The sequence below is a fragment of the Vicugna pacos genome, chromosome 33 (genome assembly GCF_048564905.1).
Source record: "Vicugna pacos chromosome 33, VicPac4, whole genome shotgun sequence".
NCBI classification, from domain to species: Eukaryota; Metazoa; Chordata; class Mammalia; order Artiodactyla; family Camelidae; genus Vicugna; species Vicugna pacos.
In genome coordinates this window covers 6,482,808-7,045,557 of record NC_133019.1, presented here as the reverse complement: position 1 = coordinate 7,045,557, position 562,750 = coordinate 6,482,808, and the positions used below count along the sequence as shown (strand labels likewise).

The 562,750-nt window shown below is 47.9% G+C and overlaps 9 protein-coding genes, 4 long non-coding RNA genes and 2 other non-coding genes across 40 annotated transcripts; 6 read left to right on the top strand and 9 right to left on the bottom strand.

Annotated features, from left to right (window-relative positions):
- The first annotated feature begins 34,725 nt into the window (after window positions 1-34,725).
- ROBO3 (roundabout guidance receptor 3) lies at window positions 34,726-50,384 on the top strand. Of its 5 annotated transcripts, XM_072954154.1 has the most exons (28): window positions 34,726-34,885; window positions 37,931-38,257; window positions 38,563-38,720; window positions 39,188-39,308; window positions 39,403-39,541; window positions 39,856-39,983; window positions 40,263-40,387; window positions 41,567-41,738; window positions 42,037-42,242; window positions 42,481-42,562; window positions 42,862-43,027; window positions 43,225-43,391; window positions 44,042-44,163; window positions 44,351-44,576; window positions 44,781-44,902; window positions 45,160-45,331; window positions 45,458-45,643; window positions 46,424-46,447; window positions 46,524-46,566; window positions 46,754-46,893; window positions 47,181-47,375; window positions 47,540-47,678; window positions 47,812-48,024; window positions 48,402-48,553; window positions 48,678-48,788; window positions 48,995-49,162; window positions 49,619-49,803; window positions 50,133-50,384. In XM_072954154.1, exons 1-28 carry the CDS (start codon window positions 34,726-34,728, stop codon window positions 50,142-50,144), a joined length of 4,161 nt encoding a protein of 1,386 aa, XP_072810255.1. In that variant the 3' UTR covers window positions 50,145-50,384. The 5 variants fall into 5 exon arrangements, with proteins under 5 accessions (XP_072810255.1, XP_031526246.2, XP_031526245.2 ...); XM_031670385.2 differs by lacking the exons at window positions 34,726-34,885; window positions 37,931-38,257; window positions 38,563-38,720; ... (12 more) ...; window positions 45,160-45,331; window positions 45,458-45,643 and adding an exon at window positions 45,942-46,117; XM_031670386.2 differs by lacking the exons at window positions 34,726-34,885; window positions 37,931-38,257; window positions 38,563-38,720; ... (12 more) ...; window positions 45,160-45,331; window positions 46,524-46,566 and having other exon boundaries at window positions 45,639-45,643.
- Window positions 50,385-51,847: 1,463 nt separating this feature from the next.
- On the bottom strand, window positions 51,848-65,099 carry ROBO4 (roundabout guidance receptor 4). 3 transcript variants are annotated; one of them, XM_031670379.2, is made up of 18 exons: window positions 64,957-65,099; window positions 64,292-64,621; window positions 63,924-64,081; window positions 63,608-63,728; window positions 63,192-63,319; window positions 62,865-63,093; window positions 62,490-62,602; window positions 61,626-61,794; window positions 61,296-61,481; window positions 61,125-61,167; window positions 59,063-59,199; window positions 58,676-58,939; window positions 55,094-55,201; window positions 54,752-54,905; window positions 54,351-54,596; window positions 53,835-54,193; window positions 52,640-52,846; window positions 51,848-52,506 (listed from the first exon to the last, which is right to left on the bottom strand). In XM_031670379.2, exons 1-18 carry the CDS (start codon window positions 65,024-65,026, stop codon window positions 52,496-52,498), a joined length of 3,033 nt encoding a protein of 1,010 aa, XP_031526239.2. In that variant the 5' UTR covers window positions 65,027-65,099; the 3' UTR covers window positions 51,848-52,495. The 3 variants fall into 3 exon arrangements, with proteins under 3 accessions (XP_031526239.2, XP_006209958.3, XP_031526242.2); XM_006209896.4 differs by having other exon boundaries at window positions 54,752-54,890; XM_031670382.2 differs by lacking the exon at window positions 64,957-65,099 and having other exon boundaries at window positions 63,192-63,348; window positions 64,292-64,430.
- Window positions 65,100-67,265: 2,166 nt separating this feature from the next.
- On the top strand, window positions 67,266-74,188 carry HEPN1 (hepatocellular carcinoma, down-regulated 1). Its single transcript, XM_031670315.1, has 2 exons — window positions 67,266-67,293; window positions 74,031-74,188. The coding sequence occupies exons 1-2, from the start codon at window positions 67,266-67,268 to the stop codon at window positions 74,186-74,188; spliced, it is 186 nt and encodes a 61-aa protein (XP_031526175.1).
- Window positions 73,424-87,953, bottom strand: HEPACAM (hepatic and glial cell adhesion molecule). 5 transcript variants are annotated; one of them, XM_072953880.1, is made up of 7 exons: window positions 87,337-87,953; window positions 78,532-78,873; window positions 77,505-77,786; window positions 77,121-77,220; window positions 76,347-76,576; window positions 76,136-76,206; window positions 73,424-75,602 (listed from the first exon to the last, which is right to left on the bottom strand). In XM_072953880.1, the coding sequence occupies exons 1-7, from the start codon at window positions 87,419-87,421 to the stop codon at window positions 75,300-75,302; spliced, it is 1,413 nt and encodes a 470-aa protein (XP_072809981.1). In that variant the 5' UTR covers window positions 87,422-87,953; the 3' UTR covers window positions 73,424-75,299. The 5 variants fall into 5 exon arrangements, with proteins under 5 accessions (XP_072809981.1, XP_072809982.1, XP_072809983.1 ...); XM_072953881.1 differs by having other exon boundaries at window positions 76,136-76,203; XM_072953882.1 differs by having other exon boundaries at window positions 76,503-76,576.
- Window positions 87,954-96,767: 8,814 nt separating this feature from the next.
- On the bottom strand, window positions 96,768-100,796 carry LOC140691093 (uncharacterized). The gene is made up of 2 exons (XR_012066554.1): window positions 100,547-100,796; window positions 96,768-97,447 (listed from the first exon to the last, which is right to left on the bottom strand). It is a non-coding gene; the product is annotated as an uncharacterized lncRNA (long non-coding RNA).
- Window positions 100,797-100,876: 80 nt separating this feature from the next.
- CCDC15 (coiled-coil domain containing 15) lies at window positions 100,877-149,692 on the top strand. 2 transcript variants are annotated; one of them, XM_072953775.1, is made up of 17 exons: window positions 100,877-100,964; window positions 101,498-101,686; window positions 106,721-106,870; window positions 107,425-107,616; window positions 117,676-117,789; window positions 120,056-120,178; window positions 121,746-121,868; window positions 122,148-122,795; window positions 123,370-123,489; window positions 123,726-123,845; window positions 125,321-125,437; window positions 126,310-126,432; window positions 129,110-129,202; window positions 130,492-130,595; window positions 147,660-147,833; window positions 148,144-148,292; window positions 149,550-149,692. In XM_072953775.1, exons 2-17 carry the CDS (start codon window positions 101,507-101,509, stop codon window positions 149,669-149,671), a joined length of 2,652 nt encoding a protein of 883 aa, XP_072809876.1. In that variant the 5' UTR covers window positions 100,877-100,964; window positions 101,498-101,506; the 3' UTR covers window positions 149,672-149,692. The 2 variants fall into 2 exon arrangements, with proteins under 2 accessions (XP_072809876.1, XP_072809875.1); XM_072953774.1 differs by having other exon boundaries at window positions 100,902-101,153.
- Window positions 149,693-168,728: 19,036 nt separating this feature from the next.
- SLC37A2 (solute carrier family 37 member 2) lies at window positions 168,729-192,924 on the top strand. 2 transcript variants are annotated; one of them, XM_072953836.1, is made up of 19 exons: window positions 168,729-169,630; window positions 180,953-181,034; window positions 181,513-181,606; window positions 181,737-181,815; window positions 183,382-183,517; window positions 183,925-184,001; window positions 184,726-184,892; window positions 185,441-185,478; window positions 185,760-185,912; window positions 186,237-186,327; window positions 187,783-187,845; window positions 188,152-188,237; window positions 188,702-188,750; window positions 188,920-188,993; window positions 189,267-189,345; window positions 189,472-189,569; window positions 189,815-189,879; window positions 190,103-190,159; window positions 191,680-192,924. In XM_072953836.1, the coding sequence occupies exons 1-18, from the start codon at window positions 169,572-169,574 to the stop codon at window positions 190,131-190,133; spliced, it is 1,521 nt and encodes a 506-aa protein (XP_072809937.1). In that variant the 5' UTR covers window positions 168,729-169,571; the 3' UTR covers window positions 190,134-190,159; window positions 191,680-192,924. The 2 variants fall into 2 exon arrangements, with proteins under 2 accessions (XP_072809937.1, XP_072809938.1); XM_072953837.1 differs by lacking the exon at window positions 190,103-190,159 and having other exon boundaries at window positions 191,680-192,923.
- Window positions 192,925-195,183: 2,259 nt separating this feature from the next.
- TMEM218 (transmembrane protein 218) lies at window positions 195,184-213,465 on the bottom strand. 2 transcript variants are annotated; one of them, XM_006209844.4, is made up of 4 exons: window positions 213,332-213,465; window positions 203,714-203,898; window positions 202,773-202,875; window positions 195,184-199,536 (listed from the first exon to the last, which is right to left on the bottom strand). In XM_006209844.4, exons 2-4 carry the CDS (start codon window positions 203,821-203,823, stop codon window positions 199,402-199,404), a joined length of 348 nt encoding a protein of 115 aa, XP_006209906.1. In that variant the 5' UTR covers window positions 203,824-203,898; window positions 213,332-213,465; the 3' UTR covers window positions 195,184-199,401. The 2 variants fall into 2 exon arrangements, with proteins under 2 accessions (XP_006209906.1, XP_072809952.1); XM_072953851.1 differs by lacking the exon at window positions 213,332-213,465 and adding an exon at window positions 206,217-206,357.
- A 102-nt stretch (window positions 213,466-213,567) lies between these two features.
- PKNOX2 (PBX/knotted 1 homeobox 2) lies at window positions 213,568-494,254 on the top strand. Of its 12 annotated transcripts, XM_072953784.1 has the most exons (15): window positions 213,616-213,632; window positions 213,783-214,522; window positions 218,635-218,749; window positions 318,332-318,401; window positions 403,950-404,057; window positions 421,225-421,333; window positions 434,868-435,007; window positions 452,099-452,270; window positions 462,914-463,102; window positions 474,670-474,799; window positions 475,252-475,349; window positions 476,182-476,301; window positions 489,924-490,000; window positions 490,855-491,033; window positions 492,016-494,254. In XM_072953784.1, the coding sequence occupies exons 6-15, from the start codon at window positions 421,247-421,249 to the stop codon at window positions 492,240-492,242; spliced, it is 1,419 nt and encodes a 472-aa protein (XP_072809885.1). In that variant the 5' UTR covers window positions 213,616-213,632; window positions 213,783-214,522; window positions 218,635-218,749; window positions 318,332-318,401; window positions 403,950-404,057; window positions 421,225-421,246; the 3' UTR covers window positions 492,243-494,254. The 12 variants fall into 12 exon arrangements, with proteins under 12 accessions (XP_072809888.1, XP_072809885.1, XP_072809884.1 ...); XM_072953787.1 differs by lacking the exon at window positions 213,783-214,522 and having other exon boundaries at window positions 213,568-213,632; XM_072953783.1 differs by lacking the exon at window positions 213,616-213,632 and having other exon boundaries at window positions 213,667-214,522.
- LOC140691073 (uncharacterized) lies at window positions 321,955-323,871 on the bottom strand. Its single transcript, XR_012066523.1, has 2 exons — window positions 323,740-323,871; window positions 321,955-322,102 (listed from the first exon to the last, which is right to left on the bottom strand). It is a non-coding gene; the product is annotated as an uncharacterized lncRNA (long non-coding RNA).
- On the bottom strand, window positions 416,146-417,184 carry LOC140691072 (uncharacterized). The gene is made up of 2 exons (XR_012066522.1): window positions 416,734-417,184; window positions 416,146-416,493 (listed from the first exon to the last, which is right to left on the bottom strand). It is a non-coding gene; the product is annotated as an uncharacterized lncRNA (long non-coding RNA).
- A 9,167-nt stretch (window positions 494,255-503,421) lies between the features above and the next one.
- FEZ1 (fasciculation and elongation protein zeta 1) lies at window positions 503,422-539,932 on the bottom strand. 2 transcript variants are annotated; one of them, XM_072953833.1, is made up of 10 exons: window positions 539,750-539,932; window positions 534,003-534,358; window positions 526,024-526,123; window positions 517,869-517,955; window positions 515,681-515,849; window positions 512,920-513,191; window positions 511,911-511,991; window positions 510,424-510,499; window positions 506,353-506,418; window positions 503,422-503,778 (listed from the first exon to the last, which is right to left on the bottom strand). In XM_072953833.1, exons 2-10 carry the CDS (start codon window positions 534,311-534,313, stop codon window positions 503,762-503,764), a joined length of 1,179 nt encoding a protein of 392 aa, XP_072809934.1. In that variant the 5' UTR covers window positions 534,314-534,358; window positions 539,750-539,932; the 3' UTR covers window positions 503,422-503,761. The 2 variants fall into 2 exon arrangements, with proteins under 2 accessions (XP_072809934.1, XP_072809935.1); XM_072953834.1 differs by lacking the exon at window positions 539,750-539,932 and adding an exon at window positions 534,762-534,780.
- Window positions 528,034-528,113, bottom strand: TRNAI-AAU (transfer RNA isoleucine (anticodon AAU)). The gene has a single exon. It is a non-coding gene; the product is annotated as a tRNA-Ile (tRNA).
- A 65-nt stretch (window positions 539,933-539,997) lies between the features above and the next one.
- Window positions 539,998-541,714, top strand: LOC140691084 (uncharacterized). The gene is made up of 2 exons (XR_012066543.1): window positions 539,998-540,324; window positions 541,216-541,714. It is a non-coding gene; the product is annotated as an uncharacterized lncRNA (long non-coding RNA).
- A 15,642-nt stretch (window positions 541,715-557,356) lies between these two features.
- Window positions 557,357-557,428, bottom strand: TRNAI-AAU (transfer RNA isoleucine (anticodon AAU)). The gene has a single exon. It is a non-coding gene; the product is annotated as a tRNA-Ile (tRNA).
- Between the last annotated feature and the right edge of the window lie 5,322 nt (window positions 557,429-562,750).

Here is a 562,750-nt window from a genome sequence, read left to right as displayed (position 1 = left end):
GAAGTTGCATCGTTTTCTCTACAGGTTTTCGTACTCTCGAGTGTAAGAAGACTAAAAAAAGACTGTCAATTATGACAGCTCTTGTGACCTCTGGTAATTAGCGAATTAATCGCTCCTGAGTGCTCCGTAAAGTGCTGCAATTTAATGAACATTAGCACACTAAAGCCAATACATAGCTGTAAGGTATTTCAATATTCTTCCATGCCAAAAATCTAATTGTTTATCTTGGATCTTTAACTTAGAAGCCTCAGTGGATTTTTTTTTCAATAAAATAAGCTGTGCAACTCTTTTTCTTTTTCCATAGCAAATATGTTAGGCTTTTTAAAAAGTAGAGCTGAGGTCAGCTACATTTGAAACTCAGAATCACCCCAAAGAATGACATGGCTTTCCAGCAACAGGGATGAAGTAGAGAAGATAACTGTCTTCGTGTGTGGTGTTAAAGTGCCACGACAGTTTGTAAGTTAGCAGTATGAAGAAACGTAAAGTTCCAACATTTATGCTATTTCTTTCTCTCTTTCTAAGAAGATGTAGTCTGGCACCTCCCTTAGGAGTATGAGTTCTAGGACACAACATTGTAAAATGATTATAAATCAATAAAAAATGTTATTAAAAAAAGAAGAAGAAAAGAGTATGAGTTCTAGAGTCAGAATGCCTGGCTTCAAATTCCAGTTCTGCCACTTTTTTAGCCAACTTACCCAATGTCTCAGTGCTTGAGTGTCTTTATCTATGAAATGAGGATGGCTGCACAGCATTATTGTGAGAAGAAATCAGTTAATACAAGCAAAGCCCTTAGAGTGGTGCCTGGGTCACATAATGCACATGTGTGAGCATTAGCTGCTGCTCACTTTGCTGTGCTCTTGTTAATACAATCTACCCTTTGTCGCTTTCTCTCCACCTCTGGTTTTCAGTGTTCTCATTTTCAGTTCTCTTAAGGGCTCTAGCGGAATCTCAAACACCTATCAAAATAAAGTTCACTCTCATTCAGCCCAACAGTAGGTTTTTTTTTTAATGTCATAAGATGTTTAGTGTGTATTTAGTGGAGAGACATGCCTAAATCATACACAAAATCAGAAACTCCAAAGAATTTTAAAATCATTGCCTTCCCACTCTCATTTTCCCACAAGCCTGAAAAAAAAAATCACCCCTCCTATTGTTAATTTTGGATGATTCTCAGATCAACTCTGACTCACGCAGGAAGCCTTTCTAGATAAAGTGGGTTGATTGAGAAGTCTGCCTTCCCACAAACGTCTGTTTCTAGACATTATTTCTATACCCCCCCTTAATCCCATACCCATCAGTCTACCCAATGAGAAAAGACTATCAAAAATAAAATTTCCAGTAACATCCTGACCTTAAGACAAAGCCAGTAATGTAAAAGCTGTTAATAAGTATTACACAGTATCAAGGCACTGTCAGGATCATGTGATTGTTGTGTTGGCTTACATGGCTGATCCTGGATTCTGGGTGTTGTGTGATGTGTTTGTTCAAGACTTCATGGTTTAATCAACTTATGGAATGGCTACTATGTCAGAAGTAATGTGCTACACTTTTTATTGTGGATCCAAATGGTAGTCATAAGTAGATAAAAACTTATTTGAAAGATAATGTATGAAATGTCTCAAAAATAAAATAACGTGCAGAACAGGTATGGAATAATACAGATCTTCCACCTGTAAACTGTCAACTACTCCCTTTGATTGTATCATTCCCTCATCCATTTCCTACACAATCTGTGTCAAGTGTTTGTTTTCCCAGCTTTCCTATGAAGCCTCCCCTAATCAGTTGGACAGAAGTCCTCCCTCTAATGCCCATTCACACAACTTAGCACTTCACCTTAATGTTTTGTTTCAAAAGCTTATTAGTTCTGTTGCACACTGTCTCATTGTGTTTTATGACTGTCAGTGTGTTTGTTGATTTATCTTCCCCCCCTTCACATTCCACACCAAGTTCTGTCACTGCTACCTCCAAACTGTTTCCTAGGTCTGACTACTTCTCAACCCTGGTCCAAGCCTCCATCATGTCTCTACTGGACAGCTGAACTTCCTGCTTGCATACCTGGCTGCTTACACAGTAGCCAAAGTGAACTTGGTATTTTAAAATGTTTTTCCTGTGAAATATAACTTACATATAGAGGACTACACCAAATATACAGGTACAACTCCTGTATGAATTATTATAAAGCAAATACTACGTAGCCACCACCCAAGTCAGAAAACAGAATATAGCCAGCACTCTAGGAACCCCTCCCTAAAACCCCTTCCCAGTGTTAACCCCTCTCTCCCTTAAATAAAGATAGCCGCTATCCTGACTTGCCTTTCTTAATAGTTTTACCACTTTATTATTCATCTCTAGAAGTTTTCCCTGGTTTGGAAAATTTTAGAATTGAAATCACATGTATTCTGTGTCTGGTTTCCTTCACTCAATATTATGTTTTTAATTAAGATTCATCTATTCTGTATGAGGCTGCAGTTTATTCATTTTTGTTGCTGTAAAACACTCTGTTTTATGAATATATCTCATTTTATTTATCCATCCTACTGTTGAATCTTTGGGTTGTCTCTAAATTAGGAGATTATGAATAATGCTGCCACAAACATTCTTGTACATGTCTCCCAGTGCATATGTGCAAGAGTTTCTGCAGAATATATACCTCCCCCTCCCTTCTTTTCTTCCTTCTTCCCGTGTGGATACACAATTACTCCAACTCCATTTACTGAGAAGACTATCCTTTCCTTCCCTCTTTTGCAATGCCGTCTTTGACATAAATCAAGCCGTCCATATGTGCGTGGGTCTATTTTGGGCTCTGCGGTTACACCGGTCTATTTATCTGTTTTTCTGTTTGTGTTCCTTGAGGGAATATCACACTGCCTAACCAGTAGGTCACACTGGCTTTATGATATGTCTTCTGTCAAATATAGAATGTCCCTCCTCCTCTTCCTCTTCTTTCTCCTCCTTCTTCAAGTGTGGCTTGCTATTCTTGATACTTCATATTTCCATAGACACTTTAGAATGAGTTTGTCAAATTCTACAGAAAAAGCTGTGGGTGTTTTGACTGGTATTACATTGAAACTATGGACCAACTTGAGAAAAACTGACATCTTTATAATTGGTCTTCCAATCTGTGAAAGTGGTATATCCCTTCATTTATTTAGTTTTTAGTTTCTCTCAGTAAAGGTTTGTAGTTTTGTGCATACAGGCGTTATACATATTTGTTTGGTTTATTCCTAGGTAGCAGGTATTTTTAACACTCTTGTAAATGATATCATTTTTTAAAATTTTTATTTTCTAGTTGTTTTTGCTGGTATATAAAAATGTGATTGATGCTTTTATGTTGATTTTGCATCTAATAATCCTGACAGAGTGGCCCTTTAAAACTGTGAACCATTGTACGTCATTTCCTTGTTAAAAACCCACTAATGGCTTCCTATTGTAAAAATAGAATCCAGACTCTTTGCTATGAGTGTAGTGATTTTGAAACATATCCACACATTATTTGATATACTCCTCTGAGAAGAAGTCAAATTTATGTTCCCTCCCCCTTGGACCTGGGTGAATCTTTGTGACTACTTCAATGAAGCAGACGTGATGGGAGTGACACTGTGTGACTTCAAGGCTAGATGGGAATACCCTGAAGCTTCTGCCAGTTTCTCTTGATATACTTGCTCTGAAAACCTTTAGGCACCATGTAAGAAATGGGCTACCCTAAGTCCACTTGGGGGGACCACAGAGAGAGAGAGAGAGCCAAGGAGCCAGAGATATTCCATCCTCCAGTTATTTGTCTAACAGCCCAGACTCTAGAGACAGGAATGAAAGAGCTCTGAGATGACCCCAGCCCCAGCCACCACCTGACTGAAACCACACGAGACCCTTAGCAAGGGCTGCCTAGCTTACTCCAGGTACCCCATTCCCTGCCCCAAATCATGAGCAAAGTTCATGATTGCTGTTGTTCTATGCCATTAACTTTTAGGGTGTTTTGTTTACCTCCCCAGAGAAGCGTTTACTGCGTCTCTATCATGTTACCATCTTATTTTATCAACACACATTTTCTGAAGTCGTTCATTTATGCATATTTGTTTTTCTTTCATGTATTTATTGTCTGCCACCCCCCTCTAGAAGATAGGTTGTTTGAAGCCAAGGATTTTGTCCCTTTTGCTCCCTCCTAATAGATCCAGAACTTAGCACAGTGCTGGGCAGCCTTTCATCATCAACTGAGACACAGGTGCAAGTGACTGGACACACCTCCTGTCTTAAATAACTAGAAAACCAGACAAAATATATGAAACAATGGTTTTCAAAACAAAGAACATCAGAAAACAAAGGACAGTGAACCCGAGAGATGGAGAACAAAGTGACTGTGCTGATGGTTTCCGGGTGCATGTGTATTTTAGAGATGATCAAACTACACACTTAAATATGTACAGTTCATTGTATGTTAATTAAACCTCAATAAAGTTGTTATAAAAACGTAGTCCCAGGCAAATAGTAGGCACTCAATAAACATTTGTTGACTGGCTGTTGACTTTCTTGGACTGTTACTTCTTAGTGGTTAGGGATTGATTCTTCTATATGTGTTTATATAATACTCAGCAAAATACCATGTTGAATACCAAAGATTCAAGTGCTATTGTGTGATTTGTATCATGAAACATTTACTACATGTCCATTGTATTAATGTCATTTAAGTGGGACCAAAGTTAGTATATTTTTCCTGACAAAATATTTAACTTCATTAGCAATCAAAGAAATACAAATTACAAGAACAAAATACTATTACAACCTTCAATTTGTAAAAAATTTTAAATGATAACATAAGCATGAGTTTTTCCTGTATTCAGAAGAAAAAAGAAAGCTATTCCCATTTCTAAAGCATTTTATAATACCCACTTAAAAGACTGGGAAACAGGTGCCCTCTCTACACTGCTAATAAGATGTAAACTGGAATAAATTTTCTGTAGAAATATTTTAATGACAAAAGCTTCAAAAAACTAAGAACTCCTTGATCCAGCTATTCCATTTCTAGAAATGCATGCTGAGAAAATAAGATTGCACACAAAGATTTAGTTACAAGATGGTTCACCTCTACATCATGTACAATACCAATAATTAGAATGGATCTATAAACCCAACAGTGAGATACTGGTTAAATGCACACTGCTATATTCAGTCCATGAAATATTGTTCTGAAAGAAACATGATGTAGTAAATGAATTGACTTAGAGAGATGTTCACAAATTTTTGTGTTAATCAAGAATAATAGGCTTGTTTAAAAATAATAGGCTTGTTAAGAGAATGACAAGCCACAGATTGGGAGAAAACATTTGCAAAACTAAATAGCTGATACAGGACTTATATCTAAAATATACAATGAATACTTAAAACTCAACAATAAGAAACAAACAACCAAATTTTAAAATAGGCAAAGGGTCTGAATGGACACCTCACTACAGAAGATATATGGATGAAAAATATGCATATAAAAAGACGACTAATGTCCTATGTTATTGGAGAAATGCAAATTGAAACAACAATGACATACCGCTACACACCTAATAGAATGGCTCAAATCTAAAGCACTGACAACACCAAATGCTGACAAGCTTGTGGAGCAACAGCAATGCTGATTCATTGCTGGTGGTGATCCAAAATGGTTCAATCACTTACAAAGCTAAATAAACATCGTCTTACCATAAGCCCCAGCAATGGTGCTTACCACAAAAACCTGCATATGAATGTTTATAACAGCTTTGTTCATAATTGCCAAAAAAACAGGAAGCAAACAGAAAGTTCTTCAATAGGTTAATGGAAAAACAAACTGGTACATCCACACAATGGAATGTTATTCAACAAAGGAAATGAATTATCAAGCTGTAGAAAGGCACAGAGGAACGCATGCTTCTAAATGAGAGAAGCCAGTCTGAAAGGCTACACACTGTGTGATTCTAACTATATAATATTTTGTGAAAGGCAAAACTAGAAAGACAGTAAAAAGATCAGTGGTAGACAGAGGTTGGGCAGAAAGGAAAGGAGGGATGGACTGGTGGAGCACAGGGGAATGTTAGGGCAGTGGAATTATTCTGTATGATACTGACAAGCATGCATGGATACATGACCTTATACATCTGTCAAAACCCATACAACTCTATGACACAATGCTAATGTAAACTATGGACTTCGGTTAGTAATAATACATCAATAGTATTGTTTCCAAGTCATCATTATCTCTTGCCTAGATCATTTAGAGAACTGCTTAAGTGATCTTCCTGCTTCCATCCAGTAACCTCTCTGACCTCATCTCCTGTTGCTGCCCCCTACCTCCAGTCACACTGGCCTTCCTGCTGTTTCTTGAATACACAAAGCATGTGGATGAGCTTCTCAGATTGGCAATACTTTATATATCACCACATGTCGATGCCAGGAGGGAAACGCATTCTTGAGGACATGAAAGCTTGCATTTGGAACCCTCTCAGTTGTAGATTACGCCATGGGTATCTCTTCCTTTGGCTGGTTCTAATTTGTATCCTTTCACTATAATGGAACTATAGTCATAAGACCTGAGTTCTGTAAGTCATTCTAGCAAAGTACTGAACCTGACGGTGGTTATGGGAGCTTCCTAATTTGTAGCCAGCTGTGAGGTCAGGGTGGCCCTAGGGATCCCTGAATTTGCAGTTGGTGCCTGAAGTCTTGAGCACACTTGGCAGTCTGAAGGTCTATACCCTTAACCTCATTTGGCTACTAATGGTAGCATTAGAAGAGGTTAGGCAAGAATATCCAATGTCTCAGGTTGAGAGAAATAGTGGTGTCCTGCAGGCAACGATGGTTTAGAACCACTTGAGTTTCCACAGCCTGCATTAGATCCCGGATGATACCCAGTACCTCTAGGTGAACATCATAACGCCATATATTTGTGCAACCTACCCTTACAAATTACTTTCACACTTGAGTTTCAAAACAGGTAATATCAGCCTCCTTTTATAGGGACAGAAATTGAAGTAAAAGGGTAGTTACTTGTCCAAGGTCACTAGACTCAAACACAGGTGTTCTACGTCAGTGCAGAACTCTTTATAGCGGGGCCCACAGACTACAGAAGTCAATTACAACACCAAAGCAGGGGTAACTTCATGATCAGTTCTCTTTAAATTCCTTTTAAGAAACTGAAGGCAAATGGGTTCCCTCCAGATTTAAGGCTCAGGGTTCTCTTCCCTCTATGTGATTTTCTCCTTTGGTGGCAGTGAAATTTGGGGTAAAATATCTAGAAACCCAGGTCCTCTCCAGTTGAAGAACCACATACTCCCTTAGGGCCCATCGTGGTCCCATACTAATGCCCTTCCCAGGGGAGGAGAGAATGTGTCACCCTCAGCAAGACCGAAATTGAGTATGTGAGGAAACTTTTCGTTCACAGACTCAAGAGAACCTGTCCCAGAATTGTGTCCCTTTACTAACACGTGCAAGTTCTCGAGTGCCCTGGAAGGGGACAGACCAAGCCTGCAAACCAAGTGGAAAATGGCAAACGTGAATAGCCAGTTTCAAGAAAAAAATCTACAGTTGGCTCTTAAGGAAATAAAATATTCCAAGTCTCACTCACAGTATGCAAAACACCAAGCAAAACTACAAGAAGATGTCATTTTTACCTGTCAGATTGACAGAAAAAAAATTTTGGATAACACACTTTGGATAACAACTGAGGTCTGGGGACACCTCACCTGGCACCTTCATGTGTTGCTGGTGAGATTCAAAATTGGAATGACCTCTGTGAAGGGTGGCTTGGCACTGTTGCACAAATGCATATTTGCATTTGGCTCAGCAAGTTCACTTTTAGGAATTCATTCTAAAGATGTATCCACATGTTAGTGTAAAGACTTCTGCTGTATATTGAAAAACATTGTCACAATATTTTATAACTCTTTCATCAAGAGATGAGTCGGCTTCCCCCACTCTCTGCATCTGGAATGGCCTTGTGGCTTGCTTTGACCAATAAAATGTAGCAGAAATGTTCCAGAGCTGAACCTCAAGAGGCTTGTATCTTCCACTCTCATGCTCTTGGAATTCTGCCCTTGGACCAGTTGGTGGTTAGAAACTGGAAAAACACCAAAGAGGCTGTTAGCAAAGCCTGGAGGAATAGTGAACAAACAGTTGCTGGAGGCTGAGAAAGCAGTGAGAAAATAGTTATTAGAGGCTGGAGAAAGGACAACTTGTGTGATGTGTGTGATGGAATAATTGGGAAAACGGTGCCCGCGGAAACTTGAAAGATAGAAAATGTACCTAATAAACTTTAAAATATATGATGAGGAGATCTCCAGACAGAATGCTGAAAGTGCCATTTGGCTGCTTCTAACAGAGTATATGCTGCCACACGGGAAGAGAGGGATGAGCAAACGAAGGCACCGTTCAACTCACAAACAGAATCTGGAGGAGATACAGAAGCCCAAGGATGTGCTGGTTTGGCTGATAATAACTCTTCTCCTCAGTTTTCCCAGCTGGTAAATATTTCTCAGCATTAAAGGAGTCCAAGGCCAAAAATCAAACCAAGGGTATGGCTGTAAGAACCTTTGTTAAGACCACTGAATGATTTAAGGGAATGCCTAAACGACTCTCTCAACTGGGGCTCCTGAGAATCTAAGGATGTTTTCCCACCACCTCAAATTATTGCCCCAAAGGCCTTGATTGTCTTGATATATATGACACAAAACACTACAAAGTTCCCCTCTTTGGATAGCACTATGTTAACTGAGTCACTTGACTACCAGAGAAGAGGCAATAAACACACCCTAAAGTGATGTGGGGGCCTGCCACATGAGTCAGGATTTTAGGGGCTGGTGGTCGGGGCACGCCCACGACATCCACTGCAAGCTGGGGGACAACTTACTGCGCCTCATCCTTCTGCTTCAGATTTTGGATGCAGCATGTGCCTCATTTGGGAATACTGTCCCAATTCATGTATCGGGTGACTTTGAAGGCCACACATTTTGAGGGGGGCCCAGAGCAAGAACAGACTGCGCAGCAGGTTCTGGGTGTGGCCTGCACGGCTTTGCTGCCTGGCCCTGCGACCAGCAGGCTCCTTGGTGCCAGGGGTGTCTGTCCGTCGTTAGCTGTGTTTGCCTGCAGAGTCTTTTGCAAGCTCCGCTGGGAACACTGTAGTGTCGGTCTCCGGGGTTCTGCGGCACAGTCAGGCCCACAACAGTTAATATTCTCAGTAGCAGATCTTGACCGATGATGGACGGAGAGTTGGTAAATAAACGTCCCAACTTCCTTGCTCCTCACGTGGGGAAGTTCTGAGGTGCTTCCTACACCATCTCCCAGGGTTTCCTGGTGGGATTAAACCCCAGCTGCCCACAACTCGCCCTTTATTGCCTTCCTTTCTCTCAAACACCTCTATTTCCCTGCTGGTGAACCTCTTCCCCAGATAAACTCCTTGCACTCTGATCCTTGTCTCAGTGTCTTTCTTTGAAAGAACCCAACCTAACCCACCAATAATCGGGAAAAAGGGCAAGGGTGTCGTTCACCTCGGCTCCCACCCAAAATGGATCCTTTTCCCTAAGTAGGAAGTTCCTGTGAGGCAGTGCTCCAGCTTACTGACAGTTCAGCAAGCTTTCTGCTTTATTGCAAGTGCAGAAATACTCCCCTGACCACAGGTAAAGGTCTGCCAGAAGCCACCTGGAGCATGAGCATCAGAGGTGAAGCAGGCTTCGATCCTCACAGAGCTCTAGTGGACAGCAAGCACGTCTGCTCACTGGTGCATTCTGGGAGACACTATACTAAGCATTTTACATGCATTATCTTATTTAAGCCTCACTTTACAAGTGAGAAGTTTAGCCTTAGCTTAGACAAGTTACTTTCCTGCAACTGTATCACTGGTAAATAGTGAATCTAATTTGGATGCTGGCACTGTCTGACCTCAGCTCATGCACCACTTTCCTTGTGTCAGTCACCACAGTTCTACCAGTTGGTAGAAAGTGTATTCCTCTTTTAAGATGAAGGCCCTCTGCCCAACTCTACTCTTTCCCTCTCCTTCTGCCCTAAGAAGGTGGGGGATACAGTAGAGAATTTCGTGTTGGACATTGGTTGCAGGGAAGATTTGAGACTAGAAACATAGGAAAGGAATAGCAATGGTGAGGATCCTACTAACACTGGGAACGATTAACAAGACCCCACAACTCCCTTGAACTATGTCTCTCTACTAGATAACTTGGGTTTTGCAAGACATGAGGGAAAGTTCTGTTTCAGTGCCTTAAGCAGGTTATGAAAATTTCTTGTTGAACAAATAATTGAAAGAAGACAGAACCAACTGTGTGGATATACATATGTTAAAAGGTTGTTAAAGTTAGCACTGGGAAAAAGCAATAAACAAATTTATGACATCTCCTTATGTTTGTAAGTTAATTTCAAAGACCAAATGTTGGTTTGAATGAGTTGAGCTATTTGCACTGATCAACAGTATCTCAATGAAAGTGGGGTTTTCTGAGCCTAGTTTCTTGGTATGAGAGTCAAGACAATATGACATTCCATAAGTGGTATTGATGTGAACACAATTTTATTTCTGATGGTCATTAGTGGCCTATAACCAGGGCACAACCTTCCAGGTAAACACTAAACTTTGGAGCATTAGTAGAAGATTATTCATTAACTTTAAAAATTATTTTTCCCTTATCTCACTATCCCATTACGTTTGTAGCTTGTAATTCCATATACTCAGACACAGGTAGGAATAAATTCACATATATTATTTGAAGTGTGTGATAGTTTACACAGGGCTTCCTAGTACAAAGTGGTTTGTTAGTTTTGCATCTCAAATTAGTTCCTGCTAACCCAGCGATTAAAGCAAATTCCTTCATGAAAAAGGTTTCCAAGCACGACCTGGTAATTGTTTTAATGGATTTTCAACGAAGGGTGAAGTACCCTGCTATGTGCCCTGCAGGCATTCCATAAATACGTTTTGACTGACTCTGTTAACAATCCACATAAAAAAAAAAAAAGAACCAAATATGTACTATTTCAACTATCTTATTTTTTTTTTCTCCTAGTCTTTGTCTTTAGCACAGATATCTGTAAACATTTAAGGCGACCAAGTGAGCTGCAGCAGTGGCAGGGAATTGCCCAGTGAAACGTTCTGGGTTGCTGAGTTTTATTTAGTCTAAGATGTTCAGTATTTCCTAGGATCTGCTGAGCTCCAAATGAGGGAGAACTCAAGCTGCTCAGCTGAGGGGAACATCCCACATACGTTAGGGAACATGACAATGGCACAACTTCCTGTTTTCTCAGTGAGGCACAGATCTGCTCTGACTCTGGCACTGCGGTGGATACTTCTCCATTTTCGGTATTTGCTGTACATACAACTGAGATAAGAAAGGTGCATAATATGAAAAAATGCTCAATATCACTAATTATCAAAGAAATGCAAGTAAAAGCTACAATGAGGTATCACCTCACACCAGTCAGAATGGCCATCACTAAAAGTCCACAAACAATAAAGCTGGAGAGGGTGTAGAGAAAAGGGAGACCTCCCACACTGTTGGTGGGAATGTAGTTTGGTGCAGCCACTATGGAGAACAGTGTGGAGATTCCGTAAATAACTGAAAACAGACTTACCCTGTGATCCAGCAACCCCACTCCTGGGCACATATGCAGAGGGAACTCTAATTCAAAAAGATACATGCACCCCAGTGTTACAATAGCCAAGACATGGAAACAACCTAAATGTCCATCGACAGATGACTGAATAAAGAAGTTGTGGTATATTTATAGAATGGAATACTACTCAGCCATAAAACGCATAAAATAATGCCATTTGCAGCAACGTGGGTGGATCTGGAGAATGTCATTCTAAGTGAAGTAAGCCAGAAGGAGAAAGAAAAATACCATATGGTATCACTTATATGTGGAATCTAAAAAAAATGACACAAATGAACTTATTTACAAAAGGGAAACAGACACACAGATGTAGCAAACAAACTTATGGTTACCCGGGGGAAGAGGGTGGAAGGGATAAATTGGGAGTCTGAGATGTGTAGATACTAACTATTAATATAAAATAGATAAGCAACAAGTTTATACTGTATAGCACAGGGAACTATAGTCAATATCTTGTAATAACCTATATGAAAAGGAATATATGCATCTATATGTAAGACAAACATTATGTGGTACACCAGAAACTGACACAACATTGACTATACCATAATAAAAAAAGAAAAAAGAGAAGACAATATAAAGAAGGGGAAAAAAAAGTGCATAAAACAGAACCTTGACCTGCTCTCCCCCCAAAACGTTCATCGAGCCCTCCTGTAAGACATTATATATATATATATATATGTATATATATATATATATTATTTTCTCACACACAAATGTATATCTGTGCTTTGAGTCTGTAACTCTTGCTAAAGTTATTGTATGATTTAGGCTTTGTGACATGCTGGGTATCACCTGAGGGAGGGTCACGATCACTTGGGGTGTATTAGAGACCATCCACGTGTTCATTAGATTGCAAACTGGAATTTAGTCAGAAGGCCCCAGAGTGGATTCTGGAGTTAAAATGAAGCTTCCATTTTTCAGTTTGAGGAAAATTCAGTACAAAATTCAGCAACAGAACAAAGAACTCTTGGGTGACCACCAGGGTGAAACAGGGTGACCGCCAGATGGGGGCTGGGAGAAAGATGAAAAGCACTGTGCCTGAGGGTGGGTTGTGGCTGTCACGTGTGTATGTGGCGCCAGAAACTTTGGGTTTGAAGTTACATTCTTTGCATTTTTCTTAGTTAATAAAACAGTTTCTTATATTTATGAGAGAGTGAACCTCTTTTCCAGGAGGAAAACCCAGAATGTCTCGGCAAGCCTTTGAGGAAACTCAGGGGATCACTCAGGTACCTCCGCAGCAGTCAGAAAGGTATTTTCCAGCAGCTTCTCTCCCTGCCTCAACTCCCAAGTCATCTTAGGAGAGAAACAGCTTTTTGTCCTGGCTCTGATTCGAAAAAAGAAAGAGTTTAAGTTAGGCTTCAAGTCCAGGGTCAATTTTCATTAAAGGGGCAAGTTCTGCCACCTGGTGGTGAGAAATAAAATGCCACCTGCTTTTCTCATCTAATCTCTTGCTAGTCCCCCTCCCCTCCCCACCTTTTTTGTATTGAGTACTCAAACCTATGCTAATCGATTTGCAAACAGAAACGTGTAAGACAACCTCCCCGCACCTTTAGTGACAAAAAGATGAATGGGTGACCAAGTTAGGTTGGGAAAATAAATTAGGGTAATTCTTGTTTCCCTTAGAAAGCTGAGGAGAGCGCAGAATCCTTTGAGTCCATTAGGGGGAGTGCTAGGTCTCCAGGAAAGAAACACACACACTAGGCTAATTCTGGAATATGTCCACAATTCCTTGGGGGTTTAGCCTATCTCTCACTCACCTCAGTACCCTGGGGAGCTTGAACTTCCAATAACTTTCTCCAGCACTGCGCATAGTTCAGTTCTTTCTTCTTTCACCAGCCCTCACTTTTCCTTCCATCCAGGCCAGTGCTCTCAAATTGTGGTGCCAGGAATCAGTACCGCCATCACCTGGGAAACTTTCACAAATGCAAATTCTCAGGCCCTATGACTTCCCAGACTAAGTGAATCAGAAACTTTGGAAGTGTTTTTAATAAGACCTCCAGGCTTGCCAAATTTGAGGACCTCTAGTCTAGAATATCACATGGGTATGAACTAGGGAGACTGGTGGGAACGGAAGGGGAGGAGCAATTAATTCTACTGGTCAATCTGGTGAGCCCTGCAGAGTGTTAGAGGAAACAGAAGAACAGCTATAAAGGGAGATGACCCTGCACTACAGAGACTTTTGCCAACTGAGCTTGGTGCTCGTGCTGGGGACACTAACCCTCAAATTCACCGTAGGTCAGATTGGTGACAGTACCATGTGGACATGGACTCAGCCTTTAATTCATGCTACTCTAGAGAAGTGGCTGCACAGTGCCCAGTGCAGGTAAAATAAACCAGAGCTGTGCCAACTGCTACCGACACTCGGTACCACCTCTCTCTCCACTCCCTTCCAAACCCACGACAGGTCCGCCTCACCTCCCCGGCAGGGTGGGCGCTGCTGGAAAGCCCCCTCCAGGCCGCCCCACCCCAACACACACACCTTGTCCCCACTTGTGATTGGGATACCCGGGCTGAAAAGTATCTCCATCAAACCCTTGGAGGCACTCAGCACCTTGCTCCCTCCTCTGCTGGGTGGAGAGAACACTACAGTGGCCGGGGGTTCTCCCATGGCAGATTCCACCAGCCACGGATGAAAAATATCCAGAAGAAGATTCCAAAGAGCAAAACTTGAATTTGCTGCCAGAAGGCAACCATGACTTACATAGTATTTACACTGTGTTAGGTGTTATAAGTAATCTAAAGATGATTTTAAGTATATGAGAGGATGTGCATGAGTTATACACAACACTTTATATAAGGAACTTGAGTATTGGATTTTTGGTATAGGGGTCCTGGAACCAATCCCCAGAGGATACCCAAGGAGGACAGTACTTACTAAAGGGAAATGCTATTTAAATGTGCATTATGGCAGTATCTAGAATACAGCAAAGCAGGCATTATTTTTAGTATTTTTCTGCCATGGTTCCCACCCTTCCCCCACCATTCCACTAAAACTCTGCATTTTTTAGCACAAAATGGGCACTTAAACGGTATGGAATGAAGAACCAAAGCTCACTTCTGCTCTCTCCCATATTTTTCTCTAGCTGCTGCTAAAAATTGTCAGGCCAGAGCCAGGGGCTCGGACTTTGTCAGTCTCTTCTGAAGAAATCTCTTTTTAAGGGGAAGGCAATACGCTTACTCAGGCACCTCCTTGCTTTCCATCCCTCCTCCCCACACGTGGGCACACAAAGAGCGGAAGCGGGGGTGGCAGTTGTGGGGACAGGATCCGTATGTCCAAAGTCCCGGGTCACCTCGGCCTGGAGTCCGTCTAACTCAGCTGCAGACGAGAAGATGGGACCTGGGCGGGGAACAGAGCCCTCCCCCCACCTCCCCGGGCTGGGTGCCTGTCAGGCCGCATCTGCTCCAAATTTATAGCCCCTCCTCGGGCCGCCGCCGGCCTCTCCACGGCCTCTTTACCAAGTGCAGCCCCAGCTGAGACCCCTCCCGCGGGGAGGGAGAGGACACACCCGCGCTGGCCCCGGGCTGGGGGCGGGGAGCAGGTGTGAAGCGGGGGTCGCAGCCGCGCGGGCGCGCGGTCACCCTCCATCGCACCGCGGAGACTCGGCTTCACCCCAATGTGCACACAATGGCGCGGGGGCCAGGCCGAGGGCGGCTCATTACCCCGCATCGGCCGGGGAGCGGATGATGAAAGAGGGGGGAGCAGGGGAGGGCTGGCCGCCAGCCCTCCTCGAGCGCGCGAGGATGAAGGGGCGAGGCCTGCATCGGGGACACTGGTCCAGTTGCGGCCAAGATCCGAGCTTCGCCAAACCCCCAATGTCGGCGCCAATCTGAGCCCCCCAGGCCGGGCGGGAGGAGGAGCCAGGGAACAGCGAGAGGCCCGCGGGCGCTGTGGCGGGTCGGGCCGCGCCTGGGGAGCGCGCGCCCCGCGGGGCCGCTGATTGCCTATTGTCCACGTCCCCTCCGCGCCCGCCCCGCGCCGGGCCGCCGCCCCTCGCGCTCGGCTGGCGTAATGCTTTCTTTCTCCCTGCCCGCCTCGCGGGTTCCAAATGAGCAGCCAGCGCTGCCGACGCGGGCCGGGGGAAGGGGCTTTCACTGGAAGAGGGGCTGGGGTTGCGGGGGGGGGGGATGCGGGAAGAAGAGGCTGCACAGGAAGGCACTAGCCTGTCTCCAACACTGTCCCTCACTCGTGCCTGTGGATCGGGGACTTCCAGTCGTTCCCCCAGAGCCCCAAATTCTGTCTCGCCTCTAACTGGAACTGTTCTGGGAGAGATGCCCTCTATTTGATTTTATTTTTTTCTGGGCAGTGAATGCCTTTGTCTGGGCTTTGGAATGCTGGGGTAAAAGGTGGGAGGTCTGGACTGATGTGTGTACCTTTGACATTGAGATAAAAGAAATGGAAAGGGTAGGGGCGCAGGCAGGGGACTTCAGGAAGGGCGCTAGGCTGACCGCCACTAACCCGTCTCCCTGCTCCCTAATCCCGGGGGGTCTTCTAGCCCAGGAAACTTGCTCTGGGCTTCATGGCTTTGTTTCCGGCTCCTCTTTGCCACAGTCACGTTCCCTGAAAGATGGGCAACTCTGGGAAAGGACCTGAAAAGGGACCAGACAAAGGTTAGGGCAGTGAGGTCTAGTGATAAAGGACCCCGGCACGGAGGATTTGGACTCACATGGGGTTTAGAGGTAAGTAGTAGTTGTAGCGTCATCAGATCCAGAGGCCACAATCTGGCAGCTCATGGACCAAATCGAGGCGAGAGACACATTTTGACCCACCAAGTAATTTTAAAGCTTCTATTGTGAACAATAGTGTATTTTGGATAATAAGCACACACAAAATTAGAGGGAGTAATAAAATGAGCCCCCACGTACCCATCACCCAGCATCAGCTCTTGTCCATTCAAAGGCAAGCTTCCTTTATCTATCCCCCTCTCCCCTCATAATTTTGAAGTAAATATCAGAAATCATATTTCTTCTGTAAATATTTCAATGTAGTCCTAAAAGGTAAGATCTCATTAAATAACATTATAACAATAATAACATTGTCACACCTAAAATATGTCATTAACCATATAATCAATATACTAACTTCCTCAATTATTTTAATTCTGTTTCTTCATTGTTGTCGTTCAAATTAAGATCCAAATGAATCTATACAGCACAATTTCTCTTTTAACTGGATGGTCCTCTCTTAATCTCTTTTTTTCTTTGCAATTTACTTGTTGAAAAAAACTGGGTCATTTATTCTGTAGAACTTCCCACAGTCTGGATTGTGTTGAATGTATCCCCATGGTGTCATTTAACATGTTCTTCTGCCCCTATATTTCCTCTAAATTGGTTGTTAGAGATAGGGGCTTGATCAATTAATGCTTGATATTGTTTGTGCGAGAATACTTCATAGGCAGTATTGTGTAATTGTACCAGGAGTAATGTCTGGTTGTCTGTTTCATTGTTGTTATATTAGCATCCAATAAAGATCATCGCCTGGATCCATTATTTCATTAGGGATTGCCAAATTGTGGTATTCTGATTCTGTGATTCCATCTTCATTTATCAGCTGGAATACTTCTCTAAAGAGAATCTGTCATCAACTATTTGTTTATGCTGAGATATATTCCAAATAAGAAAGGAAAGATAAATGCGTGATTATTTTCCTTTACCTGTTATTTCTCAAAATAATGAGCTAATTCCTTAGCATTGTCTAAAGGTAAGCAATGATTTTTTAAAAATCATCATGAACTCATGGATTTAAATATATTTGATTGTTTCACACCCAGTATGTTTTGATTACATGGGTATTTTAAAATTAGGAGATGCCATATTAAAAATACTGAGCTCTGGCTTCTCCTGTAGATGATCTGGCAATCCTGAGCTCTTTTCCAACCTGGCTAGAGCAATCTGTGGTTGAAGAGCACTGCCCTCTTTGGTAGGCATTTATTCTTGCTCTGGTCTCCTCAGATCTTTTCTGCAACCTTCCTGGACACTGCAGGTGTGAGTTTGTAAACCAGATTCAATTTGTGTTTTATTTTACAGATGAGAGAACTGGTGAAGCATCTTACCTACCAGGGACTAGAAAAGTCTCCTGGTTGCCTCCCCAGAGGAGAGAACCAGCTGGACCTTGCCTTACCTTTAATTTGACTGAGTCAGCACCTTGAAATATCTTAAGATAACCTTTCTCCCAATTTCCAAAACACACTTTGTGGAGGAAATTTGGGACTATTCCAGACTCTCCCCTCCTCGCCTCCCACACCCAGTCAGTCAACTAGCCAGCTAATGAGCCTCCCTGCCTCCATTCCTGTCCTCCTCCAATTCATCCTCCTTATCAAAACAAGGTGTTCCAGAACGTAAGTCTGATCGTGTCACTCTCTGGCTTTACAATCTCTCAGTAACTCCCCACTGCCTTTAGGTTGAGCTAAGTCAATCTTCTCTGTGCGTCATACAAGGCTCCCCATGACCTGCATCTTACCACATGCTGTCCCCTTGTCATGACCCAGTCCCTGTCCTCTAGCCAGACTGAACTATCCACAGGACTCTGCACACACAGTGCTGTCCCTATTTTGTCCTTGGTATTTTCTATTTGCTTCTCTAAGTGCCCATGCCTTCACCAGCTAACTCTCACTTACAGTTTAAGTCCCACTTTAAGCTTTGATCTTAGGAAACCTGAAATTGGTAGGCCCTGCATGTCCTGCTCTGCACTTCTAAGGCCTCCTGTATGGGTTTTTGTATTTGGTATTTTCCAGGTTAGATTCGTTGTTTTGTTGTTGTTTTTGTTTTTGACTTGTCTCCCACCTAGCTGATGTGGGAGCTTCCTGAGGCCTGACAGGCGCTCTCTCTGTATCTCCAGTAGCTGGTGCCACAGCACACAGTAGCCGGGTCAGCGAGGATTTGGTTAGTAAATGAAATTAGATCAGAGAAACGAAGGTTTGTGGACTTTTTTGGATAGAAGGAAGTTCCCTCTTCCCTTGTAGGGAGGAGACTGGATGCAAATGACATCACCATAGTAAACTCACTGGACAGATGCCAAGTAGAGGTCAGGGTTGCCTGGAGCTGATGCAGCATCCCGGGGGCCAAGCCTGGTGTCTGCTGCGTGGCTGGGCCACGATGGACCAGGACTGGCCGGCTTGTCCATCCGCGGACCTGGGGTGTGTGTGTGTGTGTGTGTGTGTGTGTGTGTGTGTGTGTTCGCGCACACGTCGCCCACCCGGCCTCCTCCCGCTGGGAGGATAATTAAAGCGCCAAACGGCGGAGTTGGCGGGCAGTGTTCCCGGGGGCGCATTTCATCGGGGCTGATTAATGAGGCCGGGGAATTAATGAGGAGAAAGCTAAACGGAGGGAGCCGAGCAGCGGAAACCGGCTCAGGCCCTGGGGGGGGGGGCGGGGGGCCTCCGAAGGCATCTCCCGCCCCTCTATTCGGGAGCGGGTTAGCCTGAGCCACGCGGTGCGCCGGCTCCACTCGCCGCCTCCGGCCGCGGGAGAGGACCGGTGGCCGTGGGGAGAGGACCAGTGGCCGCGGGGAGAGGACCAGTGGCCGCCGCCTCACACTCACCGCAGTGGAGAGCTCGCTGCTCCTTCCTCCGCGCGCCCCTAAGCTCGCTCAACAGAAACAGAACATGCCCTTTCCACCTAAAACCCAGCAAAGGACCTCAGGGACCACCCTCTTCATTCCGTAAGGAACGCTGGGCAGGAGTCCCAGAACACCTGCAGATTTCATTCCCACCCGAATGAAGAACCAGCCCTGTCCTTACCGACAACCGAGTAACCTTAGACAAGTCACTCAGTCCTTTGAGCCTGTTTCTGGATCTGTAAAATGGGATCATACTCCTTACCACCCTCCCCCCCCACCTCAAAATGACTCAGATTGATTGAGAGTCAGTATGTACTGGGCACTCCTGTAAGCACTTGATGTGTATAATCTCCTTTATTGTTCCCACAACTCTAGGAGGCAGGCTCTATTATCACCTTTATTCCATAGAGAGGGACATTGAGTCCGGAAACGGGACATAACTTGCCCAAGGCCACCCAGCTTCTAAATGGGGCTGGGAGGTGAACCTACAGTGTGACTCCTGAGACCGTGTCCTTAGCATCAAGCAACAGTGTGCAGTGTGCAAGGTGGTTGTGAGGATCTAATCATATGACACACAAAAAGGACTTTGTAAACAGCAAAATGCTGCAAATGTGAGAAGAAGCCACTGTTGTTATTTTCATTCTCAGTTTTGAACCCAGGGTAGAGACAAGGAGTGAGAGATGGGTACCCTGGACAGAGACAGAGAACAGGCAGTGTGATGGCCTCTCCAACAGCCTGTAGCCTCGTGTCCTGGCCACACTGTAGAGCAGATCAAAAAACGACCTGAGCCCCTAGACTCACGCCTCAGTGCACACACCTCAAGGGCCAGACTACAGACACACCAAATGGTCTGCATGTCCCTCATGTGGCACAGGAGTAGTAGCCTTGATTTTTAAAGGGTGGAGCATGACACAGAGGGATGGGGCTGAGTTTGGACCCCGAAGAATCATATTCCAATATGAATCTACTATTGATCAGCTACGTGGACCTGGGTGAGTCATCTGACAACTCAGCTGCTGGTTGGGAATGATCAGTATGGTACCCATTTCCCAGGACTGCTGTCAAGGGACAAGCATGAAGCTTTGCATGTGAAAGGTCATTGTAAGTTTATGTTGTGCTTTGTATCTAGAAATGGCTGGAAGGAGAGTCCAGGTCATTGCCCTGGGACGTGCCAGCAGTTTCCAGCAACGGGCAACCGGGCAAGGTGCCCGAGCTTCCCAATGAATACACCTCCCTTCCCCCAGTAACCTGATTTTGGGATCCAAACTGATCTCCAGTCTAGAGTGATTTGAGCCCAGAAGCCCATCAGTTCCAACAATGTCTTGATGAGTTTGCACCAACCCAATTTCCTCTGAATGAATTTCTTTTGCTAACCAGGGAAACTGAGGCTGCCCAGGCCAACTAAAAGCACGTCCATCTGCCCCTCCTTGTCAGACACAGTCACCTTCCCCACCAACGGGACTCTCAAGCCCCCAGCCCTCACCAACGCTCCACACCAAACCCCTCACCATGGGAGCCGACCAGCACTGGCAAAAGAGGGAGCATCAATAATTTTCTCCAAAGGAGCTTGTGTCTAGAGAAACCAATATTTAACATCCCCATTTACATTGAAAGCGTGATTCTGATTATGAGATGGTAATGAGGGGATTAGCTGGAGGAGAGAAACCCCTGCCTGCTGCCCCCTCCCATTCTTTCCTCCATCACCCTGCACAGTGGGCTTATTCCCAGAAGAGGAGGTGTGGGGGAGGGTGCGGGGCACTCCCACTGGGAAACCATCAGAGATGCCAGAGCAGGGCAGGGGTCCTCAAGACCCCATCTGAGAGTCCCTATTCATGTCTGGAATCAATTAGCCTCAGAAGGGGTGATGGGTGATATGCGAAAGCCTGACTCTGAGGGTCCTTCCATCCTTCCCCCTAGACTGGGCTGCGGCCCTCTGTTCTCTGATTCCATCCAGTATGTCAGAGGAGCACATTTCTTACATCATGTTTTGCCTCCGAAGTACAGGACTGAAGTGAAAAAAAAGTCTGTTGGGAGGACTTTTGCTTGGCTCCTGATTTCTCCGACTTAACCACAAACCCAGCCTCCCTTCCCTAAATTCCCTGCCTCTCTGGAATGGCATCCTTGTTCTCCGGACCCTGCCTTTTAACCAGGCGGCAGTTTATCTCTAGCTCCTCCTTTGGGGCGAGGGGTGGGGGATGGAGAGAACCCAAGGGGGTCACCCATCCTGAGGCCCCGTTTGTTGGTGGACAATTGTGCTCAGACTGGATAATTCAGTGTGTGATTGTGGTCACGCCCCCCCTTTTGTGCCCCTTTCAGAGCCAATCTCCCAGGCCCAGATGGGTTAATCCATAATGCAGACGAGCAAGTAATTGGCTGTCAGCCCGGCCCCCTGCACCCCCTCCCTTATTAGTGCCACTGCCCTAATGAAGCCCAGCTTGGAGAGCCCCCTTCTCAATGAGGCGCCGGCCTCAACCCAGCCAGGCACACATGTGTCTCTGCTGCTCTGCCTGAAGCTGGGTTCCCTTTAGGGACCCTCAGCCCAGCCTCCCCGGGGTGACCCAGCTGCCAGGGCTGTGGCGGCCCCGGGGGGAGGCTGTGATGGATGGGAAGGAGTTAGTTAATAGAGCCCAAAACACATGGGCCCTGTCCCCACATCGACCCTCCCCCTCACACACACACACACACACACACACACACATTTTACAGCTTCCCCTGACAGCAGCCCTGGCCTTTTGAAATAGCCCCATGGAATATTCCCTTCTTCCATCTCCCACCTAAGCTGTGCCAAAATGGGGGCTAAGGAACTGCTTCTTTGGACACCAGCAGAAGTCATTGCTGCCCACCCCATCCCCAACCTGTGCCAGTCTAAGGGGTTTCAGGCAGAGGTGGCTCAAGGCAGTGGTAAAAGATGAGCTTGGCCCTCAGTCTCCAATGACTACTAACCAACACTGGAATCTTTCCAGGAGATTTTCTTTCCCTTAATTCTTGGACTCCATCTCTGTCTTTTGATCCCACTTCTCTTCCTCCCCACTTCCCAGCCAGTTCTTTGGTCAGAGGTGGAACTAGAACCAAGCCCCAAAGACGAAGCAGGGATCTACAGACCAGAACCAATCTCTCTGTTTTTGTAGCTTGTCTTGTCCTGGGCTCCCCATCACATTGTGAGCTCCCTGCCTCTGAAGGGAGTCAAGCCAAGCCTGGATGAGAAGAAACATTTCGGGAGGATATTTGCAAGCCATTCTCTGATTCTTTGCACTTGCTTCCTATTCCCACATCTCTCTTCCCTCCTTCTCTCCAATATAAAGAGCTGTGGCCTCGTTGACCTTGTTTCCAGATCAATGGATGAAAGGAGAGATTGGCTGCTGCCTGGGCTTGGGTGCCCATCCAGGCAGGAACTCCGTGTCCTGAGGTTTATCCTAGACCCATAAGCTACCTGCCTTCCTTCCTCTACTTAACCCTTTAAAATGGTAATTTTATATTTTCCATTATTAACAAAATATTTTTAAATGGAAGAAAGATGAAAAAATTGCATATATTCCCTCAAACCTAACTAACATGGCTTCTATGTTGGTTTATTTTTCTTTCCATTTTTTCCATGTGCGTGTAAGCAATCATTCAACACAACTAAAATGTTTACTGAATGTCTCCTACGTGCCAGGCTCAGTGCTTATAGTTTTTCTACTTGGATTAAAAATCTAGTCTGTTTCTATCTTTCCTTCTCCCCTTTTAATACTAGGGTTATTGCTCTGGAATATCTGGAAATTCTCACATTTAGAGACAGGGGTCTCAAGGCCTGTCAAGAATGGAATCCATAAGGAGCCCCAAAGTCCCAGCGGTCCGTCCCTTGGCGGTTAAGACCTGGGAGAGGAAAATAAAGCCCCTGTGCTGATTGTGCAGGGCTCAGGGGGTGGAGGCAAGTGACCCTGAGAAATGTCTAACCCCATTTCTGATTAGACGGGGTAACAACACTGAGAGATGAAGTATAATTCAGGGGTTGCTTTTGGAAAATGTTTGAGTATTATGTGCAATCAGGATCTAGGAGGTAAGACTTTAAAAATAAACAGGTGGCAGGATGGGGGCAGGGAAGATGGAAGGAGAGAGAGACACATGGAAGAAAAGCTATGGGAAAGGAGAGGGACCCATGCAAAGAAGGAAGGAAAGGAAGAATAGGTTCCCATAACTATTCAGACATAACTAGGTGTCTGAATAGTGACTTCTCTGCATGTGTAGATAGTGAATGAGGTGACAATGATGCTGGCTTTTCCAGGTCAGACCATGGAAGCCCAGAGAGATCCTGGAGTCATATTCACTCCAAGGAATTGAGCTCCTGGGTATGTCGGTGAAATGGAGGCGATCTTTGTAGAAAACCAAAGATCAATGTAGAGCAGTGGAAGGAAGGACTCCAGGGCAGAGGGATCCCTGAAGACACTGGAGATAGGTCCAGTATTTAAGATGAATACAAGTAAATCTATGGGCACACACAGCAACCCAACAAACACAGAGAATAAAGACTCAGTGATGTAAGGTGGGAAATCTTTCACATAGGTATTTAACACAAAGACATTTCCCTCTGAATGTAAATCATTACAGGCAAGGGGATATTCCTCCTTAATTGAAAAATGGAACATTCTCTGTTGGATGCAGGAGATTTCGAGATCTTAATTGGTCTCTTCCTTTGTGAATTGTATCCTAAGGCAGAAAGAGAGAAAGAGGTGGTGGGAAGAGAGGAGGGAAGAGAGGAAGAGAAGTTGAGATTGGAAAATTGAGATAGACAGCGATAAAGAACATAGTCCATTTCTGACTTCCCTGAAACTGCAAAAGTTCCAGGAATTATAGAAATGAGCAAATACAAAGAGCGGCAGATTTAATACTGACAGGTATCAGGGACTGAGGGATTTTGGAACTAAAAAACAGAATGGCAGAAAAAGATCTTGAGATCTTAGTGGATTACACTCAGCAATGTGATTGTAGAAGTCATTCTGTTATTAGAATTATACATGAGTAGAATGGGTGGGGAGCAGAGGAATCTTCCTTCTGCTCTCAGATGCAGATCTTTCACAGAGATGTGGTATACCAAGAACACAAGTGTAGAATCAGCCTGAGTTTAAGTCCTGTCTCCTCCATTTGGTAGCCAAGTAACTTTAGGCAAGTTACTTAACCACTCTTTGCTTATGTCTCCCCATCTGTAGAATGAGGGTAAAACAACAGTGCCAACTAATTGAGCTATTAGGAGAATTAAATGGGTAAAGCACCTAGAACAGCCCTGGCAAGAGTAAGTTCACAATAAATGGTATCTGTTATAATTCATGTCTTCCTGAACATTGATTATATGCTACACATTATGTTAGGCACCCAGGGTACAAAGATGAGTAAGATTTAGTTCCAGCTGTCTAAGGGGAACTTGGCACTCATGGGGAAGATAATCATGGAAGCAAATAATTAAAACATCACACATTAGGTTATACAGTAGGGGAATAAGCCAAGTGATCTGGGAGAATCAAGGAAGGCTTCACTAATCAGGTGACTAAGGCTGAATTGCCCAGATAAGAGGAATCCAGCAGGTGGGAAATGGAGAGGAGAGGGCATTTCAGGAAAAGGAAATGGAGAATGGCAAGAGCAAAGGCATGGAAGTAGAGAGAGCACCACATAGGAAAGAACAAACGTAGCTTGCTAGTGCGTTGTAGATGGCCAGACGGATGGTGGGGGGTGGGGGTAATGGGGAAGATCTTGGAAAGGCAGACGTTACCTGGACTATAGTGATACTTATGTGGGCTCTATCCCTTCAGAACTGAGGAGTCATTCTAATTTTTAATAATTTTTAAGTAGGAGAATGACATGTTCAGATTAGATAGAACATCAGAGACAAGCATGTAGCTCACTGTCTGGCACTTGGCAGCTGCTTACTAAATGGGGGTTGAACAAATATGACAACTCCCCGAAGCAGCAGTGTAGAGGATGGCTCCTCAGTGGGAGACTGAATGCAGGGAATTAGTTTGCAATAGTCAGAGTGAAAGACGAAGGCAGTGGCAATGGAGGTGGGCAGGAGGTACAGAGCTCATGAAATACCTCTCAGGGACTCACTGGACTGGCATGCTCAGGTTCAGGGTTAAGGGGAATATAAAGAAGTTAGAAAGAGTCCAAAAGAAAGATCCTAACATAGTAATAATAAACATAGAGATAAACAAATGAGACGTGTTTGAGATCTACATCATGAAAACTGACATTGTTAAAGGACATAAAAACTAGGCGGCTGTTTTCCTCCACAAGCAAGTATCACTGGCCTTAAGGGGTGACAACCATACTCCTTGATCCTTATTGTTGAAAATGCCCCATCTTTCAGGTTAATGTCATAAGACTCTATTACTCACCACCTTAGTACCACCCACTACCAACTTCTGGGTCATTCCACCTCATTCCTTGACTTAAGCTCTCAGCTCAGGGTCTCTCACCAACTACCCACCACCGCTCTAATTCTTGATGGTTCTAGTAACCACTCAGATGATCCATTCAATATCCTTGCTGCTCAGTTTCTTGACCTCGCCTCCGACAATCTTGTTGTCCGTGCTACTTTGGCCATTAATTCTTGTGGTAATTCCCTGGCTGACCTGGTCATAACCAATCACCAAACTACTCCATGATCTTAATTTCAAACATTCTCATTTCCAATCACCATTCCGTATTTTTGCCCATTCATTTGTTCTGATGTTAAAATTCCAACAAACCTTAGGCCCCACAGGATAAGCAATGGATCTTATTTTTCCCCCATTGATCTCAATTCCCTTTCACTTTCATTCCTTCAATTTATCAACTCATGGCCTCACTTCCTCCTTACTCAGATTAAATTCCGGTGGTCAGTCAGCAGAATCAGTATCTCTTTCTTCACTCTCAACTCCCCTCTCTGGCTTTCACTTCTCTGAGCACGTTTGATTAACCCACAAAGTTGGGCAAATCCAACACTCCACGTCTTCTGCACCTGTACCCAGGCCTCTGAAGGTACCTGGGGAATCACACAAAACCATGCACCATGGCCTCACTTTGAATTCATGATCACTAACCCCAAGCGGCCCTCTAACACCGCCTGCATATTTTACTGCATTTCCATAGTTGTTCATTCTCCCGCTCTCCTATGAGATTGTCATACATGCTCCTCTTTCCTCAAATCGCCACCACCTCATCCCCTGTCCTCACTCTTAGTTGATAATTCTGCTTCCTATTTCATGTGGAATAGAAAAGCAATCAGAAGATAACTCCCACTGGCTCTCACCACCGTATCTTACTACCTCCTTGTATCTGTGTCCAGACACCCTACCCCTTGTCCTGTTACTGTGGATGAAAGATCTGCATCCTGACCAAGTGCACCTGTTCACTTACGCCCTAAACCCCATCGCCTCTCTGACTCAAGGACATTGCTCCAGTCACCCTCCCCTCTCTTCTCTGTATCGTGGATGTCCCTTTTCTGCTAGATAATTCCAGTCAACACAAAAGTAGGCAGCTGTTCCTCGCATTTTATTAAAAACGATTTCTGATCCCACTTCTTTTTCAACTGTCTCCCTACAAATCTTCTCATTTCAGCAAAACTAATTCCTTTCCTTCTATTTTCTCATGAATTCACCGCAGTCAGAATTTGCCTCCTCCAGACCACTAAAACTGCCTTTATCAAAGCCACTGTGGCATCCGCATTACTAAACTCAATGCTTAATCTCAGCCTTTATCCTAGTTGATCTTATTCCATTTACCATTGATCCCTCCCTCCTCCCTCACTTGGTTTCCAGGATACCACACTCTCCCGGACTTCCTTTTATCTCTCTGGACCTTTCTTAATTTTCTTTTTGCTTCCTCTTCAACTCCCTAAATTCTAAATATTAAAGCAACCAAAGGTCCAGTCTTTGGGCCTGTTTATTTTTTTGTACATCTCTCTTGGTGATCTCATTTAGTTTTGTGGCTTTTTATAGCATTTTATATGGTGAGGACTCTCACATTTAGATCTCTAGCCTAGACTGCTCCTCTGAACTTCCAGACCAGTTCCTCCAACTGCCCATGTGATGACACCACTGAGATTTCTAACAGGCATCTCAAATTTAACATGCCCCAAACTAATTTCTTAATATTACCCATAAAACCTACAATATGTTTAGAGTTCCCTGTCTCAGTAAAATCTTGTCTGCTCCATTTTCAGAATATATCCAGAATCTGGCTACTTCTCATCATTACTGATACAACCCTGGTTCTAATCACCACCATCATTTGCCTGTGTTATTGCAAAAGCTTTCTAACTGCTTTCCTGGGTCTCCCTTTGCCCCGTCTTCGGTTTATTCTCAGCATAGCAGCCAGAGAAATCCTATTAAAAAGTAAGTCAGATTATGTCACTCCTCTGCTCAAAACTCTCCAATGATTCCCATATCACACACACAAGATTGAAACTCCTTATTATGTCTTACAAGGTCCTACATAATCTCTCCTTCATGGTGTCTCCCTCATTCACTCTACCCACACAGGTCCCCTTGTTTTCCCTTTAACTCACTAGTCATGCTACTGTCTCAGGGCCTTTGCATCAGCTGCTTCCTCTACCTGGAATACCTCTTCCTTAAGAGAGCCCCATGGCTCATTTCCTCACTTAGGTTTGTTACTTAACTGTTGTCTTCTAAATGAAGCCTTTTCTGGCTTCACCACCTAAAATGTTCACTTTCCCACCACTACCAAATAATTCTTATCACTTTTTCATCTACTACGTATTTGCCTTATTTATCGTCTGTCAGCCCCATTAAACTGTAGGCTCCATGAGGGCAGGAGTTCTTGTTTATGTTGATAACTGATATAAGCCCAACTCCTAAAAGAGTGCCTTGTACAGAGCAAATAGTCAATAACTACTTACTTGAAATAAATACCCTGTTTTTGAAAAGAAAGAATCAATATTGTAAAGATGTCAGTTCCCTTAGATTAACCTATAAATTCAATGTGACTCAATAAAAATATCACAAAAGATTTCCCCTAAAACATAAAAGGATGATAATTAAGGTCATTAAAAAATTCAAGAATAGTCAGAGAAACTCTAAATATTCAGAGTAAGGAAGGGAAACTATCAGAAAGTAAAATATATTACAGAGCTATAATAATTGGATAATTAAGTACTGTCTTAGGAGTTAACATACAGATCAACAAACAGAGCAAGGATTCCATAAGAAATTGACAGAAGAATTTCGCCTATGAGAAAAATGGCCCTGCAAATCAGCAAAAGAAAGATAGGGACAGTTGCTTATTTGTTTTAGGGAAAAAATTATATCTTTATCTTACTCTTTACACTAAAATAAATTCCAGATGCATCAAAGATCTAGTGTAAAGTATTAAACCCTAGAATTATTAGAAGTAAGGAAGGATTCTATCTTTGTAATCTTGGCATGAAGAAGGCCTTTCTAAGCATGTCCCAAACTCCAAAGAGATCATGAAATACATTAATACATTTGACTTTATTTTTTTAAATCTGGCAATATGTCAAAGTGAAAAGTTGAATGACAGACGGGGTGGGGAGGATTGCAACACACATATGAGAGACAAATAATAAATTTTCTGCAAGAACACAAGAAAGCACATCCCAGAAAAATATGCAAGTGGCTAACAGACATATAAAATACGGTCAAGCGCACTTGGAATCAAAGATATGAGTAAATTAAAGTAATAAAATGCACGTTTCATTTATTGAATTGTAACAAAATTAACAGTGTTTATAATATTCAGCCATGGTGAGCAAACAGGCACTCTCATGTACTACTGTGGGACTCCTACTTGTGACAGCATATTGAAGGGCGATTTGGCAGTCTCTATCAACATTTTAAGTGCACATCGTTCTTGATCTGTAACTTTGGGCTATTTACTCAAGTAAAGTTACTTTAATCACTATCCTTTCTTAGGCTCAGTTTTCTCATCTGAGAAATGGAGATAATAGTACCTACCTCAGAGGGTTCCTATGAGAATTACAAGATTATGCCTACAAAATGCTCAGATCAGGTTTCTTTTCTATCTTTCTCATTACTGGTAGCCCCCACACCCAAAACTGTGTCTGGCACATAGTAGGTACCTGATGAACATCTGCTGGATGGATGAATGAATAGAACCACTCAATTAACATTAGCTATTGTTAGCTATTAGTTGCCCTATATTTTCATTTCTAGGAATTTATCCCACAGATATGCATACATGCAAATATATATGCGTAAGTTGTTTGTTTGTAGATTGTTTATACAAAAAATTCAGAAGTAACCCAAATCTCCATAAATAAGGGTCTGATGACAAATGAATGATAAATATATGCAATGAAATATTAGGCAGTCATTAAAGCAAAAAGTGGAGATCTAGATATAGATCTAGATCTAGATATACTGATATAAAAGAATGCCCTAAGACATTGATAAGTTAAAAAAAGAAGGCTGCAAAATGGTACAAATAATATGATCATATTTATGTTTTAAGTATGTGTATGTGTGTGTGTGTATATAAATATATATATATATATTTTTTTTTTTAATTTCATAGGATACACAAGAAGCCATCTGTAGCTACTCCAGGCTGAAGAAGGACTTAAGAACGGTATGGGGACTTTGTTTATCTTATACTCTTTCATTCTGCTTGGGTATTTTTGCATGAGCATGAATTATGCCTATAATAATAAAACTATTTTTTAAACTAGCAAAATAGGGCCCCTAGGGAAGTATCAGGAATAAGGGTAAACGGGGAGTGAAGGAAGTAAGACAGAAAAATAAGATGTATTGGGTTGAATAGTATCCTTCAAAATTCATACCCACCTAGAACTTCATAATGTAACCTTATTTGGAAATAGTGTCTTTGTACATATAATTAGTTAAGTTAGGAAGAGGTCACACTGAATTGCGTTGGGCCCTAATCCAATGACTGGTGTCCTTTTATAAGGCATACAGACACAGGAAAGAATGCCATGTGAGGAAAAAGGCATTTTGTGATGCATCTACAAGCCAAAGTTTGCCAAGGAACTGGCAACCCCGAGAGCTGGAAGAGACAAGAAAGAAATCTTCTTTAGAGGCTTGAGAAAGAGCATGGCTTTTGACCTCAGACTTCCAACCTGCAGAACTATGAAATAAATCTGTGTTGTTTTAGTTCACCTTCTTTGTGGTTTGTTATTATAGCAGCCCTAGAAAAATGGCTGTAGCAGCCCTAGAAAAATAACATAGGAATAAGAGAGAGAGAGAGAGAATGAATGAATGAGAGGCAGAGAGACAGGGAAGGCTAGTGTGGGCTCTGAGGATTAACTAGTTAATCAGATGTATTCACTAAACCCGTATTTACAGAGTGTTTGCTCTGTAACAAGCTTAATAAAAGAACTCAGAAAGCTCTTGTTCTACCTAGCCTTTGTTCCTTCTGTATTGGGATGTGGCCATTTCTGCCCAGTTGCCTCCAGACTTGGTGTGTTGCATCGTATCTCCCTGCAGGCTCCTCCACTGGAACCCTGGGCGGGAGGGTTACTCTTGGACAGGAGGCCCTGGCTTATTATCTCAGCAGCTACAGGGGTTGAGCCAACAGACCCTGGCTCCTGCTGGGAGTAGGCTCCTGCTGCCTGCTTTCCAGCCGGGGGCCTGCTCTTTGCTCTCTGATCCCCCCTCCTGTTTGGCCTTCTGGCCCCTACTGGCTGGGTCACTGCCCCCTGGCATCATCGCTCTGAAGCCAGCAATCCTGCTGGGCCATTCACAGGCATAGCCTAGTCGGGGTGGGGGACAGATGTTAGTGCCTTGTCCCACATCCCCCTCCCCCTCAAACACACACATATGCTCAATGTGTGTCAGTGCCCTGGGAAGGGGTCCAGGCAGAGATAGTGATGGGCGGTTGCAGGCTCTGGGGGGATGTAAATGGACTGGGCATGTGTGTGTGCATGTGTGCATGCTTGCGTGTGTACTGGGGAGGCAGTGGCAATAATCAATGTGAGATAGGAGTGTTGTCCTCAGACTGCCCTCCTGGGCAATCACATGCCAGCAGCTTCATCCACACCAGCTGGTGTGCAGGCTTTGGACCACCAAGAAGCTTCCCATACAGGCCCGGGCTTGGTCCCTGAAAATTCCCAGGTACATTCTCTGGCCTATGTGATGGCACTAGGCCGAGGAAGTTGGCCTGGGGTAGCCATATCTCCATAGACACACGCACCAACACACACACCCATCCACCCCACCTCCCACATTTCTTCCCCCCAGATGCCATAACCCTATCAGAAAAAAACTTACTATCTCCACAGACTCAACGCTTCCCCTCCTCCCTGCCTCATGCTATTCTCTCTCCTTTTTGCCAATTCCCCTTCAAAACCTCCTTTTCCCTTTCTTAACTTTTCTAAAGTGCAGGCTGTTATTGATAAAACCCTGGAAAAGAAGTCTCCTGAGGTAGGGGCCCAGAACTCAACTCACTCTTTCTCCAGCCTATGGTGGAACCTTAGGTGAGGATCCTCCCACTTACAGTGCCCATGCTGAGAGTGTTTTAGGTGCTGTACCAGCACCTATAGCCCACAGGTTAGGACGTGGACATAGACGCATGGAGTTACCTACCCTCTCTAAGCAAGAGGTAGAAGCCAGAGTTGTGCTGGGTGTTTGTGAAGGTTGGGGGCAGTCACTGAGAAGACAGCTAGGAGGCAAACTCCTTCCAGAACTGCCGATGGGAACAGCCTGGAGAGAAGCTGGACTTGAAAAGGTGAAGGGCCAGTGTTCAGGCTGTCCATCTGACCTTAAGAAGGGGAGGGAAGGAGAGGACTTCCAGGCCTGCTGGGCCTTCTCCACCCACTCTCTGCCTCACCTTCTACTAGACCCAGGGGCCCAGGGACCCTGAGGGGGCTGGGAATTAGGCTGTGCTGGGGAGGTATTTACTCTCCAGTACTCCCTAGTTGAGCACTGCACCCTCTTTTTGTATTAAATCTGAGTTGGTTCAAAGGGAGAGTATTCTAGAGATACAGAGAATCAGACAAAAAGAGAAACGGACAAAAAGCAGGGAGAGAGAAAAGAGTATCAAGAAGGGGTGAGGTGTAGAAGAGATTTGGGCCAGGAGTTTTGGAAAGGAGGGGAGTGGCCTCACTATTTGTCCAGCCTCCAAACCCAGGATGCCAGAGATTAGGAAGCAGCCTTGCCCATGAGCTGAGCCACAGCCTCCGCTCAGGGAACCCTGAGCAAATAGCCCTGATCCCCACATAAAGGGCCAATTAACTGTGCTGTCTCAGGGAACAAATCCGCTAACAGGGTGACAAGCCCCTAGACGCTGGCAGGTCCTGTGTTTGCTGAGAGGCCGACCGGGAGCAAATCAGGGGATTAGGATGGGGCAGGAGCCACATGGTGGGATGCTGTTTCCTGTCTGCTGCAGCCCTCCCTGCCCTAGAGTAGGGCTGGTGCCAGGACACCGGATTTCTGTCCTGGTTCAGCCTCTGGTGTGATGGAACCCAGGTAACCCGAGTAGGTCAGCAGGAGGCAGAACAGAGGGCTCCTGAAATGGGAATCTGAGGCATCAGAGCAGAGCAAGCAGTCCAGTTTCTCCTTAACAGATGGGCAGACAGGTCCAGAGCGTGGAGTCTTCTCACTGGCAGATATAGGATTGGGACTCACTTCTGGGTTGGTCATTCCTGAAGGGATTGATATTTACTTGTTACCACATCTCTTATCTGAATGCAACCTCGCCCTGGAGTAAGGGTCAGCGTCAAATCCTGTCTCTTAGTATCCGGTGCTTTAGAAGGAATGTGTCACCAGCTCCTCTCCTTCCTACCCCAACTCAAGGTTGGCTCGGATTTAGGTCGTCTGTGCGGCGCCAGATCCCCAGCCCAGCACGGGCGGACAGGGTGCTGAAAGAACAGCTCCCAGGGCGCTACCTCTGGCGAGGCGGTCCCTACGCCCCAACCTCGCCAGCCAGCATTTTGAGCTTTCGGCTTTGCGAAGTCACGCGCAGAGCTGAGGCGAGGGGATAGGAAAACACCTATACACCAATTTGCTTGAGGCCCCGGAGGGCTACCCGAGGACTGAGGGAGGAGTTGTGGGACAAGCCCCCCTCCCTTGACTAAGTCTAGTTCACCTGAACGCTGCTGGCCTGAGATAACCAACTCTTGCCTTAGCTTACTCTGGGGTGTACCACTGTGTGGCACCTGCCCCTCTGGATCTTGACCTGTTCACCTGCTTCCTCCCAATTCGGAAGTAGCCACCCCATGAAAGCACACACAGAGCACTCCTGCTGAACCAGAACCCTACTACTTGCCCATCAGCAGAGCCTTACCCCACATAGAAAGTCCCTGGTCTTTCTTTCCCAACACCCAAGGTCACCTCCAGCCTAGGAAAGTGTGTGTGTGTGTGTGTGTGTGTGTGTGTGTGTGTGTGTGTGTGTGTGTGTGTGTGTGGAGGTGGAGGACTGAGAGATCTTCAGGTATAAAGAACTCCAAAATGTTAGAAGCAGGCTGAGACTGGGTGGGAGGGTTGGGGAGTGTCATACCCCCCAACAAAGACGACAATTATCAAGTCTGAACGGGTTGGCACGAGTTTTGTACCAACCTCATTTCTTCTTTTGCACTTGCTTTTACGGAAATAATATTGCTCTCTTTGTTGTCCCCAGACTCCTTGGTTCCCCTTTAGTCTCCTCCAAAAGGTAAAACAATTTAATAAAATACATCAGAGCAAAGTAATGCAAAAGCATCCAAATAGATGCGAGAGCTATCGAAGTAGATGCGAGATGCCTGGGCTTCCCTGGGCTTTCCCCCTCCAGTTTTATTCCTGTTGAGTATCCTGCAGAAACTACTAAATTAGGGGGTCGGGGGCATGGACTTCCGGGTCAAGACGCCTTATCTCTCGGTTGCAAACAAGACAATGGAGGGGCAAAAGAGTGGACGCACTGCGTAATTATTCTCCACTGCCTCCTCCCCGCCAACTCCCGCCTTAAACCACCCCAGCCGCCCGCACTCCCGCAGCAAAGCCTGGGGACTTCAGAGGGAGTGGAAGCCAGGACTTGGAGAGCTTGGAGAGCTAGAGTAGTAATCTGGCGCTTTGCCTGTTTCCCAAGGGCGGGAGAAAGAGAGGAGGGATTTCTCCTTTGAAGTTAGGCAGGAGGGCAAAGTCCGACAGAGCCTCATCCCTCATCTTAGGTGCTCGGAGACAGGAGAGAAACTCTCCTACAGTGTCCAGAACCCACGCGGGACGCGAGGCGCGGGGCAGGGACTCCCAACTCGCGCGCTACTCGACTCTAGTCTCCGACTCTGCTCTTGGCCGTCGGGGTGCGGGGTGGGAGGGTGGATGGAGGCGGATTAATCCCTTAATTACGCGGTGATCGGCGTGGCACCTGCTTTCCGCTTGCCCAGTTCCCGGGGGACCCCGGCACTGGGGGGTGGAGAGAAGGAAGAGGGAAGGAGGAGGGCAAGCAGAGGCACGCGCGGTACCCAGGCGCGCCGGCAGGAGAGCGGCACCGTGGCTGGGGCAGCGCGCAGAGGCTGTGGAGGGGCTTACGGCTCCCGGCCCGCGGGTCTCAGACCCAGGGGCTGGGCCCCGAGCCCCCCGCCCCGGTCCCAGTTGGGTCGCGCCATGCTGCGCTACCTGCTCAAAACGCTGCTGCAGATGAACCTGTTCGCGGACTCCCTAGCCGGGGACATCTCCAACTCCAGCGACTTGCTCTTCGGCTTCAACTCCTCAGGGGCGGCGCTCAACCAAAGCCTGCTGTCCCCCGGCGATCCTTCTGTCAATGGTGAGAGCTTGCCCCACGGGGACTTCGGATCCAGGGATGGGGGTAAAGTGGGAGGGCGGCGTGGACGGGGAGTCCAAAGCGCTCCTGCCCCAAGGTCCAGGACCGAGCGGCGCCCCCCAGCGCCTCCCAGGGTGGTGGGGACCGACGGATAGTTTGGGGCTTAGAGCACCTGAGTGGGGATATCGGCGGGAGATCGAAGGTTTGGGAGGAGACGGCTGCTGAGTCCATCACTCCTCACCTCCCCAACCGACGCCCACGGCCACCCCAGGTGAGGAGAACCATGGCTGGTGATGGGCATGTCCGGAGTAGGAGAGGCCCGAACCTACGGTAGGGAGGGGAGGGGAGGAGGCGCAGTAGCAGGAAGGCCTGGGCCAAGCCGGGCCACTCGGTGACCCACCCAGGTAACAAGTTTTCCTTCGGGACCCTAAAGTTTTCCAAGAACTCACTTAGGACGAGGGCGAGGAAGCCAAAATGTTAAACGCGGTTGCTACAGAGAGCGACAGGAGCGGCGACCATTTCAGGGAAACTTAGAAGTTTGCCCCTCAGAGGTAGAACTCACCGCCAGCCCACCCCGGCAGAGCTGCGGCGGGCGGGCGGCGCCGGCGGCGAGGTCATTACCGCTAATTACGGTGATTAATAAATGACTAAGACAGTGCGCGCTCCCCGAGCGCTGCGGGAGAGCGGCGAGAGGTGACCGCAAGGAACCAAGGGAGAAGCCCGATTGCGCCCCCTGCCGGCCTCTCCGGGAACTCCCGCTTCCCGGACGCCTTTGCCGTTGATTCCCCGCTAGCCCCAGCCTCCAACCCTCCGCATTCATCCAGTCAAAACCACTCTCGCCTGCTGGACTCCAAGGTGGCAAGAAAGGAGACCCGGGCGATGTATGTGTGCTTGTGAGTGGGGTACTCCAGGTGCTGGGGGAGGAGCCCCGGAGCCCTATTAGCATGGTCATTAGCTATTCATTAGCTGCTGTCGAAGCATCTCCAGAGACCGGGAACGACAGGAAGAAATTCCAGGGAAAGGGTGTCTGCAGCTGTGTCTACAGGAATTAGGGGGAAAGAGCCAACGAGAAGGCTGTAGTATGTGTAGAAAGAGCAGAGAGGAAGAAGATGGGAAATGAGCTGGGATTCTTCAACTTCCTGACCCTCCTAGATTTCCAGAAGTCAAGCCCAGAGCCCGCATCACAGATGCCCAAGACACGCGTCTGCTCCTCCAGCGCTCTTACACTCTTTTCACCACACGTTGTCTCACTTAAACTCGAAATTTTTAGGACGAATGTAGGGAAGGCGTTGATGTTCACATTTTGACACTGAGGAAACAAACTCAGAAAGATGAATAGTAATCCAATGGTCACAAAAGCAACGCGAAGCTTGACAATGATAAACCTATTTCCATTACACCTGAAAGTTATGTGAAGGGGGGAAAAAGGAATGTTGGGGCCTGGAAGAATCTAGAGACTGTAAGGACCAAAATAAGGTAAGGTTGGCCAAGGGGGGAAGAGCCCTTAACTAGTGGTAGAATAGTCATACTCATGGAGCCTTCTCCCAAGTGCTTTACATACACATCGCGGTCATGTGACAGCCCAGTCACCGCTCCCACATTATAGAGAAAGAAACTGCGACTCAGAGAAGTTCAATAACTGACCCTAGTTCTTACAGCTAGGAAGGGTCAGCGTCTGAGATTCTACCCCTGGTCAGTTTCACATTCCTTGAGATCTTCAGCCCTGGGTCGCTCATTTGGTGTCTGGTCTGCCTAAACTGGGACTGCGATAGGATGGAGGAAAAGAGATGGGTGAGAAGCAGAGATTTCCCTCTGGAAGGGCGGAAATCGAGAAAAATTCTTTCCTTCTCGAAGTGGGAGGGAAACCGATCTTGTCCCTAAACCAGTTAAATAAACTCTTCCCGGACAGCACCAGCAGGGGCCAACCCGTGCAGCTGTGTCTCGGTTAGAACTTCTAAGAGCCCGGGCTCGGAAATGAAACCTAACCCACTCCGAGGCTGGAAGCAGGAGGTTCCTGCGGATTTTGGAACAGGGTGGGAGGGGCGGGGGCGGCGGCGGAGGAGGGGAGGTAGAGACAGAAGCGCGGAGGGGGTACCTCGTTATTTAAGGACGCCAGGTTACATGAGGTGGCAGCGACGCCTACTGGCCACTACGCGTTACAAATCCACTGCTGATGAAGCTGGTGGGTGTCTGAGCATAGCTCAGCATAGCTGGCTCCAGGATCCTGAATCCCAAACTGCAGAAGATAAAGCGAACAGAAGTCTATGGGCAAGTGAGGGGCACAGCAGAACACGCAGGTGTATGGATCTGAGTGACTCAGGAAAGTAGGGGAATTCCTTTCTTAATTATTCTTAGCCTTTCTTGGCTACATCAACCCATAGAATAATCTGTTGAAAACTATGCCCTCTCAGAAAAGGAGCGTTACGTACTCTTCCACTACCATTTGCGTTTAATTCCTGTGACTTCTAAGGACCCCAACAAATGACTATCTGGGGTGACAGTAAGAAGGACACTGTGTTAATTTATGGACTCCAGGTTAAGGACCCTTTCTAATCCTAGGCCCCAGCCCATCATTCACATCTTCCCTTTCCTAAGGGATCCCAGGCCGGGTCACAGTCTCCATTTTGCCCGGGCCGTGCGGAGGTGAAGAACCAAGTGTCGGCTCTGGTGCACCGCATATGGTTGTTAACAGATAAAAGACGATCCGTGAACCAGCGCGGGTAGGGGACTGAAGACCAGCCGCCTGGAGGCGCGGTCCACTTGCCATGGCCCAGTCACAACGCACTTAAACTTGGCAGGAGAGGAGGCAGGAGTCTTTAGCCAGCCTAGAAGGCTGGCTAGGAGCTTGAGTCCCGATTCCTCCACTGATTGGCCTGTCCCTAGGCGTCTCCTTTTCAGCCTAAGAAAGAGCGGGGCATCTGCCGCGAAGGAGATACTCGACCCTACAGAGAGGGTGGGCAGGCGGGATTCTTTTTCTCTCTGGAGCTTCGATCTCTCCTCCAACTTCCCGGTCTGAATGCTCTGCCTCACCCCCTACCTTCTACCCAGGGTCAAGGGTCGGGCCGGAGGACGCGATGCCGCGCATCGTGGAGCAGCCGCCAGATCTGCTGGTCTCCCGAGGCGAGCCGGCCACGCTGCCCTGCCGCGCGGAGGGCCGGCCCCGGCCCAACATCGAGTGGTACAAGAATGGGGCACGCGTGGCTACCGCGCGCGAAGACCCGCGCGCACACCGCCTGCTGCTGCCCAGCGGCGCCCTCTTCTTCCCGCGCATCGTGCACGGGCGCCGCGCGCGGCCCGACGAGGGTGTCTACACTTGCGTGGCGCGCAACTACCTAGGGGTGGCGGCTAGTAGAAACGCCTCGCTAGAGGTGGCAGGTGAGAGTCTCAACGGCAGCTGGGTGCTTTCAGAGCCTGGGGGAGGCGGGAAGGCACCGGGTAATCCGACCCAGAGCCAGTCCCAATTTCGGCCCATTAAGCTGCTTCCTCTGGGACCACGACCTTAAGTCTCTAAAACCCTCGCCTTGGCCAGTGGAGGACGTGGGCCTGGTATTTTTGCACCTGGGGAAGAGTTCCGGTCTGCGGTGATCCACCTCTCCCCAAAACACTCTCCTGTGTCCTCACCCAGTTACGCCAACCCACACCCTGTTTATTTCTCTAGTCATTCTATTTCTCCTCTGCAGTCCTCCGCGACGATTTCCGGCAGTCTCCTGGGAACGTGTTGGTGGCAGTAGGGGAGCCGGCGGTAATGGAATGCGTGCCCCCCCGCGGCCACCCGGAGCCTTCCTTGTCCTGGAAGAAGGACGGTGCTAGACTCAAGGAGGAGGAGGGAAGGATCACGGTGAGAGGCGGGGCCGCGGCTGGGGATCCACATGGGGCCCAGGGTCAGGACCAGCGACATCCTGAGAGGCGGGGCCCTAGGGAGGGATCTGGGACCTGTGTCAAAGGAGGAAGGACTGAATCTAAACGTCTTGGAATAGCAGGGGGAATATCTTGGAGGTGATTAGGCAGGAAATTTGAATTCAGGGCATCAGTTGACGAGAGGCTGAGAGTCGGGGATAAATCAGCGTGGTTCGATGGAACTGGTGTAAGAATTTGGGGAGCATGACACCCCAGGGGCTGGTAGGAGGTGGTTTGGGTTGTGGGAGAGAAGACACACCTGAGCCCCACCTTGGACAAATCACTTGAGGATTCCTTATCTGATAAGCTGGTTAACTTCTCTGGTCTTCCTTGGCTTGCTGTGACAACCAAATAAACAAATATGCTTTGACGGCTATAAGGACCAAAGTTTCCATTATTACTCTGCAGACTCGTGGAGGAAAGCTGATGATGTCACACACATTCAAGAGTGATGCAGGGATGTACGTGTGCGTGGCCTCCAACATGGCAGGAGAACGGGAGAGTGGGGCAGCCAAACTTGAGGTCTTGGGTAGGCACATGGGGTACACTCCCTGGGAGGGTGTAGCCCAGGGAGTAAGTAGATGTGCAGACCTCCTGACTATTCATTCCCTCCCTCCCCATAGAGCGTCCCTCATTCCTGCGTAGACCAGTGAATCAGGTGGTCCTGGCTGATGCCCCTGTGGATTTCCCATGCGAGGTGCAGGGGGATCCCCCGCCTCGTCTACACTGGCGCAAGGAAGATGGGGAACTGCCCACGGGCAGGTGAGAAGCCCCCTCCTATGGCCTGTAAGGAGACCCAACCAGCTCAAGAATATACCAACCCCTAGAAAACTTGGGGGGTGGGGGACAAAGGCAGATGCCTCTCACTTGGCAGCACAGAGAAGTCTGTACCCCAGAGTTTGTGTCCCCTGTCCTAACCAGTCCCCACCTCCATTCATAAGCCCATGGGTACCAACTTCTGTCACTGCTGAGGTCGACCTTGTCTTTATATACCCTGATCCCAGGGTCTGTCCTGGGGGAACAAGAAGGAGTCTGTAGCCATGACCAACCCAGCATGGGGGTGGGGAGTGGGACAGGTATGAGATCCGGAGTGACCACAGCCTCTGGATCGGGCATGTGAGGGCTGACGACGAGGGGACTTACACCTGTGTGGCGGAGAACCGTGTGGGCCGCGCAGAGGCATCTGGCTCCCTCAGCGTTCACGGTGAGGCCCCACCTGGGACTGCCTGCAGCAGGGATGAGAGGAGGGAAGACGGAGGATGGGTCCAAGTGGAGAATGAGGAGAAAGGACACAGCGGGAGATATGGGTGTGTTCCCTGAGACTTCCAGAAGGAGAGGAAGGAGGAGAAAGCTAAGCAGGCTTGAGCAAAAGATGGACATCTGCTCCAACTTAAGCCAAGTGTGGACTTCTCTCTCCTGTTCCCTCCATCTGCCTTCTCAGTACCCCTGATTCCCTGTTCCTTTATCTCCCCTCCCTTCTCAGTCCCACCCCAGCTGGTGACCCAGCCCCAGGACCAGATGGCGGCTCCTGGAGAGAGCGTGGCTTTCCAGTGCGAGACCAAAGGAAACCCCCCACCTGCCATCTTCTGGCAGAAGGAGGGAAGTCAAGTAGGTGGCCAGCTGCACAGGACTTGCCACCAGCTTCTCCTCTGGGTCTTAGCCTCCCTCCTTCTACACTCTGCAATCTTTTCTCTGGGGTTCTGTTTTACCTTTGGTCTTCCCAGAAACCCTTGCAGGTCATTTGGGAAGATTAAATAAGAGTGAATATAAAACGTCTGGAACATAACATGTTTAGGTGGTAGGGAATGGTCCTGTATGGTAATTCCTTGGAGAATCTTTCTATTTTAGGCAAGGCTGTCCTGAGGATGTAGCAGATCCAATTAGATCCCTCATCCTCCAGACACCTGGGGCCTGGGCTGTCACACTGCTCTGGGAAGCGAGTACTGTACCAAAAGCTGCTCAGAGTAGAATGTTACTTGCTCTTCTACTTACAAGGGACTTCCATCAGGGGGAGCTCATAGTCACACACACCCCCACCCCTACCCCCCGCTTCGCTTTCAACCTTAGCAAGCAAACCTCAGAATACACAACTGGAATGAGCATTAACTGAAATTATAACATAGGTAACTCCCTCTAAGGGAAGAGTAGGAATTTTGTCACTGAGAAACAGGGTCAGTATAATAAAATAAGTCTGATTAACCACGTCCCACTGGAAACCAGGCCGCCCATTACTTCATTCCAAATCTACAGCCAGTTTTCCATCTTCTCTAGCATCGGGGACTGCTGCGTTTTAATCAGATCCTTAAATGAATAAAAATGCTGATGGTGGTAGCAGGTGGGAGTAGGTATCAATCAGGGGCTCAGCATGGTGCCATTTATCCTGAGACCCAAACCTGCTTCCCTAGCTTCATGTAGCTAATGTAAAATATTAAATCCAGAAAGAAGAGAAATGTACTTACTGTTTATCATGCAATGCATTGAAAGAGTTCCGGTAATTGCTTGATTTAATCCCCATAACTACCCTCTAAGAGTAAAATTTGGGGAAACTGGGGTTCAGGAAGGTTGCCCGAGTTTCTCAATAGAGCTGAGATGTGCACCCCAAAATCATCTAATAAAAATCCCCTGTTCTTGTGAATAGGTTTAACTGGTTTGCCCAAGGTCACAAAACTGGCTGGGGACAGAGTGTGAACTAGGACCTTAGGGATTTGGATTCTGGGGTTGAGAATGGGGATCTCTCCCTGCCAGCTGCCAGCTCATTCCCACCTTGGTTTCTTGCTCTGTCCTCAGGCCTTGCTATTCCCCAGTCAGTCGCTTCAGCCCACCGGGCGCTTCTCAGTCTCTCCGCGAGGCCAGCTCAACATCACCGAAGTGCAAAGCGGGGATGCTGGCTACTACGTGTGCCAGGCTGTCAGTGTGGCCGGCAGCATCCTGGCCAAGGCTCTGTTGGAGGTAAAAGGAGGTATGTGTCCACGGATTTAGGAAGGAAATAATAGCTTAAAGAGATCCGTTTTTCTTGGATTCTATGCAATAAGTCTGCAAGGGGAGAGGCATGTTCCTGAGGCATGTCCTTGAAATTTGGAAATCAGGAACGGAAACCACTAATAGATGGCTGGTCCCAGGCAGAGACTACAGATGGTGATGAAAGCTCCTCCAATATCCAGGGGGAGAGGGAGTGAAGGAGCAGAGGATGAGGACAAGGGGCTGGTTGCTTGAACACAGGATCCTCCACTGAGGTGCCCAAGTTCTTCCTTTCTCAGCCTCCCTGGATGGACTACCTCCCATCATCCTCCAGGGACCAACCAATCAGACACTGGCACTTGGCTCCTCTGTGTGGCTGCCATGCAGAGTGACCGGGAAACCTCAACCTAGTGTCCAATGGAAGAAGGATGGGCAGTGGCTGCAGGGGGATGACCTTCAGATCAACTTAATGGCCAACGGTACCCTGTACATCGCCAATGTGCAGGCGAGTCTCACTCCTGGGGCCCAAGTAACAGAATAGCCACATGGCCCACATGCCCAACTCCATTAGCTGCTGCGACTTCAATGCCATCTCTGCACCTCTGCTCTCAGATCACCTAGAGTGTACAGCATCCTCTTCATCCTTCCCACTTCCTTCCCACCTGGAGGTGGCATATCCACTTCCACCCCCTCGGCCTAACTTGCCCCACTCCCAGTTTGCCAGTCCTCTACCTCTCCTACAGGAGATACACATGGGATCTTACAGCTGTGTGGCCACGAGTTCCATGGGGAAGGCCACCTGGAATGGCTGGCTTAGGAGGCGGGGTGAGCTTTTCTTTTGTTCTCTTGTTTTGCGAGCACCTTTCTCCAAACCTGCTTCAAAGGTGGTCAACACCTCCCCAACCCCCAGGACTGGTTTGATCTTCCAATGCCATGGCCATGGTGGTGGGGAGGAGGACAGAAGGGTGCCCTTGGGAGGCAGATATGAGCAGGAGTTAGTTCACTGTGTCCCCTTTCTACCGTCACCACTGTCACAGCTCTACAGCTCTTCTGGGAAGGAGAAAGGTTACACCGGGGCCATCTTTCCCCCATCCTTCTACTTAAAGATTATCTCCTCACTGCAGAAGAATGGGGAGTGTCACCAGACCCCCCTACAGAACCCAGTACCCCTCCGGGACCTCCCTCTCAGCCAGTAGTCACCGAGATCACCAAGAACAGCATTACCCTGACCTGGAAGCCCAACCCCCAAGCTGGGGCCACAGCCACCTCTTATGTGATAGAGGCCTTCAGGTATGGAGGAAGTTTTGAATGCAAACCTGGAAAGCTCCAAGGAGGGGCTCCGATGTCCTGAAGGTCTTTGCTGTTGTGGGAAGAGTTTTGCCAGTTCTGTCTCCCAGGGTGAGGAGGTAGTAGGGGCCACAGAGAATGGCTGAGATGCATTAGACAGGTTGGGCACAGAGAACTCTGTTACCTCTTTTCTGTTGTAGCCAAGCTGCTGGCAACACATGGCGGACAGTGGCAGATGGCGTGCAGCTGGAGACGCACACCATCAGCGGTCTGCAGCCCGATACCATCTACCTGTTCCTGGTGCGAGCTGTAGGAGCCTGGGGCCTCAGTGAGCCCAGCCCCGTCTCTGAGCCCATCCGCACGCAGGGTGAGGCCAGGGTCCCCATCCGCACGCAGGGTGAGGCCAGGGTTCCCGGATCATGGGTCTGATATGCAACAATGCCGAGCACACCCCCCCCCCAATCATAGCAACTTCCTAGTTCCGGTTCTGTCCTGGGGACCTGGCCTGGAATAAGAAGGGCATGCTTCCCTTTCACTGAGGGAACCAAGAGATGAGGAGAGAGAGAGAGAGAAAGAGAGAGAGAAAGGGAGAAACAGAGAGAGAGAGAGAGAGAGAGAGAGAGAGAGGGAGAGAGAGGGAGAGAGGGAGAGAGGGGGAGAGAGAGACTGATTCAGTCATCTTGGTAGCTCCTCATTTCTGAGCCTTTTACCACAGATAATGCACATTATAAGGACTAGAGGGAACTTCAAAGGGTCATCTTCACGTAAGAGATGAGGAACAAGGCCTTTAGAGGGCGCATATATAGTTACACAGAAAAAAAATATTCTTGTTAGCTGGACGCTCTGGCCCACCTCTGGAAGCCGTTCCCCTGACCAGTCTGCTCCTGCCCCTGGGATGTGCTCGAAGGATTAAGTAGTGGCCTGGGGGACAGGGCAGAGGTAGGACATAGACACACACTCTCAGTCCTGACTCCCTGTTCCTGGTGGCCCCTGCTGAGTGGGCTCTTTGGTCAGTAGACAGCAACCCATCCAGGCCAGTGGAGGATCCATGGAGAGGCCAGCGGGGACTGGCTGAAGTGGCTGTGCGAATACAGGAGCCCATGGTCCTTGGGCCCCGGACCCTGCAGGTGTCCTGGACTGTGAGTGTGGCATAGGGATGAAGTTAGGGTTGGAGACGATGAAGGGGGACATAGGGGCCTTCAAGAATGGGTATGGGGGAGTGGGAGGTGAGGCTGGGGAAGATGGGGTGAGTGGAGGAGGGGCTGGGACTGGAGGACTTGTGTGTCCAGCCTCTCCCTCTGGTATGCCTTGTCTCATCTCCCACAGGCAGACGGCCCCGTCCAGCTGGTGCAAGGTTTCCGGGTGTCTTGGAGGGTAGCAAGTCCTGATGGGGGAAGCTGGACAGTGCTGGACCTACAGTCCCCAAGCCAGCAAAGTACTGTGCTAAGAGGACTCCCCCCAGGGACCCAAATTCAGATCAAGGTGCAAGCTCAAGGCCAGGAGGGGCTGGGGACTGAAAGCCCCTTGGTGACCAGGAGCATTCCTGAGGAGGGTAAGGGGGTGGGGCACAGAGCTGATGGATGGACAAGAGGGAAGAGGGAGTGGGAGGGGGGATGAAGATCTGCCTTGGGGAGAGCAAGGAGCAGGTGGGAAGGAAGGATGCCTCTCAGTGCCCTAAGATGATAGAACTGGGGCCATGAGGGGCAGCTTGCAATGACTGTCTGTGTCCTTCTCACCATGCTCCACCCTGGCCCAGCCCCCAGTGGTCCCCCCCAGGGAGTGGCAGTGGCCTTGGGGGGTGAAGGCAACAGCAGTATCACTGTGTCCTGGGAACCTCCGCTCCCCTCCCAGCAAAATGGGGTCATCAAGGAATATCAGGTGCAGGCTTGGAGAAGGGACTGGGTGGGCGGGATGGGGAGTGGAGGGAGAGGGAGGACCGAGGAGCTAGGATTATGGAGGAGGGAATCTAGGACTGGCTTTGGGACTGGGGATAAGGTTGGGGGAGAGAAGTTTCAGCGTGTTCTCTCCATATTGAATTACTCATGGCTAAGTCCCTTCTACCATTCAGAGCTTCAAGTTTCCCCGCGAGACCAGAATGTATTTCTGACTCTTTAAATCTGGGTCTCGGCCTCCAGATTTGGTGCCTGAGCAATGAGAGCCGCTTCCACCTCAACCGGTCGGCGGCAGGCTGGGCGCGCTCGGCGGTTCTCCGGGGACTGATGCCCGGTCTCCTCTACCGGGCCCAGGTCGCGGCGGCCACCAGCGCGGGCGTAGGCGTGGCCAGTGCCCCGGTGTCAGTGCAGCTGCGTGAGTCCGGAGGGGGTGGGAGGGCCGGGCTGGGATTTAAGAGGGGGTTCTGGGGGTCAGGAACGGCCTCTTCCTAGCTCCCGGGTTTCCAGGACGCTACTCCCCTCACCTCTCTGACCCCCGCAGCGTCCGCGCCGGAGCTGGAGCCTGGGCTCGAGGTGGGCCCAGGGCTGGCAGAGCGGCTGGCGAGGGTGCTGCGGGAGCCCGCCTTCCTCGCGGGCAGCGGCGCAGCCTGCGGGGCGCTGCTCCTCGGGCTCTGCGCCGCCCTCTACCGGCGCCGGAGGCAGCGCAAGGAGCTCAGTCACTACACCGGTGAGAGCCGGCCCTGGGGGGGAGCGCGGGCCCCGGGCACTCCGGCGTCTGGGAGACCGGAAGGCGGGCCTCGGCGTGGGCGGAGCCTGGAGATCCCGCCCCACAGGGAGGAAGGCGGGGAGGGTGGAAAGGGGGAAGGGGAGGGGCTCAACAGCTCAGTGTTGGGGGCGTGGTCGGGGGAGGGGTCGCACAGGAGCTCAGCCCCTTGGGTGGGGGCGGGGTGTCCCGGTGGCTGTAGCGACTAGGGTGGGAAAGGGTTGGGCTCGGAGGGGGCGGGGAGGGACCTGAGTCCGCGGAGCGGTTGAATCACCCTTAAAACACCTCGGAAAGGAGCAGGCTTTGCCGGCAGCCTCAGTAGAGAAGGGGCTAACCTGGGGAGGAGGTGGTGAACTCACTTATGGAGGGTCGGGGTCTGGCGGGGGTTGTGACGTGGATCCCAAGCAGCAAATTGTGAGGCAGGATCTGGATGGAAAGGTAGAGTCCGCTGAAAGGAGGTGACATGAGTTGGTGCTTCTCTCTGGGAAGGGGCGAGTCTGGAGAGATCTGAGATCTCTTAGGAAAATGGTTCCCAACCTTCACTACACGCAGGAATCACTTGGGGAGCTGTAGAAAAATACTGGCGACTGAGTCTCACCCCTAGGAATTCTGATGAAATTGGTCCAGATTACAACCTGAGTAGTGAAATTGGGACCAGGGCCAAGGAATGGACAAGAATATGAATATTTCTGACTTTTCTCCCCATTTCCCCTCTTCTTTCTCCCACGGGTTCCTTTTTGGAAGCCTCCTTTGCCTACACACCTGCAGGTAAGCCATCTCTACCCCGGGGGGTTCAGACCTCAAATACAGGCGCTTCTCACAGTCTCCCCCTCACCTTCCCCAGTGTCCTTCCCACACTCAGAGGGCTTGTCTGCAGCCAGTTCCAGGTAATTAATTCTCTTAACTCACCTCCCAAGGACAGTCCCCTTCACAGAGAGACACTCCCTTCCTCTCCAGGCCTTCGGCCTCCTGGTGACCACCTCCAACCTCCCACCCCCACAGTCACGCCTGCCTCCCTTATCTCGAGGGCCTCTTCAGGTTCTCTGTCCCCAGTGTTCACCTGCTGTCCCTCAGGCCACCCATGGGCCTTGGCCCGGCTCCCTACCCGTGGCTGGTAGACTCATGGCCCCACCCATCTCGAAGCCCCTCAGCCCAGGAGCCCAGGGGAAGTTCCTGCCCCAGTAATCCTGACCCAGACGACAGATACTACAATGGTGAGTTGTGCTAATTCCCTCACGGGTACCCCAGGCCCTGCACCTCTCTCCTTTCCACCTACTGGGGCAAACTGAAGGGGGTCAGGGAGCCCCAGTCTTCCTGAGGCTGGTGGGCCCTTGGGAGGCTGTGAGTTGGCGGAGCCTCTCTTGTGTCTAACCTTTACCCTGGGCTGGGGTGGGGGAGGAAGTTGATCCGGTGAAATCTCCTATTGCCCTCCATTCTCCTGTTCTCTGTTTTCTGTCTCTGCCCCGTTTCCTCCCCTGGCCTCCCTCTCTCTCCCCCTCAGAAGCAGGGATCTCCCTTTACCTGGCTCAGACGGCCCGGGGCACCGCCGCCTCTGCTGAGGGTCCTGTCTACAGCACCATTGACCCGGCTGGCGAGGAGCTGCAGACCTTCCACGGGGGTTTCCCCCCACATCCCTCAGGGGATCCAGGCACCTGGAGCCCGTATGCACCTCCAGAATGGAGCCAGGGGGAAAGCGGTATGACTCCGTTCCCAACACCCCCATTTTAGCCCTGAACACTGTCGCCCCAAAGACTATTCTCCACCCTCCCTGGGACCTAGCCCAACACTCCCCTCTGATGTGTCCCACCTCTGCCTCTTTCCTGACCGTATCCTGGCATGCCCCCACCCTGCCCTCCTCAGGAGCCAGGGGAGGCAAAGTAAAGCTCCTGGGAAAACCGGTACAGATGCCCTCTCTCAGCTGGCCAGAAGCCCTGCCACCTCCGCCCCCTTCCTGTGAACTGAGCTGTCTAGAAGGGCCTGAGGAGGAGCTGGAGGGCAGGTAAGGATGCACCCTGCCTGCAGATGCCCAGGATACATGGGACCAGCCCAGGGCCTCCTGTTGGGGGAGGGCGGAGACGCTGGGATAAGAAGGGAAGCGGGCAATCCCTACCCTCCTTCCTCTCTGCCCTTAGCTCAGAGCCAGAAGAGTGGTGTCCACCATTGCCCGAGAGGAGCCACGTGGCAGAGCCCAGCTCCAGCGGGGGTTGCTTGGTCCCTCCATCCCGAGGGGAAACCCCCTCTCCCACGCCATCCTATGGACAGCAGTCCACAGCCACTCTGACCCCCTCACCTCCTGACCCTCCACAGCCCCCCTCTGACATTCCCCATCTCCATCAGATGCCCAGGTAGGAAGGTGTATGGTACCTTGCATTTACAGGCCCTTGGTACATATATACTCAGGGGTGAATGGATGGGTGGATAAATGGATGGATGGGTGAGTCCAGGGTGCAGAGGTCTCATGGCTTTATCTGAGTAGAAGTGTGATTTGGGGAGAAATGTGGAGGATGACAAGGTCTCTCCCTCCCTTTGGACTGTTTCTCCATTGGAGTGACTGCAGGCTCCCTGGGGCATATCAAAGATGGCTTTCCTCATGCTTCACTAGCTTGGGAGCCTTGTGGGGGATGGGCTGTGTCTTATTCATCTGAGTATCAGACTGATTGTCCAGCACAATGCCTGGCACACAGTAGGCATTTTTTTGCTGAGCTAACAAATGTCATTGCAGGAGGGCACTCCTTGGGCCAAGTGCCCCTCACAGTGTGTCCCAGCCCACTTTGAGTAGCCATGAAGGGAGGCCTGCTGTCCTGGGTACTGGCCCCACAGCCCCCCATCACCTCAGTCCCAGCTCTGTCCCTAGTACAGCCAGCAGTGCCCCAGGTGAGTCTGTAGGACCCTCAACTCGCCCCCACCCCTCCATACCCTCCGAGCTTGTCCCCCTCCCCCTCAAGCCCCTTTCCCAATCTGCTCTTACTTTCTCCTCTCCCCTCTCCCAATGCCACAGGGCGACCCCGGCAGGTGCCTGGGGAGATGACTCCTCCACTTCATGGGCCCCGTGCCCGAATCCGGAAGAAACCCAAGGCTCTTCCCTACAGGCGGGAGCGCAGTCCTGGGGGTGAGGGGGCCTTGGGCCTGGGAGGTGGTGACAGTGGTTGGGACAGGCAGGAAACTAAGGGGAGCTCAGGTGGCTGGCGGAGGGAAGCGAGTGAACCCAAATCTTGGGCTGTTCGGTTGCAGCCTCCTGGTGCAGGGAGTGGGAGTGGGAGAAAGACTGGTGTCAGGAGAAGCCGGAGACTCTGCTGAACACAGATCTCTCTCCAGACTTGCCCCCACCACCCTTGCCGCCACCAGAGGAAGAGGCCAGCTGGGCCTTGGGGCTGAGAGCAGCAGGCAGCTTGTCCTCCTTGGAACGGGAGCGGGAGCACAGTGGGGAGAGGAGAATGGTGCAGGCCGGGCCCCTGGGGGCCCAGCGGGGGCCCCACCCAGCTGGTAAGGAGGGCCGCTGCTGCGCAAGAAGGTGGGCCTTGGGACTGGAGCCTAATAGTGTAGTACAGATGGCGCCATTGAGGATTCTCAGTCCAGCCCACCCCTGACTTTCAGCTGAGTTTGTGCATTTGATCAACATCAAAGACACTTGTCTCTCTAGCTCCCTCTGGGCAGAATTCCTTGAAGTCCCCAAGTTGTGTCCTTTCCCACGACTGAAGCCCAGATGTGAGAAGAGTTGGGGCTAGGGGCTCTGTCCCTTCTTTCCCAAGGCTTTCTCTGCATCAAAGTTCCCTCCGGGTTTCTGAGCACGGACTGGGCACTCCGCTTCTCCTCAGCCCCAGGATGGTCTGCCCTCAACTCTTCTTCCAGAGCTGGGATTGTGGTTGTGGTGGCACGGCGGGCAAGCTGCGATGTCCTGCCCCCTGCCTGGCCCAACTGCCCTTCTGTCTTGTGCTGCAGAAGAGGCCTGGCTCCCCTACAGCCGACCAAGCTTCCTGTCCCGGGGCCAGGGCACCAGCACCTGTTCCACCGCCGGCAGCAACTCTTCAAGAGGCTCCGACAGTTCTCGGGGCTCCCGGGGCCCTGGCAGGAGTCGGAGCCGGAGCCGGAGCCAGAGCCAAAGGCCAGGACAGAAACGTGGAGAGGTGGGGGCTGGGGATGGCATAAAATGAGAGTGCGGGGCAGAGGAGGTTGGGCCAAGGGGTAACTAAAAATAGGAAGGTAGACAGGGCTTCTGGGGGATGTGTAAAAAGAAGGGGACCCAGTAAGCAAAGAGGAAGGGAGAAATTCTGTAGAACAAGTGACAAAGAGTGAAGATGTGATGACTAAGAGAGGGGCCTGGGCTCTGTAGGGAAGCTGGATCAGGAGACAGGCTGATGAGAAAAGAAAGTCCATCCCCACTGTGGCCTGTTTGCCCTAGGCCAGGGCCTTACAAGCCAGCCCCCCACCCCAACTCTTCTCTTTCTCTCTCTAGGAACCAAGATGACCTTTGATGAACTATCAGAAGTTCCATGGGGAAGGGTTTGTCCCTGGGCCAGGAGCCTGGATTGGAGCCCTGCCCCTGGTGAAGGAGGGGTGAGCAGAGAGGGGCAGGGAGGGGGTCTCTCCCTTCTCGGCAATGATGTGTGGGGCTCCCTGAGGAATTGGCTTAGAAGTCAGAGAGCCACCTTCCCTTGCCATCTGAGACCCATTCATAGAAAGGACAATAAAAAGAGTCTGATCAGGGCCCCGGGCCACATGTGTCTGGTTTTGTGCGGGATGTGGGGAGGAAGAGGGCTGCGAGCGTGTGTGTATCATTTGAACTTTTTCTGTACCAGGTACGGACAGGGCTAAGAGATGTCACCTGTCCTCCTTCTCAAAGAAGCTGAAGCCAGTCTCCCCAGTTACAACCAAGGGGACTTTCCAAATAACCAACAGTGAGAAACTTGTCCCGCCTTCCGAGAGTCGAGCCAGGCCCTCTGTTGGTTCCCCTCTCTGAGCTGTGGCTACTGGCTACTCTCCTATCAGGAAATATGCCTCGCAAGTGGTTTTTAAAAACTCAAAGACAGGAGGAGCTAAGAAGGAAAAACAGGCTTTTTCAGACCCCTACCCACACCCTGTCACAGATGGTGTGCGCAGACGGGCACCTCTTGGCCAGATTAGGCCCAGATGTAATGGGCTGGGCTGGAAGAGAATTTTTTTTAATTTTGTTCCTGAATGTCACAGTCCCCATCACTCCTCCACCCACAGCTCATGCCACTCACTGGTCACCCAAGCTCTGTTTCCTTCTCACTCAGCAACTGCCCTGGGCTCTCAGGGGGTGGCCGCTGACCTCCAGTCCCAGGCTCTCACCTCTCCTGCCACTGTGACCTAAGTGTGTACAAATTCCTTTTTCTGATTCAGTCTGGCAAAATGGCATGTTTTCAAAAGGAATTTTACCAGGAAGCTAAAAGAAAAACAAAGTCCAAAAAAAGAAAAGCAAATAAAGAGGAACGGATGTGTATCTGGAGCACAGATTCCTCATCCTGAGATCACTGCCCTCTAGCCAGACGGGCTTGATGACGGAGGCAGCGCAGTGCTCCGGCCATCACAGTGCTCTGACCATCACTTCAGGCAGCGCAGTGCTCTGGCCCCGCCTCACTCAGCTGCTGGGCTTTGGAGGATTCTCACCTTTTCAGGACCTGCCTCCCAACGGCCCTCCCTGAGGGTGTCCTCCTGTGGCTCTGGTCATGCTCAGTAGCATTCCCCCTGGTGTGGATTCTGCTCCTGACCTTTCCCATCAAGTGAGAAGGACATGGCCCTGCCTGCCCACCAGTGGTTTCCTGTGGCTCAGGCCCTGGAGGCCCTGCTCTTCCATTTCTCTGTCCTGTTTTGTCTGAAGGGTGTTCACATCACAGGTGGTTCTACCTTTTTTGGAACTTAGCTACTTTACCTATTCTAAGAAGCCATCTGGGACTGGTCTTTGGGGAGGGGGGCTGGGAACACCGAAAGCAGGAGTTGTCTTCACAGGAACAGTTGCTAAGAGTAGCAGACCCTGAAAATCCCCCACCCCTCCCTTTCCTGAATTCTGCTTAAAATCTGATGGATGCAGGTAACTCCCTCCTTTAGAACAGAACAGAAACGTGTGACACTCCCTGAGTATCAGTGAATGCTTGATCCCGTTCTAACCCGGGTGCCCTCCCCAAAATCCATGGAGTAATCTCACAGAACTCAAGTCATCGTGGCTTTATGGTCTCAAATTCCTTAAGCTTGTAGTGACAACAGTATGAAGAGAGTGCATTTGTCCCACATTTTTGCACTCATTTCCCTTCAGCTTCCTCCCCTGTCTTGAACCCTTCGCCTTGGTACTGAGGTAGGGCTTCCCTGCCTCTGGGGCGCCCCTCTGCACCTCCCTTCATGGTGTGGCTGGGGAGAGAGTTGAGCCTGCCACTGTAGGAACGTCCAGAGGGCAGGGCCTGAGAAGCTCCATCCTCCACAGCCCTCACACATGAGCTTCCTCCAGGAAGAACTCTGGCTCCCCCACTTCCTGGGATCCAGGTGGGTGGGGAGATCAGGAGACAGAGCTGCTTCTTAGGCCAAAAGGGCCTGGTTGTGGGAGAGGCTGGAGCAGAGGGAAGAGCAAGCAGCAGGGGGAGTCAGGTGGAGATGACTTTTTGCTCTCGGGTGCTCCAGGTCTCCTTTGTTCATATTTTGTTTTGCTTTCATGTATTTTCACAATCCCGGAGGGACAAGGTGGTCGGGCAAGGTGGACCCCAACTGCCGAGCAGCACAGGCTGAGACCCGCACTCCACAGCCCAGGCTGGCGGCTGAGGGAGAGGTGGCTCTGAGCTTCTCTCCCTGGCAGTCGCAGGACACGGTTCAGGAGGCGTCTGCAGGAGAATATGAAGCAGAATGGAGTTATCCCCCAGCTCCTTGGCTCTCCTGCCAGACCCCAGTCTCGCTCTTGGCTCCCCCGAGAACGCCTCCAGTCAAGATCATGATATTAGCCAGGCAGACACTCACCGCCGGCCTTGGGTGCGGGACAGCTGAGCTGACTTCTCTGGGAAGAGATTCGTGAGTCGGGGGGCCGGGAAAGCAGTCCCCTGCCCAGCCACTGGGTGTGGGTTTTCTCCATGTCCTCCAACCAGTCTGACCTCCACTCCCACGGGGGCAGGGAGAGGATGGGGGTCAGGAAGAGGTCATCCCGAGGGGAGGGAGGTGACGATGCGTCTGTCAGGGAGGGTTGAGATAGCTGTGGAGGGTTGGCCTCCAGCCCTGGGGACTAGTTTAGGGCCTGTTTAAGGTGTACAACCAAGAATAGACATAACCCAGTCCCACTCGGTCCATCAGTCCCAGTGGCCACATTGCTAGGGGCCTCTGCCCCAGGGAAAGGGAGATGTTCATTGGTTTCTTCAGAGAGAACAGCTTGAGCTCGTCCCTCCCAGCCCAGCCCTGGCCTTCTGTCCTAGGTAATCCTTGCTCTTTCATTTGCCACCAGCCTGACGGCTTTTCCTGGGGGCAAAAGGTGGAGTTAGGGTTTGTAAGATGGGTCTAGGCATCTGATAGAGTGTATGAGGAAGGGAACACTGCAGAGGCACAGGAGGCTCTGACTGCCTTCTTGTGACTTGGGGATAATGGTCCTACCCTTCTAGACACGTGAGGCAGGGAGCCCAGTTTCTCCTCACCTGCCACAGGCAGGACCGGAGGAAGGCCGTGAAAGCACAGGAGAGGTGAAAGAGAAGACAGAACTTCTCACTGTGAGGACAGATCATAATCACTGAGCTGGAGTGAGTAGGAGAGGCTGGGGAGCAACCTTTCCTGGAGACCCGTGCCCAGTAAAAGGCGAGTCCTGGAGGTAGCGGAGTGGGCAGTACGGTTGGCTGCCTCTGGGCTTTAGATTTGAACAGTTTGTTCTCATGGGTGACCTTGGACAATTTAAAAAAACCATTGGACTTAAAATTTCCTCATTTGGAAAAGAACACTAAGGACTATTCCTCATGGAGTTGCTGTTAATACTGAAGGCATGCAAAGCACTTAACATGGTGCCTGGACATCATAATCCTTAATAATAATAACCCATAATAAAAACTGGCTGTTTTGAGGGCGATGACAACAAAGATGATGGTTAGGAAGCTTTGCCTCTTGGTTGAGGAGAAACTATGCCCACATGTGGTGGGGGGGTGGGGGAGGTGAGGAGTAAGACAGTGCCCTCACGTACCCGTGAACACGCAGTCTGCCTCCCTGGGCTCCAGACCAAAGCCAAAGCTGTCCACAGCCACGGCCAGGGCCCGGGCGAAGTGGGCATCAGCGAGGAAGGAGCCGTCGGAGGAGCTGACGAGGCTGGCTCTGGCGCTGGGGGCGTTGTCCTCGGATGCTGAGCCCCAGCCGTTGGCCAAGGAGCCCTCACTGGGGGTGGGGGTGGGGCAGGGCCGAGGTGGGCTCAGCAACCCCCTGACCTCGGACCCCACCCCTCCTCCAGCCCTGCCCACGTCCGCTAGCTCCGAGGCTGTCGGGACACTGATGTAGCCGTAGGTGATGGGGGGTGAAGGAGCCCTTGGCATAGGAGAGACACTGTTCCTAGGAAAAGGCAGAACGGGAGACAGGACATGGTTGGGGTGGCGCAGGGGTGGAGTTGCAGAAACAGGTCAGTTGAGGAAGGCGGGAGGGGCAAAGGTAAGCATACACCTGGCTCGTGCTAATCCACAGTCCTTTGGTTTCCACTCAGGCTACTCACCTGGGGGTCTCCTCACCCTCACTGAGCTCCAGGCACAGGGCCACCTCCTCAGGGGTCAGCACACTGTCCTGATCCTCCCCCAGGGACGACAGTGACGAGCTGGACAGGCGACTGGATGCTGGGCTGGGACCAGAGAGGGAAGAGGCCTGGGGGCTGGAGGGGCTGGGGGGACCGGAGGGCATAAGGACGGGGGCGGGGGCTGCTGGCAGTGCAGGGCAGGGAAGGGCTTGGGGCTCCACCGAGTGCCTGATGCGGGCAAGACAGTGATGGCAAGATGGTTAGAGCAGTTCTTCTCGTGCCTGCCCTGCTCCCCCGGACCCACTCACGCTCAGCAAACCCCCACCCCCACAAGCCTGCATCCTCAATGCCCAGCCCTACTTCCTGACCCCATGCCCGCTTACTGGATCTGTTGACTCTGAGTGGAGGGTCCACGAGGAGAGAGGGGAGCTGAGGGGAGAGGGCGAGTCACCAGCTCATTCGAGGAGCTGAGGAGCTGTGGTCCCAGGGCCCGCCAGGCAACCAGAGCCCGGGGCACCACTCCTGGGGTGGAAGAGTCTGGGTGTGAGATGGCAGAACCCCATCAGCCGCAGGCCCCGCTGTGCCGGTCTGCACAGGCCCACAGCTTCCTGTCCCCACACTCCCCCACCAAGCATCCCCAGGGACAGAAGCCAGATGTAGGGGCTGGTGAGCCCCACACCCTACCTTACACACCCCCCACTTGTTTATCAGGATCCCCCTCTCACCTGGGCTTTGGGGAAGGTTCTTAGAACCTCTGTTTCTCCCCTCACAGGCCCAGAGCTCTGTAGGGTGGCTGGCTCGGAGCAGCGGGGAGCTGTTGGCCTGGTGTAACTCTGCAAGGGGGAGAGTCAGTAGCTGGGAGACAAGCTTGGGTGGGCCTTTCAGACCCCAGCCCCAGGCTCTATCTTCAGCTTTGTCATCCAATTAAGCTTTAGGGTTCCCAAACCCAGAATAAAAAAGGAAGAACCTCTCTCCATCCTCTCCAACCCCAACCTCCATCCAGGTATCTGTGATGTAAGGAGGGGGCACTAGGCTTGTAGTTAAAACACCTGCACTCATAGCCCAGCTCAGCCACGCATTAGCTGTGTGACCGCAGGTAAATCCATTAACCTTTCTGAGCCCATTTCATTTGTAAACAACCACTTCAAAGGATGGTTTTTTTCAGTTAATTAAAAACAGATTGGAAAGTTCCTGGCACCTAATAGATTCTTTAAAAAACCAACTTTTTTTTTCTCTTTACTGTATACATTGCAATTTCCTGATCTCTGTACCCTCACTTGCTACCTACTCTCATGAATTTTGGCTCTATGAAGGCAAATACTCCTTTTCTTGGAGAGAGAATCTGTTAATTTCCATTTCTCCCATGGCAAATTTCTCCCATTGCAAATGGTTCCACAGAGTCCTGCCCCGGTAAACCTGTTTCTCTCACTTGGGGAGGTGGGTTGGACTGTCAAGTTAAGCTGAAGGGTAAGACAAAACCAGGGAGCCCCAAACCATGCCAGGTGTGACCGAGTGTCAGCTGATGAGAAGAGGAACTTTAGAAGAGAACATATTGGTCTCACTCACGGACGCAATGTCCTGCCCATGGATATTCAATATGTGCTAAGTGAGTGAATGAACGGATGGATGATATCAGAGATGCAGGTGTAAACACGAGATGAAAAGAATCATGTGCAAGATGACAGCTATCATCTGTCCTGCATTGGCCCTTTGGAGACAGACCTCTGAGTGAACTGTGACGATACAGAAGACCCGGCTGTGGGCAACAACTTGGTTAGGCCCAAACCAAAACAGATCTAAGTTTAGACCAGAGGGAACAGAGTAACAAAGGGAAAAGATTTTCTCAAGACCAGGAACAGAAGAACATCAAGCAAAGGATAAAATAAACAGCCTTCAGATTAATGTCACAGGATCAGAAGCCCAGACAAGAAGGGGGACCAGAGATCAGGCAGGGCCCCTGAGGCAGAGCTGTCTGCTCAGTCTGATCTCAAAGATCTGGGGGCCACATGTGCAGGTTCAGAGCAGGGACAAGGCATTCATCAAGAATCCATCTGGGCCCTAGGAATCCATGTACAGTAGCCAGGCCTTCTGAGCCCCAGGGATGAAAACTCACACAATGTCTAGACTTCCTCCATCCAAATTTCCTTTTGTAACTTTGGCTGGTTTGGTTTTTACTCATTTCCTTTAATTGTTGTGTGACCCAGGGAGTCCTGGAGGCCGGCTTCAGGTGCTCCAGCCCTGCTTTGTCTTGTGTCTTGTTTCTTGACTAAGCTTAGAACTGGGGGCACAGGTTGATTATACTGGTTTGTGTGGAAAGGGAAGGGAAAAAGCAGGTCCTGGAAAAGGCTGTATTTATCCCAGTTCATTTTATTTCCTCTGGTAACAAAAAAGCCTCCTTCCACCTTGCTTCGACTTACTTGGATTTAGCTTCAGTGTTATTTGAATTAAACTATACGGTAAAAAGGCTATCAAGGAGGGGTCAAATCTCATTGGGCACACCTGAACTGCAATAAATATTTGTTTGAATTAATTATTTAATGAGGACAGTCAATGTATGTATTGGCAAAGTGCACTAAGAACCTGGTATAATAGATGAGCCATGGGAGAGTACCGTTGTGAGTTTGTTAGTCATGGAGAGAAAAACCCCAACTAAGGTCAGATAATAAAACAGAGGAAGTGGGGCAGAGCAGGTAGGGGACACTGAGAGAGCCTGCCAGTTTTAGAAGACAAAGAGTCATCAGTCTCTTGGATTAGGTGACAGCAGGAAGGCTGGCTCCACGCCTCTGGATGAGATCTCACTGCTGCTGCCAAGAGTCAGAGGTGGACCGAGTGTCCACCAGCCCAAGGGAATCACTGTGCTCAGCTCGTCCTGGGGCAGTGGTGGAACGGGGCTGGGGTCAGCAGACAAGGGGCGCAGTGAGGACCTAAACCTCTGAGTGAGCTTAGGAAGCTCCCTCTCAGAATTGGAACCTTTCTCAAGAATTGACTGTAGAAAATTGCTCATCTTTTCCCAGTGGTATTACTGTTCTCAGAGGGGCTATACATTATATTCAAGTCAGTGTGCTTCTCCATGGAAAAGCTAGGGCTTGTTTTTTTTTAAAGTCATAGTTTATTTATTTATTTTTAATGGAGATACTAGGGGTTGAACCCAGGACCTCCTGCATGCAAGACACACTCTCTACCACTGAGCTGTACCTTCCTCCTGGAAAATCAGTTTTTAAAATTAAAATTATACAATCTCTTTTTAGCTGATATTTCATTACCACAGAGGATTTCCAATGCAATAGCTCTGATGGGAAGCTGGAAAAGACGCCAGCTTTAGGGTCATATAATTCTGGATATCGGACAAGATCTTAATTACTCTGAATCCATCCTCTGTCTTAGTGAAAGTTGGATTATATCCACTTAAAAAATTGACCGTTGAACATTTGTAACCTCACTAATCAGCACAGAAGGCTCACGAAGACGGCAGAGAGAGTGCAGGCCAACGTTCAGACACAGGAGAAAAGAGCGAGAGAATAGATTTCCCAAGGGTGCTCCCAGATGGATTCAGAGTAGCCTTTGGAAGCAGACCATCCTGGCTTCAAATATGCAATCTGCAGCTTATGGACCTGGGGTTTTGAACAAGTTAGCCAATTCTGATCTTCTTTCCCTGTGTGTAAAATTAGAGAGAGAATGCCTAGCCAGTATGTTGTAAGAATTAAATAAAATAATAAATATAAGTAAAGAACCTAACATATAGTAGTTGCTAAAGAAATAGAGGCTAGAATTACTTCTTTCTGGAAAGTCAAAGCAAGGAGCCAGAAGTCGGGAGAGAAATCTGAGCAGAAAGAAAATACTCATTCTTCTCTGGGAAGCGGCTTGGGGGTCCGTCCCTGGGCAGACCTGTACACGGTGCAGGTACATTGTACACATGCACACAGGACACAGTGCAGAGCTAATGAGAGCCTGAGGCTTCATGCGAGCGCTGGTCACATTCGTCCAGGTTCCAGAATTAGACTTTGAGCTCATAGAGACTAAGGACTTGTCTGGTGTCTCTGTGTCCCCCTGTCCGGCATGCAGTGGTGCTTATTAAATGTTTGCTGAGTTGAGCTACTGCAGAAACAGGGCCCACTACTGGCGTGGTGAAACCCAGGCAAGAGCACGGTGTGAGGAGAAGCCGAGGCGAGTGCACTCCGTGCTGGGTGCTTGGCCACAGGCGACCGTCAGGGCAGCAGAGCGGAAGCAGTGGGCGGGGTGCAGCCCACACAGCCCCACACGTGCCCCCTACCACCCGCTTCAGGCTGTGTCTGTCCTCCCATCCTTACCTTGCTTCTTTTTGGCCTTCCAAGCCTCTGCGGGGGCCAGAGACAAGCGCGGAGAAGAGAGGCCCCTGCGGCCGCAGAGGCTGTCTGAACTGGGCCAGGGGCTGGAGAGCCGGGCCAGCTGGGGCGCCAGCCGCCTGACAGCTGGGGCCTGGGGGCTGGGCCGGCCTGGGGGGCTGGAAGGCAGCTCGGTGATGAGGGAGCCATAAAAAGTGCTGGTGTCAGGAAGCAGGGGCACGCCGGGGCTTCGGGGATCCCAGGAGATCACTGCAATAAAAACCGACAGGAGGAATTATGGTGAACGCCCCCACCCCAATGTCCTCCTTCCCCAGCCCTGGGATCCTGGCTCCACTGCTGGGCCCGGCTCCCCTAACCCCTGGGCATCCTCACGGGAGCGGTGACCGTCTAGAGGGTCCCGGGGGTCCACTCCCAGCCGGCTGCTGAGGCTGCTGCTGCTGCTGAGGTCCCGGGAGCCGGACGTAGAGCGCCAGGTGTCTGCCAGCCATGGGGAGTCGCTGTGATCCGTCCTGGGCAGTGCAGGGCGGGGGTGCAGAGAGGTTGGGTGAAGTGACAGCCAAGACTCCAGCTTAGGCGGTTAGCAGAAGGGGTGGAGTAGACGATGGTCCTGGCTTTATTCTTACTACTTTTTAGCCCTTCACAGACTCCTTAAGATCTCTGATCTGGTGTCCCAAACTCAGCACCCTTGTCTTAGCCTGGGGTTTGGGGAAGTTCAAGTTTGCCCAGAGCTAGGAGATATTCAAGAGAGACTCTTTGCACTGAGACAAAAAGAACACAGTTCTGGAGCCAGATCTGCTGCAGCCTAGCTGTGCAACCCAGGCAACTCTGTCTGCTAGCCTCTCTAAGCCCCAGTTTCCCTATCTGTAAAATGGCAACAAAAATAAGGCCTTCCACACAGGCTGCTGCTGTGAGCTGAGATGAGGAAAGGTGAGATCACTCAGCTGGCAGAGACGAGTTTGCTACATGGATGTGGGCCTCTCTACCTCTAGTCTGGCTCCCTTTGAACAGGGTACCATGCCAGCTGCTTGAGTGATCTTTCAAGAACAGGGATCAGACCAAAGCACTTTCCTGCCTAAAATTTTCAGTGGCTCCTCATTTACCAAGATAGAGCCCAGCTGCCTAGCATGGCTAACAGGGCCCTCGTTGGTCTGGCTTCCAGGTCCTCAACTTTACCTTGGCTCTGACTCAGCCCACACCCTATGCCCCAGGCAGACCAGAACGCTAGTCTTTCCCACGAACACAGCAGGCTGTTTCTTGCTGTTCCCTTTGCCCTTTGCCTTCTTCCTGTCAGGAAGAATGTGAAACTTTCTTCCTCCCATAGTTCCCAACCCAGCCCCCTCCATGTATCTGTACATGTTTCTGCACTTTCAACACTGGGTTACATTGACGCTAGCACTGAGGATTCCTGGCAGCCCGAGACTGTTCTAAAGGAATGAATGAACAAAGTGATCAGAATGCAGTCTCTCTCAAGGACAAGGGATGAAGTCCCAGGGCAGCCAGAGAAAGTTCAGGGCAGAGCAGACCAAGCCTAGGAGGTAGCTGGGAGAGAAAGACAGTTCAATCAGCACAGAACAACGCAGAAACACAGCACCAGCCAGCAGGGAGCCTTGCTCTGGACTGAGAAACTGACAGCAAAATGGTAGCCCAAGAGCTGGATGTGTCTAGCACTTAGCAGGTACTTGATAAACTCCTGGTGAATAATGCAGACCTGGAATGTGAAGCCTCCAGGAGGAAATCTAATGAGATAAAGAGCAAGAGAAGGTGGACTGAGATGAAATGGTTATTTAGTGTAAAACTTAGCCAATAGGAGAAAAAAGGACGTTTTCTTTCCTAGTGTCTTGTCTCATAACCACAGACATGCTCTGCAGCCAAACACGCTTGGAGCAGATGGACCTGCAGACTGGCTCTGTTATCGAGAACAAGGAGTGAGAATTTATCATGTGGGGCAGAGCACGCCCCCTGCTGGAACTGTGGGTGGATTATTGTGAAGGAAAGATGCCTCAGTGGGTAGGTGATTTACCGAAGCAAAAGGCACTACCAGGTAGAAGCTGGGTGTGCTGAGAAAATCAGAAACCAGACTGGTCCTCCAGTGCTAGTTCTTCTCCACCTGGCTGAATGAGCCAGTGGGGGAGCGCAGTGTTAACAACAGTTTGTGACAAGAACACTAGGTTAGGAGTTCAGAAGGCAGCTACTAGCCTTGAGCAGTCACTTAAGTTTTGGGTCTCAGTTTACTCACCTGTCAAGTGGTATAATAGGAATATTAATAAATAAAGATAAATGTATTCTCGCTTGAAATTCAGGGGAGATTCAGGTCCTGGGATGCCAAACTTCCTGGTAGCAGGGGAGACTAGTACTCCAGCCAATTCTCTGTCCCAGCTCCACTGTCCCTCAGCCCCTCTGCCCCTCCCTCACCTCAAGCCCTTTCATCTCTCACCTGTGTTTTAGGATGGCGTCCTCACTGGTATACCGGTACAGACCTGGGAGAGGGCAGGAGGAAGGCTCAATCCAGAGTCCCCAGCACCTGGGCAGAGGTCTAAACCCCTGGAGTACTCTGGCTGGACCCAGGGAAGGCCTGGCCACCTGGGAGTCCGCTTTACCTTCTTACCTGGGCCCAGGTGCATCCCCGATCGACGCCGGCGGTGGATGCACACGACGGTGCCCAGCAGCAGCAGCCAGAGCACAACGCCCCCACTGGCAATGACCTCTGGCCGCCTCAAGGCTGCCCTCAGCTGCTCCAGGGTCCACGGGCCATGTGCGCTGGGCTCCCGGGCAGCTCGCTCCATGGCCTGCTCTGTATGGGAAATTGAGCTCAGGGACAGAGGGCAGGTGAGACAAGGAGGGTCAGGCAGACAAGGGGGAGGAACTGGAAGTGTGAGGAGGGAGAGAGGAAGGTAGGAATGGGGGCTGGATGGGGATGGGTGGGCACTGTCCTCACCTAAAAGGAGGCAGACAGGGCGGCTGGGCTGCCCGGCCCCGGCGCCGGTGACTGCAGCCACTTGTACGCAGTAGGAGCCTGGCATTTGGGTGGCGATCTCCAGCTGGGTCTGCTCGCCTGCCACGGTCCAGTTGGCTGGGGCCAATGACGTGTTGCCCAGGCTCCAGACCTGAGGCATAGACAGAGGTGAGCTCGGCCCCCAGCACCATCCCAGCAGCTGAGCCCCTCATCTGCAGGTCAGACTCTGGGCATGTGGTCCTGCCGTTCATCTGGGGACACCCCCACATGCAACCACATTTCCTATTCCCCTCTCCCTTACAGAGTGGGAGGCTGACAGAAGAGGAACAAAAGCAACTGCTGAAATAGGACTTAGACCAGAAGTTCTCAAACTCTAATGTGCCTCCGGGTCACTTGAAGAATTTGTTAAAGTCCAGATCACCAGCCAGTCCCATCCCTGACTTTTTGATTCCCAAAACCTGGGAAAGGACCTAAGAATTTGCATTTCTGACAAGTTCTCAGGTGATGCTGATTTGCTGTGCAAACTCAGACACCACTGCCTTAGAAGTCAGAGTCAGACACAGCCTGCTATGATTCCTGTTCTGTTTCCTAGACCTGTGACCTTAGCCTCATGTCTCACATCTGTAAATTAGGCATAACGACCCAGGGTAGACTATAGAAGGAATGAGAGTAAGTTCTTGGCAGTGTCCGGCACACAGTAAGGCTCCTGCTCAGCAACAGTAAGTTTCCCTCACTTCTCTGCGCAGGTACTGTCTCTTAGTGCCCAGAGCAAGGGTCACCAGGATGCCAGGGAAGAGGGATGTCCTGGCACTTCCGGGAAGGGGTGTGTCATCTTGAGGGTGGTACCTGGTAGCCGCGGATGATGCCATTGTGGTATTCAGCAGGTGGTGGGAACCAGCTCACAAGGACACTGCCATTGCCAGGCTTCAGGGTCACCTCCTGGGGAGGGGCACTGGGCACTGAGGGGCGGGAGAGAGGTGGTAAGGGATCCTGAGGGAGAGGACTCCAAGGGAAAGAGCTGGAATGGGGCACAGGGTCAGAGGCCACACTGATGAGAGTAAGAGCTTCTTGGAGCTCTGCTTGCTGAGCCAGGACAGAAGGGAGTCCAGGGGAGGACCCACCATCCCGTCCCCTCCGCCATAGAGTGGGACAGTTCAGGGATCCCCAGACAAGAGGGAGCTGGGGGTCCATTGTTGGGTTCTGGGGTCATCTTTCCCTGACCTTGTTCAGGCAGCCTTAGGAGCAGCACGTTGCTGTCAGGGCCTTGAGCCCGGCCGGAGGATGGTCTCACTTTGAACTCGTAGTCTTGGCCCCAGTGGAGGCCTCCAAGCTCTGCGCTCTGCCACCCAGCCAGCAAGGCCTCTGCCCACGGAGCTCCCTGGCCTCCAGGGGCAGCCTGGGCCCTAAACAGGGCGGTGTAGGACTGAGCGGGAGCAGCAGGGCCGCTTACCTGGGAAAGAGTCCAGAGGAAGCGGGTGGGCTCAGGGGTCTCACGACCAGCCCCTTCCTGAGTGGTGGCTGGCCCCACCCACAGGTCCTCAGCCTTACCTTCCAGCTGAGCCACACAGCAGGCCCAGGCTTCGTGCCCTTCGCAGGGTCCGAGTTCAGCAGGGTCACATTTTCCAGCTGAATGCGCACAGCCAGAAGCTCCAGGGGCTCCCTGTAGTCCTGGGTCTCTGTGGGGAGCACAGGGCTGGGATGGGGCCTATAGGCCAGAGTGAGGAATTGAAGAGTGGAACATCCCTCAGCCACCCAGGAGCCAAAATTCCCAGGTTGCCCAGCTCTAGAGCTCTCTTATTTCCACTCTAGGATGGGGAAACCGTCCCTAAATGGGGTCCCCACCACTCTGACCCTGATCCCAGGTTAAGCCCCACACACCCTAACCCCAGCCAAAACCAGATCATACCACCCTAACTGAAGCCCCTGATCTTGGCCCTGACTTTAGCTGACCACCCTTCCCTTACCCTGGACGGACACCCTGGCTGCCCGGCTCTCCCGTTGTCCCGCACTGTTGGTGGCCACACACATATAGGTCCCCGTGTCGCTCTTCTCTGCTCTCGCCATCAGCAGGGACCCCCTGGACACCTGTCAGGGCCAGGCGCATTGTTAAGTCTCCCGCTTGGGGAGGGCCTGTGAGTGGGGAGGGAAGCCCTAAGGCCTCACTGCCTCCCCTCCTGAAATTTTGCAGGGCCTGCGGGGCTGGAGGGTGGGTCAGTCCCTCAGGGTGTGCAGAGCTGTGGCCAGGACAGGATGAAGTATGAGGAAGGGAGCTACACTCACCGAGTGCCGCCCTGGCTGCAGGGCCAGGGGTTTCCCATCCTTCCACCATGAGACTGTGGGCTCTGGGTGGCCCCAGGGTGGCCCACACTCCAGAACCATCTGTTCGCCCACCGTGGCTACTATGTCCCGAGGCTGGATCTGGAAATCTTCCCGAAGGACTGTGGGGAGAATGGAGGGTCGGCGGGGAGCGGTACCCAGTGCTCTCTCCCAGGTCCTGCCTCGGCGCCTCCAACCAGGTTTGCCCCACTCTGTGTTACCTACCTTTTCACTGCCATGTGCACAGTCTTCAGAGCCCCACCTCCCAGGTCATCCATTTAGGGCCACCCCAACCCGGCTCCCCCTCCCAAGTCTCCCAGCCCAGGCCTCACCAGCCACAGAGAGCCGAGCACCCCGGCTGACTGCTGTGCCCAGCCGGTTGCTGGCCTCGCACGTGTAGACACCCAGGTCTGTGGATAGGGCCTGGTCATCATGGGCATGTCCCCGGGGAGGGGGCCGTAGCAGCAGGAGGGTTCCGTCGGGTAGGAGGTGGTGTACGTCTGGGGGCACCATGCTCAGGGGCTGCCCATTCAGCAGCCAGCGGATGGTGGGAGGCGGCTGGCCTGAGGCCCGGCAGTTCATCCTGGCTGGGCCAGGGCCCTGGAGCAGCTGGTCTTCGGGGTGGACTAGAATCTGGGGTGGGGAGTCCTGAGCCAGAGCTCCTGGGAGAGAAAAGGAGGTAGAGCTGGTCTGACTACCAGTAGGGCCCCCAAACCCTGCAGTCCTCCTCTGCCTTCCCTTGTCTAAAGATCTGCTCCCAAAGAACACGCTAGCGGGGAAGGGAGAGGAACACGCCAGCAGGCATGGCATCCAGGTGAGGGCCTGCAGAGCTCTCAATCCGTCTGTCTCTCTGTCTTACTCTCAACATCACCATCACCATCATCATCTCTGGTACCCCAACTGCAAAAGGGAAGCAAAAGTGCAACGGGGCCTCTTCCCTGCCTTGGCCAGGCCTTGGATCAAGGGAGAGTGGGCTGGGGGTGGGGGCGGTGCTCACCGATGCCGAGCAGAAGCAGGAGAGGCAGGGGCCAACGAGCCCCAAGGAGGCTCATTCCTGCAGCACCCATGGCAGTTCCCAGGCCTCTGTCCTTGTCCGCAGCACTTTGTCCTACTGAGCTCACAGCGGAGGGAAGGCGGGGCGGGGCGGGGTGGTGGTGGTTGTTTGTGACTGAGACTCTGCCCCAGGAGGGAAGCAGCTTTGAGGAAACCGATGCTTCCTGCCTGGCCCTCAGTGCCTAGGAGAACTGGGAGGAGGCCAGAGGAGAGAAACTCTCTGACCTTGACCCTTTAGTCATAATCTCTGTCTCCAACCCCAGCCCTAGGGTTTACCTTGTGATCTAGTCTGGGATTTCTAAGAGGTAATTCTCACACTAACCATAACTCCAACCACAGTTTTGATCCTTTAACTAAGCCTCTATTGAACCCTTGAATCCCAATCCCAATTACTTTGCTTCTAAGCAACCCTCTGCTAGAGTGGAACGGAAACCCGGAGGAGGAATCTCAGGGTCCAGCATTCAGCAGCTCGGGGTAGAAGAAAGCCAGCCAAGGAAGCTAAGTGGGGAGGGCAGGAGTGTCTGGTTACGTCTGGTCCATTTCCCAAGGAGACGTGGGGACAGTAGGACAGAAGATAGGAAGAATTAAAGTCTCTGTGACAATCTGGGAGATGCCCATAGTATGTTCCTAGTCAGCCCAGAGACAGATAAGCTTCTGTGACAGACAAGCTCTGGTTAAGTGACCTGACCCCTGAAAGTCAATTTCCTTATTTGTAAAGTGGCAACAACAACAACAATAATAGTTCCTGCCTTGAGGGCTGAAGCAAGGGAGGGTTTAAAGCATAAAATCACTTAGTGCAGTGCCTAGTACATTATAAGTGATCAGTAGAGCTCAGCCAGTATTGTTACTTACTTTCATGCACAACCCATCACTGAAATTATTCGAGCATCCTTGGCCAGCAGGGATATCTTTCAGGCCCTGGAAATGTGCTTGGAGTCGATGACCTTTGAGAGTCTTTCCAGCCCTGAAAACTTATGTCTAGAGCAGACAGGCCTGTAATGCCAGTGTTCACCTTGCCACTCCCCGCCTCCACACCCGTCCCAGAGAAAGGCAGCTCTCCCCTCTCACAGCCCAGCTCCTGTTTACAGGTTTCTTCCTTCCAAATCTGGAATCTCAGACATTTCCTGGAGCTGTTCCCGGAAGGCCAGGGCCAGGCTCCGGGGGCTCAGGGAAGAATGTCCAGCCTTTGTTCCCCATTGTTCCCAGCCAGCTCCTTTGTAGGGCCCCTAACCCAGCTGACGGCCTCCCTTCCTCCCCCTTCCCAGCCTGGCCTCAGTGCCAGCCACAGCCACAGGCCTCATGGCCTATTGAGAGGAAGACCTCTTTCACTCTCCTCTCTCATCGCAAATGCAGACCAAGACAGATTAAGACGATCAGAGCAAGGGAGCGCCGTGGTCTCTACAAACAGGGCATTTCCAAGGCATAAAGAACAGACAGTGAAAGTAACAGTGGCGGAGCTAAAAGAAGAATTGGGGTCAGAGTTTGTTATTTCAGAAGTAGAGAAGTTAAGAGCAACGACAAAATCTGTGGCATCTTCCTGGGTGTACGTGTGCCAGGTAGAATGGTGGAGTAAAATTTATGGGGTCAAAGATCTGTGAGGCCAGAGTGATAAAGGGGGTATTCATATGGATACTGAAGTCAGCCAAGGCGGGGACAAGAAAGGATGTGGTGGGACAATGGATTTACTGCCCATACAGCCAATTTAGGATTCCTCAGATGCAGTGCTCCCAAGCCTGTCCAGCTCCCTGACCCTCTGTTCCCCAAGAATGCTGCTGTCACCAGTCCTTCCTTAGTCTCTTCTGCTTAGACATTAGACGTGGGGAGACTGACCATGTTCTCTGCTAATGATTTAACTGCAGCTTGATTTTACTCAAATCTCTACAATCCCAGAAAATGTTTCCCTCAGGGAGATGAGGGCAAGCCTCAAAGGAATTCAGATTCATGACAGTCCTGTCCTCAGCGGAGTGAGAATGGGCAAGCGACATAGTGAGGTGAGATGCCAGTGCCGTACTGCAGGAACGGAGCCCCAAGACTGCAGTAGCCGGAGGAAGGGCCCCAGCCCCATCGTCAGGTGCCTCACTCCTGAAGATCGTCGTCTGCACAGCCTCTCCCCTTCCCCGGACTCTGGAGACCCATGTGCTAAGGACTGTTGGGGACTGGAGGGGCCCATTTCTCTGAGCTGTTCCTGGAGGACATTCAGACTTTCTCCTCACTCAGTCCAAGCATCCAGGGCACTCAGGAATCCATGGAGTGATGGCCAAGGGGACTTCCCAACAGCGAGGTATGTCTGGGTGGCTCTTGGAGACCACCGTGCTCATTTCTAGCAGCCTGGTCCATCAGCATCCTGATTGTCTCATTTCCACACACTAAGGAAGAGCCGACTTTGTGAATCATGGGGATGACGTTAGTCGTTAGTCGATGGGAGCTGCCTCCAGCTATTTCAGGAAAGCTCTGCTCTGGGACCTGGTGATGTGCCGGCCAGTGACATGTTTAGATAGTATCTTCCTTCACCCCCTGGTGTTAGACTTTTGTGTTTTTGTGAGTAACTCTTTCGTTGTTTGTCAGGGGGAAGAGAGAGGAGAGAAATTAAGTGCCCTTCTTAAGGGCCCTCCAGAGAACATTTTTTCCACCTCTGTCTTCTGGCTTCTCTGGAGTCTTATTCTGTGTCCTCTGAAAATGCAGCCAGGGCCTCAAGAGGTCTTGTAGCTTATGCTTTTGACCTCTTGAAACACTCCTCTGAGACTGCCCTGGGAAGAAGCTCAGTTTATCCATATGGAGCCGAAATAAGCTTTTCTAGCTGATTCCTAAACCTATGAGCCAACAGTACGTATCACTCACCAGACATGTGAATGAAGCCATCTTACACATCCAGTGCAGTTCAAGATGCCAGATGATATAGTCACTTAAATGACCTCATGCGGCAGCAGCACATGAATTACCTAGCTGGGTAGAGCCCAAATCGCTGAGACAAAGAATTGTAATAGAATAAACTCTATATTCTTTTAAGTCATTCAATTTTGGGGTGGCTTGTTACAGAGTAATAAAGAAATGAGACATCTTGATATTATGTCTTATAGTTTATAGGTTCTTTTTGAGTTGTCTATGTAGAAAATATAATCTAAATATAAATGAATTTCTGTTTTTTAAATTTCCCATCTTCATGCCTTTTTGTTTCTTCTTCTGCTTTATCAGTATGATGGTGAATACAAGAAGTGATTGTGGGTATTTTTGTTTACTTCTTCATTTTAAAAGGAATATGTCTAGAAGATGGCAGAGTAGTAGGACCATGAGCTCACCTCTCCTCGTGACCACAGCAAAACCACAACTGACTGCTAAACATCAAAAAACCAACCAAACAAACAAAAAACTGGAACCTAGCAAAAAAGATCTTTTGCAACTGGAAACATAAAAAGGGAATAGGACGGTAGGAGGGGGTCTGCTCATGATAAAATCAGGCCCCATACCCACAAGGTGGGTGACCCACAAGCTGAAGAATAATTAAGTCACAGAGGCCTTCCCACAGGAGTGAGAGTTCTGAGCCCCACACCAGGCTCCCCAGCCCAGGTTCCAGCACTGGGAGGAGGAGACCCCAGGACATCTGGGTTTGAAGGCCAGTGGGGCTAAGCTCCAGGAGCCCCATGGGACTGGGGGAAAGAGAGACTTCATTCTCTTGGGAAGTGTACACAGAATCTCGTATGCTCTGGGTCCAAGAGCAGAGGCAGTGATTTCATAGGAACCTGGGCCGGACCTGCCTGCTGGTTTTGGAGGAACTCCTGGGGAGGTAGGGAACTGCTGCAGCTCACCCAGGGGACATAAAAGCTGGTGGCAGACATTCCAGGAGTGTTCATCTACTTGAGCTTTCCTGGAGGCTGACATCTTGATTGGATCATTAGTACCAAGACCTAGCCCCACCCATCAGCAGAATTCCTGAGCCACAAACGCCTCTAGACCCTACCCCCTAGAGGTCCAGGACCAAGCTTCACTCAGCAGTGGGCAGGACTCCTCCTGTCAGGAAACCCACATGAACCTCTAGTCCAGCCTCAGCCACCAGGGGCAGATACCAGAAACAAGAAGACAACAATTCCAAAGCCTGTGGAAGGAATCCACAAACACAGGCCAGACTCTACACTGGGACCGGCTGGACCCTGGCCCTCAGGTGACAAGAGATTAGTGTACTGCTAGGACACATAGCATGTCTCCCACAGAGGGCCACCTCTCCAAGGTCAAGAAATGTAACTAACCTACCTAAAAATACAAATAGAAAGGGAGACAACGTGAGGCGGCAGAGGAATATCTTCCAGGCCAAGGAGCAAGATAGGCAATTTATCTGAGAAAACGTTTAGAGTAATGATGATAAAGACATTCAGAGAACTCGGAATATAGATGCAAGTATAGAGTGAAGTTTTTAACAAAGAGTTGGAAAATATAAAGAATACTCAGAGTTGAAGAATAAAATCAGTGAAATGAATAATACATTTATTCATTAATATTACATTATTCATTAATAATAATAATACATTATTCATTAATACTAGAAGGAACTGAGAATAGACTAAACGAGGCAGAAGAACGGATCAGTGAGCTAGAAGAGATTAGTGGAAATCACTACTGAAGAACAGAAAAAAAAAGAATGAAATGAAATGAGGATAGTTTAAGAGAACTCTGGGACAATATGAAGCATACTAATATTCACATTATAGGGGTCCCAGAAAGAGAAAAGAGAGAGAAAGGACCTGAGAAAATTTTTGAAGAGATAATTACCAAAAACTTCCCCAGCTGGGGAAAGGAAATAGTCACCAAGTCCAGGAAGCCCACAGAGTTCTACATAGGATCAACTCAAAGAGGAACACACCAAGGCACATAGTAATCAAATTGAAAAAAATTAAAGATAAGGGGAAAATATTAAAATCAGCAAGAGAAAAGTGACAAATGCACAAGGGAATGCCCATAAGGTTATCAGCTGATTTTTCAGCAGAAACTCTACAGGCCAGAAGGGAGTGGCACCATATACATGAAGTGATGAAAGGGAAACACTTAGAACTAACAAGCTACCCAGCAAGGCTCTCATTCAGATTTGATGGAGAACTCAGTAGCTTCACAGATAAACAAAAGCTAAAAGAATTTCAGCACCACCAATCCAGCTTCACAACAAATGTTAAAGGAATGTCTCTAGTCATCAAATCACAAGAAAAGAGAACAAAAAGAAGAAAGGGGGAAAAAAGGCCTACAGAAGATTGCTTTGGCAATTCGGGGTCTTTTATTGTTCCATATGAATTTTGGAATTGATTTTTCTAGTTCTGTGAAAAATGTCATGAGTATTTTGACAGGGGTTGCATTGGATATATCTCATTGTGAGTTTCATCTGCATTTCCCTGATATTGGTGATGGTGAGCAACTTTTCCTGTTCCTGTTGATCATCTGCATTTCCTCTTTTGGAAAAATGTCTGTTCAGTTCTTCTTCCCATATTTTAAATGGGTTGTTTGTTTGTTTGCTTGCTTTTTAATTGAAGTACCGCTGATTTAAAATGTTGTATTAGTTTCTGGTATATAACACAGATGGACTTGGAGGGCATTCTGCTAAGTGAAGTAAGTCAGACCAGACAGAGAAAGACAAATACTGTAAGATATCACTTACATGTGGAATCTAAAAAAACACAACAAACTAGTGAATATAACAGAAAAGAAACAGACTCAGATGTAGAGAAGGAACTAGTGGTTACCAGTGGGGAGAGGGAAGGAGGAGGGGCAAGATGGAGGCGGAGGGTTAAAAGGTACAAACTATAAGGTATAAAATAAACTACAAGGATGTATTGTACAACATGGGGAGTATGGCCAATATTTCATAATAACTATAAATGAATTATAACCTTTAAAAACTATGAATAACTATATTGTATACCTATAACATATAATATTGTACATCAACTATACTTCAATAAAAATATTGTAAAATAAATACGTAAATAAAGTTAAAAAAAACCCTCCCCCCAAACCCCAAAACAAACAAACAAAAAGGAATATGTCTCATGTTTCACAATTAAGAATGAGGTTTGCTGTTGGTTTTTGTAGATATTATTTATCAGGTTTTAAAAGTATCCTTTTATTTCTAGTTTGTTAAAGTTTTTTATCATAATTATTAAATTCCACAAATGTTTTTTCAGCATCTGTTGAGATACTTTGTCTCCTTTAACCTGTTAATATGGTGAATACCATTTATAAAGTTTCTAATTTTGAATTATTTTTGCATTTCCGGCATAAGTACAATTTGGTCACGATATATATCCCTTTGACACATTCCTGGATTCATTTGCTTATATTTTGTTTAGGGCATTTTGCATCTATATTCATGAGATTGACTCATAATTTTTTCCCTCATACTTTTCTTGTCTCATTTTGTAATCAGGGTTTCACTGGTCTCATACAGTAAGTTCAAGAGTATTCACTCTGTATCTATTTTCAGAAAAAGTTTATATAACATAGAAATTATCTGTTCCTTGAATATTTGGTAGGACTCACTTATAAGTGCATTTGAGCTGATATTTTCTTTGTAGGAAGATTTTAATTTCTTTTTCTAATTCAATTTCCTTAATGGTTACAAGATTATTCAGGCTTTTAAATCCTTTTTTAATAAGTTTTAGTAAGATATATTTTTCTAAGAATTTTTCTACTTTGCCTAAGTTTTCAAATTAATTTTGTTCATATTGTCACCTTATTTGTTCTGTCTATACTGGATCAGTAATTATTTTCTCCTTTTTTATTCATAATATCATTTATGCATTTTTTAATCTTTCTCCATGACCAATCTCACTAACAATTTCCTTTTTAAGTAGTCAGAGAAATAACTTTTGGCTAGTTGATCCTCTGTATTATATTTTTCTTTCTCTATTTCACTCATTTTTACTGATCTCTCTATTATTTCATAATTTCTATCTCATTTGACTTTGCTTGATTGCTCCTTTTCTAACGCTTTAAGTTGGATGCTTTCCTCTTTAATTTGCAACCTTTCTGCTTTAAATATAAGCATTTAACGCCGTAAACTTTCCCCTTAGTGACATTTTTGCTGCATCTTGTAAGTTTTGACAGAGCATGTTTTCATGTGCTAACTAGATATCTGTATCCCTTCCTTGGTGAGGTGTCTGTTCAGGTCTGTTGACCACTTTCTAATTCGGTTGTCTGTTTTTTTTATTGTTGAATTTTAAGAGTCTTTTGTATATGTTGGATAACAGCACTTCATCAGATACATCTTTTACAAATATTTTCTTGCAGTCTGTGGCTTATCTTTTCATTCTGTTGATACTATCTTTCAGAGAGCAAGAGTTTTTCATTTCAATGAATTCCAACTTATAATTATTTCTTTCATGGATTGTGCCTTTGGTGTTGTATCTTAAAAGCACTGGCATACCTAAGGTCCTCTAGATGTTCTCCTGTTATCTTCTAGGAGGTTTAAAGTATGATGTAGGCTTAAGTTTTGAAATTTCTATCATAATTTCTTCTTTAATACATGATTTATTAAGAAGTATTTTTAATACACAAATGAAGGGAATTTTATATAACTTTTCACTATTGCCTTCTAATTTAATTTGTGTCAGAGAATGGAGTCTGTATGATAACAATGCCCCAAAATACATTGAGCTTTACTTTATGCCCTGGTCAATAAACATAGGTCAATTTGGGGAGAATGTTTCATATATTCTTTGGAAAAATAAGCATTCTTTAATTGGCATAGACCTTTATATATTTTCAAAAATGACGCTTGTATGTTAAACTATTAAAATCTTGCAATTCTTCACTATCTTTTTAAGTCTGCTTGACCAATTGGTAATTGAGAGAGAGATGCTGAGATCTTCCACTGCAAAAATAGATTAGTAAGTTTCTGTCTGTAACAGTATCAATTTTTACTTCAAATATTTTGAGGTTAATTCATTAGATATGCATAATTCAATTTTAGTTTTGTTTTTTGGTTAAAAAAATCTTTTAATATTATGTAGTTACCCTTGTAGTAGACACTATTGAGGCTCCATTTATAACTCTCCAGAATTTTCCTCTACACTGAAGGCTGTTTTCCATACTATATTGTAATAATTTGCTTACTTATCTGTCTTCCTGCATGAGACTGTGTCTTTGGTACAGAGACAAAGGGGTTATGGTATAGCTACACTGTTTCCCCAGTGTCTAGCACAGAGCACGGTCCATGGTAGATTAAGACATGTTTGTTGAATAAATGAACATCTGAATGAATGACTGTATAAATGAGTGAGTATGTGAGTGATGATTTTGAAACTGACAACTTGGGATTTCCAAAAAGGGTGAAGGATGATGGAGGCAAATGAGAAGAAAAAAGAAAACGGAAATAAACGGTATTTTTAGGCTGTTTGTTTTGTTCTCCTTGATTAAGTGGAATAAAGTGGTCATTTCATTTCATCAAAAGTTTATTGAGCATCCAGTATGTGCTAGGCACTCTGCTAGATGCCAGTAATACAAAGATGAAGGTCAAAAATCAAAACAAAGCAAAACAAAACCACTTCCTTACTTAACACCCCCCCAACCCCATCCCCAATTTAAGGCAGATTTGGCTTAAGCCTGGGAAGCCGGCCCCTCAGAGATTCAGCACCAGGGTTTGGAGTACAATATGTCCTCATCTCACCTTAATCTTTACCCTTGCCTCCCAAGGCTGAGTAGCAGGTACCCTTCTCCAAGTCCTTCCTGCATCTCCCACCTGCCTGAGCAACTTTCCCCTGCATGCATTATCTCCTGGATGAGGCACCTGGGGAAGTTAGGGGAGCAGTTCTGGCTAAGGAAGGGGAGCTGCAAAGGCACACCTGCTCAGATGAACCTGGGGAACTGGGATGTCCAGGTAAGGGCAGAGGGGGCCAACTAGAAATGTTGTTGCCCTTGGGGCTGGGACAAAACTTTCCCCAGTGTGCAGTATGGAGTGGTGGGGAACAGGGACCTTGAGAGTTTCTCTGCAGGATGGTGCAGAGTCATAGCTGGAGCTTAGGAATTGGGGAGGGGCTACAGATGCACTAGAGGCATCAAGGAAGAGAGGTCAGAACACACAGAGGGCCTCCTTCTCTTTCAGCTTTTTAATTGCCCTCTCTCCTTACACAGTAGATTATTGTCTTTCTTACAAACTGTTCAAGATGCGGTGGCATGGGCATGGGCTGGCTACGCAATGAACCAACCTCTCCATCTTCTGATGGTTGTGTGATTAGGGAGTCTGCCCTTGCTCTGTCTCCTGGATTTGAGCATCTGGGAGCAGGGCAGGTGAGAGGCCAGAGGCCAAGGGTTAGATCATGTCTCCAAGACATGATGGGGAGCAATAAACCTCCTCCTCCCCCACCGTTTCCGGGGAGAGTCGAACTTTATTCTCTTAAACCTGGAGGAATCCCGACAACCTTTCTCGGGGATAATGATTGTTTAAAAGGCTTGTTTTGTACAAAGTCAGGGAGAAGACATAGGATTGAGGGGTTAAAAGACAGTTCTTCACTTGATCTAGCTTTCTGGGCCCGGGGAGTGAGTGAGAAGCCCCTTCTCAATGGAATAAAGACGGAAAGAATGCTGGGTACGCCATTGAGGGAAGCTTTGGGAGGAGGTCAGGCGTGGGAGGCTTGAATTCTCTGCCCTTGCAAGAACCCTCCGCCCCCTCCCCCGGTGGCGGGCTGGGGAGCGCAAAGGAATGTACTTGAGATCCTCCTTCCCAACTGTTAGGCACCCAGGTACCAGATGCCTGAGAAGGGTGCTCCAAGGCACTGCCTTCACAATGATTCCCTGTACACCCAGGAAAGGGCATCCGACCTCCTCTCAGTTTAGGACAGTTGTGCGTCTAGGGAAAGTGGCCCCTCTAATCTGGGCTTGCCAAAAAAAGTGCCCCAGGAACCCGGAGTTCGTTTGGAGGGAAGGGAGATGAGTGGGAAGCTTGAGAGCGCCCTAGGAAGGGCACAGGATAGTCAAGGGAGTTAGATTACTGATGTTAGTTTCCATAAGACCCTCGGGGAATCGGGCTGGAAATTTAATAATCTATATGGTCCTAAGAGGGCACAACCCATACCCCCTGAGAACACAGCCAGTGAACCGGGAGCAAATGCAACCCGATTTCACCGTCAGACCTACTCTCCGCCGCCCCGCCGCGTCCCCAAATCTGCGCCTGTTCATGTTTGTCCATGGGCCGAAACTTCGCGCCGGGCGGGGACCTCCCCTCGCCCACCGCGGGCGGCGGCCCCGCTGCCCCGCCCTCCCCCGGCCGCCGGCCGCAGTGCGCAGGCGCCCCCCGGGGCGTCCCGCGGCGGCTCAGGCGCTGATCTCCACGGCGCCGGCCTCGTCCTGCTCGCGGATCAGGTGCACGCCCGCAGTCCGCAGTGTGCGCGAGGCGCTGCGCGAGCGGCCGGGCGAGCTCGGGGCCCGGGGCGGCGACGTGTGCGTCCGGCCGGTGGCGGGGGAGCGCGCGGGGGAGCGCGGGTAGCGGCGGGCCGAGCGGATGGGCAGCCCGGGCGAGCGGCCCGGCACGGCGGGCGACACGGAGTAGCCGGGCGGGCCGGGCTCTGTCGCGCTCCGAGGCTCCGGGGCGGGGTTCTCCTCGGGCTCCGGGGAGTCCTGCAAGCACACGCCCGGGGGTCAGCGGACAGTCCCCCGGTCTGGGAACGCGCCTGGTGTTCCAGGGCGCTGGGAATACCGAGGGGGAGGGGACACAGTTCCCCCCACACTCCCACCTCCTGGAAGGCTGCAGACGTAGGTCTGGTTTTTCTTGGAAAACGGGACACTTAGCATGGTGCCTGGCAAATAATAGGTGCTCATTAAATGTTAAAAGGCATTGAGTGTTTTGTCCACGTATTCTCCTCTTTCCACCTGCGTTGGACACCGTGGGACAGAGTTGGTTGTGGCATTGTGGGGAAATCACCTGGGTTTAAAGCCTAGGTCTGCTACTTATTTACTCGTTTGATCCTCGGCAAGTCATTTCACTTTTGTCAGCCTTATTTTCCTCACGTCTAAAGTGGAGCTGACACAAATATTCCCCATGGTTATTCTGAGTACTATGAAGGGATATCTTTATGGTGTGCCTACCCAGGACCAGAACGTGGTGGGGGCTGACTGAGTGTTTGTGGGGCGCCCAGCCCCAGGCAGCTCACCTTGTCCTTCAGGATGTAGAGTGCCATGGGGTTCTTCCGCTCATGCTCTCCACTTCGTGGGAGGGTGTCTGCTGCACGGAGCAAAGAATGGGGTGGCTGGCCCAAGCACAGATCCCTTTCCACCAACCAGCACCTACACTTTGCTCCCCAGTGGCCTGGGAAGGTCCCGCCACAACCTCCACCAAAGGATCCGGAATACCCGGGGTCCTACCTTGGCCGCTCCTCTCCCTGCTCTGCAGTCTTCGTGCAGTTGGTGGAGGAAGGGGCCCTGCAGAGCTGGCTTCCTTGTGGCCCAGTTCTGCTTTTTCCCAGCAGCCCACTGATCTGAGTGAAGATGGGATGGGTGAGTGGGTGGCTGGGAGCTCACCTTCTGGTTTCAGGCGGTCATCATTCTGATCTATGTATTCCAGCGAGTTTTGCTTCTCCAGCTTCCTCTTCTTCCTGCAGATCAAACCAGCACCCTGTGAATGGAGCTGCTGAGTGTGAGCAGGAGAAGTTCTGGGCGTGGGGACACAGAGGGGATCTCATGGCCACACAAGAGGCCTTGTAACAGGAAGACAGGGTGGGTGCAGTGGGAATGAGACCAGACCAGAGCTTTGGAATGCGTCACAGCTAGGTGTGCACCCTGAGTCTGTCCCTAGCATTGTGACTGTGGGCAAGTCATTTAATCAACCTAAGTCTCAGGTCATTATCTGTGAACTGCAGATAATGACACTTAAAAGGTAGTGTGCTAACCACAAACACAGCACCTGGCTCACAAAAGGTGCCATTATTTTTTGTGAAACCATTATTAACTGTGCTGGGCTTGTCGGGGTTGTGAGCACATGATGTGACTCCATTAACAGCACATGCAATGGTGAAATGGACCTCCTGGAAAGGGGTGAGGGGAGGAAAAGCATTTAAAGAGACACAAGGAAGAATAGAGCTTGGGGTTGGGCTAGATTGAATGGTTAAGGTACACAGGGAGTGGAACTTGGAGAGTTACCCAGACTTTTTGGAGGGTTTCCAGCAGGCACAGACTGTCACCAAGGTCACAAGGAGGAAGATGCCTCCTGTGGACAGGATGATGTAGAGGGAGCTTCTTCCTAGGGAGAAAGAGAGGCAGAGGTGGGAGAGACTTCAGAGTGGGTAATGGGTATGGTGAGGAGAGGTTCCTGTGGCTGAAGGAAGAGGAGCCCCAAGCAGCACAGCTGGCCAGTGGTGGACCTTGCCTGGAGTTCACTTTGCACCTGGTGCTGTCCTCTGCGGAGCATTGCGCTCTCTGCCCCCTCCCCCTCTGGTGGCATTCTATCTGAAACGTCCTCAGCCGCTCATGGGCACCTGCCTCTCAGGGTTTTGAGTCCCCATGGAGGGCAGCAGGGACACTCACTGTATACAGTGATCTTGACGGGTGGGCTGCGGCCCTGGCTGATGGGGTTCTCCACCACACAGCTGTACAGGTCATCGTCCTCCATGAGCACGCGGGTGATGGTGAGTACTTTTTGGTCCGGGGACAGGAGCATTCGTGAGTCATTGAGGAGAGGCTTACCATCCTTCAGCCAGGTGTAGCTGGCCTTGGTGCCATTCTCATGTGAGCAGTTCAGGGTGAAGCCCTCGCTGAGCTCCAGCACTGTGGTCGAAGCCACTGACACCTGTGGCCTCGAAATGGGCACTGAGCCCAGGAGAGAGGAGACTGTGAGCCATGGGCCAAAATGCATCTCCCTTCCCCTTCTCAACTGCCTACCTTCCAGTTCAACCTGTGGTCTTCAGAGATCATCAGTCTAGTTCTTTGCCATCATCACCCATCCACCCATCCACCCACCCATCCATCCATCCATCCATCCACCCACCCATCCATCTATCCATCCATCTAACCACTCCCTCATTTATTTACCAACTATTATTGGGCACCTTTTGAGCACACAGGGCACAATGCTGAACAAGACAGCTGTGGTCCCTGCCTTCATGGACCTTCCCTTTCCTTCCCAGGTGCCTTTCCAAGATGTCTTAAACTGACCCAGCCTAGAAGTTATTTTAGTTGAGCTAAGCTCATGTCCAACTGGGTTCAAACACTGTCTCTATAACTCACTAGGTGCATGACCTTGGGCAAGTTATTCAACCTCTTTGTACCTCAGTTTCCTCACCTGTAAAATGGGAACAATAATATTAACTATCCCTAGATTATCATAAGCTTTAAATGAGTCAATATATGCAAGGCACTTACAGTAGTTTCTGGCATATGCTAAGCACTCTATACATGTTAGTTGTGGCCTGTCAACCTCTAACGTCTAGTTGGCTCACTCTCAGCCCCCCAGTGGCTTCTGTGCTGGTTTTCCTGAGATCTAGCTAGTGCACTGGGCAGATGCAGCCCCATCCTAGTCCCCAGTCCCGCCTCCTTCCCTGCCAGAGCACTTTACCATCCACAGTGAGGTTGATGGTCTTCTCCCCAGTGAAGGTGTCATCGGTGATGGAGATCTCGACCTCATAGGTGCCCTCGTCGGCCAGCTGCAGGTCGCTGAGAAGCAGGGAGCCGTTTTCGAAGAGGCGGATGCGGTCTCGATAGTCAGGCCGCAGGGTGCCAATGACCTCTGTGCCGATGGACTGAACCACAGTCACCGGCTTGTCCCGCTTCAGCTGCCACTTTACCACGGGCTTGTCACTGCTGGTGCTGCTGTACTGCACGGAGAGCAGGGCCGCCTTCCCCACTGTGCCGTGGATCAAGCGCACCGGGCTGGTGATGTTCACCCCCTCCAGGGGCTCTGTGAACAGAGAGGCCCATGGGGAGAAGGCAGCATCAGTCCCTGGCTCCTAACTTCACTTCCATCTTTGAGTCCTCTGGTCTCTCCATGCCTCACCCTGCTGGGCCCTTTATGCCCTGCCAGTCCTTCCTTCTTACCCACTGGTGCCATCTCCCTCCCACTGTAGCTCTGGCCCCTCTGCTCCTCCATCAGCCCTCACATCCATCCCATTGCCCTCAATCCTCCTTCTATCTGGACCTTTGCCTCTGGCGGTTTTCCCCATTGCCTCCGTCTTGAGGCAGATTCCTGCTAACCCACGCCCTGTGTGGTCCATTTATTTATCGAGTTCTTCCCATTCTATGTCCTCAGAATATATCAATGAGCAAAATGGACAAACAGCTCTACCCTATGAAACTTAAAGGTCATTAGCCCTCAGGGTGAATTTGTCAGATTTTTCTCCTGGGCTGGGCCTGGGGAGAGTGGGGGATGGAGAAAGTATGGAAATGTCGATTCACAAAGAAAAGAGCGTGTTACAAGACAGTGCCAACAGAAGGGAAGTTTAGGGGCCTGAAGACAACTGAACCACTCCAGTCACACCAAGCTCTCCCCTGTCCTTGCCCTGGCCATGCATAGCATCTTACGAGGCCTGCCCAGGGCAAGACAGTCCTGCAACTGGGTAGATGGTTTTGGAAATTCACCCTAATTCCTGCCCAATTTGCATCCCTGTAGAAGGGGGATTTGGGATGGGTCAAATGAAGAGTTTAGAATCAGAAGGCCTTGTAAAATTGGGCTCCACCAGTTACTGGCTGTGTGGATTTGGGCAAGTCACCTTTCCAGGCCTCACTCTTCTCTTTCACAAAATAAAAATGACAACATTAGCAAGAGAAACTGCCTTTTAAAGTCCACAGTGCAAAAACACAATGTGTACGTCACTTACTGCACTGCAGTGGAGAGAACACAGGGCGGAACATCAGAGATTTGGGCCCTACTGTTTACTTAGGACCCAGGAGAAGTTGCTTATCTGTTTGAGGCTCAGATTTCTCACAGGTAGATTGAATGGTAACCTAGAGGTCTCAACAGTTCGTTCCAGCTCTGAAATTCTGGGATTTTACCATCTTGGCCAGTGATGGCCACATCCAGAGTCATATCTCACATATCAGAGATTTCTAAGGAGCTTTGGGCCCTGAGCAGATGCTGTTCGTTGGTGTCATTTGGCTTTGCAGAGGAATACAGCCACCTGAGGGATGGGATCTTCTAGAGAGGAGGTCAGTTGAGAACAGGGTTGAGTTTACTAAACAGACACACTCATGTCAGGTTCTTGGTCCCTCTACACTCCCAGCTGCTTCCTTTGACTGTCATTGCATCTGAAATTCCCTCTCTCTTTTTTACTCCTATGTCCCACTCTGCTACTGCTGCAGTGTAGACTTGGGGAAGCAGAGCTCTACCTTTCCAAACCCTATTCCTCCCTTTGTGCCTGGAAGACCCAGACCGAACCAGGAGGCAACGAAATGAAAAGGTTAGTTGTGGAGATCAAAGCAGATTTAATTTAACAAACATATCCAATCCATTTTTAGAACAACTGCTTTGCTAAGTAGTGAGTTCATCATCTTTGGAAGTGGTCAAGGAAAGGCCAATTGACTGTTCTTTCACTTCTCTGTGCTTCCATTTCCTTGTCTGTATAATGAGGTTGTGGGACAAGATGATCTCTAGGGGGCCTTCCCAACTGTGACATTCTGTGATTCATTACCTGCTGAGTGTGTCAGAATCATAAACTCTTAAGTGTGGAAGAGACTACTCTAATGATGAAGCCACCATATGCATAAATATTTTATGCTTGTTATTGAGAGGAGTCTTAACTGGGCGGAGGTAGAATGGACAAAAATCAACTATTTTCAAATATATTTTATTAATGGTAAGTTTGTTCCCACAAAACTTTATATAAATTGGAAATGAAATTTAGTTCTAGCTCATCTGATTTGGTAGAAGAGGTGGTGAGGACCAGCCTCATATCTTCGGGTGCTACTAGGAATCCCTATGGCTCTGTGTGTCAGACTGAAATCCATTTGGCTATCTGATCCTTAAGGTTTCTCCAGCTCTTCGTTTCTGTGATTATTTGGATGAGATTTCTTCCTAGCATCTGCTAGGTCCCAGACTTGTTTTGATTTAGAAACACAAATTTTCAAATTTCCCTGAATAGGCAAATAAGGTTTGGTAGGTGTGACTTGAGGTGGCCCTGGAAAAAAATCATTGATCTTTATTAAAGGCCAGGGTGGGAACATCTACCCCGCTTCCTCAGGACCCAGCCTGAAGCAGGGGTCCTGTCGGCACAGGAGAGTGATATATGCAGGGCCACCCTGAGGTTTAGCGACCACAAGCACCAAGGTTCTCATTTCCTCCTTCCAGGAGGCTGGACAGTGACAGTCTCAGCCCCAAGGAAAAGTGGAAGGAACTTCCCCCCTTTCTTCTCTCTTCTCTGGTCCCCTCTTGAGTTTCCATTGCATCCACTCTCTCCCATCCTGTACAAGGTACTAGTAGTGATTTTGTGATGTTTTTCCCCCTCAAGTCTGCTCTTTCTACTGATTTAAACTCCTGGATAAAACCATTGGAGAAGCTACAGCACACAGGTTGCCCAGGTGGGCGCCTTCCTCGTTCCTGTGAACAGGGTGTGCCCACGAGTCATATGCTCCACGAGTCATATGCTCCAAGAGTCGCAGGGATTCCGCGTGTTCAGAAGTGCAGGGAGCAGTAGTTCTCAGAAGCTGACAAAGAGAGTGTTTTGCTGCGCAAACACTGTTTCCCGAAACTCTAGCCAAAATTGGAGTTGGTTTTAAGTTCAGGGTTCCACAACTTTCAAGGGACACAGAGAACTGGGACAGGTGCCAAGGCAGGACACAGAAATGAGGAAATGGCTAAGGACTGCGATCCACAGTGGAAATAAAAGGGACTAGGACTACTCAGCCTTGAGAAACGATTAACTTAATCATCGTCCTCAAGTCTCTGAGGCATCATTAGGCAGAAAGTCTCTGCTCCCACTGGAGGCTGACCAAGAGGAAATTGACCTCGCAGCCAGAAGTACATCTCAACCTAAATTGCCACACTCCATCAGGTAGGTGGCCCCTTGTCAAGTAGGAGTTCGACCTGCTGTGACGCCAAGGAATGTCAGGCTTTAAAGTATAAGAATGTATCTGCCAATAGCCTTGGCGGTCCCTTAATAGCCCCTTCCTTTAAAGAAACCATCATCCACTCATTTTCATGTGCTCCTTTTTGCTTGGCAAAGTTTTCTTTGACCAGTATTTGCCTTAAATTTACCTTTTAATGTTTGAAAGTTTCAGTGAGATAGTGCCAGTTGTGTGTACGCCTAACCCACCCACGCTAACCCCACGGACAGCCCTTTTCATCTTGAAGGGCTTTTTGTTTGTTTTGTTTGGATCTGTCTCTGCAAGGAAGTCCCTCCCTCCCTTTGGCCATCATAGATGACCTTATTTGGGCTTTCTTCAACTCCATGATTTCTTTTTTGAGGTGTGGTGACCAGAACTGCATACAATAACCCAAGGGCAGCACACGCATGGTTTCCTAAAAGGAAAAAATATTGCCTTCTGCTTTTGGTTTTAAAATTTTCTTCTTAATGAGTTAATAATAAAGGATATTAAATGCTCTGAGAAGACAACCCCCCTCCTCTGTCTCTGTTGCATAAGGGCGTCCTTGGGAGGGTTATGGTGTTGTATTCTTATGCTATCACGTTGAGACCTACAAGAGTGTGAAATCATGTTAAGTGTCAATCACCCAGGAATAGAAGAGAAAACTAGGAAACAGAAATTGTAAAGAAGGCCCTTGGGATCCAGGAAGAGAGGGGTAGCTTTTTATCTACACTCAGAAGAGCTGTAGATGTTCAGTAATGTGTACCTAGCTAGTAGGTATTAAGATGGCACATAGACATTACTGTGTTTTTGATTGGAATAATCATTATTATTAAGCTGTAACTTCTTCCAAACCGACTTGTACATTTAAATACAATATCAGTCAAAATCCCATGAGGTTTGCTTTGTGATATTGGCACAGGGAGTGACAAGAAGATCAATGGATTGAAATAGTCCAAAAACAGACATATAGGATTGCTTGACTTATGACAAAAGTGATGCTGCAGTGAAGTGGAGAAAGACTTTTTTTTTTTCAATAAATAGTGCTGGGCTGTGTAGGAAAAAAATGAATCTTGACCCTTACCTCACATCTCACACAAATAGCAATTTTAGGTGGATTGTAGATCTAAATGTGAAAGTTAAAACAATAATGTTTTAAGAAGAAAACATAGGAGGGCAGACAGACACAGATTTCTTGGCAAAAGTAATACCCATAAAAGAAGAAAATGATACATTGGACACAATAAAACTAAGAGCTTCTGTTTGTCAAAAGACACCATTAAGAGAGTAAAAAGGCAAGCCATCGGGTGGCAGATATTTGTAATACAGATATCCTATAAATGACTCACCTAAAACATATATTTTAAACTTCTACAAATTAGTACTTTTTTAAAAATCCAGAAAACTCAACAGAAAATGGGCAAAAGGCTTGGAACAGGTGCTTTACAAAAAATGATTTCTAAACGGCTAAAAAAGATAAGGAAAAGATACAACTTATTAATAATAATGGGTGAAAATGCAGTTTTAAACCATAATTTGATACCACGTCATACCCACTAGGATAGCTGAAATAAAAAAGAGAAGAGACAAATACTGGTGAAGATGTGGAGCACCTGGAACTCTCATGCACTGCTGGTGGGAATGTAGATTGATACAAGCACTTTTGAAAACTCTGGCCACGTCTACTATAGGTAACCACACACTTATAGCTCAGCAGTTCTACTCCTGAGTCTATCCCCCAAAGAGACGTGTGTATCTGTTCACCAAAAAACATCTACTAGAATGTTCTAACAACTCTTATTTGCAAAACTCCAAACTGTAAACAACCAAAGTGTCTATCAAAACTAAATAGAGAAATAAATTGTGGTATATTCACACAAGGGAATAGAATACAGCACTGAGACCAAACGAGTTACAATTTCAACAACAATGTGAATGACTCTTACAAAATTTGGTGTTCTTACATAAAAGAATGCATACATATGATTCTGCTCTTATGAAGTTCAAAGATTTGAAAATGAATCTATATTACAAGTTAGGACACCCCTGTAACCCTGGAGGGAAGGCAGTAGTAACTGAAATAGTATGAGGGTGTCTCCAAGGTGCTGAAATGTTCTTTTTCTTGATCTCAAAGACTGATTAAATGAGTATGTTCACTTTTTAAAGCTTCATCAAACCGTATCCTTACGCTAAATGCACTTTGCTGTATGTAATTTTCAATTGTAATTAAAAAAAAAAAAGGCAGCAACTATAATGTGGAGGTGATCTTAGGGCTAAAAGGGTGGAACTCAGGCAAGGGACTTCTTCCTACTGGGTCCCGAGAGGATGGAACAGCTCTAGGATCCCAGAGAGGAAAATCTTGCGAATCAGATTATCTAGATTTATGGCATGCTTTGTTTATGTCTGTAAATTAGTGTCCTAGACCCTAGAAAAGCCTTGCTTGAATGTTCCATGAATAGGGCTGTGATGAATTTAGGAAAGCCCCATTAGTCCATATTAGGGACAGAGCACTAAAGACTGAGTGTTACTTGCCTGAGATTGCTGCCATACAGAGGAAAACAAGGGATTAAGGTAAGCTTCTGGGAGCCAGGGCCACACGGTCCAGCCCCACTTTTACTGCTAATCTTAAAACTACATTTCCCAGCCTCCCCTGCAGTTAGGTATGGCCGTATCACTAAATTCTAGCCATAAAACTAGTAAAAGTGGTGGGTACCTTTTTTTTTTTTTTTAAATCCTCTACCTAAAAGAAATGGAGATGGAGATAAATCTTAGGGGACCATTGAAAACACACGTCAAAGTTGACAGACCAAGTCTGGATTTTGGATTTTGTCACAAAAGTTGATATTCTCTTAACATATTGAGGGTGGCAGAAGTTCCTTATAGAATCTCAACTCATTATTGCTCTTGAGTCCACGGCAGCACCATGGCCTGACCCTGCTACCTACCACTCATCTGTCATAGGTCATAACTGATATCTTATTGGCACAGTTTACATTTAGAATATTTTTGGTTATACTTATTAAGTTACATTTTCCCACATGGAAGATCCTTTGTCACCTTTTGTTTTGTCTAGTCGCACTGACTGCCAAGATCCTTCTGTAATTTTTTTTCCTTACCACTTGATGACCTGAAAGAGTTTAGGGACATCTCTGATGTGTATGTTTCATTGTGCACCTCCGTTTCCCAACCCACTATCTCCATACTGTCAGCTTTCGTTTCCTCAACTCATTGTCATTTCCATGGAGACTGCTCTCACGGAGGCTAATGGTAACTATCCTCTTAATTACCATATCCAGTGGGCTCTTTCAGGTCCTTGTTATGTTGGGCCTTCTTGATACATTTGATGTGGCTTCTCCAAGAAACTCCCAACACCCCTGACTTTCTGAACACCGCAGTCTTCTAGTTCTCCCTGTCTCTCTGATTGTTTCTTCCTGGTCTTCTCAATGCGCTTTTGTTCTCTGCCATCCTCGGCAAGACTTGGGGTTGTTCAATGTTCCATTTTCACCTCCAAGGTGATATTCATTCCCATTGTTTTAAATCTCACCTATGGGCTGACTTCCAGACACCTCTTTCCAACCCTGACCTCAGGTCCCCTAGCTTCTGGCTATTTAACATTTTCCCACAAATGTCTCATAGGTATTTCAACCTCAATGTAGGCAACAGGAGTTAACATATCCCCCAACCCTACGCCATTTTTTATTGACGGTTTCACAGAGAAATCTTACCTCGTTCTCTGGGTCCCCTCACTTCCTATCAATCACTAGGTACTGACTTTCCTGCCAAATATTATCTCGACATCCCTCATTCTCTTTCTCTTTGTTCTAATTCCAGCCCATGTGTCCCCTAAAATTCATATATTGAAGTTCTAGCCCCAGGAACCTCAGAATGTGACCGTATTTGGCAATGGGGTCATTGCAGAGGTAGTAAGCTGAGATGAGGTCATACTGGCCTGGGGTGGGCCCCCTAATCTAAGATGACTGGTGTCTTATAAAAAGGAGGAACTTGGGCACAGACACAAGCACAGGAAGTACATCATGTGAAGATTAAAGTTAATGCTGCCACAGCCAAGGAGCTACCAGAGGCCAGCAGAGAGTCCTGGAGCAGATCCTTCCTGAGCACATTCAGAGGGAGTACAGCCTTGATCCCTAACTTTTAGCCTCCAGAACTGTGAGACAATACATTTCTGTTGTTGAAGCCACCCGGTTTGTGGTTCTTCATTACAGCAGCCCTAGCTAATGGATACAGGCTTCCTTTCCCATCTTGTTTGTCTCCAGTTTCGCATCCAGTGCCTCCCTGCAGAGGGCGTGATCTGAGATACACGTCTGGCTCTGCCCATCACCAGTTTAAAAACAATTCAATGCCAACCCACCTCCCATTGTTTACAAATTATATTCCAGTTTCCTTGCATAGTTTACAAGTCTCGCCTAATTCAATTCACTCTTTCCACTCCAGCAACGTTGACTGAGGGGGCTGCTTCTAAGTGAGTCACATCATTTCAAGCTGTTGACCTTGGCCCATTTCCCATCTATAATGCTCACTCCCTCACCTATCTACTCTTTTCATCCTTTAAAATTTAGTTCAGGCATTCCCAGAGAACCGCTCCTGATATTGCCCCACCCCCATTCTGCACCACCAGCACCGGCTTCCTGATGGAGTGGGTGTGATCCTCTTTGATACTGGGCACCCTCTGCATATCTAACTCATAGTAGTTTCTGCATTTTATTAAAATAATCGCTGCATCTCTCTGGAATAGTGTGCATGTGCGTGCCTGTGCATTTAAGCACATGTATTTAATATAAGATCATTTCTCCAAGGAGTTGATAGGGGGCGTACAGGAGGTAGGTGTTTATGGCTCGCGGTAGATTACAGATAGGTCGGTGTTACCATCCAAACCAGGAGGCTTATTATCTCCAAAACTTCTTTTTCTCCGTTGCGGTTTTACCATCAGAGAAGCCAGGGTTGAGGGGTTGGGGAGGCACAAAACCAAGATTTCCCCACCCCTCCAAGCCCCACCATAAGCCCTCCTAAAGAATGCCGGACTGGCCTACGCCAACAAGACATCCCATAGGAAATGGCTCATTGCCCTCCATCTAATGTACTGAATGCCGTGGGAGCTCCAAGGTCATGCAGCCTTTTGGGGGAGGGGGCAGCAGCCGGGCAGGAGGCACACAGTGTGAAGAAATACATTCAACACTAATGCCGGAATTCACTGAGATGCTTCCCACGGTAGCTGAGCTTTCTCCCCTCCTCCCTCCCCAAAGGCACTCTGGCCCTCACCTCCCCCTCCTTCTCTTTTGAAAGCCCCGGGTCCCTTCTCCAGACCCTGCCTTACCCTCTGGTCTCCTACCTGTCTGGATCAGAAGCAAGTAGACAAAAGGAGCGAGGCGCAGGGCACCGAAGGCTCTGGACAGGGCTTCCCTTTCTCTCTTCATTTTGGGTGGCGTTCTCCAGCTCTGGTGCAGACAATTAGCATGATTTCTCCACTCTGGGCACGTCCCTTTGTACCACTCGGAGTTTCTCTGCCCGAACACAACCCTGCCAAGTTCCCTCTGAATACACAGAGCTCTGTGTGTTACTGGACTTGTTCTTTCCTCTCTTTCAGACCTGGCATTTTCTAGTTTCAAAGCTCTACACCCCGAGTTCGGAAGAGGCTATCTGCTTAGGAGATAATCTCTAGTGTGGGTCCCAGTCTGATGGGTCACAGCAGCCCAACAGCTCTTCGCCTGCCCGCGCTGAGCCCCGCTACCAGGGGAAGATGAGGATTTGGGTTCAATGGCGACTAGGCTGGGACTAACTGGACCTTGCCTGTTCCAACTTATCCTGTCTCCACCCCGCACTCCCTGTTCCTGCAAAGGAGGGTGTGTGCCAGGGACAGACCTCCAATAAGCTCCAAAAGGGAGGGAGAGGTTTTAAAAAGTTGGGGAATGAGAGAGTCCAGAAACTGCTAAAGACATGGAAAACCCCTGTCCCACCCCAAGGGAAGAAGATTGGAAACTGGCTTGAATTCTATTATTTTCATACCTGTCCTGGTCCCCTCTCTCCTATCATAGAATCATGTAGGTGCTGGGGACCTTTTCCCAGAAGCCACTATATTCATTCCCTGCCTCCAGCCAAAGTTCCAGAACAGGTCAGAGCAAAGATGAAGGTATAATACCCTGGGAGCCAGCATCCTGGGGTTCTGTCACTTGCTACAGCCCAGCTGGTTCCTCAAGTCTTGAGGCTGCAATGAGGAGGAACGCCCCAGCTCTACTCTGACCCCATCATTACCACGTCCACCCCTTCTCATGAGGGTTGTCAGTGGATGTCTGCGTGTGGTCTGGGGACAGGTACATACCCTTGTTAAGCCTCCGATTTCACATCTGTAAAATGGGGTGAACAGTAGCTTCCTTGTGGGAATAGTTGAGAGGATTGATGAAGATTTAGTACAGTAGCATGCCTAGGAAGTTCTTTGTTAGAGAGATAACATTTGAAATTTAAAAAAAAAACCTTCTTCTTCTTCTTTTTCATTTCTTTAGGGAGCTTTATATCTTAGTGAGACCAAAGTGTCCATCTCCCCTCTTGGTTGTCTCTAATGCTGGTCTTAGAATTGTAAATGCGGTAGTTATCTCTCAAAGTATACTTTTTATATACTGGAGAAAGCCTGTGTAAGCCAGGTTTTTAGACCTGAAGACTCAGTGCACAGCCCATTTGAACAAAAGGATGGGAAGAAGAGGTGGGAAATGTTGGTTTTGAAGTTCACAGAGGAACTCCAAAAAATATTCTGACAAATCAGATTTTTTTTCCCTTTTGCATCTTTATGGTTATGGCTTTTCCCCTGACAGTTTCCAATCTTCTTCCCTTGGGGTGGGACAGGGATTTTCCATGTCTTCAAGGCACCTGTCTGCCTCTCGTAGAGTTAATGTTGTTTCAGCAGGTGTATAATGAAAAAGAGAGAGAAGCGTAATATTTAGCTTCTGATATCAAACATAGTATTTTACAGTCAGTGGCAAGAAGAAAGGCTTGTAAGGAACAAAAGGGTATTTTCATTTCTTTCACCTGCTCATTTGATTTATCACGGAGCAGCCTGTGGACCAGATCATAGTGTTCTTCTATAGTACAGACAAATAGCCTCTTTGGCCTGTGATGGTTAGGCCTCGAGGCTTATAGTCAGAGATAAAAGGAGGATATGATGTTCAGGAAATAGAAAGCCTGAAGTCTGCCTTTGTCATTCTGAAGGACTGTGGAAAGAGAACTGTGACAGAGGAGACATAGGCGGGCTCTAAGTTCTCCACATGCCCCCTCCCCTGCTGTAGGGATGAACTTGAGGCTCCTCATACCCACACAGGGTACGCAAATGCCCCAAAGTGCCCACATGCTCCCTTGAGGGGACCTTGAGGTGCTAGAGGGTAAAGAACTGCCAGAGGACGGGACAGGGAGCAAAGGGGCCACACACGGCCGTGGTGGGAGTCGGTGTGCAGCCCCTCAGACCAGGAGCAATCTAGACTCAGAGACCAGAGGGAATCCTGAGAAGGTCACACAGGTCCCCAGACACCATCTCCCCCGGTTGTCACAAGGACCCCCCTAAGCCACACCACCCACACTCACCCCAGCCCTTCTCAGAGAGGAGCTGTGGTGGGGGAGGAAACTGGAGAGGCTGGTTGATCCAAGCAGAGACTGAGCTACTTTGAGAGAATAATCCGAGTGGTTGGGTTAGAATGCGTTTACCAAGATGCACTGACATTTGGTTTTCCTCTGCTGCCCTGAGGGGTGAGAGGCTCACGTGCGAGATCCCAGCAGCTGCAAAGGCACAAACGTACACTGTGCCTTTGCATGTCTGAATGGAGAAGGAGCAATTTTGCAATACTGCTTCAAGTCTTTTTAGAAGCGTACATCATCTGCTTATGTGCCTTTCTCATCTCAAAATCAGAGAGCTCTTCGATTGAAGGACAGTGTCTTACTGGTCTCTGCAGCCCTGCTGTCTAACACAGGGCGGGGGCACATAGTAGGTGCTCAACAGGCAGCTGCTGAATTGGAAGGGTGAGAAGCCGGGGGGCTTCACAAGCAGCTGGGTTAGGGCAGCTGTGGGGAGGGTGGCTGGGCCAGAGGAGTGAGGGCAGTCACCAAATAGTGACTGAAGTTGACAGACTGTTGTGTGAGCACCTATGAGGCACGCTTTTGTGAATTCCCAGAAATAACTGGGACTCACATTGAGGGGAGCCGCTGATCCAGTAGGCAAGTGGGTTACAGAGACAGAAGACAACAGTCAAGCCAGCTTATTCTCACCCACCACCGATCTCTCTTGTCCTAGCTGACCTTGTGTTAGCCTTCCATGTATTCTTTGGGATTTTCCCTGTGGGTGTGTCTGTCCCATATAATTGTTGATGATTCAGGCTGGATTTTTTTTTTGGTAGGGATATCCTGATTATAAAAACTACATTTCTTTAGCTTCAAAAGTATGTTTATACTTGTCAGTCTGCATGTCCCACTTTGGGATCAGAAAATGTGGTTATTGTGGCCATCTCCTCATTAGCCTGGGAGACTCTCCAGGGCAGGGAGGCAGGGACAGTATCTCTTCGTTCTTATGGGTCTCCTCCCAGGGTCAGCTCTGAGCTCTGCACTACGTGGTTATGAAACAGTGGTGCAGATGTCCTGCCTGACTGACGGCAGTAATGCCTTGGCTTAGCCGAGGCTCATGCCCCTTCCTCCGCTGAGCACTTCAGCAGGTGCATTTCTGAGGGCGCTGTCCTCTCCTGAGCAGCGTGGCCCCGTCCTCTCGGCCCTTCTGCTGCACACAGTTGCTTCAGGCCACTCTTGCTTGGCACCTGGGTAGGGGCTCTGGGATTCTGACTCCACACCCGTGCACCCGTGCAACCCTGGCCTCTGTGATGAGCACCCAGACCGCCAGACATGCCCCTGCAGCTCAGAACAGAAACTCTCCTCCAAAACAGACAGACAGACACACACACACACACAGACACCTGCCGGCTTAAACTCAGAAGTGCTCTAAAGGAGGCAGATAGTGATTCTGATTGAGTCACTATCCTATGCAGACCTCTATGGGAACTGAGTGGATATAAAAGCTAGCTGGGAATTGTAAAAATGATCTCTGTCTTTAAATAAGTGAAGGTCTCGTAGGAGGGGCAGAACAATCACAGAGCGAGAGACTCACCCCACAGCAAGAAACATCTGAGACTACCTTGTTCCACTTCTTCACTTCTCAGATGAGGGACTGAGGGACAGAGAGGTTGTCATTTTCCCAGAGTTATACTGCTATCTAACTAACGATGGACCTGGGACTCCTAAAGTTACTTAATAGTGGAGGCAAGAAGAGGTAAAACGCGCGCGCGCGCGCGCACACACACACACACACACACACACACACACACGATATGTAAATAATACCAATTATAACAACTGTACCATCTGATTTAAGAATGTCCCCACCCACGGGCCTGTTCTTTGTCTCCAGGCTCCAGGAAGAATGCTCTCGCACTGATATACTAGAGAGAGGTTTGTCCTTGCTAATAACGTAACATCAGTGGTGATTTTTATATTTAGCATTCTCCCCCTCCTTCCCTTCATTCACTTCCTCTTATTGAATCATACCTGTCTCCTACAATCCACTACATTGTATTTAATCTGTAGTAGCAGAATGAAAAAAAAAATGTTCCAACAAATGGTGCTCAAATTCCTCTTGCAAAGGGAATTGTCCTTGGCAAGAAAAGTATCTAGATATGCCACCTGGAGTGTGTTAAACACAAGGGACAAAAAAAATAGGCAATAGAAAACAGGAATTTGGGAATGGGGAAAGAGCAGAGAGAAGTGAAGAAGGGGAGAGGGGATGAGGGAGGGAGAGGGATGGCGGGAAAGCTGAGGAAAATGGAAGAACAGCTTGCATTGGTACACTATGAAACCCCTTCTCCTCTGTCTTCTTCAAACACTCAAGAAGGCTTACTGTACACGACTGCAGTACCTGTGTGTGTGCTTCTAGCTGATAGAATACGGCAAAGGTGATAGGATGGCTACTCCCTTGATAAGATTATGTTATAAAAGACTCAGATTTAGCAGACCAGAGAGAGAGAGAGATGGTCCTGCTGGCTTAGAAGACGTAAACTGCCATTTGTAAAATGGCCACGTGGCCAGAAAATGCTGGTGGCCTCTAGGAGCCGAGAAGAACCCTTAACTAAGAGTCTGCAAGAAAATAGGAACCTGTCCTACAGTCACAAGGAACTGAATTCTTCCAATGACTACATGAGCTTGGAAGAGGACCGTGAGCCTCAGAAAGCAATGCAGGCCAGCTGACATCTTTTTTTTTTCTTTAACTGAGTTATAGTCGATTTACAATGTTGTGTTAGTTTCTGGTATATACTAGCTGACATCTTAATTGAAGTCTGGTGAAACCTTGAACAGGAAATGCAGCTAAGCTGTGCCTGCACTCTCAACCCACAGAAACTGTAAAAAAAAAAAAAGTATGCTGTTCTAAGCTGCTAAATTTGTAGCAATTTGTTATGTAGCATAGAAAACTAATACAGGGGTGTGTGTGTGTGTGTGTGTGTGTGCGCGCACGTGCACGCGTGTGTGTTTAAAACTGAGACAAAGGACTGAGTCCCAGGTCTGGATTAACATGGTGGGCAGGAGGACAGCACGTATAAAACAGTGAAATGATCTCTGAACAGACTAATTCAGCTGAAGCAGGAGTTTGGAGTCAGAGATGGTCCTGAGCGCCTAAGCTTTATGGAAATTTGGAGAAATACCAGTATCTTAGTCTGGGCTCCCCAAGAGGCGGACCCTGAGACAAGAAGTTACATAGTTTACCTGAAAGGTGATCCCAGCAAAACCAGGTAATATATTGAGGGAATGAGATATGGAAGGGGAGGAAGCCCCTGAAGGTTGCATATCAAGCAAATTACTATCCTGGGCAGCCGAATGTAATCCTGTAGGAAATAATGAAGAATAAGCCACAGACTTATCCCACCCCTGGGGAAAGGGAGCTGGGATATTTATCCACTAACTGCCATCCCATATGGGGAGGGGCTGCTTCTAAGGGGTAAGAAGAAGCCAACCCCCCCACCCCCGATTTCTGGCCTGACCCTCGTGGGGAGGCATCCATCCAAACCTCCTCTCCTCCTCTAACTGTTCTGTGTGTCTGTGTGTGTTCATGTGTGTGTGAGCTGCTCCTCACAATACTCTGCCAGGCACTTTATATTTTTTCATTTAATTCTCCCAATACCTCCTTTCCAGTAGCTATTATAATCCAATTTTACAAACCAGAAACACTAAACTTTCAAGAAGTTAGCAACTTGCCGAGGTCTTATAGTTACTAAGTGACAAGACTTGGATTAGAAACCCAGGTTGGTCACCAGCAAAGCTGAGACTTCTGACCACCTCCCTGAGTCATCAGCAGGAAGTCCACCTCCTGGTCTAGCCTTTTACCCACAGCATCCACCCTCTGACGAAGCTCCGGGGTGTAAGGTGGACCTCTCTGCCCGCTCCTGGTACCTTCTCTCATTGCTGAAGTTATTTTTGATTCTTTGTTCCATAAACCCATATGTGAATGGTGCCAGAGTCGTCCCTACCAGAAGTTCAGTTTGCCAGAATGGAGGGAGCGGGAGGACTTAGGAGGCCAACAGCAGCCAGAGAATTTGTAGAGCCGCAGTGCATTGCCTGGGAAACAAGGAATTTGTATGAGGCTTTGTGTTGAGAGGAGGCAGGGCCTTGCTGCTCCAGCAACCACCGAACAAGAGACAGATTAGCTAGTTCTCTTTGGAACAAAACAAGCTTTTTGTGAGCCTGGACAGTGAGGAATGGCCTTCCCCAATGACATTTTTTCTTTCCTTTTTCTTTTGAAATTTCCCCTAGGTAGCGCAACGCTGGCTTGCTTCTGAGATAGGGTCAAAAGGCTCCCCTGCCCTTCCGGGGACCTTCATCCTGAACGCTGGTTTTGCTGCCTGCAGATTTCTGTAAATGTGAGGAGCTGCTTGGAAGAAGAGTGTTCTGCAGAGACAGGATGTTTCAAAAAGGTGTGGGGTGTGGGGTTTTTTGGGAGGAATATGTGATCCTGGGGCGGCGTGGGGTATATTTCTGTAAGGCAGGGAGGAGGTGCTCCCAGGTCCGAACTGGAAAACTGAAAAACATCAAAGTGTTTTATGCTGAGAGTAAATATTTGATTTCTGAATAGAATTCCCACCCCCTCAGAAATTGAGAGGAACTCGGGCTTGTGTCCATGGTTGCTGAACGTGCCTTATTCAGCAACTCTCCAGAAAAACAGGGAGAAATTAATTGGCGTTCAAGTGTTGTTTTATTTCTTTTTTTTTGTATTTTGCTGACCTATTTACGAAGCAGCAAGGACATTCTAGAGAACATCTCTGGAGTTCTGTTCTTGCAGAACTTCGGTGCTCAAATAAAAACAGGTTGAAAAATCATAGGGAGCCACAAATTACCCCTGACTCATGAAAGGTTTCATTGTTTCCCTCCTCCGAGATCCTTAGCCGGTGTCCTCCCACCAACCATGTCCAGAAAGGATTCACTCCCATCCTCTCTCTCCCACCCTCCTCCCAAAGAGGGAGGCACAGAAATGGAAATCAGCTGGCCAGCACCGAATAATTGCCTACTGTGTGAAGAGCACTCCATGTTCCAGGCTTTGGTAAGAGGAGTGGGATGTGGGAAAGGTGGCACATTCAAAAGTAATAGAAAACACAACCCTTGCCTCAGTGCTTCAGGATAGTTGGGAAAGCTGCGTCTAAATCTGTAAGTAATACGGTTAATAATATATTTGCACTGCCCTGGACAAACTGTCTTTTAGAATATTGTCTTATTTAATCTTCTAAGAACTCTGTACGGTAAGATCCACCTCCTCCCCACCCCCGCTCCAAGGAGGAACATGAAGCTCAGAGAGGTTAAGTAACCTGCTCAAAGTCACACAGTTCATAAGTCAACATAGTGCAGACTCAGCCTGTGCTTCTTGGTCTAGTTCACATACTACATTCCTGAAAGAGGTTGCCTTCAGCCAGGCTCAGAAGTAAAAAGCAAGTAGAAAAAAAGGAAGCTCTGAGACAAGATATACGGCCAGGAAGGATAAGGCAGGCAATGGGAACTTAAAAACACAAAACTAAATCAGTAACAGAATGGGTCTCCAGTGGTGAGTCTGAGGACACAAAGAAGATGGATTTGGGCTACATGGGATTCAGCAGAGACATGGTTTCTTAAAAGGAGGCCTTCAGCCAAGTTCATAGGGAAGGTGGCCGTGAAGACAGGCCAAAATGTTCACCCCTAGTTGCAGTTCTTTTAGGGTCCAGCTCTGTCTCGCTTACAGATCCTCACTAGAGTTAGCCCTCTGGGATTCTGCATCTGGTTTGTTGCCCATCAAGCTAAAGAATGTGATTTGTCATGATTTTTTTGGTTGTAAATGACAAAAGTTCAACTTGAACAGTTTGAAGGCAAAAAGGAGGAATTTCTTGCATCACGTAACCAAATTTTGAAGGGAGCGGGAACAATTGGAAATGAGATATGCAAAAGCCACGGTGGTTACCACTTGACTCTCTTGCTTATGTCTTGGTGTCAGCTTCATTCTCACAAACCTTCTTACACTTTTTTGAGGAGGGGGTGCCAGTCTGTCTAGGGTGCCCAATATAACTTCTGTATCTGTGCTGGCAAGTACAGTAGCTGTTAGCCACATGGGGCCAGTAGGACCGAGGAAATGAATTATACATTTTATCTAGTTTTAATTAATTTAAATTTCAATAGCTATGTGTAGCTAGTGGCTAACATATTGGACAGGGCGGCTTGTCTTCCAGGTCATCCAGGGAGGAGAATTTTGATGATAGCAGTTTAAAAAAATCTTGGTAGAGGACTATATTTAGCCTGGCATAGGTCACATATGCAGCTCTGGATTACTCATGATATCCAAGAGAACAGAATACTATCCCAGGCCCACCATGTGCTTAACCATGTGTAGACGAATCAAGACCCTTCTAGAGGTAGAAGAGATGACTTCTGAAAAAAAAAAATTAGCAAGCAGTCATTGAAAAACTATTACATATCATGCATTTCATATACATTACCTTAATTTCCACAAAAACTCCTTAGAGGTTAATTGCTCCCCCACGTAGTGGATGAAGAAACAAAGACTCACATTATGTGATTTGATCATAGACAGTAAATTTCAGAGCCAGAATATAAATCCTCATTTGTTTCCAAAATCTTTGTTCTTTGCACTGTAATCTGCTGTCCCTAGAGATCTGGGATAGAAAATGAGACTATTAATAGTGGAGAATTATAACAATCATAGAAGAACACACAAAACGAACGACTTGGTTTTCTCCAAAGAGTTACCTTGACTGCCTGCTACTTATTCTATAAAACATTTTTGAAATTGCTTTTAGAGAATGCAAAGGAGGCTCTAAAAGTATCTTTTCAATTATCTCTAATGACTGCAATTCTTATATTTTCGTACATTTTCTAAAAAAGTCAAAAGTATAGTGAATAATACAGGTAACAATTTATAGATAGATAAAATCACTTTGGCCCAAACTAGCTTTGTGTTAAAGTCTCTTATCTTAGTGAAACTTCTTTGGCTTTGAAGAACAGCTACCCAGAAAAGTTACCATCAGGACAGGCATGTCTCATGCATTTAAAATTGGAGCACTCAAACACCGAGGCAGCTCCTGGAACCAATTTTTGTAGGTAGCCCTGAATCTTTCTGCTTATCTGTTCCATTCTTCTACCTTTATCAATGGCCTCCCTCTACTCTGCTCACCCCAGGGCTCTCAACGTTACAAACAATGTAAAACCTAATGCAAATTGGCGTTCACAATAAAGAATTTTATTGGCTGGCATATTTAGAAAGTCTAGAGGTGGGGTTACCTTCAGAGTTACCTTAATCCAGAGGCTCAAAAGTGTCAACAGAGGATGGGAAGGACTTTAAATTGTGGTTAGACCATCTCTGTGAAGTGTTGCTTCTCTCTTTGATGGAAAAGAAAGACTAATGATAAGGATTATCTGTGGATTTTTACACTGGGAGTTACACGGCCTGACAGCTGTCAGTTCCTCGGTCCTTGGGTCCGAAATACACTCAGGGTCGTAGCTGGGTACTCCAGGAAGCAGACTCTGCAGAGGAGTTTCAAGTTCAGAATGTTATCAGGGAGTGTACTGTAGACTGACACCTGTGGACGGAAGGAAGAGCAGGCAGAGGGAGCAGTTGAGCTTCGATGCAGGCTGGACAGCCTCTGTCAAGCCCTCAGGGAGCTCTGAAGCTGAAATGATGGCTCATGGGAGTTGTTCCAGAAACAGCAAGGTCCTTCCATCCTCATGACCATTAGTCTCAGGATGTTGCTGCTCCTCAGAGGGAAGGCGAGGCCACTCTCTGAAGCTGAGGCCGTCGCTGAAGGAGATGACATCTGAAAGGACCACCACACTCTCAAAAGCTGGGCCAACAAGTCCTTCCTTGAAGAGGTTCTGGGATGTCCATTTCTGTGTCCATCCTGGATGAGTAGTGAAGGACAATGAGCTTCTCATGTTAATTTTTTTTAAATACCCACCAAGAGAAAGGAGAAAAGACTTCTGCATCCATGGTAAAATTAGAGCATTTTTTGCAAAGATCAGTACAGCAGATGCTGTCAAGACAACCAGGCTTAACTAGAACAATCTGTTATTGGTGCCATTTACAATGAAATGCTGAGCAGAAGAAACTTGGTCTGCACAGGCAAGCAGAAGGACCCTCACCGATTATTCCAGTGAAAAAGGTTATTTTGAGAAATAGATAAGGAGGAGGAAGATCAAAGAGGACTTCCAGGAAATAGCCCAGAACATTGGTTAGCTAGCCCTGGGAAATCCTGCTCAAATTTGGGGAAGAGAGTGGTTGTGGGTACGATCAAGTTGCCTGATGTTGGGTTCCCAACATCCAGATCCTGCGAGAGTGGGAACAGGCAGGTTTCCCACTTCCAGGGAGGTTCTCCTCAGTATAGGCCCTTAGGACTAACAGGTGACCAACCGCGTTTTCTAATTTGTTACAAGTGTGGGTCAGTCAATAACAAATAGAATAATGATGACCAAATAGTCAATCTCTGAGCTCTGTGTGGCACGGACTGCTGCCAAGGGCCCAGTGACTCAGGGCTTTGTGCAGCGATGGCCAGGGATCCCCCCACTACACGCATCAGACATTATCCAGCTCCGATGAGGAGTGCTGTGGAGCAGGGCTTCAAGTCTCTGGAGCCAGCAATAGCCATTCTTCCTCCCTCAAACCTCTAACATCTCTCCCTCTATTTTAATAATTGATGAACTTGCTTTCTGTTTGTATTAGTTATCTCTTTCTTTGTAACAAATTACCCCCAAATTTAGCATCTTAAAACAACAAATATTATCTCACACAGTTTCTGGCTGGGTAGTCTGGCTCAGGGTTTCTTAAGAGATAGCAGTCAAGTTGTTGGCCAAGACTACAGTCTCTGAAGACTGGATTGAGGCTAGAAGATCTGCTTTCAAGATCATTCACCAGCCTGTTGGCAGGAGCCTTCAGTTCTTTGCCAAGTGGGCCTTTTTATATGGCTGCTCATGACATAAATGGCTTTCCCCAGAGCAGGTGATCTGAGAGACAGTGAGAATGAGATTACGTGGTGGGGAGAGAGAGACAGAGAGAGGGAGTGAAGGAGAGAGGAAGGATACAGCATGTTTTATAACCTAATTTCTGAAGTGGCATAGCATCCCTTCTCTATTGGTCACACAGAGCACCTCTGGTACAGTGTGAAAGGGGACTACACAAAGGTGTGAATACCAGGAGGTGGGGATCATTAGAGGCCACCTTATAGGCTGGCTACGATACTGTTTTACAGAGAAAACAGAGCAATCAGAAGAGAACTTCCACAAGCTCCCACCACCATCTCACCCAATTACCAGTATTCTATTTTCACTACTGTTGTTATAATGAAGTGTCCCTCCTGCTGTCTAAGGCCAGTCCCTCCAACTGTTCACTCGATCTCACTCCCTCTTGTTCACTAGATCCTGTTCCTTCTTGCCCGCAGACACAAAATTTCTCCCATCTCTTTCCTGCATTGTCATTGTTCTCGTTTACTGGGTAATTCCCATCAACAAAACACGTGCTGTGATGTTAAAGAACCCTCCTATGGTCCTCTCTCTCCTTTCAGCTACCCATTTCTCTGTGTCCCTTTACAATAAAACTCATTATAAGAGTTTTCTAAAATTGCTGTCTCCAATTCCTCCTCCCCTCCTTTTAAGTCTACCCCATCAGGCTTTTGCTCTCAAACTACTTCAGAAACAATGCTCTTATAAAAGTTGTCTATGACCTATGTATTGTTAAATCCAGTAGTCAGTTCTGAGTCCTCATCTTATTTGACCTATCAGCAGAGTTTAACACAGATGGCCTGTCTCCTTCAATGAATCATTTTCTTCATTTGGCTTTCAAGGTATCACACACTCCTGGTTTTCTTCCTTAGCTTACTGGCTTATCCTTCCCAGTCTCTCTGCACTCCCCTCTTCTTCTTCCCAGCCTCTTTAATGTTGAAAAAACCCATGGCTCAGTCCTTGGACCTCTCTTCTTATCTGTCTATAATTTCAGGAATTTTCCTGATTCTTCTCTCCTTTGTCCGTGTCCTCTCTCGTGTGCACACGCACACACACACTCACTCCATATCCAACCTTCAACAGGTCCTGAAAATCCTGCCTCCCAAATATATCCAGAGTCCAACTACTTCTTACCATCTCTACCACTACTTTCCTGATACAAGACATCATAATCTCCTATTGGGATTATTGGAATAGCTTCCTAATTGGTCTACCTGCTTTTACCCTTGCCCCATTCAGTCTATTCTCAGTGCAGCATCCAGAGTGATTTAAAAAAAAAACTAAGTCACATTATGGCATTCCTTTGCTCAAAACCCTCCAGTGGCTCCCCATCTCAAAGTCTTTCAGTGGTTTATAATGCTCCATGTGATTGTTCGCCCTCTAACCTGACCTATCTCAACACTCTGCTCCTTTTAACTCTGCACCAGTCACACCAGCCTCCTTGCTGTTTCTCAGCCAGGCAGACATCCTGGAGTGACTGTACTTGATGTTCCCTCTACCTGAAACACTCAGAAAAATTACAGTAGCTTGTTTCATTATCATAGAAATTTGCATTGGAGTCTTTGCTCCAAAGTACCTCAGGGAAGCCTTCTCTGTTCATCCTATCTAAAATTTCCTCCCTCCTACCGCCAATACACTTTTTATCTTTCTCTGCTTTTACTCTACAACTCTCATCAGCATCAGACACATTTATTTACCTATTCATGAGTCTATCTGGTTATTTCTCATTGTGTTGTAAATTCCATGAACAAGGGGGTCTGCTTTGTTCACTGCTATATATTTCCAGTGCTTAGTATACAAAAAGCTCTCAATTATAATACATATGAACGAACAAATGGGTATTTATTTCACAGTGATAATGAAGCATCCCAAGATTATAGCAGAGTTTGGAGCAGAAAGGTAGACCACTCACGAGGCTTTTATGTTTACATATAAGAATACGTATGAAACAGCATGGAAACGTAAGGAGGTGTACAAGGGATCAGCATGATTTACTGCTGGCTTACTTCGTTCCTCAAAAAAGCCCCGCAGGCCCGCTTTATTCCATCCTTCTCCGGTGCTTCCCTCAATTGGGCCCTTGCCTCGCCCAGTCAATCAGCTCTTCAGCTCAACTTACTCCTCTTCCTAAAGGACCTTGGACGTGCTCAACGCTGGAGCAGTCGGGGCACTGCCAGCGGGCCACACACCGGCTCGTGGGTTACGCCCCACACCCCGCGCCCCGGCCCCGATCCTCGCGCGCTCACGAGCACCACCCCCTCGGCAAGACAGAGCGGAAGTGACGACACTCCGGCGCCCGAAACCCCGCCCGTCTCGCCTTCCCAGTCCCCGGGAGGTGACGTAAGCCCGGAAGGGGCGGGCACAAGGCTACCGAGGGGCGGGGTGGAGCGGAGTGTCCCGCCGGAAAGTGGCGGTTTGCTAGAGGCGGTTAGTTTAGAGTCTGTGGTGGTGTGAGTCTGTGGCGAGCTGCGGGTCTATACTAGGTCCGTGCTGTCTTAGCTGGAGTGGGACTCCCCGAGGCCTGAGAAACAGGCTGTTCTCTGGCCCCGAACTCCCCGGCGTTCAGCGGTTGCCTCCGTTTGGATACCGATTATTTGGACTCTCCCTCAGACCCAGGTTCCGAGCCCTCTTGCCCTCTGGCTGCTACCGTGTTTCCCCCCTTTCCTACGTCGCTGTGCCACCCCTGGCACAGTCTTCGTTTTCTCAGTCAGATTCGTTTTTCTCTCCCCTCTTACCCCCGTTCCTTTGGAGGGCTGTGTTTAAACGTTTCCTTACTTCTTCCTTCCCCCTTCTCTGCCCTTCTTTTCCCTTTCTCCAGAATCCTTTTTCTTCGACTCCCTGCCAGGCTACTGCTTCCTCCAAGTTTTCTCTCCTTTTCAGGAGCCTGTGGCATATGTGTTAGGACGTTGAGCTTTTAAGGCGGTTGTTTGAAGTTTTTAAGCTTTTCCTCTCTTAACCAGTTGTCATAGATGCCAGGAAGTATGGCCCCCCTCAAGAAGACTCGAAATACCGCAAAGTTGCCTCTGGCTTTAAACCCCCTGAAGAGCAAGGACGTGTTGGCAGTGCTGGCTGAGAGGAACCAGGCCGTAGTACCAGTAGGGGTTTGGGTGGAGCCTGCCCCGCTAAATAGTTCGGAAGTCCCGGCATATGTGAGTGTCATTTTGATCTAAATGTGGTGGAGGCCCTCCTCCGTCTTTCTTTTTATTAGCCTTCTCTTATCCCTGGTGCTCATATAAGATGAACAGTCTGGGGATGCTGTTTCTATTCTGTCATAAATAGATATGTTCTTGCATTAGGATTATAGAACAAATGTATTTGCCAAAACTTGCTGCTGCTTTAGTCGACATAATCAAATATTTATTACATATATATATATTTCAGTTTACTTCTCAAACCTTTTTTTTGATTTTTTTTTAAATTGAGTTATAGTCAGTTTACATACTTCTCAAACTCTTGATTTCTTGCTATGCACAAGACAGGCACAGTCTGTATCTTCCAGACACTCTACTGTGTAGTAGGGATACTATCCATGGTTAATGTAACATTGATTGCTTAAAGTTTATAAGTTTCATAAGGGAGAGTCAGTAAGGTTCAGATACAGAAAGAGAATAAAGGAGGAATAGATTAATTCTGACTGGGATTCTGAAAAAGTCTAACTAAATTTCATGAGGACAGAGACCTTTATGTTTTGTTCATTCCTGTACTGGCCTACAGCAAGTCTTCAGTAAGTATTTGTTGAATGAATGGATGAGGAAATATACTTTGTGTTAGTCCTTAAAGAATGGAAATGCTGTAGGTACAGATGGTAGGGAAAAGCATTTCAGATGAAGGGAAACTTTTGCAAATTTACATGTGTGCCTGTTTACAAGATAACTCTCATAGTATTTATTAACACAAGAGGACAATTTTGTAAGTTTTTTGATAGTCTTTCACCAAACGGTGCCTCTTAGCTGTTTGTTCATATATTATTGTGGCACTTACTACGTTATTGTAAGTTGTTTACATATGTACTTTTCTTGATGGAGCATGTAAATATTTATGGAATGCGCAAAATGTGTAAAGGTCTTTGGAATGTATAGACAAGGTGCTGAACATGAGTTGAAAAGTATGAGGTAGGTTCTCTTAGTGGTCTTTGATCTCAGAGAAGAAATGAGACATGTTTAAAGTAAATGTTAAATAGTAATGCAATATCATGCATTCATTCATTTTATTTAAGTTTGTATATATGTATGTACATATTCATTCACTTTTTCCTATGCTATTTCCAGAAAGATTTTAAGAGTCTGAGTAGTATATGGTTAAGTGCTAAGACTATAGCGCTTAATCAAAGAAGAAAGATAGGACTTTGGGTTGATGTGACCCCTTTAATGAAGAATTTGGATAATCAGAAAAGAAAGGGGATGATTTTTCCAATTAAAGAGAATGGAGAGAGTAAGAAGTAAGCAACGTATATTCAGGATTTTAAAGGTAGGTTAGATTGATTGGAGTGGAAGGCTTAGAGGGGAATGGTGGTAGATAGGATTGTGGAAAATTAGAGTGATAGGGAACCACAGGAAATTCTGGAGACAGGATTGACTTCATTTGTTGTTTAATATTTACAGATGAATTTCATGATCAAATAGTATTTTGATTAGCTTAATTGCTTTTAAGTTTTTAAAGGTGAGGGAGAGATTGATTCCTGGGGGACAAATTAGGATATGACTGTAACAATTTAGGCATGAAGTATAACATTAAGACTCTGGTAAGGAATGTAGAGGGAAGCCTTGAAAAAGGATGACTGAAGTGGAAATGAAAAGGGGTAAATTTAAGAAACACCTCAGAAAAATCAGTAAGATTTGGTACAAAGGTATTTTGATATTTAAATTATGACACCTCTTTTTAATTGCTCAAATTATGACATCTTTATAATGTCAATAGCATCAAAATGCCTAAAAACCACCAAGATTTTCTGTGTTAAAAAGAATTGTCTCAGCATTATGCTGTACACCAGAAATTGACACAACATTGTAAACTGACTATACTTCAATAAAAACATATATACACACAAAAAAAGAATTGTCTCATATTCCCACACATTAACTCAAAATATTGAAGTCTTGGAACATGTATAAACATATCTCCTTTCCCTCATTTAAAAAATTCTGATCATTATCAGTCAAAGGCAGTTTGATCAAGCATCTAATAAAACTCTTTATCACTTTAGCATATGTAGCCTGGAGGAATCGACCTTTATTAACAAACGTAGCTCTTGTCAGTTCAGAACAGAGGCTGATTAGTCACTTCTAATTCTTGGTTACCCTAAGATCATGTCTGTTCGAAAGGGAAATGCCTAATCATTTTTGTCCCCAAGTTTCAAGGAGCTATCAGGATTCCTAAAAATGCCATAGTTCAGATTGCTCCCTGTAATTAGCATCCAAAGACACTGCTATCCTATTAGCATACCTGGCCATTGCATTATTTTATAGTTTATCTGATTATCTACTGTTGTGTAACAAACCACCCTAGAACCTAAAGGCATAAAGCAAGCAGTTACTGTGTGTCAGCAGTTTGAGCAGGGCACAGTGGGGGTGGCTTGCCTACTCCAGTGTCTGAGCCCTAGTTGGGGTGGCTCAAATAGTTGATGATGTCTAGGACAACTTGACTGGATTCTGGCTGACAGTTGAATTTCTTGGCTTTTCTTTATCTGGCATCTCCTGGGATGTAATGTCCAAGGTGGCTTTCTCACTCACGTATCTGGTACTTGGAGTAGGATGGCTAGAGTGGCTGGGGGCTGGCTGGACATCTTTCTCTTTCCACATGGCCTCTCTACTTGGCTAGTGGGGACTTCTCAGCATGATGGTCTTAGGATAGAATTCTTATCTGGTGGCTGGCTTCCCCTGGAGGGAGCACTCCAAGAGCCTGAAATGGAAGTTGCTTTATGACCTTGCCTGGGAAGTCGTGCAGCCAAAACTTGGGCCTCATTGTGTTGGATACACAGAGCCAGACCACATTCAGTTGGGGGATGACTATACAAGAGTGTACATACTGGGAGGCTTGATTCATTGGGAGAGAAGGGGAAGATCACCTGTGGAGACTAACTACTACGTAATCTAAGTATCAGTTCCATCATATATAAATTATCCAAATGTGTTCGTTAATGTCGTGAGAAACACTTTATTCTTTATCGCCCACTTGGATAGTCTATAGGGTGCAAAAAGTCTGTGAGGAGTTGGCTGTATAATTGAAACAATATAGTTGTCCTTCAGTGTCTGGGGGGGATTGTTTCCAGGACCCCCCTCCTTTCCCCCATCTGAGGTTACCAAAATTCGCGGATGCTCAAATCCCTTACAAAATGGTATAGTATGTGCTTATAACCTATGCACATCCTTCTGTATACTTTACCTCTAGAGTACTTATAGTACCTAATACAATATAGATGCTATGTAAATAGTTGCCTGTGCTTGGCAAATTTAAGTTTTGCTTTTTGGAATTTTCTGGGAGTTTTTTTGTTTTTTTTCGATCCATGGTTGGTTGAATCTGTGGATGAGGAACCTGTGGATACAGAGAGCTGATTGTGTTTATTTTTGTTTAGGCCAATATTTCTCAAGTTTGTTTGATTCTCAGAACCTCTTAGCATCCCATAGGATAAGTGTTTTCAGGTTCTGGTTGCCTTACAGAATCGTGTTACTAAGAAAAATATGTTTCTAAAATATGGTACAATCTATCTTTTGTTTACACTTGAGATTTACAATTTGGAATCATTCATACACTTCAATAAGATGTTTGATAATCTCAAGGTGAGGGTAGAAGAGGGGCAGACAGAGACAATGGGAGTAAAAGAAGGAGGCAGAATGACTTAAGTTTGTCTGGGTTTTGAGTTAACTTGGGTCACTTGTTCAGGCTTTACTACATATGTCTCTTTTGGAATTATTTTGCATAATTATTCTTTGATATTTGTCTTATACTTCTCTAGTACTCCTATGGTACATACTCTTGTAGAATAGTTTTGGGATAGATTTCTAAAATTTTAATTTTAATTGGAATTTAAATTTATTTGATTTTGAGAATTTAATGACTGCTTTTGAAATAATGTGAGGCTCCCTTCAGAATTAGAACTGAAATCACTGTATTAGGAAAAGGGATAGATAGGAGGTATGATGATGGTTTCATTTAATTTGAAGATTCCTTACGGAAGCGAGACATAGGAGAAAAGCAGTGCAGTATAGAGCATAAGTGTTAGAATCAGGGAGACTTCTACCTCTGCTATTTACCAGCTATAGGATCTTGGGCTACTACTAAAATTTAATCTTTCTGAGCCTAGGTTTCCTCATCTTGAACATAAATGATATAAGAATACCTACTATTAGAGGTAGTTTTGAGGATTCTGTGATGTAATATGATTAAAGTACTTGTAATAGATCTTTAGTAATAGTAATTGCTGTTATTATGATGACTATGTTGTTCAAAGCACTTAGAGGAGGTGAACAATGATCAAGGACTCAAATATGTTACTATGTTCCAGATTGTTTAGAAGGTTTTGGAATTGAGCATTGTATAAATATTCAATACCTTTGTATTCAAGGCTCTGTGTTGTATACCATAGAGGAAACAAAGGAGAATTGAATGCATTTCTTGCCCTCAAAGAATTCATAATCTGATAGGCGAGTTAAGAAGTATTATACTCAACGTTAATAAGAAAGAGAGGTGCTAGAAATGGGTATTAGGTGGTCTTGAAGACTGAGGAGGCTTTTTCTAGATGGAGATGACAGGAAGGTCATGCTAGGTTAAAAAGGAAGCGTGATTCTCATTTTATAATAGGATGTATTTGGTGAGTGGTGAGCAATCTGGTGTATCTGGACTATTTTACTCATTTTAGAAAATGTAACATAAGATAGGTTTGAATTGGTTCATTAAGAATTAATGAAGATACCTTTAGTCCTCAGTTCAATGAAAAATTAAGATTTGATTTGAGTGCTCACAGATTGCATTTTTTAGTCCGTGTTTGGTTTAAGTTCTTGGTACTCACTACCTAGGTCTGGATTATCAGCTCTGAACTCCTGTGGTTTCTTTACTGGGAATTTTGGATTATAGAAGTGAATTATTTTTTCAGGATTGTATCCTGACTACTTTGTGTTTACAACAGAGTCCTAATGGGCAAAACTACTGACATTTAAGTTTATTTTCTATCTTTCATCTTTAAAAAGACTTCAGCATATATAATTGAAGAAGAACTAAAGGAACAGCTAAGGAAGAAACAAGAAGCTCTGAAGCATTTTCAGAGACAAGTCAAACGCCGAGTAAATCAACAAATTAGGCTGAGAAAGAAACAAGAGCTTCAGAAGTCTTACGAAGCAGTAAGTTGAAAAGCGAGCGTAAGTGAAAACTGAATGGAAAGTGTGTTTGTTATGAGATGTGCTATTAGGCAGTAACAGAATCACCTTCTTTTGGTTCTAGACTTTGTATACAACCTGACTTACTAGTGAGGGCAGTATATTTGTATATAGAGAAGCTGTTGTTTGTTTTCTCTGTTGTTCTGACTCCCTCTTTTGCTTTCACCAAATAGTTATAAACAATGTTGGAGTTTGGGATTGGGTTTTGAGTTCTGGCTTTGCTACCTACTAGCTATGTGACCTTGGGCTAATTACTTAAATCTTCTGGACTGTAGTTTATTTATCTGTGAAATAGGGATATGATACTTGTCTTGCAGTGTTGTTGTGAGCATTAGATAACATAGATTAGTAGCACACAGTAGATGCCTGGTAAATGTTAGTTTCTTTGCTAGCTAAAGCTTTTGACTCCCCTCAACCCCGGTTTTAAATCTTTTGGGCTGATTATAGGCATTATTTGATTGCACTGACATAGAGTGGAGTCTCACTAGAGGAATCTCACTCTTTCTTACTTCGTGTAGGCAGAAAAAGAAGGCTCTATAGCCATGCACTCTTCCGATCCATTCCACTTAACTCCTAAAAGAACAAGCGTTTTTTCAAATACTTTGAATGCTGCTGTTGGAAGTGCTGGGTTACCTCCTTCCCAGATGCTTGAGGATGGAATAGAAGATAGAGAGAATCAGAATGAACTATTCCAACAACAAGCCCAGGCTGTAAGTACATATTCATTTTATGTCTTCTTTTTCCCCCAAGGTATATTAAACATACCTAGGCTACAATGTAGAGATTAGGTGGTGTCACATTTGACTTCACTTTTTATCACCTCCTTTTTTTGTTTTTACCTTTGTAAAGTGGGAATAGTGGGATGATCTTTATTTTTATATATATTTTAAATTTATATTTATTGGTAAGACACTTCAGAATCATCTAAAGAAAGGTGCCAAAATGTAAGAGTTCGAAACTTATTAGAAAGAGCTTTAGGTCAAAGAATATATGCCAATTATACTGAAATTGTATTATGAGTAAGTTACTCTTAGTTTGTAGCATATGGACAAAAATGATTCCTAACCTCTATTGCAAAAAGGTTCAGTACATAATGGGGCTTTCATTCATTATTTTTGTTTCTTTTTCTGTCTTTCAATCCTGTTATCACAATAAATACATCTATAGGTCAAGTAATAATATAATAAACATATTCAGAATTCTTAATGTAACTTTTTAGTGATTCATTTTGTACACTTGATATTTAAAAATTAACCACCATGAGTAGACTCATCCACTCAAATCACTTGACGCCATCCAGTCAGCTCCCCCTTAGTGTACCTAAGCTTTTGTCCAGTTGATCATGTTCTTTAACTCTGCTGTGGGAATAATTCTTCATCTTATCACTTTAAATTGTATTCCCAAAACAAAAGTGTGGAAATGATGATTATGTGAAAATAAAAGTTGTATAATTGCTAACATGCTTGGTCATAAGTATGAAGCAAATCTGATTGTGCTTTTAGTATAAGTAGGGAAAGCTTTATAAGCACGTGTTATATTGAAATACTTTTAAAAAAGATTTTTTCTTTGTCCCAAACTATGATTTTTTCCTTGTCATTGTTTGTAGTGATCATTTTTATGATCATTTTCAATTTACTTTTTTAAGATTTGAACAATTTGTTGAGCAGATATTTATTGAGCCAGGCGCTGCATAAAATACAAAGGATAGAACATTGACTAAGACAGAACAGTCCTTGTTTTCATGGTGCTTGTAGCTGTAAATCCCATTGTAGTGAGGATTTTACTTCATCTGTAATACGTACATAGACCACATCAACCCACAGATATTTGTATACTGTGTTTGTTAAACAATGTAGGCGAAATGTGAGATAGGACCCTTTGTGGATTTATATTTTCAAGTAGAGGTACAAAGCTAATAAACCCCCAATCTATTAGATAATATAGAGATATTTGCTGTATTTAGTGATAAATTTGTGCCATGGGAGTTAAAATTTTTTGAATTCCAAGGAAATAGTTGGGGAAGAATTCCTGGAAGAGGTGAAATTGAGCTGTATATTTTGAGTTGATAGACTGAATTGATTTCAAGAGAATTTTGAGATAGAAAGACCGGTTGAAAGTCTAGACTATGTCATGACCTTAGTATATTTGCTCTAAAGTGATAGGACCTTTCTTAATTGATAGTTTATAGAGGAGAGAATAACATAAAATGAGGTTAGGTAGGAGGAAATCAGGTTATGAAAAGCCTTAAATGTTACCAAAATTTAAAAACTTTTTATACCCTGTTTTTTCTTAAAAGGAGATGAACTACTGAAGAATGTTCAGTGACTTAAAACTACTTTAAGCCTGTAAACTTTTCGCCATACAATACCACAACAATAGATGCTAAAGTCTTTAATCTTGCAGTTTCTAGTGCAGTTTCTACCCACTAGATGTCACTAAGAACCAGACAATGAGATGGTGTTCAGGCACTAACTGGTTTATCTAGAACTGGTTGAGTAAACAGTGAAAGTAATTCACTTAGTGAATGTTAGTGGACTTTTTAATTTTCTTGTATCTTGAAGTGATAGAAACAGAATCTTGGAGCTGAAGGGATTTTACAAGTTAATTTGATATATTACAATATAATGATTTGACATCTGGGGTATACTTCAAAATAGTAAAAGGGTGAGGTGAAGTAGGGGCTTATAGATAGAACAGGATTATCCAGGAATTGATAATGTTAAAGTTGGTTAATGTGTATGTGGGGGTTCATTACAGAATTCTGTCTACTTCCATATGATTGAGATTTCTAATATGTTTGAATTTATTTACATTTTAAATTAAATGTTAAAAAAGAAAAAACATCTAGTCTAATCTTTCTCTAAGAAATTCTTTTCATAATGTCTCAAATATGTATCTGGCCATCCAGTTTCTGCTATAACTCTTATTGTTGAGCAACTCACTACTTTTTAGATTGTTATATCATTTTTAGAGGGCTTGAAATTATTAGAAGTGTTTTTTCAATATATTGATTCAAATCTTCCTCCTATAGTTTTAGCCATTGGGCCCAATTTTGCACTTTCAAGTAATAGAGAATAAATACCATGGTTATCTCTAAGAACACTTCAAGTATTTGATTATAGCTATCATTTTTCTCTGTTTGAATTTCTACATTCTTAGTGCCTTCAGCCATTTTTCATAACGTGATTTCCAGATTACAATCTTGGTTGTTTATTTCTGAATGCTATTTAGTTTTTCCGTGCTCTTTTCAATATGACCCTCAAAACTGAACACAGTGCTGTGCTCCAAATGTGATTTTGCTAGGACATTTGTTATTCTGCATCTTCACCCGATCTTTTACCTATATAATATTTGATATTACTTACTTGTTCTAGGATCAGATAACATTGGACACCTTAAGTTAGGAACGATAATCAAAGAAACTGGAAGAAATTTCAAGTGTTCCCATAAAATAGAACTATCCACCGACCGCCCCCACCCCCACCCCCCCTCCCTGCACCACCACTTTTTGTGAGGACTGACATTTATCTCTAAGGATGGAGTTTCTGTGATGTCTCCTGATGCCTTCATTTTGGTGGAGAATTGAAGAACAACTGGTCATTATTTCATTCTCACCATATAATGAGTTTTTATTTATCTATAGACTAGGAAGTTTGCCACCATTTCTTTTCAGTATGTTATATCCAAACTTTTTACTTGTTTCTCACTAAATCTTTTACCATTATGTTTTTTATTTTTATTCTCTCTTTATAATGCAGGTTTTTCAGCTTTTTCAAACTTGGAAATAACAATTTTGGTAGTTAAGTAAAGGTTTAAGTAATGTAAAATAACCTACTAAATTTTCTGTAATCTATCATTGAAAAAAAATTGTGTTTCAGTTAGGCTCTTTTGACTGTAAGAATTCACGCTAGAGGAAAGTTTATTTTAAGAATATTCATGGGGTAATAAAGACTTAATCAGAAATGCACACAAATCCAAACTCCCTTAAGGAATCTGCAGTCCAAGAGTTTTTCTTGATCTGAGGTGGCTCCAATGATCCCAACAGCATGGGATCTTTGATCTTCGCATTATTAATAATTTAATCATTAACTTGATTGACTCAGTTGTTCTCATAGGGTCCCCAACCTTCCCTGTTTGCCTGAGTTTGAGGGGTTTCCCAGGACAAGAGACTTTCAGTGCTAAACTGGGACAGGTTCAGGCAAACTGGGAGAACTGGTCACCCTGTGTCTACATGTGTGCTTCTCTCTTATTTGCTTATTTTTCTACTATTAACTGGTATTCTCATCATCACAGCTCTAGAACTTTGAGACTCCTTTAGCCTCTTCTCTCCAGCTTAGGATCTTTGAGTCCAGTTCCTGTCTCTGACTTTCCTAGTTGATTATGTAAGGTAAGGAATCTTTATTAGCCCATCCTGCCTTTTTTGCATAAGGTCTAGGTTACTGACCAGCCTCTAGCTTGGTTTGTCTACTTAATGATAAAAGAAAGCTAATATAGTTGATATTTGTTGTATTGGTGTTCATGGGCTATACTGAGGGGCTAGTGTGATTGAAATTTTAATTGTATGGTATTTTTATGGCTATAGAAAAGTCTAAAACTTAAAAATCAATATGTTATCTTTTGCAAATGAACTGTATTGTATGTGGGGAGAATTCAACTTTAGGTAGATTTTTATGGCATTAACCAAGATATAAAATTGATATTAGGCCTCCATGGCAATAAAATAGGTAAAATTCTATAAATGTTAGATCTCATCTATATTCTTTTCCCATGATCTATGTGTTATTACTACATTGTTTCATTTATGTAATAACATATAAATTCTATTTTTCTAATCCCTAATTGAATAAATTAAAAAGAACTGAAAAAAATATGAACAATGAGTAGCAAACAATGTTGTTGTAGATATCTGTATTTGTCAAATTTTATTCTATATATTAGCTTGAAGTTTTAAATTTTATTTTAATATATGATCATTGTTTTGCTTTAGATTTTAAGATTTAAGTCTCAAAATTTGTTTATATAATACATTTTTATTTTTATCAGTCAGAACTCCCTTTGCTTATCGATAGTTATATTCACTAGGTTTTCTATGTAATTATGAATAAGTTATTTTCATCAGGGAATTTTTAAGTCACCAAGACTTAATCTCTAACTGATGGAGATTCACTGTCAGTCTTTGTTAGTAACAACAGCTACAAAAGAATGAAAATTGTGTGTAAGTTTCTAGTGTATAGAAAAGACTTTTGGTCAAATTTTTTGTTTTGGGTAGGTACAACAAATACACATACATATATTTAAACTTGCACATACAAATGCATATATATAGATATACACATTCACATACACTCACAAATATGTGTAGTGATCACCATTATCTTACAATAGGAGAAATATATTTATATGCCTGTTCATTTTACATAATTTGATTTGTAACATCCCCCTATCTTCTGTGTTTTTGTTTAATGCTTATTAACATTAACTTTGGTCTTTGTAATAGTTTCCTGTGACTGCTGTAACAAATTACCCCAAACTTAGTGGCTTAAAATGACAGAAACTTTTTCTCTCACAGTTGTAGATGCCAGAAATCCAAAATCAGTTTCACTTAACCAAGATCAAGGTGTCTGCAGGGATACTCTCCTTCCACAGAGTCTAGGGAGAATTTGTTCCTTGACTCTTCCGGATAATGTTCCTTGACTATTCCAGCTGGCATTCCTTTGCTTGTGGCCACATCATACCAGTCTCTGCCTCTGTCTCCACATCACCTTCTTTGCTATGTGTCATATCTTCCTCTACTACTCTTATAAAAACACTTGTAATGGCATTATTACCCATCTGGATAATCCAGGATTATCTCCTCATCTCAAGATCTTTAACTTAGTCATATATACAAAGGCCCCTTTCCTTATAAAGTAATATTTACAGGTTTCAGGGATTAAGACCTGATATCTTTGGCCATTATTCAGCCTATTACAGTCCTCATAGTAGGTCATTAAAAAGGCATTTGGGTTGATTTGATAAAGGGTTATGGTAATGACAGAGGAACAGATTGAATGTAATGTATAGTCCAAATGCTGGACCAATTGAAATATCCTGTTTGAGGGACTAAAATCAGTCTGTGACTCTAATAGAGGTTTGGACTTGATGGGAAATGACTATAATTTACAGATATAAATAACAAATACTTTATGATTTTTACTAATAGTGAGTTAGAGATAAAAACACACTCTTTCACTACCAGCCCAGTTTCCTTATAGCAAATCACCTCTGTTTTATCCTTGCTTTTAGAAGTCCTAGCCATAGCAGTCAGGCAAGAAAAAGAAATAAAAGGGATCCAAACTGGAAGAGAAGAGGTAAAATTGTCACTATATGCAGATGACATATACTATATATGGAAAATCCTAAAGACACCACACGAAAACTACTAGACCTGATAAACAAATTCAGCAAGGTAGCAGGATACAAGATTAACATACAGAAATCTATTATATTTCTTTACAGTAACAATGAAATACCAGGAAAGGAAAGTTTAAAAAAAAAATCTCTTTTAAACTCACATTAAAAAAAAAAAAGCTTAGAAATAAACTTGACCAAGAAGGTGAAAGACTTATATGCAGACAACCTTAAAACATTGATTAAGGAAAGTAAAGATGATTTAAAGAAATTGAAAGATACCCCCTGCTCTTGGATTGGAAGAATTAATATTGTTAAATTGGCCGTACAACCCAAAGCAATCTACAGATTTAATGCAATCCCTATGAAATTACCTAGAACATTTTTCATGAAATAGAATAAATAATCCTAAAATTTATATGGAATCATAAAAGACTCAGACTTGCCACAGCAATACTGAAGAAAAAGAACAAATCTGGAAGAATAACACTCTGAGATTTTGACAATACTACAAAGCTACAGTAATCAAAACAGCATGGTATTGGCACAAAAACGGACATATGGGTCATTGAATCAGAATAGAGAGCCCAGAAATAAACCCGTGCACCTATGATCAACTAATCTTTGACAAAGGAGGCAAGAATATGCAATGGAGAAAAGGCAGTCTCTTTGACAGATGGTTTTGGGAAAGCTGGACAGCCATATGTAAGTCAGCAAAATTAGAACACTTTCTCATGCTGTATACAAAAGTAAACTCAAAATGGCTTAAAGACTTAAACATAAGACAAGACACCATAAACCTCCTAGAAGAGAATGCAGGCAGAACATTCTCTGATATAAATTGTAGCAGTATTTTCCTAGGGCATTCTACCAAAGCAATAGAAATAAAAGCAAAAATAAACAAATGGGACCTAATCAAACTTACAAGCTTTTGCACAGCAAAGGAAACCATAAATAAAATGAAAAGACAACCTATGGAATGGGGGGAAATATTTGCAAATGATGTGACTGACAAAGGCTCAATTTCCAGGATATTCAAACTCATACAACTCAATCCAAAAATGAACAGAAGACCAAAACAAACATTTCTCTAGTGCATACATGCAAATGGCCAATAGGCTCATGAAAAAATGCTCAATATCACTAATTATCAAAGAAGTGTAAATCAAAACTACAATGAGGTATCACCTCACACCAGTCAGAATGGCCGCCATTAAAAAAATCCACAAACAATAAATGCTGGAGAGGGTGTGGAGAGAGGGGAATCCTCCTACACTGCTGGTGGGAATGTAGTTTGGTGCAGCCACTATGGAAAACAGTATAATGATTCCTTAAAATACTAAAAATAGACTTATGATCCAGCAGTCCAACTCCTGGGCATATATCTGGAGGAAATTCTAAAAGATACATGCATCTCAGTGTTCACTGCAGTACTATTTACAGTAGCCAAGACATGGAAGCAACTTAAATGTCCATTGACAGATGACTAGATAAAGAAGTTGTGGTATATCTATATACAATGGAATACTATGCAGCTATAAAAATAAATAAAATAATGCCATTTGCAGCAACATGGATAGGACCTAGAGCTCGTCATACTAAGTAAACCAATAGAGAAAGAAAAATACCATATGATATCACTTATATGTGGAATCTAAAAAAAATTACACAAATGATCTTATTTACAAAACAGGCACAGACTCATAGACATAGAAAACAAACTTACAGTTACCAGGGGGAAAGGGGTGGGAAGTTTAAGATTTGGAGATACTAACTACTATATATAAAATAGATAAACAACAAGTTTATACTGTACAGCACGGGGAACTTTATTCAATATCTTGTAGTAACCTATAATGAAAAAGAATATGAAAACGAATATAAGTGTGTATATATATGAGCATACATATATATAAACAATATATGTATATGTATAGTCTAAGTGCATCACTATGCTGTACACCAGAAATTAACACAACATTGTAAACTGATTTTACTTCAGTTAAAAATATTTTAAAATGTACTCTTATTTTATATCTGTTATAACAGGTATTTTGAATCCTTGGTCACAGTGTGCAGGGCAATAATGTCTATCGTACTTGGCAATGAGTAAAAGCAGGCACGTTCATGGCTCTGTACTTTTTCATAACTTCAACTGCAGATAGACTGTCTCTTTTTGCACTGTGATTAACTCTGTCTTGACCCCTTTAGCCACCCTGTGCTAACCAAATTTAGAAGCTTTCCTCTTGGTAGAATAAAGAGTAGTGTTTCAAGCTGACTTCTCTGGCTTGAGGTATAGAGCTTCTAAAAGCAAGGACAAAAAAGAGGTGAGATGCTGAAAGGAAACTGGGCTGGTAGCAAGAGAGTGTGTTTTTAATCTCTAGCTCACTATAGTAAAAATCATAAAATGTTTGTTACTTCAATCATAATCATTTCCCTTCAAGGGAGAATTGATATCATTAAACTTACACTGGGTGGGTTAGAACTGGTCCTGACTTTACTGTAATTTGATTGAGTAGTATGGGGATATGTGTTTCTTCCACATGTAGTACTTAGCCTAAAAAAATGGTACTTTGCTTATTTCTGTATTTTCCTTAAAGGAACATTCTGTACAAATTTGTGAAATGTAAAATAAGCTGTATTTCTGAAAAATGAATTGAAATAGGTGCTTAACTGAAATTGCTAGGTGGAGATAAGAAATGAACCAAAGTTAACGTATTTAATATTAATATCTGTTATCAATTGTTACTCAGAGTACTTGAAACATTTCTGTTGAAATGTTTGAATTTGTGTCTTAGATTAACTTAGAAAGCCTTCCTGGAAGAGAGATTTGAGAAAAGGCTAAATAGTTAGAGTCTTCAAATGTTCCAAGTGAAGAAGGGAGTCATGTAAATAGGAAAAAAGGATTTTAGGGGGACTAGGAATAGAGTCTTCTTACAAGGAGTGATGAAAGTCATTAGGCACACAAGGACCAGTTGAAGAACTCTATTAAGAAGATGGATACAAGGTAAAGAATGTGTTGGTCAGTAATTTCCAAATTCAGACTTCTAGGTTCTGATATTTTTGTGTACGTACTTAATATAAAGCATACATTATTTTGATCTATTATAAATAAAATCACTATGGCCATTTATGTACAACTGTTTTTATGGAAATACGTTCTCATTTTTCTTAGATAAATACCTAAGAGTAATATGCTGGGTAATATAATAAATGTATGTTTAACTTTTTAAAAATCTGCCAAACTATTTCCAGAGTAGTTACAACATTTTATGTAACCCCAGCCATACATGAGAATTCCAGTCGCTCCATATCTTAACAACTAATATAGTCAATCTTTTAAATGTTTGCCATTCTAGTGGATATGTAGTGGTATCTCATGGTAGTTTTAACCTAAATTTTCTTCAGGACAAATGCTGTTAAACATATTTTCATTTATTTGAGATTTTATATCTTATTTTGTCAAGTATCTGTTCAAATACATTGCCATGTGAAAAACTGGTTGGTTGCCTTATTGGCCAGGAGACATTCTTTAATTAATCTGTGTATTAGTCCTTTGTCACATATATGTGCTATGAAATTTTTCTTGTGTCTTGCCTTTTCATTGTTATAATGGAATCTTTTGAAGAGCAGAAGTTTTTCCTTTTGATGAAGTTCAGTTTACCAGTTTTATAATAGATCAAAACTGGAAACAACCTAAAAGTTGTAACAATAGCAGAATGGATAAGCAAATTTTGGTATATCCATAGAATAGAATATTGTTTAGCATTTTTTAAAAACTATATGCTGTATACAAAATGGATAAATCTCAAAAACATTATGCTAAGCAAAGAAGCTGGTAGCATAAGAGTACTTGATCTTTCTTTCATTTATATAAAATTCTATAAAAGAAAAATATATGCTACTTTTTTTTGCCTAGTTTTATGGGTGATGGGGTATTGATTGCAAAGGGAATATGAGGGAATATTTTGGGGGCTGTAGAAATGTTTTACATCTTGATTGTGATGGTGTTTACTTAAATGTATACATTTGTCAAAGTTCATCAAACTGTACAGTTAAAATTAGTGCATTTTACTTTATGCAAGTTAAACTTCAATAAAGTTATTTTGTTTCTTTTAGAAAAAATCATACATTATAAAAAATGATTTGAGTAACAACACTGAAATCAAGTTATGAAATTCAGTCTCTTAGAATAATGAAAATAATGTTGTAAGAACACTTATCAGCAGATCAGAAAGTCTCCTTTGCAAGTAATCCTCTTGTCTTTGGCCTGGCATTTTTTAATAATAGGGGCCTGTTTTCCTGTTGGAACACTTAATGATATTGGTATTAAGGCTTTAGCCTGTTTTTGTTTTCTTTTTTTCCCCTTTCCTTGGCAGCTTAGTCAAACCATGAAACAAGCACGTCACCAGCTGGCATCTTTTAAAACTGTGAATAAAAAAAATGCACCAGTGTTTCCAGATGACAGAAAGAAAAGCTTTCCCACCCAAGAGGTAAATTCAGTTCTAATGAATTATTTCTAAAAATACAGATAAAAATAGAGATAAAGGTTTGTTTATATCTCAACACTATTTAGAACTGAAAACTAACTGGAAATAATCTTAATTATGTAATAGTAGGAAGTGGTTTAAAAATTATGACATATCCATTTATAGCTATTATCAAAAATATCGTCATTCAAAGAATATCTGAAGACAAGGGAACATGTCTGTGACATAAAAGTTAAGTGAAAAAAGTAGGATATAAAATTAGATATAATATCTCAATTAAAAAAATCATTCAATAAATATTTATGGAATGTCTACAGTTGCCAGGCATTGTTGTAGAAGCAGGACTTAGCAGTGGTGAAAAGACAAAGATTCTCAAGGAGCATCTCTGCCAGTAGGGAAGCATATAATGAATAAGCAGATAAATACAGAATGTCAAATGATAAGCGCTATGAAGAAAATGAAGCAAAATATAGGGGAGAGAATGCTGTGTGCACAGACAAAAGCCTGGAAAGAAATACACCAAGAGGTTAATACTGATTATTTCTGGGCAGTGATACTACAGGTGATTTTTATTTTCTTCTCTTGATTTCCTTTACTTTAGAAGTTTTCCATAAGGTATGTATTTTACTTCTTAATCGGGAAGAAATCAGTAGCATTATTTTTTAAAAATAAAGAAATTCTTTTGTTTCAAAATATAGAATATGGTTAGAGTGAATAATTAGAACTTAAATGTGGAGTTAGACTTAAGGAATATTTAAGCTGTGCTTGAAAATGACATTGTTTTGGTGCCTCCTTATTTCCATGTTCACAAATTTGGATGCTAAACTCATGTATTTTCCTGTGTTTACTTAATTTTTGGCATTAATTTCAAGTCTTGATAGGTAACATCTAGTAAAATGGGACATTAATTAGTCTTTTTTACTCTTTTTTTTTATCATCAACTATTTCTTGTTTAGTTCTTTCTCAGTTTTGCTTCCTAGTTGGGTGTTTTTTAAAAAACATTTTACTATATTTATATACAAGTATATATTTTATTTTTGTGTTTTTTACCTAAGTATCTCAATATAACCATCAAAAACGTTTGTCGCTTATATGTTTGCAGCTTGTAGAATACTAAACTATAATGTCTTCCTTTTCAATGATAATTAAGAAATTTATAGTTAAATGTAAAAAGCAAGTGAGCATGGGTGTGTCCACATATAGCATTCTATCTTAGATCCATTCAGTTTGGTTACCTTTTTCTAGGATTGCCTTGTGTGACTCAAGACAGAGTTTCTTTTGTAGCTAAATTCTTGGCTTGGTTTCTTGACAATTTTCATACCTCTGCCATGGATTTTGCATACTGTAATTTGGGCTATTAGACTGACTTCCCAGTACCGCTGGAAAGGGAGGTGATTGAATACAATCTAATTAAACCAGAAAAGAAAGGGTTATCAGATCCTAGAGACTAGTATTTTATGTTGTGCAGATCATATTCAGACCTTTCAATTCATGTTTTTCCTGAAAGAGTACTATTCCTAGGTTTGACTGAAATAGTTATCCAGTAGAAGGCAGGAGGATTAAGTCTGAGATAACATCCTGGTATAAACCAGTTTTATACGTCAAAGGTGCCATTTAAGTGTAATTCATTATGATGATGATGATGAATTCAGACTAGCTGCTTGCTTCCAAAGAATGCATGTGTGTTTTTCAGGTAAAACATCAGAAACAAATCTACTCTATAAAATTGAGAATGATCTAAGAAATTAGTGAAAACTTTATTACTTATGTTAATTATGTAGTCTTTCCTTCAAATTTGAATAGTTTTCTACCGACACATTTGTGTGAAGGAGGAACCTGCCAGTCAGAAAGAGAAAAATCTATAACCCAGTTGAACTCTGGTTTCATTTTCTTTTTAGAATTGCTCTTACTGACATTAGAATCTGTCTGGTTGTTATTGTTGTTCCAGATTTGGAGATGCACATAGATGATATATTTGCATGCCCACTGTTAGATTGCCAAGTCAAAATTATAAGCCTTCTGAAATTGTTACTGGCTAGGATAGGGGCAAATTGTCATTTATAAAGTTAACATATTCTCCTACTGGCCCATTTCACTCCATATGTTTGATATGTAGGTGATTTGTGTGCAGAATAGAACTCACTGTTCTGTATTAGACTTACATAACCTGCTAAGACTGCTCCAGCTTTCATAAAAACTCAGTTTAGTATCATGAGCATAGTACTTTCTGTAGACCATTTATATTTGCACTGATTTTTCTTTTTTTCAGGAAGTACCTTGTAGGAAACCAGCATTCATCAAGATAAATATAGGAACAAGTGGAAAATCACCCTTTGAGGTCCAACAAGATCTTTTAACTCCTGTACATGACCAGAAATTTACGGAAGATCAGGTAGGGAAATAAAAAGAGCAGAGGGGAAAAATTGCCTTGTTAGAACTATCCACAGCTAATTAAGGATGGGCTTAAGGAGTAAGATTATAATGCCAATAATTGTTTTTTTCTAACAGTTTTATTGAGATACAATTCACATGCCACACAATTCACCCATTTAAATTATACAATTCAGAGGTTTTCAGTATATTCACAGGGTTGTGCAACCATCACCACAATCTAATTTAGAAGATTTCCTTCACCCTTAAAAGAAACCCTATACTCATTAACTGTCACTCCCTAGTCCCTCCTTGTCCCTACCCCAAGTACTAAGCAACTACTAATCTACTTTCTGTCTCTGTAGATGTACTTATTCTGGGCATTTCATATAAATGGAATCATATAATATAGAATCTTCTGTGACTGACTTCTTTCACTTTGCATAATGTATTCAAAGTTCACATTGTAGAATGTATCAGTATGTTAGTATAACACACTTGGTATATCCATTCATTAGTTGATGGACATTGGGTTGTTTCTGCTCCTTGGCTTTTATGAATAATTGTTCTATAAGCAGTTGTGTACATGTTTTTGTGTAGACATTCATTTCTCAAGTAGTGGAATTTCTAGGTCATATGGTAACTCTGTTTAATGTTTTGAGGTACTACCAAGCTATTTTCCATCAGCAGCATGTGAGGTCTCCAGTTTCTCCACATCCTCTTCAATACCTGCTCTTGCCCATCTTTTTCATCATAGCCATCTTAGTGGGTGTGAAGTGGTATCTCACTGTACTTTTGATGTATATTTTCCAGATGACTAATGATCTTGAGTATCTTTTCATGTGCTTATTGCCCATTTATATATCTCTCATGGAGAGAATATCTGTTCAAAGGTAGTGTCCATTCTTTAATTGGGTTATTTGTCATCTTGTTATCAAGTTATAAGAATTGTTTGTATATTCTGGATTCAAGTTCCTTATTAGGTACATGATTTGCAAATATTTTCTCCCATTCTGTGGGTTGTCATTTTACTTTCTTAGTGCCATCATTTGTAGCCCAAAATTTTAAGTTTTGGTGTAGTTTAATGAATGTTAAACTCCTCCTATATGTGCTTCTAAACATTTTATTATTTTAGCTCTTGTGTTTAGGTCTAACTATTTGGAGTTAATTTTTGTGTATGGTGTGAGGAAGAGTTCTAACTTAAAATTCTTTTGCATGTGGATATCCACTTGTCCCAACACCATTTATTGAAAAAAAACTATTCTTTCTTATTGGATTGTCTTGGTACCCTTGTTGAAAATCAACTGACTGTAAATATGAGAATTGCTATCTTAACAATACTGTCTTCTGAGATCCATGACCATGCAGGGGAAGTCTTTCTTTGATTTCTTTCAACAGCATTTTGTAGTTTTCAGTGTACAGTCTTGTACTTTTTTTGCGATGTCCTGTTTTTATATTTGACTATAATGACCTACTGAAATTATATTAGTAGTGTGCTGAGGCCTAGGATTATATTACAATCACATTGTTTCTACCTCTAGAGATACATCTGGATTTTTCTTTCCTATTTTTGTTTGTCTGTTCCTTAGGAATCTGACTCTGAAGAATCTCCATCTATTATGATAGATAAGAAAGGGAAAGAGAATTTGTCTTGGGGTTACCAGCAGGATCTCCTTTCTGAAGACAAGGATATAACTTTCAACAGAGTTCAGGTAAAGCAGAGTGAGATAGTATAATAGAATAGTAGTGTAATTAGTGTAATAGAAATTAAACTAATTATGATTTGGACTAGGGATCTGACATTCTTGTACTGGTTTCGGATTGTAGATTTAGGTTCTGTTGGGTTGAACAAAGACTAATTTTGCATTTTATTCTGGTAATTTGTTTGACTACCATATTCTTTTAAGATTATTTTAGGAATCTTGCAAAAAACCTAGAGTGTTGCTGCTACTACCTGGCCTTCTATATTTGACGTTTATGTTCACTTTTAGAAAGTACAATTCAAAAATCCATTATCTGCTATGACAGAAGAGAAGGAGGTAGAGCAGTTACATCAGGATATTTTGCCAAAAGCCCAGGATTATCTTCCAGAAGCCCAAGGAGATCTGCTGCAACCCCAGGGTGATTTGATAGACATCCAGAGTGTTGAACTGGAAGCCTGGAGTGTTGAGCCAAGACCCAGTACCCAGGATATGGAGCTGGAAGGCCAAGCAGTTAAGCTCAAAGCCCAGGCTGTTAAGACAAGAACTCGGAGTGTTCTGCTGAAAACCCAGAGTGTTGAACTAGAAGAGGGGAATATTGTTTTGGAAGGCCAAGATTTTCTACCCCAAAACCAGGCTTTTCTACACACAGATGAGGATTTTTCACCCAAAGACCAGAATATTCTACTTGAATGTCCAGAACAGGATTTTCTACCCAAAGACCAATGTGCTTTACCCAGAGACCAGCATGTTTTCCCCAAAGACCAGAATATTCTACCCACATATCAGGACCATCATTTTCTAACTGAAGACCAGAATATTCTACCCAAATGTGAGGACCAGGATTTTCTGCCCAAAGACCAGCATGTTCTCTCCACAGACCCAGAATATTCAACCCAAAACAGATGTCAGGACCAGAATTTTCTACCCAGAGATGAGGTAAAATAGAGTGGAGAGAGATATAACAAAAAGAAATAAGTTCCTTAATGCTTGTAGTGGGATTTACAAGGACTATATTGCAGCTGATTTGGAGATCTATGGTTGGAAAAAAATCGTTTCCTGATTGATTTCTCAGATGTCCAGGGTTCTTATTAAGTGTTAAAGTATTATTAGCAGCATATTACCCCTGTCTGGACAATTTACTTGTTTAAAAAAATCTTCATTAGAAAAAGCATTTCTTGCAACCATCATCTGCTTTGACAGCAGAAAGATGGAGAAAAGAGTGGCCCACAAGTGTCCAGCAGTAACTTTTACCCAGATTCCAAGGCCAGCCCTCCACCAGAGACCAGTTAGACCAAAAGGAAGAAGAAAGGGATCAACAGGAAGTAAATTACTAGGGTTGTGGCTGGGCTTGTATGGAATAGCGTATAGTGTTTTGTTTTATTCCATAATATGTTTAGTTACACTCTCACCTCAGTTATTTCCTAAATTCTCACTGCAGCCTGAAGTATTATTGATTAACCTGTCTTTCTTAACTGAACAACTGATAATTTTGTATTTTTTTCTTTCTTAGAAAGCAAATTTAAAGCAACCAACATCAATTTTGACAGGTAGGAATGGGAGTGAGGCGTTTCCTCTGGATGTCCATCAGGATCTACACAGGCATCAAGATGAGGCCTTCACCAGGGGCAAGGTAGAGCAGAAAAAGGAGCGAGACCATTGGGAACTGAATTATTTAGAGCTTAGTTTGGAACTTTCAAAGATTGTTCTCAGCTAGACTTCAGAACTGACAAAAAGTATTATTCCATAATGTTTCACATTATCTGGAATTTAAAAAATGACTGTAAGGCTCCCAATGAAGCCTAGAATATTATTGTTTTCGTGTTACTCCCACTGGACAATTAACAGTTTGTGTTTTTTCTCTTTTAGAAGGTGCACTTCAAGGAGTCGTGTTTTGATATGACAAGTGAGAAAAAGAGACACCCTTCTCTGGCAGGTTATCAGAGTCTGCCTCCTAAACTTCAGGATCAGGCCTTCATTAGAGATGAGGTAGAGCAGAATCAAAAAGAGATACAAAGAGATAAAGTAACTGGATTTTATATATTTTCAACAACTGGACCCTTGTTTATGGAACTGTATCAGTCAAATCAGTTCTGTCGTTCAGAAGACTGATAAATCACATTTATATTGTTATTGTGAAATCAGACTATTTTAATTTACTAAGATTATGCTACAACTTTTGCTGAAGCTCACGTTATTACCACAAGCACACCACTCTTACATGAACAACATAAGAAGAATTAGCAGATCCCAAATACTTAAAACTTGGAGGCTTTATCAGACTAGTCTGTACATGGTTTAGGATTAAAAATTAAGATCTATAGAGTTGAGCTAAAGTTACAACATCCTCATTCAAATCAGAATGTATCAGAATATCCTCACTTGGTAGCATTTCCCTGGAGTTCTCACTGAAGCCTACAGTATTAAGATTAGCCTTGATTAGATGATTTGTTTTGTTTTTGTGATTCCTTTTGAGCATGTTTCTGAAGCTACTGTCATCTTTTATGAGAGGAGAGGGATGAATTGGCTCTGGAGTATCATCAGTACGTTAAAGCTAAAATGCAGGACAAAGCCTTCCCTGGAGGGCAGGTAGAGCAGAATACAGTGGGAGAGATGAAATTACCTAAGATTTGGGTTGGAGCTTGTCAAGCTAGCTTGTATGTAGGTTACACAGAGTTAAAGCTTCTAGAGCTAGGCTAAGAATATGATATCTTCAGTTATTTCAGAATGGGCCAGATCTAAAGGGTCCAGTGAGAAAACATACCTCTGTCATTTGGACTAAATAAGAGATAGGTTTTATATAACATTGATTGGTTAACAGTAAATCATTTTTCTTAAACTCAAATCCTTCAGCAAATTTGACCTTAGACATTTAGTCTTATAAATACTGAAGGAATTCTACTCTTGGCCAACTGAAGCAGTACACCAAAACCAGACATCCAGTTTGCAAACCAGTTGTGATGAAGGGCAAGAGCTGTTTGCCACCTCAAAACTTCTTGAACTTCACTACTTCTGGTGTTTGTGTTGGAGTTATTGGGGACATTGAGTAGGAGTACTTGGGGAAATGGCCCAAGTTTGTTTCCTTGCTTTACCTGAGAAAATGCCAGTAACATCATAAAAATATTGCCTGTTGTCTTATCTTCTTCCAAATGTGTTGTTGAATAAAAAATTGCCCCATGGGGAAAAAAAGTCAGAATAATCTGGGATTTGCTTTAAAATACTCCAGGTAAAAAGGTGGGAAAAGAGATAGGTGGAAAAACAAGATGTTATATCCTGGGATTCATTATACTGTTTTTTCCCACTTTGATGCATATTTAGAAATTTTTATATTAAAACACACATGCACACCCCTGTTATCCCCGCCTAATATCATTATTTTGGGGTTGTCACCGAAGTCCACAATATTGTCACTAACCTATCATTTCTGTTTAGACAATTAGTTTTGTATTTTGTTGTTCCTTTAGAACAAGTATAGCAAACAACCCTCATCTTTTGAGAAATGGGAGATTGAAAAAGGAATTGCTTCTGGAGTGCCATCGATATGTTTCACCCAGTGTTCAAGACCTACCCTCTCCCAGACAGTAAGTAAAGTAAAATACAGTAAGGAGTAAGTAACAGAGACTAAATTGCTTAGGTTTTTGTTCGAGATTGACAGGGCAATGTAGTAACTGCTTCAGCGGTTTAGTGTTAAGGTCAGTAACAACGGGCAAAGATATAATGTCCTTTAGTTCCGTGACCATTCTGCCCTGTTGAAACTTCTTCAGGCCTCTTCACTGGAGCTTTTACTGTTGCCCTGGCATGATGCTACTGCTTGGACAATTGTGGTTTTCACTGTTCATGTTGTCTTTTAGCACAGGAACTATGGGCAGGCCTCACCTAATATGACAGATGAGAAGTGGAGAAAGGAGTTATTTCTGGAGCACCATGAATATGTTTTACATGAAATCCAGAATCCAGGCTCTGCCAGAGAGCAGGTAGAGCAGAGTATAGTAAAGAGTAAGCAGTGAAAGTCAGTTCACTAGAGTTTGATACGGACTTGCCAGAGCTACGCTTTTAACCCCAACAATGATAATAGTGTTATCTTTTACTACCAACTATATTAATATTATTATGAATAATGGCTTAAGTTCATTAAGCATTTACCGTAGCCAAAATGGTTCTAGAACTTTGTATTATTTACCTTTCCATTTTCTTATTTAACTTTCACAATAACCCGGGATATAGATACTATTATTATCCTTGTTTTGCAGAGAGAGAAACTCAGGGTTGCTTTGCAGATACAGTTAAGATCCACAGTAGTGGCACGAAGTATAATGTCTGCTTTTATGCTGTAAAGCACCAGACTGTTCTGACTTGTTTAGATTATGTCAGGGGTATCCCTGCAGCCTAAGGTATTTTTACTACCATTATGTCATGGCTCACACAATTTGGTGAATGCTTTTGTTTCTTTTAGAGCTTATATTCCAAACAGCAGCTGTCTTTTGGAAGAGCTGAACAGTGGCAAGATGATTTGCTGCTGGATGGCCATCAGCATCGTCCACCCCAGCACCAGAGAGAGGCTTCCATCAGAAGACAGGTAGAGCAGACCATAGAGGATGAGCAGTAGAATTTAGATAGTTTTATTGGTACCTGCTGAGCTGGGAACAGTAAGGGTGAGCAAAAATAAGATTCTTGTTTTATTTCATAGTGTGTAAAACCTATCCTGACCTAAGATTACTTTAGGGCTCTCTCTGAAGCCTAGGGCATTGTCAGGAGCAATTATTGCCTATTTGAAAAATTTTATTTTCTATGTATGGTCCTTTATAAAAGATGTATTTCTGGTGGCTGTTATCTTTTATGGTGTGAGAAGGGAAGAAATAACTGGTTTCCAAGAGGGAAGGGTCAGGAGGATCTTCCACCCAACGGCCAGAACTAGATCTCCATCACCCGCAAAGGTTCTACACCCGTTAGCAGCCACTCACTTCTTTTTCCCCCTTATCTCCCCCTCCCAGCCCTAGGCAACCACTAGTCTACTTTCTGTCTATAGATTTGCCTATTCTGGACATTTAATATAAATAGGCTCATGGAATATATGGCCTTTTGTCACTGGCTTCTTTCGCTTAGCATAATGTTTTCGAAGTTTATTAACCTTGTATCATGTAGCAGTGCTTCATTCCTATTCATTGGATAATAGTTCATTGTATGCATATAGCACATTTTATTTGTTCATTCGTCAGTTGATGGACATCTGGATTGTTTTCACTTCTTGACTGCCATGAATAATGCTGTTTATGAACATTGGTTTACAAGTTTTTCTGTGATATATGTTTCCATTTCTTTTGGGTATATACCTAGGAGGGAAATTGCTTAAACATATAACCATATGCTTAATCTTTTGAGGAACTACCAAACTGGTTTCCAAAGTGGCTGCACTATTTTTCATTCTTACCAGCAGTATTACGAGGGTTGCAGTTTCTCCACACCCTCATCAACACTTGTTACTGTCTGGCTTTTTAATTATAGCTCTCTTAATGGGTGTGAAGTGGTATCTCATTCTGTATTTGGTTTATATTTTCTTGATGATTAATGATCATCTTTTCATGTGCTTATTGGCCACATGTATATCTTCTTTGGAAAACTACTAAATCCTCTGCCCAACGTGTGATTGGATTGTCTTTTGATTATTGAGTCATGTGAGTCCTTAATATAGTCTACATACAGGATTCCTATTGGCTTTGTGATTTGCAGATGTTTTCTCCTATCCTGTGGGTGGTCTTTTCACTTTCTCGATGGTTTCCTTTGCAGCACAGAAATTTTTAAGTTTGAAGAAGTCCAAGTTACTTATTTTTTCATAGCTTGTGCTTTTAGTGTCATAGCTAAGAAACCATTGCCTGATCCAAGGTCGTGAAGATTTACTCCTGTGTGTTTCTCTAAGAATTTTATCTCTTGCATTTAGGTCTATGATCTACTTTGCATTAGTTTTCAAATATGATGTTAGGTAGGGTGCCAACTTCATTCTTTTTTGCATGTGGATATCCAGTTGTCCTAACATTATTTATTGGAAAGACTCATCTAATCCACTGAATTCTCTTGTCACTCTTGTCAAAAATCAGTTGATTGTAAATATAACGGTTTATTTCTGAACTATCAGTTCGATTCCACTGATCTGTAAGTCCGTCCTTATGCCAGTGTCCCCCAGTGTTGATTATTGTAGCTTTGTAATGAGTTTTGAAATTGGGAAGAGTGAGTTCTCCAACTTTGTTCTTCTGTTTCAAGATCATCTCAGCTATTCTGGGTCCCTTGCATTTTTGTATGAATTTAAGGATTACCATATCAACTTCTACTAAGAAATCAACTGAAATTTTAATGCAGGTTGCATTGTATCTGTTGATCAATTTGGAGAGTACTGCCATTTTAACAATATTAAGGCTTCTGATCCATGAACAAAAGATGTATTTTTATTCATTTAGATCTTTTATTTCTTTGAAAAATGTTTTGAAGTTTTCAGAGTATACAATTTACACTTCCTTTGTTAAATTTATTCTTAAGTATTTTTTGATGGTATTTTAAATGGATTTTTCTCTTAATTTCATTTTCAGATTGTTCATTGCAAGTGAATAAAAATACAATTTATTTTTGTATACTGATCTTCTATCTTGCAAATTTGCTGAAAAATAAATTACTTTTAAGCTATAAAGACTAAAGTAATTTTAAACTTTTATTTCAATAAGTTAGAGATCATAATTTGAGCTATATAATGTCCAACTAAATATATACTGTGTCGACAGGCTTTTCTATTAATTTTGGGGGAAATAAGCTTGAGTTTCCTTGCTGCCATGTCAGTTGATTGCTATAATATTTTCAAACTTTTATTCTGAACTCATACCCATTAAGAATATCTATAAATTGAAAATGATTGTAGATTTGAGATATTAAGGGATCTAGCTTTATATCCTGGATTCAGTCCCAAGCACACATTCATGATAGAGTGATTTCAAGTGGCCACTTCAGAAGAACTTTCATTCTGAACATTTTGATTTCTTATTAGTTCATCCTGTTTTTGACCTGAATCTTTTTAGGGGGTTATTGTTTTTTCACTTGGTTAATTTCTTTCTTTTATTCTTTTAAAAAATTTTATTCTTTTATGTTTGTTTTTTTATCCAGTTGAGCTCAAGATTGCAGGAAAAAAGAATCAATAGATGAAATTATCAAAAGCATGCATAGGGCTAACTTTTGGCAGTTTTATCACTTTGTGTGACTGTGTTTTCTAATAGGTTGGTGATGAATATCAATCAGGATTGAATACTGAATACCAAACTCCACTGGCATTTCAGTCTGGAGTAAACCAAGAAGAAGACAAGAAAGAGGTAAGTAGTGATCATTGCTTTTGGACATGAGTATTTCTACTATAATAGTATATGTGAAATTGGAAACAATCTGTTATGTCCTAATACATTAAGAGCTAGTACTACAAATTCCATAGATAAAGGCAAAGAAGATAATATGTTGAACTTCTTTTCCAAGCTTCTAGGATTTAGGGTACATTGATGTGAAATCAGAGATCTGATCCTAGTGAGTTTCTCTGGCTCGTGTATATTTGCCAAAATAGCTTATTTAAAAGAAGAGGTTTTTTTGTTTGTTTTTCCAGAGGTGAGGGGAGCTAATCAAGGTTTATTTATTTATTTATTATACCCAGAACCTCATGCATGCTAAGCACGCACTCTTCTACTGAGCTATACCCTCCCCCGCAAAGGAAGACTTTTAATTTATGACTTCCTTTTTTTTCTTTTCAATCTAAAGTTAGTTTAAATGAACAGTTTTTAACACTAGCCATGCATCAAAATCAGATGTGAAACTTTTTTCAAAATACAGATGCCTGGGCCCAAACCAGATATAGTGAATCAGTATCTGAAAAGGTAGGTTTGAGACGTAGGTGCTTTTAAAAAATACTGCTGATGATTGTGATGTATCCTCCATATTGAGAACTACTATTGGACTTTTAATAACTTTTACCGAAAACACACAAGCTATTTATTCAGAGGACAAAAATATGTCTATGAATATACTACTGCCCTTTAGGTAGCTTGTGTCCTTAGAAGAGAATATATAAATTCATAAGTATGAACAGGTTACACACTTTTATTATACTTGTTCCCTTTAAAAGTAGAATGCTCTAATACTCCTCAGTCCTTCCTCCCTCCTCCCCATCGTATTAGGCTAGGTTTAGAGTATGCTTTTGTGGTTTTAATTTTGAAAAGTTAAAGTGACTATTTTGTTATAAAATATCTCTCATATTCTTTCTTTGGCTCTGCTTCTATGGTACTATTTAGCAAACACAGAGTAAATATAGTATGTATCTTATCATATTAAATATCATCATTTCCACAGGTGCTGTTGACAATGAACTAAGTGCAGACTGAATTAGTACTTCTTTCTCTGATTTGTCTGTAACATCTAATAGCTATTATGTTTGGAAATAACAAGCTCTTGCTGTGTGTCACATTATACCGCGTCACCATAAATAGAAGGGAATTAAGAACTTAATTCCATGTGACTTTTGTATCATATAGTTTTCGTGTCTGTGGCATGAGGGTAGTTTTCCTTTCTTGGAAGGTCCTCTGAGAGCAGAATCTTAACAATTTTAACTTTCCTTTAGCGTCAAAAGCAGTACCTGAGATATAGACGACTTTTCATGGATATTGAAAGAGAACAAGTGAAAGAACAACACAGGCAAAAAGAACAGAGGAAGAAAATTGAAAAGTAAGTTCTTTGATTCTCATTGTGAGCCTTAAGTTACCAGTTAAGATGATTTTAGGAGCTAAGTTTTAGCAATAATCAGGCAGTGATTTTACCTTCTTTTTTTTCCCCTTAACGGAGGCACTGAGGTCTTGAGCCCAGGACCTCGTGCATGCTAAGCATGTGCTCTACTAGTGAGCTATACTCCTCACCTCCTGGTTTTACCTTCTGATCCATAATGAAAACAACTATTTTTGATCTGGGAAGTAGTATTAAAAGATGGTTAAGAGCTATGTTTTTTTTTTAATAGACTTTATTTTTTGGAATGTAGGTTCATAGCAAAATTAAATAGAAAACACGGAAAGTTCCCATTTACCCTATACTCCTGCTTCCTGCACTGTCAACATCCTGTACCACAGTGGTGCATTTGTTACAACTGATAAACCTATATTGACATATCATAATCCATATTTTACATTAGAATTCACTCAGTGTTATACATTATTACAGGTATTGACAAATGTATAATGACATATATCCACGTTATATAGTATCACACAGAATAGTTTATTGCCCTAAAAATGCTTCATGCTTTGTATGTTCCTCCCTCCCTTCCCCAAACTGTGGAAACCACTGATCTTGTTACTATCTCCATTGTTTTGCTGTTTCCAGAATGACATGTGATTGGAATCATACAGTATGTAGCCTTTTCAGATTGGCTTTTTTCCCTTAGGAATATGCATTTAACATTCCTCCAGTTCCTTTTCATGGCTTGATAGCTTATTTCCTTTTAGTGCTGAATAAAACTCTATTGTCTGGATATACCAGTTTATTTATCCATTCACCTACTGAAGGATATCTTAGTTTCTTCCAAGATTTGGCAGTTATAAATAAAGCTGCTGTAGGTATCCATTTGCAGGTTTTGTGTGGACATAAATTTTCCACTCCTTTGGGTGAATACAAAGGAGTATGCCACTGGATTGTATGGTAAGAGTCTGTTCACTTTTCTAAGAAACCACCAAACTTTCTTCCAAAGTGGCTGCGCCATTTTTCAATTCATCAGCAATGAATGAGGGTTCCTGTTGCTCCACATTTTTGCCAGCATTTGATACTGTCAGGGTTTTGGATTTTTGCCACTCCAATAGGTATGTAGTAGTATTTCCTTGTTTTAAATTGCATTTCTCTGATGACATAGTGTGGAGCATCTTTTCCTATCCTTACTAGCCATTTGTATATCTTCTTTGGTGAAGCCTCTGTTCAGGTCTTTGGCCCGTTTTTAATTGGGCTCTTTGTCTTCTTATTCTTAAGTTTTAAGAGTTCTTTGTATATTTTACGTAAAAGTATTTTATCAGATGTGTCTTTTGCAAATAATTCCTCCCAGTCTGTGGCTTAAATTCTCATTCTCTTGACATTGTCTTTTGGAGAAGAGAAGTTTTTAATTTTATGGAAGTCAAGCTTATAATTCTTTTTTTCATGGATCATGCCTTTGGTGTTTTATCTAATAAGTCACTGTCATACTCAAAGTCACCTAGATTTTCTTTTATGTTATCTTCTAGGAATTTTATAGTTTTGTGTTCTACATTTAGCTTTATGATCAATTTTGAGTTAATTTTTGTAAGGGGTGTAAGAGATCTGTGTCTGAGTTCATTTCTTTTGCATACAGATACTCAAATTTTTCCTGCACCATTTGCTGAAAAGACTATCTTTACTTCATTGTATTGCCTACACTTCTTTGTCAAGATCAGTTAACTATATTTATTAGGGTCTGTTTCTGGTCTGTTTCTCTGTTCTGTGCCATTGACCTATTTTTCTTTTCTTTTGCCAATACCAGACTGTCTTAAAAGGGAAATGATGCCTAAAAGAGACTCACTTTAGCTTTAAGGACACACAAAGCCTGGAAGTGAAGGGATAGAAAAAGATATTGCATGCAAATGCTCAAGAAAAGACAGCAGAAGTGCCTGCCCTTATATCAGACAAAAAAGTGAAAGTATAAATTGCAAATGAAAGCTGTGGCGAGTTATACACTAAGAGGATGGTATAACCAACTGTCGAATAATCCTTACCCAAATTGCAGAGCAGCCTTGATTCTGCCAAGTGCCTTGACTAGATTGGATTAAGGTGATAAATTCTGTACTCTCTGCCTAGCAGAGAAAAGGGTGAACTCTTTCTGGTCATAGAATACATCATTTGGAGCCTCTAAATATTTTTAAAACAATATTCATCATTTAATCAAAGTTTTTTAGGCGTGCCAAGAGATAGGACCAAATAACCAAAAGCTAAGAGAATGAAGAGGCAACAGAGGCAGACTCACAGATGACACAGATATTTTAGTGTTATCAGACAGACTTTAAAACAATTGATTAATACTTTCAAGTAAACAGAGGAAAAGATGGAGAAAATATGGATAATTTCACTAGAGAACTGGAATCTTTAAAATAGAATAAAATAGAAAGTCTAAAATTAAAAAAAAAATCTTAAAATAGCTCTGTATACAATGAGATACCACTTTATACTTACTACAATAACTTTAAAACAAAATGACTTAACAGCACCAGATAGTGCAAGGATGTAGATTAACTGTAACTCATAAATTGGTAGTGGAAGTAGAAAGAGCACAACTACTTTAGAAAACTGTTTAGTATTTTTATGTAGTTAAATATATGCCTACCCTATGACCCGGTCATTTTACTGCTAGATATTTCCTCAAGAAAACTGAAAATAATTCATAAAAACACTGAACAGTGACAGAATGTATTTTCAAGTGTCCATGGCACATTTACCATAGTTTATCATATCCTGGGTTATTTTCCAGAGTATGTTCTCTGATGATAGTGATATTAAGCTAGAAATTCATAAGCAGTACATTTTTAAAGAATTCTGGGTCAAAGATAAAATTACAGTAGAAATTAGGAAATAGTTTGAAGAAAAGAAGAATGAAGATAAAACATGAAAACTTACCATATGCAGCTAAAGCAGTGCTTAGAGGGAATGTCAGAGCCTTAACTGCAATTATTTTAATTAATTACAATGAAATAAAAAACAAATGTACCATGGAGAAAATCAACAAAGCCAAAAACTGTTTCTTTGAAAACTTAGTTTTGTCAGGGACATATCACTTTTATTAATCAGTAAAAAGAAAAGAGAAGACACCATTTACCAATATTAGGAATGAAAAAGGAGCCATTACTACAGAGCCTAGAAACAGTAAATATTAGTAAGAAAACATTATGAACAACTTTACACTAAAAAATTTGATCATTTTGATGAACTAAATAAACTTCTTTAAAAATAAGAAACTGAAGGTAGATGCAGAAAGAAATAGAAATCTGAGTAATCCCATGTTACTTAAAAGAATTAAATCACTTATTAAAAATCTTGCAAAAAAGAAAAATTTAGGCACAGGTCCAGGCTCAGAGGTCTTCATTAGGGGAACCCTAAATATTTAAGGGGAAAAGTAACAGCAAGTTTTACATAAACTATTCTAGAGAATGAAAAACAGGAAATACTTCCCAAAGAATTCTAGAGGCCGACATAACCTTGATACCAGCCTGACAAGGACATTATAAAAAAGCAACATTTACAGACTAATTTCTCTCATGAACATAAATGTAAAAGTTCCAAGTGAAATAAAAAGATCCAGTGGACTTTGACGGGTACTGCTGCCGGCCCCTGTCCTCAGGGCTTCTGCCCAGCCTCTGCCTCCTTCCCCAGGGCAGCTTCTTAAACACCCCTGAATTTCTCCCGAGCCATGGACCCATTGGAAACAATTTTTCTTTGCCAAAACAATGGTGGTGAAAAAAATGACTAAATTAAACATTTCAAGATGTTTAAGAATTGTCTCGGTGAAAGTAAATAATTTTTTCTATTCTTTCTGCGTGTCAGTGTTTTGTTTTATTTTTTTAATCATTAGTATATTTGACTTTGGGAGCCTAAGCGATATCTGTATTGTAAGGGGCCCCTCGCTGCTGAATATCCTGTTTGTTTTGCCAGAAAGAGTACAAAGACTTTCGACATTTTTGTGTGGCAATCCACTGGTGAAAGTGGTTTTCCTGTGAAGTGTTAAATAGTTCCCTTGGTATATTTTTATTTTCACAGTTTTCCCCTTTGAGATGTGTTATAATACTGTAGTCCTAAAAGCAATTTGACAAAAACTGCTGCAAATAAAAAGTGTGTGTGTATATATGTTTTGGACTGGAGTAGAAGAGGCTTGGAAAAAATCCTCATGAAGTTGTCTAGGGTAGCCTTTAGGCAGGATTCTGTTTAAATATTTCAAGGATCTTTTCTGTTCTTAATATTCCTTAAGATTGTAATTATATAATTTCCGTGGATAACAGTTTCAGAATCTAAGGTCATTGGCTCTCAGGAAGTTCATTCATGTATCTAGACCAGATTTGTCTTACTATAACCTAGTCATTTAGCTATAATTATGATCTGATCTACATCAAAAAATCTCATTTCTGTAGTGCCCATATATAAGCATTTTACAGACTCAATCAGGCAAAAGACAGAATGGAAATTTAGTTCAGTTCATTTAACTGAAGCCAAACATCCCTGCTGTGGGTATTTTATGTCTGCTCTAAATCTTCTCATGACATGCCTACCACATGGCATAGTCAGTGGGGAATTCTTCTTAGCTATACTGCTGACCTTCTTTGAAAGTTTTTCTGCTTACGGCTTTTGTTTTATTGCCATTTTCTCACTGGATAATCTTTTTCTTGTTGGATTTATACCCTTGACCCCAGAGAATAATAGGCAGGTCTCTGTCTTACAGATGGTATCAGAACATTGAATCTGTTGCCGTTGATAGTTTGCAAATTAGAAATTATTTTTTGCTTTTTCCTTGTTGAAGAAACTAACTCATGTATGCCTTCTTTGCTTGGGGATTATATGCTTTACTTCACCCAGTTGTTACAAAAATCAAATGGCATATTTTCATTCATTCATTTGGCGGCTATTGAGCATCTGTTAATTGGTAGACATGAGGCTAGACTTAGAGGGTGCAAAAAATGGAAGACACGATCCCACCCTTCAAGGATCTTAATAGATAAATTCCAGTGACTATGAGGAGGCAGCAGATAAATGAGTAGGTAAGTATAATACCATACATTAAGTATTATAAGACAGTATCGCAGGTGGTTAAGAATATGGGGAGATATATTTTTAAGCAATGGGACTAGGGAGGCAGTGAGGAGGAGGCAGTTTTAAGAGCATCAGAGTAGAGATAGAATTGGTAAGATTTTGTCAGAGGAGAATTCAAGGATAAGTCCCAGGTTTATGACTTAGGCCACCAGGTAAATGGGGACTATAAAACAGATTTGCCAAGAAGGAGGTAGAGGTGGAGAGACTAAATTTAGTTTGGGGCACATTGGGTTTGAAGTGCTTAAAGGAAATCCAAGTAGAGGGTCGAAGGGAATATTAGGAAGTATTAGTCCAGTAGGAAATATTAAGTTATTTTTAGTAATGATTTCAGAAATCACTTAGGAGGAATAATATCAGAATCAAGAAAAAGAAAGATGAAGGTTGAACAGAAAAACAGGATCAACAGGCAGAGATTTAGTCTATGCTAGATTAGACCTTAATCCTGTTGTGCCAAAGAGGATGATTTCTTTTACCTCCTTGAGAAGTTATTTTTCTAACAGAGCACCTCTTTAACCTCTGAAATAAATCCGTTTCTTATTCTTAGATGCAGAATTCCTTTTATTTGAAAGTAGTGGTTTTGATATATGTCTGTGATTGCTCAAGAAGAATCCTATGGAGTGAAAAAGCCCTTGTTTTTGGTCCTAGGTTTAGATCTCTAATTTAACTTTGTAAAGGATTAGTGGTGTGGCCTTATATGGAAGATGACTGACTAATAAGAGTTTTTGAGTTGTAACTGTAAGAATATATTTTTAATGCAGTTTGCCTGTGATATCAGCTTATTTTTGTTCTATTCAAAATGTAAATATTGACATCTAGTTGTGCAAACACCCAGTGTAGCAAGTTTACAAATCAATTTGCAGTGTTTTAAATTCTTACTTTCTTTTACTGAAAGTCTGACACTGGTTTCAGAATACCTTCTCACATAACCAGAGAACCACTATAATTGTATTCACGTCAGTGCTCTGGGAAAAACTGATACGTTGCCATGTTGATTTCCAACCTAGTTTAGTTTCTATTGTGTATCAACTAAAAGGTATATTTACGCAAGAGGCTTTAAAGACATCAGAGAAGAATAAGCTTGTTTATAGAATAATTGTTTCTATCAACTTTTTTAGTTGGCTTTGTCATTTTTTATTTTTATGATCCCTTCTGAAATTACTGTATGGCAGTTCTTAACTTGAGAATCTGAGCAAAACTGTGGATTCTCTTCCCAGAAAAATACCTTTGAGACACTCAAGTGGAATGTCAAATTGGCAGGCAGTTAAGTAGGTTTGAATCTCAGGGGCATGGTCTATGCTGGAGCTGTAGGTTAATAACTTACAGAGTAGAGGGTGGTAACTGAAGCAGAGGGTGTACAGAAAGTCACGTGGGGAGAAGGCATAGAGTAAGAAGTGGAGAATGCCTAGATGTCTTGTAGTTCTGCTTATGTACTATGACTTTTTGGAGGGCCACAAACTATTTTAATATGTAAGATATTTTGCTCCCTCAAATCAATTTTTGCTGCCTTGGGTACAGTGTTGCTCCTGTCGAGAAGGTATATGCTGGGTGGATTAAATGACCTGTAGGCTACCATTGATCTTAGAGTTGTTTTGGTGGAGTGATTGATAGGTCTTAAAACCATATTGGAGTGGGAGAGGAGACCAGGAAAATCTAGACAAGTCTCTTAAGATGTTTGTGAGGAGAGGAGTAGCTAGGGGGAGAGGGAGAGGGGCTGATTCCATCATTTTTGGTAATTGTCCGGTTACCAAGACGTTGACATTTGAGAAGCAATGTTGGTATGCTTTTCCTTAGCTCTTAGTTTACTGGTCTAGAGAACAATTGGTATAAAGAATTAGACCAGTAACTAAGCTGTTCTAGTGTCATGCACTTGGTTCTATTTAAATCTCACTATTGAAAACCTCAGTCTAATTTCTTATCTGTAGAAAAATCTTCACATTTGCCTTTTCACAAGCTAAGGAGCTGTTCAACTAGTCAAATATGAATGTCCTCAAAACATTTTCTTTTCTTTAGTGACTCTCTTTGGAATAAGATCTCTCTCTATATGTAAATCCCTAGCCAAGAGCACCTGTGATCTTAGATTCATCCTTTAACGTGTGTACTCTCTTAATCTTTTCCTTTCATTCTCTTGCTTATTTCATGCATTATATTGTAAGAGAGCAAGGCGACATATATTTTAAAGTCAGTTGTGGATGAATGTGTCTGTTGTAGCTTTTTCCCACATTACCTTTCTCACATTGCTAGTACACGGCCTTATATGCCTTTAAATCTTGATCCTTGCTGGTTATAAAAACATATCTCTCTGCCCAAATAGCTAAAATGAGATTTCTTACCTCTACTCTATTACAACTTTATATTGCATCTGAGTCTGAATCATTCCATAAAAGCTATATTTATATGTTCTATACTCTTTGAGGAATACTAAATTTAGATTTACAGTTTCAGCTCAAGAAAGAACAGCAAGTGTGGGTATAAGAGAACAGTTATAAGAAAATCCTTGTTTAAAGTAGCCTTGTCACTCTGCTAGAAGTGGCCAGGGATTAGCTATCAGAATCTGGATGGACTTAGTTCCACATACAATGCAGGTTTCTTGTACTTTTCCAGTGCCTGATATTTCAGCCTTTGTAGGACAGCTTCCTGGTTTTTAATATATACTTTCGTTAATCTAACCAAAAGGAAGCCCATAATTACCCTGGAGTAAATAGCCCGATACAAATGGATAAAAGCCCAGAATTTTCAGCAGTCCATGCTTTATTGAAGAGGTATGAGTATGAATTGACCTCATACTGCTGCTCAAAAAACAATAGCTCATTTGTTCCAGAGTAATTTTTAGCAACTGACATTATCAATATATATTTATAAGTTCTAGTCTTAAATTAATTATATTTCTTAACAAAGCTCTTTAATTAGGTTTTCTTATAATTTTCTCAAGGAGCTACTCATTTCCTCTCTGCTTGTAGGTGGGTTTTTTTTTAATAAGTATAATTGATGTTCAATAAACTACATATATTGAAAGTATGAACTTTGATGTTTTCACACACACACACACACTTCCATAAAACAACTATCATAGTCAAGATAGTGAACATATCTATCATTCTCAAACGTTTCCTCATGCCATTGGTACCCTCTCTTTCCTGCCCCACTTCCACCTCTTCCTCGGGTAACTGGTTGTCTTTCTGTCACTATAGATTAATTTGCATTTTATGGAATCATACAACATGTACTCTTGTGCCCAGCTCCTTTTATTCAGAATAGTTATTTTGAGATTTGTCCTTGTGGTAGTGTCAAGAGTTCACTCCTTTTTGTTACTGAATAGTATTTCATTGTATGGATATAGCACAATTTGTTTATTCATTCATAGGTAATGGACAATTGGGTTGTTTACAGTTTTGGGCCATTATTTTTTCTTAACATTTTTTATTGAAGTTTTTGGCTATTATAAGTAAAGCTGCAGTGAACATTTAGTAACATATGTTACCTTTTCTCTTGGGTAAATACCTGAAAGTAGAATGGATCATCATGGTAGGTATATAGTTCAGTTTTTTAAAGAAACTATCAAACTGTTTTCCAGAGTGGTTTTACCATATTTATATTATCACCAGAAGTGTAAGAGAGTTCAAGTTTCCTTATATCATCGCCAACACTTGGTATGGCCAGTCTTTTTCAATTTATCCATTTGAATAGATGCGTAGTGGTTTCTCATTGTGGTTTTAATTTACATTTCCTGAATGACTAAAGATGTTGAGCATCTTTTCAAGTGTTTTTGCTATCTGAATATAATTTTTTGAGAAATGTCTGTTCAAACCCAAATTTTTAAATTGAGTTGTTGTCTTGTTGTTGAGTTTTGAGAGTTCTTGAATATAATCCAGATACATGTCCTTTACCAGATAGATGCTTTGCAAAGATTTTTCTCCCAGTTTGTGGCTTGCCCTTTCATCTTAACATTATCTTTTAAAGAGCAGAAGTTTTAAATTTTGATGAATACCTGTCTTTCAGTTTGTTCCTTTATAGATTGTACTTTTGGTGTCATATTTAAGAAATTATTGCCTGACTCGAGGTTACAAAAATTGTCTTTTTTGTTTTCTTCTAGAAAGGTTATCATTTTAGGTTTTACATTTATGTCTGTAGTCCAGTTTGAGTTAATTTTGACATTTGGTGTGAAGCTTGTCTTTTTTTGTATATGGTTCCATTTGCTGAAAGGTTATTTTTCCCCCACTTCCTTGCTTTCGTGCATTTGTCAAAAATCAGTTGTCCAACAAACAATAAAAGAGAAACTTGGTAAGTTGGACGAATCAAAATTAAAAACCACCAAGAAAGTGAAAAACAACTACAAAATGGGAGAAAGTGTTTGCAAATCATATCTGATGAGATATTTGTGTTCAGAGTATATAAAATAACTCTTACAACTCAATACTAAAAAGATAGCCCAATTAAAAAGTGGACAGAGATAAATGCTGGAGAGGGTGTGGAAAAGGGAACCCAACAAAAATACTGTTGGTGGGAATATAGTTTGGTGCAGCCATTATGGCAAACAGTTTGGAGATTCCTCAAAAAATTAAAAATAGACCATATGATCCAGCAATCTCACTCCTGGGCGTATATCCAGAGAAGACTCTAATTAAAAAAGATACATGCACCCCAATGTTCATAGCAGCACTATATACAATAGCCAAGATATGGGAACAGCCTAAATGTCCATCAACAGAGGACTGGATAAAGAAGATAAAAAAATAAATAAAATAATGCCATTTGCAGCAATATGGATGGATCTTGAGATCATCATTCTAAGTGAAGTAAGCCAGAAAGAGAAAAAGAAATACCATATATCACGCATATGTGTAATCTTAAAAAAAGAAAAAAGAAAGAAAAAAAGAAGACAGTAATGAACTTATTTACAAAACAGAAACAGACTCAGACATAGGTAAACAATTGTATGGTTCCCTGGGGAAAATGGGTGGGAAGGGATAAACTGGGAGTTCGAGATTTGCAAATATTAACTACTATATATAAAATAGATTAAAAAACAGATTTCTTCTGTATAGCCCAGGGAACTATATTCAATATCTTGTAGTAACCTATAGTGAAAAAGAATACAAAAACGAATATATGTATGACTGGGATACTGTGCTATACATCAGAAATTAACACACTGTAACTGAGTATACTACAGTTTAAAAGAGTGGACAAGGGATTTAAATAGGCATTTCTCCTAGGAAAATATATAAATGGGTAATAATCACTTGAAAAGATGCTCAGCATCATTAGTTATTGGAAAATGCAAATCAAAACCACAATGAGATACCACTTCACATATATAAGAATGGCTATAATAAAAAAGACAAATTATAATAAATGTTGATGAGAAAGTAGAAAAATTAGAATTCCCATGCATTGTTGGTGGGTGATGTAAAATGGTACAGTCACTTTGAAAAACAGTTTAGCAATTTCTCAAAAGCTTAAACATAGTTACCATATGACTCAGCAATTCTAGTCCTTGGTGTATACCCAAGAGAACTGAAAATGTACATCCCTACACAAACTTAACGCAAATATTCATAGCAGAGTAATTGAAAACAGCTAGAAAGTGGAAGCATCCTGAATGTCCAAAAACTGATGGATAAATAAAATTTGGTATATCTATACAGTAGAATATCAGCAATAAAAAGGAATGAAGTACCAATACATGCTACAATGGTGGATGGACTTTGAAAACATTATGCCAGGTGAAAGAAGCCAGTCACAAAAGGCCACATATTATATAATCCCATTTATATAAAATGTCAAGGATAGGAAGGATAGGCAAATCTATAGAGACAGAAAAATTAATGTTTACCTAGGGCTAGGTGAGTGAGTGTAGAGTGATTGCTAATGAGTACAAGGTTTCTTTGGGGGATGATGAAAATGTTCTTAAATTAGATTATGGTCATATGAACTTTATGGTATGAAATTCTATCTCAGTAAAGGTGTTAAAAAAAATGAGTTGTCCATATATGTGTGGGTTAATTTTAGAATTTTCTCTTCTGTACTACTGATTTGTCAATCTTTTTGATAACATCATGCTGGGTTTTTTTTGAGGTACAGTCAGTTACAATGTGCCAATTTCTGGTGTACAGCAAAATGTGCCAGTCATGCATGTAAATACATACATTCATTTTCATATTCTTTTTCATTAAAGGTCATTACAAGATATTGAATATAGTTCCCTGTGCTATTCAAAAGAAACTTGTTTTTCTTTTAATCTATTTTTATATATAGTAGCTAACATTGCAAATCTCAAATTCCCAAATTTATCCCTTCCCATCCCCTTTCCCCGGTAACCATAACATTGTTTACTATGTCTGTGAGTCTGTTTCTGTTTCGTAGGTGAATTCATAGTGTTTTTATTTCTTTTTTTTAGATTCCACATGTGAGTGATACCATATGGTATTTTTCTTTCTCTTTCTGGCTTACTTCACTTAGAATGATGATCTCCAGGTCCATTCATGTTGCTGCAGATGGCATTATTTCATGCTTTTTTATGGCTGAGTGGTATTCCATTGCATAAATATACCACAGCTTCTTTATCCAGTCATCTGTCAGTGGGCATTTAGGTTATTTCCATGTCGTGGCTATTGTATATGGTGCTGCTGTGAACATTGGGGTGCATGTATCTTTTTGAATTAGAGTTTTCTCTGGATATATATCCAGGAGTGGGATTGCTGGATCATGTGAGAAGTCTACTTTTTAGTTTTTTGAGGAATCTCCATACTGTTTTCCATAATGGCTGCACCAAGCTACATTCCCATCAACAGTGTAGGAGGGTTCCCTTTTCTCCACACCCTCTCCAACATTTATCATTTGTGGACTTTTGAATGATAGCCATTCTGACTGGTGTGAGGAGATACCTCATTGTAGTTTTGATTTGCATTTCTCTGAAGATGTGATATTGAGTATTTTTTCATGTGCCTGTTGGCCATTTGTATGTCTTCACTGGAGAATTGCTTGTTTAAGTCTTCTGTCCATTTTTGGATTGGATTGTTTGTTTCTTTGTTATTAAGTTGTATGAGCTATTTATATATTCTGGAAATTAAGCCTTTGTCGGTAACATTTGCAAATATTTTCTCCAGTCCATAGGTTGTTTGGTTTTACTTATGGTTTCCTTTGCTGTGCAAAAGCTTCACCCTGATACCAAAACCAGATAAAGACACTACCAAAAAAGAAAATTACAGGCCAATGTCACTGGTGAACGTAGATGCAAAAATCCTCAATAAAATATTAGTAAACAGAATCCAAGAGCACATAAAAAAGATTATCATACACCATGATCAAGTTGGATTCATCCCAGGGACACAAAGATGGTGTGAATGAGTCAATGTTATACACCACATCAACAAAAGAAAAGACAGAAATCACATGATCATCTCAATAGATACAGAAAAAGCATTTGATAAAATTCAACACCTATTTATGATAAAAACTCTTACCAAAGTGGGTATAGAGGGAACATATCTCAATATAATGAAAACACCATGCTGTTCTGATTGGTATAGTTTTATAATAATACTTGAAATCAGGTAGCGTTAGCCCTCTAATTCCCCCACCCCCTAGAGTTGTCTTGGCTTTTCTAGGCCCTTTGCATTTCCATATGAATTTTAAAATCAGTTTGTCAGTTTCTACCAAAAATAAATCTTGGATTTTGATTGAGATTGTGTTGAATCTATAGATAATTTGGGGAGAACTGATGTCTTAATGATACTGAGTCTTGCAACCCAGAAACATTTATTTACTTAGCTCTTCTTTAATTTTTCTCAGTTATAGTTTTCAGTGTATAAGTCTTTCACATTTTTTGTCAGATCTATCATGAAGTATTTCGTATTTTTGATGCTATTGTAAATGATTTTTTAAAAATTTCAATTTCTGATTTTTTTGTTGTTCTTGCTAGTATATGGAAATGCAGTTGATTTTTGGATATAAATCTTATACCCACTTATTAATTCCATTGGATTTTTTTACATGGCGATCATGTCATCTTCAAACAAAGACAGTTTGACTTCTTCCTTTAAATCTGAATGTCTTTTATTTCTCTTTCTTGCCTAATTACACTGGCTAGAACCTCCAGAACAATGTTGTATAGAAGTGATGAGAGTGGACAGTCCCTCATCTTAGAGAGAAAACATTTAGTCTTTCACCATCGAGTATGATGTTACTGTACCTTTTTTCATAGTTTCCCTTCTCTTCCTAATTTGTTGAGAATTTTTATTGGGAATGGATTTTGGAGTTTGTCAGTTTGTTTTTTTCTCTCTAGCTAGATGATCATGGCTTTTCCTTTTTATTTTGTTAATATGGTGAATAACATTGTTTGACTTTTGAATGTTAAACCAAATCTGCATTCCTGGGTTACACCCTACTTGATAATAGTGTATTATCTTTTTAATATATGGTTTGATTAGATTTGTTGAAAATTTTGTTTAGAATTTACATCTGTGTTCTAAGAGATACTGGCTTGTACTTTTCTTGTGATATCTTTGACTAGTTTGTTTTCAGGGAAATGCTGACCTCATAGAATCAGTTGGGAAGTAGACTCTTCAATTTTGGGGGGGAGTGTTTATGTAGAATTGATATTATTTCTTCCTTAAATGTTTGGTAGCATTTGCTAGTGAATCTGTCTGGTTCTGGACTTTTCATTGTGGAAAGTTTCTTAACAACAGTTTCAACATTGAATATGGGGCTATTTAGTTTCTTTTTCCCTTTCTTGAGAAGGTTTTATATGTGTTTCAACAAAGTTTTCATCTTTCAACAAATTTGTCATTTCATCTAAGTTGTCTAATTTATTGGCATAAAATTACTCTTAGTACTCTCCTATTATCCTTTTAATATCTATAGAATCTGTGATGATTTCATCGCTCTTATTTTTTTATCTTAAAATTTGTATCTTCTCTTTTTTTTCATGATCAGATAGGCTCAAGGTTTATCAATTTTATTGATCTCAAAGACATAGCTTTTGGTTTCATTAAGTTTTTTCTATTCTGTTTTATAGGTCATTGATTTCTGCTTCAATCTTTATTATTTCTTTTCTTCTGCTTATTTTAGGCTTAATTTCCTCTTTTTTTAGTTTCTTAAGGTAGAAGATTAGGACACTGATTTGATAACTTCCTTCTTTTCTTATATAGGAATTTAGTGCTATAAATTTCATTCTAGATACTCTTCAGCAGCATTCAAGAAATTCATTTTCATTTGGCTCAAAATACCTTCTAATGTCTCCTTTGTTTTCTTTTTCTAATTTCTCTTTGTGTTTTTAATCTATTTGTTTTTTTCTAAATTTAAAGTGCATCTCTTGTCAACAAAATATAGTTGGATCTTCACTGCTTGTCAAATCTGACAATCTTTTCTTTTCATTGGAGTATTTAGACCATTGAATTTTAATGTGATTATTGGTAAGATTTGATTTGGGTGTATTATCTTGCTGTTTGTTCTCTATTTGTCCTATCTGTTTATTTTTATAGAGCAGTTTTAGGTTCTCAGCAAAACTGAGAGGAAGGGAGAATAATTTCCCATATATACTCCCTGCCCCCTGACATTCAGAGCCTGCTCCATTATCAACATATTCCACAAGTGTGGTATCTTTGTTAACAAATTGTGAACCTCCATTGATACCTTATTACCACCTAAAGTTTATAGTTTACATTAGGGTTCACTCTTAATATTGTACATTTATGGGTTTGGACAAATGTATAAGGACCTGTATCCATCATTACACTATTATACAGAATAGTTTTACTACCCTAAAAGTCCTTTATGAGCATCCTTCTTTCTCTCTCTGCAACCCCAACTTCTGGCAACCACTGATCTTTCACTGTCTCCATTGTTTTACTATTATCAGAATGTCACAGAGTTGGAATAATATGTATTGCTTCCTTTTCAGATTGGCTTCTTTCACTTAGTAATATTTATTGAAGTTCCATGTCTGTTCATGGCTTGATCACTCATTTCTTTTTAGTACTGAATAGTATTTCATTGTCTAGATATTCAGGTTTATCCATTCACCTGATGAAGGACATCCCGGTTTCTTCCAAGATTTGGCAGTTATAAATAAAGCTGCTGTAAACATCCATGTGCAGGTTGTGTGTGTGGGCATAAGTTTTCAACTCCTCTGGGTAAATACCAAGGAGTATGTTTGCTGTATTGTATAGTATTGGATTTTGTCAAAATATTTTTTCTGTATATGTTTATAGGATCTTGTGGGGTTTTTTCTTATTTCTTATTTTGCTTGTTGCTGTGATTGATTATATTAATTGATGTTTTTCACGTTGAACCAGCCTTACATTGTTGGGATAAGTCTCACTTGGCTGTGGTATGTAATGTATATCCATTGTTGGATTTGACTAGCTAATATTTTTTTAGCATTTTTACCTCTATGTCCATGAGAAATATCTTTAGTTTTCTTTTAATATCTATGTCTGGTTTTGGTGTTGTTAGAGTAGTGCTGATCCCATAAAATGAGGTAAGAAGTATTCCTTCTGTTTCTATCCACTGAAAGACATAATAGAGAATTGGTAAGCCCATCTGGGCCTGGTGCTTTCTGTTTTGGAAGATAAGTGGTTATTCCATTTCTTTAACATATAGGCTTATTCTCCACTTTGTGTTTTATCTCAGAAATTATAGTTTTCATCTTGAGAAGCTGATTTCTATCTTTTTTATGTCATAACTTTTTGAACATAGAAGTCATAGTTTTAATAATTGTTTTAATGTCCTTCTGTGCTAATTCTAGTAACCGTTAGTTCTAGGTTGGTTTTGATTGAGTGATATTCTCTTCATTATAATTTGTATTTTCTTGTTCTTTGCATACTTGGTAATCTTTGATTAACTGTCCAACATTGTGACTTTACCTCATTAGTTGCTGGATATCTTTGTATTCTTATACATTTTTCTGGGCTTTGTTTCGGGATGCAGTTAAGTTATTTGGGGCTTTGATTTTACAATGTTGGGTGTGTCTGGAGCGTTGTGCAGTCTAGGGCTAGCTATTATCCCCCACTACTGAGGTAGAATCTTCCTGAGTCCTCTTCTCTGCATTATGAGTTCTTCAAGACTTGACTGGTGGGAACAAGTCCTATTCTGTGCTCTGTATGAGCACAGGACACTGTTCCACATTACTCTTTTGCATGGTTCTGTCCCCAGCCTCAAGTCATTTCCTCACATACAGGCACAGTCTTCTGCTGTGTATTAGAGGGGTTGAACACAGGACCTTGTGCAGGCTAAGCAGGCGCTCTACCGCTTGAGCTATGACCTCTCCCCTCTCTAGGAGACGCTCTGTAAATCTCTTGGGTTATCTCTCTGAGCAGCTCTCTCCTCTCTGGTATTCTGTCTTAGGAACTCTAATTGCTTTTGTATCCCTGGACTTTCAGCTTCATCTCCTCAACTCAGGGATACTGCCAGGCTCCACTCTCCTGCCCTATGCCACTGCCTGGAAGCTTCCAAGGCAGTAAGCTTGGGCAGTTAGAGGGCTCACTTCATTTGTTTTTCATCTGTCAAGGATGACTGTTTTTCATTGCCTGATACCCAGTGTCTTGAAAACCACTGTTTTTTTGTGTTTGGTCTGGTTGGTTTCCAGGTTTATTTATTTATTTATTTGGTTGTTCACAGTGAGAGGGCAAATCCAGTCCCTGTTACTACGTTTTAGCCAAAAGCAGAAGTCTTGTCTACTTGTAGTTTTAACCTAGAGAAAGTTCTTGTACTTGGGTTCTTACAGAAAAACTCTTAATAATAACCACCGATCACTTCCGTTAGAGAGGCTATGTATATGCATGAGCTATATGATAAACTCAAATCAGCCAGTGGGAAGTTTTGAGGCTATTCTAGGTAGTGATAAACTGCTTTCTTGACTTCCTTGTTTATGGGGATTTTTTGAGTTATTTGGATCTAGAAACTAATTCTAAATAATGATTTTGTGAAATTCCTAAATTTTGTTCTCAGAATTAAGAAAAAGAAAGAACAGCAACGTTATGCTGAAGAGCAGAGGATATTGAGAATGAACTTTCCTGAAGAGCCATGTTCAGGGGAGAAGATGAGTGAGATATTAGCCCAGCTACAGCTTGAGGAAGTAAAAGGAGCCAGAGAAAAACAACAGAGAGAAAAGGAACACCAAAGGTACTTCGGAAAGTTGTGCTTGAAATTCTGGCTCTAGGGACTTGTTAGGAAGTCAGCATTCTCATTTTCCTTAAAAAAGAGTTGACCATGTCTTCTCATTCTTTTGAGGGTACAGAACTTCATCAGATTTCTGGATTGCCTAATACCTCTTGGGAATAGCGCTACATTTTCTGCAGTGCTGCTTCCCAGTGCAAAGAGGAAGAGTTGAGGCATAGAGATATATGAAATAGCTTTCACACTTAAAGCTGGTAGTAAAATGAGGACCCATGCTCATTCTTTTCCTTTGCCTGATCGTACTGTATTTTTATAGATACGTAGAAGCTTTAAGAGCCCAGATCCAGGAGAAGATGCAGTTGTATAATATTACTTTACCTCCACTGTGCTGCTGTGGTCCTGAATTTTGGGATGCTCATCCTGATACCTGTGCCAACAATTGTATTTTCTATAAAAACCACAGAGGTAAGTTTCTTAAAGGAATGGTGGGGCCTGGTGGCAATTATTAAACAACAACAAGAAAAGTAGTGGTGTTGGTAATTTAGCATTCATTGATTGAATGTTTGCTGTATATCAGTGACTGTTATACCACCTCTACAGAACAATTCTGAGACAATGAAAATAATTATAGTGAGTTCTCTTTCTCTTTGAGGCCTGTTATCTTCTTGTCTCCATCTGTGCTGGGGAAATATTTCTGACTCATTCCACAATAGGGGGACTTGGGTTTCAGGTCCTCCTGTCAATGAAGAATATTAGAGCTTGCCTTTTATGGCCACCTAAGGTAGGCCCCTGTCCAGTTGATCTCCTTGTTATCCAAACGCTTTACTGTTATCTATTATAGACTTATTATTTATATTCACATATATATTATTTATAATGTATATATACCCACGTTAGCCCGCCAGTTCTGCCAGGGGACACTGAGAAAAAAGAGGACCAGTATAAACTCAGTCTTTATCAGGAATCCCAACTAGAGAAAAATGGAGTCCTTCCTGCTGTTACTAATATTTATGTTTCCTGTCCAACCTTAAATATATTGATTTACATAGTTTAGAGATTATACAGGCTTCATACCCACGCTGAAAATGCTGCCAATATTTGTATTGCTGGTTTCCCATTTGTGTGCTATGACCTTCTTATCGGTCCTGTGGGTTATATTTTAAAAACACAAATCTGATGATGCCATTCCCCTATCATAAAACCTGTAGGACTTACCTTTGCAGTACAAAATACATGGCATATTTGGCATATTTGCTCTCTGGCCCCAGGCAATGCTCCAGCCTTATTGAACTTTCTGTTGCCAGTACATGCCACATTTTTCAGTGCCTTTTATACCCTACACACTCATTTCTTTGCCTAGAATGCCTTCTTCCCTTTACTTTTATTAATCCTTCAAGACCATCCTATATGTTACCACCTCTAGATACCTTTTCCATCCTCTCCTAGACAGTTTTTCTTTTATTCTACACTTCATTCCGTGATGACATTTTATATAAGTCTCTGGTTTGGAAACATTACACTGCAATTTAATTTTTTGTGCCCATCCTTTCCATTACTTTCTCTGTAATTACAGAGTACTTGGCAAGTGGTAGATACTCAATAAATATTTATTCAGTGGATTGTTAAAGTTAATACTTATGTGATTAGGCAGAGAAGTAGTACTAGGAAAGAGGTTGGGAGAATTGTTTAGAATCTGACTTCATTCAAAACTTTTATTTGCAGCGTACAACCGGGCACTACATTCAGTCATCAATTCCTGTGATATCCCTGAAGGGAACTCAACTCTTCGAACTGCCATTCATAATTTTGCTTCTGCACACAGACGGACTTTGAAAAATCTGTAATAAAAATCTGATCAACTGTTAGTGATTCAGCCTTTGCTTGAAATCAACCCTGAGAGATTATTTAGGAAATGCTGTGAAAGCTAATAAGATGTGTAATCTGGAAAGACTGTGCCATGTAACAGCTGTCTCTAACTACATCATAATCATTGTTTCACTCTGTGCCTGGGACCAAGGTTGAAAGTTGGCTTCCAAACTTGTCTCTTTACTGTGAACCATATGGAACATATTGTTTTAAAAAAGATCCATCAGACTGGTAAGGTTTCTCTCACTTTGCTCTTCTCTGATCAGAAGAGATCATTAGAAATCTTTGAGATTATCTCATTTGTTCTGTTTCTAAAACTTTATCTTTGAGTCTTGACAGAATTGAAAATATCTGGATGAAGCAGAAAAGAAGATGAAATGGGTTCCTGAGCATTGGTGGCCGTCCTTAATGCTGTTAGCTTTTCTAGTTGTGTGTAACAGAGACGAGAACAATCTGAATTTGATGCGTGTTTTTTCCCTCAAAACTTTTTATCTCCCATTTTTAATTTATTACCTCTTTCCCCATTCAGTGACAACAGACATAGAACTTTTTGGTTTTATAATTTTTATTGCCCCTAAAAAGGGCAAATAAACCCATTGCCTTTCGGGGAGTATCTTCTATGTGAAATCATTGTGAGTGATATTTCAAAAAGTAAATTGGAATCAGAGTGTGTAAAGTTCTATCTTATTTCCCTTTCTTTTAGAAATCTGATGAGTCCATACCTACAGAGCACTTGAAATAAAAATTGCTATAGTTAGTATGGACTTGTTACTTCTTCACAGTATTTCTTGACACAAAATATGAAAAAGCTTAATATTGTGAACTAAAGATAGATGCTGACATTTTCTTTTTCCCACTTCCTCTAACAGTCAGTTGAAGAAGCAATTAGGTTATGTCTCAAAAAAGTCCTAAACATTAGCCAGGTCATTGAAAATAAGAGTCAAAATTGTCTGTTTGTCAAGATTGACTGGTTATTGAACTAGATTAATTATCAAGTTCAGTCAAAATCCTTATGTAACTATATCCTTGATTCAGCCTTTAAGAGTTGTGTTTTTAACAGCTTTACTGAGATATAATTCATACACCATTTGATTCACCCATTTGAAGTGTACCTTTCATTGTTTTTTGGTATATTCTAGAATTGTACAACCATCACCACTATCAAATTTTAGAACACTTTTGTCACTCTAAAGTCATACCCCTATGATCCAGCAATTCCACTTCTGGGTATATATCCAAAATAATTGAAAGCAGGATCTTCAATAGATATCTGCACACTTAATGTTCATAGTGGCATTATTCACAATAGCCAAGAGGTGGAAGCAATCCAAGTGTCTATCAACAGATGAATGGATAAACAAAATGTGGTATATTCATACAGTGGAATATTATTCAGCCCTAAAGAGGAAGGCAGTCCTGTTGCATGCTATAATGTGGATTAACCTTAAGGACATTATGCTAAGTGAAGTAAGCCAGTCACAAAAAAAGACAAATAATTGTATGATTTCACTCATTTGAGGAACCTAGAGTAGTCAAATTCAGAAAATAAGACAGAAAAGTAAGATGATAGTTGCTAGGGCCTGGGGGGAGTGGTGAATGGGAAGTTGTTTAATGCGTAGAGTTTCAGTTCTGCAAGATGAAAGAGTTCCAGAGATCTGTTTCACAACAATGTGATTATATTTAACACTACTGAACAATAAACTTAAAAATGGTTACAGTGGTAAATTTTAGATTATGTGGGGTTTTTTTAACCACAATTAAAATTTTTTTAATTTAAAAAAAGAAAATCTCAAACCATTTGCAATCATTTCCCAACCAACTTTGACAATTACCAACCAACTTTCTGTCTCTCTAGATTTGCCTACTTTGGCCGTATCATATAAATGGAATCGTATGACTGGAGTCTTTCATTTAGTACAATGTTTTTAAGATTTATCCATGTTATAGCATGTATCAGTACTTCATTGCTTTTTTAAAAAATTTTTTATTTTTTAAAATAATTTTTTAAAATTGAAGTATAGTCAGTTTACAATGTTGTATCAGTTTCTGGTGTGCAACATAATGTTTCAGTTACACATAAACATACATATATTTGTTTTCATTTCTTTTTCATTAGAGGTTACTATAAGATATTGAATATAGTTCCATTATAAACTTGTTATTTATCTATTTTATATATAGTAGTTAGTATATGCAAATCTCAGAACTCCCAATTCACCCCTTCCCACCTGCTTCCCTCCCTGGTAACCATAAGTTTGTTTTCTATGTCTGCAAGTCTGTTTCTGTTTTGTAAATAAGTTTGTGTCTTTTTTTTTTAGATTCCACATATAAATGATATCATATGGTATTTTTCTTTCTCTTTCTGGCTTACTTCATTTAGAATGATGATCTCCAGGTCCATCCATGTTGCTGTAAATGGCATTATTTTATTCTTTTTATGGGTGAGTAGTAGTCCATTGTATTAATATACCACAGCTTCTTTATCCAGTCATCTGTTGGTGGACATTTAGGTTGTTTCCTTGTCGTGGCTATTGTAAATAGTGCTGCTATGAACGTTGGGGTACATGTATCTTTTGAATTAGAGTTTTCTCCAGATATATGCCCAGGAGTGGGATTGCTGGATCATGTGGTAAGACTATTTTTAATTTTCCACATACTGTTTTCCACAATGGCTGCACCAAACTGCATTCCCATCAACATTGTAGGAGGGTTCCCTTTTCTCCATACCCTCTCCAGTATTTATCATTTGTGAACTTTTTAATGATGGCCATTCTGACTGGTGTGAAGTGATACCTCATTGTAGTTTTGATTTGCATTTCTCTGATAATTAGCAATACTGAGCATTTTTTCATATGCCTATTGGCCACTTGTCTGTCTTCATTGGAGAATTACTTGTTTAGGTCTTCTGCCCATTTTTGGATTGGGTTGTTTGTAGAGTTTTTTGTTATTAAGTTGTGTGAGCTATTTGTATATTCTGGAAATTAAGCCTTTGTTGCATCATTTCAAAATATTTTCTCCCATTCTGTAGGGTTTTTTTGGTTTTATTTATAGTTTCCTTTGCTGCACAAAAAGCTTGTAAGTTTAATTAGGTCACATTTGTTTATCTTTGCTTTTATTTCTACTGCCTGGATAGACTGCCCTAAGTGTCAGAGAATATTTTTCCTATGTTTTCTTCTAAGAGGTTTATAGTATCATGTCTTTTCGTTGCTTTTTATTGCCAAATAATATTCCACTCTGTGAATATACCACGTTTATTTAACCATTCATCGACTGATGAACATTTGGGTTATTCCTACTAATTGGCTATTATGAGTAATGCTGCTATAAACATTTGTTTGCAAGTTTTCCTGTGGACATATGTTTTCATTTCTCTTGTGGGGATTTGCTGGGTCATAAGGTAGCTCTATGTTGAACATTTTGAGGAACTGAAAACTGTTTTCCAAAGTTGCTGCACCATTTTACATTCCCACCAAATGTGTGTAAGGGTTCAGATTTCTTCACATCCTCCAACCCTTGTCATTGTCTGTCTCTTTCACTATACTCATCCTACTGGATATTAAGTAGTGTCTCATTAGCATCTTTCCATATGCTTATTAGCCATTTATACATCTTCTTCACAGAACTGTCTTTTCAGATCCTTTGCCAGTTTGTAGTTGGGTTATTTTATCTTTTGATTATTGAGTTATGAGAGTTGTTAATATATTCTGTGTACAGGTCCCTTATCAGACATATGCTTTGGAAATATATTCAGTCATTTTTGGGATTGTCTTTTCGCTGTTTTGATGATTTTCAGGACAAATTTTTTAATTTTGAGGAAGTCCAGTTCATCTACTTTTTGTTTTGTTGCTTTAACCATTCCTAATCCAAGGTGACAAGATATAATCCTATGTATTCTGTTCTTCTAAGGGGTTTATAGTTTTATTTTTAACACTTAGGTCTGCGATCTGTTTTGAGTTAATTTTTATGTATGGTGTTAGATAGGGGTCCAACTTCATTCTTTTGCATGAGGATATCTAGTTGTCCCAGCATCATCTGTTCAAAAAGCTATTATTCGCCCCATTGAATTGATGTGACACTCTTGTCAAAAATCAGTGGACCATTAACACAGAGTTTTATTTCTGAACTCTTAGTGCTATTTCATTAATCTATATGTTTATCCTTATACCAGTACAATCTGTCTTGATTACTGTAGCTTTGTGGTAAGTTATGAAGTTGAGAAGTGTGAGTCCTCCAACTTTGTTCTTGTTCAAGATTGTTTTGCTATTCTGAGTCCCTTGCATTTTCAATAAGAATTTTTACGATCACCTTCCTGCAAAAAAGTCAGCTGAGATTTTGATCAGAACTGCACTGAATCTGTAGATCAATTTGGGACCTATTACCATCTGACTGATGGACAATGGGATGTCTTTCCATTCATTTACTTCTTTAATTTCTTTCAACAATGTTTTGTAGTTTTCAGAGCATAAAATGTGTACTTTTTTTTGGTTAAATTTATTCCAAAGTATTTTATTCTTTTTGATGCTGTTTTAAATGAAATTGTTTCCTTAATTTTATTTTCAGATTGTTACAAGTGTATAGAAACACAGTTGATTTTTATATATCAGTCTTGTATCCTGCAACCTCCCTGAACTAATTTTTTGCATCTAATAGTTTTTTAGGGTGTTCTTTAGGACTTTTTGATATGTAAGATTTTCTCATGTGCAAATAGAGACAGTTTTGCTGCTTCTTGCCTGATTGCCCTGGGTAGAATATCCAGCACAATGTTGAATAGGAATAATGAATTGAGCATCTTGTCTTGTTCCTGATCTTAGGGGGAAAGCATTTAGTCTTTCACTATTATATGTGATGTTAAATGTGGGTTTTTCCTGGATGCCCGTTATTAGTTTGAAGAAGTTCCCTTTTATTATTAGTTTGTTGAGTGTTTTTTTTTTAACACTGAAAGTGTTGTATTCTTTCAAATGCTTTTTCTGCATCTATTAAGTTTGTGTGTTTTTAGTCATTTTTTCTATTAATAAGTTGTATTGATTTTCAGATGTTGAAACTTTTCATTCCTAGGATAAATTATATTGCTTCTTACTTGTTTCTTTGGTCTTATACAACACATTTTTTGTTTGTTTTGTTTGGTTATCTAAAATAGATGAATTGACTTGTCTGACATCAAGTTATTGGTAAAGTAATGATGGGATTAGATCTTACATAAGACCTGGGAAATTTCAAGTCTTCTTCCTATAGGTTCAGTTTATGAATATAAATCTTACTTGAGAATGAGTATCTTTTTGCACTGTAATTTGTTTACGTATAGACAGTGTCTAATGACTTATTACTGTGGGGCTAGAGAATGCTGGGATAGCTAGCAGCTACCACAGAGGAAGCCTGAGTCTTATGACCCTTAGTGAGATAGTACAGTGAATCCTATTTGGATGAATGTACTTTGGAAAGGAGCCTCCATGCTAAGAGTTTACCTGAATTTCTGAGTATCTAAATCATAATAGGGAGAACAAGTTCTACAAGTTTTCTAAATTAGCACGGACCTATAAGGAAGAAGAGGCCTGAAGATAAGAACCAAGCCTAAGTGAGATAGATTTTGATTTCTGGGTGGAAAAAAAATAGGATCAAATTAAATTTGGACCCACTATTTCAAATATGGTGGATAGCAGACATGGAAAGTGAAAAGTGATTGAGTAATAATGAATACTTTCTTCATTAAAAAAATTTTAAATTTTTTTAAAAATTAAAAGAATGAACACTTTCCTACATAGCTATTTCATTTCTTTACTCTCTTCAAACTTCCTATAGGTTTTCCCTTACATTCATTCTCAGCTGGTGACAATGTTTTCTGTATCACTGAAAGACAAGCAGTCAAAAGGAACTTCCCTGCGCTCCCACCATCATTTCTGTTTACCTATTTGTCAATGGTAATTCTTGTTATTGTGGATGAACTGTTTGTTCTCCTTTCTTAAGCCTACTCTGACTTGGGCTGGTCTCGATTCCCTCTACCTACTGAAGGACATTGCCTCAGCATTTCTCCCCCTTCTCTTCTGCATCATAATTTCTCCGTGACTACTAGAGTATTCCTGTCACTATATAAACTTGCTATATTTCTCCCAACGTAGAAACCAACCAACTGGAAAGAAGAGAGAAAAAGAAAGCTGCCGGGTACCTTTCTTTACCCCACATTCTCCTTTAGCTGCCATCGAACTTCTCTGCTTCTCTTTATAACAGAACTTGAGTTATGTACTTCCTGTTCTCATCACATTCTTTCTCGAATACATTCTACTAAGACTATTTGCCTTTACTTCATCAATGAAAGTGTTCTTTTCAAAGTCATCAGTGACTTCCACATTGTTAAATCCAGTGATCATTCTCAGACTTTATCTTGACCTAGCAACAGAATTAAACACAATGGATTACTCCATTTTTCTGAGGTGCCGTATCACCTGGCTTCCACAAGACTAAAGCTTTTGTCTTTCCTTCCAGCTTTCACTGGCCATTGCTTCTTAGTTTCTTTTGCTGTGTTTTCCCTATCGCCAGTCTTTTGATATTTGAATCCCAGGGCTCAGTCCTGAACTTTTCTATCTACGCTTGCTCTTTGAGTGATCTCTTTTAGTCTCATAGCTCTAAATATTATCTACATGCTGATAATTCCCACAGTTATGTATCTGGTCCAGACCCCTCCCTGAAACTCAAAACTGTTTTAGCCCTAATTGCCTGCTTGGCATTTTCACATCATTGGTTTCCCTCAGATTTGCTCTCTCTGCACTCTTCCCCATATCAGTGAGTAGCCATCCCATTTGTCTAGTTATTGAAGCCAAAAACCTTGAAGAAATCATTGACTTTCCTCCTTCTCCCTCTTTCATCCTTCATCACTTCATCAGCAAATCATGTCAGCTCTGCCTTCAAAATATATGTCCAATTCACATTATTTAGACTGCCAGACACCTGGTCCAACTACCATCCCCTCTCTCGTGAATTACTTTAAGAGTTCCTAAGTAATCTCTACTTGTACCCGTGTACTTTCTCAGAAAGCAGCCAAACTTAGCACATCCAAAACCAAGCCTTCTGATTCCTACCCTCTGTACACACACAAACATTCTCTCACACCACGTGCACACACACACCGAACAACAACAACAGAGATCTGTTCCTTCTATAGTCTTCTCCTTGTTCAACGAATGACGACTCCATCCTGGCCACAAAAGAATGGAGTCAACCTTCACTCTCGTCTTACAGAATCCACATCCAATCCTGGTTGGCTCTACCTTGAAAATACTTAAAATACAACTATTTTTCCTGTATGTGCCCTGCTACAACCCTAATCTAAGCCATTATTTTCCACTTGAGTTATTGGAATGGCCTCCTAGTTGGTTCTCTCTCTGTATTTGCCCACCATAGACTGTTCTTAGCACCACCATCAGAGTGGTCCTGCCAAAGAAAAATAAGGTCACGTCACTCCTCTGCTCAAAGTCGCCTTTGTTTGACTTCATTCAGGAACAGCCAGAGTCCTCACAGTGTCACGCAAGGCCCTGTAAATTCTGGCCCCAGTGACTTCTGAGGCGCTCTCTCCTCCCCCACTGCTCGCTCGTTCTGCCGGGGCTCACTGACCTTGTACTTCAGTAGACATTCCAGGGACTCTTTGCTCCAGGGCTTTATCGTTTGCTGTTTCTCTGCCTGGAGACACTTCTCCCTCAGATAATGTTTGGCTCACTGTATTACCTCCTTCAAGCCTTTATCCAAGGGTATCTTAGTTAGAGGGTCTTACTGACCATCCTGCTTTAAAATGTGACCCTCCTGTCCACCGTCACACTTAGGTGCGCCCTACCTCCCTCCCCTTCTTCACAGTACTTACGGCTGGATGACATTCTTTATGTTTTAGTTATTGTTTATTTTCTTCCTCTTCCCACTAGATTATACACTTCATGAGGACAGGGATTTTTGTCTGGTTTTCTTCAATGCTCTATCCCCAGTTCTTAAGACTATGCCTGGCACACAATACGCTCTCAGTAAATATTTGTTAAAAAATACACAGATTTGAATTTTTAAAATTCCAAATATTTCTACATGACTGGTAGTTTTTACCTAATGTTTTTGATCTTTAAAGGTCTTTAGACATCATTTTACTTTGTTTTTCATTCTTTAATTGCAACTGTGATTTGGGACAAATAATTTCATTTCTCTGGGGTATAGCTTTCTGTAAGTAAGAGGGTTACAGTAGGTGACCTTCAGTCTCCCCTGAAGCTCTAACATTATGTGAATTTAGTAATTGTGTTTTATGTTTTTAACCTCACAAGTTTTCATATTTGCTCTTCATGCTGAATCGTGGACTCTTGGTACATTTTACTTGTAGATGGTGAGGTAGCATCAGAAAAGTCCATTCTCCTCTACTCTGACTCCAACACTGATCTTGTTGTCAGAATAGATGCAAGCTCAGTGGGTCACCGTGGAATAGCAGGGCAGAACAAGAGGATGTAGGAAAATATGGGCATATGTCCAGCAGGAGGGGCACAACCCCAGAAAGGCTCAGCTGTGCTTTCCCCAGAAGGGAACTCTATCAACTTACAGAATATGTATGTGAGAGAGGCCGTTCCAGGATGACGGTAGTAGCAGAGGATATTCATGTACTAGGTTTCGTGCAATAATGATCCAAAAGCTGATAACGTGATGTATTTTCCTGGGTAATCTAACCTAAAACACTCACTTCCTCTAATTGCTTTGGTTTAATGAACTCTGCTCTAATTGCTCTAATTGCTTTGATTTAATGAACTCTGTGTCCTCTCTCTTGCATTATTCATGTATTACTTACCCTAACCTCTTTAGCCCTTTTTATCAGGGGCAGGAATAAGATTGTCAACAACTGTATTGATTTCCCACTAGGTGCAAGGCTAGAAACTGCTGCTTTCCTATCTTCTAACCATGTAAGATATGATAGGTGGCAGGTATTCTCTCTGTTTACTTACTTGGATTCTGGTTTTGGTAGCAAAATATTTCCTTTAGTTCCAAGTGTAGTAAGCATAATTTGCTTTTTGGCCCATCTTGGTCATTTTTCCATGCTTCTCAGGAAAGAAGATTTGGGAGATGGGAAATATTATAGAGGAAGGTGAAAGCAAATGTTCTCCTGGCTTGGTAGGCCCATTCTGCTGGGCGAAAGACTCTGAATATTTGACTTAGATTTTGAAAGCTCTCTTTAAGTTGGAAATGAATGGTCCATCTCTGGTCTTGCTCTCAGTATTAGTGACCGCTATTAGAGGCGTATGCCAAGGAGGAGACGTCAAATCATTTCCTTTTGATTAAGACAGTTCGGTGGTGTGCTGCAGGCGTCATCATCCCTTCCAGGTCCCAAGATGAGCTCACCCTTGGTAAATGTTATCACTCAGTTCTTCCCTTAGGTTCTCTGCCCACCACAGAACATCTACAGCAGTCATTAATGGATAAAACTATTAGACACTGTCATCATCTGAACCCGTTAATTCATCCTCCCATCACTAAAAGTGGGAGAGGCAGACATTGTGCCTCCTGATGTGATGTAGTAGGAGCCACATGGTGCCCACTATGAAATATTTTTGCCCTCCCCCCCAAAACTGAAATTGAACATCATCAAGCCTTTAAATCTTTTTCATCTGGGTACTAAGAGAAATTTAAGTCCTACTGCTCTAAGGAATCCACCGTACATAGTAAATTAACGTCTTTCCAATTCACTTGAAACCAAGTCCCCCTAAAACCCAGTTCCCGGCTGAGTTTATGATTAACCTCTATCTGAAACTTTATTCCCTTTCTTGTCCCCTGGCCCCTCAGGATTGAGGAGTGTCAAAGAAAAGAGGGAATTGAAACCAAGCAGGATCCTGCAGGGTCCTCCCAGATTCAAAAGCCCCTCTGTGTCCCCTGTTTCTTGTTTGTAGAAAAAGGCTTTAGTTTCCTAGGCCTTCCCTGAGTTCCAACGAGCAGGCAGGCTCAGGCAGTTAATAATTAGGGAAGTAAGGGAATGCAGAAACAAAGGAAAAGCAGTCAAGAAGCAGTAGTTTAGCAATAAAACAGAGTCCTAGTTTCTTTCCAAGGGATGTACATTATGATCTGACACACATTTTTGAGTTGTTCTGCAGGAGCCAAGACCTCCCACCCAGGTGGAGGATGATGACTGAATGCTGAGCACAAGCATGTAGACCCCAGACTATTTGGAACCAGAAGGTTGATGATTAAGATTCCTGAAGCATCACCCCTTTACCTCACCGCCAGCAACCGATCAGAAGGAAGTCCATGAGCTGATCAGACACCCTGCAACCTCCACCCCTAGTGTCACCTTGAAAACCCTTCCCAGAAAGCCATCTTCAGGTCTTTTGAGCATGAGCCACCCCATAATTCTTGCCTGGTGACCTGCAAATAAACACTGTAATTTCCTTCATCACAACCCGGTGTCAGTAAATTGGCTTTGCTGCATGGCGAGTGAGCAGGCCCAGGTTGAGTTCAGTTCCACACTTAGAATGGTACTAGTTATGTCCCATCCTTGGAAGAAAGTAATCTCTCAAATTATTCTCCGTGTTTTCTGGTTTAGATGAAAACAATATGTAAAGAGAAAAGCCATGAGGATTCCATTTACAGGAAATAGAGAGAGGAAAATAGTTATACCACAAGAAAAATCCAGAGGATGGGTCATTCTATAGGAAAACTGACCCAGTTTCTTCCACAAGCTTGAAGTTTAAAAATGGGGAGGTGGCTCTAGATTAAGACAGACTTATAGAGGCAACAACCCTCAAATATAGTGTGTGAACCTTGTTTGGATCCTGAGGTGAAAAAAATAAACAGTCTGAAAAAGGTGTTTTTGGAGCAATCAGGAATTTGAATAGAGTCTAAGCTATTCATTTTGTTAGGTTTACCAATGGCATTGTAATTATATAAGAACAAATCTACACAGAGATGGATACTGACGTACACAGGGATGAAATAGAATGTATGTTTGAAAAAAAATTTGTTTGAAATTTACTTTAAAATCAACAAAATGAATACAGGACAGAAATAGACTCAGACAGAGAATACAGACTTGTGGTTGCCGGGGGGGGTGGAAAAAAAATTAAAAAATAAAAAAAACAACAACAAAATGAGACAGAGGTAGATGGAAGTAAGTGTAGCAAAAGTTTGATAGTAGTGAATCTAAGTGATGGCCTATTGGGGTTTCATTATGCTATTCATTCTATTTTTGTGTATGTTTAAATTTTCTTAAAGGCAATTTACATTAAAAAGCCTTGGGCCTGTAATAACCTTGTTAGCACTATAACTGTCCTTCCTTTCCCTGCCCCCCCCCAATAATAGGAGGTGTAGGGAGGAAAGTAGTGCCCCATAGTTGTGGGACTTCTGACACGACAGTTATTATCAAGTAGTGATTAGAACACAGAGGCTGCTGCATTTTGTGGCCTTTCCATAAGAAAGACTGGGCACCCAGTCTCCTGGTTTTACAATCTGGTGACTTCCCAGGTATAGAAAAGTTGAGAAGATCAGGGCTCAAAGACCATGAAAGAGAGGGTAGAAATGACGAAAAGAACAAAATGGTAATTTAGTAAAAGAAGCTTTGAAATCTTAGGATGAGAGTAAGAATATTTATGTGGTTCAGTTTAGGGATGGGAAAAGCGATATTTCCATCTTGCCTCTGAAGAGAATCTTCTAGAGATTTGAACATTGTTTTTTGTTGTCAAAGTTCTTTCTTGCTCTGTCTTCAAAGGCCCTACTGCTATGGCATAGTTTGTGCAGAGGTTAAGGTCACGTCACAGGTTAAATTCTGGTTCTACCACAGATCAGCCGTGTGACCTGAAGCAAGTTACTCGAACTCCGCGCCTCAGTTTTATCATCTCCAAATTGGGGGTGATAACAGAACTTACTTCACAGAGTTGTGAGAATTCAGTGAGATATTTCAGACGTCCATTTTGACCTTTTGTAAGAGGAAGAGTTTTCTATGTAACTAGGTTATGATGACATTTACATTTGATTTACGCTTGGGCATTTTATTCATTGCGCCATCCTACCCTGAGCCTTCTTACCACCAAAACCAGGCTTTTTTTTTTTAAGGTGGAGAATCATGGGAAGAGAGTTCGCCTAGTTGCCAAATGGATGGGTGTGTCATTTAAATTGCAAATTAGCACTCCTTCATTGCTAAACCAGAGAGTGAGATGATGTCTACCCTTAAATTCTTCCTGGCTTTTCAAAACTGTGTAGGTATCCTTATCTGACAGGATTCACCTACCCTGTTACATTGCCAAGTTTGAGTTTTGGTTCAGCTGGAGGAGGGACATGGTAGCACATGGTTTTCCCAGGTGGGCACTGTTTTCCCTAAGGAGTTCAAAGCAATTGCCATAGAGCTGTCCAGCCCATCTTTTCCTGTCGCTCATTGGGACCTTACATCCTACACATGAAACCTGGCTCTCATACAGCTCTGTCTTTAGGTTCAGCGTCAGGAGTCTTCTTCCACATCAGGTAACTCCGTGTTCTTACCTTACTGGTAACTTGGGTCAGGGATAGCAATGAGGGGAGACCGGAAACAGAGCTGGGATTGGGAGGGGGGACTACACAGACATAAGGCAAGGGACAGGTTGAGACTGAGACTAATGATGGAGGATTAAGGGGAAAAACGAGTTTGAAGTAGAGCAGGATTGGAGCTTGGGCCAGTACAATAGGAAGCAGCAGTTTAGCTGGACATGGGTTTCTGAAAACCGTGGAGGAGTGTTCCTAGTCTAGTAGACTAACCATGTAAGTGGCTCATACTCTAGTGTCTGCACTAAGTAATAGTCTATAGTGAGTATAGTGGCTCACCTGGGAGACCCACTCGTGGAGGAATGTCGCCGGACACAGAAAAACAATGATAGCTGGAGACTTGGTTAATGCTCTGCTAAATATGTATTTTTCTATTACATTTGCTGAATCCCTTACCTACTCCTCCCTCTTCACCATTGGCAAAATGCAAATGTATAAATTAATAGTCATTAATGAAACTTAATTTGACTCCAGGAGTAACATGCAATTAGATCCATACAACTATACACCTCGCCTATCAAGGCAGCACAGGACAGGAAATATGTTTAGGCTGTGGTATGTTCTATGTGACATACAGGAAATGGGCCGTGATACTCATTTCAAGATACATTGCTTTGATACTTGGTAACTGATGAGCCAGCAATCCCAGTTACCATCATGCCTCATGCTCCTGTGCTTGTCAGGAGTCCTTCATCAGCTGAGAAGCTGGGACTGTAAGCCTTGCCAGGCAAGATACATAGGGAGGTTTCCTGGGATTGGTTCCAAATTGGAACTGCTCCTACGTGAGTCTCATAGGATTGAGTCAGGCCTCTCCTTGGGACTCTAGGATGCTGACTGCTGGCTAATGACATTGGGTCAGAAGAGTCCCTTAGGATTAACGGGCCTATTGTTTGCCTGAAATATCCTTCCAATCCTCAGTCTTAAAAGTTTGCTCACCCTTAAGGCAAAGTGTTAGTTACCACCACCTGCTCTATGGAAACTTACCTGATTTCTCTCAATCAGAAGCAACTATTCTTCCTGCCTAACCGTAGTATACTACTTGTAATTCTATGTAGTACATATTTTTTTCTGACTTACATGGTAATTGTTTATATATGTTAAAAGATAATTTTCAGAAAAAGGTAAAAGTCTCTCATACAGGTATTAAAATGAACATACGTTAAAGACTTAAACCCATAAGGAAAATAAGCAGATGTTGTAACTGGTTCCAAGAAAAAGTAAAAGAAAAAATACTCATGGATAAAGGAATGTTGTGAAAGTTCAAATGGAGACAAAACTGACTTTTTTTCATAATTATTTATAATTTCTGAATTATAAATTAGATCAACTACAGGCTAAAATCAGATAACCTGGGAGGGAGTCCTCTAGACAGTAATTTTCCACTGAAGCATAAAATTTTTTCTATAGCCTCCTTTGTTTTGATCAAAAATGGTCTCAAAGAAAGACTATTCTGAATCACAACCTAAGGCTGGTCTGATTAGACTGGGTCTGATTATACATGTGCATGAAGAGTGTTAATTTATGATACAGGTCTTCTCAAGTTCACTTTGCAGGAAGTTTTCGTAAGGAATTTCAGATTTGACTTTTAAATACTTGTTAATTAACCGGACTGTGTAGTCATTCATAGTTCATCTATGATTTTCAACCTGATGGGATTTTTAATATTGAGGTTTGTGTGTGTGTGTGTCTTAAATCTCATTCTTTGCAATAAATAGAGGAAGACTTTGTAAGATTTGAAGGATAAAGTGATAAAGCAACACAAAGATTTTGAAAGAAACTAATGAATTTTCTGTTTTTTGTTTTTTCCCCAGGGATGCCCCAGCATGCTCTCCTCCCTCTGGCTGAAGCTCTGTCATTATAAACTGGGAAGAACCTGTCCACACCCATTAGAAGGAATGGGGGAAAAAAGTTTAGAAACAGTGCTCAGTCAGTAGAAATTACTAAAGCACATTTTAGCATAAGGTGAACATTTATTTAGACGATATTTATTTCTGAAGAAGGAAGGGCTTGGGCCTGAAAATAAGCAGTTCTCTGAAGTACTAGGATTAGGGCTCTTTCTCCCGGGAATTTCAGTCTCGGACTTGATTCCTGCCTCTTGAAGCCTGTTCTTTACATAGTTTACAAGGAATGCCAGCAGTGTGCTAGGAGCTATGGGTCTGAGGCCAGTGCTAAAGCGTTTTGTGGAGAAATTCTAGGGGGAAGGTATTGCTGGGTCAAAGGAGATGTTAAGAGTTTTTCCAGATCTGGTGCCTGCCTTTGCCGCCAAGGACATCTGAGGGTAGCAAGAGTAACTTCAGTCTTTATTTAGTGGGATTGGTTTGTTTTTTCAGAACTTTAATCTTATTAGTAAACTTTTCCGTACAAGACTGTCCAATTCTTGCCTATGAAAAGCATCAATAGTTCTTTGAAGTCACATGCTTCTGACTTCTAAACCCAATTTCCAATTTTCCTCTGTCCAACCTGTTCTCCCTGTTTCATTCCTCTTGCTTCACAATGGTGCAATAAAACTGTATTCCCAATTGTAGATATAAGAGAGCAGCAGTGTAAGGCAGGGAGGCATTTCCATAGTCACCCCAGGGGCCACTGAGCAAGACTCTGATCTGCGTATGGAGTGGCCTTGGGGAGAGCTGGTATCTTATCTTTCCATCATCATCACTATGTGATTCAGAACATGACTGTTCTCTTCCATAAGCTTAAATTTTCTTGTCTTAGGAATGGAAAGAAGTATTACCTTGCAGCCATTAAGTGGTACAGAGGAAGGTGTTAAATAAAAGCAGTTGGAATAATTTGGAATCTAAGGAATAATGCTGAAATCTGTACTGGTGAAGGCAAATTAGATATTAACTTGAATTCACATGTCCAGCTGACCTAGTACCACAGTTTGTTTAACTATTCACCTACTGAGGGACATTTTGGTTGCTTCCGGGTTTTTGCTATTATAGATAAGGCCACCATGGACAATTGTATACAGCTTTATATGGATAGAAATTTTCATTTATTTGAGATAAATGCCCAGGAATGCAACTAATGGGTTGTATAGTGAGTGTGTGTTTAGTTTTTTTAAGAAAATGACAGCATGTAGTTGGATCATGTTTTCAATCCTCTCTGCCAGGGGAGTGGTAGAAATCCAGGTTTCCTACTTGTCTGCAGTCAATATCCCTGCAGGTGGTGGAGAAGGCACCTCATTCCTGCTTGGATAGTGGGAGTTCTGGCTCCTGCTGGACCTCCACTGACACCACCCCGATGGGAGTGGGAGGAGGCCTCCTATTGCTCCCCGTGCAACCTCCACTGACCCCCAGATGGTGGAGGTGGGAGGCTCATCACCACTGGAAAGTGGTGGAAGTCCTGGCTTCTCACGGGAGTTCTCTGACACCACCCTGATGGTGGGGCTGGGGGGCACCTCATTACAGCCAGGCACAAATGGAAGTTGAGGCTCCCCATTCTGCCTTTGCTGCCAGAATTGGGGTGGGGCTGTAGTGTTTTCTGTGGTGTTTGGTTGGAGTAGGCCACCCCTTTCTTGATCCTTTAGCTAGATGGCCAGCTTTCTTGGTGTTTTCCCCTTTTCCTTTCTGTCTGTGCCATTGGTGCTTCAGGATTGCTGGCTTCTCCAGCACCCAGTCCAGGATGAATGAAGCAAAAAGCAAACCCAGACAAATAACTACTATGTCTTTCCTTGGATCTCGAGGCTCCTAGATAATCTTTCTTCTCTCCACTTTCAGAGTTTTCTTATGTTGTTGTATATACAACCCCCAGAGTTTTTAGCACTTAGCAAGAAGGGTAGGGAGAACTGAGGCTCTTTGATCTTGGCCCAGAATCAGAAGTCTGACAAGGCCTTTTATTCTTTTTCCTTTTGGGGGGGAGGGGCGTAATAGGGTTTTTTATTTATTTATTTGTTATTTAATGGAGGTACCAAGGATTGAACCCAGGACCTCATCCATGATAAGCATGTGCTCTACCACTGAGCTATATCCTTCCCCTGCCAAGGCCTTTTAAATGGCCATTTCTCCTCTAAGAACATAAATCCGATCATGTCTCAGCCTTTCTTGAGAAATTCCTTTTCATAACACCCAACTGTCCAAAGGACAAAATCCCAACCCCTTAACCTTGACTTTTATGCCTCCTTACCACGGGTAACAACAGTCACATCTGCAGCTCCTCACTGGAGTGTATACTCTTCAGCTACACAGAATTTTTTGCACCATTTCTTAAATACACCATGCTTTGTCATGCTTCGTTTTGCACATGCTGATCTGCGTGCACTCTGCTTGGCTTACCTGTCTCCTCCTCTCTACTTGGCATGTGCCTAGCTATACTTCACATCTGCTCCTTGTAGTACCTACTGCGAAGACTTTCAAGACTCTTGCAGAGTTCTTTGATCCTTCCTCGGGGCCACCATAGCAGTATGAACCTCTCCCTATAAGCTGTGTCTGGTTGGAGTGACTCTCTTCTACTAGGGCTCTCTGAGGTGGAATTACGTCTCTCTACATCTCTGTCCCATTCAGCTGTGTAAGATCAGGGGCTGTGCCTGTCTTCATCATCAATGTATCCTCAGTGCCTAGCACTGTGCCTGGCACCTAGGTGGCACTCAACAAGTGTTGGTTAAATGAATAAATGAATAAATGAATGAACCGTTACTTTTAGATACTAGAGCAACCAGAAATTGTCAGACTACCTGAGGCTGCCTCCTTTTTATCATTACTACATGTTCCTTTTTATTTTTCCCCCAGAACAAGCTGACTTTGGGAGACCATAATAATCGAACCATGTCCTCAATCTGCTTCACCCGTCCTGAGGACTGCCTCTTTCAGGTTGTCTTTATGTATATCTTTATATAAACCAGGGGCGACACTTGTTGTGATGTCTAGAAGGGCCTACACAGATAACTGGCTACCCAAAAAGTCCCATGAATGGTCAGTGAAACTTGCTAGCAGTAGAACTGGTATTTGATGGGCAAAAAGGCCCTTAACTGCCAGCTCCTGTTTTATGAGTGCCTGATACCTCAGCCATAGTAAGCATTTTTGACAAATTATAGGGCTCCCCACCATAAGAACTAAGGATCTTTTCCTTTAGTGTCTGACTCAATAGCTCATCCCTTCCCTGCTTATTTCCTTCAAATACTGCTGTCCACACCCTGCAGGGCTTGAGGAGGTGGTGCGTGAGGGGAGCCAGATAACAGGAGGGTGAGTCTGGTCTGGAGAGCTTGTGTACGTGAATGAAAGAAAGATCCCTCTTTGCCGGTCCCCCGAGCAGCAGGAAGCAAGACTATCAGCTCGCCCACAGGAGCAAGCAAAGAATATAGGTAGGGGTGTCCCTGCGGCCATCCTGGCCCCTGAACAGGATATATGGCTGAATGCACAGGTAACCAGGACAAGGCAAAGACTGTTTCAGCGCTGGCCCTGCTCCCAGCCACTGGTTGGCACGGCATGAATAATAGCTTTACCACCACTAGGGCATATTCTTAATGCCTCTCTGAGAGTTCCAGTCCCAGACAAGGATGGTCCCCGAGGGGCACAAACACGTCTTCTCCAGAGGGGGACGCAAGAAGAGTGGTAATGAGTCTTATTCCTTGGCTTCTGTCTGTCTGAAATGGAAAGATAGATGCTCCACACTACTGAAGTCTGGATAGCACCTCTGCAGCCCCAGAGATGGGCTCTATTCCCTTGGTTATGTCCACAACCTCTTCCCGGGCTCCCGTGGAGCATCAAGTAACTTCAGCTGCCTCTGCGGCTCATTTGTTTTCTAGCTTTATCCTTCCCTCTAGGCCTTTGGAAACAAGTAGCTGCCTTCCTGGTAATATCAGCTCATTATTCCAGTTTATTTTCCACCCTTAATCTGCCTTCTTTCAGGTCGAGTATCTTTTGGGTGTTACTGACCCCAAAGCTGTCCATCATACATTCTGGGACAGCAGGTGTCTCCTGGGACTGTCCCAAGCAAACCAGGATGTGTGGTCACCTTTCCCGGATGGTTAATGCCCACTGCTGCCTGTCAGATTGGAGTGAATGTGCGTCTAGGCACAGCATGTGGTGTGAGTAAAGACAGGGCTCGCCGCTGTCAGCTGTGCTCTTCCTCTGGCCTTTCAGCTCTCCATTCCTTACACACTCTAGCCAGGCTCCTTCCTCCTCTCCTCTCTCTCCTTTCCTTTCTGTTCCTTTCCTTCCTGCCCTCTGCTTGTTGCTGTCTTCATTTCAGCTATTGGACCCCTGCCCCCCTTGACTGCCTGGCATTAACGGAGGGTTTTACAATTCTGTTTACCTCTTTTTGCTTGATTCCGGGGCTGGCAGCGACCAAGTTCACTCTCCTGGGTCTGAAGCTGTTTGGTGTAGTTGTTGCTGCACTTCTCTGACCTTGAACTTCAGGCCTAGGCACTCCTAGGATTGAGGGGCAGGGTGGGGTTAGGGCTGAAACCTATTTTTACAGACACATTCCTAGTTTATCTTCTATTAACGATTTTATTCTCCAGGCAAATGCTTCCCTCTCCACCCCTCTATAAGTCACCCTTGGGTTCATATTCAAAGATCTCACAATAACTGCTTTTTACAGGTGGAAACATATCCTAGAAATTTCCAGGCTAGAGGCCTGAAGGGCACTTTTAGGAGCACGGAATTCTGTGCCGCAGATTGGCTCTTCACTGCTGCTTGGCGGCTTCCTTCCAGTAGGGAGAGCGCATTAGCTATAGGGCTGTCTCGGCGAGGGTGGAATGGGGGCGCAGTCTCTCTGTGAGTCCAGAGTGGTAGGTAGGGCCCCGTTTGGCTCAATGCAGAGTCCGGAGTCTGAGTGGGACAGAAGGTCCCTGTTGGGTGCCTAGGAAGTTACATTTGGGGCCAATTTGTATCTCCCTGAAACACCTGCGCTCCGAGGGGGCGCCTGTACTCAGACCAGCATCTTGTAGAGGACCACTGGGTGTCAGTCCTCGCCCTCCTGCGTACCTCAGTTTCCTAGGCTGTGCCAGGGCCACTGCTAATCAGGAGAGGAGGGCGCTGCACGAGCAGCTGCGGGCAGACGGAAGGTCACACAGATTACGTCTGGGATCGCGGCTTTCGGTTCCCCGGAGGGAAGTGACCCGGAAAGTGCAGGCCCGAAGATGGAGCCTCCAGAAACTCGGAGGGCCGTGGGTCCCTAGCCCAGAGGCAAAGCTCGAGAAAACTCCGGTGCTAGCAGGCGGCGGCGGAGGATGGGCATTCAGTCGGTTTGCGCCGGAGGGCGGTCAGGTGCAAGGGGGCGGGGGCTAAAGGCCACGGGTTGCGGGGTCAGGGCGGGCCGGCGGCGGGGCATTTAAACCCCTCTGGCTGCCAGCTCCGGACGCGTGCCCAGCTCTGCACCCTCCTTCGTCCGCCTCCTCTGCTTTGCCTCGGGTACCGGCTGGGCAAGATGAGGTCTTCCTTGGCTCCCGGCGTCTGGTTCTTCCGTGCCTTCTCCAGGGACAGCTGGTGAGTAGGACGGCAGCGGTGGGCGCGCTGCCCGGGAGCAGCTCCCCGCCCGCCCTAAGCGCGCGGGGCCAAAGCAGCCTCCTTCGCGAGACCCGACGGGAACGGCCGGGAGTCCCAGGGCGCTTCGGCAACTCTGGCAGGATCCGGCCGGTCTCCTTCAGCGGCGCCGGCCAGGGAGATGGATGGCACGCACTCCCTAGCTGACTCAAGTCCCCCTAGACCTCGCTTTCCCCGGGACGCTGTCCCTTTGCGTCCTCATCTACGCACAAGCTCAGGGGCAGACCTTCAGAGCGCCTCACTTTCGTATCACTGAGCACCGGGGGTGGGGGGCGGACTTGCAGGCTAGGAACGGAAGCCAGGGTGTGGTGGAGTTGCTGAAAAAGTGATCACTGGTCATTGGAGATGTTGAGTGTCCCTTTTGGTCCTTTTAGCCCTTGGATAACACCAAGACCAGAACCCAGTGGTCCTGGGAGCTTGCATTGAGGGATTCCCGGCCCTGAGAGAGACACCAGGGGAGGGCATACCTCTCAGACCAGAGCGGCAGCTGCTCCTCAGCCGGGTGGTCACCCCAACAGTTGGCCTGAGGCTTCCAGAATAGTTCTTCTGACCGAGGAGGCCTGAAGACGCCATGGACACGTTGGGGTGTGGGGTGCAGTGGAGAACGTTCAGCCCCATCAGAGGCAGTTTGCTTGGTCGGCACAGTGTTTTTTGTTTTGTTATTTGTTTTGTTTAATTTTATGTTAGTTGCCATCATTTACAAATTGTGAAACTTGACATGGATAGCCAGATTCCTGGCTTCTCTTGCAAAACAGACGATGTAGCAATATCAGGCCTAAATTCCCAAATTATATCAGTAGGAGTTGAGGAGTCCGCTTTAGCTGGGGTACGAGCTCTCAATATGACCACTTGTTCCAGTTTTAAAACAGAAGATCCTACATTCCCAGCTCCCTCAGTCCTGGGCAAATCAGAATGGTCACCAGAGGCACTTTCTAACTGGTGACAGCCCTCACTGGGGACAGTCCTCGTCACTTCCAGCCTTCCTCACTCACTTAAATTACTTATTTGGTCCTTTTTGAGTTTAGGTCTGATAAAAGATATTTTTCAGGAAAAGATAAGATCATGACTCTCACAATGATGTAAAGATGAACATGTGTTAAAAAGATTTTATTTCACTCATAAATGAGGGAGCCAGGAGATGTTATAATTGGCACTAAAGAAAATCCAGGGAGGGGAAAATGGAGAGTTACTCTTTAATGGGTGCAGAGTTTCAGTTTGGGAGGATGAAAAGTTTCTGGAGATGGATAGGCGGTGATGGCTGCACAACAATGCGAAGGCACTTAATGCCACGGAACTGTACACTTTAAAATGATTAAATCATAAATTTTATGTTACATACTGTTTTACCACAATTTTAAAAACAGAGAATACGAAGAACATGCCCATTTATAAGTCAGGAATATTGAGGCAAAACTGGTTGGAAGGAAAGACTATTGAAACTCTATTATTTCATAGATATATTTTGTATGACTTATCAGTTACTTACTCTTTCAAGCAATTCCAGGTCAGTGGAAGGTGAGATTCAGATAATTTGGAAGGGTGTCCTTTAGGCAATGCATAATTTTCCAGAGAAACATAACTTTTTTTTCTACAGTCTGCCCTTCTGTGATCAAAAATAGTCTCAAAGGAAGATTATTCTTGATCACAAAATAAGGGGTCAGGTAGGGAGGAAAAGGTATTTACAAATGTTTCATTTCAGTTTGCAGAGTCTCCTTCATTGTTATGGGTTACAGGTATCTTAAGAAGAAAGAGAAAGGGCTTCCTTGTGTATTCAGAAAATTGACTACTATAACATCAAGAGTATTCCAAACATAAATGACAACCGGTTCATTGCATCATATGTGAATAATTCTTATTCTGCTGAATCTTGGGTTAGCAACCTCATAAACCTGTCAGCTTCTTTACTGAAGAGTTTTGGAAATCCTGACTCAGTCCACTGATATATTTTTAAAGATGTTGGAGTGCTGTCATCAGAAATCTGTACCCAGGGGTGAGCACCTGGCACAGGGCTTTTCTGAGACAGTTCTAAAAAAATGTGGATTAACTTATTACTGATAAGTTTCAAAAGCAAATGACCTGATGAGAATTCATGACAAGAATAATGCAGCTAACAAGGAAATTAGTTTTTCCCGAGGAATGTAAAAAAACAAAATAAAGCCAATCCCCCCCCCAAATTAGACAATGTCTAAAAACCCACTAAAGCTAATTTCAAAGAAGATGGTGAGCATTACGTCTGATTTATAAAAATGAATGAAGGTAATTTTCATAGTGGAAAAAATCTTGAGATATATAAAAACTCTGAGACATAATTTATATAATATACCAAGGAGATACCAAGAATGTCAACTTAAGAGATTTAGTAAGTCTGGAGGAAGTCCGAAACATCATCTGTGGGAAAATCAGATATCCATCCTCAGTTGAAAACCACTGACCTGGAAGATGCTAAACTCAAACTGAAGAAGCAAGGTTGCAGCCCAAGTAACATTTAGAGTCATAACAGAAATCGTGACTGGTAACTGTACTGTGATCATCAGGCACAGCACTGCCAGGGTGCTGATCCACAGAAACAGATCATGGACCAAAAGGGCACTGAGGAATCTGTAGGAGTTTCTCATAGAGCAAACAATTTGAGATGCTTAAATAAATAATAACATTTTATTTCTCTGTTTTCCCTTAATAAACAAAACTGCATCTCATTACGATATGTACAAAATTGTACCTCTCTGCCACTCTTGTTCCTATTAGAGTCTCATTCATATATATTAATTATATCCTTTAACCAAAGTAACTTATATTTCAGAGAAAATGGGGGGCAGAGAGAGTGCATCACTATAGATAGCCTGTCCCACACCAGCATTTTAGAAGAGCTCAGGAACACACACAACTTTTTATAGCCACACACGTCATTTACACACTTCTTCAAATGTGAGTACAACTACTGTGTTTCCCAACATCTCCCAGGTTTAAGACGGATATGGATGGGGGTGGGGTATGGCTCAGTGGTAGAGCTGGTACTTAGCACACAAGGTCCCGGGTTCAATCCCTAGTACCTCCATTAAAAAAAAAAAAAGACAGCTATGGATTGAAATCCTTTCACCACTGTATGCCTTGTGTAGTTAACTTCTCTGAGCCTCAGTTTCTTCACTGGTGAAAGTCAGGTGGGTTCTTGAAGATAAACTCAATACGTAAACATTCTGGACCTCCCATGGCTGATGGAGGGCACTTGGTAAGTGTTCTTCCTCTTCTGTCCTGATGCATGTAGGTTTGGACTTCTAACGAACACTAAAGCCTCATTGTGGCTCCTGCTGGGAGCACATTATCATGTTGTACTCTGAGGCCTACAGAGATGATTAAAACGTGGTCCTACTTTCTTGGAACTAAGGAGCAAGCTGCAGAGAGGGTGTGTACTCTCATTATCAAAACTTGCTGCTTCCACACGTTCCAAGGAGGGCATTTCAGCAGAAGTGAAGAAAGCAGACCTTCCTGGATTAGGACACTGGAGGGTGGATTGGCCCTTTGGATTCCTCCCCTGTGCAGTGAGGATGCTGGTACCACCTGCCTCATTAGGCAGCTGTGAGGATTGAAGATTGTTGGGAGGTTGAGCACTCAGGTCAGTGCCAGGTTTGTATTAAGTACTGACTCAACATCAATTATTGACTGTTATTCTACTCGCTTTTCATTCCTACTGTGCCAGGCATTGTGTTTGTGGTTCACTGCCAGGTCATTGTTTGTTTCCCCACCAAATTCCCCATCGTATGGACATAATGAAGCAGAGAAGTTATGTAGCTTGTCCAGCAACACGTAACTAGTAAATGACTGAGCTGAATTTGAATCCAGGTGACTTGGACTCCCAAGTCCATGGTCCTTCCCACTGTCCCTCTGGTTAGAGGAGGAGGGGAAAGATCACATAGTCATCTGGCCTTAGCCATATCACTTAATCTCTCTAGGGTCCAGGTCCTTTAAAATGGGAGTAATAGTGTACCTCTGTCACAGGGTTTGGTGAAATTCTATGAGAAGGTATTTAAAGCACTTAGCCCAGTGCCTAGCGTGCAGTTAGTACTTGGTAATTGCTTGGTGCTTGTGAGTTTCAGTGGAGGGAGGGATTCACTTTTATTAGGAGGAAAAGTCAGCAATTGACATGGTGGATCTAGAGGTATTCTGAGCAGAAGCTGTGGAGAAAGCAAAGGCATGGAAGTGAGGACATATCCTGTCCCTTCAGGACTGGGTCATGTGTAGCTGTGCTGGCTGGGGTGCGGGGTCTGAAGGAGCAGCCGCTGGAGGTGAGGCTGAGAGGAGGCGGCCCCAGGTGTGCCTTCCTTCTCCTGTTAGACCCTCTGTCAGGATGGGGTGGGCAGCTTGCTCACAGCCTCTCAGGGTCCTCCCCGGCCCTGGGCCTGGCCAACGCCCTGCCTCTGTGCCAGCGTGTGCGTTGGGATTTCTAGGGGTGGATGGCACCATGGGCATCTTGCCAGAGAGGTGACTGTGGCTGGCGCTTGTGGGGTTGGGCCCATTTCCTGGGGCCTGTCAAGGGGAACAGTTCAGGACTTGGAGAAAAGAGACCTGTGGGAGGAGGGCCAGGTGATGCAGCAGCTGGATGAGCAGGAATGGGAGGCGGGGGACATTGGGCAAGCACGAACACAGGAGCTGTCAACTCTTACATTACTTAGTCGTCTCCCACACCCTGATCGTCGCACATGAGCCGAAAAGACCAAGGCTGGCTGGTGGCGGCATCTGGGACGAATGGCTCGCCCTCCAGAGTTTGCTGGGGTCTCACTGCCAGAGCCCTCATATCTCATTTCATTCATCATTAGGGCAATCTCGGGGGATGAGAGTTTAGTATCTTATTTAAAGGGAGATCAAAGTGACGCCGAGGGGTGAAGTGTTATCTCAATTAATCCTTATGGCAGTCTCGTGTGACAGGAGTTTACTGCCTCATTTAAAAGAAGATCAGCTGAGGATGAGGTGAGAGGCCTTGCCCTAAGTCACAGTAACAGAACCAGAAGTTAGGACTCAGCCTCTTTTGGTCTAAGTCTAACGTTCTTTTCCTTCTTCTGCTGTGGCCTCAGATCCGGGGCCCTGGATGCTCCCAAAGCAGCTTTCTCTTGTCTTACTTTCCTGGTAACTGCCAAGTGGTGCCTGGTAAGGGCAGCAGAAAGGGCTCCTTTAAAAAGAGCTGTGATGTTGGGAGGCTGCCCTGTAAAGGAATGAGAGATCCTGGAGGAGGACCTGGAGCGCTGAACCATCCTCCCTGGCTCTACCCTCTTCCTCTCCTCAGGTTCCTCATTGTGGGGGCTGATCCCCGAAGAGCACGTGACCCTATGGCGCTCCCCTCCCCCATTCGTGCATGATCGCTGTCTTCTCCGCCAGCTGTCCTCTACTTCCTCTTCCTCCCCGCTGTTTCCTCTTTCCCTCCTTACAGAGCAGACTGATGTGCACTTTCCTGTTTGGGGTGGGGCAGTCAGCCTCCGGTGCCACCGACTGGTCTAGGAGGCAGCAAGGGTTTGGGAATGGTCTCTGTGGTTGGCCAAGGCCTTACTCTTCCAGTCAAGCTGTACCACCTGAGTGCTGAGACCGGAGTTGAGCTGTAACACCAGAATTGAGTCCGTGAAGCCCACGACTCCCGCATCTGATTGTCCCTGAGTTAGTGTGTGGGGTAAAGGTAGGGCGGGTGGCATTACTGCTCTAGCTCTGGCCTCTGGCTCATGCCTCATTCCCTAGATCCTTGCTGCAGGGAGAAGGAGCAGATGAGGGGGAGGAGCCGTGGGGCTGGGCCTCCAGAGACCCTGAGAGGAGGGTCATCCTCTTACCTCCCTGGGCAGGACCACAGCTCTGCCAGCACCAACACATTTCCATCTCTGCCATTTGCACAGCCTTTCTTCAGAAGAGAGACCAGCTTAATACCCTTGACCTCTTCCAAACCCTCCCAGCTGTCACACCCTTCCAGAGTTTTCCCAGGTGCCCACACAAAACCTCATGCTGGAGTTAAAAGCCATGCCTTTTCATTCTGTCTAAGCACTCAGTGTTCCCCTACTTAGATTCCTCCTCAGGGCAAAACAATCTAGCCTGTATTTTCCTGTCTCCTACAAAAGATCATTATCTTACTTACTCATTCATTCTATAAAGTCCTGGGCTCCTTGTGGTGACTAGCCAATGGCTGTGTTCTCTGGGAAGCATCTTGGAGCCAAATCCTGAATCAACTTGATCTCTCTGAGCAAGCGCCCAGTCCCAGCTAGAGGAAGGGTAACAAGTAGAGGACTCCTTGGATGGGCTTTCTGCCCCGAGACGGTTCCTCTGTCCTCACAGGCCCTCCCAGACATGGCCTGTCCCTGTCCCATCTGGTAAGCGGAAGGCCTGGCTCAGGGCTCTGCCCCGTGCTGTCTGTTCCAGGCTGGCCTTCCTCTACCAGTGGCAGTGGACGACTTGGCAGGGGGTGAGGTGGGCCTGGCTCTTATTGTTCCCAGCCTTTTCTCCTTTTCATATCTGCTGAGTCCCAGAACAGTCCCAGGATGGGCCACCAAATTCATTTCCTTAGGGCAAGTGCCAAGGTCATCTGCAGCCACAGCCAGCCCAGTCTGTCACCTGACCAACCAGAGCAGCCCTAGCCAGGAGTAGTGGGATTGGTCAGTGAGGGAGTTTAGGTCCCCACTGGCCTGACGTGGGGATAGGGGCCGTCAGCAATGTGGTTGGAGCAAGGAAGAGGCTTCAGGGACTAGGGGCTGAGTGGGTAGATGCTAGAGAAAAGGGGCCTCTCCCCACCGTCTCCTACGGTCAGCGTCTTTCTGCAGGGCTGTTTCTTATTTTCTGTTGTTGTGCTGGTATTGGTGGTGGTAGGTCCTTCGGGGTGTTTGCTTTTCATCTGTTGCTGCTTTAGCAGACATTGTTCTTTGTCCCTCCCCGGAAACATTTCTAGTGCAAAGTCTTAACAGGGTCCATAAAGCCATTATCATGCTACTTTGAAAAAATAAGTTGGACTGTCAGCTAATAGTTAAGAGATAGCTAGTCCACCTATCTGACTTGGTTACTCAGTAACTAGTGCTGGGTAAGGGGAGGTGGGACTCTAAGAAGTGCCACTTCTTGCTAACAAAGACTTCGAGGGCCATGGGGCAGGCAGCCCCACCTGGGACAGTCTGTGGGCCTCGCTAGGCACGTTCCTGGGTCCCTGGCCTGCCTGCCCGGCCTGACCCAGACTAAGCTGCCATGCGCCCCTCACAGCCACCCTGGGGCTGGTGAGACAGAGCCCAGCCGTGTGTGTTCTTCCCCCTGCACAATTTCTGGGGCCTCTTGATTCTGTAAGAAGCGCTCATGAGAAAAGAAGTGAAACCCACGGGTTCTCCATGACGTCAAGTCTCTTTCCTGTGAGTTACTGTTAGCTTGTCAGCCTTGGCCTCAGCCCAGCCCTTAACCTGACCGATGTCTCCAGTCCCCCTCTGAACAATGGCACCTTAGGCTTTTTCTCAGAAGAGCTGCCAAAGTGGAATGGAAAGAGGGCTGGACCAAGGGGAGGCTTGGCTCCATGTCCGCTCTGCCCAGCTAGCCGCGCAGTCAGGGTTCATCTGCCGTCATGCTGGAGCCCAGGCCGCAGCCCAGAGGAAGCCCGTGCCAGGCCAGTGTCACACAGCACGTGTGAGGACCTCCTCCCCCCAACCCAGCCCCTGCTCCAGGAGTCATGACTCTCCTGCTATCTTGGGTCTCTACTGGGGTTGAAGTCAGAGCTGGGAGAAAGATCAGGCCAGGCCCCTGGGTAGGGCTGGAATCTCGCAGGTCTGCATGTCTGGGACCTCTGCTGAGCCTCCCAGTTTACTCCCAAGGGAGCGTTTGGGCAGGCCCACAGGCCAGGCGAGGGCTCTGGTAGCTTTGGGGTGTCTTTGTGTTTCAAGCCCAGGTCTGCATACTGCGAAGAAGGAGGAGGGGCCCATGCTGGCCTCCAAGTCCCTACCTTAGAGACAGTCCGGGGCCTGGAACCCCCGCCATCCGGAGGAGTTTGGTGCCAACCCCCACGCTGTTCACCTCCCATAGCAGAGCTGTATGGGCTGCCTCAGCCCCCTCTGGCTTCCCTTCCTCAGAGTCTAAAGTAACAGTAGCTGTCATTTTTAAGCGCCCATAGGGGGTCGGGAACATATAAGAGCTGTCCTGTGCATCAGTTCACTAACGTGTCAATAGCCCAGTGAGAAAGGTGATAAACCCTCTACTTTTCAGATGTCAAACAGATTTAAGGAATGAAATCAGGTTCCACCTGATTCCTAAGTCCTTGCTCTTTTCCCTTACAGACACCAGCTCCCTGAAATGCACCACAGAGCGCCCCCCCAGTAGCCATGTGCCTGGGGAGTGGCTGGCAGGATGGATAAGGCAGAGGGAACTGGTCCTGCCTTATGCTGGGGGCTTCCCAAACTAATCAGCAGGGTCTTCACCTGGCTTAGCCTGGGTTGCGTCTAGAACTCTCTGACCTAGCAAATCCCACCCCTTTTCATTGACTTCCCGTCACCCTCAAGGGACAGTCTAAACTCCACAGCTTGGCACCCGAGGCACTCCGTGACCTGCCCCTCCCTCCTTCCCAGCTACCTCTCCTGGCATGCTTGGCTCCGTCCCACCTTCCAGATATCCTGAGCTACACAGAGTTCTCCAAACAGGCAGTGTTATTCACGCCTCCACGCTTTCGTGCGCAGACTTCCCGCTCCCTGGCACCGGCTCCTGCCCCAGCCCCAGCAGGCCTGGCTACTTCCTGCTTCTTTGTGAAGATTCTGCTGAAGCCTCAGCCCCAGAATCCTTTCCTGACACTGCTCCCATCCCAGCTGGTCTCCGTGTCCCTGCGTCCATGTCGTGCAGGGCTGCCCTTGTTAATAGCTCTGTCGCGGCCGTGCTGATCTGTGAGCCCCCGGAGATCTCTCTTACAGTTTCTCTGGCCTATTGCTGGGTCCCTAGCACCGTGCCTGGCGTGTATAGGATGTGGGCGGGAGGGCAGTCTTGTTCTGCCAGAGGAGCACGGTGTCAGATGTGGGCACGTGTCTGCTGCTCTCACAGCTTCTCCCACCTGAGTTCTGGAAGAAGAGGACACCAGGTGAAGGAGAAGAAGGGAGAACAGCTGGGCTGGCGGAAGTCAAGGGAGGGCGATCTGAGCTGTCTCCTGGGTGGGCAGGTGCTGGCACTTGGGGTTTAGCAGTGTGGTGGGAGGAGGGAGGTGGGGCAGCCAGGCTGTGTCTTTTGACCCTTCCTTGGCTCCAGCCAGCTCCTGAGAGGGCTTGGTGTGGCTGAGTTGCATCTTGGACCTCACTGCCAGGCTCATCAAGGGTGATCGGTCAGCTCCAGGGCCTTGGGAGTCTTTGAGACCCAGAGATCTGATTTGTCACCAGGATCAGTGGCTGCATCCATGCGGCAGCCAAGATAGGCTCAGCTGAGTCCTGGGGGTCTTGAAGGTGATGCAACAGAGACCTAGGGACCAGGCTGAGAGTAGCATCGTGTTCACCTGCTTCTGAGGATGTGGTTGGTGCTGTCATCCACATGCGACTGATGAGGAAGCCAGAAGCAAAAATGGTTTAGGAACTTGCATTTGGTCACACAGTAAATTAGAGGCATCCCTGAAAGCTTTCAGCTTTTTTCCAGACCAGGCAGCTCCCCAGGCAGGGCTCCGGGTGAATGTTACCTGCAGGGCTGTGGTTTTCTCCCGTCCATTGCTCTTTGAAGACGTCCCTCTCCAAATTCTCTCAGAGAACCTCCCCAGATTCTAGAAGTCCCTAAACAGGGACTCATGAGCCATTTGCCAGTTGGAAAACATTGCTGCCACCAAGCTTGTCCGTGTGGGTCACCGTGACAGCCCCTTGGACTAACCCCAGTATCCCTGGAGGACCCCTGGTGACCCCCTCGTGCACCCTCAGGAACTGGGAGCCAGAGAGGCAGGGCTGGAGAGGAGCGTGACATCCAGACTAGAGAGCCGGAGCTTTGTTCTCGATGGAATAAAGAGCCACTGAAAACTGTTCAGCCTGGTGACGGAGGCGATGTGTGCACCCTCCTGGTCTTCAGAAGATAAGCTGTGGGGCAGTGGGGAGGCTGAAGATGGAGAATGAGCCCAGGGCTGAAGTGGGGAGGGGCTGGTGGCCCAACCTGAATCCAGATGCTGCTGAAGGCCCCTTTATTGCACAAGCAGTAGCCTTCATGATGTGCTTGGGGGAGATGATTTGGGGGTTTGGAGGCAGATCCCTGGAGAGGGCAGACTCAGCCTCCAAGGGTTCTGGCCCTTCGGTTCATGCAGCCCAGGGAGAGAAAGGGCTTCAGGGCCCCTCCTTGCCTGCGTCCCCAACTTCTCCATAAGCTCTTTAATAAACCAGGCTCTGGGCTCCCTGTGGGGCTGGCAGTCCATTCTGAGGTCTATTTTCCATGTACTTCCTGAGTTTGGGCTGCTGACTCGGCTCAGCTGACGCCACGCTAGGGAAGCAGACAATGACTCAGGAGGCCTTGGAGGCCCTGCCCCGGACCCTCAGGAGAAGGGAGGCATGGGGCGTGCAGGGGAAACTCTGATGGTGCCTGGCTGAACTGTTCTTTCCACCCCAGACCAGGGCAGGGGATGAGAAGGGGGTGGCTGGGAGAGGGCACATGTGATGTATGAGCCACGGGTGGAAAGAATGACCCTTCTGTCCAGTCGCGTGGACTAGCCTGGGACCAGGAAGAAGACCTGGGTTTGCCACCAGCTTTCCGTCTGCTGCCACGTCTCCAGCTGTTTTGGGCTCTGCTCTGACTGGGCTGCAGCCAGTGCTGTCTGCTGTGTTCTGAGCTTAGGAGAAGCCTTGTCCTCGCTTTAAAGATAGACGCCCCTCCCACATCAGCCTCCTACCCACTTTTGCCTTTTCTGGCATTTTAAATATGGTTCTCTCTCCCTGCCCCCATCTCTCTCTCTCTCTCTCTCTCTCTCACACACACACACATAGAGGCACCCTGACCTTAGTGAGGCTGAAGAGAAGCCGAGGTGATGGGGAGCAGGGGGAGGTGCTCTGGTGTTGTCCAGGGAGCTTGTGCTGGGCCGGCGCTGTCAGGTCCCAGGAGTCGGGACCAGGGAGATAGGCCTCCCGAGCACCCTGGCCTCTGTGCGTCTGTTCCTACCCTCCCCTTGGCCTCTGCCCCAAGGAACTTGTGTCTGGAGGGGAGCCCGAAGGTCGAGAGTGGTGGTGCTGAGACCCTGAGGCTGCCAGAGGAGGCACAGGTGGGATGCGTCCTGCATGCAGCAGAGACGGTGGGGCCGAGCCTCTTGCCAACCCAGATGCCCACCTTTTCCTGCAGGTTCCGAGGCTTCATCCTGCTGATGACCTTCCTCATCTACACCACTTATCACATGTCCCGGAAGCCCATCAGTGTTGTCAAGGTGAGGCTGGCCTGGCAGTGAGGAATAATGCAGGAGATGCGGGCCCTGCAGAAATACCCTTCAGTAGGATGGTCTGGAGCTTGGCCCGTAGCCGCCGTATCCCCTGCCTTGGTCACCGAGCCTGCTCCTCCCCCTGGCCGACTCCCGCTTTCAGCAGCTCTTTTTTCCCAGGAGTTTCCCCAGCGGCTCCCTTTGGGTTATTCACCAAGACAGCGGTGCCAGGGGCTGTGGGTGCATCCAGAGAGCAAGCACCCTGCGCTCCGCGGGTTCTGCTCGTTGACTCCCCTTGCCCCCTCACCAAGGCTGCTGTGGCCACTTGTCCCTGGAGCCAGGGGAGGTGCCAGAGGAAGGAGCATAGAGTCCAGGAGGCTGGGCTGCAGGGCTGGTGTGGTTGGAAAGGTTGCTTGCTCCTTTCTGGGCTGAGTGGGCTGACGGGCCACAAGATGACCCTCGACCTGTGCATGTGCTGCCTCCCCAGAGCCGTCTGCACCAAAACTGCTCGGGGATAATCGAGCCCGTCAACAAGAGCCACAGTCTCAACGACACCACGTGGTGCAACTGGGCCCCGTTTGGTAAGAACAGGGCAAGTTGCTCTTCCCCAAACCCCCCTCCCCTCCCCAGGAAAGGGTTGTCTGGGGCCAGAGGGGCTTCTTGCAGGGGCATCCAAGCAGCCAGCTTTTTGTCTCTCCCATCGGCTTTCAGATCAGAGCAACTACAAGGAGTTACTGGGGGCCGTGGACAACGCCTTTCTCGTGGCCTATGCCATCGGCATGTTCATCAGGTGAGAGGGAGGCCGAGCCTGTGACCGTCCCAGAGCAGGATGGTTCGGATCTGCCATCTCCCCTTGACCAACCTGGGGGCAGCGGGGTCAAAGGGAAAAAGGTGATAGTTCCCCCAGGTGGAAATGAGACAAGACCCTTCCACACACAGCATCACTCATCGCCATCCGTGCTTCCATGGCCACCGAGCCTGCTCCTTCACCTGGCCAACTCTCACTTTTAGTAGCTTTATTTCCTGGAAATGCTTTCCTGGATCTCCTTTTGAGTTTATTCAGTCAGATGGCAGTGCTGTGGCTGGAATACGGTTTGTCCTGGGCCAGGGTCCTTGAAGAATAGCCCTGGGTGCCAGAAAAATCCCAACATGGCTTTTACATAGCAACCATGGTTTGTTCCCAGGAACCAAAGATGACTAAGGCAGGGTACCACCTCCAAAGAGCTCACAGCCTAATGGAGTGACCGGTACCCCAGCAGCCAGTTATAAAACAGTGTGGTGTCTCTGTGACAGAGCTGGTGATGGGGCACCCTGGGGGCTCAGAGGGAGTTGCTTAGTCCGAGCTGGGATTGGAGAAGGGGGGCTCAGGAAAGCTTCTCGGAGGAGATGATAGGAGTTGAGCTTGGCGATGGAGAATGGCTCGGCGGAAGGGATAGCATGGGTGAAGTAAGGCAGGTGTGAAGCAGCATGATCTGAGGGGTGGGGTGGGGTGGGGTGGGTTTACAGAGTGTAAAATTTGAAGGAAGTAGTGGCAGGAGATGGGGCTGAAGAATGAGGTCATTGTGGACCAGGCCGTGGGCACAGGAGAGCCACTGAAGGTATAAATTCAGATTACATTTCAGACAGATCACTGAGGGTGACAGAAGGTAGACTTGAAGGAGGGCAAGACTGAATTTCAGGTCATACTAAGGAATGGATGTGATAGTAGCCCCGCTGAGCTTCGAGGAGCGCTTGAGTCAGAACAGTGGTACTAGAGAGGGAGCAGAAGTGACACGCTGGGGAAGTGAGAGGTGCAGTGGTGGGGCTTGGAGACTGGTGGGAGGGCTGGGGCAGGACACTGAGGGAGCTCTGTCGTTCCTGGTTTGAGTGGCCAGGCATGGTGGTGCCACCCAGTCCAGTGAGGGAAGCAGGACAAGGTGCTGAGTGGCAGTTTTGCGGGGCATCTAAGTCAAGACGTCCAGAAGTCATCTGGGTATGATCCTGAAGCTCTAGGGGAAAGTTCAGGCTGAAGATACGCAGCGGGGGCTGTTAAACATATAGGTGGTGGTTTAAACCATAAAAGGGATGCAAAAGAAAATGCATGAGAAGGAGTGGTCAGCCAAGGGGAGCGAGGGGGCAACAGTGACATCAGTGGGGCCCCGGAGAGAACATTCAAAGTCAGCAGCATCAGATAAAGCAAAGGACCTGGGAATGGAGGACTGGGGGTGTCGCTGGCACGTGGCAACACAGGGGTCATTGGTGGTCACCTTGGAAGCGTCGTTTCGGTGGCTTTGGGCAGGGGGAGGGGAGAAGTAGTAGGTAGAAAGTCAAGGGGTGCAGGTGGTGGAGATTAACCTCAAATCCAACTCTTCTGCAGTGGCATTTTTGGGGAGCGGCTCCCCCTCCGTTACTACCTTTCGGCCGGAATGCTGCTCAGTGGCCTTTTTACCTCACTCTTTGGCCTGGGGTATTTCTGGAACATCCACGTGCTCTGGTACTTCGTGCTCATCCAGGTACGAGCCTCCGTCTGGCACTCAGGCCTGGGCACAGAAAGCGTCCTTGAGGCTTCTGGTCCTCCCCAGCTGCCCCTGGCTCATGGCAGAGGTGGGCCCCGTGGGCTCCCTTCCCAGCCCAGTGCCCCTTTATTACACAAGCCGGGTCCCACTTCCCACATCCCAGGTCAGCCTTATTCGCTCAGTGAGTCTGCACTGAGCACTATCCTCAGGTCCCTTGAGATGCCCGTGAGGCCTGTTCTCTGCAGTGGGGAACTTGGGCCAGAGGAGAAGTCAGCGCATGGGTTAGGTGGTGTGTGCATGCACAGGAGGGAGGGAGGGTTGTAGCATGGGCGGTGGAGGGACCCCCTCCCAGATGCTGAGCCGCTCAGCCGGGCCTGCCCCGCCTCCCTCCTCCCTCCTTGCAGATCTGCAACGGCCTTGTCCAGACGACGGGCTGGCCCTCCGTGGTGACCTGTGTTGGCAACTGGTTCGGGAAGGGGAAGTGAGTGTGATGACGGAGGTGGGGTGGGCGGTGCCCGAGGGGGCCTGGGCCGGTGAGGGGGCCCATGTGGTCCCAGCATAATTTCAAAGTGAAAGATGAGAAACAGGCCTCCATCTTGCTGACTTTCATAGGCTAAGATACAGATGTTTTAGTTACTAAAACCAGTACTGATTTTCTCATTGGTAAGGTTTTAATCTTTCAAACCTGCAACCTTAGTTATGATTTTTCCTCGTAACAGATGAATTTCCATTTTGCATGAAGACAAAAAACAAAGCCTATAAAACGGTATATACATGTATGTTTTTTCTTGAACTGGCTTCTGTGCAAAAAATGTTTCTTTGGGGCAGGGTTTCTCCATCTTGGTCCTGTTGACATTTGGGGATGGATAACTCTTTGTTCTGGAGGCCGTTCTACACGTTGTAGGATGTTTAGTGGCCTCCACGCTCTGGATGCCACTAGCACACCTGGGCTGGGACAATCAGAAATCTCTAGGCACTGCCAGTGTCCCCTGGGGGCAGAATCAACCCCCAGGCTTTGCTGCCACTCACTTGACACCAGAGAGCCCATCCCCTGCTCCCTGGCTGGCGTCCTGGGGCCTGGAGGCTGCAGGCAGTCAACTTCTTGCACTTGACCAGGACAGCTGGGATGAACCCTGTGCTCCTCTTCTTACTGTTCCCGCTCTTCTCTCCCTCCTTCCCTGCTCCTCCCGGCGCGCTCCCTCCAGGCGGGGGCTCATCATGGGCATCTGGAATTCCCACACGTCCGTGGGCAACATCCTGGGCTCCCTGGTCGCCGGCGTCTGGGTGGATGGGCAGTGGGGCTTGTCCTTCGTGGTGCCGGGCATCGTCATCGCCATCATGGGCCTTGTCACCTTCTTCTTCCTCGTTGAGTGTGAGTGGACCCTCCCCCCACCCTGGGGCCCAGAACCGAGGTCCTGGGAGAAGGCAGCTGGTGCAGAGGGGAGATTACTGATCAAGGAGTTGGAAGAACCGATGTGTGACTTGGGACAGGCGACCTCTCTGAGGCTCAGTTTTCTCACTTGTGAAATAAGAATATCAATGCCTACTTCCTTGGGCTGTTGAAAGTTTCAGCAAGAGTCTGTGGTCAGGATGGCAAACCTGGCTGATCTGAGCGTGAGGAGGGACAGGCGGACCCCACAGGATGCTCGCCATCTTTGCCGCCTCTTCCCGGCTCCCTGACAGCCTAGTAAGTCAGCTTGGCTGGGAGTGTGGTCACTTCGTAGCCAGAGAGCGGAAGTCCCTGGGGCAGTCGTGGCACAGGTCGTTGTGAGGACACCCAGGCCTGGAAGGTGGTCTCCTGAGCCCTGGTTCCAGGCTTCCTTGTGCTGAAAAGTCGCTACCTTGGAGGGTGGGGACTACACCCCATGCAAGGTGAGGGCCTGGCCTGCTGGGAAGCTGCTTAGAAGGTTTATCTTTCAGACCCAGAAGACGTGGACTGCACTCCTCCTCAGCACCACGTGAGTGTGGCCCCCAGCCCTCCCAGTCCCCGGGGGGCTGGGCCCAGGGAAGCCTGGGGAGTTGGAGGAGGGGGCTGTGCACAGTCACTCCGCAGGCCGGAAGGCTGGCCCTTGTGTGGCTCCCGGACAGCCTGCCGGGCCTGGCAGGAGGATGGTCCAGTCCAGGAGGAGGACACGTGCCTCTTCCAGCTTGGGAGCCCCTGCCTCTCACGTGGGTTGTCCCTCCAGCTGGTGGGAGCTGGTATGTGGATGTGCCCACAGCAGGGCTCCTCTCTGCTCAGGGTGAGCCGGAAGAGAACCTGGACAACCCTGAGGACCCTGCGAACAGACCCCACGCTAACAAGGAGAGCAGCCTGGAGTCTGCTGGCAGTGGCTCCAAGGAGCCAAGCGCTGGGCCTGCTGCCATCAGCTTCTTTGGGGCGCTCCGGATCCCGGTGAGAAGTTTGTAGAGTGGAAGGAAGAGAGAGGCTTTCTAGATTCTTCTGCTGGATATCAAGAGATGATCTGCAGTTTCTGGGTTTCTTTCCATGTGATCCCTAGGGAGGGCGGCCCTTGGGAGGGGGATGTGGGAGGCCCGCGTTGACACAACATTGGAACCGCAGACACATTGCCATCACTGAGACAGGACGTGTGCTCAAGGCTGCTTTGTGTGGTGGGTGGTGGGAAGTGCAGGCGGGGCCCTCAGATGCCGGTGGGGCTGCACCGGCTCAAGGACGCCTTGCACCCCTCTCCATCACGTCCTCTGTTATGCTCCCCAGGGCGTGATCGAGTTCTCCTTGTGTCTGCTCTTTGCCAAGCTGGTCAGTTACACCTTCCTCTACTGGCTGCCCCTCTACATCTTCAATGTGGGTGAGTCACAGGGAGGAAGGGGTGGGGGGTCTCTGAGGGGGAAACCTGTCATGTGATGCTTATGACTCCAGGAACAGGCAGGATTTCTGCTGAACCTCTCAAGCAGAAGGAGATTTTTATTTTTCTTTAATGGGAAGCTAAGCCTCTTAGATGACCCCCTAGACCCCTGATTCCAGCCACCTTTCCTCCCTTGGCACTGAGCTGAGTTTAGGAACTCAAAGCTTAGTGCTGTAATCCTCCCTAACTTCTTCTCCAGCTTTAAGTGTAGGGGAAAGAAACCCACCCCCAGGCTGCTTGGCTCATAGGTGGGTGGGATGGGAGGGTGCTAGAAAGTCTGCCTTTTGAATGCCTCCAGGAGTCCCTTGAGCCTCCCCCAGCCCAAGGAAGAGGCCTGCTGAGCTCCCCCAATGCTTGTGGTCTGGCAGTAAACACTGTCGTCCTCTTCCAAGGGGCTCCCAGGAGCCTTGAGGACTTGATGCCTTGTGCCTAGGTCTGTTGGGCTGCCCATCTTGTGGACCTGCTCTCCTCTGCCTCTGCCCCTGCCCAAGGATGGACAGATGAGGAGAGGACACTTTTGTGGTTGAAAAAGGATGTGTATGCCCACCGGTCCCAGGTCTCTGGTTTTCCGCAGGTGGAGCTGCTCTGTCAAGGAGCAGTTCCACCCCCAGGGCCTCGGAGCTCCTCCAGGGCCAAGGACCTGTCACCCAGGGCTGCCCTGCTCATTCCAAGCCCTGTGGGAGGGACGGGGCTGTCTTGCCACACAGTATGCTTGCACAGAACAGGATGCCATGGGAATTAGTCAGGGCTGAATCTAAGCCAGGACTTGCCCCCAGCTCTCTCTGAGGGGCCTCCCTCACAGACAGGGCTAGAGCACTGGAGAGGCTCTGTGGACACTGACTCTTTGTTCTGTGACCTTGATGCTGACTTTAAAATATGAGTCAACCTTGAAGGCTGAGCTACGATTCAAGCTTCTGGACATCCTTTTCTCTAATCCTAGGGCAAGGGCTGGGACCTGAGGTCCCCTTTTCCCTGCGAGCCTTCCTGGCTGTTTTTATTAGCAGGGACCTCAAATGGAGGTGAAGCACTCCTGGCGGGACCTGCCGCTAGGTCAGGGGCAGAGCAGGAATGTGCTGGATGAGCTGAGGCTCCGTGAGAGTAGTTGTGCCCTCCGTGGGACAGTGGTCTCCAGAGCCACATCCCAGTGCTTTCAGAAGAGGCTATTCCAGGAGGTCAGGGCCATCAGACAGGGGGAGAAGTCAGTACAGGACTGGGGGCCCATCCCAAACAGCGGCAGACTCACTTGGGATCTTGGCCAATCATTTTCCCATGGGCCGCACTCCTTCCTCTGATCTGGTGCTCTGGATCAGGTGCTCTGCGGGGACACTTCTGGCGGTGGCCCTCCAGGAGGTCTGCCCTGAGCCCCCAGGTCTGAACACATGTTCTTGTTTTCCACAGTTCACTTTAGTGCCAAGGAGGCTGGGGATCTGTCCACGCTCTTCGACGTTGGTGGCATCATAGGTGAGGCTGTGCCCTCCCTGCTCTGCCTCTAGGCTGCATTCCCCTCTCCTCTTGTGGGGGTGCAGAAAGAAGGGACAGGTCCAGTGGGACGTGACCTAAGCAGGTGGCATCAGAGTAAAAAGGGTTCCTGCCCAGCTGGGTGGCCCTAGGAAAGAAGGTCCTGGTGTGTGTGTGTGTGTGGTCTTCCCATGAGCCGTGGGCCCAGGGAGGGTGGCAGAGGGAGAAGCTCTGCTGGCTGTGGGCACCCAGGCCCAGGCGAGCGCTGGGCAGAGCGATGGGGCAGTGTGCGCGTCGTGTGTATTCCAGGCGGCATCTTGGCGGGGCTCATCTCTGACTACACCAATGGCAGGGCCACCACCTGCTGTGTCATGCTGATCTTGGCTGCCCCCATGGTGCGTATAACCTCTAGGGCAAAGTGCAGATGCACATGCGTGTGTGCCCGGGACGCTGAACCGTGCACACACCTGGGCATCGTGTGCACACGCCCTTCTCTGTGTGCGTTTGCACACCCCCATGGGAGGGGAAGCCGAGGTTGGCACAGGAAAGAAATCCAGACTGAGAATTTTGGAAAGGGGCTATTTGGCCTTGGTGGAGCAGGAGGGGGCAAACTTCTTGACCAAGGAACAAATAAGAGATGGAGGTGGAATATGAGAGGAGACTTTTATGAGGGAAATAGTAGTTTACCACGTGTTAGACCTTGTATCCCTGGGACTCGTGAAGGCTGAGAGGTCTGGGTATGAGGAGGGAAAGGAGGAAGGGGATCTCTGGGGTTCCCCGAGTTCTAGGTTCCAGTCTGACACAGGGGCCTGCATGGAAGCCAGGGTGTGACTCTGCCTGTCCCCTTCTTCTCTCTTAGATGTTCCTGTACAACTACGTTGGCCAGAATGGGATTAGCATCTCCATAGGTGAGCAGACGGCCCTGCCTTGGGGTCCCACGAAGCTGGCTTGGGGCATTGGTGGGAGGCTCAGGGAAGTGGAGGCTCTCAGCCTGATGCCTGGGGGACTCACCTGCTCTGGGGCTGGGGGTGGTGGGGGCCTCTCCTCTGTAACTGGGCCATCTCTTCACCACCTCAGTAATGCTGATTATCTGTGGGGCCCTGGTCAACGGCCCATATGCGCTCATCACCACTGCTGTCTCAGCTGACCTGGTAAGTGGGGCCACCTCCCTGAGGCCAGGGATCACTTAGAGGATTGGTCAGGGCCTCTTTCTCTAGGTCCGTCCTCCCCGTCTTCCCCCCTCCCCTCGTGCGCAAAGACAAGATCCTCAAAGCCCTTCAGAATCTGCCATCAGGCACCACCCACCTTTCCTCTCAACTCCCAGCCTCAGTTGCTGCCTCTCCCCGAGCCGGCCCCTCTGCAGGGACTGGTCCTGCTGGTGCTGCATCTTGGTTGGGCCTCCCCACTCTGCTCTCTCTCCCCAGGGCACTCACAAGAGCCTGAAGGGCAACGCGAAGGCGCTCTCCACCGTCACGGCCATCATCGACGGCACCGGGTCCATAGGTCTGTGACTCCTCCCTTTTGGCTCTTGGCAGCTGAGCCAGGACCTTGTCTTGGCAAACTCTTAGGATGCTGCCCTCGTGTGGGCGGGGCGGGCCAGGGCCTGCTCTGAGGCTGTGCTCCATGCAGGTGCGGCTCTGGGACCTCTGCTGGCCGGGCTCATTTCCCCTACAGGATGGAACAACGTCTTCTACATGCTCATCTCTGCCGACATCCTGGCCTGCTTGGTAAGAGTTTTGAGGTGCACAGATGGGTATGGGGCAGGGTCCCGTCCAGCGGGGCTGGACATCTGGAGGTCCACAGCATTGGCTATTTGGGGCTCTGGGGCAATGAGAACAGCTCCCTGTGCTCAGAACCACCTTGTCTCCCGTGGTGACCCTAATGGCACTGTGAGCTCACCTGGCACCGGGGACCACCCACGTGCTCCATGCTGATGTTGTCCCCCCTTCCCTCTGTGCGGCTGACCCCCCAGCTCCTCTGCCGGTTGGTGTACAAAGAGATCCTGGCCTGGAGGTCATCCCTGAGAAGAGACAAAGGGTGAGTCCTCCGGGGGTCTGGGGAGACAGCTGGGGCCCCATCTCCCCAGCCTGCCTTCTCACGGGCGTCAGAACCAGCGCTCGGTGGCTCTGCACGTGTCGGAGCCCAGCTCCAGCCCAGGCGTCAGGAATGTGGCTCTGGACCCCGAATATGCTCCGTGAACGCCCTCCCCGGCCACCGGCCCCACTAACCTGTCCTCTGTTGTCCCTGTGTGTCTCCATAGCTCTAGTGTGGCCCTAACCCACGCGCGGTAGTATTTTCCTCAAATCCCATGACTTTTGTGAGTATCTTCTTCAAGTCTGTGACCAGTGTGCCGTCAGCATGGGACTTGCATGCAAAGCCTCTCTCCTCCAGTGCAATTTTTCCAACTTTCTCTTTTTCCTTGGGGGCCAGTTCCAAAGACTCTGAACCCGTCTTCCCTCGATGCCTGGGAAGAGTTTCCTAAGGGGCCTGAGCTGCTGTGGAGGCTGGCAGCCTCTTCCCCTTAGGGAGAGCGGTAGGCCTTTGGACGTACCCCCAGGACAGAGGAGGCAGCGTCCAGGGAAACCGTTTTCCCTCTGAACTCCGACCTGAGCTGTCTGTGCCTCCCGCAGTTCAGAAACCGGGGTCGTCTGGCCCCTCTGCCTGGGGTGTGCACAAAATGCAACTACCCGGCGAAGCCTCTGGAACAAAACCCAAAGCTGGCCTGCTGCGCTCTCTGCCTGTTGCCCGTGGTGGCGGGTGTGGAGGCCACCCAGATAGGCGCGCGGCGGAGGCACGCCTCGCGGCTGGCGCTGTGGTTGGCAATGTTCTCTCGTGACCTTTCTGGCTTTCCTTAGGAAGCTCTTGCTAATGAGAAGCTACCAGAGCAGTGGACCTGGTCTGAATGGTAAATGAGGAAGAGCCCACTGGGGTCACGGTAACCAGCACTGTACTTAGAGAAGCACCTCCTTTAAGGAAGGTGTCATCCTGGCTGGGGGTGGGGGTTGGAGAGCAGGAGGCATCAAGGGAGTATCTGTCCTGCCCTGCCTCGGCGGAGGAGCGGGGTGCTCCTTCCCCCTGCCTTCCCCGGGCCTGGCCCGAGGGGACCCAGGGAGGGGAGGAAGCGAAGCGGAAAGGGAAAAGAATGAACGTGCAGTCAGCTTGCACGCTGTGCGTGAGCCGAGCCGGACATTAGATGTACCCGCTTACCTCTCAGCAGCCCTGCGAGGTAGGTGCTCTCACTCAGAGATGAGAGGACGGAGGCTCAGAACTCACGGAATATACCTCAGGCCTTCAGCTAGTCCCAGCAGAGTCTAAATTTGAGCCCAAGCATGTGGGGCTTGCTTTTCTCTGCACGGCTGCCATCCTAGGCTGGTCCTTCTCTCTGAGGAAGGCCTGTGTGTGCGGAGCAGAGTCGCTTGCTGGGGCAGAGGGAGCATGGGGCTTGGGACCAGAAATGCTGGACAATCCTGACTTCTCTGCTCACTCGCATCTGTAAGACCTTGCACAGCTTCTCTGTACGTCCGCGTCCTTGTGTGTAAAATGGGGGTGCTTACTTCTAAACACCCAACAGGGTAGACCTCAGGCAGTGACAAGATGGGATGTCATACTGTTTTGCAAACTGTCAAACGTGGTACAAATGTTGTAAAGCTTTTTAGCATCATTCTGGCTTGGTGCTCCCTGCTGAAGAGGTGACAGGGAGCACGAATTATAGTGATCGGGGATGAGAGGCAGTTATGATGGGGCCCTAGGAACTGGCCCTCCCTGTCCCCTCCACTGGGGCAGGAGCTTGTGAATCCGTGTCTCACTTTCTCTTCCGTGGCCTCTCTCCTCACGCAGGTATAGAGAAATGTGAGGCCCCAATCAGGACAGAAGCGTGGAGGGCCCCCGCCGGGCCCCAGAGTGCTCCCCCACAGATCGCTGAGGCAAAGCCTCTTGACCCGACAGCAGCTGGCCCAGCCAACGGGCTCTGACGGGCCAGGAGACTCCACAGGAAGGGGACTGCCAAGCTTGAGGACACGGAAGACCCAGGGGCCTTGCTGGAGGATGGAAGGAAAGTGCCCACTGAACTGGGAAGGCATCTTGAGACCAAACACTAGGCCGGCAGCTCCACGAGACCAGTGGATCAGTTTATCGCAGGGTCACTTACTCATGGGGTGGGATCGGGGTCAACTCAGGTAGATACACTCTGGAAGCATTCGCAGCTGCGCTCTGCACCGCGGAGGGGCCGTTGGGACGACTTTGTAGTTAACCTAGGTCGGGGCAGGAGCTTGGAAGCAGGCAGGCATTCCTAAGTTAAGATGATGAATGGATAACTGGTCGTGTGGGTGCCGGGAATACGTCAGGGAAGGTTTTCATCATTGTTTGGAGACTAACAGAGCATAGAGGCTACCTGGTCCTAATGGTTATTAAACAGTATCTATTAACTACAAGGCTCTTGATGACAGAGGAGTGATTCACCACACAGCACAGTCCTGGGTAGAGTCAGCAAAAGAAGAGGAGAGACTGTGAGGGCCCAAGATGGCCTCAGTTACGCGGACAGCAGTACAGGTGTGAGCTCTGGAGGCTGTGGGCAGAAGGGTCGGGGATCAGGGCTGAGTGTGGTCTCCATTTGGTACAAGAAGGATATGCTCAAACTCCTGCTGCTTTAGATTCCAACACAGAAGGCAGAGTTTCAGTGGAGCCAAGGCCTGGAAAAAATGTCTCCTTCTCACGTTAAACTTGAACCTCTGTAATCAGCCTGTCCCTCTAAGTGGGTATTTTCAAGCCACCCGGCCCCTCTTTGTCCCTTTGTCCACAAGCTGGTTTTCTCCAGGTAGTTCCCCCCTGTGGCACCTCTCCTACCCTCCATTTGATCCTGTTTCTAACTCTTGATCCGTTTTGATTAAAGCATTATTGCTGTATCCTCCGGGGCCAGGACTAGGGAGAGGCAAGGAGTCATCACTCCCGGGCTCGGACCTGTGCCGCCCCTGAGAGTGAGCGCCCCCTGCCTTGCTCGAGTCCCAGTCCTCTGTGTCCCCAGGGACGGTGGCACATCAGGGCAGTGCTGTGGGGGATGGTTTGGGGTGGGGTGGGCATGACTGAAAATACCAATATATGCATTAAATATTTTGATAATGAAATGCCAGTGGTTATTGAGTGCTCACTGTTCACCAGCTCTTCTCTGAGTGGACACAGCAAGAAGACCGACCCCGAGCACAGGCGCCAGGGTGACAAGACTAGCAAGGGGGGAGGGGCTGCTGGCTGCATCCAGGCGGCTGTTCTGTGCGTGGTTTGTGGCTCTCTGCAGCCGGCCTCTTCTCCCCCGTGTTCCCGACGTGCTTGTTCTGTCCCGTGAAATCCCTGGGTTTGCCAGGCTGGCTCTTGGCGTTTCTGTCTGCCCTCTGAAGCTGCCCATCAGCACCCACAGCGCCTGTGCCCATCCTTGTCAGGGCTCATGGGAGCTCTGGGAGTGGTGACCCAGGACCACAGGGCAGTGTGCAGGGGCTGCCTGCAGTTGGTGGCTGCAGAGTAGGTGGTCGTGACCACACTGATGGCCCTCAGGGCCAGCCTGTGGGGACCGGTGCATTCACTGGATACAAATCCCTGCATGTTGAAACAAGCCGTACACACGCCAGTGGTGACAGATAGGATGTCTCAGACTGCCTGAGACCCATTCTGGCTTTGAAAGCAGGAGCCAGGCGGGCCGTCCAAGTCCTCAGGTCCCATGGTGGAACTGCCGCGGAGGGCCAGGTGTTCATGTTCACGGACGCTTCTTTCAACACCATGTTTAACTGACAGCAACACTCAGGGGAGCCACCAGATGGCGCCATCATCCCACGGTAGCGCCCGCATGGCCAGGGCTTCCTTTCTGCTTCCAGCCGCGTTTGGGGGGCTCTTGTGGGGGGGGACTGACGGGGGTGGCGGGTAGGAGGTGGGGCAGGGAGGCGAGGTTCCCTCACTGGGCCGCTTCCCCCAGCAGGGTGGAGGGGAGTGGAGTGCTGCACCTCCCTGGGCGCTCACTCTGGCGGCCCCCGCTTCCCCCTCCTCACCACTCCCCAATGGCTTTGAGCCCTTTCCTCTTTAGAAAATGGTACTAACGTTGTCGACCTCAGAGGCGCCCTCCGACGGGAGACGGCTCGGGGCCAGAGGCACCCCTGCCCTCAGGGGCTTGTCTAGTCAGGGGCTGAGACAGGACCGTGGAAGTGCTGAAACGCTACGGGAGAAAGCCCTCGGGGTGGTGACTCACGTTGAGCCACCTCGACGTCCAGCCTTTCGGGTCGGGGCTGGCAGCGGGGGCCACGCCAGGGGCAGTGGGAGGAACACGTGACCATCCAGAAGGAAGAAGGAGCAGGACTTAGGCCATTAGTTTGATGAGGAAGTGAGGGGACAACAAGGAAGGGGGAGGGTGTTAAAATGAACACGTGTCAAGCCCCCAGTACGTTAGGCACAGGGACCGGAAAACGGATCCGCGTGGTGCTGCGGAGATGCACAGGGCTTGTGGGGCTCGGGGCGGCCTCGGACATGAGGGCTGGGGCTGGAGGTAGAGTTTGGGGCCCCCGCCCTGAGACTTGTCCTTGCACACTTGTCTTCCAGGCCCAGGGTCCCTGCCGCACCGCAGTTCTGGGCACTGACTGTCCCCAGAGGCCTAGGACCTGCCCCCTCTCTGGGCCTCGGCACTCACTCGGGGCTAATGTAGGAGCATTACGTTAATTAGTTATTCATTTAATTTAACTTCACATTTGGTCTCAATTAAGCTTAAAGTGTTCTTCCTTATAGATGTTACAACAGCCCTTGTAATTAAAAAGCAGTAACTCTTTGCATTTCTCCTTTAGAGATCCACTGGGAGGCTAGGCTAGTCGGGGGGTGGGGGAGGAAGGGGAAGCAGTCTTGGTAGATCTTAGCTCTCTGCGGTGGCAGCCACTAAGACTGAAGTTGGGGGAAGGAAATGACACACCATGGGTGTCAAGTGGGCACTCCGAGGACAGGACAGGTACTGGAGCTCAAGGGGCAGACCTTGTCTACAGAGGCGTGGGGTGCAGGGAGGATGGGAGAGGGAGGGTGCAAGGCGGCAGTCCTTTGATGGGAGGCAGAATCACACCCCCTCCTCCAGGGAGGTCCATAATCCTAATTCCCAGGACCGGTGAATGTTGTCTTACATGGCAAATGAGACTCTGCAGATGTGGTTAAGGACCATGCTATGGGAAGACTATGTGGGATGTCAGGGTGGGCCCAGTGGAGTCACACGGCTCCTTATAAATCAAAGAGGGAGGCTGCAGAGTCAGGTGTCGGGTTAGAAGATGCTGGCTTTGAAGAGAGAGGAAAGGCCACGGCTGGAAAAGGCAAGGGAACAGGATTCTCCCCTCGAACCTCCAAAACCTTTATTTTAGCCTCGTGAAACCCATTTCAGATTTCCAACCTCCAGAACTGTAAGATGATACACTTGTATTGTTGTGAACTACTCGGTTTGTGATTTGTTACAGCAGTGACAGGAAACTATTACATGTCCCCAGTGTAAAACGGGGGCAATATCAATTTGAAGACAGCAAAACTGAAGAAATTCTCAAAGATTTTTTTTTAAGTGGAAGGATGGCCATGGAGCACCTAGGTACCGCATAGCTGCCACGTATGTAAGTACCCCGAGAGCTCTCTGCAGGCAGGATCAGGGCTAATGCACACCTTCTACAGTGTCCAGAGCATGTGAGCAAGACCAGAAAATGAGCTTTCTCATTCTGTCTGTGGTTCTGGGCCCGATTTTGATCCCTGCTGTCATTTCTTAGGTCCCAGGAACCTGAGACAGGAGGGTGTGTGTCGGGGTGCAAGTGCAGGGACTTGGAAACATTTTTTTTTCCTTGAGTAAACAGCAACCACCGGGATCTGCTAGAGACAGAGATCAAGAAACATATGCACATTTTTGGCTTGTGGCCTTGACTCTTCCACTGGCACTTCTGAAAACCAACCCAAGTATCAAACTTTCTGGGTAGACAGAAAACAGTGCTGAAGAGAGAGATTGCTGTGTAAGTCCTTGGTCACTCGATCCACAAGCTGCCCCATGGGTGAGTATCTCTAGGTGAGGGGGATGCCAAAGTCTAAGAGCACAGAGACCTGCCAAAGCCAGAGGTGAACGGTGATGCTGTCCCTGAGGCCCCACGTGACGTTAAACTTGGCCCTGATTCCTGGCCAATCCCTAAGATTCTGGATTTTCCACTAGACTCAGCTGCTTCTCTTCAGTATTACCTTGGTCCCTCCTTTCCCTGTGTTTTCATCTTATGAAGCAACAGAGTATCTAGCAGTTAAGAGCTTAGACTGTCCGACCTCAGGTCCCGACTCCTATTTAATCCCTCGCTGAGTGACCTCAAGCAAACCACCTCGCCCCTCTGTGCCTGTGCCCCGTCCGTGAAGTGGGGGTGCTGAGTGCTTATTGCACAGGGTTGCCATGAGGATTACGCAAGTTAATACCTAGAAAAATGTCTAGCTTGTTTGCTAAATATAATAAAAGTTGTGATTTCAGCATGGGAAGAAAAGAATATTCCCAACTACTGAGACAGAGAGTAAAGGTTAAACTTGGTGGACTACAACATCCCTTCCAGGCCCGAGTTTTTATGCTCCTGTGAGGATCGTCAACCCTTCTCCAGATTCATTTCCATGCAGTTTCAATTCCCATGGCTGGAAACTTGCTCCTATGTAATAAGAGCCAAATACTTAAAGGTTTAAGCCAGGAAGTTATGATAAAATGTTTGTTACTTGTACTAGAAATGTCAATTCGGAATTCTTTAATGAAATGTTCACCATTTTTGGATATGCATCAGGGGAATGGTGAGTAAAGTGAAGAAATAGCATTAACCAATGTAAAAAATAAGCAGTTGTCAGGAAAGTCAAAACCGATCTTTAAACTATCTGAGAAAGGAGACGTCAGGAATCCCGCCCGATGTCAAGCTGGAGCCCCACCACCAACTGCGCCACTTTAAAAATCTCCGCCTGTTTCTCATCTGAAATAACTGTAGCAGGTTTCTTTACACATGAATAAAAATAAAAGGAAAACAAAAATGCTTCACCTGCAGCAGCAATGAGACAGAGGTGATAGAAAAGTTTCTGCCTTAGAGAACAGAACAAGAAATTGATTAGTTTATGTTGACCATAAAAACATTTCAGATGGACCTAGAGATGATCATATTAGGTGAAGTAAGTCAGACAGAGAAAGACATATATCATATGATATCACTTATATGTGGAATCTAAAAAAAGATACAAATTTTATTTACAAACCATAAATAGACTCACGGACATAGAAAATAAACTATGGTTACCAAAGGGGAAGAAGAGGAGAGAGAGATAAGATAGGAGTTTGGGATTAACAGGTATACATTACTATATACAAAATAGATAAACAAAAGAACCTACTGTACAGCACAGGGAACTATATTCAATTTCTTGCAATAAGCTATAATGGAAAAGAATCTGAAGAAAATATAATTGTATGTATATGTATAGCTGAATCGCTTTGCTGGACACCTGAAACTAACACTGTAAATCAACTGCAGTTCAATAAAAATATAAAAAATTCTTAAAGAATTAAAATACTGTTAAATGATTTGGATGCCCTTCTCCCAGGGTGGGAGTGAAGAAGACAGCCTAGATTCCTCAGAGTCTCATCCTTGGGCTGATTTACTGCAGCAGAACCATGCTTTACCCCCAGGAGGCACACAGTGGATGCTGAGTGAATGGTGACACCTGCTCTGTGCAGTGTGGATGAATGGCTGAGCACTCCCTGATAACTGAGCATCTTACAGTAAGTTTGATTAATTTTTAGATGAAATATCAGATCCCGTGCATCAGCAAAAAATGTTAGCTTTACTTCTATTTTATAAGCGAGAAACACAAGGAACTCAAAAAATTAACCTAGTGTGTTTTGGTGGCTTGAGACTTCTAAAGCGTAACACACAGCGCCACCTAGTGGATCAGACGAACATCTCCATTGTGGGGATAGGGTGGCCTCCTGCTAATTTAGTTTTTGTCAGGACACAGTTTTAAGAGGCTATGAAATAACCTGTTTTCTTATATAAAAACCCTGATTCACCCTCCCTCCCCCACTTCCCAACAGTGGGATCATCACAGTCTGTCATGGGATCCCCTCTGGGTTGCACAACCTGCTCCAAGACCATTGCTCAAAGAACCATGAATGAGGTGGTTCGTGTTTAAGGGATGCCCTCTAAGCCTCGCCCCCAGGAAGGCCGTGAAAACAAGGGGGGCCATATTCGGCACTGGTTATCGGGGCGCCCCATGTAGAACTCAGTGAAATTCATGTTGGGCCTCCCAGCATTCTACTTCTTATCCCAACCCTGTGGGGACTTCGAGTATGAAGGCAGAAAGTAACCTAGCATCCGTTTCACCTCTGCTGGTAGTTATGGGGCCAACAGAAGGCAGGTCGGGCTAAACTACCCTTTGTATGAAATGCATTACTGTTCTTAACACACAAGTCTGTCATTTACATTGGTGACAAAAATTTAAAAAAAATAGACTAGTGTACTACTGGCACATAGCATGTCCTCAATCAAAGTCCTTTTTCCAATTTTTTTTCTGGCTTTTCATTTTAAGCCAGAAGATCCTTCTTTAAACAGCTCTCGGGAGCCGGGATGAGACTTCCAAAGTGGAACCAGCCCAGAGCCACTCCGTGTAATGACACATTTCACTTCAGCTAGGGGCTTAGGTGTAAAGTATAAGGTATATCTGATCCTAGGAACAGACATTCCTCACCAGCTTTGGAGAAAGAGCTACAAAGATGAAAGAGAAGACAGTTACCCCAAATGGGCTCTTATAGTAACTAAATAAGGCAACAAAGGCTACTGAATCCTGGAAGAAAAAGAATCCAGAGAGACAGAGCAGCAAGACAAACCACCGACATCTCCATATCCTGCCTCTAATCCCCGAGTAAACCCCAAACATAGAAACAGTAGATTCAGAAAGCTGTGGCCAGGAGTTTGGGGTGGAAGTCAGTCTTCTGGCTGCTGCTGACTTTCTTGGGAGCAGAAGGAAGGGACACCATTACCCTTGTAGAGCCCTGAGTCGTGATATGCAGAGTGGTCCTAACCGACACTTGAACATTTCCGGGTCATCACGTGAAAATTACCTTTCGAACTTTGGTGCCTATCCCTTTCAAATGATCTTGACCTTGTAACTAAGAATTTTACATGTTATCAAAAAGGACCAGGTTTTTCCATCTACTGGACAGCAGAAGCCAAAGTGCTCCTTTCCCCCAAATTCACTTACTGATGTCTTGATTGAAAATCTGCTCTAAGCAAATCACTGTTGCTGTTTCCCTTTCAAAAGAGATTGAAAACCTGAGGTACCGGGGCTAAGAAGACAGCAATATCCCTCCTGAACTGGTGCGACTCTCTCCCCAGGGGCAACTTTGCAATCGTTTCTGCAAGCCAGGACTCACAGGGTTTGTCTTAGTGATGGATGGATGTTCCTCTGATCTTAAGGTATGAAGGCTGTCAAAACAAGGCTCTGAACAGTGTCTTTCTGCTCATCAGTGACATCAAAGTGAGGGAGAGGACAGGGTCTGGTTTTCCTGAAGGGTGCTCAGTAGGACCGCAGTGGTTTGGCATAGATTGGTTCCAGGATGTGATGGATTAGCACCAAGAAGAGGCTTCCAAGGAAGACAACAGTGAGGAAAGCCAGCAGGACATAGCGGCCGATGAAAAAGGCATCCACAATCTGGAGAAAGAAACATCAAAAATGAAACTACTATTATTTCCACATCCTGGCCGTGCTCATCTGAAATCTCTGATGAATGGGCTCAGAGACTGTCCACGTTTGTAACTTCCAGCAACAACCTGCCGAATCTACTCTGTAAATGGCTAAGAAAGAACCAGCCTTTTTCTCTACGCCCTGAGCTGGAAATACAAGCTAAAGAAAGGCTGAGTGAAGTACAGGAGACAAATGGCTCAACGTGGGCAGTTCATAAGCACTCTGGAGACCCTGGATGAGGTCTGCCATGTTCTGGGGTCAGTCATCTGCAGGCGTGAACAAGAAGCTTGCTCGCTTGGTCTTAGGAAGGATCACCTTGTTGCTGTTAACTTTCCATTCTGGAAAATTTTAAATACATATAAAAATAGAGCTGTATAATAAACCCCACATACCCAAGATTCAAACTCCTAAATCATCAACCCACTGCCAATCAGGAGGGGTCATTTTCAAAATAAAAAAAGTGACTTTAAAATTTTCATCAGAAGAGTTCTGAACTCTAAGGTTCATAACCCCGAATTCCAGGCCATTTACCTGAGACACTGAATCACTAAGAGGATAAGTAACTTGCCCCAAATCATATAGCTGGTTGCCTGGCAACCAGTCATTCTTGAGGCCCCCAAACAGTTGGTCTTTGCTGACAAATACTTACAACTGGTATTGGCTCTACCCACTTGTCCACTGTTCACTGCCAGAGCTCTCTTTTCCTCGGATCCAAATGGCAGCAGGAAAAAGCATTTTAATCTACAGACTTAATGGAGCAGCAAAAAGCAGGTGACTGGGAACATTGCAAGTCCAGAAGCTTTCAGAACCCAGCTCCTAAAGGGAACCCAAAGTACCTGAAAGGCGATTGTGGTCACAGAATCTGGCTTTAAAATGCCCACATCCACATCTCCAGAAACTGTGAATGTGTTAAATTACATGACAGAAGGGAATTAAGGTTGTAGGTGGAATGAAAGTTGCTCATCAACTGACCTTAAAGTAGGGGGACTGGCCTGGTGTGTCCACCCAGGTGGCCCAGTGTCATCACAAGTGTCCTTACACGTGATAAGAGGGAGGCAGGGGGGAGGGTCAGAGGCAGGGCTGTGAGGATGGAGGCGGTGTTGAGAGACTACTCTGCTGGCTCTGAAGACAGAGCAAAGGGGCCATGGGCCAAGGGTGGCCTCTAGCAGCAGGAAAGGGTGGGGACACAGACTCTTCCCCAGAACCTCCAGAAAGGAAGACAGCCCTGCCAACTCCTTGATTTTGGTCCAGTGAGGCTGATTTTGGACTTCTTCCCTACAGAACTGGAAGACAGTGCATTTGTGTTGCAAGTCACTAAGTTTGTGGTAATTTGTTACAGCAGTGGTGGATCCACCTTGTCAAGTCCAAGCTCTGCTGTGATAACTGAGCCTCAGATTTGCCAAGAAGCAAAGGGCTACTCCGGAGGTTACCCCAACAGCCAACTTACAACAAAGGTCAATGTGATAAGACAGCTTTGACATGACTTTGACCTTGGCTCCAGCACTGAACAAGTTTCTCGTGGGCTCCATGTTTGCTCATTCAACAAGGTTCCCTTTTTAATTAGCCAATTAGCAGGCCTTGGGTGCGGCAGGCCCAGGCCATGTATTATTGATACTATGTTGAGCCAGGCGGCTGCAGGGGCTGGTGCTCAAAATCTGAAAATGAGAACGCCAGTCCTGCTGGCTGTGCTGACGAATGGATTTTGCTCAAAACCCATTCTGCTCTCCTGAGTCTGAAACTCCTGCAATAGAGGACACAGGGATGGATTTCCAAACAGCGCTTGCTCTGCGCCCTTCTCCCAGCATTCACATCTGCAGGGATCCGGAAATGCACGGCCTTCACTGCTCTTCCCCTGTAAGATCGGGAGACCAGGGTGGGAGTCTTCACCCTAGATCTCACACACGGTCCTGAGATGGTCAGGGTGGTTTTCAGCTGCTGACCAAAAACCCTGGCACGTATGAAAAAAATTCCTTATCTTTGTGTGGTAAGAATTTCCCGTGGAATTTTCAGAACGAATTTCCTCCCTCTTGCCATGATTAGTCCTAGATAGAATTGGAAATGTGTGCTGATTTTAGTTCAGAAGTTATATAATTTTGTGTACTGCTGTCTAAATAGGCACCTATGAACTCTGTGATGCTCCCTAGGATTCTGTTGAGTCCCCAACAATGAAGGTTTTGAAGACAGACCTCAGCCTGAATCCTTGCTCTGCCTCTTCCTATATGGTCTGACCTTGGCAAGTTACCTTAATCTCTTCTGGCCTTGGTGGCCTTACCTATAAAATGGGGATACTGATAGTACCTATTTCATGCCACTTAGGGTTGTCCTGAGGTTTAAATGAGACCATGTGAATAACGTGCTTAGCACAGGACCTGGCACACAGGGATGCCTTAAAAGATGTTAGCTACTGCCATCATCACAACTTAAAAAATTAAAATGGAGGAAAGAAGCTGCTAGAAGAAGTAATGGGACACAGGAAGTCAAGACCATTATCACGATCATAGGGGTCCGAGACCAGATGTGCATGGCAAAGCCAGAGCCCCACTCAGGAATGAACCAGACTAGCGGGTGGTCTATGAGAGAGACAAGAAAAATCCATTCAGACAGGTAGGTGCTGGGAAATGTGGTTCTGGAAATGAGGACCAAAGGAACTTCCCCAAAGTCTATTAGTATTAAATGCAACTATCTCTACAACTTCTGCTTCCCGCCCCACCTGCTCGCTCTTCCCTATGGAAAATACTCCCTCCACTTTACAAGTGGAAAAGTCAAACACGTGGGGCTGGAAAAGCCTGTCATTTGGCATCTGAGGGCCCTGCGTACGCGTGGGTGGGGATCAGTTTCTGTGCTGAGGCCTCGGAGGCAGGACTCTCACTCAGGACAGGCTCTTTCCCGGCCCCAGAGGCGGCGTGGCTTCTGGACACACTGCTCTTTCCACTTGATGCAAAGCGGAGATGAGACCAAATCAGGCAGAGTTGTGGGCAGTGCTGCACGTGAGCATCAGAAGCAGGTGCTCTTCCTGGGGGCGGGGGGGGGGTCCTTAAAACTCCCTCTGAGCTTCCCCCCACCCCTTCAGGTGTCAACTTTCCAATTGTTCTAACACATCTCCGCCCACCTGGCATCAGGGACCGTGGTGGGCAGGACGCAGGTCTAGTCCAATAGAAAGAAGAATTACAACTAAGGAGGCAAAACAAATCTTACGGTTTTACCTTCATCTCAGCCTTGGGGGCTGGGAATTCGCTGGCTCGGGGTAAGAGCAACAGGACAGCGGTGACAATCAGAGCCCCGAGGAACACGAAAATGACAGAGAACCTGGGGTCGAAAGAGGGTTAAAAGCACTGTTTAGTTTCCTCTCTAATCAGTCAGGCCAGGACTGGCCCTGCCCTGGGATCAATATTCTCTTCCAGTCCCTTGACGGTGCTTCCTGCACTGTCCACGTGGCCAAGGGAATTGAGAAATGTTTCCCCTTCATCCCAACGCCCTTCCTCCCAGACAGGTACCAGAGGGATGCGCTCCTGTTCACCCCTGGTAGTTCCAAATTCCTAAGAATGGGAATTGGGAGTTTTCATTTTTGCCTCTGCATGGTCATAATCAGGAAAAACGGAAGCAGCCTTCCCCCACCCCCACTGCGGGGCCTTGAACCAGAATACTTAAGTAAAGTATGTAACTTGCTGTTTTGCACCCGCATTATCCAGCCAGACCGTGTGACTCTGTAGTGTTCTCAGAGTCAGTGTGTGGCACCTAACAGGGTGCCCGCCCAAGTCTCCCAGAGCCTCCTCAGCCTCCCCGGGCCCAGGTCTAGAGCCCTGGGGACTGGTCCAAGCACCTGCCATAAATCTGAACAATCAAGAAACACACACACGCACAACCCCGAGACGCTCATTAGGCAGCGAAAACAGATCCTCCTTTCATCTCTTGTGTCTCCATCTCTGCACTGAGAGCTGACAGATACCACCTCCCTCTCCTCCCACCTCTGCTTCCGAGCACAAATAGCACAGCGAGTGCTTATGATAAGAGGTTAAAATGCAACTCATTCCAACTGCCAGTAATTACAACAATGAGCTTCTGAATCCTCAATGCTTCACGAGCGTCAGCGATTTCGCTTCTAATTGCTTTTACCTGGGACTCCCAGCTGGCGAGAAGGCCTTACCTAGCTACCCCGGAGGCTCTGGACAACAGCACACACAGCAGCAGCACCGACACCCAGAGCAGGGCGAGGAGGAACACGCCGGCCCCCACGCCCAGCACGGTGCCGGCCATGCGTGGAGACAGGCAGGTGACCGGTGTGATGAGCTGTCCCGGGTACCGTCCGACTTCGGCACGCTCCTGGGTCTCCTAAGGGCATTCAGACAAACATAGAAAGTCCTGATCGATTCTGGGGGATTTTTGATGATTGGAGGATTCATCAGTACTGGTCTTTGGGAAAGCTGAGTCCCTTAATCGGAATCAGAAATTTAGAGCCCACACCTTTCTCCTTGGTGAGGACTGAGCAGTGGCTTTCTGCTCCGTGTGGGTCAGTTCAGGTTTGGCATCTGAGTTCTGGTTTGTCTTCCCACAACCCAGAAGTTGGACTTTCCAAGGGCTGTAAGAGGCGTCGGGACCCAAGAGTCCCAGGGGCCTCTCAGATTAAGTCTGTGGTGTGAGCTGTGACTCACTGGACAGTCACGAGACAGAAATGGCCCACTCTTTTGTTGATTTTTTATTCTTAAAAGGAGGCAAACTCCTCAGTCCCTGGAGAAGAAAAGCCATCCCTATTTTTGAACATTCACTTGTGCTGAGTACCTTACAAATACATCTCATTCAGTCATGGCCCTGAGCTTCTGAGGTAGGTATGATCATATCCAGGTTACAGAAGAGGTAACTGAGGGATCATGTGATGGGATAGTATTAACGTCTGCTAATTGGATTTAGTTCCACCCAGGTGATCCGTTGTGATCTCAAGATCCTTAACTTAATTATATCTACAAAGACCCTTTTCCCAAATAAGGTCACATTCACAGGTTCCAGGGGTTAGGATGTGGACATGTCCTTTTTGGGGCCACTATTCCACCCACTCCAGGGTAACATCACACCACAGTATCTCTCCTGATTTTCCCTATATGCATCAGAGGCGAGTCTTGAGCCTTCAGCCGAACAAATTCCTCCTCAAGCTGATGGTTTTCTTTACCCTGATGGCTTAAATACCAAAAATTTATTATCCATAAGAAGTCCTGCTATAAAAATATTGGAAAGTAAGTCCTAAGCATAAACCACTAAAAAACCAACAAAAAAATAACATTTTTTTCAGTCACCACTGACTTTGTGCCTACCGAGCAGAGCTTTGTGCTACAAGCTGGGAGCACAGAGGTAAATGAGACATTTCTTCCAACAGAGGCTTAAGACTTATTGGAGAACACTGTCATGTGGACCACTCTCCATTCTTTTTCAAAATCTTTTTGATTTGTTTTTTATTGAAGTATAGACAGTTTACAATGTTGTGTCAACTTCTGGTGCACAGCATAAAGTTTCAGTCATACATGAACATACATATATTTGTTTTCATATTCTTTGTCATTATAGGTTACTACAAGATATTGATGTAGTTCCCTGTGCTGTACAGTAGAAACTTGTTATAGTAGTTAGTATCTGCAAATCTCGAACAAATCTCTATTCTGATAAGTAAAAAAACCAAAGTGTGATGGGAGTTGAGATGTGAGAAAGGCTTTATAAAGGAGGTGGCTTTGCATGGGCCCATTAGGGAAAGAAAAGGTGAGGCCAAAGGACAGAGTAAGGGGGGAGGGGGCGGGGCAGACAGGGGATGGCAGCGGATGGGCGCCCCCCCCCCACCCCCAACCACCTCTGGCCCATTCTCTCCTCCTTAGAGCACGCTGGTGTTGTCAGTAACTCAACACACCAAGGGTTCTCCCACCTCCAGGTCCTTGTACCTGCTGTTCCCACTGCCTGGAATTAAACCCTGCCCCCAGACAAGCCATCTACTATCTGCAGGGCTGGCTTCTCCTCATCCTTCTGATCCAGCTTTAGATGTAGCCTCTCAGATGCCATCTCTGACTGTCCTGGCTAAAGGAACCTGTATTCACTCTATTTCCTTCAGAGCTCATGTCACAAACTTTGGTTTACATTTTGGTGGTGTTCACAGGTTTACTTTGTCTCTCCAGCTAGAATGGTAAACTCCAAGAGGGCAGAGACCTCTGTCTTGCTCACTGCAGATCTCCCCAGTTATTTCCACAGAGATTATCAGCAATAAATATTTGTTGGATGAATAAATGAAGCAGTGCTGGCAAGTCCACAGAAGTCAAGTGAAGGAGTGACAGGATCGTATCTAATTTTAGAAACAGAGGAATGTCAATTCTGGTCAATACACTGGACAGCTGACCGGGGAAGGACCTCACACGACAGCAAACATGTAGAAATGCTTACTCAAATAGAACAAAACGAATTTAATACACAGGGGAGCTTGAAAGCAATGAACAGACACCTTTAATGCTATAAACAAAAATGCCACTCAAAGCCTGCACAGTGAGCAGCAGCAGAGTCCTGGAAGCAGGTACAAACCTCAGGAGTGGTCCTCTCCTGGACAGATGAGGGCTCAGACCCAAGGCACAGAGATCCTGACCTGAGAACAAGGCATGGCAACAGGTTCTGAGACAGCTCACCTGTCTTTGAAATGCGGACTAAAACATCTGCTGCTGACTCGGGTGGAGAAGAGAATAACCCAGGAGAAATCTGCATCCCCTGCAGGAGAGGGGTTCAAGTCACACTGTCGATGTGGCATGGGAATCCCAAGTAGTAACGTTAACATGAACCTAGACGAAAAGCGAGAAGCCCGTCGGATTCCGGTGGAAACAAACAGAACCCTCTCTGTAGGGAGGTCAGTGTGCAAGGCTCCCACTAGAGTGAGTATAAAATAACAAAGTCTTCAGACGAAGGCTGGGATGGAGCTCACCTCTCATGGACATACTTCACTAAGAAGGAAAACGAACCAAGAAAGAAGTGGTATGTAAGGAGGGATGGTGAGAAAAATACTGGGAAATACTGACAGTAAGACTTCCGTAATGATAGTGACTAATTTTTTGACGAGTTAAAAACAAGGGAGAACTAAAATATCTGTCAACAGTTAAGTGGAAGATGAGGAAGGACAGCTCAAACTTAATTTTGCTCTGAGGAAGTGAGAGTTATTACTATTATTTTGCTCTGAGGAGGTAAGCGTTAATGATTACCCATAGGTTTTCTTAGGCTAAATATGCAAGTTAAAAAACACATAGGTGAACACCAATTAACAGAAATAGGATGAATACCTTCCATTCTAGGAAAGTGAAAAAAATAAAGGAAGAAAGCAGAAGTCAGGAGTGGAAAGAAACAAAGGAAAATACAAAATAAGATTGTAAAGATAAACCCAAATACAGCAGTAATCATAGTGAATGCAGGCAGTCTACACTTGAGTCTTAGAAGAGATTCTCATATTAGATCTTTTTAGAAATAGCTCTTTACAAAAGCCGCACAGAAAGCAAAATGAGAGAGAGGCTGAAAAGAAAGAAATTGAAAAAGACATACAATGCAAACACTAACAAAACAGAAAGAAGGGGAAGAGAGGAAAGGGGAAGTTGTTCAATGAACACAGAGCTTCAGTTTTGCAAGATGAAAGTTTCCTAGAGATCTGTTGCACAATCATGTGAATATACTTAACACTACTGAACTGAACACTTAAAAATGGTTAAGATAGTAAATTTTACATATGTGGGGTTTTTTTTAACCACAATTAAAAAAAAACAAGCAAAGCAAAACAAAATAAAATATAGTTTGATGAAGCAATGTTAGTATCAAGCAAAACAGAATGTAAAGCTTTTAAATATATTAATAATGACAGTCACAAAAGGAATAATTTAACAAAAAGCTACAACTCACAACAAATAAGCCTAAAACAAAGCCTCGAAATACGTAAAGCCAAAATCGATAGCCTCTCTGCAGTAAGTGGAAAACCTCATAAATTTAGTGGGAGATTTTTTAATATACCTTTCTCAGAAACTGATCAATCAAGTACCTAAGAATAAACACTTGACAAAGAGGCTATAAAAACGGCCAATGAATATCCGAAGAGGTGCTCAGCTTCATTAGTGATCACAAAACTGCAAGTGAAAAACCAAAATGCAGTACCTCTAGACACCTACCAGCATGGCTACAATGAAAATGACAGGCAATATCAGGTGTTGACACAGACGAGGGGTAACTGAAACCTCAGACACTGCTGCTGGGAGTGTAAGTGGTCACTACTGCTTTGGAGACTATTTGGCAAAGCTGCATAAACCTGATTACACACAAACCCTAGACCCAGGTCTTGTTTTCCTGGGTGTGTTCCCAACAGACACGTACACATAAGCTCTTTTAGTAACTTGTAGTTCATTGCAGCCCTATTGCAAACAGTGAAAAACTGAAACAACCTAAATATCCATCAATCGAATAGAGAAAGTGGGGTATTAGACATAAAATCTATTCATTCATACAATAATATAAAGCAGCAAAAATGAACTACAACCGTGCCCAGCAACATGGATGAGTTTCACAAATACAGAGTGTAAAAAGCTAGACACAAGAGTTCATACTGTATATATAATTCGATGTACATGATGCTCAAAAAAAGGTCAAACTAATTTTGGGGTTAAAACTCAGGAGTGTAGTTACCTTGTAGAAAGTAGTGACTGGTGGGGGCATGAAGGGGGTTCTGGGGTGCTTGTGAAATTTTGTTTCTTCATCTGGATGTTGGTTACATGACTTTGTTAATTTTTAAAAATTTTATCTAGCTGTATACTGCTGATTTGTATACTTTCCTGTATACAAATCTTTTTTTTTCTCAAAATGTTTACTTCAAAGGAAGTCTGAAGAGACATATCAGCCAGACATAATATATGGGCTTTGGGTCCTAATTCAAACAAATCAACTATCAAAAACCTTCTATGAGATGACTGGGGAAATCTGAGCAGTACTGGTTATTTGATGATATAAGGGAACTGCTGTTTACTTTTTAAGTGAAAAATATAATTTTTAAAAAAAATGTGACGGTCTTGTGTTTATCCTGCTAAAAGATTATTTTTGTTATACAGATAGACACAAACACACACAAACAACACAGATAACAAAAAACGATGTCTCGGAACTTCATAATTATCTGGGGCAGAGAAGAAGGGGGCTAATGTGAAACAAGACTGGTCATGAGTTAATTGCTGAAGCTGGATGGTGAGCACATGGGTGTTTGCTGTACTATTTTCTATACTTTTGAATATATTTAAAACTTTTGTGATAAAAAGATGTGTGTATGAATATGCATACATGTATAAGGAGGAATAAGTCCAACAAAAGGTGTGAAGATTTTTATAGCAAAAGTTATAAAACTGTATTTGAAGATATATATTTTTGAAAGGCCTGAAGAAATGATCTATGTTCCTGGATGGATGGGATGGCTCAATAGTGAAACATCTCAATTTTCCTTAATCTAGCAGTTCAATGCAACTCTAAGCAAAATCTAAAATTAATTTTTTGTGGAACCTGAAAATGGATCCTAAATTCGCATGGGAGAGCAAGCGCCCAAGAATAATGAAAACAAATTCTGAGAACTGGGATGGAAACTTGCCTTTCATGTTACCAACTGCCACAAGACACATTATAAAATGAAGGTAATTAAAACAGTGTGATGGTGGCATAAAGATGCATGGACCAGTGGAATAAAATTGAGAACCCAGAAAAACAGATCCGTGCATTGATGAGAAAACTTTGCACAGGACAGAGCTGACTTTATGATTCATGGGTAAAGGGTTTCGCAGATAATGCTGGGACAAACGGTGATCCAATCAGAAAATAATAAAACTAGACCTTCTCCTTTTTATCATACATAGAAGCCAATTTTAAATGGAAAATGATTCATAATAAAACAACATATGTTTAAGTATACAAATGTTCGGGCTGACTACACCAGAATACGTAATGAAGTACAGCACTCAGATGCTTTCATCTAAACTTAGAATCACCCTGAACGCAAAAGCTACAAACGCAGGCTGGTGCAGGTGTGTTGTACCGAGACTCAAATACCACGAGCTGGGCTGCCTTCATTTCTCTGGTTTTCTAGGGCAATGAACAACACTTGTTAAAGTTCCAAGCCACAAATAAGTATGATTTTCCCTTGATTTACATTAGACTTGTCTTCCTGGAAATTTTACTATATTAAACTGTGCCAAAAAATACATTATGTTTATACGAAAAATGGAGTTAGGTTCTAGGCTCCTGTTATATGTAAGTATCCTGTGAGACGCTCAAAAGTTGTGCAGGATGAAGGACAGTTCTTCACTGTGGGGGGCTGTCCAGCCTATTGCAGGACATCTAGCACCCCCAGCCCTGCTTTGTAAACCCGGCAGCACCTCCAAAATCACAATAATAACCCAAGATGCCCTCATGAATTCCAAAGTGACCAAAGGGGCAGTAACATCCCCTTGAAGAACCACTGTCCTAGAGAAACTCTGGCAGAAAGAGACACGTACAAGGATGGTTCTAAGAATGAAACAGCTGAAAAAAACCTAAATGCCCATCAGTAAGGGAATGGGTATTATATACTTATAATGAACACTTAAAATGAACAAACCTGATCTAGCTGTATCTAGAATGTATCTCAAAAATAATACTGAGTCTAAAAGCAAGCTGCAGAATGGAGCCCACAGTAGTCTACTACTTGTATTTTTAAAATTAAAAAATATCTGAATAGTAATACGAGGTACACATAGATAGCAATGATATGAAAGCATGGGTGTGAATGATGCACAACAATTTCAGAAGAGTGTCTGTCTCTGGGGAGGTTGGAAGGAAGGGGAATGGGGCCAGGAAAGAGAACAACAAGATCTGAACTAAATCTGTGATGTTTTATTTCTTTACAAAAAAAAAAAAACAAAACTTAAGCAGATGTGCCAAAATGTTCATGTTTATTAACCTAGCTGGTAGGGTGTAGGTATTTGGTAAAACACTCAGTGTAATATTCACTATTTCTGAAATTTTTGAGATGATTCTTGAGTTTTAAAGAGGTCATTGGTGGCAGGGTGCATATGAATTGAGATCAGAGAAGAAAGATTGGTGACCAGTTAGGAGATGATTGCAATCCTCCAGATGAGAGAGGATGAGGGTCTGGGCTTCATCGTAGCTGTGGGAACGGAAAGGTGCTTAGGAGGATGGCATTAGAGAAGACGCAGGTTTCCTCTTTGGTTGGCTCAGCCAACAGTACTGCCCTTAACAAGATAACCAGTTGAGCTTAGTTGCTGCTAGATATCAGACAAATTACCTGTAAGACTTGGACTGACTCTACTACCTAGAATACAGGGCGAATGGTAGTTGAAGCTGGTATCATTAGAAACATTGTCCTTCAATCCTCCATAGAAACTTAAAAGTTCACGTGACACTGGGTTCCGTAGATGGTATGGCTTTAAAGTAATGAGATGAATACCCCTAAGCTCTTATAAGAATGAAGTTCATCACTTTATAACCAAACCATACATTTTCTTACCGAGTGTGGAAAGGAAGGGTTGGACACAGTATAGAGGGCTGTTGTGGGATGGAGTGAACATCTAATCACTTTATCTCGTGAATTCAGTGTTGGAATACTTGTGATTATTTACCTTATTGGAATAGCTAAATTACTGAGTATATTTTTATTTAAAAAAAAAAGAATGACAGTGTTTTTATTTAACACCCAGGGCATTTTCAAACCTTCTTTGAGAACTGATGGTCTAGCTAGCCTGGTTTCCAAAGTAAGTCCATTTATTTAATGTCTGTGGCATTTAAAGCAGGTAGACTGGATTCGGAAAAAAATAACCTGTCTAAATTTGAACACCCTGTTTAGCAGCTGACAATGAGAGGAACCACAGGGCCAAATTTCCCCTCTTTGTACTCATGCTGGAGGTCTTTTTTTGGAAAGAGTTTGTCCAAAACTTTTTGGAGGTATGTGTGGTGCATTCTGCATTCATTTAATGGTTGGTTCTACATACACTTTCACTGAGCGCTCAGAAAATGGGTACATTAAGGTACTGACCCCTGCACATGTAGCCTACTGGATTAAAAATACACTGCCCATCAGTCAATCACGTGTGAGAATACTACAAACCATTACCAGATGATTACTGTCCAGTACAAATGTGGATTCCATGGAGGGTAGTGTGGCCCCAGTGATACTGGTAGTGGGAGATGGATGTCTCACCCATCCCCTGATTTTTAGATTCAAGCCCTTGAAAGCAGCAGAAAACTGTGGGTTACAAAGTGTTAGTGAGGATGTGGAGAACAGGGAACCCTCATACACCGTTGGTGGGAATGTAAACTGGGGCAGCTACTATGGGAGAGTATGGAGATTCCTCAAGAAGTTAAGAATACAACTACCAGCTTACCCACTTCTGGGTATTTAGCCAAAGAATATGAAAACACTAATTTGAAAAGACACATGCAACCCTATGTTCATCGCAGCATTATTTACAATGTCCAAGATATGAAAACAACCTAAGTGCCCATGAACAGATGAACGGATAAAGAAGTTGCATATACATACACAATGGACTACTACTGAGCCATTAAAAAAAAGATGAAATCTTTCCATTTGCAACAACATGGATAGATCTTGAGGGTATTATGCTAAGTGAAGTAAGTCAGATGGAGAAAGACAAATACTGTGTGATTCCACTCATGTGGAATAAACAAACAAAAATGAACAAACCCAAACAAACAAAGAGGTAGATATGGAGAACAGGGTAGTGGTTATCAGAGGGGAAGGTGGGGAGGGGGCAAAACAGGTAAAGGGGATCCACCGTTTGGTGATGGATGGAAACTAAATTTTTGCTGGTGAGCACGCTGTAGGGCATAGAGAAGTGGACGTTCACTGTTGTACCCGTGAAACTTATATAATGTTATAAACCAATGTTACTGCATTAAAAAGTAAATCTTAAAGAAAGAAAGAAAAAACAAAACAGTGGGTTACAGGAGTGAACTGCCCTTCTGGAGGATTCCTTTTCATTTTCCTCTATAGCTGTTCCAAACCTTCAAAATTAATTGGGGAGCATCTTTCACACTTTTCCCCCCACTCTAAACACTTCATTATGGTTTGAATTTTAAATGGTAGGATAATGCCTCTTTGTAATGAAAGAAAATGCAAATCTGGGAAAAATCAACTGCTAAGCTACCAAAATGCCACCGATCTCTTAAAGCACTGATTGAAAAGAGGATCAATGGATCCAGATTCCATCGTCCTCCCATACTTTTTCCTGGGTGCTCTTTCGATTTGAAAGTGCAGCAATTGTCTGTCCGTCAACTCCACCACCCAGGGCTGCCAGGAGGCAGCACTTCACGCTCCACCGTTGAGTCTGAACCCGCCAGGAAGTGGGAATCCAGCTTCTTTTCCCTGCCCTGTTGCTGATTCAACCTGGGGCCCCCGGGTCTCATCTTCAGAATGTTCGCCCGGCTACCTCCCAGTAGCTGGGAAAGAGATTAAGGTTACGGGCCGCGGGGTATTTCGAATCAGTCACTGACACTTCGTTTTCTTAGGAGCATGAAAAATAAAACATCCCTTCCTTCTCTGCCCGCAAGTTGACCGACGGGCCTGCGGTCCAGCCTGAGAGGGCCCCGCACCGCCATTCGCCCACGCCTTTCTCCAACCTCCTCAGCCCCAGGCCCCACCATTCTCTCCTCTCAGCAGCCCCCTCTTTCCTCGCCTCCTCCCCCTACACCTGGCTTCCCCTCTCCCGGGTCCCCTACTCACACCTCTCAGTCCGGCCTGTTTCAGCCCACAGGGGCTTTAGTCTACTTAGAGCGAATCACAAGTGGGCTTTCATCAGGCGATTCCAGATTCGCTAATCAGCGCCGCTCTTTCAACGCCCAACTTCCCCTTCATTTGCTTACGGGCGCCGCGGCTCCAGGCAACGCAGAGCGTGGTAGGTGGACACGACGCCCTCCGTTACGACCCGATTGGTCGGTGCCGGTCGGTCCTCAAAGTCGATTGGATAGAGGCAGTCCAGGCTCCCCACGCTCTCCCCATCCGTTGTCAATCACACCAGCCTCAGGTAACTCACGGGACCATTGGTCAGTCTAGCCTGAGGGCGGGCTGTTGGGCCGAAGAGAGCGGCTCTCCAGGCTTTCTTCGCTGTTACCACGGAGACAGCACAGCCGGTCTTTGAGGCGGAGGTCCAGGCAACCCCCTCTCCCAATTTTAGGTGTGGCGATGTGTTCTGCAGTCTAGACGTCAGTGCCTGTTCCGGAGTCTGATAGGCATCTCATTCCCCGACCTACTGGCTCCGAAGGACCGCGGGATTTGGGGGTCAAGTCAGATTAGGCCTCGGTGAGGGGGTCACGCTGAGGAATTTTAAGGACCCCTAACAGCCTTCCTAGAGGGAACCTAGCCCGAAGCACTAGTTGTAATAACATCACGTTTTCGTTTATCCTTACCTCGCCTTATTGTATGTGGCATTATTCTTACGTTAGCCTTACGACGTGCACTGTTGCAAGGACGGTTCTACTCACAGGACAGACTGGGGAAGAGGAGCCAGGGTCAGACCAAGTCAGTCTTTTGTAGCTACACCTCCAGGCTTCCGGAACTGGAGCTGGTCCTTGTTTTTAGCAAACTGCTCTTGCCTAACTGCAAATTAAAACTTGCCATGACTTTGTTCTGAGGTTATGTCACCTGTTGGATCTGTAAATGAGGCCAGCTAAAGGAAATAAGACAGAGGATGCATGCTCTGTGGCTGAATCAGGAAGGGCGAACAGACAAAAATCAGAACAAACAAAACGAAATCCAAGAGCTGCAGTGTTTGAGCCTTTGATCTTACACAAAATTCTGAAAAATCATGAAGCAAACTATTCAGTCCTGGAACACTGAACCAGGATTTAAGGAATTCAGCTCCTGAATCACAGCTTTATGAGTGACATGGAAGAAGACGGTTGAATTCCTTTGAAAGTACGTCTCAAATTTATTCTACTTTCAAGGTTTCATTTGCAGTCATATGTACTAACCAATAATTTCTTGTGTGTTTAACAACTTAACCTTACTTGCCCCAGTGAGGAGCTCTGTGGTTAAGAAAGCCATTATTTTGATTAATTCATGTCACTGGAATTGAGTATTAACTGTAGCTAACCACTGGTAAGGACTTTGAGGATACAAAAGAAATGTGATGTGACTCCTGCCTTAATAGCCTGTGGTTTGTTAACATCAACGGCTTATGAAACAATTAGGAAGCACTTTCAAGCAAGATGTGACAATGTGCCAACCTTAATTTATAGTTAATTTTTCCCAAAGATAATAATACTACTATGTATTTGCAGAGCGCTATAGTTCTCAAAACACTTCTTCACTTGTGTTATTTGGAGGAAATATTGCTTTGGCTAGAGTTAAGGTGGGTCTTCATGGTACAGCTAGAACTAACGCTGGGCCCTGGCATATGGGTAGGAATGGCAAAGGTGGATCAGAGATGGAAGGGAATCTATAGAGAGAAAAGGTTGAGACAAGATTGAGCACTGAGTATCTGGAGAATAGTGTGGAGACCGGCCTCAGCCAGAGTGGAGACAAATAAGGAACAATGACATTGTGTAGACTAACTGTTCAGGACCAGTTCTGAGCCCTTAATGTTTTGGGGGAAAGCGTTCAAAAGCTTGTGACTGGGAAAGTTAACCTTCTTACACTTTTAATGATTAAACTGACTTAAGTTATAAATTAAGAATAGAGCATGACTGAGGAGATGCTCCAAACTTCTTAAATCTTCCTGAATGGAGATAACATTTTAAGTTTACTCTCTCATAAGAAGGGGCCCTCCTCCCAAGCCCACATATATCTCACCCCTTAACTGGGAGGAGGTATTCGTTTTCTGATTAAATGATAATATCGTACCCTCTCATTGAAATTGAGAGAAGTGCTGTCACCACAGTGCACCATCTTTTGCCATCTCTTAATTGAAGTTCACTCTGGGGAAGATTGAATACCTGATTATCCAGTCTTTCTCTTTTCAAAAATTGTCTTCTGTACACCAAGTCTTATACAGTGCTCTGTATCTCTGCCGTATGCATATCACTCACGTTGTACCTGTAGAGAGTACATGGGAGCCATGCAGGTATCATATTTCATTTGATTACAATTTTCTTTTCTTCTAAGCAAAAACAGAAGTAGCCAATGCCTAATTTCCTCTTCCTCAAAAGTGTAAGATCATTTGTTATGCTGCCTGAGAGAGGAAGGTTAGCAAGGAGGGGTCATTAAGGTTATGAAATGCAAGGAATGATTTCAAGAGAAGACATAAAATTTTCTTGTTCATTTTATGGTTATCAAACCTTTTTCTGCCAGAAAGCCCCCAGTTTTTTTGTATTCATTAGCTCATGTGTGATTATTTTAGCATTTCTGCAGGTCTGAAAATGTACCCAAAACTTAGGTAACTGTTGGTTATTAGCTGAGATGCAAAAGCTACCACTGTTCTATTCTGCTAATTGGGAAACTGGGAAACAAAAGAAAAGAAAAGTAAGAAAAGAACATTTCCTCCAGTACTATTATCAGTAGTTGAACCCAAGTTACTGGCCCCTCAAGGTCACCCAGAATTACCAATGTGATTATCCAGATCATAATATTTACCTGTTACCCCAGATTAGGGGTCAGCAAACTATGGCCTGTAGGCCTAAACTGGCACCTGCTATTTTTTGTATCACCTGCAAGCTAAGAATGGTATTTACATTTTTAAATAGTTGGAAAAATCCGAAGGTGAAAAATATGAAATTAAAATCTCAGTGCCATAAGTAAGGTTTTCCTGGAGCACAGACACGCTCGTATATTTACGTGCTGCCAATGGCTGCTTTCATTTCACAACAGCAGAGCTGAGTAGTTAATACAGAGTGTGTGGCCCATAAGCCTAAAATATTTATATTGGGCCCTTAGAAGTTCTGATCCTTACTATCTTAGAGGTCTCTAGTGAATCAGTTTCCATGGAATGTTGGGACTAAAACAGACTTTTGAAATCATGTAGTTTAATTTTAAAAAAATCTTCCATTGATAGAGATAAGTTACTTCTTTCTGAAGTCATATAGTCAGTGGACAGAGCTGGTCCTGGAACCCTGGTTCCGTGGGCCTAATTTTGGATGACACTTTTCATCCATATCATCTCTTTTCTCATGTGGAGCTTATCTTACTTAGAACGGGACTGATGTTATATAGTCTGGAGGAAAGGAGAAGTAGTCAAAAACTTTCCTAATTTTGATCTCATGTCTCATCCAGACAAATACAGTGCACCATAATCAACTTATGGATACTTGGGACTTTCAGTTTTTTCAGCCAATATGAGTTGTCTTTGGTCTTCCATTTTCTAAGAGGCATATGGCCGTCATGATAAACTTTCTCACTTTTATGTTTAAAAAAAAAACAATGAAACTCTCCTCAACAAAGGAATCAGAGGTGGCTGTTTCAGTCTAACTTTATTAGAGCGTGAAGATGATTAGGAAGGCACAGGACAGTTTTTACTCTGGGGTCCATGGATGGGTCATATGTGTGTGTGGGGGTGGGTGTCCACAAACCCACTGAAAGGTAAGATTTAGTATATATGTGCATATGGGCTTTTCTGGGCAGAGTATCCATAGCTTTCATAAGATTTTAAGAGCCCGTAACTTCAAGAAGATTTGGAATTATAGCTACATAAATGTAGACGTGTTCTGGGGACAAAGCTGCTCAGATGTGTGGTGGGGGAGCCTGATCTGGGTTCCCAGGTCTGTAAGACCTCAGCTGATGTGAGGGAAGAGCTCTTTGCTCACTTACATCAGCCCACCCAAGTTTTTTTTTTTCCTTACCTCTTCTGCCACTCACAGAGGTGATAAAAATTCATCAGATTCACATAACAGTTGAACTCAGAGGGTTCGATGAAATTCCAGTATAATTCTCTCCAAAGAGTGTTCTGATTAATAGAAACTGCAGAGGAACTAATTTTATGAAAATAGCAAAAGGAGCTGTTTTAGCTGAAGCAAGCCAGGCGCCAATGCTGATGCCTGTGGAAGATGCAAACAGCCCCATTGTGGGGAGCTGACGGCTCCAATCTGGCCGTTTATTTATTAAACGTCTTTCCGCTGTAAATTATTAAGCCTGGATTCTGGAAGATGAGGGAGCTGACAGAAAAAGACAATAGAACGGAAAGCGAACCTGGACGGCTGCCTTCAGAATTATTGCAGCATTGTGTCTGGCGAAAGCTCTTGCCTCCCAGGATTTGGAAAAGGGGGAGAGTCCCTCTTTGTGGGACTCAGAAATGGATGAGACAAGTAACATGATTTTTATTTGCAGCTTCTTACAAATCAGAATGTTCTTCATAGGAAATTCAACTTGTTGGCTCAACTGGGAGCCAGACATTTTGTGTATTCTCTGCAAGGCCCCCAAACAAGGAAGAATTTGGTCAGCTTTAACATTAAGAAGTATCGAGTTATATGTTTTAGGGCCCTCAGCCATGAGAAGACTGGGTTCATGTGGCTGATCTGACAGCTGGAAAGGCCTTTCATGTTGGGGAGGCACTCTCGGGCCTAATTCTTAAGCTGAAAAAGAGGAAAAGGCTGGTGGACAGAGAGGAAGTTGAATCTGACTATGTTCATCGTCATCTGAAAAAGCTGGAGTTCTGGTGGACGGGGTATAGCTGCTTTATGTGAATCTGAGGCTTAACTTTTAGCTCTCTGTTTTCTGAATACCATAATCAGGGTAGGGGGCTTCATTTCCCGGCCAGGCCTTGTGGCACTGGAGCTTTTTCCCCAGTGACATGAGAAGCTTTGGAGGTTTTTTGCGTGGAAGAGTGACATGATCTGACTTGTCCCAGAACTCACTGGATCGCAGCTAGTGAGTTCTATGGTGGAACAGGGCCTGGTTCCCAGGATACCAAGCTGCTAACTGGCTTGTGGTGATTCCTCCCCCAGGATGTAGAGTGAGAGGGCTCCTCTGATCTCTCCTCATCTCCAGGGTGGGTGGGATTTCCGTGTTCTTTGTGAAATAGCGTCCTCTCCTGGTGAATGCCAAGGCTGGTGATGAGGTGGAGTTTCAGGTCCCTCTGTTCCCCTGTTCCCCTGCAGACTCAGAGGAGGATGGAACACATCAAACAGCAAGAGAGTCTACTCCCGCTGGCCCTGCCCTTCGCGGGGTTCACATTCCAGCCGTCCCTTCTGGGAAGCTGCCAGGAAGCGGCTGGTAAGTGAAGGATGCCATGAGTTCTGATTTCCTCAACTCTTGTGAAGGCAGGACACCCGGCAGCTGCTGGGAGGATCTGTATGGCAAAACTCAGCGGGAGCCTATATGGGAACATTAGGTGGGAGGGGAAGGAAATTCACGAGGCTTTATGGGAACATGTCAGAGGATCCAGAGAACCCTGGGGTTTCTGGATTAGCAGATGTCCGGAGGCATTGTCACAGCCCGTAACAAGCCTGAGCCCCACGCTTCCTTCCAAGACGTAGAGTTCACTGTCCCTGAGAAGCAGCTGAACGCTGCTGCCGTTCAGCTGGGTCACACCTTCATCTGTTCTTTGGGGTACTTCAGAGCAGGGTCCAGCTGAGGCTGTGGGCAGTGTGGCTCCAGTTCCCTTGAGTGCTGGCTGACAGAAGATACAAGTGACAGAACTGAAGGACTTTTAAATATGGGTACAAGTCTTATTTGATCTCCCAGCTGCTCAGATTGAAAGGCTTTTTATGGGTCGGTGCTGTGTTCTGGGATTGAAAGACCAAATACTCAGGAAGGAGCAATAAGAGCTAAATCAGGATGAGGCACATCATTCTCTCAGAGGCGCATTGTACCTAGGTGTGGCCCAGGACGAGAGTGCAGACTCACAGACAGTCCTCATCCTTTGTTGGGGAGAGTCCCTGTTCCTAAGAAGGCAATGAAGGCCTGAAAATTTCTATACTGGGACTTTCTGCCCCAGAACCCTGTTTTGCTAACCCCTGGGCACCATTGCCAAACTATCCTCAATAGAAAATATTAACATATGCATTTACTGCACAAACTCAAAGGCCATGATATAATTTAAGTTAATCTAATAAATAAGTGGTGATGAATAGAATTGCTTCTTTCATTGCTTTGCCAGCATATTCCCCAGGTGGAGACAGGGGAGTCGCATGTAAGTAGGGGACAAGAAGAAGAAAGAACGGGAGTGACAAAGAGCAAGGGGCTTGAGGAATGAGGAGAATGAAGCCAGTTTCCTTAAAGAGAAAGGAAGCGTGATGGGTAATCTCATGCATGGTTGAGGATGGCCATTCCTGAATGGTCGCGTCACCAGCCCTCTGTTTCCGGAGCTGACTGCCCACTCAGTAAACTTTAGGTTCTGCCTGAGCGCTTGGTCATGTTTTGACCTAAGGAATAAGGGCCTGATGAGTCTCAGTTCAAGAACTGAGAATCTGCCATCCATCAGGCGGCAGGTTCTAGAAATGGGGTTATGGAGATGGGACACAGTCCCTTTGTTCAGATTCTACTGTTCAAGACAGACGGAAAGCACCCCGTGTAATAAAGGCTGCATCAGAGGCCAGTCTGCGGTAACTCCTACATGTTGGGGAGGAGTTAGCGGAGCCACAGGAAGATTTCCAAGGTGACACTCAACAGGGCCTTTACAGATGACTGGAAATTAGCCGCAGAGAGTAAGAGGGAAGGGGTTCCAGGCACAAGGAAGAGCACGTGCTGAGTTGTAGTGGTGTAAGGGAGAAGAGCGAAACGTGCTGGGCCAGGAGGTGGGTGTGTGGTTGGCAGCGCGCTGGGGCTGAAAGCGTGGGGGGCAGGAAAGGACAGAAGAGGAGGTGGGGGGGTTACGGGGGTCTGTGTTGTGAGGGGCTTGCGTGGCCTGATAAGAATGCTAAACATTAACCTGCAGATTCTGATGAGCCACTGGAAGATTTAACAAGGGAAGGTATTTACACTTGAAAAAACCTCTTCTGTAAATCTCTCTTATAGATATGTGTCTGGTTCTCTGGCCTCTCCTTGAGCATGTTCAGGGTCAGGGGGAACTCTCAGCCTCTCAAAGCTGCCCACATCATTGCTGGATGGCTGTGAACCTGAGGGTCTTTCACTGAGCCAGGCTCGGCCTCCTCATAATTCCTTCCCATTCTGTCTAGCTTTGCCATTTGTTGCAACACATAAAAGGCCACTTGAAAAATATTTGACGATACAATGAAACTTTCCCTTAGTTTTCAGTTTTCCAAGTTAAGCATGTGCAGTTTCCTCATTCTTTGTTTATTTCATTGATTCTAGACTCCTTTACTATCCTGGTCACAGCTATCTGGATCAACTGTGGTTTATTAAAGCATCTTTTAGAATCTGGCACTAGAATTGCTCATAATACTTCAAATAAGCTCCAAAGGCGTGGAGTACAGCCATGAGATTACTGCTGCTTTTGAGCTGGATACACTGTGACCATCAGGAACTCTCATGTCCTTAGTTTGTTACTGACCACACCTCACTGTTTGCTGTTAAAACTTTTTTTTTTATTGCAGTATAGTGTGTTTACAATATTGTGTTAGTCATACATATATATATATATTCCTTTTCATATTCTTTTTCATTATAAGCTATTATAAGGTATTGAATATAGTTCCCTGTGCTACACAGTAGGACCTTGTTGTTTATCTATCTTATATACAGTAGTTAGTATCTGCAAATCCTGAACTCCCAATTTATCCCTCTATCCCCAACTCATTCCCCTCTGGTAACCACAGCTTGTTCTCTATGTCTTGAGCTGTTTCTGTTTTGGTCTCTTGCCCTTTTTCTCTTTCCTTAGGCATCTGAGTTCTGCGTTCTGTTCCTCTATTTGGTCACCCACAGCTCGCTCTGACCTTTACTACTTAATGCGTTCTCTGGCTCTGGCTTCTAAGCCACAGCAATTCCGTGACCCTCGGAGCCAGCCTGGCCTCCACTCCAATTGTTTCACTTCCCCGAGTCAGCCATGATTTCTGCATTTTCTGTTCTGCCTTGCTTTAACCTGGCCTCACCCTTTACACTACCATCTTTGCTTCAGTTCTTCTTTTCTAGTTTCCTGACCTGCAAGTTGGACCCGTTTGCTCACTTTGGTTTCAATTCTGGCTGTAAAATGTAATCTTTCCTTTCTAGGAGTTACTGTTGATGGTGTAGTTGAAGAGATAGGACAAACACGCAAGAAGCCCTGTCCGTTACAACTGACTGACAACCGGATGTGCTAACTGAAAGCATTATATGAGTTTATAGAAAAGGTTGAGGTGGGAAATTCAAGACCCTGAGGAGGAATGGTCCTTCCCAGTCGACTCCCTTTTTTAAAGGTTTGGGTATTTGGAACACAAACATTTCTTGGGAAGGAGGAGAGGAAGTGTAGGGCGGAACTTCCTCTGGACTTCCCTGTGATTGGCTCCAAAGCTGCCTGTCTCCAAGGGGCTGCCTTGTCTGTGTCTACCATCTAGCGGTGGTTGCCACCAGAAGCCTTACCCGCCTCAAGGAGAGAGCAATTTAACGCCATTTCCAACTTAAGCACCATATCTACAGGGCGTGAAATTAGTTCCAGCAAGCAGCAAATTTGCTGCTAATAAAAATATTTAGCGATTCACTTGTCTTTAAATCAGCAGCAGAATATTCTTTTTACTTGCATCAATGCTTGTTTCTCCCAATTCTAATATTTGATCATCAAGCTGGCCTTGTTTAGCTAAAGCCAGGAAACAGCAAGTTCTTCAGCTCTGCAAAAATTTGGGTTTTCTGAGAGGGGATTTTTATCTCTCTCATTCGATCAAAAACAGGCCTAGATGTTTGGATTTTGGAGATGGAACGCGTTCACTGGTTTGGGAGTCTTGGAAATAAGTTTTCATTCCCTTCTGTCTGCCGATATTGTCTCCTGAGTGGTTGCACGTGGAGAATCCAGGGCACTAAGGAAGGATATGGTTTCTCTCTCATGTTTAGCTTTACTCTGTCTCAGTGCAAAACTCATTTTAATTTCTTTTGTCTCTTTTAGCTGCTAGCCTTTAGAGTAAGAGTAATCTAAATGCTGAAGAGTTACTGTAGGACATTAAAACTTCTTTTTCATTTATTTGACAAATATCTTTTGGGCACCTACCATGAGCATTCTTGGTTTGAGGTCTTTCTTTGGATCAGAAGTGTTCCAAGATGCTCAGCATGATAGTTGGGTGGGAGGCTGACCTGGCAGATGACGCCTCTTCTCCAGGTCCCTGGATTGGTGGGTCACACAGACACCTGCATCTTTTTCTTTTCCTTGTGGACCTTATCGAAGAAACAAAGAGCAGCGGACCTTCCCTCTCTCATCACTTAATTGGTCCAAGGATCTGAACAGATCACTTGTTTCAAAGTCCATAAAATTTAAAGAAAGAGTGCAGTGGTGCCCTGGGGACTCTGTCTTCTATCCCAGAGGAGCCCTGGCTGGATCATCTTTCTTCAGCTCCTGGTAGAAATCACTTTTGACCATCCTGACAGGAAATCAAGATGTAAGCTGCTTCCGACACGTAAACTACATCTTTCTCAGAAATTAGCCAAGAGATACCAATGAAAGCAGCCCTCTTAGTTAAGAGAGGGACCCAGGCAGGGCTGATAACAGAGTTAGAACCACCTCACACTAACTTCACCGTCAGAGACACTGGAGGGAGTAGATTAGAGACAAGAAATGCCACGGGGGAATGACACTTGACAGTGGCACAGAGGTCACCATGGAGGCTCCCTCTATGCATAGCAGCAGGAGGTACAAAGGTTTTGGATCAGGGTTCTAGGCTCTGTTCTTTGCCCTTTCTCTCAGGGGCATGACTCTGACAAAGCCCCTTTCTCTATCTTGATGTCAGTTTCCTCATCTGTCAAAACAGATGAATTTTAACTCCCATCCCCAGATCCTCTTACTACAGCGTGAGTAGGTTGGATGGTGACTGTTTTGAAGAGCTGTACAAAACTCACCAGAAGGATACTATGATGAAAGCTTGGATTTCTCCTGGGATGGAGAGCACAGCAGCATGATGTATTTAAGTTAGGCAAAGCAAGCCTTTTCTGATCACAAGGGATAGAAGACCAGATGAAGTGGAACCACTTGCCCAGGATGAGATGTGCAGCCCTCATCATCCTCTAATCTACAAATCCCAAATGTCTGTTACTCAGGGAGGGTCAACTGAAGTTCCTGTGTTTAAAACCTTGATAATTTTATCCTCGCCCTAGAGTAATGGGAATCATCAGATGTGAATTGTTGGGGAAATATAAAGAGCGATTTGAAGAATAAGCACTATCAATTAGCACTTAAGCAAGAACCAAAAACCAAGATCAGGAAAATAAAAAAAACCCCTAAATAATGTGATCATTCAATAGAAATAAAGACATTCTCCAATCCTGGTCCTGTCTTTCTCATACGACAGTATATAATTAAGAAAGACTTTGTGGGAATGAGTATACATGGAAAACAGGTGACTTGAGGATGTGGATTGAATGTTGTTAAGGGACAGCTGGACTGGAGCACAGCATAAGGCCACTGGGGAGCAGGAAACATAGGGACCCAAGAGAAGAATTAAAGGGAAAGGAGGGAGCACTGGAGTCTTCCCTGAGCCCCGTGACCCTAGAGGCAGAGCTAGCAGAGTCTGGGGAGAGGAGTGATGGGGTTGGAGCAAGGCTGCAGTCTTTCTCTGTCAGGTCTCCTGGTCCCTTGGCCCTCTCCTTGCTGCTTCTGATCTCAGGATCACTTAGGTAAGCTGTTGGCTTCTCTGTTTCCCATTGCAGCAGCCTTGCCTCTGCCAGCTACCACCCAGGCAGGGGGTCTGAAGCCTACAGCCCTCTTGTTGTCAGATGCCGGAGCTGGGTCAAAAGTCAAACAGGTTGAGGATGGGTTACAGATGCTTTAAAGTGTCTAATCTTTTCAAATGCACATCTGTTTCTTGGGCATTTCTCATAACAGTATTAATCATAAAGCAGTTGTTAGGTTTCCCTGAGTTCTTGAATTAATGCACATGTAAGTTAGAACCTTAGCAGTGCTTCTGCAAAGTCCTCATAAGCACAACCCTAGGAGGCTGATAATCCCAAACCTGGGCTGAGCAGAGTATGTGCTCAAGGATCAGTAGTCAAAAAGGGCTTTACAGATAGAATAATGCTCAGAAGCACTGAATCACTCTGTAATCTCAGAAAGAAGAGTATGGCTAACACAATTGTTCATAAAACAGACTGGCCTTTTGCAGAATTTCTAAAGGGTTAGGTTGCTGATCTATTTAAAGTAGTTTATTCTCAGAGGTCACATAGCAAATCCTTGATTTCTCTGTAAGGAAAACTTAACCACTTCCTAGCCCTTAGCATCAAGGATTTGGACTGTTGAAATCAAGACTGGATCCTGCATGTTGAGGGGAGGAGATACGCTGTCAAAAGAAATGCCTCGTTGGGACACCCACATTCTGGAATTGGGAGGTCATTTGAAGAGTGCCAAAATGAAGAGTGGAAGCAATTTTAGAGGTCATCTAAAGGCCACATGGCATCTTGATAAGAATACAAACACTCATTGCAAACTGCCTGAGTTTAAGTCCTTTTGCTACCCCGTGCTGGCTGTGTGACTTTCGGCAAGTTACTTACTTGACCTCTCTGTGGTTTTGTTTCTTCATCTGGAAACCAGAAAAAAAATTACCTATATCAGAGGTTTGTTTAAGGTAATAAATGTTAGATATTTATACTGTTAGTAATGGATTCATGACATGTTTGCAAAGCCCTTCAAAATGAGACATTCTGTTTATACAAGATCTCTTTGCTTAACTAGAAAACTTAAAAAACAAAACAAAACAATTGGATTCACTACAAATTTATGCTATTTAAGCTTGGACAGGCCTGGGCGGCTGCTGAGCAATCCTCCTACCCATTTCTTGTTGACTTCTTAGTAAAGCTCCCTCCATGGTTTTTCTAAGGCAGGGTTTCTCAGCCTTGACACAATTAGCATTGGGGCAGCATAATTCTTGTTATGGGGAGCTGTCCTGTATATTGTAGGATGTTCAACAGCATTTCTGACCTCCACAAGATGCTTCTTGATGCCTGTAGCACCTTATCCCTCATTGTGACAACAAAGATTTCGCCAGGCATTTCCAAAGTTCTTCTGGGGTGGGGGGCAAAATTACCCCTAGTGGAGAACCACTGTGCTAAAGCTTTTCTCTCTTCCTCGAGCTTGTGTCTTCTGATACATACTTTCAGTTGCTAATTGTGCCTCCTTAACCACTGTTGACCATCACTTGGTTGAAACTGTTTCCTCCCTTGGATTTTAACTTCTCTGGGCTTTGACTTGACTAGCTAAAAAGTCAGAGGAATTAATTTAAGTAACTTCTAAGACCCTCTTTGGTGCCAGAATCCTATACATTTCAGATCCTCTCAGCTTCTGTTTGCCAGACAACTGCAATCAGAATACTGGAAGAAAAATACCATATGATATCACTTATATGTGGAATCTTGAAAAAGGACACAAATGAACTTATTTATGAAACAGATTCACAGACATAGACAACAAACTTATGGTTATTGGTGGGGGAAAAGGGGGGGGGATAGGGATAAATTGGGAGTTTGGGATTTGTAGATACTAACTACTATATATAAAATAAATAAACAGCAAGGTCCTACTGTATAACACAGGGAACTATATTCAATACCTTGTAAAAGCCTGTAATGGAAAAGAATATGAAAAGGAATATATATATATATGTTAACTGAATCACTATGCTGTACCCCAGAATTAACACAACATTGTAAATCGACTGAACTTCAATTTAAAAAAAAAAAGGACACTCTACCTTTAAAAGCCACAGAGGCACCAAAGGGACCCCACCACACAGAACACAGTGAGGCCATCTTTATCTTCAGCAGCTAACTTTCTCAAGTTTTGCTTTGTTGTCCCAAACACCAGCGTTACTCTAACCTGGGCTTAAGATAACAGAGTGCATTGCTTGTTTGTTAGTTTTTTGCTTCCTTCTCCCTTGCTCTCCACGTTTAATCGGCCCCCAAATCCAGCTCGCATATCTCTCTAATCCATCTCCTTATTCATCCCCACCAGCCACTACTGTGACTCAGGGCTCCTTTGCCTTTTTAACATTAACTTTCCCTTCCAGGATTTAGTCCGTATTTTCTAACTGACATCATACTTTGAATGCTATGTTCCAGCCCCCAAGCTTTGCCAGCATTGTTGCCTTCTTCCTCAGGAAGATGATGATTTAACTAGAGCTTCCACTCGCGTTAATACATGCTTCTCCTCCCTCAAACCCCCTAATTTCATTGTGATATAATTTTTGGTCAAATCGATGCTCAGACTGTATAGTATTTTAACTATGGAAATGTTGTTTATAGCGAAGTCATATCGTGTCCTGTGATGGCATTTCCTTTCTTGTACGCTTCATTTAAAAAATTATTATCATCACTTTAAATGTTTGTTTAGTTTTCTATGTGCTCATCACCAGCTCTGCCCTAAACATTTCAGGAGAACTATAAATTCCCCCCGGTTTGGCCTGGATATCACACAATCCATCAGTTTCACGTCAGCTCAGTTTCGTTTTATTTTTCCTGAGGATACGCCGCCTCCATCATCTCCCGTCCTGCTCCATTCCAGACAGGTCATGCTTTAGGTCTTTGGCTCCTTTGCGTCAACACTTTGGGAATTCCTTTCATTCCTCTTATTTCCTGGATCCCACGTCTTCCTCTTTCTGGGTTTACTGCCTATTTTGATGATATTCAAATCTTCTATAAGCCTCATAGAAAGGATTTAAGGAAATAAATACTTAGTACTTGCATTTCTGGAAATGTCTTTGTTCAACTTTATAGTTGATTTGTGATTTGTCAAGGTGTAGAAATATTAGTTAAAAGTCATTTTCCCTCAAAGTTTTGAAGATCTTGATCCACCACCATTTTTGTGTTTGTCTAAGCCAGTTTTTAGAAAGTCCAATGCCATTCTGATTTCTATTCCTTTTTATGCAATCTTTTTTTCCTCTATTTTTTCTTTTTCCTCTCTTCCATCCTCTCTCTCTTTGATAACTCAGCTTTATTGAGATATAATTCACATGTCTTTCAATTCACTCGTTTAAAATGTACAACTCAGTGGTTTTCAGTATATTCACAAAGTTGTGCATCAATCAATTTTAGAACATTTTATCACCCCCAAAAGAAGCCAGTCTTGTACCTCTTAGCTGTCAGTCCCCAGTTCCCCTCAACTGCCACCCTCCGCTCCTCAGCGCTAGGCAATTGCCAACCTACATAGATTTGTCTATTCTGAACATTTCATATAAATGGAATCGTACAATACGTGGCCTTTTGTGACTGGCTTCTTTTACTCAGCAAAATGTTTTCAAGGTTCCTCCATGTTGTAGCATGACAGAGTGCTTCATCTCTTCTTATTACCAAATAATGTTCCATTATATGGATAGACCACATTTTGTTTCTCCATTAATAAGCTGATGGATATTTGGGTTGTTTACACTTTTTAGCTGTCATGAATAAATAGGATTTATTATTTAAATCTGTCCACAAATAGGGTTTGTTTTTTTTTAATCCCTGATCTTGTGAAGTTTCACAGTGACATTCCTTGGAGACACTATTTCACTCATTGTGCTGGGCGCCCAAGAGGGCCTTTCAGTCCAGGGCATTGTGACCTCTGGTTCTGGGAAATGTTCTTACAATATTTCTTTGATAATTTCTTCCTATCAATTTTCTCTCTTCTCCCTTTCTGGAATTCCCATTAGTTGGATTTTGGGCCTTCTGGATTGACTCTCAAATGTACTTAACCCTTTTCTTCTATTTTGTTCTATTTTCTTTGAGCACGCCTCAACTCTTTTCCAGTTCTTCTAGTTAACATTTTATTTTGGATATTTTATTCTAATATTAAAAGGCTCTTTCTTGTTTTCTGTTCTTTTTCATAGCATCATATTCTTTTTTATGAATACCGTGTCATCTCTTGATTCTCTTAAGTTTTAGTTATTCTATTTTTGAAGTTTCCCTTTCTTTCTGCATTATCTATTCCTCAAAGTTCCTTTATTTTGATCATTAGGTCTTTCCTGGTAGAGATTTCTCTCAAATTTACAGTACTCATGCCTAGAATTAGTATTTTTAAATGATGCCATAAAGATCAGTTAACGATTTGTGTGTGTGTGTGTGTGTGTGTGTGTGTGTTTGTGCGCGCGTGCACGCACGCAGGGGGGTTACTTGGTCTTATGACTAGTGGACCTTACGGCACAGTGACTGGGCAGGGATCTGGCCATTTGATGGGGGCCCCTCAAGTATCGGTGTTGGTTAGTCTTTTCTCTTGAGCTGGTTAAGTTTCCCCAGAAAGAAGCTGTCTAGTCTTCTGCCCAAGGCAGTTAGTATAAGCCTAGCTTCTGGTATTTGGGGAGCCTAATCAGGAAAGGGGACCACTCAGTGGTCCCTTACCCCCTGGTTTCAGAAGGGTGCCTCACCTGACCTTTAGCTGTGACTGCTGTCCCTGCATGTGGACCTCCTTCAGCTCAGTCTCTCCAGGGAGGTCCTGTCATCTCCTGGGGACTTGGTTGGGCAGTTACCTGGCTGCCCATTTCCAGCCTCACCTGGGTCAGTGGTCGTCAGATGCCCCTGATGCTTCCAGTTCAAGTCCGATTTTGTTGACATCTCTCATCTGCTTTATGTCTCCTCTTCCATAGTCTTTGTCTCTGTGGGTTCATGTCCTTTTTATTTACTTACTATCATTTTAGTTAGATTTTATGAGGGAGAGTAGATAAACAAGGATGTCTAATTTGCCATGTTTAGCTAGAGTTCTAATTGCCTTTGGCTGAGCTGTTCCATTGGCCTCATGCTCATCTGTTTTAAGGTTGTTTCTGCTTTGACCGAATCTATGCATTTCTGCCAGATGAATTTTTCTAAAGCACAGCTCTAATTAATTAATCCCTCACTTAAAAATCCTTCACTGCTTCATTTTCCTGGAGAATCTTAACACTGGAAAAGACTTTAGAGGTTTTTCATACCAGCTCTGTGCTTGATGCATGAGTCCTCTGTCCACAGTGACCGGTCAGTGGGCCTCTGCCTGAGCGATTGGCCCCAGTGGAGGGCAGCTTCCTCCTCACCAGGCCATCTGTTCTGTTATTGCTCAGGTCTGGCTGTTAGAAAGTCTTTCCTACATAGAACTGAAGTCTTGCTCCTGAAACTTCCAGCACTGGACCCAAATTCTGACCTATGGTGCCTCATGTTAAAAGCCTAATCTCTCTTCCACATGATAGCACTTTATATAATTGAATTATTGCTACCATGTACCTCCTGGATCTTCTCTTCTTCTAGTTCAAAATCCCTAATTCCTTCCGCTATTTCTTATGTGACATTGCCTATTGGATAATGTCCAAAATCCCAAATTCCCCCATTTAGGACCCTCGGTGCCAGGACTCCAGCCTCCTCTTATCACGACCTCTCTCATCTTCTTCTCCTTTGCCGTCTGCTCCAGGCACACAACTTGCCTTTCTCTTCTTACATCCTGTTCTTTACCTGGGATACCTTTCTTCTCTTTCTGTTTTAAAACCATTTCCATCTAAAGATTGGGGCTGGTGTGCACTGAATTGTTGAAAAGTAGTTGGTTTGGGAGGATGGAATGGGATGGGTAAGAGGGGGACATTGATTTTTACTCTCTACAATTTTTTTTAAAAAGTAGTGGGGTTGTTGATCATCTTTTAAAAATGCTACTCAATTCATTTTTCAAATACATTAAAAAAATAATTAGAAAATTATATTGACAACAAATTCTATCCATCAACTGCAATCCATCCCCAAAGTTACACGGCCCAGGAAACTTTTGCTTCTTCCTTCCAGTGTGAGCTTTCCTGATGTGAACACTCAGAGCATTTGGGGGTGACTTTCTCATTGACCAACCATGTTACACTTTACGTCATAGGTACCTGTGTGCAAGCCTTACCTCTCACCAGACTATAAGCTCCTGGAGACCGAGGATTGCTCATTTTGGAAGCCCCTGCCTTACAGACTTACATGCTACATAGCAGGAGATCATTATGCTTTATTAAAAGGGTGGGTTGGTGAGTTCACATTATAATTTACTTATGCTCCTTTAGACATGGTCCTCTATTTTTCTTTGAGTGGGGAGAGAGAACTCTGGGTACTTCAGCCTCTGGTCAGCCACTGAGTGGCCTTCCCGAATATCGCACAGCCTCTTCCCAAGGCGCAGACCAACAAGCGCTATTGCATCCGTTTTTCTCTTTCCTCAGCCTCGCCTGCTTCAGTGTCTGGCATGTGATGCTAACCTAGAGACCCCGGTAGACCCTGAAGAGGGCAAAGGACTCTGGAGATGGTACGGGGTGGGGGGCAGGTGGAGAGTTTGGGCTGGGTCAGGGCCCAAGGAAGTGGACAAGTTTCTGCTACAGAAAAATACCAAGCTGGGGAGTCAGAGGTGGGGAGCAGCAGGCAGGACGGGGAGTAGAAGGCAGAGCAGGAGCCCAAGTCAGCGTGGCATCTGGCGCAGAGGCAGACAGAGCTGCTCCCCAGACGCCAGTGACTCCCTCCCACAAGGTTCGCAAAGAGCTCTTGCTCCACCTGGTGCTCGAGTGAATGGAAAAAATCTTTATCTCTGTTGAATCTTAGGCTGTGCCATGCCCGAGGTGAAAACACATTCCCCTTGTCTGTCTGCCTGTCTGTCTGTCTCTCTCTCACACACACATACACACCCCCCAGCCCACCCCCCACGCACCACACTCTAACTTGCACCCCCCTCACTGGCAGGATGTAACTCTCACGCTGCCTGCAGCCGGGCTTGGGCCAGAGGGGTCCCTGGCTTCCTGATGCTCGAGGACACCCCTGGTTACCAGGGTAAGAAAACGCAAGACCTCACCCAGGTACCTCTCTTGCTTTTTGAGTCCACTGGCCCAAAGGCAGGAGATTAACCATTGTTAAGTGACGGAGAAAAGTGCACGAGGGAGGGGACACCTTGTGTACTGCCCACAGGCAGGTGCTGTTTTCAGGTTTTGGCTTTACATTTTAGACTCAGTGCATGTGACGGAGTTGAGTGTTCTCCTTGTTCCACGGTGTGCCGTCCGCACAGGTCCACTGAGGCCTCTTGTTGACTTGCTTAATCAATTCACTCTGATTTTCCCCTTCTGTTCCCCTACCCCCATTTCTGTCCCCTTTTCCACACCAAGGGCTCCCACTCTTGATGATTTAATGTATCCCTTGGATAGGGCTTTCTGGAGAAGGTTCTGAGATGGGGCGTTGCATGCAGGTTGGACCAGGAGTGCCCCCAGGAGACACACTTGTGAGGAAGTGAGGACGGCAGGGTGGGACTGAAGGCGAAGCTGACCCTTCTGTGACTGCGGCTGAGGACCCAGCCAAGCCCACGGAAGCTCTGGACCTGGTGGGACCCTTCAGAGTTTTCCCTAATGGCAGCAAGGGGCCATCTTTTCTAGCCCTCAGCAGCCAGCTGTGCATCACTCCCCTAGAAGGGGCGTAACCTTAGGTGAGCCAGTTCCCCTGACGGATGCAGCCTTGAGCCTCAGCACTAATACCCCCAGATGCTGGGGGCTGGGTACATTGGCCCTGAACAGGGGTGTGAGTGGAGAACCCCAGTGTCCACTGTAATGTGTAGCCTCCTAATTCACCTTCCAAAAGTTTAGTCACCCACATATGTATTCTTGAAACATATATGGGGTTCCTTTGTGTATTTAAAAAATTTACACGAATGGTACTGTGTTGTAAACCTATCCTCTCCCCCGCCAGCCATCCCAACTCCAGAGGCCTTGTCCATTGCTTTAAGAGGATCTATTTCATTCCTTCTTACCACTGCATCGGTTTTGTCATTTGTAGTCACCACCATTTACCCTTCTATTCCCTTAATGATGGACACCCGTGTGCCACCAGTACTTTGCTGCCACCATCAGCAAGGTGATGGATGTTCCATGCTTCTGTGCGAGTTTCTCCAGGGTATGTGTACCCTATGCAGTGGCGGTGCTGGGTCATGAGCTCCGTTCAGTCTTCTCTTCAATAAGCCCAACCAAATGGCTCTCTAAAGGAGCTGTACCGGTTTTCACACTCATCAGCTTTCCTGTTTCTCCACATCCTTGTCAGCACCTAGGAGTATCAGACTTTTAAATTTTTGCTAATTTATTAGCTGTAAAGTGATACCTTACTTTTCTTTTGTGTTTTTTCATATTATTTGTGAAATTAAGCATCACTTCAAAGACTTGTTAACCATTAGGATTTCCCTCTCTATGAACTACTGATTTATATTCTTATACTTTGCTCATTTTTCTGTTGTCTCCTGTTTTTTCTTACTGATTTGTTGGGATTCCCCGAACGTTTGTCAGTGCAAATGTCTTCCTCCAGGTACTGCTCTTCTGCTGCCTCTGTTGATGGTGTACTTCACTGAACAGCAATCTTTTATCTGTGATGTAAAAATCCATCCTTTTTTTCTCCTTATGGTGTTGCTTATGGATCTTGTTTAAAAAAAATCTTTTCCCACCTCAAGGCCACAATATGTTATCATACATTTTCTTCTATTAGTTTATGATTTTACCTTTCACATCTAGGTACTGAATCCATACAGGGTTTATTTTCTTATTCAGTCATGAAATAGATTCAAATTTATTTCACCATTTATGAAATAATTCATCTTTGTACTGTGATTTATGATGCCAGATTTATTATCTGCCAAGTTTTTGTGCACATATAAGCCTATTTCTGGACTCGCTCTTCCATCCCACTGGCCGGTTTCTCTCTTCCCGTGTCAGTATCACGCTATTTTAGTAACTCTGGCTTTGCTGTATTTCTCAGTGTCTGGAATGGTGTGTCCCTTCTTCCTGCTCTCTCGCTTTTTATAAACCAGCATTAGTGGACCTTTATTCATCCTCACAGATTTTAGAAAGTTTGTCGGCTGTTCTTCTGCCCCCTCTCTCAGCCAGATCTACAGGGATTTTGATTGGAATGAATTAAATTTACAGGTTAATTTGGAGAGAATCGACATTGTGCAGAGTTAGGTTGTCCCTTCCATGAGTTCGATAGATTCTTCCATTAGTTCAGGTCTTCTTTTACACTCTTTAATAGGGTTTAAAAATATACTTCAGTCTTATATTTTGTTTTTTAAACTATCTTGAAATAATTTTTGTTGCTGTTGTCAATGGTATCTTATTGTTGTTTGAAATTTCAATCTGGTTTTACTTATGAAAAGGAATTGTGTTTTATTTTCTGTTGGTAAGACAATTGATTGATAATTCATGCCCAAGGGGGTAAAATACCGAAAAAAAAGCAGTATTTGAGCCTCTCACCTTTTGGTGTCAAGTAACGACTGAAAATGCTTCTGTAGTCTGAGAACTACTAGTGTCTAAATTCTCTACCAAAATTTTTATTTGCGGGCCATTTCCCAAAAATTGTAGACGTTTAGTTGGTGCGAACATGCCCCCTGGTCCTCTTTCCTTCTGCTTCCTCTCCTTCAGAGAACTCAGTGCCTAGAATTTCCGACCAAACTGACCTGCCTGGCTTTACTTCGGCGGGTCCAACCTTGACTGCAATACTGCTGACTGGAAAGTTGGGCGAGGGCCAGAGCAGGAAAAATTGACAACTCTTCCCCAGACACCATTAAGTAATACCGTTAAGTAAGTCTCGTTTCCCAGACTGACTCAGAAGGGGAACCTGGAAGGCAGGAGAACAAAAAAAGCAGAGCAGGGCACAGACAGAGCAGCAGGGCCAACCAGCACCATCATGGACTGAGGATGGAGGGACAGCCCTGCAGGTACCAGAGAGGTACTAGCAGGCTCGATGCGTGATCCCTCTTCTGTCTCCTTCTTTCTCTTCCATGCAGTCTTCTTAGGTTAACCATAGTGGCTCTTCATCTCACTGAGTTCAAGCAGGCAAATCCAAGAGCTATATCTCAAATTAGACTGCTTACCCCTTATGACGATGCCATGGAACATGCTTTTCACATGCTTTGAGCAACACTTTCTTTAAGTGGTTATTCAACACCCATTATCTCATTTGATCCTCACAGCACCCCTGGAGAAAGTCAAAAGCTCAGACTTGCCTCAGATGCTCAGTGAATTATGTCAGAATCAGGCCCCAGGGTGTTCTGACTTTCCAGGCCAGGGTCCTTCCGCGCTACCATTGTTACTCATATTTGATTAATGTTCAGACCCTTTCTCAAAGAGGAAAAATAATCTGTCAGACATCTAATATGGATCTAATTTTTTGTTAGCATACTGTAACCTAAAAGGTACAAACAAAAAATAAGTATGACTTCTCAGTGTTTATAGCTTTTTACAACTAAGAATTAATTAAATGCTAAGAAAGTTCTAAAAAAAATTAAGTTAGCAACATCGATCCACCTTGAACCTTCGTGTCGTTTTCCTGAAGCTAAATCCCTGCTATGGAAGCGCCTGCAGCCCTGACAGCTCAGTTACAGGTTCTTTTTTGTACAGTTCCCCTAGTGCATGGGCGCCCCCATCATTCTGGATTCTAATCTCTGATCCCTTCATTTGTTGGAAGCACCATGGCACCATGGGGCCCTCACTTGCCACAGATGTATCGTCTGAGTACTGGCCCTGCCTGTGTCTTATGCCTTTTCAAAGTTGATTCCTTCATTGAAAAAAGGCAGATAGCAATTCTAATTAAACCTGGCTTCCCCGCATGAACCATGGTGGAATTAACTCTTCGCATGATGCAATCAAGGGACAGAAGGACTCAATTTTAGATTTGGGGTCTTTTAGAAAATGATCAGATTTTCCTCTTTGGGGAGGAGGTATGAAGAGGAAAATAAATACTGAGGAATTCAGCTTTGCTCTGTGAAGGCCTTGTCTCCGACAAGTGGTTTATCCATTTGTTGAGATTATGAGAGGAGAACTTCCAGCAGGGAGAAAATTAAAAACCGCTTGGCACCATTTGCTGCCCTGATGAATCTCATCCAATTACTTAACAGGACATCGCTGCGTCTGCATCTTTATTATCATTGTTTTAATTTTATTATATTCTCTGTTGTTTGTCACACCATTGTGAGACGTCTTTGGATTAAATTTTTTTTGAGCCTATTCTTTTTCATTTGGCAACCATTGATATCTTTTGCTTCTGTTTTTATAACTGAGTTCAAAAGTAATGGATTATTATTGATTTATGTATTTATTTACTATCTTCCTGGAATGTGGCATCTAAGAGGTTAGATTCTGAAAAGAACTTTAAAGGGCATAAGTTGTAGCAGGAGAGTTTCAGTTAGAAAAACAGCATAGAATCGTGTAAACTTTTGCGAAAAGTGTTAATTGCGCTTTTCTTTCGCTGACGAGTCCATTTTTTTAACATGAAGCACTGAGGCAAGATGCGCAGTTGGCATCCACTGAGAGCTAACTAGGTCTAACTGACAGAAGGCTAATTAGGCTAACTAGGAATCCCAGAGGCTAACTAGGTCTAAACCGATAGACATTCTTTCTTAATCAATTTAGACCTAGTTAGCCTCTAGATTCCAGTAAGCGCAAAAAGACATGTTCTCCCCCCGGGGGGGGGGCTCTCTTGTCTTATCCTTGGATTCTTCCATCTTCATGTCACTGGCAGAGATAAGAGGGTTTGGCCATACTCTCTCTGTGGCCCAGGGCCTTTGAGAATGACCAGGTCTTTCACAGCCCATCCTAGCCGGAAGAATGGGTCTGACCCTCTGACCTCGTATGGTTAAGGCTGTCTGGCATGTTACAGCTCTAGGAAGATTCTGATCTCTTAGATCTGTGAAGATTCCTATCCTCATCCAACTTGTGACACAGCCTCCTGGCCACCACTCCAACCCTTCCAGCCCAGGGAGCAGGTGTCATATAACACATAGGAAAGCCAGTCCAATTTGAATTTTAGATTAACAATGAATGACTTTTGGTTTGAGTATGTACCAAATATTGCAGGAGATGTACCTGTGGCTCTTTTTCTCCACTCTCCTCTGCCACATGTGCCCAGACTTTGGGTTCCTTCTGGCTCCTTTTACTCTTTAAGCTTCTAACCATCAGCAATCTTGGATTCCATACCTTCTCAGTCTCCTCACCTCCAGCCCTGAAGCTGGGCTCTCCTCTGTTCAGGGCAGCTGCTAACATGGGGTTGGGGGGCACAAGGTGAGGGGGCACAGGGAGACCCTGGCCCAAGCACCCCACCCCTATTCCCTCCACCAGCTCGGCTCTGCACTTCGAGATGTGTCAGCGTCATAACTCCTACTTCCCCTCCAACACCCAGCCCTTTGCTGGCCTGGGTACCTGGAATATGACCTTGAAGGGGGAACAAGTCTCCTGCCCCTGGACCCTGGTACGGGGGCCCTAGAGGAGAGCCAGCATGCGCTCTTCTAAAGCAAGCACGGGGGCAGGCAGAGACCTGTTGGTGGGTCTCAGGGTGAGACTGCCCGGCTGCAAGCTGGAGAGCTGGTGTGGCCAGCCTCTTGACCTTGTGACCTGTACTTGCTGGAAGGTTCTACAAAGATAGGTATCCGGTTATCCTCACTTCTGCATTCATCCCTCCCCTTCCCTGGTCACCCTTGCTCTTTGCTGCCACAGGATTTAGGATTTCCTTTTCCTCGCACATACACGTCATTGGAGTGTATACGTATGTGTGGTGGGTGGGTCAAAACGTTTAATTTAACAAATCTTGAAAACTAACAGTTTTAATTTGGTGTGTTCTTGAGCCCAGAGGATCAGGCTGGGTGGTGAAATGACTGTGGGAGAGGATTGTTGCTTTGGGGTGAATCCATTCACTCGACTGGTGGTTTTCGCCCCCTTGGCCTCCACCCCCTGCTTGGAGCTGAATTAGCTTGTTATTTTCCAACTGGGTTATGTGTGTAGACACACCCACAGCAGCTTTGGTCCCTCCTCTCCTCCTGACAGACTGACTGCTGCCCAAGCTTGCGGCCTCTTTCTCCATGGTGACCAAACCCTGCATTTCCATTCAATCTCAGCCTCCGCCTCCCTGCAGTCGCCTCCTGCCCGACCCCCCTAAAGCCTGGCCCATTCCTTCTCTTGTCCCCTGGGCGCGCCCCTCCCTTATTTGCGCATCTTCGGGCGATTCTTCCCGCGTGAGGAAGGCATGTGCAGGGGTCCCAGGCTCCTCCCTTCCTCCCCCGTCTGTCCTCTTCCTTCTCCTTGTCCCTTTGCTTCAGTGCCTCCTGTAGCTTCCTCCTTTCTTAGCTCTGCGAACACATTCCTTTCCATGCCCCTCGAGCTCCCCTCCTGGCCCGGGCCTCCGGCTAGAGGATGTGGGCATGCAGGGAACGGGGCAGAGGAAGGGCCCTTCCTCCTCCCTGGCTGGCCGCTCTGTGGGGACACAGGGATTTCCTGGGGGAAGAGTCTGCGGCCCTACCTCCCTGCCCCTCTCAGCCTGAGCGGTCCAGGCCGTCAGAGTTTCTGCGGAAGGGGGCCTGGAGTCTGCTGCTGTTGGCACGCCCTTGGTGCCCCAGCCAGTCCTCGCGCACAGGCCGGTTTTGCGTGCAGGTGAGCAGGAGGACCGAGTCAGAGAGCCGGCTTCTGCACCTCGTCTGGACTGAGGCGCCTGACTCATTCCATGAGATCTCAGGACGAGTGTTCAAAATTCCCTTCATATCTCCCTCTGCCCCAGGCCTGCCCATTCTAATCAGTGAGCTTTTTGCAATGGAGAAAAGGTCCTGCCTCTTAGAGAATTTTTATGTTCCAGTCCTTTTCTGGCATCCATGCATTCTTAACAAGTTATCTTACAATCATGTGATTCTGATTTTGCAGATAAACTGAGGCTCTGTGAAATTAAACATAATTACCCAATATTCCAATAAGGAATAGCCGGGGGAGGGGGCAGGTGCTGGGACAAGGACCCGGCTGATAGCTCTAGTTCACTGCACCTTCTTTCTTTAGTGCTCTGAGAGGGAGCGGGCAGGGGAGAAGGCTGCACCTGCGGCACAAGGCACAGGTGTTAATAGGAGGGTGACCGGCAACGTTCCCCCCACTGCCACGCCCCCGCGTGCCCGGTTTACATGGTTATACAGCAGTTCTTGTTAATGCTTTATAGATGTTTTAGTTATGTCTGCCCCATATGCGTGTCTAAGTCTTTCCTGGACTCTGAGCATCTGGTGAGCATTTCCCACTGCACGACCCCACTCCCTCCACCCACCCTGGGTCTGCAAGGCTTCCTCACACAGTCCCTGGGGTGTCTGACTTAGGGCCCCTGCAAGTGACGTGGGAAAACAGTGCTGGACCCTGTCTACACGGGGCAGGTAGCAACCCAACTTACTCTCTTGCTTTCCCCTCTTCCTGTTACACATCAGCCAAGCTTTGCAGGCTCCTTGTTAGCCTCTGTGAGGAAATTAAAGTCCCAATAATCAAATCAAGCCTTGTAAAATTCCCTAGAAGCAGCTCCAGAGCACCAAGGAGCCCGCAAACCCCAGACCCAAATCCATGTCAAATTTCATAGATATAATTTAAGCAGGGATCAAAAACCACACTAACCTAGTAACTAAGGCTGTTCAAAATGCAGAGTTTATAGTCCGTCTGCCTCTCTGCTTCAGGGAGCCTGTATTAAATTTACTGCAAAGTAAAACAAATAAACCCAGGCTGAAGCAGTATGGAAATCTGCATACTCGTCAGAGAATTAGCAGCCCTCTCCGGTTAGGAAGGCTGCCTCTCAATTTGCATCTCTAAGGAGTTGTGACTGGGCTGGGGGCTGGGAGGTTCAGGGCTGGATCGAGACTCGCTGCAGGGCTGCCCCCTGCTGGCAGGTTGCTAAATGGCAACCTTTTGACCTTTGTGGTGGGTGCTGAGGGCTAGAGGTGAGGGCAGAGGTGGGAGCTAGGGTGGGTGGAGGCAGCTGAAAAGAGAATCTGCAGCTGAAATATTTGTTGGGAAGGCGTGGAAGTGGAAGAGCAGGTGGCAGAGAGAGGAAAGGGGCTGATGAAGAGACTCTTACTTCTAAATTGAAGACTTGGGGATGGGAGAGCCAGGAACTTGAGAGGCCTTGGGAGAGGTGGAGATGGAGAGTTAGAATTATTGCTTCAGTAGTACAAGCCAGGAGCCTGCAGACTTTCTTGACTCCTCTCTGTCTTCTCCCTCTCCCTGGCTCTCCACAACCCGTGGATCACAAAGCCCAGAAAACTGGCGTTGTATGCTTGGCTGTTGACTGCCAGGAATCTGCGGTTGTGTGGAGGTGGGGGACATGCAGGGGCTGGAGGGTGCTGTGCCTGGGCCTCAGGGCCAGAACTAGGGCTGCCCCACACTCACAGGGCTGTGCCTGCTCAGTTTGCTTGTTTGTGAATACAGGGGTGAAACGAGATGACCTCTAAGGTTCCTTTTACTTCTATAGTTCTCTAATTCTCTGCCTCTGTGTCCAGGGATTCATGACATTCTCCGAGGAGCCCAGCCACCCCCGTGAGATATTCCCATCATCCTTCACGACTGGCTCCAATGGCACCTTCTTCAAAGTGATGCCTCCTCTGACCCTGTAGGCAGAGACGGGCTGCCTTCTTTATAATGCTCTATGAATAGGAGCACATGTACTGATAGACACATACAATCACACTGTGATAATTTGTTGTATTTATTTATACATCAGCCCCACGTCCTAGATTTTAAAGTCCTTGAGCACCTTACACGAGAGCAAGGGGCAGGTGAGTGTCATGGTCATTCTCAGTATTTACCTGTTCCTCTTTTCCCAGTCCAGTGCTTGAAACAGTAGGTTCTGTCTAAGTATTTGTTAAATGAATGGAAGAGTGAATGAATAAATGAAGAGGGTGCAAGATGATGAAGGTTTGATTGTGTGGACCCAGAGACCTGGGTGTCACCCCAACTTCCTATTTCTCTCTATCTCCCTCTCTCTTCTTCTTCAACTGCTCCATGGTAACTCTAGCTGGTCTACTCCTGAGTAACTCTCAAGCCATCTGTCTCTTCTCCATTCCCTCCAGAGGTTCAGAACACAGACTCTGGAGTCAGAAAGACACGCAGCACTTAAATTAGCCACGGGAACTATCTGAGTCCCAGTTTCTCTGTCCCTTTTTTCCCTGAAGACAATATAGCTTTGTGGTTGAGTATGGACACCCGAGCTAGATGGCCCTGGTTTTAATCCTGCCTTCTCCATTTAGCTGAGCAGCCCCGGGCAAGTGTCTTAATCTCTCTGTGCTCAGTTTCCTCATCCATAAACCAAAGTTAATAGAATCAATTTTGGTTGTTCTGAGGATTAAAAGAACTAATACACATAAAGCCCTTAAAATATTGCCTTGTACACGGTGAGCCTTAGCAAACTCAATAAGCACTAGTGAGTATTAACAAAAAGCAAAGGAATTTTGCAGAATTGAAGGCAAGCACCTGAAGAGACTGTCCCAGATGATGCTCTGAAAGGCAGGGAGGAAGCTCATAGACAAAAAACAAAGTATTTCCAAGAGGAGTATTTGTAGACATACTGAAGAAAGATGTCACTGGCTGAGGTGGCAGGGAACGCTGACCACTTCTTTGTGCCTGCAGAACAAGGTGGTGTTTTTTTCAGCAGAATCAGAAGTATCAATGGGGTGAGTCCAAAGTTTTTCGAAAGATAGAGCAGATTCTGGGCCTCCAAGACCTTCAGGGGCTTGTGTTCTCATGAAACCTCCCTGAGCTAGTGCCCCTGACTGCCTCAGCCTCCTCTGACCCTCCAGGCTCCATCCGTGCAGGTGTCCTGCCCTGGGCACCCTTCCCCCTCTTCCCATGCTACTCTTTCTGACCCTTTAGGTGGCAGGCCCTCTGGTTACCTTCCCTCGTCCCTGCCGCCCCCTACCCACAACGTGTTAGTCTGCCCGGGCAGCTATAACAAAATGCCACAGCGCAGGTGGCCTCAGCGACAGAGCTTTATTTTCTCACTGGTCTGGAGGCTGCAAGTCCTGAAGCAGGTGGCAGTGGGGCTGGTTTCCGGAGGATTGTCTCTGGCCTGCAGGCGTTCTCACATGGCCTCGTCTCTGTGCGTCCGTGGGGAGAGAGCTCTGCTGTCTCTTACTCTTCTTGCAAGGATGCCGGTCCTGTGGGATGAGGGGCCCACTCTCATGACTTCATTCACCCTTATTACTTCCCTAGATGCCCTGTCTCCAAACACAGTCACATTGGGGATAAGGCCTTCCACGTGTGAATCTAGGGGGGACACAATTCAGTCCATAACATCCCACCAGACCCTAAGCTCCGTGAGGGTAGGGCCTTGTCTACTGCTTGTGTGTGGGTTCCTTAGCTGGGTCCTCACCCCGCCTCCTTGTGATTCTCTGTAATTTCTACGGTATTGCTCATAGCAAGGGCTCAATAAATATTTGTTGAGATGAATGAATACGTTTATCAGTTACTTCTGATGCCATTAGGAGCTTTAGAAACATAGGCATTCAGATGTGGTCTAGTTTAGGTTGCCCACAGGAGGATGGATCCTTGCTAGTTAGTGACTGCAAGTCGGAGTCTCCATACCTCCTTCTACTCTGAGTCCAGTGCTCTTTTCACAGGAAGAAGAGTTGTCAGAGATCTGTAAAAAACTGGTGATTCTTTACAAATCCTTGCCTGAAGTTTCCTTGCTGAAAAAGGTCTTCGGTATTTCACAGACAAACAAAAATTCTTCCTCACTTTGTCTCTCCTGCATACGGCCTTGTTTCCTCTTGTCTGATCATCTGTGAAGCACTTGAAATGCTTTTTCTCCCTCCCCTCTGTCTGCTTAGAGACAGCGGAACCGATCTGGGTTGGAGCGGGGACTTCCTCACCACAGGTTTGATTCCAAGCCCAGGTGTGTGGCTCTTCAGATGCCTCCTCCTCTGTTAATGGATTTTGTTAACTGTTTGTCATTTGCTTATGCAGATCTACCTCTTTCTGCATTAAAATGAACCCAATTATAAAGTGAAATTTCATAATTAAACCACTTAGTGAAGGACATTAAGGGACCAGAAGGAATTGATTTGTAAAAATTTCAGCGATAATTACAAAGTGTTTCTGAAATGTGACTAAGTTCTAGGTTTTCCTTTAAACACACAGAGATACGTGCACATTTTCATGTACTCACTGCACATACACAGGCACATATTTTCACACACCTGTTTTCCATCTTCTCACCATGGGACTTGTTCTTGCTCCTTCTATGGGTCTAAATTTTCCCCAAATAGAGGAAATTCCACCAGCCATCAGATCATGTCTGCAGAGTTCTTGGAAACTTTCCAAAAGAAATGGCCACTGGGCTGAGGAAAGCTGGGGTGGGCAGGAAAATAGAAGAAGGTGTAATGGTTTTAATAAAGTCTCTTTGCCATCTTGGTGATGGATTGATATATTTTGGCATTTGCTTCCCCGCTCTGCTGTAATCAATACCAGTTATAGACCGAGGAGCAGGAAAGGATGGGGATGTGGGATGGGGCAGTATTGATTGGTCTTTACAGGAAAGAGCCTTGCCTGATGACTGCAGTACTGTGGCCACCAGGAACTAGACCTCACTGTCCCAGGGAGAGGCTCCCTTTCCGTACACTCATCCAGACAGCGGGGCATGGAGTCCAGGAACGTGGGGATGGATGAGGCTAGATGAACATCCAGCTGGAAAATTACCCTTTCTGGTGTTTGAGGGAGCCAGTCACATTGACTTTCCTCATCTTGCTCACAGTTTGAGGGTGGAAATCAGTTTCCTGGGCCAGTCCTGGGCAGGAGGGTGGGGAGGGGCTTTGAGCATAAGAGCGTGATGTTGTGTTGATGCTTTCAGGCTGCACCTATATCCGGGGGTGAATCCAGCTCATAGGGCAGCATGCTGCGTGATCAGGCAGAAGGAGGTAGGAGTGACTTTAGAACAGACTCTGGAGCCTGATTGCTCAGCCACCCTGCCACTCAATGTGTGACCTTGGATGGGTTAATTAACCTTTCTTTGTCTTGATTCCCCCATCAGTAAAATGGAGATGGAGATAACAGTACCTCTTTCCTGGGGCTGCTACGATAGTTACTAGAGTTCATACACGTTAAGAACTTGGAATGGTTCCGTCATATAGTAAATGCTATGTACGTGTTATTATTATCTGATGGTGGCGGATACCTGGGCTGGCATCCATGATTTATGGGTGGAAACTTAAGGGTACAAGTTTCTCTTATCAAACCGGGTCATCACAGCATTCGCTTTCTGCTGAGGAGAACACAGGGCTCAGGACTCTGCATGTGTTAAATAATTCTCTTAGTACATCAGCCCATTAGCTACAGGATTTCTCAACCCTTTTTAGATTAATTTTTTTTTTATAAAAGCTTAAAAAAAAAAAGCAGGCCAGGTGCAGATACACGGAAATAAGGATAAGTTGGATTGGGAATGGTAGCTTCAGAGCCCAACAAGTCCAGCCCAGACAGGGATGTGTTTGTTCAACAAACATCGAATTCCCACCATGTTTCAACTGATGTGACGATTTCCATGTGTGGACATGAACTCAGTGTTGATACACTCAGATGTGTAATCGCCCCTCTGCGATGCAATGGAGATCCTGCTAGAACAATGCTCTCAAAACAGAAAATTGTTTTTTTTTTAAAAAGCATTTGCCACTTAATATTTTTGTTGGAAATGTATTCGTTTTTGAAGTACAGCTTTATTTTCTTTTACAGACAGGGGTGAATTTTCAGTTTTGGCACATGAAGTGTTTTGGGGGCTTATTTTTTTCCAACTATAGCCTGGACATCATGACTAATAGAAGTTGGCAGATTGGCAAGCAGGGACTAAGGAACTCCAGCTACAGGCTCCCATTCCAGACTCCTAAACGGCGAGAACCAGAAGGGACCCTTGAGCAATTCTAGTATGCTCGTTCATTTTAAAGATGAGCCCAGAAAAGTGTCACGGCTCTTGGAGCCTGGTCTTTTGATTCCAAGCCTAGTGCTATTCCACATACCAGGAGCTTGTAGTTGGTACCTCCCGGCTCTGCATCAGCCCTTTCCCTTTTCCAAGTCTCCTTCTGTTCTCAGCTTTGTCTGTTTCATAATTCAGTTCAAGTCCATGAAAATGCACTGAATACCTATTTGGTGCCAAGCACTGTGTTAGGTCCAGGATACAAAACTAAGATGTGGATCCCACCAAGGAGACTGATGGAGATTATATTATTGTACCCAATTATCTGGTGCTTTGTACCCAATTATCTGCTACCTCTCCCTGTGAGAGCGTTACACTCATCTGCACCATTGACATCAGATTTGGGCACGTGACTTGCTTTGGCCAGTGAAATTTGAGCAGAAGTGATTCAGGCACATCTTGTGGTCCCACCCACATTTTCTCTCTTCTGTGTTCCAAAAAAGTGGCATGTCCAGAGCCACAGCCAACACATAAGGTGATGAGGAGTTAAGTGTTTATGCAGTGAGTGACTGAGATTCTGTGGTTACTCATCCTGCCGTGTGACCAACACAGGCTGATGACTGTAGGGAGGATCACAGGTTAGTTGGAGAGTTGGCTTATTTCCAACTGAAACACAGGGTGATGGATGCTTTGCTGGATGGATACACAGGAGATTCAAAGAGGCCAAAGAGGAAAAAAGAACTCTCTGGGGAGGAGGCATCAGGAAAGACTTTCTAGAAGAGGCAGTGGTTTAGAAGAGTTTGAAAGGTTGAAGAGAAGTTCACCATGTTAGGGACTTGGGAGGATTGTTTACTGCGGCATTCTAATCAGAAAGACCAGCAGGCAGGGGCATGACATATCATGATACGTCTGAGACTTGCCTGTAATGTCCACAGCTGTGGGCCAGGATCAGATTTCTTCATCTTTGGAGCCTATTGGCCACCAACAACTGTGTTAGGCACCCAAAGGGAATATGCAGACATGCAGATAAAAATGCATCATTTATTTTGATCAGAGCTTTGGCCCCAAATTATCATCTGATCTCATACCCTGAGGATCTGAGCTGGACTGTGCGGGAGCCATAGAGGCCCTTCTCCAAACGTTTAATTTTTATTTTAATCAAAGAATACATATACATAGTGTGGAAACTAACAGTTGCCTTGTTTCATTCCTTCACACTCCCAGATCAACCACTCTCAGCTCTTAGAGCTCATTTCTCTGTTGTATATATTGCCACGTTTTAAAATAAGATGCTTTGCTGCTATTTCTTGATTTACTAATGATAGAAATCATATACTGACTTTCTTTCATGGTAGATGAGGACTTAGTTCTCCCATACGGTCCTCCCCCAACTCCATCCCTGAACTTCCCTCCTTCTCTCTCTCCCACATAAACTTTCTTTTTTGTTTAAATCCATGTTTGTATTCATATACTATCAACTCTGCAAACATTATTTATTCCCAAGTCAGGTAGTGTTCCGTGTTCAAGTGTCCTCTCTGGCACAATTCTTTGTTTCTGTTTTTTCCTGGAGTTGATAATTGCTTCCTTTTTTATTTACCTGATGTCCAAATGTACTTACAGTTAATCTTTTTTTCAAATGGCTTAACAGCTCTGCTACATACCTGTAAATACTATGTTCCATACATTCAGACCCATCTGTTCCACTTTTTTCCCCTACAGTTATCCCTCCAAGAACCTTCTGTTTTTCTGCTCCAATCTGGATTGGCTGCTCTTGGAATTGAAATCGGATAGCTGTCATCTTGAGGCTTCCCTTTACCATCATTTTGAGTATTTCCTTTACTGCCTTCCTGTGTTGGATCCCCTGTTTGCTGAATTCCCTGTCTGCTTTATTGGGCTATCATCTAACTTTACTAAACCCCATCTTCCAATAACTTCATAAGAAAGAGTGCTCGGGAGGTAATTTTTTTTTTTGAGTCATTGGCTATCTGGAAATATCTACTACTCAGGTATATGACTGATAATTTATTTGAGTATACAATTCGAGATTAAAAATATTTTCTTTCAGAATTTAGAAGGTATTTCTCTCTCCTATCTTCTAACATCTGATGTTGCTTTTGAAGAAGTTGGATGTTTTCTTATTATTTCTTTTACCTGTTTTTTAATTCTTTGGAAGATTTTAGAAACTTTTATTTATCCCTCATGATTTAAAATGTCACAGTGATGATGGTGGTGTGAGCACTGGTGTATATCTATTGCTCATTCTTTGTACAGGGCTAATCAGGAGACTAATGTCCTGTAATTTTCTCCTACTCATCTCATTTTCCTTCTGCTTCACTCTTTGGAAGATTTCTTCAGTTTAATCTTTTAAATCTTATGAGTTTTTGAAAAAAATTTTAATTGTATTTTTAGTTTAAAAGAAGATTTTTTTCATTTAAGTATTTCCTTTTTCATTGTTATGTCTTCTTATTTTATGAACACAACCTTTCCTTTTATCTTTTTGAATTGCTGTTATTGCTCTTCTTGAACTTTTCTTTTGTTCCTTGCAAAATCTATCAACTTAGCTCACCTTTTTTTTTCCTGTTTACTTGCTCCTTTTTTCATGCTTGAAGCTTTCTTTAAAAAACTGATGATCCTTAACTGTTTATTCATATTTAAGAAAGAGGCACTAAAAGTTGGTTTTGGCCACTTGTAATGTAAATGCCAGAGTTTATTGACTGATGGGCTTCAAAGAGGGTGACCAGGTGAAAAATGAGTCTTTTTATGGAGGGAACTGTGGATATCAGCAACTGGAGGTCTCTCTGGGGCTGTTCAGTTCTTCAAAGAAGAATCTTCCAATCTACTGGTTGATGGTGTGGGAGAGTTGCTAGCACAGCCAGAGAAGGGACCAAAGGTCACCCAGTTCAGCATGTAGACCTCTCCTTAATAATCCTCATCTTCTGCCATACTCGGCATTCCCAAGTCCAATATTGTTATTTAGTTTCTCCAAAGAAAAACACTTCTCATTTCCTGGGGATAAACGGCAGTGGCTGACTGGCTGTGTGGAGAAGGTGAGGGCCCTTCTATAAACAGACTTTCCACCAGTGCCTCCTGTCCAGCCAGGCATCTGACCCCGTACCTCAGTGCTTGGCGCCTTCCGGGGCTGAACCTTTCAGGGCTCTGCAGCCGGTCAGCCCTCCCCACGGAGCCTTGGCTTGTTACGTACCCTCTCTGTTGGGCCAGTTACCATTCTTCCCTCTTCATTCTGTTAAAAAAACACTCGTGGGACTCTCTAGTCCACTATTTCCCCTCTCGCACTCTTGTCCCCGGTTAATACCTTTGTGGTGGTGAGGTGTCGTTCTGGGTCTCACAGCTCGTCAGTTCCCCTTCTTGGCTCCTCTTCTTCATGTTGTCCCTGAAATGTTGCTGTCTTCCTCTGGCTTCTGCCTCACCAGGGCCTCGTGGTCCCTGGAGCACAAGGTGAAGACCAGGGGCAGGCCCAAGGTCTGCCCTGCGGCCCCCTTCCTCTGAGCTCACAGCCTGGATTTGCCTCCTGACCTGGAGAGGAGGCCGCAGAGAAGATGCAGGAGCCAGGGCTGGCCTTTGCCAGCAGCTCAAGGCCCCTGGGCCTCACCTCCTTTGGTCCTACCTTGGTGTTTGTCTGGTCTTAAAATTGTTTTTCCTGACCCCAAACAGGAGGGTCTCCCAGCTTGGCCCCATTATACCAGCCTCACGGGAGGGCAGGGCTGCAGGGAATGCCCCCTTCCCTGGTCCTGCAGTCACTTGTCAGATACATCACTGGGGTTAGAAGTATACTTGTGAACAAAGCAGATTGGAGCCTACCTGGATCTTACAGTCTGGTCCCCGGAAATATAACAATAACAACAAAACAAAAACACTCCCTCCATAGTGCAGAAGCCCCATTCTGTCACTACTGAGCTTTTGTTTCTTAGGCCTGGAACGGGAGGGGTAGGGGAGCTTGTGGGTGAAGTGGGAGGATTTTGTGTAGGTGGCCAGTACATAACCACGCTGTTTCACATTTCCATGTCATTTGCACACTGACTTTGTGTCCCTTGTCATTTTGGCAAATTCCATGTGTTCTTTAAAACTGTTCAGTAAGCTCTTGCTCTGCAAAGTCCTTCCTGACCCACCCACCCAGCATTAACCACACACTCCTCTTCGCCCCTCCCTCCTTGATAGGATCTACAGCATCCCGAGTTAGGCACTGCTCCAGGGCTCAGGGCCCAGAATGGTGAGACCCTGAGCAGGGTGTGGGGACACGCCAACTTGGGCTGAGTCCCAGCTCTCCCACACACTGCGTTGGCTCTGGGCAAGTGAATTAACCTCTCTGAACCTCAATCTTCTCACCTGTAAAATGAGGTTGATAAAATGTACTACGGAGTGTTATGGTCGAGATTAAATGACAATAAGTGGGTAACAGGAGCATATAGTTGGCCCTCAGGTATTGGTTCCCTCTCCTTTCTGGTTTTAAGGAATTTCCAGTTCAGTGAGGGGAAGATGACAAGATGACAATCAATAAATGCAGCGATTTGTCATAGGTGCTGTGACACAGGATAATGAAGTACCTGCCACTGATTTACGAGTGGGCCTCGCCGTCTCTCCACTTGACTGTGAGCAGCTTGAGAGCAGGTTTTGCCCTAGAACTTAACACAGTGCCTAGGACTCAGGGTTGCTCAGTAAACTTTTGAGTAAATGAAATGGGAATGACTCCTGATCACAGTTTGATGGTTAGAGCCATTCCCAGTGTTTGTTTAACCCCTGAGCTATTCCTACCTCAGAGAAGGGAAAATTATGGTTTATTAGCCATCTGGGTGAGAATCTTCTGTCCTCACCAGAGGCTGATTTTTCCAAACATTATACAAGTTTGGGACTGAGTATCTCCAGCCCCTCTTGGATGGTGAGAATGAGGGAACAGAGACAAGGGACGACTCAGCCAGGGTCCTCCTGTGGGACCCGCCCCTCTCTGCCGCCTTTTCCCTGAGCATCCAGACATGCAGACCTCCAGCAGCTTATCCATCCTCTTCAAATGAGGCTGTCTCCCAAGAACCAAACATTTTCTCTCCCTGGCCCTGACTTGAAATGAAACGACTTAGCCCAGAGACAGTTTTATGGTCCCGCGCCTTCCATTCCTCTTGTCGAGTCATCGCGCTGGTGAGAGCCCGGCCCAGGCTCTGATTTATACAGCTCTCTCAGGCCCTGGTGGATTCGGAGTCTGGAACAATAAGACAGGGCCATCCATCACCCCTCTGCTCAGATCTCCCTGGACTCATTGGGAAGGAGGGAGGGGTGGGTGGCAGAGAAGACAGCCTCAGGGGTTCTGCCCAGAGAGCATTTGTCACATTGATCGAATGTGCAGGACGGGAGTGGGGTGGGGGGAGTAGAGGCTTTTTATCGCAGCGCAAGCCTATCCTGTGACTGTGGGGACCGAGCAGAGTGGGACAGGGGCGAGAGCCCACATGGAGGAGGGACTGGAAGGGAATTAGGGCTCAGAAGGCTGCTGGTGACCACCAATGCCACCCCACTTGCTCCAACTCAGAATGCAGCAGACACTGGTCCAATTTTGTGGTATCAGCTTATTCATCCTGCTTGTACAATCCTACAGCACAGTGCCTGCCTTGGAGTTGGCCTACAACAAAATACGTATTTGCTGATCGACTGAGCCCTCTTTTTCCTCCTTATGCCCTTAGCTGATCTCAGGGTCAAGGACCATATCAGAAGTCACTGCACACATATGTATGCTGCCCCTGTGCTTCTGTGGGTTTCTGTCCCATGTGTTCATCTCCAATGAGTGTGTGTGTGCGTGTGTGCTGCACACACGTCCCCACAAGTTCCTGAGAGTCAGGTTTCTAAAATTCTAGAGTGGGTGACCCAAGGGAAACCATGGCTTTGGCTTCTGTGAAGAATTTAATTATCTAAGCCTGGGACCGGAAGAGGTGCCACTCGGCCAGGAGGGAAGGGGATGGGTGGGGTAACCTCTAAATGGCCTTCTGTACTTTCTGGTCAGCCAATACAGAAAAGGGGCTCTTATATGGTTATTACCTGTAAATAACTTAAAATAGCCATTGGTCCCTGGAACCCCATCCTTTGGACCTGGGGATCACTTCCTAGGAAACAAATTGTGACTGGAGAACGGTGACAGCCTCTACCACTACCCACGCAGAGGGAAGGCTACCGCAAGGTGTGCGGGCCACTTCTGGCCGCAGGCAGACCCTGGGGAATACATTTTGGTTGTCAGGAAATTAGAGGCTTTGTTCAAAGCCAGGAAAAGAAAATAGATGCCCAAATCTAGGAGCTGAAGAAAAGAGAATTCAAAAGCGACCGGTTGGCTGTGGCTTCGCTGTGTCTTTTTGTTTTCGTGCTGCTGAAGCAGTAACATGTAATGGCCTGAGCGTCGCTGCCACCCAGCGCCAGGGAAGTTGGCTGACCCGAGGAAAAGCCAAGGGTGGCTAATGAGTCATTAAGAGCCTTTATAAAATTAGGATTATAATCTATCTCAACATGCAGAGAAAAATGTTTCAAATTATCTACTTTCTTAATTGCAACTCAGAGATTTGGCAGGAAATTATCATGAGAGAGAACGTCTGGAAATTGATGGCTTGTGCTGATGTGTGCCTCAGCTTCCATGACTGGAGAATTCCTCCACACACACATGTGCACCCACACACACTGATTCTTGTACACACAGGCACCCCTGCTATGCATTGCTGATTCAGGATTCTGCCCAGCCAGACACACACACACACACACACACACACACACACACACACACACACACAGAGTTATGTCTGTGCACAGTAGATCAAGCCATTAGCACTTATTAGGCAATTCAAATAAGCAGAGATTGTTGTCAAATGCTGAGAGATTGGGAAGGCCAAGATAAGATATAAAAGAAACACTCTTTGCCTTTAAAAGTTGAAAATCTGCTTGGGGAGCTAATATTTGAAATTTAAGAACATGTACAAAGCAGCATTCAAGTGCGCACTGCTATCGTGGAAATGTGAGCTCAAGAATTCAGAAGGATCTAGGACATAGGTGTCTGAATTAAGTAGCTTTTCTGGAGCGGATGAGTTTTGACTGGAGGGTGCTGAGGGTTTTGACCCTGTGCGTCATGACAGCAGCCAGTTGGGGGGAAAGCAGAAGCCATGCTGAGTCTGTCAAGAAGACCTGCAGCCAGGCAGTGACACAGTATGCCTGCAGAATCTCCAAGGAAAGGTGGGGCTGGATGACGAGCCCTGGTTTGATGAGAGAGTCCAAGCTGACTCGTACTTGCCCCATTGAGTCAGGAGAGATTAGAAGCTCACCCCTAACCTGCCCTTCCTACCCAGTCTCAATTTCTCCACCTGCAGAATGGGAGAGAGATCCGAAGACAGACTTAGGCTTTTCCACATCTCTCTCGGCCCCTGAACGCCTGTAAGATCCCTGTGAGTTCAGGGAGTGTGACTTATTTGTCTTTATAGCCCAAGGACCTAGCCTGTGCCTGGCCAGCCTAGATACTGAATGGGAATCAATGGGCTGGTAGGTTTCTTAGAGGCTAACAGTGTATGCTTGTGGAAGGAGGGAGCAGTGAATGAATGAGCAAGTAAGGAGTGAGCGTTTATTCCCTATGAGGAAGCAGTGCAGAACAGGGATTTGGAGAGTGGGTTCTGGAGGCAGCCCCCTTGAATCCACACCTGGTGACAAGTTACTCCCCTAACCCAGGCTTCACGGGGACGCTGTGGGGATCTGCATGGTGAGCACATGGCACGGAGTCTGGCACTGAGCAAATAACCAATACGTAGTGGTAGTGGCTATTATTATTATTGGTGTTGCTTGGTTTTGTTCTTCTTTACTAAGCACACTGTGCCCCCACCGCCGTGCTGGGTAAGTTGGGTGTCTTGCTCTCTCATTAGACCACTCTTCTTCACCCTCTCCCGGCAACATGCTAAGACAGGACCAGCCTCTCCAGGGGCTTTGGCCTCCCCACTTCTCAGAGTCGTTGCTTAGTTCTCTGAGCCCTGCAGTCAGGCTGCTGTAGGTCCCAGCCAGCAGAATGAAACTGGGAGCAAAATCATCAGCTCAGGAAGGCTTCAGGGTTGGCTGTAGCATCAAGGGCAACAAATGCTGATAGGGTTCATCCCTGGAGACAGGGAGGAAACAGGCTATTGAATGGGCAAAAGGATACAGGGCCATTCTGTGAGAGGTGGTGATGATGAGGGTGGTAAGAATGGGGATGGAGCCCAGGGAGAGGACAGTGCGAGCAGGGGTAACAATTATGATGCTGACATGGTGGTTGAAAAGGAGATGGGGGACAAGAGGTTCGATGATGGGTCCTCTAGTACAGGCAGGAGAAGAGATCTCTGTTTTGGAGAGAGTAGATATTTCAAAACTCCATGTAACCCTGGGGGCAGAGGAGGGGAGACCTTAGTAACCTCTGAAGTCTGAGGGAGGAGGCACTGTGTGTCCTGCTGGCCTCCCTTCACTCCAGCACCCTTCAGCTGGTCCTGGGCGGTGCTGGCAGGAAGCAGAGCAGATTGAAGAGCTGGTGAGCCAGAGTGATCCTTGATCAATGATAACGGTTTCAGCATCCAATCATAGCTTATACCAGGACAAAACTGAAGCCCACAAAAGAGGCTTTAATAAAACTAGAATGCAGGTCACGTAAGAATTTTAAATTTTCTAGTTGCCACATTAAAAAGGTGAACATATTTTTAATGACCTATTTTGTTTAATTCAATGTATCCAAAATATTATCATCTAAATATCTCATACGTATAAAATATTTGTTAATAAAATATTTGACATTCTTTTTTATACGAAGTCTTCTAAATCCATTATGGCTGTTACACTTCCGACACATCTCACTGTGCAGCTGCATTTCAAGTGCTCAGTAGCTTCCGGGGACTAGTGTCTGCGGGTGGGACAGCACGGATTTGTATCTTTCTTAAATTTTTGTGACCAAACTCTTGGGGTGCCATTTCCCCCAAGTGCCTCTTTTTGTAAATCGTTGTAGCATTTTATGGTCTAACTATTCTCTCTCTCAAATATTCCTCTTCTTTGGTTCTTTCAAACTGGCTGTGAGACTGCCTGCCCCTTGCTAGAACCTGGAAAGAAACAGAATCACTCAAATCTCTTCTCTTTCCTTTCCTGCTTCATCTGGAGCTAAGGCCAGGCAGCTCCCTTGACAGCTTATGCATTTGTGTGTGCTTGCTGTGTGTGTATGTGTGTGTTTGTGACTGTGTGTGTGTGTGTTGGGGTGGGGCTTGGCAGAAGTAAGGCATGGGTGGGAGGCAGTGCTTGAAGAAACTTCCCACGTGTACATCAGCACCATAAGAAAGAAGGATTTTTTGAAAGGCTTTGGGGACTATATCGCTCCTATATTAGAGAAGCCGGTTAGAGACATGACCCAATTAACTGACTATCTGGCCCAGAGGACAGGTTGCAGCCCCCGTGCTTCAGAAGGCGGGAGTGGAATTGAGTAGAATTCCCAGAGAGGCTGTGTCAGGGTAAAAAATGAACCAGAGTTGCCCAAGGGGCCTAGATATCCCAACGTCCAGCTCAGAGCACAACCCTGGAGCCCTACCTTTTGGAGGATTATTAGTGCCTGAGTTTTCACTGCTCAGGTCCCCAGCCCCAGTGTCCAAGGGATGTGCCCTTATGCATTTAATCAGGGGTGGAGTCTTCCTCCCTTGGCCCTGGCTGCCCAGAACACCACAGTCTGCCCTGGTTCCAGGGTCAGGGAGGGGCCTTAGGTAAAGAGTACGCACCCCCTTCCTTGTTTCCTTGCTCCCATTACCTGTGTTTGCAGCCCTGAGCGCCTGTGACAGCATTCTCTGGAAATGCCATCTCCCTTCCTCAGGCCAATTAAATAAGCTCCATAATAAAGGCGCAGGCAAGTGCTGGGAAGGCTGGGTCGGGCCATTAAATCTAATGGCTCTGTCTATTAGAGAGCCTCCCATGTGCCAAGGACTGTGTTGGGCTCTTTGCTTTCATTATTTTATCTAATCCCCGTGGATACTGTTGCCATCCTCATTTCACAAAGGCAGAAACTGAGACTTGGAGAGTGTCTGGAACTTCCCAGACACTTGGCTATCCTGTGACCGGGTGGAGATTTGAGCCAGGTCCCTGGGACTCCAAAGCTGGTGCTCTTTGCTGGGGGAGCCAAGGAAGTTTTGAAAAGAGTGATATTTCAGCTGAGTCTCAACAGCAGATAGAATATTGAATGGTAGGGACAAGGGGAAGTGAAAAATCAAGGCTGAAGGAACAGCTCAAGAGAGCGCAGGAGGGGCTGGGAGTGCTTGGCGTGCTCTGGGATCTGCAAGCACTGGGCTGGCTGGAATGAAGTACCCAAACCTCTCCATTGCTGTGGCTTTTTTTGTAATTAATAAACTTTATTTTTCAGAGCAGTTTTGTGTGTACAGTGAAATTGAACAGAAAGTATGGAGATTTCCCCATCCTCACTGCTCCCACCATGTGCACAGCCTCCCCCATTATCAGCATCCCCCATCAGAGTGGAACATTCTTTATAACTGATGAACCTCCATTGCCACATCAGCACCCAGAGTCCAGAGTTTGCATCAGGGTTCTCTCTTTGTGTTGTATGTTCTGTGGGTGTGGATAAACGTATAATGACATGCATTCATCATTATAGCATCATGCAGGGTATTTCACTGCCCTAAAAATCCTCTGTGGTCCACCTACTCTTATCCCTCCCCACCCACTCAGCCCTAGAAACCAGTGAGCCTTTTGCTGTCTCCACAGTTTTGCCTCTTCCAGAAAGTCGTATGGTTGGAATCATTCAGTATGTAGCCTTTTCAGGTTGGCTTCTTTCACTTAGTCATATGCATTTAAGGTTCCTCTACATCTTCTCGTGACTTGATAATGCATTTCTTTTTAGTGCTGAATAATAGTCCATTTCCAAACAGATGTGTTACCGTTTAATTATCTATTCACCTACTCAAGAGCATCTTGGTTGCTTCTGAGATTTGGCAGTTATGAATAAAACTGCTGTAAATATCTGTGTGCAGGTTTTTGTGTGAATGTAAGTTTGTAGTTCATTTGGATAAATAGTAAGGACTGCAATTGCTGGATCCTATGGTAAGAGTATGTGTAGTTTTATAAGAAACTATCAAACTGTCTTCCAAAGTGGCTGCACCATTTTGCATTCCCACCAGCAGTGAATGAGAGTTCCTGTTGCTCACTATCTTCCCCCTCCATTTGGTGTGGTCAGTGTTTTGGATTCTGGCCATTCAGATAGGTATGTAGTGTTATCTCATTCTTGTTTTAATTTGCCTTTCCCTGGTCACATATGATGTTGAACATCTTTCCATATGCTTGCTTGCTCTCTGTGTATCTTCTTTAGTGAAGTGTCTGTTCAGATCTTTTGCCATTTTCTAATCAGGCTGTTCATTTTCTTATGTTGAATTTTAAGAGTTTTTAAAATATATTTTGGATAACACTCCTTTATCAGATGTGTCTTTTCAAATACTTTCTCTCAGCCTGTGGCTTGTCTTCTCATCCTCTGCATGCAGCAGTTTTAAAAATACAGATTGCTGGGCCCTTCTGCAGACCAGCTTTTCCAGGGGAGGAACCAGGAACTCTGAACTATAAAGAGGTTCTCCAGGGGATCGTCATGCAGGAAGTCCATGGGCAGCACTTGGAACCACCGAAGGTGGAGTTGGGAAGCGTAGGCAGGCATATAAGAGATGAGGCTGAAAAGCAGACAGGGCCTGATGAGAAGGAGGAGCTGGAAAGCCATAAAGCTGTGCTAAGGAATGTGGCATTCAGGGCCCTCCTTTTTATATTATAAGTCCCAATAAACATTTTAGGCTAAATCTTATAGGCAATGGAAAGTGACTAAGGATTTTGAGAGGAAACCAAGGTGTGAGCCAACCTTTGTCTTAGGAAGGACATTCTAGTAGTAGTGTATAGGAAGTATTGGGGGTGTTGGAGGCATTAGACCAGTTAGAAAAATCATCAAAATATCCCAGGGGACTGGAGATAAGTCCTCAACAGGACTGAGGTGACAATGGGGAAATAAATTCCACTCCATTCAATTTAGTAAGTATTTCTTTACTATGTTTTCTGGACGGAGCACCATACCAGGTTCTCAGGAGTCTAACATGAAATAAGGTACTGTCCCCATCCTCAAGGAACTCACAATCTATCAAGATTCATCAAAAGTAATTAAGTAAAGAAAAAAGGAAGACTAGCATGTGGACAGTGTTATGGACTGAGTTGTGTCCCTCCTCGACCCGCATGTTGAAGCTCTAACTCGTGCTGTGACTGTGTTTGGAGATAGGGGCTTTAAGGAGGTAATGAAAGTTAAATGAGGTCATAAGGGTGGGGCCCTAATCCAGTAGGATGGGTGCCCTTATAAGAAGAGGAAGAGGCACCAGAGATTGCTCTCCGTCTCTGGTGCCCATAAAAGAAAGGCCATACGAGGATACAGCAAGAAGATGCCATCTGCAAGCCAGGAAAAGCGATCTCACCAGGAACTACTCCCACTTGCCACCTTGATCTTGGACTTCCAGCCTCTAGAACAGTGAGGAAAATAAATGTTTAGGCCACCTTGTCTGTACTATTTTGTTATGGCAGCCCCAGCAGGCTAATTCAGACATCTTACATTTTTATTCATAGGGTGATATTGACAGGATTCAGTTAGGCCATTGATTATATATGTCTAGGGCTCAGAGGGGACAACTGGGCTGCTGTTAGCTGCTTATACTAAAGACAAATCAAGTGCAGATAGACTGAGAACTGGTCCCAGAACCAAGCCTTACAAACTCCAACATTTAAGAGTGATGACTAGGACTGGTAGGAACGCCTGGTTGGTTATAATGTTGATGCTGGTGACTTACACGACCTGTGTGCCCCTCTTCTTCCTCTTTTTCATCCTCAGAAGGATGATGGAGAGACTGTGGAGCATCTGAAGTGAATTCTACAGACTTAATTTCACTTTGTCCCTTCTGTACTCAGTGACAGAGCCAACATTTAGACGTAGAACTTGTGAGATTTGACGTATTGTCGACTCATTTGTTCATTACTTATTTACTAGTTGTGTCATCTTTTGGATTTTTGTATTATTACTATTTAATGTTTTATATGTTAGTGCTTTGTCTTTTTCAACGAGTATGAAAGCTCCTTGAGGACAGGAGCTGTTACTTGAACTTCTTTGCTTCTGTTCTTTATCCTTAGCTCTAGCACGAAGCTGAGCTTCCAGTGGGTACAGGACAAGTGTATGTTCTAAATGACTATAGGAAGAATGGTTACATTTGGATAAACATTTTTTAAGCTTCTGCTAATTACAAAAATAGTCAAAGCAAGATATATTTATTTTAAATTACAATGTGCATCTTAAAGCCTCAAGAGGGTATTAGGAGAAGTCACAGTATTTTAAAAGACTCCAAAAATTAATACCTCATGGCAGTGGATCTCCTGTACCAAGAAAGAGTTGGGCACCGAACTAGATTTGAGAAAACGAGGGGTGTGACAAGTGTGAATCAGTGATGCATGGCTGTTGCCTGCAGTACTATTTACGGCTCACTGACACCTCTCTGATGGGGTTAAGTATTTACATTCAGCCTGATTCTCCCCTCTGACTCTGCAAGCTGCAGCAGCTCACTGGGAGCCTTGGGAAAGAGAGAAACCCTCCCCCCAGGGGTCCTGGGCAGGGGCAAATGGAGCTCCCCTCCCCCCTCCTGTATCTGAAGAGGGTTTCCCTCTGAGAGTTGATGGCAGTTTGACCTCCAGCCTCTGGGCTGGAGAATCTGGCTGTGTCTGTACTACATAAAAAGGGCAAGTGCATTCATTATTATTATATGATTATACAATGTATAAAATATAATAGCGATTATGCTGTCAGTAGCCAGAGTTTCTAACCACAGATCAGAGGCTGGGGTGACATAAATACACCGAGTGAAGTCTTTGGAGGTTCTATGTGAAGGTGAGAGGATTCAACTCCATCTCCAACGAGGGCTCCAGTGAAGTTCCTCCCACAAGCAATTTTGGAGGTTGGATTTGGGGGGACTCGGAGGATCTGAACAAACAGTATTTGCTGTATCTGAGATGTGATGCAAAAAAGGTCTCCATTGCCTCCTCTGAGCCACAGCTAATGGCTCTCATCCTTGCCCATGATGGAGGGAGACGAGGAATGACCCAGAGGCCTGGAAAGAGCGAAGGGAAAGCCTTCAACCCCTTGGGTCAGATTCTTCACTGAAAACCTGGCCAGCTTGGGTTTCACTCTCTGCTTTCCTTGCTTACATCAATGTCTTTGTCTAGGCTTTATCCAGGCCCCCTGCCTGGGCTGGGGTCAGAGGATCAATCGCTGCCTGACTGTGGCTAAAATGGCTCCTCTACAGGGAGGAAGGAGCAAATTTTACGGGGGGAAGAAGGGACTTTCTCATCCCTTTATGCAGAGGGCCGTGCACTAAGTTGTGGAAGCAAGCAAGCCTTCATCTGTAGGTGGCTGGGTGCCTCCACCTGGCACTTAGTAGGACTGTAATTTTTGTGGAATGAAAAAAGGCGCGTGTATGACCACACGTGCTTGCACAGATCATCCTCTTAGAAGGCGCTTAAGTGAATTTCCTCCCAGAATTAGAGGAAGACACCACAGCAGGCCCAGGCCCAAACTGCCCAGCTGGCCTCTCCCTGTATATTACACCACCGGACCCCCAGAACTCTGGGACTTTTTAGAATGAAAATGGCAGGGGCTTAAAACAGGCTTGCCTGGTATTTGCAGGGAGGTGATTTACTGACAAAGCCTCCAGACCCTTTTATCTCTGCCTCTGCCCCACCCCTTACAGTCTCCCCATCCGTGAACCAAACGCCCCAGGAAGCCCAGAGCAGAAAGAGCTCTTGAGAATAGGAATAACTAACCAGAGTGTCATCTGAGCACCTTTTCTGGGGCCAGGGTAATGAGAATTATTCAAATGCAATCATAAAAATGAGGCCAGCCAGGCAGGAAAGGGGTGGGGATGGGGGAGGAGGGGTAGTGGAGGGAAGGATTCCTTGACAGTTTTAAGTTTCGTAATTTCTAGGCAGTTCTCTTGGGGTGCACAGAAAATTTCACCCCATCCCCATCCCCTCAACCCGGGATGTCTTGAAACTCTGCCTGGGTTGACGGGCCGAGGAGGACTTGGGGACGAGGACAGTGTTCCCGAATTCCTTGGGGTCCGCAGTGTTCCTCCTTCGGAGGCAACCTCACAGTCGGAGGCTTTTCTCTCCAGAGCTGTTCCGCCTCCCCGCCAGCAGGCGCGGGCCCGCGCCCGATGTCTTAGAAAAGCCTCCAGCAGAGGGAGACACTCCAGCGGCTGCTCCGACTTGGAAGCGGCCGGGGCTGGGAGTGGGTGGGGGTGATGGGGGGAGAAAGGGGGAGTGGGGAGAGGGGAGGTGTGTGAAGGGGGGGCTCCGGGGGGCGGGTCCCTGTGCCGCTGACGTCCCGAGCAGTGCTGGGAAGTATAGGCTGTGTTGTCACGCCGGTGTCAGTCTGATGAAGATTGGCATCAGGTAAGCTGTCATTCATTTCCATGTCAGAGACGCTTTTGCAGGCGGCGGCGGCGGCGGCGGCGCGGCGGCTGCTGCTGCTGCTGCTGCGGGCGGCTGCCTCAGAGCGCGTGTGTTTTATTCCAGTCCCCAAGCCAGAGTATTATTCATTGCGACAGGGCAAGGAGGAGAGAGGGAGAGAGGGAGGCAGCAGGGAGGAGAGAGAGGGAGGCAGCAGGGAGGAGGGAGGCAGGGAGCAGCGAGGGACGGCGGGAGCGTGCAGAGAAGCTGGGGAAGCGCCGGGAGAGCGCGGAGCTAAGCAGCGCGAGTGGCGGAGAGGCCGGGGAAGGAGGCGGCCGGAGCCGCGCGGCCCGTCCGCGCCCCGGCCTGGCCAGCGCGCAGCCCCGCCGCAGCCGCCTCGCCCCGCTCGGGCCCGTGGCCGGGCACGCATTGTCCGCGGGTGCGAGAAGCGGGGCTGCGGACTCGGAGCGCCTCAGGCCCAAGACACCTTAGCGGGCGGGCGGGGAGCTGCGCGCCAGGAGCGCCGGGGACCCGGGTAGAGATCAGCGCGCGGGCCGGAGCCCTGGTGCAGGCAGCTCGGGGCTGGGCGCTCAGCGGGCGAGGCTGGGAACGGCGAGCCGGCTCTAGGTTCGCTTTCTCCCTGCTTCGGCTGCCCTTTGGGCCGGGGCTTACCCCGCACCACCAGCCTGGAGCTGCCTTCCAGTGGCTGGAAGCGGGAACAGCCCCCGACTCGGGCCGGTGACTGGAGTCCAGGAGCCGCGGCCGCGTCCCGCCCGGCCTGGGGAGCCAGGGCGAGTGGGGGTTTGCAGGCGGACCAGTGGGGACAGCAGGGCACGAGCTGGGGGTCAGGGAAGCCGAGATCGCAGGGGCTAGGCACAGGGACGCTAGCCGCGGGAGGAGCGATCGTTTGTAGGGTTACTGGCTTTCCGCGGATTGTTGGGAGTCTTTGCGAGGTGGGGGGAGGCGTAGGGGCCCACGACGAGGTTCGGGAATAGGGAGCCCTCCTGGCTGGAGAATTAGGGCGTGAGTTCGTTAGAGGGGGGAAGGAAGCCGCCCCAAAGCAGAGCGCTGAGGGGAATGGGGCAGGGTCCCGAGTCTGCCGCGCAAAGTTTGCGTTTCTTTCGTGTTAGGCGTGCGGGGCTCTCCCGACTCCCGTTGCCGAGGAAGCAATGAGCGAAGAGGGCGGCCCTTTCCGGGGGATCTCAGCGGGAGTGCCCGAGGCTCCTGCGCGGTGGGGAGACCCGGGCTAAGGCTGAGAGTGGAGCGGGGGTGCGTGGTGGTTGTGCATCAGCCTTGACTTAGGGCTGGGCTTCACGGCCAGGCTAGAGTTTGGGTTTTTTAGGATCCGGGCTGTTTTCAGAAGCGGGATCGAAGGGCCGCTGAGTAGCTTAGAGATCGAATCCGACAGAGCAGGGGGGTGCTGGAGGTAGCAGTTGGCGGGGAGCACGGGTTTACATCTGAGGCTGGAATCGAAGGAACTGATCGCATTTTTAGGATTTAGCCACGGTATCACGGCTCTTTATTGGGATTGAGGCTCTTGAAATTTGGGGAGGGTCGCGCGCGCGAGTCCCTGGGCTCAGTGGGTGGAAAAGCGTTTAGGTAGGCGACGAAAGTAGTTGATCCGAGACAAGGCAGGCGAGCCCTGAATTCCTGCTGCTTCTCCCCGAAAGCGGATCTGGAGGAGAGGGTTTGACGTGCGCAGGACCCGTTCTAGGAGAAAGATTGCGGGAAGCGGAGAAATCGAAGAAATGTTCTGGTCGAAGCGACAGGGTAGCCTTTCAGGGTTCGGGGTGGATCCGAAGACCGGACCTTGGCGGCTCGGCGGGCTCCGGAAGCCACTTGGGGGTCTGCGGGCACAGCGCGGCGGGGCGGGTGCGGGTGGCCCGCAGGGGCCGCTGCCTGCGCGGGGGGCGCTAACAGTGAGGCGTCGCGTCCGGCCTGGGGAGTCCGGGCTGCCGTGGAGGGCACGGCGGGCTCGAACTCGGGCGCCTGGACCGGAGCAGCCAGCTGTTGAGCCGTGGGAGCTGCCTGCACTTCCCCCCCAGGACCGTACCGGAAGCCCACACGCCGGGCCGCCAGTGCGACGTTCCGCCTGGGAAAGCGGGGAACTCGGGGACCCCTGTCCTTACCCCACTTGTCCCGGGACTCCTCTAGCGTGTTGAAATGTCTTCCAACTAGAAAGCGAAAGCTTCGCATTTTAGGCAGATTTAGGCGATCTGGTCTTCCCCAAATCAGAAAATGATGGTGTCCAAACACAAGATACATTACGCAAAGCTCAGTCCCTAGCCCTCCGGCCCACGCTCCCTTTCTGGCCTTCCAGAGGCTTCAGGACTTTAGGGGGAAGGTAGGGAGGGTCTCCTGTCCCTTGACTGAACTCGTAATCTCCCACTTGCGCTGCACCCGGCGTGGTTCTGGCCTAGTCCCGCGGGTGGGAGAGAAGTCCCGACTGCGGAGGGAGGTTATCCTTCGGACCAACTAGGGAAGCACAGTGTGTTGGGAGGTGTATGGGAGGAAGATCTGAAATCGCCCCTTTGCAATCTTGGGCCCACCCTCCCAGCTTTCCGCACCCCTCGCACCCCTCGCTGGGGCAGCCAGAAGGCGCTTCCGGGACGCAGAAGACGCGCGACCCACGAGTGGCCGCGGCGGCCCGGGGTGCGGCGACCGCCGGGCGGCAGAGCTCCAAGGCTGTTGTTTTGCAGGCTTGGAATTCGTGCGCTCTCTCTCCTGCCGAGAGCCTGAGGGCGGGAGGGAGCCGTGACCCCACGGAGACTCCCTGGTCACCGCCTCCCCTTTGTGAGCGCGAAAGGCATGAAAGCCGAGAGAAAGAGAAGCTGCTCAGAATAAGGGGCAGGGGGTTACCGGAGGGAGATGGGCCCGGCCACCGCTCACAGTAAAATGCCTCGTGCAAATTGCACTGAAGTGTACCCAACTTGAAACTGGCTGTTTTATGATCCTTTCTGGGAGTTTACTGCTCTCTGCTTTTAAGTCTATAGATTGCTTTAAGTTAATGAAAGTGCTGCTTTCAAAAAGGGCTTTTATTGTTCAGCACTGGCAAATCCAGTACCTCCCCTTTACTCTTCCAAAATGGGCCTGTTTAAAAAGAGGGAGCCTCCTGGAGTTCCCACAAGGACAGAGCTTGGGGGAGGGCGCCATGTGACAATGAGGATTAATAAAAATCAATGTCCAAGTAATTCAGAAAGACGAGTTTACTTCTTTTCAAGTCCAGCGCCATCTGTACATTGCTGTATTGCCTTTTGGACTTTCACTGAGTCTGATTTTAAATGCTGCATGGTGCCTCCCTCTGACACTCCTTCTCCACATTGCTTTCTGTGAGCCTGACCCTGTTCAATTAAACTCAAACTGGATTTCAGAATTTCAACTGGCTGCCCATTCAAACTGCAACTAAAATATTTACTCGGGACTGGGGGAGGGGCTTTGCCTTGCATTCAGTGAGATAGATGTGTTAAAATGTCAGGGAGAGAGGCTGGGAACCTTGAGAAGAAACATGCAAGGCCGTTTTTCAGTGCTTTTTCCTTTTTCAATCTATTTGGCACAAAAGGTGAGATGACAGGGTTTTTGACTAGGTCCTAGCACAGAAACTGAGTGGGGCTGGGCTGTGGCTTTGACCGCATGTCATAACCATTTAAACTGTGGTTAGTTGTTCAAAGCTCAAAGCTTCTCCAAGCTGGGTTTCATTAACTCTACACCAGTTGCCTGGAAGTTCAGTAGCAATAAATTGTATAAACACATTTGAAGTAAGTTAGTGATGAAATAAGGAGAATTACTGTCTTGTGAGTGGAGAATCCTGAATTCATGGAGTTCTAACTTAACTGGAAACATACCTCCTCTCCCTTGGCCTTGATGTTTATGGGTGCACCAGAGTGTGTGTTACATTTCTTTCTGCCATGTACATCTTCAACCTAGGGCTGTAACTCATTAGGGACCAAGGCATGCCTAGAAAGCAAAAGGCCTATGTTTTAAAGAAGGGGTCTCTATTAGCCTGGTTTAGAAACCAAACCAAACCAAACCCATCAACCTGACTTCCTTACCCTGGGTGAGTACAATGTTCAACAGAAACAGCAGCAGAGCAGGCCAAATTAGATTTTTAAATGTTAGCGGCTTAATAATACTGTGTTGTTAGCAATTGAATTTGTTTTTATTAAAGAAACAACCTATAAAATTTATAGGCTTCCAACATGTTGCACGATTTCCTTGCTATTTATTTAGCGCCACCCCCCCTTCTGAAATTCTATCTCCAATTTCAGACTTTCGTTCCTGATTTATTTAACTTGGAGCACATTTTCTAAATTAGTTCAAGGAAGGTGAGACACGCTGTTGTAAGTTTTCCTTTTTCCCATGCCGTGTGGCACAAGGACAGCCATGCTGTAAGATATATATAAATGTGAGATGCAGTCGCCAGAGGTGCCAGCACGTGAAGCAAAGTGTTGGATCAAATAAGATGCAGATCAGAGTAAGGAGAGGGTGAAAACACTGCCACAGAGGAAGTTATAAGGGAAATGAAATCACCATGAGCCACTGTTAGCCTTGATTCTAGCCAACACACCATGCTTTGTATAAAATACTTCACATGAGATCCGTGACTTTTTGAAGCCTGAATTATATTGAGCAGCAGAATTTAGAAGGAGGAGCTGCACTGGCTGCGTTCTTCTATCTAGGCTGCATGGCCCGGCTTGTTGCGATGGGGCTCTGCTAATTTAATTAAATCTAATACCTTGTGGGAAAGGCAGGGGGGAAATAATCAAGGCTGGTGGGTCAGTGTGCTGAGCGGTGTTTAGACTGAAGTTTGGGAACTTGGCAGTTTTATACCCTGTTACTGTCTGGCTGCATGACTACAGTGAGTCAGTTAGCTTCCGATCTTGGTCTCTTCATCTGTAAAGTGGAATATATCACACGAATTCCTCTCTGGGCTATGAGGAGTGACTCCTACCTGAGTCCTGCACTCTAAATTATAAAAGAGATGGGAGAAAGGAGGCTTCGGAGCAGCAAGGTCACTTTGTTTATTGTGCTTTTTTACCCTGCCTGGCTCCAGAGCCTTCCCCTCCAGCTCTCAGGAGTTCTTAGACTTGAGTGAAGGTGCTAAACTCCTGCCTTTCTTTATATCCTAGAATTTGAAAACCCTTCTGTGATTCCAAAATCCACCTGCACTTTTCCAGGAGGGGCAATTAAAGCTGAGCTAGGGGAACCAGCATGCTTATTCCCAGTTGTGCTAACTGGACTGGCTTTCATGCATCAGATGATTACAGAATCTGATTTATCAGAAATTTGGCCTCTTCTCTTTCTGCCATTGGGAAGAAGAGGCCAGAGCCTGGACTGGTGTGTGACATCTGGTTGGGCTGGGGGGATGGGTGCTGGGCTGGAGCTAGTTACAGCTTGAACCTCGCTTAGCAGTCTCCATGCTGGCAGATCAAAGCAGATTCTGGGCCAGAAAGCTCGAGAAGTTACACCCGGCACTTACACAAAAGTGTATATGCACTCGGAGACTCCTTCCTTTCCGGCGCCTGATTTTTTAAAGCGAGCCCTGGTACTGGAGACAGGCTCCAGTGGAATGCTTGCCTTTAATTCTCTCTCCTCGGGGGGACTTCTGGGGGTAATTTTTTCCTCCACATATCCTTCTCCAGCAGTCTCAGGCAGCATCTTAGTTTCTGTTCTGATTGGGGGTGAGAGCCAGAACATACAAGAAGAGGGTGGAAAGAGTCGGAAGGCATGGTCCTTCTACTGGAGCGTGGCTTCTCTTCGGTCTGGATCTCCCAGCACTGAGGAGAAGCAAGCCCTGGGGCAGCTCAGGAAGAGCTTGCTGCCAGCGTGTTGTCTTCGGGGGATCCGCTGTTTGGCTTGGACGCCTCACCGCAGGCCAGGCCTGCCTGGGTTTCCAATTACAAGAAGGATGGTTCTGCTAAGACCTATCTCACTAAAAACACATCCCTGTGTGTAATAAGAAACCCTAAACCAGGCAGGATATTTTAAAACCGAAGCAATGAAGATTAGATTAAGTCTCCACCAAACAGCTTCGTTCCCATATTATTTTTGGCTGGAATGTGGAGAAAAGCAGCTAGCCCTAGGGCCCGGAGCAGACTCTTGAGGGTTCGGATGGGGCCAGAGTGGGTGGTGTAACTGTTAGTCTCTCTGCTCAACAGGAACGTAGCCAATTTCAGTACAGCTCAGTCAAGGCAGTCGGGGTACCTGATGGGGAATGAGGGAGCCTGGGGTGGAGCAGGAGCCAGACCCAAAAGGGCCAAGGCACTGAGAACCTTTTCAATCTTCACCTTGTCTAATCTTCTGTGCTCATTTTATGCTTCGATTCTGCCCCCTCACACCTCACCCCAGCACAACCCCCCACGCACCACTGCCCCATCCCATGCTTAGTTAACCCAGCCATCCACCATGTGGCCTTTGGAGAATCCTTAATTTATTGGGTATTTTTCCGGGTGGAGAGAAGGAACAAACAATTGTCTAAGATTCCTGGAAACAGAGCCTAGGAACCTGGCATCAGCAGCCCTTGCTCTGTCCTGCTAGGGAGAAGCAAAGACATTCATTCATTCCTTTGTTCGTCCATTCAGCAAATATGTATAGAGTGTCTCCTGTGTGCCTGGCACAGTCCTAGGCATCTGAGGTTACAGCGGCAAAAACAAACAGGACAAACCCATGTAACTACCCAGTCCCTGTGCTCAAGGAGTTGCCTGCTGCAGACAGTGCAGAGTATGGACGTAGCATCAGATAAAACCTCGGTGAAAGTTTAGCTCTACTTGTCACTAATCGTGTGAATTTAAACAAGTCATGACATCTTTGATCCAGTTTCCTCATCTGTAGAGTGGGAAATAAAAGTCTGTAGCTCTTCGGGTTGTGGAGGGAGCATCTGTAAAGTGTAGGCCTGGTGTCTGGCACCCAGGACCGACTCAGTGGGGCTTCCTCTCCAGTTGGTGGATGACCCAGGCTCCCCTTCGCTTTCCCTCTCCTTCCCCAGGAAGTGTCACAGGTCACTGGCACATCAACAAGTGTTGAACGAGCAGCTGGGCACACGGTTCCGGCAGGCGCTGTAGGAGAAACAGGGACACAGACCCTGTCCTCGGGGACTGTGCAGTTTAGGGGAGGACAAATGCCCTTTCTTTAGCCTTTGGAGACGAAGCAAGCACCTTGCTGAGCTCTGAGAACAGGGCCCTGAGCTCCGCCTGCTCCTCTCCTGAGAGTCTCTGTAAAGGAACCACCTGAACCCACTCCCCGTTACCCACATCTTCGTTTGGCAGACACTGCGGAGACCTACTAGCAGACCTAGAAGATCTACTTTTTCACCTTCACAAAGCCTTGGGTTATAGCACGGAAGGTGGAGGTGGATTCAGGGCAGGGGAGAGGGTGGTTTGCTGTGGCAGTGGTGGGGGGGTGGCAGAGCTGCAGGGCCACCTCCCTTCCTCAACCTGCCACCCAGATTGGAAGCTGGCCCAGAGCCCAGGGTGAAGAGAGTGTCCCAGGGCTCACACCCGTGGCCCTCCAGCTCTTCATCCTGACTGACACCAAGAGACATTGAGCCCGTTAGTGGTGGGGCCTGCTGACTCTGACTAGGCTGATTCCAGGGTAGCACAGGGGGTCTGTGCTGGAGGAGAGGAAGTGAGCCCCTCCCCCAGAGGGCCCTCTTACAGCCCTCACTCTGCGGTCCCTTGTCACCGAGTACTGCTCTGTTCCAAGGCCTGTGCTAAGCCTGGAGTTCAGGGCTGTCCCTGCCCTTTCTCAGGTGAGGCCCTTCTCTCTGTGGGTTGTGAGTTCAACTCCAGGTCAGGGACAGAGAGAAGCAGCCCAGAGAGACTCGGGTGTGTGCCGTGGGCCCCTCGATGACAGGTGCTTGCTCTCACTCCCAGGCCCTCCCTGGAGATCCTTCCATCCATCCACAAGCGGGGCCTGAGCCCACTGTTCCGTGAAGGCCCAGCGGTGTGCTGGGTGGGACTCAGGGTCCCTTCCTCTGAGAGCTGCACAGTCTTGTTCGGGAGCCCAAGCAAACACACGTCAAACTGAAAACAAGCTGTGTAACCTTTGACACATCTCTTAAATCATTTGGATCTTAGCATCCTCATTTTATGCCGTGAGGAAGTTAGACCAGGTTATCTTCAAGGCCCCTTTTGGGTCTACTGTTCTGTGACTCTGTGGGCTGTACATGCTGAAGTGTGTGCTCCAGACCACCAGGCACCCTGTGTCTAGAGAAGGTGGTGGGGCACCTGCGGGCACTTAGCCCAGGAGTGGTAGGACTTGCCTCACTCTGACTGAGGGAGGGGAATGGGAGGAGATAGATGTAATGGCAGCGGAACCTCACTTATTTGGATAAAGGAGCAGACAGGTGCTTCTAAGAGGGGCCTTGATGAGTCCTCCAGTCTCCAGGAGGACCACAAGGACAGAAATCAGGTGGAGAATCCGGTAGTTTGAGAGCTCAAGTCACTGCTCTCCTGTGGCCCGTGTAGCAGTGGGGGTCTTGCCCTGCTGCCACGATGGGAGCCCGTCTCGTGGCCCCTCTCCCAGCTCTGGGAGGAGAGAGCTACACATAGTGGGGCGGAGGTCCCCTGGGGAATCCTCCCTGGTGAGTGTGACCTGGAGGAAAGCCGAATAGCTCCATGGGATTCCCCGGCCCTCCCGGGAGGCCATTCCCAGGGAGGGGGGCTTGTTCCTCACACTGGCGCAGCTCTCCTTGGGAAGGCGCCCTGGTCACTAGGGCCTCTTAGTGCCAACGAGGTGGGGACCGCTACCTCCTGCTGACTCCCAGATTGTCAGGAAAGCCCCTTTCCAAGCTAGACATCTGGTCTCCTGGAACACTTTTCAAAGTCATTTCCATTGGATTTGGAAGGGAGAGAGGGAGGGAGAACATTCCCAGGCTGTACTCTGGGGAGTGCCATTAGCTGCTGGCAGGGAAGAGGGGAACTTCTCTGGCTTGCTTTTCGCCCAGTCCTGGTGCTGGCGATGCTGCCTGACCTCGGTGGACCTGGACTCTTTCGGGGAGGGAGGACACGGCCTGCCACAGCCAGCATGTAGATCAAGGGAAGAAGAGGACTTTTCCTGAGCCCTGTGATTTCTGAGTAGCTGTGCGAGGCCACAGAGGAATGGAGGCTTCTTCACTATGTGCTGGGAGCTCTTGCTTCTTTATTTTATCCAGTCATCACCACGGACCTGAGAAAGAGAGTGAGGTTCAGAGTGGGTGAGGGAATCTGCCCAAGGTCGTGCAGCTGGTTCTGTGTCGATCTGGATCCGTGGTCTTTCTAGCCCAGCTGGCTGCCTGCTCTCCAGAGATGCATGTATGGGGGAAAGTTGCTGGATTCCTTGCTGCTTTCTTGCTCCGTCTCCCTCCCACCCCAGACCCCGTGCTCCAGCTCATACAAAGCTCCATGTAAGATCTAGGGCTCTGGCCTGGACAGGACATGGGTAATGAGGTTGTGGCATGACTGAGGCCAGTGCCTTGGGTTTGAGCTGTGACTCAGCCATACGCTCACCACGTGAACTTAAAAGCCAGCCCTGCCATCCTCATCAGTCAAATGGTGATAATGCCTCCTGCCAGGGCAGTGGAGAGGACCAAGTGAGTTGATGTACGAGGATGTGTTACACACGTTGTATAAACATAAGCGAAAGCACCTACACTGTGCTTCGCATGTATTATGTAGGGGAGAAAATCTGTTGGCACAAACTCTATGTTTCTTATTAGCTTAAAGTCGAGCATACACGGAAACACCCCCTCCCATGTTCACTCAGAGTGATGACAACCTTGTTTAAGTGATTGAAAGCTAGCAGGATGGCCTGCCATGACCTGCCCCCGCCCCCATGGCTGGGGCCCTCTGGGTGGTTTTCCAGATTCCAGCACAGTCAGCAAACCTGAACTGTGGGCCTACTGTGTGCCAGTGGTGTCCCCCACGTGTTTTCCCATCTAGTCCAGTGCAGGAGCTGCCTGGGGCCTGCTGTGGTGGGGGCTTGGCCTCTGCTGGGTCTGTCAGTGCACACCAAGCCATGGGTTGCTCCCTGCGGGTAACATTCATTCTATAGACTTTTACTGAGCACCTTGTACAGGTCAGACCTGGCGGAAGTGGTGGGGGTGAGGATGCAGATGGGCTCGCTGCCCATAGAGTTCACAGTCTGATGGGGCTGGGGGCGAGGGGAGGGCGTTCGAGTTCTGCAGATAATTAGTGAAACCACGATCAGAGCCATGGAGGAGAAGAGCAGGAAGCCCAGAGCGCACAGGCTCCTCTCGGGGGCTTGGAGGACATCCTGGAGGACTCGAGTTTCAAGCTGAGGATTGCAGGGAGCAAGACAAGGATGCTAGGCACCTTGGGCTGGCTTCACCGGATCTCATGCTGAGTTTTGCCCCTCAGATAAGGCCTTTCCCAGAGAGGGAGCTGGTCAACCCCTCCATCCCTAGGGGCTCCATTCCGTCCCTGGCAAGGGCAGAACAAGGTGAGAGAAAGGGGGGCACCAGAAACAGCCTGCCAGGGATTTTGCTCTCACCTGTTTCCTGTCCAGGCTGCTTTGCTGAGCAGAGCTGTTGCTGTTCCCACAGACCCCCGTCCCCCTAGCCCATCCTACTGCACTCCTCCAGGGCAGAAGTTTCAGGAGGAACCTTTAGAAAACAGGTATCTGTTCCCTACTCTTCCCCAGCTAGTGCCCTGATCATCTCCGGGGGTAACTGGGGATGTCCACATTCACATCTAACCTGAGTCTGATTTCTGGAAAGCAGCTGTGAGCTGGGGAGGAAGGCTCAGCCTTCTTTCTTGGTACCATCAAGTGGACTGTATTTATTGAAGATCTGGCCCCTTCCCCTTGGATTCAGTTAGCCTTTTGAGTTGTTTCCTTGGTGTTGGTGGCTGAGGCTGGGGACAACGTGTGACTATTTTGTAATCTGATACTCCGGAGGGGGCAGTGAGGAGAGGCAGAAGGGGGTGGCCAGAGAGAGATTGATAGGCTTAAGTCACTTGGGCTATAAATTCAAAGTTACATAGATATGGAGAAAAAAAAAGAATATCCAGTGATGTGGAATAGACCCTTGTCCGAGGCTTTGGCATCCCTGGGCCAGCAAAGTGTCTGCCTCGGGGCAGGGCAGGTAGGGGTTAAACCCACTTCTACCACTTGCTGGAGGTATGAACTTCTGCAGTTCCTAACCCCTTTGAGCCTGAGTTTCTTCTCTTTTGTGAAATGGGGAGAACAAAGGCTCTTTGCAGGGGTTCAACGAGCTTGATCTAGTCCCTGGTACTAGGTACTCAGGATACGTGGGTTCCTTTTCGGCCACTTCCTTCTCTTTCTCCACAGTGTTGGACACAGACCAAAGTATCTCTGCAGGAGGCAGGAGGGAGTGGGGTGCAGGGAGGCATGGGCCTCTCTGGAGAGTACAGCTCGAGTGGCCATGTGAGGACCACAGGCTGGAGGCATCAATGTCAGAGCTGGTGAGGCTTCCTGGACGGCGGGGGGCAGTGCTCTGAGTCTCCTGGAATAACCAGGACAGCACAGGTGGCAGAGAATCTTTGAAACAGGGAATTGGGAGGAAGGAAGGGAAGGAAAGGAGGAAGAGAGAAAGGGAGGGAGGAAATGAACACTTATGAAGTGTCTGTTATGTGCTTGAACTTGAGCTAGGTACTTTAGCACCCCTTATGTGAGTATAAATTTAGAAGCATAGATTCTCAAAGTCTCAGAAATCTCAGAACTTGAAAGGACATAAGATATCTATTCCAACCTCTGTATTTTGCATATGGAGAAACTGAAGCTCAGAGAGGGTAGTAACTTGCCTAAGGTCGCACAGGAAATTGGTGGCAGAGCTGGGTTAGAAACTGCCCAGGCCACGGCAGTTGGGGCAGAGCAGAAAGAGCACAGACTTTGGAATCAGAAAGACTAGGTCTGGCTACAGACAGGCTTGCAGTATGACCCAGGGGAACTTGCTTCCTGAGCTTCAGTTCTCTCAGCTGTAAGATGGGATAGTAATTCTCAACTCCAGAGGCGGCTGTGACAAGGAAATGAGATAGCCCAGGTGTCATGCTGGGTGTGGTGTGGGAACTCTGTGGGCTCAGGTCCTTTCCCCTCCCAACCCGCCCCCTTTCCACTTAGCTCAAAGCTCAGACCCACAGGGCCCCCAGAGAGCCCTGAGCTGGTCCCGCCTTGTGCCCCCAGGGTGCCAATAAGTAGGAGGCCTGGGGCACAAATTCATTCCCTCATTCAGTTAGTATTGCGTTCTTGGCATTGTCTCGGTGTCGAGCTAGGAAGGAGCAAAAGCAAATGTAGCCTCTATCCTGACAGTTTACAGTCAGATGGAGAAGAGAGGCATTAATTTAAAAAAAGACTCACAAATAAATATGAGAAAACACATGTAATCATCAGAGCTTTGAAGGGAAGAACATGAATCTATGAGAGCATTTAACAGATTTTCTTTAGAGAGAGCAGGGAAGGGCCTCTGAAGAAGAGAACTCGGAGCAGAGACCTGAAGGGAGAGGGCAGAAGTGAATAAAGACCAAAGGCAGAGTTGGGGGTGGGTGGCAGGAGATGTGAAGGCCCTGGGGAGAGAGGAAGGGGTTGGTGGATGGGATGGCAGGGGGGCCGGGGCGGAGTGGCACCTTGGAAGGGCTTGAGAAAGAGCACAGGGAGTCTATCAGGACCAGGCTGCGCCTTCCGGGGAGGCGCGAGAACCAAGTCTGAGATTCTGGAGTGGAGACCAGGCTGAAGCTTGGCTATCGTCTGGGAGAGAGAAACAGAAATGAAAGTTTATTATTATTTATAATAAAAATCATAAATAGATTGCAGATCCCTGGTGGAGAGGAGGGAGATAAAAATGAGAAATGAACAAATTCGTCATATAAGTGAACAGTGTCAAATTCATTTATATAAAAGCCTTAATGATTTTGATTCATCACTGAATAAAAGCCAAAGTCCTCACCATAACTGAAACCAAGAAGATAAACACCATTTCCAAAGACATTTTAAAATTCACAAAAAGAAGTGATTTTCTTCAGATCAGCTATTTTCCTGGATTAGCCACCCTACTAGTGGCCTTAACGACTGGGAGCATCAGCAGACTTCATTCACTCAATGAATGGAGTGTTCGTTACATGCCAGTCTGGGCGGGGACAGCCTCGCCCAGAGCAGAGAACACGAATGGGCCGTGACACGGAGCTGAGTGTGGTCTGTTTCCTGTGGGGTTTTCCTCTGTTGCCTGTGGACCCTCCGTTTGCCTCAAATCTGTTTTCAGTTTATTTAGCACCCACTGTGCACTAGCCACCACAGAGGGAGACGAAAGATGGTAAGATTTGGCCTCTACATGAAGGAGCTACAGTTTGAGTAGAGAGAGCAGCATGAAAACATGGAACGTTAAATTATATTATATTTGATGAGTTAACATAGCAATACACCCGGGTGGTTCACCCCAGGAGATGTTCCAGGACAGAGAGGCTTCATTACCAAGTGAGAGACACAGATAAGAGTGTCTCAGAGAGGGGGGAGGTATAGCTCGGTGGTAGAGTGCATGCCTAGCATGCACAGGGTCCTGGGTTCACTCCCAGGACCTCTATTAAGCATAAATAAATTTTAAAAAGCCTAATTACTTCCACCTCCAAAAATATAAATAAGTAAATGAATGAGTGAATGAATGAATGAAAGAGTGTCTCAGAGGAAGGAGAGAGAAGTGGGCTGCAGGATCAGGAGAGACTTGATGGAAGAGGTGGGTGGTGGACCAAACCCTTGACACTTCTGCCTTCTAGCAGACTTATCACATTATAGAACGTGGGCATGACAGCCCCTATTTTCACATAGGGCAAAGGCCAGGCCACACAGCTGATAAGCTTGCATCAGAACCCAGGCCCATCTGCATCTAAACTTTTTCCATTAGAAATCCTGTCCCCCACAGCCAGGCCTCGAAGATTGGGGAGGATTGAGCAAACAGAGACAGGGGAGCCATAAACAAGGGCGTGTGTGGAGGAAGATAAAGACCCGACTGCACTGAGCCAGCCAGTCTGGAGGGAGAAAAGCCAGGCTTCTCCAGCGCGGTAGAGCCCACAGCCTGGGCTCCTTGTGCGGTAGAGACCTGAGCCTCCGGAGCTTTGCACGTGCTGACTGCTGTTCCCTGCTCTGTCCTCCAGACCTCTTCTCCCCACACTCAGGAGCACCTGATCGCGTTCCCTGGCCTTGACTTGGAGGCTGGCGAGGCAGGCATCTTCCAAAAGGACTTAGTAAATCCCACACCTGTAGGATGCTTTTCCACCTACACAGTCCTCTCACTTAAAACCTGAAACAAACCGTGAAGACATCCTGAGGCTTTAGCCTAATGCAGGGCTCCAGACCTCAGAAGACAGGCCAAGGATAAGTTTCTCAGGTAGGTTACTCACTGTTTACCATTGTGTGCAGTACCTGGCACAGCAGAAGTGCTCAGTAAACATTTGTTGAGTCTCACTCCATCTATGGTACTGGATTCCAGCATCTCTGCACAAAGCGAGCAACATCCCTGGTCCTTCCCTCCAGGGGCTTTGTTCGGTGTTCTCTGTGCCCAGTAGCCCCCAGTGTCTTTCTCAAAGACACTGCTCTCCCCCTGCCCCCAGCCCCAGTCCATTCTGAGGGATCCATCTTTCAGGGGTGATTTGTCTCCAGTAGGGAATCATTGTTGCAAGGATTCAGCATGACTGACATGAGCTTGCTGCAAACTGCAGGTGTGTGCAGTGGAAAAAAGGTTGAGGGCCACTGCAGACCACAGCATCATCTTTCCTTTGTGATGTGGGTATTGCCATATCAGCTAGAGAGATTTATGGAGTTGAGTCCATCAGGAGAGTCCAAGAGGCAACCCTTTCTGAGGTTGGGAGCACGGTCCATGTAGCTCAAGGAGAGGTGCTGGGCCAGGCAACTCTGTCCTACCCTAAACCCTGTACGTTAACACGGTAGTAATCAACACTCTTAGGGAGGCTGGCTTTATCATGTAACTGCAGCCACAGGCACCTGGATAATTCATAGCCAATGTTTCGTTTCTGCCTCAAATTTCTGGGTCACTGGCACGTTGTAGGATCTTATTCTGGACAGTGTTATAAGACCCAGCCGGTGGACTTGTATGTCGGCCATGGAAGACGTGCAGGCCTGATCTTGGAATAGAGAATCCCGTAGAGAGTCTACAGCTGCTTGTAGAAAAGTCCGAGGTTTTCTGAGTCCTCACACAAAAGTCCAGATCAGCCCAGGGCAGGGGAAGGCTGCATGTTTGCTGTCTTGATTTTTTACGTTGAAATTCCTTTCTTTGTTCTTTTTAAACATTTTTGGCCTTATTTTCTGCATTTCATTGGGAAGAGGGACATGGTGACTTTACTTTACTGCTCTTTCTATCCTGCTTGGAACAGGATTTGCTGAGAGTCCCCTGCCAGTGCTGGCCAGTTTGATGCCCCAGTTAGGTTTTCAGTGCACATTAGAATCACCAGTTCACAATGAGACGTCCCTGGGCTGCAGATGGTCATGGGGACAAACCCACCAACAGGTACATCTACTGAAATTCTAAAAACATACATGTAAACAAACAAAACCAAGGGGAGAAGTGTAGCCCTGCCTCCTATTCCCCTCCAAGCCAGTCCTCTGTAGATTTGATTCAGCAGGTCTTTACTGTCTCAATTTGAGGTAGCAAATATCTGTGTGATAATTCAGATAAGATGCAGTTCTTGTCTTCAAAGAATTCAAAATCCGCTTGGCCACTCAGTTGCAACAAACTCCTTTCATCCCTTATTTCCCTGTTGCTCTGTGCCACCACCCTCCACCTGTCTCTGTCAGATCCCATGCTTTTCCTGTCTTACAGGCTTGGAAACTTGAAGTCCATCTTTTCCCAAATTCTCCTTCATTCTTTGTTTGCCCACGACGGTCGTGGTTTAAGTCTGTTGTCCCAGTATAATTGTAACGGCCCCCCTTTCGTCGTCAAACGTTTCCTGGCATGGTGATAAATAACTAATCAGCCAGGCTGTGACTTTCAGAGGCCAAGGCTGTCCTCCCATCCTTCTCTGTGCCTGGCATGTTACTGCATCTTCACTGCCACCACCCTGGTGCAGACGCTGTCACCTCCTGCCTGGAATATGGCAATTACCTTCTCTCTGGTCTCCTTGCTTCCTGTCCTCGCACTTCTGATCCACTCTGCAAACCTTTGCCTGATTCATCCTCTCCAAATGCAGTGCTCCACGCTCACTTGCTTGGTTCCTTGTGCCTTACAGGACACAGTGCAAGCACCTGAGTCTGGTCCTTAAAACTCTCTGCAGTTCAGCCTCTACTTTTGTCTACAGTCCTCTCTCTTTTGGTCTCTCTGCATGAAATCTCATTTCCACCCTCATTAGTGGATGCGCTGTCCCCTGACCCTGCACTTTGGTGACCACTGTTGCTCATGAAAGGCTCACACTCGGCCATTCCCGCAGATGCGAATCCCAGGGCGAATGTCCTTCAGGCCCAGCGTCATTTCCCACCTCTTAAGTACAGTGTTCTGTGACCAGCGCGTCCCTTAGCGCTCTCTCCTCCTCTGAACTCCTTGGCCTAGAGCAATTACTGCTGCACAATTCATTTGGCATCTAATCATGTACCGCCTCATGACTTTTCATATATTGCTCTCTTGTACGAGGGCTGGAGGTACTTGCTGTAATTTCCCCTTTCGTTCTCATAGGCTTTCTCCTCAATGAAACTGCAGGTTCCTTGAGGACAGGAACCATGTTGTGTCCATGTTTTTATTCCTTGTGGCACCAAGTGCCTGATACGTATTAAAGAAATACTTCCCAGAAGCCCTTAGCAGGCATCCATTTAGGAATCCCAGAACTGGAAGATCCTTATAGTAATGTAGTTTAGGCTCTTATTTTGTAGATGAACAGAAAAACGAAGACAAGAGAAGTCAAGAGACTTGCTCACGGTGACCCAGCGAATGCAAACGGCACAGACGGGATTCAAACGCAGATCTTGTCAATTGAAGTCCAGGGTATAGCCGGCCCTCCACATCTGTGGGGCCCGCATCCACAGATTCAACCAGCTGTGGATCAAAAAATATTTTTTTAAAAATCCAAAAAGTTTCAAAAGGCCAAACTTGAATTTGCTGCATGCCAGTAACTATTTGTACTGCATTTACATTGTATTTACAACTATCTACACAGCATTTACATTGTATTAGGTATTATAAGTAATCCAGAGCTGATTTTAAGTACAGTGTATGGGAGGACGTACCTAGGCTGTGTGCAGATTCTACACCATTTAATAGAAGGGACTTGAACATCCATGGATTTTGGTATTTGCGGGGTCCTGACACTAATCCCCCGTGGATACTGAGGGAAGATTGTACTTTCCTCGGCACCAGGCTGCCTCCTGTGTGTTGATTTTATTTTGTGAATGGATTACAACCATTTTCAAGGATGAGCAGGCATTTAGAAAGCAGGGCCAACCAGGAGGACGACATGGCCTTGGCAAAGTCCCGGAGATGAAACTTGCTTGGCATAATTTGGGGGGGACAGCAGTGAGGCCACAGTTGTTCCTACATAAGAGTCTTGGGGGAGAGGTGGACCAGGGAGGATCTTCAGTCTCCCGGTTTGGGGCTGTAAGGTGTCTGTCACAGCCAAGCCACCTGCCAGAGCCTTAGAGGGACGCCTCACCTCTAAGACCCACCCTTTAGAAGTTGTGGTAGGGCTGTGGGGAGTTGGGGATAGCTCAGGGGGCTGGAAGAGGTCATGGGGAAGTGCCTGCTTAGAGACGGCTGGGTCGCATTTGCTTTGGGCCGTGAGGAAGCCCAACTTCAGGGGTGTTGAGAAGTGCCACCGGTAATGCCGTTATATATAGCTTTCAACTTTAATAAGGTGTTGCAAAAACTATGAAAATACATATAACTGAAAACACATTTCACTGGAAGCTTGATCTTGAATCCCTTTCTACTGCTCCTGTGCGGTGCTTCATGCTGTCAGTAGAGCTGTTCAAACACAATGGAAAGTGGGTAATTGTGCGTCATATGGCTTTTGTTTTCCGTTATGAAACGTTGACATCTGAAAAGAGAGTGGGATTATCGTGGTGGAGGGCTGTGGGAGAGACGTGAGTGGGAGGCTGGCAGGGATGAGGGAGGGTGGGAGGGTAGGAACCTGGCTGCTTCTAGTCCAGCGGATCTTGGCTTTTGTAGCCATCAACCTGGGGAAATTCACACATCTCCCCAGCGTAAAGAGACTCAGAGCTGATAATCAGGGTTAGCAGAGGACTCTGGGGACCTGGTGTAACGTGCGAGGGGAGGACAGGGCTGCGGGGAAGGAATGTGTCTGAAGGCAGCTGGGGGAGATAAGGGCAAATTAAGTCAGGAAACAGGCGCTGGAATTGTCTCCCCGGGAAACCCGGCTGGTGTCCGAGCCCGAGTGCCGCTGGCGGGGCCCCTTCAGTGATGTCCTCCCACCTGAGCCCAGGGCCTGGCGCTGGGTCTGGAGAAGGTGGAGCCTCTGCCCAGGGCCCACTGGCTCTTCTCACAAGTCACAGCAACCGTGAAGTAATAATAGCTGCTCTTTATGGAGTCCACGTGGCAGGTGCTTTATATACGTTTCCTAACTTAATTCTTTCAAAAGCCTCTCTTTCTGGGTGGAACTGAGGCCAAGTTGAAGGACGCTGCATGTCTCCCGAGCCTCTAGCGCCTCCCTGCTTCCGAGGGCCCGGGAGGTCAGACACCTGGGAGACCCGTAGGAAGCCAGGGCCGACTGGCTGGGTCCGTCTGGGGGAAAGGGAACAGCACTGGCCGGCAGAGAACAGAGCTGTGAGCTGCCGGTGGGCTGTGTGGTTTCGGCTGAGAAGACTGTTCTGAGGGAGCCTGATGGCAGCCCTGCCCACGGGAGTCTTGGAGGCACTGGGTCACCTGGGACAGTCCCCTGTCTCCGTACAGGTGACCCACTTGCTGCGGTGGGGCCTACAGGGTAACTTCTCTGGGCTGTTCAGCACTGCAGGGTCTGCCATTGAGTTTGAGGGACGGCCTGTCTCTCTAGATAGATTACATTTGGTTTGCTCAGAAGGCATTTATGGCTTTATAAAGCTCTTAAATTGGCTCTTTTCCCCCCTCAAAACATTTCTTCAAGCTTACAAGGCCAGTTTTAGAATAGCAATTACCAGCTCCAATATCCCCCAGCAAACTCACGCTGTGCTGTTGTGTATAAACTGCTTGGGACATTTGTAACGCTGCCACACAGCGTCTCTGCACGGCGGAAAGCCCGTCTGTCCCGGGGAATGCTGCAGAGGCCCTTTCTCAGCTCTGATTTATGGGCCACATAAAACTCTGTGAAGTTGCCCTGCATCTTTCTGAGGCAAAGTTGAGGTTTTTTTTTACTGTTTCAAGCTGCTAACTTTTACCATTTAAAGCCAGCCTTCTGCCCGTGCCAGTGCACACGTGTGCACACAAGTTGGCCACTTTAATTTACGTGCCTCTTTCTCTCTCTGTGATGCTATAACTCACAAATGTGTGCGTGTTGCACAGCCAGCGCTTCTTCATTCTGAGGCTTGGCTGCTTTGTCCGGGGCCCATGCTAACTCAGACCCCCTCCCACCCCCTCCTCCAACCCGGGGAGGAAGCCCCCGTGCAGAGGTGGACCCCGGCCTGGGAACAGGAGCCGGGAGGAATTTGCTGTGCGTGTGAACCTGGCCCAGGGTCCCTTCCGGTGAAAAGAGGTTCTTAACGAGAGGCAGCGCTGTTGGGTGCAGAGAGTCGGAAGTTCAGAGCTGGGGACTAGGATTTCAGGCTGAAATGAAGCACGTTCCAGATGTAGCCTTCTAAGCCTCAGTTTCCTTACTTGCAGGCTGGGGGTAGGATTATAGATTTTTCACTGGGGTATTGGGAGTATCAAGTATGCTAATGGCTGTGAAGGCCGTTCCTCTGCTAAGGCAACATCCCAGGGCTGGTTGGTAGCTGTTCCAAGCTCCAAACTGCTGGCAGGCCCCCGGAGGAGGGGGAATGGCCAGAAGCAATGTGATGGCTCAGGGCTTTCCAAAGGCTAATCGCGGTGCCTCTGGATGAGCCTCCCTGGGCTCCACTGGGCTCTGAGCCGAGAACCGGAGAGCCACTGTGCAACGCAGGCCTGAACGTGGGAGCTCTGCGCACTCGGCTCCTCCTGTGCCCCCAGGGTCGCCCTCTGATCCTTTGATAAGAGATTCTTGGCACCCCCTTACCCACCTCCAGGCCAGCTCCCACCCTTCACCTTTCTGGGGAGCAGTGATTCTCCCCTGGCCTTTGCCGATGCTTCTTATTGGGAGATGACACAGGCAGCTTTTCTAGTCTCCAGGGAAGACCTGTTCAGTCGGTTGTGGGGTCCAGAGGCAGGAAGGTTTGTAGCCCCAATCTCCTGTGTCCCTACAGGAGGACCCTCAGGGCACAGCAGGGGTGCTTGGTCCTTTTGCCCTTCTCCCCGCCCGGGGCTGGGATTACGCCATTACACTGGCTGACAGAAGAGGGGTGTTCAGCCCTTCCTTGGGGTTTGGGTGAGCCCCTGAATCACAGGACTCCCGAATCCCACTCTTTCTTTAGTATCCCTCCAGGCCTCGTTCCTCCTCCTAACTGCTTCTGCTGGAATGCTCCCACTTGGATATTTTGCCACTAATGTGAACTCCACGAGTTTCAAAACAGGCTAATTCAGCACATTTTTAGTGAAGGGAAAGATGCTGTCACCTACTGAGCAACCACTGTATGGCAGGCGAGGTGCTCTGTATGCTGCAGGTAATTCATCACTGCAAGCCCTGCTGGTAACAGTAACTAAAATGTATCTGGTACTTACTGTGTGCCAGGCACCGTTCTGAGCTCTTTACATGAACTCAATCCTCACAACACATCTATGAAGCAGGTACTATTATGATCCTCTGATATTATAGATAGTAAAACTGAGGCACAGAGAGGTTGAGGAACTTGCCCAAGGTCACATAGCTAGTAATTTGGGAAGACAGGATTAGCACCCAGGGAGTCTGGTTCTGAGCCAGAACCCTTAACCACTATACAAGAAATATTGCTTCTTTAAGGAGAGTATTGATTATTACTCCATTTTATAGGTGTAAAACCTGATATTCAGAGAGTTTGAATAACTTGCTCAGTAACATAAGTAGGAAGAGGAAGGGTCAGAATCTGAACGCAGATTCGTCCGGCTCCAAAATCTATGGTCCTTCCATTCTACCGTCTGTGGTCTTGCTTACTGGTTTAAGACACAGGCTCAAGACACACGGTTTTCCACCCTCAATTCTTAACATTCCAGGCAGATGAATAATATCATAAACTGATGTTTTTTAAGAAGATATGGATGGTTTGGAGCTGAGAGGACTGAGCAGCAGGAGGAAGGGGAAAGACTGTAGTAGGCAGTGATGGGAGAGGGGTGAGGTTAGGGTAGAAGGAATGGAAAAGAGGATGGACTTAAGATCTGTGCTGAAGAACCACTAGAACGTGGTACTGGAAGTCCGCCTCAGGGTGGAATTTCCAGCCTGAAGACTCAGTGGGTTGATATATTATTCATGAAAATGAGAACGAAGTTCTTCTGGGACAAGAGTCTCATCTTTAAGATGCTGCCTTTGAGGTGCCATGGAAACCTCCGGTGGAGGAGTTCTGCGAGCAATGCCTGATCACGTCTCCAACCTCCAAAACTGACTTTGGGGTCACGGTTTTTAGAGTGTTTGGGTCATGGCCTCTTTGAGAATATGGTAGAATGGTGGATTTTCTCCCGAGAAAAATGTTCACACACACACCTCAGTGCGCACTCACGCAAAATTCCTCGACAATGTCCCAGACTTGGCTCCCTGAGACACAGAGACTGCAGCTTACTCAGTCCAGGGCCTCCATCCTGGCCAAGGGCTTCCAGGCTCTGCCACCACTTGGGCAGACCGAGGCCTGGTTGGGAAACTGGGGACAAGGCATCCTGAGTGGCATTGGGAACGTGGATCTGTGCCAAAATTCCTGGAAGGGGAAACTTTTCCGTTTCAAACCTTGTACCTGGAAACTGGGTGGGATTTCCTCTCAGACTCTGAGCCAACAGGAAGGTTGGCAGGTCATCTTCCCTGGACTTGTGTAGCCCTGGGTGCACCCCAAACTTGACCTCGTTCTGCTGAGTGCTGCCTGTGTGTCAGGGGCTAGGCTAGGCATCCCTTGAGGATGGCGGCTCAGGAGAGGGCCTGAAGCAGGGCCTGAGCCCAGGAGACCCTCTGCTGCCAAGCCTGCCTTCTGTGCCCGCACACCGGACCCATGGGGTCTCCCCAACACCCTCACCTGGTATCGAGTGCTTCCTTCACTGAGAAGCTTGTCTGTACGAGGGCAGAAGCGTGGCTGTCAGGGAGAGTCCGCTGGTGTTCAGAGGCAGTCCTGGGGTGTGGGGGAGCGGGTCGCAGAGCAGTGCTGTCCAACCTGGCTCCTGATGGCCCTGCCACAATCTCCTGGGCAACCCCTGGGCAGGGCCTTTGCGCTCCATCACTGAGGGAGAGGGCCTGGTGTCAGGGCTGGGAAGGTGTGGAGAAGGTTCCTCCCTGAGTAAGAAGGTTCTCCTTGCTATTGGGTAAGAATACGGTAGCCACCACTATGTACCTGTTTAAGTTTAAATTAATTAAAATGAGATCACATTAAAAACTCAGTTCCTCAGTCTCACTGGCCACATTTCAAGAGTTCAATAACCTCATATCCATCGCTGCAGGAAGTTCTACTGGACAGCGCCCCTGCAGAGGTCAGCCCCAGCCAGGCCCCCTGTTCCTCTGAGCGGGTACAGACCTTGCTTGGTTGGAGAAGGCGGGTGTTTGGAATAGTTGAATAGTGACACTTGGGGAGACCTTGGTTCTTGTACAACTCATTATGTCTGAGGTGGGAGGAAGATGAAAATTTTCAATTGATTACAGCCACTCTGACCTTCAGCTCATTTAATTACTGCCCGGGCTATGGAGGATGGTGGCGAGCACAAGTCCACAGCCTCTCTGCCTCCCCTAGAGGCCCCCGAGTGGGGATCTCTCTGAACCCCCATTTGACGGAGGCCCAGAGAAACCTATTCTGCTCCACGCAGCCTGGGAAAGAGGCCCTGCCCGGGCCTTCCCTGGGAGTCCTCACCTCCCCCAGGGCTCCACTGAAGCCTCAGGCTGGGAGGGTTCCCACGCAGGGGACTTCTTAGAAGTAAATGACGGCCTCAGAGCCCTTGCCTGCAGCAGGGAGGAAAGAGACCCAGGCCAAGGCTCTGCTGGGCAGCAGCAGGGGTGAGCTGAGAGTCATCAGTGAAGGGTGCACATCCCCAGGGGTCCTGGGCTGCTGTGAAGCGGGGGTCAGTGGACGGCTAGGGTTGTGCAGTTAGTAGCTAGCCTGTGCACAGAGCTGCTGGGGTCCCTGGAGAGGGGTCACCATGACCTCAGGGTGGGTCATCTCCACTCCTGTTCACCGGTCCTGCACACAGGCGCCCTCAGCCATCTCTGAGGGCCACACCACAGCTGTGGGCTACAGCTTGGAGGCCCGGGAAGCAGGGCTCTTATCTCCGTATGTTACACATTAGCCACATAATCCTGTCCTCGCAGGCTGGGGGAGGGCCCTCCGGGAAGCAGCTGGTTCTTCGTCTAGACCTCAAGGCAGGCCCTGCGGTGGGTGGAAAGCAGCTTGGGAGGGATTGGGCTCCCCTGTCTGCATCTGCCAGGCCATGGTCAGGCGGAGGCCTGGATGTCCATCGTCTGGGAGCTGCTGGGGGCTCTCAAGTCTGTGGACCCGGAAAGAGATGAGCAGAGAGATGAGCTGTGTCAGGGGCCAGAGTGGAGGCTCCGACGGAGAAGGGCAGATGTTCCACCGTCGTTTCTGCAGGCAGCTTCTCTCCGAAGAGGACAAAGGATTCTGTATCTGGAATCCTACTTGCTCCATCAGCTTTTTGGATGCAAAGGCCAGAAAGGCACCGGTGGGATGGGGAGCGTCTAACACACCCGGTTAGCCAGACTTTCAAACTCAAGTTCCCTCTTTGTCAGGTGCCTTCCTGAGGGGTGGGCAGGATGAAGGAGCAGGCGAGGAAGCAATCCTCCCTTCTAAACCTGCTCTGGGTTCTCCTTCCACATCCTCATTCCTGTCCATCGTCTTCTGGTGATACGAGTCGGGTAATTTTTACTTGCACACAGGTGAACTTGGGGGTCACTGTTGAGCAAATTCGTCAGGGGAGGTTTGTTTCTGTTTCTGTTCCCTTTGAGTTCCTTTGACCTATGACAGGGGCCTGCTCAGATGACCGTGCATCCTAACCCTACAGATATGAAACCCTACAGATATGACCTCTGGGCTCAGACACAGATACTCCCCCTGCACCCAGCCTCCTCTCCCCTCTCTGCTCTCATCTCTGCTCCTTTCAGATCCTGCTCCTCCTCCTCTTCCCTTTTCTTTCCTTTCTTTCTCCTTCTCATTGGCCAAGTCCCCACCCCACGCCCTCAGCCCACCCCCAGGTGGCACCTGACTGCATGTTTGCTCAGCTGAACCACCCCCACGCCCCTGGCCAGCACTCCCATGCGGTTTCCCAGCCCACCCTCCCTGGCTCCCGTCCACTCTGAAGAGGCTGAAGAGCTTCATCCCAGTGGAGCGCAGGCCGCTCCCACCTCTGTCTGGGTACCCGCTTCTCCTCCACGTCAGACACTCCTTTGTTCTCACCTTCACTCTGGTCTGGTAGCCCTGCCACTCCTGCACATTCATTCAGTACAATTTAAATTTATTATCCACCTGAGAAAACTGAATCAGGAGGCGAAGTCGTTTATTGCAAAAGAAGACAGTGTGGCACACTTCACTGTCCCAGATCAAGGGACTTGGGGCTGCTGGGTCTCTCCTTGCTGCTCTGATGGACTGGTTAAAACAGAAGCAGGAACCCTGGGCTGGGAGCCGGACCACCTGAGATGCAACCCCAGTCCCAGCACCACGGCAGTGAGAGCTGGGCAGGTGGTTCAGTCTTCCTGTCCACACGACAGTGACTCTAATGCCCTCTCAGGGCTGCACACGGGCAGCGCACCTGCTGTTCCATTCAAGGCACAGCCTCAGGCCCTGCCTGCTGGCCTCACTGTCTCCCAGGTGCAACTGAGGTAGGGCCACAGGGTCCCACTGCCAAGGCATTTTGTTCTTCATGTCACAGTCACCAGTCACAGGAGGAAATGGGGCACAGGGATGGGCAGAGATTCTCTCCCAAGGGTTGGAGGCAGGGGAGGGAACAGAAAGGGCCAGACTAACTTGATCTCCTCTCCCGCTGACTTAGTCTGCGCCTCCCAAACCCACCCCATCCCACTGAATAGCGGTAGGATTCACCAGGGATCATCCCTGCCTTTGACCTTCACCCCCATCTCCACATAGCCAGTCCTGTCCATTCGACCTGGTGTGTAAGGTCAGTCTTGGCGCGACCAGTTCGCTCCGTTCCCCACTCTGTACCCTCGGCCCAAACCTCTGCTGTCGCTTGCCCGGCTGCTGCAGGGCCTCCGGCCACTTGCTTGCCCTCCTGCCCTCGATCTCTCCTCCATACTGAAGCCAGAGCCACCTTCCATACCCCAGTTCCTTCTTCATCGAGGCCATCACAGTTTGCAGCCCCATGTCTATTTGTGTGGCTTGGAGTTTAGTATCTGACTTGCCCATTAGACAAGCTCCAGGAAGTCAAGGACGGTTCTGGGTTGAGCATCGGTACATCCCAGAGCCCTTGATAAGCAACTGTTGAGCAGATGCATGAATGGATGACCAGGTGGGCACTTGCTTTCTTGCTCTTTCTTCTGAAGGGATGTGTGCTCCACGTGGGTGAAGGTCTGTCTCTTTTGTTCATTGATGTCCCCCTAGAGCCTAGGACACCAGCACATCCAGGAGCTCAGTAAAGCTTGGTGGAGTCGAGTGAACTGAAAGGCTCTGAAGTAGAGGGCTCACTAACTCAGACCGCTGGCCGAGAGGGTCACCTTCCCTGTGACGTCATCCCTCATTCTCTCGCCTTCTCACTGGCCTCCCAGGGCCCTGGTTCCATGAGCTGAGAGCTTCAGTTGGGCTGAACCTAGATGGCTGTGATGTCCCTGCTCCACCCCTGAGGAGGAAGCAAGGTCTCTTTGTCACTTCCTGGTTAGGTTTGAGAGATGGGGAGGCGTGCTGGGGCCGATGACCTCCGGGAACAAACCTCTGGACCCCTTTGGAGCTACACCAGTGCAGCTAAAACCCTTCCCAAATACTGCCTTCCTCCCTTACAGAGAGAATGCAGCCTCCCCGCTCCCCATTCAGAGTTCTGGGGACTCCCAGGAAATAAGAAAATTTCTACAAGGCCTGGAAGAAGAGAGGACAAAGCCTTGGGGAGGGAGACGCCCAAGGGCTGGGTCAGGCTGTGGGACTGCCCGCCTTGGTCCCTCTCTGAGCTGTAACTTCTACCTGTGGGAGGGAGGCTGGGACACCTGTGAGACTGCTGAGCTAAACACTGAGAGAGTCACTGGAACAGGAAGTATGACAGCTAGAAAATGGTTATTTTTCCTCTCAGCCATCAGGAAAGCCCCAGCCCCAGCCCCTCCCCCTCTCCCATTATTCATGGCCCAGTGGATCAAATTCCTCCACTTCACTCCCTGAAGGTTTGCTTCCAGAGCCTTCTCTGGGGGCACTCCCAGCTCCCTTTCAATTTCTCTCCGGTGTGTAGACATTTCCCCCAAGAGCCAGGCTAGCTTGGCTTTACATTAGCTCAGGTTTGGGGAAGAGTGGTGTTTGGGGGGCAGTCGGCTTGTCCGGGAGGCAGGGGTGTGTGTGTGGTGGTGGGGGGTTGCTGCCTTGTGGCTGCTCCGCAGGGTCTGGCAGAGCCCCAGCCTCTGGCTGTGACATACAGCCCCCTTCATGAAACCAGACAGAATTAAGCCTTTTGTTTCCTGTTTGCTAGGCCGGCTTAAAGAAAACACAGAGGGTCCGTGCGGCTGGGGCTCCCAACAAGACGGTCTTTGTATTCATTTAATTAATCAGTTAGCTGAGGGGAAGGAGAGGAGGGAAGTTCATGTTATAAATACATGTTTTTCTTTGGCTTTTTTCCCCAAAAGACAGGGCTTGAATGGCATCCCCGAGAGAGCCCCCATCTCACCCCAGACATGCTGGGGACCGGGGACCTGCCAGGCTGCAGCTGGGACTCCCCCACCCCCACCCCTAAAGGGACATTAGCTCTGATCCTTCTGGGTTCTGGGGAAATGTTAAGTGCTGACAGCATAGGGGCAATGGTTGGGGGGCGGGGGGGTGGCCACTAGGCTCTGGACTCCATCCCTCCACCCTTCCTCTCAGACCCTGTGTCCTCCTAACACCCTTATGGGTGGGATAGCTCCATGGCCACGCGGAGAACCATTTGTCTCCCAGGAGGCCTGGGCACTTGACAGGTGCACCTGGGGGAGAGGTCCTGGCTTAAGGGCAGAGTGTCCTGGTGCTCCCTGTGTATGCCCCCCCCCCAACTCCGCTGGTACTCGCCAAACCGCCCAGACAGACGGACAAGCACCGGCCATCCCAGGGGACACCTGAGCCCCGTCCAGTGCCCTCCACCCTCACCCTACCCAACTACAGGGGGAAAGGAAACCGAAACTGGGCTCATGGGGCTCTGGAGAGGGGCTGTAGTCCTTGGACAGATACCTTCAGGCCACTTTCGTCTCCACGGAGAGGTGGTTTGTTTTTAAAGCTTCCTTTGATGATACTATTTAAATTTTTTTTTTTCATTTCAGAGACAGGCAAATTCACTCCCTGTTCTCTCACTGCACCCCTCCTCCCAGTTGCCAGGTGTTTTCTGAGTTCAAAAAGCCTTTCGTGATGAGGTAAAATATTTGCAATCCCTAAATGCACGGCCCTTGTCGTGGAATTTCACTGTGGTAAAGTTTCCTTTCTGTGCTCCTCGCCTCACGTCTTGGTGGAAATGCTCTTGTATGTGGTAACCACGACTCTAGGCCTCGTGAACACACTGTGCGCAAAATCCCCAAAATAGAGTGTCCGGGGCTCCAAACTCACGTCTGGCCTCTAAATATTTCTTTTGTCTTATCAGGCGGTCAGGCCGATATCCAGCCAAGGTGCCGCCAAGGCTGGGGGCACGAGGGCCCTGCTCCCTGCCCACACCTTCGTTGGCCCCTCAGGGAAATGGGGAGCCAGCAGAGGCAGGAGGGCAGAGCTGGTAAATGTTCATGGAGACAGGACTGCAAGGCCTTGGCTTTCTCTCTCCCCTCTGCTGATAACATTCTTTCCCCAACCACTGAGTGGGGCCTATACTATCAAGCTGAAAACCCGCCCCCATCACTCTTGGGTTTTCTGGGAGTTGGGCTAGCTGCAGCCCTGGGGCGGGCGGGCTTGCCTTAGCTAGTCAGCAAGATGCCCGGAGCCGTGCGTGGCTGCTGTCAGCAAACTGACCCACTTCGTGTACTGTGTGGCTGACAGGAGTGTGTGTCTGCAGGCCTGTCCCCTGAAGCAGTGACTACACTTCAGGACTCCAGAACCTGTGTGTCGCCTCCAGGGTAGTCTTGTGCCAGCCCTTTTCTCCCCATCTTCACGTCCCCAGACCAGTGTTTCACGTTCACCGCCTGGGTAGCCAGAAGTACAGCCCTCTTGGGTTCCTCTGCCTGGAGGGCGGGTCGTAGGTTCAGGGAAAAAAATCTGTGCTGCCCTTTACTTGGGGGCCCTGGAACTGCTTTTTACCAGAGATCCATAAATTGGGGGTTGGCAGGGAGAGAGGTCAGACTCTGGAGAGTAAATCTCATTTTCATAGTAGTCTGAATCTTGGAAATCCTGGAGCTGGAGCGGATCCCAGTGATGAGCTGCACAGGGAAGAAGAAGAGGCTCCGCCTTCCTGAGAAGAGTTTGTTTGGTTCATGGCAGGATGGTGGGTTGGGTTGGCAAGGCCCTGGTTTTGGTCCCTGGGACACAGCCAACATGGCTGGGAGTTGGATGTCCGGGGGAGAAGGGGCCACTGAAACCACGTTTCTCGAATGTTAATGTACAAACAAATCACCTGGGCTTCTTGTTAAAATGCAGGTTCTGAATCAGTAGGTCTGAGTGGGGCTGAGAGCCTGCATTTTGAACAGGCTCCCAGGGGATGCACTGCCGCCGGCCTGTGGCCACACTGGTGAGTAGCAAGGGGCCGAGGGACCTGCCAGCACTGCGCTTGCTAAGTGGAAGGTCGCCGGCCTGTGGGCTTGACTTACCACTTTGTTCCGGTCGTGGGGTGACCACTCATCCCAGTTTTGCCAATGAAAGTTCCCTAGACAGTTAACCACCCAAGTTCCAAACCTCCCCTCCAGGTGTATGTCTTTAAGGCACTCACCCATCTTTCCCTGGGCCTCACCCTATCATATGGCTCCCATTTAGACTGTGAATTGACCCCAGTCCTGGCCCTAACTCTGCAACCCCTCGAGGTTTGCCTCACAGTAAACCTTCTTGGGTTCTCACATTGCCCTTCTCCCAGCTCTACTAACGCCTTTTCTCCACTGTGACACTCTCTGCCACGTCCCAAGGCCTGGCTGAAGCTACCTCTTCTCTAGGGCCCCCATCCCCACCCCTGCTCTGAGACCCGGGTCCCCTGCGCTTGGCCCAGGCTCTCTGGTGTGATTGCCCATTGTGTAGAATAATGGCAGCCATGAGGACGCTGCACCTTATACACAAAGGGCCTGACTCCGGAGCTGGACTGGAGGACGGGGGCCATGTTTGATCTTTCTTTGCAGTGCCTAGCACACAGCGGTTGTTTATTTTTGGAAGGTCGGGGCCTGTCCTGTGTGCCCCTCTGTTCCCAGAACTCAGTAGCAGGGCCTGGCAGAGTCTGTGCTCCTTACGTGTTCATTATGTGTTCATTACATGTTGCTCCTAGAGAGAAGGAGTGAATTAGAAGATGCTCAGTACATATTTTAATCACGGATGCTTTTTGAGACCTGGGTTCTTGGCATTTATTTATTTTTTATCCATTCTGCTTGGCATCTAATGGGCTGAAGACTTTTTAATTTTAATGAAAGTGTGTTACTGGGCATGGAGTTGCTTCCAGAGAGGAGGGGGAGGGGTGAGCCCTTGTCCAAGGCCTGCCAGAACCCCAGGCTTTACGTGGGCTCTCTCCCCTCCACCATTTGGCCCACAGGACTCCCGAGGGTTCTTAGATCGGCCAAGGGGGAACTGATGCAACAGGGGCTTCAGTGTCCAGCAGGCCAGGCTGGCAGCTTCTTGACTGAGTGCCCAGAGTGGTATTTTTGGCTTTTATGCATACGTTGTGACTCCTGATTCTAAACTCCAAATTTTAATTCTGTATTTTATTCCATCCAAGTAAAAGTTTATTTCAAAGCCAGCAAGTGAGTCTCTTACTTGGGAGGAGGATGAGCAGAGACTGGGTTATGCACCTTTGAGTCCCAAATATTTTGCTCCTCTGAGCAGCCCCTGCTTTCAAGTCAGGGTCTCTTCCCTCTTCTCTCACTATCCTGAAGCCCAACCTTGGCTTCCCCAGATTGTATTAAATTATTATTAGTTATTACTATTATATATAATAACATAAATTGTTATTATTATTAGATAAAATCACCACGCTTTTATTGGGTGCTTAAGATGTGCGAGGTGTTTAGGAAGGTAAAAATGCAAGCAAAACCTGGCCCCTAACTTCCATCTTCAAGTTTATCCTTTAACTGGGAAGACGGTTCATGAGAAGAAAAGTAACAATCTTAGAGTTAAATAATAATGAAGATTACAATGCAGGGGCTGTCACACGGTGGGACAGGATTAATTAATTACTAAGTGAGTGGCACAGATTCTCCTCTGTGCTGAGGGAATTCCTGGAAGAAAGAGATGGCTGTGCACCGGGGTGATCTGGAGGGATCCCCAGAGCCAGGGCCTTGATTGGGGTGGGAGGGGCTGAGCTGAAGAAGGCAGCATTTAGTTCAGCCCAGCAAATTCTCACGGGGCACCTACTACATTCCAGGCACCGTGCTGTGCTCTGCAGATACAGAGGCAAATAAGACACAGTCCTCACCCTTGAGGAGTCTACAACCTAGCAGAGAACCATGGAGGAAAGTTCAAGGGCGGGGGGCTGTGGAGGACCGTGGAGGGGCACTCAGCTCAGGCTGATGGCTGTCAGGGAGGATGGGAGGAACTGTCCCTTCTGACATCTAAACTGACTTGAAAGTAGTCCAAAATGTGGCCAAATGTGGGGGAGGGGAGACTTAAGCAAAGAGATCACCTGCACCAAGGCGCGGATACCTGAACAAGCCGGCTGCGTCTGTGCAAAGTAAGCAGGAGGGGATTTCTGCAGCGTGAGGCGGGTCCGGAGAGGAGCAGGAGGTGAGAGGAGCAGGAGGTGAGCGGAGAAGCAGGCATGGCCAGGTCCTGGAGAGCATTGAATGCCATCTAAGGAGCTTCGAGTTTTCATGTAGCCCACCTGGAGCCCTGAAGGAGCAGCGGGAAATAGCGGAGGGAACAGACCCTACTCTGCCTACTTGTTATCTGTGTGACCTTGGGCGAATGATAATCTCGCTGTGCCTCAATTTCTTCATCGGTGAAGAGTGTAAAAATAGTGCTTACCTCATTGAGCTGTTGTGAGGACTGAGTGAGTCAGACAGCACAAAGCGCTAAGAGAGCAGCCTTGGAACAAAGAGAATGCTCAATAGATTGTAGCCATCCTTCGTGTTCAGGGATTTTAGGCTGGTGAGTGCCTTGGGCAGATTTGTGTTTTAGAAAGATCATGTTGGAGGTACTGGGAATGCTGAATTCATGTGGGTAACACCAGATGCTGCGAAGCCAGTTAAAAACCTAGAGCAGCGCTCTCAGCAAACAGGGATGAGGTGCTGTGGACAGAGGAGAGGGGACAGATTCCAGAACTTTGAGAGGGTAAGGGAAAGGCAGGACTTCAAGGAGATTCACCTGCAGACTGAGTGGATGGTGATTCCAGCAACTGTGCCAGGAAGCCCAGGAGGAGGAAAGGGTCTTCGGGGATGTGGGTCCCTTCTCCCTCCCTCCCCTCCCCTCCCCACTTCCTTCCTTCCTTCCTATTTTTATTTCTTTTTTTCCTTTAAAAAAAACAGTTGAGTTCCAGTATCTGTGGGACGTTTAGTTGGAGATGTCTATCAGGAATTGACTACACACTGGAGGATGTGCCTGGAGATAGAGGTGTGGGAGCCATTAGCCCGCGGATGGTGGTCACAGCCACCGGCGGGGAGGGGGGGAGGTCAGCAGGGAGAAGGTGCAGAGGGAGAAGAGCAGCGGGCAGCGACAGCATCCTGAGGAACACACATTGGAGAGAGGTGATGGAGAAAGAGGCACAGAGGGTAGGACAGTTAGGAGAAGAATCTGGAAAGGGTGGCATCACTGAACCAAAGCTTTGTGGTGGAGACCATGGAGTCAGATGCCACAGCAGCAACAAACCCATAGAGAAGGACTAGAAAAGCGTTCATTGACTCTGTTGGTGTGAAAACCATCTGCACCCTGGGGAGTATGGTTTCAGGGACGGCTTAGGAAGGAAGAGACTGGAGAGAGATGAGGAATGAATGGGAGGTGAGGAGGTGGTGGGAGCAGATGTGTGTGGGGCATGGCTAGCTGTCAGCCTGGCTCTGCCAGAGGACTCTTGGATGGGGAGGAAGTGAGCTGGTCGCCAAAAATCAGCAAGCAAATCCTTCATGCAGCACTTGGATTGGAAATCACTGGAGAGACTTAATTGTGTCATTTAATTTTTTATTCGGCAAATATTTATTGTCTAAGTACTGTGGATTTAAGAGTGTGCTAAATGTAATTCAGTAACAAACAAGTCTAACAGAGGAGATCAGACAAGGATTTAAGTAGCCATAACACAAAGATGATACGTATCATAGTTGACATACTGTGAGTTGGATAAGGAAACGTTATTTCTCCCTTGGGTTACTAGGGAGCACTTCAAGGATAAGGTGGTTCTGAGCCGGGTTTGAAGGAAGAGTAAGGCTCTAACAGACAGTGGTGGAAGACAGGCATTCCAACAGATAGATGACATGTGCAAAGGCCCTGAGGCAGGTAAGTATGGCACATAGTCCAGGAACAAGAAATATTCTAATTTATGTAGAGTGTAGGATTGGCACAGAGGGAGACTAAGTTAAGGCTGGAAAGTTAGGTTAGAGCCACGTCACGAATTCCTTCTATGTCAACCTTAGGGATTTGCATTTTATTCTACAGGCCCGAAGGTTTTTGACGTAAGGAATAACAAGAGAAGATTTTGCCTTATAGAAAAGTTTTGTTGACACTAATGTGTTAGGTAGATCAGAGCAGAGAAGAGTAAGTTGGGAGATTATAGTAATTTCCTGGAAATGAAGAGTAATGAAAGGATTAACAAGGGTGCTGGTAACAGGAAAGGAGAAAGTGAGCCTGGGAGCATATATCATGAGAGCTGGACCAGTTAGGACTTAAAGATGCTTGCATGGGCGTGTGTCGGGCCTGAGCTGGTTGAGGGGTGAGGTGATAGTTGGAGGGTGGCATAGGTGGTGGTGAGGGAGAAATCAACACGGATTCCAAGACTTCTCCAGCCTGGATGATGGGAATGGAAGTGGTACCCCAAAGAGAAAAGGTCAAGACAAGAAGATGGGCAGGTTTGAGGGAGGGAGAGGGGCCAAATGTGGCACTTGTTGCCTTTAAGAGGGGCTGTGACTGAGAAACAGCTCCTTCACATATGAGTAGGACCTGGGCCACCTCAGGAGCCGTGTCACCAGCGTGGGGCCAGCAGCCCAGGGTGCAGGGATCAGGAGAGAACAGCAAGTGAGGACGTGGCAGTTGCGAGGAAAGAGAGATGGAAAGGGTGTTATTCTAGAAGGTTGAAAAAATAATTTAAAAATTAGATAATTCTTTACATTCATATTACAATTTACAGGATACTTAAGTCCATTATCTTACCAAATCTTCTCAATATTTAAGGGAGTTGGGCAGGGGCTACTGCACCCATGTTACAGATGAAGAAATTGAGTCTTTGGGGACACAGGGCCCATAAGTGTCTTGGCTAGAGTCCTGCCTTCTGGGCCAAGGCTCTTTGCACTGCACCACACACCCGTGGTGGTGACGGGTCTGGGGGCCTGTCACATCTGTAGCAGTGATAGCTGGGTCTGGGAGACTTCGTATGTTTGTAGGTCCAGAGGAGTAGCCTGAGAGGAGGGAGAAACTGCATTTACGCGGACACACACGCACTCACAAGTGATGGGCACTGTGGGACGGAGGGTCAGAGCCCAGGTAGGGTCAGCCTTGGGAAGGATTTTTGAGTGGGGAGGAAGAAGACAGAGGTGAAAGATAAAAGTTGAGGAAGAGAGGGCAGCTATTTAGGAAACTCTGAGACCCAGAGCCAGGGGACACTGAAAACGCCCAGAGGACAAAGTCGAAGATGTTGTGAAGCAGCTTGTCCACCAGCACAGGGAGGCGCGGGGCTGGGCTGGGGGCTGGGAAAGGCGACAGGTGTGTTGCAGGCCCCATCGCTCTGGGCTAGAAGATGCATGTTGGAGCCACCTTTGTTGTAAAAGAACAAATGAACAAAGGGGCAAAAGGGCTCTTCTCCCAGGGCCCTGAAGACAGAGATCTTGAAGGCAGGGAAGAGTATGTCCCATGCAAACCCCACACCCACCCCAGTGTCTTTCTTCTCTCCTACCCTCACCTCCACTTGGTCTCGCTGCCCTTCTGGGCCACAGTGCTCTTCTTCTAGCCCTGGCCCCAGAAGAACCGACCCACCCCTACTCATGTGGTCCAGATGGAGGTGGAGGGGGGGGCTGTGAGGATGGACCCAGGAGGCAGGAGACAAAATATGAAGTAAAGTTTCCACCAAAGCCTGGCCAGAGGATAGAGGATGTCTTCTTGTACAGAAAGAGAACCCCAGAGAGGTGACCTTTCCCTCTGAGTTCGTGCCTTCGATCCAAGAATCCAGGAGGGTTCATCCCTTGGGCCCTGTGGTACTTCTTGGTAACTCATTGGCGGTCCTGAAATCTGTCTTCCTGTCCGGCCTCATTGTCTGGAATTCCAGGAATCTGCCCTCCTTGCTTTCAGAAGGTCATCTCATCCTGGGCAGCCCTTCATGGAAGGAGCCCACGCTGTTCTTGTTCTGAAGCCAAAGTCTGCGTTTGGGGCAACAGAGGGCCAGGACGCCTCACAGGTTCCTGTTAGCCACCACTGCCCTGCCCCAACATGGGCGGGGACCTGCTGCAAATCAATTGCAGGCCTGGTGTTGGAGGGCATGCGGCCATGTGGCCCAGACACAGCAGGCCCTCCTATCACTGCCAGTGGGAACACGTGGAGGCAGGGGTCCTTCCCAGGAAGCCCCTTGCTCTTTGGCTCAGCATTGTCAGAGTCTCCAGCTGTGGTTGCCTCCCATCAGGAGTGACTGGCCATTCTCATTTGCCTGGGACTGGAGGGTTTCCTGGGACATGGGAGCTTCAGTGCAGAAACCTGAGAAGTCTCAGAAAAACTGGGACAAGTCGATCACCAAACTACTGGAAAAGGGTGACGTTTGGGATCTCCAAATCCCTCCAGGCACACTCTGGACTTTCCTCTGGGATGATGCACCCTATGCAGGGGTCAAAGGATAACTTTGCAATGTGATGCCACCAGGTATCATAGAAGTGGCTTCAGGATCTGCAGGCCTGGGTGGGAAACCCCTTTCCATCACTTCCTAGGTGTGCAAGTTTGGATGAGTTACTCTATATTTCTGACAGTCAGTGTCCTTATCTGGGATCAGGTGATAATAATATCAATCTCAAGGTGGTTGTGGGGATTAAACGGGGTGACATTTGTCAATCAGGTGCCTAACACAGTGCACAGCACTGGCAGGAGATAGTCAGCATTAGTTCTCCCTCTTCTTCTTCCTTGCACTGGAGTGATACCCATTCTGCGGATGGAGAATTTGAGTTTGATGAGCAGGAATAGTTGATTCTGGGTACAATGGCAGTCTGATTCTGAAATCAATGAGACTTCCAGCTTTTGATTACCATCTTCCTACTTTGGAATAGACAAGGGTTTCTGTACCTGGAATGTTCCCTGGATGAGGAGGAAGGAATCATTGTATCTATCTATTCATTCATCCATCTAACACAAATATTCCTTGAGTACCTACTATGTGCCAGATACTGTTCTAGGTGCAGGGGATTCAGTTGTCAACAAAGCATTAATTTTCTGCCCTCATGAAGCTTACATCCTGCTAAGGGAGATACACAACGAATATCTGTCTAATACGGTGTAAAGCAGTAATAATTGCTCAGAAGAGAAAACAAAGCATGTTAAGGTGGCAGAGAGTGGCTGGGGCACGAGCATCGCTCCGTGAGGGGTGGCAGGAGGGCCCCTCTGAGGAGGTGACATTTGAGCTGAGGCCAGAAAGAATGCTGCCTGGGCCTCGTGGGCTCGTGGGCCTGGCTTCCCCTCCCCCTGGAGCTCCCAGCTCAGGCCCAGCTGCCCCAGGGTGGAGTCAGCTGCTGAGGAGAGACAGTCAGTCCCTGATTGGGGCTGCAGGGGAGGTGGGAAGTGCAGCTGTTTCCATCAGCTGTCTTTCCACGGTGCTGACCCCTTGGCTGGTCCGAGCCTTCGGGATGGGGGAGGGACTCGAGCTGGAAAATCAGTATTGAGGGTCAGATTGCAGATGAAAATGATATAAACTCCACTTAGGGACACTCAGCATTTGAGGACCAGTCACAGTGGCTTCGGTTTCCTATATGACTCTATTTCTTTGGCATGCCTTTTCCTTTAAGAAAAAAATACATCCCTGTTTGGATTGCACGCTAAATGGTTTATGAACATTATTCTTCTCCGTTAGTTCTACCTGTAGGAGCTCCAGCCCCCACAATCCTTTTCATGTTGATTAAGTACATCTGAAAGCAAAAGGAGACTGTCTGAAATTGCTTCACAATATAGACTAGCGGCTTCCCTGGACCCAGGAGGGATTCCTCGTCATCCCTTTGAAAGAGTTCCTTTGCAGCTGGTTAAGCAGGAGATCAGTCCAGAAGCACATCATCAGTCTTGTGTGTGCCAAAGGACGCAGAGGGACAGTGTTCTTTCTGGAGCTGGTAGTTACGGATTTGAGACCCCAGAATCCCTGGATGGAATGTCCTCCAGGAGTCATCCTTGTAGTCCAAGTATGACTCCACCTGGCTTGGCCCTAGGGGCGGGTCAGCACCAGTTAGGAGGTTAGGAAGATGTTCATACGAGCCAATCAGAGCTCAGTGTGTCAGGGGAATCGCCTGAACAGGACAGGACAGGACAGGAAGAGAGCAGAGCGAGAAGGAACGCCACAGCCCATCTCTCTAAACCTGGGCTGATGGAAGGTGCGTGTGGAGAGGAAACAAGACCCCCGGAGCCAGCCCCCAGGATGAAGGTCCTCTTGGCTGGTTTTAAAGTTAGGCCAGGATAGCAGCCTTCTCTACCGCCTGCCTGGTCGCTGTTTTCTACTGTGTGATGCAGATCTTGGACACATGTTCTGTGGGCAGATGGATAATTGAGGGTCTAGCCTTAGAACTCGCTTTGCCTTTGGGAAATAGACCGTAATAAATTCTAATTTTGCTACATGCTTGTTCTCTTGCACCCCAGTTTGACCCAGGGCTCCCTTCCACAGTCTTCGTGTCAAAGACATAATAGGACAGCTTTCCCTGAACTCCTGCTGTGGTCTCAGAAATTGTGTGAAGTTGTTCTCTCTTCTCCATCTCCTGACCCCACAGATGTCCCTCTGAGTTGCCTTCAGCTTCCGGTCTTTCAAATCCAGGCTTTAAAGGTTTATTTAGACTCCTCCATCCATCTTCCAAAAGTTGCTGTCCTTTGTGGCTTCCCTTAGTGTAGAATCCACAACTTTCTTCCCCTTAGTCACCCCTCCCTGCCCCATGCAGGGTGGCCTTTCTCAGTTGTGTCTGCACCAGATGCTGACTAGACTTGACCTCATCTTACCTCTGCTGCTTACCTCCTGGGTGACTTTGGAAAAGTCACTTCATACCTCTGACTTGATTCCTTCATTTATTAAATAGAGATAAGACAATTTGAGGAACAAATAAGACATTGTTTTGAAAAATGCTTTGTAAATTCTGTTTATTGTCTCCTCCTGATAGAAGTTAAAATAGACACTTAAAGATGTAAACATTTAAAATTCTGCTGTCTGATCACACACAACCTGGGATAAGGGTGAAATGGGGCCCATGGGGAAAGACACAGCCCATTAGTGTGGAAACCTACAGAGGACTCACGGTCCAACTCCACCCCAGTCCTCACAGTAGGAGGAGCGAGGGACTCTATGGTAGGTCCCCTGCTTGGCTTTTTCGGTCTGTTGCCTGTTCTTCACATCAGCCTTGAGATGCTGTTATCCCCATGTGAACAGATGATGGAGATGAGACACAAAGAGATTAAATAAGTTGCCCAAGATCATAAAGTGAAGCAAGCTGTAGGCAGAGAATCAAACCCAGCTCTGCCTGATCCTCAGGTCTGTGCCCGTGATGTCACGCATCAGGACCCGCCTCCTGGAGGGCGGTGCCCTTGAGGACAGCTGGGCCTCCGTCAGTGGCCTTGGCTCACTGCCGCCTCCAAATGCCATCCACCTCTGGGACCTGTCATTCTCCCTTAGCCATGTGTTCCCCAGAGCTAAGCATCTACTCTTCCTGTTCTCTCTCTCCCTTTTTCTCCCCTTCTTTTTAGCGTACACACCAGGAGGGGTTGCCCACGAAGCGTGGATACATGTTGTTAACCCCTTTCTTCCCGGCTGAGAGAGGCGGCCAGAGCAAAATCTTGAAATTTAGTACCACACTGTGTTGTGGGGGTGGTGGGGGAGGGCTGGGTGGCGAGGGGGCAGCCGACCCCGAAAAGGGAAAAAGGAAAGGCTTGTCCATCTAAGACAAGCGTTATCCCCTTCCGAGTTCTGCCTGGGCTGGCCCTGCCTCAGCGCAAGCTGAGCCAAGCTCCGGGGGCAGCCCGGGAGACTCGCCTCCTGCAGGCTGAGCCCCTAGTTAGCAGCCTCACCATCGCGGAACATGGCCTCCGCCTGACGGCTATGGGGATGTGGTTAGGCGTCCTCACCCCCTCGCCAGCGCTCAGAGACACATGATCCCCCCAACCCTGCCTCCATCTCTCCCCCTCCCTCTCTCCCCATCTTTCTCTCCATCTTTCTCTCTCTCCTCCCCACTCTCCTCCCCCAACCTTGACGTGAAGGGCTCAGTCCCACCGAAGCTTCTGTCCATTCCGAGATCCTCCTTTCTCCAGAGTGGCTCAAAGGGCCTTTTGAGTGGGGAGCAGGCAGCCTGTGGGCCTGGGAGGAGAGATAAAGGCGTGAGATCCCGTGAGGGCTTGAAGGGTCAGGAGCTGTGTATCTAGTGACTTCTGAATGCAAGCTTCAACAAAGAGAAATCTGTGGTGGGAGAGCCTCCGCGAAGGAAATAAAATCTCCATGAAAACAAACTTTTGTTGGAAGCTTTCTCCTCTTGTTTTGGCAATGATATGAAGTCCTGGGAGGGGAAGGCGGTGCTTCCGGAGCAGTTGGGAGGCTCTCAGATTGTCCAAATACCAGCTTGCTGCTAGTGGACTGTTTCCCTCCCGCCAGGAAGAAAGGGCCTGGGAGTTAGTTTGACAATAATTGGTTTTCTGATCAAGGATACAGCGAGTAAAAGAAAAGCTGAGGGGCAGTGCATAGCGCTCCAGACTGTGAATTGGGATCTGGGCGGACACAGTGCTGTGTGTGCAACATTCTGTGACTCGGGCAGACCCCGCATCCTCTGGGCCTTACTTTTCTCTCCTATAAAATGGGCAGAACTTGCCCAAGGTCTTTCAGCCAGAAAAGCAGCATCTGAGTCAGGAAGTAAACTTCTATTTTCCATTGCCCAGTAATTCATGAACACCAGAGGACAGAGGTGAAAGGATCTCTGGGGGCATCGTAAGGCCCGGGAAGGTGGGGTGATTGTCGTCCTTCCTCCCAGGCCTGGGTGGTCACACTCCAGGCTTGGTTGTCTAGCTGCTGCATCTTGTTTTCCAAGGAAGCTGGGGGATGGTTAAAAAAGGACCTTTCCACTTAAATTGTGAACTGCATTGGCCTCTCTCTAGATTGATTTGGGGACACTAGGTCCTCAGGGTTGGAGGACTCAGAGGCTGAGGCTCTCCCCAGCTGCTGGGATGTTTTTATGTTAAGTAAATACAAGGATGTTTTTCCCCCCCTGGAGTCCAGGGAAAGGGTAAGAATTTGCATTTAGTCCAGGCCCCATAAGAGTGTCTTCTTTGGCCCTGCTCAGGGAGAAAACCCTTGGTTGTGGCTGTCCTCTGGAGGTACTCAGAGGCCTTCGGAGCAGCGGGTGGCGTGGGGGATTAGGTGGGGATGGGGCAGAGCTGTGTTCCGAATCTGCTCCTGACGGGCTGGGCGACCTTGGGCCCCATTTCTCTCACTGCAGGCAGCGTCAGATGGAATGAGAGGCAGCAGGAGAGAGAAACTCAGGGGCGAATCCTGGCGGGTGCTGAGAGGGGCCTGAGAAGGTTGACTGGGAACTTCTCTGAGGGGCCTGAGAAGGTTGACTGGGAACTTCTCTGTGGCTCCCTCCCCACCCCCTTCCCAGCAGAGGCCAGGCTGCTGCCGCTGATGGCTGGTTTGGGAAAATGTGTGTCTCCCCCGTATTCTGAATATCTTTCAAAACTGAGAGAAACGTGGGCGGAAGGGCCTCCCCAGAGTCCTCTCTGAGCAGAGGGGCCATGATGCGTCGAGGTTTGGGAAGGCCTCTCTAGGGAGCCCAACTAAATCAGAAAAGGTGCCTCTTCCCTCCTCTCTTCCCTCTGCTGGCCCTTCAGCAGCCTCTCCAGGTCACCCACGGACTAATAGCAGAGACAGCCCCGCCCATGTCACATGGCTGGTTGCAGCTGCCTGCGTCAGGGGGCATCGTTAAGAGGCGAGTTAATAGGCGAGGTCTCCCACTGCTGCCCGCAGGCAGAGTTCACGCCGGGCGGGCGTGTTTAGGCTCGATGCAGCCAGGGTGTGAATGTGCATGGAAGTAGACAGAGGGCCAGTCTGAGCAGGCTCCCCTCCTCCCCTCCTCAATACACACACGCACACACTCCAGGCACATGTGCACAGCGTTGTACACACATGTAACACACAGAGTCATGGACACATGGACATGTCTGCACACACAGACTCATACACACAGGCACACCAGAGTCTTACACACACACACACACACACACACACTCACATGCACAGAGGCATGCTGGTGATAAGAGGGAAATCTTTTCTGAGAGCTTCTCCCTTCACTCTCCCATCTCCCCCTTCTCTCCCATCTCCCCCGTCTCCCGTCTCTTTCCCCCCCCCCATCTCCCTCTTTCCTCCGCCATCCCTGGCCACCTCCTCCAGTTTTATCAGAGGGAACACAAGTCCAGGATTCATCAGGCCAGCCTCATTCCTATGATTTGGAGACAAAGAGACAGTAAGAAGAACTCAGGTGTGAGAGCCAGCCAGACAGAGCGGCGATGAGACCCCGATGTCCCCGCTGAACGGGGGTTCATGCTGCGGACACTCTGGCAAGTTGTTCTGCTCCCGTAAGCCTTCCTTATCTCTAGTATTGGGCAGAAAGCACCGCCTCGCAGGGTGGCCATGGTGCGCGTGCAGGAGGACGGGTGGGTACCACACAGCACAGGCTGCACTGGGAAGTGCCCGGTGGGTGTCCACCCTCCTCACAGCTTGCTCCCAGGAGTACGGTTCTGCTCAGTGGTCACCAGTTTGCTGTCTGAGCTAGAAAAGGGGCCCACCTGCTGAGGTCTGCCTCGTCCTCCAGGGGCTGGTTTCAGCTGTAAGGGGGGAACGTAGCATGGCTGTCACGACTGAGCATTTTCTGTGAGACAGTTACACTCGGCTCATCTTCACGAAGGCCTGCTCATCCCTCTTTCCCAAATAAGGAAGAGGAGGCACAGAGGGCTTAAGTGATTTCTCTGGGTTTCAGCTGGTTAGGCGGCTGGGAACCGGGCTCCTGACCCCGGCTTTTTGTGGCAGCAGGCGATGTGCTACAGCATCGGGAACACTGGCACGGAGCCCACGCCCAAGGCAACGGCCCTGTTGAATCTGGTCTCTTAATAGGTCATCTGCTTCCCTTCTGAGAGCAGGCCCAGAAGGGTGGGACCTTTCTTCTTGCTTCTCTGTAAAGTGACGTGGACTTTTGTAGAGAGGAGGTATGAGGGGGCATCTGTGGGCACAAATGAGATGATGCTGAGGGGCTCCATTCAGCTCTGCAAACACAGCTTGAACGCCTGCCATGTGCTGGGTCCTGAGCTAGGTACTTGGGATGCAGAATAAACATGGTATTGTCCCTGACTTCAGGGAACTCACAGGGAATGAGCAGGGTTGGGGCTGAGGCACATAAGAAAATAAGACCATGAGGTTGGTACAGCCCTGGAGGAAAACATTGGATGATGCATGGTTGTGATGGGGGCGGGGCAGGCTTTGGTCTGCAACTTGCTTGGAGGAGATGATGTCAGAACAGATTGTCCTGGGTATTAGGCAGGAGAAGGAGGGAAAGGCCCCTCCAGAGAGTAGGGACAAGGTGAACGACAACACAGAGGTGTGAAACAGCAGGAGCAAGAGGGGAGAGGAGTGGGCAGGGATGGACTGAGACCTACAGCACTTGGACTGTAGATCGCAGGTGATGGGGGCTACAGAATGTACTAGAATAGAGGAGTGATATTGTTGGGTTTATATTCCAGAACACAGGCCTCAGCAGCAGTGGGGATAGATTGGAAGGGACCAGACTTTTGCAAGAACATTCAACATGTGTATTGGTCAGAATGCCTTTGGCTGCCAGTAGCAGCAAATCCAACCCAAATTGGCTTAAACAATAAGGGAACCATTTTCTTACTTACTGTGAAGTTCAGAACCAGGACTGCTCTAGGGTTGGATATACAGTGACTCAAGGACCTCAACAAGCTCCCAGGTTCTTTCTCTGTCATTCTCCAGATATCAGCTGTCTTCAGATTAGCTTTCCTCTGGGTCACATAATGGTGGCAACAGTTCCAGACATCACATTGCAGTCCCAGCTGACAATTAAAAACAGTAAAGCAAGTCAACTGTAAAACTGTGGGGAGTCATGGAGGCTGCAACAGTTAGCAGAGTGAATGCTCCTGGACTGTGGAACTGAAATGAAACATTTTAAAAGCACCAACAAAATATTTTAAGCAAACTCAAGAGACATATGACAAATGGGGAAAAAAGTTTTGGAACTCAAATCACAGGGCTATTCTCCCTAACATAGAAAGAGTTCCTAAAAATCAATTAACAACAGAATACAACCCAGTAGAAAAAGTAGGCAAAGAATTCTGACTGTTCACAAACAATAAAATACAAATGGCTCTTAACATGTAAAGGATGTTTAATCTTACACATTATAAAATAAATTTAAACTAAAACTGTCCTGAGATAGCTTTATTCATTCATCTTTGAAATGGGCAAAAGTCCGAAAGGTTTTATCACACTGTATTGGCAAGGCTCTCGGGAAACAGGCTGTCTTACAGTGTAAATCAGTACAACCCTATCTGGAGCGCAATTTGACAGTGTCTATCATGTGCCTGTTGACCAGCAATTTCATATTGGGGAAACTGATCCTAAAGATATACTTGCGCACATGTGAAATGACATATTACAAGTTTATCCTTTGCAACATTATTCCTTATAGCAAAAGACTGGAAGGAACCCAAATATCCATCAATTGGGTGCCAATTAGTTAAACTATGGACTATCCTGACAATGGAATACTATGCATTTAAAAAAAGAAATGAGGAAACTCTCTCTATACAGTTATGGAAAGCCTCCAAAAATATATTAAGTATAAAAAAATTCACCAAAGTGTATAAAAGGGTGCATAAAAGGGGAAAACAAGAATCTGTATTTGTGTTTGCTTGAGCAAGTGCGAGACAGGGATGGGAGGGAGACATTTTAGTGTATACTTTTATATACTTTTTCATTTTTGACCCATGTTACATGTTACCTTTTTAAAAACAAAGCCAAACCAGAAACCCTGAGAGTCCCACAAAATGCAGGATAAGAGCTGCTGATTTTTACCCCTGGGCTCTGAATGGTGCAGTGGTAGTGGAGATGGAAAAGGGTAGACTGGAGAAATGTTTTGGGGGAGTGAAATCCCCCTGGGTTGGGTGTAGGAGTGAGAGGGAGGGCAGAGGTATAATCAAGGATGCTTCCCAGATATGGGTACCTGGTGGAAGATGCATGATTCTGAGATGAGAATGCTGGAGAGAAGCACGTTGGGGATGCAGGGAGGCCTGGAGAATCGTTTCACCTCTTGAACTCAGTCTCTGCAGTTCTCCAGTCACTCACTTGTCCTGTGGGTCCCTCCGCCCACAGGCAGTGTATCTGGCTACAGACTTCTAGTTTGCTGGGGATGTTCCTTCCTACGGAAGGCACAGTCAGCACAGCCTTGTGGGTACGAATCCCAGGAGAGGGCTGGGTCTACAGGTGGCTCTGGGCAGCAGTCTGAGCATGGAGTCTCCCAGGAAGCAGAGGCTGATGTCTGGAGCACGAGGGCTGGGGACGAGGCCCAGTCAGTAGACACGATAGCAGAAATCCACATTCCCCACTGGGTCAGTGTGTCCTGGACAAAGGGCAGGTCTTTGTGTTCTATTTCCCATCTCCGTTCTAATTCTCCTTGGCTCGCCATTTGCTGCTTGAGAGGGCTCTGGGGCTATGAGCCTGGTGCTGGGCGTCCCAGGAGGCAATGGCTTGTGTTCTCCAGGGTTAACATCGACCCAGGGGCACCGTGTACTGACAGCAGTGGGAGAGGTGGACAGGAAGGGGATGCAGAGGAGGGGAACTCTAGGCAAAATGAACATGTTTTGGGGACATCCATGGGAGAGGTAGTGGGCTGGGGTGTGCTTGGGGTGCGACTACCCCTTTGCTGACAACAGCAACCCCCTGAGCTCCAGGCCCTGCTCCAGGCCCGTCTGCAGAGTCGGGGCCAGAATGAGAAATGGACGTGACAGCTAATGGTGGACGTGACATCTAATGGCAGCCGTGCTGTCTGGTGTTGGAGGCATTAGGAACCAGTGTGTGAAATACCGCCACACTCTTGGTTTTAGTCAGAGCTGGAAAGGATTAGGAGCCAATTAATAAATCATTTAGTGCTCTGAGTTTAAGTAACTTATTATTATGGACTGCATATATTCAGTATGCTTCACTGAGCAACATTGGCAAATTTCCTTCAAATGTCACACAATTTGTATGCCATTTGTTTCAGAAGGTTTTTTTTTTTTAAAGAAATGCATATATAAATTATTAACCTGAATTCTTCAGGACAAATTGCCAGAATCCCAACCCCTCCCCCACCATCCCTTATGAGTGTCATAAAGACTTCCTGTCTCCAAAACCGTGACAGTGCCATGTCCCACGGCCTGTGGTCTTAGGGACTGGGAAGAGGGTGAAGAGTCACTTGCTGTCTCCTCGGGCTGAGCACCCGGGGCAGGGATCGAAAACACACACACATTTTTGGCTGATTGGCTGGAGGCTAGAGAGGAAGCGTTGATCAAAATCCTTCCTTCCAAAGCTTTGGTGAAAGTAAAAGAAATCAGGCTGCCGGGGGTAGGGGTCAGTCCTTAAATAAAACCAGGATCCTGTTGACCAAGGAGCTGGAAGCATTTCAGACACTGATGGTTCTGAACTGATTGTTTTATCGACGGGGAAGCCAGGCCCACAGAGGGGCGACGGTTTTCTCTGAGGTGAACTGGAGAACCTTTTCCACATTTTTTTAGAACCGATGCTGTGTTGTCTTTTTATTTTTCTAGGTGGAAGAGTTTAAAGTTTTGGTAAGATGACATCTTTACTTGACTCCTGAATTATTACAACCCCTCCCCACAAAGACTCTCGTGTGAGTGGCTAGGAACTGGGTCACAGGACAGTCTGGTGGGCTTCCTTTTCTCCTCTTTCTAGATGTGTTTTCTAACGTCTGTACAACATGCATCTGCTGAGCACCTAATGTGTAATAGGCGCCCCTGGGGTGCATGTGTGTGTGTGTGTGTGTGTGTGTGTGTGCGCGCATGTGTGTGCACGTGTGTAGTGTATCAAAACCATCCCTGCCTTCATCTCGCTTTGTGCATCATTGGGCTGCCCCAGCATCCAAGGAATGAATGCCTGCTGAGTGAGTGAATGAGCCACCCAGGAACGAACACAGGCCGCTTCTGAACACACTCAAGACAACCTATGGGAAGAACCCAGGAGCCTAGAAGTGTCAAGAAGGAGACCCATTTGGGATTTTCCAGATAGCTAAAGGTTTACTTCTTAAAGTCCTCCAAGGATGTTTTAAGCATCAGCCGTGGACATCCTCTCACTTCCTAAGTAAATGACCCTGAACATGACTGAACCTTATGTGATGATTCACGAGGTTCCCCTTAGTTCTCTCCTTGGTCAGCCCTCCATCTCTCAGCATGCCTTGTGGGGAAGCCCGGCTCCCTCCTCTTCCATTGCTTCTAATCAGCTGAGACCCAAGGGACCGGATAACTAAGCCTGTTAGAAATGTGTATAAAATCAGGGTAAAGAGGCTCTAAGTTAAAGCTGGGGAGTTTGCTTCTGAGTAAGGTTCATAAACTTTAGTGCAAAGATTTTGTGTCATGTACTTTGACTGCTCAGAGATTTTTAAAAATTGTTTACTTTCCAGAGTTTTTATACTGTGTAGAGTTTATGAGGTCGCTGACTAGCTGAATCACATGCTGGTGAAGGAGGCATCTTGTCATAGAAGCTGTGGCCTGTCTGCTGGGAGGCCAGGAGTAAAGGGTGAGGGCTGGTGAAGGTATTTTATCTACTACTTTGCTTTTGAGAGAGTCACAGGGAAAGTTCTCTGATTGAGTTATTTTAAGCCACAAGAAGGCAATTTAATGACGAGAAGGGCCTCCTGTTTCTGTGGGCTTTCATGCAGAGTCTGCAGGAAGCATCTGCTGCAGGGGCCTCGCTCCCCAGCCCTTCCTTCCCCTCTGCCCCTGGAGGGTGCTCGCTCTTAACTCTGCCAGAGACAGAGCTGCTTTTGTGTCCTCTCTGGAGGGGCATCCCAGGCCGGCCTCCCTGCTGTCCGACAGGGGGCCCTCCGAGCAAGTCCTGCCTTGGGAGGGCCTTCGCGGTCCCCTCCACGCCCGGGGAGGTGGCCTGTGTCAGCCTGCAATGCCCACCAGTGCTTTGGCTGGCAGGTGCCAGGTGGAGACAGTCAGCGGCTCCGGAGAGAGATCGTTCTGGGTAGTTACAGCTAGCAAGGGGTCCCGCTTTCTCTACCTGCCATCAGAGTAATCTGGCCTCCACTGGAGGCACCTGGGAGGAGCGCTGAGCCAGTGAGGCATGGCAGGTGGCAGGGCGGCCGGGTGACTCCGGGCTGGAGAGGGGAGCGGCCAGGCCTGCTCGGGAGGCTGCGGGCACATGCGGAGAACTGGCGAAACCGGCCCCCCTCCCCTGTTTGTGGTGAAATTGGGCCTCCTTTAGGAAAGGCATAGTTTTCCTACTCCGTTTATTCTCAGATTGGTGTTTTACCCTGGAGCCAAATTAGTGGCTGAGAACAATTGGAAACAAATGCTCTTTCAGCATCCCGCTGTGGTGTGGGGATCCAGGTGGGGACACCCGCTGCGTGGCTGCCTTCTCCACAGAGTCACCCCTCTGCATAGAACCAGCAACCCGGAACCGTCCGGCGCAGCCAAGTTCCCTTGTTGTCAGCTGTGCTGTGCGCATCTGCCTAACCTCGGCCAGACAAGCTGGAGCCCTCCTACGTTATTTATGAAACAATATCCAGGACCAGGCCCCGGAGGCAAGTTAGGAAGTGGTGAACAGGAAGCCCAGTTTGGAGAGGCCTGCCTCTCCCCGCGGGGCTGCACTCTCGAGGCTCCCTTTGGCCGCCGCCCTGGTGGGCACCCTTCTCTGCGATGCGGGTGGCTGTTGGCTCAGCTTGGATTTCACAGGGAGTATCTCCACCACCATCAGCACCACTTGGTCTGAGGGGAAGCGGCTGAGCCCCCTCCTGGTGCCCATCTGGTGTACCTGCTTGAAGTAGGGGACCCTCCTCTGTGGCCCCTACACACCTGCTGGATGGCACGTCTGTCTCTCCTGTTAGACTGGGCTTCTTGAGGGGTGGGAGCTGGTTGGTCCTTTATTATTCATCACTGACCTACTAAAGCATCTGACATGCAAAACGCACTTTGTAAATGCACGAAGGGAGGTACTGGCTGGGTCTCCAATTCTGGACTCCCTGATAGGTCTCCACCCCTCTCTCAATCCGTTTCTGCAAATGTGAAAAGATGAGTTGGAATGGGTGGTCTCTAAGGTCCCAACTGGGTCCAAGCATGCGTGATTCTGACATGGCAGCTCCCCCACTGCCTCTGAGCTGCTCCTCCTGGCTGGCACTGCCATTGTGCTGAGGTCCTCTCTGCCCTGGGGACCCTGGTTTGGTCATTCCACAGGTTTCCAGTCTGGGTCGTGCTCTTTGGTGGCAGGTCCTGTCCTCTGCCCATGCTCTTCTCCCTGACACAGCCTCCGTCTGCCACTTTCCCAGTCACACAGTTGAAATTTCCTCCCAAGTAAAGCCAGATGCAAGATGAGGACTCATTGGCACAAGGGGATACATTTGTCCTATACATTTGGAGCACACCTCCTGGGGGGCTGGGCTTACTTTTCTTTATGGCCTGGGCTCCTCCCCACAAGGAGAATCAGGGGCCTCTTCATTTCCCATCAAAGGAAGGTCAGCCTGTAGACATGACATCCCTTGGCCATGCCACCTTTGTTCAGGAGCGCAGGCCCAGGACGAGCTGGCCGCCGCCTCTGCCTTTACGCCTGTGCACAACTGTTCCTGTTTCCCTGAGACAACAACAACAATAACCATCTTTACTTGCACGAGAGAAATCATTTTAACTTTCCGAAGTATGTAATTATTTCACTCCATCTTGACAATATCTCTGTGTCGCAGGGAAGGCAGGAATAAACATCTTGATTTCTCTGAGGCCCAAAGATGTACTGGTATTTAGTCCAAGATTCCTTGGAATCTTAGAAATTTCTAGCTGAATGAGAACCTAGTGAGCATCTCCTGCAGTGACTCTGAACCTCTCTGGGGACATGGACAGCCTTGAAATCTTGGTAAAATATATAAATCTGTCCACAGAAAAATGTACACAGATTCTGGATCAAGTCCCAAGGGGGTTGTGGATGCACTAAAGCTTTAAGATTCCTGTTGCTCTGATCTAGCCACTTGGTTCAATAGATGAAGAAGTTGAGGCCTAGAGAGGGTGACATCCACAAGGTCAAAGGGTCATGAAGACGAGGACTGTCTCCTAGGTTCTGTCTAAAATCCTTTCCGACAGCAACAAAAAGTTTTCTTTTCTTTTCTTTTTTACCCTAAATAGTGTCTCATTTGTCCACCATCAGCTCCCTGGAATCACCTTAGCTCAGATGTTCCCACAGGAAAGTTGCCTCCCCTGTTGGCCATCTGGCCTGGGGGCCTCAGTCCCTCTGGATTCCCCGACTATGGCTGCAGAGACTTGGGGCTCCCTGCTCTCTCTGTCTGCCCTGGGCTCCCTTATCTTTTTTTAAATTGTGGTAAAATACACCTAACATAAAATTTACCATCTCTACCACTTTTAAGTGTGCAGTTCAGTGGCATTAAGTACATTCATATCATTGTACAACCATCACCACCATCCATTTACAGAATTCTTTTCATCTTGCAAAACGGAGACTCTGTATCTATTAACCAAAACTCCCCAGCTCCTCTCCCCCAGCCCCAGGCAGCCGCCGTTCTATTGTCTGTCTCTGTAAACTTGACCGCTCCACGCATCTCATGTGGGTGGAATCACACAGCCCTTGTCCTTCTGTGACTGGATTATTTCACTTGCCATAATGTGGTCCAGGTTCATCCACGTTGTAGGTGTGTCGGAATTTCCTCCCTTTATTAAGGCTGAACGATTTCTGTTGTGTGTACAGATCCCATTTTGTTTATCCATCATCCATCCATGGATGCTTGGGTTGCGTCCACCTTTCGGCTCATGTGAATGATGCTGGTATGAACACGGGGGCATAAACTATCTTTTCAAGTCCCTGCTTTCAGGTCTTTGGGGTCTTATACTCAGAAGTAGGGGGATGTTTTTAAGGTGTCTGAATTATTCTCTGCTCTCCATCAAATCTATTTTTATTTTGTTGTTACATTAATAAATTTGCACAACTACTCACCTCGCTGGGCACATGCCACAGAGAGGACTTTCTCAGAGAGCTCTGAGCTTCTCTGTAAAGTGCCCCACTCCCCTTCCCTAGCCCGCTGCACTTTTTCCTGAGTGCTGGTCATCTCTTGACATTGTATGTATATATTTACAGTTTGTTTCCCCCATTAGAATGTGAGCTCCATAAAAGCAGGGACTTTTCTGTTTTGTTCATTGTTGTCTGATGTCAGGCACGATGCCTGGTGCATCAGCCTAAGCTATAATTACTAAGTTATTACTAACTTAATAATATATGGAATAAATGGATGATTGAACAAATGAATAAATAAACAAGGTACTGTTCCTAACCACAAGAAGCTTACAGTCTGGTAGATAGAATGTCAGATCTGTAATACAAGGCAAAATATAGGGGCCTTAGAGGCATATAATTAAGTCCTACAAGAGTTGCCCCAGAGGGTCGATCCAGAAATTTCCTCTGTGTACGGGGCAGATTGTTCCCTCAACATTGATAAAAAGGCCCACACTATTGAATAGCTTTAAATTCATTTTCTCATCAGTCTCCCCCCAACCTCATGATATGATATTATTATCATCAATTTCCAGGCGAGGAAACCAAGATGGACAGAGGTTAAGGACCCGCAACAGTGTGGTACAGCGAGTAAGTAAGGCAGGTTCGAAGTCAAGTCTGAGCGCCTCCCAAGTCCAACCCCTTTTTCTTTCATCAATTGTTTTTCTTTTCCTTATTGAGGTTTCTTTTCCCCCCAAAATTGTAAAAGTGGCAATGCTCACTGCAACTAGAAACAAGGCAAAGATGTGCTAAAAACGGCGAGGCTTCCTCCCTCTCTCCCCGCTCCCCCGTCAGCACCGGCGGGAACACTCCAGGCTGTTCAGTCCACGGTATCTCCGTGCCCACACAGACTCCTGCACTCGGATGCATTCATTCTGGAGTTTTCTCCGCTTTTACAAAAATGGAATCACCCTGCACGCGTCACTCTGCTACTTACTTTTCTTACTCCGAACATTATGGCCCTCTCTCATGGCAAAACATGTAGCTCTAACTCGTTCTTTTGAAGAGCTACATTTATTTATAGTGTGGCTGTACCACAAGGCATCCAGACATCCCCCTATTGGTGGCTTCCAGCTTGTTTTTCACTTTCTCCCACTGTGGGTGCTGTGGTGTTCTCCTCGTGCGTGGGCACTTTTCTTTCCATGGGATACGTTCTCAAACTGGGGCGGCCCAGAAAAAGTGTATATATTTTTTCAATAGCCAAGATCCTGCTATACCGTTTTCCCCAAAGACAGTGGCAGTGCAGTCACGCTTTGAACCACTGCAGTTTCCAGGCCTGTGACATCCCTCGTTCTTCCCCTCCTCCTTCTCCTCAGAGACTGGTACCCTCAGGCGCAGCCCCAGCCTCTGCAGACCTGGCCCAGGACTCCCCAGGAAGGCTGGAGGGACAGCACTGTCTTCTCTCAGGGCAGTTCTCTGTCCTCTCCCTCCACCAGTGAGGACTGGCCATCAGGAAACCCGGATTGTAGTCCTAACTCGGTTGCTAATCAGCTTTTTGAACTTAGACAAGCCACTTAATTTTTCCGTGTGTTGGTTTCTCCATCTATAAATGGAAGGAGGTTGGGCGGGATGATTTATGAAGCCTTCCCTCTCCAAATGGCCTTCCTAGTTTTGAGACCCCACAGAGCTGGCTCCCAAGTGAGCCCTGGGGTCTGTCTGCTCTCCGCGGGGTGGGGGTTGGGGGAGCAACAGCCCAGAAGAGCCTTTCTACCACCAACTTTCCTCAAAAGCTGATTCAACTGCTGGTTCTATCAAGAAATAGTGTGGATGGTGGGGGTCCTGGGGCCAGACTGAGTCAGAGCTGGGCTAGAACCCAGGTCAGCCATGACCTTGGACAGCCTGCCTCACCTCTCTTTCCTTTGATTTCTGAATCTGTTAAATGAGCAAGATAAAATGGCCTCAGTATTCTAGAGCAGCACTGTCCGGTACACCCACCCGTGGTGATGGGAACACTCTCTGTCAGAGACTTCAGGACAACGGTCACTAGCCACACGTGGTCGTCAAGCACTTGAAATGCGGCTGGATTTTAGATTTTATTTAATTTTAATTAATTAGAATTTGTATTAAACAAACAAACAGATGTGACCAGTGGCTACCTTATTAGACTCCGCAGCTCCAGAAGATGAAGAGAGGACATAGTAATCCAGTACCTAGAAGGCACTTAGCTAGCTCAGTGTCTGGCACACAGTAAGCACTCAGTAGGTGTCTACTAGTATTAGGTACCCTGTGTTTCACTTTCCAGCCCACCACTTCTGACGGCTTTCAATGACAACCCACACTGGCTGTCCCAGAGTCACCTGAGGAGGGCGGGAGGGAAGGTGTCGCTGCTGGTGGTGCATGTCAGTAATGAGCCCGGCGCTAAATGTTTCTGGTCGGCGACTTTCCCTGGAGGGTCATGTGAGCCAGAGTGGTATGTGGCCTGCTTTGCAAGTGATTAACATGGTGTAAGCAATCTGCATAGAGAGGAAAACCCTCCGCTGGTATTCCATTATTCTATTAGAGTTTCAGAGCCGGGATTAAGTGGACATGATTTCTTCCTATGGGCCATTAATTTTGTTTTATTGCTGGTCTGATGGCCATTACCCTTTTTTGCCAATGCATTCCCCCATTAGGTTTGTACAATTAACAAAATATGTGCTGTTAGGGCTTTGATAGGAACAGTGGGCTGGAAATCAAGGGAGGGGGTGCAGGCTCCACTGAGTTGGGGGTGGGGAGTGGCTGGACCCAGGGGTTGGGACTCCTTGGCACCTGCTGGTCATTCCTGGAAACTGCCCTAAGACCTTCGCCAGCTCTCCCCCGGCTAGGAGTGGAGGAGCTGCTTGCCGGGGAGAGGGAGGGACTCTGGGTGGGCCTGCCTAGCTGGGAACAGTGTAGCTGCAAATGTAATGAGCCACCTCCGTTCTGTCATCTTGAACCTGAAACTCCTCAGCAGGCAGCGTGGTCCACCCTCCAGGTACCCAGTTCTGGCCGGAGCGGCGACACTCGCCCTCTCTGTGCGGGGCAAACAGGAGCGCTCGTGCCTGGCGAAAGGGGGCGACTGATACTCAGCATCATCCAATGATTGGCCCGTGGAAACGCAGGGTGGGAGTTGTTAGGTCATCCCATTTTGGGAGAAAACTCAGCAATCTGGATTTTCAAATGTGAAATGTCCCACTTTTTAGATATTGGCAAAATTTACAAACACAGGACAGGCCAGAGGCCACCTGGGAGCTGCCGGTGGGGGGACCTCTGCCAGGCAGTGAGGAGTCATTGGAGGGTTTTAAAGAGGAATAGACATGATGAAATTTGTGTTTTAGAAGGATCCCAGGCTTGGGGAGGGGATGGATGGGCCAAAATGGGGTCAAGGCTGGAGGCCAGGGGACCAGTTAGGGGCCCAGGACAGAGAAAGAAGCCTGAGGCAGGTTGTGATGATGGGCCGGGAAGAGGAGAGGTGATGTTCCTGATGGAGAATCAGCAGGTCTTGGGTCTTGGTGTTTCTGCACTTCCAAGGATGTCTGTGGGGCTGGGGGTTTGGTCATGAGTGTCTGCGGTTCCTTCTCCCAAGTAGGAAGGTGGGAGCAGCCCACCAGTGCCAGCGCTCCTTCCAGGGTCTCATACACATACCTGTACTCACAGGTACAGGCCCCAGCTGAGGGTCTTGGGCCTGGGAGTGGCCTGTGCAGTGTCACCGAGGGACCTTTTCCAGGTCCTCTGCTACTGGGTGCACAGCACTGCTCATGGCCCAGGGGGCTGCAGACAGTGGGGAACTGGCATCAGTCTCACCAGGCTTAGAGGAGGCCTGAGCAAAGCAGCACCCTCAGTGCTGGGCAGGAATTTTTCTTAGCACCAAGCATTTAATGCCAGGTAATTACATCAGTATTCAATTACCCAGTTATTGTGTAATTTAGAGCCTGGTAGTCAGGGCCTGCGATGCTATAACTGACAGCCTCATTCGACTAACGTGAACAACTGGAAGCTATTGTCAGGGGCGAGGTGGGCAGAGGTGGAGAAGAGAGGGGACCCTGGCCATGGGGTGGGAGATGCAGTACACACTGCGGAGGGACCAGGGCCCTGCAGGCGTTTTCTCCCAGGATGGTCTATTCAAGTTTTGTTTCTCTTGTCAGGGTTTTGCTCATATGCCTACAGAGGGCTTCTCAGAGAAGGGGAGTCCGGAGAAACCCTTGGTGCCCAAGAACATGTTGCCGTGATTTGTCCTCATCCTAAAGGTCTGGCTGCGGCAGGAGCAGAAAAGCTTGTCAAGGGCAGTGGGAAGAATGCAGGTTCCCAGCCGTCTTGACTGGCCTCTCCTTTTCCATTCAGCAGCTGCCAGCCCTGACCTCATAACACCGAAAGGCAGCAACAGTAGCCCCGTTTGTCGTTATGAGTATGTTCCCGGCAGCACACAGAATGCTGTAGGCGCAGCATCTCACTGAAAGGTGATCCCTCTTTTAAAGATGAGAGAACTGAGGTTTGTAGAGGTTACGATTAGGTACGTGGCGGACCCAGCCTTAAACCCAGAACTGCCTGGCTCCCGCATGGTCACTCTTAACTACGATCACATACTGAACTACTTTAGCACTGGGGACTTAGGTCCGCCCTGGGGAGTGAGTCGGGGCAGCCTCAGAGAAGTATGGATTCCAGATGGAATTTTGCTTTCAGGATTATGTAGTCTTAACACGATCATTTTGCAGAGGGGAAAGCTGAGGCAGACAGTGGTTAAAGTTCCTCGTTCAAGATCACACAGTAAGTTAATGATGGAGTCGGAGAGTGAACTCATGACACCCTTGGTCTCGTGCCCTCTATGTTAGACCCACGGCCTTGCTAAGCCCCAAGCTTATCTTGGTCCATCCTTCCAGCTTACCGGGGCATGGCTCGTGGGAGTTTGCTCAGCTCTCTTGGGCATGCAGAGTCAAGTTCTTGTGTGCTTCCTCCCACGGGAAGCTTTCTTCTCTCCTTCTCCGCTCCTCTTCCAAAGAAACAGGAGAATTCCTCATTTATCATTCCATATATTTCCTCATATTTATAAATGTGAATGGTCAATCCCATTTATGACTCAAGTTTATCTTCATGATGAGCAGGACAGGCCTGAGTTTAAATTCTGGTTGCACTACTGCAGGGCTGCTTGTCTGAGGGCCTTAGACATGATCACTTGCCCTCCATGACTGCAGGCTACTGGCTTTGGAAGGCCCTAAAATACCATGCACCTGGCTGGCTCCCAGCAGGTGTCCCCAGGTTGGTGCCAGTCAGGAAGACTTCTCCACTGGTGCACAAGGAGTGAAGAACAAAGACAATGTGGAGAGGTTGCATGTGCACGTATGTGTGCATGCATGTGTGTATACGTGTGTGAGAGAGATGGACAGATGGAGACACAGAGAGAGAGAGAGACAGAAAGACAGAGAGAGAGAGGAGACAGAGATTGGCGGGGGTGAGGGGATGCTTTTCATGATGTGTCTTCATTCAGTTCAGAGTTCAAAGGGTGGCCCTTTTTGCTTTCCTTACTTTTGGGGGTTGAATTACTTTCTGAAACGATGGTGAAACAAGACACCATTAATGTTTTATCAGTGTATATGTTTGTCAGCCCTCCCAGTTTCCCAATTTTTTTTTTTTTAACATTTTATGGATTGGTGAGGCCAAACCTGGGAGACCAGGCTCGGGGCATCTTCTCACCCAGTGCTGGTGAGTGTTGAGAGCTCATTACCTTCCAAGGAAGCCCAGCTCACTTTGGGATGGTTCTTATTACCAGAGAAGTCTGTCTTTCGTATATTGAGCTGACGGCTGGCTCCCTCGGATACCTATCATTTAGCCCTAATTCTACCGGGTGGAGCAACACAGCCCCTCTTTCACATAGTTTCTTCAAATATTTGGAGGACCACCGTGTGGGAGAGAGATTGTTGCTTTAGTCAGTAGAACTAGGAACAATGAGTAGTACTAAAGAGGGACAAATGAAGGTGCATCTCTAGTCTCTTTTCCCACATCTTCTACTTCACAACCTCCTAATCATGAAAATGACAACAAAGACAGCTAACATTCAGTGAGTGCATATTTTGGGCAAGGCTCTGTTATAAGCACTTCACAGTATATGCAGTGATTCAACCCTCACAGCCAACCTCAGAGGTAGAAAACCCTTATTAGCCCTATTTTATGGATGAAAAACTGAGACACAGGGAAGTTAAGGAACTTGCCCAGGGTCCCACTGCTGGTAAGTGATGGGAACCTGCACCCTCTGATTCCAGCGCTTGTGCTTTTAACCAGCCCTTTAACCACTAGACATCTTTGCTCACCTCTCTCTTCTACTCATCACTGTTGAAGTTACTAAAATGTGATACCAAAACTGCATCTAAAAGTAATGTGGATTGAGAAGTCCAAAGTGAGGGGACCATTCTCCCCTTGGTTGGCCGCTGTCTGGCTGTTAAGGCAACCTAAGATCAATGTAGCGGGCTTGGCAGCCACACCATACCCCAGGCTCTACCTGAGCATGCATTTAACTCAAATAACCCATGCCTTAACCCATAACCCATAACTCAGTCTGTGATTTTGTAGTTGATTTTTGAATGTAAGAGTAGGGTTTGTTATATATATATTCTTGTCAAACCTTTTTCTACAATTCTGTAAGAAAATTAAAAGACATTTTCATGTGGGCATAGTAAGTCGATGGTTCAGAGTGATGGGATTGTGAGCAATTTTTTTAACTTTCAAATTTATTTCACTTATTATTGTACAAGAAATAAAAACTGGTGGAAGAAAAAATTGACTGTTAAGTTTTGGCCTATCCTTTTAGCTTGTTCAAAGCTCTATAACATCCTTGAACCCATCTCCCAGCAGAGTGGCTGTCCTTCCAAGCTTAGCAGCATGTGCAAATGGAAGGGCCACCACATCTTCTTCCAAGTTGCTGTGTCTCAACAGACAGTCCCAGAGGGCAGGGTAGACACCCCCTCCATGCAGTCCAACCAAGAAACGTCCTGTACTGAGTTCATGTGTGCTCAGCAGCAATGTGTCAACAGTTCAGAAGATTACAAGTTGGAGCCCCTTGTCAGGGGCTGGTTCTGAAGTGCTGCTTGTGGACACTGATTAGAATGAAAAGGATCCACCACTGAACATTTCAACAGACATTTGCTGAGAACCTGACACATGCTTGGCACTCTGCTAGGATCTGGGGCTATAAAGACGCATAAGATGCTGTCCTTGTCCTCAACACCTTGCCACGAGTGTTCTGGTCTTGTCTCTGATGTACTTCCGTGAGTCACCAGCCTTGGTCCTGGAGAGGTTAGTAGACAGTCCCAGAGGAAGTGGCTCATCCTGGGGGACATCATCATGAACAAGAGGGACATCTTTCCATGAGCGCATTGCTCTACACCCTCTGCCTGAATCTTCTCTCTAAAATTCCACCTCTTCCAGGAAGCCTCTCTGTTTCATTTAATTAAAAGGAAAATACTAAGGGGAGGTGGCAGGGCAGGGAGGTGCCTCTTCTTCACATCCTTTCTTTGTTGCAAAACCTTCAGTGGCTCCAGGAGCTCACAGCCCAAGCCTGGCCTCTGCCTGACGCTCAGAACCCCGTTGCTGTGGCCCCACCCAGCTTACTCAGCGTTAGTACCTCCCCCAGTCTCTCAGGCGGACCAGCCTCTGCCTTGTCCCTGGGCCACATGCTTTCCCCAACTCTTCCTCGCTCAGATTGCTCCCCTTTCTTGGAACGCCTTCTCTCTTCCTTTCACTAAATCTTGCCTGACCAGTCCTCCAAGACCCCTGAAAACTTCCTGGAGGGCTCCAGCTCCTGCCAACCTGGTTTCTCTGTGGAGAGAGAGGGAGAGGCTCTAGCACACAGCATAGCACTACTTCATGTATTCGCTTGTCTTATCAGATGATGTTTCATACGGATATTCTTATTTTGCAATGACGTGGCCGCACTTTTATAGCAGGACCCAGGTGTTTTTTTCCTGCGGCGCCCAGCAGGTGTGGATCGTGGAGGAGACACCGGATACATACGTGCTGGGTTTTTCTTGTTGTTGTTGCTTTACCCAGAAAGAGAGTGAAAAGCAGTCATGTTTTTTTGATCTTCCCAGTCACGCCCTCATCATTCTCCACACGCATCTTCCTTTCAGCCCAGCGGGACTCTTCCTTCACTTTTGCTTGAAAGTTTCCTCCTCCATCAGGACTTTCCATAATCCTGCCATAAACAAGAGCATTGGCGTTGTTGTTTGCTTGTTTTGGCAGCTCCCCTGTATAGATGGCAGACTTCCCTGGGGGCTCCTCAGGCCTGTCCCCTGCACAGGGTATGGCGTCAGACACGAGGCATCCGTAAATGATCACTGCTTTGGTCAGCTCAGGGCTCTCCCCAGCCATTAGCCTCTCTTTCTCTGGGATTCCTATAGCGGAGGGGATGAAACTCACAAGAAATTGAGGCACCAGCAGGGAAGGAGGGGGTGACCCTGTCTTTCTGTCCCAGTTAGTTCTCTAAACAATCATCATTTTGTACCCGGAGACCCCTGCTCAGGAAGCTTCTCCACTCAGTTGTGGGCGCTGGGCCGCCTACCCTGGCTGTGCTTCCGAGCCAGACCCCCACCCCGCCTTGGCTCTCACCCCCAGCAGACTCAGACATAGTCTATAAAAGTATTTTCTTTCATTGACAGGTTGAAGTCTGGAGCAGGACTCTGAGCTCTCTGTCCTCCATGCCGCTCACCAGAATAGATACTGTGAACTGTAAGTAACTTTGATTGGCATTTTCCATGTTGACTCAATAAAGTGATGGGTTAAAGACCAGCCCTGAACCTGATCTTTCACAGCCACGCATTGTGCAAGAGAAGCACTCTACAACGGGCTGGTCGGAATGCAAAATACAGTGGCCCTCTAATTAGATGAGGTCTGAGTGTGACAAAGGAGCCCTGTAACATGACATCCTCTTTAATTAGACGGTATTGATTGTGCATTAAGGTGGACTGGATGTGTTATGTGTGTCATGAGTGTTGAAGAGGGGAACTCTTGAGTTTGCAAGGCCAACCCAGACCCCAGCCGCGGTGGTCTGTGGGTTAAGCTTGGGAGGCCGTAAGAGGAGGAACCGGGCCAAGTTCGTAGCTCGCATTGCTTTTGCGTCCGGCTGTTTCTAGGGAGGCGGGAGGGCGGGAAAGGAACTGAGGCTTCCCTCCATCAACTGAGGCTTCCCTCTGTCAGCGCAGTGACCGCTCCACCTTAGACTGTACTTGCTCAGAACATCGGCTCTCCCACTCGGCACAGGTCTCCCCACCTGGAGGACCAGTCGGCTTGGTGGAACCTTCTCTGGTAACTCCAGCTAGAAGGGATTTCTCCCTTTTCCGAGAGTCTCTGCCTCCCACGCTGGGCAGCCCTCTGCCTGTACTCTGCTGTGCGGGGTTGTGAGCTCCCGCAGGCGTGTTGGGGGTCCCCTGGTCCTCCGTCCCCTCTGCTCCCTCCACGTAGTCGCTGGTAAGGCCATGTCAGCTAGAAGCCGCTCGCCTTGAGCTGCAAAGCTCCCCACCCTGCTTTGGGGGCTCCTGGGGGCTGAGCGGCTGCGACTTTGATAGTACATTGGCTCCCAACCAGTCCATGGAATTATAAATGATTAACCGTTATCAGCGCACATCTTCACCTCTGTGTAAAAATAGATTGACTGTAATGAGTATTTGAATAAATCATAAGAATGGCCGCCCTGCGATCGTCTAACATCCTGCCGATGGCTGCCCGGTGAGTGAGCAGGGCGCCGGCTCTCCGCCTAATGGCCTGCGAGTCGGTGCTGGTGCCTCCGTGATTGACGGGCGCGGCTCCCAGGGCACCCCCTCTCCAGCCCAGCTTGGAGTGGTTGGATCCCCGTGCCTGGGGCGGGGAAGGGTGCCTCCCTCCATCCTGTTCCAGGAAAGCCTACCTAGGAGATGGGGCCGGGCGGGGGTGGGGGGTGGGGAGCCAGAGCAGGAAGATAATGACCTTTGTGAGAATCGATGTCTCCTCGCACCGGAGGTTAGAGGGACCTCATAAGTCAAGTCAAGTATGAGAGGAGCAAGCTGAGCGTGAACCTTAATGAGAGTGGCAAGTATAGGGGAAATAGGTCTGCACGTACCCTCCCTGTCCCCGCGGGCAGCGGGCGCCTGGCACGGGGCCACTCCCACCCAGGGGAGCGCCCTCTAGGGGACACTCTGGGACCCATACAGAGGAAGGAGAAGGAGGGGGGGTCTTCAGGTCCCAGGACTCTGAAATGGAAAGACTCAAAGGACATTTCAGGGCATGTTTTTTGCTAAGGAGGAGCCTGCCTTTTGAAGGCAGTGAAGAAGATGAGGATGAGGGAGGGCGGCTCCGAGGAATGGGGACCACCAAGCAGGGAACAGTCTGAAAGTCTGAAGTGAGGGTTGTATTTGAGAGGGAAACAGCCAACCGTCTAATTTAATTTGAGTGGTGTTCCAGTTATTACAGCTGTGTAACAAACCACCCTGAAACTTAGCGACTTACAGTATTCATCATGCTCATTTATTCTGTGAGCAGGGAGTTCAAAGAGGGCACAGCGAGGAGACTGTCCCCCATCCACAGGTCTGGGGTCTCCACCAGGGCAGAAGCTGGGTGCTAGAATCATGTGAAGGTTCATTCGCTTATAACTCTGGGGGTTGAGACCAGCTGTTGACTGAGACGTTAGCTGGGGCTGTCCACCAGACCCATGAACCCTCTCCATGTGACCTGGACATCCTAACAGGGTGGCTGGAAGCCGAGAGGGGGCGTCCCAAGAGGGAACAGGATCCAGGCGGGGGCTGTACCACCTAAGCCCAGCAGTGTTACTTCCACCACGTTCCCCTGGTTGGGGTGGTACCGAGGCCTCGGTTGTAAGAAGGGAGCATGGACACCCCCCAACCACATCTCAAAGGAGGAGGATCCCAGCACATTAAGAGAAGAGCATGAGGGATGAAGGATACACTGTTGCCACCATCTTTGGAAAGTACCATCTACCACCACTAGTGTTGGTCAAGTTGGGCACAGACAGCCTCATCTATTCCAGAGTTAGGCTAAAGAAACCTCTGCCTTCAAGAATCAGACCGTCCCTTAACTCACACAGTGTGTGGGTTTAAGGTACCCCGAGGCCAGAGCAGGATTCCCCGAGTACATGCTGGTGTTAGGAGGTCCTACCATTGGTAGAAACCTCTACCTTATAGTCCATCTCAGCAAGAGTGGATCCAGCTTGCCACCCTTAGCTTGAGGTGCCAGGTCTGGAGAGGGTCTTAGATCTGCGACAAGGACTCCACAAGCCTTGAGCCCTTCATTCCCATCCATAGCTCCCACATCCCTGGCTCCATGGCCTTCCAAGCTGGAGGAGGCTTCAGCCAAAGATCAGGACAGAAGAGGCTATCGGGACTATGCAGGGCCTGGGGAGGTCCAGGCAGCCCTTCCTCCCTGATGCCCACGTCCTTTCCTCGCCTTCCTTCCCTCTGCCCCACACTATAACCCGCAGGAGGCAGTGCCCCTGAGGACCTATATCCCTTTCCTTTGCCATTTTTCTGACCTGGATGCAGCTAAATTTTGGAAGAGAATTTGAGTACCCTGGATGCTTTGTTATGACTTAAGGGGTTGGAGACAAAGCTCAGGTGACCGAAGGGTGGCAGCAGGACCAGTTCATTGTCCCAAAGGGCCAAGATATGAGAATGGCTAATGGCTAAAGGAGGGGGCAGGGAAGAAAGGGGTAAGGGGCTTGGTCTTGATAAAAAGGGCCTGGAATTTGGAGGGAGAGTCTTGGAATCTAAGCCAGCTTAATACTAATGTTAATAACCAATGTTTATTGCACGCTGGACACTCTGCTAAGCACGTGATGTGCATTTTCCTCATTGAAACCCTTACACTGCTCTATGAGACACAGTTGTTATCTCGGTATTAGATACAGAAAGGGGGCAGAGGCTCAGAGCACAAGAGAGGTACCCTAGTTAGTGACAGAGTAAGTTAGTCACAGACCTGAAATTGAACTTAGAACTCTCCATTCCAGAGACTTCATCACTTTGTTGTGTGGTTCCAAGAAACTCAGTTTACTCTCCTGTAAAAGGGGAAGTTTGATGCCATCACTTCCAATATCACTCTCAGTTCTAAGATTCTGAATGTGCAGAAAAGATTCTGGGAGCTGGCTTAGACAAACCTACAGTGGAGGTCGACTTTGTGGAAATGGGTCTGTGTGAAAGCATGGAATGATTTCCTGTTCTCGCCTTTCCCCTTTTGTGAAACGTAGGTCAGGAAACTAATGTTTAATTTGGGCAGGTGAAGGAAACAGATAAAAACATAAATGATCATTTGTATTTTCAAGGCTTCAACTTGCGGGGAAAAACACGAGGTTTGACGTCCAAAGCATGGGTTTGGGTCTCAGCCCCGTGACTTGGAGCCTCTGTGCTGTGATTCTGGACACGTCTCTTTGGTCTTCGGATTCTCATCTGTAGGATGGAAATGGGATTGTACACCGTTCCCAGGACGGCTGTGGGGCTCAGTGAAATCCAGCATGTGAAAGCTGGCACACAACAGGTGCTGGATAGTGGTCCAGCCGTCCACTCACCCAGGAAATACGCAAAAAGCAGAGTTGGAAAGAAAGGTTGTTCCTCTCCACTGCTCCTGGAGGAGATGGTCAAGCGTCTTTCCTTTAACTGTACTCTCCATAAAAGTTCACTCATAAACTATTGATATTTTAATAATACGCATTAGCATCTTGCCCTTTGACAAATGAATATTGAATGAGCAATAAAGAGGCAAAAGAGTAACCAGGTACGTGTCTGCGGGGAAGCTGGAATCACGAGTAGCTGTCAGAGGGACTGCCCCTTCCCTGGGACCTTGTGGCTCCCCTCTCTCTCCAGTGACCCCTGGGAAACAGCTCTAAAAAGGAGCTCAGATTCTGGCCCAGCCCAGCCCAGCCTGAGCAGGATTTTGTTTTCTTTTGCTTGGCTGGAGGGGACTTGGGAGAAGACAGGAAAGGTCATTAAAGTGGTGCTGAGGGCTTAGAATTTCACTCTCGTGTGAAATACCTGGCATCTCCCCACTGCATTTGCCGAAGGTGCGCACTTCTTCTTCACATACTCTCTCCTGCCCCGTCAATTAAAAGTCTGCAGACAGACAGTGTCTGTCTGAATGCCCACAAGAAATCAGGCAACAAGCTTAGAAATAACTCAGACTAGTTCCGCCCCTCTCTGTCCTCTCTCCACCAGGTCTTCATGGGCGCCTGTGCTTGGGGTGTGTGCTAAGGTTTATAAGACAGAATTTCCTGCCTTTTGCAGCTCCTGCTTCAGCCCCGCGGCCACAGCCTCCAGTTTTTCGTGGCCTCCATCTGGGCTGGGAGTCCTTGAGTGTGCAGGGAACAGTGACAGGGGCTCTTCGTTGGTCCAGCTTAATTGGTGTGATTTAATGGCGTTTCTGGCGGATTCAGATTTATACGGCTTTCTGAGCTGCAAATCTGCTTTCTAAATGTAGAATTTTTGTGGAGTGGTAAAAAATAATGGCTGTTCTGTGATTCCTGCCTCCCGAGCTAGGAGATTGCAATTTACATTATGCAAATAGACATTATGCAATCAAGGCACTTTAGCAGGAATCTGGCGGCAGAGAGGCCGCTGATGAGATTCGAGGTCTGCAGCCCCAACTGGAGGGGCCCTGGAAGAGTGGCGGCGATGGAGTGGGAAGGGTGTGGGGCGGGCGGGGAGCGGGCAGAGCCTGTTCCGCTGGCCTGAGGAGGCACAGTGGAGCCTGCCCAGAGATGAACGCATCCGGGGGCTGCCAAAGCGACTCTCTCAATTAATGGCTTTGTTTAATCATACCCCCTGTCCAGAGGAGTATTGTCTTACGGATAATTTCGTTTGCCTAACGAGATTTTGCTAATTAAATCTCCTTTCAGTTGGTGTGACTGTGCCTGCAGGAGAGGGGCTATTTGGAGTCTTCGCCATAAACCTTTCTGGAGAGAAACTGGGGAGGAGGGACTGGAGGGAGGGGAGAAGAGAAAGGAGGGGAGGGAGAAACCTCCCTGCTGTGAGCAGGACTGGGGATGCTTCCAGCAGGGCTTGGAAACTACGAGGTGTCAGCAGCCCCCTACCTTGCCTCTCTCTCCTGTTCTCTGGAAGTGCAGGTACTCCGAGATCTTTGTCCAGCCTGAGGGATGTCCCCCCTTTTTTCTTCCTCTGGTGGCTCTGTCAGCTCCACCATTATCCTTTCTCAAGTTCTTCCCAGATCCGCAGTAGGTTCTGCAGGGTTTCCAAGCCCTGCTCCCAGCAGCTCTGGCTGTGGGTGGTGGTAGTGGTGACGTGGGAACCCTCCCCTGGCCTTCGCTGTTAGCCAGCCAGTCTGGCTCTTCAGAGAGGAAAAATTCCTCCCCAGTTAGCCATTTCTCCAGGGATAATTGTGTGAATCAAAGAGGAAACCTCATCAAATTCGTGTATCCTGAGAGTCAGCCGGGGTAGCCCCCTGTGTGTGGAGGAGCCCAGCGCTGGGTCTGCAACAGCTGGAGCCTAATTCATGCTGCTGTGAGTTTGTGCCTGTGTCATGCCTGGGCTCCTCCATCCCCAGTTGTTCTTTACTGTCTGCAGCTTCCTTGGCCTGGCTGACCAGGGGGCTCACAGCTCAGCCCTGTCTTTTTTCCAGTTTTATTTTCTTCTGCCTTAAAGCTCCTTCCTCCCTGCTTCTTACAGACACTCAGATACCTAGGCACACGCCTGTTCCTGACACCCAGGTGTACCAGGTTGCTCAGTTCCCCCCCAGATACTCTGTGTAACTTCACACCTCAGTGCCTTTGCACTGGCTGTTCTGTCTTGAACCTCCTCAGCCTGGATAACCCCTGCTCCTCCTGCAGTACCCAGCATACACATCTCCTCTGTGACTACCACCTACAGGGCTTCCTGCCTTTCCTGAAACACTCCTGTACCCTTTCTTCATCCTGTACGTTCTACAGGACCTCAGACATGGGTATCTATCTATCCAAGATAAGAACTGAATCTTATTCTTCCAGTCCCAGTACCGAGAATCATGCCTGGCCACAATAGCTGCCCTACATGGATGGTTGAATGACAAATGAATGAATGAACCAAGGGGAAGAGAGTGGAGCGGTGGAGAGGTTTTCTCTAGTAAGCTCTCCAAACCCCAGAATGGGCCGTGGTGGTGGAGGGTCAGGAGACTGATTTCTGTGGGGGCTTTGCAGAGTTACTTGCCCTTCCATTATCTTTACTTCCTAGGCAGGAAGGCCCTAACTCCCTCTGTGTGTAAGGCCCTGTACGAGGAGGGTCCTGTCACACATTCTTACATGAAATCTGTGAAGTGGTATTGTTTTTGCAGAGGGCACTGAGGCTCGTCTGTACTCATCAGAGAGCAAGGCAGTGTTTACCTGTAACTGGGCCCACTAGTGGGGCCCTAGTAGGATCTACCTCTAGGTAGGTGACAGTGCCTATGCTTCCCAGTCTTTCCTCCCCATCCATCCATCCATCCATCCATCCACCCACCCACCCACCCATCCATCCATCCCGTCTATCCATCCATCCATCCCATCCATCCATCTTGACCAGAACCTAAGCTGCCCGGGAAGTGTGTCACAGCCTGGGCTCTCCCAGTGCTGGCATGCCCGCGCTGTAGCCTGGGAGGCCTGTGTGTCTGTGTGTGTGCCGGGGGACAGGCGAAGCTCAGGCCCCACAGGCAGCATCTGGCTGCTGGCTCTGGTCTGTTGCCCAGCCAGCGCTGGGGATGTCAAGGGTGAAGGAGTCTGCATTCCATGCTGGGGAGCTTGGGGGTGGTCCAGGAGAAATGGCTCATATCTTCTTGTGTGATAAGGGTGCATGTGGCCTGTGTGTGTACAGGCTGCAGGATGTGTGGGGGCAGTGTTTGAAGAGAGTACTTTGTGTTTTTCCTGGTTCCTGAGTTTCAGTGCTTTGCTTTTGGCTCTGCTGTTCTCCGCTTGGTCCAGGTATGTCTGTCAATGTTCTGCCTCTTCATCTAGGCTTGTAATCCTCTTGACATCCCCACCGCGCTATCAGTGCTCTGAGTCTGAAGTGTTTCTTGGTACATAATAGGTGCTCAACAAACACTGAGTGATGCGATGAATGACTGAATGACTGAATGAGTGAACCAGCAGGCACTTTGCTGTCAGGCAGGCTTGAGTTTGAGCCCTAGTTCTGTTTGCATAGCTGGGAACTTGAGTTTTCATTTTCTCATCCAGAAAGCAAGAATGCTAATCCTACCTATTCTATCTTTCTCAAAGGGTTGGTGGAAGATTATAAGAGACATACGAACGTGTTTTATAAACTATAAAGCACCAAGCAAGTATAAGAGATTATTATTATAATGGTTATTACACTTGAAGTGATCGTTGTGCTTGAAAATTAGGGATTCTGTTTTCAGGAATATAAAATCACCCAGGCCTGGTTGGAATGCTGAGACTTACAGAGCAATCAGTATACGAACTGATTCCAGATTGGCCCAACTATGGGAACTCTCAGGGGCTGGGGTGTGGGGAGGGGACTGGTGAAAATGGTCCATCTTCATTTGTGCCACCTGCCCCCATATAAATGGTCTCTCCCGGGTCCCTGCGATTGCCCAGCCTTCTATGCCTCATTATCTTTGCAGATGCTGTTCCCTCTGCCAGGTATGCTTTTCCCCTTTACTCTCCTGATCTTTTGACCTGCTGGTGCCAAGTTGCTGTTCTGTCGCTGGGCTCCCAGGTTACCAAGGGCAACCTTGGACTCATGCCCAAAAGATCAAGTTGGCTGAACTTCCCCAGGCTCCCTACGCCTAGGGCCCCCAATCCCTCACAGGTGGCTAGCTGGCCATCAGCCAGTTGGGCAGGGAGACCTCAGGCTAGACTGAGTCCTGAGGACAGGGAGGCATGCCTGTGGCTGACCCACCTGGGGAGACAGGTGCTGCCTGCCTCCATCCCCAAGCCTTCCAGATTCTACTTCTTGGTGGAGTCAGCCCCAGCTGGTGGAGAATCTGCTGGAAGCCCTCCCAGGCCTTGTTCCCTTGCCTTCTCCCTGTGTGCAGAGGCATCTTGTCTCTGCCCCTGCGCTGGCCTGTCCCCCACGCCCTCCCACTCCCAGCAACCCTCCTGGAGCCCCAGGCAGCCGCAGCGAAGTGCCGGGGGCTGGGAGGCTTTTCATTACCGAATGCACTGAACCTATTTGTGAGTGTTTTGCAAAGTGTTTAATCCAAGGTGTTCCCTCAATTAAATTAGTGCAAACATCTGTGTCCCACATCCACCTCCATTTGCATTCTGTGCCATTTATTACAGTGGGAAATTGGAAGGCACCTTAGGAATACTTAGGACTGAATTAGGCTAGCTTGGGGTGGGGGTCTGAGGGTGGGCATCTGAGGGGGCCTGTGAGGCTGGTCCATAAGGCGGATCCATCTCCAGGCTGGGACTGGCAGAGGAACCGCTTTCTGGTGCAGGACCCCTGGTCTTGTGGGGGAGGTTGGGTGAGTTTAATTAATGCCCTTGACCCCCACCTGGGCCCAGGTACCTGTGGAGGCAGGAGGCATTTACTGCTATTGTTTTATAACTTTAAACCCAATTAAAAAGAAAAGTGTATCACATTCAAGTGACCCACCTGGGTCTCTCCCTGGGGGAGCCCTTTCCTGCTGGAAGGTGGGTTTTTCCATCAAGAAACTGCTCAGCCTTGGTGACTGGCTGAGCGTGGGTGGCAGCTCTCTGCACATACTGTGTGGTTCCCAGGACTGTCAGGTACCTTGGGAGTCCTACTATTAAACTAATCTAGGAGGCACTGACGAAGAATAGCTTCAGCAGTGTGACAGGCACTGTGCTCAGTGTATTATCTTTTGTAGCTCTCCCACCAGCCCTCTGAGACAGGCCCTCTAATAATAGAACAGATCAGAGAGCCAGGCTTCATCAGACAGGTTAAGCAACACACTCGTTGTTCCACAGCTACAAAGAGAAGCAGTTGGGGTTTGAACTCAGGTCTGCACAACTGCAGGCTGTGTGCTTCACGCTGAACTAGGGCATCTCTCGCGAATGAAGCCATAGGGATTGGCTTTGAATCAGGAACCTTGCCTCCTCCCCAAATCTCGTGGTCAGCACACCCTGACCGAGCTGTGCAGAGGCCCTGGTCCTAGCCTGCCTGCACCCATTAGGATAACGAAACCTGGGATTCCTGGGGGCCTGCAATGGTGACTCACTCAGTTGAAGGGATTGCTGGATTTTGTAGGATGGGGTAGGAGGAAAAGGAGGTCTGAGGAGTGAAGAAGAGACTTGTGGATGCTCAAGGACTTAGCATTCACCAAATTTCTCCATACTGAGTGGGGAAACTGAGGCTCGAAGGAAGCAACCCCTTGCCTAAGGCCACGGAGGGTTTGGTGGTAGAAGCTGGACTGGAACCCAGGGCTCCCACCTCCTGGGAGGGGAGTGATGTCAGGGCCTGGGGAAGTCCCAGGGGTGCTGTAGGGTGTGTAGGTGCTCTAGATGTGAAGTGTAAATCAAGGCTGGAGCAAGGAACCTGGGTGAGAAGGGGATGAAAGGCGGCTGTGGACTTGTCCACTAATGATCTTTCTGCAACACCTTTAACAGAGAATGTTCCCGGTCCTAGAGGGCTGCGGGCCATCTCTGGCCCGGACTCTGGGGCAGGTCCTCACCAGCTCCTGAGGTTTCACCTAGGGATGTCCGGGGGCGACAGAACCTGGGGAGGCTGGAGGGGACCCGTGACCTGAGGCTGCGCACACCTGCTGGTGTCCATCTCGCCTTCCCTTGGCCCATCTGCCCCATGGCCTGGGCAGCGTCTGGAGGAACAGGGTGCAATGGATTGGAGTTCCAGTCCCTGCTCTCCCACTACCTCCTCCTCTGAGACAGGACCAGGTCTTAGCCTTAGTTCCCCATCTGTTAGAGAGTAATAAAAATCTCGTCTTACAGGATTGCTGGGCAAATTAAAGGGAATCAGAGGTAGGCATGCTTTCCCCTGCTTCTGATGCAGAACACTGTTGCTAGTTTTCCTTTCTTCTCCGTGGCCCTGGTCTACTTTCCCCTCTTGGCCCCGCGCCTGCCCCTGGATATGGAGGGCGGTGGCTCTGTCTAGATGATGTTGGGTAGCCCGCATCTCAGCCCTGCCCCTCCCTCTTCTCTTCCCTCCCTCTCTCATTCGAAGACTTTAATAAATGCATCTCAGCATGTGGCCCTGCCTGGGGCTTTATAAGAATGAATTGCTTATCCCAGCCCTTACTTCCTGGAAATGACAATTTACAATCAACACACATTTATTAAGCACCACTGTGTGTGGTACCCAGCTCTAGGCACAGCAGGGTCAGCCTGAGAGTGACCTGTAGGCTTCATGTGTCCTCCCAGGGCCCGGCAGTCCCTTCTTTCCTTGGATTTGCTGGATCCAAGGACCATCTGTCGTTACCAGCAGGATTTGGGGTTTCTGTACTCTTTTGTGCATCTCTGCTTCTGCACATGAGTCCTCTTTGCCTCAAATGCCCTCTATCCCCCTCATTTACCTGGTTAGAGCTCAGTTTCTTAGTGATGAGTATGTCTGTGACCACAGCTAGGGTTTATCTTCCTTGAGCTCCCAGTGCACACTGGGCATCTTCTGTGACTGTTTATCACAGCATATTTCAGTTGTCTTTACTAGAGATGCCTTGGTCTCCAAGGGTAAGGAGGATGAAGTGTAACAGCCTAGAGCCAGCATGGGTTCTAGGGGTCATCTGTTTTGCCTCGTCGGCAGGTCAGGTCATGCTCAATTCATCCCTCACCGAGGAGGATGCCCATTACTAGAATGCCTTCCTCTCCCGTTTAGCCTTTGGCATTCGATAAATGCTTGTTTGGTTGGACAAGCCGCTGGCACGTTTGAAGAGAGGCTGTCATGGCTGCACGCCTCCCCCTCCAGGTCCCAGAGTGTTCAGTCTGAGAGCACGTCCCTGTCCCTTTTATTTGCAATTCTAGTAAGTATTCTCTCTCTTCACCCGGCCTCAGGATATGGAATCTCCAGATGGAGGTGAGGATAGGCAGAGAAGAATGAGCCCCGTAATTTACTGCCCCTGAGTCTTTGCCACGGACATTTCCTTTTCCTGGAAAGTCTGCCCTGTCTGCATGGCCAAACCCTGCCCATCCTCCCTGGTCCCACACCGCCTCTTCCACGAGTCTTAGATCCCTCAGGGGAAAGTTTCTGTCTCCCAGAGAACCTGGTCTGAATCTCCCAACCCTGACCAGTGTCCACCTGCATCCCAAGTATATGTGTTTGCCCTTCTCCGTGAAGCCGTGTCGGTACAGGGTGTGTGGGTGATGCTTCTGTAGCCCTCACTCCACCTGGCGTGGCGCCTGGCACATTCTGACTTTATCCTACATGTTTGCCAAATGAACAGGATTACTCCTGGTTTCCCTCAGAGGGAAATGTCTGGGTTCTCTTCCCATCCTCTGCTTTGACTTTTCTGTCCCATGGTCCTAATGGGCCTGGAAGCACATTTGTCACCAGTTACTGGAAATTGGACGCTCTGGCCAGCAAGAAAAAACCAGGTGTTGAATTCTCATGGTGTGCTGAGCAGACTGGAATTACTTCTGTATGGCAGGCCTGTCAAGTCCCAGACTCTCATACTCCAAACGTGAAGTCCCCAAAACAGAGTGTGCAAGATGGGCCATTGGAATAAGAGAAAAAAACACTACAACTTCATTTATATGTATTTTTTTAACCTCATCCTGCTGAAATGTCTATTTTTGAATATGTTCCATAAGACACATCTTATACAGGTAGATCAGTAGGTCTAACATAAACACCCTACACGTGCATGTTTTTATATGTACATATTGAGGGTGTGTTGAACATTTCTTACCTACAGAGTTGTAAACTCATCTGACGACCATGGACTTGGGCCCCTGGCCTACTGTCCAGGAGATGAGTCCAGTGCATATTTGCCCATATTTCCTGACAAATATCCCATCCCCTAGTGTGGCCTCATGTCATGCCTAAAGCATTGCAGCCTGAATCTCACTGATGGCGAATTCCTTAGGGACAGTGACTTGGGGACCCTCTTCACGTGACTCTCCAGGGCCTGACATGTGGCAGGCACTCAGTAAATTACATGAAATTACATTACATTGAATTATATTTATTTGGATTAATTGAGGCGATCTGAAAATCTTCTAAAGTTTTAAAATTTGACTTCAATTTAATCTTCAATTGTGCAGTACACTTGACGTATTTACAAGGAGCCCACATGCAACAACCAAAATAAGTATATGCCTACTGTGTACCAGGTTCTGAGCTAGGTTCTGAGTGACAAACCTTATCTTCAAGTTACTTACGTTCCTTTTTTTCAAAAACAACCAAACACGAAACCATAATGTAAACCAGCACTCCCCTCTTCCCAGTCCTAGGCCTCACACCATTTCCTCTGCAAATGACGTAGACGGTCTCTAGAGGGAACAGAACCCATCAGCCGATGCAGCTGGACCCCACTGGGCGTGGCTGGGGTCCAGCGCAAGCAGGGAGTGTAGTTCTCCCCCAGGGGAAATAGAATGGGGTCAGGAAGGATTTTGTATTAAGGACGCTTAGGCTGAGTCTCTAAGCTTAACTTCTAGGCCCCCATGTTGAAATTTCAGAAGCTAAGAGGAGGCCCATCAGATAAGGGGTGAACTTGAGGGGAAGACACACAACAGAAGGAGATGGCCTGACAGAAGACAGACAAAGCACTTACAGAGCTTGACATTCACCTCCCTCGTCTTACAACCAGAAAGCCAAGGCCTCTTGCCTCTACTTTTGCAGAAGCAGAAAACGTCAGTGGCAGAATCTGGGCTCTGCCAGCTCCTCCCTGGCCTCCCTCCGCCCCTCTCAGCACGTGGAGGACCCCTGCGGTGCAGGCTGGGCCTGCCTTTTCCACACAGTGGGATGGCTGTGGCCAGGAATAGCACACTGAGCCCCCAGTGCCTTTGGGCTGCGGGCGCCCCTCCGCCCTCCAGCAGCTTCCGGAGGGGCCAGCGGCCTGCGGCCCCGGCATCGTCATGGGCTGCATGTGACTTCTTTCTTCCTGTACAAGTTGAGCACTTGCCACCCTGCTGTCTGTTTTTCCTTGCTAAGGTTCAGTTCTAATTATGTTGATTTTCTTCATCCCACCCCCTCCTGGAAGCTTATTAGGTTGAATATTTTTATTTATTATCATTTCGCCCAACTCCTGCCAGCATTTCCAATTACTCTCCCCGCTTCCTTGTAATTGTCTTTCTGTAATGGCTCTGAAACAATTGCGCTAAATGAGGTGTCTCCTGGAAGATGAGAGTCTCACTTCATTAAAGGCTAATGTATTCTCAGCTCCAGCTCTGTGGGGCTAGCTTGGAAGGAAGACATTTAAACAGCTTCTTTTATTTTATAGGGAGCAACTTTTCAGCGACGAAGATGTCTGTGGGGTATATGTGTATGTGTGTGCGTTGCCTGATTTTAATTTAAAGAAAGTTTATGAAATAGTGTAAGTTTGCCTGTTGATGAAACTCTGTTCTCTGGCAGCCGAGATTTATGCAGGTGGGGTCCAGGGCTCTGAAGCGGGATGGAAAGGGGCATTTTATTTGGATGTCCTCCCTGCCCGGTCCCCTCCCCTCCTGTTTTGCTCCTCGCCTGCTGGATCAGCCCCCAGACCTCTTCATGCCTCCATCCTGTGTCAGTTCCCACTGGCTGATGGCCCCCTGTTATGTCTTATTTTTTTCAGTTTATATATCCTAATTCATTCATTCATGCATTTATTGTTTATTCATTTATTCATTTGTTATTCATTCAACAAACGTTTATTGCCCGCTCTGTTCACGCATCATTCAGGATGGGGCTATGCCCTTTTGGAGCTTCGAGAACAGTGAGGGCATAAAGGCAGATGACAGGTACGCAGACACCGCTAGTGCAGTGTGTTAAGTGCTGTGATCACTTAGGCAAGGGGAGACCACCTGAAAGTGCCTAGGAGGGCACCTAGTAAAATCTAGGGGGTCAAGGAAGCCTTCTAGAGGGCAGGGGTGGGGTCTGGGTTGATACCAGAAAGATGCGGAGTTAGGCAAGTGACAAGGGGGTGGGTAGAAGTAGTTGAGGCCAAGGGAACTTCAGTAGCTAGAGAGGGCCTGGCAGGTAAGGTGACATGAAAGATTTTCCATCTGACTGGAGCACCGGGTGGGACAGAGGCTGTGATGAGAGGACAGGGCTGGAGATCATGGAGGGTCTTGAAGCCTCGGCTACTGAGGGATAGGTGGAATGTAGAAGAGTTAAAGCTGAGGATTGATTTGGCTAAATCTGTGTCTCGGATAGATTGCTTCTGCTTCAGTTTTTGGAGGAAGGCAAAAAACAAAAACAAAAATAAGACCATGGGGACCATTTAGGAAACTGTTGTGGGCAATGACGACCTGCTTGAAGGAGGTGGCGGAGGAGACTGAGAAGGCTATGTCACCTCCAGAAATGATGGGTTCAGAATGGGGGTGATTGTGAGGGAGACGGGGTGTTAAGACTGAGATCTGCTTTCTGACTTGGGTAGCTGGGTGAGTGTGTGTGGTGGGTTCCCCATAGCCAGGGCAAGACCGTGAGAGGTCCATGTGGCTCCCCCTGGATTTGGGACTTGCAGGCTTAAATTCAGGCAGATGCGGGCTCACAGTCCTCAGTCACAGCCACGGAGTGCCGGCGCCTTCACCAGCAGGGCCTGTGGGTGGCTTACAGGCATCAGCTTGCTCCTTTAAGTGACCACATGCACTGCATCGTTGGGTTCTTTAATGCACCCGTGCTCTGAGCTGAGCAGGTCACCTCTCGGCTCTGACTTCTGACCCAGGCAACACAGCCTATACCAAGGCCTTCGAGCAGCTCCCAGGGTAAAGGGTTTGTTATTTCATAGTCAAGAAAGAGTAAGAAGGCCCTTTCCCAATATGTTTGTGTTGGAAATGAGGAATTACACCAGGTGGTGAATCAAGTCCATCCAGAAGTGTTTTTATGCCTCTGGGGCATCTCTTTGGGATTCCTGGAAGCTGGTGAGCAACAGTGGTGGTGATAGTAATAAAAATAGTGATAGTGGTTCTCCATGTATCAAGGCCTCCGACGTCCCAGACACCCTATAGAGTGTCGCATGAAGCATCTCATTTAGACCTCGCACCAAATCCATCGTGTATGTATTATTATTGGCTCTGTTCTAAAGAGGTGGGAGCAAGGGCACAAAGAGGTTAACTAAGCAGCCCCCAGGACTCCCAGCCTGTGGTTTCCCTGCCAGAGTCAAGGAAGGAGGAAGCCGGCCACCCCAGAGCCAGTTTGGGGGCATCCGAGGGCCAGGAGAAGTGGCTTGTTCAGTCCTCCACTTGCTGTTTCCCCATGCTGTTTCACGCCCCCTGTTATGTCTTACTGCTTTTCAGCTTATGGATTCTAACTCATTCATTCATTCATTCATTCATTTACATCCTTCAAGGCAAATTCCACTGCCTCCTGAGCAGAGCCAAAACTCCCTTCCTCCCCGGTTCCCAGAATACATGCATTTCTCAGTTACAGCTGCTGATCTGTAGTTGGTTCTCTGCGTGTCTGTCACCTCAGCTCTACTTCGGGTTTTCCCTGGGAAGGGAGCTTGGCTTACTCTTCTTTATATCCTTTGTACCCAGCACCAAGCCTGGCACACAGGTTTTCTATGAATAAATAAATGCTATTAGGAATGCCAGGATGCTCAGGAGGGGGCCTGGAGGTCAGCGTAAAGGAGCTCCCCTGTGCCCTGACTGTTACAGGAGGAGCAAGCTGCCCAGATACGCTCCAAATTGGGCCTGACTCCCCTGGATGACTGCCTGTGTCAGGAACAAAATTCTCTCTCTGTGCTCTGGGAGGATGTGGGGGTTGAGGGAAGTGCTCCTCCAAGATGAAGGGCTGAGGGAAGCAGCACCGAGAAGCTGGATGTTTTTTCTGATGAGGTGCTTATGTAACACCAGGCTTCCTCGGGCTCCCAGGGATGGCAGAGAGCGCACACCAAGGGACCAAACAAACAGAGACAGCAAGCCACTTGTGCTGTTAGACAACCGAAGTGGAGAGGTGTACGCATCTGACATCTTCTGCAAAAATTCAGCACCAGGGCAATTGCCAAGTCACTTTTTTTTTTATGAAAAATAAAATGTGTCTTTAAAGATTCAGGTGCAAAAAGTCACCAATAGTCTTCATCTCCTCAAGTCTTGCTCTGATTGCCATTCCTTCATGGCTGTGATGGGCTGCCCCCAGGAGAGGTGGGGTCCATCTCTTCCCTCTGTAGCCAACAGAATCAGGGCTCCGGTCACAGCTCCAGGGCAGTGAGGGGAGAAGGTGGAGGAAGCACTGGCGCTGAGAGCTGGAGGTCCTGATCACTAAATAGCTGTGTGACTTTGGGCAAGTGGCTTACCCGTTCTGAGCCTCAGTTTCTACATCTGTGAGAAGAAGAGAACCATAACTCTTCCCTGACTAACTTGCAGGCTTGTTTTGAGGCTCTATACCCTGTGGCAGTGCATGGGATCATTACCGCTTTGTGATGCTGCCTGTCATTCAAGTTGGGTAGCACAGAACCCTCTGCCTGTCCCTCTTCCTCCAGCTCTGGAGCTGAGTCAGGCATCCCTGTCTCACTATCCATAGCACTGGGGACAAGGATCCAGGTGAGTTCTAAGTCTGAGATCCCTGGGGCTCTCAGAAACAACAGGCAAAGCCTTCTGAGCCCAAGGGAAATGGGAAGCTGCACTTTGTCCTGCAGAGCAGTGGGAGATTGAGGGTAAGAAGGCTTCAGATCCTAGAACATTACTCTGTTTAATAAACATTTATTGAGGACCTACCATGTGCCAGGCACTGTGCTAGATACTGAGGGGGTAACGGTGAACACGGTCTCTGTCACAGCCCCTGTCCTTTCAGAGCTCACAGTCGAGCAGATATTCCAGATCAGGGCCCACTCTTCTCCATTTCAAAGATGAGAGAGGAAATGTGGCCCAGGAGAGGAAGTGACTGTCACGATATCTCATGGTCAATTAGTGGACTTGGCAGAATCAAAAACCCACATTGTGAAGTTGGAATGAGCTCATGTGCGCCAAGGGCTCAGAGCCACACTGGGGACCTCCCCAGTGAGTACTCTGTTCGGGTTTCCACTGGGTTTCCAGGCTCTGGGGGCATGTGCCCTTTGCCCTACACAGCCCCTCGTTGGCCCTGAGCTCCAGCCTCACTTATATCTTTTCTTTTTTCCCCTTTTCATCTGGTTTATTGAGATATAATTGGCATGTAACATTGTATAAGTTTAAGTGTATAGCCTGATAATTTGATACACATACATATATCACAAAATTATTACCACAATAACGCTGGTTAACTAATTACCACCTCATGTATTTACGTTATTATTTTGTGTGTGTGTGATGAGAGCATTTAAGATCTACTCTCTCAGCAACTTCGAGTACATAATACAGTATTTTTTTTAACTGAAGTATAGTCAGTTACAATGTGTCAATTTCTGATATACGGCATAATGTTTCACTCATGTATATACATACATACATTCGTTTTCATATTCTTTTTCATTATAGGTTACTACGAGGTATTGCATATCGTTCCCATGGCTATACAGAAGAAATTTGTATTTTTAAATCTATTTTACATATAGTGGTTAATATTAACAATTCTCAAACTCCCAATTTATTCCTTCCTACCTCCTTCCCCCTCTGGTAACCATAGGTTTGTTTACTATGTCTGTGAGTCTGTTTCTGTTTTGTAGATGAGTTAGTTCATCAGTGTCTTCTTTCTTCTTTCTTCTTCTTCTTCTTTTTTTTTTTAGATTCCACATATAAGTGATATCATATGTGTCTTCCTTTCTCTTTCTCAGCCTCACTCACATCTTGAGTCCTGGTATTTGAGATGAGATTGGGCCACCCCCCAGGGGACACTGACAGAGGGAGGATGGGCAGAACAGTGGGCTCAAGGTTCTTGGCTCTCAGCATTTTATTCTTCCATTCACCCAACACTTATGGAGAGCTTGCCACATACCAGACACTGGAGCTGAACAGCCCCCTACGCCCCCTGCCCTCAAGGAATTTATATTTTAGTGGGGAAGGGGGCTGTACAATCAACCATAAATAAGGCAGGTATTTTCAGAATGAGGTAAGGGTTATGAAAGTCATGTAGGGCAGTGCGATATACTAGGTATTAACCCAGATGGTGGGTTAGAGGGTAGTGAAGTTGGGGGTGTGGGGCTGGTGAGTTGGGGCAGGTTTTCATCACTCTGGAAATCGCCCTGCCAAACCAGGCAGGATTCTGGTAAGCTTCTGCTGAGCTGTAACACAGCAGTCTCGAAAGCTCAGCATTCCAAATAATGTATCAGTACTGAGATGGTCTCTTCCCTGCCCAGCCCCCAACCTACCACTATCCCCTTGGGGGTCTCCATGACCTTTCTCCATTACAAATTGGAATCAGGTGTAAAAGAAATACAGAAAGACCAGGGCTATTTCTCAGATGCTCCTTGGGCCTGAATTTTATCATCTGAAACAGGAGAACTTAACCTGCCCTGGAGGATGAAGGAGATGGTCTCCAGGGCAGATTCCCAGAAGGTAGGAGTGAAGTCCGTGGTCCTGAGGAACCACAGAGAACATTTCATTCCAGGGCAGTGGCAACTGCTGGAGAGCTGTAACAGCATCCATCCCCTTCCATGTTCATGGAAAAGCCGTCTCTTCCTTCCCCCCAACCCCCCTCAGCAATCTGGGCACCTGTTTTTACTGGTTATTTTGTCCAGTAATCAAAGACTTCCTTTGGGCTGGCGTGACCCTGCCTCCACTGAGGTGAGCTCTTGGGTGGGTGGCCCAGGACTGGTACCTAGGACCGCATCACCAAGGGCTGGGATCCCCCAAGCCATCTCATGATTGGGGATCAACTGGACTCAGTCTTGATGGCACTTCAGGTCCTAACTGAACAAAGCCAGGAGACTTCCCAGGAGATTGGACAAGTATAAGCAAGAAGGCAAAGATCTGAGCAAACCTGGACGTGGAGACTTCACGGCCCACAGTCTGATTCCTTACATTCCTTGTGTGTGCCTGCGATTGTAAGAGGTCACCTTGTCCATCCCCATGTCTCCAGGCAGGACTGCCCTTAACCAACTAACCAAGCAGGTAGAAAATCTTTCCTGTTCCTAAGAGTACCCATTCACAGAGATTAAGAGGGGCTCTGGAGAGGAAGGAAATGGATTAGAAGGAGTCCACTGAATCTGTCTCTTCAGATACCCATCAGAAGCATCCTTAAAAGAGACGTTTGACTCAGAATCCTTCAGGTCTCTTCCCCCATTGCCCTGCTCTGGCTGGGCACCTCAGGGGCAAACCCAGGAACAACAGAGACATTTTCCACTAGATGGTTCTCACTGTGTCTGTGTTTGGGGTGGGGGCAGGGGGGTCAGGCCAGACTTCATCCAGCAAGTACCTTGGCGCTTGCTAAGCCAGTCCTGGGCTGACAGACGCCAGGCTCCCCAAGGAGGCCTCGCCACTTGTGCCCCAGTCCTTAGAGCTCCCTTTTTGTCCACCAGCCCCCTGACTTAATAACCCCCAGGAGATGCTTTCTTCCTGGTCGTTGGCCACTCCTGGTCTCTCAGCAGATAAACCCTGCTGCTCTTCGCAGCCCAGCTGCTGGAGTGGTTGCAGATTTCTTAGTAATGATCTTCCTCCAGGAGCAGGGGAGACAGAGGAGCTGCTGCCGCTGCCTCGGCTGCTGCCAACATCAAAGCTTTCCGTGTGGCTTTGGTAGAATGTTAAGAATTGTGAGATAATTAAGTTGCATTTCTGTGCATTGTTTACTGTTGCTCTCAACCAATCACTATTCCATAGGGGCTAATCTGTGCAGGGCTTTTTTTTTTTTTCCTTTGCAGTGCCTGTTTGTACCACATTCTTCATTATGCTTCAGTTACAATTTTAATTTTACTATTATTAAATCTTCCCCAAAGCTGTATTATTCTGCGTCTCTGAGCTGGAATTCCTGATTTGGGGACTGTTTGCATCTGGGCCTGTTCACAAATGATTGTTCTTGTTTACAAAAGAACATACATTAAAACTCAGCACTGGAGGGATCCCGGCTCCCTTCCTTCCTCCCTGCCCCCAGCTCACCTGGTTGTAGGAGGTGGTGGAAAGGGGAGACAGGGAGCAGAAGGCATCTGGCAATTCCTGAGATTTGTTCTGTTGAAAGAGCATCTTCATGGCCTCCAGTAGCCAAAGGAGTGGGTAGGAAGTTGAGTGCACAGTGAGCTGGAGGCTTCGTTTTTATAGCCTGCAGGGTACCGACAGTAAAGGACTCCATATTTATTCCGGCAAGACAGTGCAGCCTAAAAGTTAGGAGCTTGGGCATTGGAATCAGATAGATCTGGATTAGAAACCCAACTTGTCTTACTTAGGCATGTGACATTGGGCTGTTAGGTAACATGGCTCAGCTCCAGTTTCTGCTTTAAAAATAAGGAAGGTAAGGATGAAAGGGGATGGTGTTTTAGAATGGTGCCCACCAGATAGGGCGGACTTAGTAAAGGGTAGAGTTACATTATCCTTATAATCGTCATTCTCTCATTCTATCTCCTGTCCGTTTTGCCTCTCCATCTCCTGTCCGAAGTTTGCTCGCTTGGCTTTCCATGAGAAAAGCCTGCCTCTGGTCTCTGTCATCACTAAGCCAGTGGAGTGGAATAGAAAGCACTTTCCGTACGCTCCCAAGGACCAGAGAGTGGTCGGAATTATTTACCTGCCTTCCTAAGAAGGAAACAGGGCAGATTCCCGGGGACCTGAGCTTGCTGCCTCCACTGAAGGTGGCCCGCCCTGGGGTTTGAGAGCCCAGGGCCAGCCGCCAGTGCCCACTGCCCAAGCCAGGTCAACAGGCAGAACCAGTGCAGCTGGTGTCCCGAGCTCTCCTCCCTGTACCCACCGCAGTGTCCCTGCCGTCTCAGCTTCCCCCGAGGTCCCCCAGTTTCCTTCTTCCTCTGTCACCCCGTCCCCCATGCCGCCACACATACTAAAACCATAACTTTTTTTCCCCTTTCCCATTATCTCTAACCCATATACTCCGGGAAGTTTAATTTGTTCTCGGTAGTAATCACCATTAACTAGAAATTGTCTTTCTCTGTGTAAACACGTCATTAGTGAAGCTGGTTTTCTGCAGGGTCCAGATTTCATTTTTATTAAAATGAAACACTTTCAGGCGCCTCACTGTGTCCAAGGAGGGAGAGTATAATTTTAACCCATTGGGTTGGCCACAGATAATTGGGCTGGCATTTGATTGGACGATTAGGGAAATATCTTCTTTGCATGCAGTATAATTTGCATTTTTTTCCCACTTATATGAAGCTAAGTCATGCTTTCGTACACAGGCAGTTTTAATGAGCATTATAAATCCTAATGAATATATTTTCATGTTCATTTTATTGGCTTGTTTTTATTACTAGAGGTCTGAAAAACAGGGCCAGTGAGGGAGCCGCAGAGGAAGTGGCAGGGGAGAGAGGCATGGTGGCAACCTCGTGCCCCTCCCTTGCCTCCCCAGGCTGCTAGGGGTGGGGAAGGTGGGGGGTGTTGATGGAGTTGGGGAGAACTCTGGCTGATGTGGGAGGGCTGGGCAGGAGGAGCTCAGCTGAGTCCTCTTTAACCCAAACCAGCAGTTGCTCTGGATTCAAGAGGATGCAGAGAACACGTCTCTCGCCCCAGGGCCCGTGGAGCTCCTGCTGCAGCTGGCCCGGCCCCTTCTTCAGTCTCAGCTCCTGCAACAGCAGCAGAGAAAGCAGTGCACCCTACTTCATGACAGTCAGGAACAGAAGGGGCAGGGAGGCACTTCTGCCCAGGGTCTGGCACATGCTAGGAACCCCATGCAGGCTGATCAAATGGAGTTGGATTGAATTCTGATTCACAAGGAGTTCTGTAATCAGAGTGCTGGTTTTCAAACACGACCCCAGAAGGCAGTTAGCAAGTATACAGGGCACTGTCTTCTCCTGGATGCTTTGGAAGTTTTGTCGAAATCTTAGGGTCTCGCACATCATTATGAGTATCAGTTTTAAGTTTCAGAGTTCTGCTTCTCTCTCCATTCAGTCATTCAGTGAACATTTTGGGGGCACCAACTGTGTTCTAGGCACTGGCCCAGGACATGTACAAGGTGCTCCCTAAAATTTCCACTAGCTCCAGCAGTTTAAGAAATTCTGTAATAAGTGACCAATAAAATATAAATAACTAAAGTGACCTTTCTGTTCCAGCTGGTGGCTCTGGTTCTAGATCACTCCACATGCACCAGGGGTTTGCTCTCTTTCCATCGGGTACCCTAAATGCCTCTGCTGTGCCCGGGCCCTCCTGCCCAGTGTGTCAGCGCTCCCGGGCACCTGAACAGACAAGGCGTTGTGGTCCTGCTCCCGCACGCTGAGCCTGGCCCTGCGGGCGCAGTCTCTGGCCCAGTGCTTTGCTCCATCTGAAGGGTTCCTACTCCTCCCAAGACCCTGGGGAGGGCCCACCTTCTCTTCCTTCAGAGGACTGGCCAGCACTGGGCCATGGACTACGCTCTGGGGAGCCTGGCTGGGGGCCTGCCTGGCCTCCTTTGTCATCTACCTGATGGCCCTCAGCTTCTGACCACACACCTGGCTCTCTGCTGACTGTCCCAACCCACTCCTCATCTCCCAGCTACCCTGACCCTCCGATTCTTGATTTTTTAATTGGAAAGTTGTCTGTTTGCTGCTCACATAGGTTGGGAGTTGTGAGGATTTTTTAGAAGTGAATTTGACTTAAGAATGTTCAGTTTCCTCGGCCGCCATCTCTTCAGGATGACAGCTCAGCACCCGGGGTGACCCTCCCTGGAAACTGACCCCCCCACACAGGCTGGGCCACATCCTCTACCCGCGCCCCCACCACACCCACGGACACAGCTGAACACGCCTGGCCGCGGCCTTCAGGGCCACTTTATGTCTTCCTTCTGTGCAAGAGAAGCTTCCTGACCAACAACCGTGTGCTAGATTCTGTGAGAATCGAAAACCTATCAGAGAGGCCCTGTGGCCATGGAGAGGGGCCTGGTGCCCCTGGGCAGGCCGCGGTGGAGGTCCAGCTTTGCCGCTTTCAGCTCCTCACTTCCCCGGGCCTCTTCCCCCTCATCTGAAACATGGGACTAAAGTCCCACCCACATCACAGGAGGTAGTGAGGTTTAAATGAGACTGTGCTTGTGGAAACTGTAAATGCTGGCCGTTATTCAGGTAGAATGTGACCAAATCCTAAAGTGACTCAGACCACAGGTGCTGCCTGGGTCATGGCCCATTTCTCATCTTCGAAGGGCTGGTGAGAAGGTAGAGATGCTCGTGGTCAGGATGGGATGCTGCTGCTTCATGACGCTGGGTATTCATGTACCTGTCTTTTCCAAAGAGGAGAGAGGGAAGCTCTGGCTGGAGTCGCACCCTTGGGATGATTTCATAGACCTGGTTTCGCCCTCACCACCACAGTTGGCTCGAAGACCCTTCGCTACCAAGTGAGAGTCTGCACTTGGCCTCAAGCAGTGAATAGGGACCCCCTCCACAGGCACCTCAGCTCCCGTGGTATCAGCATGCAGGCTGCTCTGATGCTGAGCACTGATTTGTCCACTTTACGTGGTAGGTCACTCTCATCTTCCATTAGGACTGCAGGCTTCTTCTGGACAGGGGTCCTTGTCCCAGACTTCCTCCACGTGTCCCCTTCCCACCACACCCACAAGGCCAGGTTCCAGCTCCTCTAGGCAGCGGGTTTCATCCCCAAGACAAGGCTAAGTGTCCACAACTGACCGGCTAGTCTTGCTGCCAAGCGGAGAGGTGGCCCCGAGGAGCAGGACACCAGCTTGGAGGCTGTTCTTGCTGGATCTGCCAACACAATAGAAATCACTCACCTGAGAAACCAGCGTTTTGCTAAAAGGGTGGTCAGTGCAAAAGCAAACTGCTGGCCCACCCCAGAGCCGGAACTTCAGGGAGGGAGTTTATGTTGGGGGCACGTTGTCCAGCTGCTCCGAGCCCCATGTCTGTGGAGCAGTCTTCTGGTCACCTGAGACCAACTGTTTTAGGCTGGCTGGAGGGGAGAAGTATTAAAAAGGGTGTTAGTTCAGTAGGAGCCCTGAGATGGCTTCTGGCGGAGGGGAGGGGGCCACCTGCTCACAAGCCAGTTCCAGAAGAGGGCAGTGGGGGAGGGAGTGGGCCCAAGTGACCTTCGAGGCTGGGGATGAGGGTCAGAGCAAACCGGGTGCGAGGCAGACTACTCAGGAATGAAAGGGACTTGTGTTCCGGCTGCCACACAAGGAAGGGTGGTGGAGGGGGCGCCAAGGGAGAGCCCTCTCACCTCCCCAGCTGGAGGGTGTTTGTTTAGCGTCCGGCCTGGTCTTGAAGCTTCACATGAGGAGGGGAAGCAGGATGGCGTGTTTGCTTTGGGCCACTTGGGGAGCTCAAGGCATTATGGGATGGCCAGAGATGCCGCCCTGCAGCCAACTTCCATATCCCTCCCCCTCAGACCCTCCCTTCCCTGTCCTTTCTGACACAGTCCTCCTGGGCCACATGCTTTGTTGGCGGAGGGACGGGCTCAGTCCTAACTGGGACCTCGGACCGCTCTGCCTTCCTCCCCCACTGCACCCCAACTCACTCTTCTCTTCTTTGTATGTCCCTGTTTCTAGTTCTATGATAAATCATTGGTTCTCCTTTGGATCAGTCAGTGATGCCCCCTCACCCCCCGCTTGTGCCCGGGAGTAAGGCCAGGTGCTTCTGTCTGCCTGATCAGAGTACTTAACCGTGAGTACCCAGCGGTACAGGGAGGGCCATCAGCAAAGCTCCCCCCATGTGCTGGTTGTGTACTGGGTGCCAACCCTGCCTTTTCTCTGGGCCTCAGCTTTCCCAGAAATGCAATGGGAGCATGTGGCACCACTCCCCAAGGATGCGTCCTGCTTTCCTGGTGCTCTGTTCCCCACACCCTCTCCTGCCCTGGCAGACCCCCGCTCCTTCCTTCCCGGCTGTCGGGGGTGGGGGGAGCTTATGAGGACAGGGTGGGGGCAGCAAATGGAGGAGATCTGCTGCCGGGACTAGTTTAGGCAAACAGCAGGGACTGCTGGCGGAGGCTCCGGCCCCCACTTACGCGGTAACAGCTGCAGTCCAGCTGCTGGCATCCCTGCTGGGGGAGCGTGCTAAACCTCTCCGGGGTCAGCACTGTGGTATGTCGGTTTCCATAGCAACCAGCCAACGGGCCACTTTCTCAGAACAATTCCCCTACTCAGCCGGGTTCTGGACTTAGCTCAGCCCAAGGGCATGTGGCTGAGGAGTAAAGCAGGAGGGGGAGAGGCTGCCCTAGGGCCAGACTGGGCCCCGCAGAAAGTGGCTTTCTCAAGTCTTGTCTTCCTTCGCACAAAGGGTGTGGACCAGAGGGACAGGACAGGCAGACTGTCTCCCTGTCCTGGCTCTCCCTCGCCCCTTCTCTTTGCCACCCTCCCACCCCCGCTTAGCCACAGACCGCCCAGCCCAGCTCGGCCTGGTTGGAAGAAGTATCAGGTCTTTGTCTGGATCTGGACAACAGCTGCCTTGGCTGGGCTCAGAGCTGGGAGGAGAAAGTCCGGGAATGGTGTATAGTGGGTGGGGGAGGGGGCTTTTACTGGCTTCCATCTCTGCACCCTTCCATCCAGCTTCTCCAGGACCCTCGCAATGCCATTCGCCCCACCCTCAGTGACCTCAGGAGAAGACGGGGTTGTAGTCAGTCCTCTCCCCATTTTTGGAGGATGGAAAGGGCCTTTCTCAAGCCCCTTAGGAATAAACTCCCTGAACCTGAGCAGGTTGGTGCCACACCTGAAACTTGCAGAAAGGGAGATTGACCAGAGGAGAACATACAGATCAGGAGCTACCAGGGACCTTGACCCATTTTCTGGGTGAGGAACTGAGACCTGGGAGAAAGGGATTGCCTGGGGGTGGGGTGGGGTGGGGGGGGCGTCGCACCTCCTTTCCTGGGCGGAAAGTTCCCAGCCTCCCTCCTCCTCCTGTTGAGCTCGCTGTTCAGCTCCAGAAACCATGAGGGATGCCAGAGCTCCCTCCCTGGGGCCCCTGGAATGCAGCTTAGGCTGCTGTGGACTTGGGGGCTGTGGGGACTTTGTCACTGGACATAAGTTTATTTCTAGGAAGGAGCCATTAGCAAATGGGGAAACTGAGGTCAGGGATAGTGTCTCTGAGTAGGCCTAATAACTGCAGGGCTGGGCTTCGGGGCTGGGGTTTGGTGTCGTGAGAAGTGACCAGGGTGGTCCCTCCTAAGACCTGGAGAGGCATAGTGTATTCTTGGGGGTGACTTGTCCAGCTGTTGTCGGAGAATAGTTTCTTGCCTCGCACAGGAAAGAATCCAAGAGCGAGGCATAGGAAAGTGAAAGCAAGTTTATTTAGAGAGATACATACTCCACAGAGTGTGGCCAGTCTCACTCAGAAGGGAGTGCGACTTAGGAAATACACACTCCATAAGTAGAACGTGGGCCGTCCCAAAAGGCGAGAGGGGGAGAGAGAGAGATGGGGGTGTTTAGTTTAAAGTAAAAGCAGATAAACACTCCACAGAGTGTGGGCCATCTCAGAGGGCAAGAGAGAGTGGGACCACGAGGTGCTCGGTTGTGAGTTTCTATGGACTTGGTAATTTCATATGCTAATGAGTAGAAGGATTATTACAACTATGTTGGGGAAGGGGAGAGGATTTCTAAGAAATGTCCGCCCTTACTTTCTGACCTTTCATGGTCAGCTTAGGAACTGTCATGGCACCTGTTGGTGCCATGTGAGGCTCAAGGTCTACTGGAAATTGGATCTTCTGCCATCTTGGTTGTAACCAGTTTGTCCTGTCCTCAACTGCTGTGTCATTCCTTCAGTGGCTGTGCCCTGCCCCTTCCCTCCTGTCTCACAGCTGTCTTGCTCCTCTATTCTATTAAATAGTTCTTCAACTGTCAAAGGACCTAGGCCTTTCTTCCTCTCCCCTCATCCCATTTACCACCCCACCGCCTTGAAAGGACGGGACAGATGTCCTTTCTTCCATGCACCACAGCTGCAGACAGACGCATTTCCCTAATCCCCGGAAACAGGTGTGGAGGGATTGTCAGCCCCCTGGGGATGAGGGGCATTCTGGAAGATGGCCAGTTTTAGAAGCTGCATGAGTTTCCATCCTCCTCTGGCCCCATCTGTGAAATGGGAGAGTTGCCTTAGATTAGCACATCCCAAAGTGGGCTCTACAGCATAGAGAGCTCTGGGTGGCAGGGGGAGGGGGAGTTCCAAAGCCAAACAAACTTAGGGAATGCTGCATGAACGCCAGAGTTACAGGGCTCATTACAACTTTAAAGATTTTAACAAGTCCAGCATTCAAGAAAACCAAGTTTAACTGAGGGCTTTGTAAACCTTTATGTCCATGGCACCCTCATTTCAAATCCTGCGAACAGTCTCACCTGGCAAACATCAGCCTCTACAAGAGAGGCCTTACTCTGTTCAGGTCCCTCATCAACATCTGAGATGCTCACACCAGTTCCCGGCAGCACAGGTGGCCCTGTGACAAGACCCCCAAACCCTGGGCTCGACCCTTCTGCACTCCCCCACCGCCTCCCCCTGGCCGGCTGCCCAGCTTTGCTGAGATGATCTCATTCCAGATAGAGACATCGGTGTCTGGCGCAGACATAGACAGAGGCCTTGGCCTGGACCTTCAGAGAGAGAGCAAAGGTGGAGAATCAGTCCCGGGCTGTCTCAGGTTTCTTGAGGGAGGGAAGCCCTCACAGCTCCACTGCCACCCCCAACTGCCCCCTAAGATGTGTGGGTCATCTGTAGTTTTACTGCTTGAAAAAGTGAGGCAATGCTTCTTGAACAAGGGGAGGAGAAAATTCCAGCTGCCACGTGTCTAGAGAAAGGACTCTGAATGGGGAAGCTTCAAAAAGGAAAAGTGATAAAAATCTAGTTACCCCCCCAAAAAAACAAAAAGGAAAAGTGCCCCCTCCTCCCTACTATCCAAACTTTCAGAAATACAACCTCATATTCGCCAGCCTTTAAATTTTCCAAACGCTTTGTCTGTCCAAGACCTTGTCTGTCCATCAGGAGACCGTAGTGGTGGAGTGGCAATGGCGTGGGCCATGAGGCAGAATACCTGGGCTGTACCCCAGCTCCGGAACTGTCCGGGTCTCTGCCCATGGTCACTTCTGCCGCTACCCTGTCATTCCGTGTCTCAGGAAAGAGGAATAGGTGCTTTCTCACAGGGCTTTTGGGAGAACTGAATTATATGATGGATGTGACCGTGGCCAGCATGCAGGAGGAGCTCGGTAAGCATTAACTTAGGAACATTAAACGCCCAAGGAGGCATGATTTCTCTTTTTTTAAGAAAGAAGAAAACTGAGGCTCAGACCAGCTAAGCAACTTGTCCAAGGTCACACAGCTGGTCGGTCCCCGGATCCCCAAACCTCTGCTTTCCCACTTTACGTCATTCCCAGGAAAATGTCTCTGAATGGGTCTGTCTCAGTGGTTTCTGAGGGCATTCAGCAATAGTGATTTCCTTTACCCTTGAAACTTTCACGCTCCCTGAACAAGTGAAATGCTCGCAGGAGAGAGACTGCAGGACAGGCCTGCTTTCTTGGAGGGGCTGGGTGGGGGCTGTGGAGGTGGGAGGTGGGAGGTGGGTATTAGTTCTTCGGAAAACAGCTTTTTAAAAATAAAAGTAGGTTTATGAATTAAGATGATCTCGATTCAGTTTGCCCAGAGCTCCTCCCCTGAGAAGGGAGAACATTTTCTCCTGGCTCCCTTCCTGGCTGCCCAGACCCTGCACCCCGCCAGCAGGTACCTCTCGTTCACCTGTGCAGCTGCAGAATTTCTTGCTGGGTTTCAGCCCCTTTTCTTACAGCAGCAAAACCAATCACACCCAAGACCTGGGGGGCAGGATAGGCCTCAGTGCTTTCTTCCTATGCTTGACTCAGGCTTTAAATCACTTTATTTAGAACATGGAAATGAGAATAGAACAGAGAGAAACGAGAAAAACAAGAATGCCCGTAATGTGCTATCCTCACTGTGCTAGGATCTTAGGAGTGTGCCTTCTGCAAACATCGTGTCTCTGTTTTGACTTTTTCGTCAGTGAGAGGCTGTTTAGCGCCCTAAGGAAGAAGGGGCTCTGTTCCTGCAAGGTGTCAGCCTGTGATTGCTGTCACTGCGTCTGTTACTGTCATTTAAGCAGCATGGACCCTGATCAGCATATTCGTTTGGCTAAATTATCTTTTCTGCTACCTCCATTCCCCTCTCATCATCTGGAAAGTTCAGAGCCCGTGAAGTTGGGAGGAGTGGGTAGGCTTGTTGGTGAAGCTCGAGCAGCTGGTCTACCAGACTTATCCCTACATGCTCGCAGGCGCACTCCTGTGCCCACGCAGACCTCGCGGTCCCTGGAGAGGGAATGGAGGGAAGGATGCGCTGGTTCTGGAGGTTCGGCAGAGGGGGGCTTTCTCTGAAGCCAGCCCCGCCCTCTACCTGCGGTGGCCACTCTCCCGTGCCCTTTCAGAGGCAGAAGCAGGCTCTCTGAATAAAGTGAGAGGAAGAAGGAGGAATTCTACTCTCCAGACTTTAAGCTGGGATGATTTCTAGCTCTGCTCATCTCATTGGAAGGGCTGGCCCTACTCCGGTGGGTACCTGGGAGTAAAAACAACAAACAACGCCAAACATCTTCCAGCGCTGATCGATAAGCTCTGATCACACCACAGGCACGATTTCCTGCTCAGCTTTCTGATGGAGGGCACCTCTGTGTGTGTGTGTGTGTGCGCTCTGCTGATTTGCGGGCGCTTTGTGGCTCAGGAGAATAAGAGGAGGAGTGGGGCTGGGGGCAGGGGATTGTCTTTGAGCGGAAGCCTGATTAGAGCAAGTTGCTAATCAGCACTATTTGTGAAGGTGTTTTGTACAGGAGCTTGCGGTAAGTGATGGGAGGGGGTGGGACGCCGTGAGACAAGGGAGAAGCACCACATCAGTGTCTGACGGTCAGAGAAAGGTTGAGACAATCTGTGGGCCTCTCTCGTCTGAGTGGGTCTGGCTCGAGGGTCATGAGAGTCTCAGAAGGACTGAACACAGGAGCCGGGACCAGTGGACCCGGGAGGTGAGCAGAGAACAGCCACTCCGCCCTGCATCATTCCCCTGTCTGAAGATGTGGGCCCAGCAGGCAGGCTGTGGCTCAGAAACCAGGGAATGGGGTCAAAAAGCATCTCTTGGCCCAGATTTCCCTTTTCCCTCTGTGTCTAGTACTCGGGAACCATATGCTGGGAAAGCTTCATCATTGTAACAGTGGGAAGAATTTTGATTTGGAGTAGGGAGACCTTGGATCTGTCACGTGGCCTTTCAGAACCTGGATTTCCGGTGTGTAAAATGAAGGCTGATAACAGCCCCGAATGCTTCATGGAACCGTGGGGTCAAATGTGACGTGGGAGAGTGCCTTTTCAAGGCAGACCGATGTATGTTTTGTTTTAATTGAGTAGAGTTTGCTCACCAGCTAATTGCTGGGCTGGGGGCCGGGGCTGAAGCTGGAGCCAGGTATGATGTGGAAGTCACTCTCAACTGCGACCTTCAGGAAGTTATCCCAGGTGAATATGGCTTGCCATAACACCGTTTAAAGCATAGAAAGCTGGTTAAGAGGCCTTAGAATAAAAGCTCCTGGAAGGCAGGGAAGCTGGTTGCTGAATATGACAGAAATCTCTGGTTTCAAGGAGAAGCTGGTTCAGTGGTGGTGTTTCTTCTCTACCTGCGAGATCTGGACCTGGGCGAGCACTTTAAACCCACAACTCTGCTGCATCATCTCTGAGAATTCTGTGGCCCTCTCTGGGACAGGCTGAAGAGGCCAGGAAGTGGCTTTGGTCCCATCTGTCATTCTGGCACCAGAGGCCAACAACTGCAGTTTCCTGGAGGGGAGTTGAGGGAGCAGCCTGGGCAGGGGGTGCCACACGGCAGTGGGGGTGTTACCGTCTCATGCCCTTTTACCTGGGCGATGCCGAAGGTGGTCCCTGGAACTAACCGCAAATGGCCTCATGGGAGGAGAAGGATGAAAGAGATGGGAATTCTTGTAAATTTTTAATCTGAAAAATAACGAAAGTGTGAATTAGAATTAATGCAGGTATTAAATATTTAAACTTTCTGTACTCACTTTCATTTTTAACATATTCCTCCCTCAAAAGCCTCCGTAATGCTTGTCAGACTTGTTCTCGAGATGTCCTTCTCTTGGCACCTCCCCCAGCCCCAGCCCAAAGTTACCCTGAAGAACCCTACAGGTATTCATCATCCTGATGGAAATTTTCATTTTATTTCTCCTGCAGGAACCGTCTGATCTCTTTCTTTATATTTATGCTTCCTCTATATGGCAGCGTAAATAATTAATGCCATTATAAACACATCCTTTGCAAAATATTTATTAGAAAAAATAACTCTTTAATTTGGCACGTCATTTAATTCCACTTTGTAATCATAGCACATGGGCTATGATTAACGCCAAGACTGGGGAGCCCAGCCTGCTAACCCTTGCAGAGATGCGACAACGTCTCCCAGGCAAAGCCCGCTTGGCCCCTTGGCCCTTTGGCCGTTGGTTCCTTGTGTGGATTTGGTGGATGGAGGCAGATGGTGTCCACTGCTTGGTGTGGGACTGAGAGTGAGTCTGGGAATGAGACAGGAAACCCACTTCTCTCTCCAGCAGAAGCGGGTGAGGGTGGTCTAGGTCTCTCCAAGAGCATTTCGTTACGTGCATCCTGAAGGATGCGGAGACATCTAGGCCTTGGGGGTGTGGGCACGGTGTGGGGGTTGCCCTGGTTTTTTGTGTTGATGGGTTCCCACAAAGGGTTGGCTTGAGAATAGTAACAAGTAGTTTCCTAGAGACTGGGGTTCATGCTCGCATTTATTTATTTTTTATTTACTGAGAGCTTCACCCAAGCTGGGTATTGTTGTTGGCGCGAGAGATACAACAGTAAACAAGACAGGCAACAGAGATGAGACCATTCACAGTTCCAGAATATTCCACCGTGGCCTCTGCTCATTCCCCTTCCCCATTAACAATCTTTCTGGACCTTAAGGAGCCTGCCTCCCTGAACAGCTCCTCCCCCAGGCTTTAAAGACTTATGCCTAGTATTTGAACAGCTTGGTGTTTCTGGCTTTATCGATTCCTAAGGGCTTAGCACAACCTTGCGAATAAGACTGCACCAGGACTGGCCACTGCCCCCGGGGAGGGACCCTGCGAGCTAGGTGAGTGGCATCAGCGTGGTCCTCCCTCTGCAGTAGGCGAGCGGCTCTATTTGGAGACCACTGATCCTGCCATCACAAGCCCCTCTGAGAGTCATCTTTGGGTCCAGACATTGGGGTGAAGTCTTGGGGGTTTTGATTTTGGTTTTAATGTGGCATTTGTTAGCCTTTCCCCCTATGGGTTAGCTTTTCTAAGTGTCCCCATGCCTGGCATCACATCATTCAGCTTGTGTTCCCAAACTAAAGTCTTCCATTCACTTGCGGCTCGGACTCTCATTAATTGGTTGGTGGGGCAGAGGATAATGAGGGAACGCCTGGGGAACAGCTTTATGTCGTAGTTAGCCATTAGCTGCTCGTTGTCTGTAAGGCCAGAGCGGCCTCCTTAGCTGGTAATTCCACCACGGAGAACATTGGGACAAGGGGCGCCCAGCTCCCAGCCCACCTTCCCAGACCGGCTCTGATGCTCACTGCAGTTCATGTCTCTCAAAATAGGATGGTGGGGAGAAAAAAACACGAATATCAACCGGCACCCGCCTGCCTCCCTGCACGTGGGCGCCTGGATCTGGGTGGATGCCAGAGGCAGGCTATTTGGGGAGGGTGACGTCTGACTTGAGAGGCCCTGTGGGACGGGTTTTCCAGGCAGGCCCGGCAGGGGCTCTTGCTTGGCTGGGATCAAAGAGGCTGAGCGTTGGCTGCCTTGGGGTTGGAACAGAAGGTTCGACACAGATGACCCCTGGTGACTTGACTTCTGTGACCTTCTCAGGGGGCTGATGCTGCTTCTAGGGGTTTGAAGGGAGGAGGTTTGAATAACTTGGCTGCCCCAGGCCCTGTCACCCCGTCCTCCTGACGGCAGTGGTCACAGGACCTCTGCCCTCATGCTGGGTCCTACCCAGGCGCCAGGGTGTTTTCTGACCCTTCTTTGTCAGCCTCCTGCCCTGCTTTTAGGAAACAGGCCTCTGCATTTTTTTCGAAGACCACGTTCCCATTTGTGCCCTACGTCCTGTGTGTGAAGAGATTCATAATTTCTTTCTGGACTTCTCTGATGCGGAACACTACCTGGATGCGTGTTCTCTGTTCTCTGAGTAGACCTTCCCCCATCTCTTCACCTGAAGGTCATACCTGGCTCAGCTCAGCTCTCAGCCCTACCCTGTCTCGTTCATTCACTCATTCACTCATTCACTCAGTGCTCACCACGCAGACCCTGTGCCTTAGCCACTGCGCTGAGTGCTTGGTTTTCAGCAGACTCGGTCCCTGCTCCCCAGAGGCTCTGGTTTCAGTTCTGCTTAGTCCTTCAATGTCTGTCCTGTCATGGAACTAGCAGAGTTAAGGGAAAGATAGCAGTAACTTGGTGACTTTTTCAAGAAAAAACCCCACAAGATCCATAAAGAATCATCTTCTCTGGGAGCCCTGCTCCAGCCTGTGGGCCAGCGCTTGCTCCTGGCTCCACCTGCCAGGAGCCCGGAAGTGAGGTAAGTCAGTTGGAGCCGTAGAGGGGCCAGGCCGCGGCCACCCGCCCCCCTTACAGACACACCGCTGTGTCCCTTGGCCCCACTGATAAAACTGCTCTTCTTTCCTGATGTCTAGGGCCTAGGGTGGCAGGGCCATGGCTAAAAGTGCTGTAGTTTGTCCACAGCCCCTCAGGGCTTTATATTAAACTTGACAGACATCCAATAACCCAGGCCTCTTGCTTAGTCTCCTGGAACATTTGAAACAAATTGCATGGAGGCCTGGAGGTGGAGGGTGAGAACTGGCAGCTGGGGGGCCTCTGGGTCTCAGAGAGCATTGGCAGGGGGTGAAGAAAGCACTGCAGGTGCTTTCCATGAGTCCGTCTCCACGCGGCTGATTTGGGATCCTTGGGTGAGTGATCCGCTGATGGAAGGTCTGACTCTGGATGAGGAACACCTAACATAGACGAAGCTCTTCACCACTTCGTGATGCTCACGTTAACCCCCAGATGGGTCCTGCTGTCCCAGTTTTCTGACTGAGATGACCAAGACGCAGTAAGTTTGAATTGCCAAGGTCATGTGACTAATACACGGGCCAACCAAGACTCAGTCAAGATATGATTCTATACCCCGTGTTCCTTTGACTGCCCATGTCCTTGGGTGCCCTCCCTGTCCCTCCCCTCCAGAGTACAGACGATTTAAGCTCTGCTCCACCCTGGACCGGGGCTGAGGATTAAAGAGCTCCTCCCCGGGTCTGGCTCTTGTCAAGTAAATAGGGCACAGGGGTCCCCAGGCCTTTAGCACTGGGGCCTGATGCGTGGAGAGCAGCAGTGAGTCCGTGTCTTCCTGAAGCTGCTTTCCAGAGGACAGGGAATCGACTTCTCCGCGTGCCCAATGCTCCTCGTTTCTGGGGGAGAAGAAAACACCTCTTGAGATGCTCTCTGAGATGTGGCTGTAGCGCAGGGAGGGCGTCCTGCAGGGGGAGCCGGGCCAGACCCTTCCTGTCATTGACCCAGGCCAACCTGCTGCCTCAGTCTTGAATTTGCGAAAACTCTCAGTCTGTTTGCCTGAAGGCCCAGGGCAAGAGGCTGAGTGTCAGGCCAGGAGACGGTGGCTGTGCGAGTCAGGAAGGCAGCTGATAAGATGAGCAAATTCCCCGGCGAGGCTCCGAGGTCATGGATGCGTGTTTGCCTCTGCTTCTCACCACTTGAAATTCTCCTAAAAACCCAGAGGAGCAGCTGAAAATATCCCAGGTAATATGAAAATGAATAACGGCTCAGCAAACAGAGCCCAGCTTCTGAGCAAACAGCCGAAAAGGCAGGCAGCCCAGGCAAACCAAGGAAAGAGGAGAATGCGAAGGGGGGCTGGGTGCCTCAGAGAAAGAGAGACCAGGGCGTGAGGGCAGCGGGAGGCCGGCCCAGGGTCTCGTCTCGCCGCCAGTCCTCGTGGCCCCGGGCTGCCCTCTGTCCTGGAGACTGCCCTTCCACCCTGCTCTTCCTCAAGGGGTGAGGGCAGGCGGTGCAGAGAAGAAGCTTTCTGCTTTGACCTGGAAGGAGAGCCTTCTAGGTGTAAAGTGCCTCATGGTCTGGTGTCTTCCACTGTGGTTCTCTACACCAAAGGGGGATTTGGGAGCAAGAGTGGGCAGGCAGGAGGCCTGAGCTCCACTGTCTGTGTGACCTCGGGGCTCCTGTGGGCGACAGTTTCCTAATTAGCAAAATGAAAAGGTGGGACTACATGATTTCGGGGGGCAGGGGAGGGTCCTTTCAACTCTAACATACTGTAGTGTGGGTTTTCCCCCCATAATCCACAAAGACTTGGGTAAGTGCACAGCTCCTTGTTGAGCTGTGAGAGTCAAGAGAGTGTAGTTACGCCTCATCCAATTCCTCCACCAGCTTATCCTCTGAGACACCTTGGTCAGTCCCATCACAGGAGCAGAACCAGCAGAAGAGAATCTCCTACATTCTGAAAGTAAGCGCAGGGAGAGGCCAAATGAGAAGCTAACAGGAGTGGGGAAGGTGGCATCGCGCTGGCCCTGGGGCGGAGGGTGGATTTGGAGGACCTAGTGCCTAAGACAATTCTCCCTCATCAAGGGCTTCCTCTGTGTCCAGAGCTGGGCTGAGCACTTTGCACTTACGATCTCGTTTACTTTTCTACTAAACCTTTGAGCTAAGTGTTATGATTGTCCCCACTTCGTGGATGAGACTCAGAGAACTCAGGTAACGCCCGTGGTCACATAGCCAGGTCTGAATGACCCATGTTCCTAACCACTGTGCTGCATGGCCCTCTGGGACTTCAGGTCCTGGGGAGGGAGTGCTGGACCCCACAAGGGTGAGGGATGTTCAGCAGCAGTAGACTCAACATCCCAGCTCCCAGAGAGGGTCCCACTCCCTCATGAGAGCACAGGAGGGCGTCATGCTGCCTGCTGTGCCGCCGCCTCCGCAGGCCTGGCCGGGTGCACAGGAGCCCTGCTGATACACATTGAAGAGCTCTTCACCAAGCCATGGCCATGTGTATTCCAATTTTTTATTTTTTTACCTTTTGATAAACTACGGAACCAAGTAGACACCAAGAACACAGGCAAGGACATGCCCGGGGGTACAAAGTGCAGTCTGCAAAGAGGAGGACTGGCTCAGGGCTGGAGTCCAGCCGGGCCCAGGCCAAGCGCTGTGGGCAGTGGCCCTGGGCTACCCTCTTCCTCACTGAACATTGTAGGATCTTGGAAGGCTCAGTGATCACCTGACGTCACTAGGGATGTCAGAATACGTGGGAAATCCTGCTTTAGGTGGAAGGTTAATCAGGGAGCTAGGCGACCATCCAACGCCAAGATGCCATGCCTCCCACGTATTTCTGATGCACTGGCTGTGGACCAGGCGTGGCGTGGTCCAGTCCTGGGCACGGCGGTGAGTGGGACAGCGGGGCCTGCCCTCACGGCCTCTGGGCTGGGTCTCAGAGTTCCCTCTGATGTCTAGCCTCAGATGTCTTCCCGCAGGCAGGCAGGCAGCAGACACTAAGTTTCTCCTGTGCTCAAGGCCTTGTTGTAGGTGCAGGGGATCGTGTGCCAAACAAGACAGAGCACCTGCCATGAGGGAGTTCCTATTCTAAGAGGTGAGGGAAAGAGTCACTAAGCAATGAGCCTGGGGATAAGAAAATTAGGGCCTGATCAGTGCTGTGGCAAAGACAAAGTAGGTGCTGGCGGAGGTGCCTTGTCTGGGGTTGGGGAAGCTTTCTGAGGATGGGATATTTGTATCAAAACGTGGTGGATGAGGAGGTGGCAGCCATGTATGGACAGGAAGGAAGAGCATCTCCAGCAGAAGTAAAAGGAAGAGCAAAGCAGCCGGGGGTGGGGGGGGGGGCTGACCCTGCGCCCCTGGGAATTAGTAGACAAGAAGGAGAATGGAGAGAAACGAGATCAGAGAGGCAGACAGGGTCCTTCAAAGGATCTTAGGAGGCCACGGGCATTTGGCTCTGACTCCATTTGCAGTGGGAGCCCGTGGAAGGCTGTGGGTGGGAGGCAGGGGAGAGCAGACTGTGCTGTAGAAAGACCAGTCTGGCTGCTGGGCGGAGTCAGGGAGGCCTGACGGGAGGCTCTGTTGACCCAGTCATGGCCATGGCAGTGGATAAAGAGCACAGTGGTTGGATTCAGGTGGTTCTACTCCCATCTACTTTGGCAGTAGAGCCCAGAGGATTTCCTGATGAGTTGGATGTGGTGGAGAGAAAGGAAGGAATCAAGAGTGACTCATAGATTTTTAGCAAGTGGGTGGAGAATGCACTTTTTACTTATATGGGGAAGGCTTGGAAGCAGGGGGTGTATGGATTTGAGGGGGGAAATTGAAAGATCTGTTTTGAACATGCTAAGTCTAGGATACCTTTAAACACTTTTAGTCAACAGGGAAATTGAGTAGATGGTTGGACACAGATGTCTGAGGATCTGGGAAAGATACAGCTGGAGAAGCAAATCTGAGACCTGTGTGTGAAGAGGTTTTGAGAGCTGCAGGGTTAAGCAAGGTCACACAGGGAGAGAGGGTATAGAGAAGAAGGGCGCTGAGGACGCTCCGGGGTCTTTAGGCAACACCAGCAACGGAGGCTGAGAAGGAAGGAGTGTCAGTGAGATATGAGAAAAACCTCATGAGATGAGGTCACAGACCTGGAGAAGAAAGTTTTTTGAGAAGGAGCAATTGGCTGACTGTGCCAAATGCTGCTGGCAGATCAAGATGACGACAGAGAATTGACTATTTACTATGGCAAGACCTAATCGTTCGTCATCTTGGTAATTAGTCATTAGTAGAATGGTGACTGGAATGGGCATTATTTAGTGAGAAGAGAATCAAAGGTGAAAAAGTGGAGACAGTGAGTCTTGACAACTCTTTTGAATAGATGTGCTGTGAAGGGGGCTCAAAAGTAAGTAGAAAATGGGGGGAATGGGTGGGGTCAAGGGAAGAGTGAGGTCAAGGGAGGATTTATTTAAAGGAGGTATGTTTGCATGCCAGTGGAAATGACCCAGAAAAGAGGGAGAAAATGATAATGCAGAAGAAATAGAGGAGTTGCAAAGAAAGTTCTTGAAATGGCACAGGAGAATGGGTTCTGAGCCCAATGAAGGTACTGACCTTGGATAGGAGCCAGGATTCTTTTTCCATTGGAATTAGGGGAAGGGTAGGCAGCGTAGTTTGGTTCTGATGCAGATACAATAAAGGACTTGTTGATGGGAAGATGTGATAGTTCTCATCTTACAGAAATCTATTTTCTCTATGAAATATACGCCAAGGTCATCAGTGAGAACGGGACAAGGGAGAGAGCGTTGGAGACTTGAGGAGAGGGAAGGAAGTAGGCTAGTTTCCCCAGAGATTGGGAAATTGAATTTTCTAGGAAAGTGTAGTAGATTTCTCTGACAGTGTTGAATGAGATTTGTGGTCATGTTTGTAGCAAGTCTAGTCAGCAAATTTGTGTCATTTTTCTCCAGCAACGTTCAGCTTCTCTGGTGCAGGGATAAGTGGATGGGACACCAGGCTGGAGTCCTGCTAGACCAGTACAGCAGGAGGAGCGCAGCCAGGAGGTTCAGGCTGTTGGAGTAGTTCAAGTGCTGGCCTGTGGAATCAGAGCTGGGTCAGGAAGAAAGTGGGCACATGCAGGGAGTGGTAGCAACAAATGACCAACAACAAAAAAAAAGTGGTGTCAATGAAATGAAGGTCTTGCTGAGGTTGGAGAATTGCTGGAGCATCAAAGTAAGCTAGTTCTCAGGAGGGTGGCGATGGTCAGAAAGTAGGACACTGGAAATCTACATTTAGTGGGCAATTCAGTAATTGGTGTGACAAAGTCTAGGGAATGGCCAGGTGAGTGGAGCCAAAGCTCACTAAAGCCAGGAAGGTCAAGGAAGTAAGAGACCAGGGTATTGACTGGATCATCTTCATGTGTGTTGGTGTGTCCAACAATGATGGCAGGAAGGGTAGTGGAGAAGGAATCAGCAACCTCGGTGCCGAAGTCATTCATGAAAGAGAGGGAATGACCAAGAAGTTGGTAGAATGACAGCATTATATAGGTAGGAGGGGTCATGAGATCTGAGGATGAGCTTGGATTTTTCAAAGTAGAGACAGCTTAGATGGGGAGCAAAGAAGGTGTACACCCACCTTCCTGTTCTGAGGTACATCAGAGGTGGGAGACAAAACTTCTTCCATCTGGAAGGGCTACTGAGAAAACATGCCCTCAGGGGGACACCAGGATTCTCTTAAAGCAAGAAAATGAAGGTGATGGAGCGGACCGAGATTTCCAGAGGGCACAGTAAAAGGGAAGAGAGGGAAGAGAGAGGGGCAGGCGAGGGGGTCATAGCAAAACCTGGGAGTTTTAGGATCCTGTGGTGACCCAGCTGAATAGGAAGTGAGACGTGATGGGATTAGTTCTGAACTGTGACCGAGGACATTGGCACTGCTGGACTGGGCTCGCGATGGAGATACAGGGGCTTTAGCTGAAGGAGGAGGGGGCCGACGGGCTGGAGTTAGTACGAAGTGGTGACTGACGATCCACGTGGCTAATCCAGTCCGCCACTGGCGGTGTGTTAGCGGTCTGCGGGGAATGGAAGACAAGGATCATGTCACAGGGACTGTCATTTTAGACATCCCCTGTCAGCGCCTTTATTAAGAAAACGTAGGCCCAGTAAGGTTGAACAATTTGTACACGGACATCAGGCTCATAAGTGGGGTTAGAATTCCCTCAGCACCGAGGTGTGCTGAGGAGGCCAGTCCTCCAGCCCAGCGGCGGCTGGGAGAGCACCTTGTCTCTCACAGCGCCTTCTCACCCCTTGTGGTTGCCATGTTTGCACCAAACAGTGACGCGTGCTGGGCTTGGAGGCGCCATTGGAAACCAGAGAGCTTGGACCAGGACCTCCATCCCCATCCCCCTCGGTGGCACCTCAGTCAAGTGCCCTCACTGATCCTGCCATAGGATGTTTACCTGTGATTGCAGGCGCACCTGCGTGGCAAGAAGCATGCAGGGCCTGTGACCTGCGGTGGGTGAGGCTGTCCCCAGACCTCTCAGGACCAGGCTGTGTGTGCCCTAGCGGGGGCTCCTGTCTGACACATGAATGAATCTTTTCCTGAGTGTCTGTCCGGGGCCTAGGACGCCTTCCATGAGGCTCAAAGTCGGGTTGAGGAGACCAGACTTGCACACGGGACACGGGCTTGTGCTAAAGATCCTGAGAGGACTTTGAATTCAGTTGCTTTATGTTTCAGATGCGGAAATGCCATAGGAGCAACAGGACAAAGACTGTCCCCGGCGAACCCCTTAACTCTTGGTCCAAATCTTTGCCACCAGCTTGTGCTACATTTTAATTCAGCTTGCAATGGCTGCCGGGTGGCCCAGCATTGAGGGGCTGCCTGGTGGGCCCTGTCCCTCTTCTTCCCGCAGAGTCCCCACCCTCAGCACATCACGGTACCTGGGGGCCCGCAGCCCTCAGGAGAGGATGTCAGCGAACATGGCCTGAGGAGCTGGCTCCTGCCTTGCCGCCCCTCTCTCCTTTCAGCCTGTGCAAGTGTTAAATACAGCATCAAATTAAGCAAAATTAAATACATTTCCATGCAGCATTTTTCTCTTGACTGAATCAAACAATGCAGTTGCCATAGGAACAGCCTCTTCTGAAAAGGTCACCTGCAAGAAACTGTGTTTTAGGTACAACTCAAGGAGATTATGGGGGATTAACTCATTTTATACATATATATTAAATATATATATATTTTTTCTTTAAAGTGGCTGTCATGAAGGAATAATATCCAACTGAGCTGGAAGATACCCACAGCAAAAATTTTAAGTCCCTGATAAAGGATTTTTTTCCCTTTCCTTTTTTTTTTTTTAACCAGCATGCAGTGGGGGTGATATCTGAAATGGCGACTCTGTGTTTTTACTTGGCTTTAATTAAACCTCAGTCGGGGCTGAGAAATGTGGTGAAGCGAGATAATTGCACTATTCCCAGTACAGTTTTTAAACTCCGGCTTTGATATGCACCTCGTGACAGCCTGAACCTGCACCCAGACTCCTGGGGCTGCTTGAAGCTCAGCTTATAACCACCACTCTTAACCTGCAGGCATCTGGGGAACGGCATTCGGGATCTTGAATGAAAAATTAGGGCGGGGGTGGCGAGGAGGGGGCCAGGCCATCTGCACAGAGGCAAGGGGAGGCCATGTTTCCCCTAAAAAAGTTCCCCTCTGGCATTCGGGAGTTCCCTGTCTGCCGTTAGTATCAAAACCTCTGAGGAAGGACAGCTACCAGCCAGTCTAAGTCTGGGAGACCACGGGCCCGGGCTATCTTCAGGAAGTCTTTCCTGGATTTGAGTTAAAATGGGCTCCAAGGCTCCTCTGTGGGTGTCACAGGCTACACGGGGCGGGCAGCGGAAGTGACGGTGGAGTATGTGTTTCTACTCTGTGCTCTGTGTGAAGGGCCCGGCTGGAGTCCTCTTGGGGATGAGGCTCCAAGGTTCACACGCTGTGCACGCCCCTCTGGGCTCCGCATGGCCGGGCAAGCCCGCCCAGCGACACAGACACAGACATGACCGGGTCCGGCTGTCCTTGGTGCCCAGGCGATGGGCATCTGAGGCTGAGGCCCCTTCCCTCCCCAACCTCAGTCCCTCTTGCTTTCCCAGAGGGCCGAGGGTGGGGCCTCTGTCTCAGGCCTGGAGGCTGAGGGTCTCCAAGCAGAGGTTTAAGACAGCCAGGGAGCCAGAGGAAACTGGGGATCTGAGTGACTGCACTGGCTTCCTGGATGCTGGTTAGACAGCTTTTCTGGAATTAGGGGTTGCTCACACTTTAAAGATAATTCAGAACTAGCTGGTCAGGGCTGATGACCCCAGCTCTCACCTCAAGGTCACCTGGGGGTCGGTGTCCCCTGGAGCTCAGGCCACTTGCTGGGACCATTCCTCCCCTCTGGGCCTGCAAGTGTTGGTGGCCAGAGCCAGCTCAGAACTACCTCAGGAGGAAAGGGATTGAAAGGCTGGGGTATACACGTGTGGTCTGGCCAGGTATAATTCTGGCACTGTGTAGTGCAGGCCCAATTTAGACAAATCCCTTTAGAAATATTCCTTCGAAGCCTTCCCAGTGGCTGACCTGCCATCACAAAGAACTTCTTTCTCTTTCTTTATCAGGCTGCTGTGCCTGAGATTTTCTTGTATTTGTCCCCAGATCCTCAGAGTCCAGTCCCTTCTTTAATTTACCCCAGTACCAGACAGGGTAGGCTTGTGAATGTCGTGAAGAGTGAGAACTTGCAAAACAGGCAGACCTGGATTTGCATTCTGACTGACCGCTCACCAGGTGAATGGCTCTTTCCTCATCCATCAAACGGGGTAATGACAGTCACTGTCATAAATAACAGGTCTTTCGGGGGTTGTTCTGAAGATGAAATGAGATGACCTGAGGGAAAGTATCTGGATAACATAGGTGCTCAATAGATGTCTGTTGAATGTTTCCAGAACATGACTTTTATACAAAACAAATCGCGTGTTTTCTCTGCTATGAAATTCAACTTGCCAGCCTAGAGATGACTGCGAAGATTAAAGAAGGACCAGCAATTTCTAGCTCTAATCCCCTACAACAATCACTGGAGATTTTCTCGAACTCATAAGAAAAGCAAAGCTACAGTCTTCCAGGGAATTTTCTTTTTAGAGCAAGTCAGCTTCCTGAACTCACATGTACCCTTAAAACAAGATGCCTGAGTTTGGCCTGGCCAAACTAGCATGGCTCAGAAAAGGACCACTGCCCTGAAGGCAAGGGCCTGGCCTTTGAGTTACCCAAATCCAATTCATTTCCCCATTTGGGACAAGGTGGAGCTGCCATTGCAGGGACAGTGCTGTTGTCTTGACTGTTCCGTGGGACGTTTGGCCTTGTTCCTTTTGCCGTCTTGGGTCCCACTGTTCAGCTTGTCAGGAGAATCTCCAGGTACCTTCGGAGACAGTTGGCAGGGAGGAGCTCTCTGCTAGCTCCAAACGAGGGGCTGTTAGTGCATGGGTTTTGGAGTCAGACCAAATTGGGTTTGAAAACTGACTCTGCCTGTTTTAAGCTGTGTGGCCTTGGGCTAGTTGCTTCCTACTCAGAACCTCAGTTCCTTGTCTCTGAAACGGGAACATGATGTTTATCTCAGCGCGTCATTGCCAGTGAGATCATACTCATAGGTGCTCACATGTGGCCAGCACATAGCAGTCTCTCAGTGCGTGGCATCATTATTTGTCTACATGGTCGGCCCTCAGCATCCACAGTTTCCTCACCTGTGGATTCAACCAACCTCTGATCAAAAAAATTTGCAAAAATCCTCCAGAAATTTCCAAAAAGCAAATTTGAATTTGCATCACTCCAGTAACTATATACATAGCATTTACATTGTATAAATATTATAAGTGATCTAGAGATGATTTAAAGTATATGGGTACATGTGCATAGGTTATATGCAAATACCATGTTATGCTCTATAAAGGATTTGAGCGTCTGTGGATTTTGGTATCCTCGGGACCCTGGATCCAATCCTCAGTGAATACCAACAGCTGTACAAGTGCAGGGTGAGCATCAGAATCCCTGGGGGGTTAAAGCATAGATTACCCAAACTGCAGGGTCTCTGATTCAAGTCTGAGATGAAGCCTGAGGATTTCCATTCCTGACCAGTTCCCAGATGATGCTACTGGCCCAGGGAACACACTTTGGAAAGCACTGTCTATACAATCCAAAGGGAGGGAAATAATCCATTATATTTACACCTTACAGGCATTCAACCTAGTTTATGAAGATTTTCATGTGGGTTCAGAGGACTGAACTATCCAGACTGGTGCTGTCCAGCAGAACTTTCTGCAATGATGGAAGTGTTCTACATCTGTGCTGGCCAGTTTGGTAGCCGCCAGCCACATGCAGTGATTGAAGAGTTGAAATGCAGCTGGTACATGTGGGGAAGTGAATTCTCCATTTACATTTAAATAACCACATGTGGCAGATGACCACCATATTGGACAGAGCAGATGGCAGTCTCATAGATGGAGGTTAGTGAAGGCACTTCTGTTACCCAGGAAAATACGTGGTTGAATGATGTCACCTCAAGAGCCAAGATTGGGTTGAGATGCAATACTACAGCCGCCTCCTCCATCAGCGAGCTCCCTCTATGTAAGGACCTTCTCGGGAGACTTTAGGAGTCAAGTAGTGAAGCTTCCTTCTTTCCTCATATATGTGAGTATCCAGGTGTACTGCTCTCTGGAGGAGTCGGGAACAGCTGAAATAAATGAAGTGCAGGGTTTGAACATCCAGGTGGAATAAATGCGACGGACCTCTTAGGGACAACATCCGAGCAGCAATGCGCCAGAGCCGTGACCTGTGTGTCTCAGGGATAGCGAACAATACAGACATCTTCTGGAAGGAAGTAGCCGTCAGGAGGCAGTATGATTTGTTCATGGTTAATGTGGAAGAACAGAAGGGTCAGGTTAAAAGGAAAAAGGACCTTGTTCAAAGCTAGCTCTGTTACTTCCGAGCCGCAGGCCATTAGGTAAATTATGTAACCTCTTTATGCCTTGGTCTCTCTGTCTGCAAATAGAAATAATAATAGTACCCACCTACAGGGCTGTTTTAAGAACTGAATGAAATCCTGCACCTCACGTGCTACACCCGATGCCTGGCCCCCAGGAAGTGTTTTTGAGAGGGTAGCTATTATTTTGTTCTGCACACCACTGACCTCACTCCTAGTGGCCCCATGGGCTGTCCCATAAGGGCAGATTGAGGGTCAGGCTCTGGGAGCCCTCCCCTGGGTGAGTCGATTGGGGAGGGGTGTCTTATCCTGGTCCCTTCTTGGGGTAGAGGTGACCTCTCAGCCTGCAGACCCCCCAGGAGTGAGCCTTTACTCCAGCACAACAACCGTGATGGATAGTGGTGCGTGTTAGTGCCAAGACACAAGAAATAGCATCGCCAGAGAACCAACTTAAGCCTGGCCTGATTTAGTACAGAGAAAATGACAGCTGCTGTGCTCGGCTGGCTTCCACCCAGCAGAAGGCTATTTTTTGCAAATAAAATGGTAAGTTGCTAATCAGAAAGATAAATTAAGAAGCATTAAGATAATGATGGTCTAATCACCGTCCACACAGAGAATTGCTGGAGTGAATATCCAGGCTACCGAGTGCTTGAGCACATTTGGTGATTATTTGTATTATGAAGGGAATGATGGATTCCAGGCCTGGAATCAATCTAACTCAGGAAACCCACAAGACCAGCCTCCTCCGGGAGAGGACAGCAGAGATTTCTGGAGGTCATCTGAGCCTCCGCCTGCCCCCACCCCCAGATCTGATCAGCCTCCCCTAGACCATTCTTCATGTATGGCTGTTTCACTGCCGAGGTCCCCGAGCTTCCGTGAGGGCACGCGCTGTTCCAGCTTCTTGGCTACACAGTATGCATCTCCTTGGAGACTGGCTGCAGGGTGGGGTGGGGATGGGGCTCTGCTGTAGTTTGAAAGTAGCAGAAGGAGCCCCACCTGGGAGTGCGCCGGCCACAAAGCAGAGAAGGGGACCCAGGCTTCCTCTTGTGCTGTCTGTGGGCCGTTAGACAGAGATGCTGTCCCACGCAGCCTAGAGTCTGGAGAGATGAGGACCACAGATGCTGTGGTTCCCCCTATTCTTCAGCTGGGGTCCCCAAGGCCTAGGGAGGGTGATCAGTCCAATATCTTAGACACAGAGCCAAAGCTCGAGCTCAGGCGTGTGCCCCCTACAGCCCTGCTGTCTTGAAAGGGCTCTCACACTAGACAGAGAAAGAACTTTGAGGAAACCTCTGCCAGACTCCCAGTTCTACCCCGAGGTGCATCAGGGACAAGGGCGTGGAGTGGCGCTGAGAAATGAAACTGAGGAAATAAAGGAGGCCTCGTCGTCCAGTTCATAGTCTTGACTGGGAGACTGAGGGGTTTCGACTGATCTAATATTGGGCTATAAATCATTTAACTTCTGGTAAGCGTCAGTGTGGCCTCACCTGGATCCTCATCTGTGAAATGGGGATAATAAATGATCCAGCCCATGGGTTTTCGATGAGGCTTATATGAAAGGCTGTGTTTAGGACGCCGTGTTTAACGGCATCATTCTCCCCGTGAGGAAACAGCAGTGGCGGCAGCAGCTGTGCGGGGCAGCAGGTCAGTCCTCTACGAGGCAGTGGCGCTGGGGCCGCCTCATACCGGCTTGCAAGAGCTGATTGCTAGCTTTTCAGGAATTTTGCAAGCTAATGGTCAAACATGGCCATTATTAAAATTAAATTATGTAGACTTAAATTATATTAAACATAAGAGTAATAAATAGTCAAACTCATGGATTCCTTACAGTTCTACTGCATTTTACTATTATCTGTGCCCTTAAGGTTATTGACACCTCTTGAATCTGTGTGGGGGAAGCACCATGTAAGGGCATGCTTCTCACTCTGCATCTCTACCCTCGCTGGTAGCTTGAAATTGGTCACGTGGGAGTATTATTCCAGAGAGCAGGTTGTTAAATATTTACCAGCACCTTACGGGTCCTGGAAAGGATGTGGGTGAGGGTCTTGTAATGAAGATTAGTGAGGGACATAAGACAAGCCCCCATCCCAGTGCTGGGCACACAGCACACACTAAGTTAGTGATGCTATAACTGGGGAGACACTGGGAGGAAACACGGAGGGGCGAAGAGCAGAACCTGGGACAGGGCACTGATGCTCACAGGGCTCGCAGAGTTGGCACCTAAAAGAAATTTTAGTGTTACACAAATTTGACTTCCTGGAAATTTGTGCATCAACTGGGTTTTTTAAAAATCAAGTAATATCCTAAAGGTATTAGGAAGCTGCCAGTGGAAAGTCTCATGGTACATAATTTCTTAAGAGGAAAGAAACCTTCTGAAACAGATTCCTGCCCAAACTAAAATCGTGTGTGAAAATGGATGTTTTACTCAATTCCTTCAAAGTAAAGTCCACTAAACTTCATAAAAGGATTGTGTCCAATGTATGGGTGGGTGTTGACCAACTGTGCGCCCTTTTGCCGCCCGCTGAGGTTCTGGGAGCCGCTCCCCCCACTGCCCCCCGCCCCCCCTGCCCCTGACGCAGGGGCACCCTTCCTGGGGCCCTGCTGGGCCTCGCTGCCGGGTATGGGGCTTGGTAAGGGACAGGCCAGTGCTTTGCAGTGTGGTTCTCCGTCCTCCCTCCCCCAGCAGTTCCTTGTGAATCTGGCCTCTGAGGGGGGGACATCGGCAGGTGTGGTCCTTGACCCTTTCCCATTGCGGGGGCCGGTGTTGCTGTGTGGCCAGAGTTTCCCAGAGATGACTTGGCCAGAACGCGCAGGGAAGAACAGCTCATGTCCTGAGTGTCAGGCAGAATATGACCCATAGTTTCTTCTTGTCCCTTCCTGAGCGGGACGGTGTGTCTGATGCTTTATCCTAGAAGGTATGTGAGGTACGTGGGGCCCCTCCTCCAGCTCACGTGAGCTGGCCGTTCTGAGTTCCCTGCTGTCCGGGAACTTGCCAGCTGGGACTGGGGAGACCCTCTTGTCTCAGGCCTTTCTCTCCCTCAGTCCCTCACTATTAACAATCTTACCACATTAATCCTCTCCACCCCACTAATGAAGTCCATATTTTATTATCCCATTTTGTAGATGAGAAAACTGAGGCACAAAGAGCTTCGTTAGCTTGTCCAAGGTCATGTAGCTAGTACCTGGTGGCATGAGGACTCTGCTCTAGGGCTGTCTGACCCCAGGGCCCAGGCCAAATCACAACACTGTGTCATTTAGGGAGCGGCCAGTGGGAAGCAGCATCCTTTTGGGGGGATTCAGATGGGGGAGCAGCCTAGGCTGCCTCCATCCAGGTTCCCACCCACTCCTCAACCCCACCTACCTGACTTAGCAACTCTGGGACTGGCAGGTGACTCAGCAAAGACCAGTCCCCAGAGCCACCATGGCTGCAGCCTGGGGAGGGGATGTGTTAGCAGCCAAATCCTCTGGGGTCCTTATGGAGACAGAGCCTGGCTCCTCCACCCTCTGTTGGCAGGAAGGAAGGGAGTCCTCAGGGCCTCACCAGATGGGGTAATCATGCCTTCCTGGCTCCCTCCAAAGCCTTGGGATCTACAGGCAGACAGCAACACGTGGCTTGGGGCTAGTTCCCAGCTAAGTGGGCGGGGGGGTGGGGAGGAAAGGGGCTAGAAATTCCTGAAGACTCAGTCTTTTGGGGAACGAAGGAATCTTCTTCCTCCCGGGTCTCCTCGGCAGCTGCTGAGCTGCGGAATTTATCGAAGGCCTTCACGCTTTGTGACAGACTGCTAATGAGAGGGAGGCCAGGCCTTCTGCATCTGCCTTCTTTGGATCCTAATTTGCCCGGGACGCTACCCCCAAGAGAGGGTGAGTGACTTGGAAGCCAGGAGGGCCCCACAGAGCCCTGCGGCCTGTCAGCAGGGCTTGGCTTGAAAGGCCCCTGCCGAGGGCCACCCAGGGGGCTGCTCCCAGCTCCAAGTACCTGCCAGATATGTGAAACATGCGCTGGGATTAATGGGAACCAGATGGGCAGGACAGCCCCTCCACCTGGCCTGCACAGAGAACGCTCAGGTTGCTGGCATGGTGCTGAGGCTTTTCTTCGGATTTCTCTAATACTGTTTTTTTGTTTTTTTGCTCCAGGCCACATGCCCAGGAACAGGAGCTGGGGGGCCTGGCGCTCTTCTGTCCAATGTAAAGATGAGGAAGTTAGGAGGGACCTTTGAGGTCGCCCAGTGCAACGGCTCTCCACCCAGGCTGTCCATTAGAATCCAAGGGGAGCTTTTTAAAACGACCTGGGCCCGAGCCCTACCCCAGGCCACTACATAAAAATCTCTTGGGGAGGAGTCCAGGTGCAGTTTTATTTTAAAAGCTCTCCAGATGTTCTAACGTGCTGCCCCTGTTGAGAACCACTGAACTCTTCCTTTCTAGGGGAGGAAAATGAGGCCCTGGTTGAGGAAGCAACTAGCCCAAGGTCACACAGTCAGGACCGGTTAGTCGGCTTCCAACTCCCAGCCGAGAGTATATTCTTCTGGGAGCCCTCTTCCGTGTCCCTGTAGCCCCTCGGCCCGCAGAGTTCCTACTGAAGGTCGCAGTAGTCTTTTCCCTTCAGTTTTGCTGTGTCCCTCCCATCCTCTGAAGCAGGCATCAGTGCATCTCCTCCAGGAAACTGACACCCGAGCACCTCTGACTTGTCACAATATGGACCGTATGGAGCCAGGCTACTCCCAGTGTGTCCTGAGGACCAGCATCAGCCTTGTCTGGGAGATCGTTAGAAAAGCCTCAGTGAGTCTCAGCTCCCAACCCAGACCCACTGAGTCTGCCTTTTAGCCAGGTCCCCAGCTGGTTCATGAGCGTGGTAAAGGAGCAGGAGCGCCGGTGTTTGCTGTTGAACCCAAGCCTCTGTCAGATTCATTTGTGTTGAGATTTTGTCTTAGTGGTAAAATTGCCTGCTTCCTGGGAAAGGGGAAAGGCTATTGTGTCTTGCATAGAATGTGTTACACATAACACAATACTGGGCACACAGTAGGTGCTTTGTAACTTTTTGCTGACCTGAAACGATCTCTCCCAGCGGCCCCGGGGTGTGGACATCTCAGGAGAATAGACCTGGGGTCAGGAATGCTCAGCTCTTAAGCTGAGTCCATGGCAGACAGGGGCCCTGTTGGCCAGGGAAGGCATCCCAGCTGCCAGGTGGGAGACTGCCCACTCCAAGGAAGCAGGGAAGGAAAGAGCATCTCCTCATTGCCAGCTCTGTGCCACGCTCTCTGCCCTTCTCTGCCACTGGCCCACTGTGTGATCTGGGCAGATAATGCAACCTGGTCTTTCAGCTTCCTTTCCTCTGAAATGGGGCCAATAGTATCTGTTCGTCAGACCAGCTGGGGTCACCTAGGATTTGGGCCATGTGGTCAGTAACCAGTAAGTGCTTGAATGAGAACTGAGATATTGGGCGTGAAAGCACTCCGTTACCTCCAGTCTTAGTCACATATGAGGCCATTTTCTTATTCTTCCCTTTCCCAGTCTCTGGATGAGCAAACTGAGACTCCATTCTCAGCCCCGAGTTTTGGGTTCTGGGTCAGATTTGAGCAGAGGTGAGGCCTCTGGTGCTGCAGTTGGAGGCTTGGGGGAAGGAGGGATGCTCATACAGGACCAGAACAAGGGTCACCCAGGCCACAGCACGGAGTTAGCACCACCGGGTCCTGGTGGGGAAGGAGACGAAGGTGGGACGGAAGACTAGGACCTTCAATCACTTAAAAAAAAAATTGCTGCTTACCACTAGCATGTCACCCGGTGCTCATTAAATGTGTAAGCACCTTCACCCGAGGCCTGTGCCGTCTGGATGCTTTATCCTCTGCCCAATAACCGTTAATCAGCCCGCAGCAGCAGCACAAGCCCTGCGAGGGCTGGGTCTTGCCTGGCAACCACAATCTGTTCCTATTTCATCTAAAAAATAAAATGGATAGGATGTTGTGTTTCTCCCTCACCCCCAGCATGAAAGAGTGCAGGATCAGAGCTCTCCCAACCCCCACCCTCACCCCTTGATGAAAAATTAACCAGCTGTGCAGAGTGAATGAATCCCTAAAGGGGAATGAGGTCTCTGATGTGAGCTGGGCTGGGTTCTGGGAGCTCCAAAAATCCTCCTGGTCGTTAATTCTCCAGCCCCCGGATCCACGGAGCAGCCGCGGACAGGTGTGTGCAGCATGCTAATTGCCACTCCTCCCGCAGCCAGCTGTGCCCAGCAACTGGTGGAGCCGAGGAGGCCCCGGCCGGGTTTTTGATGCGATGCAGGTCCCTGTGTGCTTTTGGGGAGACGGAGCCACTTGAAGCACACTTCTTGTTTATCTCGGTCTCCATCTACTCTTCCGTGGGCTTCCTGATGACAGAGGCTGAGTCTTATTTGCATCTGAACCCTAGTACCTGAAAGAGTCTGACAGTTAGCAGTGACGGGAATAAACAAACGAAAAAAGGAGTGAGTGAGGGCTCGACCATGAGCTGAGTCTACTCCACAGGCTCACTCAGTCCTGGGGAAACCATTCATTCATTCACTCACTCATTCACTCAGTTCATTCATTCATTCATACACTCATTCATGCAGCATGCTTACAGAGCCTACAGTTAGTTCATTCATTTACTTTCATCCATTCAACAAACACTAGGTATTTTTCCTAGGTGTTCTCCACCAAGCAGTTCCTCGTCCCAGGGATGCACAGACAAAATGCTCATTCTGTGCTCCCAAGAGGCTTACAGTACGGGGGGGAAACAGATCATAAGCAGAAAACATCAACGAATATGTGATGACAGCCTTGAGAGTGAATTCCTGGGGTGCCCAGGAGCCCAGAGGAGGGTACCCAGCCCCACTGAGGAGATGAGGGGGTTCTGGTGGGAGCAGTGATGCCCGAGCAGAGCCTAGAAGGGCAGATAGGAGTTAACCGGGCGATGCTGCTGGGAGAAGGAGCCAGGAGGTGGAAGCAATGCAGTGGCCATCAACAGGTGAATGGATGAACAAGGTGTTGTATATGTATAGTGTATGGTGGGATCGTATTCAGCCATAAAAACAAAATTCTGATTCTGCTACAATGTGGATGAACCTTGAAATCATGCTAAGTGGGGGAAAAAAGCCACAAGAGGACAAATGTTCTAGAATCCACTTTTATGAAACATCTTGAATAGGCAAATTCTTAAAGACAGAAAGATTGGAGGTTACCAGGGGCTAGGGGGTGGCAGGACTGGAGAGTTAGAGCAAGGTTTCTGTTTGGGATGATGGAAAATTTTGGAAATAGATAATGGTGATGGTTGCACAACGGCGTGAATAGAATAGATGTCACTGAATTATACACTTAAAAATGGTTAAAATGGCATATTTTCTGTTACATATGTGACCACAGTTTTAAAAAAGAATCCTAGGCCAGCTTTTACAGAAGGCTAACCAATCAATACTTGGTCTGGTAGACCCTCTCCGGCCCGCCTCCCCAGCGGGCTCTTCTCCCCCCAAGGATTTCTCTCTGCATTGAGTTCTGCCTGCCTGGCGCGTTTCATTTTTGTTTTTATTTCCTGCATCTGCATCTGCTACCACCAGAATCTGTTATTGCTCTCTGGGGCCCGCGCCCCTGACAGCGATTACTTGTACATGTAAATCAGAGAGCCAGGGACAAGGCTTTAATGACCGTCTCCTTGGTGGGGGCAGTGGAGGCTGCATGAGATGAGTGAGTGCCAGCCCCCTCTGGGTCCCCTTTGGTGAATGTTCAGGAACGGGTGGGGGTGAGGGGCCGACCCCAGCTGGTGCAGGTTCAAGGAACCCTTTCTGGTAGCAATGTTGATTCTGGATCCTGGGGGCACTGCCACAGTGTCCTCCAAAGGCAGGGTTCATTTCTGAATCCCCAGATCCTACTACAAGGCTGGGCACATAGTGGGCCCTCCGTTTGGGACCATCAGGACTTAGCGGGTCTAGTCGCGCATAGAAGGTAGCTTCCATCCATGCTGTTGGCTGCAGTAACCCCTTCCTTTCCTCCTTCTCATCTATCTGTCAGTGACTTTGCAGCCTTAGAGGGCAGGCGGGGAGTCCTCTAAGACCTCAGTCCATGCTACTTTATACCTAAGAAGAGCTTGTCCCTTAAGAGAGCAAATACAACAGTTCAAGACCAAGGACAGTTATCAACCAGATGTGTGTGTGAAGTGTGGAAGCGGGGGAAGGGGCCCAGGGCGAACCGGCACCCAGAGACTTAAGGTGTTACTGGGCTTGCTTTGGGAAGAGGCGTGCGGTCACCATGGACCACCTAAGCGTATTTACAGGCCAACACCAAAGGGAACGAGCAAGATGCGGGGCAGCATCGTCGAGCGCCTGCTGTTTGTGTCAAAAGCACACACGTTTGGACACTCATAGAGCATCCTTGGGAGGTAGGCGTAAAAACTGTATCAGCAATTGCCCCTGGCTGTGGAGTGGAAGAATGAGGGGTCGGGGTCAGAAGGAGGAGGAATACTTAGCTTTTCATGCTGATTACTTTATGCTGCTTAAATTCTTTACCATCTTTGCCGTAATGCTTTTAATTGCCTAATTACAAAAACAAATTTTATTTTTTTTAAGGCCAACACCATGTGTCGTAAGTGGGCAGGTGGCTGACTAATGGGGCAAGTGAGGGAAGTGTCGCTCCCCTCCCTGAGTGTTCTCATGATAAATGCTCTTCCAGGGAGGCCGGAGAAGTAGAGGGGGCTCCCTGTCCCCAGGGAGCTCACAGAAGTGTCAAGTGTTACTTGAATTTCTTTCTTGGGAAGAGAAATTCTTTTTTCAAAAGTCCATTTCCTTGTGCTTTGTCTGGCCTCCTGGACAAACACCTCTGGCCTTGTATCTGGAAGATTCCCCCTCTTACCCTCGGGAGTCTTTAATCTTTTGCAAATCTTTCTTTCCTCTTTAATCTTTGGGAAGAGTCAGTCCATTCAACCTCATGTGGAAGTCAGTTTTTTTAGAGTAGTTATGGCATACATGTGCATGTGCATGTGCGTGTGCACATGCACACCCACACACGCACACACGCACGCACACACAATCCCCGGGGAAATACATCTTCTCCCTCATCCCTCTAACCCTCTTACTTAAATGTCTTCAAAATGACTGTGGATATTACTGTTAATCTCATTTTCCCAGACATTGATGGAAGGAGGAAAAAATTCAGAATGTTACAGAGTATTTTGAGCAATGGAAAACTGCATGTTAAGGAAGGAAGTTGTCTCCTAAGCTGACCTCCGTAGTCCCCTGCCGTTAATGTTGTAATAATATTTTTCTTAAATAACAAAGCTTCCTAACGTCACCATCCTACTTCACTTGTAATTTCAGACAATTATTTCCATGTTAACTAGAGGAAATCAAGACATCATAAACTGAAACACAAGTGATTCTTGCTTGCAGTTGTTTTGAATATCCCCGTTAAGGAACTAGTTGTTATCGTATTTTCATTATTTTCATTTCCACAAATATTTATGGACTGTCTCCATCGGGCCCTAACAGAACTGTGGGATATTCCGGAGTCTGAGACAAGCCCCTGCTCTTATGAGCTTGCAGTCACCATGGAGACATTCTCTACCTAGGAGGAGAAGTATAGTAAAGAACCAATGTGTGCATGAAAAGGAAGGAGATATCCAAGCTGAGTAGAGAAGCTGGGAGAAGTGGAGCTGGGTGGAGAAAGAGCCCTGGGAGCTGGGCCGTGGGAGACACAGGATAAAGGGGCAGGAAAGTGCGGGTGGAGGGGCGGCGAGGCTGGGCACTGTGAGCGAGCAGGGAAACAAGGGCCAGCTGTCCTCCTGGGAAGATTAGTGTGTGTCCAGGACATGGTGTGGCGATGATGGAGAAGGTGTGGGCTTTAAAGTCAAAAGGTCTGAGCATCAGTCCTGGGTCTGCTCCTCACTAGCTCTGTGACTTCCAGGATATCACTCTTACTAAGAGCCCATTGCTTCATCTGCAAATGAATATGGTGATGCCTACCCAGCAAGACTGGCATGAGGATTCCAGGGGCTCACAATTGGAGCTACTCGGTGCCCAGCAATTGCTCGCTGCCTCCACTGCCTACGTCAGGTGGAGTAAGAGTTAGGAGGGAGATGTGATTATAGGCCGAGGCATTGGAGATCTGTCTTGCCGGGCACGAGAACCCACTTGGAGCATTTGAACAGAGAAGTGGCATAGTGAGGGTCATGCTTTAGTTGGATCAGTCTAGCAGGGGCCCCCGGGAGGACTGACCAGGCAGGGAAGCTAGAGGCAGGGCCACAATGCTGCAGGATTTCAGTCAGGAGATAGAAGGGAACATTTCCTAGAACACAGGGATGGGGCTTAGAGCTTAATGACTTAGTGGATAAAAAGATGAGCAAGAGGAACAAGCCAAGGATGACTCTAGACCTTGGAGCCAGAGTGTTGGGACAACCATGATGCCACTGGCAGAAGGGAGCAAGGTGGGAGGAAAAACTGATGGGGGTGGGGAAAGCACTGAGCCCAGCTTAGCATAGGTGACAACCAGACATCCAAAGGAAAAGTCCAGCTGAGAGGAAAGTCCTACGGAGAGTGGTCGGCTCTAAAGATAAATCTGAGAGTCAGACAGTCTTATGGATCAAATCCGTGGGTGTGCATGTGTGTGTGTACGCATGTGCATATGTGCATACAATCGTACGTGAGTGGGTACATGCATGACATGCACATGTGCACCACTCTCGGAGCCAGAGAGCTTTGTGAGGGCTCAGGTGGCCGGTGGTGGACGCCTGTGTTCACAGCAAACGGGGAGCTGTTGAAGGGGGAGCAGCACAAGGATGCCCTGAGAGGCCACATGGAGCAGGATGGATTCTAGCATCAGATAGGATATGGTTAAAGGGGAATGAGGTGACACAAAGTCACTGGATTCCCTGAGAAGGTGCTTTCAAAGAGGGCAGTTTCTGAGCCTGCACCAATACGATTGCTCCTCTCCTGACCAGCCGTAACCATGCTTATCTGGACCATTTGGCATTTGGCTTCCCTCGGTTTATTCTTTCGTAGATCGCTGTGTCCTTTTCTTCCCTCCTCTGTGCCATGTGAAAGTCCCCCTCTGCCCGAAGGTGTGCAAGCATTTTGAAAATGTGCTTTGGGCTCCCCACCTTTGCCCCTCCTAGCACGTGGGAGGCAGCCTTCTCCACCTAGTCAAGGATGAATCCACGCTCCCAAGGGCGAAGGGAAAATACCTCGGGGTCATCCCAGCCCCACTCCTTCGCTCGCACTCGATATCCAAGAACTCAGCAACCTTGTTGGACCAAACTCATCACCACTGTTCCCACTCTGGTTGCCATCTCTTGCCTGGATTATTGTTAAGAGCCTCCTAACCTACCCTGCAGCCAGGGTCTCCATCTGAAATGACAATCAAGTCCCACCCCTCCACTGCTCAAAAGCTTCCAACGGCTTCCCACTTTGCTCAGAATGAAGATCCAAGTCCTGATCCAGTCCTCAACAATCTTGCCAGCCCTCCTGGCTCGCTCTGCTCCAGCCCCACTGGCCTCCTCACTGTTCCTCCGACAGCCCCTCCCGCCTGGGACACTGCTCAGCTGTCCTCTCACCAGTGCGGTCTCCCAACCACTCCTAGAGGTGAGCAGCCCCACCCCGACGCCTTCCTCTTTTCTTCTGGCTTCTTTTCCTCCACGGCTCTTAACTCCATCTGCCATACTGTGCACTTGCTTCTTATTTATTATCTGTCTCCCCCAATTAGAAGTGTATTCTATGGAGATGGGGTGTGTGTCTTCTTTATTGCTGTGAACCCAGTGCCTAGGACAGTGCCTGGAACACAGTAGGAGATTAATAAATATGAGCCGAATGCAAGAGAAGGGAAACTAACATTTGCAGGGAACTTACTATGCACTGAGTTGTGTATTGAGTCCTTTCACCGATGTCATTTACTCCTCCCAGCAATTCGTAGAGGGTTTTTTTCCCATCATATTGATGAGGAAACAGATAAACCCAGATGTAGATCAATATTATTTAAATGGAGGATTCAGAATAGAGGCCGAGGGCAGGGTCAAGAGAGTGAGTAGATCATTTGACTTCAGTTTGCTCCCATCCATTCATCCCTAGAACAATCAGTAAGCACCTGAATATGTCAGGTCCTCTGCTAGTTTCTGGGGATCTAGAATTGAATAGAAAACTACTCTCAATGTCCAGGTTGGTTGAGGAAACAGCCGTTTAAACAAAAACTTAGAGCAATGAGGTAAGTGCTGTAAGAGGGGTGGGAACTCATCATTCAGAAAGCATGAGCAGGAAAGTGCTTAATCTGGATAAGTCAGAGAAGGCCCCCTGGAGGAGGTGACGTTTGAGGTGAATCTGCAAATGACTGCTATGCATTCAAGAAAATTTGGCTGTTCCTGGAAGGATAAAGGCCAAGCTCTTGAGTCTGGCATGTGGGGCCATACTGGACTCTACCCACCTCCCCAGCCTCATCTCCTGCACAAACTTCCCATTAGTTCCTGCATCACAAAGCTATTTCTTACCCTTGCAAATGCCATTTCCTCTGCCTGGAATACCCTCCGCCTCCCCCTCAGCATCATCTCCACCCCAGGGTGGACCTGGGGCCTTCTTTGAGCCCCGTATTACCCTCTCCATGGACTAGCTCATTGTCACATTTGTGTAACTCCCTCCAAACCAGAACCCCTCTGAGGACAAATGGTCTTAATCATGTTATTCTTGCTGCTGTGTGGCGTTATGGGATCTGTCACAGTGTGGACACAACGTACGATGGTTGCACTGATCAGAGCCTGGGCCGGAGGGGAGAAGAGGGCTTCTGAGGCTTGGGAAGACCCATGCATGTGAGGGCAGCTGGGGAGCAGCGGCTGGGCAGGCCTGGCGGAGCGAGCTGCAGGGAGAGGGATGTCAGGTCCCTCGGAGGTGGCGACAAGGAAACAGGAGCTCCTGGGCCATGGAGTGTAGACAGGGCACGTGAGGGCCCTACACAGCGTGCTCTTTCAGCTGGGCCGGAGGAAGAGCCAAGCCTGCTGAAGGACATAAGCCTTGGGGCCGTCTGTTCACATGGAGGTCCTGGCTGGAGACCCCATGGGACGCCTTGGAGCGGGAATCGGCCACGGGATTGCAGGAACATCACTGCCTGCTCCCTGCACACCTGGGCCGCCATTGGCCAGCCACCTGAGCGGAGGGCTCTTTCTGAAGCTGGAGTGAAGCCCAGAAGCAACAGCTGGAGGGGCTGTCCCGGGCTCTGGGGGGACGAAAGCAGAGTCAGTGCCTCCTTCCTGGGCTCCTGCAGTGCCCAGAGCAGTTGGCCTTGGCTGCTTGCAGGAAAGTCTCCCAGGTACCAAGCTCTGAGCTCCGGGAACGGAAGCTGTTAGCACAGCACCAGGTACCAGATGAACACTTGGAATGAACAAGTGCACGAATGCATGAATGCAGGCTAAGCTGCAGCGCTGAGTTAGAAGTGGGCAAGCCTGGGTCTCAGATGAGGGCTCCTGACCTTTGACTTATTTTCAGGGTCTCTTCGACCCACGTGGCCCAAGCCTCATTCTCCCCTTTCTCAGTCCTTACCTGACTGTTGATTATCATGTCAGAAGTCCAAGAACACCTGTCTGGTTTCCCCAGGTCAAGTTCTAAGCCCAGCTACAGTCTGAGTGTGTAACTCAAGTTACTTACCTCCGTTCCTGAGTGCAGAACAGGGACCAGTTCTCGAGCTCCTCAGCCACCTCCCTGGGAAGTGGAGAACTGACCGCTAGGCCCAGGGGAAGGGCAGGTGGTGGAGGGAAGCTGTGCTTAACAAAGAATCAGCATTGGTGGATTTAAATCCTCCTGGCACCACTTATTTATGACCTCGGGCGAGCCATTTAGCATCTCTGAGCCTCAACATATTAATCTATTAAATGGGGTTGATTATATCTGCCGTATTTATTTCAAAGAATCGTTGGGGGAAACGAAACAACATTTCACTGTTGAAAATGCATTTCTCCTTGCATTTTGTCTCCATGGGGAAACCTGGAAACAAAGCCCCCAGACTCAGGGAGAGCTCCTGGGATCTGAACATGTGGCTGGCACATGGCGGCCGCTTAGTATGTTAGATAACTGAAAGGATGGATGGACAAATAGATAAATTTCTGACCCAGGGGTTGGAAGAAGAGATTTTGAGTGCTAGCAGATTGCAGCATGTGGCCCTGGGCAAGTCTTGTCCTCTCTCTAGTCCCCAGTCCCCTTCTCCGGGAAATGAAGGTGCTGGTAATAGATGCTTCTTTCAGCCCCAGGCTGAGCTGGGCTGCACAAGTTGAGAATCTGAGCTCGAAGGCAGCAGCTTGCTCTGCTAACCTCCAGGGCCCTGGACTGGCTCTGGCTCAGGAAGCTTTTGTTTGGAGTCAGATCAGATGCTGCCAATCCACCGCAGGGACTGGGAAAGGGCCGTTGGCGGTGGGGACAGGGGCCAGAGAGAAAATGGCTCAGTTCATCCTGGACAACTCAGGAGTGCTAGATCTCCCAGCCCAAATCCCTTGGAGAGAGGGGAGGCTGTCCTTCCCCTTGGACTGATCAGATAAAATGTCCTAGACTCTGATCTAAGACCCTTAGGTGGGGACAGGGCCTCCAGAGCAGGACTGACTTCCGCATGCAGGAGGGAATGTGGCATCTGATTTCACTTCCCACAGCTGCCAGCATAAAGTCGGTATTTTTTTGTGGAGCAGACAGAGTAAAGAGAGAATAAAGTGTTGAATTGTTTGGCATTATCATGGATTTCAGCTCCCCAGGACTCCTGCATAAAGAGATGGAAATACAGCTGCCGGAGCCAAGAAACACATAGAAGTATATGAATTTATTACATATTATCTTTCCTCCTTCCAAACAGCCCTGGAAATGTCAAAAGATCATCTATTGTTTCATCGTTGATAAAAAACAGTTTGGGTTTGGTAGGCTCTGGGCTTGGGCACGAGGCAGGCAGCGGGAGAGGAAGACACAAACGCTTCCCCAGGGTGAGCTTCGGGAGGCCCAGCCATCTTTCTAATTCTTCCTTTCTGGGTGCGAGTCTCACAGGTGTATTTTGCCCAGGGCGAGCACGCGATTGCACAGTCGCACGCTTGTAAATGTGTAAGTGCCGACCATGTGCCAGGTTCTGTGCGCGGTGCTGCCGGAGAGCCCAGGGTCAAGCTCATCGCTGCAGGGGGCTTGGAGCCTGGTGCTGACCGTGTGCTAAGGGCGGCCACAGCATCTCGGACCCAGCTAACTCGGTCTGCCTGGAGAATCCAGAGCAGGGGTGGCTGTGCCGCCTGGAGGAGATCCAGGAAGGCTTCACAGAGAAGGTGACATCTGAGCTGGCCCTTGAAGGATGAGTGGACTCAACTCCTGGCAGAGGAGAGAAGCAGAGGCATGACATGCAAAGAGAAGAAAGTATGGATGCCACAAGCTGAGAGGCCACGCTCAGCTGTCAGACCTAGAGGTCGGGCCTGGAGAGATAGATGGTACCCAAGCCAACTCTCTGGCCCTGAGCTGACCCAGTCCCTGGCAAGCCACTGAGTAACTGAGGCCATGTTTGATCAGAGATCTGCTTTTCTCACTCTCCTTTGATGCTGACATGGTGTAATTCTCCACCTAGGAACCCCCACGGCCCACCTCCACCCCACTGCCTTCAGCAGGCTGCCGTGTACTTGCAGCTGGGCTCAGAGCCCTCCAGGGAGGATGGCCTCCAGCTCACCTCCCCAGCTGACCTCCCTTTGCTGGAGAGAGGCCAAATGTTGGGGAGCTCTTGGTCACCCCATGTCCCAGGGGAGCCACAGGGCCATTGGGATTGGGTCAGGCCCTCCAAGGTCAAGGCTGTCTCCAACTCAGCGCCATTGCCAGGAGCCGTCATGCAGAGCCAGGCCCTAACATACAGATGGTGCCTGACAAGGAAGCAGGGCAAGTGTGTGGGCTGGGAGTCCCCAGGCCTCTCCTCTTATGGCTGGACACCCACCCAGTGGGGGGCTTGGGTCTCCCCTCCTGCCTGCCCTCTCCACCTCTTTTCCCGGAAGGGCTGCAGGAGTCAGGGTATTTCTGAGTTGTGAGAAGCCTCTGGAGTAGTGTGGCTGTCCAGCTCCAACCTGAACCCCCCGCTCAACCAGCTCCCCAGGCCGCAGGGCAGCCAGTTCCACCGCCAGGTGGCTCTTCCTCTTACTAACCTGAAACCTTCCTCCTATGCTTCCCCCTAGACAGGGAGATGTGTGAGGGGCCGCTTGCTCAGAGGTCAGGCCTCTGCCAGCTCCAGGTTCTAGAAGGGACACAGGCTGAGTGGGCCCGGGCCTCTGCCTGGTGTCCCCCGTAGACTCCTTGTTGCTCCCGTGCTGGGTGCCGGGAACCAGGCAGCAGGTTCCCTTCGCGCAGACAGCTGTGTCTTTGCATCTTCCAAAACCTTAACCCCCACGGAGGTAGGAGAGGCGCCAAGCCCAAGCGTAACCTACATCCCTTACTTTTGATTCTGCTTTTCAGTTTTCATAGTTTTTTCCCGAGCTTGTTTCTCTTGTGACCCTCAAACCACCCTGAGGGGTGTTCGTCACTCTCACTTTTATGGACGAGCAAACGGGGTACAGACGAGTGCTGCGCCTGAGGTCACGCAGCTCATTTGTGGCAGAGCTGGCGCTGGGCCCCAGTCTCCAAGTTTCCGGTCGCAGCCCAGCTACCCTGCCACGTCCCCAGGCAGGCCCCAGGCATAGGGAAGGATGCAGGTGCCATGGTGAGCCCTTCCCTAACCAGTGAGACCCTACACTTGCCTCAGCCTCCTCCGCCCTGAATCAGGCTGTCCAGCATCAGGGCCTCTGAGATCCCTCCCAGCCTCAAGGCTCCTGCTTTATCAGAAAACTGCCATTTAAATGTTTCTCCTTCTGCCTTCGGGAAACGTTGACAAAAATGGAGGACAGAGCTGAATCAGCATCGCAGAACTGTGCAAGGAATTGGCCTTCCATGCAGAGCCAGGCTCTAGGAAAACAGCACAGAAAAAGGCCCCCAGTGTGCACCTTACCACTGAAGGACGTGGAGGCTGGTGGGAGAGACGGGCAGTCCTCCACAGAGAGAAGTAGAGCCGTGTTCATGTCAACGTGTTCACTGCCCAACCCTCTACCCACCCTCCATCCACACTGCCTTCCCAGCCGCCCCAAGACACGTGACACCTCTCTGAGCTAGGGGCTTGATATAGGCCAATCCCAAAAGGCTTCTTAAGAATGCAGGGAGGTTGCCAGGCTCTGGAAGCAGCAAAGAGCAGGGCTGGAGGGGACCCTCCACACACGCAGGGAACGGGTCTGCACACGAGGGCTTGGCAACCTGGCGGATCCAGAAAATGGCTCTGGGCCTCTCCAGGGAAGGCGGCGCAGGTGGGGCTGCTTAGGTAGAAACCAAGAACTGCCGACACTCTGGGCCCCAGCCCCAGGGACCTGCTCGCCCAGCTCTGGCCCCAAAAGGAAGACTTTCCATTCCCCTTCCCTGGAAGCCCCCTCACTTACGGGAAGCTGGGTGTTATCTTAAGGTCTGTAAATGGCCTGCCTGCTTTTCCAGCTGGAACTGTTCATTGAGAACAATTAGCATGCAGTTGAGAGCTGGAGTGGAGCGTATGGCCGGGGGTCCCTGGGAGCCAGAGTGCAGCAGCCCAAGAAAGAGGGGCGGAGGGGTGTTTGGAAAGAGGGGTGCTCCAAGCAGATCCTCCAAGGAGGGACCAGAGGTGATGGCTTATGCAAGATGCCTTTTGCATCCCAAGTTGTGAATGCCTTCAAGGTCCCTTAAACTGGCATTTTATGTCAGGAGACTCAAGCAGCCTGGGGAACGTCCTTCTCTGGGGAGCTTGAGGGCAGACACCCCGGGTCTGTGCTGGGGTGAGGGTGGGGATCCTGAGTGGCTCGTATTTACCCAGGCACCCTTTGGTGTTCATTCATTCCCTAAATGCTGACTGGAGGCCCATTCTGTGCTGAGAACTGTCCTAGGCATTAGAGAGACATCTGTGAAGAAGACACACCAAGGTCCCTGCCCTCATGGCATTTTCACTCTGGTGTGGAATGCCTGGCACGGCACAGAGGTCACTGCTGAGCGCGTTAGAGGGCAGGCTAGCCTTACCAACCAACAGGGGCAGCACTATGATTGCCTTTTTACATGCAAGGAAGTGGAAGTTGTCTGAGCTAGGAAGTGGTGAAGTCTGGATGGGAACCCATCTGGCCCAATGCCCGTGGCACTCACCTTGCCTCAGAGACAGACAAGATGCCCAAGTCCACACAGACAACCTCCAGATGGTCTGTGCAGCCACCGAGTCCCGGATTCTCCAAGTGGGAAGATGGAGGGAATTGCTGTGGCCTCCGTCTTTCCCAGAGGAAGAGGGGATCCTGGAGATTTAGTGACCTGCCTACGGTCATGTCCAGTCACACTGTCATAGAACAGGAACCTAGAGGTTCTTTCTATGGAACCGTGCCAGCTTGTCAGGGCTTCTCAGCAAGCCCACAGCTGTGTCCTCAAAGAGAGCCAGCCCCTCGCCAACTCCAGAGAGGGTACACCCTCTCCAGGGCCCCACCTGCACCGCCTGTCCCAGGTCAGAGGGGCTCCTGGGCTGGACAGGGGCTGACTCAAGGAGCCTCCCCCTGGCCGGGATTTGGCCCCCCTGGGGAGGGGGCTGAGAAGCAGCATGGGCAGCCACCCCAGCCCTAGTTTTACTGTGCTCCAAGGAAAGGCTCTAAACAGGTGTCAGGTGTCTTGCAGGGTCAGGAGCTAAACAGCACTCTGTCTGGAAGAAAAATTGCAGTAACAGCATCGGGGGCAACTGCGAAGGTGGAGGGGAAGAGAGAGAAGAGGCAAACTGACCGTAATGCAGTGCTTATGAGACTTAAATTGGAGCCCAGGGCAGGTAAAGAACAAAGCTATAAATCCAGCCTCCTGGAAGAATATTCTGGAGGTAGGAGACACAAGCTCACTTAAAATATGTCTGAGATGAGAACCAAAGATCGTTATTTTTGAGTAAGGATATAAAGTGCTAAACACTGCCTTTATTAGTCCTTTCTAAAAGCCAGGTGTAAAATACTGCCATTCCCAAGATTGTGTTTTTCCTTTTTTTGTCTTTTAATGGCAGAAATTAAAATCTCCTTAAGCCATGAGCCATCACTCCCCAAGGTGAGCCCCCAAAGCAGTTCTGCCAGGGACCCCTCCCCTCACCCAGGGGGCAAGGTGGCCTCCCCACTGAGCCTAGCACACCCCTCCCCTTCCCCTGGCCCCTAACGGCGCTGAACGCCTGCCTGGCAGCAGGTGGCTGAAAAGGCTGCGAGGTTTTATGGGTCTGCCCCAGTAGACCCTGTCTCCCACCAGTTGCCAAGTTGGCCGGTTGCTCCTGACTCACAAGTACCTAATGCTGGAGACATTCAGGCCCTGGAGCGCGGCCAGCAGGCCTTGTGCAGGATGGCACTGGCTGGCTGGGCCCCGGGTGCTCTCCACTGGCCCTTCTCCTCCCGGTGCCAGCTCTCTCTCTTCCTTCCCACCCTGTCTTTCTTTCTTCCTTTTTTCTTTTCTTTCCATCAAAGGCTGATGCTACCAGAGAAAAAGTTCATAAAAATGTTATGTCCACCATAAAACCCCTAATGTGGCATTCTGCATGATCCATGCATTAACATTAACATTTCCCAGACAGTTATTGTGAGATAATGGGCCCCGCTATAATTCAGCGGCCACGTTCCTTCGAGCAAATGTTATGGAGGAATAAATGACTTGCCGAGTGTGCTGCTGCAGCGGGGCTGGGGACAAGTGAGCAGCTTGAAAACGCGGGCTCTGGACCTTAGAGCCCCCACCACGGCCGTGGAGGGGTCGGGGGCTCATTCTGAGTCTGACCACAGACTCTCTGTGGACCCTGAGGCCAGACCCTCTCCGTTCTGTTTCTGTTTCACACAACTCCCATCTTTCTTCTCAGTGCTATCCTGGAAGAATTGGCCAAGAAAAAAGGATTCAAGGCATCAGGCTCCTAGGCGGGGCTGAGAGGGTGATGAGTAGCTTTGGTACATTAATGAACAGCATCCTCCTCCCCATCACTCCCCCCATGGTCCCAGTACACGTCACACTCATCTCTGGGACAGCACTTATCACCTGTTTTTTGTGGGGTTTTTTTTTTTTGTTATTTGTTTACATGGCTGTGTCCCCTGCTATACCCAGGCCCTCCTTACAAGCTGCGAACACATCTTAGTCTTTTTGGTGACCTAGCACAGAGCAGAGGTCTAATATGTGTTGGTTGAAAATGGGGATGCATGGATGGATGGGTGGATAAATGGATGGATAGATGGATGAATGACAACAGAAAAAAGATCCAGAAATGAAAACAGACCATAAGACAAACAGGAATTGACTTTAGAGACTAAGGGGAAATAGTTAAAACATGTGTTGCACAAAATCGTAAGTGTGTCAGCGTGAAAGGAACTTAGGGATCTGCCGCTGTGCTCATCTTCAGGCACATGACGCCCAGAGGAGTTGGGTGCCAACCCAGGACGAGCACTCTGGACCACAGTTCAGAGCTCTGCCAGCTACCACCTTGCCACTAACATGCAGGCTAACGCTATGCAGAAGAGCCCTTTTCTGCTCTCAAGGAGTGGCTTCCTGGGGGAGAGGACACATCAGGCACAAAACCAACCTACCATACTTCGAGGCAGAGCACAATGAATGCGGCAGCGGGACGTGTCTTCAGTTCAGAGACTTGAAGGCACGACCAAGGATATGGGTCTTGGAGGATGAACAAAACCGGAAAGGGCAAACTCGGAGGGGAGGGAGAACGTCTGAGAAGAGAGAGCAAAGGCACAGAGGTGGCTGGAAGGAAGAACCCCTCGTATCGGGTGCTAAGTGCACAATCCGGAAGCCCGTTTGGCTGTTGGGTGGGCCTTCCTTAGACTGTGCCCCTTTACTGCTCCTTGCTACGCCCTCCTGCCAAGTTATCAGCTTGTGGTCATGCCATGTGGTCAGCTCTCTGGCTTGTGCCTGGGCTGGGCCTTGCCAGCTTCACTGGCCCTCGGAGCTCCAGAGGTGGCAGCCACGCCCCTGCTGTTCTTTCCCACCTCTGCCCAGTCCTGCTCACACCCCAGAGGAAGATTAAACAGGAGCCACATTCCTCCCAGGAATGTCAGGAGGTGGGGAAATCTCTGTGAGAAGCACCAGGGAAAACGCTGGCTCTCTTCCAAGTGCCACACGTCATGACCACTGTGATCTCTCCCAGAGCAGTTCCCCAGAATGAAGGACCAGATTTATTAGCTGGCAGAGGAGATGGTGACCTCCACAATGTATTCGAAGGACCCTGGAGAGGCTTCGCCCCAGTCAGAAACACTTCCTCATTCAGAGTTCTCATGCTGCCCTGGAGCTGGAAGGGGCCCTGGAGGTCAGCTGGTTTACCTGCCGTGCTGTGTTGGCACGTCCAATAGGCAGACTTCCGTTCTCTTCCTAACACTCCTGGCAAGGGCAGCTCTCCTTTGTTGGGGCAGCTCTCACTGGTAGATCTCCCTCACCTGAAGGTGAAATTTGTCTCTGTCACTTCCACATTTCTGTTCCGCTCTCTGGGCAGCGCAGTGTAAGACCAATATTTCCTCTGCATAATAGCTCTTTAAATACCGAAGACAAGACGCATGCCCCTCCCTAGCTCTTCTGTTCTGCAGGTATGTACCTGCCTTTAGCATCCTAGCCTTCCTCCTTAGATGCAGTCCAGATTATCAGTGCTCCTCTGATGAAGAAAACATGGTTCTCCAGCGCGGTCTGAACCGTGGCTTCCTTCACCTGGACTTGTAGGAACACAGCCTCAGATCACAATTGCCTTTTTACTGTTTTTGGCAGCCACATCACAACACTGGTACTTATGGAATTTTTAGCCAAACGTCCCTGTTTTTTTTCATATGTGATGCTTTTAAGCTCCATCTCCCTCACTTATACAGTTTCCATTTTACTCCAACAGTATCAATTTATATTCCTCTCTATTCAACATCTCCCTGCTTTCAACCTGTGTTTCCTGTCTCGCAAGCTCTTTCTCCATCTTCACTCTGTCTTTAAACACATTAACTATCCCTTCAGTGTGTGGAGGAGTAAGTACACCTTCCACAACGTCATGCAAATTGTCAGTAAAAATGCTCCGCAGCGCAAAGCTGGTTATCTCAACATGAAAGGCCTCCCTCCAGACTGAAATCTACTAATCAATATTGACTGGGGACAATTACAATCTACCGAAAAGTTCGCCTACCACTTTTCCCATCCAACTTACTCTCCTTTATTGAACTATAGTTGAAGCACAATATTATGTTAGTTTCATAGCGATGCTATACAGTGAGCTAGTGATTTGATATTTGCATATATTACAAAATGAGCACCATGGTAAGTCTAGTAACCATCTGTCCCCAGGCATCCACTTACTCTTCCATTCTGTCCTGTCCTGTCCAGAATGATGTCATGGAAGATGTTGTAATTTATCTTGCTGACATCAAGATACTTTTCAGAATATTCCTTGTCTACCAACCTAGGAATTTTATTTTTTTTTTTAAGGGCAGTAAAGTCAGTTTGACGGGACTGTTTTTCAGTGAAGCTGTTCTGGTTCTTGGACATCACTTTTTTGCTTCGTAAATAATCCAATTGAGAATTTTCATTAGCAATGAATATCAAACTTACTATTATGTAGCTTCCAGAATCCGATGTTTACTGCTTCTATGAAAATACAACTTTTGCGTATTTCCGTCTCTAAAAACGATTTCTTTTGATCAGTTCACGAACAGCTAACAGTGGTTCTACAATCCTGTCTTTAAGTTCTTTCCTTGCTTCAAGATGTGATTTGCTGGTGTCCGCAGCCTTGACTTTATTTAAAGCTATAAGATACTGGTTTACCACCTCCTCACCTATCTCAAACTTGAAACCTTTATAAAATCATTTTTCTGGTTTGATGATGTTGTCCTTGAAGAAAACAAAGCAAAGTGGGAGTTAAATCATTTGCTTTCCTTCTGTCATCTGTAATCTCCTATGTCTGCCCCGGGCTGTAGCTGCCTCAATCCTTTATTTTTGTCTCTTTCCATTTTGCTTCAAGTATTGCTTTTTAAGAGAGAGTGGAGAGGGGAGTGTGCAGAGGGAGAGTGTGGAGGGGGAGGTGGGTGTTTTCAGACTCCACTTCATTCTGGTCTTTGGCCTTCCTAGTGCACTTTGAATAGGTTCAGGCTACACTTGTGTGTTGCTTCTTGTTTATAAGCCCCTCCTTTCATCTTCTGCACACGTGCTTCTAAATCATCATGGAGCTCAGATATGAAAATTCAGACAAAAGGTGTGATATCCATTACATTTCACTTTCCCCATTAGAAAGGCAAAGGTCAAACCCTCCCCTCTTAGAAACATAATTAGCAATGCAATTCAACCTAACCAATATTTTTTGATCACCTCTTAAGCCAAAGGCATGGTTCCAGACACAGTGGTTGATACAGAGGTGAACAAGAATTCAACATGATGGAGGTGGCTGACACAAATGACCACAGCCCCAGAAGGGATGAGACAAAGATGACAATGCTGGTTTACACAAAGTGTTGGGAGACCCTAAAGAAAGAGGGGCCATTTCTGCCAGAGAAGATCCAGGAAAGATTCATATAGGAGGTAGCATCTGAGGTGGTCTTGGAAAGCTGGGTAGAATATCAGAAGTCAGAGATGCAGGGAAGGCTATAAATTCCTTAGGAAGGCAAGAAGGTAAAGAAGCAAGATGGTGTTTGTAGAACAGCAGATGACTTTGTATGATAAGACCATATGGTGGACTGGGGGTAGAATATAGCCCCACACATTCACTCCAAGCTTTCTTCTCTACCCCAGTGTCCTATCCAAATGTTAGGCATAACACACCCTCAGATAAACTCACCAGCACCTCCTCTAAACCTGTTCTTCCTCTGTAATCCACTCCCCTTTTTTGATGACATCACCATCCTCCCAGTAAACTGAACACTGAACTTAGAATCAAAAGATCTGCATTTGAATCTAGGATCCAGCTCTTCATTTCTCTGAGCCTCTATTTCTTCATCTGTAAAATGGGGGAACAGTGCCTAACTGCCCTCCTCATGTAGGAGAGTCGTGAGGATGAAACAAGAAAATGTGGAAGGAACTGCTTTGTAGATGGTGGCGTGCTGTATGCAGGCTAGAACCTCATCACTCTGATGACTCTGGTCCCTGGATGGGTGCACCGGGTGGTGAGTTGTCCTGGATGAAACTGACGTTTCCTGGGGACGGTGCCTGAAGACCCTTGTGGGGGGAACTGGGAAGGGGAGCAGGGCAGGGTGGGGAAGCCGGAGGCAAAGGGAGAGATGTGGGAAAGGCCGTTTGGAGGTTGCAGACCCAAGCCCATTTTGGTTGGGACTGAAGCAGGCTGTTTTTGAGATTCTTCAAAGCTGTTGGAGTTCACACTGAGTGTCGGGCTCTGTGGGGAGTCACCCTGCCGTGCCTCACCTCCAGAGAGCAGGCTGTGAGGTGAAGCAGGAGTGTTTCTCGGCACCTTCCAGCAAGACGCCTAGTGCAGAAAGGTGTTGTGTGGGAGGCAGGGAAAGGCAGGGCCAGAAGGGGCCTCGGGTCTCAGATAATTCTGATGCAGACACACCTGCATCCTTCCTGGCTACCCTCTCCATGTGCCGCACACTGCGGGCCCTCTGAACACGAAGATGACACAGCCACCATCTCTGACTTCAGAGGACGCCTTGGGAAGTGCCGGTACTTAGCCCACGTGTGTGCTCGGAGTCACAGGAGCGCAGAGGTGGAAGTCACTGTCTGCCAGAGAGGAATACTGCTGAAAGCCTCCAGGGGCAGAGAGCCCAGAGGTGAATCTTCAGGAATGTGTGGTCGTTCAGGTAGACAAGGCAGGAAGGGCAAGCCAGGAGGAGAGCGCAGCAGATGCAAAAGCTCAGGGACCTGAGAAAGTGTCTTGAGCTCCCGGAAACATCTGTTACCGTGTGCCTGGAGCGCGGGGTGAGGTGAGGGAGGAAAGAGGACGCAGTGGGAGGGCAGGGTGGGCATAGACAGTGGGGTCAGGAAGCAGAGGGTATTTAAAGTACCTTTAGGAAGAAGTATCAGCATGTGATGGAAAGTAGGAGATGAGAGAAGGGGGAGGAAGGAAAAGAGGTGAGGGCGTCTCCAGGTTTCCTTCTTGGGTGCCTGCAATGACGATGCTGCCATTCATCCGAAACAAGGAAAAACGTGGGGAACCAAACGGGGAGAGTGGGCAGCATGGAGATAATGGGGTCATCGCTGGGCGGGGCTGAGTGCGGGGCGGGGCTGCCATGGGGAATCTAGGCAACTCTGCCTCCTTCAGTTTTCCATCTAAGTTCTCCTGCCCCAGGTAGAATGTACTTTGTCTCTCAGTTGTATTATAGTCCCTTGAGGGCAGAGACTGGCTCTTACTCACCTTGGTACCCTGAAGGCAACCCTGGCGTCCTCATAGCCTCCACGGTCACACACCAGTCCTTCACCTTCTCTGCCTGAGTTGCTTCATGCACTTGACAGTACCTCGAAGGCCACACGGAAAAGCAGACACACGCGGTGTGAGTCCTGGCCGCACCCCCACCAGCCGTGTGTGAGGAGCATGCTGCCTGACCCTCTAGTCTGTGTTGTCTAGTTTTGTAGCCACCAGACATGTGTCTATTAAAATTTAAATTAAATTAAATTAAATTAAAAATTCAGTTACTCAGTCACACCAGCCACAGTTCAAGCGCTTGCCAGCCACGTGGTGTCTACGGTACTGGATGGTGCAGACAGAGAACATCTCATCGCAGAGAATCCTGCTGGACAGTGTACACGGGCACCTACCTCACAGGGTCAGTGAAGGTCGCGAGATCACGTGTGTGGAGCTAGGCACGATGGCCAGCACACAGGAACCTTCAGTAAACATCAGCCGTTATTATTCAGAATGAGCTGGGGGCAGAGCTGAGGGCTAAGAGGGCTGTCATCTCCTGTCCTTGGGGAGAATAAATGGATTCATGGGGAGAGTTGAAGGGGCCTCAGTGTGCACTGAGAATTTGGGGTTAATGTGAGTAGCAGATCTTTGAGAACCTCCAGAGAGAGGCATTTTGGGGACTTCAGTGACACTAAGATGATCTGGAAAAACAGGGGTGGTGCCCCGCTGTGACATCACTTACCTGTGGATCTGGGTTTGGATCTGGCTCTGGGTCCTGGACTGCAGCAGATGGTCTGGGACCTGGGGGCGGGGAGGGGATGGGGACCCCGGCTCAGAAGTCCATCTGTGTGGTAATAGCGGGAAAGGCACGGAGCTCGCGTCCAGATGGCCCGGTGATTTCTCTTCCTGAGTGCGTGCTGCACCTCTGCACGCCCTTGCCCCTCTTTTGTGCCCTGCATGTTGGGGCTGAATGAACAGGATCCATCACCGAACTGGAGCCTCAGGAAGGGGAGAGGGGTTGTTGCAGGGGGCCCGGCGGGAGGGAGTGATGCTAGATACCAGCAGCTGGGACGAGGGAGGCAGTGCTGCTGGGGGACACCCCTTCCCGGGGGCCATCAGAGAAAGCCTGCGTTCCATTCCTGAGCCTGGAACCAGCTGGCAGAGGTTTTCCAGTGAGGATGCCCCTTGGTTCCCCAGCCCAGCAGACAGCCCTAGCTGAGGAGCTTGGATGGACAGACCCTGGCCTATCCCTGATCAGCATTCTCCCTGAAGGGAAAAGCAGAATATTCACTTTGGCTGGGAAGAGGGCTGGGGCAGGGAATCCTGGTGCAGTGGGAAAGCCCCGGCCACAGGGTTCTGACCCAGGCACCCCCCTCTCACTGATCCTCCCCGTGGCCCCAGAGTCATGCCCCTCTGGTTATCAATCTGGTCAAGGGACTGGAAAGGTCATCTCGAAGTCCCGGCCAACCCTCTGTTCCACCAGCGTGTGGAGGGTGGAAGGGAGAGGGTGAAGTGACGCGTTTTCCTTGGACTGAAATCTGCTCAGAGACCGGAGACTCTGTTGTCTCATCCCAGCAGCTCTCTGCAGCCTTCCCGTCCCACCTCCTCCCTCCTCTCCTCCCTGGTAGGATGGATTGAGGCAATGTGGAGAAATCCGAATAACTAATCAGAGTCCTCATTAACCCCCTGCCAGGATGCTCAAACATTCACTTTGCTGTTTGTGAAGCAGGGAAAAAAAAACCCCTCTCCCCACATTAAAATTGATGCGTTATTAATCCCTGCGCTCCCGACCTGGCGGCCGCTTACCCCGTCCTGCCTGGGGCCCAGCGGCTCCGGCTCCACCTCGGGCCGCTTGCACTTTCTGTTATTTATTGGACCAGCGCAGAGAGGCCTCTCTTCACAGGGAGCGGGCTTGGCGCCAGCTCAGAGGCAGCTGCTTTGTTTTCTCCCTGGTGGGCTGGGCCCCACCCCAGGGTGCAGCTGCCAGGCTGCCACAGGCTGCTGGGGTGGGTGGGCAAGTAAACGGTGGGGTGGACGGGTCTTTCTCCAGACCTGCGGGGACCCAGTGAGCTGCTCTCTGTTTCAGACGAGCCAGTCCAGTGGTGGGCTGGGCTTTGAAGGCCTTAGCGTTTGTCTGGCCCAAAAGCCGATCCTTTCTGCACACCTGGGACCACAGTGCCCCACGGCCCCCCTGGCACTGCCCCACACCCCAGCCCCGAAGCTGTTCTCTGGCTCTCCACCCGGGCAGGTAGCCTACGTTGCACACCCTCCGCGGAAGAACAGGAATCCACAAATAGGCATCACGTGTGGGACCTTGAACCAGAAGCTGGGGGAGGGGATACCCGAAGCCATTCGAGGCGCAGTTCCTGTCCTCAGGGAGACTGCACTGCAGTGGGGTCAACTTGTCCACACACACAAAGAACCTTGCTGGAGGGAAGGAGAGAGGGAGAGAGGGAGGGGACCTGAGCAGTAGAAAAGACTCCTCTGGGTTCTCCAAGCCTAAGATGCTGTGAGAAGGAGCGTGGAGAAAACAAGAGCTGCTGTGAGGCCCTCATTCCGTCTGCTTGGTTCTGGCCCAGCCCCCTCTCATTGGCTGTCCATCTGCCCTGTTCGGGTCTGTCCACATCTCCTGCCTGTCTTGACCTATGACCTCACAGCCAGTGCCGAACTGTGTGTAAACTACATTTTGTGGCCCTCTGGATAACATGTTCCTAAAGACAGCTTTGTAGGGAGAAGGAGGAAAGGAGAATGAGCCAAAAGTGGAGGATGAGAAGAAAGAAGCACTTCACCCCTCGCTCTTATTTCCCATCACTTTAATTTACTACGCTGAGCAGTGGTCAGAGATCACCTTCCTGATCTTTGACTCCTGTTGGGGAGGATGATCATTCCACCAGTACTGGTGGTGCTGCTGTGTGCTAGGGATTCAAGGCGAGCAAAACACACCTGGGTCCCTGCCCACGTGGAGCTCACAGCCTACTGGAAAAAACAGGCATAACCCAAATCATCACAAATTAATATACAGTTATAAACCGAGTGAAGGGCTCAAACTGAATCATGAAGTGCGATATGCAGAGGAGGCTTCCCTGCTCTGGGAGGTCAGGGTAGCTCCCCTGAGGAAGGGCTCCAGCTGAGATGCAAAAGTGAAGCAGACTGGTGGTTTCTAGTTTAAGGTGGTTGAGGGAAGAGCATCTTCCAGGAAGATGGGTGGCTTGTGCAAAGGCCCTGTGGTGGGAAAAAACATGTCCTGTTTTTTCCAGGGACCAAAGGCCTGGATGTCTAGAAGGCAAAGAGTCAACTAGATGAAGCAGGAGACATGGTCAGGGCCAGACCACACCTGACCTTCTAGGCCAGGGTGAGGATATTGGTCTTGATCTCAAGAGGAATAGGAGGCCAATAACTGTTTGAAACCAGGGAGGAGAAAGGGAGGGGGTTGAATGGAATTTGCACATCAAAGAGGTCTCCCTGGCTGTTTAGTAGAGAACAGATGGCGGGTGTCTATCCGTTAAATGGGTCATCTTAGTCCCTTGCTGTTTGTTTCCTATCTCCCACTTTGTTGAGCTGAAGTCTGTAGAATGTGCTGGAGCTTTATGAAGGGAGACGTATATCTAAATTTTGACCATCCAGTATTCAGCCTCAGCTCAGAACCCGCAAAATTAAACTCTTACTCTTGAAGTGGCATGTCTCCTTTCCTAACTCACAGAGACTCAGGCAGCTGTGACCATGCTGACCCCTGCAAGGCCAGCAGTATGATGGATGTGGGGCCCTGTGTACAGACCCTGGCCTCCCTGGGAGGAGTCAGGAGGGAAGCAGCAGGGCCGATGGACTGGCAGAGCTGGGAGGAACAGGGAGCAGGGAAGCGGAGAGGTGGGACTTGCAGGGGTACAGGCACCAATCTGGCCTCTTGTGCTGGGCGTTCGGGCACAGTGACATGGACACAAGCGGGCAAGCCCCCTTGGCCACAAGCGCCTCCTCGCCATTTGGCTAATGGCTCCTCTGTTTTGGTTATTCCAGCTGCTGCTCCTACAGAAATAGCCTTTGTTTAGGACAGGGGCCCTTCCTTTCATTTCAACAAACATTAATTGATCTTAGCCTATAGCTAAGAATACTCTGAGCAGTAATGCCCCATAGGAGGCAGAATGAACTACGTACCAAGTGTGGAACCACCAGTAACCCAGTTTGCCTGGGACAGTGTCAGCCGAAGGTTGTAGTTTGTGTATAATTATTAGTCATGCACTCCTTCCCTCTCAAAATCGTCCCAGTTTGGGCGATACATTATGTGGTCACCTAACAATGTGCCACAGCTGTTCAGAGGTGCCAGCAGTCCTTTGCAGGAATTCAGGTGACATCACAGAGTGAATAATATTTAAGCTGCGCCCTTGAGGAATGAGCCATATTTCAGCTATGAGAGCAGGGAGGTGGAGCATCTCGGTCCTGGGGAACAGAACCAGTGCAGGCCCAGAGGCGGGCATGCAGGAGAAGATGAGCATGGTGGACCTACAACCTAGACCAGCTCAGCATACTCTTTACAGAACATTTCAGACAATAACTATTTCAGGTTTTGTGCTGCAGCCATAGGCCCCGGTGAAGAAAGGGGCAGGGCTGTGCGCCAATAAAACTTTATTTACAAAAACTGGCAGTCTCAGGGTTCGGCCTGGGTGTACTTTTCTGGCTCCTGACCTGGAGCATGAGAAGGAAAGTTACAAAAGAACAAAAGACAGGCCTGGAAAGCTCTGTAGGAGCCGTATCATGAGAGGTCTCAAATAACCGACTTACTATTTTTTTTCCAATAATAATAATGTTTTTGAACACATCTAAGGTCCGAGGGTTTGGAAGGCACTGGAGAGAAGGTGGGAGCAGCAGTGAGGAAACCGGATGGGCTGTGGGCCCAGGGGCCTCCCTTGGAGGCAGGTCTGTGGAGCTGGCGTGCCGGACCCTGGCCTCCTCCTTCAGAATCTTCCCTTATGTTCTGGACAGATGCCCCTCCCTCCCCCTGTCCTCAGGGGCCTCACACTCTCTGGGGCAGGCCCTGTGACAAGGTGCTACCCTCTCCTTTCCCGTGGAGTGAAGGCAAGTAGAGACCTCCCTCCCCTCCCCTTCCGACGGGGCGGGCCTGCTGATCACATCTCCCGGGGCAGCCCAGCAACTCTGCCTGCACAACTCCCAGTGGACAGGATGCCGGTGCCCTCGCCATTTAATTATTGCATTGGACTCTTAGCTGCAGAGCTGGAAGGGAGAGCAGCTAGCCACCTGCCACCACTCGTGTCCCCCAAGCCCCCCGGCGTGCGAGGATCGCCTTTCCCGTGAACATCCCTGTAGAACAACTAGAGGTTTCCTCCCAGGCTGCGGAACGTCCATCTCCCCTGGAGTCCAAGAGAGGAAGGTGTTCAGGTTCTCCTGGTCCTGTCTTGCTTCAGGGAACTGCCCTGGAGTAGGTCCTGCTCCCCTTTCTCCCTCCGTCCTGCGCGTGCGGCCTCCTCGGCGCTCCATGCACAGCTGTCCCCACTGTGGGCACCGCCCTTTCTCTCAAAGCTGCCACATCTGTAGATTTTTACTGATGTGGGGGCTTGGCCTGCCAGGCTCATTCACCCCAGGCATAAAATTTAAGGGGATGCCCAAAAGTTCAGCAATCAAGAGAAATATTATTTTAATGCAATATTTTTAAAAAACAAAATTAACAGCAAACGTGCATGGTAAACAAAACATCAACATTCTTAATGACGGCAGGCTCAGTATTACTGACTCTTCCTTCTGCGTTGAATTCTAAAGTGTCCAGGCAGGGCGTGGTTTTGGGTCCTGTTTTCATCTCCATTACTAACGTTCGGGGCACCCCCTTAAACTCTGTGGCCAAGGGAAATGCCACCGGTCCCAGCCCCCGAGGAGATGCCAGAGGGGGCCCTGGCTCTGTGGAGGGCAGAGAGCAGAACAAGTTGAACTTCACTTACGAGATAACGAAATAAGGCCTTCCAAGCCCTTCCACGTCCCTCCTCGTGTCTCACGGAAGGAGTTTCTCACTGTTTTCTCCCGCTCAGTCTGGCCTGCCTCCCTTTTACCTGTTCTCCCAACCAACACCTGCTTTCTTCTCCCTTCTGCTCTGAGTTTTATGCTCCTCCATCTTCGAGACGTCCTAGACTAGATTCACCAGGAAGCTGGTGGGGGAGCTTTAAATTCCTCATTCTCCAGTCCTTTCTTTACCTTTTCTCCTTTGCCCTTATTATCTGACACTGTATATATTATTCAACTATCTTGCTATTATCTGTCCACCGTTCCCCTCTCCTCCCTGACCAGAATGTAAGCCCCACGAATGCTGAGATTTTTATCTTTTTTGGTAGCAGTCGTGAAGAGTTCCTGGCACACGGCAGACACTCAATAAACACCAGCCGAATGAGTCGGTAACAACTGAGCTCCCTTTGCTTTCATCTTTCCCATCCTGGGGCAGGCCTGGCCTCCCCTTTAACAGCTAAAAGACACTGAATCTTTTTCCTAGATGACAGAACATCTGCTCTGGGCCTCCACCCTCAGCCATGCAAACAGGTAGCAGAAGCTTTGAAATCACAGTTGTTACTTAACACGTCCAACCTAGGCAACAGAAACAAATTTTTCCCAGGGCAGACTTCAGGGTTTTCAAGGTATATTGTGTATTTTTTCCCTTTTAATAAGGATTGATGTTCAAGGGAAGATTTGAATTTCATGTAATTTGAATCAATACCTTGGCCAAGATACTTTAAGACCCCGTTTTGATTATTCTGTCTGTAAAATGGGTATACTGGTTCCAGTACTAGTAACTCCACAAAGGCACTGTCAAACTCAGGCAAAATGCTAACGGCTTTGGCTGGATGTGCTCTGTAATGTATAATCGCCATGCATATACAGTTGTGTGAAGTCTCATTAGCACTTGGCCAAGGTCTCCTGATGAGACCATGGCGGAAGTGACCATCCAGTTCTAAACTTCTTCCTTCACAGATGAGAAACTGAGGCTCCGGCGGTGATGGGAGGTGCCCAGGGTCACATCCCTAGTGAATAGAGGAAAGTTCTGGATAGAAGCCGGGTGTCCCGGCTCCCAGAGCTGTTCCTGGCCTCTTAGAGCTTCCCTGGTGCTGATTTCACAAGAACAGGGACTCTAGTTGCAGCTCTCAGCCTAGATGAAACTCACCATGGCTGGAGGGGGGCACATTCTTGGCTTTCAGGTATCCTTGTGAATCCCAGCCCTTCACAAACTCACCCAGGGAGGGAGACGTTTTTAAACAAAATCCTAGTCCCATCCCTTCCATATCTGAGATTTATTTCTGAGAGGCGTCTGAATGAGAATTTTACAGGTGTTTCATTCCCCAGCCTTGTTATGGTTCCTTTGCTGTCCTCTACGAACTGGTTTTGACTGAAACCTCTGTAAGGCACGCAGCAAGAATCCTGGAGTGGAGACCTGTGCCTGGGGTGCAAGTCATCTGGTCAGCAGCATCTCCAGGCTCAGTGTGATCATTGCGGGAGGGAACAGGGCCCTGAGAAGGGCAAGGAGGCACAGAGAGATTAATTTCTTCAATGTCATGCTTCCTGTGCGTTCCTTAATAACTCAAATTTACACGTGTGGGGAAAATCATAATTTCCCATGGAAGACATGGAAGGGGGTCAGAGCCATCAGACTATTTTGCAAGTGGGTGTGTCCACAGGCTCTGAATTGGTCCCACCAGCAGTCTTTTGGCGTTTTTATGGGGTGTGTGGCCATGATTGTGACCAAGAACTGGCATTTGTGCCTTTGTCGGTGGCAGTGTCTCTGATATTATTCGTGTGTGTGTGTGTGTGTGTGTGTGTTATCATCACTTCTCTCTTTGTGACCATGTGTAGATCAATGTGTGTTTCTTTTTAAAAAATTATTTCTCATTTCCTGCATAAATTACTCCATGTAAAAGGCCATCCGGAGCTCAGTTTCTAGCATCCTTTTTCAATAAAGCAATATTATCACAGCCCAGTCCCAAAACTGGTCCCAGGAGAGGCTTTTCCTAGATTCTTTGTCAAACGAAATGTCACCGACTCACCAAACGATGAGAGGAAGAATTCTTCTTGTTTATTTCCCAAGTGAGGCAGAGCAGAAGCAGTTCAGCCTCTTTGCATCCTCTCCCTGGCTGGGCGGGCAGGCGGGCAGGTGGGCAGAGGTGTGGAGGAGACCACCCTTGGACTCTGCCTTTTCACTTCGCCCCCTTAACCAGCTTTGTGACTTTGGGCAAGTCATTTTTCTAACCTCAGTTCCCCCTTTTAAACATAGGACTAGTAACACCTCCTTTGAAGGGTCGCTGCAAAGATTAAATAATAAACTGGGCGACACAGTTCTTTGTAAGGGACATTAGCAGGCTGTGTGCCATACATTCTGCACATCCTCTGCTGAACATATACATTTATTTACTCCTTTATTCAGCCAATATTTATTGAACACCTAATAGGTATACACATTAGGCTCCAAACACATTCTGTTTAGGATTATGTAATCTAGTAGGGTAGGCGAATAGAAATCAGAATTTTGCAGGAAAAGTGCTAAGAGAATGTTGCACAGAATGCTCTAGGCTGCTAGAACCATCCTGTGGCAGCCACGTGCAGGATAAGGAAGGCCTCGGGGAGACTGATTTGCAGGCTGTTGCTAAGCTGAGGTGTGGCAGAGGAGATGGAGGGGAGGAAAATGTGGCTCACTCTATGGGGGATGAAAAGAATGATTAGTTTGTACCAAGATGCACTGACCTTCCCCAGCTTCTGGACTGGGAACCCAGGGTCCATCAGCAGCTCCAGGCTGCTGGTTGGTGAGGGAGCTGGGGCTCCGAGGCTGGACGGTCTGACCGCTGTGGGAGGAATGGCGGGGAACAGGAGGAGGACCGAGCCCAGCTGAGGGCAAAGGAGGGATGGAGACAGGAAGGGCTTTGCAGAGGTTTTCAAAAGGCTTCGGTGGGGCTGGTGGTTACCCTTAGAAACGTAATCCTACTGGGAAAGCCAAGGGACTTCACTAAATTTGGGGCTGGTCTTAGTTGAGTTAAAAGGGACGTGTGCTTTCCATGATGGGTTCCACATGACCCGTCTCTAATCTGTGTGTGGTCAAATTCTGCCGGGTCTCTTGGCTGCTCTTAGCATTCCTGCTCATCCATTCACTCCCTATTTAATAAGCGCACGTGGAGCCTGATGCGAGGCCAGAGCTGGAAGCAGGAGCACCGTGCTCAGGAAGCTTGGGGCTCAAAAGGGAGGGGCGCCCGTGGGAACACGTAATGAAAATATGCTGAGATACCACCTGGAGTTCACGGCTAAGAGCTTTGGACTTTATCGTGAGAGAAAACTTTACAGAGCTGAATCTTGAAGGATGAGTGTGATTTTGCTAAACAAAAGTGAAACAAACTATAATTGCTATGATTGTTTTAACAACGACACTCACCATTTGTGGCTCAGTCTGTGCCGATGCTGAGTCCTTTACTATGTGCTGAGCACATCGTGTGTCTGATGTAACAAATGACATAAAACCCCAATAAACACCCCGTAAGTTAGGTATTACTGTTCCCATGTTCAGAAATAGGAACAGTGAGAGTTCACACAGCCAGGAAGAGGGAGATGGAGGATGTGAATCCAGGCTGTCTGACTTCGGAGTTTTTTCCAGCCCACTGTGCTATCTCCCATGTTCACTTCTTCATCTTACTGTAGGAGGCACATGAAATAAACCACAGCGTGGTCAGAAGCTCTCAATTCAGAGACACATTGAAGTGGAGAGAACTGTAATGCCTTTGACAACAAGTGATAATGACTAACTAGGCAACGTCTAGCTGAGCTGGTTGAGCACTGGTCTGACTGACTGTTTTCCGGTGATGCTTCCTCTTCACGCGGCAAGAACGATCCTCTGGATGTTCCACAAGGGCACAGCACCAGCCCGGGTACGCGTGGAAGGCGTAAGAGAGACTGAAGACACCGATCTTGTCCTCAAACATTTGTGATACATTGAGGAGACTGAGACTAACAGGGAACACAGAAGCTCACAAAGCAAAGTAAGATTAAGGGCCAATCATAGGGCAGGGGACCCAGAGCTTGACTCCATTCAGCTGCAGAGGTTCAGAGAAAGGTAGGACTTAGGGGTTGGGTAGGACCTGCATAGTGGAGAGGAAAGGGGGCCTCCAGGGGGCGTGGGGACCTGAGCAAGGGGTCAGAGGGTGAAGGTTAGCTCTTCACCATCTGTAAAACCATGGCAGCCTGGTGCAGGTGGAGAAAAGGCTCAGGTTTGAAAGACCAGGGGATTAGGTAAGAGAGGTAGGTTGAGTCTGATTACAAAGGACAAGAAAGGAGGCTAAGAAACTTGAATTTTGTCTTTATAGGTCCTGGCAAGTCATTACAGATTTTTGAGTCGGGGAGAAACAGTATAAGCCAGTCTGTAAACTATTTTAGCTTCCATGGAGGCGCTCTCCCTTCCTAGAGAATTGGAGTCTGGTCTCTTTGAGATCAGCCTCATGGCTCTGGTGAAATCTGAGGCTTTCTTGGGGACGACTGACTGCAACAGCTAATCACCAGCAGTCGGAGAACAGGGCCCCCTGTCAGGTCCCGCCTCTTGTGTACAGACGGCAGCGGTGCGAATTGATGATGACGGTGATGGAACAGAATTCTAAGAAGTGGAGGGTTTTGTGCAACATCACACAGCAAATTTTTGGCAGAACTGGGACCAGCTATCTGCCTCCTTAGCTTGCTCACCCCGCAGGGAAGTAGGAGGAGCTATACCCTTGGGGAAACACCCCAGGGACCTGGTAGGCAAACCACACCTCCATCACGGCACTTATGCAACAAAAGGGCCTGCGAGGGTCTCCAGAGTGAGATCAGTGAGGACAAAGACATTGATGTCGTTTGCTCCCGGGATAGATTGCAGGCTGGGGCAACACCCCCAAAGTGGACAGGGGACAGGCCTCTGGTTTGGGCTTCTGCCCAGAGAAGCCAGAGGCTCAGTCTTCACTGCTGTCCTGCTCATCCGCAAAGAGTGTAAGTGGCTAAGCGAGCAGAGGCGTTCTCTGGGGAAGCTTGCTGGGCTGTCAGAGGTCAGGGCGTGCCCCATGAAATGACCTGGGGGCAGCCTGATCAGAGCTAAAGAGCGGGAGCGGGGCCACTCCATTTCTTGGGGATCTTATGGGGACAGAAGGGACATTATCTTCAAGATGAAGAGCCTGCTTCCTCCTTTGTCCCTGAAACATCTGGGCCATCAGGTCACACAGGGCCCGTGTCTTCCCATCCATCTCTCTCTCTCTGTGTCTCTCTGTCCGCCTCCCTGTCTGTCAGGCTGCCTGTTAATTGGGCCCAGCCCAGCCTTGGGATCAGGGCAGCTGTGTCACAGGCGCCTGCCAGCCTCTGGGGGAGGAGGACTTTGTACAGGACGAAAGAGAGGGGCTGACATTCTCTCTGGCGCCCCCAAGGCCCGCCCTGGGGCAAGGCCAGTGTGAGCATGGGGGGAGGGCGACCTCACTGTCCCCCCACCTCCAGGGCTGCAGGCTCTTTCCTGTGTCTCAGTGCCTTCGGTCCTGTGAGTTGCCCTTGTGATGCTCAGAGGAACAGCTGGCAGAAAGGAGATTACCGAATGTACTTCTGCCTTGAAGCTTTCTCCAGGCTGGGGGGACTAGGCAGTTGTCAGTGTGGGAAAGGGGACATCTATGTCTAGTGTCGCCCTGTGGCAGTGCCCTGCATGGGGCACACTGGTGTCACTGGGGACCGTCCTTCCCTCTCAACTGTGTATTTGTTAGTCCCTGAGTGTGGCCAGGGTGGGCTTCTCTTCCCTAAACTGCTGTTGGTCCTCTCTGAGGGGCTCCACTCCTTACGAGGGGGGGCAGGGGTAAGACTAAAGCAGACAGACAGGCAGAAAAGCAGGCATAGCAGCAGGACGTGGGGAGGGAGCTCCAGCCCCTCAGTGACAGAAAGGACACACTTAGCAGGAGGGGCTGCAGGACACACCAGGCAGAGAGGGCTTCCTCCTTCAGCAACCCTGACCCGGACCCTGGCCCTGGCCCCTGCTCTGTGGGCTTTGGCAGAAGCGGAGGATGGGAGGCCAGCAGCCAGAAGCAGCATCGTCCACAAATGACCAGATACCGTTATGTCCTTACCATCTAGACAGTGAGCACCTCAAAGACAGGGAGAGCTTGCCTGTGTGTGTGTGTGTGTGTGTGTGTGTGTGTGTGTGTGTGTGTTTCATCGTTGCACGCCTAGGCCCTGGTACATGGTAGGTTCTTAATACACAGAGTCTAAATTGAAGCAGTTTGCATCTTGAGGATGGAGAGACTAGTAAAAAGCTACCCAAGAACAGAGCTCTCCTCTGCCAAAATAGGGCCCTGACCCCTGGGCAGAAGAGGGAACACTGACATCAGTAGGGCCCCAAGGAATGGCCCATCCCCACATCGCCTCCGCCTTCTCCTTCGGGAAGCCCAACATTTACTCAGCACTTACTACTGCAGACCCCCTCTCTGGATTGGTAAGAAATATAGGAGCAAAGAGAAGTGGGGCAGGGAGCGGGGGAGGGGGAAGAACAAAAGGTCTGGAGTCAGAAGACATGCCGCTTGTGGGCTGTTTTCTTAGGCAAACCCAGCGCTTGACTTTCCTAAGCCTTATTATCCACCTCGATAAAATGAGATCAGCTACCTGGCAGGGAAAAAGGCATCTCTCATAAACTCCAGATACGATGTAAATCGGCGTGACCTTCTCCAAGTAATTTGTAAAAATTCTTTGAAATGAGTACACCTTTGGATTTGGCAACTCCACATCTAGAAACTTACCCTAAGACAATCATCAAGTCTGGAGCAAAACTCAGCTGCAAGAATGTGTTTCTAATGACAAAAACTGGAAATAATCTAAACAACAAATAATAGAAATTTGGCTGGGTAATTGGAGTACATCCGTAAGTGGCATGCCATGTGTCACTAAGATTATTGTGTACGTTTCCCTTATGTGCAAAGGTATTTACAGTACGTCACTAAATTTATAAGGCTGCTTACAGAACAAACAGTGTGTAGAGTATGATCCTGTCTTGAAGAAAAAAGCGTCTCACTCTACATATTAACTGTGGTTATCTTTGTATCATAGGACTACAGCTAACTTAAAATTTTCTCCTTCTTCTGTATCTATTTTGTACAATAAGGATATATTATTTATAAAGGTAATAAAAATTAAGTTATTATATTAACATATCGCCTTCTAAGATTGTTTTAAGAGTTAGAGAAGATACTACATATGAAAGTACTTTGCAAAATGAAAAAGTATACAGCTATAAGACACGGTCTCTGCCCACAAGGAGCCTCCAGTTTGGAGAGAGACGAGAGGGATGCAAGATTAACTATAGCATGAAACAGAACCTGGCAAGAGCTTTCGGAGGGTGACAAATATGTTACTTGGAAACACAGAGGAGGTCAAATGACGTCTGGCTGTAGAGGAAAAAGCCAGAATGTTCAAGTTGAACACTGAAGAGTGATAAGGTTCTTGTCCAGCAGAGATGTAGAATTGGGGCAGTAAGACAAGTGGGAGGTCGTGGGACGGATTTGGAGAACGAAAGGGCTGTGTGTGGATGGCAGTAGCAAGCCTACGGTGAAGGGTCGAAGCTGAGTTCAGAAGGCAGTTAGGGAGGACAGGGGCCAGGCTGCACTTAATCAGCGTGGCCAGTGAACACCGGAGGTGCCTTCCATGAGTAAGGAGTCACTGAAAATTCTGGAGTAGGAGGTGGCACGACTGTAAGGCCATCCCGGACAGTGTCTGGCAAGTCCGAGGCCCTGGATGGATGCAAAATGAAGCCCTCTGCCTGGGAAGCTCAGTCCCAAGGCAGCTAACAGGCTGGAGGGGCGAACAGCAGAGAGGAGGAGGGACTTGGCCGCCGTGGCCAGGGATGAGGGCCCTCTCCAGGTGTATCACTGGGAATGGAAAGGAGAAGACCATCTTCCTCCCAGACTGGAAAGAGCTGGGATGTGGGGGAATGATGGAGAGGGAACATGAGATGGGGCTCAGGAAGGGAGGAAGTGGACTTGTCCCCCAGGTTTGCTGCCCGGGGGACCGGAGAACCAGGAATCATTCACAGAAGTCACAGGCAAGGCCAGTGGAGGAGGAGAGGCTGGGATGGGGGCGCTTCGGTGCTCACAGCATCCTCTCCCTCGGTCCTGATCTCTTGGGTGGGTGATGGCCAGGGGGGCCTGAGCCTTCTGCCACGTTGAATGGATCTCCTATCCATCATCCCTCCTTGGGAGGAATCTGGGCCCCATGTGGGGAAGGGGGTTTTATTTCAACCCAGAGAGATTTTTTAGTGGAAATTCATTAACCACGTGCTCCTCTCCAGTCATCCCATCTCCTAGCTCCCCCACTTCCTCTCCCTGCAGCCAGGAGTTCACACAGGATCCCGGAAGCTGTGTCTCTGCCACCCTCACCTCCAGCAGTGCACACGCACGCGCACACACACACACCCCCAGAGGGAGGCAGGAAAGTCTTGTTGAGGCAAATGTCTGAATTTCCATTTCCCACTGCAGCTCCCAGCCCGGCCACTGTTTAGCTCCTCCTGTTGTCATGTCACTAGTTAATTACATTCTTTACTGAGGTGCAAATGTGTTTTTACAGGGAGACTAAGATGGTGTTAACTAGGAAGGAGTTGTGAATGTTAAAGATGCTTTTACCTCTGGTTGCAGGGCTGGGGCTCTTGGCTGGAGATGCTCCCTGCTGCTGCCCTGAAAATGCAGCCCAGGCATCAGCAGCCCCCTCTCCCTTCCCATGACCCCACCATCCTGGCCCCAAGCGCAGCCTCACTGGAGTCAAATCAGCAACTCCATCCACAGGGAGAAATTGCTGTGAGTGGGAAGTGCCAGGCCAGGCCTTACACTGGTGCTGACCACCAACCTCATTTCTGGACACTTGGTGCATTTCAGACATTGAGAAACAAAATTAATCCACTTTAATCTAAAAGTAAATAAGTAAGTTGTGCAGTCAAATTCCCCTTTAGGCCGAGGCTGTCCTCCACTGCCTGGGTCCGTTACCCCCTGACTCTTCCTCCCCGCTGCCCGCAGGCACCCTCCCCTCCAGCCCATCAGTGTCTCTCCAGACCCCCAGCCAAAGCCTCCCCGCAGGGAAACCATTTGAAACTTCATCTGCACACCTGCACAAGTTGCAACTGCCACCCTTTCTCTGAGTTCCCTACAGTTTAGAACAAAAAGCCAGCTGTGGCTCCCCAGGACCCAGCTTCACTCAGGGACCAGCCCACACTTGCAGGGAGAGAGGGCTGACTATATGTCTGGTGCCAGGGGACCAGACAGGTGACCACAGGGCACTTCCCACTGTGACAAGGGCTGAGCGGCCACTGAGGAGAGGGGCTTGAATGGTGCATGCGGTAGGAAGCCTGCAGAGCACGCAGAGTGTACCCCTTCCCGCCAGCCCTGGAGTGGGGGGGGACAGAGGTGGGTCCTCTTTCCCCCGATCCCCCGCCCCGAGCACTTCTCTGCCCTTCTTTGCAGGTGCGCTGGCTCTAGCAGGCAGGAAGGCATTCTGGCCCAGCTGGAAGTGAGAAGAGGGGAGCAAGTCTCCTGAGGCCCATCCTAGAGGCCGCCAGGATCACCCGAACAGTAAGAAATGCCTCTCCATCCTTTAACACTTAGTTAAACCCTCCAGGCAGATTCTCTTTTCTTCTGAAAACCTCGAGAACCAGCCCATAACATTAGCTGACACTTAGCACACACAACCTTCGACAGCACAGCCCTGCATGATTTCTCCACGTCTTTGCTCCTGGAGGACAGCACGGGACTGTGCCTGGTCCCTGGGCACCTCTCTTTTCTTCTACATACTCCATGAACAATAGACTGTTGTTGATACAGACGGATGGGCTGTTGCTGACACTATGATGATGATAACACTTGTACAACCCTCTGGAGCGAGCGTTATCAGCAGGGGTGTTTCTGGAAAATTCAGTGCCTGGGTCTCACACCGGGGTTCCTGATTTGCGAGTCCGGGTTCAGACCAGGAATCTGCACCCCAAGTGTTTCTGATGAACACAGAGGAAACTGCATCCCAGTGGTTTGTCATGAACTATGAGAAATAGCTCCTCGGAGTGTATAAAGCTTTCTGAATGGAGAATCTCACTTAATCCTCTTATCAGATAGGGTTTTTTAAATCCCCTTAAGTAACTTCATGATCTCACAGACCTAAGTATCTGTATAGGCAGGGATTTGGAAGTCAGTTATCCAAAACAAGCCTTTTTTCTTTCCAGTATGCCATGATAAGGGCTGGGTCTGTTATGGTGAGATTGGGCCCCAACTCCAAAGGACCCTGCCCAGGATTTTGTACGTTTTTCTGATGTCTTAGGGCCGCCATGACCTTCTAATTCCTCAGTCTTCATTTTGGAGGCAGTAACAATTGCCAAATTCCTCACAAAAGCTGGTTTCCCTCAAGAGAAGAGGAAGAGAGACAACCAGAAAAGTGAATCTCCCCAGGCAGGTGGTTAGAGAAGCCCCAGATATTCAAGGGGATGGCCCATCCAACAGCGGCAGAACTGGCCAGCCGTGGTCGTCTGTTCCCTGTGCCCCCTGGCTGTTAGGGGAGCCCTGTGTTCGGGGTGTGTTACGGGGTAGGGAGCACTGAGGCATGCCGGGTCCCCTCGAGGTGAAAGCCGAAGGAAAGGCTGGATCCCAGGGGTCAGGGTTTCACCCCAAGTGCCCACTTAGGGGACAGTCTTTTCAACGATCTTCGGAGCCTGTGCGCACAGTGATATGGAAAGGAGATCCCTGCAGACAATGGCTGTGGGGCTTGGAGAAGATGGGGGATGGTTAAAGAGGAAAAGGGGGCAAAGGGTCAGAGACTCCTGGGGAACCAGTGTGGGTGGTTGTCGTTGCCCAAGTCCAGTGACTGCTCTGGGACTGGCAAGTGAATCAGCTTCCTCCTGCCGAACTACCTATTTCAGAGGGAGCCCAATAGAGTCCTATACACCCCTTCCCCAGCCCCTGCTGATGCTGCTGAGGCTGGAGTCTAAACAGGCAGTACCTGGGGGAGGAGGGGCCTGGCCCTCCCTACGGTAGAAGTAGGGGGAGGATGCAAGTGTGTCGACGGACCACTGACTCCTGCCGTGAACTGCGTCCTTCTACACAATGGAAGGCATTCAAGAATGAGATAGAGGCAACCTCAAACATCACCCCAGCCTCCCCCCCACCCCGCCACACGCGCTCACGCGAACACACACGCACGCACACTCGCTGTGCACGGAACAGTCTAACCAAGTGAGCACCAGTGTGGTTTGTTCTGGGGGCTGCATAGAGTTGACACTGTTGCTTGGATGGGTGCAGTCGGCAAGGACAATTTTTGCAGCTAATGCTGGAAGTGTGGCAATCAGAGGAGCCGCCAGCTGTCTCGCTTCGATTCTTAGCTCTCTCGCTCTCTTTTTTTAAAATCATTTTGCTTACATAATCCACCCCCTTTTTATTTTCTAATTCTCTCCTTGCAAAGCTGGCACCAGAGGGGAAGGGCTGGGGTGGAGGGGGTAGCAATTACACATCAGTTTGGGGCGCATTTACATTTTGCAATTACAATTTAAAAATAAGCCTCGTTAATGATCTCCACGTGTCAGCGACAACCCCGAACTGACACACGTACTCTCCTGGGCCTGCCTGCCTGCCTCCCCCTGAAGTCAGAGGCTTGGGGGTGGGGTTTGCGCAGAGGTGCCCAGGGAGACCTGGGGGAGCCGGGAGCAGCATCTGAACGGGGGCGGAAGTGATGAGTGTGTCCCTGGGGCTGCTGGAAGACAGGTCTGGCGCTAACACTAGAAACCAGAACCCAGGCCCCCTCCCTGGTCTCCTGCTCTGTCCTCGCCCGACGTCGCAGGCTCAGTGTCCTCAGGAGGCAATGTCAGTGCTCAGCTGGGAGGAAGGGAACCCTGTCTGCTGTTACCCTCCGAGCTGGGAGGGTCCTGTTGAGCCAACGTAAATCCTAGTCCCCCTGCACCGGCTGACGCCTGGATATTCATGGACTGGGTAGAGGGCCCGAGGCCGTACACACGCGGGGGTCAGGAAGGGAGCAGGACTGGCTGTCCCAGTCTGGGGAGTCCGCTTCTCTTAGTAATTAGTTACCACAGACTTATTGACGCCCTCTGGCTCCTTGAGCAGAGGCTTTGGAACAGACCCACCCAGACTCAACTCTGCCGTGCGCTGGCTGCGGGGTCTGACGCAAGTTGTGTGACTTACGTTTTCTAACCAACACCATCTTCATGTACCTGCAATAATTATATTTACCTCACAGGGCTGGCATGAGGGTTGAATAACGTACCAGGCGGCACCTGATGCAAGCCTGGCCGGTGGCGAATGCTCAGTAAACGTCGGTCCCTCCCCGGGCCCCTCCCCAGCATGCTCCCTCCTGCCCACACTGAGCTGCTTCTTTCCAGCTCCCGCGGACACTAAGGAAGCATGATCTGGTCCAGTTTCTCCAGGTCTCCCATCTGCATCCTGAGCAGCTCCTGAAGTGGACCCCAGCCCCTCACACACCCACCGTCTCCCAGGGGGCCTCTCTGCGGGGCTCAGGCATCAGGCCTTCAGCATCTCACAGCCTCTCTTCCTGCCCCTGGCTTGTAACAAGCCCAGCTCTCTCTCTTCTGGGCGCTAGTTCAATGGAGCTTCCATCAGGCCTCACGTATGTTCTTTATCTGTGAAATGAGGGGGGTAGACGGAGCTCTCTGAGGTGCCTTGGAGCCTCAGCATCTGAAACTCTCAGATTTTCCTCCCCTCTTGGCTTCCTTCACACCGTTACTTGCATGTGAAGCTTCCATCTCCTGGGTGGCTTCATCCAGGCCAGTCTTTGGACTGATCACTTGTAGTCCAGAATGTGCATTCATTACTTGAAACATACATGAAACAGCTCCTCCCAAGGACAAAAAGTGATTTGCATCTTGCAAAAATCAGAGAAAGGAAGACATTCCAGAAGCAGGCTGCCTGGCGTAGGGCAGAGGACACAGAAGGGGCTGCAGACAGGGGTTCCTTGAAGGCAGAGACTACATCTTACTGTTTGGGTGTTTAGTTGAACACAGTTAAATGTTATGTGTTCAAAACTGTCCTAAAAACTTTTTTGTTAACCTAAGCTATATAAGGGAGAGTTTTCCAGGTCAAAAGCAATAGATCTGCTCCCTTGTTTTTAATGACTGCGTAGTATTCTCTTACATGGATGTTTTATGACGGGCTTTGCTATTTTACAATTTAGAAGTAAAGCATGTATGTGAGGGGGAAACCCACAGTGCTAAAGATATAAAGTAGAATTAAAAATCTCCCTTCTTTCCCCACCTCTGCCCACTAGGCTCACGATCCAAAGTCAACCCCAACGAACAGTTTCTGATTTAGCTGATTTTGAGGCCATTTATTATGTTATGTAATATGCATGAAAACCCTCTTTTTTAACGTATGCATTTATCAGGTAACTCCCTGCTATGGAAATGGGGCAATGAGCACACGTTCTGCTCCCTCCAGTTTGTATGCATTTGATCAAACAAAATTTGGTATTATCTATTTTTAGTATGCAGTATATTTATAATACAGTGTATATGTGTTATATAGTACACAGTGTTACAGTTTTTAGTGTAATCGTCTATGTACTATCTTTATGTTAAAATTTAGAAGATTTATTATGGTCCGTTAAGTAACTGTAGTTACCCGCATTCTGACTATAGGTTGATTATAAGGTGGAAATGTCATTAAACCACAGAACTAAATCGTGTGATTTGACCACAGAAAATGAAATGGAATCCTATTGTCACCACTTGGCTGCTGCCAGGGATCTTCCGAGCCCCCAGGTTAACACCTGCCCCCCTCCCAGCTGCCTCCCCTCCCGTTGGGTCACGCTGGCTGCTGCTCTGTCTTGTTTTACATTGTCCTCTTCCTCCGACCTCTTTGTTCTACTGGAATACCGCCTCTAGTTATTTTTATGTTGATGGGAGGGAAATAAACTCCGAGCTCTTACATGTCCAACACGGACGTTACCTTGTCTTCAGACTTGACTGTTAATCTGACCCAGTTCAGCTCGGCTCCCGTGCTCAAAACCTTTTCCTTTCCATCTTGAAGGCGCTGCTCCGCCACCTTCTTTCCACTCTTGCAATGAGAATCTACTTTTAATTTTCTTTTTCTTTTTAAAGTTCTGAAATTTCGCCACGCTGCGCTGAGGCTTGAGATTTGGTTTGCTCTTTTTTTCGTTACTCTTTCTCAGTCCTTGGGATCCCTTTAAATCTGAAGTCATCTGTCTTGCTTCATTTCATCGTTTCTATGTGTATTCTGCTCTGTTGTTTCTGTTTTCTTTTTCTGGAACTTCTACTGCCCAGCACAGAGCCCAGCACATAGTAGGTGCTCAGCAAATGACTAATGATTTGTTTACCTGGGTTCTAGTTAGGACCCGTCTCCAACTGGCTGCATGAACTTGAACAGGATTTCTCCTTCATACAGGGAAGCTGCTCTGCCAGCCCTCCAGCCATCTGCTCTGGACAGAATGCTCTGGAGCCTTGGGTCCTACACTGCCCCTGGGGTTGGGGAAGAAGCTAAGGAGTGAGGAGTGAGGGGAAAGCGGAGAGTGAGCCGTAGGGCAGCGTGGTGGCCAGACTCCCACTACAGACAATTCCCCGAACCTCAAATCTCTTCAGCATCTCCTGAATGTCCCCTTGGGGACCTCTCTCCTTGACCTTCCCAGTCATTCTTACACGGGCCTCCTTCCCACTCCTTCTCCCTCTGCCCATCTCTCCCCCTGCCCCACTTCTCCACTCATAGCAACTGTTAGGGAAATAACCCCTCACCACAGCTAGTGCCTCCTTAGGTGAGATCCTTTTTTTCACCTTTATGAATTCCAGAACAAAAAGACAGCAGACTTCTCTTCCCAATGCTGCCGAGCAGATGCTCTGACCTGAGACAGCCAGGCCCTGAAAAACAGACCATCACGGAGGCCTGCCCATAGCAGGGATCTGATCCAGCCTTAGGCACTTGTGCCCCTGGGGAGGCGCCTTGGATGAGAATTTCGCCTGACTCCTCCTCCCCTCCCCAGAGACCCGCCCTAGGAGCAGACGCCTCCCACACAGCTCCCTGCTAACCCAGATCAGTCTGCTCCAGACAGAATCTCGAGATCTGGGAGTCAAGATGCTTCACTCCTCCCTGAATGGGCCAGGCACTGGAAGACCCAGATTAACAAGTGCTCAGATCCCAGAAGATCATTCTCTGTTCTAAGTCGGAGCATCCTAATTGGTCCCCCAGGGCCAGAGTCCACTGTGTGAGGCTGTCTCCTCCTCACCCCGACCCGTCCGTCCTTGTCCTGACATGAGAAGTGGGGTCCATCTTACTGGAGAAGGGTGAGGCACAATCTTGAACTTCAAGTCCATAAGGATTCTGTACTGAAGGCAGGCCTCTTTCCTTCCACCGAGACCACAACAACAGGGAGTGAGTTGTCATTGCAAAGGGCAGAATTAAGGTTTGTTGCGAGTTACAATTTTCAGACAAGCTGCTAGTATTCAAGGATTCTGCTGCTAATGTGAAACACTTCTCCTTGGTCAAGTGCAGTGGAAAGCGCCAGCATATGACTAAAGTTTTCCCTGTTAGAAACCAGAGAGCTGTAGACCCCTTTCCAAGGCTGGAGGCTGAAGGGGCTGGAACTTGGCAGAAGACAGCCAGGAGCCTGTGGGAGGCAGAACACGGCTCTGGTCCTCTGCGCTTTTGTTTATCGCAGCCTGCTTCAGAGGCTGTGGGTAACAACCCCACTGTTGGCCCGCGGAGATGTCTTCACCAGTTGCCCCATCAGAACACTGCCTGGAACCTCTGTGGGCAGAGAGAGGAAGGGATGGCTCTGAAAAGAAGGTTCACAGGAAGGGGCTTCTGCAGGGGGATAAAGTCAGGACCCAGGGAGATGTGACAAGGATGGGACACTTCCTAAGGATGATCTGAAAAACCAAAACACAGTACTGCTCAACTGGACAGGTTTTCCAAAGACAGAGCCAGGTGCCTCTTTGCCTGTGAGTCATAGCATATTTCCCACCAGAACAGGGACTTCTTTGCAGCTGTGGGTGGTCCCTGGAAAACCCTGGGTGGGGCAGGAGAAGAAGGCCAAGCAGTCACAGTGAGGGAGTTCAGGCTGGCTACAGGCTCCCTTCCACCCCACCCCGCCCACCTGGGCCGCAGCACGGCTCCTCGGTCCCGGCTGACCGGAAGGAGACTCTACCAGATTTCCAGCCAATGTGAGTCAGAGCCCTGGCCCGAAGCTGCCTCCCGGCGTGGGGTCAGGGCCCAGGCCGTCCCCGCCTTCACCCAGCACCAGCGCCCAGAGTTCTAGCCCACAGCTGAGACACATGATCCAATTCCCAATTACTCATCACCTTGTCCAGCCCGTCTTCAACCATGTATTCCATCATGTCTATTCATTCTCTCATTTTGTTCTTTCCCTTCATAACTGAACCCACAGTCCAGCGAGTCTAGGACGGAGGCTCAGACCTGCCTCTTTCAGCTCCGTGTTTCCCGTCTCTGGTTCTGCTGCACTGTGTTTATAAGACCCCAACTTCTTATCGCTGCTATCAGCACTTTCCGCTTTCCATCTTCCACTCTTTTTTTTTTTTTGCAGTAATAAGAGCAAATGTAATAAAATATTGAAATAAATTTGTACACACACTGCTGTCCAAAGAAGATAGGGCTGACTTCAGAAATGAACTTGGCCGTTTAGCAGTCCCACCATCCACAGGCAGAGAGTGTGTGCTCGTTAATGAAGTCCAAAAGCCCAAATTTGGCATACAGGGGATGTTTTGGCCTGTCGATATGGGGGAGTCTTGGAAATTCGGTGCCTGTGGAGGTCAAAGGGCAGCCCATGTCAGATGTCCCAACTGCAGATGGTCGTATGTCCACAGACAGCCTGTCTTTCTGCATCTCCAAGGCTCTCACTCCTCCTCTGGTGTTTCTCCCCTCCGCCCTGAGAGACTTCTAGGTTAAACATTCAGACCCTGAAATCAGGCCACGGGTCACATTTGGAAACTTTCTCAACCTCTCTAAGCCTCAGTTTTCAAATGGGGATAACCATCATGTCTACACCGTAAGGTTGTGGAGAAAAATAAACAAGGCTATCTGTGAAAGAAGCTTAGTGTACCATGCCCAAGTGTGCCCGGTGCGTGTGAGGGCTCAGTCAATGACAGTTGTTACTAATTCTGTGTTATCATCTCTCCCTGAGCAAAATTGGCTCCAGGGAAACAAACTCGTTCTCACTGAGGTGTGAATGACTGCTGGGACTGAAAGATTTATCCTTCCCAGATTTGTTTGTTTGTTTTACACAGTAAACCAAAGAAATTAAATTGTAATTGTATATATATTCAGGCTTGTATATATATTCAGACCTTGTGAAATCATATTGCACAGTCTTTTCTCCCCCAGAAGGAAATGCAAGGCAGAGCCACGAACTCGTCTGCTGGGGAGCATAGGGTTCAGTGGGCAGGATGGGACACGTGGCTGGGGAGCAGATTTTCCATAACATAGAAACACACGTAGCGCTGAAACACACGTAGCGCTAATTCACACTACGGAGCCCTATGGTTGCCTGATTGTAAGGCTCCCAGTGACAGGGTGGTGCTGGGGTGGAATGTGAAGGAAGGCTTCATGGAAGAGTAGGCTTTTGAGCAAAGTTTTGATGAAGATCAGGGCACAATCGGTAATATAGGAGGCTTGTCAGCAGAGAAGCACAGCAAAAGGTGTGGAGGAAATGTTTCTCGCAGTAGAGAGGGGGCGCCCGCTCAGCGGGGGCTGGAGTGGCCATGCCCAGGAGTGGACTCGCTCCCAGCATCACTTCTGCTCACGTGGCAGCCGTCATCCTCCCTTCCCCAGGGCTGCCTTTCCGACAGACCAGGACACCAGTTCTCCTTCCAAGCAGCAGTGAGGACCGAGGGTTGCGGCGGCCTCACTGGCGTCCTTTCTTCCCCCGAGCCGACTCGGGGACTCTACCTGGTCTCCCTTTATCTCATGAGCTCACCTGGGTCACCACCAAGACCCAGCGGGGAGGACATCTGTTGGCTGAGTCAGGAAGTGTCAGGGATGAGTGGCTTTTCAATGATAAACTGAGCCCAGAGGGCCACTTGCTTCCACAGCCCTGACTCTTGACCCTTTTTTTTTTCCTGGAGGCAATTAAGAAAAATGAAACCAGATACCCTCTAGCCAGAGGACGTGGTACCGTCCTTCGCAGAGAAAAGAGGCTGGATGACCCTCTTAGCAGCCTCTGCTTCCAGGGGAATCTGAGAGCATCGTGGGTAACAGACTGGAGAGGGGCCAGGGTCCCCTACCTCTGTGGACTCCCTCGCCCCAGCCCCCTCCCTGCCCACCCCTTCAGGCCCCTCATTTCCCCTGCTCCTTCCTTTCCGCAGCTCCCAGGGAGTGCCACCCTCCCAGGCGGGCCACTGCCTCCAAGGAGAGAAAGATTGATGGGAGGGGGCAGGCAGGTAGGGCAGCAGAAGCAGAAGCACCCCTTCCATCTGGGGTCCCCAGTGACGGAGCTGTTTGTCTGTCTCCGTTGAGTTGTGAGCCCCAGGGGCCCGGCCCGTGTTGTTTTCTCCGCTCGGTTCCTGAGCAGCGGCTGCTGTCAGCTCTCAACAAATAATAATAAACCTGGGAATCAGGTTTGTCGAGGGGGATTTCAGTCCCTGGGTTCATTTTTAGATTTGTTTCTCTGCATGTGTGTGCAGACAAGGGAGCACGTGATGGGCCCCGGGGGAGCCGGCCCGGGCTCCCAGATGCCCTGGCAATCCACCCCAACCGCTCCCACGGAAGAGCTGGCGGCCCTCCTCCGCCCTGACCATTGCGGCTGCCTGGATGCTTAAAAGAGAAGAAAAATAATTGAATGAAAGGCCGCCAGCTCTCTCCTTTCTCTGTTCCTCCCCACCTCTCCCACTCACGCTGTTTGGATAGAGATGAAGGGGGCTGGAGATGAAAAAGGGAGGGCAGGATCCCATCTGCAGGTTCCAGAGCTGCCTGCGGGATGGGCGGGAACCTGACCACAGGCCCCCGGAAGGCTCTAGTGCCTGGAACCTTCCCGCAGACTCCACCCCGGGGCAGTAGCGATGGCCTCCCTACCCCCATCCCTGGGATACAGCAGTAAGAGGAGGGGGTTCCGAGAAAGGGAAAGTATGTTCTAAGTTGAGCATCACTGGCAAAAACAGGACCCAATTGTGGGTGAGTGTGATATTTAGGACCAGACTGGCGGCGCCTCTGGGGCAGAGTAGCACGTGCTTTATGGCAGATTGGGAATGTCCCTTGGAGGTCATTGCTGTCAGCCCCCTGCCTCCTGGCAGAAGTTACAGACCACGTCTCTGTGAGACAAATGCAGGGCTGTGCCTACCCTTAGAACTTACATGCTTTTTTCCTCTCCCTTTCTGTTTTTTTGTTTTATTTTGTTTAAAGGAACCAAAGGGGGAAAAAATTGCCAAGTTGTAAAGTGCTTAAAGAGGAGATGAGAATCTTCATCAAAATGCTAAAAGCTGGAGGGGGAGAGTAATGTGAAAACTCTTGCCGCTATTTATGGGATTGATTCTCAGATCAAGAAGAAGCAAGCAGTTGGATGAAAGGAATTATTGTTAAGCTCCTCGGTAGGAAGATCTAATGGACAATTGCCGCTATCAGGGGGAATTAAATTGCTGTTTCAGTTTGTAAAATATATCAGCGGCTTTTTGAAGCCAGAAAAGGTGTGACAGGCAAGGCAGAGAGGAAAGCAGGGGGCTCTGCCACTTTCCAGTCCTGGTGTGAGAAACAGGAGCCCAGCGGGAGAGATGCCGGGGCCAGAGCAAGGGCTGCTCTCTGAATGCTGAGCCTGGTCCCTTTCTTGGAAGCCAAATTGAAAACTAGCTGAACTAGGGGAGCAGAGGAAGCTGTAGCCCTGGAGCTCTGGGCCCTGATGTGCCAGGAGCCCCCATGAATCAGAGGCCACTGGGCAGGACTGGGCTCTTCTCTGGGAAACCTGGGCAGGGGTGGGTGATGTTGGGGTGAGGAGGGCGATTTGGGTCTGCGGTTGCCAACAGCCCCACCCACACCCAGAGCGTAGTTGAATCCTCTGCCTGTGTCACCACCAAGCCTCCCCAAACGACAATGTGGACACAGAGGGATCCAGGGTGGATAATCGCCCACTTCCTCCCAGAACTGGGTCTCCCAGCAAGGTTTTGCTCATCCCTGGGCTTCAGTCAGTGAGCGAGTGAGCTTGTAAATGACCTGCTGACCCAGCCCCGCAGGGGACATATTGTTATTCCAGATAAAGAGCAAAATGGCCTTGGGAGTGGGGAGAAGGAGAGGAAGGGGAGGCTCTTGGAGGGAGGACCACGGGCCATTTGGAGGGGGCCACACTGCTGAGACAGGGAGCAGCAGGTCTCTGGGTTCCCAGAAGGCTCCTGCCCCTCCCCAAGTCCCCATGGCAGTTGGGGGCTGGAGGAGGAGAGCAAGGTGGGGAGGGGGCGATTTCCAGGCTCTCAAGGAGGCAGAAGCCGGCAGCACTAGTCAGAGCTCACGTTGGCTCCACCCTGTTCCCTAGAGACTGCACCATCACAGGAGGGCATGACCCTCACCACCTCCCAAGCAGGCCTCCCGGAAAGGTAGCCGATGACAATTAGTGTCGAGGGCTGTGGGAGGCCAAGGGGCCTGAGTGGCCGGCTGTCTTGGTTGTCCTAGAGAATTCTTTCCCCCTGAGAGTTCCAAGTGGAACCAGAGGGGCACCAGGGAAGTGGCCCTTCTGGCTTGGACCTTCAGCGAGGACTCCAGCTCTGTGCCCACTGCAGTGGCCCCCTGGGACCTAGGATCTGGTGGAGCAGGGACTCTCTGTGACCTCTTAGCCACCAGCCTTCAGGACAGTGAGTGAGCCGGGGGATCTGATCCTGAGTACAAATTCTGCTCAGCCCCTCTCCACCGTCCTTCCTCCAGTGTGGACACTGGAGTGCCTCAGACTGGAGACCGGGCAGGTGGTTAGCACTGAACGGCTCCAACGCTCACACTCTGAGCCTAGTCTTATCAGACTAGAGGATCTCATTTGCCCCCAGTACCCCCAGGTCAGAAAGATGGGGGGAGCAGCATCCCCTAGGCCACGCATTCCTGTCACCTCAGGCCCTGGGCTTCCGCCCAGCTCCCGGATCACCCTGGGTGAAAAAGCACAGGTCCAACTTGACGTGCGGGGAGGCGGCGGCTCCTGGGGGGCTGACCTCTTTCTTCCCTTTCTTCTCTTCACATCTCGCTCTCTTTGAAACATTTCTACCAGCCCTCCTCACATTTTGAAGCTTCCCACCCACATGTGCATCCTCCTGGTCACCTCCATCCTCCTCACCATCCCACACTGGCCTCGCCCTTGTCACCTCCCGGTGCTGGCTCTGGGCACCAAGGCGCAGGGACCACTGAGTTCCTCTAAGCACTCAGTTTTCAGCTTGCAGTTTCTAGCCCTTACTGGGTTTTGCAAAGAGACCTGGTGTGTGTGTGTGTGTGTGTGTGTGTGTGTGTGTGTGTGTGTGTGTGTACACGCCTGCATTTCTTTAGATAAATCCAGAGTCACATGAAATCAGTGACAGGTTGACACCGTTATTTCAAGATTCATCGCTCTGAGTTGCCAGCAGAGGAGACGTAGCCAACTCCTTCCCACCACCAACACTTTTTTTTTCCAGGCATAATTTATAGCAGTGGGGGGAATTTGTTTCCAAAAGATGAATATCACACTATCAGCAACAGCTGCCTCTCATTTTTATTTGTTTTTAAATTTGACTCAAAGTCCAATTCTCTATACACATCCGAAGCTGTAAATCCTAAGGCGACTGATTACATGATTTAGTAAACAGGTTATATTATATAATGCAATTAAAGCGGGGCTCCGCGGCGCCACCTACAGGCCGCTTCCGGGAAGGGAGCTGGGCCAGGGACTGATTTTGGACCAGGCTCTCCGCCGCCCAAGGAAAATAAACGGGATTGCGCCAGGGTTGAGGCGACTGCTCCGGAGGGAGACGCTGAAGCCAGCTAGGTTACTAATGCAGCCTCTTGGTCCCTCCTGCTGAGTTCACAGTGTTATTTCAGCCTCCTGCAAATCCGTCTAGACGTCAGAACCCAGGCCTGGGCAGCTGCTCAGAGGGCAGACCTGGGGTTGGGGGAGGGGGTGGTAACCACCTGGGGGCTTTGGGGCTGGGGGCGCTGAGGAGGGCTCCGGCTCTCTGGCGTCAGGGACCTCCTTCCCTCACTCTCAGATGAGGGAGCCTTTGGAATGAAGCTACAAGCTTCAACTATTTCCACCCTGTTCCCCAAAGCTTGTGTTGAGTGCTACCTGTGGGCAAAGACTTCCAGAATGTTCTGCTGCAGTCCTTCAGTTTGCAGTCCGAGAGGGAAAGTGACCTGTGCACGTCACAGAGCAGTGGCAGCGCGGGCGGGGTGTAGAATTCAGACGTTCTCTCAGCACAGGCTCCATCTGATCATGGGAGTTTACAGATGAGGACGTCGAGGCCTAGGCAGGAGAGGGAACTTCCACAGCCTCTGCTTGTAGCAGGGAGGGAGAGTAACAAAAGGCTGCGTGCGTGCGTGCGTGTATGTGTGTGTGTGTGTGTGTGTGTGTAGCTGCCCTGACACGGGAGGGAGGGAGGTGGGCAGGCCCAGGGCCAGGGCTCCCTCCCCTAACCCCTCTGCCTGAACTACAGCTCTCTTCAGGTGAGTTGGGCTCTGGGCCCTCAAGGATTCTAGCTTCTCCAAAGAGGTTTCTTCAGAGTGGCAGTGTCACAAGAAAACCTGTTCGGGAGAGGAGAGGAGATTGACCTCCCAGGGCTAGGAGAGAAACGGGACCAGAAGAGGAGGGGAGGAGAAGTGACGGAGGGAGGGAGGGATGAAGAAAACATGGCCTTCAGAGTCCAAGAGGGTGGAAATGTCCCCCCGGCCCCTGCCCAGTGCTAACCACCTGCCCAGTCTCCAGTCTGGGGTGACAGGGCTGGACAGTGAGGAGCCGCGGGGAGCTGGGCCCTCCCCCCCCCCCCGCCCACCTCAGTCCCTACAGGGTAGGCCCAGCCGGGGTCAGGGGGCAGGAACAAACGCTGTGGGGCCAGCTGGCCGCAGAGTTCCCAATTAGACTTTGTTTCTCATCCTTAAGGCCGGGAGCCCCCAACCCCAGCACCCCAGCCCAATTACTGCGGGGCAGCTTAACCCCTTGGTGCCCCAGGCCGTTAATGGAATGTTAATTGGTCTAATGGGTTTCATGTCAACAAGTCCTAATGAGCTCCTGCCTAACGAGCTTGGTCGTTTTTCCCTAAGCCTGTTTGTCAACACACTGGAGCTTGGGCTTCAGACCCAGGGCCTCACCTTGTGGAGCTGGGGACAGAGCTGAGGAGACAGAGGGAGAGGGTGCTCTGGGCTGCCCCTGCGTCGGTCCTACAGGGGCGCCCTTCCCGCCCCCTCAGCCACCCCCTGCCTGTGCACACTGCCTCACTCGGCTGGCTCCTGAGCTCTGGGAAACGGCAGTTTTAGCTCCTTTTGATGATAATATCAGTGACAAATTATTTCTTCTTGGACATCATTGTGAGGTTGTGTTGCATCAGGCTTTTCCCTCTCCTAGCTGCCATATAATAAAGGTTTTCAGCATAAAAGCAACCTTTTGACGTGACAGAAGCCTCTCCTCCATGGGAAGTTTCTCTGTGGTAAAGGGTTCCTCGGGCGTCCTCGGTTTACAGTCTTGGCTGTGCTCCCTCGAGTGCCCTGGTGTCTGGTGACAAAGGGCCGGGGCCTCCGGACAGGGCGGAGCAGCCTCTCGGCCACAGACAAGTGCTCAGAAGCCCTGGGCAGGCCTGCTGCTCCCCTCCACACTCCTAAAGAAGGTGCAAAACTGGCAGGTTTCCCCCGAGGGCTGGGGGGCCAGCTGTTTGTTCTCCAGGAGTCCCCACACCCCAGCTGTGGATTCCCAGCCAAGTGTCAGGCAGGAGAAGTCAGGTCCCCATGTTCCCTTCCAGGATGGTTCCACCTGGACCCCCAGCCCGCCCGAGCCCAGGTGATGGGAGGAGCCAGGACCTGTGTGGGCAGAGGTGGGTGAGGAAAAGAGCGAGCTTCCAGAGATGGTGATGGGCACCGAGTCTCCTGAGGCATCAGGTCACCAGAGGCATCTGTGCTTGAGCAAGCAGAGAGGGGAACTTAAGCCCCTGATGAAAAGGCCTCCTGTTTCCTTGCAGAAGCCCCCAGAGGGCAATAGGGGCAGTGGCCTAGTGGCCTGTGATGACCCCATAGAGGGGGAGGGGAGGGGCAAGGGCCATCTGGGGCCTCAGAAAATTGTTCCCATGTCCTCTGGCCCCTGCTGCACAGCCCAGCAGGCTCCAGACTGAAACATCTCCTCTCAGCCTGGACAGTGGTTGTTTCTGGGAGCAAACTACACTTTGCCATCTCTGTTTACCCCAAGTAGGGCAGCTCCCCAGCTGCTGCAAGTACTTCTAGGGACAAAGACTAAAATGACCCTACCTCCCATTCATTGGACAGTGAACAAAAGAATGCAGACTAGAGTCCTCTGCTTAGCCCAAATCCTTCTCATTCAGCTTCCTGTGCTTGGCCTTCACGATGACTTTCTCCTCTGTGGAATGAGTTACCAAAAGACCCAAACCCGAGGTGGAAGGGACCCAGTTGCCCCTAAAAGGGGAGAAAACGCGCCGCCAGACTCTGCCCTCAGGCTCCCCCTTCTGGAGGCAGCTGGCACTACAGCCCCACAGCAGTTGCCTCTCTGGAAGGGATCTTGCCTTCGGGACCCGTGGACCCCATCCAAATTTACCTCATCTGCCAGAGGTCCATGAAGGGCTGAGCCTAGAACACCCCTGAAATACCCCTATTTCTTTTATTCCCTCAGGGTCCAAAAGAGAGATTTCCACACCCATCTTGGTATCTCAGAAGTCTTTACTCTGGAAGTTCTTCCCGGTGTCTCAGAGTCTCTATCCTCTCCCCTCCCCCAACCTCTTCACTCTGCTCTCGCCTTCCTTGGGTATTTCCCACCTCCCAGACAAGACCCAGCCGTGAAAACTAGGCGGTGGTCAGTGAGGCGCCCCTCAGGGCCCCCAGCCGAGCCCCTCTGTGGCAGTAAAGCCTGGATCTCGGTGCCTGGTGTGTGTGAGCTGGGGCGAGCCTGAGTGCTTCTGTAGCAAAGACATCCTGGCAGTCCAGCTTCTGAAGTGAGGCCGGGGGGGGCGAGGCATAGGTAGCAGTGAGGCCAAGAGGAATTCTCTGCAGTGATGGTGTTTTCAGCACAGGAAGTCATCCCTCCCTCTGCCTTCTCCACTGGAACCTCTGTTCACTTTCTTCCTTCCCGCTGGACCATCACCTCCCTTCTTGGAGAGAAGACTTGCCTCTTTCTGTCTGTCCTCCCACACCCCCACGTGCACTTCAGGTCAAAGCACACCTGGTACTTCAGAGGCTCAGATCAACCAGAACTGACATTTCTTCCTCTTCCTGAAAAAGAACTAACACAAGATACACACACTTCAACATAGGGCCCTGGGGACCCTCCCTTTGACTTAGGCAGCTCCAAAACACCCTTAAATTCCCAGAGAATTCAGGTATGTGAACATTTTAGAAGACCTTGGGGAGGGAGTTGGGGGGGTACATCAGGCCAGAAGAGGGTGGAGCCCTGGGGTCCTCAGGCGGAGGGGAGCAAGGAGAGGGAGGGTCTGCCCGCCATGCTCTCCAAGGCCCCCTGCTCATCAGCACCTCCCATCCAGGAGAAGGGCAGGCCCTGCATCCCACAGAGGTTCTCAGGAGTCCCCATGTCCCACGATGTACTAGCCTGTATCAGGCAGTTAGCTGTGGTTTCCAGCTCTAAATATTTCAGGGCATCTACTGTAGCTAAACAGCTCTCTCGGCATTCTGTTTCCTTGGGTGGCACTGCCAGGCTGTCTCCACTTGCGGCACCATGTTCAGGAAGAAACCTTGAGGCTAATGGGCCAGCTCGCTTAGGAGTGATGGAGTGGGATGGGGGTGTGGTACAGCAGAGCAGAGCCAAACGGGGAATCGGGAGGTCTCGGTTCCATCCCTGCTTCAAAAGCACCACTCCCCCGCCCCCAACACACACACTTCGCTCCTCTTGGCCTCTGTCTCCTCCTAAGAGGACCACTTGGCGCTGAGGGCTCTTCTGGCCCCACGTGCGGGTGAACTCTGGATTGAACAAAGGCCAAGGGAAGCCGTCTTCCTAGCATGTGCAGGCACACCCACCTGGCTGTGCTCACAGCCCCAGGCTCTCCGGTGTTGCCCTGCCTCTTTCCCTTCCTGGAACACCTCCAAGTCCGGTGGGCTGCTTGCTCCACCCTCCAGTCTGAGGAGGGGACCAGTGCCCACAACTTTCCACCACTAGGGGGTGCAGTGAGCACACCTGGGAGGGGTTAGTGGGCTTGGAGACCCTGGGGCAGGGAGGTGGGATCTGGAGCCGTGAGGGCTGAGGTGGCCCTCCCTCGGGAGGCCCCGGGAAAGAGAAAGCACCCTTGCCTTGTGGGGTGCCCGCATGGCCCCCTAGTACCCTGTGCTGCCGCCAGCCAAGCCCCCTCCCCATCTCCTGCCACCCTCCAACAGCAGGCTGGGGTGGTGCTAAACAAACCAGGGCCATGGGTGCACAGGTTGTTTTACGTATGATTTGAATATTGTTTCTTTCGAGTCAAAATAGCATAGGCAGCCCCTCCCCACCCAGGCTTCTCCCCTAACTCTCATCCAACCCTTGCTGCATCTGGTGGGTATGAGAGCATGTCCAGCCGGCTGGTCCCCAGGGTTCCCTGCGCTCAGCTATTAACGGTGCGGCCCCTTTCTCCTGCCACAGATCCTCCATGTGAATCAACCCCATGATGCAACATGCCTCCCCAGCCCCCGCTCTGACGATGATGGCCACGCAGAATGTCCCTCCCCCACCCTACCAGGACAGCCCGCAGGTGAGTGTGACTGACCGACGGGAGGGGCGCGGTGGCCTTCCCAGGGGCGGAGGGCAGGGCCAGGCCTCCCTTAGCTGGGTCCGGGTCCTGGTCGTCCTGGCCGCTCTCTGGGCTCTTTCCCTGCCAGGCCTGGGGAGGCCTCTCTGGACAGAGCCCAGCAAAACCAGACCCCTGGAGAGAGTTCTTGCATTTGACAGAGCACCAGGCTCAGGTCCTACCAGAGTACCTGTGAGCGGTGTGGAGGACTGTTGCCTGGAGCATCTAGTCCTGGCCCTGTGCCACCGCCCCACTTCCCACTCAGATGTCAGACAAATGCGCCCAGCCCCTCACTCGGTGAGGCCCAGGTGCAGGTGAATCGAGTCTGTGTTTTCTTGATTAGAGTTTCCTTCGCACCAGATCCCCCCTAGTCACTGGTCTCGGCCTTTCTTTTGGAGGACTCTCCCTTCTATCCAGGACAAAGGCCAGGACTGCTTCTCTATACCCTCCGGGCCTTTCCTCTGATTCCTAGTTTCCATCCCTCAGCTCAGACACACCAGCCCCCCAAGTTCTTCCGAGACCCCCAGCCTGGCTGCAGCTACCCTCCACCCCTCTCCTGTTCTGTCCTGCCGAAAGCCGGGCCCAGCTCCTGTGGGTGGGGCTCCGCAGTCTGTCTCTCCTGATCTTTGCTGCCTCGTGCGCACCCCTCCCCGTCCAAGCGCCGTTCTCTACGACTCAGTGTCAGTCACAAGGCTGTGCTCGCACAGAAGGCTCCACCTTCACACTCTCCTGTGTTCTCAACTGGTATTACCTGAAGCTCTGTCATGTGAAATGCAGCTAGAACATTCCTCCATTCATTTCACAGGAGCGCAGTGAGCGCGACTGTGTGCCCGGCTGTTGTTCTCAGTCGCTACTCTTTGCCCTGCACTGATGTCCCTCACTTACCAGCGACTCAGACACAGCCGTTCTCCTACCACAGGGATGGTCTGTGCCGCAGGGAAAGGACGTGAAGAGGCAAACCCAGGGCGCCTCCCATCAGGTCCTGGGGCCCTGACACCCCCAACCTGGTGTGAGCATACGGTAGCTGCCCTATCCGCCCTTGTCATCCCCCCATGAAATGGCCACTTTACAGGGCGTCCAGCACGCGGCCATCACTGCCTCCTCTCCCTGCACAAGTCCAGAAGCACTGACCTTCCAGCACGTGTCCTTTTGTCCCTGCCCCCCATCCCCGCTCCCACACACCAGCTCCGTGCTCCTGCCTCCGCTCTCCCCGGCCTCACTGCAGGTTCAGCAGACCATCTGCTCTTGTCAGTAGCTTTTTACAAATGACCGTGGGTCAGACCGGGCATTTGCACAGTCCCTCTGTTTGAGCTGTGCCAGGGCTGTTCCCTCTGCAGTCAGAAGGAAGTTCAGAAGGAGCCCTGGACCAGTGGAGGCCCAGGAACCTAAGGGCTGTGCTGGGGGCATGCCCCAGACCCATCCCCCGCCTGCTCAGGCAGTTTTGAGGGAGAGGCAGGAACTTGGCTCCGTCTCCTTGGTAGCTGGAGGCCATGGGGCATAGGGAATGGAAATGGGGAGCCTGTCTGTATTTAGCAGGTGATGGGTGCCAAGGCCCACACCCCCCCGAGCCCAGGCCCAGGGACTGACCAGGGTATGGCCAAGAGGTCAGAGAGCAGAGCCAGCCGCTGCTGCCTCTCTGCCTCCGGCCCCAGCCACTGTTTTGCCTTCCTGGGCGGCTGGGGAAGTTTGGGTTTGGCGGGGATTCCCCGGAGAGCTGCAGCAAGGGCCTGTGCTGTCCGGGAAGGCTGATCCTGTGTAGTTAAGTGGAGGAGCCTCATCTAATGCTCAGCACACAGCTGGGAAGTGATCCATCCCAGCTGCCGAGGGAGGCGGTGGAGGGGGTGCTGTGGCCCTAAGGTGCGCTGCCCCCTGGAAGCTACCACCAAGCTGCTCTAGCCTTTTGGGGGAGGAAGGGAGGCTCCAGTTCCCCACCTGGGGCCTCAGAGCAGAAGCCCAACACAGGGACTGTCCCAAGGCTCTCCTTTCTGAGGAGTCGTTGGAACTTCACCATCAAAAATACCCACATTTACATACAGCAAAGGAATAATTTGCCCTGGGGAAGCCACACATCTTCCCCAGAGGTTCAGGAATGAAGTCTCGGTGTCCACGGTAAAGTGACCAGGCCAAGGTCTGGGGTCTTCATGGCCTCAGCCGGTCCTCTAGGCTGTGGCTGCATTGCCCTGAGCCTTCCCTGAACCAAGGGTTCCCAAGGAAACCAATCAGGAAGGGGGGTCACAAGGAGAACGTAGGCCGTGGGTGGAATGGGTGGGGGGGGGGGAGGGGGGAGGGGAGGGCTGTTGTCTCCAGAGACTGCTAGACTTTGAGGCCAGTTGGCTTTCGGGGGGCCTTCTCCCCACTCTTTGGGGCTTCTAGGAGGGGATCCCATGTGGGAATGCCTTCCATGTGAGTTTTATGCTGGGGAAATTGCTCTGGTGCTCCTGCCCTCTTCCCTGTGTGCATTCAGAGCTGAGCCCCACATCTCAGAGGAAGCCCTGCTCCATTGCCTGCATCGTGCACCTTACCCTGAGGAACTGGCTGCTCTTTGACATTCAGCGTCCTCAGGAAAGCCGAGCCTGATAGGAACATGGGCCAGGCACGCAGGGGAATCACTCCCTAAATAGGGCTCTCTGGGAGGGATCCCCACTTCCTCTTCATTTTTTCAGGTCCAATCTCATTACTTTTGGACCAGGCATGACTGGTTTCCTCAAGGCCTGGACCGCCGAGTACATCTTTTTATCACCCCCTTAGAAGTCCAGTTTCTTCCATGGGCAGAAACGGACAGTGTCTGCCATGAAGTCCCCAGAATGAAAAAGGAAGCAAGAAGCAGGGCCCTTCCTCTGAGACCCAGGAAATCGTTTTAATAATGTTCCCGTTGTGCTAAGGGCTAGCGATACCGAGCATAATCTATTCAAATGCACAGGAGAATCTCACTTTGGAAAATTAGGACTCTGCATTAAAAAATTCCCAAGCCCCGGACCTTCTTTATAATAAATTAGAAATTTTTTTTGAGGCAAGTTCTTAACTTGGCAATTTCATTTTTGAAGTTTGGGGAATAAAGTTATTAAAAATGAGGGAGGCTTTTTCCTCTTCCCATTTCAGTGGAGAAGCATTAACGGTTATAGCCGTGTGCTATTTGCACACAAGCCAAGTGGCATGATGGCCAAGCAGCTCCTGGCCCCTCGTTTCTGTTCCAGTCCATCCTGGGGAAACGCCGTGATTACTTGTAAGGATGTCACTCTGCATTTACTGTGCACTAAAGACAGAGCATAAGTTTAGAAAGTACAAAAGCAACAACCCACTGGAACCTTTCCCGTGGCCTGCTTCCTCCTTCCAGTGGCTCACTGTTAAATGCTATCAGAGTCGCAGCGCCCTCTGCTGTCTACCTCCAGTACCTCAGCTCCGCCCTGATGTACTTGAGTCCTGATGTACCTGAGTCCCTTACTTCATGCCCTGAGAGGCAGGACAAGTCATGGGGACCACGGAATTCCAGAGTGATTATTTAATGCAAACATTGTCTCTGGGAGATCAGGATGTGAATGAGGTGTGTGGTCCCTCCATTCAGTTCCTCCATTACTCTCCTTCCATTCTTTTGCATCTTTGCCTCAGCCTGGCCATCTATCTCCTGGACTTTCACAAACCCCCCTCCCACTGCCCCAGCACCCCCACGGATCCTAATGGGATCCTCGAGGTCATATTCCCTGTCTGCTGTTGCTCTCATGTCCCAGCGAGTGCCACTCCAGCCTCCCCCCAGGAATTGCCGTGGTGGCACAGCCTCCCTTTCTTCCCTTCCGGGCACACGCCCTTCATCCACGCTGAGCCATCATCCCGGTTCTCCTGTCTCCTGTAACACACCATAAGCAGCGTCAGCCCCCAAGCAGAGCTCTCCCTCTGCAGCTCCACCAGCAATTTCAAGAAACCGTCGGATTTACTGGAGAAGGCAGCAGCGGCTTCTGCCTCACCTTACACCCGCCCGCGTCCTGCTATTAGTAACCTCCCCCACTCTTCCTCAAACATCCACACATACCTACCGTTCCACAAATATCTTTGCCCTTGGCTTATAGGCAAGATAAATATTGTATCTGGTCTATTTGTGTATATATTCAGTGTTTAGTATTCCTCTGTCTGTGTGTCCCCAGCATGCCGGCTGCATAAGCATTTGACTAGAAGGCAGCAATCCTAGTGGGTTCTAGTCTGACCACCAGGCACAGCCCTGAGTGAATGTGGGCAGTCAGTTATTAGTTTGGACCAGGAACAAACTGAGATGCAGGTTGGTAGGTGGTTACATAGCATGACTTCATGATGGGTGATATTAAAAGGGTTTTGGCAATTCACCAAGGATGCAGCCTCCTTACTGACCAGAGGGAGGCAAGACAGGCGAAGTCAGAATTCTCAGTTCAGGGACCAGTGGGGAGGCTCACTTCAGAAGGAAGTCAAGCATTTGCTTGGGACCCTCCAACCCCTCCCTCCTCCCACAACCCTCCAAGCCAGGAGAGTGGTGCTCAGGACCACAGGATGCTGTGCTTGGAGATGTGGGATCAAGATGATACTGTCCTACCCATCCTGCACAAGGAAGGCCAGATCCGTCTCTCTTGCCCTCTGAGTGCCTTCCTTCCCTCCCTGTCCCAGCATCATTCACCCTCTGGGCGGGGCCGGGGAGCCGACATCTGGGGAAGCGGGATGGGCTTTGATCAGTCATTAGGATCCCCATGCTGGTTTCATTAACCGGAGCGAGGGGGGTGGCCGGGGCCCCCTGGCTGTGAATAGCGCTCCCGTCCAGGCCAAGCAGCTGGGACAGGGAGAGGTCGGTTCAGATGTTTTCGCACTTTACATTCCTCTCATCCCTTTAATGGCTGGAGCCCCCTGCCTCGCAGGGCCTTCTGCTCAGCTGCGGGTGAGACACGTTCGCTCTGCAGAAGTAGAGTTAATTCCACGGCTTTGAAAGTGCCCCTAAGCCTTTTCTGTGGCCGTGATTGACAGCTCCCTCTGCCCCTGGGGCCAACACCCCAGGGGCCAGAGGGGCGACCTGCCTTCCCTTGCTTTGACTCATCAAAACATACTCTTCTCTCTCTTTTTTATTTTCTGCTGGGCCTTTCTTCTCTTTGTGCACAGTGACCTGTCTCCTTGGCCTGCTTGGGCCACCCAGGTCTTTAAACTGGACATATCCCTGAACTCCATCTCAGTCCAGACCTGGAATCTTCACTGTGGCAAAGGTAAAAACAGCCTTCATGTCTGAGCATGGGGCCTCTCTGCCTCACTCAGGAGACGGTGGACTAGCAACAGAACTTTTAAGCTTGTGAAGAATTGCTCACTCTCATGCTCTTGTCTAAAGTGTTCATTTGATGAACTTCCTCCCTGAATTCTTGTATTTACCAAAAACACAGACATTTTATTGTCTGTGCTCTTGCCTCCCAGCAGGATGAGTGCTCTCAACAGCCACAGTATAAAAAGCTTAAAATAAGTCAGGGAACAGGTGACCGGGCAGCAGCGGGCCTGAGGAGCTGGAACCCACTTTGCCCCGTTTCCGGTTGCTCTTCTAGGAGCTCCGGTGTCTGCGTGGCCTGGCAGGAGGGGAATGGGTGGGGCCGGCCACGGTGCGTGTTGTCTTTGGAGTTTGCGGTCTGGAGGAGGAAGAGCGGGACGACTCAGCTCAACATGGAGGAAATTCAGGAACCCTAGGCCTGTCCCACTCCACTGCTGCTGAATTATAACAATTTGGGCAAGTCTTTTCAGAACTATTTCTTTTACTCACTCAACCGCTTAACAAATACCAAGTGCTTTCTGTGGGTCTTGCAGACCCTGTGCTGTGTGCCAGGGGTGCAGAATTAAATAGTTCCCGCCCTGATGGAGATGTGGTCCACTTTGGGCCTTTCTGCGGCGGTCAGGTGGGAATATCTTCTGCCCTCCCAGCCTCACGGGGTTGTTGAGAGTGGGTGTGAAAAGTACAGTGGTGTTTTGCATCTTTTTCTCCCCCATGACCCTGACATTGATTTTCCACTCTGTCTTCTGTGCGTCTCCAGTAGCCAAGATTGGATTGAACCTTAATTACTCTCCTTTTTATTGGAACACAATAGGCATATCAAGTATGTGTTTCCAGCTGTAAACACACTCCCTTACACATACCCCAAAGGGCCTACTGGAAATCACTGGTGTGGGACTGTTATATAAGCAAGGGGTCCTCCAGAGATGGATGGGAAGGATGTGGAGCAGACGGTGCCCAGGAAAGCACCCCAAACTGGGGAAGATTCGGGCCCCAGGCCACAGCCTTCCTCCATTTAGCCACAGGTCAGTAACCCCCCAGCGGTGTGGGCAGGGCCAGGGGACATTTTCAAGCCTCATTTGGGAAACCAATGCCTACAAACCCTTTTAGATTAATCAGTTGATCAAGACCCCCATTTTACACCACTAAGTAACTGTCCGGTGGTTTGTTCTCTCTTGGGCCCTGGGATCAGGATGTAGGAGACCCAGGCCTGCTGTTCCAGGAGCCTCTCTGAGCTGACCTGGGCCGCCCTGGCCCCGCCGCCAGCCCTTCCTCTCCCTGAGCCAATTGGGTTGGGGGCTATTTGGAGGCGCCATGTTGACCCCTCCCCATTTTGGATCCCTGAGCCTTTCAGCACATCACTTACCCCTTTCCTCATTCAGTCAATCATTCAGTCATTGAACAAACACACTGGAAGCCCACGTGGGCCAGGCGTGGCGATGGGAGCTGGGAAGCCAGTTCACTCAGGGAGACAGACCAGTGAGGGACCGGAGGTATCGCAGGTGTTCCGTTGAACACACCCACAGATGAAGCAGGGGTCAGGCTCCCTGGGCCAGGGGCGCTGGGAGAATTGGGGAAGGTTTCTTGGGAGAGTTGATTCTCCCTCCGGCCGAGTCTTGAAAGAGGGGTGGGTTTACCGTGGTCAGGAGGGAGGCAGGGCAGGAAGCGTGGACATTTCCTGCTGAGGCAGCTGTGGGAGCAAAGACAGAAAGATGTAAATCATTGTGTGTGTTCAGGCAACCCCCTCACCCCCGCAGGAGGGTCTGCTGGGGTGCAGGGGAAGGGGAGGGGTGCTGCACCAGGGACAAGGCCGGGTCAGTGAGCTGGTCCAGGCCTGGGGCGCCCTGTGGCTGTGCTGTCCCCCCAAAACTGTCGCTGATGCCCCCCACTCCCCCCCTCCCATCTGTTCAGGCCAAATCTGATATTTACTAAATGGCCTCAGGTCCTGACTTCCTCCCACGTCCTTGGACTCTCTCCTGAATGCGACGAAACCAGATCTGGCCCCACCGGCTGGGCCTGGTGCTGCAGGGAGGGCCGGCTCCCCGGCTGGAGCCTCAGCGGCCCCTAGTGGGCCGCGCCTGCACAGGCCCCCTGTTCTCAGGACCCCAGGCTCCCGTGGCTTGGTGGGCAGGCACTGGGGATGGGCAGCCCCTACCCTGCTGGGTCAGAAGAGGGGGTGTGCCCTTAGGAGCAGTGTCTGTGCTGAGTCATGCTGGGGAAGTGTGGACCTAGGTTGCCCAGGGTTTGCAGAAAGGACCCTGTGGGAGGTACACGGCAAAGTGTCACAGAGATTGCCACTGTCTGTGGGGGGAAGGGTGGAGGGGGCCCTGGCGGGGGTAGGTACTGGGGTGTCTGGGGCAGAGTGTGGACAGGTAGCGGGGTTTGGATTCAGAGGAGAAAGCGGGCAAAAAGAAGCATTAAAGATGCTTAGAAACCAAGATTTACTGAACCTCCACTGTGTTCAAAACACACTCTCACATGTGGTCTCATGGTAGGCCCAGGAAGAGGAGTTCTTGGCTCCATTTTCACCTGATAGGGAAATTGAGGCTCAGAGGAACTGAGCCATTTACCCAAAGTGATGTAACTGGCACCTCCTTCAGTGACACCATGGCCCCTCCTCCTGTGCCTGAGCCCACGCCTCCCCACTTCCCTGGTGCTTATGGGAGAGAGGGTTCCTTCGGCGGTGTCATGTCCCCCAGGGCAGCGTGCGTAACAGAAGCACAGTGTGGGCTGCAGGGCATGTGGGTTATGTTAGTGATAACCGCCATACGCTGAGCATCTCCGAATGTGAGCGCCCCACGCCAGCCAGCCCTGCGTTCGGTCTGCGTCCAGTCGATCCGGAATAGTGTCAGGCCCTGGGGCTACAACAGTACACGGAACAGATGTGGCCCTGGCCGTAGCCCGGAGCCTCCTTTCCTTAATAAACCATCCCCGCCTTCCTACTTGGGCTCCACCAGAAGGGCTGCTTCTGGCACAACCAGTGTCTGGGGAGCTGACCTGAGAGGTCTGCGGGGGGCCGGGGGACCGGGCTGGCAGTGAGGAGACCTGAGCCTGCGCTGGGAAGTGATGCCTCACCTGATCCTGCAGCCCCTCCTCTTCGGCCCCTCTCTGCTCAGCGGGGGAAAGAAACCTTCCCGTTCTCCTCCTCAGACAAGAGTAATTAAATGCAGGCATTCCCACAGTGTGATTTAGTCAGAAAGCCCTTGGTTCCTGTCCCAACCTTTGCAGAAACTGTGTTCGCCAGCGGTTTCTTCACCGCCGTGGCTTCCGTTTTCCCGTGTGTAAAGTGGGGGTGACACTAACCCATGGCTCGGGGTCATTGCTGAACAAGAAAACCTGGAGAGTGACTTCCTTAGCTCGCTGGAACATGTCGGGCCCCTCTCCCCTACGACTGGGACAGGGTGCCACTCAGCACAAAGGACGGCATCGTGGGGCATCCAGCGTCAGTGAGGGCGCCTGAGGTGGGCAGGTAACACATGCTTCCCAGCACCTCGTAAGTCACACCATCCAGCATCTCCTGCTCATTTTCGTGTTCAGACCAGACTGTGGGAGTGGCCGGCTCTCGCAGCCCCTCCAGACTGCCTTCCTCCACACGCAGCTGGCAACCCCCAACTCCTCCCATTTCATGTTAGGATCGGGGGGCGGGTGTCACAGACCGAGAATCTGGGCAGGCTGCTAGCTCCGAGCTTCATGCAGGACTGGCTCCCCTGGGTGAGAGAGAAAGGCCCAGTGGTTGGGGCTTCTGTGGGAGGGCGGAGGCCAGAAGGACCTGAGCTGAGAGAGGAGAGAGGACTGTAGAAGCCCGTGTGTTCTGGACACAGCACCGAGGCTCCCAGCAGGCAGGCCTCCCAGAGAACCCTGCCACCTTCCCCATCCATTCGTCCTTGCCCTGTTCTCCTGATGAATCCTCCCAACCTGGCCAGAAGGTATTATCCCTTGCATTTGACAGATAAGGAAACCAAAGATCAAAAATTCAGAAAACTTGCCCCAAAACACGTAGCTAATAATCGACAGGGGAGCCCCGGGCCTCAAACCCCTGCTCCGTCCAAGATCTGGGGCTCTTCTCATTGCCCAGAAAGCCCTCGAGCCGTTGTCCAACTCTGCCCCTCCTCCTCATTCCTCAGTTCCCCTTGTGACAAGGGACAGTGCTCCTGTCTGTGCGATGCCACCCCTACACCCTGTTCTCCCATCTGCTGCCCCGGCAGGGAGTCTGGCACTCTCCCGGGACGAAGGCTCAGAGTCTGGAGTGGCCGGTCCTGGGACCAGCTGTGGACACACCAAGTGGCCTCATAGAGTGTAGTTTCTTCACATGCCAGATTGAGAAGAAAAGGAAAGTTACTCTGAGAGAAACCCTGACGTTAGTGGTGTGCTGGTGGACATTGACCAACCAGCTCTCTGGATGGAGTTTGGGGACAGGGCTTGCAGCATTTACCAATTTCCGTGGTGTAATTGCTCCCACCGTGACCAGTTTCAAGCTACCAATATGATATCACCCTTCTTGCAAATTTCCTGAAAATGGACCAGTTGCTTTCATAGGTCAGAACAAGGGGTCTCTGCCCTCCATCCATCCTCTCCCCCAGCTTCTACCCTTCAGCTGTGCTGCCCAGAACCTCCCCCCAGACCTCCCCACCTGTCACCCTCATCCCCCTGCCTCCCAAGCCCTTAGGACAGCTGCCTCTCCCTTCCAGCTCCAGTTCTTGGGAAATGGGTGTCTCTGGCTAGAAAAAGAAATCTATTTGGAGATAAACGCTCCTTCTCCAAACCTGGAAGAAATGCAGAGTTTGCTGAATTGGCCCCCAGGAGCTAAATAAATTTGAATCATCGTCCTCCCCAGGCCAGCTCTGCTCTCTTCTCCCCTCCCCTGCTCCCTAAGCCTCAGTAACAGCCTCTCAGCTGGGGCCTCGTGGGATGCCAGCAAGTGACCACTTTTGATTTACACCTTCCTCTGGAACCCAGAGGGGCTCTCCACTCCACCTTTCCCCAAAGTCCTGCCAAGAAAGGGGGCTGGTGGTGAGAGGAAAAGGAGCCCCTCCCCTCGGCCCTCTCTCTCCTAGAAGCTCACCCTTACAGAAGCCCCTAGTGCATTCCTTCAAGGACACGAGGAAATACGCCCTTATGAGCAGAGCAGAGCACACCAGCCCACCCTGTATTTTACCCTTAAACGAGCTGTGCAGGTAGCTGTACCTTATGAACGATGCCCCTTCTGGAAATCTCGTGTTTAGTAACAACCACCTCCCCTCCATCTGAGAACGTCTGAGTTTCCAAAGCACTTTTACACACTACACGTCATCTAATCTGAGCCCCTCGCCAACCCTGGGCCGTGGGTAGTGATCATGAAATCACCCTCCTGGGTTAGGTCCGAATCTGTCTCTGCGTTACACAGATTTAATGCGTCAGATGTAGGTTGACCCTTTGGCGCACACAGAACAGAGCTGATACAATCTAATCCCTTGTTCAGGTAGTCAAAGGGGGCTGTCATGTCTCTCCACTCCCCCTCCATCCCCCAAATCTTTCTTAACATTCCAGATTCTTGCAAATATTCCTCATACGACAAAGTACAGAATCCCTTCACCAGGCTGGTCAGCTCTCCCTTGGGTGTGCTTTCCTGCACCTGTTTCAGCAGAGCAGGTGGGACTGGAAGCTTTGCGTGAGCTGTGCCTCTGGCGATGTGTCGTCACATAGCATTAGTTTAGGCTTTTTGTTTGTTTGATTGACACACTGCACTTTGGACACACTGAGCTTGCCGCCAACTGAAACGCTGCTGCTAAACCACGTCTCTCCTGTTCTGCACTAATATTATTGATTTTTTTTTTTGGCCCAAGTGTTAGAAGTGTTAAATTCCAACCTATCAGGTGAAAATTAATCTTATTAGACTTAATATGTTGCCAAAATCTGTAAAGATCTCTTGGATCCCAGTTTCCAGTCACCCATAAATTTGTTGAGCATTTCTTCAGATCTCCTCTAAATCGCTGATAAAAATACGGAAGAAGAGGGCTGAGAGGAAAGCACGTGGCAACTCCTAAAAGCCTCACTCCAGCTGACATCTATCCTTGACTCGTCACCCTTTGGGTGTAGCTTCCTAATCCACACAATTGTCCCCCAGGCCACATCCCTCCGTGTTTTCCACGAGGATATCACGGGTGGTACCTTGCTGAGGTCATTTACATCATCCCTGTCACATCCCCCCACATTTTCCTGATCTGCCAGCTGAATAATTATGCTAAACCCAGAAAGGGAGGGCCATTATAGCAGGCATCGGTTATTGTCACCCCAGTGCCTAGTATGTGGCGGGACTCGAGAAGTATGTGGAAAAATAATCAGTTGCATTAGTGAATGAAAGAAACTGGCCCAGATCAGTGTGAAGATCAGAAGGGCCTGGTTTTCCTGATCCCACCTTCTTTCTGTATTTTGAAAATGAGAACAGCATTTGTTCCTCCTTTCTGCCTTACAGCTCCTCTTTAAAATGCATGCATCCTAAAAGGACACCCGTTTGCTTACTGACGAGAAAGTGGGAGCTTAGGGAAGTCGAGGGATTTGCCCAAAGTCCAAAAGCTATTAACAGGAGACAGTAGGAGTCAAGCATGGTAACTTGTTGGCTTCAAGGTCCCACGATTCTCTGTCCAGCCTCTTAGTCACTGAGTTTGTAAAGTTCCCCAAGCTCAGCCAGCAGTGACAAGGGTATTTCTTCCTAACCAAAAATGATGGGGATACGCTGCAGCAAAGTAGATACATTCTTTTATAGTCTCAGTCTCATTCACCATCCATCACTCATTCATTCATTGATTCAACAAATATTTGTTAAGTATATACCAGTGTCAGGCTATTCCAGGCCCCAGGAACACAACCATGAACCAGCCCTCTTAGCTTAAATATGAGTTGGAGGTGGGAGGGAAAATAACCTAGCAAGTAGTTGTACAGTACACGGTCACGATGAGGTCTATGAAATGTATGGTCCTAATAAGGGCTGTGAAATGAGGCAGAGTAAGGGGACAGCAAGGGGACAGCAAGGGGCAGAGGGACTCTATTGTACTATGAATATGTGACATCTGAACAGAGATCCAATGAAGAAAATGAGACAGCAGGTGTCTTGGGGCCATTGACAGCACCAATAATGTGCGTGTATTTATGGAAATACAATACTCTTTCTTCCAGAAAGCAGGGACCTTGATTATACGATGAACTTCCAGCTGTAAAATATCTGATTCTTTCAAGGTGTGTTCATTCATTTGTTCACTCATTCATTTTCTCTGCAAATACTAAGCATCCACTCTGTGTCAGTTGTGGGGCTGGGGAGGAAGGTGTGAGTAAGGCATCCGCTTGGGAGACAGACAGGGGTATGAAATCCAGCAACACGATGGGGAAGAGCTCTCGGGTGCATGCACCGGCTGGAGGAAGGGAACAGCTGAGACATGTCACCATGTATGACATGTCAGTGTTCATTTAACTAAAGAAAATAAAATGTAAAAGCATTAAATTCTGTAATGATGGTTACCAAAAATTTTAAAGCCATGTTACCATTTCTTTAAATAAAATCTTATACAGAAAGTCCAAAATACAATATTTTTTTAAAAACGGTGCTCTGATTGGCACAAACTTGAGGCCCTAGGGGCACCATCAAAACCACATAACATGGGAGGAAAGCTACTACCCTAAATATTTGTTGTGGTTAAGAACAGAAATCTGTTCACTGTCCACTAAAACCTGCTTATCTTCAAGTGCCCAGGTAAACCAAATTTGCAGAACATTCCAGTTATCAATCAAAACCATTAAAACAGTTACTTCTGGCTTGCATTAAGCGGAATAAACCTCCACCCAACAGAGAACTGACTTAGCAATTTTTTTTCCTGCTCTCCAAAGTCACCAAATCAAACTCAACACTACCTACTGCGGCCCAAGTGACTCATAAGCACAATTTAAAGCGTTCATCATTCTGGTTTTTTCTGCTTCTGGGCAGAGGTCACCACCTCCATCTGCAGTAAGAACCGTCTCTTCAGAAGTGAGCTGGTGCGCCGCCTGGTTTGGGATGGTCTTTAATTTTCCTCCAGAACTTTCTCACTTGAAGAAACACCTGCTTTCTTCCCACGGTAGCACAGATGCAAATGGACACTCATTCTACACTCACGGTTGTCTCGTACGCGTTCTCTCATCCACACTCACACCGCAGGACAAGGCCGACGTCACAATTCCAGCTGGGCAACCGGCGCCCCGGCCCAACTAACGCACCGCCTCCTCTCTCTGCAGATGACGGCGACCGCGCAGGCACCCTCTAAGGCCCAGGCTGTCCACATCTCCGCACCCTCGGCTGCTGCCAGCACGCCCGTGCCCAGCGCCCCCGTTGACCCCCAGGCCCAGCTGGAGGCTGACAAGCGAGCTGTGTACAGGTAGGAGACACTTCGGCCATGTTCAGAAGCCCCCACCCAGCCTCAGGGCCCCCTCAGCGCTGAGACAGAATGCAGGCCAGAGGGTGGGCCCAGGAAGACGACAGCCAACAGCTGCTCTCCCCACTTGCTCCCTGAAATCACCCCAGAGAGCCCTCAGCTGGCCGCGGTGGGTTGGCTCGGGCTTCCTGGAGTTGTCTGGTGAGGGACGCAAGGCCTGGGCTGTGGCTTCCCGGGGGGGCCCCCTCATCCCAGGAGGGGAGATGAGCGCCCCAACCCTCCACCCAGCGGTCGGGCAGCCCCCTCAGGACTGCCCTTGCCCTGCCCCCTCGCTGGCTTCCCCCCCCCCCCGGCACGCCCACCAGAGCGCTGAACCTCTGAGCGCGCCATGCAGGGCTCGGTGGTGAGCGAACTTCCGTGCGCCCGAAAGCCGCTGGGAGGGCTCATTAGAACGCGTATATGCGGCCTCCGTGCTCAGAAACGCTGACTCAGGAGGTCAAGCCATAGGACGAGGAATTAGACTTTTTAAAAAGCGTTCCAGGTGAATCCAGTGCAGCTGGCGCTTGGTCCACACTTTGCTTCACGGCCGTCTTTGTTTCTTCAGCAGTAGGGGTTGCACGCCGCCGTGTAGTCCCGGCTCCCTGATTGGGGGTTTGCCGAGAACAGGAGGCTTTCTCCTCTAGCTCTGCATCAGCCCCAGGCACCCAGGGCTGGGCCCTGAACGTTGCAGAGGGCGGGAGGCGCTCAGGGAAATTCTGGTCTGTCTGGCTGGGGAGAGGATGCAGTCCTCAGGGGGCACACCAGAGTGAGGAGGCCCCAGCAGGGGCTTCGGTCATCAGTTACCCCTGGGGAGCCCACACCACTGAGGAGAGATGCCTGAGTCAACACTGGGCATTGAGGCCGAACCCAGGCTCACGTTCACGCGTGAGAGCTCGCACGCACGTGCCCTGCAGCCACCACCGCCGCGTCTCACGTGGACAAGGTGGACAGGAGGGCTGACTCCTTCCTGCCTCCTCCCCGGTGACAGGGGCTTTATGGTAATGACGGTAATTATTGCTGTTATTATCCTTGTCACTGGCGTTATTTTTAGTTACTCGGGTGGTCTGAATGCCTCTAATGCCAACAGGTGGGAGCCCAGAGGGCTGGGCCCCATCCACAGACCCGACACGGGGGTCCCTCCCAGGCCCCGGGCCCCACGCTGCCCAGTGCACGGGCCAGGCCCAGCTGCCTGCGGGTAGAGAGCTCTGCCTCGGGCCCCACGGGCTGCCGGGATCTGCACACAGGCCCTGAGGGAGAGACCCTCAGGAGGAATGCCAGCTCCCCCCCACCAGCTCGGACTGGGCACCCTGGCCTCTCTCCCTCCTTCCTTCACACTGTCATTGAGCCCCTGCTATTAACATGTGGATGCGCTGTGCTGGGCTTCGAGGGAAGGAGGGTGAATTATAAAGGTAATGTGTGGGCTCCTCCCTGCCTCTCCAGGAGCAGAGAGATACACACACAAGAAACCAACATAGAGTGGTCAGAGCTTTGACAGAGAAGACTTCACGGGGGAGGCAATATTCCAGCTTGATCTTAAAGGCTGAATAATGGAGTTCAGCAGGAGGAGAATTGTGGTGGGGGGCAGCTTCCAGGCAGAGTAGAGCCTGGTGTGTCCCCAGAATGGCCGGCGGCCAGAGCAGCTGCATGTGGGGAGATGAGGCTGCAATGCACCTGTGGCCTCCCCTGTGTGGGGGCTCTTGCTTCTGTGGGGAACATAAGAAGGAAGAGGAGAGTGATGTGGCCTCTGAAAACTGCCCAGTGGTCTGATGACTTTGGGGTACAGTCATCGTACTCCATTAGATCGTTGCTGCTCAAAGTCCAGTCTGCGGACTAGCAGGATCGCATCACCTGTGAGCGGGTCGGAGATGCAGAATCTCAGGCCCCACTCGGACCTGTGAATCCCGGATCTGCAGTTTGACAAGATCCCAGGTGATTCATGTGCACACTGGAGATGGACTCCTGACACCTTCTGAGACCCCAAGGGACAGGGACCTACAGTGAACACAGATCTTAGTCTAGAAAGACCCCCTAATTAGTGGTGCAACAAAAAGTTTTTGGAACCCTCGGCTTGAGTCCTACCTCCTGCTTGTGCTAACTCTCTGAACATTGGTTTCATGATGGAAGCTAATTAGTGGTTTGGTAAGAATTGTGAGACAGCCCCTGTGAGCACCTGGTGCTGTGTCTGGCACAGAGCAGATGAGTCCCTTGTTCCAGCCAGTGGAACTTCCCAAGATCCCATAGCCTTTCCCAAGACCCCAGGCCCCTACCCCAGCCACGCCCAGCCAGGAGGTGGGCCTCCTCCCCAGGGGAGCTGTCCATCATGGTATCACGTATGGAGGCCCAGATCTTCCTTCAGCCAACACGTCTCACCTTCTCACCCTCTCCCACTGGGCTGGTCACCTTACAGCCCGTGGCATTTGCACAAATTATCTCCTCAGCCGGCTGACCTGGAAAAGGAAATCCCAGACTGGATGCCACCAACAGCCCACCCAAACATGGCTGCCCGGCATCTCAGGACAACCGACAGACAGACATTAGCATCCTTGCCCAGTTCTTTCCTCTGCAGCTCTTCCTGCCCCAGGGGGCCCCCGGGTGTCCCCCATGACCACACCTCTCCCATTAGTGCCAGCCGCCCTCTCCACAGCCCTTTCGGGGAGAGGGGAGGGGGCTCTGCCTCCTGTAGGGTCGGATAATTCTAATTAGATTTGCCTGCCTGGGGCAGCCTGGCTGCTCCAAAGCACATCAGGGAGTCGGCATTTCAGGTCAATAAATGTAACCAGACCCTTTCAGCGGAGATTAGTGCCTGGCGATGACTTTTGGGAGCCCCCACCAAGGCCCCCTCCCAGAACTGCAGAGGAAGGAAGGTAGGGGAGGCCCCTCCCTGGCTAGGCCCACAGGGCAGTAGGGGGCAGTGTGACAGGGAGGGAGCCTGCCAGTGCCCCTGAGGTTTTATTTGTATATGAATATGTGTTAATGAAATGTATTGGTTCCTTCTGATGTGGAAAGTATGTGTGTGTGTGCGCATGCGTGCGTGTGTGTGTTTGTGTGTGTGTGTGTGTGTTGGGGGAGAGGGGAGGCAGAGTCTGCTTTAATTGGATCACACCAGAGCATCATCTGGGCTAATCAGCAAGGCAACCAGGAGCTCCCGCGCAGATTAATGATTGCAGCCTAATCCGCGCGGATGCCGTGATTGGATGCACATCGCGGGTAATTGTGTTTGTGGCCCAGGAGCAAGGCTGAGGTGGGGCCTGCGGAGGGGAGGACCCATGGAGTGGGGACCACAGGTTTGGACCCAGCTCAGATCTCTCCATTCCCAGGACCACCTCACCCCTGGGGTTTTTCCCCCAAGAAGTTAAAATTTAGCTTGGACCACACCTCCCCACCCTTCTGTGCCAGTTGGCTGTGGGCTGGATGGTGTGAGGTGCTGCCTGGAACTTGGGGGTTAGGTGGCCAGCAGCGCTGAGACAGGGGCCAAGAGGGTGAGGTTAATCCAGCCTCCACTTTCCCTCCTCCCCTCCAGTCTCCTTCGTTCCCCTTTGAAGTGAGTGGGTTCCCATGGAAACCATGATGTCCTGGGGAGCAGAAGAGTGGCAGGAGCTAGGCCTGGCCAGGTGCAGTGGGGGAGGAGGTGGGCTTTGCAGAGACTGCTCTGCTAAGGCATTGCTTCCCACCCCTGAGGCTTGAAAACCCTTCTGAGAACCTGGGAAATGGCCCGCCTGGTGCTACAGAAGTTACCTGTTAGTGACAGCAAGTGCCGGGCTGGAGGGAGGGGCAGTGAGAGAGGGGTGGGGGCTGCCGTGCTTTGCTTCTCTGGTAACACATGCTGGCGTTTCTCACGATTGAATGGCCTGTGTTAGCATCAGTTCTGTTCCCCACCCCCCTAGATTGTTACCTCCATGAGGGCAGGGTCTACGTGTTTCCACTGACTTATCCCCAGCGATTGACATGATACCTTAGAGCCAGTGGCTTGGACTAGTACATGCTAAATCAGGGCGTGTCGAACGGACTCCTTAAATAGGCGAGGTAGTACCCGTGGGTATACCATGGCTCTAGGCTGGTGTGTGCTGGCAAACTGGCTCTCGGGCAAGAGGGTGGGGGAGCCCTCATGTAGCATCTGCCGATTTCTGTAGTGTAACTGCAGCCACCAGGGCCCCTTGCAAACTATCAATACTGCTGAACAGAGTCAGGAGGGGATGCACACAGTCGGCTCTCTCCAGCCTCAAGTACAAACCCCATGCAGGAAGCCAAGCTGCAGGGGCACAGTTGTAACAGCACCTTTATAACTGGTTCTATGGAAAGGTTTTACTCACGGCATTAGAATCCCACACTCCTTGGTCCTCACTGGCCTGTCTGGTGCCCACTCCTGGGTTCTAAATTTGAAATGTTCTCTCTTAATGGATTAATGCTCAGAACAGTGCCTGGCACAGAATAAGTGCTTTGTAAGTGTTTGCAACTGTGATTTTTCACCTGAACCCCAAGGCAATGGATTTTCTCCTTCCTAGATTCTGCCCAGCTCCATCCGACTCTTAATGTCTGCTTGAGCAAAGCCCCAACTTCTCCACCTTCTCCAAGTAGGTTCCAAGGCTTTCCCGGTTTATCTGTTAACGAGCTCCTTCCCGGCAGCTCCAGAAACTCCACACCAAACCAGCCTCCCGCCTCTTCAGTTTCTCAGCGGTCGGCATCTTGGCCTCTCCATGTAGCATCTGTGCTTCTTCCCGTCAGTCTCATCGCTCTGTGAGCCACAGTCAGGGCTTCCACCCCCGTGGGACCTCGCCCTAGACAGCTCAGGCTGGAGGCCAGTTCTAGTTCAATGAAAGCAATGCATGTTTCTAAAGCCCTGCTTGTAATACATTTGTCCCTGTCACATGCAGACTGGACCCCTCTAGAATCCACATTCATTTAGGGAAAGATCAGAACAGGGAGGTGAGCAGTGTTCAGATCACTCCCTTGATACCATCCCTCGAAAGGTCACTGAAGTTCAGGCTTGGTCCCGATGGTCAGGTTTGGTCCTGATGGTCCTATAGCCAGAGGGGCAAAGGCAGTAGACCGGCCGTACTGGGCAGCGGGTTGAGCTCCAGAAATAGACGTGGTGATAACTAGCTTGGTCACCTTGGGCAAGTTAATCTCTCCAAGCCTGTTTTCCCAACTGTAAAAAGGGAAATTGGCATAGATAAACTAACATGATACAACAGAGGATAATATCTACCACGCAGATCAGTGTTTGCTGCATGGGGTGGGGTGGGGTGTGGGGATTTTAAACAGAGGGGCCAACTGTGTCTTCTTGGCCTGTTCAGAATGGGAGGCATCTAGTGCTTTCAGGGAGGTGAGATCAGGCTCAGGAGCACAGCCTGCGGACCTCAATGGCTGGGGTTTACATTCTGGCTCCACCCCTGGGCACTAAACCTTTCTGGGCCTCAGTTTCCTCATCTATCAAATAGGACTGAAAACAGTGCTATCTCTTCACTATCACTTCTTTGTTGTGAGGATTAAATGAGATCATGCCATAAAGTGCTTGATAAAGAATCCGGCATTCCTAGAGTGCCCTGCCGGCTCCAACTGCCATTAGATGTTTGGGGAAATGGAAGCGGGGGTGGTTCGGGCTAGAAGATGAATGCTGAGCGGTGACGCAGCCAGAGGCCAGCCAGGAAAGGGCTCCCAGCTGAATGGTGTTCCCCCTGCAGTTCAATTCAACATTTCTTGAGGTCTGCTATATGTAAGCATCGCATCAAGTTCCTAGAGGGGTTCTGAATTAAAAACAGTCGGTCCAGGGAGTGGGAGAAAGATAGCCACAGAAAGGAGCTATAATATAAACTTGGCACATAGTATGGCCTCCAAAAAGTATTTGTGGAGTTGACTGCAAGGCTTCTGGCCCCCGGCGCAGTGTGGGAGAATTGCACTGCGCTTCCCAAGGGAGGCGATGTCTGAGGGAAATGATAGCGAAGCGGCCTTTCCTGGGCTGGGCTGGTGCGTGGGGCCGGAGGAGCCCCTGTGTCGGGGTTGGGGCTGGGGGGCTGGGCAGGGAGGCTGACGCTGTGTGTCTGTCCTCTTTAGCCTCTGCCTGGCCAGGACCCTGGGAACTGGCACTTCCCAGTGAAGTGTCTTCGAGGGAACTCTTCCCCCTTGTGACCAAAGGGTGTTCTGTCTTCAGGGAGTTGACCCTGGGGCTTAACCCTGTGCCTTCCCTGGCACAGTGCTTGGTCGTTCCTGGAACGTGCTGGGTGAGGTGGCCTGAGGGTGGTGCGGGAGAAGTTCAGCCATTCCAAGCGGAAGAGTCAAGACCGGATGCTTCTGGACTGGGTGCTGGGAGCAGATGTCCCAGGCTGCGCCCCAGCTCCGCTTTATGGGCTGAGGGCTCTAGCAGACAATTCTTGCTTTTGGAAGCATTTGGATTCACTGTCATCAGAGAAAGTATCTCAGCTGTTGACCATAGTCAGGGGAGTGGTCCTGCTGGAACCATAATGCGAAAGTAAAACCGTGCTCAGCTCCCCCTGCCGGGAACCAGGCAAAGCCTGTTCCCTGCCCTTCCTGCCGGCACCTAGAAGGCCCCCCCCGCCCCCAGCCCCGCCTCCACACATGCTGCTGGCAGGCACAGAGGCCACAGCTGCCTGGCCAGGGGAGCAGGTGTGTCCTCTGCTTCCACAGCTCACCGCCTGGCCCAGGCAGAGCTGAGAAGTCCAGGTACCCCACCAGGACAAGACACACTGATAAGAGATCCAGGAACCTGGAATCCCAATGACTTTTATCCTCACAAGTTTACGTTAGGATTGAAGGAGATAACCGATGCTAACAGCTGACAGTGCTTGGCGCATACGAGGCTCCCAGTGAATGGGGCCACATTGGTGAATACTGTGATCAGCACTAGGCCAGATCTGTCCCCCTTACGAGATGGAAGACAACCAGCCATTGGGCCTCCCACTGGTGCGAAGGGGTGGGATGGAAAGAGAGGGGAGCCGGCACGCTGGAGCATTGAGGGTTCAGATGGCCCATGGCTTCTCCTTAGGCCTGGCCTAAGCCGGTCTAGCCCCTCTCTGAACCAGAGAAGCCCCACTCTCTGATGTTCCCAAGCACTGGTCCATTTTGTGGTCAAGTGGAAAGGACACAGACTAAGACTTCAGTCTCAGTTCTGACTCTACCACTGAGCAGCTCATTTAACCTCTTTAGATAAGCTTTCCTACCCCATAGGGTAGGCATCAGATGAGAAAACTGAAAGATCTGTTAAAAACTTCAAAGCTTTCTCCAACACACAGAAGTATTCTCATAAGAGAAGTTTCTTTTGGAAACTCATCTGATGAAGCAGAGACTCTCTTGTGCTGTAAGGGTCCTGGTGCTCAAAGGGTAAACCAGGCAGCTCAGTTCTGTGACCCCAGGACACATATGACTCCAGGATGGTAGAGAAAAAAGTGGGGAAGAGGATGAAGTGATTCTCATAATGGTTCAAAAATAGTACGTGAAAGAGGGGAAACAGTACAAAATTTGGAGTTTGGATACCCAGATTTAAATCTCAACTCAGTCACTTATTAGCCTGATGTAATTATGTAACCACATGGCACCTCAGTTTGCTAATCAGTAAAATGGGGATAATAAAAAATATTGGGTGTTTAAATGCAATAAGCACATGAAAAAGCACTTTGTAACTTACAAAGTGCCAACAAATGTGTGTGGGTACGTCCCTGCCAGTGCCCAAGGCAGCATGGATAGAGTTTCCCTTCCCACACCATCCCTTCCCCCACAGTGCTTTCTCCCTGGGGACTGGCTGAATCTCGGGTGACTCAGTTGGGAACTGCCTCTCACTAGGTGCTGGACTTTGAGAAAGTTCTCTCTTTCTCTTTCTGAGTTACCTCCCTTTAAAATGAAGGGGCTGATCATCAAAAAGAGATAACAAGGGATATTAAAGATGTGGAGAAAAGGGAACCTTTGTGCACTGCTGCTGGGATTGTAAACTGGTGCAGCCAGTATGGAGGATCCTCAAAAAATTTTAAAAAAGCTACCACATGATCCAGCAATCCCACTTTTGGGAATATATTCGAAGGAAATGAAAACACTCACTTGAAAGGACACCTGCACCCCTATGTTCATAGCAGCATTATTTGTGATATTTGAGCCAAGGAAACAACCTAAGTGTTCACTGATGGATGAATGGATATGGCGTTATGGCATATATATATATACGCATATAATATATATATATATAATATATATAATGGAATGTTTTTCAGCCATAAAAAGGAAATCCTGCCATTTGTGATAACATGGAAGGACCTTGAAGGCATTATGCTAAGTAAAATATATCACAGAGTAAGACAAATTCTGTATGGTCTCAATTGTATATGGAATTTTAAAAAAAAATTTACAGAAAAAGAGATGAGATTTGTGGTTATCAGAGGTGGAGAGTGGAGGAAGAGGGTAATGGAGGTGGGTAGTCAACAGGCACAAACTTCCAGTTATAAAATAAAAAATTACTAGGGATGGAATGTACAATGAGAGGCTATGGTTAACACCGCCGTATCTTACGTAGGGAAGTTACGAGCGTAAGTACTAAGAGTTCTCATCACAAGGAGAAGATTGTCTTCCTTTTCCTCTTTTTATCTGTATGAGAAGTTGGATGTTAGCTGAACCTGTTGTGGCCATCATTTCACAATATGTGCAAATCAAATCGTCAAGTTTTACACCTTTAACTTACACAGTGATGTATGTCAATTATTTCTTAGTAAAACTGGGTTGGGGTAATGAAGGGGCTGGACCTGAGATCTTACTGGGTCTCATGTTTTAGGTTCTTTGTATTCCTGCCCTTGAAGACTAGCCTTAACAACCAACTTGTTGAGATTTCTCATTTATTTTTAAAGAAACATGCCAGGAGGGAAGGGTGTATGTGTGTGTGTGTGTGTACAAAGGGATGGGGACAAAGCAGACTGTGGTCCGCCCTGGGCCTCACACTTGCCAGGAACGGACGTGTCCGCCCACCTGGGGGAGGAGGGCTGGTCGGAGCCCAGGAGCCCTGGCAGATGCGATTCCAATTTAGCAACTAGAAGAAGTCCTCTCCAAGGCAACCCGGGCGAACACACCGCCCACTGGGCAGCACTAAAAATACACCCGCATGGTTTCCACGTCACACCTGAAGTAAAAATACATCCAACCAGGAGCTGCTGGCTCGTCCTCCCCCACCCCTCTCTGCTCTCTCCATCTGGTGCCTTGGAGGCGGGGGAAGAGGAGGGCTGGTCGAGCACTCCCTTCATACTCACTCCTTTCCCTCTAAGACCTTACCGGCAACCCCCCCCCGCCCTCTCCCCATCACCCCCAGCAGAGCAGGAGAACCCAGAGGAGGCAGGGCCCTTAGCAACTGTGGCTAGAAGCTGCCAGGCGGCTGATCTGGGTGCCGCAATGGAGTTGATTCTGAGCCCAAAAGAACTTTAGGACTGTGTGTCAGAACCTTCGCTCGCTTAGTCAGTGCTCACTTCATTCACTCATTTGTCCCCCTTCATTGATTCCCCTGATATTTACCGACCTCTGCACAGTGTGCCAGGCACTGTGCTGGACCCTTGGGAATTCAGAGATAAGACCATGAACCAGAGGAGCTCCCCATGTCATGAGGAAGGCAAATCTGTGCACAAACAACTATAGATGGAGGGTTTAATCGTTGTCCTAAGGGAAATAAAAATAAATTCTTATTGGCAGTGCTTTTTTGGTTAAAAAAAAAAGAGGTTCTGAGTTCTGATAAGTCAGTTGCACCTTGCCTGTCCCATTCTGTGCCTCTGTCTGAACTGACGTGTGGGCTTGTTTCCCCACCAAATGAGGCGGTGGGGCCGGGATTATACGTTTATCAGAGCGGCTGGCTTCGATGTTGCTCTGAGTAAAGAAGGTGCCCCACACCATCCCAGGGAAGTGGAACGAGCATTAGTTGACAGCCGAGTAAGTGCCAGACGCTCTCCGTGTTTCTTCATTTACTCCTTACAATAACCTCTGTGGTAGGTGGCGGTATCCTTGCTTTATAAGAGGAAACTGAGGTGCAGAGAAATTCAGTAACTTGCTCGAGTCACACAATTAAGTATCTGTCCCCAGAGTCCATGCTTGTTTCAGACCACCCAGCTTCTCACCAAAATTGTGAGTGAGGTCAAGGTAGAAACCCCATCCCCACCAGCATTTCTCGTGGTGGCTGGGAGGAGGCGATGGTTTCTCTTGCTGGAGAGACCACTCGGGGAGCCTTCGTGGAAGGGGTGGCATTTGGAGCTGGATTCTGAAGGTTAGAAGGAGGGACAGAGAGAGACACAGGAACAGGTATTTCAGGTGGCGGGGACGGCGGAGCACGGGAAGCCTGGTTTGCCGGAGCTGGTGAAGGGGGTGGTGAGGATGCGAGGGGCCTGGGACCACCTGCCCTCTGTCCAGCCACCGCCTTCCCTGCTGCGTCCGTCGAGGAGAAGTCCTGAAAAGAGAGCTGAGGCCACCCTGGGACGCGCCCTGGCTGCTCATCTGATGGTACTCATGATACTTCAGCGTCCAGGAGAGGCTTCTCTCTCATTCTCGGAATGACAACTTGTCATGGGCCTTCTGGTCGTGAATAGATGCCCAGGCAAGGGGCAGGGGCCGTCCTGCAAAGTGGCTCCAGGCTGTCATCTCTGATTCTGTGATCCCAGTGACCTCTGACCTGGGGCTCCAGAAATAAAAGATTACAATCCAGCCCCTGGGTAGGGTTTCCAGGGTGCTGAGCCTTTGGCAATTTGAGAGCTCCACTGTGTGTGGGTGGAGGCTAGATTGCGTGGCTGGAGAGCCGGCCTGGTCCCTGCTTGCGCCCCGGCACCCCACCTCACTGGCCAGTGACTAATGTCCCCTGCAGCAGTCTGACCCCGACCAGCTTATGCTCCCACTGCTTCATCCCTGAAAGCCTCCACTCCTCCTGCACATCCCCTCCTCTGGACCGTCCATTCTCATCCCAGCTAGGAAGGGCCTGGGGGCTCCGACATCCCACCCCCACCCCCACTGGAAGAAGCAGCCAGGGCTCAGGGACAGGTGAGCACTGACACTGGGCCCCCTCTGCCCACCTGGCCCCAGCCCCAGGGGTCTGGGCTGTGAGGGGAGGTGCAAGACGGGCCTGGGGGCTCCAAGGTCAGTCACAGAGAGAGGCAGTGGACAGCCAGGCAGGCAGCCGCACAGTTGGCTGGACCCATAATTGAGGTCTGCAGTCCTGGCCAAGGTCACAAGGGAAGGGATGGCTGAGAGGCTCAGAAGTGACAGAGTGGCATGACCGTGAATCACAAGGTTTATCACCCAGAAAGAGAGCTCAACACTAATGTCTCCCGCTGCGTGTGACCACCCCCCCCCCGCCCCTGTCTCTGGTGCTTGGTTTCTCTCTGCGTAGCTGTTCTCTGTCTCTGTCTCTTGTGTTCTTTGCATCTTAGCCTCTCGGAAGCTCTATACTTGTGCATTCTTTCTTTTTCCCATCTCTGCTTCTCTGTTTCTGGTCCTCTGAGCAGAAAGAAATGTTTAAAAGAATTTTTTTAAACGTAGGTGGTCCAAGGCAGAAGGAAGGGAAGTAGAAAAAGGCCCACTTGTCTTTTCTTGCGTCCTTTTGACAAAAGGAAGTGAGCTTCAGCCTTGTAGGGGAACTTCAAATTAGACATGAGTATAAAAATTACCAAGGAAGTTGTGGTCTCCATCCCAGGAGGTCTTTGAAAATGTTAAGGAAACCTATTGGGCCAATCTACATCAAGAAAATCTGTCTTGAGATAGGGAGGAATAAAATACAAGGTGTTGAAGCTTACCTGCCTGAGGATGCCCTCAGAAGCCTCACCAGAAAGTTAGGCGTGGTGGGGTGAGGGGGAGTCCCAGATCCCTTTGCCCTGAAGGAAAACCGGGGCTTTGGTGAGGGGTCTCGGCTCCTCTGCTGCTAGACAGAGGGTGACATTCAATTCTGCAAAGGGCTTCATCCAAAATCCTGCCCCATTTAGGGCCAGGATGTGTTGGGTGCTCCCAGGGAAGCCCCACACATCCTGGCCCCAAACTGGGCATTTTAGGTCAGTGAGTATAGGTGATGTGAAAACACAAAAGCAGAAATGTCAGAAGTAATTAAACCAAACGATGGCTTAAACCCCTGTAGAAATCAACACATCCGGTTTAATCACCTTCTTAAGCCAGCACAAGACTGCAAGTCTGTGGAGAGGGGTCCTTCATTTCTTTGAATCGTTAAGAAGAACTGCATATCTTGAGCTTGATTTTGGTTCAGATGCTCCTGGGAAGAGGGAGTGAGGGCTGGGGTGGGGGTGGGGACTCAGAAAAGAAAAAAGAAATCATAAACTGTTATTTGAGATCATCTCTTCTCCTCCGCTCCTGGCTCCGTCCGCACTCAGGGCGGCCCGCCCTCCCGGCACCCAGGCAAAGGCACAGTGCTGCGTGTGCTAAATTAGGCCATTAGAGAAATTCATTTCTCTTTATTAGTCTGTGTCAAATCCTTTTTATTAGTGGCTGGAAACGACCTCTCTTCTGCAGTAAAATGTCATGCCAGTTCACTCCTTTTATTTGTTCTGCACTGACGAGGCTCAAACTCTCCCTGAATTAGTGCGGGGAGATTTATATCCTCCAAATTTTGAACGGCTTAAGAGAGATTGGGGTGGAGGGGGCGGCCAGGTGGGAGGCCTCGTGGCGGGGTGGGGGACAGATCAGAGAGGGAGAAGGTGAGCGCTCCTGGAGGTCACATGTCCTCGGCTCTTTGGAAGTTAAGTCTGATGGCCACTTTTCCGCTCTGGACCAGCATCATCTGGGCACGGGGGACCGAGTTTCCCCGTTCCTGCACCAGCCTCTGAAGACTGCTAATCCACAGGGGGAGAGGTCTGAACAGCAGGAAGAGGAACTCCTTAAAGCCCATTTTCTAGTTGGACAGACTAAAGCTCAGGGAAGGTCACGAATAACAGGGCCAATATCCCACACACAACTGGAAATCCTTCCTCCCATCCCACGCCTGGCTCAGACAAGGCCATTCATGTCTAAGATGCCCAGTTCTCATGGTCCCTGCCCTGTTCACCCCACCCCACCACGGGCCTGCAGTGGGCGCTGCTAGAAAGGACCCCTTGAGGGTCGCTTCCAGCCTCTTCCCCAGCCTTGTGGGGAGATGTTGGAGGGTAGCTTAGAAATACAGGTCAACACCTAGGCAGGTGTCGGATGGGCAACTGGGGAAGAGGCTAGGAACTGGGCTGGGAACAGCCTTAGAGAAACCCACAGCATGACTGCAGTCACGGAACCCAGTTTAGTCACTGGGAAACTGAGCCTCTTTCTCAGGGGGTGGTACAGAGCATCTCCCCGAACTTGCGGCAGCAGATAGCAGTCTGGATTTATCAAGAGACCCAGGTGCATAGAGCATGGGAGCCACAGGCAGCCCCGCTGCCCCTGGCTGTGGTTCATATGAAAAGCTATGGATAGGCGCAGATGTCATCTGAGCTCCCGGGCTCAGGGACCGGGGATCAGGGTGGGTGGAACGAGAGGCAGGAACCTAGAGAGGGTGGGGTATGAGGATGGAGGATTTGGGGGCTGACAGTGCAGCTCAGGCAGGGAGGGGCTGGAGAGAGGTTCATGGCAGCACCCACGAAGCCAGCTTTGTGCACTATGGGTCCTTGGTTAACTTCAGGGAGAAGGGTAGAAAACACGTTTCCTTCTAATGAGAGATTGCTGGAGCCATAGAAACACCCCCAGATATGCCCTCGTCTCTCACACACACACACACACACACACACACACACACAAACACACAGGGGAGGTCTGACACCCACAAGAAAGTTTTATAAAATGGACTGATGGTAAAGCATAGAAGGTGCATGCTGTCCCGTAGTGGAGGTGACAGTGCCTCTACCCCACCCCAGTCCCTGAAACCCCGCCCTGTGAAAGACAGATGATCTGACTGCAGCTCACCTCTTCATCTCCATTTCCCTCCTTCCCCCCCTCACCTGCCTTACTGCAGCCACACACATCTGGATTTTGTTCATTTCTATCTCAAGTGCTTCACTTTTTCTCCTGCTTGGAATGCCCTTCCCTCAGATCTTTGCATGACTGCCTGCTCATCGTTCAAGGCTTAACTCAAATGTCACCTCCTCAGAGAGGCCCTCCCTGACCACTCTCCTCGCTGCGGGGGCAAGGACAGTGGTAGAGGACACCACCCTCCTCTCGCCACCCCAGCTCCAGCGCTAGTAGCTGGGAGTCGCAGTCATGGGCAGATCCCTCCTCCCCGCCCCACATGCCACTCACGCTGTGTACACAGAGCACACAATCCTCGCACACAAATTGCATATAGATAACACACATGCACACAATATCAAGCATATGCACCTTGTATTCACAGCACACAATCTGCACCCCAGTTCCATACACACAACCCATATGCACAGTATTGCAGAGTCACAACACCGTGTGTGCATACACAGTAAAATCACCCAGGAGAGCCCACTTACACAGCACTCATGGTTGCTCTCGTGGACAGCCTACATTCAACCCAGGTGCACACGTGTGCACATGCGCACACACGCGTGCACACACGCAGACCATCCCTTCCCCATTCAGCAGCCTCCCACCCTCCCTCTAACCCGTGAGAAAGGAACGTGCGGTGACCGGCAGCCACTGTGGGGCTGGGGGCTGCACCCCCACCACCTGGCACGGTGCTGCGGATTATTAGTTCCTGGTAATTTAGTGCCCTTGTGCGGAGTCGATTTGTGCCTTTCATTCCTAATTGATCTAGTGGCTGTTTAAATGGCAGCAGGCATCTGTTGAGAGTAGGAAGGTTCATAAGGCGCAATAATTCATAACACCGTCTGGAATTTGCCTTTCATGTCCCTCAGCTAAACCACTGCAGGGCTCTGCTTAAATCACAGCCACGGAGGCTTTCTTTGGTATTCCGCTCAGGGCCAGGAGAATCTTGCATTAAACTGGGATCAGGTTAGATTAGACTATAATATGCTGCGGTATTAGTGGCTGCAAATGAAGACTTAGACTGGAGTTTAACCCCTTCACCTGGTTTTCTCTTTGTCTTCGGCTGATGGCTGAGCGAACCCATTGTTTTCCCACCGGCTTCCTAAGGGGGCTGAATAGACCTTCTAGCAATTTGGGGCTTCAGATGGGCTACCCTCAGCTGTTGACCCTTTTATCCCTCCAGACTATAACCCAGCCGGCGGCCGCGGAGCCTGCTGTTCATGCATCAGCTCCCAAAATCAGGGTTTGGGGAGATGGTGCCCCGGGGCAGCTCTGCCAGGCGAAGCAGCTCACCTGAAGCAGAAATGCATCTCCCCGCAGCCCCACTGCCCCTGAGCCCGAGTAGAATGACCAGTAGGTATGGGTTTGAGTGTGGGTGGGATTAAGCACCTTCTGCGCTTTTGCCTGGAATTATTCAAATCCCAGAATGCGACAGGCTCGTAGGGGTTGCCTGTCTGCCTACAAATACTATGTAGGCTGGGTGTTCAGTCCCTCTCGGCATGTTTAACAAACCAAGGGTGCTGGAGGGGAGAAGCGTGATCTGTCTCCCTCGTCAGGACTCACGGCGCTTTTCAATATGGCAGCCACTAGCCACACGTTGTTATTTAAGTTAAAATTAGATAAAATTAAAAATACAGTGTCCTGGACATAACAATCATATTTTAAACATTTACATCATCGTGGAAAGTTCTGCTGGGCAGTGCTGGCTAGCGCGTCCCCGTTGGCAGATGCCTGGGGGCCAGCACATCCTTTCTCCTCTCCCAGCAAGCAGCCCTCAATCAAAAGGAAAGGACCTAGACTGGGTGGTCCCAGGGGACCGAGGAAAGCAATCAGAGGAGGATGTGCACATGCTTTTGGGGACCACAGTGGGAGGGAGTGGGGCTCCTGAGTCCAGTGTCAACACCCTGCAAACATAGGGACATGTGCCGGATGTGAAGACGTGGCTGTTCACTCGTGCTGCAGAGAAATGAGAATGAGACGCACTTCCCCGTGCAGACAGGGGCACACGCGTGGCATATGTATATATGGTATATTCCGCAAGTATTTATTAGGACCCTCATGCCGCTGCTAGCCTCTGGACAGACCTGATGAATAAGGAGGGCCTGCTTCCTGCCCTCATGAAGCTCACAGTCTAGTGGGGAAGTCAGATGATGAAATAAATGACCCAGGGAGCCGGCAGCTTAGCCTGGGGGAAGGGACAGTCAGGGGAGCTTCCCAGAGTTGCTGATGGCTAAGCCAGGACCCTCGGAGCAGCCAGGTAAGCACTCAGCCTACATCCATCCATCACAGAACCTCCCTCACACCCACATACCCGCTCACACTCCCGTATTCTTCACTCAGTGATTCATTATTGGTCACCGAATATTTATTAAGTGCCTGCTATGAGCATGCAGGGTAAAGTCTTAAGGATACACTGATCATTAAGACAGGAATAGTCTTGGAGGAGAACAGTGGGCAAATAAGGATGCAAATAATTATTTAATTACAGTTTTGCTAAATGTGTGATGACAGAAAGGTGCAGTGTGGTGTTACACGTGTAACTGGGGTGTCTGACCTAAACTCTATTGGCCAAAAGATGTAGGACAGGCGGAGACATCTGCCCCCCATGTGTGACGAATACTCAGGCTCACAGCCCTGCCGACCACCCCCCACACTCACAGACACACACAGGTGCTGCCCTTGGCTGGCTCCACACAGCCAGCAGTGGGTCTGTGACCAACCATGAATGTTCCCGTCTAGGACATTTCTGGACACTTCCCACGTTTCTTTCCCGGATTGACATCGAGCCAGAAATGGACACCTACTTCTTTGAAGGATTATACCCAGTTTCCCTCATCAACTCTCTATGCAGTTTATCTGGACAAAGAGAAAAGTTAGGCCCCCTGTGGGGAGGAACAGAAGCCTCTGAGGCCCCAGGAATCAGGAGACTGGCTCTTCCGTCCCAGGGCATGAAATGCTGCCATCTAGGCTGACCACGGCGACTGGGACTTTCTCAGGGAGTGGGACCCTGGGAGAAGAAGTGGCAGGAGTGTGGGAAGGGACCCTGGTGGCTTCTGAGCTCCAAGAGCAGCAGGTCTCTGAGTGCACATGTATGAGCTCTCGATGTCCCCGCAGGCACCCTCTTTTCCCGCTCCTGACGCTGCTGTTTGAGAAATGTGAACAGGCCACCCAGGGCTCTGAGTGCATCACCTCCGCCAGCTTCGACGTGGACATCGAGAACTTTGTCCACCAGCAGGAGCAGGAGCACAAACCCTTCTTCAGCGATGACCCGGAACTGGACAATCTGGTAAAGACCCTCCGACCCCTGCCCTGGCAAGGGTCTTCCTACCCTCCGATCCCCTCCAGATGCCCTAGAAACAATCCTTTCACTCATTCATTCAACAAAGACATTTGCATGCCCACTGTGGGCAGGTGTACCCTTCCAGCCGCTGAGAACCATGTCTAAGTCCCTTAAAGTTGCATGCACAGGTGTCGCTGCCAAAGCTCTCCCCTTCCCTGCCTCTGAGCACCAGCATCTACCACCCTCCTGCAGCACAGACAGGAGGAAAGGGGCGTCATATCGCCCAGAATGTCTGGGGTAGCTGTTCTCAGGGCTGGGGTCCTGGCACGTTAGTAAATCTGTCTTGGGCTGCCCAGAGAGGCGCTGGTGGCCTGTGTTTTACAGTGTAGGGGATGAGGGTGACGGGCTTCTCAGGCACATCAGTGGAGAGGAAAACCCTAGACACAGCCATGTTGAGAAGACCGGCAGATGTCCTGCCCATTTCGGGGGACACAGTAGATCAGGCTCCCAAATTTAGCTTGTTATGCAGATCACCACTAAACTTTAAAAAGGGACATATTCCTGGGTCCCACCGCCTGGAAACTGATTCAGTAAGTTTGGTGGGGCCTGTGAATGTATGTTTTTAAAGGCTTCCTAGGCAATTGCAATCTTCAATAAGGCTCGGTAACAACTAGATTAGACAATACCTGAAGTTCTCATCCAGCCGTGGGGATTCTGCCGAGGGAAAGACAGCTGCAGAGAGCCTGCTCTGTTCTTCATGACAAACGGTCATCCTGGGATTATGAACCCAAATTCTTGATTTTTCTGTGGGTGGATTACCCAGATTCTGCACGGTATATTTTGGAAACTCTGAAAAACTCTCCTCCAAAAATTGATTGATTATAGCGCTGACCTCTTGCGTCCAGTACCTACTCCCAAAAGGGAAACAAAATTAGAAAAACAAATGTGACTCTGGAAAGGAAGGAAGAAAAACACACACGCAGTGCACCTGCAGAACAGATTTAAATGACTTCGGTATTATTCTGTGTTGTGAATTATCCACCCCACTGCTTCTCTCAAGAGCTGAATATGATACTTTATGGAGTCTAAAGAGCTACCAGGAGAGCCCACCCCGGCCTGGAAACTTGTGAAGGGTTAGGATGCATTTAGAGGCCGGAGGATAAGCACTTGGCCGAGCAGGAGTGTTAATGCAGGTTTCTGGGAGGCCCAGATCCACCTCTGCTCGCCCCTGGTCCTCCCTCTCCCCTGCCTTGGAGCCCAGACCCCTGTCTCTCAGGTGCCCTGGGAGAGCCATCCCAGAGCGGGCTCTCCAGTTGGTTGATGGTAAATGAAGGCTGGTCTGGTTCTGCCCTGCTGCTCAGCTGATCAGAATCTCTGAACTGCAGTTGTGGGTCAGGTCTTTAGAAGTTACACCCACGCAGCCAGGGAGCCAGGAGGGGAGGCAGCCATTTCTGCAGGAGCTGGAATGAAGCCAGGGGGGCCAGGGCCCACTGGCCAACGGCCTCCTATTCTAGTACAGCCTGGAAAATACCCAGAAGCGGCCTCCTGCTTGCTCTCCCCTGGTCTACACTAGCTGGTCCCTCAGGGTTCTGCACTCAAAGACTCAGATTTCTTCATTTAATCCAAAAAAACTTGGTTAGTGTCTGCTCCATGCCACGCTGGCCGAGGGACGTGGATGTTGTGGGAGCTGCTCCATGGCCCCAGCCCCCCGGTGTTCCCCAGTCCTCTGTCTCAGGTTTACCCGGAAGAGTTAGCCACAGTCAACGACTGATGGATTGATTATTTAAATGGAGGCCCTTGAGGGAGCTGGGGACCTGAGCCGGCTACACAGCCTACCCTCTAGGTGACTTTGACGACAACTCCTTTGAAGCTCGGTTTCCTCGTCTGTAGAGCCAAAATGCCGATCTCCTGTGACTGTCATAAAAAGTTAACGAGATGGCTTGTGGAAGTCAATGACCTTTAAAAATGAGTGGCATCCAGAAGGTTGAGGTCAAATGCGGCATCACTAAAGCAAGGCATTCCAGTTGCCTCAGCTCACCTCCAGGCCATCAAAGAGACTGTGCGGTGGCCAGGAGCCTGAAACTCTACCTGAGGGAAGGGGAGGGGGTTGGGCATTACACAGTGCCCTCGGCCCCTCTTGTGGTCCTGTGTCGGAGGCGGGAGCTGAGAGGCCAACCACAGGAGCCATCATTAGAACAAGAATCATGCAGCCAGCACAGCCGAGATGCACATAATTAGAACTTAGAAAAAGGTCAGATCGCGTCATTATCAGCTCAATCAGCTGCCGAGTGCCACAGCCAGTTAATTTGGCATCTGTATTTTTTACAACCCCGCACACGTAGCCCAGCGGACTGTAACTCTTTATCCGGACAGATATACTGCGCAGTGGAGCAGGGACATAAAGTGAGAGACCCCAAGCAAATGAGCTGAGATAATTGAGAGATTTATTTTTTATATATATGTGTGTCAGGCGGCTTTCCTTTGCCCTTGAATGTTGACTTTCATAGGCAAGATTGTCAGGAGGACACTGGGGTCCCCCAAAACTTTGTCCCACCCCGGGCCCTGGAGCAGTGCCCTAATCCTGCCTCCTCCCCAGCCCCAGCAGGCCCACCGCTGGGCCGTGAGTCCTCCCGGCTCTGGCTGGTCCCCCTCCTCCCCTCCAAGCAAATGGCTATGTCTCCCTCCCCTTGCTCCCACAGTCCCAGACAAGTTCCCATGGGAGCAGCTGGCCAAGTTCTTTCAGAGCTGCTCAAAGATCAGAGAGGTTCCCAGATCATAGGTTTCTGAGGGACCCGCCCTTCCTGGTCAGCTGGCTGCTCCCACAGCACCCCTGCTGGAAGAGAAATTTAGAACCACAAAATGTTAAGGGGGAAACCACAACCTTAGAGAACAGTGCGTCCATTTTATAGATGGGGACAGTGGAGTCCGCAGAAGGAAAATGACTTGTCGGCAGCCAGGCTGGCCTCTTCTACCACATCAGCCACCTCTCTTCTTCCTGGGGGCAATAAAGCCCTCATCTATAAATAGTACCACGAGCACCTCTCCCTCTGGTGCCCACACTCTGACGCTCTCCACCTCCCCGCTTCAAAGCCAGGGGGATGGCTTTCCAGCCCCATGGTGGCTAAGCCGGAATACCCTCCCTCCAATTCCCATAGCCACCCAGTGCTCGCCAGGCCTGTCACCTGGCCCGCTGATCCCCTGTTTGGGCCCAGCAGCCTCTGACTGGCAGCTGGTACAGTGTGTAAAATTTGCAAGTTCCCGAAACCCCTTTGAAAGGTAAAAGCTTTTTGTTTTATGAAATCTGATTTACGGGCCCCCAGTGCCGGGCCGAGGTTTTATATATTAAGCAAGATTTCAAACCGAGGCTGTAAAACGTACGGTTTCAGTTTCATGCATGGAATTTTTTTATGTGTAAATTTTTTAACATTTATGGGGCACGTTTTAATGAGACTCTGGTGTGGCTCAAGGGACAGATTATAGCTGCCTGACCGCAAAGCCAGCTCCAAAATGGGGCCCCCCAGGCCCCTGGGCCCACTCCGAAGAGGCAGGGCTGGAGGCCGGAGGCACACGAGGGAAGGAGGCCAGAGCCCTGGGCCCACGGAGACCACGGGCTGGCCCCTCGGCCTTGTGTCCAGAGCAGAAAATCCCACAGGACCCCAGGACACAGAAAGGAAATAAGATCATCAAAGCCAGTAATAATTAACATTTACAGCGCACTTACTGGCTGCCGGGTCCCGTTCTAAACACTTCACGTGTATTATCTTATTTAATCCTCTTTTCCAACCCACAAGGCACACATTACTATTATCCCCATTTTAAGATGAGGAGCTTGAGACACGAGCTGAAATCAGCAGCTCAAGACCACACGGCTCGTACATGAGGCAAACGCAGGCTTGGAGCCGGCCTTCTCTTAACGCTTCCTGTGCACTTGTCTTCAGTTCTCTTCTGGCCAGATCTCATTAAACCCTCAGGACGACTCGGAGGGAGTTGCTGTCATCATCCTATTTTACAGATGAGGACACTAAAGGGCAGAGATGACGTGGATTGTCCAGAGGGTCCCAGTAGGTGGAAGACCCAAGACTCAGCCCCCAAAACCCACTGTCCTCCAGCATCCTCAATTCTGCCATTTAGTTCCCACTATCTCCCTCAGAGGTGCTCATTATCATCCCCATTTTACAGAGGGGGAAACCAAAGACTCAGAACCCTGTAGCCGATACGTTACAGAGCTGGGATTGTACCAGGTGGGTCTAACTCCCAAAGTCCATCTCTTTCCCCTGAACCACAGTCCTTGTCCAAACTCCGAGGACGTCAGGCGGGAAGTGCCACATCATGACTTGAAAGAATTTAACTTGTCCTGTTTGGTGACGTCCAGAAATGTGCATCCTATGCCCCATCATGTGCAGTCTCCCGCCCCTGGGCTTCACCTTCCTTCCAAGTCCCGTGCCTTGTCCCAGTGACCCTGCACTTCCAACTTCTCAGCCCGGGCTGGTCTGCTCTGGTCCAGAAAAAGTCCCGAATAGATTTTAGCTTTGTCTGCCCTAGTGACCGTAGGAAACATCAGAGCACTTCAAGGAATGCGTGTTTACAAACTCCTTCGTCTGTAAATGAGGGAGAGTATTCCAACCTTCCAAATTGCAGAAGGAGAGGATAAAAGGAATCTGCCTTCCAGGGTAAAGCTACCTCCCTAATTGCTGCATGGAATTTAGCAGGTCGCCTAATCTCTGAGCCTCCATCTGTCCATCTCTCATCTCTAGGAGTGTGATAACATTGCCCTGTGTCCCCACGTTTACCTCAAACGAGGTAATGGAGAGAGAAGCGTTTTGCAAATTTAAAGTGCTATGTATGTAAATGTTTTGAAAGGCAAGGATTTATTACTATCAAATGAAGAGGCCGCAATCCTACAAGAGAGGCCACTTTTCAGAAAAATACTTGAGGATGGAGGGAGGGGGGCATTGGCATAAAGAACAAACATAGCAGATACTGTTGGAGGAGAGGGTATAGCTCAAGCGGTAGAGCACATGCTTAGCATGCATGAGGTCTGGGTTCAGTCCCCAGGACCTCCATTAAAAATAAATAAAACCTAATTACCTCCCCCCCTCAAAATACAATAGTAAATAAATAAAATATTTTCAAAAATAAAAAGAGTTACCGTGTGCCCAGGACATACGTGCACATTATCCTATTCCATTTTCACAACAACTCTGCAGTGGATTATTTATCAGCTTAAATTTTACAGATAAAGTTAAACGATTTGTCCCAAGTAGCCAGGCAGGAAATAATAGATTCGGGACCTCACCCCATATGACTTCCCAGAAAATGACAGATCCCAGTCCCGTGGACTTTCCTGAGACTCGTGGGGCTAGTGTGCGTTGCTATGAGACTGAAATGTAAGTTTGCATCTTGTTTTGCTTTTGTGAAGGGTACTTCTTAGATGAAGAGGGCTGTTTCTTTATTTTGAAAGAGAAGGGAGGGGGAGAAGCTGAAAGATGAAGCAAAACTTGGAGAAAAGGAATTAAGGATCCATTCATCACATTTGATGATGATATTAAATTAAATGGAATCGTTACTGCACTAGCAGATTTCGAATAACTTTACATGGCGCCGATCCCTTAGGGAAATAGTTTAATAAATCAGAGTTTTATTCTGATTTAGAGGCAAAAACCCCAAATTGCAAACACAGAGGAGAGAGGATGGTTTACTAAACATAAATATAGAAGAAAAAACCGAGAATGATTATTTTCCCACTATCTGAAAATGGAATAGCAATAGAAAAGCCAACAGGATACTAGAAATCATTAAAAAGAGGTTGCAGAAATTTACGTGCATTTGACTGCATGCGGTTTATAAAGCGCTTTTACGTTATTATCTCTTCTTCGGTCCTTATCAAATCTTGTGATCTTGTGAGTTAGGAATGAGGAAACTGAGGCTCAGAGAAGCTGTGGAACTAGCCCAGTGTCACCTGATTTGTAAACAGTAGGCCTGGACTCAAATCCAAGCTGTCTGACAGTAGCTCCCCCAGGCTCTCTGCTGTGCCGGGCTGTTGCCCCACGTTTCACGGCATTGTCCATCTTTTTCCCTGATATTGAATAGGTCCTACGTATTCACTGCCTTGGAACACCATTAGGATTTACTCTACTTTCTTAAATCTTTAAAAACAAGTCTGTTATCTCATAAAAAAGTGATCTTTCAACTGTGCTTTATTAGACCGAAATGTAGGTAGGTCCACTTTTGGCCACGGGGCACCAGATCCAATTTAAACACATTGCAGTGTATTTCACTTGAGCAAAGCTGTCTGGGGTGGATTTTACTTCTGATTTTGTTCTACTTAATTGTATTTTCTGATTCTTTTTATATAATAAGTATTTATTGGCTGTGTTTTTAAAATAAATGAATAGGTATATGCACTTTTCTGTGTGTGTGGATGTATATTGTGTGTACTCATGAAAAGATTTTACAGTGAGTAAACAAAATGTAGATTGACAATGAAGAGTAGTCCAGTAAAGGAAAGCTCAGAGAAAGAAGGAGAGAAGAAATGAAAAGATGGAAAGAAGAAAGGAAGGGAGAGAGAAAAAGAAGAAATGTTTAAGGAATTAGGATTATTTTGTCTGGAGGAGACAGAGTGCATTGGGAAACTTATTCAAGTCACAGGCCTTGTCCAGCGTTTGGCAAATAATAAGACTCAATTGTTTCCTGAACAGATAACATTAAATTAGGGGAGGTTGCACTGATGGAGGCACTGGACGCTCTTGGTGCCTGCAGAAGGCTGAGTACGCACTTTGTATTATGGCAGGAGAGGTTTTGGTCAACGTTAGGAAGAACGCAGCAGGTTGAGAGGACGCAGAGACGAGCGAGCCGATGAGTTCTCTCTAAGAGCGCTTCAGAAGGGAAGCAGCCGCCATGTGTCCGGGGGAGTTTGGACCTTCACTCAGCTCGAGGCCGGCCCCTTCCAGCGCCGGCGGGGCACTGAGGGCGCAAGTCCTCGTAACTTCCAGAGAATCCAAAAGTGGAAGGCACCTGATGGTCCAGCCGTCTCTTTTCACCCAGGGGAAGCAGACACCCCACTGGTGAGGTGTTCTGACTCCTGGGGGCTAGGCCTGAGCCGCCGGATGAGGGAACGTTGCCAGGGCAGATTCTGGAAATCCTAAAAGTTTCTCTAAAGACATTTGGTTTTTCTGGAAGCCCACACTTCCTGTTACTTCCTCCCTAAACCACACACTCTTTCCCCTGCCGTTTTCTCTGTGTAAATCCTGGGAGCCGCTCTTGCTGGTGAAACGACCCAGGCCGCCTGGCATCATGTCCCAGCTCTGTCACTCACCACCCGTGTGACTTTAAGCAAGTAAAAGTTAGTATCTCTGGCCTTCATTTCCTTCACCTGTAAAATATGGGCAATAATGCTGTCTGCTTGCAGAGGTGGTTATGTGAATAAATAAGGCATGTGATGGGTTTAGCACAGTACCCAAGACATCGTAAGGTTAGGAAATGTTTGCATATTATTATTAATCAATCAAACATTGAGTATTTATTAAACACTGTTCTGTGCTAATCACTCTGAGAGACATAAACCAAGATCTCCAGGGTAAAGTCAAGGAGAAAATTTAGGCAAGAGCACATAATTTATTCAGTACCAGACTCCATTTTTTGGTCCAGATAATCTGTACTAAGTCAGTCTCCTCCCCTTTGCCTGGGACAGCACACTTTCCATTAGTCTCAGCTCCTTGGACGGGGCATTCCCTGAGGACAAGGCCCTGTGACAGAGTCCCGCATGAAGACACACAATTGTTGGTTTCTGTCTTTGAGTGACACTTCGTCTAATTCAGTACTCCAAGAGTGCAGTCCCTGCCCATCAGACAGCCCAAATGCCAGCCTGGGGACTCCTCAGTCACTCCCCACTTGAAATGCCCATGAAGCTCAGAGAGGGTGTGTCACCGCCTTCCAGCCACGCATCTCGACTCACCCCAACAGTCAGGGTGCTCTGAAAGAGATGCCCTTTCCCTGTTTTCCTGGGCATCAAAATGCTGGCCAAAAGCTAGGAGGGTAGGATTACAGAGGAGCACCTATATATTGCTTATGTCAGTGTCAGTGGTTTTGAAAGGCAGGCCCCCACACCTTTTTTACTTTTTATTTTGATATAACTGTAGATTCACATGCAGTTGCAAGAATTGATACAGACAAGAACTAGGGTACAGTTTCACAACCAGGAAAATGACAGTGATATGATCCACCAGCCTAATTCAGATTTTACCGGTTTTACGTGTGTGTGTGTGTGTGTGTGTGTGTGTAGTGCTGTGCCATTTTATCGCAGGTGGAGATTCATGTAAACACTATGATAGTCAAGACACAGAACAGTTCCTCCCTCCCTCCCCCACCACCCCACCTGACAACCACTGATCTGTTCGCTGCCTCTGTAATTTAGTCATTTTAGGAATGTGACCTACATGGCGTCATACGGTATGGGACCTTTTGAGACTGGCTTTTTAGGGTCATTCCCTTTAAATCCCTCCAAGTTGCTGAGTACATCAAGAGCTTGTTCCTTTTTGTTGCTGAGTACTATTTCCTGATAATGGAGGTACCATTGTTTCTCCATCCATTCACCTATTGAAGTGTATTTTAGTTGTTTCCAGGTTTTGGCTATTAGAAAGAAGGTTGCTTTGGATAGTCCCATGCAGGTTTTTGGGTGAATGTATGCCTTGATTTCTCTGGGATAAATAAATGCCCAGGAGTTTGATGGCTGAGCTGGATGGTGAGCACATATTTAGTTTTGTAAGAAATGAATCTGCTGCCTTCCAGAGTGGCTGTACCATGTTTCATACCCACCAGCACCCTGTGAGCGATCCAGGTTCCGACTCCTTGCTAGCATTTGATACTATCTCTATTTTAAATTTTCACCATTCTGATAGGTGGGTAGTGACATCTCATTGTGGTGTTCATTTGCATTTCCTCGATGTCTAATGACATGCAGCATCTTTTCGTGTGCTTATCTGCCGTCTGTATACCCTCTTCAGTGAAATGTCTGATGTCGCCTTTTGCCCATGTTCTGGTTGGATTGCTTGCTATTCTCCTGTTTAGTTTTGAGCTCTTTATATATTCTGGATATCGGTCCTTTGGGAGATCTGTGGTTTGCAGATATTTCCTCCCCGTCTATAGTTTGTCTTTTCATCTTCTTCACAGGGTTAAATTTTGATGAGGTCTAATTTATCAAGTTTTCCTTTTCTTTGTCATGCTTTTTGTGTCAAGTCTAAGACCTCTTTGCCCTAGGTCCCGATGTTTTTCTCCTGTGGGGTTTTTTTTTCCTAAAAGTTGTATGGTTTTATCCCTTACGTTTCAGTCTTTGATCCATCTGAGTTAATTTTTGTATGAGATGTGAGACGGATCACGGTTCACTGTTTTGCTTGTGGCTGTGCAATTGCTCCAACACCTTTTTTGAAAAGCAATTTGGCAATATTTATCGTGAGCCAAAAGAAGGTTTGTAGCTTTTTTTCTGTCACTTCTGTGAACTTACCCTATGGATATAATGCAGAAGGATGAATAAGCTATAAGGCTGGAAGATAGTCACTGTCACTTTTTTAGATAAAATTGAAAAATTGGAATTAATCTAAGTGCCCAACAGTTCGGAGTTGGCTAAGTATGACACATACGTGGAATGGTATGCAGTAACTTTCACCCATTCAACAAATATTTATTCCGTATGCACATGTGTTAGTGATAACAGGGTGAGCAAATGAGACACCACCCTCCCTTCTAGAAGCTCACAGTCTAGAAAGGAGAGCAGAGAAGACAGGTCTGCCTCTTAGAAAAATACATTTGGTAAACCAAGGTGGGAAACGGGGAGCCAAGTTGTATGTACAGGGTGACTGAAACTGTGTTGAAATATATGCATGGGAAAAAGACAAGAAAATCATTCTTTTTGGGTAATTGGATCAACGGCAGTTTTTTTTTCATCCTCTGTTTTCCATACCTCACATGGCACTGTTTTTTTTTTAATAATAAGAAGAATGCTAAAGAAAGCTTCAATTGAGAAATAGCTTCTTGCCATGAAAAGGTTAGGATGTCCATTTGCAGAGGCGGCAGTCACACGCACAACAATCCAAGGGCACGGGAAAGGCCACCACAGACAAGTGGGTGTCCCCGCGCCCAACTAGGCCGAGCTGGACAATTCCGTCAGTCAACAAGCATCGACGGGGTGTCTGCAGGGTGGTGCGCCACGTGCGACCCTCAGAATCTGCGTTGAAGAACAGATGGTCCCTGACCTCGTGGAGCTCTTACAGGGAGCCCTAGTCTCCACACACCCGGACAGTTATCAGTGAGGGCATCATTGTCCCCATTTGCGCAGAGAGCTTAAGCACTTGGCCACAGCCACACAGGCTATAAATGGCCGCCCAGGGCTCGAGACCTGGACTTCTACCCCTGAGGCCAGTGCTGCTCTCAGAACACCAGGACTGCCTCAAGAGCAGCTGCGATAACAGGGGCTCCAAGCCAGCAGACAATCGGCCGACACCCATAAGGAACATTTAAGTCACTTGGGTGGAAAGTGCATCCCTGCGGAGGGCTGGGCTGCTCCCTCCTGAAGTGCTTGGGGCTGGGGTGGGGGTCACGGTAGCGAAGGGCCCGTGATGCGGACGCCTGGGCTCACCTCTCCCTCCTCTCCACAGATGGTGAAGGCAATCCAGGTCCTGAGAATCCACCTGCTGGAGCTGGAGAAAGTCAATGAACTCTGCAAGGACTTTTGTAATCGTTACATCACCTGCCTCAAAACCAAGATGCACAGTGATAACCTGCTCAGGAATGACCTCGGGGGGCCCTACTCCCCCAACCAGCCCTCCATAAACCTTCACTCACAGGTAACACCTGGGGCCGGGTCTTATCTCCTAGCCAGGCTCCTAAGCCAGGTGTCAGAATGTCTGAAGGTCCCGTGGTGACCTAGGAAAGTGGTTTAGACTCACTGGTTCCGTTGACCGTGAAATCCGTCCTCTGCTGCGCTCCTCCTGCTGTTTATCAGGAAGCAAAGTCCCTTTTCCTCCAAGAGCTCGCATGCCAGGGCGTCAGTCTCCCGAGAAGATAACCAGACCTGAGAGGGGCGATGTCCAAAGTGATTCCTGGCTTCCTGGCCCAAGGAGTCCCAAGAAATGAGCACAAGAGTTAAGGTGATGGAGAGCTTTGTTGGAGGATGAGGCAGGGACAGAGCTGGGGACGGACCCACACATCCCAGCCCCACAGGCTTCTCCAGGGGGCTGCAGCCCGATGAGCTCTCTGTGCTCTGGGAAGGGGGGTTTGGGGAAAGTGGTCCTTCCCTGAATCCTGCCCACCTAATAGGTGAATGCAGCTTCCCGTGGGACAGCTTGTCCCCGATCATTCTCTGATTGATCAGCCTGCCCTGGCACACCTGTCTCCTGTGGTTCAGGGCCACTGAATAGGTCACCTAAAGTCACCCATCTCAAGATTCACCTGCCACCTTCATCCTGGGAACTGCAGAAAGTGGAAATGGTGGCTACGTGCTCTAGGCGAGAATGGGCTCTCTCTCCAGGGCAGAATATTTTCCCCAAACCTATAAACTGAGAAAGCTGCCTGGTGATACCTTTCCATCAAACTCACTGGTGTCTGCATAAGTCATAGGTTCTTCACTTTCTTCCCCTTCCCCTGAGCTCCTGAGTCCAGGACAGACACAAGGAGGGTCTGCCAGGAGGTTTATAGTAGCCCCTTCCCATGAGACAATCAAGCTTGGAGATGCAGGTCAACCTTCTACCTGTAGAAAGTGAGAGGTGCTGGAAAGTGTGCCTAAGAAACGGGGTGCCATTTTTATCCCTAAGTTTTAAGGGCCAACACGTATAATCTATCTCTCTAGGTTGGCGGAGGCAGGGGAAGGGACAGGGTAACCTCTAGGAGGCCAGCCGGGCCTTGTGCATTTTGACAACAAGCACCACATCAAACCCACCCCAGTGGGATCTCTGTGGGACTCGACAGTGAGTACTGCATGGGACACGAGGCAGGAAGTGTATTTCCTCTTCCCACTGCTTGAAATCACCAAATCACTTTATTACAGATCTAAACTCTGCCGCACAGGCTTCTGCTTGCTAATATTCTCTTGAAATAGACTCATTCCTTCAGAGTCTTATTGTACTTTCCCTTATGATCAAAATTAGCAAGAAACTTGCATAAAAGAGGACAATAATTGCTCAACGAGCATCTCGTTTGTAATTTATTAGTTTCTATTATTGTGGGTTACCATGGCGACGCTGCGCAGCCCCGGTGACGGGAGAGATGCAAGATAGGAGCCAGGGAGGCTGTGAGGCCTCACCAAATGGAGATGCACATTTTTATCAGTAATTTTCATGAAAATAATAAGTGAGGAGTTAATGAGATGGAAAGCCATCCTGTGGCTATTGTGAATTTGTTTTAAGTGTTGATCTAATTAGAATGCATCGGTCAGGAAAAGTAATGAGGATTTAGTGCCTCACAGAGATGTGAGGATCATATCAGAAAATTAGCACAAGTCTTTGGAAATAATCAGGTCCTTGGAGAGGCACGGGGTTTCCCCTCCTGGGCCCTCCATCCCCACCTCGAGCTCTGGCATTGGGGGTGTATCAGAGTAGCAGGGGGAGAAAGGTGAGCCAGAGGGCTGAGCAGCCACAGTGCACCCCAAGGTTTGGGGTTCCCGGGGCTGCAAGTTCGTCTGCCAGAAGCAGGGTCGCTAGAGGCGCGGGTTAGCAGAGAAGGATCACATGGGCTCTGGGTGCGCCAGGCCTCGGAGAGGCTGTTTGCAAAAACCAGTCCTCCCTGGCATTCCCAGCGTTCGGTGCCTCTGAGCTTTGAGGAAAGAGGAAGGAACTTTGATTCCTAGCACTGTAAGCATCAGATCTCTGCCTGCGAGTGGAGCTGGCCCTGGGGTGACCACTGCAGACAGAAGAACTCGGACAATCAGATGAAAACAAAGATACCAAGAAAGAGAGGACAAGGCGCTTAGCGAGGTGGTCCTATTTGCTGTTGCTCAGACTTGTCCCTTCATTTCCTCTCCCCGCTGTGATCCCCTACGTGGGTCAGGTTTCAGCACGTAAATAAGGTAATTTCACACCAGCTACTGTCATGGCTTCCCACCCTGCTCTTCCGTCTTTCTGGCTGCCTCTCAGCCCTCCTGCACATGCAAACGCACACACACACATTCACATACAACACACACCTCTCAGGCTTCTGCTGCCAGCTTTGTCCTCCTAAAACTCTGTTCACGCCCATCTCCTGCTTGGACGCTCCGACTGCCCCCAGAATTTTCACATCATTTCACCTGGCATTCCAGGCCCTCCTAGGTCACTATTCTTTCATGCCCATGTGTTCGGGTGACACCCTAACGTCTCTGCAGGACCAAGGGCAGTAACAAGGCTGGTCTCCCCAGGGAGGCCTCTCTGACGCCCCACCCAGGTTGGACTTTTCTTTCTCTCCACTGACTCCTGGAGCACAGTGGGCCATTTAAAAGGTAAATGTCACATGTGACTTTACGTTATTGTCACTTGTGTAAGACCTTATTTTCCTTTCCTGGATAGCAAACTTTTTTTGAGTAGAGACGGTATTTTATGTTATTATAACCCACACCTGATGGTAGCTACCACAAGGTCTGGTGCATGATAGACGGCCAGTAAATATCTGTTGAAAGATGTAATGTGATGAGAAAGATGGAGAGAGAGGAATCAAGAGAGGCAAGAGGAAGGCAAAGGAGGAAAGGAGAAATAGGGAGAAAGACAAAGGGAAAGAGACAAATATCAGGGTCACGTTGAAGAGGGAGGTACAGGAAGGCTGATGAACTGGAGGAAAAGAGCAACAGAAAGACGTGGACAGAGGAAGAGGGAGAGAGGCTGGAGGTGAGATGGGGAAAGGGCCGGCGGCAGTAGTGAGGTGGGGGACGGAGGGATGGGTGTGGGCCAGTGAGGTGCCCCTGGCGTGCGGGGAGAAGAAGGTGAGCAGGACGTGCCCGGGTCGTCCCGTCCACAGCTCCAGGTCAGGCTTCCATCACGGCCTCGCCGAGGTGGGTGGGGGCTGGTGGGCCTCCCCAGGAAGGAGAGACCCAAGGAGAGCAAGAGAGTTTCAGCGCACGAGGCAGGCCTGGGGTGCGGGCACGGGAGCCAGCCCGGGAGAGGAGAGAGAAGCGGAGTAGGGACGCGTGTGTGTGTGTATGCGCGTGCGCGCATGTGTGTGTGTGTCTGCACACGCATTCGTCATGGTCTGACCTTAATCCCTCCAGCCTGAAATAGCCTCACCGAGCGCCAGCCCGGCCTTGGGAGGGTGTCTCCCCTCTGGAACACGATCCTTTACTCAGGATCAACATTCCAGCCGCCCGCCAGCTTTGTTGCAGACTGCTGGCTCACGGTCTTGCCTGTGTGCTAAGCATTCAGCCTTGTGTTGCAAAGTGGGAGATATTCTTTTATTCAGACTGGTCCCCCTCTCTCAGATGCCATACTGAACCCCCATCCAGCTCTGTGGGGTCTGGGCATATTCCCCACTGGGCCTTCCATTTCTCTATGTGAGTTTTCTCCTAGGGGGTGGAAGAGGGTGCAGAGATGGGGAGACTGCTTCTACCAAGCAGGAGAGCTCAACCGGAGTTTCCAAGGACTTGGGCACAGCCTGCTCTTTCCACGTTCCTGGGAAGCCACCCTGTACTGCCCACACCTAGTGACGCCCAGGCTCCTTACCCGGGGGCACATCCTCAGTAAGGAAGCTCTTTCTCGGTGGCACAAACTGGACTATGCTGGAGAGACTTTAACTTCCACCTCACTCAAGCATAAATCTGTCCCTCTTTCTCCGTGGAGATTAAACCTCAGCTCTCTTCCAGGGCAGATTGAGCTGAACCTCGATTCTTGTTCAGTTGCCAAGCATCTCGGGGACGCTTACTGTATGCAGCGTGCTAGGTCCAGGGTGAGCTCCCCAACTCCGTGGGAGGGAGCTTGCATCACAGCTGATGATCTAGATAAGTTATGAGAGCTTAGAGCACTCAGGGTCAAGGTGACACTAAGGAAGGGCAGGAAGGCAGCCGGGGAAGGGGTCTGGATTGAGCAGAGCATGTGTGTGGTCTGAGGTTGCCCTGTCACCAGAACATCCTTCTTCCTCCCTTGGGTAAACCCCAGCCCCAGCCTGCACGGCCTCACGGCCAGGGTCGGTTCCTGCCCAGAGGCAGGATGAGCAAATCTCAGTATGGATCCTACAGGCCAGCAGGATGATGTTGCCCATTGTGACTGGAGAAGTTGCAGATTCCCTGACCTTAGCAGGACTTCCGGGGGAGGTGGCATTTCAGGCAGGCTTGGGTGAGTGGAGGGTGGTTAGTAGACTATCTGGGAGCTCTCAGTGTGAGTGTTCCCAATGTAGAAAGAAGTCTGGAGACAGCAGGGAACAGAAACAGCCTTTCATAACCCCTGGAGAGGAGGAGCCAGGGTAGAGGGCAGAAAAAACACTCACTTCTGCATCATGTGTCTATCCAAGCACCTACTAAGGCTGCTGGGTTCCAAGAATGCGAAAATGGCTGCAACACGATCTCTAACCTGAAAATGCAATGATGGAATATCTTGCAGCCAAATTTGGGGGGTGAGGGGTGTTATGCTTTGAGTCTGATAATCACAGCCAATGGCCAAAGACTATAAAGGTAGTGGAGAATGTAGGCAGTAGGGTAAGGGTTGGAGACGGGTTGGAGACAAACTCACTGAATCGCCACCTCTTGAACTGCTCAAAGAAGAACCAGCAGAAAAAGAGGAGAAAGTGTACGTTTATTGAACATCCTGGTCTCAAACACTGTTTGTACCAGGTGCTTTGCCTAGATCATCTTGCTTACTGCTTACAACAAGCCTGCAAGGTGCACGTTATTGTCTCCATTTTACATCCAAGGAAAGGGAGGCTCAGAGACCAAGGCGCTGGCTTAAGGTCGCAACCTAATAAGTGGCAGTGTCAGGGATGGGTTCCCCCAGAGTCTCTGTTCATTTACTATTTTACTTCTTCTGTGATGCACAGGAAGGAGAACCAGGGGTCCTGGGCCTTGGGTGGGGAGGCGTGACCCTACCTCGCTGCAAAGACCAGACAGGAAGAAACCAATTGCCAGGGAGGGAGAATTTGGATTTGCTAATAGACGGCAAGTAGGGAGAGGAGTACAAAGTGAGCCCAGCTCCGAGCTCCTGGGCTGGGCAGACCAGCTAGAGCCCTCCATCTGTGCTCCTCCCTGGAAGAACAGGAGAGGACTGACCAGCACTCTCCTACCCGGGGCAGGTGGACTGACCTATCTACCCACAAGGCATTCGCATTTTCCACCTTAGCAGAAGGCCAAGGGCATGGGGGGCAGTCACTCAGCCCAGCCCCTGGAAGTTCTGTTCCTGGCCGAGCAGGCTGAAGATTTGACCAGTGAGTCTGAAGGTGGGTGGTGGTGGAGAGGCAGTGATCTACCCTGCCAGGTTACTGCTGAGACAGAAAGGGGACACCCCAGACCTACGCTGAGTTCCGGGAGAGATGCTTCCTTCCTCCTGCCATGGCACTAAGGCCTTCCCTTCTCGGTTCCTAGCCCCCAGCCCTCCAGCTCAGGGGCCAGGACATCAGGCAAGGAAACCTGAGCGGCTCTCTCCTTCCGAGAGGAATGTTCCTTAAGAGCAGCAGCTGCTGCTTGTCCCCGCAGGCCAGAAGTGCCTTTCCCTTAAGACGAAAGCTCCCAACAGGGGTGGAACAGGATTAGGTGGCCTGTTTACATGTGATTGGCTTCCCCGGGTTTGGGAACCCAGCTTTTCCCAGCCTGAGACAGGAAGCTGGCTCTGCCAGAACTGGAGGGATGCTGCCAAGAACGGGGTGTCTGGGGACAGCGGCCACCTCCCTGTCCCCCTGGGGCACACGCTTGCCCCGTTCTAGGCCGGAGCCCAGGCAGGCGGCACATGTGCTGAGCAGCTGACATGCGCCAACACTGTGGTAGGCAGTTTGGGGGATTTCAAAGAAAGACCCCCTCTTTCTCTCAAAAAACCTGCAACCAAGCAGGGAGAGAAGACACGTGCACAAGAAAGTACCCTGGTGCTCCAAGCCCAGAGTATCTGGTCGACTGGAGCATTAGAGGAGGCAAGAGGATAGGCCCCGGCATGCCCGAGGTAGGTCCAGCAGAAGTGGGGTGCTCAGAACCGGCTCCCCAGCCCCAGCTCGGCAAGGCAGCGACAAACCCATCCTCCTGGGAGACTTGGAGGCTTTGGGGAGCAGGATCTGGGCTGGTGGATCAGCAGAGACCCCTAGTGGCCTGGGGGTGGATGGCAGACAGCTGGGGCCCCGCCCACTCCCCCACTCCCTCCATCCACTCCCCTGCCCCACCCCCAGTAAATATTAGGGAACGGCTTTGGTTTTCATAAAATCCCCAACATGAGGGACCAGTTCATCCCCCTGTTTCACGGGCATCCTAGTACGATCATACTTCTAGCTATTCTACAGTGACTTAAAGAAAAACTTTTCTAATCTGTCCTCTCCTTCGCTGCTTCCCATCATGGTTTACTCCAGGAAGTCCTTCCTGTAGTGAAAATTAAGTCTTCCCAAGCAGCGAAGCCCTTTCCTAACAGTGAAGGAGGATGGCTCATGGGGCTGGCACAGCTCCTGGGCTGACATCAGACCGTAGTGTCAGAGTCATATTCACTGCCAGGTCACTTGTGCCATCACCCCCAGCCCTCCACTTCCAAAAGTAATTGCAGAACCGTTCATTCACTTTTTCTTAGTGGGGGCTTCCTTTTGGACAAGTCATCTTTTTTGGTCCAAAAATGAGATGTGGAGTAAAACTCGCCCAGTGACCACTGTGGTTTAGAAAGAATGATGACGGCCCCAGGGAGCAAGAGCCAGGCAGCTGGTCCACGGGCGGCGTCCAGGAAGTTCAGGCTCTCAGCCGTCCTAAAGCCTCTCCCCTACCTAGCTCTGCCCCTCCTGAGGGGCTCTTTGCCTCCCTGGGTCCCTGGAAAACAGCATACAAGGAGCAAGAATGGGATGGCTTCTGGGAAGGCCTGGGGAGGCCAGCTTGTTGGTTTCCATCTGACTTCCTGGTCACCTGGTCCATGCTGTAAGAGATGTCATTCTTGGGAGACTATAAAAATTGTCAGCTTTAGGGGCTACTTCCTACTAGAAAGTAAGTTTTACTGCTAGGAAGTTAGAGTCTGCACACCCCCCAGCCAGAGGGAATGGCTTCAAGAAAGTGCCCATGATCCCCAGGCTCCTGGAAGTTTCCAGAGGCTTGGGGACACCACTGCCATGTTCCTGGTGGAACAAGGCAAGGGATTCCCGAGCTGGAAAACCGGCTTTCAATCCCTGGTTCCTGGACAGTTCAAGCAGGGATGTGAAACTCTGGATGTTGAAAATGTCACTGAAGACACCAAATGTGCTCATCACCTCTTTATGGGGCCAGGGTGTCTGGCCAGAAACAGCTCTGTCTGGGTCTAGACAGAGCAGCATCCGCCTGGCGTGGGGTGTGATGAGCCCCGGGAGGAAGCTGTGGAGAAGGTAATAATGCTGTGTGCTTAGCCAGCATCTTCCCCCCAGGGGGCTCCCACTGCTGCCATAGTAGTTCCTTCCACAGAAAAGACCTGTAGACTGTCCCCAGAGACCCAGCCCCTTCATCTCCATGAAGACAAAGCCTCTAGAGGTCTGGAGACTCAGGCGTGACCGGAAGTAGCTGCAAAATCAAGTCCTGGGGCTCGTCTGGGACAGAGACCAGGGCTTCGACCTCGGGGCTCAGCCTCAGCCCAGGAGCGCAGTAGGCAGGGAGGCAGGGACGAAGGGGCATGTGGCAAGGACTGATCACCACGGCGAGGGGTGCAGCCCCGGATGAATTTCTTCTGTTGCTAAGTAAGGAACCCACGTGGTCCCAGGACTTCTAGGACAGGCTTTAAATCCTGGCTGTGCCATTCCCTGGTGGAGTGACTTTAGCCAAAGGAAGTGGAGGATGATTTATTGGATGCCTAAATGTGCCCAGCCCTGCGCCCTCCTTGGAGCCCAGCTGTCCAGCTCCAAAGCACATCTGTCCGTAAGCACATCGGGGCTCCGCGTGGAGCCGGAAGACCGGGGTTCAAGGCAGAGCTATGTGACTCACGGAGGTCTCTTCCATTCTCCGGGCCTCAGTTCCTCTTTCGGGAAATAGAATAACCTCTCCTCTGCTGACCCCCTAGATAGTGGTGAGATTAAAATGAAGTAGTGTGGTGCGAGAATGCTCTCTAATATCAATGCGTATGATAAACAGGTAGTTTTCAGGCCCTCTGATCTTTGGGACCATCTGAGGGAGGTTTTTTGAAAACACAGATTGCTGATGGTCTCAATCAATGGCCCTGAGAAACTGTATCTTTAAAAACACCCCAGTGTGCAGGCAGGTTTGTGAAACAGCTCATATTTACAAATGTCAGAGATGAACACCATTTCTCCAGACCTCAGGGATGTCAAACTTTTGCTTCCTCTTCTTGTCCCGGCTAAGATGTGGCCAGCCCTGGCCCTGCCCGTGGTCTCCATCCATGAAGTTCTCCATTCCATTCCTTTGCTGATGTAACTTGATCACCTCTCAGCGCCTCCCAGCAAAGACCCAGAGTAGGAGAAGAGGGTAGGAAAGAGGAGGGTCTGATCCAATGCATAGATTGCCTTCAGTTACCCACACCGCGTGAGCAGGCATGGAAGCCAGCCAAGACACAAGGCTGAGAACCAGCCAGAGTTTGAATAAGCCGATGACGTATGCAGGTGATCGCTCACCCTTTTGCCTCTGGCTAGTAAAAATGTGTTGGTTGAATCCCAAGGCATACATCTTGTATTTATTTGACTGGCTTTACATGTGTTTTCCTAACCCTGCTGGATATTTTCTGGAGTGGGGGAAGAAAGTCTGGGACAAATTTTTATGTTTGAAATTCCAAAATATCCTCACCCAGTGAGGAGCACCGTGACATGGGTGATTCCAGACAAGAGATTCTTAAAAAGTCATTGCCATTGGTTTGAGGGTGAGTGGCACAGAGCACCCCCCACCCACCCGCCGCCGCCAATTAAATTTACCTTCCAAGTTTGCCTCAGCTTCACATAATCTCAGTGCTGGTTAACACCCTGGGAGAATGGTTGGCTGGGAGGTCAGAGCCGACTCACAGCTGAAAAGTCAGGCTTTGAGGGCTCCTGGGTGTCAGCTTGAGGCCAGACAAATCTTATAAACGAGGAGACTGAGGGCCACCAAAGGGCCATGACGTGCCGATTCCCAAATCCACCATCCTTCCTCAGAGTACGCTGCCTCTGTACTTCTGGGTTTTGGCTGTTTTTATCCACTCATTTTGCCGTCAGCAAATATTCACTGAACCCCTGTGATTCAAGGAGTGCCTCGCAGCCCAGTTTTTGGCACAGGGTGGGGGTGTAGTGTTTGTGGGTGAAGGAGGCCTGCGTTTGCATCCTATTGCTGCTACCCAGCTGGGGGACCCTGGGCAAGTCGCTTGGGTTTCTAAGCCTCTGTTCCTTATTTGTCCCTCGGGGAGTTGGGGCACTCAAACTGTAAGGGCCCTTCCAGTGTCTAGGCTTCTGCAGGTCAGACTCAGCGTTACATTTAAGCTGCGTAAACGGGAAGGCCAAGAGCCCTGCTCAGAGAAGAAACGTCACTGGCTGGGAGGCCCTGAGAGTGTCCCAGAAAGGAAAGGGCAGAGCGAGAGCCGCCCTCTCCCTTCCGCAAGGTCACAGCGGCAGAGGGGAGCCAAGCAGAGAGGCGGCCTCGCCCGCCCCGCCCCCCGGAGGAGCCAGACGGAGGCCGGGCCAGGGCTGCTTATTTATAGCCTGTGCTCCTCCGGGCCTGGGCTGGACAGTCCGGGGGTTAAAAAGGCCGCCCTGGAGGAGACGCTGGGGGGTATGGGCTTGTGGGGAGGCCACCTGCTGAATCGAGTGAGAGAGGTTGGTGCCGCCCACCTCTTCCTGAGAGGCTCTGTCAAGTTCCCAGGTGCCAGGGTCTGGGAGGTGACAACCATGGCTGTCCCCTGGGCCTTTGGTTCTTCTCCTGGGTCTGTCGCTGCAGGTTTGCCGTCACTGGCTCAGTTTCCGCCTCACTCCTCACTCTAGACCCTCCTGAGGCCTGAAGACCCAAGCTTCTCCTGGTCCTAAAACCAAAGCTAGGAAGCAAGGGCCTTCCTGCCCCGTTTTCCTGACGGCTTCCCTGTCTGAGTCCTTACAGCTCACGCCCGCAACCCCAGGCCCTGGGCATGGGAGCACGGGCCCTAGACGGCCGGCCGCTGGCCAGGTTCCCCGGTTCCAGCCCGGGCTTCAGATGAGGAACTGTGGTCAGAGGCGCTAAGCGGCCCCAGCGTGCCCCCTAAGGCTCCCTCACTGCACCTCATTCGCTGCCTATCTTGCTTTCTCCAAATCAAGCCTGGAGACCTCGACCTCTCACACCCAATTCCTTCCTCGCAAACCCTCCCAAGCACGGAGCACACCAGCCACCAAACAGGGAGAACTCACTGCCCCTTCTTGGAAGCCCACGGCCTGGCCCTGCCCCCTGTGTGAGCCAGAGTCCCTCCGCATCACTTCCAGGCACTCACTGACTGGCTGCCCAGCTGTTAAGTGGCAACAGTGAAGGTGCCAGAAAAAAAATGGTCTTCTTAGCTGCTTTGGGTTGTCTCCGGGAAAGTGGGGTGGGAGGTGACAGTGTGAGGCCAAGTGAGACTCTGCAGGGGAACTCTGCGGTGGAAGCCTGGGGGAGGAGGAAATGGAAGTGAGGCGGGGAGGAGGAAATGGAAGTGAGGCGGGGCTCCGGTGAGATCCCCTAGAAGACAGATCATGAAGAGGCCAGACAGCTATTTTTCATTATTATGTAACAAATATTTGAGTAGCCACCATGTGCCAGGCACTGAGCCAGGTGCTAGGGATGCAAAGATAAATTGGAGTCGGCTTTGCAAGGAGCTTGGTTTAACAGGCGCTGTGATACAGGTACTGAGAAGGGAGGCCCGGGGAGGGGGCGGGGCGCCTAGAGACAGCTGAGTATGAAGGAGGGCTAGGTGCGGAGCAGGTAAAGCCGCCTCAGCCAGGGCCTCGCACTGGAATCACCTGGGGAGCTTTTAAAACACCTCGCAAAGCCCTGGTCACATCCCTGACCAATTAACTTAGAATCTCAGGGGATGGAACCTGGCATCAATATTGGAAATCCCAAAGTGAAGCCAAAGTGGGGACCACTGGTTTATGGGATAATTTATGTCTCCGGTTTGCAGGGGAATGGAACGGCTAGAAGAATGACTGCTGTTGGTTGGTTGTTTTTAATACTGAGCCTTCTTATTCACACTTCCTAGGAAGCTGTGAGAATTGCCTTTTGGATTTGGGTCTGGGAGGAACAGGAAGGAGGGAAGAGGGAAGGCAGGAAAGGGGAGGGGAGAGGAGGAATTTGGTGCTGTGGCATCCAAGCTTGTAGTGACATTGTCACAAACCACGCCTCCCTTACTGCCAGGACCTCCTGCAGAATTCCCCCAATTCCATGTCTGGAGTCTCCAATAACCCCCAAGGGATTGTGGTCCCAGCCTCAGCGCTCCAGCAGGGCAACATCGCCATGACAACCGTCAACTCACAAGTGGTGTCAGGTCTGTGCAGGGGACTGGGGGGAACAGCCCTGGGAGGAGCGTGGGTGACCCCCAGGGGAATTCCAGGGGTGGGGTCAGGACACTGAACAAAACGTCCCAGGAAATGGGAGGAGGTGCCCTGCCAAGGGAGGGGCTTCCAGCTGAGTTTCTTGACTAAAGTGTTCTGTAAGCTTGTAGATAGTTAGCACCAAGGCCTGACTGTGATGGTTTGGAACAAATTGGGGTCAAAGTCTCTTGAGCCCCTCAAAGACCAAGTAAAGCTATTGTCCCTTCCCCAAACCACACAGACTCTGCTCCCTGGACCCCATCCCCCATCCCACCCCTCGTCCACAGGGGCTGAATGCCTCCAGAGTAGTGTTTATACGTGAGTGCCTAGTGGATGGGGAACCCTGCCTGCCCTCACGCCTACCCATCCGTATGGCAGAAGACCCCACAACTGGTTGTCTCCTCAGGTGGAGCTTTATACCAGCCGGTTACCATGGTAACCTCCCAGGGTCAGGTGGTCACCCAAGCAATCCCCCAGGGAGCCATCCAGATCCAGAACACACAGGTGAGTGTGTGTGTACAGTGTAGGTGCGTGCACCTGTGCATGGGCCCGGGGGAGGGCAGCTGTGACGGTGCACTCTCTGCTAGGCACTTTACACAAGTACCTCCTTCATCCTCATCAGTCCTCTCAGAGGTGTCATTACCCCCACTTCACAGATAAGAAGCTGGGTGTTGGCAAGGTTTTATCAACTCCTGGGACTTTGCTGCCTCTCAGGGTTACATCAAGGGATCCCGCACGTCCTATTCCTGGTCTCCGCCCCAAGCCACTCTGTAGCTCAGTGGGATGGCGTGTGCACAGGCAGGGAGGAGGGGAGTGAGAAGATCTGAAGTCAGAGACCCAAGATCTGACATTAGCTGTGCTATCTTGGATAAGTCACCTAGCGTCTCTGAGCCTCGGAGTTCCTATCCATAGAAGAGGGGTTAATACCAACTGCACACAGCCCTACGCCAGCCCACAGGGCTGTTGGGAGGGCTCACCGTGGTACTGGATAGGAAAGTGCTCTGCAAACTGTAAAGTACCCCAGAAATGCTAGTAACTACTGGGTGGTTTATGGCAAACCTCTCTCTTCTATGCCCTCTGCATGGCCCTGTTTCCTCTGAGTTCTGTCTCCCCCCATATCTCCCCCGCCCACTTCCTCCTCTCCTTCTCCTTCTTCCCATCTCACACTCTCTGAGGGGCTGGTACCAGGCGACAGGAAAGGTGACCTCCCGAGGGCCCTGAAAATGAGTTGGGGAAGGGGATTGGCAGGCAGAGCCTGCCGTCACTATGGCAACAGGTCCCTAGCTGCTGGCCCGCCAGGCTGCTGATACTGATTTTTTCTCCACGTGCCCTGAAGGTTAACCTTGACCTCACCTCCCTCCTGGACAATGAGGATAAGAAGTCCAAGAACAAACGAGGAGTCTTGCCCAAGCATGCCACCAATATTATGCGTTCTTGGCTCTTCCAGCATCTCATGGTGAGTGTGTGTGTGTGTGTTGGGGGTGTGGAGCTGCAGCAAGGGGTATGAGTAACCCCTTGGGCACCGGACTCTCCTGTCGTCCCCTAACCTGCAGAGGACGTGGCCTCAGAGAAAGGCCCTCTGATAGGGATACCACCTTCCAGAGGCCAGGTCAGAGGGCGGCTTACAGGGGGCCTAAAGCTGGGAGACTCTCATGCTTTCTCCTGCTGCCTCAACAAGAGTGTGACATCAGATGTGGGAATGGGGACAGACACATTATGAAGATAGTTAAATGCTGGGCAAGTCTACAGGATTGTTTTGTGAATAGGGTGAGGGTACGTGGGGGCTGGGGCTGTGGTTCCTGGCCCAGAGCCCTCCTCCCACGGGCTGCTGAGCGCACCCCTGCCCTCTCCCGTGGAAGACAGTGCTGATTCTGCACCAGGACTCTTCTGTCTCCCGAGTCCTCAGTGCTGGGGGCGGCAGAGCGTGTGCGTCCCTTTCCCTCTGATCAGAACAGCCAGAGAGGGCACAGACTGAGGGGCAGTGGTTGAGCCCACCCAACCCAGAGGAGCAGCCCAGGCTGAAATCCCGGCCTCATGTGGCCAACTAGGCTCTGAGACACAAAGCTCTGGCTTTCAGGAGCCCCTGTGGCCACTCTCATAGAATGGCAACACAGCCTCGGATTTAATGTAATGTTCATAAAGGTGCACCTGCCGTGCACACCTACCATGATGGTGGTTGTGTTTGTGTGCAGTGTTAGTTGCAACAGACAGACCTGGGGTTGAATGTCAGGAATGACTTCAAAACTGTAACCTCCTAGTACTATTCAAGGGCTTTAGCAGTAAAGAAAGCCAGTGACTCTGGGCTGATTTTGTGTGTGTGTGTGTGTGTCTGTGTGTCTGTGTGTCCATGTCTGGAGTGGGGAGGTAGATTCAGCGAGCACAGGAGGGCTCCCAGTGGTCTGCAAGCTCTTGGTCTGGCAGTAGCAGGCACACAGACAGAAGACGAGTGCCAAGCCGGGGGCCGTGGACATGTTCACCTGCAAAGTGTGGAGAAGAACCAGGAGCTGGGGGAACTCTGTCTTCAAAGAGAGGGAGAGAAGTCCAGTGGACCATGGGAACTAATTAATCAATCAGTCCATCATCAGCCCTTCATTTGAAATGGGAGTGCCTCCAGAAGCCACAGAGCCTAGACCCGGGCAGCGCTCAGATTTGGGAATCTTAGGATCTCTGGCCTGGAAGCGGGGGTCCGGCCCACCCAGTGGACAGCCAGGTGCTGGACGCGGAGCCAGAGCTCTGCATCTCCCACCAGTATCCACACCCCATCCCTGGGGCGGGAGGACTTGGGGCCATCCCAGCACTTTGCTGAGGAAGCACATTTTGAAAGCACCACCTCAGGAACAAACAATAACCAAATTGGGAGAGAAGGGACTGGAAGGCTGAGGGTTAAGGTGCAGAGAGAGGGTTGGAGTCTCTCCCGCAGCCCGGTGACAGAGCCAGGGAGCCAGGGCCAGGCGCAGCCTCCGCCTCTTGCTCTGATTTAGTATCTGGAGCTCGTGGTGGGGGTGCCCAGGTGGCCCGCCTGTTCTCTCTTTCATGCTGTCGGAGAGCCAGAGGGCTCGGAGGGACCTGGTGGCCCCGAGAGCCCAGCGTCCGTGCTAGGCTCCCAGCCCCACCCCCACCCCCACCCCCCGGAAGAGGGCCTCCCCAGGGCAGGCTCCGTCTCCGTGTTCTGACTTGTCACATCCAAGTTGGGGTCAGCCAAGCTACCTCCCACCGCCAGCCAGGGATCTGGTGGGGCTTGTGCGTGGTGGTGTGATGAGGTGTCCCTGCAGGGCCGTGCGGATGGTGGGAAGCTCGTGGGCTTTTCAGGCTGCCAAACCTGGGTTCAGATCTAGGCGTTGCCTCTTACTCTGTGATCTGGCCACACTCACCTCTTGTGAAAATGCCGAGGAAGCCATGAAATAAGTGTGAAGGCCCTGCCACACCGCACATGTCTTCATAAATGTTACTTCCCTTCGCTTCCTCTGCCCACTCCCACCCCCAGGCATGTTAGGACCTACAGCCTCACCTCTGAGGGGAGAGAAGGCAGGTGGAGGAGGGAGGCCGGGCTGCAAGACCAGTCCCCCGCCAGGAGCCCCGTGTTCCGGGCTCACTGACTCCCGCCACCTCAGCACCTCCCGCTCCCCGATTACAACTCACCCGCGAGTTACGTCTCCGGCCTGAGCAGGAGAGTCTCACTACCAGCCTCCCGGGCTGTGCCTCCCCTCTGACCTCGGACCTCAGCTCACGCCCTGCCCTCTGGCCCACTTCCTGGTGAGCCCCGTCTAGGACCCAGGGTCTTTGTCTCCCCCTCCATGGCCACCTGCAGCCGGGCGTGGGAGGGCAAGGAAGGAAGAGGTGGGGAAGATGGGTAGCAGCTGACACCAAGCAGAGGGGAAAGAGACCCAGGTTAGCTCTGCAGGAGGGACCTGGAAGGATGCAGGGGACTTGTGAACAGCAAGCCAAGGTTTTTGCCAGCCCCTCCCAATAGGCCTTCCAAGTCAGAACTCAGAACTCCTGGAAGAGGGGGAGGAAGGGGAGCAGGGGAAGTCCAGGCCCTAGGGACTGAGCGTAACACAGCTGTCCTCTGTAGACCAGGGCTGGCTCCCCGGATACAGGTGGGCACACCCCCGCCCCAACCGAGCCCAGCTCAGGACAGAAGCTGTAAAGGCTCTAAGTAACAGGACACAGTGGAAGGAAGACAGATTTTGAAACCAGGCAGCCAGGGTGTGAACTGAGGTCTTTGCACTGGCTGGGCAATCACTCTAATTCTGGTTCTTTGAAAAAGGAGGTAATATCCATTTCCTCTGGTTGTGAACATTAAATAAGATAATGTATATGAAGAGTCAAGCCTGATACACAATTGCACTTAAAAATTTGTGAGTTCCTTTTGAACTTTCTAGAACAGTGGACCAAGAGCCAGTTTTTGAGGCTAAGGCTCAACATTTGTGAAGATTATTTAGAGGTAGATGGCTGATCTATTAACACCTCCTGATTTTTATCATCATTTGACCCTAAGGATATATTGACTAATACTGTCACTCACCTGCTGTGTGTGTATCTGGGTGTGTCAGACCTACGTGTTTGGTAGCTCTGACTCAGCTGTGAATTGCGCAAGAAAAAGGATCACACGTGATACCTCTTCAGTGGCCCTAAGCATTGATTCCCAAAGTGCGTCCCTTTACAGGATGTTATAAGTGTTGCTCCCAAGAAAGGATTCTGTGGTGAAATAAATTTGGGAAAATCTGGGTTAGACACAGTTTAGCTTATTTCTTTACCCTTAGTGTCCTAGGGGGCGCTGTGAGTGTGCAGGAGAGGGCGTGAGGCTTTCCCCAAGCATTTGATCTCTCTGAGTCACTCTTGTTTGCACTGATGCTTTGAGGAGCAACTCTAAGACTGTAGTGCTTGGGGAAATACAATTCTGTGGTAACACTGGATCACACACGTAGCAGCTCATCAGTTTTAGGAAGAAAAGAGTGGAAAGGGTAATGAAAAAGGGCTGATCTCAATATACAGCAGATGTTCTTATACCCAGTGCAGAGGGGACAACTAATTTGTTGACTAGTTAATTGGAAAAGTCAGTTGAAGAAAGGAACAATCATTAAAAAATGTATTTTATTTTTATTTAAAAGGCACACATAATATATTTATCTGCTAATGTTGTGCTAGAAGGCCAAGGTCGTTTTCTGACTAACGCTTGTCATTTTACTTGCACAAACCTCTCCTATACTATAACATCTATACGTTTCATCTTTATTTAAAATGGAGCAAGAACGTGGGTGTTTGGGAAGTAATGTGGCTGCAGGATCTTTCTAGCTTTTTATTGTTTCCCAGTCTCTTACACTTGTCTCACCTGATCCTAACTTTTAAGCACATTTGAGCTGGAGTCTTTCCAAAGCATGCCACTTAGTTTCCTTAGCAACAATAACTCTTTGCGCTCATGTTTCATTGGTTTACAGAATGGTTAATTCAATTACATGGTGACAGTAACACGTGTAACTGGCGTAAACGATTCTGAGTACAAACACTGCTGACTTCCTGATCAGCAGATACGTTGGCTAATGAACATTCTACAAAGTAACCTATTCGTCTTAAGCCTTCAGGACAATGTGGACAGCAGTTCTAAGTGTTGGCAGAAGAAAGGGAGAGCGTCGTATAATCTGAAGACATGCTTAATAGCGATTGGTTATTGGAACTCCCACTGTAAATGCTGGCGTTTCCTGCCGTCTTTCCCTCAGGCGGAAGTTAGTATTCCTTGATTCCTTTTGTCGTGTGTCTGAGGCTTCTTGTCATTTCTACTGTTCTGCAGCATTAACAGCTACGGAAATATATTCAGATGACAGCCTGCTCCCGAGACGGAGGTTAAACCCCAGAGCCTTTTTGCCGTTAGGCTGCGGTGAGATTGGGCTGGTTTCATCCGTTAGTTCCTTGCTTCTGGGTCCCTGCAGAATCCATTGAGATTTTCTTGATGTTGCATTTTGGCTGAAAGCAGCTAAACCCCTGCTGGAAGCAATCATTTCACAGCAAACCCAGACCGGGCGAGAAACCTTGGCAGAGAGTCCTCTCTGTGGAGGAGGGGATGGTGCTTCTTCCCCCTGCCCCGGCTCTGCCCTCATCCCCTCCGCTCCAGATCCCAGTCTCCCCCTGTCCTGCCTGGGCAATTCTGCTCCTTTCCATCAAAAATATCAGTGTTCTGTGTGCTTCTGCCACCCAAGCACACGAGCAACTTTCCGGAGTATTTTCTGTGTGTGGGAGGAGATCCAAGAGGGGACACCAAGCCTCAGTGGCCCCACCACCCATCAAAGGAGCCCCTCCTCCATTAGCCACGCAGGGCGCTGGATGCTGGCCAAGCATCCTGTCTCATCTTCCCGCATCATCGTCATCTTGCTTCATCCGCCCAGCCAGCCTAGGCGGTGGTATTATTATTACCCTCATTTTACCCATAAGAAAACTGAGCTCAAAGAAAGTAACTCCTTCCCCAAGGTCCCACACGATTTGAACTCAGGTCTGTTTGATTCGAGACTAATTTCATCCCCAGTCAGTGTACTGCTTCTGCATTGACCCAAGAAACCACAGCATCTCTCGGCTCCCACGCAAAGTCCAGCCAGGGTCACGGTTGTCCTCTGTGCCGCCATCCCACCCCCACCTCGACTTCGAGGTGACTGCGCTTCCACCCACCACACAGAGCTGAGGGCCTGGCTCGCATAAACTTGACCGTGGTCACAAAGGCTGAGTGCACAAAAACACCAGGGGCCTTCTCTGTGTGGTTTTTTGGTATTGAAATATAATTGACATATCATAATATGCACTTTTAGTAACCGGACATTTCAGAGGGTTTTAGTGTATTTACAAAGTCATGCAATCATCACTACTAACTCCAGTATACTTTCATCACCCCTGTGCCCATTAGCCGTCATCCCCCTGCCCCTAGAAACCAGCGATCTACTTTCCGTCTCAGCAGGGTTTGCCTATTTTGGATATTTGACATGAGTGGAATTGTATGGTATGGGATCTTTTGTGACTGGCTTCTTTCCCTCAGCGTGATGTTTTCAAGGTTCGTCCATATTGTAGTCCATATCAGCGCTTCACCCCTGTGTGTGACTGAACGATGTTCCATGGTACAGGCAGGCCACATTTTGTTTATCCAGCCATCAGTTGATGGCTATTTGGGTTGTTTCAATTTTTTGGCTTTGAGTGATGCTGCTGTGAACCTCCGTGTCCTTCACGTGATTCTGAGCCCACCCTTATCTTAGAGGCTCTTTGTCAGACTCCCAGCTATCCTCGCCCGCAGGCCTAGAGACTCACATGCTGACCTGGCTCATCCCTGCTGGGAGAAACAGGACTGCTCTGCTGCTCCCCCAGGTACAGTGTGTGCCCTGCACACAGGCTCCCAGCCAAGGAGGGCACGTGGAGGTGAAATCCAGTTGGCTGCCTCTGCGCCTTGGTGTTGCTTTTAACCACTCAACAAACCTTCTTAGTGTGCCTTGCTCCATTTTTCACTTGAAGGGGTCAATTAACTTCCCTGATGTCAATTTTGTCTTCGTAAAGTGGAGCTTATCATACCGACCTATGGCGATGACCACTGATGTGTCAAAAAGCACAGGGCCTGACAGATGGTCTAGTGCAGAGGTGGAGTGGATAGGGTTAAAGATACAGGGGGTGTTTTTAACCCCTCTGGGCTCAGTTTCCTGATGTGGAAAATGGGAATAATGACATCTACTTCCAAGGTGCCTTGAGAATGCAGTGAGAACACAGGTCGAGTACTCTGCACACCGCAGTGTTCCGTGAGGCAAAAGCCCGTCAGCTTCCGAGAAGCTGTTGTGAGGTGGGCGGCAGAGTGGCAGACCCCCGTGGGACCCTAGCAGATAGGCTTCGCGCTCTGGCTGGACGATCAGGGGACAGATTCAGACCTTCCCAGTGATCAGAGCAGAGGGCTGCCTCGCTGAGGGACAGTGGCCCCACAGAGCCAGCTGCCCGCCCTTTTCAGGGCGGCACCCAGAGAAAATGAGAGTAAACCAGCTGGGTTACTGGCAGCTGGAGACCAGCCAGGGGACTGCCGCTGCCCCAGGCCCCGCCAAGCCAGCCCTGGGGCCGAGGATGGCACTGTCTCTGCACGCCGGTAGCTTATCTGGGTGCAATCCTGAAAGCACTGCCCTGTGGGAGAGGCTGGCCTCAGGGACCTCTGTAACGCTGAGATGCTGTAACAGTCTATGGCGGAGGAGCTGAGATTTGGGCTGGGCCTAGAAGGATGGCTGGGATCTAGGACTGGGTAGGAAGAGAAGGAAGAGCCATTTGGGTGAGAGTGAACTCTGGACTGATCATCAGTGCTCCTGTCTGGCCTGTGATCCTTGCTGACCGAAGGGACTGACCCCTTCCTTCCTGTGAGTGTGAAATCTGTTCCTCCCTTTCCTCTCACCCTTGGAGCCTGGGGAACCATGTGGCCCCTTTTCACGGCCACGGCTGTCTTCCCTCCCATGCAGCTCAGGTGTCTGTACCTTTGAGCTTTGGTAGAAAGCACACCAGGAGGCCAAAGTCAGGCCAGCTCAGTTCTTGGCTGTGTCCATCTTTTTATGCCAAAGAAACACAAGGGCTCGGATTCCTGCCTGTGGCATGACCATTTTCTCCCACCAACCCTTTGCCATAGGGATGTAGGGAGACAGACCCCCACCCAAAGCTGCCCTCCTACTCCCCAGGAAGGATGGAGCTTGCTGGAGAGGTGCCCTGGGGCAGCCGCAGTCCCAGCGTGTGTGCCCCACTGGCCACTCCAGCATCAGCAGGGCCCAGGGAAGGAGGCAAGATCAGTGGTCTCCGTGGAAGACCCAACCTTGTGGACAAAGGCCAGTCAGCCACAGGGCTGAGGGAGCTGAGCTGAGAAGAGAGGGGTGTGGGAGACCCCTGGCTTGCACTGAGCCCAGGACACTCAAGGGAGCCTGCAGCTCCCAAAGATTCCACCTGAAAGGTGTCGACACCAGGGGTCCTCTCCCCTCAGCAGGAGTCAACACTAGGGGAGATTCAGCGTCCCCCAAGAAGCCGGAGACCCAGAGGAAACGCCCCCCTCACATGTGCACAGGGGCTGGCGCAGTCCCAGCATCTGAGAAATAAAAACCATTTGAAAAGAGGAGCACGTTTATCCATGAGCATGAGGGGCAGCTGGGGGTCTTGCCATCAGGAAAGCAACCTGTGAGTTTCACGGAGAGGGAGCCACGTGCGCTGAGCAGCAGGTTTATTTTATGTTGCTGAGCATTTAACAAACACTCGTGGAGTGTGCCAGGCACTGTTCTGAGCACCTGTAAATGTTAACTCATTTAATTCTTCTTAAAGAGCCTTGAGACAGATGGAGTTACTTCCCCATTTTACAAAAGGGGAAACTGAGTACGGCCCCAGGGTCTCGAGCTGGTGAGAGACCAGGATCCAAAGCCAGGCAGTCTGATTCTAGAGTCCCTGCTCTTGCCTGCTTCTCACAGTGCTGCCTCCGAGGCCCCTCTAGAGAAGTGGCCAGTATGTTTGATGGACTCTGAAGGACCCCCTCCTCCTCCCCACACAAGTATGCTTGAAACAATCAATTGCAGGCCCAGCACTATTAATAAGCAGGGTGGCCTGATTCCAGCTAGAATTCCTGGGGAGTCTGAATCGCTGACGCTGCGCCCCCGCTCCACCCTCTCCTAACCATCCTCATACCCCACACACAGAAAGGGAAGGGTGACAAATGTCAGTTACCCCCTAGGTTATTGCAATCCTTCATTCAACAGACATATTAAACACGTGGCACGTGCCAGGCAATTCCTCAGCGCTGATGAGGTGGGAGTGAAAAGAAAGGTGTGGACCCTCTTCTCGAAAGCTCGCAGCTGTCTGGTTGGAGTGACAGACAAGCGATCATCCTTGCAGTGCGTGGAATCCTGGGGAAGGGAGCACTCAGAGCTCCTCGGAGGGACGTCCAGGTGGGATGAGAGGGTTGGGGGCAGGTTAAGAAGGACCAATCTTGCGGCAGTGAGAAGGACAGATTGAAAACAGAAGCCAGAGGGAGGGAGAGCAGTTTTGTAATTGCAGGAGGGTGACAAATAGAGGGCAGTAGGTTTTTACAATGAAAAACTATACAGCAGTTTACGTGAATGTGGTCGTCACACAGAGCCACCATAGACGGGTCTCACAGCTGGCTGTGCAGTGAACTACATGCTGTAAGATTCCACTTACAGAGTCCCCAAACCAGGCAAAACTAAACCATAACGGTTAAGAACGTAACACAGTAAAACTATAAAGAGAAGCAAACACATCATTACCATAAACATCAGGTTATCTTGGGGGAGGATATCTCTGGGGTAGAAAAGGACCTTCTGAGGTGCCGGTAGGATTCTATGGTGGTCACATGGGTGCTTGTGATAATACACGAAGCTGTGCCCCTTAGCTCCGTGCGCTCTTCCATGTGTACCCAGTTGTAAGTGGGGAGGGATGTGGAAGAGAGCGAGACGGGGGAGTGGGGCGTCTGAGCGAGGGCAGCACGGCAGGGGAGGGCGGTTCCCTGGGTGACCTCTGCGCTCCTCTCCGTTCTAAAATGAAGTATTTTACGTTCTTCCAGAAGAAATGTCTCTTCCCAGTTAGGCTTTCTGAAGTTGGGGTGTGTCCTGCCATGGATGGCATCTTAGATGTGATGACATGTGGTTGTTCCGGGGCCCCTCACCATCCTGGCTGCCTGCCTCCCTCTGGCTGGTCTCTGGCCCCCCCTAGAGCAGCGCCAGGCTCACAGGCTGTGGCTCCTGCCCAAGCTGGCCAGGAGTGAGGAGGAGGGTATGGTTGAGCCCCAGGCGGTGCCGGTCACGGCGAGAAAGTGGGACAGGAGAGCGGCTCCCAGCCCTGCTCCTGCGGCAGCACGGGGCTGACTCACACCTGCAGGCTGCTGGTCCCCACGGGCTGTGTCCCCCGGGCACCTGGCCGGCCTCCTGCTTGTCCGCACAGGCTAGGAGGGGGCGGATCATCTCCAGGTGGGCTCTGAGTGGAAGATGTGGCCAGGGGCTTACGAACAAGCCTGGCTAAGCTGCTTTCAGACCCGGGACCCAGGAACCCACTCTTCAAACTGAAAGATGCCGTCAGCTTCAGTTTAGCCCAAATGAGACTTGAGTTATGGGGCCAAACGGGAGGCATCAGGGAAAGAGTTGGGTTAGAAGTCAGTTGCTTCCTGATGGTAACTGTGGTGCCACAAAATGCCTACTCAGTATAAACACTGTGATTCCCTTCCCTGGAGCCTGAATGTTAACGACACAGTGTCTGGGGGCGTCACTCCATTGTGCAGAGTGAGTCAGGGGAGCACCCGTGCTCTGTCTGCAGTATCTCATCCGATCATCCGCAAAGCCCAAGGAGTAGGCACCCTCTCGTTACTTCCGTTTTAAGCTGAGGAAACTAAGGATGGAAGGCATAGAACAATAAATTGCCAAGGTCGCACACTGGCTAAGTGGTGGGTGCAGGACTTCTCTAAAGGCCATGCTCTGAAGCAGCAGGCAGCACTGCCTAGCCGTGCGAGGCTCCCTAATTTTCTGGTCAGTTCTGTCTCCTCTAGAGGGCTGCTGTCTGTCCCCTCCCTCCCGACTCTGGAGGCTTCCTCCAAATAGTGATCAGAAGGCGGCTACCATGGCTCGATGGCTGACCGCGCTCTCACTGGGTCCCTCTCCCTGTCCTTGGCCCTGAGCCTTTCCAGCTGGGATAAAAGTAGCCCTTACCTAACCAAGGGCTGTCCAGAGGCCAGGCCTATTTTGATTCTGTCCTCAGGAATCATCTGGTCAGAGGCGTGTACAAGCTGGACTGCTCCCATGAGCACTCAGATGTGGTGCCAGGAATGTTCTGACTGACACACCTGTCCCCAAAGCTGGGCCAAATGCTGCCGCTCACCCCATGGCCCCCACCACGTGCCTCCTGAGATACTGGTCCCAGGACGGGTGGGTGGTGGGACTCGCACCTCAGGAGGATAAGGGGTTTGTATCCTCATCCGTAAGGGGACAACCGGCCGTGACACTGCCTCTGCTCCCTCCGCATTGAATATAAGGTGGTTAGTCTTTGGATTTATGAGCTTCACTCAGAACGGAGGCCCACCAGAAGCCTCCTTACACACAGCAGACATCATCTGGGGGAGGCTGAAGGGCTTCCTTCTCTGGAGGTCTTTAATGTTGGAAGAGATTTGCATCTGACTGTCTTGGAATATAAGTCCTAGTTCAAGGCTCCAGCCTGGAATGCCAGCCTCTCCTTTACTAGGATGGCTTGGCCATCTCCAAAGTCCAAATGAAGTCCCACCTCTCCGGGGAAGTATCCCCTGACCAGTCCAGCCCCACCCTTCTCTTACCACCCAAAGGGAACTTACACACTACTTCTTTGTTTTTATTCTTTTTGTTTGTTGGGGGAGGGGGTAATTAGGTTTATTTACTTATTTAATGGGGGTACCAGGATTAGGACCTCACGCATGCTAGGCACGAACTCTACCACTGAGCCATGCCCTCCCCCCGCCGTTGCACACTACTTAATAGAGGGTTTTCCCTTTGTCTGTAGTGTTTCCCTCTAAGCTGTCAGCCGGGTGTCTTCACTTGCCGGCACCTGGGGTGTAGCAGCTTCCGAGCATTTGTAGGGTGATGAACTGGCATGGTTGGCAAAGCCAGCCTTGTTCTGCTCAGGAAACGAGCCAGTCTTCTTGTGCTGGCTCTCTCATCCTTTCATACACAAGCTGAATATCTACGCTGCGTGCTATTGGTCTGGACACTGGAGATATGATGTCTAACAAGACTGGGTCCCTGCTTGAGAGCAGCTCCCAGGAGATGGGGAGACATCATCATAGACTGGGCTAAAGGCAATTGCTCAAATGCAGCTGTGACTCGCTTTGCCCCAGGAAGCTGGGAAAGGCCTTACAGAGGATTTGATCTGTGATAGGCCTTTGCAGAAGCTCATAAACAGGCAGTGGGAAAGCGGGAGAAGGAGCATCCAGCAGAGGGAAGAGCATGTGCAATGGCGTGAAGGGCCTCGTGGGTCCCGGGAAGGCCAAGACGTGGCCGTACTTTCTTTTTCTTTCTTTTTTTTTTTTTTGAGGGGTAGGTAATTAGGTTTATTATTTCTTTATTTATTTAATGGAGGTGCTGGGGATTGAACACAGGACCTCATGCATGCTAAGCAGGCACTCTATCATTTGAGCTATAACCTCTCCCCCGAGACTGTATTTTCAATGCGTTCTCAGACTAGCTGGCCCCGGACAAGGAGGCTGCTCAGCCCCTTATCATGGCCAGAGATTGGAACTCCATGGAGCAAGGGAGGAGGGCCTGGCCACCACCCCTCCCCAGGAGGCTCCAAAGCCCCTCCTCCTCTGCCCCTGGGGGCCTCTCCTCCAGCCTCCCTCTGCTCCTCCACAGTTAGGATGAAATTGGCTCCTATGACACTGATGTGCTTTCCTTCTTGTTAGAATCTTAATATTCTGTGGATCACACGTCCCAGCTGCCCTGGCATGGCAGTCGGGTCAGAGGTGTGAATTAAAACAACACACGGTCCTGATTGCTTCAGTCAAGGGACTCTGAGGCCACTGAAGAGGTTGCTTTCCTTTGTCACAGATAATGAGAGTTCTACCGAGGCTGTTGATCTCAAGCTCATTCCTTAGAGAGCTTTAAACACCTTGCTGGCACCATCCAATAATAGTATGAAAACCGGCTCTCATTGGGCACTTTACAAGGAAAATTTCATTTAATCATTAGATGGCTTTGTGATGTAGGGTTCAGTGACGTGCCTGAGCTCTCATAGCTCGTCATGATAGAGCCAGAATTTGAGCTTCGGTCCTTGGGACTTTGGGAAACCCAAACACCACTGTCTCATACCATCTCAATTAAAAGGGATGATTCTAGCCTGAGGATAGCTTGGCCCTCTACCCTAAGCACCCCAGATCTCCCCTAGCTGCCAGGGCAAAGCTCTGACCCATTCAGCCACTCATCACACCTCTATTGCAAGCCTACTGGGTGCCAGGTGTTGTGCAGAAGCCTGAGAAAGACACAAAGACACAGAGACCCAGTCATCATGGGACTCACCACCCAGTGGGATCCACTGCCACCCAAAACTTTCCTGGTCTTTAATGGGACCTGTTCAGCCTTCCCAATGTTCTGGCCAACACCTGTTTCTCCTTCTGAGCTTTTCTGGTGCGCAGGACCCAAACCACAGCTGCCACTGCTTTGTTTCTACTTTCTTTCACTCAGCAGTCACTTCCATATCATTTACACGTGGAGGGCACTGGGGATGTGTAAATAAGATGAATTAGTAAGACCTGGTCTCTGTCCTCATGAGGCACAATCTAAGAGATTGAAAAACATATCATCAGTGCAGGGACGGAAGACCCCGCCCCACTTCCTCACTCACCACCCCCCTCAACGATGCTGACTGCTCACAAAGTGACATCATGGAGTGATGCGGGGAAGACCTGTCTTCCAAGCTGATGCCACCATCCGGAGCACAGTGGAAATAGTCATTCAGTGTCTTCATCTGTAAAGCTGGGGACAACAGTACCTCCCCCGCCTCTACAGAGTTGTAGTGACACGCTTTATTAAGTGAAATTAAGTGCATGAAAGCATTTCACAGGCTATAAGGTATTATACTCAAGCAGTGGTTATCATTGTATTTATCTCCTAGGGTGCCTGCGTAAATCTGGACACATAGTAGATTCTCAGTAAATGTCAGTTAGTTTAAATTAAATGCATTCATTCACCCCATTTACCACCTTCCGATAGTCCTGTGGGCTTTTGAGGCTGTTGTAAATCCTAACGCTAATGCTGCCTGACCTGCCTGCTTGGGGGAGGCTGTGAGGACCAAGTGAGGATGTGGAAGTGCTTTGTACCATCTCTTGAGAAACCATTTGGTCCCCCATCACAGGGGGCTAGGCTGAGGGTGGGGTGGCCCCCCACAAGCACAGAGAAGCCTCCCTCCAAACCCTGGGCCCATTCTTTCTAGAAACAAACATTACACTTTCCCCTGTTTGGGCTTCCAAACCACTGGAGCTGCCTGGCCCGGGAGAGAGCCTGTGTCGTGGGCACGGTCTGCAGGGGGACCAGGCTCCCTCGTGCCCACCCCTCACTTGCCCTTCACCTCTCCTTTCAGCACCCCTACCCCACGGAGGATGAGAAGAGGCAGATTGCAGCCCAGACAAACCTCACCCTCCTACAAGTGAACAACTGGTGAGTTAGCATCCCCGGCCCAGAGGCTCAGACCAGGGGCCACTTGCTGGCCATGGGAATGCAGAGCAGGGCAAAGAGGCTAGCATGCCCAGTCCTGCCTAGCGAGCCCTCCCCTCTGGGCTACAAGCAGAAATCCTGACTCAACACCAGCGCCTGTAGCTTCATCTGCAGCTTCGTGGCGCCCTCTGCTGGGAAACTGTGTCAAGAACAGCACTGGGAGCTTCCTCCTGAGTAGAAAACCCAGCACTGCTTGTACTACAGGCGCACAGAAATGCCTGCCTGCATCCCAGGACCCAAAGGGCCACCCGTGGTCATCTGGTCTACCCACGACTCATGTGAATGGAACTCAATCTAAAATATTCTGCAAAGTTGGGTGTGGGAAGGAGGGGGAGGAGTCGGCAGTTCTGACCCCACAGGGATCTGCGAGCTCCCTTCTCTGTGCCTGGCTGGGCGGTCACAGAAATCTGAGAGCAAGGTCTGGCTGGATGGGAACGGAAGCGTTGCCCTCTGCAGAGAGGTCAGAGGTTAGTGCCTTTGACTAAGGGGATTCTTTCTTCCTCTGTTCAGTCCTGACAGGTGCAGAGCAGAGATTCTTGCCCCCCTGCACACATTTGTCCCACGCTGGTCTGTGGGCACCAAGCCCCTGATGATTTCACAAGCTCCTCGGTGCCCAGGGCTCGTCCAGCTGTAAACTTTCACGCCCTAGACCAGACCCCAGTCTGTTCTGTACAAGGACCAGCTGCTGAGTCCAGAAGCAGTTTAGCGCTCTCTGCACACACCTGCACACACCTGTGCACACGGCCCTGCCCCCACCCCTGGTTGCTACTGACCCGTCTCCATCTTTACCCCGGCAGGTTCATCAATGCCCGGAGGCGCATCCTACAGCCCATGCTTGATGCCAGCAACCCAGACCCTGCCCCGAAAGCTAAGAAAATCAAGTCGCAGCACCGACCCACCCAAAGATTCTGGCCCAACTCCATCGCTGCAGGGGTGCTGCAGCAGCAGGGCGGTGCCCCGGGGACAAACCCCGACGGTGAGAACTACAGGGGCCTGGTTGGGTGGGGCTCCCGCCGCTCCTTGGGGACAGGCTGGGCACGGAGTCAGAGGCTGGACATCAGCTCCCCAGAGTGGCAGTGGCAGCTCTGGCACAATGGTTATCCCTACCTGGTCCCCAGCCAGGGCTGTATGTGAGCCGGAAAGAAAGGGGGGGGGTTTGCATTTATTTTAACAAGCCCAAAGCAAGTTCACAGAGACGAGTGGGAGCCAGTGGGTGGTCATCTGAGTCGATGGCTACTCAGCAGAGCCCCTCTCCTCACTCCCACACCCACCCTGAGTCCCTTAGCGCCAGTCAGTGCTTGCACAGTTCCCTAAGAGCCCGGGTCATCTATAAATACCGAGGCAGGCAGCTGGCTTGTGAACAGAGGCCACGAAGAGCTTTGTTTTCTAGCTTCTCCATCACACCCTCTGTATACACTTTTCTAATTGCCAGTCGCCTGGTGCACAATGAATAATTCAATGAGCCAGACATTTTATAGCCTGGCATGTGAAGCTTGCTCTGTGTGGGAAGAGGAGTGGAGGTGTACACGTGTCTACGTGCGTGTATGTGGTTGTGTACCAGTTCCTGTGCGGTGGGCAATGTCTTATGAGGTATAGTAGAAATCAACAATTTTAAGCTAGACCAGCCACGGAGAGAATCCCGGCTGTACCATGCCTGCCTGTGCCACCCTGCGCTAGTGACTCAACTGTCTGAGTCTGGTTCCTCCTCTTTAGAATGGGGACGATAATACCTATTTAAAGAATTCTTTGAAAGTCAACAGTGATGTACTTGCACAGAAGATACTCAGGAAATGTACCCAGGAGTGCTTTGCTTGGGAAGGGGCGAGGAGTGGCTGACAGTTGAAAGGATGGGAGACTTCCTACCAAGGAACTGTCCAGCTTAGGACCTCACCACCCCACCCAACTCGGTCCAGCACTGGGTTTCCTGGGCCTGACCCTTGCCACCTTCCCTCATGTAGGTTCCATCAACTTGGACAACCTGCAGTCCCTGTCCTCAGACAATGCCACCATGGCCATGCAGCAGGCTATGATGGCCGCACACGATGACTCATTGGACGGGACAGAAGAAGAGGATGAGGATGAGATGGAGGAGGAGGAGGAGGAGGAGCTGGAGGAGGAGGCCGATGAACTACAGACAACGAATGTCAGCGACCTGGGCTTGGAACACAGTGACTCCCTGGAGTAGTCGGGCAGCCCAGATGGCACTGAGCGCCGTGCAGCAGAGGAGTGTCGTCAGGAGGGCTTCAGGGTGGGGGGGAAGGGGACACGGGCAGGCCGCCCCAAGGAAGTTGGGCCCTAGCTTCCCAAAATCAGTAGCTGGAAGAAATGCAGAGGAAACACCTGCTCCTTCCCGACCACCAGGCTTCAGCGAGTGCCCCGGCCCCACCTCCCTAGAACTGCAGAGGACGCCGTTTGATGGGGCCAGTCGAGCAGCCTCAATGGAGAGGCAGGAGTGAGATCTGGACTCACCGAATCCCTGAGGACAGATGGCACCCACGGCCCCCTACTGACGGACTTGAGTTGTTTACAAGCCCTGCACTGCGAGGTGGGATCAGCGCTGTTCACAGAGTGAGCCTTTGCCAGGGGACAGAGTTAGGAGGAAAGGGAGAGGCAAAGGGGGTCTGGCTTCCACCTTCAGAAGGTTTCTCATCTCCTTTGAGAGACATTCAAGGGCAGGAGGGAGTCTAAATGCATAACCAATGGCTGGGGGTGGGGGAGGGTGAGAGGCACCACATCTTGCAGATCAGATCGGGACTTGGATTCCGTAGGGCTCCACTCACTCCTCCAAGGCCCTGTCTCCAGGCAAGGCCACTGTGGACTTAGGAGAGAGGGACAGGAGCCGCCAGAACCACCTTATCTCTCTCTCCTGGAAATAAATGGTAAGCTAAGTTGGTGGGCTCAAATTACAGGAGGTAAAGAGGAGTCCCATCACCTGGGTTGCCTCCAGGACACAAGAAGATGGCAGAACCTGGGCTAGGAGCCTTATCAAGGTGACCTTGGGGACCACAGCCATCCCCAGGTGGTCACAGAACTCAGCTCCTGTAACAGCAGGACAGTGGTGTCTTATCACAGACGTTGCAGCCCTCAGATGGAGCTCCTCACACGTTCCACCCCTTCCGTGGGCCTCCAGAGAGGGTGGGGCCAGGTTATCTTGGATTCTGTCCACCCCTCCAGTCCCGCATTGCCATCCCTCTGCTACCAAGCTGGCTCCACCAGCCTTCATCCTCTCATCTTCGCTCCATCCTTCAGAGAAGGCAGAAGAAACATTGGAAAGAAGCATCCAGCCCACTGGGAAGCCAGGGGCTGGAGAAGGTGCTACATCCCTCTTCCCATCAATATCCAAAGTGTGCTGGAGGGCCCAGAAAAATGCACCCCGAAGCCAAGGGGTGCCCCACCCCACCCGCCTTGCTGTCCGACACGCACTGGAGGAACTGGGGCTCCGTGAGGAGGAGTCTTCCCACTGTCTGCCCCAACACACACCCTCCCACCCCAACTTTCAGGCCCCCAGGATTGGCACCCCACTCCTCCCGTCCCCTCCACCCCTGTGGCTGTGAATGACAGGGCTGATCACACGTGTGTTTTCCATTGAATTGAATTTAATGGATTTGCAGTTTCATTTGTCAGTTGTGCGTTGGCCATCGCTGTCATGGCAGGATGTGAGTGGCTACCAGGCTCAACTCGAGGGGCCCCTCAGGGCCCTCCGAGGTGGAGCAAAAGGATGGTGGTGGCTTTCCTGAGGTCTCCCTGAGATGAATGTATTTCTCCCCCAAAAGAGCTGATATTTAATGTTTTAATAGGGATTTTTGAGAAACAAATAATCTTATTTATAATCCGGGTGATCCAATCATTTTTTACTCCCTTTTGATGCCATAGGTAGAGGGAAGTCTAGCTTTTTTGGCGTGAGACTTTGCAACGTGCAGTGGGATAAAATACATTTCCTGCTCTGGTTCATTTTTCTTGTTAAGACACACACACACACACACACACACACACACACACACACACACACACCCTTCCACTCATCATGTTGGACAGGCATCCCACCCCAGCACAGGCACACCTGCACACACGTGCCCACACATCCTCCTCCCAGCCCCCTCCACCTGCCTAATGTTATGCAACCTCTTCTGATGTATCCACCAAACCAGTACTGAATGTGGCCGAGAAGTTTGCAGTAAACCTTATTACCTACCATAATTCTGGTGCACTGTTCTGTTTTTCTGTGCTTTGGGGTTAGTGGGATCCTGGACCAAAGAAAATTTGGAGGCCTCAGCATACCCCTTGTTGACCTGACCACCCATGAAAGGGAGCGAGGAAGAGGGCTTTCTGGGTGTCCTCAGTTTACCTGTCTGGGGAGGAAGACAGCCAGGGGTGGCAAACGTGCCTGGCTTGAAGACAAAGAGAGAAGATGGGAGCTCTGCACTGCCCTCTCCTGGCAGTCTGTCCCCATAGCAGGGGAGCTCAGACCACGGTCCCCTCTCCACCACGCTCCACCTCCCTCCAAAGCCTTTGCTTTTCCTGCCTCAATCCGAGGTTCCAAGGGTTTTCACCCCTGAAGCTGCCCCTCCCCCAGCTCTCACAAGCCCACCTCGCCCCATACCTCAGCTCCCAGGACTTGGGCAGGAGACGCAGTCGTGACTGCCACGTTGATTCCAGCTGCGCCCAGAGAGGGGCCTGCCCTTTAAGTCCAGAGTTCAGCACGGTATTCCCTGGAGCAAGAAGAAATTTAGAGACAGCTTATCTCCCTAACTAAGGGAGAAGCAGTCTTTTTGTCACTTTCAGCCTAGAGGTTTCCTTATCTGCGCCCTGTTCTGGGATGTCCAGAGCATCAGTTTAGAAGCAGGACGGGGAGTTCCTCATTCACATTCACAAAGGCTGGAGAGTTTACACATACCTGCGGACACCCTCTGGCCAGGCTGAAGATGGGGAAGGGTATGGTCACACAGGCAAAATGGGCCCCCACGCAGCTTGGACAGTGGCCCCCTGGGTCACCGCCCTCCCAGAGCCCATCCCTCCCGTCACATCCGGAGAGTCCTGCAAACACAGTAGAGGCCCTGCCTCTGGGCAGTGGAAAAAAGTCTCAAGATCCACAGGAAGATGACACCTAGAACGTCGCCTCCTGGAGCCAGGAAGATGGCTTTCAAAGCAGTGTTTTCCAAGGAACACACTATTAAAAGATAGGCAGTCAAAAAAAAAAATTCCAGGTGCGAATGAATCTAGGATGAACTGCATGTTATACTTTGTCAGAGGAGCTTCATAACGCACATTAGTATGTTAAAGGTTCTGAGAAGTCCTGCAGGGAAGAAATATGTTTAACCTGTTCCCCAAATATATTTATCTTTTTTTTCCAAGTAGCATCTATTCAGTTATACTAGTATTATACAAACACATTTTAGGAAACATCAGTCTAAGAAATTACAGAGCAGCCTGCCCCAGCCTCTCCTCCTCCTTCCTGAGTTTTTCTCTCAAGTTCTGCCATCTTTTCAACCATGCTGCCAACGAAAAAGGGGTTTCCTAAATCATTCGAGATGTGAGTGGCTGTATTTTGAGAAGGCAGCAACCTCTGTGCATGGCCCTAATCCTTTCCAACCCACAGAGAAGATGTGCCACAATCCGGGTAGAAATAAGAGAGATGGGACAAGGGGAAGGTATAGCTCAGTGCCTAGCATGCACGAGGTCCTCGGTTCAATCCCCAGTAGCTCCATTAAATAAATAAACAAACAAACAAACAAACCTAATTCTCCGTCCCCACCAAAAAAAGGAGAGATGGAACAATGTGGAGTAGGGTGCGGAGATTTTCTTTACACCCAGAAGGAGCCGTGTTATCAGGGCCCTGGGAACCGTTCAGGCTGACTTCTGGCCCCAACCTCATCAGGGAAGATCTTTCAGATTTGGAGATTCCCGCTCAGGGCAGTTCATGACCAGAGTTCAATTTCAGGACTCATTCATTCATGCATTAACTGAGCGCAAACTCTGTCCCAGGCAGTTTTAGACACTAAGGCTGCAGCTGCGATCAACAAAGACACAGAATTCCCATCCCAGGGGAAGACAGGCTGAAAGCGAGCCTGTGACAGCACTCGTGGTTGAGATGTGACGGCGTCCTAGGGCAGTTCAGAGTCGCCAACAGGAGGCGCTCGGGTCAGATTCAGCTCACAGATGTGTTTTGTTTGGACTATATATTGTTTTGTAAAATTGGGGGATCAACATTTAAGTTAGGAGATTGCACATAAAAAATCCAGATTCTTGGTTTCTCTTGACAAATTGTGCAATCAGGCAACTGGGGACCTCTATTCCCACCTGGCCACAGTCGAGTGTTGTTGAGTCATTGCTGCCCCTGACAATGTGGCCCCAGATGGTCGTGACATTTTTCCTCCTGCGGTCTCCCAACATGGAGGCTGAGGGTCAGCCGCCATTTCTTGTTGGGCTGTCACTCTTTGGTTGGGTCATTGGCTAATTATGCTTCCTCCTCCCTTTTTTTCTTTTCTTTTCTTTCTTTTCTTTTCTTTTCTTTCTTTCTTTCTTTTTTTTCTTTTTGCCTTTCTGTCCAATTTTTGAGTGGCTGTTAAAGAGGGAAATAGACCTCTACACTGATTAGATCTTATATACTGATAGATCTCCATCAAGAGTGAAAAAACAAGATAGCCCAAGAGAGCTCTGCCTTTGAAAAACAATTGGAGTGAATATATTTGTTTGTAAAAGTGAAGAATCTCTGACCTTTAATGGCAAAGTTACCTGTGTCTCACAACCAGACACACCTTCACTCACATGTTTCCTTCCTACCTGGCCTCCAGAGGCAACCTTGGGGCATGAAAACCACTAGGGCTGCTTGTTATATGTGCAGATCAAATCCCATGACCAGCTTTTTCCCAGATTCCAAGACAAGATTCTTAAAGACTTTGAGAAACATCACTCACTGAACATAGCTTTCAGTTGCCTTTTAGCCGTTCCTTGTTTTATAGCTGCTTTCCTTAACTTCCTTTTGCTGAATAGATTACAACCCCCTGAGCCAGGTGATCATTCAGGGAGCATCCACAGGTGCCTGCTAGGATCCTGGCATCGTGCAGGGGACAGAGGATAATTTGACTTTGCCGACCATCCCAGACCAAGGGTCACAGAAGACTGGCAGAGAGGATGCCAGTCACATCATACTCCATGCATTTTCACGTTGGTATCTCAGACAAGGCAGATTTTATTATCGCTTTCAAGTGTACCTTATACTTTTATTTTTCAGCCTCTCTCTGGGCCAATCTCATTTAGCCCCTTTGCAAATTAAATGCATCTCATTAAATCAAACCCATTTAGGACAATGCCCTTCAGGTGTGTGTATCTTAGTACATCTTTCATTTTAAGACAAGTGTTTGATTTATTTTTCATCTCATTACACTCTTTAAAATTATGTGCATCTCATTACACTCAGTGCACTGAGACGACTTATTTCTGGTGTAGACATTACACCCAGTATTATCAGGCAAGAATATTTTTTTCATTTCATTACAAGCCTTACAATTTATGTACATCTCATTACAATCAGCCATTTAAGACAATTCCCTTCAGTTGTGTATATCTCATTATACCTTTTCATTTTCAGATTTTTTTTCCCCATCGTCTTACACCCAAGCATTATCCAGAGAACTCCCTTCAGGTGTGCACATCTCACATCCTCCTGTCATTTCATGAATTTCTGGGTGGTTGTTCCCCCCATAGTATTGCAACATTTTTATGATATCCAACCCATTTAAGGCCAGCTCTGACCTCCTGTGGGCCTCCCATGACTGCAGGAAAGAGGAGAACACTGGGTTCCCCCGAATTTGGCTGAGACTCTGCCAATACTTCCCCTTACGCACATGGGACCACCTGAATTAGCTTCCTCATTTGCACAGCGAGGGGGTGTGAGGGGACGGTTGCTAAGTCCCCGTTCGATTGATCTTTTATGAAACCGAGTCCCGTGGACAGCAGTGCCCCAGGTTCCCAGCTTCTGCCGGGGATGCTGCTCCGCCCTCTGGACAGCCCCACCCCTGCTGGAGAAGCTGAGACGGACATCACTGCCCAGGCTCCCAGCAGCCAGCCGGCTCCACACTTCATCTTGGAAGGAGATGAAATAACTTCCCTCTTTTTGATGAAATCCCCCCCCCCCGGCACCTCCAGGCCCAGTGGCATCTTTGTCTCTCCCCCAACTCCCATGCCGGGAGTTCTCTGCTGAGGAAAACTTAGAATTGCTGAGCGGGCTTTTTGGAGATGCACGTGCCCAAGATCCATTCTCAACCCACTAGATTGGGATCTCCAAGGGTGGGGTTGAGGTAGGTGCATTTTTAAGAGATGCTGAACCACTGTCTCATCCAAGGCTGACTTCAGAGAAGGCTCTGCGGTCAGTCGCCCTGAGCTGGAAGGGCCACTCTGCGCTCAGCACTGTGCCTTCTGTGTGTGTTTGCAGATAACAGGCATCCAAGCCTGGAGAGAAAAGACATCGTCTCTCAGTCCTGGAAAGGGCACCAAGGCCAGTAGACCCGCCTTGCCCACCTGCTGTGGGAGCCCCGTCCACAGCACACTGTAAACTCCGCCGCTTCAGCCATCCACCTCCAATGCCTCCCAGGGCAGAAAGGCCCAGTGGCACACGGGTCCACCTGACCCCTCCCGCTGGCACCCTGCATCTGCTGGCTGCCCTCCGGAGGCAGGTGGGAGCAGCAGAAACCCTCCAGAGTGTTTGTGGTTTTGGAAGCTGACTTCCCACGCGGGGGACCTGCAATACCGTCCTCCATCTCTGTTCCCACCAGCGCGACCTGACCATGGAGTATGTGAGCCTTCTCTGGGTGTGTCTGCGATGGTCTGTGTGCTGCCTCTCTGTCATTCTACTTGTCTCCTTGCCGGCAAAAACAATCTTTTCTCTAAGTACAAAAATAAATGTGACTTGCCACAGTTCCTCCTCCACCACTCCCCTGGAACGAACCTGCTGAGAAATCAGGATAGGATCCAACTCAACCTCTTTGCTTTGTCCCCTTGTCCAGGAGAGCCCAGAGGCCCTGGTTCTAGAATCAGATGGGCCACCAGTAAGCAGCATGCCGGGAGTAGGGGTGGAGAGGGTGGGGTGAGGTAGATTTTAGGGGAGCGGGCCACACCCTGTCTTGTTTTGTTTTTGTTTTCCCATCTTGTGTGCCTATTGGATCGCAAAAATGATAAGGCTTAAGAGGTCACAGGGCCCGCCCTTTCTCTACATCCCTCGACAGTTACCAGCAAAATAAAAGTCGCAATTTTTTGACCATTTAGCACGTATGCCAGATACTGTAAATGATTCAACACAACCCTGGGAGAATTACTGGTATTATTACTAGTGTTAATAGTCCCATTTCTAAAATAAGGAGCCTGAGGCTCAGAGAAATTAAATAATTTTGTCAAAAATTATTTAGCTAATATGTAGCAGAGCTGGGATTCGAACCCAAGCCCCAAACCCATGCTCTTTCTTATGAGGTAATTTGCCTCCTGAGTTCGGCTTGACCAGGCCTGGTTTCAGGGTCAAGGGAAGAGATGCCCCACTTTCCTGAAACCCTCAGAGATGCCTGCATCCCTGCACCTGCCTTTACATTCCTCCTCTAAGTTCCCCAGGTGAAGCAGCTTTCAAAGATGGGGGATCCAAACCTTACCTTCCTCTCCCACAGCAAAGCATCACCCAGTAGCCCACCTGCTCCCACTGAACCCTTTACTTTTGGAGGGAGGGGGCAGAAACTAAGTCCTTACAAAATTGCTCTGCAAACTTCTCTATGAGCGGTGCTGCGGGAGGGGGTTGGGGAGCTAGTCTTGGGGGAGAGGCCACTGTTGCCATCCACAGCCTGGGACAAAGAAGTGGGGGACAGCAAGGTCGATTGCTCAGATGTGGGCAGAGTTTGATGCGTGAGGAACTGCTGAGTCCAGGCGACCTGTCAGTGACGACAGCCACGTCCAAGCCTGCCTCACTTCCGGCCTGTATCAGTGGTTCCTTCCCTCCTGTTCAGGTGGACCAGTGGAGGAAAGACAAATAAAGGGGCTCAAGCAAAGCGGGGGAGGCCACTGAGAGCAGAGGACGGGCCGGGGCCTGGGGCATTGTCAGATGGGGACTATTTTAATGAGAAAAAAAAAACAGTTCTGTTCAAGGCGGAGACGACGAGAGCGAAGTGGAAATACACTGGATGGGGATACAGACACCTGGCCTTTCATTAATGTGCTTCTCTGGTTCTGTGATTCGTCTTCCTGTTCACTGGCAGGTGGGGAATGGAAGAGAGAATGAGGAGGGGGACACAGGATGGAGGAAAGAGGGAGGGAAAAAGAGAGAAAGAAACTAGATGTGCACGTGTCTCTGGGGGTTTTCAGACAAAGCTATTATCAAAATGCCAACCAGCTCCTGCCTGGCCGATTTGCATATTCCATGCTGTGCTCTTTGAAGCAGGATGAATATGCATGAGGGCTTGGGCGGGGGTGGGGGTGGAGCTGCTGGGCTGTGGGCTAAGGTGGCTCATTGTTCTTTGAAAAGAAAGGAATTAATATGAAGCCAGGCACCTTCCTGGTCAGCAGAGCGGCCTCTGCATCGCCTCCCTCGTGAAGGGAGGCGGAGAGCAAACCTTAGGCTCAGACCGAAATCCTAAAGTGTCTTCTCTCATCCTCCCAAGGAAATAAATAATCAGGCGCCATCAAGAATGCGGGTGTCTCCTCCAAGAGTAGCATCTAATCACTCTCCCCTCCACGCATGCTAATCTCGGAGGCCGGCCGGCGTGAGAGTCACCTCTCCCGGCTCCCTGGGAGACTAGGCTGCCCCTCCCTTTCAAGCTTCTGCTGAAGGAGGGCTGGGCCTCTGGTGGGAGCGGAAGTGCTCTCCGTGACTGGGCCACGGGGGAGTCCCTAGGACTCAGTGGTGCTCAAAACAGGCTCACGTCCACAGGACTTGGTTCAGCGCTCATCTCAGGACACCTGGAGGACCACACACACCTCCTCATGACCGCCCCATTCTGTCGCCCCTGACCACCAGCTGAAGACGGTTATACTCCAGGTACTACTCCGGTGAGCAGGAAAAGTTTCATTTTAAAAATTCCAATTTATCCCATAAAATTACTGCCACGACACCCTTCCCCTTGTGTTTTCTTTCTGAGATACCACATCTGTCTCCCATCCTGAAGGAGAGATACAAGGATGGAGAAGGTAGGGACCTTCCCTTTGGACCATAGCTTGTCCCCACAGGATCGTTCATTTCAACTCTACACAAACAGAGGCTGGTGTAGGCCCTACGGTGGCACTTCCTTACCAAGATTCAGGCAGATTTGGCTTCACGAATCCACATGGAGGCCTTTAGTTGATGGAATACACCTCAGTAAAGGACCCTGCTGGCCAAACCAAACAAATCGTACCTGCCCGGGAGGGTGCCAGGCAGGCCCTGGCTCCTCCCTGCCCCTGGCTGAGTGCGCACGTCCTGGAGGGACTTGAGCTTTGCTTCAAGACTGAGTCTGAAGCATCGGTGGGCCCTGGACTCTTCTTGGATGTTAGGACCGTCCTGACGGATGACGGGAAGAGGGGCGACGGAAGGCAGCACAGTCAGCTGCTAATCACACTCTCCACACCTTCCGGCGGCCAGTCTCCCAGAGTCCGCGCTCCAGCAACTCCGAAAACTCACCAGAGCAGCTGGAAACCTTAACACAGACGCCAACTGCCTGGATCTTGTTAACATGCAGTGGGGCGCGTCTGGGGTGGGGCCTGAGTTTTGCGTTTCTAACAAGTTCCTGGGCGGGGTCGCTGCTGGTCTGGGCCCCCGTGCTGGGGAGCAGGGACAGAGGGATAGGGGAGGAGAAGCCTGGAGAAATGACTGAAGACCCCCCTCAACTCCTGATGTGGACAAACAGAGAGAAATGGCAGCTGCTGCTCCCACCCCTCGTCCTCCTAGGACTCGCCTCCTTCCTGACACTTGAGGTTTATTTTTAACTGCCAACAGCTTTGATTAGCTTGTCTCTGCTGCTTCAGACACCTGCTGGCAGGATAAATTGGGGGAAAGGAGTGGCTGACCCAGATCTGACAAATCCAAGGCAGGAAGGAAGGCTCTGAGGGAGTCACCACTTCCCCATCAATGGCAGAGTGTAAACTGTGCTACGGCCCTCACCCCACCAGTGGCCCTCTGCCATGGGCTGTGGCGCTGCCGGACGCAGAGCTGAGGTTGTCCCTTTCTGTTAAAGCTCTGATACTCAGGGCCACTCACTGCCCTGAGGATTCGCCCAGGTGCTGGTGGAGCTTCCGCCTTCCTGCAGCTGCCAGGGCTGTCTACATGGACATCCTGCTCTGTGTAGACACCCACATTGAGCCGCAGGCACTGGGGCAGTTTCCCTGGTGCATAAGTGCCCCCTCACCCCCAGGGAAGATTGCAGGGCACCAATGAGGCCTTCTATTGTCACCTGCGCCGATCTGTGGCCTCCAGTGCAGTTGTCAGTGGGAAGAAGCGTGGCTTTCCGGGGGTCACACCAACGCCAAACTCCTAAGAGGGAGCAGAGGTCTAACTGCCTAAGAGGCCAAGGTGCCAGGCTGACTCCACCACCTTGAACATCTCTGCTTCTTGGTCTCATCTGTCTCTCAGGACAACGCCACCGCCTACTTGCCACAGAGGGTCTGCGATGTGAGATAAGGTGCAGCGATGACAGGCGAGTGGCAAGTGGTGGGTGATAGTTTTTGCTCTAAGACGGGACTGTGGGAATCTGCAGAGTTATCATTCAAGCCTGAAGATGGAAGGCGAGACAGTTCAAGTTGTGGGAAAACACAGCCCCTCCGGATTCGAGGACAGCTTTCACCTGCTGGCCCATCAAGGCTGGCAGCTGCCCGCCACCGAGGCTGGAGACAGCACGTAGGAGCCAGAGCTGCTGGCCATCGAGGGCCGCGGGGAGGGCAGGGAGGGCACGCAAGGTCACGGGAGACTGTTCCCAGGGGTCGGTGGGCACGTCAGGAAAGCAGTTGCAACCCCTCACGCTAGGAGAGCCCAGCAGCACAGACGCCCTCCAGCCCCCGGGCCCCCAAGAGTCCACCCAGCCACCCCAACAGGGGCCGCCGAGCCGCCCGGCTCCTCCATGAGCCTCACTTCCTACCCGCCAACCCGGCGATCTCCGCCTCTGACCAGGGGTTCCTGTAACACATCATGCAGCTCCCTTGAGAGCTGCCGAACAGCAAGATCTTAAGAGTCTGCGATGGCTTCCTCCTTCTGTCTGCAGGACTGCAGCCCCACCACGACCCCCCACAGGGGCTGGCACGCCCCCAGTCCCTAAGCACCTCCCTGGCAGCCACCAGGCATCAGGCAGGGGCAGCTATACGTCCTTTCTCTAGAGGTTTGTACCAGGGGGCCAGTGGACACCACACTCCAAGCACATGAAGAATATTAATTAAATGAAGGTTTATTTCAAAATTAGTCTTAGGGTATAAGCTGTGTTTTGAGGGCTGGAGCCAGACTACATATGAGTGGTGACAGTATCCGCCTTCCTCCAACACAGGTGGAGAGGCGGCATCGTCACCAACTCTGCCCGTCGGTCATGCATCCAATGGTTACTAGGACTAGAAGCCAACAGCAAAGGACCCCGCGCGCTTGCTCATGTTTAATCAAGGTTAAGCTATACAAGTTTAAATACACGTCGGAGGCTACGTGGTGTCATGCAGTCCCTGTGGCGGGATGACTCTTGCTCGGTGGCCTCCGCAGCAAGGCTGCTCCCAAGGGCAAGGTTAGGTAGGACAGAGCACTGGAAAGAGAAGAGGAGAGAAGGGGTGTCAAAGCCAGTGTGGCCGAGAGCAGCCACGCCAGCCTCTCACCAGCGTCCTGAGCAGAGACCTGCCCCCTTAGAACCAGGGAACAATGGCAATCAGGTGTCTTCCTTCCAGAAGGAGGAAGAGCCAATGATAGCTGGTTGTTCAGGGGGGTGATTAAATGCGTGGCCTCTGGTACCCATCTGCCTAGGTTCAACTGGGTCTGGCTGTTACTAATTCCATGACCTTCGGGAAATAACTTCACCTACCTGTGCCTGTTTCTTCATGTGCATGGTAGACAGCGCCTCTGCCCCCCTCCCCCGCAGGGTTGCTCAGAAGCAAATGGAAAGTGCTCAGTAAATGTTAACTAGTTTTATCAATTCGCTGACATTTCAGTGGATCGTGAAGGGGTGGTGAGGGGTAAAGTCTAGCTCTCAGGCTCCCAGACTTTAGAACCCATTTCTACACACCTGCTTTGACAAACTTGTTGCTCCTTTAAAATCTTTAAGAGTCAGAAGTTCTTCCCAATGTTTAGCCTAAATTCATCCCACAGAAATTTAAGATTAATCTCTCTGATCCTTATGGAAATGGTACCGTTCAGAGGGGTTTTGTTTGCTTGTTAGTTTTTAATTTGTTTTTGGTGGGGTGGGGGGGTAATTAGGCTTATTTACTTTTAATGGAGGTGCTGGGGATTGAACCCAGGACCCTGTGCGTGCTAAGCATGTGCTCTGCCACTTGAGCTATATCTTCCCCCAGAGGTTCGTAAATGAGGTCCACAAGCCTTTGGAAACTGTACCCAAAGTCGTCTGTGCAGGTGGAACAAAACCTAATGAAGAAAAAGAGCTGGACAATGAATGACCAACAGTCGATAGTGTTATGGAGTCCATGGTTGTGTCCCCCACAGAATTCACGCTGAAGCCCTAACCCCCGGGGGCAGCTGTATCTGGAGATGGAGCCTCTGAGGAAGTAGAGTGAAATGAGGGCATACGGGTGGGGCTCTGACCTGACAGGGTTAGTGTCCTTATAAGAAGACGCACCAGAGGGCGCTGGCGCTCTCTCCTCACACACACGGAAGAAAGGCCATGTGAGGACAGAGTGAGAAGGTGGCTACTTACAAGCCAAGAAGAGAGCCCTCACTAGAAACCGAATTTACTGGCACCTTGCTCATGGATTTCTGCTCACCAGAACTGTGAGAAAATAAGTTCCTGTTGTTCAAGCCACCCAGTGGTGTTCTGTTTTAGCAGCCTAAGCAGACTGATACAGATGCTAACATCCCCAAAAGAAAGACAACCAGACAGTATGTCTCTTAAAGGAAGTTTACAACTAATGATAACGTAACGCTTATCAAAAGCTTCGTGGACAACCGTCTACCAACTTCTCTGGCCTTGTTCGGTCTGGTCTGGTGTGGGTGCCCTGAATCTGATCACGCCTCCATCTCCACCAGGTAACGGGAAATACCAAAGGTGGAAGAACGGATTAAATTAAACCGTGAGGATGCAGCTACCTAGCAAAAGCCAGAAAGAGGAAATTCTGTAGGGCAAACAGTCTGGTTTCTCTAAGAAACAAAATTCAAAGAATGAGAGAGAGGAAGGAAAGGGGAGCCTACATATAATTCATACACATTTTGCACTTGCAATATGTGGACCTTCACTGGATCCTGATTCAAACAAACAAACTGAAAAATTCTTATAGGGAAATCAGAGAAATCTGAACACTGGTTGATAGTCAAAGATATTTAAAATTTTTTAATTTTTCTAGTTGTAATCATGATACTGTGGATGTGTTTTTTTTAAAAGAGTCCTTCTGTTTTAGAAATGTGTACTGAAATACATATGGATGAAAAATATATAATGATGGGTATTTGCTTCAAAATAATATGGAGGGGAGACATTGGGCAGGGGGGATAAACGAAACTAGATTGGCTGTGAGTTACTGTCAAAGCCGGATGCTACATACATGAGAGTTCACTAGACTGTACATTCTATTTTATGTATGTTTAAAGTAATCAAACATGAAACAAAAAATAGTTAGGAAAGGATGCAGCGAATCATGACTCTAGTTTGCTGCCTTTCAAGTAGCTGAAACTATTAAAGGTGTCTTCTGGCTTCATTTTTGCCAGCAGACTAGCCGAGGCTGCACAGAACTGCCACAGTAAGTCTTTTGTTGGTCGGGCTGCTCTTCCCGTGGAGTCACTCTGGTGACTCGGGGGTGATGGAATCTCCTCCTCAGGCCTCCTAGCAACATCCAGCACCTCACAATTGTCCACTGAGCTCCCTGGCCCTGCCCGGCCTGGGCTGGCCAGACGCCCTGGGAGGGCGGGAGTCTCGGGGGCAGGGGCCTCAGAGGGGGCTTCTGCTCCCAGAGGCCTGGGCTGCTCTTACCTTTTATTTACGTGTTTATTTTAATATTTTATTTATTTTGTTTGGGGTTTTCTGTTTGTTGTTTGGGGGAAGGTAATTAGATTTATTTACTTAGTTACTTTAATGGAGGCACTGGGGATTGAACCCAGGACCTCGTGCATGCTAAACGTGCGCTCTGCCACCAAGCTGTGCCCTCCCCGCTGCTCTTACCTTTTAAAATGTAGTCCGTCAGCAAAGTGGGCACCTTCTCATTATCCTCCTTCATGGCAAAGAGAACTGGGGGAGAGGGGAGAGAGGAGCCAAGAGCATCAGGGCATAAGCTCACCTCCAGGGCCCACCAACTCACCAACCCAGAGCAAGAGAAAGAGTCAAGGAAACCAAACGTTCGCTGAGTATCGAGCAAGGTCTCGAAGCCTCTGGCAAGAGCCGGCGTTCAACCCGCTGATGGAGAAGAAGCCGTCAGGAGTCAGGGCAGCCTACTGATGACCCGGCTTTCTCCTTCTCTTTCACCTTTTACTTTTTTTTTTTTTTTTTTGCTCATCTATAACATCCACATCATCTCCTAAGTATGTATGTTTAATAATCATAAAAACAAATAAAGCAATTTCAAAAAAGGATCAGCTTTCAGATACAATCTAAATGTTAAGAATAATAGCTGTCACATCAGTGAATCACCAATAAATCTGTCTTTAAAGGCTTTCTATTCATGTACACAGCTGTTATTAGGAAAGTCCTCACCTCCAGTTTATTAGGAGCAAATGAATTTAACAAACATTTATTTTCCACTGTATGCCCAGTACAGCACTAGAATTTGTGGAAATACAAATTAATGACCCTCGAGGAGCTTACAGACTTCTTGTTGAAACAGGACATGACCTACATGCGAAGCAAACAATAGGGAAGTTATCGAAGCCTAACGGCTCTTTATAAAAGTTTTTAAAACCGATTTTTCTGTTATTAAACTAGGTAGCACCTTCCCATGTCCATGGTTCATGTTGTGGAAGTCAGCTTTGTAGAAAATCCTTTAGGAAAGTATCTAGACCTTATTATTCACAATATTAAAAAATGAGGGCAGGGGTATCTAAAAATACATTTCCTCATCAATAGATTCCTTAAGTAAGCTATGGGGTCTATGTTATATATGCAGTCTCATATAGCTTTCTGAAAAATGAGAGAGATCTCTGTGTACACGACATCCCTGTCAGTGACGAAGGAAGGCTGTAGAACTTTATGTATTAATTCTAAATGAATAAATAATAGAAGCTAATATTCACAGGAAAACTCTGGAAGAGAGCACACGAAGCTGTTAAAAGTGGTTACCTCTCAGCATGAGACCCCAGGGGACATTCCTTTCTACATCATAGCTCTACGGGGTCTGGCCTTTTTCAATGAGCACGTGCTACTTTTTGCAAGTGGAGGAAACACTGGAGATGAGCTGGCCCTGATGCCTGGGGTCAGAAGGCAGCCATGAAAACAGCAGGACCCCCAGTCTGTCCCCATGTCTTTTTGTTCTCCACTGGTTACCTTGCCCAGTTGCAAGTCAGGGTCATGAAACTTGACTCCAAAACTCGGGAGTGGATGAGCAACAGAGCCTGCCAGGGTCATGAGTCCGTGGCTGGGTCTAGAAGAAGACTGGACCTGAGGCAATCCAGGAATTGATTTCTCTTGTTTTATTTCTTCTGTACTTCTAGACACGGTTTCATAGGCTGGAAGTACTTTGCAACTGAGCATGGGCAGACTAAACAAACACAACCAGAAGATGGCCATAAAAACCCAATAATTGTCCTCAGTCAACATGTGTCCAGGTTGATCTCCAAAATCCAAAATTTATAGAAATTGTCAGTCCCCAGAGCTGGTCTCTGGCCTACATCCTTGACTCAGGAGTAGGGAAAAGAGACGTGGTTCACAAATCCGTACAAGGATGAGCCAGAAAAACCAGAGCTTTCATAACCAGCAGGAGAATTGGTATTCAGGAAAGTCGGCAGTTTTTTCTTTTAAAAGGAATAAAATATTGGAATGTGGTATATCCACATGACAGACGAGAGAGCCATAAAAAGAATGTTAACCAAATGTTAACCGATGTGACTAAAATCATGATATGAAATTTTATAGCCAGTATAATCCCAACTATATGGAAAAGACATAAAATACTACGGCTGAAAAACACCATAATAGTGACTACAGTGAAGGGGACAGGAAGTTATTTATTTTCCTTCGTTCACTTTTCTATGTTTCCGAAGTCTCCTAAATGATGGATATACTCTAGCTCTAGTTTTTTAAATGAACTAGAAAATTGTAAACAAAACCACTGTTTCTTAATTAAAATGAAAGGATTTCACACTGCATTCCTGAATGGGTTTCTGTAAAAAATTTATAGCTCTTCTTTTTTTTTAAAAGACCATGATAGAGTAAGTTACATCTATCTACCTTCGTAATTTGTCCAAATTATTTTCCAAATGCTTACTACCCGCGAAAGCACAAACACCTACAAATGTCAGCTCGTTTCTCTCTACTCCCGTTAAAAAAAAAAATCTTAGTGCATATTTATGCAAATAAAGGAGCTTCACATGAGTTAAGAGGAAGCCAAGGTACTTTGAATTTAAAATTCCAGATTCTCAAGGACGCAGGATCCACTGATGTAGGCAGGGCTTCCGTTTACCAGAACCTCCTGCTTTAGTTCTCCAAAAATGATAAAAATGAAACGTGGTCACCTTTAGCACTGGGCGCAGGAGGTAACCATCTTCCTCAGCTGAACAGAAGAAGCTCCTCTTCCAGTCCCCTAGGGCATCAAACAGCCCCGCGGCGGCCCAGTCCCTCCCAGACAGTGCAGCAATGGGCTGGGCGGCCTGGTTAGTCTGTCACTCAGCACAGCGCACGGTTGCCAAGGAGATGGACTTTGCATGATTCACTGAGCCTGTCCCCACATCTCAGCCTAGGATTTTTCTCTTCCTAAAAGAATCAAGCTGACACTGATGGCTAACACCATGTGCCCCTGGCCCTTTGGGAGTTGTAGTGTTTGACATATATGAAGAGATTTTGCCGACAAAAGGCTCTTTATCACACGCTGCTTTCTCCCATCACACAGAATGTCTATTAACATCACTTGACCAGTCCAAGTGGAGGAGAGGAGGCAGTCATTGCTTGCAAGGAAAACCAGACTCCATTCTCTCCCATCAGCCTCACGCGCCCAAGAAACCTTGCTTCTCATTAAAAATACAGCCAGTCCCATTTTGATAATGTTGATTCTTCCAATCCAGGAGCACAAGAAATCGTTCCATTTCTTTGTATCATCTTCAATTTCCTTCATCAATGTTTTGCAGTTTTCAGAGTACAGGTAATCTCCTTGGTTAAGCTTATTTCTAGGTATTTTGTTGTTTTTGATGCAGTGGAAATGTTTATGCCAGTTATAAAACTCCGGTTTTTGAAGTGAAGAAAAAGTGAATGAAGGGCTGCAAATGGCAAAATATCCTTCTTTCTTATGGGTGAGTTGTATTCCACTGTATATATGAGCTGCCTCTTCTTTACCCACTCATCTATTGATGTGCACTTAGGATGCTTCCATATCTTGGCAATTATAAATAATGTTGCTGTTAATAGCAGGGTGTATGTATCTTTCTGAATGAATTTTTATTTTGTGGTTGGCTTTATTCCTTTGATAATTATGTAAGTTTAAAAAGGCTAAAGCTCTAAATGCTTTTAGAAACAATGAACAGTACATATACATAAATTTTTTAAAATGTGTGCAGTATATTGTATATATGTATTTACATGCAATATATTGTATATGTACAGTCAAGTTGTAACAATTCTACCTAATAAAACTGAAAAGTGAAGGAAAAAAAAATACAGCCAGTCCCTGAGACCAAGCTCCATGCTTCAAGGGCACAAGTTCAGACAAAGCAACCTCAAGCCACAGAGGAGAGATGGGGTGAGGCAAAGGGTGCAGAGCCTTGAGAACCGTGGGTGCCGCACAGGAAGTCCCTGCACACCACTGCTGCCTCTCACTGCCCCAGCCTCTCCCACCAGCGTGTTCCCCCACACACACACCCACAAGTCTCTTCCCCTACAGGAATTGGGAAAAGACAAGGCAGCTCTGGGTATCACTGCAGAACATCTTCATTTTACACTGCGCAGGGGACACAACACAACAGTGTGGAGCACATTTCGACCCATTGAAATTGCTCTGGGGAAACCTCAGGACTGAGGCATCAAGGATGCAGCTCGGGGGGTGGGAGGGAGAGAAATGAGCAGCTCGTCTCGCTGAGAATGGGAGGAACTCACTGTTCGTCAGCATCTGGAGATCTTCCACCGAGGGGGGCGAGGCCTTCTTCTCGTAAGGGATGACTGTGTTCAGATACTAGGGGACAAACGGCATGCAGCGTGTGAGACAGAAGAGTGGTCCCCAGGGCTGAGATACGGTTGACAACTTGCTCGGGGATTGAGATTTCCTCTAAGACACACGCTCCATCAAATTTACGTTCTTGACAACGCCCATGATAACGCGCACACCTTTGTCTTAGGACCTTTTTTCCCGTCTCTGGGGAATGTCTCTTTAAAAGTAAGACTTTACCACATTAGCCAGGAAAAAATGTCCCTTTACTCCAACTAATACATTCTTCCAACACTAGGAACTTTCTGATTATTTAGGAATCCTGGAGAGCTTTTTCTCCTCCAGGCTGAGAGCGGAGAATGTTCTAAGTGGGGGATTATATTTCCTTATCCTCTGCAGTACAATTTGAGAATGAATGGTTTCTCTTCTGTCAAAATGACAGGTGAGAAAACCTCAGCCCCGCCCTGGGTCTGGGATGTCGGGCTTGCTCCATCTGCTGGAGCTGAGGCGCTCCTACAATAAACTCATCTTAGGGTCCAGTTAGAACACCTGGCCAGGGAGGCCTGGAAAGTTCCAGGGGAGCCTGGGGTCAGCAGTGAGAAGAGCTCTAGACCAAACACCCAGAGGCTTGTGTTTTAGTCCTGGCCCTGAAACTAGCTGTGTGGCCTTGGGAAATATCTAATCTCTCTGAGTCTTAGTTCTCACTGCTGTGAAGTGAGAGCACTGGGTTACATGGTCCTAAATCTCTTCCCAGGTCCTAAACCTCTTCCAGAATTCTAACACTTCAGGATTCAGCTACAAATATGTCTAAAATATACACAGTTGATATGCACAATCTTAAGTGTGTCTACTGACACACCGACTTTCTCTATTAGACTGTGCACTCCGTGAGGGCAGGACAAGGACTTCTCATCTTTGTACTGCTTGGGGGCCCAGCAATGGGACTCAGCGCGTGGCAAGCACTCATCAGCCACCTCAAATGAAGCTACCTCTCAGGCAAGTAATTGACTAAATGGGAGACACCACCGCGTGGGTTACAGTCAGCGGAGCAGCTGTAGAGGCAGTCTTGGTGGGACTGGCTCAGCTGGTGACCCATGTGGTAGAGTTAATTGAGGTCTTGTATGGGATCTTTCATGAAGTGGATTCCCCTTTAATGCATTTTGTTTCTGAAACAACTGAACTCAGAGGTCGACAAGTAGTGTTAAGTTTCGAGTTCATCCCTGCCCTCTAATATTAGAGCTCAAAAAACTGTTTGCCTTTAAAAAGACACTTTCTGTTCCTCCTTAGAGTGGAAGAAAATGTGAGGACATCCCCTGCACCACACACAACTTGCCCAAGTGCTGGGACAATTCTAGTGAATCACCATCCCCTGCTCTGTTGGGGAGGCCAAGTTTCAAGAATCTGGGAAGAAAGCTGGGGGCAGGGAGATGTGTGGTACCTGCTTGTCAGTTCCTGAGGGGCCAAAGGTCTGGCGGATGCCGCTCTGCAGGATGTTGGAGATGCCTTCCATGCTGAAGCGCTGGGGGACGAGAATGAGACTCAGAAGAGCAGATGCTTCCTGCTCCGTATTCATCACCCGGGACTCCTGTGTCCTCCCTACTCCACCCAGACCCATGAGCTTCCACACTACCCCAGGTCATGGCCCCAGGGTCTGCAACCATAAAGTAAAGGACCTGGGCTAAGATGCAGGAAAAAATTTCAGCCTGAGTTTTGCAAGAAGAAATAGAGTCTCAAAGACTCTTATCTGAGTCAGTCCCTTGGGCAAAAAGATCCCCCTGCACTGCTGGGTTTCTCCATTTCAACCTCCACTATGAAAACAGAAAAATAAAGCAGCACAAGGAAACTTGGACGGATGATGATGCAAATATCTCAGGGAAGAAAACAAAATGCCCAGCCACTGGGAAGGGCGGAGGTACAGCAACTGTCCTCATCTGGAAAGCTTTTCCCAAAATGCACATGCCCAGGTGCAATTCAGTAGGCCTGGCAAGGAGCCCAGGAAAAGCTCCTTGGATGATTCTGCTGAGCTCCCCCCTGATTAAGAACCACTGGTTACAAGAATCCCGTGACTATAACAGCAAAGCATCATAGTTTTCCATCCCGGAACGCCCTACCAACATCCAGAAGAGATGGGTCAGGACTATAAGCTGCCCTGGGAGCAGGGACTCTGACCCAGAGTCCCAGGGCACAATTCCTCTCAATTCTAAATGCCTTCACCCCACTTTCTAAGGTCTTGCCTACGAGAGCACATGCTGCAGTCGCTTATTTCCTAGTGTCACATCCTGTCTCCTCCACTTGACCGGGCGTCCTCTTGGGAGCCCTCTCCACGGCTCCGCTGTCCGCCGGGGTGTCCTGCTCACAGCCACTGCTCAGGCCAGGTCTGTCTAGGGCCGGCCCAGCGGGGACCTGCAGCGGGGAGCTCTGGGCTGGCGCGGCCCATGCCCTCTTACCTTGAGCGGCATCTGGCTTCCCTTCTCTACCCGGCTGCTCTGCAGACTCAGCCCTTTCTCTTTCCGCCTCTTCTTCATCAGCTCTCGCTGCTCCTTCTGCTTGTTCTGCACCTCGATGAGCACCGTGATGAAGGAGTTCTTCACCTCCTTCTCGAACTCCAGCTCGTCCCGGCGGGCCAGCTGCTGCACCAGCTCCTCTGAGAAGTCTCGGATGGCGCCCTCCACCTGGTCCAGCAGCTCCATCAGCTCGGACCCAGACATGTGCCTCAGCCCTGCAGGGGAGACCGACCCACAGGGGACACTGCATCCAGCCCAGCCCAGCAGAGAGGCTCCCGGGGCCCCTGCCACCCGAAGGGTCTGGAGAACCCCTCGAAAGAACACGAAAGGCCTTCATAATTGAGGGTCATGCCAGGAAGGGGGGGCCAGTTATCAACTGTGGGAGGGGTCACCCCGGGGGAACGAGGGAGGGAGAAGAAACAGCCCCCGAGGGGGCCTGTGGATTCTGTCCACAAGACAGACATGTGGCTTTTCAATCCCTTGTTCTACCTTCCTATTTTACCTCTGACTCTAGAATATTCCTTGTGTGAAATGGATCAAGAATTGGGCAGAGGGTGGGGAGGACATGAAGAGCAGGTTTGGCGTCTGTGTCGAAGAGCAATAGAGAGGTAGTGTTTCTTCCCCAGACCTGATCAAGGAACAGCAAAACAGACCGCAAAATAGGCAGAGTGGTCTGAGGGCTTCTTCACACCTACTGTCCTGGGTCACAGTGCACGTGTCCCAGAATATGTCAAATATGTAAGGATGCATAGAAAACATGCACCATGCATAGAAAAGAGGCCTGGCTCGGTAATACCGAGCCGTCTGCTGCTGTCAGAGAAAAGGAGGGGATAACCGGACACAGATGGGTTCATTTGAAATTCTTGTCCCCTAAGAGGTCTTCATCTAACGTAGCCTTGGGGGCATCTTTTCGAACGTGCCCCTTTTGACAGCATCTTTTATTTCTACACCAGAGTCCATTTCCCTATTCCTCTCCGTTCTGGCTCTGCCCGGGTATTTGCTGACTTGGTTTGACCTTCCCCTTTATTTCGGTCTTTGGAGCTGTCCTCCTCCTTCTGTTTTTGCCATTTCACTCTGCGTTTCAGCTGTTTTCCCAAGTCTTTTGCTGAACAGCTCTATGTGTGGGACCTTTGTGTGGCGGAGAATGGCCTGACTGGGCAGCTGTGAATGCAGCCCCACGGCCAAAGCCGCTCCATCACTCCACAGATGCCTTCGGCTTGCCCTGCCCTGCCCCTGCTCTTCAGAGTCTGACTCAGGGACACAGTTCTTCAGATCATGCCTCTCTTTCTACCACTACGCTCATCCATGTTTGGACCTTTACACCCTGCCCACCCCGCCCTCTCTCTCCATGGTTTATAAGTCCCATCACCTCTCCGCGGATCTGCTCCCAGGGAATGGGGCCCCCCAGCAGCTTGGTCACCATGATCCCTACAGACTGATGAATTTTAGACTCGCTTTGCCACTGCTGTTACATCTTTTAATTTCACGCTTCATCCACCTCTTTCTTTGCAGGATCATAATTACTACAAACCTGTATCAGAGAGTTAATGCAATACACAGATTAAGAGCGTGGACTCTGGAGTTACCCAGCCTGGCTTCAAATGCTGGCTCCACTCCCTCAACGACTTGAGTGTGGTGTCGGGGTAAATACAAATTAAAAACAAGAGGCTTGATTCTCCCTGTTGAAAATAAGGGAAGAGACTTCCCCTCTCCCTCACCTCCCTTTCCTCTCGGAATCTCTTTCTCTGTCCTTTTCAAATGTGTGTCAGTCATTTTAATGGCTAAAGAAGCCTGTTGACAGTCTGAGGACTCAGAAATGTTTCCTCAAGGACCCGAGAGCCACTGCTTTGAAATGTCATCATCAAGAGAGGTAGAGTGCATGCTTAGCTTGCATGAGGTCCTGGGTTCAATTCCCAGTACCTCCATCTTAAAACAAACAAACAAACAAAAACCAACTACCTCTCCTCCAAAAAAATCATTAAAAAAAAACAGAGAGAGAGAGAGAGATAACAAGCGTCTAATTGTCACCTGACTCCAAACTGCAAAACTTAATGTAATAGATTGTGTCCACTCAGCCATTGACAAGAGTGAGATTTCTTTCTGGTTTTGCAATCCCTGTAGTGGGTTGACTGTGACGTGCCTCGCTTAATGCTTATTTAATCATAAAATTGTTTTATTTCTCCTCTACTTCTGTGGAGAGGTTATCTGGGTGGGGAGCTGGTTTTATTTGTTAATTCCATTTCCCCAACAGCAGTCTCGAACAAGTCACTCAACCTCTCGGAAGACTCAGCGAGCTCAATGCTAGTGGGGTTGGTATGGGCGCGAAATGAGATTATGCATGGAAAGTTTTAGAACTGGGCCAGGCACTTTCCAAAAGCATAAGCTATTATGATCATTACCGCCTGCAGATTTTTTTCATTGATGTTATGGTAGCATTATTTTGAATAGCGGGTTCAGATTTCCCCTGCATATACTGCCCTAGTCTTGTTCCTTGGTTTGTTTTACGATTTTAACTTTGCTCAATTGCCTTTCTTCCACCCCTCCACCCCCACCCCCTGCCAAATACTAACTTCTCTCCTGATGTCCAGTGAGAGAGGTGTTGCCAACTCCCTGGATTCGAGGTTCTGTTAGTTACATCTGAAGCCCGGGCCCTGCCTGGGACAGCAGTGCTCGTCCTCGGGGAGCCCGCCCCCAGGGCCCTCACCTTCATAGGACCAGTTGTTGTTGAAGGTCTGGGTCAAGGCCTGCATCTCCTGCAGGAGGACCGAGTCTGCCTGGGAGGAGGTTTCTCCCCCATCCTCCTCTTCCAGAACCTCCTCCTCCTCCTCAGGGTCTGGGGAGTTCTGCATCATCTCCTCAATCTCCTCAATCACCTGAGGAAGGCACACAAGAGAGCACTAACTTTCTCCACCGCAGGCACATTCTAGCTTGAATTTTGATCAGTGAAGGATGTTCCTAATTTGTGGCCTGTAAAATTCCTAAAGCAATATTGTTACTTTATAAATACTGAATAATAATAAAAATAGATCTGACCAAAGGCTCACATACTGTCTCCCTTTGATGTAAAGCACTCTTTGATGTAAAACCTCTTCCAAGGACGCCATTTAGATGAGGGCTTTATTGGAAACAAACCGCTCTTTCAGGAAACGAAGCAGAGCTGCCTGGAAGGGAACATTTACTTCAATTTGCTGAGCACTTTATTTCTAAGTGGGAAAATATTTTATCCACCCAACTTCAACACAAAGCCCAGTCCATTAAGCGTTACAGTGCTTATGTCTGGAAGAAAACAAAGTGTTCCGAGGACGACTCAAAATGAGGAGTTGCTTTTTACGCAGAGGAGAATAGCTATTCCTCTAGAATTCGCCTGGACAGGAACTGAAGCTGCCCAATGACAAGTGAAAACAAAGACAATGAAGTGGAGGGAGGGGAGAGCTCAGGGGTAGGGTGTATGCTCAGCACGCACGAGGTCCTGGGTTCCATCCTCAGTACCTCCATTAAAGAAAAGAAGAAGAAAACAAAGATAATGAAAGACTAAAAGGATAGGTAGGTTCTGGAGAGGAGAAAATAGATCAACCCAGCTGTAATTTAGACTCTTGATAGGGTTCAGCTCCTAGAAGACAGAGTAGAATTAGAGAGCTGCCAGGAGGAACGAGGCTGAACTACTGTGTGTGCCAACTGTTCCCACGTAAAGAACGTGGAACAAGCAGAGACCACTTCTGAAAGGAGCCGTCCACGAGTCTGGTCGCAACGGCACGTCTGTATACTTGCCTGCTCTCCATGCTGCGATGGGCTGTGGCTCCACACCCACCGGTCTTTGAAGTGGGCTTCTTCGTGATGGGCTGGGCCAAAGATAAGGGCACTGAGGGTCCTCTCCTTTAGAATACTTTCTATCTTATTCCCAAGCCTTCCCATCGCCACTCACAAATTTAGGGGATACTTAGCTCTCGACAACCGAAAGCCATTCACGGAACATGAGCAAACGACACAACCCCCCTTTAGAACTTTATGGCCGAGCTTCTCTTTCTCCCAGAGTCATCATTGAACGTGTATCACTGAATGGCATCTCCCCCCACCAAGTTCACAAGAATAACCGCTCTCCCCTGTTCCTGTTGCCTTCAGTCTGTTGATCCTTGCCTGTTTGTATCCCACCTTTTAGCACAGATATGAGAGAGTTCTTCTTACGGAAAAGCGCTTTCTGACACCAAAGGCTCCTTGTGGAGCGTTTTCAGAACCACTCTGGGAAAACGCTTGAAAGCTGTCTGCTCAAAACAAGCGCCCATATTATTTGTTGACTGAAAGGTTGAATAAGGAATCCTGAGACGCAGGGGTACTCTCCCTAAGCCACACATTGTTAAATCCAAAATATAAGTAACTTGATAAAATGTGAAGCACTGTATCTTTTTTTTTTAAAAACAAACAAATGTCTCTAAGGCGCCCTTTGGAAGGCTCAACATTTCCAGTGTTCTATGAACTATGGGAAAACGCTCACCACCCAAAAGCCTCATCTGCCCTTTCTAGTCTTACAAGAACAGGCATTTGGGACCTTTGCTTAAGTGTCTTGACTTCAAGTACAATGAGTACAATGAATTGCAATAAAGAGGTTCAGCAGGACATGAAGGCAGTAAACAGTGGCCTGTCTCTGGCCGTTATCAAACCTGGACCCCACCCAACCCAAGTGTCAGGAGTTACATTCCTATATACTGCAGGTAGGTAAACTGAGGCTTAAAGAGACATGAAATCCCTCATCAAAGACACTCCAAGTCATTGTCGGCACAGCCACCATAAGACCATATATTTTTCTACTGACTTAAAAGGACGTGGCAAGTATGTATTCAGAGTTTTCCCCTATCAAAAGAACCAAAAGTCCCAAGAACCAAGAGAGATGTTAGTACCTGGTCTGCTGTGAGTAGAGGCTCCTCATTGATTCCGGAATCACGTTCATTCTTCTCATTGAACTCTTCCTCTTCTTTCTCATGGATCTGAAACAGGTGGGAGGGGGGTTGGAATTCGGATTGACCATCAGCAGAACTTGGATTCTCTCCAGTCTCTAGAACAGATGACACAGGCAGAGGCCACTCCAGCCATCCACTGTGTAAACAGACAGTCTGAGAGGGGTCCAGAGTTCCATCCAATTCCAAACATACCCCATCCACACAGCATGCACCACTGAGTCCAGCTTGGTCAGAAAAGGACAATAAGGCATGTGTGGCCAGCACCATTCTGACCCAAAGGGAGCAGCACCGTCCTTTAACCCACAGGCAGGTCATCTTTGCATGAACAAGGAAGAACCTTCTCGAGGTAAGTGATAACAGCAACCAACTCCTGCAGCAAAAGCACACTTGTTTGCATAAGGAGTCTCAGTCTGGGGATCTGTTTCCAGGTTTTACTTTATGAGGCATTTTAAGGGGTGGGTTGTTTCAGTCCAAACAGTCATGCTTTTAAAATTTGATGAAATGTCACTGTGTCATTGGAATCGAGGCAGGGTGACACAGCTGATGAAGGATGTGCTGAAGTTCCCTGGGACATGCCACAGAACAACCTGCCCACGTGACCCAAAGGATAAACTCAACAGCAACAGCAAATATTGAAACATTTGCCCTGTGTCTCCAAAATTCCAGCATCCCAAGTTAGATTCTGAAAGTTCACAACCATTGAGATTCTAGACGTTGAAGTCCAGCAAGGTCATCGCTGTGTGTCTGACTTTGCTGACTGTATCCCAAACAGCACAGCCTGGCATTGGTGTTCAATTCCTGCACAAAATAAGCCACTGAACCACCTAACAAGCTGTCTGTGTCCAGGAGCCCGGTTTCAAAGTCATCTAGGGTCTGGCAAGGCGTGCCTCCAGGAAGTCTTTCTGCAGACACTTCTCATCCAGGAATCAATTTCACTTGCCCACCAACAGCTGGCGTGCTGATCCGCCTCCTTCCTGGAGATTATGCTTTTCCTGTTCTAACACCCCCAGGAAACACCTGGTTCCAATCCAAGCAGTCATGTCAGAGGGAGTCTATCCTCAGGAACTTCTCCCCTATTCCTTGAACTCCACCTTGGCAGGCACCCCCCAATAAACCACATCACCCTCTATCTACATTTGTTTGAAACCCGGACTATGTCATTTAAAAAAAAATCAGCCAAATCTCAAAGGCCATCTGCTCTCAACCTGGAGAAGGAACAGGACAGGGAGGTAATGGGATCATCTGAGGGGCTTTGTGCCAGATGGTGGCATCTATTTCTGCTGTCAAACCCATATGCTCCTATCTCTGCCAAGTCTACCACCTGTGGTACCCGCCTGGTTTCTGCAGCTCCCCACTATGCAGAATGAAACTCCTGTCGCCACATTTTGTTCACAACTATTCTCAGACGGCAGAACTTTCTCAGGGCTAGAAAGCCCTGCAGTAGAATTTAGGCTCGTGCTGGGAAACAAAGTTTTTGTTTTCTGTTTAGATTATTTCTTATAAGCATCTGACAGCAGGTTAGTCTATAACCAGAATTACTTTTGACATTAAGTCTCTCTTGTAAATGGCATATTTACATTTTCTGAAATGTGGCCAGTGTTAGTGGGTTGACCTCGCTGGCTGATAATTCTGCACCTTTCAGATACACCACCCCTCTTCCCAAGGTCCTCCTTCTGAGCTCCCTGGTGAAGGCAGGGAGGGGGCTTTAGGCGTAGACCGTTCTTGCTGTTCAGATGTCAGAGAAGCTGGGCAGAGGCATGGATGCCTCCTGCTTAGAGCCTTCTCTCCTCTCCCCTCTCTAGAACAAAGCCTACAGCTCCGATTTGGTAGGCTGGGTAAACCGAGATTTGAAAATGAATTGTAAGCTTTTGACAGTTACCTGGTATTGTGGTAGCTACACTTACCCCATATTTGCTCAGATCTCAGAAGTCCACCACTAAAAAAATAAAATGAAAGGAAACGCACACACGAGAAAGCCCTAGCTCCGCCCCTCTTCTGCACGTGGACAACTCCGTCCTCAGCTTTCATGGTGTCCCACTGCCTCCCCTTTTCTTCTTCCTCTCCAGCTATTGGTTCTGATTCCCTCATCCTCCCCAGCCTCTCTGGGCCTGATCCCACGTTCCGCCTCAATCCTCGTGGACTCTGTTCTGCTCCAGAGCTTCCATCACTTCTCCACGAGCCCTCTTTCCTTCCACTGCCACTTACAGACTCCCTGCCTGCCGTTCCCAGGGCGGTACCTGGTAGAGTGTGCAAAGCGGGGAGGACACTAACGATGAGAACGAGAAAGACCTTTGAAAAACGGCAGCATTTCCGTAGATGGATAAGAGCATACGTCACATGTGTGCACTCACCCATGTATACGGAAGACTGTGTGGGTCCTCTTGCTCCTAACACACGGCACAGAGAAACTGCCGCAGGGACAGATTTAGCCTCTTGGGTGGCAGGGTGAAGGCCATAAGAATAGGGAAGAATTTCTTTGTAAACTAGAACTTCAAGTTGTCTCTGTCTATGGAAGTGAACTACGGCTCTTCCAAGAAAAATCATTCTTCCAAGTGCCTTCCTCCCAGAACTGAGGAAGGAAGACCTAGATCCAGAAAAAAGTCTGGCCATGCTATTCAGCAAGCTGTCTGCCCCTCCTGCTTTTGGTAAAGGGGGCACCTGTAGGGCTCTAATATGGTTGCTTAAAGCTTGAAAATGAACAAACAAACAAACAAACCTAATTACCTCCCCCCACCAAAAACAAAAACAAACAAACGTTAAGAAAGTTGAAAGTCAATCCGGGGGGAGGGTATGTAGCTCAAGTGGTAGAGCGCATGCTTAGCATGCATGAAGTCCCGGGTTCAATCCCCAGTACCTCCGTCAAAAAAAAAACCTAAATAAATAAAACTAATTACCTCCCCCTGCAAAAAAAAAAATTAAAAACAAACGAAAAAAATAAAAGTCAATCTATGGACAAGAAGAAGATATTGGTAAAGCATACAACAGAGGACTGAAATGTAGGATGTATGTGTTTAATTAATTTAGCAAGGAGGCCATTAGACTGAGGTGGCTTTAATGGGTCAGTAGCCTCCTGAGCAAACCAAGCCTCTAAGGCCTCAAGGGTAAGAACTCACACCGCAGGAAACCCAATGACAAACAGCCAACCAGGCTTTTCCAAATAATACAACCACTAAAGCTAGAGCCAGTCACATAATCTCCCTCCTTTGTTTCCACCTCTTCTCCGTAAAAGCATTTCCTCCAACTCCTAACCACTTCGAGTTCGGCACTGTCCCATTTGAACAGATTTGCTCAAATAAACTCTTAAAAATTTAACATGCCTCATTTTGTGTTTTAACACGAGGGACTCTTAAAAAAAAAAAAACGCGAGGGACTCTAATGACACAATAATAAGAACACAAACAATCCACTACAAAAAAGGGCAAAAGATCTGTACAGGCACCTCACCAAAGATACACCGGAGTGAATAAGCACATGAAAAGTTGCTTAATAGCATATGTTATCAGGAAAATGCAAATTAAACCCAGAATAAGATACAACTATATACCCACTTGAATGTTTAAAATCAAAAAGGCCATACCAAGAGTTGGCAAGGATGTGAAATAATCAGAGCTCTCAAACTGGAAAATCATTTGTCATTTTCTTAAAAAATGAAACATACACTTACTATAAGACCCAGACATTCCACTCATACATTTTTACCCAAGAGAAATGGAGCCATATGTCTGCAAAAAAGATTTACACAAGAATGTTCACAGGAGCTTTATTTGAAACATTCAAAAGCCGGAAACAACCTGAATGTCCATCCACAGGTTACGGTACATCCATATAATGGAACTCTACTCGGCAATAAAAAGGAATGGCTGCAGATACATGCAATAAAATGGATGAATATCTAGATAATCATACTGAGTTTTAAAAATCAGACAAAAAAAGAGTACATGCTGCATGATTCCGTTTATACAAAATCCTAGAAAATGCAAACTAATCTATAGTGACAGAAATAGGTCGCCTGAAGATTAGGGAGGGTGAAAGGGAAGAATGATGGACATGCTATCTTCCCCCCCCCTTTTTTTTAATTGAAGTATAGTTTATTTACAATATTGTGTTAGTTTCAGACGTACAGCAACGTGATTCAGTTATATATATAGGTATGTTTTTTGTCAGATTCTTTTCCATCATAGGTTATTATAAGACACTGAATACAGTTCCCTGTGCTATACAGTAAGTCCTTGTTGTTTATCTATTTTATATATAATAGTGTGTATCTGTTAATCCCAAACTCCTAATTTATCCCCTCCCCTGTCCCTTTCCCCTTTGGCAACCATAAATTTGTTTTCTGTCTGTGAGTCTCCTTCTGTTTATAAATAAGTTCATTTGTATCATTTTTTTTAGATTGCACATATGTGATATCATATGATATTTGTCTTTGTCTAAATTGCTTCATTTAGTATGATAATCTCTAGGCCCATTCATGCTGCTGCAAATAGCAATATTTCAATCATTTTATGGGTTAATAATATTTCATTGTATGTTTATACCATATCTTCTTTACCCAATCATCTGTCAATGGAAATTTAGGTTGTTTCCATGTCTTGGCTATTGTAAATAGTGCTGCTATGAACATTGAGATATACGTATCTTTTCAAATTAGAGTTTTCATCTTTTCTGGATATATGCCCAGGAGTGGGACTGCTGGATCATTTGGTAACTCTATTTTCAGTTTTTTAAGAACCCTCTATACTGTTTTCCATAGGGGCTGCACCAATTTACATTCCCACCAAAAGTGCAGGAGGGTTCCCTTTTCTCCACACCCTTTGCTTGCTATCTTGATTCTGGTGATGGTTTCGCAGACGTATATGTATGTCAAAAATTATCAAGCTGCACACTTTATTATGTGCTGTTTATTGTATGTCAATTATCCTTTAATAAAGCTGTGAGAAAAAAGGAAATCCAAAAAATGAATGAAAAGAAAAGAATAATACACCATGACCAAGCTGGATTTAATCTCAAGAACTCAGGGTTGTGTTAATATTTGAAAATCAATTCATGTAATTCATCATATTGACATAATCAAGGAGAAAACTATATAGTCATCTCAACAGAGGCAGAAAATGGAATAGTCTTCAGAGAAACAATATGAGAAAACATGCCACAAAAGTCATGACCTTCCAGGTTGAAAGGGATCACTGAGTATAATGTGGAATAAATGAAAAAGGAAAAAAAAAAGCTCACTAAGAGGCACATTACTGCACAGTTTCAAATGAGAAAGGAAAAATATCCCACAAGCTTCTAGAGAAAACCAAAAGAGAGTCACATATAAAAGACAGAGAATCAGAACGAATTTGGAGCTTCTCAACTGCAACTGACAGCTGAAGATAAAAGAATGATGCTGTCACAAGTCTGAGTAAGAATTTGTTTGCAACCTAAAATAACTACCAAGTCAAACTCTCAATCAAGCATGTGACAGAAGACACTGTCATCTATTCCAACAAATATATTCCTCTGTATCCTTTCTCAAGAATATACTGATTTTTTTTTCATCAAATCAAGGGAACAAACCCAAAAAGATAAAAACTATGGCAGTCAGAAGACTGGAGGGAGAGTTAAGAAGAGTTCGCAGGACAATAGCTGTGCACCAGATCTAGTGCACAACCAGACTAGTTTACAGCAGAAAGATGGAGGGTACTAGTTTGGGTTTTTTTAATTGAGTTAAGAGAATATCTGATTTTTTTTAAAAGAAACATTTGAGATTTAGAGTTCACTCAGTTTGGACTTGAACTAATGATAGATATGTAAGAAACTGCAGATGAAAAAACAATTCTTCACTCCAGGATAAATGAGAAGTTGTACAAAGGAAAAACATTCTTATTGAATACTAGATGATTCAGCAAGAAATAGTATTTACATAGTTACTGTATATGTAATATTGATTTAACTATAAACAAGGTCAAAGGCCAACTGTGAGTATTCGAGGTGATGCAAAAGAATTCAATCTTATCTTCCATAAAAGATAATAGCCAAAATTGTTCATTTTAAATAATCAAAGAAATAGCAATATAAATATGTTATTTAGAAAACTGGAGATATCTGCCAAAAGAAACAGCTAAAATAAGTAAAAGTAGTTGCCTCGATGGAGCAGGGAAAGACCAGTCAGGGGCTGCTGTTTGTACTTTTTGTTAAGTCTCACATTATTTTAAAAGTATGATTTGACTTTTCAAATTATGTGCATGCATTACTTTGATTTTATAAAAGCAAAAATGACTCTCTTTGCAGTCATAACCCAACAGTTTCTAAAATACTTAATTCAATTACTTAGTTACAGTCACAAGGACAAGTATGAACGGGTTTGGGAACAAACAGAACTGATTCTTGGCAAGGAAGTAAGTAGAAAAGATAAGACGTCTTGCTAGAGGGAGGCCCAACAGCCGTGTGCACGCCGCAGGCCAAGGGCGTTGGGTCAGCGTGTTTTACAGAACGCATACAGAGCGCTGCTTAATACAGCAAGTCGTTTAAACTGAGGTCAGTTAAAAGACCGTCTAATGTAATGAATCCAGATAATAAAGGAGGCTGAAATAAAGCAACCTAATCCATCCACTTTTGCTACCCTGTCCTTTTCCCGTGGGTTAAATGGAAGAAATTCAACAAGGAGCGGGGCTCAAGATCATCCTTCTCAGGGTCATTCAGTTTGCCCTGAAATATTAACCCTCTTGAGGGAAATCTGCAAATGAGGATAAATTAGAGTCCCCTTGAAGGGCAGGCTATCTTACATATCCTTTGGCTTGATCCACAAAATGAGTTGGAAAGGTGGCAAAGGAGATAACAAAGCAAAATCTGCCTTTTGCACCGTGATGGATGGATCTGATTTAATTCCAGTAAGTAGATTTATTCCATTATTGCCTATCTTCTTCTTTGCATTTTGAGTAACTACTAAACAGTACCCACAGAAGCACTGCAAGAGACAAAAAGCAGTCGGGAGTACAAAACGGGACCTGAGACACAGCCTCCTACACCCACGCTAAGTAGAGTTGTACCAATCTCTTACTCTCAAACTCTTACCTGCCCCAGTCAATGAAGCCTTGAGGTTTTGAGTATTTTAGATGCCTAATTATTAGAGGATTTAAGAAACATATGCAGCTACCTTTTCAACAAACCAGCCAACTGCTAATCTCTTTGCTGTGCTACTTTGGGAAATAATCTGCAGAAATATCGCCCAGTAAGGGAAATCTGGTTCTTGCTCTTTCCCTTGGACTCAAATCTGGAGCACTGAGGGAGATCAGATCCACCCCCTTCCCTCATTTGCTGAGCCCGCAGGATCTTGCCAGCCTTTCCTGATAAGAAATTGTCAAATTACTTTACTACTGCAACTAGGAAACCAAGGAAGGCAGAAATAGGCTTTTAGCAAGGATAGAGCCATTAAATGAGTACCTTTTCCATATACATATATTCAGCTAGGAGGGGTACTTTGGATCCTCTGAAAGGTCGCTCCCCATAACCCATGCAAATCAACTCAAAATAAATATTCGCTTTATTTTTTTCAGAAGCCCTTAGGCTACCTCCTTCTTTGGCATCAGTAACCACAGAATGTGACTCAGGTCCAGCCGTGTAAATGCCTGGTTGGTTGAGTTTCAAAAAGAACTCCTCCCCATTGTGTGGCCACCTCATTATTACCTGGGCCCCAACTGTGGCCACTAGCCAGGCCCTGAGCTTGTCACAGGAGTGTCAGCACTTGCTTTCAATACTGGTTTTGATGGGATAGGAAATCCTGATTTATTTTTTTTAAACCATCATTATCTGAACACAAAAGCAGCTCGGGATAGTCACTTTCCGCTCTTACTTCAGATCACCTTATTTTGAACTTTGTAGAACAGAGATGAGCAACAGAAGTTATCTGCGTTTCCATTTCTTAAAGACGATCATTCCAGCCACCTCATACACCCTGGATGTCTGATTTTTCACTTTCTCCACAACTCTGACCTTCCCAGCCATGACGGTGAGTTTCAATACAGAATGGGGAAGACTTGAGTTACTGAATGTTTTTCTAACTGGAATCTGCATCTTCTCAAGCCCTGTTAAGTTGGGGGCCCCAGAGAGGTACCTCAGTGTCAGAGCTGTTGCCATTCAGAGCCTCCATGTTTGGGTCCCTCCAGTCTTCTGAGAGTGAAGGGATGTAATTGTCTGTCAGAGCATCCCAAACCCTGTAAACAAAGAGAAGCTCTCATTAGCGCACATCTGTGGCCTGGCCCCGCCTGGAGGAAGGAAGAGCTGGGCCAGGGGAGGAGAGAGGCTTCTGTGTGTGCCAGGCTGAGATCATCTGCCTTCCAGCATGCAGAAGCAAGGCAGCTTAAAAACTGAATTACAGGCACCACCAAGAGAAAAAGAGCCAAGAGAAGGGACCCTGGCCAAGAGCTTCAATGGGAAAGGTGTTTGCTTAAAAGAAGAGGAATTTCTCACCATTGAGACACAAACGGTAGCGTCTACAGTTAAATCACCTCAGACAATTGATAACCTGCCCCTGAAACTAAACCTGCCCCTCCACCCAGTGGCTCACCTAAGACTGTCCATGCTCCACTTCTCATGGGCAGAGAAGGGTGAGAGGGAGAGGGAGGGAGAGCGAGGAGGGGATCTGGGCAGATTTTCTGGCTGAATCACATTAAGATCAGGATCATCATCTAATTCACATGGACAGTTGACCCTTGAACAACACAAATTTAAACTGTGAGCATCCCCTTATATGTGGATTTTTTTCAAAAACTATTGTAGTACCAGTATTTTTTCATTTTACAGATCTTTAAATTAACTAAGCATAGGGAAAAGTCTGTGTTCAATTAGAGACATGCAGACTCAAAAGAACCAGGGGTTGAGTCCTGATTCTATTCAAACTGTTTCAGCTTCCTGCCCTGGTCTTTTATCAATTCCTTTATTTTTGAAGCAGAAACAGCAGGACATGGATTTTCCACTACGCAGGGGGTTGGCGCCCCAAACCCCCCATGTTGTTCGAGGGTCCATTGTATTTCAATTTCAGGTGCTTGCAATCAAAACGGTCAAGAATTAACTCCTTGACATCTGATGTCCGTAAGGGGATGATGCCAGTGCTACTAACACTTCCTTACGACCCAGAATGTTCTGGCGAGCCCACAACATCTGGTCCTCGAGCAATGCAGAGTCTAAGTGTGCCCCGTCTCCTTTAGGGAGATTCTAAGACAAAACTGTAAAGGGAACCTGTAAGTATCTCTGTCTGCACAATTAGTTTTTAGAGGGGGAAGATGTGGTCCCCTTTAGTGCACTTCTTTTTAAAGTTCTCAAAGGTGCATTATAAGAAAGGCTATTCTACGATTCTTTTTGTTTAGCTCACTTATGTCAGAAAGATGTCTTTGCAGCCACATGGATGGACCTAGAGATGATCATACTAAGTGAAGTAAGTCAGACAGAGAAAGACAGTCATATGTCACTTACATGTGGTATCGAAACTATAATACAAGCGAACTTATTTACAAAACAGAAAACTAGACCTCACAGACATAGACAACAAACATAGTTACTGAAGGGGAAAGAGGGTAGGGAAGGGATAGATTGGGAGCTTGGGATTAGCAGATTCAAACTACTATATATAAAATAAAGAACAAGGTTCTACTGTATAGCACAGGGAACTATATGCAATATTCTGTAATCAACCATAAGGGAACAGAAAATTAAAAAGAATATATATATAGGTATATAACTGAATCACTATGCTGTACACAGAAACTAACAACACTGCACATCAACTACACTTCAATAAAAAATAAAAAGATTTCTTTAGGGGGTAATAAAGGTGGGAGGAGGATTGGGGAAAATCCTAAAGTCACAAACATTTAGACACAGGAAAAAAATTAGCCAACTCCAGGAGATTAATGTAAATCAGTAAACCAAGCTCCCAAAATAATGCCATCCATGGAAGCCAGCAGCACCTGAGTTAACATTACACAACAATAATTGAGGGCTTAATGCAATTCCCTTCAGCTGCCCGTGGCACCTCAAACACGAGCAATACCCATGAAACAAGGTATAAAAAGGGACTTTTTGTTTGTCTGTTTGTTTTGGGAGGAGATAATTATGTTTATTTAAATGGAGATACTGAGGATTGAACCCAGGACCTCCTGCCCATTAGGCAGGCACTCTACCACTGAGCTACACCCTACCCACTCCAAGAAGGGAAATTTTATTTACACATCCTAATAAAAGGAAATAGCAAATATGTACACATTTGGATTGAATTCAAAAAATGACAACATATGGATTAAGATGCTTAAAAGGTAAGTGTGAAAAAGTACAAAAAAAGATCAGTGATGTAAGTGTAAATATGTATCAGAGCACAGACACTTAAAATCAAATACAGCAAACGGGGGCAGGGAGTGCTCTTAACACATATAAAATCAGGAATGACATAGGATATATGGGTATACAAGCAAAGAGATTTTCCTAGTGCACAATGCATACAATTTAGTTGTGAAACAAAAAGGAACTCAAAAAAATTAAATGGCACTGCTTGGGTTATCCACTTATTCATTTTTTCCCTACAATGACAAGAAAGCATTCGGAGAGAGCTCATCAAGTGTTCATTAGACATCTATTCAGCAGAATTTCAGAGTCTTAAACATGGGTGATAATCCAGTTTCCATCAAGCACTATTAGAGTTTCACTAATCCCGCCTAATTCTAAATCCAAGTCTCATTAGCATTCCAAAGCCAAGAGGCAAATATGATTTGCTGTCTCCAAGACAAACTCCCAGCGCCACACCCACCCATTAGAGAGGTCAGTGGACAGTCCTCTTTGCATCACTGCATTACACTCTCCGCTGCGACAACAAACACACATGCACACAGGCGCTGACCTTTGGGTCTGTCCCTGCGGCAAGTGCCTGGAAAAATGAAATTCAGCAAAGCCCAGAATAGGCAGGAGCCTTTTGAACCTCTCCGACACAGGACAAAAGCTGGGACCTTTAACAAACTGCACACTTTCCAATGACCTTGAAACTGTTTACATCCTTAAAGTAACAACTCTCAGATCATATGGGGTGGCAAGTTCTCACCTGAGCCGCCACTGACACACTCTGGATTCCATCTTCTAATTCTAAATTTTTAGTGACAATTCCCTAAAACTCTGTCTCCTCGGGATTTTGAGACACCCTCATTCTCTTCCAGGTTTTCTTCTTCCTTTCTGATGGACGTACTTTTTATCCTTCAAGGTTTGTAGACAACTTTTAAGACACAACAGCTCACTTGCACACCTTCCTATACCCATCCAGTGCCCATTTAACAAAAATAACCATAGCAACCAACACTTTCTGAGCATTTACTATACATAAGCCAGGTATGATCCTAAACTCTTTTTTTCATTAGATGTTATCTATCATTTTATTAAACTTTGTATTAGCCATGTGCTTTGTTTTTGTTTTTATTGAAGTACAGTCCGTTTATCATGTTGTGTTATTTTCTGGTGTACAGCATAGTGATTCAGTTTTATATATGTATATATATATATTATATATATTCCTGTTCATATTCTTTTTCATTATAGGCTATTCCAAGGTATTGAATATAGTTCCCTGCGCTATACAGTAGGACCTTGCTGTTTATTTATTTTATACATAATAGTTCGTATCTGCAAATCCCAAACTCCCAATTGATCCCTCCACCCCTCACCTAAACACTTTATGTGGATTAAGTCATTCATTCCTCACAACTCCCTAAGGCAGATACCGAGAGGATCATCTAATTCACATGGGTTCACATGGGCAGTTGACCCTTGAATGACACAAGTTTAAACTGCGAAACAGAGAGAAGTCAATTAACTCATCTAAATTCACACAGCCAGTTATGGGACAGGTAGGATTTGCCTCAGGCAAGGCAGCTATGGAGCCTCTATCCCCGCCCACCTAACTGTGGCAATTCTTTAGGAAGTTCGTGATTGGCATCAGCACGGCCATCAGAACAATACGCCAAGTTCCAAATCACAAGCTAGGATAGCAGTTCAGAAACTGGCTCTGTGTGAAGAGTCTACGTCTGCATTACTCTGGACACTGTGCTTTCATCGTTCTCTGAAAGGCAAACCGGCAGCAGCAGCAGGGCAGCAGGGGTCTTTCTGTCTGGATCTCCAGCCCGGGGAAGGCTGACGGACCACAAAGGCAGACCACAGGCGGGCGGGCGGCCACGGAACAAGGAGCGGGCATGGGAGGGAAGAACACAAAGCTCTCTGTGAGGAAGAGAATGGGAAGGACTTTTCTCCCCGGAGAGGTTCTCTCTCCCATCATAAGCTGTGTCCTTGGGAGTAGATACATTTTCCTGCTAGAGGCACCGTGGGTGGACAGTAAAATTCCACTTCCTGAGAAGCATCCTGCTACTCTTATCTTGGGGCAAGGAGACTTTGAAAGCTAGCCACCATATCTTTCATCAAAGAACCGAGATTGAACAGGTTCCCTCACTTCCTGTCATTACGCTTCCATGGATCCAATTTGCTCCCTCAGTCCCTATAATAACAGAAAAGCCTTCCCGTGTGCATATTTTGTATCTTGGGCTTAGATGCCTGTAGAATTGACTAAACTATCTTCCACCATGGAGGGCGAGGGATTCGGAAAAGGATGCCAGCAGAGGATGAGTCAAAGAAATGGAATGGGTTGGACAAGACACGTGTACAAAAATCTGGATCTGGAACTGGCAACACAGCCCACAAGGCTACGTTAATCCTGCTACACACACACACACACACACACACACACACACACTCCTACACACCTATTCCTGACAACAGGGTAAACACCTTAAAGAGTTTATTAGAGGGGGAGGGTATTGCTCAGTGGTATAGAGTGCATGCCTAGCACGCACAATGTCCTGGGTTCCACGCTCAGTACCTCCATTAAAATAAATTAAAATCTAACTACCCTCCCCCCAAAAAAGAATTAAAAAAAAAAAAGAGCTTATTAGAATTCCAACCTGGTAACATCTCCCCTAAACCCCTCTGGGCTGGCTACCACCCTTGCCTGCTGTTCTGTTTGTGTCCAGACAGGCCAATATCCACGCTTAGATGTGGGTTACCATGAGTCTACTTTCGCTGTTAATACTTAGGAATTGTGGATAATTCACACATCAATGACTTCAGACAACCTTTTAGATTCTTTCAAAGGCTTAAAAAGAATCCATACTATCTCTGCATTCTATATGGGGAAACTGAACCTTGAAGGAGAGAATTAACTTTCCTAAAAGTCACAGTTACCTGTCAACTTTCCCTACCTGATTATTTGGAATTTACTTGCCTTCAATTTAGAGCATGGCTGACTACAGGCTGTTTATTTATCATGTGGACTGACTTTTCACACTGTCTTTAACGCAATAATTCTATCTGAAGAACAGGAAACTGTCAGTGTTCTCACAGGTTTGGTCCCTCTGTCTCCAGGGTCCTTGTAAGAGGACCAACAGGGACCCCAGCGAGGCAGGAAGAGGGGGGGTTCTATCCAATCCCACTCTGTAGGCCTCCAGGTCCAATCTCTTCTGACAAAGGAAAGAGGGATTTCACAAATGCAAGAAGAGATTCTGGAATATTTTCTGAATTTAAAAAAAGGAAACATATAGGGGAGGTACAGCTCAGTGGTAGGGTGCCTGGCTAGCATGCACAAGGTGCTGGGTTCAAGCCCCAGTACCTCCAATAAAATAAGTACCTAAATAAACAAACCTAATTACCTCCCCCCCACCAGAAATAAATAAGTAAATAATAAAAACAGGAAACATATTCAACTCTGACTCTCTTCTAATGCCTAGAACTTCCATACCCTGACAAATCAGAGGTAGGTGGGTATCTCAGCCAATTCTTTTAGCCAAATAGTTACAAATGAGAACTAAAGAAATCAAAATTTCAAAGGGAATCCCTGCAAAGGGAATCACTGTACTTTAAGGAGGTTAATCTGACCAAGAATTTCACTGCTTTCATTTTAAGTTCTATTATTTGAGCTCTAACCCACCCACAACACTTTCAATTCACTGGTGGGTAAAATCTCTAACTGCTTAACCTAAGGAAGTTTATTAGAACCCTAGAGCTAAGCTCAGGAGATTATTAACCAGGTTAGATATCACATTATCTTTTTCCTTTCCCTCACCATAATTTTACAGTTGAAATATCTGAACAGGTGTTTATAAAACAAAGTGTGTAATTTAATTTCAATTTTTACTTTAAGTTGTAAAGCTGTAGATACACTGAATACCTAGGAAGCACAGTGTTAATTTTTCTCTTCCCAGATTCCTTCCATTACACTATCTCCAAATCATATTTTATCTCTAGGGAATTATTCAACCTTTGGTCATTTAGCTGAGGCAGTCAATGAGGCAGGCAAGTCAGAAAATCAGGGTAGAGCAATAATCCCACGTGAGGGTGATTAACATTGAGTGGCCTCTGCTAATGTGCTAGCAGAGAGTAAGAACCTGCTCGCTGGGCCCTCGTCCTAAATGAGGCAGAGGGGTGGTTTAGACAGGGGAGAAATGATTTGTTGGAAGCAAAAGTAATTTTCAGAGCGCAGCCTGGGTGATGTGAGAAATTAGGTTCTCTGCAAGTCCTTAGTCTTGCTTCATCGGGATTGAGCTCAGGAGGTTTCATAGATGAGGACCCACGCAGTCAGCTAGAGTTAAGTGACGAGCCCAAGGTCACACAGCGAGTTCGCGAGAGTATGAAAATGACCATTCATCGTCTTAGTGTTTCTAGTTCATTGCCTGGTGCAATGAACTAGAGTAAAAAATACTTTGTCTAGTAAGAGTATATTCTTTCTTGACTAAGAGGAGTTGAGTAAATTATAACAGGCTCAGAGTTAAAAGCAGCAGTTTGAAACTTAAAATTGAATTGAAACACATAGCCCACAGTTAGAGTACTGGTCACTAGAGTGAACTGTTCTCTGTGGCCATGCCTTCAGGCGAGAATTAATTAAAAAGAAAAGGAGGAAATAGTGTGGGCCTAGAATTACACTACATGCACCTACAAGGCTATTATTGCTCATCCAGTTCATTCGATATTCAATATTTCATTCAAAAATATTATTTGATCACTTATTACACACCATGCACTGTGTCAGACGGTGAAGACAGAATAACGAATAAGGCCCCTGTATTCACAGAGATAGTCTCAGGGCTCATCAAAGAAGCAACCATCTGCCAACTGCAACCAGGTCCAATTCTGGAGGACAAGCCTCTTAACCCCACTTACTGACGGGCAGCTGTTCCCACCCAAGTCCATAAAAAGAGAAGCCAGAAAGACTTCCACGACCAACTACTCGACATTTCCTGCGAGATCCCTGAAGAACAGGTGATGCACGTTATCTCCATAGGGAATTTACGCCTATTTTTACTAACTACGCCAAACGACTTTCTTTAATTTAATATAACAAAACAGCATCTTCTTCTCGTTCTAGTCCCTCCTTGGACAGCATTTTTCTCAAGTCCCTGTTCTTAAGTCCCTGCTGTTAAGACCCTGGAAGGTGGCTACTAAGTGACCCAGGGACTCTACACACTCAAAAGCCACTTCACCAGGGTAATTCCCTGTACTGTCAGTTCAATTTGTATGCTTTCTTATTGCGACATATCTTAATATTTATAGATAACTTTCCAGTCCTGAGGGGTTGTAGACAGTTTGGAGATTTTCATACTTCTGGTGTTACGAGAAGCAAATTATTCCAACAATATATATATATATTCCTCCATCACAGTTAATTTTTTTTTCTGGTCCTTATGTCTAACATCTGGGTGGATTACCACGGATATCAAGAAAGCTAAAGACAGACCCTCAAAATATACCATGCTCCTGGAATTTGATTTTGTGTCTAGGAAAACCTATTTCCTAAAAATCCTTTATTCCCTCCTGGTTTCAACTTAAGAAAGCTCTACAGTTGAACGTAAAGGGACATAATAGAGCGATGTCGGCAGTCACCAGGGCACTGCACCACTGATATAAAAATGTAAGTACCATGCCATGAGCCCAAGGACAGAAACTAGTTCTATGCCAAGGAGCCCCAGACTCCAGGGCTCTTATCTGAAGCAAGAGAGAGCAGTCAAGACGCCTTACTCCTCATCCTGCAGGGTCTCCTCCTCCTCTTGAATCTGGAACTGGTTCTTCACAGGAGCTAGGTTCTCGGTCTTGGCGTTGTAGTTCCGAAAGCAGACATTGAGCTTCTCATCAAATTCATTCACCAGGTCCTCCATGGACTTGAAGCTGATGATTTCAGAAGAAAAATTCTCAAGCTCAGAGAGGGAGGGGTCCTCTAGATGGTGGGGAGACGAGCCGTAGAAACACTGTGGCTTCTCCTCCTGGTCCTCCGAGCAGCAGGGCCGAAGGTCCTCAAATTCTTCATCCAAACTCACCAGTGGGGCCTCCATTCTTGCACAGCAAGGGGACAACTGCAACGTTCAGGATTCGTTTCTCTGGAAGAAATAAACACGTAGCGAAGTGAGCGTGGGCTGGGCTGTCCTGCCCGCTCCGCAGAAGAACCATAATCACTTACTCCATTACTCTCATCCCTCTATACACAAAGATTCCACTTTACTGGCATCCATTGCTTCTCTGCTTCCTCACTATATACCCTTAGGGAGTTCAAATATCACTGTCAGTGTGAAGATTACTAACCTCATTAGCATGCATTTTTGGAGACACACCTGCTTCCAAGTTCCTGCTTCAAAAAGCACAGGGGTTAAGTATGCAGTCCCTGAACCAGCCTGCCTAGGTTTGCATCTTGCTCTGCCCCTTAGGTGACCTGAGCAGTTACCTAACTCCTCTGTGCTCCCTTTTATTCTTCTCAAGACAGAACCAATACCCAGACCGACCTACCTCAAAGGGTAGTCCTCAGGGTTAAAGGAGTAAACACGGGTCAGCACTTAGGACAGGGCCTGGCAGATAGTAAACATCGATGTTCAGTTTGTGTTCTCTGTTGTTATTCTTTTTAATTACCATCGGGCCATATCCTTAACCATGTGCTCTCAAAACTGGAAGTTGTTCGTAACTCATTTGGTGGCAAAACCTGCCCTGACCTGAACTCACCTGGCCACTAAACCTGATCTCCCTGAATGGAAAGATGCTTGTGGTTTTAGTGTATCCCATTTGGTGTGTTGTGCTGGAGAAATTTTAATTTTTTTAAATTACGGAGATTGCTGCCCCAGCCCCCAAGGGATGGTACGTGGCATATGCCTCTATCACTGCCTTCCAAAACTGGAGATCATCTGAATTCCGAAAAATGACTGGCCCCAAGGGTCTTGGATAGGGCTTTGTGGACCTGGATGTTACTACCCTGTCAATAAATGATAGACTAATGAACACTAACAGACTTTTAAATAAGCACCTGAGTTTTTTCCAAGACACGCAGCATTGGTCTGAGACTAGAAGACTGGATGGGATGACCTATTATCCCACAAGACACAGACCCAAGTACCCATGTGCTCCCAAGCCAGACTCCAAAACCATCTTGGGCACCACACCCCGGAAGGCTGGACACTCAGGCCTCCCTTTATTTCTCAACAGCTCCGGGCCCTTTTCATACACTGCCCTCAACTGTGATTTATCCATCTATGTGTACATCCAAGCCCTTCCCCAATTTCAATTTAAATTCCTCGAGGGCAAAGACGTCCTCTGGAAATCCTCCATGGTTTCTAGCACACAATGCCTGCAGCTAAGGCAATCAATCAATGTGCGCTCACCGAGAAATGAGCTTCTGTGCCCCACACAGTTTCCCTTTTGCATCCCAGGCAGCACAAGCATTCCTGTCTACCCTACCCTTCTCTGCATACTCTACGTCCCTCCCTGGAACATGGAAAGGGAACCAAACTTTTCTCTTCTGTCTGTGTGGTTACTGATCCAGTTAGATGCTTAAACTGGAACCACTACCTGAAGAGAACCAACCAGACAGCAAAAACTATGGCTCTGTCCTAGGCATGCCAGTCTCCACCTAGACCTGTAAAACTGTAACTCTAAAGAAGCAAGGCAAAGGGCATGCCAGGTGAGGACCCGGACAGTTCTGCCTGGGGCTTTCCTGGGATTAAGTCAGTTAACACCCCATCACACTAAAACAGATTCTAAGTATTTACAGTTTGCAGAGGCAACATGATAGGACCTTGGAACATGAAAGGCTATAAAAGCAATGCGATAGCTTGGAAAGAACCCAGGCTCAGGAGTCAACAGACCTGCTGAGTGACAAGCACTGTGGGTCCTGATTTCCTCATTTGTTAAAATGAAGCTGTTGGTATCAAGCTAATACCTTTGGAAGTTAATTTTAATAACAAATTAATTAGTAATTTTAACTATAATAATATATTTTAATACTATATTTTATTTAATCCAATATATCCAAAATCTTGGTGGGGAGGCTATAGTGAAGTTGTAGAGCACATGCTCAGCATACACAAGGTCCTGGGTTCAATCCCCAGTATCTCCTCTAAAAATAAATAAATAAGTAAACCTAATTACCTACCCCCTCAAAAAAAAACAGATAAAATCTTACCATTTCAAAATGTAATCCGTATTTTTAAATATTAATGGGACATTTTACATTCTTTTTTTTTTCACACTGAGTCTTCAAAATCCAGTGTATATTTTACATTCACAGTATATCTCCATTTGGACCAGCCACATTTCAAGTGCGCACTAGTCACACGTGGCCGATGGCTACCATATTGGACAACCCAGCTATTAAGCAATACACAACTAACACCAGCTAGAGATGCTTCACCTATGGTCTAGACTCCTAAGAGCTCTTTGAATATAACTATATTTTATTTTATGCATTTAAAAGCGTATTCAAAGAAGGATCCCGAAGTTTCCCTACGTTGCCAAAATGGCCCATAGCACAAAAAAGATTAGGAATCCCTGGATGCCAAAAAAGTGAATTTAGAAAAGATCACTGAGTACAAGAGAGTAAGGAAGATTTTACAGACCACAGATGTGCGTTGAGAGAGGAAGGACTCTGGTGGCTAAGTGCCTGGACTCCAGGTTCCTGTCCTCGTCCTGTCACTTCCTAGCTATGAGACTTTGGGCAAACTATAAGTCTCTCTGCACCTCAGTTTCCTCACCCATAAAATGGGGTTTGAAATAATACTTATATTGGAGGTTATTTTGTGGAATAAATGAGAGATCATCTTTAGAGTGCTAAGCACAGTGTGTGGAATACATGGAGTGTACAATAAATGTCAATGATATTAGAAAAATGAGGCTAAGTTAGTTCCATGGAAACATGGGGTGAGACTGCTTCGAGTAAAAGAAAAAGTATTGTTGTCATGATATTCTGTGTGATGTTTCAGATACTTAACAAATGAGAGAATTACTGAAAGACTTTTATCATCTTTTTTCTAAGGCACCCCTGCTATTTTCAATTCATATGGTCAAAGCCTCTCAGATCACTGGTTCTACTTCAGAGAGACTTGAAAGCTAACCAACCAGCTGCTATTCCAGATAGTTACACTTCCTTTAAATCTGTACTCTTCTCTGGAGGGGACGAGGGAGCTGGAATGAGAAGGTGGTATCAAGGAGGGTGCAGATTTGAAATGGCACCACCTATACCATCATCCAGCAACAAGAGAGAGATCCAACCAGAATCTGGGACTAGGATTGAGTTCTGAGTGCTGGCGACGAGGAAGATAATGCTGAAGCACTATCCCTATCCCAGGTAGGCGCTCGAGAAAATGGATTCACTAAAAGAGTATAAAAGAAGAAATGACTATTACAGCTCCAGAGTTCAGAAAGGTCATCATTTGAACAACCCACAGCACAGCCTGACTTCTTTTCACCAATTCACTACCCAGTAGCCAAGAAACTGCATGAATGACCAGACCAGCTGGGGACGAAGCTAAAACTGAGAGCCTGCATTGAGAATCGGAAGTCATTTGATACCCAAACCAAGCCCAGCGTGTGTAGAAAGACTCCAAGCTGTGGTAGAGGAGGTGAGAGCCAGGCGTCTGACAGGCCCCACCATGGCCTCAAGAAGGGGTCTCTGCATTGGGGCTGGCTGTCCTTCTTGAAATGGTGCCCCCTCTCTCCTTCTGTTAGCTCACTTTCTTTTGCTCTTCTCTCTTGGTGAGGTGCCTCTGCTCCCTCCCCCAACTGAGATGTCCCACTCTAGCATCCTGGCAAGCTTGCCTCTTCAGTTACAGCTCATCTCAGAGGCCTCCTCCCCTTAAAAGCTAGGGTTAATTCAATTGAGAGCTTATCCCCTTTCTGTACACTTTCTAAAACCAATTTGAAAAAAAAAATATATGAGGAATGGCAGAAAGAAGGAACCATAGGAGGTTGGTCTTGTCTTTTTCTCTTTATCACGGAACAAGAGCGCAGGACTACTATAGTTTGCTTATGTCCTATAATCTATTCCATTTATTTTGGCTCCCGATAGATGGTGTAATTGGGAAAAGAAAAGGCGGCTCAGAGCTTGAGACCCAGCAGGAAACACGTAAGCCTTTCGTGCAGCATAATGGTCTCGTGCAGCATAACCACGCACGGGCTGCAGCTTGGGGCTGCAGTACCATTTCCCAGTGCCCGCTCTGCTGGGCTGAGCAGCGGAGAATTCACCATGCCTCCCCCTGCTGGGCCTCTGCACCTCCACACAAGACCCATTCCATCTCCCCTTCTTCCCACTACTTGCCCCATAGATCAATTGATTCTGTGCGGCATCCACCCCCAACCCCGACAAACCATCCTGAAAGCCACCCTCCATGGATCCACCTTGGATTTCTCACTGCTCCCCAGCAAAATCCAGTCAATGTACATGTTTGGGCCAGCTTCACATTTTAACGGAAAGAGAGGATTTCACCGCACAGAAGTCAGCAACCCCTTTGTAGCTCTGCTTCCCCCTCTCCCTCCTCTTCCCCCTCCTCCTGCTGCTCCATTCACCCTCATCTCACAGCCCCCCTCCCCCAGTCTGTTGGGGTAAAGAAAGGCTCCTCCAAGCAGCACAATGCCTAGGGCTCCAAAAAAACCGGGTTCATTCTGCGCAGGCCGCACACACACTCCAAGGCCCTTTTAGCCAAACAAGACCCGAACAGGGGCGCAGGAGGGGAATCAGGCGGTGTCGCAGCAGGGAGGGAAGGGATAGGCAAGAGAGAAGAGGAGAGAGCTGCGATAAAACCGCGAGGGTTCCGTCAAGCGATGCTCTCCCAGCTCCAGAGGCCGTGGGCCCACTGGAGGGCAGAGCGCCCTCACCACCACCGCCAACACTCGTCCTTTCTCCGACCTGTTCCGTAGTGAAACAATCGCTCCGCCAGCGTCTGCGGCAGCTGCCAGCGGTTCTGACACTGCAGGAATGCACGGTCCGGGGAAAGGCTGGGCATCCCAGGGAGGGGCACGGGCGGGGTGCGGAGTCATGTTCTCAGAGGCATAGATGATTCTGGGGCGTTTAAGAGAGCGGGACCAGATAACGGTCCTGGGAGAAGGTACCGACCCACTCACTCCTCCAGCACCATCGGGCAGCGTTCCCGGCCTCCCCCAGCCCCCAGACCGCGCCGCCTCCCGCCACACACACACACACATACACATCCCAGGCCTGGCTGGGGGTGCCGAGGCTCTGAGGATGCTTGAAGTACCCATCATCCCGAATCTCCCTGCCCTGGGCGCTGCGTCCCCGCGGCGCTCCCATGAAGGGTGGGACAGGAGGACGACGGCCTCCTGGGCGCTTCCTCTTGGATTCCGGTCTGGGACGGGATGCGGGTGCGGAGCTGCGGCGCCCCCAGACCTGCGGGCCGGGGCATCCCGAGTTGCGGGGCCTCCTTCACCACACCCGTCCACCCCCCCGCCCACGGCAGTGGGTCGGTCCGGACTAAAGTCGCCCCCCGCGACGGCACCTGTGCGGGTCCTGGCGGAGAGAGGCGGATCGCGGCGCTCAGCTGGACAACCCCATCCACGGGCCGCGGCGAGCGGCCGGAGCGCAGCGCAGATTCAGCGGCAGCGGCGAGCCAGCGAGCGCTCCCCCCGCGGCTCCGCCGGCGCCCGGCTCTGCTCCCCTCCTCCACCCCGCCCCCTCCGCCCCCTCCCCGCGCTCGTGCCCGGGCTCCGGGGGCCGCGCCCGCGTCGGGCACCCGCCCCACGGGCACGCGCAGGCCCCCGACGTCATCTTCTCGTTAACGTTCATAGCCTTCCTCGGTGCATGTGGCCTGCCTTTATTAATATTTATGAATTACTATTTCTCCCGTCTTTAACATTGGCCTTTCTGCTTTCCTCATGAATATTCAGAAGCTCTGAGACGTGTGCTTGCAACAAACAACTCCCGGTGCGGATTTCTCACAGGGCCTGACAATGTAGCTTCTCCGTGAAAACGTAGGCGGACGGCTGAGTGGGTGGGCCGGCGGATGCGCACAGACGCACTCAAAGACCTCCCTGGATTTTCTGGATTCCCCATTTTACTCCGCTGGGGGCTAAGGTGAGCAAGCTGAGGGATGCCTGCCACCCCAAACCGGGTTCAGACCTCAAGCCAAACGTAATAAAGGCTTTACCGCGCAAAGATGCTGAGTAGGGGCTGGATCCAGGATGAGAAAGCTGCAAACCATACCACTATCCATCTGCAGAACTTTTCTTTCTGTCTCAGTGAACTTGACTATTCTAAGTATTTCTTATAAGTGGAATGACACGGTATTTGTCCTTTTGTGTCTCGCTTACGTTACCTCACGTAATGCTTTCAGGGTTCATCCTGGTGGTAGTTTGTAGCAGAATTCTACTCCCATTTTAAGGCTGAGTGATATTCCATCGTATGTATATGACATATTCTGTCTATCCATTCCATCTATGTACATTTGGGTTGTTTCCAGCTTTTGGCGATTGTGAATAATGCTGCTCTGAATGTAAGTGTGCAAATTCCAGGTAACATTTTAAAAACAGCATTCTGTGATCTGCGCTATAAGCCAGGGAGGTAAAAATGAAGGCCTGCATTGATTTCTAAACTCTGCTACTTGGAACTGTAGTAGGTTGAGTAGTGTCTCCCCCCAAAATGTATATCCATCCAGAACCTCAGATGTGACCATTTTGGAAATAGGAGCTTTGCAGGTGTAATTAGTTCTAAGAGGAGGCCGTACTGGATTAGGGTGGCCCTAAATCCAATTACTGATGTCCTCATAAGAGAGGACACAGAGAGAAACAGGAAAGAAGCTACGTGGTGATGGAGGCAGTGATTGGAGTGATGCAACTACAAGTTAAATGACACCAAGATTGCCAGGAACCACCGGAAACCAGGAAGAGAAAGGGAAGGATTTTCCTCTAGAGCCTTCAGGGGAAGCATGGCCCTGCTGACACCTTGATTTTGATTTCTGGCCTCCAGAACCACAAGACTGTTGCCGAACAAAAGTTCATGTGCCGTACACACCACGAAGCCAAGCAAACCGAAACATCGGAGTTTGAGCAGAGGAAGGTTTACTGCAGGGCCAAGCAAGGAGGACGGGCACCTTGAGCTTGAAAATCCCGAACTCTCCGATGGTTTGGGGGAAAAAGATTTTATAGGCAAAATTTGGGGTGAGGGCTGTGGGTTGTGTGGCTTTCTTCAGATTGGTTGACGAGGAGGTCACAGGGCAGTGCTCTAGGAATTTTGTGCTCAGCCTGAAGTTTCCATCCTCCACCTGGGTGGGGGTATATTCCTCCCTGGTCTCTGCACTGCCTCCCTTCCCTGATTAGCATCCGTCTGAACCTGCCCTTTGGAACTCAAAGATGATCAAGAAATCTGACTGAAACCTATTTCCTACAAAAAGAGAGAAAAGGATTTGTACCAGGAAGGATCCTACAGGGTCCTGCTGTTTTAAGACTATAAATGTCTCTTGTTTTAAGCCGTGCAGTTTCTGGTAATTTGTTATAGCAGCCCTAGGAAACTAATATAGATTTTGGTAGGTGATGCTGCTGCAACAATTATTTTAAAATGTGAAAATGGTTTTGGAACTGGGACATAGATAGAGGCTGGAAGAATTTTGAGGCACATGCTAGAAGAAACCTAGGTGGCCCTGAAGAGGCTGTTGGTAGAAATATGGGTTAAAGGCAACCCTGGCAAAGGCTCAGAAAAATTGAGAACAGTTGTAGAGAAAGCTTCTATTGTTCCTGAAAAACCCCAGTTGAAAAGCCCCAATTGAGAGCTGAAAATTGTGAGTTGGAAGCAGAGTTTTGGGAGAAAAGAACAGCTTTATTGCTTTGCCAGGCAAAGAGAGTCACAGCAGGCTAATGCCTTAAAGACTGTGAGCCTGCCTTGGAGTAAGGATCCTGGGGTCTTAGAGAAAAATGAGAACAATCAGGGTGTGAGCAGGGGCTACATTCCTTTCATCTTAATAAGAACTTGCTGTTGTTATGGAGGAATTTAGGAGGTTCTGCCCATTTTCTTGAGGTTCAGTCCATGACCTTCTTTCAAGACCTCTAGGGTAAAAGGACAAGTTATTCTAAGAAAAGAGTGCACAGGGAGGGGAGCCTGTTAGTCATAAGATCAGTTTAGCTGCAAGTACTGGCCTGAGCCACTCAGGAGCCATCTTGTTAGTTTCCTACTCTTTCAAGAGAGTACACATTGTCATGAACAGAATATGGCTGGAAATATGAATGTTAAAGGTGCTTCTCCTAATTATGGTCTCAGATGGAAATGAGGAACATGTTATTAGAAACTGGACAAAAGGCAATCTGGTTATAAAGTGGCAGAAAGCTTGGCTGAACTGTGTTCTACTGTTGGTTGGCAAGTAGCTCTGTAAGTGACAAACTTAGATATTTAGCTGAGGAAATATTAAGTGTGGATGATGTGGCCTGGTTTCTCCTTGCTGCTTATGGTAAAATACAGTGAGGAATGATGGCCTGGACCCCCTTCATGCTTAAGCATCAAAGTGCATGCACGGTTTCTGAATTTTATACCAACAGAAACACTGCCAGTCTGTACTAAAAGGTACAGTGAGAGGACACAATAAAGGAAGACTGTTAGACTTCTGACATTTTGCATGCAGGAAACAGGCTGATAGGTTATCTGCAAAGGTTATGCCTCAAGAAAATGGAAGAATGACTCTGAGGGCAGGGCCACGGCCCCAGGCTAAGAGAATGGAGCTTTGAGCCATGAAGAATTATTCTCAGTTATTGAAACCTCATGGAACTTGCCCTGCCAGTTTCCAAGCAATTTTAGATCATTGATCTCTTTTTTTCCTTCCATTTTCTCCCTTTCTAAGATGGAATGTCTATCTTGTATCTGTTTTATCATTGCCTTTTGGAAGCCAATCAGTTTCACAAGTCCACAAATGGAGAGGAATTTTATCCCAGGATGTATCATACCCAGAGTCTCACCCATATCTGATTTCAATGATGAGATTTGGAATTTTGGGTTGATGAGATTAAGATTTAGAGTTAATGTTGGAATGGGTTAAGATTTGGGGATGCTGGGAATGGAATGAATGTATTTTGCACAAGGGGTGGACATGAATGTTTGGGGGACCAGAGGACAGACTCTAGTGGTTTGGATAATGTCCTCCCTAAATTCATGTCTTCCCAAGTCTTAATCCTTTTGGACTCCCATAACAAAGTACCACAGACTGGGTGGCTTATAAATACCAGAAATTTATTTCTCAGTTATAAAAGCGGGAAGTCCAAGGTCATGGTGCCAGCATGGTAAGGTTCTGGTAAAGGCCCTCTACCAGGGTGCAGGTTGCCCACTTCTCATTGTGTTCTCACATAACGGAAGGGACTAGGGATCTCTCAAGGGCCACTTTCATAGAGATATTAGTCCCACTCATAAGGGTTCTGACACAAGAGGGAAAGGGGCAAAGCACAGCCATTCAAGGAATGACAGCAGTTAACACCAAAGAAGATTCAACTCCCAGTAGGCCTTGAGGGTTAAGATGGAGGGAGATTTGACTTCTAGTAGAACTTGAACTTCATTATATGCTCATTGTAACATATTAACATGATAAGTAACACGGTCACAGGAGCCATGACAGTCCCAAGGCTAACCATAGAAAGTCAAAGAGTGGGCTGTGGCCAAATTCCTGGGAATCTCAGCCCGTTCCCTAGGGTAGCTGCAATAGTCCTCCCACTTACAGGCGTGAAGCTACCGAGCCCATAAAAACGCAACACCACACCTCATGGCCACCTTTCTCACTCCCTCCTCTTCAGAGACAGCCCACACTCTGTCTATAGAGTGTGTACCTACTTTTACTTTAACCTGAGCACCCAACCCCAACACCTCATGGTCTTTCTCTTGCATTTTGAAACAGCCTACACTCTATACAGTAGGTATCTCTCTAAATAAATCTACCTTTACTCAACTGTGGCTTGCTCTTGAATTCTTTCCTGCGCGAAGCCAAGGACCCACACCTGGAGGGGCATGTCCCAAGGGCTCCACCAAGACATGAGACATGGCCCTCCTCATGCCCCACATCCATTTTTCATTGCATCAGTTCCACCTTATTCATGAGGTTTCCCAAAGGCCATACCTCCTAATACCGTCACATTGGGTGTTAAGTTTCAACATATGAATTTGCAGAGGACATGCATACTTAGATCATAGCAACTCCAAACTTCAGAATGTGACCTTATTTGGAAATGGGGTCTTTGCAGATGTGATTAGTTAGGATGAGTTCATACTGGATTAAGGTGGGCCTGAAATCTAATGATTTGGTTTCATTGCTAAGGCAGTTAAAGAAACAAATCCAGAACCCAAGAAAATTAAATGAGATAATTCAACATTCAACATATACTAATACTTCCTGTGTGCAATCTATGTAAAGCTTTTGCACAGGGCCCAGCCAATGAAAGTACTCAATAAATGCTGCTGTGTGTTATTAGGAGTTACAAGAATCTTCCTTAGGGCTGAGAGGTGGAGCAATATCCACCTCTTCAACTCTCCAATCAGAGTAAGTCCAATTTTATTTTATACTTGTTAAGAGTTCCTAGAGCTTTAAAAAGTTTCTGAATAAATGACACTCCCAGTGAACAAAGGTATTTACAGAAGACAGAGTGTTTTAAATAAAGCTCTGTAATTGCTATGTGATGGGGGAAGAGAGCAGGGGTTTTGCTTAAAAGGTCACTTAACTTAAAGTAGAGGTTCTTGAGATCACCACTTGTATATTTGGATGGCTAATTGTCATTGAGGGCTGTCCCGGGCCACTAGATGCCAATAGCAACTCCCCAGTTGTAATGACCAAAAATGTCTCCAGACTTCATCAAATGACCTGTAGGGCTGAAAAAAATCGCAGCATCACCCCAGCTGAGAACTGCTCCCTTAGATGTCAATCTTTGAGGGTTGAGTGAACATTCTGCGAGGTTGGGGCTGCATTTCCTATAGAGGGAATCAGCAGTACCAAAGCTTGGATATGTAAGAAGACACATACCTGGCTTTAAAGTAAGCAAATCTAAGACTGGGTTATAGGTACACGCTGCTGGTTGTTGGCAATGCAGGATCAAGAATCCCTCCTGGAATTACACCAATACCATTTTAAGGGGGTTATTTTAGTTCCTGAACAGAACTTATTTTAGTCCTGAATTTACTTGATAGAATCAAAGAATTTTAGAGCATATAGAGCATTTAAAGTTCCTCTAGTCTAACCACCCACTTGGTAAATAAACCAATATCCTTCCTAGATTATGTTACAAGCAGGTTCTACTTCGATACCTCTCATGATGAGATACTTGACGTCACATTCCATCTTTTTTTAAGCGTTTTCAAGGCTAACTTACATTTAGAAATTAAGTGATAGCATGATGTGTATTGTGCTCATTCTGTTTGATGTTTTTTAGAAGGATCTTTCTTGAAGAAGAGAGTTTTCAGCGACATTATGGAAATGAGCTGTTGACTCTTGAAAACCTACGTCAATCACAGCCCAGCAAATAGAGATGAGCTCATGACTACTAACATTTTCAGACTACTTGATTTTTCTTTCACTGGTAGTTCTTGAATACCAACACTCAATTCAAGCCTATATTCATCTCCATCCTCAATCTCCAGGGTTGATTAAACTCTCTGATTTGTTTCCACAAGGGAAATGGAATATTCCCCAAGATTCAAATTCTATTCATAGCCATCTAGTCAGCAGTAATTACTCCCTACCACAAAGCACACGCATCAAGAACAAGACCGTATTACTTTCAAAAAGAATAAGCAGTATTATAAAAAATTGACCATAAATTGCCCCCAAGAATAACTATACATTCCAGAATAGTCACCTCTATTTTCTGATGAAAAATGACAAAATACATGAGCTAGCTGGCAAATAAAGAATGAGGTCCCTTAAGATATTGGAAATTCCTTAAGTGTAAATGTGATGACAGTTTATATCTATATATATGTATAGATATATATATAAAGAATTGGATATTTCAAGAAAAGAGAATCACAAATTTTAATAGAAAAAGGAAAATGAGGTCTGCAGGGTCAGGGAAGCTTTTAGATCTACTGTGATCAAAAATGAAAGGTCATGGGGGGAGGGTATAGCTCAAGTGGTAAAGTGCATGCTCAGCATTCACAAGGTCCTGGGTTCAATCCCCAGTACTGCCATTAAACAAATAATTAACTAAATAGATCTAATTACCTAACCCCCCACCAAAAAAAAAAACTAAAAAAAAAAATGAAAGGTCATTCATCATCCAGTCTCAGCAGCACAAGTGATTTATCAAGGCAGATCAGCGTGTCTCCTGGGTGAATGGGGACAGGAGAGCCTATGTTGTCACCTGCTCACAATAGGAAACAGAGCTTAGAAGCAGTGTCATGAGGAGACCCCATTCATGACATTGTTCAGCTCCACCAGCTCACTTTTAGGTGAACTTTTGGTTCTTTATGAGACCCTCCCTACTCCAAGCTGGGATGTCTTGGTTGTATAAATCCCTAAAGACCAACTTCCACTCCACTCAATCTCAAGTAATCTCTATTTTCTGCTATCCCCAGGATGCCCTGGTGTTCAGGGATGTGATGATTCAGACTTGAGGAAATAAAAGTGCCAAAAAAAATTGCCATTTCACTGCACCAGTCTAGCCATATAAAACTCATTTCGCCAGCAAACCCTCAGAGCCCAGCACGCTCTGCAAATCCTGCCCTAGGCCACAGCTGTCCTCTCTAAGGCATGACTCTGGGTCATGACAGTGTTTTCAGCCCTGTGAAAATGATGAGCTAAGAACATAGCTCTCTCTCAAAATCTCATTTTCAACAGTTTTTTTTTTTTTCACAAAGTCGTCATAGCCAGGATTCAAATAAGCTACATCCTACAAGTTGGGAGCTTAAAAACATTGACCATCAAGGCCGAAGAAGAGGTAAGCGGGGGTTGGTGACAGGCAAGATTAATCCCTTTAAAATATACAGACTAAAAGATACACTGCAGAAATCCTTGACATGGCCTGGCATTGGGACGGGGTTTTGGAGAGCTATGAAAGGAAAAACTTATTGTTGGATATTGATCAGATCCCTGGAATGTGTGAGAAGAAGTTGATGAGGCCAAATACTGTTGTCTTAGAAACACACAAAGCAGTTAGACATGAAATGAATGTAAAACCAGAAGCTTTGAGAGGCTTTGCAATCTATGATCATTCAAAATCTGCTGGTTTTGTAGATTTGCATATTCAAACAAATCCAGCTTCTTTTCGGGGTAAGAATTTGTTGGTTGGATATAATGGTTGGGCATGGTCGAAATGCAAAATGAATAAATCAAAGGAATCTCACTCATTATCTATTAGAAAAGAAAGATTACCCCCAAATCTGATCATGGTAACTCTTTGTAGCTAAAGAAATGAGCAGAAATTATTCTCATATCCTTTGAGAAAACTTGTTTAGGGCAGGAAAGTATTTGTTCCATATTAAGTAATCTAACGCTTTACTATTTGGAAGGTCTAAGAACTTCCAGTTTAGTGTTTCATATAATTGTGTGATTGTGGCTGATTTTATTATCTGGACCACATTAAAATAGAGAAAAACTAAAGAGAAGGAAGAAGAAGGAAAAAGGTACTTGGTGCTGGTAAATTGGGGAAAGCTCTATTGGCTAGGAGTCCAGAGTCTGGGATTTCATCATCAACTTTACCACTAGTGAGCTTTGTGGCTTAGGGTTTTCTGAACCTCAATTTCCTCATCTATAATATAGAAGGTTTCAAATAAAGTCCTGTCCTGCTTTTAAATTTAATGAATCTAAAATCTATATTTTTTTCAAAAACTATTTACATTTTGTTTAAACTGATCCCTACCTCACTGAGAGATCTTTGAGTGTCTTTTAAAACTTCACCTTTGTTTCTCCATGTGTAGACACCTAAGTATCTCAAAGAGATATTGTGAGAAAGAAAGATGACAAAACACTTAGTTGTACAAAACCCCAAGGAGGGAGCAAAGTAAATAAAACCTACAAATTAGCTCCAGATTCCATATTATTCTGAGATTTCCTATAACCAAACCTCAGTTGCCACCCAGTCATAAAATGATTTCTACCCATTGGATGTTCTTTAATTTCCCCTTTTAGGGTTGCCAGATTTTCCAAGTAAAAAATACGAGACACCCAATTAAATTTGAATTTCAGATAAACAATGGATTCTTAAAAAATAACTGTTACAAATATTGCATAGTATAGACTTATACTAAAAATCATTGTTTACCTGAAATTCATATTTAACTGGGCACTCTGTATCTCCTTTTTTATTTTCCTGGCAATCCTACACCTAACCTTACTTTAGGAAAAGTAGGCATTTCCTAAATGGTGTTATATATGTGATAATTGACTTTTTAGAATGAATAGCCTATCTGAATAAAAAAGTTTAAAACAATGTTTCTAAGTGATATTTTAGTTATCTTTGAATAATAAGTCTGGGTGCATATCATTGTCCCTCTCTTCCTCTACCCCTTCCACACTTCAAGAATATCTTTAGTTGGGGGAGGGTATAGCTCAGTGGTAGAGTGCGTGCTTAGCATGTGCACAAGGTCTTGGGTTCAATCCCCAGTACCTCCATTAAAATAAATACACAAATAAATAACCTAATTACCTTCCCCCACAAAAATATATTTTTTAAAAATTAAATTAAAAGCTTTAAAAAGCAAAGAATATCTTTCGTGGGAGAAAAGTCTTTTGTGAGCATCTCAGATGCCGTATCTGCAAATATGCATGAGGTTAACTAGACTGCTCTATAGGGAGAGATGGGAGTAAGGGTAAAGGGGGGAATAGGAGGAAAGGAAAGTACAGTCGGGGGAAATGTAAAAAGAAGTAATCGTGTTAGCCTCTCTTTCATATTTACCATTTCTTTATCTGGTCATATGTAGGCCATGGGGCTTGATAAACCATAAACTAAAACTTGGTCAGTACATACACACAAAAACTTGTACCTGAATGTTTATGGCAGCTTTATTCATAGAGCCAAAAAAGTGGAAACAACCCAAATGTTCACGGACAGATGAATGCATAAACAACATACAACATTATTCAGCCACAAAAAGGGTACCGATACCTGCAACAACATGGATGAACCTTGACAACATTTAATTTAGTGAAAGAAGCCAGACACAGTCACAAGTTGCATGATTCCATTCATATCAAATGTCCAGAACAGATAAGTCCATAGAGAAAGAAAGTACATTACTGGTTGCCAGGGGCTGTGAGGAGTGGACAATGGAGAGTGACTGCTGATGGGCGTGTAGTTTGTTTAGTTTATTTTGAGGTGACAAAAATGTACTAAAATTAGATGACAGTGAGGGTTGCACAACCCTGTTTCTCTACTAACATCCACTGAACTGTACACTTTAAAGAGATGACTTCCATGGTATAGGATTAGATCTCAATAAAGCTGTTATTTTTTAAAAGTCGATGCATTAAAAAAAATGATCATATCTCAGGTGACCCTACAGAACCACCGAAACAGAGGCCTTTCTAAAGAGCCAGCAAGTAAAAAGAGTAGCTATTATTTGCATTCCTACCATCCAAGGAGCTTCGATTAATATTACTGTTTAGTAAAGTTTTTAATCTCCTTTCATTTTAACAGTGACCCTATGCAGTGTTATTGTTCTTGGGAAATGAGGAAATAGATATTGAGAGACTAATTTGTCTGAGGCTTACACGGATAAGTAAGGTGCAGGGCAGCATCTGACTCCACAGCCCAGGACAGCCCAAGTCACACCTGTCCATCAGGGAAGCCTAGAATGACAGGGATTCTAGCTAAGTCTAGAAACAGGACAGTCAGGGCACTGCCAGCTGCCCTGCTGATCACTCTTTCCTCTCCAGCAGATGTTCTTTCTGGCTAAAGGAACTTGTTTTTGTTTTTACCACATTCTCAGCCTTCCTCAACCTTACTGCATAGATCTGTTTCTTGCTTTAGATGCTGCTTGGTAATTTCCTCATCCCTAGACGTCTTTAACAAAAGGTGCTTAGACTCTTGGAGCCCAGCAAAAGCTCTGCGTGGTATTTCGCCTGTAATCAAAACTTAATGGCAGAATGCGCTCACATGTTGTGAGGTGCTTCACTCTGTCTCCCGGCCCCTACGCCTCTCCTGCTGCTCAGCCACACGGTGGAACAGGAAAGCATCTGTAGGTCTAGGGCTTGGTGTCAGTTTGGCTTATAGTCCTGCCCCTGCCTCCTGAACTGGATGATGGAGTGAAGTTTGAACTCATCAGGGGCTTCTCGTCAGGGCCATCTGGAGAGCTGGGCATCTTTCCTCCTCCTTTTCTGTCTGCACCAGGAAGGAAGCCTGCTTATCTGCTCCCTTCTTCCACTACCTCCCACCACTGCCTACCCCCCTCCCCTTGCCGCCTTTCCCTGTGGCTTGCAAGGTTGCCATGCCAATAGGGTTCCCATGGTTACTAACAAGAGCAGCTGCATTCCCATAGGCAGCACCTACCTAACAAAAGAGAAAGGGAGACCAGTATTGCCCCCAGGGCAAGAAGAGAGACCAAAGGAGTCTCCGTCCTGGGGACATTGGAGGACAGATTTATCTCTGATGTCTCCAGGCTGGACCTTGAATGAAATCCCGCTGCCTCCGCTTGAGTTCTCTCTTCCCTAAACCCTGGAAGAGAAGCGCCTGGCACCAGTTCAAGTCCATTGTTTTACCAATAATGTGGGGTCCATATAGTCACCACATTGTGAAGATCCTGTTAGTATGTAAATATCTAATACATCTGGGCTCTTTGTCTAGCTAGGAAAATGGCAAAATGCAAAACACACTCTGCAGTCTCCTCTATTGCCTGTGGTGTCTGAGAATCTGCTTTTGTCCTCATGGTATTCCTCCTGGGATTGACTACCTTGGGCCCTACCAGGTTTTTGGGTTTTGTCTTTTTTCAAAAACAAAGTTTGTTTTCTCTAAAATAGAAAGAAATATATTTTACTATAAAATTCAAAAAGAAAATAGGAAAAAAATTCACAGTTCCAAAATCAAAATATTTATTTCTTCTTTTAAAAATACACAGGCTTTGTTGTTACTGGTTTGTCTTACATAGTTGTGGAACCTCATTTTTGAAATACAATTTACTTTATTCAGATTTTGCTATGGTGAATTTTCTCTCTGTTTCTATCAGCTGTCAAAAATGTCAAGCAGAGGGGGTATAGCTCAGTGGTAGAGCATTTCACTGCAAATAAAAATGGCAATTCCTCAGAAAAACATAGTTACCTTCTGTGTCCTGAAAGCAGGGTAAATTTCTCTCTGAGAGAAAAGAGACTCATCTTTGAAGATGAGCAGTCAACACCAAGAAGAGGTTCCATAAACAGACTCACTAAAGTAGCCCTTATCCTCCATCAGTTGCTCTTATATTTCCTAGTCACTTCCACACAATTTATTGTCCCTTGAAGTCCAAACCCTCTTCCCTTTGTTAAAAGCGTAAGTAAGCCCACAAGTCTAAACATTTATTTAAGTTTCACGTCTTTTCTGTGACCTCAAATGAATATGAACATTAATAAAAATTAAGTGCCTTTTCTCCTGTTAATCAGTCTTTTGTCAGCTTAATTCGCAGGTCCCAGATACTGAACTTAGAAGGGTAGAGGAAAAGATTTTCCTCTCTGAGACACCCATGCTCGTAGCAGCTTTATTCATAATAGACAAGAGATGTAAACAATCCAAGTGTCCAATGATGGATGAATAAACAAAATGTAGTGTATACATACAATGGAATGGGAATATTACTGAGCCTTAAAAGAGGAAGTTCTGATACATGCTATAACATAGCATTGTTGAACCTTGAAGACATTGTGTTAAGTGAAATAAGGAGTCACAAAAAGATAGTGAAGTATCCAGAGTACATTCATGGAAACAGAAAGTAGGAGGTTGGCTGCCGGGGGCCAGGAGGAAGAGGAATATAGTATACAGTTTCAATTTACAAGATGAAAAATTTCTGAAGATGGGTTGCACAGCAATATGAATATACTTAACACTACTGAACCGTACACTTCAAAACATTTAAGATGATAAGTTTTACCTTATGTGTATTTTACCATAATTTAAAAAACCCAAATAAACATAGACTTGCCATATGACCCAGCAGTCCCACTCTTAGGTACATACCCAGGAGAAAATAAAAAATACATATGTCTACATGAAAACTTACGCAGGAATGCTCATAGCAGTATTATTCATGATAGTCAAAAAATGGAAACAAGCCAACAGTCCATCAACTTATAGATCAACAAAATGTAGTATATCCACACACTAGAATATTATTCAGCTATAAAAGGAATGAGGAACTGATACATAAATAAACCTTGGAAACATTGTGCTAAGAAGCCAGACACAAAAGCTACATATTGTATGAATCCGTTTATATGAAATGTCCAGAATAGGCATCTATAGAGACAGAAAGATTAGTGTCTGCCTAGGGGCTGGGAGAGACAGAGTAACAGCTCATGGGTATGGTTCATTTTTGAGCATTGTGGTGATGGTTGTGTATCTACTATATGTAATAATATACTATGAACCACATAATTACACACTTTACTTTTTAAGATAATAAATAGTACTTTATGATATTTTAAAGAAGGACTTAAAATAATAAACTATGTTCACAGATACGAAGGTTCAACATTGTAAAGCTGCCAAAGTAATATGTGTATTTAAAGCACTTATAATCAAAATCCTAAACATTCTTATTGGAACTAGAGGAAAAAGAAGTCCACTTGAAAGTATAAATTTATGAAAGTAATGAACAATTTTGAACAGATATGTCAAGAGCCTGAATGACCAGATATCAATATATAACAAAATGACAGCAGTTAAAAGAGAGGTGCTCTTTTTCAAAAATGACAAACCTATTAATCAAATAGAATATGAAATCCAATGATAGGACTATATATAAAATGACAAACGAAATAAATAGGGAAGGAGTGTCATTGGCAAAGATCATTAACAATTCCCAGGAAATGAAAATAGAATCCGGGTGAATTATACACTTTAAACGGGTGAAATGTATGGTATGTGAATTATATCTCAATAACATTGAAAAAAAGTATATAAGTCTCAGTAAATTGTTGAGTTCTAAAAGCTCTAGTAGCTTAATGTGAAAAGTCAAACAAACCACACCTCTTGGGCTGAATCTCTAGTTAACTAGGGAGGAATTCTTTTAACTTTGTTCTAATTCCTAGGCTCAGCAAATTTAGTCCAGAACCCCTGCCATAAATGAATTGCTTCTTTAATTCCTGGATGTTGTCAAGGTGAATGGAACAAAGGGGACTAACTTTCCTAAACATTCATTGAGGGGCAATGCCTAACATCACACTGTGTTGTCCAGGGCAACTTATTTCTGTTTCCCTTCAGTTTCATCATATCTAAAATGGTAACAGTAATAAGTATCATTCCTGCGAGTGTGGATAAGAAAAGAGAATTACTGGGTGTCTCCAATGGAAAACCAGGCATTGTTTAGAGCAGAGCCTTATGAATTATGTGTTTCTAGACTCTCATTGCTGTATGGAGAAAAAAACTGTCTTCTGCCCTCTAAGGTTCTGTGTCTGGGCCTGAGAATTAAACCGACATAAGAACAAATTAACAGGAGAAAAGCATACAAATTTTATTTAATATCTTTAGGAGCCGATGGGAGTTTTAATAGGAAAATGAAGACACAAAGAAGCAGTCAGAGCCAAGAGCCTGTATACTTTTTAAATGAAGAAATGATAAATTTAAGAAGAAGCAATAAGACAAAGGAATTTGAGGTTGCGGCAGCAAATTATGGGAAAATACGTGGCGGGAGCTAGGGAAAGACGGATTACTTTAGTGGGTCTGTTTGAACAGGTCCATTTCTGCACTGACTGCCAGTCTCCAGTGACATGAATGTTCTTTTCTTCCTGGTGCAGGGAGGACACTTTTCTCACGGGAAATTTTATGACCTGCTTATAGGTAACAGGGAGGGAAGAAGGCCCTTCCAGCACCTGCTGTTTCTCAAGCATCTTCAGCCCAAAATTATCAATTCGCCAAAGTAGCATATTTTGAGGTGTCACTTGCTGACCTTCATTGCCCTTGAGCTATACTTTGCAATTCTGTAAATTGTGGATAACTAATAGAAATGCCGAACAATTCTTGCTTATACACACAAATTAATTCTGTCAAGTGAAGGTTCAGTTGGCTTCCCTTCCCCTGAACCTTGGAAAAAGTCAGATTGCCAATCTACTTGTAAACTCATTTTGAAATTCGTTTACTCCATCTAAGTTTGTGTTTCTTTTGCTTCTCCTTTGAACTGGTTATGACATCTTACTGGTTCCCTTATTAATAATTAATTGAAGTATAGTTGATTTAGAATGGTGTGTTAGTTTCAGGTGCATAAAAAAGTGATTCAGATATATATAATATATATATATATTTCAGATTCTCTTCCATTTTAGGTTATTACAAGATGTTGAATATAGTTCCCTGTGCTATACAGTAGGTCCTTATTGTTTATCTACTTTGTACATAGTGCTGTGTATCTGTTAATCACAAACTCCTAATTCATCCTTTCCCCTTTGGTAACTTTAAGTTCGGTTTCTATGTCTGTGAGTCTATTTCTGTTTTGTAATAAGTTTATTTGTGTCATTTGTTTAAATTCCACATATAGGTGACATTATATGGTATTTGTCATTCTCTTTCTGACTTACTTCCCTTAGTATGATAATCTCTAGGTCCATCCATGTTGCTGCAAATGGCATTATTTCATTTTTTTTATGGCTAAGTAAGTAGCATTCCATTATATATACAATACATATATATCACATCTTTATCCATTTATCATTTATCTATCAATGGATACCTAGGTTGCTTCCATATCTTGGCTACTATAAATAGTGCAGCTATGCACATTTAACATGTTCTTTTTTTAAAAAAAAATCTGAGAGTCTTATTTTACTTTTTTTTTTTTGTTTTTGACTATTTTTAAACACTTTTTTACCCTTCTGTTCCTGGTAAAACAAGAAAAGGCAATTCTGGATGTGGGCTCTTCCCAGTGTGACACAAAACTTAGTTAAAGTGAAAGGGTAGACACTTACTTTACAAAATTTTATTTTGAATTTATTTTATTTGTCAACTATACCTCTGATAATCACATCGAAGGAAATTTGGCTTTCAACTATTAGATAGGGAGGGATAGTAATAAGAGCTTGTGTTTATTGAGCACTTAATACATTCCAAGCACCATTTTAAGTACTTTGCTTATGTTATCCTTATGAGGCAAGTTCTGAGGATTGAACCCTCTACTCCCACCCTTAGCCTAAGTGCTGAGAACCTAACCTTCCTTTCCGTCTTCAACACAATATGGCTATTTCATTGTCTTCATTAGCATTACTTCACTTTCCTGGATGCTCTTGCCCAAGCAGATGCTTTGATTATACATTAAAAGGAAATTCCATCAACTCTTCACTGGAAATGTAGGATGTGCACTAGAAGTCTTTGAATCAGATCATTCGGCCATAAAAAGAAAGGAAATAGTTACCTATGCTACAACATGGATGGACCTTGAAAACACTATACAGAGTGAAAGAAGCCAATCACAAAGGATCACACGTGGTCTGATTCCATTTGTGTGAAACATAATGGGTGTGGAGACCCATTCGGACCTTCCCCCTCACCCCATCTGGAGTTCACATAGAGATTATTTTAAACTGAAGATATTTGAGATACAGCAAATGCAGAAAGAAGCCTTTCTGGAGCATCCCTATCTGACCAAAAGACAAGGGCTTGCAAGAGTGAAACTGCCATTAATCCCCTTGGGGACCTTCCAGGAAGACTGACCATTCACACCTGGAAGAGAAACTGCATAAACAAACTTTATCTAGAACTGTCATATTTGCATTTGTTTCCCTAAAAGCCCTTTTGTCTTTCCTAAAAACAAAACAAAGCCAAAAACACCAAACCTTTTGTTCTTTCCATAGAAGCCCTTTCTCTTCCTTCTCTTTCCCCTGTTAAATTGATATATAAACCCCTGTCTCCAGCAGTCCAGAGAACCTCTTCATCTGGATGGTCTTGCATGCCTATGAATAAAACTTGTTTTCTTTTCTCCTGTTAATCTATCATTAACTCAAAGGCTCCCATTATTGAACCTAAACTGGCAGAGGGAAAGTTTTTCTTAATTTCTGAAACACAAATCTGATCTTATTCCTTCTCTGACTCAAATGTTTTAATGTAAAAGTCAGGCTATGGTAATCCTTGGCTGAATCTGGTGGGCAGAAGTATTTTGTCTGGCCTTCATTTTTTCCAACATTAAAAAAAAAAATCAGGATATTTCACGTGAAAATCTTGATTTGGGGCCTCTCTGGAGGCAACATTTCCTGCATGGCTTAATGGCAGCAATCACCTGGAGCTGAATAACAGCCTCTTCCACCCAGTCCATCCTGCTCAGCCTGCCACACGGGGCCTGAAATGTCTGACTTTACAAGCCATGTCTGAATGGTTCCTCTGGGTCTGCAGGAAAAAGACAACTGTCTCCTCAGACAGCAAGGAGGGGTAAAGGATTAACTGTCAGCATCAACGTGGTGTGATCGTCAAAATAGAGCTGAGTGAAAAAAATTAACAGGCTGAAGAGGGGAGGGTGTAGTTCAAATAGTAGAGCTCATGCTTAGCATGCACGAGGTCCTGGTTCAACCCCCAGTATCTCCTCTAAAATAATCAAATAAACAAAACAAACAAATAAACAAACAAATAAATCTAATTACCTTTCCCCCCAAAATAAAATAAAGTAAAACTAAGTTATTAAGAAAATAAAACAGGCTGAGAGCCACAGCACATCATTTATAGAAATTAAAGTTACGTACACATAATAAACCAGCCGCATTTTACAAGAACAAATTCAAATCAAACCATACATATCAAACATTTGGGAATATTTGTACAGGAGAGGATGGGGAAATGGTGATAAAGGGGAAAACAAACAAAATAAGCAAGGACTTCGCTCACCTTACCAGCTTTTCCTTCCGGTTTAGTCTCCCATAGATTCTGTGCTTGCAGTTTCATTTAGGGGGAGAGGGGAAGGTAATCAGGTTTGTTTACTTTTTTTAAAAATGAAGATACTGGGTAGAATCATATGTGGAATCTAAAAAAAAAAAAAGAACATAAATACAAAATGAAGGTACTAGGGATTGAACCCAGGACCTTGTGCATATTAGGCATGCACCCTACCACTGAGCTATACCCTCCCTCCCCTCAGTTTCCTCAATCTAGCTTACCTCTCTCCCATCCTAACCTGGAATAGTTGTTCTTCCTTTTGGCCTGCAGAGACTTCACTAGTCCTTCAAGGCTCAACAGTAATGTCACCTCTTTTAGAAAACCTTCCCTGATGTCTCCAATCAAGATACAGTTTCCTTCTGAGCTGTCCCTTATTAAACCTCAAATTGCATTTTCACAGAGCTTTAATTATTTATATACAAATATTTCCAGCCATACTGTATGAACCCCATGAAAGCATGGACTGGCCACCTGTGTATCCTTAGCATCTGCATGAGGACTGGGTCTAAGGCAGATGTTTGATACATAATTTGGGATTGGTGACCATCTTGAACCAGAAGTCTCTCTCTTCAGTTTCAGGAGACAGTATAGAACAATGATCAAATGTATAAACTCTGGAGTAACCATGGTTCTGTGATTAGACTGGTTCTGCCACTTATCATCTGCCTGTCCTTGGGCAATTACTTAACCTCTCCCAATCTCAGTTCCTTATCTGTTAGTTGAGAGAGAAATGATTGATAACATAACACTCTACATAGAGTTGCCTTGAGGTTTAAATTAAGTAATATCTTTGTACACAAGCCCAGTTTCTGCCACATAGGAAGCCCTCAGTGAATAGCAGTTATCAAGATCAATAATTTATTTGAGTATTTTAATTCAAGTGAGTAAAGTAAAGCTTCTACTGTTTTATTTGCAAACGACTGCCTGATAGGACATTATAATCTATTATTCATAACACCTTCAATGGCTGAAATATATTTTCACTGGTTCACTTGTGTAGGGGATCTTTACCAACTGAATTTGGGCTCATTCTGAGACAGGAAGGGGGCAGGGCACAGCCATTCAAGGAATGCTACAGCAGTTAATATCAAAATGGTGGAAGATTTAACCCTCAGTAGGCCTTGAGGCTCAAGATGGTGGGAGATTTAACTTCTAGTAGAACTTGAGCTTCATTATATGCTTATTGTAATATATTAGCATGGTGAATAACATGCCTACAGGCGCCATGACAGTCCCAAGGCTAGCCACAAAAGGTCAAAGAGTGGGAAATGGCCAAATTCCTGGGAATCCCAGCCCCTTCCCCAGTCTAGTTAGACTGGTCTGTCTGTCTGTCTCTCTCTGTCTCTCTCTCTCCGTCTCTCTCTGTCTCTCTCTCTCCCTCTCTCCCCCACCCTTTGGAGACAGCCCGCACTGTGTCTATGGAGTATGTACCTACTTTTTACTCTAATCTGAGCACCCAACCCCCACACTCAACAGTAGTTCGCTCTTGCATTCTTCCCTGCGCAAAGCCAAGGACCCACACCTGGCGGGGCATGTCCCAGGCGCTCAACCGAAGCCTGGGACGTGGTCCTCCTCACATCCCACATCCGTTTTTCCTGCATCGCTTCTAACTATTGACCTACAGACTGTGTGGCCAGGATTCCAGCGACATAGAAAGAGGCAGCTAGCAAAATCTTACAGGTGTACAAATTAGATTTTCTCATTAAATGCATACATTTAACTGGGGTGTTTAGACCGTTTACATTTAATGTGATTATTGCTATGATTGGACTTAAATCTAATATTTTACTGTCTTCTATTTTTGTTTGAGATCCTGTGAGTTTTCTGATGTCACTTTTGTTTTGAAAAATATTTGCTGTGCATAGAATTCTAGGTTGACAATTATTTGCTTCGAGCACTTTAAAGACGCTGCTTGCTCTCATATGACTTGCATTGTTTCTGATGGAATTTTGCTGCCATTCTTATTTTTGTTCCTCCAAACATGTTTCTCTGTCTGGTTTTAAGTAATTTGATTATAATTGCCTTGCTGCAGGGTTTTTGTTTTGTTTTGTTTTGTTTTGTTTTTTCATATTTCTTGTGGCTGAGGTCTTATCCGTAGCTTTTAAACTCTGTCAGGTAGGGCCAGAGTAGCCTTTAGCAAGGGCTAGCTTTTCCCACTGCTGAGGCAATATCTGTCGGGGTATTATTCTACCCTATGTCCTTTAACTGTCACATTTTTTTTTTCTCATTGTGGCTGGTGGGAACACAAAGTACTTCTAGCTCTTTGTGAGGTTCAGGGATTATTTCCTCTAAGCCTTTTGGGTGACTCTTCTTCAAATTCAAGCGGCTTCCTCATGTACATGCACTGATGTGTATTTAGCGGAACACATGAGGATGCCTCTCTACAGATTGAGCCTCTATCCACCTCTCTGTACTCGCTTCTCTAGTGAACTCCAGCCACATTTGCTCTCCAGGAATCCCAACTCCATCTGCTAAACTCAGGGGGACTGCTGGGTTCTACCTGGGTTTCGGCGTCTGTACTGCCGCCTCCCCAGAGAAAGATGGAGCATCACTGTCCTCTGTTGCCTGATGTGCAAGTTCTGAAAGCTGCTGGTTCATGTATATTGTCGGGTTTTGTGGTTGTTTCCTATAGTAAGGTAAATCTAGTCCCTATTACTACACCTTGCCCAAAAGAGGAATTCCCCCTCCTACATAATTTAATTTGAATCTTAATTACTCTGCAGTAGATAATACTATTACATGCATGCATGAAGTCCTGGGTACAATCCCCAGTACCTCTGTTAAACAAACAAACAAACAAACAAACAAATAAATAAATAAATAACCAACCCTAATTGCCTCCCTCCTAAAAATCATTTTTAAAAAATAAAAAAAAATTACAGATGAGGCATCTGAATCTTGGAGAAGTGAAGTAACCTTGCCTAGAGCTTTCTATGCTGTACAACCAATGGGCACTTAAACAAAACAGAATAAGACAAACAAAAACAAAAAAGCAAAACCACAAAACTTACCTGTCTGAAGGTCAAATGGCAAATTGAGAATTGTGACAAAAATCCTCTGAGCCCCACTTCTGGGCCCTTGCTGCGTCTATCACTACCTCAGGGCAGTGTTTCTCAAGGGTAAGTCCAAGAATGCCTGCATCTCAAGTACCCGGAGGGCTGGTTTAAAGTGCAGACTTCTGGATTCCATCTCTGATACACTGAATCAAATCTCCAGTGTGAATCCTTAGACTGTGTATTTCTAACAAATTCCCCCACCTTGCCTTAAGAAACAGGTAAGGCCCCGCAAGAACTTTTGGTGTTATTCTCTCTCGAACCGCTTCAAGAATCTTTCTCTAGCTTCTCTTTCTGGTTTCATCAATTTTCCTTTGTATCTGGTTCTTTCCACTCATTAAAAACATTCAATTTTCTCACAACTTAAAAAAGGCTCTTTTAGTTCTAATTACGTGATGCCTGAGCTCTTCTCCCTCACCTTTGAACTTTTCTTAATGAAAACTTTTGCCTTCAAGTTCCACATATATACAGAAAAAAAGCACAAATTCTAAGTTCATAGCTCAGTACATTTTCTAACTTAACCCATCCATATAACCACCACCCAGATCAATAAATAGATATTATCAGCAACTCAAATGTCCTCCTCATGTCTCTTTCCTCCCTCCTTCATAAACATAACCATTAACATAATTTCTTTCAACTAGATTAGTTTTGCCTGCTTTTTACCCTTAGATACATAGAACTGTACAGAATATATATTCTTGTGTTTGGGTTCTTTTGCCTAATTTAATATTTATGAGGTTAATCCATTTTTATTTACACAGTATTCTACTTTATAAATATACTAAATTTTTCTCTCTGCTAACCCTAGATCTTTACATGGTTGGCTTCCCCTCTGTATTCAAATCTCAGCACAAAGTCAGCTCCTTAAACATATCTTCCCTTTCTACCCTTGAAATAGCCAATGGGAGACACCCTACCAGCTGTTCTCTATGACTTTTCCATGTTTTATTCTTTTTAATCACTTTTCACAATTATCTTATTTTATTCAATTTTATCCTAGTCCATCTATTTACCTGAATGTAAACTCCATTAAAGCAGACATCTTATCTGTCTTGCTTACAACTAAATCCTATTATTTGGAAAGAGTCTGGCAAATAGAGGGCACTCAATAAATAGGAAGTTTATCTCTTGCCATTTCTCCTCCTATTCTATTCCAGCCATACTGGACAAATGACAGTGCTCTAAATATGCTGGGTAACTTTTCTTGTGTTTTTTTCCTGTGAGTAGAATTCCTTTCCCACTCTTTTTTCTCTTTGTTAACTCTTCATTGTTCCTCAAGACTTTTTGTTTCTATCACATTGCATTTATCATGTTGTCTGTGTTCCCAGTGGAGAGAAGCAAGTTGAGGCATTATGTATTCCAAACACCTGGCCAAGATAGGTAGCTAGCAGGCCCTGGGTAAATGTTTCTGTAGATCACCTGGGAGCCTGTTAGAACTCCAGAGTCTTGGCTCTCCCCCCAGCTGGACTGAATGAGGCCAAACCTAAATGTTGGGGTTTGGAGCAGAGAAAAATTTATTGCAGGGCCAAGCAAAAAGAAAGGGTGGCTCATGCTCAAAAATCCCAAACTCTCTGATGGTTTCTGGGGAGAAATTTTTAGGCAAAATTTGGGGTAAGGGCTACAGGATGTGTGGTTTTCTTCTGATTGGCTGGTGGTGAACACAGGGTGGTGTTCCAGAAATCTTGTGCTCAGCCTGAAGTTTCCATCCTCCACCTGGGCAGGGCCTTAGTTCTTCCAGAAGAACTCCAAGATACTGTTAAGTGTATTATTTGAGGAGCACCAGGACCCTGCCCCAAGGCTGCACTATTGTTTCTTGAGTGTTCCTCCCTTGTCTCCGCACTCCCTCCCTTCTCTGATTAACATCTTTGAATTTGCCCTTTGGACCTCAAGGAAGGTCAAGGAGGCTGAATGAAGCCTTCTAACAAGAAATGGGGCACACACGGAAAGAATTTGTACCAGGAAGGACCCCACAGGATCCTGCTGTTACAGAAAGATGAGAAGAAATAGGGAGTGAGAGTTACAGAAGACTGGGCACAGGGAAGAAAAAGGTTTTAGGTGAGGCTTGATGGTCTGATGTCAAGAAATTGCCATCTCTCTGGTAGAGACTGGTGGGGACAGATGAAAAGCTTTCTTTTTACTTTATCTTTTTTTTAATCTCAGCCAACACTTTGCTGTCAGAGGACACCCCTAAAGACCCCAAATTGCACGGCAACTTGACCTATTCTTAGTCATTTTATTTTTTTTTAAATGCAACTAAAATGTCATTTATTTGTGCTTGTTCCTGGATGTGATTGGGTGTACAAAGTAGTCGTTTTTATTCTTAATCACTGAGTGAGCTTCATTTAAACCCATCATTTCTTAGTACCCTTTGGTTACAGAAAATCTCCAACCAAATAGACCATAATGATTTCTGCATTTCATTATTCTCCTGCTGTTAGGCTTCATAACAGAAGGACA

Coding starts and splice junctions, on each gene's coding strand:
- ROBO3 (XM_072954154.1), top strand. CDS start 34,726: ATGCTGCGCTACCTGCTCAAAACGCTGCTGCAGATGAACCTGTTCGCG. Junction 39,542..39,855: donor GGGGAACTGCCCACGGGCAG/GTGAGAAGCCCC, acceptor GGAGTGGGACAG/GTATGAGATCCGGAGTGACC. Junction 42,563..42,861: donor TGGCTGGCTTAGGAGGCGGG/GTGAGCTTTTCT, acceptor TCCTCACTGCAG/AAGAATGGGGAGTGTCACCA.
- ROBO4 (XM_031670379.2), bottom strand. CDS start 65,026: ATGGGTGCTGCAGGAATGAGCCTCCTTGGGGCTCGTTGGCCCCTGCCT. Junction 62,603..62,864: donor CCTAAGGCTGCCTGAACAAG/GTCAGGGAAAGA, acceptor CCCGCCCCTCAG/TGCCCAGTGCCCCTCCCCAG. Junction 59,200..61,124: donor GACGCCATCCTAAAACACAG/GTGAGAGATGAA, acceptor TGCACTGCCCAG/GACGGATCACAGCGACTCCC.
- SLC37A2 (XM_072953836.1), top strand. CDS start 169,572: ATGAGGTCTTCCTTGGCTCCCGGCGTCTGGTTCTTCCGTGCCTTCTCC. Junction 181,607..181,736: donor GTGCAACTGGGCCCCGTTTG/GTAAGAACAGGG, acceptor ATCGGCTTTCAG/ATCAGAGCAACTACAAGGAG. Junction 189,570..189,814: donor CCGACATCCTGGCCTGCTTG/GTAAGAGTTTTG, acceptor CTGACCCCCCAG/CTCCTCTGCCGGTTGGTGTA.
- HEPACAM (XM_072953880.1), bottom strand. CDS start 87,421: ATGAAGAGAGAAAGGGAAGCCCTGTCCAGAGCCTTCGGTGCCCTGCGC. Junction 77,787..78,531: donor CATCAACCTCACTGTGGATG/GTAAAGTGCTCT, acceptor TCCTGGGCTCAG/TGCCCATTTCGAGGCCACAG. Junction 76,207..76,346: donor CAGGGAGAGGAGCGGCCAAG/GTAGGACCCCGG, acceptor TGCTCCGTGCAG/CAGACACCCTCCCACGAAGT.
- FEZ1 (XM_072953833.1), bottom strand. CDS start 534,313: ATGGAGGCCCCACTGGTGAGTTTGGATGAAGAATTTGAGGACCTTCGG. Junction 513,192..515,680: donor CAACAACTGGTCCTATGAAG/GTGAGGGCCCTG, acceptor TCTCCCCTGCAG/GGCTGAGGCACATGTCTGGG. Junction 511,992..512,919: donor GAAGCCAGATGCCGCTCAAG/GTAAGAGGGCAT, acceptor CTCGTCCCCCAG/CGCTTCAGCATGGAAGGCAT.
- PKNOX2 (XM_072953787.1), top strand. CDS start 421,247: ATGATGCAACATGCCTCCCCAGCCCCCGCTCTGACGATGATGGCCACG. Junction 463,103..474,669: donor CCATAAACCTTCACTCACAG/GTAACACCTGGG, acceptor CCTTACTGCCAG/GACCTCCTGCAGAATTCCCC. Junction 476,302..489,923: donor GGCTCTTCCAGCATCTCATG/GTGAGTGTGTGT, acceptor CTCTCCTTTCAG/CACCCCTACCCCACGGAGGA.
- HEPN1 (XM_031670315.1), top strand. CDS start 67,266: ATGGCCAAGGGGACTTCCCAACAGCGAG. Junction 67,294..74,030: donor GGGGACTTCCCAACAGCGAG/GTATGTCTGGGT, acceptor GAGGGGCTACAG/ATGCACTAGAGGCATCAAGG.
- CCDC15 (XM_072953775.1), top strand. CDS start 101,507: ATGCCAGGAAGTATGGCCCCCCTCAAGAAGACTCGAAATACCGCAAAG. Junction 120,179..121,745: donor AGAAATTTACGGAAGATCAG/GTAGGGAAATAA, acceptor TCTGTTCCTTAG/GAATCTGACTCTGAAGAATC. Junction 122,796..123,369: donor ATTTTCTACCCAGAGATGAG/GTAAAATAGAGT, acceptor TTTCTTTCTTAG/AAAGCAAATTTAAAGCAACC.
- TMEM218 (XM_006209844.4), bottom strand. CDS start 203,823: ATGGCCGGCACCGTGCTGGGCGTGGGGGCCGGCGTGTTCCTCCTCGCC. Junction 202,876..203,713: donor AGAGCCTCCGGGGTAGCTAG/GTAAGGCCTTCT, acceptor TTTCGACCCCAG/GTTCTCTGTCATTTTCGTGT. Junction 199,537..202,772: donor CCCCCAAGGCTGAGATGAAG/GTAAAACCGTAA, acceptor TTCTTTCTCCAG/ATTGTGGATGCCTTTTTCAT.